Source organism: Chlamydotis macqueenii, chromosome 8 (assembly GCF_036417535.1).
Source record: "Chlamydotis macqueenii isolate bChlMac1 chromosome 8, bChlMac1.mat, whole genome shotgun sequence".
NCBI lineage: Eukaryota > Metazoa > Chordata > Aves > Otidiformes > Otididae > Chlamydotis > Chlamydotis macqueenii.
The window spans coordinates 6,837,620-7,399,677 of NC_141563.1; the positions used below are offsets into that span (position 1 = coordinate 6,837,620).

The 562,058-nt window shown below is 41.3% G+C and overlaps 10 protein-coding genes and 1 long non-coding RNA gene across 18 annotated transcripts; 8 read left to right on the top strand and 3 right to left on the bottom strand.

Moving 5' to 3' along the window:
- The first annotated feature begins 8,740 nt into the window (after positions 1–8,740).
- Positions 8,741–153,924, top strand: DENND1B (DENN domain containing 1B). Of its 3 annotated transcripts, XM_086753071.1 has the most exons (23): positions 8,741–8,897; positions 11,438–11,502; positions 43,907–43,950; positions 60,925–60,974; positions 69,009–69,128; positions 76,816–76,885; positions 78,185–78,265; positions 80,686–80,745; positions 82,586–82,639; positions 85,423–85,533; positions 98,451–98,551; positions 104,318–104,363; positions 105,855–105,956; positions 113,986–114,111; positions 122,273–122,374; positions 128,938–129,028; positions 132,672–132,712; positions 133,530–133,598; positions 136,058–136,114; positions 136,923–137,033; positions 149,672–149,751; positions 150,827–151,043; positions 152,118–153,924. In XM_086753071.1, the coding sequence occupies exons 1-23, from the start codon at positions 8,881–8,883 to the stop codon at positions 152,667–152,669; spliced, it is 2,367 nt and encodes a 788-aa protein (XP_086609197.1). In that variant the 5' UTR covers positions 8,741–8,880; the 3' UTR covers positions 152,670–153,924. The 3 variants fall into 3 exon arrangements, with proteins under 3 accessions (XP_086609197.1, XP_086609198.1, XP_086609199.1); XM_086753072.1 differs by lacking the exon at positions 80,686–80,745; XM_086753073.1 differs by lacking the exons at positions 80,686–80,745; positions 82,586–82,639; positions 85,423–85,533.
- Positions 153,925–171,967: 18,043 nt separating this feature from the next.
- Positions 171,968–265,307, bottom strand: CRB1 (crumbs cell polarity complex component 1). The gene is made up of 12 exons (XM_086753303.1): positions 265,232–265,307; positions 238,966–239,550; positions 232,651–232,846; positions 229,075–229,214; positions 227,691–227,873; positions 206,649–207,602; positions 202,608–203,158; positions 202,049–202,214; positions 199,165–200,071; positions 197,296–197,424; positions 194,363–194,489; positions 171,968–172,183 (listed from the first exon to the last, which is right to left on the bottom strand). The coding sequence occupies exons 1-12, from the start codon at positions 265,305–265,307 to the stop codon at positions 171,968–171,970; spliced, it is 4,230 nt and encodes a 1,409-aa protein (XP_086609429.1).
- On the top strand, positions 247,105–269,960 carry LOC147599911 (uncharacterized). Its single transcript, XR_015259189.1, has 6 exons — positions 247,105–247,199; positions 253,051–253,217; positions 263,330–263,640; positions 266,252–266,362; positions 268,831–268,871; positions 269,610–269,960. It is a non-coding gene; the product is annotated as an uncharacterized LOC147599911 (long non-coding RNA).
- Positions 269,961–277,269: 7,309 nt separating this feature from the next.
- Positions 277,270–295,044, top strand: ZBTB41 (zinc finger and BTB domain containing 41). The gene is made up of 11 exons (XM_086753405.1): positions 277,270–277,459; positions 277,933–279,168; positions 279,884–280,091; positions 280,823–280,892; positions 282,750–282,897; positions 283,543–283,672; positions 285,531–285,626; positions 286,154–286,260; positions 287,724–287,829; positions 288,845–288,933; positions 289,684–295,044. Exons 2-11 carry the CDS (start codon positions 278,046–278,048, stop codon positions 290,325–290,327), a joined length of 2,721 nt encoding a protein of 906 aa, XP_086609531.1. The 5' UTR covers positions 277,270–277,459; positions 277,933–278,045; the 3' UTR covers positions 290,328–295,044.
- Positions 295,045–295,418: 374 nt separating this feature from the next.
- ASPM (assembly factor for spindle microtubules) lies at positions 295,419–320,488 on the top strand. The gene is made up of 29 exons (XM_086753332.1): positions 295,419–295,727; positions 296,742–296,885; positions 297,264–298,623; positions 299,866–299,967; positions 300,680–300,826; positions 301,462–301,707; positions 301,865–301,932; positions 302,463–302,604; positions 302,684–302,814; positions 303,485–303,660; positions 303,762–303,907; positions 303,986–304,071; positions 305,426–305,638; positions 306,266–306,482; positions 306,569–306,714; positions 306,804–306,932; positions 307,868–308,062; positions 308,853–313,477; positions 313,690–313,840; positions 314,145–314,311; positions 315,247–315,406; positions 315,892–316,096; positions 316,539–316,690; positions 317,676–317,867; positions 318,170–318,362; positions 318,839–318,993; positions 319,435–319,611; positions 320,131–320,303; positions 320,383–320,488. The coding sequence occupies exons 1-29, from the start codon at positions 295,419–295,421 to the stop codon at positions 320,486–320,488; spliced, it is 10,413 nt and encodes a 3,470-aa protein (XP_086609458.1).
- Positions 320,489–321,931: 1,443 nt separating this feature from the next.
- F13B (coagulation factor XIII B chain) lies at positions 321,932–331,983 on the top strand. Of its 2 annotated transcripts, none has more exons than XM_086753470.1 (12): positions 321,932–321,995; positions 323,694–323,894; positions 324,403–324,588; positions 325,013–325,189; positions 325,339–325,515; positions 327,969–328,148; positions 328,490–328,582; positions 329,261–329,443; positions 330,213–330,416; positions 330,697–330,879; positions 331,149–331,390; positions 331,894–331,983. In XM_086753470.1, the coding sequence occupies exons 1-11, from the start codon at positions 321,932–321,934 to the stop codon at positions 331,358–331,360; spliced, it is 1,860 nt and encodes a 619-aa protein (XP_086609596.1). In that variant the 3' UTR covers positions 331,361–331,390; positions 331,894–331,983. The 2 variants fall into 2 exon arrangements, with proteins under 2 accessions (XP_086609596.1, XP_086609597.1); XM_086753471.1 differs by having other exon boundaries at positions 321,951–321,995; positions 328,026–328,148.
- Positions 331,984–337,762: 5,779 nt separating this feature from the next.
- EXTL2 (exostosin like glycosyltransferase 2) lies at positions 337,763–344,931 on the bottom strand. 2 transcript variants are annotated; one of them, XM_086753083.1, is made up of 5 exons: positions 344,828–344,931; positions 342,541–342,610; positions 340,949–341,376; positions 339,578–339,648; positions 337,763–338,976 (listed from the first exon to the last, which is right to left on the bottom strand). In XM_086753083.1, the coding sequence occupies exons 2-5, from the start codon at positions 342,543–342,545 to the stop codon at positions 338,485–338,487; spliced, it is 996 nt and encodes a 331-aa protein (XP_086609209.1). In that variant the 5' UTR covers positions 342,546–342,610; positions 344,828–344,931; the 3' UTR covers positions 337,763–338,484. The 2 variants fall into 2 exon arrangements, with proteins under 2 accessions (XP_086609209.1, XP_086609208.1); XM_086753082.1 differs by lacking the exon at positions 344,828–344,931 and adding an exon at positions 344,135–344,537.
- Positions 344,737–369,752, top strand: SLC30A7 (solute carrier family 30 member 7). 3 transcript variants are annotated; one of them, XM_086753080.1, is made up of 11 exons: positions 344,737–344,856; positions 344,995–345,096; positions 349,516–349,629; positions 351,111–351,198; positions 351,665–351,791; positions 352,691–352,834; positions 354,385–354,435; positions 356,461–356,596; positions 365,314–365,404; positions 366,400–366,549; positions 368,712–369,752. In XM_086753080.1, exons 1-11 carry the CDS (start codon positions 344,777–344,779, stop codon positions 368,757–368,759), a joined length of 1,131 nt encoding a protein of 376 aa, XP_086609206.1. In that variant the 5' UTR covers positions 344,737–344,776; the 3' UTR covers positions 368,760–369,752. The 3 variants fall into 3 exon arrangements, with proteins under 3 accessions (XP_086609206.1, XP_086609207.1, XP_086609205.1); XM_086753081.1 differs by having other exon boundaries at positions 349,521–349,629; XM_086753079.1 differs by having other exon boundaries at positions 344,737–345,096; positions 349,521–349,629.
- A 4,328-nt stretch (positions 369,753–374,080) lies between these two features.
- On the bottom strand, positions 374,081–393,605 carry DPH5 (diphthamide biosynthesis 5). The gene is made up of 8 exons (XM_086753086.1): positions 393,454–393,605; positions 392,816–392,951; positions 389,868–389,992; positions 386,926–387,034; positions 378,046–378,166; positions 375,768–375,807; positions 374,669–374,772; positions 374,081–374,328 (listed from the first exon to the last, which is right to left on the bottom strand). The coding sequence occupies exons 2-8, from the start codon at positions 392,948–392,950 to the stop codon at positions 374,105–374,107; spliced, it is 858 nt and encodes a 285-aa protein (XP_086609212.1). The 5' UTR covers position 392,951; positions 393,454–393,605; the 3' UTR covers positions 374,081–374,104.
- On the top strand, positions 393,472–440,247 carry LOC104479318 (putative oxidoreductase ZK1290.5). 2 transcript variants are annotated; one of them, XM_086753084.1, is made up of 8 exons: positions 393,472–393,657; positions 406,937–407,185; positions 414,680–414,781; positions 427,936–428,027; positions 431,582–431,764; positions 432,327–432,386; positions 434,811–434,912; positions 439,952–440,247. In XM_086753084.1, exons 1-7 carry the CDS (start codon positions 393,573–393,575, stop codon positions 434,904–434,906), a joined length of 867 nt encoding a protein of 288 aa, XP_086609210.1. In that variant the 5' UTR covers positions 393,472–393,572; the 3' UTR covers positions 434,907–434,912; positions 439,952–440,247. The 2 variants fall into 2 exon arrangements, with proteins under 2 accessions (XP_086609210.1, XP_086609211.1); XM_086753085.1 differs by lacking the exon at positions 439,952–440,247 and adding an exon at positions 437,439–438,308.
- A 2,811-nt stretch (positions 440,248–443,058) lies between these two features.
- On the top strand, positions 443,059–447,648 carry S1PR1 (sphingosine-1-phosphate receptor 1). The gene is made up of 2 exons (XM_086753887.1): positions 443,059–443,161; positions 444,853–447,648. Exon 2 carries the CDS (start codon positions 444,959–444,961, stop codon positions 446,096–446,098), a length of 1,140 nt encoding a protein of 379 aa, XP_086610013.1. The 5' UTR covers positions 443,059–443,161; positions 444,853–444,958; the 3' UTR covers positions 446,099–447,648.
- Positions 447,649–562,058: the final 114,410 nt, after the last annotated feature.

Below are 562,058 nucleotides of genomic sequence, written 5' to 3' on the forward strand. Positions count from 1 at the left end.
CAGTTGTACCACAGCTCTAGCTGTGTTTCCTGCTCGTGCTATAGTGTGCGTGATGAGGTTTTTCTTTGGTATCACACAATGTGTTTGCAGGGAATTGAAGACATTTTCTTGAAGCAGGTGAACAATGCACTGATGAGAGGAGATGCTCTGCTGGACCTGTTACAAACAAGGAGGAACTGGTTGAAAAGGTGAAGGTCAAGGGCAGCCTTGGCTGCAATGACTGTGAGTCTTGGCAAGTTCCCATGGAAAACAGACCGGGAGGGAAAAGGGGCCCAGGAGAGCAGGTCAGTCTTCAAGGACAACCTCCTCAGAGCATAGGCGTAGTCTATTGCAATCTGCAGGAAGTAAAGCAAGCGTAGCAGAATATCAGCATGGGCGAAGAGGGCGCTCCTGCCCGAGCTCAGACGCAGAAAGGAAGCACATCGCAGGAGGAAGCGGTGACAGCCGCCCAGGAGGAATACAGACACTGCTGGAGCATGCAGAGATGGAATTGCAAAATCCAAAGCTCTGCTGAGTTGAAATTAGCAAAGGATGCGAAGGGCAACAAGAAGGGCTTACAGAAACACAGAATGGTTTGGGTGGGAAGCGACCTTTCAAAGCCATCCCCTCCAACCCCCCTGCCAGGAGCAGGGACATCTCCAACCAGATCAGGTTGCTCACAGCCCCGGCCAATCTGGCCTGGAATGTTTCCAGGGATGGGGCATCCACTGCCTCTCCGGGCAACCTGGGACACTGCTCCACCACCCTCAGCATAAAAAATTGTAAAGACTTTTTCCTTATGTGCTTATGTGCTTCTTGTGCATATGCCTGGAAACAGTGACCAGTGTCAGCCTCGGTCCAGTGGCCACCCAGCAAGTCTGTTGTGATGAGGCAGGTTCAAGGTCAAGCCAGGAAATCAAGCCAGCAGGTCAGGATCAGGGAGGTACGGGACTGGGCACTGACACAGCTGCAGCACAGCTGCCGTGCGGCTCAGGCAGAAGCCAAGAGCAAGAGCCTCTGCTTGAAAGCGGCTCCCGAGGGACGGAGAGGCAGGCAGGCCTTTGCTGAGGCTGCCTCTAGCCTTCTCCCCAACAAACAGCTCAGATCAGCTAAAAGGCTGACCTTGAACTCGGTCAGCTAAACTCCTGAACCAACTCAAATCCTGGAAGGGGGAGTTCGCTCAAGGCCCCAACGCAATACGGGCTGGGGATTCGCCGCCCGGAACGCAGCATTGCAGAACAAAGCCTGGGGGACCTGGTGGGCAACGAGCTGAAGGTGAATCAGCAATACACTCTTGCAGCCAAAAAAAAAAAAAGGCTGATGGCGCTCCATGCTCTATTAGCAAATGGACAGCCAGCTGCTGAAGGGAAGCCGTTAGTCCCCTCTGTTTCTTTGCTCTGTCCCGTTTTGGGCTCCCCATCACAGGAAAGACACTGACATAGGGAAGCGAGTCCAGCGGAGGGCTGCCAAGGTGCTGGAGCTCGTGATGACGGAGGAGAGACTGCACTTGTTCAGCCTGAAGGAGAGGCGGCCTTAGGGGGAATCCCCCTGTTGTAGCAGCTACTGAGGGGAGGGTGCAGAGAAGATGGAGCCTGACTCTTCTCAGAGGTGCACAGTGGAAGGACAAGAGGCAGTAAAGATGAGTTGGAACATGAGAAATTCTAATTCAATACAGTAATTTATTTTTTGCTGTGAGGGTCGCCAAACACTGGAGCGAGTGGGTTGCCCAGGGAGGCTGCAGTATCCTCCACCCCTGGAGACACTTGGAACCAACCTGGATGAGGCCCCGAGCAAGTCCTAGGACAGCACGCAGAGGCTTATGCTTAGCACTTCCAATTCTCAGGAACACGTATGCATTATTCTGCTCCAACATCTGTTAATAATATATAATAACAGAGCACAAAGCAAAACGACTTTCTAATGGAACTATTGAGAAAAGCAACAGATGGAGAATTTTGTGCAAAATAAGGAATATCAGCACGATTTAATTTTTTGTGTTTGCCTGAGACTCTGAGAACAAAATGGCCTGGTCCTGTGGCAGACTTACAGTCACATTTGGGAACGGCTGAGTACCCCATGTTCCTTTTCACACCAGTGAGGAGCGAAGCCCTGAAATACAGCAGTGAGGTGGCTGCACAGGGTAGCTGTCGCCATCTTTCTGAACATCCTCTCAAATGCCAAAGACTAGAGCATCCTACCATTCTTCTGCTCCTAAAGTGGATCCACAGCTCCAGCAGTTAGGGTAGGCAGCTGTATGCGCGTCAGTAATTAAAGTTGTTAGCTGTACATTGCATGGCTGTGGTAGGGCTGGGCTGTCCCAAGGATGGGCCACTGGCCTTGCTTTTCTAGAGCTGTCACTTCCTTCTTGCAATCTCGTTCTCGCTAGATATTAAACTCAACAATTTCCTCAGCAAGCATACCGATAAATATGGCAGTTGACTCTATTAGTTGATTACTGGAGATTACGGTCGCATCTGTTGATCTTCCAGTCAGTTGAGTGCCTTCAGTATCTGACCCAGCAGTGAGTCAATGATGGCAAAGACATACAGGAATCTAAAACCGTCTGTCTGAACTGCTTGTAGTCATGCAGCACAAAGATCATGGGGTCAATTGTCCTCATGAAGGAACCTACAGAAGAGGTGTGTGTTATTTCGGCGAGTTACCTGTGATCCGATGGCATGACAAAGCCTTAGAGCAACACAAGTGTACGAAGTCTTCCTCCAAAAGCCTGCTATATGCCTACATTAGGATTCACACATTGCACAGGGATGTAATTTTTCTTTTTTTAGGAAAAAAAAAAATTATTAGTTTTACATTTGAGGAAATTCGCCTTTTCCTAAGAAGAAAGGTTGGCATGACTGAATTATCTGATATGATCATGAGCAAACATCCACAACAAAACATGAAGACAAATCGCTGGCCAGAGGCTGGCTCTGTGGGCTCCCCGTTATGTCAGCCGCAATATTGGAATGTCGGCTAGGGAAATTCTGCAGGATATTCTGACGGGGAAATTGTACGGCGTTTAAAAATCTTTTTTATGCAAGTAATATAAAAATGCACCATCTCTATTGGCTATCTATAAATTAAATACTGTTTGTGGAGCTGAGGAGCTGGCTTTTTCAATAACTAATTTCCATACAAAACATCTGCCAGTATATACTCTTGCGTAATGACGCAGTGCATACAGAGGGCCTTAATCCGTCGCAAATAAACAGCTGGAAACTGTTCTTTTAATATTTCGTATTGCTTGATTTACTGTTTGGAATTTTTTTTTTGGTAGACACAGCAGAGAGTTTCCAAAACAGCTTATAGACTTTAAACACATCCTCATTTTAATAAAGTTCAGTTCCTATTTTTTATGTATGTTGGGCCTCACCGCAAGAAGTCCACATTCCAAAGATTGCAGCAGGATGAAATTTTTATGGCTGATAACAAAAATCAGTTTCTTACTGCTTTGAATAGAACTTTTTAAAAAATAACTTTCAAATATGGCAAAAAAATTCTTGCCCCACAATAGTTTTAATGAGTACCAGATTCATCAGGTAGCCTACAACCTGCAGCATTTAAAATCTACATTTGAGAAGCGTGAGGAGTATATCCTTGCCTCAACAGAACTGAATTTATTCCGCAAGAAAGCATTCAATCTGGTAAGAAACTTTTACTTGCAAATGACTTGAATGAGTGATGTCCTTCTACTGACTGCGTGCATATTGAAAGATGCTGCCTGGCCCCGCTGCTTCACTAAAAAATTTATCCTTAAAAAAACTAGCGTCTAGGATGAAAAAATCTCCACAATAATCACTAACTGTGGGGAAAAAATTGGCTGTACTCCCTTAGTGTGGCCATCAATGTTTCCTGAACCTTTCTTGGGGGGATATTTTTTTACGCAAAGATGGGAACGATTTCTTTCTTCAGTCTTTAATTTCTTTGAAGTTCCTAAAATTAATTCACATCCAAAACACTGATAAGACATTAGAACTGCACAGGTAAAGCAAATGTCTGGTTAAACCTTATGAAGGCTTGTGAATACTTACTAGACACATACTTCACATCTTCTGTAGGTTATTAGTCTTGATGAAATCTAACTAACAAAAGGTTCTAGGGATCAGACTGAGGATTTGCAAACACTACCAGTAAACCACATTCTGAGCTAATACGGCCATTTCGCAAACATTGAAACTTTTGAGCGACTCAGCTCTTAGAACTCTCTAGTCTGAACTCATATTCATAAAAGGTCCCCCGGCTTCTTTGTTAAACTTAACTTACAATTAGAGCTGACCTAATTAAGAAGACCTGCTTTCTCCATCTCATTGGTAGGACACATTGATTGGAAAGCCTGGGAATCCTCATTCCCACCCAGGCAGTGCTCTCTCCCTGATTAATGAATGAGTGCGTTTACCTGTGCGCGCCCGCGTTCGGGCAGATCGGCCTTCGCACACGGCGTGGCTGCAGGGACAACCGCAGCGACGGGAATGCTGCATCCCTGAGCTTTAACACAGCGTAACCTCCATGCAAACGTCCTACCCAGCCACCTCTGTGCCTTTTCAAGGCGTCACCTTTGCTCATGTTTTCCTTAAATCATCACCTGTTCTTAAGCAGGAAAACTTCAGCTTTTCACCTTGGCTTTTTGAATGAATAACATTGAAAGATGAAAAAAACCCATGTTTGGATGGATCATGCAAAGAGCCAATAAATGCGCAGAATATTTGTAGAAGTGATTTTACTATACGTATTTAGTTAATAAACTTCACAGGCTTCCTGAAAGAGACCTATTTCAAATCAATGACTATCTTTAAAGAAGCTGAATTATGAAATGACCTAATATAGGTATCTGGTGTCTCAAAAAAGTAAAGTATTTTCTCTTTTAAATATTGTCTCATGACAGCGTTATGGCTAAGATATTTAATGGGGAAATTGATGTTTGTGAATTTGGGGATTTAGAGAACTTTGCATAGGGAGACTGCGTTGCCACTCATTTGCCAGTTGGGATGAGTATGTAAGAGTCAGTCAAGCTGATAAAAAAATAACCTCCAGTCCCCTTAAAATGAACAGCAAGCACTCACTGAGGTCAATATTTCATTCTAAGAGACGCTTTCCAAGTCTGTGAGGTCCGACAAGGTGATGATGTTGTTAGGAGATGGACCGATAGCTGCTGAGATGGCAAACCAACCGTGACTTATTTGAAGGAATGAGAACTAAAAGTATGTTTTACTAGTAAATGAAATGTACCTGGCCAAGGAGGACTTTGGTAATACTCATGGTCCCTTAATTCACAGTACGTGCGCTCCAGCTTACGGAGAAAGTGAGAGCTCTCTTCTACCTCAGAACCGGTAGCAAAGGAAAAAAAAAGCCTTGGTGGACTTAGTTGGGGTGAGAGATTTAGACCTGTACAGAGTCGGAGACAGTCAGTCCCGTTATTTCATAGGGTCACCTTTGTTTGTAAGGTAAATTTCGTTTCCTGCGCTCCCTGTGGATCTCCTCGCATGAAGCATGTGTGTTTGCAGTTTGCATTGGGAGGATCCAAATTCCCCCCACTAAATGCTTACCAACACTTTGTGTCTTCAGAGGCTTTGTGCTTTGCCCTCCTCTTGTCTCTTTTACCTTCTCCCTGCCAAAAGAAAATCGCTCAATGTGTGTACGTAACGGTTTCAACTTTAAAAAAGCCATTGGATTCTCACGGAACTTCTCTCCATGGCTTCCCCATTTCCAGGAGACGTGATGTGCGGCCATCTCCTGCCTGTTTCTCATATCCCTTTCTGAGATCCTAACCCTGCTCTGCATCGCCTTTATAGACCCAAACCCACATGGTTTAGATTTGGCAGAGAATGGCAGATTGCTCCATAGTAGAAAGGATGTGGATGCTTGGTTTTGGATTTTGCTTGGCGTGTTTCAACTACATCTCCTGATGTTTCCATATGGAATTTGGTTGTAAACTAAGAAGTGTGAGACGCGTTATCTTGATCCGTGAGATGGAGCTGCTCTGGGAGAAAACTGAGACTTGTAGGTCGAATCAAATTTACATTGAGACCTCTTTTACTGACAGCACATAAGAGCTGAATAGTGTCTGTAAGTAGCTATATCAGTTTGAAGGCTCCTTTATATTATTAGAGTGCTACAAAGATGACTAGTGAGTATTTGCAGTTGGCAAACTATAATTAAGATCGAGTAGGAATCTTTGTCTATAAATTACCTGTTTTTCAGTCGCTCATATCTATGAAATAAAGTCTCCTCCACCTCCTGCAAATCCGTTTCTGTCAGTTCCTATGCTAACCTTTTAGAGAGAATTTAGGCAGTGTTCTTTATGCAGAAGCATAAAGAAAAAGGCTTTGTGTCTTCTGGATTACCTGGTAGAACAGTTGACTCTGGAAAGCCCAAACATCCTTTGCCTCACGGTTCTAATTTGGAAAGGAAAAACAAAGAGTAAAGGAAAGCAAACCAGACTTCCTGGCTTCAGAATATACAAAAGTAATCCATTATCTCCAGATCTATTAAGTTTTTCTTTCAGTTTCTCCTTCTGCCTCAACCCTTTCCCAGGGAAGAGCTGAAAACAAGGCAGCAGCAAGAGGCGGCTCTGAACACCAGCCTCTTTCCTAAACCACCATCTCCCGCTAACAGCTGCTGTGGCTGCACACCAGTCTTGAAAACGTGAACTAAGCGTAACCTGGGCAGAGACGTCCGCTGACATTTTCACAGTCTGAAATAACAGATAATAGTTCTGGGAGATGTGAGCCCCATCTCAACAGGGTTTGCCCTCCTACACCTTCTATTCTCATTGTGAACTTTCTTTACTTTTCCTGCTCTTCCAGGCAGGCAAGGTTTAGTCCCCGTATCCAGCCAATTTACTCTAGTGACAAGGCATGTATTTACTTTGGGAAAGAAACCCTACCTATTTTTTCTCCAATTACGATAAAATAAATTCCGAGGGACCTCCTGGTTGTATCTGCCAAGCCAGACAGCAGTCCAAGAGGCTGCCTGGAATCGCACAGCAGATCAGCCTGCCGGGCCAGACTGCTCTTGTGTCTGTGAAAGTGGCAAGCGTCAGCAGCTTCAGAGACGAGAGAAACAAACTCACAGTAGGCTTATAAAATATTTAGTGTAATCCAACATACAGATTTACTGAATCCTGAAACACAGCTTTTTTTTTTTTTTTTTCACTTTCTAGTACACTTCAAATGGATTTTTCCCACGAATATTTGGATAAGCATCCAAGCCAAATTGAGCCTTGCTAAATCATTGGCCATTTTTTTGCAGCAGTGAGTTTCATATCCTGTGGGCTTTACAGTACGTGTGGGGGGAGAGATGGAGGGCAGAAGGGAGGCAGAGATTCCCTGCCTAGCTCATCCCGTCGCCGCGGCTGGAGCATGGACGGGCATCGCTCCCCCTGTCTCCCGGCCCTTCAGTCCAGACTGATCCGATCAGAAAAGTTAAATTTAACAGCGGGCGTTTTAAAGCTGCCTGCTTCAAGGGCCTCTCATGGCATACAAAAATACACATCTGCTGATTTTTTCCTAATAAAACCTCTGAACTATACGAAGTGCGTGGTTACGTGTTAAGGATACAGAGCCCCAAACAATTTCCCACTTCAGTGGGAGCTGCAAATACTGGCTGTTAAAACACAGCCAAGAATTATTGCAAAATGAAAGCTGGCAAGGTACGTACTTGAAAACCAAGAAAATCCCAAAGCTGAAGTTTCTGCCGCAACATTCAGTGGTTTTCCCTGCACATCTATACGTTTTATTATTATTTAATCTATATCCTGTGAGGTGTGTAGGATGTGTAATGAAGCCAAGACGATATTGCTTTGGAAAGTTAGTATCTGTAATTTCCTGACTTTTGAATATTTGATTGTTCAGCCTCTGTAATGCCCTAGCGCTGCTTTATGTGTTTAATATATATATATATTTAATTGGCTTGCATTTTTTTTCCTTCTTTTTAGCTGTTGATACGATGAGTAGTTTCTGGCGGAAGAGTGAAGAGAATGATGTTTCTTCTTTGGCCCAGTACCGCAGAGCCTATTTTAGGTGTTTTCTCATTGCAGCGATACTCTGCTGGTGAAGGAAACTTGGTGCAGGTGGGAGTTTGGCTGCTCAGATGAACGAGACCTGGAAGCCGCTCAAGGACGGCGATATTTTTATTTCCTTCCCCACCTCCCTGGGAACACTTGGGAGTAGAAAGCTCTTTACGCGCGCGTTTACGGGACGGTTGCGTTTGCTCCAGCGCCTTCCCTCGCTGCATCACCCCTTCAACGCTTTGGGTGAGCGCTTGTTTAGCGCGCCGTAGAAATAAAAGCGGAACAGGTTAAATTAACAGTTACGACCTTGGGTAGGAAAAGCTCCCCTTTTCCCGCTGTGCCTAAAGAAGGCAACAGGGATGTCACCAGCTGAAGACGGTGACCCGAGGACCGCGCTGGGGAGCGGGTGAATGGCTCCCCGCGGTCACACACACCCGTGGCCCGTGTCGCTGTGCCCACGCCCGGCCCTACCCCACCTGCGAGGGGCCCGCTCCCCGCCGAGGGGCCGCAGGGGCCCACTCGGGCCCGGCGCACCTGCGGCGTGGGGCAGGGGCAGGCTCCCCCCCGCCCCGCCGGGCTCAGGTGACACCGGCCCCGGCGGTTACCCGGGCCGCCGCCGAGCTTCCTGGTTCCCAGAAGGTGCCGGAGCGGCTGTAACAGGAACTGAGAGACGGGGGGGAGGGAGGCGGTGCCGCCGCTCCGCTGCAGTCGCGGCCCAGAGCCGGGGGAGCGGAGCAGCCATGGGCCGCCGCCCGCCGCCGCTGCAGCAGCGCTGAGCCGCCCCCGCCGCCGAAGGGAGAAGGGGCCGGCGCTGCCCCCTCGCCCCCGCCGGGCGGGGTGCTTCTCCCTGGGGGCCGCCGGAGCAGCCGCCGGGGGCCCGCGATGTGACCATGGACAGCAGGTTCAAGTGAGTTGAGGGTGAGGGTTGGGGGCGGGGGGGTGCTGCTGCCAGGAGCGGCGAGTAGGCCTCGCAGCCGCCCCGGCCTTGCCGGGCCCGCCGGGCGGGGAGGGAGGGAGGGGAGAGAGGGGAGGAGGGGGGAGCCCACCCGGCGGGAGCGCGCCGCGGCCGCTGAGTGACAGCGGGGCGGGCGGGAGGCAGCGGGGCCGGCAGCGGGGCGAGGCGGGACCCGCGGCGCCGGGGGGGAGCGGGGCCGCGTCCCCCGCCCCGGAGCAGGGCGAAGGGGAGGAGGAGGCGGCGGCGGCACCAGCCCTGACACTGTCCGGGGAAACGCGCTCCCCCTCGGGCGGCCTGGCCGGGCCGGAGCCGGCGGCGGGCGGAGCGGGGCCCGCTCTGGGGCGGGCGGGGGGGCGACGGTGAGATGGCGGCGGCTCCTGAAGCGCCCGCGGGCCCAGCCCCCCGCCTCAGGCCTGGGCCGGGCCGCTGGCCGCGGCCGCCGGTGGGCGAAGGTTTGTGGCCGTAACCTGTCCGGTAATGACAGACCTTCTTGCCATTAGCGTAGGGCAGGTGCAGAAGGGATTTTTTTTTTTTTTTCCCCCCAGGAACCTTGCTTATTAGGAGCCACCCCGGTCTCTCCGTCATTGCAAACCAACAAGATGTTAAACAGGGTTTTCAGGAATTGACAAAAACCTCGGTGTAAACACGCGCTGAATTAAGCAGGCTGCTACCGGGTGGCTGTAAAGGAAATGAGAGACAGTCTGACAATTCTCAGATTAGCTTGACACATTTTTGACACTTCTAAGCGTGGTGGGATGTGAAGAGTAAACTTAGAAGCACTTTTCTGCAAAAGCAGATTTAGAGTGGTGTAGTGAGAGACGGAAGGCAGTGTGACTTCAGAGAGCTTTCATGAGGGTAGTTCAGCTGGGGGTTGAGTCAGGAGCCCTCGCTCGGTGCCCGTAACGCTTTAACCCATCCACCTGGAAACCACCCAGCACTGTACGGTCTGGGTTTTTGGCAGGACTGTACGGGGAGAGCAGCCTGAGAGTATAACCCAAGGGCCTGAGCTTGGGTAACGTCATGGCGAGATGTTGCTGCTTTTACGGGGGGGATTTTTGTGGCTCGCTGTTCTGGGTGGTTCAAGGAAGCCAAGCCTTATCAGTTTCATTTTGAACCCGCTCGCCAGCCAGAGGAGCAACGGACAGACTTTAATACCAGAGTGAAGCTCCGATATCCTGGGTTTAGGCTGTTGTAGCTCAGAGCAGAATTTGATCTCCTGCACACAGGATCAGTAGATACGGGATTTTCCCAACTAAATGCTTTAAAATGTGATGCAAGGGAAGATTGTGATAGGGGCGGGCTGTGTCTCCGTAACCTGAATTAGGCTGTCGTTGCGTATCTCGGTTGATGATGGCGCTGAGGTCAGTGGAGGCACGTACTGAATCAATTAATTTGTGACAGCTGAAATTTTCCCCAGCTCGGCCTTTGGATTTCATTCAAAACTTTCTTTAAAGAAACAACAGTGTATTAATTTGCTGCCTGCTTTATTTGAAGCATTCTAGAAACCTGGAACCCTGTCTTGCAAATTTTTTTTTTATTTGCCTAAAATTCCAGCTGACTTCAGGGGGAGCCCAACCAAGAAGGGAGTTCAAGTGTGAGCCTTTTATGTGGTTAAATAGATAATTGATACGGGTGCGGTTATACCACTTGTTTTTAATATAAATAGCAGTGTGCTTGTGAGGCAGAGAGAGGTGGGTGGTGGAGTATTGGCATTTAGAGCTGTTTTAATAAATATTTAGTTTGGGATCAGGTTGAGTGTTAATCACTACTAGCATACGCAGTTCATTATTACCAGGAGTGTATTTGCTGGAACGAGGCGTTGGCCGTCGCATGGAGCTGACCACGCCGGCTGCTGCAGATAGAGAGGCTCCATCTTCCCGGCTAGCTAGGGGCTGCGTCCATCCCGTAGTTATTGCGTTAGTGTTTTCTCACTCACTGAATCATACCTGAGATTCAGCCTTTAAAGCCAAAGTCATCTGTCAATACCTTCGGAAAGAGCTAAGCGGTTCTCAGCCTTACGGTGGGAACCGTGTGCCTTTAAAGGGCAGTGGCTACGTTTGTGGGGTTAAAATGGAAGTCTAACGATGGGCCGTTCCTATGAAGTAAAAATAAAATATAGCTTTAGGAAAGGCTGCCTGTGACTCCTTTAATATGTTTCAGATTGAGTGATAAGGGTTTTAGTAGCATTTTTTTTTTCCGGCGGTTAGGTGTGCTATGATGGAGTGACTTAGAAGCTATTTGGTATATAAGGCAGTGACAGTATCACTTAAATAAATCACACAGTTTAGCTTGTTTATCTTCCTCATTCCTATTTTAAGGCTGTACAGGGAAATGTGACTTTTTAGTTCTTCCTTAGAACTAGACTGGTTTCTAATTTCATTTTAATGACATTTTAATTTTCTTCTGTACAAATAGAATGGAAAAGATCTAACACGGTAGAAACACTGTCAGAAACATATCTATGATTAATCAATTGTGCTTGCTTCTTCTAGGGAAAATCCAGAACGTACCTTTGATTTGGTACTGAAGGTAAAATGCCAAGCATCTGAAAATGAAGGTAATGTACCATGCCTGCTCATATGTCTTTATGGAACTGAGAGGTGGGGAAAAAGAAGTTTGCATCCTGATGTAGTGTCATCTTGTGTTTTGAACTGCTGTTGGGTTGGGATTGTATGAGCAAGTGACTATGGTTGTTTTATTGCCTTTTAGCAAAACTGTTAACATGTTAATTCATAGTAGGCGTGGTTTTTTATTGTTATATTTTCGTTTTGATTGCTGTAAGAATATTTTTGTTCTGAGTGAAATACTTGCAAAGCTTGGACTTGGAATGTGTCTTCTACAGTTCTTAACTCTTAAAATGTTGATTTTTTTTTTTTAATAAGATTTCATTCTAGCAGAACAATTGACTTCTGTCAGTCAGTGAAATATTAATTTTGATCGGTTTGACAGAGAGAAAGTGAGTTCTTTGAACAACAGAAGGAGACTTTCTTTCTAACTTGTGTTTGGCAGCTGCTTTGGTTTGATACAAAGAGCAATGAGCGCTGACTTGAGTTTCTATTAGCCATCAGTTTCACGTCTCTATAAACACGTGCTAAAAGAGACGTAGTAGTGCAAGAGTTATCTGAGAGGGTTTTTTTTCCTCTTGGGTAAACAGAAGATGAGATTTCCAGTGCTGAAATTGAAGTGACCTCTAGAAAGTCTGTTGTGGGAACTCGGTTCATGCTCTCATCCGAGGTTGCTGGCCTTATAAAAACACAGGGAGAGAAGTCGTCTTGTTGGGGTTGTGTTGCAGTCATGTTAGTCTGCAACAGCTGTGTCTTAATCGCAACTGTAAAACCAATAAACCAGATCTTAAAATGGAGTATGTTTCTTATCCTACTGCGCTAACGGATGCTGTTTCCAGAGTTTACTACTCTGCCAGGTTAGAAGCCTGTAGAAGTTTATAGCCCCAAACTATTCCCTTTTTTTAAATTTCAGCCAACGTTTCTGTTAGTGGTGTCATGGGTATGTGCCTAATATGCTTACAAAAAACATTTTTGTTGAATCTAAACAATTGTAGTTCTTTAGGTCTTTTGCTGACAATCCCGACAGGCTTTTCTGTACCTGTTATTATATATTAACTATTATTGAGATATCAAGTTCCTGTACTTTTTTTTTTCTCTTCTTTTTTTCTCCTCTTCGTAAGATTGTTCATTTAGTTGTGGAATGACATCTTGGGTCAGTCCTTGGGTATTTTCACTTTTTTTTGTGACTGGCCAGCATCCTTCGGTTTGTTGCCTGCTTTTTTGATTTGCTGTTGGTGCAGTCATGGTTTGGGGAGTCAGATGAGCTTTCCTAACTCTCTGGTTGTTGTGGTTTGTATCATGGTACATTTTACCTTCTGTTCACTCCTTTTTGCAGTTTTTACTTTAGTAATTTCATAGATGATGTCTGTGAGCCCTACTTGTCTGTGCCTGACATCCCTTCCTGTGGGCCCATTGGCATCTCGGCTTAGACCCAGCTTCAACTTGCTGATTTTCTTCGACTTCCCTTTCATCCTTTCCATCCTGAGACCTGGGCTGTTGATAATCCTTTCAGGTCTTCATCTTGAAATCTTGAAAAACGTGGGTTTTTTTTCTTCTGTGATCAAAACACGGATCTGTATCCTTTTAATTCCTTTTATCTCCCTTCTGATTTTTGTTTTGCATCTTTCTGCCTCTGCTGCTGTAAGAAACCACTCCTCGTTACCTGCAGCTCTGTGAATGTAAGAAGTCTACACACCTCCTTGAGCTGCGACCTGTGTGAATGCGGAGGCTGTATTTGTAACCATGTTGAAGGGTGCGCTCTCTTCTCTTCCATTTTTTGCTATCATCCCTTCTAATCTGCGTGGGCTCAGTCGCTGTTCGTTCATGGGGTGGCCAAAGGCAGAGAGGAGGTGTGATACCGGTAGCGCTGGAGTCTGCGGTGTGTGACCAACAATGGTTTTAGGGGTGTGTCAGCTGGCCTGGAGGTTGTGTTGATTCTTGCATGAGTCCACAGATCAGCACTGACCAAATTGTGCTGAGTGAATATTCCAGTTACCATCCTGCTGTACTTGGTGACCCAGCTGGGATTCATTTTAATTTCTCTCATATTCTATGTAATTCAGGTAACAAACTCATGCCACTGAGGGCTTGACATCATATTTACCTGTACTATTATGGGCACAGGGATGTATCATTTTAATATATCTGAATGTTAAAGTTATTTAAAGGAAATTCACGAGGGATGACTGTATTGTCTTCACCGCCACTTTAGAAACGGAGCCCAAGGCTTGTCTTGCTAAACAGGGAGCTTTCAAGGTTGGTTTATTGTAAGGCCTAACAAATTTGACAGCTACCCTGTATTGTAGGTCTTGCCTTTAAATAGATTTTCATGCTAGGATAATCTTTTGAATATATCATACTTGAAAACGTGATCCATTCACCTGTTTGCCCATGCCTCTTTCTTTCTTATGAAGGAGATTTGTGTTTAAATAGGGGCCTTCTCCCTCGCATCCCATCTGCTCCGTGTGCTTCATCCTGAAGCTATGTCAGGGCTGAATTTGCGACATCACTGTCACCGGTGTTGCCGTGGAAATATCACAGCCACAAAATTATGATCTCCCTGCATGAGTGAGCAGCAGGAGGAGCCGAGTTGGGAGAGAGGAAGACCTTAATGTGACCCACACGTACCTCTAAGCTTTTCCTTTCCGAGCTTTGCTGTAGCAAAGTGTGTTCTCCTGCACTTTGATTTCCCCGTGCCAGCGTGTAACTGTTCTACCAAATAAAAACTGAGGTAGCCCTACTGCACGTGTAGCTCTTAACAAGGTGATGTTTTTACCTGGTTGCTGTATGCCTGCAACAGTGTGACATGATGAAAAATTCTACTGTTAAAATACTTCTCCAAAAGTGTATTAATTTTTAGATAACTTACTAATTATAGCGTAGCCCTCATGGAATGTTAATTTTTCAGATCTGACAGCGTCCTAGGGCTCTTCCAGCTATAAAGGATAATACATACACAAAAGGCAGCAAGGTTTTATGTATTATGAAATTTGTTCTCATATAATTCCACTAATTTTCTGCAACATTATTTTCTACTCAGTGTAAACACCTTAGAGACTTCCTGTAGGTAAATAGAAATCTATCACTTCATATATGGGAGGTAGCTCCTGAATTCTTTACAGACTTGGTTGTGCTAGCCTGTCTTGAGTTGTAGTTGGATCTGAATTTTGTTTTTTTTTTTCCATTGAATATCTGGGGTGTTTTGTTTTTTTTTTCGGTCATTTAAGAGTAGCTTGCCTACTTGAACATATATTTCTTAATACTTCTACCCCTTTCCTCATTTTGGGAGGAAGAGAGAAAAGGGTACTCTTTAAGTAAATAATCTTAAAATTGAGTGCTCCATTGGACTAGTAGCATTAATTTTAACTTTTTTTTTCGTTGTTGCTGACAAGCTTTGTTTATTCTTCACTTGGGTTTTGTTAAAGAAAAATCTGTTTATTAGAGGAACTTAATGCCTACTATGAGTGCAAAACAGGATATGATTCCCTCAACAGTTTAGAATATGTTGGTTACTGTCTTTTCAGAGTAAAGAGTGCTTTTGATATTATGCCACACTGAAGATGTCGCCTTGCACGTTGCATTGCAGCTGTATTTATTTAGTCAAGGTATACGTTCCAAAGAGGGGAAAAATCCCCTTTAGTACCAAAATCAAACTTCCTGTCCTTTGCAGCATGGTAAGCATCAGTTAACGTGATAGGTTGAAACACAGGCACTGGTTAGTGTGACAGCTTTTCTTGGGTAAATTGGTAACCTGATTCTTGCCGAAGTTTGGGATGGATTCACTTCTGTTCACCAGAGTTTGCTAAGTGGCAGGGAGATGAGTTCTCAGCTATTCTGACAGCCCTCTATTTGTTCATTGAGAATTTGGTTTGCAGTGCCAGTAGCACCTGGAAAAGTGTGTCTGCTTATCTACATATCTATACGTACACAATCGTATACGGTATGTGCATGCACACGTGTATGTCTGCACTTTAGCTTTTGGTTAAATGTGCAAAGATAAAGTTGGTACTTAACTCGCTCTGTAAGCTGTACTCCCTGTATTGATTTTTATTACAACTGGGTTGCAGAGGTCAAGCACGAAAGGCGGTGCAGATACAGCAGCTAGCAGTAGCAAGGCAACATGCAACAACTTCTGTGAGCATAAGGTCTTCGTCATTTCTGTCCACGGTTTCCCAAGAAGACGGTGACTCAAATTGGTTTCAGTTTGTGTGGTTAACAGAGTGCTGTTTGCTACACCTTCGTCTTCTTTGATGATAGCACATATGAAAAGCAGCGAAAAGGCTCCACGGAGCGTGCAGGTCCATCCAGGAAATTAAATCACCGAGTGTCTTGGTTTGGGTCTAGGACTGCTTTACTCTGCACTGAAGTTGTTCAAGTTTTACTTGAAAACCCCTTTGAAATGGCAGTTTATTTTCTGTTCAGGGAAAGAACAACTGTTTGAGCAAGGCTTGAAATTTGATTGCTTTGCCCTTGTTTCCCCTTTAAATCCTAGGAAGCCTTCCGTACCTCTAGGGCCGGATATGTGATTTTCAGAGAAGGTGTCTTAATAGTTTGTGTTGATTTGCATGAGTACCTCCTGTAGCTGATGTGGCCTGTGCCAGAATGATGATGATAACTGTTAGTGATGCATGATCTCTAGATTATTTTCTTTAAAGGGTTTTCTTTTCATTAATTTTTCAAGGAAAAGCCGTGAGAATTGATTTAATTGCCTGAGGTTTCATTGTGTCCCTGCTCCTTGCAGGGGGGTTGGACTAGATGACCTTTGAAGGTCCTTTCCAACCCTAACCATTCTATGATTTTATGATTCTATGATCTGTAAGGTACTAATAAGATATGTAGTTCCAGGAAGGTCCCAATTCCGAGAAAAAAAAAAAAAAAGAAAAAAGTTTAATGCAGTTGGTGGTTCTGCCCATGGGTAACCTGTCTAGCTTTGGTTAGATTTTGATTCTGAGTCTTCCAAAGCTGCTTTCAGGATTATGGTCAGAGCAAGCACTATTTTTTCTTCTTCTTCTTCTTTTTTCTTTTTTTATTTTCTTCACTACAGAGAGTTGTTTATTAACCACAAACTCTGAGCTTGTGGGTGTAACGTGCTGATCAGATAACTCTTTTCCTCTGCTGTACTTTTTTTTTTTTTGCAGAGCATCACTTGAATGTGATTAAAAGATAATTCTATCAGCGTAATACATGAAGTCTGCAGTATTTTTAAAAGAGCAATTAAAACTTTTGCTGTACTCTTTATATACTGCCAGCCTTTTCCACTGTTGGTTTTAACAGGATACTAATTGAGTACCTGCCTACAGAAAGTTTGGTTTCTCTAACTTTTTAAAGCACACTAAGTTCTTCAGGTGACTATGAAGAGCAGCTATGTATTGCTATGAACTAGATAAGCTTTCTTACGAGTCTCGTATTATTTTAGGTTTGTAGTCTGAAGTATAATGTTATCGTATTAGAACTTATTTTACACCCATAAAAAGTTCAAGATGCTTTTTCAGTTTGTACGATGCCATTTCCGAACATGGGCTACCTGATTGTAGTGCGAGATGCAGTTTTTGTACATAAAAAGTAAAGATTTTCTTTCCGTACTCCTCTGAAGTTTCATGCAGCTTAACACCACCCTGCCCCAACTCACTTACATGTTGTTATTTAGGTTAGTGCTATGTCCTTTTCTTGTTTTTCCTGTTGAAATTTTCAAATGGTGGTACCTAAAAAGCTTGTAGAGGACATTTGATCTAGCCTGGTTTCTCTACAGGATTATTAATTGATGAGGAGCAGAGCGTTTCACAGCCCTTTGTTGAGGATTATGTAAATGTTTTGAGGGCAAAAGCAAGCAGTGCCTGAGATCGCGCATCGTTTTTGTCTTTTTTTGACAAAACCAAGGAATGTAAGCCAGAGTTTGGCTGAAGCTCTCTCATGTAGAAGCAGCAAGCATACCTGCAAGTCCTTCAGAAGTGATAATCTTTAAACCCTCCAGTTGTATCGAAATGAATACTTTCATTATATTCACATTTCTTCCATTTAATTGGAAAGCTCCTCAGGGTATGAACAGTGTCTTCTGTCTGTTTGGACTGTCACTGGCAAAGAGTGGGTGTTGGAGAACTATGAACAACAAAACCAATTAAGGCAGTTATGATTTTGCATCTAAGATAAAGTTTGGCATTTTGATGCTTTTTACCTTTTCCTTTCATTCTCCAGAGCCTGAGAAACAGAGCATTAGTCACTCCAGCTTTCAGCTTCTCTTCGCAGATGCAAAAGCGTGGAGGAAAATGTTGCCGCTTTTCAGTGCCTCATTTCCTACAGAATTTTATTTTTTTGCCAACCTACAGAAATTCTTGGATGTATGTGTAATTTGGAGGTGGGTGCAGATATGTGCGTGTAGGAGGGGGAAGGCTGCGAGCTGCTGGAGAAAGAGGTCAAGGAAGCCCTTTCTCCTATCTCCCCTGCATTCTTCACAGGGGAGAAGAGACCTCGGTGCAAAGGGACGACCCCACTCCCCAGCAGCCGGCGGTCGGTCTCGGGAGGAGCAGCGGGCTCTGCTCTGCTCCAGAGATCCCAGCTGTAGCAACGTGGGGGCAGGCGCCGTGGTATCAGTGCTGGGAGAGATGAATTATTCCCCTGCGGGCGTTTGCCTGACCGTTTCATTTTTCCACGTAATGCCATGTGCCACTTTCGGCAGTGTGATCAGGTTTTGGGCAGTGAAATTAGAAGGGAAACACTTGATGAGTTAACAAGTTAATATTTGTATTAGCTATAAAAAGAATTTTGTGTACACTTCAGTAGAATGAACATACTGGTATTAATGTAACTAAGTACCAGCTGGAAACAGCAACCTTGTCATGTAATGTAGTCAATCAGTATGAAAGCTGACGTTTCTGTGCTTTTTCAAATTTAATTTTGGTTTTGTTTTAGTACCTAGCTACTTGAGATGGCTGCCTGGGGGATAGTTTGTGGGCTTTTAATTGGCTTGTGTTCGGAAGTGTTAAGAGTTTGCATATTTTTTGGAGTTGATGCCTGCATGCTTCTGCCCTCCCACACGCTGAGCAGTCCATCTTGCACAGAGGTTCATCCGTTAAGGAGGTTATGCTGCTAGCTCCCTTTATATATAGTTTAATGACTGGTCTTTTGTGTTCGGCGTATTTAAAATGTGCTTAAAAAGCTTTGAAAACTGGTTAAACTTTCAAGGTTTAAAATACTTTTTGCAAAGCCACAAGGCACTTGTCTCTCTGGCAGCGACCCGAGGAGGCTGAAGTGGAGGGTTTCCTGCCTGGTGCACAGCAATAGTCTTTTCATTCTGCTTCCTTTGCCGCTGGTGATACGATCTGGGGATGCAGATACATGTAGGTGTACGTGCTCATCGTATAACTGCTGGGATAGATATTGTAAATAAAATAAAACATGATCAGAGCTACAAAGGGAAGAGCTATATAACTGTTCACAAAGGGCTTAAAACCTCTTGAAGTCAAAATAATTTTTCCTAGTCACTTTTCCTAAGTGCTACTGTTATTCCTTAAAAAGATTTTGTGTGGTAAGAGCAATTTGAGCATAGCAGCACTTTGCAACTGACTTGTTAAGAGTCTGTATTTTCTGTGGTGGGCTTACATGTGTTAACTCCAAGATCCAGGTAGGAACGTGATAGTTACAGGCACATGCTAGGGTGGAAGATTCTACGTGACTGACAGATAAAATACTAAAATGCTGAAAACATTAATGTCTTAGATTTGCCTTTGATGTTTTTCCCTGTATCTTGGAACTGTAGCTCTGCATTTAGAATGGGATAATTTGGGTGGACAAAGACTTCTTACATTTTGTGATTCTGGTTTAGGAAGAAAGATTAAAACTTAATAGTGAACTTTATATGGAAAAGAGAAGAGAAAAAGCAGAAGTGGTGAGAGAAAAAAGGCCTGAACAAGATTTTGGGTGTGGTATCTGCGCTTCCTGAGCTGGGAAAGCCAAGGCAGCAGTTTACAGTCATGCTGTCTTCCTTTGCAAAATTCTTAATCCTCGTTTGGAAGGTACTGTCCAAGTATTAAAGCTTTAATTAGGAATAAGGCTTGAACAACGCCCTTAGATTACGTTTCCTAAGTTTGAATCTGGATCTGGTTTATTTACACATTGGAGTGGGTATTCAGATGTAGATCAAAACCTAGCTAAAACTACAAACTTGTGTCTGAAAATAAGTTAGGGTTTCTGTGTTTGCTTTAGAACATATTTACAAACTTTAATACAAAGTTTTAGTCATCACAGAGGCATAATCGTCACAACCAAGGTATTTTGCCATAGCTGGTTTGCCATTGCAGTTTTCCTTAAACTCAGAATAGGAAAGAGTGACACAAAGAATGATTAATGCTTCTGCTTACCTTCTAGTAGAGAACAAGAAATTCCTATTCGTCTGACTTCAGATGCTGTTCACATCAAGGGTTTTATTTGTTCTACCATTTGAACCTGTTTTAGAACACATCTCAATATCGTAAAGTTACAGTGTTGTAGACGGAGTCGCCTTTGGGAGGAGGCGGTTCTTTTGCTCTCTAACAGGACGAGCTAAATGAAAAAATGTCCTGTCTTTGTATTTAAATACAGGATGCTAAATGTTCGATTTAACGTAACTGCATTGTGAGAATGCACTTGACACAGAGAAGCCGTGCTAATTACTGTTATAAGACACAGCATCATCTCCCTCAGAAGCTGCAAAGGAAAAGGCAGCGGTTTCCAGAAGTTGAGTTGCGGTATTGAAGAACGATGATAACTTTTATATCCTTGGGTTAAGATGCAATATAAAAAAGCAAATGTGAAAGAGTGTTTTGTTACAGTGAATGTGTTTATGTTCTGTTTAAATGCAAGCTAAGAAAAACCAGCAGCGTAGAGGTAGAAGACGGGGATTCTGTGACAGTTGTGAAGTTAGCTGGAGGTCCGCAGTGAGTCTGAAATGATGGAGTGAAACCACTGCGCCTTTAGAGTGACAAGAGGGAAGCAGTTAGTGTAACTTAGCCTTGCTAGCGGGAGCTGATCATTTGTGCATCCTCTTCCTAACCTTTGGAGGTCATTTGGCTCCTAAAATGCGCGTGGTTGCAGTTTGTTTGTGTTTTACTTAAAATAGCCAGCATGGCTAAAAGCAGCCGGTGAGGCAAGCATCCTTCCTGCTGCGGGTGGCACCTGGCTGCTTGCTCTGTGGGTACGCTCGCTCTTCAGCCGGCGGGGCTGCTTCTGGAGCTGACAGGAAATGTTTCTCCTGCAGGTCAGGTCGGGAGGGACTGGTGGCATTTTCATGCCGTGCAATGTAGCGTGGGTTGTTGTTTCATCTCTGAGCGTTAATTTCAAGTTTCTGGGTTTGTTAAAAGAAATGACTTGCCATTTCAGGAAACTTTGAAAAAAAAACTAGGGATGCCCTTACTCTGCCCTGCTGTCTTTTGGGGCCTCTAGGGTACCCTGAGTGTTGGAATTGTGTTAGGGTTGTGTTAAACTCCTTGTCCTTTTTTTGAGGGAATGACTTCGACAACTTCACTGATGCCTTCCAGTGGAAGTGAAGTAGGGTGAAGGCTGGAAATAGAAAGATTAGTGAATGGATGTTGGCTGTGGATGGCAGAGCTCCTGAAGCCAGTAAATCCACGGTGGGCAAAGCTCTTGGATGATCTGCTTCATGTATCTTAAATAGATGAGGAAGACCTGAAACTGCAGCATGCTTTGAAGCTCCAGAAAGAGAAAAAATACTTTGCTTTGGGCCCTAAATTACTTCAGTTCAATCTGTAGGCTTGCCTGGCTCTCTTGACATGGGACTGAAGGTGTCTCAGCTCTGAAACACCGCTTTTCCCCACATTTCCCAGAAAACTTCTTGGTTACAGCATCTGCCGTCTGTATGGCTTCTCCTGTGTGGGTGTTTTGGTTGGCGGTACTTTCTATGATTGCTTGACTCCTGTAAACTGGAAAATACTCTGGTAATCTGTGTGAAAATGAAGATACCTTGTTTTAAGTCGTTCTCTGCAAAAGGAGTACCTGGTAGAAATTTTGACTTTCTAGTGAACAGTGGCTGTACTTCATACGCTGTCCAGATTTTAAAATGCTCAGTAGTCTGACTAAAGGGAGGCAGAAGTAGTCAGGATAAAAATTTGTCTGTGCGTGCAGTCACTTCAGTAAGCTGTGGCCTAGGATTGCAGAACGATCTGTGCCTTCACCAGTTAACATCACCATTAATGACTGGAGTAGAAGAGGCTCTGAAATGAATCCAACTTAGTTGTTTTCCCACAGCCACGTTGTGCCTTAAAAATGTGATGGGATTTTATAAACTGGTAAAAGTGAATTTTCTGCTTCCTGTCCCATCGTGTACACTCCTCCTTGTATCTGAATAGGAACAGGGAAACTTGATGCTGATACGTGCTGCTAGGGTACTTCTGCTACTGGAGTTCTGCTCCTTTGGCTTTTAACGCTAGAAATTATTTGACGGAGCGTGACCGGTATGTTTTAAGTGTCAGCATGTCTTGAAATCTTCATTTTTCAGTGAGCAAGACAAAAAGTCTTGCTGGGGCAAAAATTGCCCAAACAGCCTAAACAATAGTTGCAAACAAAGTGATGTTTCGAAGTGCTCTGTATGCCATGAGGCCAAAGGGATTTGGGTATTTTCTTTTGGTTTTTTGGACATGTGTTTAATGTTGCTTTGGATATGTAGAACAGTATGTATTACTTAGCATGGCGGTTAATATAGCAGCTGTGTGCTTGTGGGTCAGAACACAATGCAAACCATGGAATAAATACGAAGTGCCTAATCTGGGATAAATATTGAAACAGTTGAGTGTTACAGAAAGTGAGAAGTTTCTATCGATTCATGTTCCAGAACCTCATTTTTTTCTTTTTAGGACCGAGGAGTATATATTTAGTTAATTTGTTTCATGGGAACATTAAAAGTCATGTCGTATATGTAAAGCAAAAAGTAATGATAGTGTACGCTGCGTGTTATCCTAAATTAATATTCCTGTAACAGAGCAATACTGATCTGTTACAAGAAAATAATACATCCTAGAAACCAAAGAAACCACCCTTGAAATAAAAATGGGTAGTTCTAAGGTTTAATTACCCCATCGTATTCATACTTTGTTCACCAACATTTCTTGAGGATTTTGTGTATCAACTGGACATACTGGAATGATGTGAGTATTGCAAAGTGTGAGATTTTTATTCCCAGATCTACTTTGAACACCGATGGCTGGGAAAGATGAATTTGAAATCAATATTTTCAGCTTCATTAGGTGGTTCTTAAGAGAATGTTTGCTGTGTAGCAGCGGTGGAAAATGGTGGCTAACTGACTAACTAACTAACCCTGACTCCTCAAATCTGAAATTCTAAGACATTATAATAAAACTTTTAAATTATCTTCAAATAAAATATATGAGCAGCAAAACAAGAATGCTCTTTCATATGTATTTGTGTTAGAAGTTATGGGCATTGATAGAATGCGCAGGTGTGTGGATAAAATCTGCTTTATGTATGATGAACTGCAGTCCTCCCCTTTAGAAATTCCTGTGCACAGAAAACTGGTCACATACCTGGAAGATGTGGTGGTACGGAGTGCCAACCAAGTCTGGTTGTGAATGGTAGCGTGTCAATAAAGCAAAGCATTTTATAAACAATAGATGAAATAGCTTCCGAACTTGTGGCTAGATGGCTCAGTAGTTATTAATAGGATACAAAATCTTTAATCTCTGGAATATGTTTACAGAGCTAGCTCTCGGGTTTTTTTTGTCTTGCCTTTTTTTTTTTTTTTTTCCTTTGAGTGTCCTGTTTTTGTCCATGCTTCCTCCTTTGCACGTGCAAGGTTTATGTTTTCATTTGACTTAGCAGCTCTGAAGGAAAAGGATGAAAAAAAACCCCCACGCTGGAAGGGCCGGACATAATTCTGGATCCATTTTGGACTTCGCTGATGTTGAGCTTCAGCCGAACTGGGGGAAAAAATGGTTGCACAAAGGTAAAACACATATGATACGTTAGCTGGATGTGCAAGCACCAGTTGCTCCCAAAGGGGGATGAAGAAAGGCAGGATCACGTTGCCGAAAGCCCGAGTGATGCGTTACTGTGGGCCACATCAATGAGCTTTACTGCTCATAAGCATCCATTAGGCAAGTTCTGCAAAAAAAAAAGCCAAGTCTTTGAATAGCATTTTCCAGGAAATAGGCGCTTCAGGTCTGAAATGAGTGACTAATACTGAGCGCGGTGCATTTCTTGGTAGTGGTTTTCTGGTGCTAGTAATAATCATTACTGGCTTCTGTTCCGTAGCCCGACTTTCCATGGGTGGCTAGGAGAAAGGAAAAGCTCTGTTAGTTACTGCATGGCTGCACAGGAATTGTGTAGGTGTAACTGAAGTAATAGCGAGGGGATGAGTGCTCCTGCAACTGCCACGGAGAAAATGGCGTGTATATGCTGGTTCTTATTGCCGGAAATCAAGATTTAAGTGCCTTTGTAGAGAAGAATTCTCCTAAGTTAGCTTTTTCTGTCCCTAAAGTAAATATTTTTTTAAAAATTTTTAAATAATATCAGAAAATCACCTAAGTTTGTTTGGCTTTGTTCATGAGTGACTAAAACCTTAATTAGCACTGTATTTGGCTGTAGTTACAGCACCTCTTAGGAGCTCCTTTCAAGCAGGAGCCAGTGAGGGTGAAATCTATGGTTAAGCAACACTTCACCTCAAATAATCTTAGGTTTGGTGGGCTGTGACTGCGACCGCCTTGAAGTGCTGTAATATCCACTACTGAAAAAGTTAAACAAGGCTGTATATTGTTACTAACTGCACCACAGCAGCACTTCAGCTGCACATCTGTGTGGAGGTTGTAACTTCTGCTGACCTGTAACTTCAAAAAGAAAACTGTTCCAGCCTTTATTCTAGTAGAAGGTTTACCGAATGTTAATGTTGCCTGGTGCAACAACGCGTTTACAAGGTGCTGTTTCAAGATACTCGTAGTCCAGGCAGGGAGATGAGTAACTGAACAGATAAAAACTCCATGCCAATTCACCCATCGCTCACCAGACACATCCTCAGTTCCTTACTGCCTTGTCACTCTGTAAGGAATAGCAGTTGTGAGGATGGTACCTGCTCCGCTTGCTAGTTTTCCCATTAGGGGCTTGGCTGCCTTGCCAATTTCTTCTGATCCCCTCTGCGGCAGGGGAAGCTGAAAGGACTCCCGGCGCCTCATGCTACTGTCCCAATGTGGCTTTGCTTCTCTAAACTTGTCCTGTGGGGAAAAAAAAAGCTGGCTAAGGAAAACTAGTGGGTTTCTGTGACTGTTAACAGGTGAACGGTTCCCCGCGGCATACGGGGAGAAAATCCAGTGAGCAGTGACTGACTGGAGAGAGGGAGCGGACTGGGATTGCGCTGGTGTGTAGCGTCACTCTTCGTGTCCTAGAGAGGAGAAGGTTGTTGAACTCCGTGCTCTCAAAGAATTCAAGGTACCACGCAGATGCGTTAATGTTGAAGATAACAGAGAGAGTTTACTTGATTCTTTCTTTTTATTCAGTACAAGCTAGGTTGATGTGGAGGAGCAGTGAAGTAGACTATGAGGTTCTGTTAGTTGAGGGTGAAACTTGTACCCCACTCGTGTTTGTTGCGTTTCAGAGCATCTGATAATTGCTTCTGTCAGTACCAGGCCAGTATTGCTTTCTATGTAAAACACGGGATTTAAAAACAGATCAATGTTTTCTATAAAAACGGAGAAATCTGCTGCGCTTTTTGTTATCCAAGCCTTCCTGTAGATTTAGCAAAGAAACAGTAAAGTGCAGGTTTTTTTAAAAAAATGTTGTAGAGTTTCATTCCAAAGACAAAACAAGTGATGTATTCACTTACTGTTTATTGGAACCTTTTTTGGGGGGAAAAAATGGACAGTTTGTAGTCAGAATTTTCTCAGGTACTTTTCAGATATTACTGGAGGATTATATTCAGTAACATTTGTCTTTTTTCCTTTTAAATTTAGCTGCAGGGCTTTGTCGTACTTGAAATGGCTCATGCTTTGTACCACAGGGTGAAAACTTACCCCTTGCTACCTGTAGAACTATAACTCCCATGTTTGGGAGCAGTTTTAGTAGCTGGCTAATTGTGATGAAAATTATTAAAGAGCCCAAAAGCGATGGCAGATGAGTAATTCTCTGTGTATCCGTCGGTGTGAAGAAGGGGTTGAGATGTACATTTGTGTGTAGTTTTACTTTCTAATGTCTGGTGCTTCTAGGATGGTGCAAGTTGCAAAATTGTTTAGATGTTAATTTGATTATATGCTTGTAGGTCAGGAATGCAAACCAATTTAAGTAATTTTCTCTCTAAATTTTAAGAAAGAGCAAGATGGTAAAGAACAGCATGTAGATGAAGAAGAGGACAAAGCAGGTCAAGGAAGTCATCTGTGTAGGGAGATTCTTAAATAAGTCTTTTGTGTGTTTGGTTTATAACAGTCTATAAAATAGATTTTTCTTAGCACATCAGAAGTGAGAGTTCAGTATCTTTCTGAGTAGCTTAATGAAATACCCCTGTACAGTGCAGTTGGTTCCTTGTTTGCTATCTTCTCATTTTTGGTTTTAATTTTGGGTGTAAGTGTGTGTGGGAGGAAGTTGTGACTGAGCCTTTTCGTTAGGGCTCTGTAATTTGAAGAACAGAAATGTGTTCTTAAATTGCACTTCTGCGTTTGAAAATTTATCTTTCAGATAAAGATGTTACTTCTCATCGTCAGGACAAGCAAATATTCTGGTGGGTTTTTTTGTTTTTTTTTTTTTTTTTCATTGCAGGTGAGTTATCTGTGCATTCCTTGTTGTTTCATGCCTACACGACCTCTGTGTGAAGGCATGTGGCCCCTTCCGTGAAGCTGTTAAAGCACCGGCTAGTAAAATCAGCTGAAGTTAGCCACAGCAGGTGTTGCAACTTGGTGTTTTGGTGGTACTGGCCAGCATGATCTGAATCTGCCTGAATTATCCGGATCTCAGAAGCAAATTTCTTCTGAGATGAGCTAAACTCTGCTTTCCAGATCTGGCAGCTTAAAATCGGTTTGATGTGGCTGCAAGGAGCTCAGCGTTTAGTTGTTGGGAACAAGGCTGCTTGGAACAAAACGCCTGAACCCCCAGTCTAGAATGTGAATCCCTTCCCACACAGGATGCGACTTCTGTCCTGCATGGATCCAAAGCTAAACCTTCACCAGTTTCTAGTGGTCTCCAAAAGCGTCAGGCCCCTTTATACCCCTGGCCTGGGGCAGTCCTGCGGTGCGGAGTCTGCGAGCTGAGTTTCCTTCTGTTTGTTTTAAATCCCCTACTGTTGATTCACTTGGATTATAAGTTTTGTATTAGAAGACGTAGGGAGTAATAATTTCTTTTTCACCCTCGCTTGCGCTGTGGGTGATCTTTTATCCTCCCGCAGCTGCCTCTCTAATATGAGAGTGTAACTTGTTGAGCCTGACCATCGCTAGGTGCTTTTCCACACCTGTGAGACGTCCTTTTGTAGTCTTCTCTCAGTTATTTTTGGTTTTTGAGAAGAGGATGGTCAGAACTGTGTGAAATGAGAAACGTGTTGTCGTGTTAGGAATTTCTATAGCAGCAGAGTGGTGATTCACAATTTTTTTTTTTTTTTTTTTTTTACCCTCCAAGTGTTTCCTCACTTTTACCCATGGTGGAGAATCTGCTGTTTATTGTCACCGCTCTTTCTCATAACGAGATTTTAGATACACAGAGTTGTTTGTAGCTAAAGATATTAACACTAGCAGTCACTAGGTATGACAGCAGCTATCCTATGTGGGACTTCTTTTTTTTTTTTTTTTTTTTTTTTTTTTTTTTTTTTTTTTTTTAAGGGCATTACGAGGAACATTAAAATACTGGGACCTGTGTGGCAGAGGGAGATGATGGCATGTGCCTGATGTCTGATATTCCATGAAGACAGATAAATTTATTTCCTGTTTTCTACCTCCTTTGCCAGTCCAGCCTTTTCTGCCTCTTGAGAGAGCTGAGGTTACTGTTATTCCCACCCTGGGGTGTTGCAGTTACATTTGTTTTCAGGCTCTGGAGTCCTGTTGCCTTCTGCATTCGGCTGCCGTGACCGGGTCCTGTGGCATAGCTGGTAAGGGATAAATGTAGTTGATTTTTTTTTTATTTTTTTCCTGTTATGGCAAGGATGCTTTCACACATTCTTGTTTCATCACAAAACACACTTTAAAAAAACAAGCAAAAAAACCCCAAATCAGCAAACACCCTCAGGTTCCCCCAGTCAAGCAACCTATGCCAAACAACAATCCATTTACCTCTTGTTTTGAGACGCTCCTGCTCTCTTTTCAAAGCAGATTGGTGAAGTTGGTGAGAGATGCATTTCCTCAACTGAGGCTAGCAAAGCCTCAGGAACTCCTTCCAAAATACCCACTCAAGAGAGGCCGTAAGAACTCTGCAAAGATGCAAACATCTATTTGTCTGCAATAAATTCTTTTCTGTGATTCACAATATATCATATGCTTATTCAAACATTAAAATATTGCTCAGATCTAGGTGTCTTTTTTTTTTTTCCTGGCCTGCCTGTGTTTTTTTTTTTTTTTTCTCAAGATGAAAAAAAAATATTTTTAATGCTGTTCCACTTCAGTAAACTTTCTTGCCACTGTGTATTATTTATGCTACAGAAATGCAAGTGGTATGAAGAAACAAAGTAAGTCATCGCAGTGTGTTTTGTTCCCCGCCCCCTCTGCAAACCGCATGGTTTATTTGCACTCTAACTTTATACATGTCCTTTATGGCCCAGAGTTCTCCTTTTTTGACGGCAAGTGGTGCTGGGATAACTGGGACAGTGGGCAATACTGATGCAATGCTTTCCCTTAAGTCTGGAAGACAGATTTCTTTTCCTGTGTCTCAAGTGTTGCCTCAGTGTATCCTTACTCAGTACAAAATTAGGCTCTGTAGACATCCAGAATGCAAGGCGCTTGCGTATAATTTAATAATCTGTGTATTATTTTAAAGACGCACACATGCAATAGCCGCTTGCTAATAAAATGCATTTACTGACCCATGAGTGAATTGATCCCTATGGCTGTTTAAAGCTTAGGGCTCTAAAAGTTTTTCTCTTATCTTTATGTTAAACAATGGAAAGTTTTACCGTATGTTCAAATAACGTCTTCATCAGGTTCACAACAGGATACCATAGTGAATTTTCAGTTGAGTGCTTTACAGGATTTTCTTCTTGCTGGCTGGTTGGGTGAAAGTCTAGACACTGAGAGACGAGGCGTTAGAGGGGCCTCACAATATAGTTATTGTGAATGGTAAGTAGGAGCAGCTTCCTCTGATGTACGGACCCCATGCCCAAACCAGTCGTACAAAGGCTTAGCTTTTGTTCGAGGGGATAGGGGCTAATCCGAATGCTGCACACTGTGAAAAACCTTTTATGGAAGGGGGGAAAAACTTGCCTGGAAGGTGAGAGGTCAGCAGTTTAACCTCTGACCATAAAATAAGAGACTAGCGAAGAATGGGATGAACAAGGGGGAAAAATACTTGAAGTACTCCATTCTTTGTTTATCAAAAATGGGTCAAGCAAATGAGTGTCAGGAATGGTTACACGAGCTCTGATGGGATGCAAGTGAGTCTGAAGATGTGCACTGCTTTAGCTGCCCATTGCCACCGAGTTTGGAGCTCGATTAAGAGATCCCCAGATGAAAATCTAATCTTTCAGCAACCCTTAAAAGCACAGCTGCGCTGCTCTTCTCCTCCCCAGACCAGCCCAGGTCCTTTTTTAATTGAAATTTTTAATTCTAATCTTCCTTTGCATAGATTAACAACATTTAGCGTTTGGCCTTTTAACAGTTTCCACTGCTTCTGGGCCGTTTTTTGAAGCTCGTAAAGAGGCATCACCATAATAACCTCCTCACGCGTGTCGAACAGGCGGTGAGATGGGTCTCCCCAGCTAATGCCGTGGAGCTTTGGGTGGTCAGTGCTATTGTACAACAGCAGGGGAGAGCTGTTTCCAGTCTTTGCGCAGAGGGAATATGGAGGCTTTCCCCTCTGATCTCATTTTGGTATTATCGGTGCTGGGAATTTAGTCACAATCCAATTAGAAATGATGGAAGTTGTGGTAACTAATAGTTAAGCCTGCCATGTTCTCAGGTCCGCTCGTTTGGAGTAATTGGTTGCGCTACTCTTGACTCAGGCTGGCAGAAGATACCAGCAGTGATTAATATACTGGGGTGTTAAAGCTCAGCTCCCTGCCGGGCACACAACCCTTCCTTGTGCTTTGCTACATCCAGCCCCTGAGAAGCACTGCTCTCCTCCCTCCTGGTCTTGCCCAGCACGCAAAAAAAAGTGAAGAAGCCGTAACGCCTTGCTCCTGCACCTCTGGAAGTTTTGTACTTCACTGGACGTAGAAGTGGTTTATATGCGAGGTAAATTCCCCTTCCTGCTTCACACAAAGGGATTAAAGCTGGGCTTTGTTGCTGACCCTCTCCACATGTCACATTTTCAAACATTTGCTTCTGACCTGGACAGCTTTAGGCCCCTGACATGAAGAGAAGTGATCAGTAGCCACCGGCATTCCTCAGCCAGCCAGCGGCAGGGCTTCAGCACTTAGGGAAATACAGTTTGGTAGGCATTTCATTTTATTTGGGCTTGGAAATAGCGCGGCCTCAGACTTCATGCTTTGTCTGACCCTTGGCTGAGCTTAACCCTTCATTTCTCAATTTCGTATAGACATCCATCTTTCTTTTTTTTTGATTGTATAGGGGAAAACTCCTCAGAAAAGTATTACTGAGTGTGCGTCAGTGATCCAACACATCTTCAAGTGGGCGAGAAGACTCTTCATTCTCTTTACATCCTTAGAAACCCTTTCGGGTTTCCTGATTTCAAAACATAGTGTTTTAGTGGATGGCTTGTCAAATCCGCAGAGCTGTTTAATAAATCCGTTTTAAATGAAAGGCTTAGGGTTGTGGCTGTTGCTGGACATACCTGTGCAGGTGATTCCTGTTGCTGTTGAGTGAACATAAATTGAATAACCCGTTATACTCTATTTCCCTTGCTGTGAATGGCTTAATTTTGTAACTTTTTCAGAGGGTAGCGTTCTGTATGAATTGTGACCTTTGAGACTTTTCAAACGTGACGGGATAAAATGGTGTTCTCAGCCAAAACGGCTGGCATTTTTGCCTTTGGGGAAGCATCAGAAGTTAAAAGGTTGATGCATTTTAGAGTAGATGACTTTTCAGTGTTTTGTATTTGAATTTGGAAAACAAGAGATCTGATTTTTCCCTCTAATTATTTCTTCTGGAATCTGAGCCTCTTCTATACCCTTTGAAAGGTGACTGATGATGCCGTTGTGTTCTAGAATAGCATCTCATTGCAACATGTCTGTATTTCAGGCCAAAATGGGTTAAAACTGCTCCTGTGTGCAGTTCATATCTCATTGCTAGGTTCTTTTTTTCCTGACTGATTACTACAGTGGTAGAAAATGTGATAAAAATTACTATATGTGTAAAAAAAATAATATTTCTAAGGTGGTATTACTGGTCGTGGGAAAGCAAATGGCAAAGGAGCGTTGGACTTGAGCTAGAGCGGGAGTTTATTTGTGGAATCTTAACTGTCTCTTTTTCCTGAAGAAAGGACGTATGCTAGACAGGTGTAAGCAGAATGTTGTTCTGTGGAATTTACCCACCCTGAAAATAAATGATATGCGGGTGGATGGGGCTGTAGGCTCCAGTTCTGTCCTGAACGTGCTTTTCAACATAGGTGGACAAGACACCCAGCTTACAGGCCTCTTGTTTTGTCTACAGCAGGTTAGTCTCCTTGATGGGAATGAAGAATTTTAGCAATAACGAGTCATCTGAGATAGCTTGTTAAAGTTAGGATGTGATACTTGCACATCCATGATTCTTCAAATCTGTTTTCAGTCTTTTCAGAGATGAGTGGGTTGTCCCTGCTCTGGCTTATTTTGTTTATCGGAGCGACGGAAGGCTCAGGATAAGAGAGTAGTTACGAGATTTCTTGAGAGAGAATGTGTCTTTCCACTTGAAAGGTGCAGCAGTGTTTTCGTACCCTGTATATTTTCGTACTAATTATCAAAACAATTAATTAAAAAGGTGCTACAAAGAGATACCTTGCTTTGTATAGACATAATTTACAGATACAGTGTGTCCCATTGATTATGAAATTGTCGCTACGGGTGATTACGGTTAGACTTCATTAATAAAAAAGGAATGAGTTATCTTGAAGCAAAGCAAGGTCTCTTTTATCTCACTGCGTGTTGAGCTGTTCCTCATGAGAAGTGCGTGTGCATGGTTAATGATTCGTTTCTTCTGCGGTGTAGTGTATCTCAGCGCAAGAATTTGCCTGTCTGAAAGCATTTTAATACTTCCTCTGAAAATATACTTTTATGCCTTATGAAGACTAGTTGGCACCTGTGATTAATTATTAGTGTTTGTAGCTTTTTTTGTTTGGCTGATAAATGACCAGTGAGACAAGGGTATTTTCTTGGGGCCCATCTGGTCATGACTTAAATCTGTGTTTACAACAGGAATTATTGGCTTTCAGCATTGGTTTCAACTGTTGGTCTAGGTTTCACATACAAAAGAGAGATCAACTATTTCTCCTAAAGGTGAATTTCATTTTTCAGAAACAAAAGGAAAAATAAAGATGAAAGCTCCAGACAGTTACCAAATTGTTACCAAACCATACTGATGATTCAGATCTTTAAAGCCTTCCTGTGGTGGACATGCAGCCGTGGCAGCAGTACTGCCTTACTGGTGGAGATGGCGGACGTATGGGAGAACAGAGCACGGGTGTGAAATGACTGGAAGCGGTTGGTGATGTTGGGCTTGTAGGTAACCTGAGGTTTGTCCAATGGTCTGCGTCAGGGAAGGCGTTGGAGAAATAAACACAAAATGGGTGCCAGGATCATACAGCCCATCCAACATGCGGAAGACGTAGTAGCATCTGATCGTTTCGTGCAACTGCTGAACGCAGAGAAATTGTGCAATGAGAAGGGCAGTGGTTGAGAGGAGACCTTTGTATGAAAAATTTATTACAGGTTAATGTCGTAAGTAATATTATGTGCAGCGTCATATATTTCAGCTTGTGGTGCATTCTGTGTGTTGATGGCTGTTAGTGTTGTGCAGGTTTATCAGTGCATTCTGAAATGTTAGCATCAGATTTATTAGGTAAGCCGATGTTTTTAGATGAGACATAACCTTAATTTATGCTGTTGTTGATTTATTAGTAAGTCATTCCTTGTTCTTTGACATCAATAATAATAATACCACTTTTTCCCTTACTAATGTTTTTGACTGCTGGGTATCTGGTGCATACACATGCATTACTCATGGTTTCCCTGTTCTCATCTCACTTCTTTCTGCTGTAATGCTCTTCGGAAAGTAAAATTAAGACTTTCATTACTTCAAAGGCAGAAATATTCAGTTCAAACATATGGATAGCCCATCTTTCTGTCATACTGTTTTCCTTCCTGTGTTCCTTATCTGCCTGTCCCCAAAACCCATTGCTCTTCCGAGTGCACACAGGTCTGGTTCCTCTCTTTTTTTCTACCCTGGGTGGCCGTAACCACTCTCCGGGCCATTTCTTTGCCTCTGTGACCAGACAACCGCCCAGCCGGAGCCCTCAGCCTGGCTGGTGTACCCTGGCTTTCTGGTCAGCGAGGCTGCCGGCCCTGGGTCGGGCTCCCAGCAGCGTAGCTGTGTCCCTTCCAGGGTGCCTTCACTGATGTCACTGCTTCTGGCGTACGTTCTTGTACTCCAGGACAGCTAGTCAGAATGCAGACTGCTGGAATGGGAGAAGAGGGCTTCTGACCTTGCCTTCTAGAAGGGCTTAATTTACAAAGGATGTGTTGAGTTTTCACCCCATGTGGGACAGGCGAATGCAGCGTGTTGTTTTGAACTTTAGCTTTTTCTATTAGGGTTAAATATAGAATCATAGAATGGTTTGGGTTGGAAGGGACCTTCAAAGCCCACCCAGTCCAACCCCCCTGCCAGGAGCAGGGACATCTCCAACCAGATCAGGTTGCTCAGAGCCCCGGCCAACCTGGCCTGGAATGTTTCCAGGGATGGGGCATCCACCACCTTTCTGGGCAACCTGAACTTCAAATATATTGTCTGCTCTTATCACATTGTTAAATTAATTTTCAGTATGTTGTGCACAATTTGTTTGAGATTCCACTGGGTGAAGCAGGCTTCAGGCATTGAGGTTTCATGAGATAAAATAGAAATAGTTTTGCCCTCTAACCACATCACAGTTACCTTGTGATGGGTTGTAAGTTGAAATCAGGCATCTGCATCACCCTCCTCCTTTGCTGTTCTGAATACATAGCACTTTGAAATCAGCAGAGAAAACCGCTTCTGTTTTACCCCTGAAGTGTGTGATATCAAGAAATGTCTTGGAGAGTTTTCTGGCTTTGGGCTTAGTAACCTGCGCAGCTTGCAGCCCAGATCTGTCTCCAGGGCGGCAAGACACAATGCTGATCTGGTTGTAGCCCCTTTGCATCTACTGGGATGCTGTTTGTGTCCTGTGTGTTACTGACCCCACTCTGGCAAATAATTGGGAATTTTGACCCGCGTAACTCTAAGTACCTCTGGGAAAACCCTTTGACTTGCTTTTACTTGTCCTGTGTGTATGTGTGGCCTGAGCTTGATGGAAATGTCCTTTTTTAAATGCATGTAAATGTTCTTCTGAATCAAAAAGAATTAATTTTTCCGAGATCAGCTGATATTTGTGAACCTGGCATGACTTGCTGAAGGCCATGCAGCAGGTAACTGGCAGGACTGAAGTTCAGAGCGTGCGTTTTCTAATTCCCGGCGTGTTGTGCTGCTGGTTGGGCCCGCGTTCTCTGAAGCAAAGCGGGACAAATACTGTTAATGAAGCTGAACAAAAAAGAATATAGTTTGTTGTTTTTTTTTTCTTGCTGCCCTTTATAACTACTTTGTGACTCTTCAGAGCTTTGAAGCAGTTGCAGAGAAAGGTGCAGGGGGTGCAGTTACGCCAGAGTTTGTTTTAGTAAAAGATCGATGCATTTTCCAGTAGGAAAACACCAAAGAAATAAATTGGATTAACCTTCTGCTGTGCATGTTGTTCCCCTCCGAAAGGCCTGGCCGGGGAAAAGCGCCTGCTTTGGGAGCATCCTCGGGAGGGATGCGACGTGGAGCCAGCACTCCTGTCCCGGGAGGTCCTCGGTGGGGATCAAAGGGGTCTCTGATCCCTGGGCCGTCAGGTGCCGAAGCCACGGTGCCGCTGCCGGGTCAGCCCGTGCCCCTCGCTCTCAGCGCGCATTGTGCGCGGGCACTGGCTCGGAAACTTCTGGGAGACCGGTTCTTAATGTTTTCTTTGTTTTCTGTGGAAAAACCCCAAGGTTTGGGGACTCTGTGTAAGTGCTTTGGTGAATGACCAGAATATCTTCAGTAGCTGTGCAGAGGGGACCCGTGACATCAATGCTAATGGAAAGGTTGTTTTATGAACTTTTTTGTCCTGAACAGGGCTATGGGATTCTGGAACACGAGTGCTTCATGATAGAGTGAGAACCCCTCTGGTCAGGGGCTTATTAGCTGTTGGGGTAACACTAATCTTTCTGTAAGCAACCTCTTAACCTACTCGTGCGTTTTGTTCTTATCAAAAGTTTAGCGTTGACTTTTAAGGATTGGTATGTGAAAAACGTCAAAACATTGTTTTTTTTCAACTGCACGCTGCCCCTCGTAGACAAATCGGGGCTGGACGCCTGCGGGCTGGCCTCTAAAATTTTTTGCTGTTGATTCTTGCTGGCACGGAGGGCCCTGGGGACAGACGGCCCCTCGCTGTTGATGGTTCGATTACTGTGGTCACCCACAGCTTCCGAGGAGTGCGAAGAAAAGAAATTGCTTTCTTTGTCAAGGTGTTTTCAATTCAATTCTCACCCATTAGCCCTGTTTGGTTAAGTTTTGAATGACTCCATCAGGTGACTGATGAGTTTATTTTCCCCCCCAAAGGTATTAAAATGCATTTGGTAGAAGATGGAAAGAGAGGGGAAAAAAAAAAGATTTGTACTTATTGATCAGTGCTCCTTCATCTTTATTCTGGTTTAATGTGTCATGAACAACCAAGGTGAAAATGAACGCTGAATCAGAATAGGCTAGAAAATGCATATTTTTAAAAGACATTTTAGTTAATTTAAATCTGTGAACTGTTTACAAATACAGCAAACTATTTACGTGGTTGCTTTAGAGCTTTGTGTAACAGAGGATGTTTGTGATTGTTCTAATTTAATTTGTAGCAGGTTGGTATGTATATAAAAGTATGAAACGTTGTCTGAGACAGTTAAAGGACTCACGGTCAGAAGTGTTTCAGTTGTGGTGCCGGAGATGTTCTGAGAAGTGGAAACCGCCAGGCCAGGCCCCGCTTGTTGGTGCTGCTCTGCCCCCATCCCTTCCTACCACGGCCAGTAAGCGAGACGTGAAAGGTTGGAATTTCTTATAGACAGCATTAATTGTAACAGGAGAATGAAAGCAAGATAAAGATGGAGAAGTTGAAACGATGTTTTTCTAATGTACAATTCTCTTTCACGCGTTATTGTTCGTTTAATTAGATCCCCGCACAGCCTGTCTCACGGAAACCTCTTTCGACAAGAGACCCAGCGGCAGCAGAACAGAAGTGTTTTGTCTTGTAAACCTTCCCCAAACGTCAGCAGTGACTTAAGGCATATGTGGTGCTTGCTTGTTTGTTCTTTCCCTCCCTGAGTTCTCGGGTATCCTCATTTTCATGAGCTGTAATTCACTCTCAGTTACAAGTTAAAAATAGGAAAATTAAAAACAGCGCAGCGGCTCCAAAAAGCGTACAATTGTTGCCACACTTCACAAGCTCATTCTGAAGGCTTAGCAGGTAAAAGAAGCCCCTGCTTATCTTGCAAAGAGACCAAATAAAGGCTGAACATATTCCTGTTATCTGTGCGCTATCTGTGCGATGAACTCTCACCCTGATTAGGGTTTTATCCTGCAGCACGGCTAATGGCACTGCAGCCGCAGGGACCCTTCCTGCCCCTCGTTAGCCAAAGCGGCTTACCGCTCTGTCCTCCGCTGGTAACAAATTCTGGGGCAAAAAGGGGTTGACCTGCAGCTCTGAAGGAGATGGCGAGAAGTTTTAACCGTCTGCTTGCTCTTAAAAGGGAAAAAAAAGTACTTATTGCCTAGTTGGAGTGCCTCACAGACGGGGAAGGTGGAAAAATCAGAGGAGCTGTCAGGTGCCAACCCTGCAGTGCTGCCAGACAAAGCCCCGCGTCTCTCCAGTGTGGTTGGCTGAGCCTTGCTCGTGATCAGCTGGAGGTCAATATTTACGCCCCGTTTTCCCCACCTTGGTTTTCTGGGCGGTTCGAGGACCCATTATCCCTTAAGCTCAAAGCAGAAGTAGTAGAAAACAACTCTAGGGTGAACTTTGCATCAGGAAATCTGCTGTGTGGCTTTACGGCATGACGTACGCGCGTCCGATTCACACACTTCGGTGCAGGTTGGGAGCTGTTAATACTGCGATGGGGTGGTGCTGGCCTGCGTGTAGGAGCTGCGGAGTTGCCGTGACGTCGTCGTGCCGCAGGTCGCGGCTGAGTTGGACCCACTGACTTCAAACGCGAGGCAGGTGTGTGTGGAGTAGAGAAGAATGTGGTGCATGTGTTTTTTGCTTAAAGACCGAATGGCTCTTACAGTTGTGAATTGTTTTTTTGTTTTCCTGTGTATTAGAAACAAAATTCTGAGTTTCCACAAGTGTGGTGTGAGCACTGGTGCTCTGAAACCATTCAGGAAGTTACATGTCTGTGAAAAGGGTCAATATTGCTGGTCTTTGGCTGGAAGTAGTCACCTTTCCAGGGGAATGTACCTGTTTGAGTGCTGTGGGTTTTTTTCATAGAATCGTAGAATGGTTTGGGACCTTCAAAGCCCCTCCAGTCCAGCCCCCCTGCCAGGAGCAGGGACATCTCCAACCACATCAGGTTGCTCGGAGCCTCATCCAACCTGGCCTGGAATGTTTCCAGGAATGGGGCATCCACCACCTTGCTGGGCAACCTGGGACACTGCTCCACCACCCTCAGTGTAAAAAATTTCTTCCTAATATCTGATCTGAATCTCCCTCCCTCTATTTTAAAACCATGACCCCTCATCCCATCACACCAGGCCCTGCTGAAGAGTCTCTCCCCATCTTTCCTGCAGCCCCCTTTAGGCACTGGGAGGCCGCTCTCAGGACTCCCTGGAGCCTCCTCTTCTCCAGGCTGAACAGCCCCAGCTCTCTCAGCCTGGCCTCACAGCAGAGCTGCTCCAGCCCTCTCATCATCTTCGTGACCTCCTCCGGACCCTCTTCACCAGCTCCACGTCCTTCTGATGTTGGGGGCTCCAGGGCTGGACACAGTGCTGCAGGTGGGGTCTCACCAGAGGGGTGAGGGGCAGACTCCCCTCCCTCGACCTGCTGGCCACGCTGCTGGGGATGCAGCCCAGGATGCGGTTGGCCTTCTGGGCCGCAAGCGCCCATTGCCGGCTCATGTTGAGCTTCTCGTCCACCAGCACTCCCAAGTCCTTCTCCTCAGGGCGGCTCTCCATCCATTCTCTGCCCAGCCTGGATTTGTGCCTGGGATTGCCACGACCCAGGTGCAGGACATTGCACTTGGCCTGGTTGAACTTCATGAGACTCTCACAGGCCCACCTCTCCAGCCTGTCCAGGTCCCTCTGGATGGCATCCCTCCCTTCCAACGTGTCGACCGCACCACACAGCTCAGTGTCGTCAGCGAACCTGCTGAGGCAAAAATACATTTTGCCTTGTGCTTGTTTGCTGTTTGCTGAAGCTGTTTGAAACTGCAGTGGCCATTTAGGAAGGCACGCTGGTGGGTGAGGTGTAAATAAAGCAGTTGAAGGTGCTGGATTGTTAAGATTTGATATAATTTTGCAAATACATTTTCTTTTGCTGTTATGAAAGGACTAAGAGTGTGGGTGCGTTCTGCAGTAAGCTTTCTGTGGAGTAGTTAGAGTAAGTGCAAACTTAAGGGTCCTGTAGAAGTTTCTTTCAGTACTCCTTTGAGCAAAAAAGTACGTGGCGTACGTGGTTTGCATTCAAGTGTACTTTCACATATTTTCTGCAGTGGCACCCTTGTTTGCATGCTGCCTTTAATCTGCCAGGTTTTAAGTGCCAGAGAAGTTAGCGAGCGTTTCTTAGTTTCACTTTTTTTTTTTTTTTAATGAAGTTGCTTCACTGTATTTTGTCCTTGTTCTTTCTTTTGATTACTGATGCTTGGAAAATACTGTAACTCCCTTCTTCTCCCGGTTTTCCGTGGCATCTTGCTCTTCCTCCAGCTGCTGGCGGGTGCTCCGCTTTGATCCCCCCCAAACCTGGGAGCTGAAGACCACCGTCGCACTCAGATCTTCCTGACAGCGCCGCCTCCCCTTCCCCCTGCACCGCTGGCGCTCCACGTCCGGGACTGTTAACGAGCGGGTTTTAATGTGATCTACAGAATCTTTTTTTTTTTTTTTTCTCTCTCTTTTGGGAGAAGTAATCTTTTTATGTGCATGCTGGTTTTTGCATCAGATGATTTCATCTGCGAAAGCGCTTGGGTTGCACGTTACGGTTCATCTCTTATTTTGTTTCTGGATCTCTGTTGTAGTGATAGAATACTGTGTTGATATAAAAGCATCCTTATAATCACGATTGTGGCTTTCTCTCAGATTATTTTAAGATTTTTTCCTTTTTAACGAATGCAGTGTTATAAACTTGGATTAGAGGGCTAATTTTTTATTGCTGAAAACTACTTACTCTAACAAAATCAGTTCTGCTTATTGCTTGAATGTGTGCTTATAAAGCTGTTCCCTGAGATAACGATATATCATTTCAGCTTTATTAATTGCATTCTTGTGTTCATGTAAGAAAAACAGCCTGGAACTTCTTTTTTTTTCCCAGAGAACAAGAAAGAACTGTCTGCAGTAAGCTTTGCTTTGCTGCCTGCCTTTTCGTCACTGCATTTCTTCCCCACCCTTATAACTCCTGGCCCCAGTCTTTTCTTTCCCCTCCGCACTGACAGCTTTTTTCCAATGAATATCTTCACAGCATCAGAGCAAATACAGCTGGAGGGACACTGAGCAGTCATCTAGTCCATTCCTCTGTCCCAAGACATGACCAACTCTGCTTGGCAGTCTTTTTGTCTGTCCTGCTCCATAAAACCCACGGGGATGAAGATTCCTCCTCTCCAGGCAGAATAGTGGACTCCTTAATTAATCCGTTTCATTTTATCCTAGCTGTGTTTTTCTGTCTGAAATTATTCTCTGTTGCCATCCGGAGAATTACCTGAGATGGTGTTTCTCAGCATGTGTTTGGAGTTTCTGTTCCGTTACCAAATTGAATGTGTTCTAATTAGCTTCCCCGGTTGTATTTTGGGGTGATGGTTATAATCTGCAAGCTTAAGGATTGTGAGGAGTATTTTTAGAGTATATTTAACCACTGAATTTTTGGGAAAGTTACCACTCAGAGAGTTTTCTCTTTATTTTTTTCATTGTTCCAAAGGTACTACTTCTCTAATCTACTCTGTCATGAGAAACAGTACTTTTACATTTTCTTAGATTTGTTGCAGAAGTTAAAATGTGTTGGAACTGGTTTTCCTAAAAATATGGATGGCGTATAATACAGATGCAAAGTTTCCTCTGTGGGAATAGATTTTTGGAGAGGAATTACCTTGAGAACATGCATATGTTTTCCTCTGAGTAGGTATCTTACCTACCTGCATTTTTCCTGTGGAGCAGTTCTAGATTGGGGCATTTCGAATACTTTTGTTTTTAGGCATTGCATGTGGCTCGCTTTTCTCTTTGTATCCAGTATACTGTACACTAAGTTTTGGTCCCCCAGCAAACCTTTCTGTGCTTCTCTCTCTTCTGACTTGTACCAAGAGTTGCATCCGCCTCTTACTGCGGTTCTCGGGGGCTTAACTGGTTCTTTCTGAGTCGTCTTATAAAAAGCTTGCTTCTACAATGTGTGATCTCACATGATGCAAAAGTAGTCAAGTAAGTCAAATGTCGTGAGTTACGTCTAGCAATGTGTGTGTGAACCGCAGCCTCGCAGCGGTGTGACGTTCGCACTTTGAAGCCATGCTTTCCAGTGCCGTGGGATGTTTAGCAAAGGGATTTTTGAGCGTTACTGTCGCGTGCTGAGATGTATTTTTGTGAGAAACATCTGTCCTGGATGCAGTGGCATAGGAAGGAGAGGTGCTTGTATATTCATATATCTCTGTACTCTGTTGGAAAAAGGAAAAGATCAGGTGGGATATCTGGAAAGTAATCCTCAGGGAGAGGAAAAGTCAGTCTCTGTAAATCTGAAGATAAAGCGCATCAAGTTGCAGAATTAGATTATGCTTTCTCTTTTTATTTCTAAATCGGTACCCTTTCGTTTCTTCTCTCGCAGCACTTGTGAAAAGTTGCCACAAAGACGCGTCAGATGCTGCCTGAGCCTAGCTCCAAAAGCAGAAACAAACATCGTCTTTTGAAAAAAGCCCAGTCTCTGACTCGGATAATTATCGTAAAATCCATCCCAAAGGTTTTTACAAGCGTTAGGGTTTGGTTTCAGAGAGTGAAGGCGTAGAAGGAGTACGGTAACCTTTCTTTCCAAAGCAGAAGTCACATCAGATTTTCTTACTTAATAAATGTGTGGCAAGTACCTACTAAAATAACCGGTTAAAAGCCAGTAATAACAACTGCAAAACCCAGCTCAAAGCAGTTGGACACGTCTTGCAGGCGTATAATTTTTGCTGAATGTAGCACTGAATGTTTTTCTTGAATTGAGTTAGGAATATTATTTTTAAATGCTCGCTCTTTTTTGTTTTCATGAGGGAGATTATATATATGTCTCTATATAGAGAGATACCCTATTTTTTAATATATATATGTATTATTCTACCTGTTTAGATCACATGAATTTAATTATCCCCTCATGATATAAATATCCTTTCATGATATGAAAATAAATGTTGTTATACCTGTAGTTGAGTGAACTGAAGTATCAAAAAACCTTGTGATTTCGTTACTGGGTTGTTAAAACATTCAATACAGTAAATGTTTCTCATGTAACTGTACTTCACATCTGCCAAAGTAATCTGCCCGGTTCCATTGCTACGACGAGGTGAGCTTGCCAAGTCAGCTCCTCCCTGGCGATGCTCCGTCAGCCTGCCTTGCCGCCGAAGGGTCCGCACGCGCATTTGTGGCCGGTGACTCTCGAGTTCTGCAAACAGAAGCCACTGTAAATGGTGCAACTTGGGAAGTTCTGCACAAGAAATAGGTGATAAGAAACAGAACTGGCCACAGTGAGTAACCAGCTTGCGTTTCATGAGGTCTAGCAAATGCTGCCAGGTGAAGCGGTCCCACTTTTTTCTCACCGCAACTCCTCATTCCCTGATTTTTCTTCCTTTTTTTTTTTTTTTTTTTTTTTTTCTTTTTAATTCTGGCACGAACCCAAGAGTTTTGGGGGAACTGATCTGACCTGAAAAAGTCCAGGTAGTCGGTTTGATCTTTGTCTGTTCCCTCACCTCACAGCATGCAGCCGCAGAAGAGCCTGCACCAGCGCGAGAGGTGGTGGTACAGGATCTCCAGCAAGTGACTTGTGCTGGGAGTGCAGTGGGATTGTTTGTTTGCAGAGATATTTATACTTGAAATGTTTGTGGCCTTAGATTTGCAAGCTCTTTTAGAATTTTGGATTCTGCACAATTTCCAGTGGTTTTTATCAAGTAATTTAGGGATTACTTAACACTGAGTATTTGGTCTCTGGTACCATGCTTGCTGCTCCTCAAATTTATCAGAGATCACTCTTGATATATAATTGCTTTCTTTTTCATGATACTAAAAAGGAATAAAAGTAAGAGATCCCTTACGGTATAGGCACTGAGATGTTAAAACTCCTCTTGTATCTGGTCATGACACAGATGTGTTTGTGACTTAATAGACGGGGGGAAAAAGGATCTCCATTTTAAGTGACTGCATTTATTGACTTTTTATAGAAAAAGCATCTTATCTCTTGTTTCGTGTCTGCCTCCGAACGTTCTTGCTCCTCATAGTAGATGGAAGAAGATTGCTTCTGCAAAGTACATGCATTGTCATCAATAATATCTGCAGAACCCTCTCCAGATGTTCTTAGGAGCAAGGGTGTGCTTGTCCAGTAGGAGTCAAATGGCCACGTTTTTATCTAAAATCCCAGTTAGGTTTGAATTAGATGAAAATTAGGTCTAAAGTAGGTTGAGCTGACTGATGAGTTGGATTTTGCAAGATGTTTGAGGTGTGTGTTCCGCTGTTGGTTTAACGTTGGGCCCGGGGTGAAGGAGGAGTACTGGCTTCAGTCTCCTTGGGAGCGGGCTGGTGGCAAACGCAGGTGCAGCAGCTGGGTGTTGAGTAGTAGGATTTGAAATGAGCATCATCAATGAATGAAATATCTTCAATGGCGTTTCCCTTCCCTTATAGCTTCAATGTGCAGCAGCAGGCGTACGTGGGAGGATGAAGCAGAGTAGAAACCTCCGTACTTGGCCAAAAGTGGAGAACCCTCTGGTTCTGATGTAAACCGTAGCAATAAGAAGGAAGTTTGTGATTTATCAGCATTAGGGACTGAAGTGGAAATCCAGGTGTTTCCCAGATCTGGACTTCTCAGGAGACAGGAATCCCAGCAGCTCCTGAGGTAGCAAAGAGGTTGCGATTCTCATCAGGCGCTGTCCCCTGGTGCTTACTGGGGGGTTCGTTTTCCTGCCCTCTGGCTCCCAGAGCTGTCGTTGGCTTGAGGATCTGCCCAACGTTGGGTAGGACGTGAGCAGAAACTGGAGAGCTCTCCTCTAGCCCAGACTTTGGCACCGGCCTGGCTCTCCCTCGCAGGAGGATGGGTGGTTTCGCCTTTGGCACGCGGAGAAACGCTGCTGCTCATCTGGGGTACAGAAGTGCGATGAAGCTCTGTGGGCGTTTGCGATACGGTTGAGCAGTAGCACCTCGGGGGGGTTTTAGGTCACAGGAGATTAAAAGCTTTGGGGGGATGAAGAGCGTAATTTGGTTTTTGTTGAAGGGTTATGGTTCAGGTCGTTGTCTTAGATGCCTTCAAAATAGTATTGTGGACTGTATAGCCAAGAGGATTTATATCACTTTATTTCACTTTATCACTTTATATCACTTTATTTCTTAATTAAATTAAAATGTGAAAGTTGAACACATGCTTAAGAAATGAAGTACTCAAAGGTGAAAAAGAAAGAGCTGAATATGAAACTAGTTCAGTACATTATAACCTGCTGCTGTGTGTAAACCAATAAACATGTAGTTTCATAAATATGAAATAAGTCTTTTTAATAATCCAGTATCTGCCTTGGTTTTCAGACAGGTTTTTGCACTTGCCTCAAAGCTTGACGCTGAGCTGACCCTCTCTTTAATATTAATGCGCTCTGACTGTAATACTCTGTTCCTTTGCCTCTGATTAATGCTGTCTGTCAATTATTTACAGATCCAGTGGTGCTGTGGAAGTTCCCGGAGGACTTTGGAGACCAGGTTGGAAACATGAGCTTGAACTTTTTTTTTTTTTTTTTTTTTTTTTTTATGTTAGAATAATAATAAAAAAGCTCTCCTATTCAGCTGGGGAGAGGCAGATGCTAATGATAGCGGGAGGAAGCCTTCACCCAACTGATGGCTTGGTGATTAGAGTGCCTCTGTGACTGGAATAGGCAATCGCGGTCGCAGAGCACTGAATGCCACTCCAGTTCTCTGCATCACCTTATTTTTGATGGGGAGCCTTTTATAAGCTGTTTCGGTTGGAAGTGTTGCATCTTTATCTGCTGTAGGGTTGCAAATGTGGAAAATTTATCAACAAAACTTTGCCAAGCATCAGTGTTTTAAATTAAAACAAAAACAACCGGAACAAAAAAGGTGAAGAGCTGCACATGTGTGTCCTTTTAACATCAGAACCCCTGCGTCCTGTTCCTTTAATCCTTTGCAATGCAAAATTTGATAAATTTACTTAATAATATTTTAGAGCTACCCCAGTCACTTGCTAGGGAAAAAAAAAAAAAAAAAATCCTCAGACCCTTGTAAGAGACAATGATCTAAACTTCCTGATTTCAAAAGCATAAAAATCCTGGTTTCTATCTATAATTTATGCTCAAAGGAAAGTTTATATGTGCAGGACTGATGGATTGTTTCACTGTTTGTATTGATAGCAAAGCTATTAATTAGTGTATTGTGGGGTTTTTTTCGGTATTAAAGTTAAACCCTCATTGAATTCAATGAAACTATTAAATTTTATTATTTCAGCAACTTTAAGATGAGTTTCTTCCTTGGGAATATTTTTATTTTCCTAAACAAAAATACATAAAACCACTAAATAGAATAAATATCTCTGATACTGAGTCAAACATATTCTTCATTGCTAATATCACCACAATGGATGATCTGGAAATATTTTTGTACAGTAGATCTTGATAAATTGCTGGGTTTTTTTTTTTTTTTTTTTTAAATCAATAATACAAGATTCTATAAAGGCAGCTATAAAGTGCTTCATGATGAAAGGAATAAATATACAAGCGTAGCAGGTAGGATGTCTGCTTAGGGAATAGCATCAGTCAGAAACACGTGCAGCTTGTGAGGCGGTGATAAATGGTACATGAGCAAAGCGTGCTGTTACATGTTCTTAGCTAGGCGTCCAGCAAGTTGTGATAATTTTCCTGGCTGCAGAATGATCATCTTCATTGTCATTTAAATTCTTTTTTTCCAGTTTCTTTTGTTCTTTTTCCTAAGAAAGACTTGTTCTTAAAAAAGAAGAAAAAAAAAAAAAAAGAGAAATTATGTATGAGGAAAAATGGGAGCTTATGCAGTAAGTCGAAGGTTATTGAGAGAACAGCTGGTGTAGAAGAATGATTAGAAGCTGAAGCCCACTGAAGACTGGAGGGGAATTGTGCAAAGATGCCACAGACGTCCCTCATCTATAAACACCAGAGTCCTCCGGCGGCGCCCTGCCTTGGGGGCCCTGCACAACCCAGGCGTGCGCATCGGGGCTCAGCCGTGTTTCGGGGAAATTGCCTGTGTTCCTTCTCGCAAGGGAGATTTTCCTACTGGAACCATTGGGTTTGATCAGAACACTCAGCAGCTTCTCTAGCAGCCCCTGAGCCGAGCAGCCAAGTGAAATCAGCAGAAGCCTTCTGTGCGCATGTGTGCGCGCGTGCTGAGCTCTGTAGGTTTGGATGGGAGACCTCAATATCGACCAGATTTAATTTTTTGAAAAAAATGAGATCTCACTAAAACTATCAAGGCTGATTTCAATGGAAATTTGTGGGGAGAAATTTAAAATTAAAAAAAAAAAAAAAAAAAAAAAAGAAAAGAAAAAAAGAACAGGAGTATTCTCCTCCTATTTCCCAGTCATTTCTATTTTAAATGTAAAATGTGTGAGTTAGTTTTTGGATGTATCCCAAGGAATCATCTTTCCTAAAATCGAAGGGCTGTCTGTTTGCACAGTGATGTGATAACAGTGGGCAAAATATTTTTGTCTCTCCCTGGATTTTTCTACAGTTTATCATGTCACCTTTTTGTTGCTTTCGTAAGGCAAGGAAAACTTGTCTAAGCCATTTTGATATATTCCTCCTCTTTTTCACGTTCCTCCTCTCCGTATGCCTGAACTTCCCAGTGCATTCCCATCCCTAATCCTCTCGTTTTCCTGTGGCCTGCCATTTTCCTTTATGCTGGGCAGTATTCTTCTTCTGGTCTCTTTTTTTTTTTTTTTCCTTAAATGTCAACTCTCCCAAATCTTGTTTTGCAAAACAGCCCATCTGTTTTGGATGGGACATGGAAATTAGAGATGATCAGGAAAAAGAAAAGACGAGTGATTTCTCATAATCACTTATTCACGTGCAGTCCACTAAGTAAAGGAAATACTAAGGCACAGTTCTGGTAGCACACAAGAATTTGCAAGATTCATTGCTGATTTCCTTATCTGCCAAGACTGCAGGGAAACCATTTATTTTCTATCTGGTAATTCTTCAGATGCCAGAATAAGAGGGGAAAAAAAATGTAGTGGTTCAAGGCAGGAAAGCTGGGAGTATTTCAGAAAGTTGTTTTTAGGGATTTTTATTTTTTTTCTATGATGGCAGTAATTGACTTTTTAGTGACTCTCAAAGCTATCAATTGAACGATGAACCCATGCCAAGTAGAATTCTAAGTAGAAAGAACCACACTACGATATTAAAGAAAATCTTGATTGAAAAGTACCCCCAAAGCCAAAAGAGCTAATCCTTTTGAGACATCGTAGAGTTACCGTGTACCGTTGTGTTGGCATTAATGCTGGGAGCGCGAGTTTGACCATGTTGAAAAAGTTCTGAACAACCTCAGCACTGTAGAAAGCATGTGAAGGTTCCTGATTTGAGCATATAGAGCTCTTCTGTGGGTGTCCTCACAAGCTCACATGGGGATGAGGAATGGGTTGTAGCCATTAAATGGAATTTTTTTTTTTAATTAAAAATATATTTTGAGTGTATATGCGTACAGGCTCTGCCTTGTAGTATGTTCAAAACTCCCCTTGTGCTCAATTAATTTTTTATGATAAAAGATACGTATGTTTTTAGTCCTGAAATTCATATTTTGTTTGTTCAGACTGGTTAGACTAGAGTTTAATTTCAGCCTTGCAAGCTCATTCTCAAACAGAAGTCTATACAGAGAAGATGATAATGTTGCGATACCTGGGAAAAAAATCCAGTAGTTTTAAAAAATAAAGTATTATTTAAAATGCTTTAGAGAAGCAACCCCAATAAAGACAGCATCTTGGCTTCCAAGAGGCAATGCTTCATAACTGTTGAAGAAGAAAATGTGTATTTCTGCGGAAACGACTGTCACCCAGCGGAACGGAGATCTGCTGGCACTGGCCCTGCAGTCGGTGGCAAAGCCCTGCTCGTGTCAGATGTGTCCAGGTGCCTCCAGTATGCCCCTGTTCGTAGCTGTTCTGGAATGAAAACCACTCAGGCTCCCAGTACCTTCACTGGGTTGAGCGTTCCTGAGGAGTGGTGTTGGAAGGAGGAGAGCGCTGTGCCGGTAGCAGTGGCAGGCATTAGTGGCTCTACCAGAGGTAACGCTGCTTCCTGTGGTGTCTTAACCTTTGAAGCACATGAAGTCTAAAATTTCTTACAAAGTCAGTAATTCCAGCTATTTTGGATATTATTTTTAGCTGGGTAAGAATTCAGTTGCTTTTCTGTCTGACTGCTCGTTGGCCCCAAGTGATTTCCATCCGCAGTAGGTCCCAGAGTACACGGCATATCGAAAAACTGACCCATCGAATCGTTCTTACTCTTCTCCCTTCTGATCATGGGATAATTGTTTCCTGTAGTCTGCCACTCCGCTGCTGGTGAAAAATATCCCACCAGAAAGACGGTACAAAATGCTAACGTGGCAGGAGACCGTCTTTAGTAACATGAAAAACGTCAAGGGGTTTTGTTGATGAAGATGTAGGTTGAGGGAGCACTGAGACTCTGCGTTAGGCTGTTGGTTGTGTTGCAGATTTTTATCCCGTTGTCCCGTTATCTCTCCCTCTCTGCTTTCGAAGGCAAGCAGACGGAATCTGCGTTTCCATGTCAGGCTTTTCCCGGGCCCTGCAGATGGGTAACCAGTCAGGGTGATGGCATCCCATGTGAGGAACCTCTACTGGTTTCTGTGACGTCACTGTTACACCCTTTGTGTTATTGTCTCATGTTTTATATGGTAACATCTGAGTTTTGATTTTTATGTATGACATTGTCCTAAACTCAGTGCTGAATTGTGATCAATAAGCCTTACTCTTTATCCTGCGGTGACCCAACTGCTAAAGCCTGATATTGCATGTGTAAATCTAGCAGATTTGTGTGAAAATATGTGCTTATATAAAAATATACAGATGCACATGCATGTGTGTGAACACCAGTTGTTTATGACGTACTAGTATGTTAACCTTCCCTCAGCAAAGCACTAATTGCACGCTTTACTTTGAGTGTGTGTAAAAACTATTGAAAGTTAAGCCTGGCTTAAATGAATGATTGGAGTCTAAGTGCTGAGTTTCTTGCAGGATGGAATATTTAATTGCATGAATTGTGGCAGCAATTATATAAACGAGGTCGATGTGGAGGAGATGATATTCTTTTTTTTTAGAAGTTTAAATAATAGCACAAGTTTTATTTAAAAGAAAAATGCGCTCAAGAAGCAGGCTGGATCTGCTGCCTGGGTCAAAATGATGTGGGGAAGCCAGCTGCGGCGATTCTGCGTGTCTCCGTACTCTCCTAAGAGAGCAGCAGGAGCCCGCGCGGTACGAGAGTGTTTTCACTCGGTTCAGGGCTGCAGGCGTGCTGTTAGGGGACACATCTCACCGCCTTCCTGCATCCAGCGGCGTTGTGCTTTTGTTCTGATGAGTCATTAAATACACATTTCTAAATGGTTCTGCTAACCAGATAGGTTCTTGCTTTGGTGCTTTTGTTTTTATCAGTAAGTCCTAAAAAGGATTTGGGGATTTTGCCGCTTGTGTATTGATGAGTTTGATGAGTATTTGGGTACGTTGGTATGAGAAAGAAGACATCAATCTAATGACATTACTAATTTTCAAAAGTATTTTGGTCTGAATGTTAGTTTGAGGATATTTGGGAACTCAAATCCCTGTGTAACTTTGAGGGAAACAGTTAACCCAGCTGAGATGATGGCGACTTTGTGCACGGCAGGTAAGCTTTGTCAGGTTGGGAGAGTTTCCTGTGAGTTCCCGAGGCTTTGCGTTTGACATGCGCATTGTTTTATTGGAGAATACTGTGCGTGTAAGGCAGCAATGCTTTCTGTCTGTGCAAGTCGCAGCCGATAGACCATCGGCAGAAAACCACTCAGATGTATTTACAGTTGCTGTGTGAACAGAAAAGATCCGTCTGGTCCTGGTAAATATTCTGTGAAATAACTGCCCACCTCGACATGCTGGGAACAGCCAGGGTCACCGAGACCCTTACGTCACTCAAGACGTAAATATTCCTTCTTCTTTTTTTTTTTTTTTTAAATTCATCCCAACAGAGACAGAATAAATCTTTATTTTGAGACTTTTGGTTTTTTTTTTTTAAATTATCAAAGCCTGAGACTGAAAACTTGGAACTGCCTTGAACTGTTGAGGACAGGTGGCAACATCAAGTGGGCTTGTTTTTGAGGTCGTGGCCGTTTTTGTTTTACAGGGCTTTTACGTGAAAAATGTTGAACTTGATCAGCATATGGCCCTGGCTAGCCTCATCTCTCCCAGCTCTTTTGTTATCTCGTTATTGTTACAGGTCTTAATGACAGTTGTAAAGCCGTAGTGCTGGATGCAGGGGTTAGTCCACCCCGGGGAGGAGAGGGAGAAACAGCAGTGTGGATTATGGAAATATGAATTGATCTAAAAAGCAGCTCTCTTGTAACAGAATGGGGCTCAAAGAAAGACCGGGGAGAAGCTGCTGAAAAGGCGATGGAATATGATGTGAAAATGATCATTTGAATGCTTTCCTTTTCATTCCCAGCTGCTGTGTTCTGGTGAAAAGGCACGCATTTGTATATCTTAAGGCTGGGTGAAAAAGGGCCAGATGAATGGAATTACTTGTTAGATATGTTTTCATTTTGAGTCAAATAAATTATGTGCATTTTAATAGACTGTATGCATATGTTAGCTGTTTTTTTTTTATCATACAGCTGTGATATTGGGGGACTGCATTTTGTAGAAATGTTCTTTTCTCTGTTTGCTCAAATAAGTGCAGTATTAATATTTGAGTGTCCTTCGGATATTCTCCATCAGCCTCTTGAAAATAACTGCTAGTGATTTGGCTCGTTCCGACAGCCTTCAGCGATGTGCCAAAGCGAAGGAGAAAAAATTAACTGGTGGCTGAAGCGGTGTTGACAATCGTTTGGAACGTCTTCCAGAAAGACTGCCAAATTGTCATGTGTGGTGTTGTTGTTGATTGACCTCAGCTGCCCTCAGAATATGCCAATATAACGACACCTAATTCCTTATTCCGTGCTACCTTATACTTTCTCATCTCCTTGCTTAGTACCCTCCATCCACGTCAGTCTGCAATATGTTGCCTCTGTTTTACTTTCAGCGTTGCTCTCGTGTTTCAGGCTTACTGCTGCTCTTGGAGGAGTGTCCTGACTAGCTCAGCCTCTCTCTTCATGTTTGGTACTGGATGTGATATTCCTGAACCCTGCATTTGGTTCTTGGCTCTTGCTCTGCCTTTCTTGATGATAGTTGTCTGTGGAACTGGGAGAGCGTTTGAGGAGCACTGGTTCACGGTTACTGCTATAGACAGTTGAATCATAAAATCACAGAACAGTTTGGGTGGGAAGGGCCCTTTCAAGGCCACCCAGTCCAACCCCCCTGCCAGGAGCAGGGACATCTCCAACCACATCAGGTTGCTCACAGCCCCGTCCAACCTGGCCTGGAATGTTTCCAGGGATGGGGCATCCACCGCCTCTCTGGGCAACCTGGGACAGTGCTCCACCACCCTCAGCGTAAAAATTTTTTTCCTGATGTCCAATCTGAATCTACCTCCCTCTATTTTAAAACCATTACCGTTCATCCTGTCACGCCAGGCCCTGCTGAAGAGCCTCTCCCCATCTTTTCTGCACTGGGAAAGCCGCTCTAAGGTCTCCGCAGAGCCTCCTCTTCTCCAGGCTGAACAGCCCCAGCTCTCTCAGCCTGTCCTCACAGCAGAGCTGCTCCAGCCCTCTCATAATCTTTGTGGCCTCCTCTGGACCCTCTCCAACAGGTCCATGTCCTTCTGATGTTGGGGGCTCCAGAACTGGGTGCAATATTCCAGATGGGGTCTCATGAAGTGTCATTTCAAATAACTTGTTTATATTTATATTTTGTTAAATAAAATAAATTTCTTTACATATTACTTATGTTAGGAAGTGGTCTGGGATTAAATGCCATAATCCAAGTATGAAATCGAGGAACCAGGGCACTCTGGTGCCAAAGAGCAAGACTGATCTCAGGAACTGGAGCAGCAGAGGACTTTGCCAGAAGCAAGAGCAAGGCAAGGGTGGGTAGTGGGGTCCAGCCTACGTGGTTTGGGATCTTGGACGGGGAATAAGTGAAGGTGAAGCAGCTCCAGGCTGTGTACGTACATTGCATATCTCCCAGGGAAAAAAAAATACATCTAATTATATGTCCGTTGCGTTTTATTTTTGTCTGCATCTGGTAACACAGGGGATACATTAGTGCTTTAAAATTATGCTTGTTTGCTTCTTCCCTGTCCATCTTTGGTCTTGGAGTTGTTTCATCTCTCTTCCATTTTTTTAGCACTGTTAAAATATCTGAATTTAGTATGAAAAAAGTAATTCTTGTTGAGCTGTGCTATGGTAAGGCTTAGCATTTGACTCATGCTGCCTGTAAAAAGAGAAGAAACTGTTTCCTTGATAAAAATATCACAAATAATTGTAATTATGAAACAATAATCCTAACAGGTTCCTTAGAAGCTGATTTCCTTTCTCAGTTCCCTTTCTTTTGGCTATAGATTCTTCCAGCTCACGAAACTCAGCTCACGCATGTAGTTGGTTTCACTACCATTTACAACCAAGCGTGGGTCCCCAGCTTCTGCTCCGCCTGTGCGAGCCGGCACGCTCCCCCATGGGACTGCACGTTTAGAGGTGGAGGAGCCCAGTCAAGGGTTCCGCTTTTGGACTGTCTCTCCTTGTCGATCTGCGTAAGTCGCTCTACTGCAGGTATTTTCTCTTGGCATGGCACTGAAGTTGTTCATTAACTTCTGTGGTACTTGCTCGGAACGCTTAAAGACCAAGCCTTTTAGAAGACTTGCTCTCTAACAAGTGCCATGTTTTCCCTTTCTAAAGCTTATTCAGATAAGTATTTCTTGTCTAAAGTGAATGAGGAGCTGAATACCTGCAAATGAGGAGGAGGTGGCTTACAGAATCCCATGCACAGCTCACTTCTCTTGTTCCTGCTCCCTGTCTCTTCACTTGGCCACCTCTCAGTTACGTGCCCCAGGGGAGGAAGGGAGAAAGAAGAGGTTGGTTCACCCACCTCCTCTTCACCTACTTAGTAAATGAAGTACTTTGAGTTGCCAGCAAAATCAGGATTTTATCATGGCATATGCTGTACGGTCATTTTTTTAAAAAATCAGTGGAAAGTTCAGATTCTGGAAGAGCATCACCTGGTGTTGTAAGACCCAGTTTCACTGCCCAGCCTGAGTGGGACAATTCTTGCATATAAGCAATCTGCAGATCTGTTGCTGACCTTCCTGTGTACGTGGATACTGGCTGATGATAACTGGGCAGACCAGTTCTTCCGTAGAAGCTTTCTAGGCAAGGCATGACATCCGACTATTTACAGACACTCTCTCTTTCAGAACTTGTCTGTTTGGTAGCTGATGCTGGACTTCTTGCTTATACTTAGGATTTAGCTCAGAAAAAGGAGCAATTCTGGATGTCATGCTCAGGCTGCTGTTCCCAGTTTGAGTGTTGTAGTCAAACATTTGCTTGCTTGCTTCTGCTTTTGAAATATTCCCCACAATGGCAAGAAAACTGAGGGCGTCACACAGTGTACAGTGGTATTTCAGACAAGGTGGAGGTTTTCTGCTTGTTTGTTTTTACCTGTCCGCCTGCAAAACCATGGTTTTTTTTTTTTTGCAAAAATCCAGACTTTTTACTGATGATGTTAAGAGGAGACCTGAAAGAACTTCAGTAGCTGTCAAAAACGTTTGCTTGTTGTGCATCCAAAAGTCCGATATCTTCTGATCACCTGGACTGAAGAGGCGACGTGGTGACGTGTGTGGATGCAAACCATCATCTGATTCATGAAGTGAACCTATTTGGCTGGTTTCGCCCTTCTGCCTCAGAAGTTATCTTCTCCTTTTCTGGCCTCTGACCTTTTGTTCTGGTTTCCTGCCTGCTGCGTGTTGTGGGTCTTCTGCCTTGGCTACTTCCGTCAAAAAGGCAGTTGCTTTTTTTTTTGTTTCTTTTGTAATTAGTACTCTGCCTAGTTTGAAGTCTCCGGTGAAATGCTAGAATTTATGCGGGGGAAAAAAAAAAAGGAATATATTTGGAACAAAATATGCTTAGAGTTGAAATGAAGTAGGGTTTATGATGCCAGAAATGTTATTATTTTTTCAGTATATTTTATTTTTATGGAAATGCAGCTATGTATTATTTGTAGTATACTTTTATAGTTAGTTTTCCTTTTAAAAAATTCTTTCCTTGATGATTGAGAAGAAAAATCTTGCAAATAGGAGCCTTTTGACCCGTATGTGATATTCCTTGATAACTGTTTTGTGGACATTACAGTGAAGTCTGCCGTCTCAGAAATGCCCTATATTGAAAGGGTGGAGTTGAGTATCTTGCAAGTAATAGGCTCGTGTCTGTCCTGAGCTGTCAGAGTATGCCAAGGTGGAATGAAAAAAACCCCAACAGGTAAAACAGATAAATAAGAACCAATTTTAATATGTGCGTTATTTTATGGTGGTTATTTTTTCGTTCATTCTATGATGATAGAAAATTGTGGTCATACTCTGGAGTCCTTTTTTTTTTTTTTTTTTTGTATAAAATGTAATTAATTTTCTTAAAGGTAATAAATACTCTACTACCCGAAAAGTTAAATATTGCCCATGTAGCAATCTCAGGAGTGGAGATGGAGGAGCGTATTTCCTGTTTTTCCCAGCTCTCTGATATGGCAAAGTATTCTTTCCCTTGGGTTTGTTTGCCTTGCCAGCAATGGAGGTAGATGGTAACATTTCGGCACTTATTCTAACTCTCTTCTTTGAGAAGAAGAGCATTGTTGTTTTTTATGTTTTTATTATGAGTTCCAGGAAAGTTCAGGGTTTTTTTTTTAAGCAGGTAAATTAAACTGTGCTGCACCTCATATTAACTGTTCTGCTATTTGTAGCTGAGCTTGATACTTGAAAGTGGACTTTGGGTCCCTGGATGCTACGCTGGACATAACTGTGGCTGAAATATGCTTGGTTTTTAAATGGTTGCGTGATGAGATTCGGGAGCAGTTAGACAAACAGCGACTCCGACATTTTATAACTTACTAAAAATCATGGCCATGGCCATGTCACTGTTCTGGTCATTAATTTTCTTTCATTTATTTTTGTCTGTATTTAACATACTGTTGGTTCTAAGTGATGTTGCAATGACCATCTCTAAGTTCAGCGGCGGATACAGCTGACCTTCAGGTCTCCACTGCCACTCTTACCATAGATACTTATGTACATGATTTTGCTTCTATAACATCTCAAGATCTTCTGGTTATCTTGTTGTCTAGTGTCTTTCTGTCCTGCTACGTTGTCTTCAGTTGTGAACCAACCTTTTCTTCCTCCCTTCCTCCCCTGGGGCACGTAACTGAGAGGTGGCCAAGTGAAGAGACAGGGAGCAGGAACAAGAGAAGTGAGCTGTGCGTGGGATTCTGTAAGCCACCTCCTCCTCATTTGCAGGTGTTCAGCTCCTCATTCATTTTAGACAAGAAATATTTATCTGAATAAGCTTTAGAAAGGTGAAAACATGGCACTTGTTAGAGAGCAAGTCTTCTTCTAAAAGGCTTGGTCTTTATGAGCAGCCTGATTCTTCTGAACCTTGGTCGTGGGCTGTAGGGTCTCTCCAGCTCTAGTTTACGTGTGAGCCATAAATGAGGATCAAAGATGGTTCTTAACAGTGGAGCAGAGTTTGTGTTCCGTGAGTCAAAGCAATCTACAATTGTAGGAATGTACACAGAGCTCAGCTTAGTGGAGTTTTCATCTTTCTTGAATCCATTGGGGACAGCTTCTGCTGCATGGCCCAGACTCACCTTCCCCTCTATATGTTTGTCAGGGATACGTGAACCTTCATGTGTCAGCTGTGTCGGTACAGAATTAGGAGTGGGGAAACACAGCGCTATCCCCAGCTTACTCTGAAAATTATGAGATGAAAAGAGCAGCAGGTCTATTTTGAGAGAGCTGTGATTGCACAATTTTTTTTTTTTTATCTTCTGGAAATAGAAATATTGTAACAGGCAGAGCTCAGAGGAAGGATCTGGGGGTCAGTGTTTTGGCACCCGCGCAGCACTGAAACTCCTGTGTCACGCAGTTGGGTTACCCCCGCCGTGTGACGTCGTGGCTGCGTCCGTCCTGTGGCGTTACGCTGCGGATGAAACGGTGCTGTGTGCGCGTGACTTCCGTGGGACTACCCCATAAATATTACTAGCAAGCCAGTTAGTAGTTGCTATTAAATATCGCTGTTTCTCTGAAACAATTTCAGAGAATTCTTCGTAATTTGCCTTTAGACCTAGAGGAAAATTTGAATTATCTGAATGCCAAAATGCAGCACGTTAGCTACTGGTTGTGTTCCTTTCCAGCGTACAAGGTGAGACTCATTGCTAAGTCTGGAAAACTTTCTTGTTTCAAGTGGTTTAGACAGGTTGGAGAAAGGTGTTGCTTGTGTTGCGGAGAGCTTGTTAGAGTCACCTAGTTGTGTACTTCTGCTTTGCAGTCTCTTCTTCACAGGTAGCCTGGAGCTCCTGAAAATTCTGAATTACATGTACACTTTGTTTATACGGAAATGGTAGCTAAAATATTTTAAACTGGAGATTTCTGACTTAAAAAAAAAATTGGAAAAAAAAAGTTTTAAAAGGCCACGTAATTTAGTGGTTCATTCTTTCAACAATGAATTTCTTTAACCTTAAGGTACATACTTATTTATTTATTTGTTTAAGGGCCTTGCATCTCCACCCTGAACCATCTCCATTTAATTTCTGTTTTCTTTGCTTTAGGTGTTCAGAAAGCAGCTGATATTTTTTTCTTTACCCTACAGAACTACTAGATACTCACTGAATCATGTACTTAGGGTAAAAATAGTTATGGAGGCCTGATAGCGGCTTCCACGCTTTAGACCTTTGGATTTCCATGAATGTAATCTAAGATTCAAATTTTTTTTATTATTCAAACCATTTGGGCCTTTCTTTGTTGTGGCTACAACTTTCTGATGAGATTTTTAGCAGAGGTAAGAGCTAAGTCTTTGAAGTAGAAGTACTGCTGCTGTCTTTGCGTGGGTCACTGCTGTGGGTGTGCGTGCCTTCAGAGGAAGGAGAAGGAAGAATCGGTGTCGGGGACAGAGCTTGCCTTTTCATCGCCTGTTTTATGTGGCAGCATTAGAATTTCACGTTCGTTGAGCCGTGATGATGAAGGGCTCAACACCGCAAGATGCTAAGCAGCCTGGCTTTGATTTAAGAAAGAACCTAAATCTGTGCTTAACTGGAAGCATTTAAATATTCCCACTGAAGTCGCTGGTTTGAGTCAGAAGCACCTGTTGTGACAGTCGTGAATGTCAAGGAGATCTCTTGTTTGTGTGTTTGGACCGGCATGTGCCTCTGCCATAGGTAGAGTGGACCTCTGTGGGAGAACCCACCTGCTTGCTTCAGCCACAGCCCTATGCTGCAGAAAAAACACAGGTAGTTGGAAGGTAACAGGACTATCTTTTAAAAAAGAGTGTCTAAACTGCTTTTAGTTGAAGTGGTTCCATGTTCTGGATACCTCAAAATACTCCAGGAAGATTTTCAATCGTTTCACGGGGCTGCCCCTGGAAAAAATCAGGTTCTTTTCCCTCCCCACTTAAATACAAACCGCAGAATATGTTGCAGTAAGAAAAAAAAAATGCTGGGGGGAATAGTTCCCACATTGTTCTAACTTCAGAAATTAATCAGATTAAGTGTAAGCTTCAATACTTAATTATTTCAGTAGCATAATATTAAGCAATGAACTTAATTTCTGTCAGTTCATCAAGTCATCAGGCCTCATCTACATAGAAAAAGGTAACCGGTTGAAATGCGTAAGTTAAAGTGAGAAAACCCACTTATACCTGTGTAGAGAAATATTAATAAGCTGATTGTTTAATATGTATCGAATCTGGTGCAGTTTTCCTGTAAGAAGCCGCTCCTGTACCTTCTTCCATCTGTAGTGGGATCCCATATGTCTTGTTCAAGTGGGAAAGAAACGAGTATCCTCCCAAATCGCTGTGCTTTATAATGAACAGCCATCAAGGTTTTGTACGCTTGTATCCGTTGATTGTGATATTATTAAAAAAAAATCCTGTATTTTCTAGTTAGTAAGGAACATAGTGTGTATCTTGAGTCTAACCAATGACTAAGCAGTCGTGTCTCTGGTGTGTATGAGTGCAGGAGCGTCTTCTGTCAGCTTTTACACTGCTTTATAAAATGATGATACACAGAATTAGTAGTATCAGTATCAAAATAAGCAAGGAACGCTAAATAATTCTGACTTCTTAGGCTTCTGTAATATCATCTCAGTGTAGACCCTGTGGGCACGACCATGAGTTGCGTAGTGCGACTGATGAAAGTGAATGAATAAAGCCAGTGGACCGTGAGTGAGCCTCTGAGAGTGGGACTTTCTGCTGCTGTGCCATAGGCAGAAAGGAAATATTTTCTTAAATACTATTTCCCTTTCTGTTTAAGCTTTTTGTGAGGGAAGCAGCGTGCTGTAGTTCACGTGTTCTTAATTTTACGATTCTCTTCTTGGAGCTTGTGTAGGGCGTGAGGTATGTTATCCTTTAACCAAGCAATTGAACTCAGTTGTGTGTGCAACTCTAGATGTTTATTCAGTGTTTGAAAGCAAATAGATAATCTTTTACTTGTTTGTTTTACAACATCATTATCCTTTTCCCCCTGTATACAATTTCTTTCCTTTGTGACACAGTGACCATTTCTGAAAGCATGAATACTGCCAGAACCAGAGGAGAAATAATCACGGGCCAGGTGAATCCAGGATATGTGGCTTTCTGAAGACTTGTACAACCTCTTGTCTTCAGAAATAAACACGTACTTTTATGAAGCTGTGAAAACAAAAGACAATACGTGTGTTATAATTTTTCTGAGGGTGTGTGTGTTGACTCAAGAGAAAGTCCTGGCTGAGGTAGGAATCCTTGAACACGATGGTCCATTTGGAGACGGAGCTCAGATTTTATTCACAGAGAGGTTACGGAAAGTATCGACTGCGATTGTGCACGAGTGGTGGCTGTGTATGTGAATGTGTGTGTAATGCCATTTGCATTTTAAATTTGCCTAGAAGCACCTCGGGGGCATCTTGTTTTCTTCCATTTAAAAAAAAAATCTGAATAGCACCTGTAATGAAGGGAGAAAACGGAGCCCTGGAAGCCAGGTAGGACTTCCATCTATTGATCTGTGTAAACCTGGCGTTCGCTGTCAGGGGAGCAGCAGTCAACTGCTGAGCTGCTTTGTCACTGACAGAAGCTGAGAGAGGATTTTTTTTTTTTTTTTTGTCTATACTGTTTATACACCAGTCTATAGACCTGCTGGCTGGTTGAATTTTAAAGAGCGCGGAGGTTTAAAGACTTGTCCCCTGAGGGATGCTCCTGCCAGTTGGGAAGCGGGCGGCGGCGGCTCCGCAGAAGTTGCTGGGGAAGGGACGGGGCAGAGCCGGGGGAACCGCTGTCCTGCAGCCCAGCCTGGGAAACTCTGCAGAACATACCCATCATTTCCAGGTTGTTCAGTCAAAATATTGAGCTGATACCTTTTGGGGTTGTTTTTGTTTTTGTTTTCTTTTTCTGGTGTGATAATTTATTCGGAGGGAATACAGCGGGGAACATAAATGAATACATTTCCATACCCAATTCCACGTTGGTGCTAAGCTCACTCGGCAGCAATTAGAACCCTCGCGAGTAAGGAGAAAATCACTTCCTATAGTGTGAGAATAGGTGCGGGTTTGGACAGAGAATTTAAATAGAATGTAACGTACCGTTTCTTCAGAACGGGAAAAACAAGCTTTATGAGCCTGAAGTGAGAGACTCGTTGGAAATGCTTAGGAAATTTCAGAGTGAAAAGTTTTAATTAGCCTGTTCTGCTTGCTTCCTTTTGTTAGTTGATTATTCCCTCTACCAGCTTGTTTCCTGCCCACAGAAATCCGTATGCTTACCTGCCCTGTTGGTGTTTTGCCCCTCGCCCTTCTGCAGTGGCCGCTCACAGCGGTCAGGACGGTGCTTGCGCAGTTTCTTGTGGAGAATATTCTGTGTACTGCTGTTGTCCGGAATTAAATTAATAACCTTTCCCCAAACACACCCTGTGGCTTTCGTACCCTTTATCTGTGCTGACGAAGTAAAAGCTCCGAAGATTTCTTAAACTGTCTTGTGTCACTTAGAAATCACAGAAAAGTTGATTTTCCTGTTTTCTGCTTTATGATGATTGACTGGAGCTCATCGTTCAGCTTTAAAATATGGCATGTTGAACTCAGAGGCATCTTTTTTCCCTGACCTTTTTGTCCCTTGCTGATTAACTTGCATGGGTTCTTCATGTTCTACACTATCCACGGAGCCAGGCAAGGGTTTGAAGCAAATAGTTGTTGTGGTGTGCAGGAATTTAAATAGATAATTGCCCCTGACGGGAGCTGGCTGTTCGACTTGCAATAAACACAGAGTTCAGGCTGGAGAGAGCTAACATCTTAGGCCATTTTTTTAAACCTCCATTTGCAGCTCTGGAGATGTGCGATCGATAGGCGTTTTTTGGAAAGCACACCTCGTGGGATAGCTCCAGCGTAGAGCAGTGTGTGTCTGTTGGTCTGCTCCAAAAAGGGAATTCTGTGGCTTTGACCCAACTGTGCTGATGCCGACTGTCTCATCTTAGCTGAAGCCTTTCACAGAGGGTTTATTTTCCCAGTTGAGTGCAAGGAAATAAAACCTGTTTTTCTGGGATCTGGTAAAGTCATTGTTTAATATTTGCTGCTAACTGATCTATTGGCTAGTTTGAGAGCATTTTTATATTTTAATTAACACATTTTATTTGCCACTAAACAGCTTCTTAAATAAAAATCTGCAAGAAAGAGTGACGTTATCCTTTCATATCGTGGTACGAATGTGGATCTGGCGGGTTCGCCCCGCTTCCCTTTATTAGTAGAGAGGCTTGCTCGTGAAACCCAAAGGGTTAACGGGATAAACATCTCCTTTGGCCCAGCAGACGATGGCCATCGTTCTCAGCGTTTGACTACGGAACATGTATAGAGTTGTTATACCTCTCCGTAATTCATTCCGCTGCCAACTTCGTTCCCTTTTCTCCGCCTGCATTTTAATTGAAACAACATTTGTATTTTGGAGCCGGGAGCTGTCAGAAGTCCCTGTGGCTAGTCTGCGGTACAAGTAGCAGCAGACGTGCCTTACCCATATGGTGCGGTGCTTCTTGTAAAATCCATATGGCCTTGTTGAAGGGAATCCCAGCGGGGATGTGAAGGGTGTTAATACCCTTCAGGCCAGGCCTTTCCCTCCTGGGGCTTCTAGGGCATTGTCTTTGCAATCTGCCGAAGCACAAACTTAATTCCTTTTTAATAATCAATTATTTCAGTCCAGGAACGTGTGCTGTATTTTTTTTCTTGCCATCGTATACTCCTTGAACTTACTATTTGCTGTGAGTATTTTGGGCTGTTTTTAAAAAGCAAGCTGTTGCTAGCAACTGCCCTGAAAGACTTTCAAAAGCCTTTTCAAAAATCCTGACTTGATTTCTTTTACTTGTATTTACAGGAAGTGCTGAGCAGCGTTCCAAAGTTCTGCTTCCCTTTTGACATTGAAAGGTATGTGCTGCAGTTATCCCTTATTTAAAAATATTTCATTTAGCGTAATTGCAAGGAAAGAATTAAAGAAAAGGAAAACATTGTACTCCCTAAGCGTGCACCTGCAGATGAGCAGAAGACGTCCTTTGTTGTTCAAGTAAGTACGAAATCACTAGTAGGAAATCGTCACGGCAAAATGCAGCCTTCACAGAATTTTGGGAATACCTCTTTCAAGGCAGAGCTACGTTCCGGCGCCCGGTTTTGTCCCTTGCAGTTGTAAGCACCATCTGTGTTAGTGTAAGGATAGAACATAGTTCCCTTCAAACAGCAAGCATCATAAAAAAATGTTATGGTGCACCAGGATATAAAAACTCGCCGAGCAGTACTGAAAACATGTTGTTTGAGTTCAAAGAAATTAAGGCTTTAATAGCGTGGAAGTAACTGAATATGCAATTGATTTTTCTTGGAGAAGAATCAAGACCGTTATTTATAATTAATTAGCCCTTACCTTTCTGGGATCAGTTCTAGTGTGGCTTCCGCATACTGCTGCCAGTCATTTAAATTGTTCATATAAAACATTTTTATTAATAAAAATATCCATTTAAGCTTGTCAGAATGATTAATGGTAATTTATTCAATAAATTGTACTCACTCCGTTTGGAAAACTCACGTTGTCTCGGTCGGCAAAGATTGAATGAGAAGCTTGATTTGCATAACTGATGAGAGATAGACCCAAGCGGTGTGCAGGCTGAGCTGGTTTCGGGGCAACATTGGTGTCCGTAGATGGAGACTCAAAGAGGAGAAGCATCTGTCGGACGCGAGATGTCAGTGGAGTGAAAGGTGGTGTGTGTGCAGAGGGAAGAGAGGCTTTGCAGAAAAACACACTGGCAAAATAAAGATCTTCAGAAACACAACTTCTCTGAAGTAAACTAGGTTCGTTTTGTGTTTTATAGTTGAATTTAATTAAGTTGTTTGGGTTTTGAATGGGTTAAGCTCACTGTCCTTTAAGCTGTTTTAATGGCTTAAGTAATATGGTTGTCAGTGCTGGCTTTAAAGCATTAAAGTCTTTAATGTGCTTGAGATACGTACAGAATTCTATTTAAAATCGGAAATGAAGATGAATAATGGAAATAAAATTTGAGGATAACAGAAAAAGGTGAGGTTCTGCTGCTGCCATCCAGTGGCAAGAAGATAATCGGTAGCAGCAACAAATTATTTGCAAATAACTCATCCTCCGTTAACTGTTTCTGGTGAACCGTTCAGGAGACACTTAGCTGCTGGCATGAGATGGATAAATTTGGATTTCATAAAAGTGGGCAGTGGGACAGAAGGAGGAGAGGTTTGTGGGAGCCGAGGTACATGGACGAGGGGAAGAAAACCACCGCGCTCCGTCTGGCCCGCTGACCGCCCAGGCCGTACCGTGGCGTCTTGAGTCGGGCACCGTGCTCGCAGCCTCGTGCAGAGCTGGGAGCTGGGTTTTGGGGGGATTGCGGGAGAACCAGAGGCGACGGGGGATTGTGAGAGTGTAAAAGAGCACGGAGAAGGAGGAGGGGCAGAGCCTGATGTGGGGAAAAGGACAGAAATACTGGAAGCTCATTCAGGAAAGCAGGTGACTTAACTGGCGAGCTGTTTCTGTGAACAACTTCATGGCTGTGGGGCGTGTTTACCGTTTACTGCTCGGTTCAAGCATTTTCTATAGCGTAGACAGACATTACCACTCTTTTTTTAAGAAAATCAGTTGCCTACTGCTTTCTCAGCTTTATTTTTTGTTCTGAAATTTGGACTGATAATGAAAAGGACTGCGAAAAGCACTGCTGGAGCTGCTGTTTATGTGGCTTTTTTCCAGTGGGCATATAAGATGTGACAAGCGTTTTAGGTTTTGTCTAACCGTAACTGTACTTTTCACTTGTCCGGTGACTATATATATAGAAATATATATATAAAACTTTTTTTTTCTTGTCTAGAGGATCAAGATAGGCCATACACCCAATACCCACAAGTATTTTACAGGTAGTTCCAATGACAATTTCTGCACAGAAAGCTTTGATTGAAGTGAAACGCAAACTGTCTGTTTCATTGATTGAGCATATTGTACTTCAGATAGCATAGTTTCTCAACTGGTATTACGTGTTTGATACGTGTATAAACCACTCCAAGCAATATCTGAGCCCAGAAAGAGCTAGAAATTACCAGTGCAGAAGGGAATCGAACAAAAAATGTGACCCTGCTCTGTAGATTGCTTCTGAGTTCCTACTGTGCAGCAGTACAGAAGGGAGTGTCTTTTCTGTTAACTACCTAAATAAAACTCATTAAAGCAGGAAATCTATGTTCTTCAAATTATGGAAATAGGAAAGTTAAAGCACAGTGGTAAAATCATCGTCACCTGTTTCCTTCCAATTCACCTGTATTAATTAGTGAATGAATTGAAAAGTGAATGAAGTGAGAACATTTATTTGATTTTTTTTCTTTTTTTTTTTTTTTAATTGACAGTGATCGTAGACAGAGATCCAGCTTTAGTCCTCACTATTTGGTGCTGCTTACCTCATCTCACCAGGCGTGCTTACTTTATCTTTCATGCAGGTGTTATAAATAACTGTGCGCTACTCGTCGTAATTATCGAAAGTACGTTCTGTGAAATGTGATTAAAAATCTAGAGGTAACTCCCATTAAATTTAAACTGAAAGGCAAACCAAAAAAGGCACAATGGTGTAATGTTTTGACCATGACTTAAACCTTCTGTTTTATATATAATTTTTTATTGAAAGCAAGCACATAATTTCATCACTGCCGGTTATGGCTTACACTTTATTTTGAAGAGATTAAGAAATGAATTATGTCGTAGAAGTTCATGAGTATTTGCTCCAGGAGCTTATGTCTTTTTGTGGATAAATTATTTTAGGCTTAATAAATGACACAATTGTAATACATTCGAACAGTTTGCTTGTAGATATTTACGAATAAGTTCCCTTTTCTCTGCTACACAAATCCTTTCTACGTTTCTTTTCATACAGAATAGGAGGATCTAATGTTTGAGAACGTAGAGATTTTAACTTCCTTTTAATATTTGCTAAGCTAATATTAGTACATCAGAAAACACTTCATCCCCTCTCTTCTTCCTTGAATCCTTATGCCAATTCTGCATGGTTTTCTTTCTGCAATGGTCTTCTGTATGTTCACTCTCAAGGCAAAACTCGGGTGTAACTTTGCAGAGAGCCCACACCTCAGTCTCCACATCCATCGGTTCCTTAACTGGATGGTGACTCGTGAGCACACAGCCTCTCCTCTTGTCACTTTTGGACCCTTTTCAAATTCAGTCCCCAGGTGTGGTATGTCGCTGCTTGACCCCTCGATTTTATCTGTGCTTTGAATCTCTCTTGTTTGAGTCTCCTCCCTAAACACTTCCCTTCTCTCCTTCCGTTCTTCCGTCTTTTTCCTTTCAGGATGCATTTGTCCCACTGCATGTGTAGCACGCCTGCCTTTTTGGCTCTGACGCGTTGGATGCTGCCTGTGGGATCAGCATGGAGACGCTAATACGTACTGCAGTAATTTCCCCTGTTACACTCCCCCAGTTGCAAGGAAGTGTTATATTTTGGAGTGTAAGCAGTGGCTCTGATGCTGCTGCTACAGAAGGTTTCTTATTAGCAGTGAAATACTGCTCAAGTGTGGGAATTACCATGCAATACAGGAAATACTGTGTATTATTATTTAACTCGTTATCTGTTAGGGTCAATGAGTAATAAGGGCAGGAGTGATATCGCTTTCACTCTCCTGTTCCTGGCTTGTGCTCTTTCTGTTGGTATTTCTGGTAAAAGTCTGTGTGCAGAAACACAGCTGTGATCAAGACAATGCTGTAGAGATCATTGGATTTGCAGATGTTGTGAAAAGCAATTATAAGATATCTTACACAAAAATTGTTGCCTTTCAAGTAAATGTTTGAGAATGTATTTCAGGCTGTACAGATGAGGATAAATAAACTATAGCATTTCCTATGCATTCCAGTCATTCCAGGTTGCAAGATGAGTTGTGAATTCAAAAATGAAGGAGTTTTATACGACTGCGTTGTTTCCATCCCCTAGCTTGTAGTACGATGATAAGTGTGTACGTAATACACAGTGGCTGTGAAGAGAGAAGTCTTTGTGAGGACAGGCTGCTGCGTGCTGTGTTGTGACTTAAATCCTGAAAATGAGACTCTTTACTACCTAGCTGTGGTTTCTTCAAATGCTTTTTGTTTGTGGGACTTCCCTTATTTGCTGGTAGCTTCGAGGAGCCTGAGCTGTGGAGTCATGGCTCGTGGAGTGGCCTTGGAAATGGAGAAAAGCTTGGATTTGGGGACTGCAATTAGCTGAAGGAGACAACCCAACCTAGGGTCACGTCTCCCCAGTCTCTCCATCAGCTTGTACCACTACCTTAGCATCTGGTTTTCAAATTCCTGCTTGAAATGATTTCTAATCTTTTTTCTGATCTGAGGAGAATTAGGGTGAATGATGGGTGGGGTTTACTTTTCAGCATCAGATTTGGAGATGAAATACATTTGAAATTTTCAGGTTTGGGTAGCAGCCGCCAAAGCTTTGATCAGAACTGTATGGTCAAGTACGTGTACTTGACACTGTGTAATTAGTGATACCAGTAACTTTGTTTTCTTTTAAAAATGAGTCCTCAAAATCTGTATTCCAGTGCATAAGATCTTTCATTTTTTTGAAACTCACTGAAAAAATGAACTCTGAAAAGTCTCCCTGAAATTCAGAACCCTTTAAAGATTCCTAAAATTTGAAGAAAAAATTATTTTGAATATCTTCTGTGTTCTAAACATTTATTTGGAAGAAGAGCAATTCTTATTGAGAACAAGGGATAAATTTAATGATTAGACATGCTGTCTTTTGTTTGAAGAGGAGATTTAATTTCTGCCTTAATCAGCTCTCTCGAGGCAGCCTTAAAATGAGACCTCAATAATGGCTATAGTGTAAACAAAAATCTTAAAAATACCTCTTTACCTACTCCGTGGGTTCCAAAGAGGCTTTTCTGCATTGTGTAGGTAGGTGCTTAAAAATTTTAAAACCGACTTTTATTCCTAGGGCGAACTGTAATAACCTTGAAAGAGCCCATTGTGGTCTGCAGGGTTAATACGTGTTTACGCAAATTCTTTGCTATTAGTGATTTATTCTTGTTAAACTCAGATTAAATGTAAGCACGCAGGGCAGGAGTGGGGAGTCAGTCAAAAGCAAGGCAGAGGAAGGAGCGAGGAGGTCGGCGATGGCTGGGAACGGTTTGTGCCTGCTCTCCCTCTGCAAGTGAGTAGATAGCACTCTCTTCCACTACCCAAATGCAAACTTTTGCTTTCTTTGTGGAGGTTCATTTTTAGCCTTGGAGTTTTTCTCAGTTTGGAAATCTGGAGCATGCTGCTTAGATCTCCTCCTAAACTCTGTGGGAAGCAGTTTTCACGCTGGGCCGCTTTTACACTGACTGTCGAAAGATGGGAGTTGTGTCTCCTAAAGAAGCAAAGGGAAGGTGGTGAGATGGTGTTGGAATTGCCTCCCACTGAGCTGCCGTAACTCAGCTGGGCTATTTTTAATAGAGAATATCAGAATTTAAATCTTGTTTTTGAAGTGGTCTTATGTAGTGACATTTTTACGTATGCTTTAATTGCAATACTGGTTGTTTTCCATGTCATCTTCGGGTTTTGAGAGGGAAGGAGGCAAATAACCGAAAGCAAGAGATCCGTACTGATGTGAGTTTTTTGGGCTAAGGAATTGTTTTCAAGCAGTAATGGAGTAGTCATTTGCCTGACCTACATGTACGCAGTGCAATAAAAGCAACGCCCCCATCGACGGGCATCTTCTAACAGTTGTTTTTTTGTGAATGATGTTCTCTTTGGGTTAAGATAGCGCATAGAGACCTCGGCCTGGCCACTCCAGGCGTTTTGTGGTGTAAGAAATATGTTTGTGCTCGGCACAGGGTTTTGTTTCAGCCTACGCATGGTTAAGTAGGCATGGTGGTGTTGGGTTGACAGTTGAACTTGGTGATCTTGGAGGTCTCTTGCAGCCTTAAGATTGTGTGATTCTGGTCAGTGGATGTTCACGAGGGACTAGACCCAACTGAAATTAATAAAAAGTATTTTGTACTCTTAGATTGTAAGACTGAGAGATCTCTGATGGTTCTCAGCTTCTGTGGGAATTCATTTTCAGCTTGGCATCTAAGGTTGCACCACGGATGACACATTAATCATAGCAGGTGCTTAGGTATCCTGCTGTAGAAGATCATGTAAGAATGGGAAAGGAACAGAGGACAGTAGAATTAGAGACAGAAATGCTGCATTTTACATTTTCAAATCTCCATGCACTCTCCATCATAACAGTGTTTTCATTTGTTTTTTAATGAAACCTTTAAAGGTCCCTTCCAACCTAAACCGTTCTGTGATTCATTCTGTGCCACACATTATCTCTTCTGGCTGGAAGTGCTAAGTCTGCGTAAAGCTGATTCGCTTTGAGAGATTGTTGAAAATTGCAAGATGTGTTTCTGCGAGTAAACGTCTGATACAGTTTATTGGGGTTCTGAAATGCTTATATTGAATATATTTTCATCTTCTCTGAAGTTTGGCCACATCGAGAAGGGGGTCTGTCCCGTGCTCTCAGGGATCCTCTGTATGAAGCTGAGAAATTGCACAAGGGAGAAAGGTGCTTGGCTTGAGAGCGTAAAGGAGATAAGAGATGTCATGGCAGTGAAGATGGGCCGTTGAGAGAGCTGGGGCTGTTCAGCCTGGAGAAGAGGAGGCTCCAGGGAAACCTTAGAGCAGCCTTCCAGTACCTAAAGAGGGTTGCAGGAAAGGTGGGGAGAGACTCTTCAGCAGGGCCTGGTGTGACAGGATGAGGGTTAACGGTTTTAAACTAAAAGATGGGAGATTCAGACTGGATATAATGAAAATTTTTTTTATGCTGAGGGTGGTGGAGCAGTGTCCCAGGTTGCCCAGAGAGGCGGTGGATGCCCCATCCCTGGAAACATTCCAGGCCAGGTTGGATGGGGCTGTGAGCAACCTGATCTGGTTGGAGATGTCCCTGCTTCTAGCAGGGGGTTGGACTGGGTGGGCTTTGAAGGTCCCTTCCCACCCAAACTGTTCTGTGATTCCATGATTCTTCTTTATAAAAAAAAAAAAAAAAAAGAGGAGAAGGTTCATAGTGTCAAGCAGAAAGTAGGGGGTCGGGACTGGAGGTTGGGCCTGGGACCTGGAGGTGAGAACGAGGAGTCAGTGTGATACTGGAGGGAAACTGGGAACGGGAGAAAAGGGATTCGCTTGCCCTGCAGAGGGAACGCTGGCTGAGCAGAGCTTGGGGATGAGAGGAGTTGGAACATCGAGCCGTCGAGCAGGGAGATTTTGTGTAAGCACATTCTGTCTTGAATGGGTGCATGTTTTGATACGGTCCTGAAGATATTATCACTTACGATTTTAGCTCTCATGCTGTTTGTTCTTGATTATTTTGTGACTTTTGCATTTCGAGGACTGAACAAATTTGCATTGGAAAATGAACTTAGCACAACATTGTTTGTTGGGAAACGTTCAAAAAAAGGAGGAAGATGTGTGTGGGTGCCTGAAGAGGCTACAGGTTTAAACAATTCTGAAGGCTGGGAGAAAAAAAAACAAACTAGTTTTCTAATGATTGTCTTAAGATAGGCCTGTATTATGACATTTAATCAGTTATTTGTAGAATTTTATTTTTCCATTTTCCACTGTTAAGATGTGCTCAGAGCCGACAAGCTGTGGTAGGCGTGCACTGACTCTGCTTCGGCCTCCCTGAGGAAATATTCATGAATTGCCCCGTCCGGTCAGGCCAGGGGTCTGATCCTGTGGAGCGAGGCAGCCGGAGCGTGGGGCTGGGGTGGCAGCCGGAGGGCACGGCTGAAGGAAGGAACCGGGCTCTTCTCCGCCATGGGGAGGGTGCGGGTGCAGGAGCCCGGCTGGAAGGGAGAGGAGCACAGTGAGCATGAAAATCCTTGAGTCCAATGACTTAAATGCTTGTGTTTGATGTGATTTAGTATTCTTACGCTCTGCATTTAATTTTTCAGGGTATCCCAAAACCAAGTAGGACAGCATTTTACGTTCGTGCTCACCGACATTGAAAGTAAGCAAAGGTTTGGATTTTGCCGCTTGACGTCAGGAGGCAAGGTCTGTCTCTGTATCCTAAGGTAAGTCACTATAAAAAAAAATTGGATCAAGGAATGAATATAAGAAAAATACAAGAAAAAAAAATCTTTTGCAAATCCTCTGCTTCTCTGTCAGGGTATCACTTCTCTAGAACAGTGTTAGCAGTGATTTCACATGAAGAGTGGTCCCAAGCCCCATGTGATGGTATTGTTGTGTGAGGCTAAGTAGTTCTATTTAAATTATCCAGTCAGTTGAATTATCCAGTTCACTGTTCTGTATTCCTCTCCTTGGAAATGTGATTCTTGGGTCTCTCTTCCATGCTCTTTGCCTATATCTAATACAAGAAGTGCCAGAGCAGATGATTCTCAATAAAGAGCATCCTGCTTTGTTGTAGGAGAGATACTGATGATGGAGAAATTGACCCTAGTGAAATACTTTTTCTGCCTCTGTTTTTCCTTTCTTCTCCCTTAAGATAATTGTTTTGGTAATTAAAAAAACCACATTTGCTTAGCTGTCCTAAAACCCTTTAAATTAAATTAATTAAAAGGCAGAGTGCTCTAATTAAAAGGCAAATTTGCCACTTCAGTGGCCTAGCAGCCTGTGATGTCCGTAGAGGAAATGGGAACGTCCAGTTCAGCAGCACGTGTGAAGAACACGATTGAAGTGCAGTTGCCTTCAAAGTGAGAATCCCCAAAAACGAGGTGCAAGAGGAGCCCCGTGCTGCCAAGGAGCCAAACCCGTTGGCAGCAGAGGGGCAAGTTGGAGAATTTTGGAGAGCGAGCTTATGGCGAAAAGCAGAATATTGGGTATTTGGACAACGTGGAACTCAGGCAGTCACGGCAGGTGTCTGTAGGACAGACCACGTGAGCTAGGAAGACAAACCCAACATCGACTTGTAGAAGAGTGTCGGTAAAAGAAGGTGCGGAGGGGAAAAAAAAGACCAGACAATGTAGAAACTTGTAGAGCAGTGCTTAAAATTATTGAAAATATCACATTGAGACTTTTGTGAGCTTTTAAGCAGATTCCAAACTGATGCTGAGAGCCAGTACACTGGGTGTTTTGGGGCAAGTAATTGAAAAATAAGTATTTGCTATAAATATTGCAAAAAAAAATACTACCATATAATGGAAATAGCAAAAGAAAAAGATTTTATTCTGGAAATAGACTTTCTCTGATCCTGACAATGTTTGTTTAATAATACTTTAGAAAGATTTAATTCTCAGGTTTTTGGAGTGTATGATACTTAAGGCTTTTCTCTGTGGCACCTTTTGTTGTTCTGTCTTGTTAAGGCCCAGAGGGGGAATGTTTGTGTATGCTTTTAGCTCTTTTCCTCTGAGTTCACCTTTTCTTCCCTCATCAAGCTAGAAGCAACATTTTTTACTTTTACTTCTAACATTATCTGGCTTCAAATGCTCTAACAACAAATGATTAATCAGTTACACACACCCAATATACACATTTAAATACTGTTTGTAGTGCTGCAAAGGATGCAAGTTCTCAGCTGATGTAAACTTGGATATTTCTTTTAACATTTCCCCACAGACGTACATCAGCTAAAGATCAGGCAGCGGTCTGTTACTTGGTAGAAATAACTAGGAAAATGAAAAGTGGCAAGCTATAATTTTTCACCAAACCATAATCAAAGCATTGCTTTTATTGCTTTTATTGCAACAATTTCAGATTTACAATGCATAGCTAAATGCATAACAGCACTAGCTCCGTAGCGTTGTAGTTCTAGACTCGTAGTCCGTTTCTCTCCGGTTTATGTGTGTGTTGTGTTTAGTGCGGACAGAAAGAACGCATCCGTATCTCCAACCAAGGGCTTGAGTGTTCAGTCTGGTTCTGCTCTGAATCCAAGATTCATTAGAGTGGCCAAGTTGAAAGAAGACTCACTGGGAGATTTCTCTTGACACTTTCATCTGGCTCTCCATTTTACATGCTTATTGATATTAAATTAACCAAAATCAAAGAAATCTTAACAAATGAATGCTGCTTTTCTGTATAGAGAGTGTGCATGAATGCTCATACTCGCTCTTTTCCATATATCAAAAGTAAATACTTATATGTGTATACACATAATTACTCTGATGTGTGAGCAATTCAAACTACTTGTCTGTCACAGATGTGTACACAATATTTATATAAACACGCAATCACAGGCGGATGTAAATACTGTGTCTGGCTGCACACCTGCATACGCACGTTAAGTGTATGCCCTCAAACGGGAGCAATGCATGGAGGTTGCTAGCTGGGGCTTTAACGAAGACAAGTAGAGGGAGTCAAGCACAGAAAAATTAACCATAAGAAACGGTCATAAATAACTAAAATCTAAGTACGAATCTCTGAAAAGAAGAGCAGGAGCAAGCCAGTCCAGGTGATGAGGAGGAGATACTCTAGAAATTTGGGCAGGCTGCCGAGCGGGGAGCCGGACACGGCTTTTCTCTTGTGGAAACTGGATTCTGAGCGGGAAACTGAAGAAAAGGCTGCTTGTCCTCAGGTTTTACACCAATAACCCAAAGCGACTTGTAAGAGTAAACTCGTGTGGTTTATGGCACTTCTGTCTATGATTCCGTCTTCATCTGAAACATTAATTGAAGGAAATCATCTCTGAATTTGCAGCCACATGGTCTTGCTCTAAACTGAATAGTTTGAAGCAGGAAAATATACTGGTAGATACGAAGTTATTCTGTAAGCTTTACGTGTTTTTTTGTTTGTTTTTTTTTTTTTTTTTTAAGTTTTACATACACATGTATGTGAATTGTGTAAACAGAATTTTCTCCCAAATCAGAATGTTTTGTTCAAGTTCTCTATATATTTATACGGTGAAATAAAAATCCCCCGAGGTAGCGATCTCAGGCATTTCTGTTTGAAGAACTTAATTGTGACACAGTATTGTGTAAAATGATCACACCAAGCTTGACTGCGGTTGCCAAATTCAAAGCACAAGTAAGCGCAAAACCGTAGTAAGATGAGAAAATACATTGTGGATTACTCTCCAGACGCTTTGTGTGACTCCTTTGCAAGTTGTGTTTTGTTTTGTTTTGTTTTGTTTTTTCCTGTAAGCTGCACGGCTGCTTTGTGAAGCTCTCGGTGTGAATCCTGCTGTGTTACCTCCTCCCTCTCCACAAACTGTTGAGCTAATGCAGCCCTGTGGGAACAAGGGACGCCGTAGTGGGAATACTGTAATATACTTTGTTCTGCTCCTCGTTTATGATACTGGATCATTTCTTCTAGTTTTAATTTTTATATTTGAATTTAAATAATAATTTCGCCAGTTGAGATTTGAAGTAGCGTGGTAGAAGCATCGATGTTCAGGTTTGTCTGAGGAGACTTATTCTTCTGGATATTGTTTCCAAAAATCACTGCCCTTTGCAGTAGGAAGAATACTTTCTGCGTTTACATGAAATTGTTTTTGAATTACCGGAACAGTTTTAGTACAAAGTGCAAATAACTTGACTGAAGGTTATTTTGTTAAAAATCTTGAAACTGTTGACGGACTCTGAGGCTGACCTTATGTGTCCAGAGGAACGCAAAATGCGTCATTAAAATGCTCAGTCTTAGATTTCATTAATTATATGACTGTAAAATTGTCACCTACGTTTCCAAATGAAATGCTCTAATCAGGAAGACAGGTTTATGTGGTAAGCCTTTGTAGTTCTTCAGTTCAGACCATGCTTGAAGCCTTCTCGTTCTTCCTTTAGGCAAATCCTTTAGAAGCAGAATGTTTCAATTTTACACATTTTGTGTCAATTTTCCAGACAGAAAAGTAGCCCCTAGACATTAGACATTTAGCTATGGAAAGGCAGTTTCCTCAGTTTTATTTGATTACTAGAAGTTAGATCCCTGCTGATAGTTCAGGACTGTTAGTGGTTACCTGCCTGTTTGACAGAAAACATTTCCTCTCCTTTGTTTAACCTTTGACTCGGGAATGTAAAAGTTTTATCAGAGCTGTGGTAGAAGCACCGGTGAGGTGGAAGTCTACTTACGGCAACGAGGGGTACGCCTGACTTTGGATGAAAGTCTGAGCTCCTGCTTTGTGGCTCGTTTGGATTAAAAGAAAACGCTGAGGACGTTTTTAATTAACTGTGAAATATCTCGGGCTCTTGCTCTTGTGACGGGCAGTGGCTACGCTTTTAAATAAAGAGTTTTTCTTTAGTATGGGAAGACGTTTTGTGGCAACTTTAGAGAAATTGTTGTTGGAGGTTGGTGTATGTTCATCTCGTGTGTTTGTTTCTCAAACAGTTACTGATTGTAACATAAGGAATGCAAAGGCAATAGGTACAATTAAAGAAAAATAAACTATGACACCGATAATAGTTTCATAGTGTAAGACCCTAAATTATTTTTATCTGAAGTTTAGGCTTCTAAATACATGAAAATTGAAAGTTAAAGCCCTGTTTTTCCTCTGTTTTATCTGCTGTGAAGGGGCTTCGTTGATAACCTTTTGACGTTTTTGTGAGACAGCTAATTAATTATGAAATGCACTGCTCATAAGTAATTTTATGAATACAAATATGATGGTAAGGTCTTTCTAGTAACGTATTTTAATTATGATTCTATCCATTGTTAAGGTACATATTAGTGTGACAGTTTTGAGTTAGGAGTAATGTTACAGGTCTCCTTTTTTAAATTCAGCCGTTTCAAAAGTATTTTTTGCATTTCTGTTCTGAGTTGAAAAAAACGGATGCCCGGCTTAACAGATGTCGATGGACATCTGTGTTTTATGACTTTCTGTACATAGACTAGTTCTTCTCTCGTGAATAAAGGTGAAATAATTTTGCAAGGTTTGCTAACAGGACAAGCTAAGAAGATTCTTACCTGTCATACTTCTGGCTTTACCTGTCACATACACAAACGTGTCATAAAAAAAATCTATTTATTAGAGTGGTCCAGATAAATTAATGGTATTATTAACAGATGTGCTTGCAAAACCAGCCTTTGATACAAGGGGACAAAAATGTTGCTTGACAGCCTTGAGGATGTGACAAAATAAAAAGCGCTTGTTCTTGCTGTTTGAATTGAGAATCTGAAATACCACCTGATAGCTTGTGAACAAACACAGCCTGTTTTTGTGTTTAATTTTGAATGCAGAGACGCATTGTGTATGCACACACACAAACACTCTCTTTATTGTTTATGAAAACAACAAATGTAATGATTTTTCTTTAACAGCAATTAGCAAATAGGTAAAGGAAAAGTGTAAAGGGAACTTTTTTGCTTTCCAGTAGGTATTTGTAATATTTTGTTGCAGTAAGAACAGTATAATTAAAAATATTCACAAAAGCTTTTGCGTTTAAACTGTGCTTTTCAAGAACTGAAGATTATGTGGAAAAGCAACAGAGGACAGGTCCTGGTGGCCTTTGGTTTCATGCCATATCATGTAGCAGAACACTTGGTTTGATTTCATTAGGTTTTTTTTTTTTATTTCAGAGGCATGTTGAGATCATATTCACCTCATGTCTATGGTTATAAGACTTAAAGAAATTCTTTTTCCGGTCTTTCAGCTCGGAAAGGAATCTGGCATTTTTAAACGGTATTAAAATAATCTGCTTTTACAGTGATTTTCTTTGCGGTTTTGTTACATGAAGACGCAGAAGTGTATCATCAACCTGATTTTGCTAAGGGAAGAAATTCTTGTGTGAGGTCTCTGGTCAGCATGCCTTGCCATATGAAAGAAAAATCTCCCTTGGCCTTCTGCTAGTGTTCATTACTTTCAAATAATGAATTTGACCTTTTTATGGATAGACTTAAAAATCACATTTAATTTTTCTTTTTGCAGTAAGAGGGGAGTTGAGATCATGCAAGTAAGAAAAAAATGTGGTTAATATTTCATTAAAGTAGGAGCATTTATTTTTATAGCATGATGTTTGTAAATGTTCATTATGAAAAATGAATTATCAGATTTTAGAGTATTCTACGGCAAAATCTGCTGGGGTCGTGCACGCTGCTGCTGCAGAGGTGATAGCAAGAGGCTGGAAAGCTTTTAGATAATCAAACACCTTCCCGTGTCCAGTGTTATAAAAATATTTTGTAAATTTTACCTACGTTCTACCTCGACTTGGACAAAACCCCAGAAGAGTGTTCCAGTCCAGGCTGGTAGAACTGTTCAGTAGCTCTGACGTTCACAGGTACTTCAACGCTGTGTGAACAATTTTGTTTGCCTGTCCATGCTGCGTTTCAGCGGCATGTAAAAGCAAGTTAACAGGGTTTCAGAAGGTAACAGAACGGAAGTTCTAGGTGGAAGAAAACTCAAAGGTCAGATGGTTCAGGTGGCATTATGATGAGCATTTTACAAGGGCCTTACGCAGGTGCAGTGAAGTAAATTTTATGGTTCTGTAAGAATATATTGAAAAGCAAATGCAATAATGTCACACCTGAACTGCTGTCAACAGTACCAAGCATTAAAAATGTCTGTGAGCATTAAGCAGCTGATTTAGTTCTGATTAATAGCCAGTACAGATAAAGCCATTAATACAGTGGCTCTAAAAGAAATTGTTGCCTCTGTGCCTCTTTGGCTTGGCAAGAGTAAACTGATGATGGTTTTTTGTGGTTTTTTTGTTTTTTTTTTTTTTTTAAGAACCAGCAGTTAAGCATTGATAAGGATAGCAAAATAAGATCGCTAGAAAATGCACAACTGTAACTGTGTTGAGATTTCTGCTGTTCTCTTTCTTTGCCCCAAGAATTGAGGTCTGTTTCTCTAGATCAGCTTGCCAACTGTGTGCTGAGAACAGAGGTGTTGGAAAGAGAAAATAACCCTTTGCTGGGCTCGCTGGACAAAAGTAGGCTTGGCTTCTCTGCCAGCCAGGGTTTCCCCTAACAGGTTTCCTTTTCCTGTCAGGGAGAACATTCAGGTTCTGCATACAGGGCTTTTCCAGTTGCAGTTAGCATGTTTCCTAAAATAGAGAAATTTGAAATGTTAAGGTCTATCCACAGCACACACCGAAGCTTTTCAGAAGTGCGTTGCAAGTATGGCCATGGATTTACATGGCACTTTTCTCATGCTCCAACTTATCTTGGATTCTGTTTCTCTGAGAATATTCATGCAGTACTGAGAGTATTGTATGAATATGGGCTGCAGACTTCTGTTAAAAGTCTGTTAAGTATTTGCGTATTCGTTTACTGTGTATGTACAGTATTGGTGAATGCTCTCTTATTTCTAGAATTTAATTCTATCTATAGAAATCACTTTTTAGGGAAATCTTATTCTTAAACAGAATGTGACATCTATACTATTGCATAGCATTGCGCCACTTGTCAAGTACGGGTTCCTGCTCTGCCCAGGTTAAAATGTTTTGGTTTGTTTTTTTTTTTATTCTTCAGTGAAGCCGCAGTTCTGGCAGTCCGCGAGGTGCAACAGGGCATAGAATTTCAAAACGGCAAATAACAGAACTACTGAAAGCTGTAACAATTAAAGATAATGGGAATGTGATTTGGCAACATTTGAAAATATTTTTTGATGACTTTAAAATAATGAGAAGTGGAAGTATTATGAGCTAATTTATGCTTAATGGAACTTCAAACAGGTGTTCAGCATAAAGAAACATAGCTTTGCTACTATCCATCAGTGATGTGCCATTACATTTGTGGGGAAAAGTGTCATATGATATTGATCTGTGGAAATATTATAAAAATATGCAGGTCAGATTAGTTGTAGAGTATTTTGTAAGCACTGGAAAAAATACGTTGTGTTGATAACTTATTAAAATGCTTTTTCTCCTCCTGTTTTAGTTACCTGCCATGGTTTGAGGTGTACTACAAGCTCCTAAATACCCTGGCAGATTATTTGGCTAAAGAACAGGTAATTTTACATGTTCTATTTCTGTGTTTAAAATCTTTTCCTTGAAAAAGATTTCCTTCACCATTCGAAGCGCTGTGAAGTGATTCTATACTGTTAAAAAGTTTGAAATTTTAGTAGAATTTAGAGGCAAGTTTTTACACTCACACTGGAATTCAAGAAATCTGAACATACAGCTGCCACTGTCACTTGAATCCTGCATTAATCTTAAAAACCGGCTGAGGAGATACCTTTATAAAGTGTCAGTCTTAGCGTAAACAAGTCCTGGGCTAAGTGTGAGCAAAGTGCCACATCACTAGAGATCTCTGTGACGTATTGATGGTAAACTGTAGATCTCTGCAACTATCTGATTATCAGTTGCAAACACTTTTTTTTTCTGAACTCCGTAAAATATGATGTACCGTTTCACCCTTCATATTAACTAAGAACTACCTCTCGTAATTCTGTCATCTCAACTAGCAAGGCAAAATTACTGGCAGCATTTGGTGAAGAATCTTGATAGTTTAGTTTGCATATTCATGAGCAATTAGACATTTTCCAGGATTACGGAGGAAAGGAAATACTGGCGTCTGTCTTTACTGAGAACATTAAAGCTATACCTTTCTGCTTTAACTATATTCGTGTACTAGATTGTAATTAAAAAAAAAAAAAACACATCAATAGTCAGCCATATGCTATAGACTGGAAAAGCTGACATTTCAAGAATATATGAAATTTAGAATCAGCAATTATTGTGCATTTTAGTAGATGGACTATAGAGAATGATGATATTTTATGTAAAAAGATAACGCAGTAGGAAAGTTTGGTGTTAGCTGTGTTTAAATAAGGTGTGGGATACTTTTAAGTCTTACAAATGGTATAATGAGGCTTTGGTTCTGGCCTTGATTTCCCTGTAATAGTAAAAATTCCCGTTTTAAAAGGGTATGGTAAAGCTGCATATTTTGTAAAACCTGGAATAGACAAATGTCACGGCTAACAGTTTTAGGAAGATGGTGTCCGAGATGCGCAGAGCAGCTAGACGTGTTAACACTCTTTTCAGTTGCAAGTAGTGCGATTCATTTAAGGAGTGTATAGGGAACTATGTAAGAGATCGACCTAACTTACAGATCACAATTGTTTTCTGAGATACAAAGTTGGCCTGAATTTTATACTTAATGCTTAGTTACCTAACTGTGAATTGCAATATGTCTTTCTCATTAAATATATATATGTATCTCCTTGTCAATATATAGTTTGATGTGTAGTAAATGTTAATTAGTTTTTATACAATAATTAACTGCCTTTTAAAAATATTCCTTGTAGGAAAATGACTCAAATGATTTGTTAAAATCATTGTATAGCCATCCTGTGCCAAAGGCGAATGCTTTTGTCAGTTTAAGTGTGGTAAGTATTCTCTGCTTAACTCCTACTCCTATTACTGACTATAAAATAGTAAGTGAGGTTGAAACAAACAAAAAAAAATCCTTTTTTAAGAGTAAACTTAAGTTGCTTCCCATTATTAACTGGCTTGGGCAACTTTTTTTTTTCTTTTTTCTTTTTTTCCCTCTGTGCAGAGTAGAGTTTGTCTCTGTCCTGTTGTTCTCTTAAAGTCACAGTCATAAAGAAGCAGAAATTTGAAATTTGCTGTATGGATGAGAAAGTAAACTGCCGTGGGATGTGGCAGTGCTAGAACTACTTTTTTGCGCTTCCAGCTGTTTCATGTAGATAATTTTGGTTTCTCCTGCTGTGAATCGGGAGACACTAACTGTGTTTTATTGCCTGTTATGTCTGAGTGGGTAAACTTGCAGGACAAAAATCTGTGTAAGCTGGCTTCTTGCCCATCTTGCTTCCCCTCCTTCCCAGTTTTGCTTGATGGTGCAGAAATGCTGTAGAAAAGAAGGTAGTTGACGTGTGCTGTGTTACACGAAACTTTCAGCACATCTCGGAAAAGGCGTGTGAGCGTGCCTGCCTTGCTTCTGTGCACTGACTCTGTGGTGTGGGACTGGACAGGGGCAGTACGACAGAAATGTCAAAAAGGGAGCCCGCTGCTGTTACCATTCCAGAAGTTTTTAACAGAAATAGCGTACGGAAGTATGTGTAAATAGATTTGTAGGGCCTGTATGAAATGTAAAGACAATACAGAGCCTCTGCTGTCTCTGAGACATTGGTGGTGCTCACAGCATCTGCACAGTTAGCGCACACGTAAGTCACTGCGTGCAGATAACTGTTCTTGAACTGTCACGGTTCTCAGAGCACGGAAAGAAGTGTAAAGGCTTCCCTTATGCACATGCTGAAAGATCATTAGGTTGTTTGTCTTGACCTTATCTGTGTCATTTCCTGTTCCTTTAAACCCATTTATTTTAGAATTGAGTCCAATACTTTGAGTAAAGTAAGCACAGACTTTAGAAAAGCATCTGGCCCTGTTAGGAAGGCAAACAGAAATGGAGAGTCTACCACTTCTGTTCCCGTAGGCGCTCACCCTTGCTGCCTAACATAATGCTACCTTTGTTTAATTTTAATTTGTCATATTTCGGATTCCTTGTTATGCTTTTTTCACTAGGCTATAGAGGCCTCATATTTTTCCCTCTTGAACCGTGCTAATCCCACTGTATTTGGAAGCCCTTCCACTCTTGTGTATTGTTTTTCACCAGAACAACGCACTAAGCTTTGAGGCTGAAGTTGGAGTTATTTCTGTTGTGAAGTTTTTTTCTTTCTGTTCCCAGTGTAATATTTTCAAGTTATTTTTCAGTTCATAGTGCCTTTGCCAATAATACTTCTGTATATCAAATAGTATTTCACTAATTGCAGTATTATAACCAATTCTAATTCAGTAATCCTAAAATGCTTTATAAAGTTATTTAAAAATCCTACTGTGTTTCGGAGGGACACAGAGAAGTTTTAAAGATATTTTTCCTGACATTTCTTGCAAGGTGTTACTGCCTGTTGCTGTCAGTGTTGGAGTTCACCTTGCACAGGACTTGCCTACCTCGAAATGAATGTTGTGATGAACCTGGAAATGTTGTGGTGAATACAGCTGGCAGCACTGGGGTGGCATGACTTGCAGTCAAGTTGATGCTTGCTGGTTTTATTTCAATATTATCTGACTTTCGAATTTTTTTTTTCCTCACTTGTCTCTTGTTCCCAGTAGCTTGTTACCTCAAAGTGTTCTGTAATCTTTTTAGCTTGATCAGTGATTATCCAAATGCAGGCCTCTTGCCAAATGCTTGGCTGCAGTTAGAGTCCAGCAAATATTGCGGGTTCAGGCCGGGCAGCACAGGGAGGAAAAGCTTAGCCTGAACCAGAATGCTGCTGGGATCTACTGGCCTCTCCGTTATTGTAATGCAGGAAGCAGGGAAATGTTTATGGCCACTTTCAGCTCTAACTCTGTGCACCTCATCTTTCATCTTGATCTTCCTTTCTTGCTCCTTGAATGCTGTAACTAAGCTAGGCTGGAACCATCAGTAGTAACAGACTTAAAAAGAAGTTACAGTCTGAAAAATAATTGTAGAAATGTCATTGTGAGGTGGCTTTTCATTGTGCCGGGATGAGTCTAGTTCACGTTTCATGACGGGGAATTAAAAAGATGGCTCCCCTCATTTGCTCAGGTGTGCTGCAGGGTGAGGCCTGCAGGCGTTGAAGCGGGGTTTAAATGGCGGACCACAGTGGTGCTGAGGTCCGAAATCAAATGGGGGAGGAATACAAAGAATAAAACTCTTTCAGCCAATATTTTAAACATGGATGTTACAAGCATTAGGGTCAGCTTTGACCTTTTTGTTGGAAAACTAAAAAATCAACTGTTCAATCTTTCTCTCATCTTGCATAAGAACCAAGAGATGATTTTTGCAAGTGAGCAAGTTTTGAAAAAACAGCCTTATCTTGTATCGGTGAGTTTAAAAGGCGCTGACTCTCTAAAGCCTATTGTAATTAAAGAAATAATTACTTGCTATAGGATATCTCTTTTGATTTCAGGCTTATTTATACCTGTCCTTTGGGAAATTCTGCTGTTGTCTTTAGCCTAAAAGAGCGGTCTAATATTAATTTGCCTGTTCTGTTTAAATTAATCTAACTTCAGAGCTATGTGTGTGCACATCATAATCCTTCCGTATAAACTCTAGCCAAAATCAGACTCTTAAATTGATGAAGAAAACTTGCATTTTCTAGTGTCCTTTTTAGAGAAAACTTATACAGGACAGCAGCCACGAATTCAGTATCTCTTCCAAGGTCGTACATCTTCCTGAGGGCCTTCACAAAGATGTGCAAGGACTCCATGCCAGATTATTTTTGCTGCTTTATGACTCTTAATGACTGCAGTAATGGGTCTTTGCTGCTCCTAGTTCTAACTTCCTTTTCTGTTTAATGAGTGAAATATTATTACTTTGTTAATTATAAATAATTACTTCTCGAAGTTATTAACTTCATTACTCAGAAATCTTTTGATAAATATTCTGTGACGTTATTACATATAGGAAATAATTTTCTGTTCTCACTGCACTTCTGAAGAATGTAGGCATTCCATTAATCTGAATATTTTCCTGTTCTTCACTAGAGAGGAAAAAATCTTAGCTTTTTTTTTTGTATGTTGATGCAAAACAATAACCTGGGATATTTATTGTGCAAGTGCTATGATGTTTATGGGATGCCTTCTTTAAGCCAGGTTTTTTTTCTTAAATTTTTAACTATTGCCAAATGACCTAATTTGTGAGGAAAATTTTCAATTAAGTGTATCAAGCTGGTTTAATAAGTCTCCTACACAGAGTTAATAGTATTAATAAATTTTTTTTTTTTGCTTGAACACAAAACACTTAATGTCGTATAGACTTCCTTTATGTTTTGGTATGTCTTTTTCAAATTTGACTTGAAAACAAACTGTGTCTTTGTGGTGTTAATTATAATTTTAAAATACACTATAAAAAGAAAAGAAAACGTATGAAAAATGTAAAAATTCTGTTAAAAACAAATAAAAGCTAAAAAGTCAATAAGTACCACGTTTACTTATGCACTTCAGGGTTTTGTCCTTCAAGATTTAGACTAATGTGCAAAAATGCCTTAAAATGACTGAGCTAAATCCATGTCTGATAACTACTAAAAGCACTGCATTAATGAGAATAATTTAAATTGCATCTGGTTTTAGTTTAATCCAGTTTATATTTACATCCTGAATGACCTCAAACTAAGATGCATAAAATTGCTCATGTATTTCATAAATGATTGCAGAATCTCAAGCTGTCAGACCTTGCGTTTCTGTTAGCACATTGTTGATTCAAAGATGTTTGGGAAGAGAAGAGAATGTATATAAAGTAATAATATTTCTATTCTAATTAATTTTCTCATGTGCATAGTTTTTTCCTTTTCCATTCTAAATTTACACTTTGTCCTTTAGTTTTTTTTTCTGGTTGCAACTTTTAAATCAGTGCTTAAGTTAATCAGTGCTCCTCTCAGGCTCGTGACAACCTTTAGAACTGGCTTAATTTCAGTGTTATTTCAAAACTGCAGGCCAGTGTTTGGTTCCCTTGATTTGTGTGCTGTGCTGAACCAGAGCTTGTCATTTTGTGTTGTGATCTGCATAAGTCTTTGTCTAGTAGCGCTAAGAATGCTGTTGGAAAAATCGTTATTTGCTTCAACAAAGCTGGGGTTGGAAATCCTAAATGCTGGGTTTTTTTAAAAAAAAAAAAATTTTTTGTTTCTGTGTGCATAAATTATTAATTATTTTTCCCCATTGATTAGCACTCGTATTTCATTACTCCTGATATAACTGGATTGCCAACAATCCCTGAAAGCGTAAGTATGCAGTTTCTTTTTTAAATATTTAGAAGTATCAACCTCATTCTGTGGGTAGGGCTGAACTCTGCTTTTATCACTAGGAGATTTTTTTTTTTTTTTTTCTCCCAAGACTGTTTTTAGAAAATGATTGATGTCTGTTATTACAACCTTTAGCTGGTAGTTACTGTTGCATTCATCCTTAACACATTTTAAAGCCTTAATAGGGCCTTTTTGACCACTGCTATATCCCCCCTTTGTTCATAATTACTTGGCTTGTTTGCATTTGTTGGAATTATATATGCAAAATATATTCTACTTCTGCACCTCCTGTTAGTGGAATAGCTGCCCTTTAAACACTTGCCTTGCTAAGCTGCAAATCCAGCTCTCAAGATACGCAGTTATTTTTTGTGTAAGAAGGCATTGTTTCAGGCTTTCAAAAAATGTACCATAACTGCTAACTTTTGGATGGTAACCGTGCACCAGGATTGCTAGTTGTTATTATTGTTTTTAATTTTAGATACTAAATCCTTGATGGTGCTGTGGGTAGATTGCAAATACGAAATCTCAGATCACGTTTTCAATGATGTCTTTAGCTGGATAACATCTAATAAAAGATCTTCAAAATTTTCTGCTTTCCAATCTTGCATTTAAATCTGCAGTTGAGTGTAGATGTGCATTTTTGCACTTTCAAATAATCATGCCCTCTGCAAGTTAAGCAGTTCGGTGGGTTTGCCACAGTGCAAAAACATGCGGTGCCACAGAACTCGTTCTTGGCAGATGCAGCGAGGTTTGCACGCAGAGCGTGACAGAAGCGTGCGCGAGGCGCGGCGGGGAAGGAGAGGAGGCCCGCGTGATGCGTGTGTGGTGGTGGAAGGGAGTCTGTGCCAGCGACTTGGAGGAGGTGGTATGACCCTCCTGGCAACCCAGGAAGCTGCGGCAAGTCGCTGGGTAGAGGAGTGAAAGAGGAGACCGGTGTTGCAAGGACTCTTTGGGCAGGCCAGGGCTTAGTTTTTAAATGTTTCTTTTCATCTGTTTCACCCTGTGAGTTGAATTCCTCTAAAATTATAAAGAATTCTCTTGTTCTAACTTACTATTTGGAGGTTAGAAAGTGCATTATGTGGTCAACTTGAAGAAAACGCGGGGAGGCTTCACTCTGGGCCTCTGGCTGATGGAGGGTCTTGCTGTGGTGCTGCTGTGGGTTTATTTTGCTGATTCTATGGCAGAAAGGAAAAATAATTTATTTTTTAACTCCGTTTATAGAAGTCTCATCCTTCCAGTGTGACTCAAAATAGTATGGTACTAGTGGAGGGTTAGAACGAGTAGGGAGAGAAGAGATGAGGTAATAACAGTAAATTAGCCGTAAAATGAAATTTCTTAATTATTGTTGTAAGATTCATATATTTAAGGGGCAGTAACTTTTCAGATGTAACGCAGAAATTAACTGCGACCATCTCCAAAAGATACATTGGTCTGTACAAGACTGCAAACTCTTTTTACCACAGCTTTGGTAACTCAGAATCAGCGTACCACCATCAACTGCAGTGTTAGAGGGTGTCCTAGATAAATTGGATTCAAATTATTATGGTGCGTCAGCCTCTGACAACCGCACCTGAAAGAGCAATTTCTGTCTAAATGGAGTATTTGTAGCCTTAAAGCTCTCGTTTTTCTCTCTTTCAAAATTTTATGCGACATGAACCAAGAATAACTCTCTACTCCATGTCTTCGAATTAATAATGCATTTCTGAATTGACATGAAACTAGATAGTCCATATCCAAAAAGAAGGTAAACGTTCTGGTCGTCATCTGGCCTTCAAGGAAAGTTAGCTTTTTGCATAGCAAAGTCTGTAAGGGGATAAACCAGCGGCTGGCGAAGAGCAGCTCTGCCCCGCGCTGCACTCTCTGACCGCGGATGGCCCTGGGGACGCAGAGGCCGCAAACAGCTGCTGTGTCCGGGGGGCCGGCAGTCGGGGGGCTCGCCCCGCTTTGGAGCCCTTAGTGCTTGTCTTGACCTCCCTGCTTTTTCTGGGGTGCTTTACCACGTGTTGGCCACATCCAGTGTAGGCTGTTCGGGCTTCTGCCCTTGGGTTGGGGTGCATTCTTGGCAGACCTCCTATGCAAACATTCAGTAGTTCAGCTGGAACACAGAGATTCCCCTCCTCTCCCCATTTTATCTTTTCCCCCCACTTCTGTATTGTCTGAACTGTAAATAAGAGTTGCCGGTGACTTTTGCTTTTTCTGTGGGTCCATATCAGGGGTGAGGAGCAGGAAGGACCCAGTGCCTTCTGCCGCTGCTGGACCTTTGATGTCCTGGCGCATACGGCCGAAGCAAAAGCTCGGTGTTTTTCAACAAGCTGTTTTGCTGTACTGGAAGTAGAATAAAATGTCTTGGCTTTGGGAGAGCCTGGCAAAACAGCCCGGTTCTGTTATTGTAGCTGTGACAGAACAGTTACTGCAGTGGTGGAAGATCTGTGTCTGTGTTGGAAGGAATGGTGCTATTCATATAATACCAAATTTCCCATTTTTTCAAATTTGAAAAATGTAAAAGAGGGCAAATCTGAATTCAGAAGCGTAATCAAATAAGCAAAATATTAATAACTTACACCAAAGTTAATTTTTCATTGGCTTTAAATCCCAATCAATAATTCCTAAAGTATACAAATTTTAATGCAGAGGGCTTTCTTTCATAGTTCTGCTTTTCTCCCCAGCTGCTAATTGCACCCAAATTTTTGTAAGTAATATGTAAAATGTTCCACTTAGCTACTGCTGTTGCTATATTGTTAACATCTTATTTATTTAAACAGAGGAACCTCACTGAATATTTTGTTGCTGTGGATGTGAACAACATGCTGCAACTTTATGCCAGTATGTTGCACGAGAGACGAATCATTATTACCTCTAGCAAACTAAGCACTGTAAGTACTTCACACTTCTCCTTTTACGTCGAATATATTGAACATTTCACAAAATGACCTGCAGACCTTTGTCGTTTTAGATATGTTCCATGTGTACTTATAAGACAATATCTACATACTTTTCTGATACGTGGTTTTAGTCTGGCTCTTGAAGTACAAAAGTCTGATTTATATAAGACCTACTCAGATACATTAAGTCAGGTTAATTATTTTTCTTATCAGGAGATGAGAGTTCTTTAACTCCCCTGAGTTCATTTCTGTGCCTTCTAACCTAAAAAGAAGTCTTAAGGGCTATTATAAGATCTTTATTATTCACTTGTGGCTTATTCCATTGGAGCTACTTGAAAGAAATCAAGGGTCTGCAATAATAGCTGCTATCCTAACCTGGTAATAGGCAGATTCATCTTTGTTAGAGTGGTCTGGGAGTGCATACTGTAATAGCTCGGATTTGGAGTAGCTCTTCAGACTGGTAATAGCTTTTTTTTATTATTATTAAAGGTTTTAGGCTACTGCCCACGTTAATTTTTTTTTTCCTTATGCCTGCTTAGACTGCTTAATAAAATAATGTTGTGTTTCATTTTGAAAGGATACCTAAATGCTCAGATGTTATTTTGTTTTACTCCTTGCAGAATCTTACAAGTTTTAAAAATATCCTATATTTCCCAAGATTAATTTTGTATTAGTACAAGACTATTGCTTTATAACCAGCTTAACAGAGTATAGAGTATATCTGTTATGCAGAATCTTTAGCCTGTTAAGCACGGTCATTGAAAATACCTTTGTTGTTTTTTTTTTTCAACAGTACTGCGTAAAACATTTTGTTTAATAAGCTGTCTATGGTGGAAAAATCAACTTTACGTTCCTGAACGCTGTTAATTGTACTACCAAATAAATTAACAGTTATTTTCAACACATAGATACAAGGTTGTGTATAATACTAAAATTGAATATTTTCGAAGACTTACATATGCCAGTTTCCAAGATGCGTGTGTATGTTAGGAGTGAGAATTTTTAGGTTATAAATAAATTCTTTTGAGTCAAAAGTAAATTTGAGATAGAGAAGATTCAGGATTGCCATAAGACTGATAGGTTTTAGAGTTCTAGGTGGTAGTAGCAATTATATAACTGGATTTTTCTTGTTGTTGGCTTTTTTTTTAATTTAAACCACCACAGTGTTGGGTCCCTGCATCTGCAATCACTGGTGTAGTTGGGGGAATGCACACAGACAGCCCTTCACCAGTGGTTTGCAGAACTTGGGGCTAAGTAAGTCCGTGGTGATTAGAGTAAACGAAACATGGGGTCATCTAAGCAGAGGCCACATGAACAACTGAAAACCAGAAAACTAAACAGTGGATGAATATAGGCAATGTTGAAATTACTGGTCTATGATGCATTTTTTAACCACCAAAGATTTTACTTTATCTTAGGAAATTTCCATATTCTATCACACTTTTTCCCCCTGAAATGGCTAGGGGAAGAATTGGGTGTTACAACACAGTGGTAAGACCACTCAGGTGGTCATTATGATGTGACAAGAGGGGTTATCGGAATCGCGCGGCGCAGGTTTAGACCATCTGTTGTATGTTCAGGTTCCCGAGGTCCTTGGAAGTCGTTGTAGAACAACAGATATAATATACTGGTCATGAGAAGCTTTAAACTTTATTCAAAATTCAGCTGTTTATTCCAAACCATTTCATGAAGTAAGAGTCGTCTTGACGGTGTCCTCGCTTGAAAATAATTTCTATTACTCTCCTGGACAAGGGTAGGTAGCAATAGCAGATTTTTGTGGTGGCCTTCGGATGTCCTGAAGAATGTCCTCAAGCTGTGAATATAAATAGTAGATTGTAGGTCAAGTCCAAAAAGAGTTAGCCCATCAATTTTACCACCTTCTGGTCGTTTTGTCAGTCTACTGGCATTACCCTAAGTCATAGCTAAATGAAATTACTGCCACGTCCTGTCAGATCCACTTTGGATGTAGGACTGAGTTAATTTTCACTTGCACTAGCGAGTCCTGATAAAACAGAAAAAGAGCTGGCTTATCAGGAACTTCAGTGTGAGCTGCTGCCTGCTGAACTCTTTCATAAACGGAGCGGGACTGGCGCAAGGCTCGCTTCTCCACAGAGCAGTGCCATTTAAAAGGCAATGAAACACTTCTCAGTATCTCCTGGAAGCGTTTAACTGAATTGCCAAGAATGTTTAAATGTGGTTTTGGCATAAGGTATTTCTTTAAAATGTTGGATTGCTTAGTAGAACGCCGGTACGCGAACGGAGGGTGTTTGAACGTTAGCATGTGTTAGCTTTGTGCAAACCCAGCAGTCTGGTACTTTGTGATACAACGGTCGTGTTCTGATTTTCCTAAATTACGACTTGATACTTGAAAAGGTGATTTGTTCAAAACCACTGCTCTCAAGTACAACTTTCTGTTGGGGGAGTTGTGCCTTATCTTTGGGGTTAACTGAATATCAAGTATTTATGTAAGTTCGTGAGGACCAGCTTGTGATGTCACCTTCGTGTTATCGGCTCCGTTTCGGTTCGCTATCTCGGGGCAGTGACTGATAACAAAAGGCATAATTCAAGGCCTTGCTCACTTTCTCCTCGCCCTTCTTGTGGGGGGCCGGGCACGGAAAACTGCACTTAGAAAAGTAGAGGAATTCTTTGTCTAGCATTTCTGTCCTGTAGATATCATGCTTTCATTATACTCAAGTGAAGGATCAGTCCTGTTTTGCAAAAAGCGGGAAAAATGATGCTATGTTTAAAAAGGTTTATTTTGGAGGGAAGAAGAGATTTTCTTTTTTAAACAAAAAAACTCCACTCACCAGCTTAAAATAGGCAAAGATACATACCATTTTACCCTGAAGGTGTGTTTCAGTTGTCAACTTGTATTTTATTTCAACCAAGCAGACTTCGTTTTACCTGCATCTTCTGATTTTTGCAATTGTTCTGTATTCTTTGCATCTTTCTTGAAATTTATTTTCTAAGGGTTTGCCCCCTTTAGAAACATCCTTTGGTGGAGATCTTTGTCTACGTGCCCTACCCATTACTCCCAAGATATAAGTGAAAACTTCCCACCATCCTTTCTGTCGTTGTGTGTCATAACCGCGGACTCTTCTCTTAGCTTGGCTTTCCAGCCGCCTCGATAATGTCATTGTCGCCAAACTCACAGCTTGCTCCAGGCTTAGTGTTAGTTGGATTCAGCTAGCCTGAGCATTACGCTCTCCGAGAGCAAAAATTACCATTTCTGGCTTTTGAACAGTAAACTGTGAAAGTGAAACAAATTATATAGCTTGGGCTTAAATGAAAGGATGAATGAAACAAAGGAATTGATCTGTTCAGAGGCGGCTGTTAGTTGTTTCACTTTGGCTGTAAAAGGAAGACCTTTCCGAAATGTCACGCTGTATGTTCTTGCATGGCGCTCTTCCCTCACACGTCCCTGCATCTGCATGTTGTCTTATTAGTTGTGTGCAGCCGTACGGGTTTCAGTGCGAATAATTTTTTAATTCCGTCTTTCTATAAATTATTAAAGGGCTGGGGCTGGCTTTTCCAGGAAGGCTGAACTCCGGCATTGATTTTATGCATGCTGGAGGCAGGCCCTAGATGTTTCGGCCCCAAGTGCACCCACTGTGGTAGTCTACCAGAACATCGTACCGCGCTCTCATGTATTCAAAGCAAAGGAATAAATCATGATTTTACAACGGTGCATCAGTTGACTTATTGCTGTTTTGTGACCGGAGGTAGGAAGGATCGCTGTTTAAAGCCGTGTCATCGGTTCTCAAGTCACTCAAGCATGAAAGCTTGTCATATGCCTCTGTAATTGTACCTCACCAGTCTCTCCCTAACTAGTCAGCTGGGGCCGCGCGGTTTGTCTCAAACACCCGGCTGGCCGGTGTCTGACAGGAGCTTTCTCATCATCCTGTCAGTAATATGTTAACTAGAGTGTGTCTTCCGCGGCCCACGCTGGCAGGTGGAAAGGATGCTACACTTTAAAGCAAATGTCTAAACGTTAACTCCATTTTGACCAGTATTTGTTTCGGCTAGTACAGGTCTGGTGTGTCTGAGAGCGTGGTGGTTACAAAGTTCTGCTTTGGGGAGGCTCTTTGGTGATCCCTATAACAAAAAAGATAGTTGGCAGTAAAAGATACAGATTTTTTTAATTTTTTTTTTTTTTTTTTTTTTTTTTTTTTTTTTGTGGTGAAGGAGCACTGAAGATAAATTTACACACAAACATACATTTGTGGAATCACTTTTACTGTTGCTTACATGCAAGGAGATCTTTCTGCACTTACTCTCAGCTGCCGTAGCAGGTTGGACCGAGCAGTGGCTTCATGTTCTTGCCTTGTTAGCCGTATTCAGGTACGGTCATGCTATCCATGGTCACTCAGGCACTGGGAAGATGCGGAGGCTCCATGGAGAATGTGATACCAGCCACTGGAGAAAGCGAAGCACACAACGCTTAGCGATGTTGGTCTCTTCTCCCGAGTAACTTGTGATAGGACGAGACAGAATGGCCTCAAGTTGTGTCAGGGGAGGTTTAGGTTGGATATTAGGAAACACTTCTTTACTGAGAAGAGTGGTCAGGCGCTGGAACAGGCTGCCCAGGAACGTGGTGGGGTCACCATCTCTGGAGGTGTTCAAAGAACGTGTAGACGTGGCACCGCAGGACATGGTTCAGTGGCCATGGTGGTCTTGCTTTGATGGTTGGACTTGATGATCTTGGAGGCCTTTTCCAACCTTAAAGATTCTGTGATTCTATGATTCTATGATTCCTGCATCTGACCCTAAATCTGAGATTCTTGCATTTATTCCAAAATCCCTGTGTCCCAGGGCAGTCGTATTGTCAGCTGAGTCAGAAAACAACGGTGGTGGTTGTCTGTTTCTCACACTTAGCTTAAATCTCTTCGTGGTGTACATGTTGGAGATTCACAGTTAAAAAAAAAAATCCAGGTTAAAAACCCATGTCAAGCAGTGCTTGGTGACTAGGCTGGGTCACTAGGATGTGGTTTTGGAGCACAGCACGCGTTGGGGTGGAGCCTGGAAAGACAGAAGGCTCCTCCTCGGTATTTTTATGTATCGCACTTCCAAGCTGGCTCTTGATGGAGGAACTTCTCTGGTGCAAATGAAGGATCTGACACAGCGGAGCAGTTGGCTCCATACAGACCTTACATGCTGGAGAAAATAGTGGCTCTGGGAGCACTCGGACAGCTTCGTGACATCCTCGCCCTGCTTTATGCTGGGGCGATGCTCCCAGTTCTGATTAAACCAACTGCAGCATCTAATTTATTTTAATTGTGTACCGTAGTGCAGTCACAATTTTATTTAAAAATATATTCATGAAGTTTATGGCAGATCCATTGTAAATGATACTGTTCCAATAATTAAAAAAATTACAGATTTAAAATTTAATTTGTATCTCAGATTCGTGTGACGAAATATAGAGTGGGCAGCAATGTGCAAGGGCTAAATTTACGTCTTGGAAAACAAGAAATGTTTGGGAATTTATCATTAACTTGCAAGGCAGAACAGATATTCCTCTGGTACTGACTGAGCTTCCAGAAGCGTAATTAGAATTCATTTTGGAATATTAGGTCAATTAGACCATTTGGTCTGGGAGTAGATGGGGAGCGGTGTTTAGTAATTTAATTATTTACAGTTCAGGTGTAAGCGGTCGAACATCAGCTGGGCAGAGGCGCGTGTTGTGGGCGCAGCTGAGGCTCGCGTGGACACGCGCAAGGGAGCGTACGTCTGGGAACGGAGCTGCAGGATGTCCGTGTGGAATACACATGTGGTTAGGATGTACGGCCGGACCGGGAGAGCTCTCCCAGTCTTGAGGTTTAGAATAGTTTTCCCATTGCCACAGCATAATATTAGGAGAAAGAATTGTGGAAAAAAAAAAAATTGAAATACGTGGTCAGCGAATGATTTAAATTATTTTACTTTTAATGAGAGAGGGAGGAAAAAGAAGTTGCAGATTGCTGTTACCTGCCATCTGTGTAAAACATGAAGCACTGTATCACTGGATTTTATTAAAGAAAATAGTACTTCCCAACTCTGCACAAAAAAAACCCACTGTAAAATAAAAGCATGTAGACAGAAAGACAGATCTACAACTTCATTTGAAAATTAAGGTTTTTACTTCTTAGCACTCTCAGGAAAAAAAAGAACAAATTCAAGATTAAGATAATCTGGGGCAAAAGTTGTTTCGTCATCTGATTTATATAATCTTTTGCAATTCAGTAAAAACTGCCGGAACGAAAGGCTGTGCAGAGCCAGCACAGGCGCTGCTGTGGGCTTCTGCGCCCTGAGGGAAGCCCTGATGGACGGAGCCTGTTGCGGTTGGGCTGTATGGGAACCGAAAGCGAGAGAGTCCCTATTCTGTTGCCCAAAACTGTCTCACCCCCTAAACAATGTCCCACCAAAGTAACTGGTGGTTGTGATGAGTTACTGGTGTGTGACTGCAGTACCAGCTCTGTGTTCTGGTGTGCCGTTGTGGCGAGATGTCTCCTTTTTCGTGGTCACTGCTGCTTTGTCACGCTATTTTTCCCAAATTCGCTGGTGACGAGGTGAATTGTAACGTAGTCGGCGGTTATCTCTACTCTTGCTCGCGGAAAATAAGTTGTCTGTCAGCTATTCGTGAGGAAGCTGTTCCCTGCTGCTTCTTAATTAGTGTATGGCAGAAGAACGTACCGTGGAGGTACTCTGGGGGAGGAAACACTCATGAAAATGATTTTCCTGGAAACTCTCCTTTTAGAAGCATGGAGCGTTTGCAGAACTCCGGTGTTTTATCGGAGGGTAGCTCTTCCTCTGTGGAGGCAGGTCATAAAATAAAGGAGGGAGGAAAGGGAGAGTCAGGAGATGGTCAGAAAAAGGGACAAGATGATGTGTTCTCCTGTGGTTTTGTCAGAGAAGAAGAAATAAAGAATTTAGGAAGCACATGTCACTCCTGGAGCCATAGGCAAGGAACAAACTGCGTCTGCGGCCTTGTCTTTTCCCTTCCAAACTCCTGCGCAAGAATGACGCCGTAATGCTGCTTGGTGAATCAGGAAGTGCAAGGAAAGAATTAAATTAATTGTATATGAAGTGCTGTCAAGTTCATGAATAACACTCTTCCCTTTCCTTCCCCCAGAAATAAGGATAAGAGGAAGTCAATAATACTAAAAAAGGGGAAAAAAACCCCAACAACCAAACCCAGGAGACAAGAAGTTTTTTATATTAGTATTTTTTTTTCCACATTTAATTTTCACAATGGAAAAAGTTACAGTTTTCACCTGTGGACTGGAAATACATTTCCCTTCCCCTCTCTCCCTTCTGTGAGAGAGGAGAGCTGGGGGTCTCATCTTGCCAACAGGAGGAAAATGCATTATGGCTCATTCAAGGTCCTCCCTCTTTTTCTTCTTAAAGATTATGGGAGTGGCAGATGGGAAACGATTAGCCAGGAGCTAAATTAAAGAAATGCATAAGAACCGGCTTTGGATAGCATGGGTTGGACAGCATATTCTGTTCTGCTTCGTTGCTAATTTTTCTTTATCAGTGACTTCTGCCTTCTCACCAATGCCAGCAGAATGGACTAAGTTTATGATTTAGCCTGACTGTTTGTTCTTTAGAGCTGGGAAGGGATTTATGTTCTGTGGTAAACTGGCAAAAGGAAGGCTTCCATCTCACCTCCACTCCCCGCAAGTCTTCCCCCACCCATTCAAGAATGGATGGCGGTAGGTCTTAGGAACTTTCTGTTGGGGTTTGGGGCCTGATCTCATTCCTGATCAAGCAAGATTTAGTTATGGGTGCCCCTCTGTGCTGGTTTTGACCGGGGTAAAGTTAATTTTCTTCCTAGTAGCTAGTACGGGGCTGTGTTTTGGATTTGTGCTGGAACGGTGTTGATAACGCAGGGATGTTTTGGCTATTGCCGAGCAGTGCCTGCACAGAGTCAAGGCCTTTCCTGCTCCTCACCCCAGCGAGTGGCTGGGGGTGCAGAAGAAGCCAGGAGGGGACACAGCCAGGACAGCTGACCCCGACTGCCCAAAGGGATATCTCACACCATGTGGCGTCACGCTCAGCATGTAAAGTGGGGGAAGAAGAAGGAAGAGGGGACATTTGGAGTGATGGCGTTTGTCTTCCCAAGTTACTGTTGCACATGATGGAGCCCGGCTTTCCTGGAGATGGCTGAACACCTGCCTGCTGATGGGAAATGGTGAATTAATTCCTTGTTTTGCTTTGCTTGCGTGCATGGCTTTTGCTTTACCTGTTAAAATGTCTTTATCTCAACCCATGATTTTTCTCATTTTTACTCTTCCAGTTCTCTCCCCCATCCCACCAGAGGGGAGTAAGCGAGCGGCTGTGTGGTGCTTAGTTGCCAACTGGGGTTAAACCATGACGCCCTCTAACAAAGCTGGTGGTCTTGGGAGTTGCAGTAATGTAGAGGAGAGGCTTCCTTCCACCTGTACCATTGTTCCTCTTTCAGGAAACAGAGAGTGGTTTCTCAGTAATTCCCGTGAGCTGGGACTACTGGGGTAACAGCAGTGAGAGTTGGTCCAGGCTGATGGTAGCTGCTGGAATCGTGGTAAAATGGTGACCCATCCCCTACAGTTTCTTGCTATAGGTATTAATAAGTAGAGGAGATAACGAAACAGAATCTTTGGCATCTCTCAACATATGTGTGGTCAAGGCAGTGGGAGGGAAGCGGTTCTTTGGCCCAGTGGGCCTGTGAGGGAGGAGGGAGAGAGCACACCAGTCCCCATTTCAGGACATGGTGTTGACAGAGATTGACAGCGTTTGAAGGTTTTTCAGGAAATAGTTTTATCACGGTAGTCCTTTAGTTGCTTGCAGTAGCTTTTGAAAGGTCGCGCAGTATCGCAGGTCCGTTTTACTTTAGCGTTCCGTCTAACTTCTGTTGCCGGTTTTGGCTTTCTGACAAGATTCTGCTAATCAGTTTCTGCCTTTGTAGTTTGTGCGTTGCGGTGTTTGCAAATCTTGGCACCTATGCTCTGCCCCTCTTTTTACCTTTGGTTGTAGAAAAGGCTTTGAAGAAAATAATTTATATAAATAGAAAGTAACAGCCAGATAAGTTTTGTGCAGGATACAGAATAATTGTTTTCATGTTACTCATTGAAATTTTGTGAATATTAGGTATCAAAAAAGCATAATGTGTGAGTGCAGAAACTCTTTCAGCTCTAGACATGACAGGGTGTTTGAGCAAAAATTAAAATTTGGAGGGGGTGGAAAAAAAGGAGGTGGGGGGAGAGTCCCTTTGAAATCCAGAGTAGAAAGGTTTGTGGTAGAAGAGAACACCGGGGTGGCAGATACCCACATCGGAATCAGCACGTCCACGCAAGGGACAGGGAGGAGCGACGCTCTGCGTGGTCCCAGGAGCAGGTAAAGCTGCTTTGATCAAGTCTTGAACTAAAACTTGTCCTGACTGTTCCTGTTCAGCAGCGCACAGACTTTGAACAACAGCCTTCCCAGGTGGCTGCTGCTTGCAATAAGGTGGAAAGTAAGTCGTCATTCTCTAGAATTTGTGCGTTACTTCAGGCTTGCAGGGATTTCGTAGTAGTCAATTTGCTGTCACCCAGTAAGGAATTTTGCTAACAAACTTTGTCATGTGCTCTCCCACTATCTGGGGAGACTGTATTATCACCAGGCACATAGTTCCAGGGTTTTTGAATTTTTTTTCCAGGAGACAAAGATAAAACTATTTGACCAGAGTCACTACAAAACTGAGGAGAAAACACCACATACTTTTCTTGCCGGGTGATGAAAGCTTACGTGGTGATGCTGGCTGCGGTGTCTTACCAGAAGAGATCAGAACCAGACTGAAACCTCCCGTTGTACTCAGTAACATTAGTGAAGTTGTTACTGGTAGAAAGGGGCAGGAAACTTCTTTTCACGTCCAGGGCAAACGCTAGGGATTTCTGCCTGGCTCTGCTCCCAAGGGCAAATGCGGCCACCCCTCCAAATCCGCTGTCGCCTTTAGAGACCTCGGAGTTGTGATGCGAGCAGTTGAGCTCTACCTGGTCCCTGAATGCTTACCAGATCTCTTGACCTCTCTGGTTATTTAAGACGTGCAGCATTGTTCCAAGATTTATAGCTGTCCCCATTCTAGTTAGACAAGTGTATCAGTTAAAGAGGTAAGTTATTTAAGTAGCAAATGCATCTGAGAGATGAAGTCACTGTTGAAACGGTAAAAATGGCAAAAAGAATTTACCACCAAGTGTGCATTTTTTTTTTTAATATGAAATCCATAATTATCTTATCAGTGTTTGCTTAAAGGCAGAGTTGGCACAGGATTAAAATGTCACACAGTTTGAAGAGCAGCAGAATCCCATAGCTGCTTGTGGTACAGGCTGTATACAACTACAAAACATATTCATGCCGTACCAACGTGTTTGGAAACCTACTGCAGCAGCATAGATGGAAATGTTTAAATAAGATGTCACGTTAAGATGTTATTAAATAGAAAAGCAAGGAACAACACAGCAAAACTTTCATGTGTAAGTAATCAGATCTTTACATTTCCTGCTAGAAATGCTAAAATTCAGTTGATTTTTTTAAACTACGAATGTTAAATAGATGCCAGTCTGGGTGCCACGCCAAAATCTAGATTGTAAAACAAGAGAGTTAATAAAACTTCAAATGTCCTTAAGGAATTATCCACTTCCTCTGTTAAAGTGAGAACTAAAATATAACACAGACATATGCGTAAGATAGGAAAATATTTCTTCATGCAAATAGTATAGTCATCTTAATTCATAATTGAAGAGTGCCTATTACGAGGAGGAGGAGGCGGTGGCGGTATATGTTGGGGGATATCCTGTATAGCTGTGTGCTCAGCTTTATTTCAGCCTGGGACTGAAATATACGGAATGCTAGGTTTTATATAGGTAGTTGCGGTCTCAAATTTATGCGCTATGTATGTGAACGTATTAATTAGTGATTCCATATCCATTTTGAGTAGAAGAGGGAAAACCACGATACGTGACTGCACGATCAGTCGTGTTAGTTAAACTAGGGAGAGAGATAATATGGAGGTAAAACTCTTAAATCCCACGGGGTAGAAGAGGGATAAGATGCTCATTTATTTCTTCCCCCAAATCAATTAATTCTTCATAACCACGCAGTGATTACTAAAGTCACCATTATTATAAGCCTAAAATGAGAGTAATTGCGAAGGTTTGATGTGAAGCGAAGAAACGAGATGATCACCTCCAAACAGAGAGCTGAAACACAGAATGATGATCGGCGTGGCTTTCTGCGGCGCAGCTGCCGGGCTCGGGCGGTTCGCCGGTCAATAGTGCCATTCCGCGTGTCAGCGAACAGAGTCTCCCGGTACCCTAACCCGCCGTTCGCACGTCGCCGAAGCTCCAACTGTCGAACGCGCGGGTCCCCTGGTACCGCTGCAGCTTCCAGACTCTCCTGGCTGGCTCATGTTTCATTCTTTGGCAATTTGCCCTAATGATATCCCCCAGGAGCTTTCAGGCCCTCTTCTTTTCCATATTTAATCGTGTTAGATTAATCTGAGGGCTATGCTGCACAAATTGTAATTGTCCGTGATTTGTGCTGCACTGGCCTTATAATTCCTTTTTTTTTTTTTTTTTTTTTTTCATTTTTAGTGTAAGAATAAATGTACAAAATTGCAGCATAATTTTTATTTACAAGTCTAAATGTCCAAGGCAGCCAGGATGTGAAAGCTTTAGCTGCTGATCTGTTCCACAAAGAGGTGTTTGGTTTTTTTCCCCCTGTAAAATGTGTAATGCTTTAGCACTTGCTGTATGGACAGGATTTACATTTTATTTTTAGCTCTTTGTTCTGTTACTGTAAAAGTACATGTCTAATAAAGAGTGCTATTATCAAGTTAACCTCAGATAGTAATTTTGTTGTGATATAAACCATTAGGACAGTCTTGTATTTTTCCATAAACTTGGTGTCTTCTAGGGCATTTCCCTTTTTAAAAAGTCTTTTTTTTTTTCCTTTTTTAATGAGGCTTGTCGTGTTTTATGTGCTGGATATAGGCTACTTGTTTTGAACACAGTCTTGATGTTTTCTCATTCTCTGGTAACTCTGTGGCTGCGTAATAAAATAAATAAATTTGAATGAGTGCCTGATAGCAAAGTGGTATTTGATAGCTCAGATTGGAATTCTCTAGGTATTGCGCTTTACTTTCTTCACTCGAGGAATGAACTCGACCACGTTTTTAATCAATTCCATAGATTTTTGGGGTGGGGGGGGGGGGTTTGTGGTAGGTTTTTTGTTTGCTGGTTAGTTTTAGAAAGCCAAGGATGTCTGTTTTGAATGGTAAGCAGGTTGTAACACCTCCTTTCCTGGTCAAGGAACCCTTCATTTTCTGGTAACGCCAGTGCCAGACCTGCCGCTCTCTCCGTTGGGAAGGGAGTTTTGGGAAATGGTCATGAAGTTGCTGTCACAGGGAGTATTCACTTCAGAGTTTTTTTTTTTTAAGATAGTTTGAAAACCAAGATAGTGAGACAAACAGAAGTTAATCCTCCTCCTGAGTTTACTGCTCTTCTTTGGGTTCAGATCAATTCCAGTTGTTTCAAATAGCGGAGATGTGGACCAAAAACCTCCCGGAGCCCATCCTGCTCGGCGGAGCTGAGTGCACTGGGGTGTGCCCGAGCTCTTCGTCTTCCTGCCAGTACCCACCTTTGAGAAACACCTAGTAGCCCGTGTTTATTTTCTTTTTTTTTCAAGGAAATAGCTGAGCAGGGCTGACTGTTAATTGGCTTGTTAGTCTGACTTCTTGCAAGTGTTGTATATGTATATCAGAGTTTTTCATAGATGCATTTAAGCAATTAAAAGTAATTAAAAATGCTATAACAGGTGGTTTGGGGATGCTAAAAGTCTTAAAAGTGAATTTAAGATTTTGTATTTTCTTTTTATTCCTATTGCCAATTCTGTGTGTGTATCTTTATTTTTAGTTAACGGCTTGTGTTCACGCGTCAGCTGCATTGTTATATCCAATGTATTGGCAACACATTTACATCCCGGTGCTTCCTCCACACCTTCTGGACTACTGCTGGTAAGATAACCTCTTATCCCCACTACTGAGATTCTTACCTCTCTTGTAACTCTAAACACTAACTGCTTATGTGACTAAATATACAGGATCCAGTTTATGAAAGCACGTAAGCTGAAGTGGTTACCTCAGTAGAGGTATTTCAGCACGTCTTCACACGGCGTTTGAATTGGTACCTTGGATTACTATCAAAGCAGCATTTAGAATCATCTTTGTAAGAAAATGTCATGGTTTTGTTAGTGAGGGGGGGCCTAAGGTGGTAGAGATTTATTGTTAGAGAATGCATTCGGCAATTAAATGTGGCTGTGTTACGGTTTTCTTTTACTTGGGATTTATTTTAATAAATGATACTGATAAAAGCATTCAGACAAAAACTGCTCAGTGTTTCGGGAATCAAATGTTAATAGGCATCAGTGTTTCCCTTAGGGGTCTGTACAGTGATTTAATATTTGCATTTTAGACTCAGCCATGTTCAGGATCCTATGCAACACCTTCCCCAAAGAGCTTAAAATCTCCTTTTGGGACTTCCAAAATTTTCGTTTTAAGACTTCTGCTTCTCCTGATGTGTTTCTGTTCACGTGACAGACTTCATGGCTTTGTCAGATTTTTAAGTTGAACCAGAAAGAATCACTTTTTGAGTCACTTCTCGTCCTTCAAGGGGTGACGTTTCCCCATGCCTGGGTTTTAAGATTCCAGGCTAAGAAAAGATCTGCTTTCTTTTGTTCGTCGTAGTGCCAGAGACACCAGATGAGTTTCCCTTAGAGCACCTAACCCAGGAGTGTCTGTCCCTGGAGAGTTTCCCTTTAACTAGAAACTGTGGGTCTGTGGTGGAACAATGAACCACCTGAAACCAGCTGAGAGACCAGGAATTGTTATTATATATAAAATTTAGTCCAAGTCAGATGCCTAGCAAGTCTATGTTTCTGTTACTAATCTTTTTCTTCACAGAAATAAGAGATGCTTGCATGTTTGCTGGACTTTGTTGTTTGTTTTTTTTTCTGGAATTATAAATACTGTTGTTCCATTGAGCTCTACCCAGTCTGTTGAACTTTGTATTTTCAAAGAAATTCTCATTATGTTTCTTTAAGTCTCTTTGATAGTTTTTCCTCAAGTTTACAATACTTGCCCATAATATATCCTTTTGTCTGGTAGTTCCTATACTTCATATCTGTATTATTTATTGTTTTTAAAAAGAAATCAGATTTTCTTCTCCCACTCCTCCCTTTTCTTTCAATTATAGCTAAGCCTTTCATCTTTAATGATAGTTTTCTTTTGAAGAAACTCTCTCCTAATTGTTTTTCCACCTAGCTTTGATAAAATGCACCAAGATGAGGGTAGAGCTTGGACATATTTGTTTAGGTTTTGTATTTCTTCATCTTAGGGCCAGAAGCTTTGTAATTTCTCCAGTATCATCCGTAACCGCTGTTCTCAGAAGGTGGATCAACACCTTTATTCCAGCTGTACCCTGCAGAGTGCATCCTGAATACGAGATTTTTTTCTTTTTTTATTTCCCCTCCTAAGCACAGATAATGTTTCCAGAAATAATAATGTTAGATGCTGTACACAGCTTCTTGTGATGATGATAATGGTTGAGATTCTAGGTCGTTATGGTTTGACCTGAGAATTTTTTTTACTCATTAAAAAGAAGCATGGAGTTTCTTAAACTTGTAAAACTCATTTATATCCTTTTTTTCTTTTCCCCCCACTCTATTGTACTACTCTGAAAAAGAGTTTCGCTTTTTTAGAGGTGTTCAAATGAAAAAATAAAGTTCATGAAAGGAAATGCACAACTGATGAATTTACCACAGTAACTATAATTCAGAGCTTTTGGCTCGGATTTTCTTCGATTTACATTTCTCTGTCTGATCATGTTTGGTTTGAATGGTTCTTTTGTGAGACAGACTGGGATACTGAAATAAAAACATATGAAATGCTTGGCTTTCCTCATGTTTTGATGTATTAACAGTGAATAAATGTTTTCCTCTTAGATGTGTATGTGTATATATATATATATATATGTAAAGTTAGAAAACCTTGATGAATTCCTGAGGTCAAAGTTTATGCTAGGCCAGACCTAGTATGCAGTCCAAGAAGGCCATGTCAATTGAAAATTAATGAAATAATTTTCAATTTTTTTTTACTATTTTCATTTTTATGTCATTTTGCTAGGGCACAGTTCTCTTTATAAAAAGTGCCCCTTTTTCTTTTAGCTTAACGTGCATTTTCACACCTAACTACGTTGTCATTGCTCCACCTCGACTTTGTCGGGCTGTCTCCCATGAATTCTCATTTTCTTAGTGTTGTTCTGAAATTGTACTCAAAGAAATGAACTAGAGGATTGTCTTTTTGATAATTTTGTTCATTCCAAGGGAGAAAGCCGTTTTTACACAAAGCTACAAGTTTAAGTATAGGCCCCGATCCTGCAGCTTTTTTTGCGTGTTAATCATCTGACGTATTCTGAGAGAAATCCACAATTTAAAAAAAAAATGAATTAGACTATATATCTTAAATATTTCCTGAAGGTAAGTGATATAATTCTGTGAGGGTTAGAATTTGATAAATTGCATAAACTGTTCGGCTGAAATACTGTGTGGGCATGAAAAAAGAAAAATGTATCTTTGAGTAAAACAGATCTATATTAAAAAATATTTAAATTCTTCCACTTGCCTTCTTAATCAAAAAGCCTCTTAGGTTCTATCAGGCAACCTGGTACACAGACTGGTTTTAGACAAATGTAACAGATGTTCCTAAAGTAGTCCAAACTCACCGGTACTGAGCATCAGTGTGGACTGTGATGCCGTCAGGACTGGCCAAATGCATTTTTTGAACATTTTTTGAGAATTGGTTTCTTTCTCCACATTTAAATAAGGAAAAAGATACGCTTGCACGCAGCCCAGTACGTGGCTGGCTTTCAAGAAAGCTTTTACAAAAATGAAGTTTGAGCATTGATATAATAATTATATTTGAATAAAATTAATTTTTGTAAAGGAGAAAGCTAATTTCATCAAATTTCTCTGTAATTTCTTGGCAAACTGAGTCACTGAAATAAGAACGTATGACAGTTTTGTCTGTGGATGATAAAGCATCTGTTCTACTGATGCTCTGTTAAGAATATAATGCAATTAGAAAAGTCAAGTTACAAGTGCAACATGTCCTTTTATGAGATTTGATCTCTTCTGAGTTGGGATATATGCACGCCTGTTTTCGTGAGAATGGGACAATTATTTTCCAATTAACTTGCATGTTTTGCATAACATAGTAATTATTTTAGGCAATGATGCTGCAGATTAATAATGTTTTCAGTTATAACATGGATAAACAAGAGAAAAACCATATAGCAGCTCCCAGTAGTGTCATAGTAAGCAATTTCATGTACACGTTACGAACCTCTGCTGTGAAGGCTTCAGAATCCAGCAGGAATAAAATTCAGTCTTTGCTGAAAATGATCAAATTGACTTTCCATACCTACAATTTTATTTCATGCTTTTTTGAGATGCGTTTATCTAATTAGCTTTGTACCTTTATTCCGTTAACTTCTCCAAATGGAAATGATGTCGCTGTGGCTTTGTTCTCTAACAAAGAGCTGCACGCTGCCCTTTGTAATGACAGGTTTATTAACGGAGCAAATCATCAGCTATTTTAAGTCAATACAGCCCTGGTGAAGCTGCTAGAACGGTGTCGGTGTGCAAGAAAACAAGCGTGTGTAAAATGTGTAGGTGGTACAGCGCTTGTTTTCACTCCAGTTTCACCAGTTCCCATTATTGGTAATGCTGAGATACTCTGACGCCATGAACCTGAGGATCTGTTCTGCTGCATATTCAGCAGAAGAATCCTCAGTTACACGTCAGCCGTAGTCATTCTCATTGGCTTGGTTGAATATGTTACATAGTGTAAAGCACTCTTGAAATTACGGAGTTTCTTAAAGCTCTCTGATTCCTCGCGGAATGTGAATGTGTGCCTGCTCTGGAGGGACACCCAGTTACAGTTCTAGGTAATTTGTGTTTAGTCCGCAAAGGCATAAAGCCCTAGCCTGGATAAATCATCAGGAGGTACTAAAATTTTTCAGTATTGGGCTAAGAAAAAGATGTGTGAGGACACGGAGGTCTCCGTTTCCCTTTCTGGAAGCCCCATTGCCTGGAAACCTTACGCCGTGAGAGCTTGCGATCTCAGCAAACCTTTATTTTGATCATGATTAGAGGGTAGGGTTAGAGCGGACATAAGGAAGAAACTCTTTGCTGCGAGGGTGGTGGAGCAGTGTCCCAGGTTGCCCAGAGAGGCGGTGGATGCCCCATCCCTGGAAACATTCCAGGCCAGGTTGGCCGGGGCTCTGAGCAACCTGATCTGGTTGGAGATGTCCCTGCTCCCGGCAGGGGGGTTGGGCTGGGTGGGCTTTGAAGGTCCCTTCCCACCCAAACTGGTCTGTGATTCTGTCATGAAAGCGTGTCTTGGCCTCAGTCTGGGTTTCAGGTTTACTGTTTTGTTTGGGATTTGATTTTGTTTGAGAGGGGTTTTATTTTTTTTTTTTGTGATTTTTTTGTTTGCTTTGTGGTGGGTTTTAGTCTTTTTGCGTGTTTTTTTAATATTGATCCTCTCCTGTGGGACATTGTTAATGAGAGCAATTGGCTAATCCGTAGCGTGTACAGATTTTTCTAAAACGGGCTGCAGTCGCAGGCAGGTGAGAATTGCTTCCTTTGGCTCCCAGAGTTGGGACCAAATTGGTGAGGCCTCGGGCGCTGATGCGGTGGAGCCTCTCCCCAGGCCTCAGGAAGTCAATTGCCAGTCAGTCGGTGCCGGTGGCTCAGATCCACGATTGAATTAATACAATGGGAGAAATTATTGGATGTCAGACGTCTTTGTAACTTTCTCTAAGTCATCCTACTGTCCATTTATTTTTAGAGATTATTTTTATTTAGTTTTTTTCTCTCCACTTGCTTAGTAATTAGTTTCCCGCTGAGTCACTTAAGCCAGCCTGGAGTGAGTATTTTTAGTAACCTCACGGCACCCAGAAGTGTGATGTTTTCTCCCTTCAGTGCTGCTTACGGAGAATATTCTGTGTCAGGTGTTGCCAGAACACGTTCACTAGAGGAAGAAACAGGAGATTATAGAAACCATGATAAATTAGCCCGACTAATTCAGATCCTTGCTTGTGTGTAGCAGGAGGTTTCACTCCAGAGGCTTTGTGAGGATGCTTGTTTTGTTTTGAGAATACAGTCCCTATCTTATTCAACTTGGAAATGAGAAGTTTACTATCTTGAGTTAAATACGATATTATACAGCTTCTAAATGCCCACCACAGAAGGGTTTTGGGAGCACGTTCAGAACCAAAACTGGCATTAGTGATGTCGTGTTGCAATGTGGTGAAGTTAACGCATACCATGTTCTCCAGAATGATCTTCTGAAACCGTTATAGTTCTAGAGCCAGACCATTTTTGGAAAACCTGCTAGGTTAGCTGTGCCGTACGGTGTGGTTGCTTATTGAAACTAGGTATGGCGAGCTGGTTAGCAAGCCTTACACATCTTCTCACTCATACTTCCACAGCTAGGAACAGCGTCATCTTTACTGCAGAGAAAAAAATAAAAAGTAAAATAAAATTTCCCTTGCCTAGTAAAAATTTCATTAGTAACTGTGTACATTTAATATAGGCTTAAACAGTGAATGTTAATTAGGGACATTATGTACCAAGATTTTAAATATTTTTTGCTCCACAAGTGTTGTTGTAGTTGGTACTTAAGACAATAATTTGATCTTTTTTGCTTTTTTTTCTTCAGTGCACCGATGCCTTATCTAATTGGCGTCCACTTAAGCTTAATAGAGGTGAGTTTGTTGTACACTTCTACCTACATCATGAGATGTGAATGCCATAAATGATAATTTTAATGGAAATGGTTCAGAAAGAATCCTTGCTTTTTAGCATACAGAATTACAAAATATAGGCTTTACAGAATTAAAAAATGTCCCTCTTACTTCTGAAGTGTTTTGTGGAGACATGTAAGCTCTACAGCATGATTTGTTCCCGTGTCTGTTTAATAGCTCAATGATAGCTTTTTTCCTGCCCTTTTTAGTGGTTCAGCCACAGAATTTTCACAGTAAGAACAGTTAAAACTTTATTTTGGAGTCGCCATCAATCAGAATTCGGCACCGTTCTGATTTCCTGCATGATTTACGTTTCTGTCCCTCTGAAAATTGGAGTCTAACATTCATCTCATAACATTCATTACTATTAATTTAGAAATGAGTATTTTTTTGCCAAAAACCAGGAGGTAGCCTTTTTAGATTTAAACATACCACAAAACAATAGAACTCAGCAAAGTGGTCAGTAATAGCTGGTTATAAATGGCTTCGCCCCTTTCCGTAGCCGTTTGATGACACCGCCAAGCCTACGCCTGTAGTCTGATGATCATGCAGAGCAGGTAATTGATTTGGGAACTTTATTTGATTTACACTTCCGGCTAAAGCCGCTTCTAAGGATCGATTCATATTTGCTAAGCTGATGAGGTGGGTTCTCCCCCAGCCTGAACCCGTAGCACTTTGTGTTTCCTGAAAAGAACCCTCTATCATGTGCACTTCTTAACTCTGTTCTCCCAGCTCAGGTTCTTATGATCTGCGTACGTTGATCATAATGTCTTGACTAGGATCTTTTTCCTTATTCCGTCAGAAAATAATGGAACAGAAAGGCTTGATCTGAAAAAGAACTCACTCAGTTCTTTCTGGAATTATTTCCTAGACCGCACTATTATGTATTATTGTAGGACCATACAAAAAAGAGTTCTATCATTTTTTCCTGAAAGGAACAAATTATTTAATTCTTAGCTGCTAGTCAAGTCCATTGATGAAAGCTTGTTTCGTCCATTCTTCTGTAATACTAGTAGACATCACATGCCTGGGACTTACATAAATCTGCAAATAATTACTTCGTTTTCTCTGGTTTTCATCTGATTATATGATTAACATCCTATCTTTCACAGATATGAGAGAATTAAACGTGATAAGACATGTATAATTCCAATATATTTAAGAGTGTTTTGTGTAAATCTCGATTTTCAGTAATTTATTTCTTGAATACGTTTGTATTTCAGAGATTATTCATATAACTACTGTTTGATGAAGAGGAAGTGTTTTTAAAAGCTACTGTGAATCCTGCATCTAATTCGCAAATCCTACATCTAAAGCTCAAAATGTTGCCTTTGCCATGATTGTCTTTTCTAAAATCATTGTTTCTAATCTAGCACAGTATAGGAAAAATGTACTTCAGGAGGATGCCATAGTAAAATGCTTTTCAGCTATTTTTTTTTTTCCTCTTAACAGAGAGTGAAAAATAGATCACTGGAGGATGTGGTTTTGCTAAATGTTGACACAAACACTCTAGAAACCCCTTTTAATGACCTGAACAACCTACCTGGTGAAGTGGTGAGTCTTACACAGATTTCATTCTTTCTTTCTTATGTAGATGCTTGAATTACTGGTAGTTATTTTGGCCTGGTTTTGCTAACTGCTGTAAAAGGAGCAAGGGAGTGAAAAGCACCAAGTGTAGACTCCTATATTTGAGATTTTTCCCTTTTTGACAGTTGAGGAGATTTTGAATGGAACATCATATTCCTTATTGTACAAGTAGGATCATAATTATAAAGCTAGCTGCCTTCATTAGGCAGAGCTGCTTTAAACGCAAGAGTCTCTTCATCTCATCTTAATCATTATATTACAAAGTAGGCATTTCTGTCTGCCTAGTGGCATGTCTTGCAAAAGAACGAGAGAGTTTTTGAAGGCAAAAAGAAGAAGGGGGCCAATTATCGGCTTCTGCTTCCCTGCCACCTGCCAGCGCTTTCCTTTTAATTAATGATCTGATGGCACTGGTCAATATAATAAGAAATGCTTGTACAGTTGGGGTCAGAAAATTCAGGCTTTGATCTTTTTCAACTTTCTGAAACATTTATTTGTTTTCTCTAAATTATTTCAGTTTTATTTTAATCTCTCCTATCCTGCTGAGGGCTGCGTGAATGAAAACCTATACTGTTTGTCATTTGCTTTGGCAGAGCAAAGACTGCTTACTTAGAATTCTATTTGTAAATTAAACTGCAAACCCAGTTTGTCATAAAAGACATCTGATCCTTTTGAAATGACGAAAACTGTCTTTTGTCTGTAAAGGATGATAAATTAAGTGCCAGTTCTTTCTGGACTTTGATCTTGCAGAGGCTGTGTCCCCCCCTCCTTTTTTTTTTCTTATTGCCTATAGGGGAACCTATTCAGTATATCATTTTAAATAGTCACAAAATTCCCTTCCCTTGTTTATCCCAGTGAAGCTCTACAAGAGTATCATTGTGAAACCGCGGGTTTGATTATTTACTTATAGATGCTCGAGCTATCACAAATGCTTGTCAGCACAAAGAATTTTATATCAAAGTGTGAAATCACAGAGTTAGATTTTCTGAAATTGTAAATCATAAAACCAGGCTTAATCAAAGTAAGGCACTGCAGTGACATGCTCTGTCTTTTGTTTTTGTTGGTAATTTGTATATATTTGGTACAATAGAAATCAAACACTTGATTATATTAATCCCTTTGATTTTAATGATGTTAAAATCTAGACTTTTTATAGATCGTCTGATCAGTCTTTCTTTTGCCTCAGTGTCAACGATAGTTCAGAAATGTAAAAGACTATATAAAAATTATTCTGATGTTTTGTGATTTTATGTTAGTGTATGAAAGAGTATAAAGACACACACACACATGTATATACAATAATTTTGACTGTAGTCTGTATTGTTCAAGAGTAGAGCAAGTTAAGTAAAAAATGAGTCATTTTCTGGTGTGTCAGTAATTTTAACTGACCTTGCGTTCAGTGCCTAAGGTTGAGGTTAAAGTGTCACAGAGGTACACACTTCTGGTCAAATAATAGCTAGGTGTAGGGAATTAGGCATCGTCTTCCATAAGATACTGGAGTTGTAGCTGGAGGTCCTTCGAACAATAAAAATGGATATTTGTGCAGTGCGAGGGACTTCTCGTGTGTTTTACAGATGCATATCAAAATGATCTCTAAACGAGTAGAAGAAGCATGAAGAAAACAGGGATGCAGATCTCCTTACTGTTAGAAGTACGTTCTCCCCCAGGATATATGCATGTTACTGTTATTAATGTAAATGAAGGTTATCCAAGTGTACAGACTATACAGTGACTGAAAATATTTCATTCCATATCTAATACAGAACAAACCAGAACAACTCTCTTCTATGCAAAATGCTGGCGGAATTTGAGGGTTTTATAATGGAGCTTTTAATTTAGATATTCCCATCTCTTCCTCTACTTCCATCTGTAAAGCACTTTAATTAGAACAATTTAGTGGAAAGCATATGCAATTAAAGTTGGAAAACCTGGAAACAAAAGGCACGGACGACCTCTGCGTTTGTCTCGGGAAATGACAAAATGCTTGTCCTCCTTTTGCATTTGTGAGGGGCAGCGCGACTGCTGACATCTCCCTTAAAAAGTGTAAGACATAGGAGCATAGAGTCAAAATGGTAAGTTAAAGTTAAACTTAAAACATTAAAGCAAATGTCAAAGATGCTTATATATGTGAAGCATTTTAACCTCTGTAATTAAACCTCTTAAGCATACACACAAAAATAGTAAAACTTCTGATGAAAAAATGTAATGAGTACCTCTGAAGGGTGTTCACATAGAGTGAAGAACTGAAATTATAAAATAACCTCTAGTCTTACTGTCCCTTCCAAAAATTAATTCCAGGTTGATTAACAGCCTAACAAAAGAAATGCAATATTTTCAGAGAGTTTTCTAAGACTGTTTCTTTGTCCGAAGGAAATGGAATAATTATTTTCTTGATCAGTAAGCCGATGATGTTCTCGCAGCATAAGTATTTAATAGTTTGCCCATGTATAAGTAATGTGTCTTTTAAAGTGCCCGACGGTGCATTTTTTCATGATAAATTTCAGATCGAAAAACATTATTATATGGCATTGTCTAATAAACTGTATAATAAATAAACTGAGATTTAAAGGCATTTTTAAATCATTCACTTAAGCAGTTAAATTATAGTTACAGGCTAGATGACTTTGGATGCATGTGAACTCCATTATTCTGTCAGAGTGACCAGTGGTCTTGACTGTGCGGAGGTCAGTGGTCACAGTTGTCCTGAATTACCAGTCCTTTTTTCATGCGGACCCTCTGCTGCGTTGCATGCTGTAATCTTCTTAATGGCTTCATTCCAATATTCACACATAATATTTTAGATTTATTGACTGTTAGAAATACTACCATGCCAGTAGCAGTTCCGCTACTCCTAAGGTATTTAAAATTGGAAAAATAAATCAGAGCAAGACTTTCAGGAATCCTTTGTTTTCTCAGAGGGGGGAAAAAACCTCTCTTTTTCCTCTCTTCTGACAAGAACACTTGTTTTTAAATTTTGTCATTTCACTGTGAATTTGTCTATTATTTTTTAATTAAAAAAAGTGAAAATAAGTTGCTGCTTCTGTGGGAGTAAATATCCTAATGCAATAATACTTAGATCACCGCTTCAATAATGTAAAGCATGAGAAAAAGAACATTTGTGAGGTACATAAGTTAGTGGGGACCATGGACACAAATTTATAAACTTTAGGCCTGATCCTGCAATACGTGTTTGCAGTTAACGCTGACAAAAAGCTGACTCCTTTGTGCAAATTTGAGCATTTTCCAAAAAAAAAAAAAAACTTGGAGAACTGAGGGCCTCATGTTCAACAACCAAGCCATACGACTTCTCTGTAGACTAAGCAGAATTTTTACAAACATGATCTTCAGAAAACAATAGGCTTTGTAGGTTTTTAGCATCTTCCGTGCTTGTTCAGTATTGTTAACGGTAAAATCTCCGGAGCTGTTGAAAGGTGCGTAGCCTTTGTAGCCTGTGGCGCCAACGCACTGTGATGCAACGCAGAATCTGAACAGGTTTATGGAACTGTAGTTTTGAGACTCCTAGAGTCGCAGGATTTTAACACTGTAAATTTGGCGTATGAGCATTACTGTTGTAAAAGTAGGCTGTAATTCATGTAGAAAATTAAACAGGTGATTTATAAAACAATTACTGAGAGTGCAAATTATTTCTGAAAATACAATGATTAGTAGTATTACAAAGAAGTTATGGTCAAAGTGTAGCAGTTCAGCTAAAAAGATTTTTTGTGAAATTGAAGTATTGTAATTTATTATGTTTTCTCATCAGAAAATAGCCAAAAATATTAGTAATATATCTTAAACTCAGAGCAGTCAGCAGTGTTTGCAATGTTATGGGGCAACTGTTTACTTTGAATAAATTCTTAGAGTAGAGAATACTCAATACAGTTTTAGAAGCTAGAACGTGAGATTGAGAAGTACAACTGGTTTTGAGAACATTTGCATTCAAGTAGTTGTTTTCATCTAAATTATCATTTGTGATTAAATGCTCGGGGGCTGAGATGCCCAAATCCTGTGTGTGGGGGTAACATCAAATATGTGGAAGCCCTTTCATTAACAATATTGATTTAAATCAGATTAGATTCCATTTTGTTAGAAGGTTTTTGTTTTATTTCTCTTTTCTGCCATCTTCTCTCACTTTCTCGCTGTTGAGAGTGTTATATGCGTTTAAGTTCTTGCATGAGCAAAGGCTTTGATTAATAGTTATGTCATTTTATTAATTTATTTTTTAACTTTATGTACAGTTCCTTCTGCTCACATGGATATTGAAGAGATACGAGTCATGCTTTATTTTTGATCAGGTAGTTATATTTTAGGAACTTTAGAAAGGGCATAGGGTGACTATTTTAAAAAACAATGCTTTTTTTTTCTTAATGACCAGCACAATATGTTTCTACATTTCTGATGTACTTATATGTGAAAGAAAAATCCCATATCAATCTCATGACTTTCTGAGTCTCTGAAAAACTGTTCTGTTGATTTCAACCTTTCTGAAGCTCTTGTTGTTCTCCATTGGTGGTGTCTAGTGGTCCAGTGAAGTCACCTTCCTAGGAGAAGCCATTGCTAAGGGGAAGATGAAACCAGTTTGCTTCTACTGTAAATTATTAGTAAAGTTTCTGAAACGCATCACTTTCTGGTGTCCTCCAGAAATACGTTTTAACAGCATTCCTACCCCTGTGGTTTTTGTGTTTGCAGTTCTATGTTTTTAAACTCTGTAAAATGCTACTTCTACTTAAGACGTGCAAAGAAGGGGGAAAAATTTGCATTCTTAATCATAGATAGATAGGTGGATTGAAGCATATATGAGTGAAAGATTTTGATAAAGGTGCTGCAGGGTATATATATAAATTTTTTTTTTTTGGCTTGGTTCCAGAACTGTAAATTTTCTTTGAAATTTTAAGAGCCATTAATGATGTAACCCAAAGGGGGTCTCACACTTGCTTGGTTTTAGGTTCCTGGATCTAAGTAATCTCCATCCTGCTGTGCACCAAGTCCTTCTAGGCAGTTCAAAGCACAGAATCATACAATCACAGAATAGTTTAGGGTCGAAGGGACCTTCAAAGCCCACCCAGTCCAACCCCCTGCCAGGAGCAGGGACATCTCCAACCAGATCAGGTTGCTCAGAGCCCCGGCCAACCTGGCCTGGAATGTTTCCAGGGATGGGGCCTCCACCGCCTCTCTGGGCAACCTGGGACACTGCTCCACCACCCTCACAGCAAAGAGTTTCTTCCTTATGCCCACTGTAAACCTACCCTCTAATCATGATCAAAATAAAGGTTTGCTGAGATCGCAAGCTCTCACGGTGTAAGGTTTCCAGGCAATGGGGCTCCCAAAAAGGGAAATGGAGACCTCTATTTATTGACTGTAACAACTGCTTTTTCACTCCATCTTTGATGACACTGTGGAATGGGGAGAACTTCCCAGCAACCGACCCAAAATGCAACACTGGGGTTTGCTGTCGCTGGGTGGTGGGCTAAGCCCCAAGAAGGGCCTGTCAAACCGCCTGCGTGTTTGCTGCGCTCAGCTGGATGGAAAGCTTGGCAGGTCTCATGGGTGCCCCAGGAGTGCTCCCGCCAGCACCCCAGTTGTGACAATGTGAGAAGTCAGGGTTGTGCCCCACGTTGTCTCACCGGGCTTTTTGCGGTACTTCTGCAGAATACTCTGAAGAGATCTTCCTGCCTGTTAGCGTAGCCTCCTGAGAGAAGCAGCAGTGTGAGGAACTTTCTTTGAACGCCAGCGTAGCCTTTTAGAGGCCTGAACTCCATCCAGGATGGCAGCCCAAAGCGTCCCTCTGACTTAGGCGTTTTCGTGCTAGAGAACCCGCCCTCAAACTGCCAGCCCGCTGGGATCTTCTTAATATTGCTGATCTAATAACGTACCGATACCGCAGTGAAGCAGATTTGTTGCTTTCTGTTGTTCTTTTAAACATGGTTTTGCCTAAAGCATCCGGTTTATCGATTTCTGTTGGGGTACGTAGGGCCTGCCCGCACTGAGAAAATCAGAAAATAGCATTTCCTTCACATCCCCCACTTGCTCCTCTAATTCCTCTGCTCTACATCATCTTTATCTTCTGCCAGAAAAAGGAAGATTTAAAAGAATGTAGAGAATTTTTACCTTTTGCCACCCTTATATTTAGAAGATGCTTTGACCATCATGACAGAGATAACATTTTAATGTTCGCAGTTGTTTGGTTGACCTCATGTTACTGCTTTTTTTTTTTTTTTTTTTGACTGAAACTGAGCTAACCTTGATGGGCAGATTTCCCTTATACAAAGCATATATGCATTTATTTTCCCCTGAATTAAATCGTTTTTCGTAATGAATAAATCCTATTTTTAATGACTTTAAAATAATTGTACAGAACAGAAAAAAACCCACCCAAAAACTAAGACATGCATTTATTTTTTTTCAACCTTGAACTGCTTAACTGTTTTCTGTACTCAGACTTGTACTTTTTTTTTTTTTTTCTTTTAAAGTATAAGGAAAAAACATAAATGAGCCTCGGTGTATGCTTTCCATGGGCTAAACGAATCAGGCTCTAAACTTTTATCTAGATCTATGGAGCCTGGATATAAATTGAAAAGATCACAGCTATGGGGAAAAGACCTATACTGTAAAGGCCTTTCTGCATAGATTATGAACATCATAACTCAGTAATTTTTTTTTCAAAACTATAGTTATAATTGGACCCAATGGGGGTCTCTCTCTTTGATCAGATCACAGTAACTGTGACTTTACACTGGAAAATGTCACTCCTGCGAAGGTTTATCACCTGTAGAGCCGGTCTTTCCTCTGATGCCGTGTTCAGTTCTCATTAGCATTATTCAAAGTTTAGTTGTTAATTAGGTTGACACTTCAATTACAATCATCGTCTGCAAGAGCACTCAGGACTGCTTGCATAGAGAAACAAAAAGATACTCGATCTTAAATGTATTTCTGAAAGAATGGAAGCTGTTTTGGTGTTTGGTGTGTTTCTAACATTCTGCTTAAAGAGTAACTCTAAATGTGTCTTTGTGTAGTATTTAGTGATTTAAATATTGCTTTATTGGGTGTATTGCAATACAAAGGGATGTAGAATCATGTACTCGACATAACTGGAGTGGACTGACTTCTCCAGATACCCTCATGCTGAAAATCAGGCGACTGTAGACTGTAACAGGGTGTAATTCTACATATCTTTAGAGAATATTGTATTAATTCCAGAATTATATGATTTTTCTCCAAAGTATTTCCGATTAAGAGTCGTCTAAATTAGTATTTCCCATTTTTTTTTTGCAATTCTAGATAATCAGTGATTGCTGTTTGCCAAGTAAAAAAAGACATACTTCAAACAAAAAAAAAGGAAAAAGTTAAGCACTAAAATAAGAATGGGTTTTTTAATTTGATGTTTTTTTAAAGTGTTATTCTTATTTTTTTTTCCCTTTCACGTGTTTTATCTTCCAGAACAATTCTAAAGACAACGTAGCATTGAATTTACACAAACTTTCCTCAACTGTTTGACAGTAGGTAGCAACTACTCCCATGGTGCATGAGAAATGATGTAAGACAGTAATTTGACTTAAAAAAAAAAAAAAATCTTCCCTAAAATGGAATTGTAAGTTACCATTAAGAGTCCTTAAAAATAAGCTTTCCTAGCACAAATAAAAAATGTCCAACTGTCTTCATTCAAAACGAGTAGGTACGTGTTATGATTGAAAAAAAAAATTGCAGAAAAGTGGCTCACATGCAGTTTACTGTAAAATAATTAAAGTTATTTATGTCAAGAGGCCTTGGGAAAAAAAAGAGAGCATAAACCAATTTGCATTAGCACTCTACCATCATCCCCTGCTTTCATTTCAATTAACAGACCAGCAGGTGCTCTTTGCAGTTAGAGAGATAAGCTATCAAGGAGGAGGATGAATTTTTGGCTGACCTGTAGACACCACGGTTTGCCTGCTGATTGGGTTCGTACCTCGCTGTACCAATTTCTGAGGTGTTAATTTAACTGTTCCACTCTGTCGTGCAGGTCTCGGCCTTGAAAAATAAACTGAAAAAGCAGTCTACCGCCACGGGGGATGGAGTAGCCAAGGCCTTTCTTCGGGCACAGGCAGCACTGTTCGGATCCTACAGAGATGCACTAAGATACAAACCAGTAAGGCTTCTTCTTTACATCTTTTTTTTTCCCTTAATTTGTAAGAGCACGGTATTATCCTTCGCAAGGAAAATATGAAATGTTTTACCCCACTCTGAAACATTTCAAAGAAAATGTTTTAAATCTTACTCTGTGCTAAGGATGCATTGGCCATTTAGGAGACACTACCACCTCCTGACAGTGGGTTGTACTGAAAAATAAATACGCATCCAAAGCCAGCTGTTTTCTTACTTGTATGACTTCTCTAATTTATTTAGTATAAAATCAGATTGTGTTAATGAAACTACTTACACACAGCTCACATGGTTTAATGTGGTGAAGAATTGAAGAGGCTGTGCCTTTCACTCTGCTGGTCCAGAGACTTTGCTGTCTTTGAGGCCAGAAGCTTTTTATTTCCTAACAGAAGCCAGATAGGAGTCAAACATGCAGCTCTTCTGTTGTACGCTTATCTGGATTCCACTGAGAAGTTAGGAGAAAGGAAAACCCGTTTCCTCCGTCAGAACTTTGGAATTTGTATTTCTGACATTTTGCTGGTACTCAGTAGATGGAGGTGTTATGGGCTTTCATCCTGTCTGGTTTATGAGGGCGGCACATATTGAGCCTGTTAGAGAGAAAATAATTTATCAGAAACAGCTCAGAGACTCATTTAATCTCTTAGTCCAGATTCTTCTTCTATGATATTTGCAAACTGATGAGAGCAGTTCTATTTGATAAAATGTACTGAGGTGACATTGGCTGAATCGGATTGGAGGATGTGGTGTTTGGTGGTCTGATGGATTCAGATAAATACTGAGATTTGATAGGAGAAAATCATCCTTGCTTGAGGCATCAAGTGTATAAAACCGGTGGGTGTGTGGGTGCATGGGTGGATGTTGGTTTGGGCATGAGGAGAGTCACGTATTTTGTTGTCTTAATCTAAAGGTGACGACACTGGTGCGTGCCAACTCATGGCAGCTTGCAGGAAGAGCCGTTAAGTTAAAAAGTGTCTTTAAGTGTCACTGCCCAGGGCAGTGGTGGAGTCACCATCCCTGGAGGTGTTCAAAGAACGTGCAGACGTGGCACTCCAGGACATGGGTTTAGTGGGCATGGTGGTGTTAGGTTGATGGTTGGACTTGATGATCTTGGAGGCCTTTTCCAACCTTAAGATTCTATGATTCTGTGATTAATCTGCATTCGATATATGCAAGCGGAATGATGTCGGCCTGGTTGATGTCCCTACCTCTCTTCTGAGCAGAAATAGGCTCCAGTCAGTCCGTTTTGTTAAGCTTGTTGAACTGAATGTGCAACTTCTTTAGCATTCTGGTTGGCATCTCTGTTGAAATGAGCTCTCCTTTTAACTGATTTGTATTTTATTTCATTTTCTCTGTTGGCATATCTGCGATATCTACATTTGCACTGTATTGGATGTAGCACACCATGCATCATTTAGATTGGCAAACATTTGTTTAAGTGACCTTTGCAGTCTTTCTTTCTGCATTTTATTCTTTTGCAGGGTTTTTTTTTGTTTTTTTTTGGCTCCACTGATTACATATAAGAGATGTTTTATGAAACCATCGTGGCCTGATGGTTTTTTTTTTTTTAAAGATATGCTATTTCAGAATATTTTAACAGGCAGAAGTCTGCTGGCAAATACCAGTATGTCTTGGATTGGCATCAACTTGTCCAAAGACAAAGCGTATTTAAAAAAAAAAAAAGTGTAACAGTTATTTTAAGCTGTGTTCACATAGTTTTAACTGATTTAGTATTTTAAAGAATTTTTATTGTGATAGAAAAAAATATTAGAAGCTGAATTTGCACTAGATCAGTAGAAACTGAGAGGAGTTGTCCCATGATTGCTTAGCTCATTTTACGTGTGCCTTTTGAACTCGGTTTGAAGCGTTGTGAATTGGAAAGTTGAAAAAAATCAAATCATATTTGAGTGTATTGGGACCTTTTGTCAGGAGTCTCAAAACTTGTGAGTTGTTATTGCAAAGCAAATACTGCCCTTTGTTTTGAAGTCTGTGGTGCTGTGGCAAATAAGGAAATCTAAACCACAGCTATGAGCTTCAGTTATGTTCTTTCAGAAGCTCAGGTAGTGTTTGTGTAGGAAATTTGTAGGCGGTATGCTTAAATGAGAATATTTTCTATATAGATTTGAAATACTTTTAGCTATAAATCAGCTTATCGTATTTTCAGAATCAAGAACTGAGAGGTTTTGGGGTACCGTGTTTAGGATTGCAAGCATCCTGATGAAACGCAGGATAATGTGTTTGGATAGTAATCGATTGCTTGTAAGTTGAAAAATATGTTTAACTGAACTATTTTCCTTGCAACAGTGTGTTCTGTATGATTTTAACTCGAAACATGAAACAACTGTCATTAATATTCACTTGGAGTAAAGAACAGCTTTGATAGTGTCTGTACTCATCCAACACTTCTCCTCGCTCCAAACGCTGTTCATCACACCGAACACTCGTTCTGTGCAACTGTTTGTTTTCAGCGTAGCACAGATTCTCCTCGGTGGAGCAATATGTCTTCAACAAACGTCTAGCAATTATTGAAAAAAAATGATTGGCGAAAGGGAAAATGGGAAGCTTCAGGGGTCTGGAAAGGAGTTCACGGGACTCCGAAAGACCATATGGAAAATTTGACTACTCTAGTAGAGACAGGAAAGATGACATATAAGAGATAAAGATGATTGGATTTTTTTGTGTGATAAATTGTAATAAAAAAAACCTTACAATCCAGTCAAAGTTTCTAGGAAAAGTGGAAATAGTTTTTTTTTTCTGATTTAATCATGATCTTGAATTAGAAATTCAATCAAATTGATATAACTGCCAAAAGTATTTTTGTAATACGCTACACTTCACATGAGCAAATATTGCATAATAGGAGTGGATCCGTATTGCAAAGCGGTACAGTTGGAGCTAAGGACCTGGCATCTGCATGGCGTGCGTTTCCAGCTTTATTGTAGCTCTTCTTTCAGTCTGGTGTTGAATACTGAACCCCTACGACGAGTTGGAGCTCATGTCCTGCTTGAGTTTAATCCAGAAGGAATCCAGTTCATCGCAGGGTAGGTGGGGCTGATTGAAAAAATTGCTTCACTCTCATTTGATACATGACCGAAAAATAATCCAGAGCAAAATTTAATCAGTGGAAAGGTTCAGCTTCACCTGGAACCTCTCAGTGCTCCTATTTTCTTTAGGTAATCCATCATTTGGGAATTTATCAAGTAATATTGCATATCTCGTGTTTCAGAGCTGCGTGCGTAGGTGGGAATTAGGTGCAAAGGTGACAGTTGTGCAATTTGTGTCATTTTGTCCATCGGTGTATGTGCAAGGTTGTGTTTTTTCTAGCTGTTTTACTTTATACATTCTTCACGGGTAATTTTTGGGCGTCCTTGCTTACATCAGACATCAGCTCTGTGGTGGCTGGGGAAAATGGGCCTTACACATGTAGTTCTGCAAACCTTGCAGGTGAAAGCCAAGACTAGTAGATTTTTTCATCGATCATATACAGTATGGTCAGTTAATAAAACACTATATGATGTCAAGAATTCTTAAACAGGCGATATTCCCATTCTGTGTCTGAAGAGGGAGAGGTAGATAGGAGAATGAGGAAGGAGCCGAAAAATAATGAGTATAAAAGCATTCATCACGATAGAGATTAATTTTAGCATCAGGAAAATAAGCAAAGCGGAAAAGTTGTTTGCTCCGGTGCAGCAAACATCAGCAGGAAATACAGGTGGGATATTTTTGGTTTTTTTCTTCTAAAAAGAAAGGTAATTCATCATGACAAGGCAAATACATTTCAAATGTATTTGAAATAAATTCTGAAGACAGGTATCGCTTGAAATGGGCTTTGGCTTGTTCACCTCTCCCCCAAGAGTTAGGTGTAAAGAGAACATAAACAGAGAAAGAGCAGTGAAATGGCAGAACATCGTTTGTGTTTAGATCCAGACCCACCCTGTGTAATGCCTGTTATGGCCATTTATTGTGACTTCCATAAAATTTTATTTTACATGTTGAAAACCATATTGTTTAATTTGTCTTAAGGCCCCTAGTAGTCCTTTATTGAATATCGATACTGTAGGGTTTAATTGTGACTATAAGAAATAGCAGCACATTTGAATCTTTTTTTGGGTAGATTGCAAGAAATTTGCAAATTTTCACAGAAATTTGTGTGTAATTTTAAATGGCAGTAGAATCGTAGGTCATACTCAGTTATCCCCTGGGATTGATCCTTGAATGTCACGACAGCAGATGAAATTTCAGCTTTGTCCTTCCTTGATTTTACACAGAGGAATTGTAACAGCAAAACCAAAGTGGTGTTTAAATGTTTGGGTTTTTTAAAAAATAAATTATACAAAACCAAAGAAGTTATGCCTAGATCTACTTACTTTATACTCTTACCAGTGCGAGCTCCCACGTGAAACAGTTTTAATTTATAGCAACAGTGCAAATAGTTGGTAGGAGTCATCTCGTGCTAGAGCAGTGTGAGTGTTTTCTGAAATAAAGAAATTTCTTGTTCAAGTTAAATATCACTAGATCTAGAAAGCACAGACATACCTTCTAATTGAGATTATTTGTCCTTTTAAAATAATCACGCTGGTTTAGCTCGCCGTTTCCCCCTTCTGCTGAGGTCTGTATAAATAGCTTGCGTAAAACATGAATCTGGCTTCGAGTACGAAATTCCTGCTGTGTGTGGCGAGCTATGAAAGAGGAAGAAAATTCTGTAGCAACTGTTGTTAAAAGGAGAGATAGCTTGTTTGGGCATAGATTCTTTGGTCTGAGTATTAGTTGGCTACTTTTCAGTGTAGGGTCCCCGCTGGGTTTTGATCGAACTTGTTTTGAAAGTACGCTGTGGATCAATACGACGGGGGCCGTTTGATGCTCTGGCACTTAAATACCAGCGGAGCATTCCTCCAGAACTCGGCTTCTAATGGTACCTGGTTGGGTTTGCAGAAACGGGAATGTTAGAAGCTTTCTGTGAGAAAACTTCTAGAGCTGGTTCTGTTGATATTGATTCAGTAATTTGTTTTTTAAATAGCGCTTCAAAAGGCTTCGTGTTTATGGTAGTAATCTTGAAGATTGGTAAAAGTTTTGTCTGGAAAACAATTTTCTTGTTCAGAGCCTGGAACAATTGAAAGAGCTAGGAGTTAATTGTCGTATTTAATGCAATTTCAGTAAAGTTACAGCAGAAACCCTGAGAACACTTCAGTGTGGAATTTCTGTAGGTTTCAGCGGATTTTCCATTTTCACGTCCTGAACAGGTAGGAGCTTTAAACCTACTCACATTTTTAAAGCGACCTTGCTATCAGTGGGTTGAAATAACAGATGACTTCTGGGTGTGAACTCTTTCTAGATCTAAATAAATTTTCAGCTACGGAGTAGCTGTAGTTACTCTGTCTCTGAACTGTGGTGATAAGGGAACCGGTGCACCCATGCGTGAGTGCTTACGAATTATCTGAAGCATTCGGTGATTAAAAGAAAGCATTTGGGGAAAATATTACAGCCATGCACTAAAAATGTGTGTGAACTACCATTTCCTGGCGTTCCGGTACGTGGCTTGGGCGGGAGAAGTGCCGTCCAGTCAAACCCACCGCTCTCTGCTTTTCCCTTCTGCTGGGAGATAGCCTCTCCTTTTTCTCTTTCATCTTTCCTGAGGCAGTTGAGAAAATGGCAGTGGAGGCATAGCTTAGTTTTTATTTTTCTAAGTAGTTTATTTTGAAAATTTTCTCTCTTTGGTCCTAAATTTAGTGTTTCCTAGTATGTCATTAGCCATCCTCCAGTCAGTTCTGCATTCCCACAAAGCCTCTCTATTTCCAGAAACCCTTTCTTTTGTGTAGCAACAACCAAAAAAAAAAAGAAAATAAAAAAAGGAAGTTATAATTTGCTGCCTTGAAATTTTTTGGAAGAATGGCGGAGCTGAGAAGAGAGTCTGCCCTGAGGACTTGTGTCTTGTGCCACTGCATCTCACTGCAGAGGGTTTCATTTGTTTTAACGCGCTTTGAATTTGCTAAGTAGCTTGGGGTCATCTTCTCAAGACACGAGTCTTTAGGAGCTCAAGAACAGCTCATGCAAAGTGGGTCGGGAAGGCAGCGCTATTTAAAGCACCACAGCCATTTGAAGCTCTTTGGTGGATCCAGCATGTCCTGCACTCGTACGGCGTTCAGCGGTTATCTCGGGATAAGCGGTAGGTGGAGAAACCGGGGTGCTTCTCCTGGAGACTTGCTCAACACAGTGCTGCCCGTTGTACGGGGAAAGGTGTGCGTATCGCAGCATTCCAGCTGCCCCGTGAAAGGGGGAGGACAACATTAGGTAAATGTAGAGCTCCCAGCTCTTCCAGTGAGATTTCTTTGCTGAAATCAGAGGTTCCATAAAGAAATACAGATGTACAACTTAAAACCAAGTTAAGCATGAACTTAAGTGCTTTGCTGAGTAGGCTTGGACCTCTTAAAAGAGGAACTTGAAAAGAGGGAACCTTTTGATAGTACGAGAATAGAGTTTTAGAATGACATCACAGTGTTTTTACTGCAACGTTTCCTTGGATCATACTTGAACCGTTTAAAAACAAAGTGCAAGGTGTGAAGTTGAAAATTACGTAGATGTTCTGGAAGCACGTACCTGCACAGTCAGCTGGAATGATAGGAAAACGTGCGGTTAAAGTTAAGCAGGGTTAGGAGCAGAAAGCTGCGGTGATTGTGGGCATAAATAAATTTGTCTTTAAAGTGGCTAGCAGTTGGAGCTGTTGTGAAGATCAATAGAGCAGCTATCTTTGATCTGTTTGTCTTTCGAATGGCTGAGGTGTGTTTTGTTCTCTTGTGGGACTGCGTGGTATATGTAGCTTTTGGGGAGGAAAATGTTCTGTGGTAGATTTTGGTCTGGCATTTTATCGGATTCCAAATTTTCTACCTTTGGTCATTGTTTCTAACCTGGCAATTATTTTGGTTTTGTAAACTCGAGAGAGAGGCCTTTAGCTGTATGAGGACACCAGTTCATGTACCTTGATCATTACACAAACTTTGTAACATACCTGTTATTTATCCAGCTACGTCAAACCGCTTGTGAATATTTCTCACGAAGTATTCACAAGTATGACAGGATTGGAGAGAACGCTCATCAGTAACGTCCAGCAGTCTGTGCGCACTGAAGAAAGCAAATTTTAAATGAAATCAGGGAATAACAGGAGTCCATTTCCCTGTTTATAGATAATCTTATTAGCATCTTTTATTTTTAAATGAGTGCTCTTTTCAGTAATGATTTTGTCAACAAACTCTTTCTTTTCAATGAATACTAGTTCATCTTTTTTCATCACCGAAGTGTTTTGGTTCGGGGTTTTTGGTAACTCTGGGCTATGCTTTGCCCATGTTCATAGAATCACAGAAGGGTTTGGGTTGGAAGGGACCTTTGAAAGCCCACCCAGTCCAACCCTCCTGCCAGGAGCAGGGACATCTCCAACCAGATCAGGTTGCTCAGAGCCATGGCCAACCTGGCCTTGAAGGAAAAATGTTGAGGAAATAGATTTTATCGTATTAAATGTTAATACATCTGTTCAGACTTGATCCATAACAACATTCCAAAAAGTTTGTAGCTTTTGTTTTGTGTATTTGAATAATTTCCTGTTAAATCAGCAGTATATTTATCAATCTGCTCATATTTGGGTAGAACAAATATAAAAATAATGTGGTGCAGATACGTGGGTTTGGACTGAATTCGAGTTTTGGTTTACTGCTATTGCTGGTTTAGCATGCTGGGGAATCAGAGTAATCCTGAATAATAATGCAAGTTCAATTATTTGAAGCAGTGGACCTGCTCTTCCTCAAAATTTGAACCGCTTCCTTGGTATTTTCAATGAAGAGTGCTATAAAGGCAACAGGAACCAACTGCAAGCCTCTTCCTTTTCCCTTGCGATGCAGATTTTGTAGACTGACTTAATAAACCAGAGATTCAATTGGAACATCTGTTTTGAGAACTATTTCAATATTGTATGAAGATTGGGGTTTTTTTTGTTGTTGTTTTCTGCATCTGTTTAATTGCATGCATGTTTATCAGGGTTGCTTGAGAGGGAATATTTGTATATATTGACTATTGAGAAATAAATTTCTAATACGGAATTTTAAATAAATCAACGTGTTTGTATACTCTAGTTACCATCTAACTTTTTCTGTTTAATTTTTTAGGGAGAGCCTATAACTTTCTGTGAGGATAGTTTTGTGAAGCATCGTTCCAGTACTACTAAGCAGTTCCTGGAAACTGCTGTTAATCTTCAACTGTTCAAACAGGTATGAGAGAGTAAATGACCCATGTTTCATGTTTTTCTTTTAGAACATATCCGTTTTGAAAGACATTTTCCTTTCTGTCAGCTTACGAAACTCTGGGATAACATATAAGTACAAATACTTTGTATATAGACAGTCATTCCAGTTTAGTTTTATTTTAAAATCTTCAGTTATAGTTAAAAAGAGTGTTGATGGGGAAACTCAACAAAAAAAATAACCCCAGGGTGCGGAGCCAGTGCAGCATGTCTTCAGCTCATCTAAACAAGAAAAATCACGGATCTCCCAGCTTGATGGTTGAACTTCATTTTCAGCTCTCTTGGCTCACGACCAAAGAACCGAAACAACCCAGTGCTTACTTAAATTGGGCTTCAATGGCTTTTTATTTAAAAACTGGACTTATTCTGTCATTGGTTTTCATTGCTAGGCTTTTTAAAGTAGGCACACAGAGAAGGTTCCAAATCTGAGCCATAGGGGTGGCCTGGAGAATATTCGAGCTGATCTCTTAATGCAGATTTGGAACGAATAGAGAACAAATTGGTGAATGTCTGACAGCTCTGCAATAGCTTTATTACAGTCTTGGAAATGATTTTTTTTCTTTTATTTTATTCTGTAGCTCTTTTTTCTCCCGTTTCATCACATGGAATCGTAGAATCACAGAACAGTTTGGGTTGGAAGGGCCATTTCAAGGCCCTGCCAGGAGCAGGGACATCTCCAACCAGATCAAGTTGCTCAGAGCCGCGGCCAACCTGGGCCACTGCTCCACCACCCTCAGCGTAAAAACATTTTTCCTGGTGTCTAATCTGAATCTACCTCCCTCTATTTTGAAACCACTACCCCTTGTCCTGTCACACCAGGCCCTGCTGAAGAGTCTCTCCCCATCTTTCCTGCAGCCCCTTTTAGGCACTGGGAGCCGCTCTCAGGTCTCCCCGGAGCCTCCTCTTCTCCAGGCTGAACAGCCCCAGCTCTCTCAGCCTGTCATGACTCTATTTGCATCAAAAGGGTGTTAAGAAACTTATTACTAGATTTTTAGGAAAATCAGGGAAAATCTGAATTAAATCAGAAGACTCATAAAAGTATATATTTGCCTGCAAATATGTGGAATGACTGAGGAATGTGAGTTCATATTCAAATAATCTAGTGGACTTCTTTGAAGATATACTGCCATGGCAGATAAGGGAAATCCATTATATGTAGAATCTTCTAATTTTCAACAAACATTTGGTGTTAATCAGAGCCTGGTGTCTAAAGTAAAGATTTATGCATGGATGAGAGTTTGTAGAAGTCTTGTGAAGATATGTTTCTCCTAATTGTATAGAAGCTAAGGAAATACTCGTCATAGAATTGGATCCCTTTAATTTTACTATGTTTTATTCGATACAATAATGAAATGTAAAGAAAAATATAAAATAATAAAGAAGAAATCTGAAACTTTTTGAAGTATCCACAGGTGATTGAAATGGGAAGAAGTAACAGAGTGAACAGAGTTGTCCGTATTTTGTATATCTCAGTGCGATAAGCTAGCACGAAACTTTCTTACTAGAAAGCTGCCTACAAGCAAGGTTTCTAAGTTGTTGTCACACCACGACTACTGAAGCAAGATCTTCAGCTGTAAGAAAAAGGTTTCGCTCCGCTGAAATGAATGGGTTTGTCGGTGTGGCTCTGTACTTACCTGTTACATTTTAATATGCGCTCAATTAAACAGAATCTGTTTACAGTTTGTTTATAGCTTGTTTTAATTTTATTTCAACTAAAGGAAATAATATATTTTAGAGGATTAGGAAATAATAACAGTTTTGATGATGTGTGTGGTTTAATAGTAGTACTAGGAGGAGGTTTTTTTTTCATTCCTCTAGTTTCTGTTGCAAAGGTTACTCCTACTTTTTCAGCTAATCCTCCGCCCAGCTGCATCTTCTCCAGTTTTTCCCACTGGCAAATGAGCTGTTTTCAAAGTTGTTTGTGTTCAAAAAGACTAAGCCGTATTTTATTCTGTCCTGGAAGAATCTTTAAAGCAGAAAACAGTTCTCAGAAGCAGACTTCAACATAGACCAAGCAGAAAATAGGTACTTTAAACGCACCCTTTTTGGCATAACTGACAAGTAAGCTTTATTTGTGCCGTTTTATAAAATCCGTCACTGTCCTTTTTTCTTTGTCGGTTTTTAATCCTTCTGCCCTTTCTCCCACATGCTAACTCATCTAATTTAACCACTCTCTTAATTCTGGAAGTTGTAGCATCTTTTCATTAAAGTGCCAGGAAATCACTGTCGGAATAAATTGTGGAATTAATTCTTTATGTTATTCACGTTCAGATTATTTTAATCTTCAACATCATCTGTTTTTACTCTGTATTGAGTTTTAATGTGCTTTCTGTTAATGATATCCCAAATGTATTGGCACATGCCAGTCTTTTGTAGCAAAATCATGAACTAACCTGTAAATAGAATATTCCCAACGCTTACCCTTAAATACCACGACCAGTGACGCTTCCAGCCTGACACTTTTCATTACAAGCTGTTATCTCCTTTTTGGGCCAGTCTTTGTCCCACCTAAATTTCAGGTGTACTGTTCAGGTACTCTGCTTTCATTTCATCTAGACTAGAACTTTGAGGCACATGCAAGAGGCTTTTCTCTGGCGTAGATAAATTGCATTTCCTTTTTCTAGAAAATCAAATGTCACAGAATCTGTGAGAACCAGCGTTTTGGTGACTCATGTCTTTTCATTTACTCGTTTACCATTTTTTTCCCCCAAAAATCTATTTGTAAGCCTCATCAAATTGGGCAAACTGACAGACCAGCACTTATCACAGCCTTTGTTTTTTAAGTAATAGTGCTTTTATTCTGTGTCTCCTTTACCCTGATAGACTAATAAAATTTCTCTTACTTACAGGTATACGTACTGATTTCCTTAGAAGTATGTAACAGAGGTGAATCTAGGGGTTTTTGGACTCAAGTTTTATTCCTCAGATAGTATAATGTCCATTTCCATATCCCATTTTCATTAACACTTGCATTTTTATTCCCTTATCCAGCATCATAGCCTTTACTGAAAATTGAGACAGGACATTTTTGGTGGGGACCATGCCTAAATTATCTTTTAACCTCAAACCATTCTCTTGGACTTAAAAATTATGGAGATGTCTTTTGCATCAGGTTGATGACTTCACATTTTTGGAAGTTGAAAGAACTGTTTATATTGCTCTGAAACAGAGTACACCAAACTGTTTCTGCAGAACATACATTTCCCAGGAATTCGTAGAAGTAATTTATGATAAATACCCTGATGTGGTTCACAACTATAGGGATGTGTGAAGTTCAATTTGCTGCAATTTGCTGGCTTTAGTTTTCTAAAGCTGTCTTCTGCCCTGAATAGATTTAATTGTGAAAACCGTATTTATCTTTATTCTCGAACTGTTAGGACATTTAATCATATAAAAATATTTCTCTTAAAAAGAAAATAACTTATTTATGTATTAAATATTCTTACTTCCTGATTAAACAGTCTGTACATGAAAATTTTTCTTCAGATTAAATGTTTGTTCTCTTGGACTGTATACTTACATTATTTATTTTCTCACTTTTTTCCCACTACATCTTTGATATTTGTGCTGTTACGTATACTGTCTATTTGTTAGCTTTTTCTGAGCCTTAGAAAGGCTCCCCTTCAATTAGGGTGCCATGGAAGGTAGCTAATCTTTATTTCAGCATAAGCAATTAATAGTTGCATCTTACATGTCAAATAGTTCTGATGAGTGTCCAGGGAAAATATTAACTCATTCTTACAACTAGCATGAAGCCTAATGCTAGACTATCTCGTTAAAGAATGTAATTGTACAAGTAACGGAATCTGCAACATTTACCGGGATTTGTTCCTAAAATGGTGGAAGGTGCTAACTAGAAAAATAAATAACTGAATGCAGGATTAGGAATTGAAGAATCATAGATCTTTGAAAATTATAATTTTAAATTTCATTTACAAGCTTTGTGAGTTGAGCTCTCTTCTTGCAAGATGTTGAGCTGTTATTGTGTGGAAAGCACATTTATGAGGTTTTCTTTGCTTCTGCCGACTTCTTGTTTTTAATAATGAGTGAATTGACTTGGAATTTTTATTCCTGCCTATTTAAATGATTGGGTTCAGCTCACAAACATTATCTCTCCACCCCCACTCCCACCCTTTATCACCTGTGCAACAAAATCTTCTGAAGTGGATATGGTCTGTATTTTGTCTTTAGAATTCAAAATTATTTAAGGATTATGGTCTTAGCTTAAAATCCAAGAGTAGCACTGGAATTGCTAGTTTTTCATTGAACGTGGTAGTCAGCCAAGGGCTCTCTGGATCTCAAAGTGAATGCAGGCCCAGATTTTTCTAGAGGTTTGAAAAACGAGAGCAAACCATAGAGTGTGTGTGTAGTTTCCCGTGCTGTTCTTTCCATGTAGGCGTTTAAGCGCAACCATTAACAGTAAATTACTCAGAAGCAACTGGTACTGCCACTACTAACACTTATAATCTCCTTTAAATAATGTCTCCAGTATCTTTTTTGCTAACGGTTCTGTTGGTCAGTGTTTACGTTAAATACTCAGTTGGAGTGATCCTCCGAGAACAAAAATTCAGTCAAGTGTCTCAGCCTTCTGTTGATAGAATTTTACCAAATGATGAGTATGTCCATAAATCTTCTGTTAGTTTATGGTATGGAATGAATTCATAACTTTCCCAGAAGAGATAATGTCTTACAGTTCAAAGGCTGGGGATGGGAGGGGAGTTGGTGTGGGGTTTTTTTTTTTTTCTTTTTTTTTTTTCTTCAGCAGTAGCTAAAGATGCTCTTATCTCTTTTTCTTACTGTGAAATAATCCAGTGATCCCATAGTGGTCTGACCATGAACCAACCTATTTGGAAAAAAGCCAACTTGGAGTAAAATGAAAAAATAAGAAGGAATTTGGACGCAAAAGGGAAAGAAATGGTTATCTTCGTGCTTGTCTTCTTCTTGCTGCTGGAATTTTTGTACTTTGAGAAAGTAATTTGTTTTGTGTCACTAGTCTGTTCATTGACAAGCGTCGGATTGTCACTGACACTGTTTGGGTAATCTGTGGTAAAATAATTCATTTGGGTTAGCTGGTACGTACTGTTTGGTACTAGTGAATAACCCATAATTCTTGCTGGAAGGTGAACCGTGTATAGTTGGAAAAACACTTTCTCGCTTTATCTCTCAGACTTGAGTTAGCCTTTTCAGAACGAAAACGGAGGGGTTGCTTCTTGAAAGAATTTTAAACCTTGAAGAATGTGGCGCTCGTCGTACTTTGAAGCCCAGTAATTCTTGAAAAGAATGTATTCATTCCTTCTGAGAGGTTTAATAATTAATGATCTTTTTTTTACTTTTTCTGACATATTTGGATCATTTCAGTCTTTGTATATACACTTATATGTAGATACAAACGCAGGTTTAACTTCTGCCTAAGGACAACTCTGGCAATATGGATTGCAGCTGCGCTTGAGTAAGTGTTAGTGGTTAAAAAAAAAAAACAGAAAGGGCAAATGGATGTGTTAGAACTTAAAAATACAGTGGTGTCAGTCCTGAATGATGCTCAGTCAGGTGGAGAGGGTTCTAGGGATTAGCCTTGGCTTTATGGAATGATAGAATCATGGAATGGTTTGGGTGGGAAGGGCCCTGTAAAGCCCACCCAGTCCAACCCCCCTGCCAGGAGCAGGGACATCTCCAACCAGATCGGGTTGCTCAGAGCCCCGGCCAACCTGGCCTTGAACGTTTCCAGGGATGGGCATCCACCGCCTCTCTGGGCAACCTCGGACAGTGCTCCACCACCCTCAGCGTAAAAAATTTCTTCCTGATGTCCAGTCTGAATCTGCCTCCCTCTCTTTTGAAACCGTTACCCTTCATCCTGTCACACCAGGCCCTGCTGAAGAGTCTCTCCCCACCTTTCCTGCAGCCCCCTTTAGGCACTGGGAGCTGCTCTCAGGTCTCCCCAGAGCCTCCTCTTCTCCAGGCTGAACAGCCCCAGCTCTCTCAGCCTGGCCTCACAGGAGAGGTGCCTCACAAAGTTTTGGCACTTTGTGTCACATTCCCATAGAGTTAAACAAAACGTTCTTTGAGCTTGCCAGAGTCAGATCCAACCTGCACTAACTCAGTTTGTGAAGCCGAGCCCCAGCCTTCCTCTGCTGCTTCACTGGATGGTTCTGCGACAATTTCCCCCACATACTGTCCTTATGGGGTCGGTTTTTGTGTTTAGCACACACACTTTTAATGGAGTAGACATCATAGCCTATTATTTCTTTGAACAGGGTGTGGTGAAATATTTCCAGTTGTTCTAAAGGTACTTTTTGGGTACAGCAGGTTCTACTTTGGACCCGTTGATGCATACCCAGAAGGGGATACCATAGGGAGATTTGTTTCTGTTGTTTTGGTGATGATACATAGTAAAATTACGATTTCACAACAGAACACCAGGGAACATCTTAGTGACCTCTGTGATGACCAATCCAAAGTTGCTGCTGTAAAGTTAATGCTGTAAAGCAATAGAAGGGCTGACAAAAGTGTGACTTTTTTTTTTCCCCCTTCCAGTTTATTGATGGTCGACTATCAAAATTAAATGCAGGAAGAGGATTCTCTGATGTATTTGAAGAGGAGATCACGGCAGGAGGCTTTTGGGGAGGTACAGAATTCATTTGAGTGTACTCATTGCCACTGTTTCTTTGGGAGCTGTTCAACGTGGTGATGTCCTCATGATGTCCTGTAAATTTTAGAAGTCATTAATCTTGCTACTGCTTCATTGTTTCCGTTCATTCTTGGAGAGGTTTTAGCCTTTAACAAATCACTACTGGGACAGAGGCTATTCCATATCTAGTTATATCACTATATGCAATGAAGATATGTTGTTTAATCCAGTAAAATAATACTTATATTTCAGTATATGATGAAATATGACTGTTGTTTACATTTTTAACTGCATGTTTATATAATGATACATTCTATTTAAACTCTATCTTAAAAATAATTTTAAAATTTGTACTTCTGAACTTTTTCTCGATAGTTATGTTTTCCATAAAGACTTCTAACTTTTTTTTCACATCTAATTGATTTCCTGAATTTTTGGAGAAATTTGCTTCCCCCAGCTAATGTGTTACTCTAGAAAGAAAAAAATTCAACATATATATATCGGATGAGAAGGGACAATGGGAGTTTACCTTCTTCATAAACAAAAATATTACTTCTTGTGTTGTTACCCTCAGTTACGTACACGGACAATTGTTAGAATGCTTTTCACATTAGCTGGCTTACAGAGTTAACCCCTATGGAAGAGCGCGTGCTGAATCCATTCCTCGTTGTTATGGGATTATTGAATGGTTTCCTGGTGAAGATGTCCCTGCTCCGTGCAGGGGGGTTGGACTAGATGACCTTTAAAGGTTCCTTCCAACCCAAGCCATTCCATGATTCTATGATTTAGTACAGTGACATTGTTATTTGAGGTATCATAGGTGCTATCAAAATATTGGATCAAACTATGCATGACACAGCACAAATACTATTTTATGGTCAATCTTGGAAGGTATGTGGAAGCTTCCTCCGTAAATGGAGGTTATGTGGTTTGAACAAATCCACTGTGTTGCCTCTGGCAGCTTTTGATGGTCTTGCTTTGCGAGACTCCCCTTAAATGGGTTTACGTAGAGGAAAAGATTTGGCCCCCACGGAGAAATCATCAAGTGGTGCAGGACCGTCTTCACCTTCCACAAAATACCTTTTTTAATACTCAGAGCATTGCACCACGTGCGTACTTTTCAAGTCAGACAAGCTGTGTATTGCCAGGCTGTGGACAAATTGCTTGGGGCACATCCTCAGTATTTACATAACTGCTGTCTCATTATCGTTATGAAGTGCAGGGCTAACGATATGTGTGCAATTGAAGGTGACACTTTGTGACGCTAATGGGGTAGAAGTATGATCTCTTTGCAGAGTGAACTCCCAGCAACTTTATCAGGAGCTGCAAGGTTTTTAAAAACAGGTGAAACCCAGCCTTCAGAAAAGTCGCAGAAAGTTAGTGTAAGGTATAAGCTGTAAAAAAGACGGGTGAAGATATTTTCAGCTATAGGGAGTATAATTTTAAAATTACTGAATCAAATGGCTAGCGGTTTTTTAAATAACCTCTTTTCCAACTTACATTTTTCCACATAAGTGAGGATAACTAAAACAGCACAGAAAATTAAAGTGGAAGTTAGAGAGTAAAACTTAGAGCTTATTATTTTTATGATTTTTTTTTTCAAGTGGTCAAAACTCATTTCCCTATGACTATATGTGAAAAGAAATTTGTCAACCATCTTCATTAGTTTGTACTTTATACTTAAAAAATTTACTTTCTGTTACATGTATTATTTTGTGGAAGTATTAGTTCTCAGGAATATAGTGATGGTTGATTGGCTTAGCGCTTGGATTTCTTGTCAAATAGATCCATTAAGGTAATTTGTAATCACATGAATTTTACTGCAGCAGGGTTTTGGGTTTTTTGGTTGTTTTTTTTTTTGAGTTGGTCTAATATCCATGGTGGTAGTATAAGGAAAACTGAAAAGTGAAAATCTTTGAACCTCTCTTCTAATAATAATTTATTTGAAGGAGTCAGCATTTTTCTTGCTAGAGTTTCAGGAGGCTCAGCTGTAGCTGAGAGTGTGCGGGGTTAACGTGGCCTTTTCTGTAGATGAGTGTTTATCTGTTTCTTTATTCCTTTCCCTGAAGTTTCTGTGCACAAGTAGAAGACAGTTAAACTTCGTGGTGTGATCTGTGATCTCATTTACTGAGTCGTAGGCTGTGACAGAGAAAGCCCAGATGTGGGAAGAGTCCCTGTTGAGGACACCACAAGCCAGAGGATACATGAATATTGCTGATAAGAATTTGAAGTTGTGAAACGTCACGTTAGAGAAGCTACTTATGGTTCACTGAAATTTCACTTACACAGTAGCAATGGTTAAATCTCACCTTATTACGTGTAATTTGCACGCTGCCTTCTCTGGTAGTTCCAGGGAGGCAGATAGAAGAAGTAGAAAATGCGCCAGTTCGGCTGTAGATTGCTCTTTGACGTTCCTACTGCAGATGGGACCATAATGACCATCAGATGCTCTCCTTTCTAAGCGAGCATTGCTTTCACTTGTGCCATCATTCCTGAGAGTGTGGCTGTCTCAAAATTGCTTAGAAAGGATTTAGTGGAACTGGTGAAAGTGCCTGGTATGAGTATAAACAGCTCGATTTTTTTTCACCTCACTGAGAAGCTTGGGAACACCTTTTACAATGATCCAGTTAGTTCTCAGCCATGTTCTAGCAGAACGTTTTGGCTTTCTGCTAGCCAATGCAATAATTCCACCCAGCTCTTTGTTAATTGATTATTGCAAAGCTTAGGAAGTTTTGAGAACTCCTGTTGCAAGTCTGTAACGCCAAGGATGTATCAGTATGGACCTTTGAAAATGGATAAACTCTCTGAAACTCGGGCAGTCTTGTCAACGTGGATGTCTTCTCTGGGGTTAATAACAGCTCACAGTACCAGATCCGAGTGACTGGTGTACTCTAAAACTTTCTCAGGGGTGCGGGATCCAATCTTTGGCATTCAGCTGAAGCACCTTTGGGAAATAATATTCATTTTTCCTTCAAATGCTTGACCCCGGCCTTCATGGCCAGCTTAGTAGCACAGTAGCCCTCAGTAGTCCTGCAGAAGCCAGTAGCTCTCACTAGCCTTTTCGAGGTTTTCCTTTGCAAAAGAAAGTAGATAGAGTTAATAATTTTAAAGGGTTTTTCCTGTGTAGGAGTATATAGTTGTGCCATAATCCTTAGACTTGTCTCTCGTTGTTTTTCCTTGGCATGGTACCATCTGCAGGCCATGTCATTTTTTGTTTCTTAAAGCTTGCCCAGTGGGACCTTTATACTTGAATGCATCTCATGATATGTTATTCTTTCCTTTGAGTTGGTGTTTCTCTTTTTAGGCTTTTTACCAGTATGTTACCTTATCATACTTTAAATTTCTCTTTCTACCTTAACTGGAAGTAAAAACTGTGTGATGAAAAGATATACTTTTACAAAAAAAAAAAAAAAATAGAAAACATGAAATAAGAGAGACCTTTTTTTTTTTTTTCCTTTTTTTTTTTTTTTCCTCTTGGTGTGCAGATATTCTTATCTTTTCATTCCGTGTCTGTCTGGGAAGAATTAAATTAATGAATAATCCTCTAAGGGAATTTTTTATGCAGAGTGCGGGGAAGGTTGAAACATTTAAAATGCTGAATGCGTGGTTGATTGCGTTATGTTTTACGTTTCTGTTTCAGGAAATTCAAGATCTTATCAGCAGTGGATGCATACAGTGAAGGTATAAACTTGGTTGAGTAATTATACTGGCTGTCGTGGTTTTTATGTCTTTGTCCTTTTCCTATATGTAGTGGTAAAAGTTTGTTCATACGCAAGGAAAATGTAAGTACTTTTTGTAATAAATAACATGTCTGTGGTATATGCAATAATTTGGAGGGTTTTTTCATGAAGATTTAAAAAGAAAAAAGTCCCGTACACAAACCAAATGCCAAAACGCAGAAGGTTTTGCTGTCTGTATAGTGAGGGATTTCGCTGCTCTCTGTATCGTGTTACATTCCGTAACTGAATGAGGTGTGATGGTACAATTTGGTATGAAGTTTATCACTTCTAGTAAATAGCAATTCTCTCAGTATGGATTTGTGCAGTTTGGCTAGCAGAAGACCCTTGCTGTAACCTTGTTATTCTGCAGGATTAGTAAAATATATGATTTTAGATTAAGAGAATTCTTGTGTGATTAAATGAGATAATTCTTTCTGTCAGGTCAAGGTATTTTTCAGTCGCGTAATAAATATGATAGGAACAGATGAAAAATAGCCGTAACTTCTGAGTTGATAGTGAAACGGTGACAATGAATGAAGAATGGACGTACATCATTCTGTTAGAATGCTTTGATAAATGTGTCAGCTGCGATAACGACGGACTGCAACCCTTGTGTAGCTGCGGACGGCAGGTTGGGGAGGAAACACAGCTGTGGTGCTTCTTACCGGTTCAGAAGGAAGATTGCTGTTTCTTCACAGCGCGCTTTGTTTTTCCCTGCTGTTCCTTAAGGTTTGACTTGTGTTAAAATCTTACTAAAATGCACTTCTTGTATCTTTCAGAAAGGTGGTGCGCTGATCAACACAGCGATGACCAAAGCCACTCCGGCTGTGAAAACAGCATATAAATTTGTAAGATCTTCTATTTCAAATACATACTGTGTAAAAATACCACAACTTCCTACAACCTCTCATTCTTCCCGAATGCTTTAAAACCAAAGCATTTTATAAGCATATTGCAGAAAAACACTTCAGCCTGTATAAAGTTTTTAGCATTGTTTGTTTTTTCCTCTAGCGCTAGGGTTTAGAGTTGATTCAGAGTCTTCCAGATAGCTTGGACATAACCGCAGATATTTTCAAAGCATCAGTGTGCTGGTTTTGTTTCCATCATAATACATACTAGAAGTTTATTTGAATATCAGTTAGATATTGGATACACAGCTGCAAACTCTTCCTAACCTGGTGCCAACACGATTGAAATATGGACTCTGAAAACAGACATTCTCATTTACGCTAAGGTCCCATAACACAACCCAAGTATTGCGAAGTTAACGTGAGTGTAAAGCGTTTTGTAAATGTTACGTTTGTATGTAATATAAATGTAGTCTCACAGTAGATAGTTACCTAGTACGTAGTGTTGACATGATGTAGAGATCTCTCTTTGGAAGAGACACAGTTCATGCTGGACAATCCCGTCCTGGCGTTCACAGATGCAATTTCACTTTGGCATGAAGCCCTGCACTATTGAAAAGATGTGGTAAAGCATGGGTGCAGCAAGTCTTTTCTGTCATCTGCTCTTTTAAAGGCGATACCAGAATACTCACATTTAACTGGACTTAATGCTTATTCTCTTGAGCTTAAAAGATCATGTTTTCAAAGACTGCCTAACCCATAAAGCATGTGAAATTATACGGTTTTATGCAATATGGAAAAACAGTAATGGTGCAAAATGAAGTGGGAAGTATTTTAAGGTTGCGTTTTTAATACATGGGAAAAGGCTTTTCACTTCCTTTTTGCTTTTCCAAATGTTTCACTACTTGGGTGCATAATAAGTAGTCCTGAATAAATCAGTACATCAGTCTAAGCGAGTGCATTTTAAGTAAAGTTTTCAAACAGAATTTTTAATTTTACATCAGTTGGAAAACAGCAGTTGTGGAGAGAAACAGGTAAATAAATTAAATATACTTCATATTCATGCACTCATTTATAATTTAAAAATGGGTTTATTAATAGGTTATCTGCAAATTATTCTTCTTTGGTTTGCACTAGCTTAGACTGGTTACATGATCTTCTCGCAGCCTTCCATTTTGATAATAATGTCCTGGATAATAAAGGTTCTTCAAAGTGAACTTCTGTGTGTGCCAGGAAACGCTGGTACATTTTGTGAGGAACTGTGTGCATGAGGTACTCATATTTGTACCCCATTTAATTTCTTCTGCTGTTGCCCTTTATGGAGCCTACTGCTACAGAAATGAAGTACGCATTTCTAAATGGCTAGAGAACTGATTGGTAGCCTTCAGTAACGTGGTACTATCCCTCAGAGGTAAAACACAGCACGCCCAAATTCATCCGAATGCTGTGAGCATCATCTGGAAAGTTTCAAGTGGCTCTCAGGTTAGCATCCGCTCCATGGCACCCCGTTGTGCTGTTATCGAGCTGATGGGTGTGTGACTTCAGGATCAAAAAGACTCCTGACCTCCCGAATGATTTTCTTTTTCTGAATTTCCATGTATAGAAAACCATAGAAAAATAGGTGATTTCCACACATTTATCCCCTTAAATACATTTTAAGTCTTATTTTCAAGACAACCTTGAAAACTTTTGTAATTTTTTCCTATATTCATATAAGAAAGACATCTTTTCTTTTATTAAGGTTAGGGATTTTGGTGTCGTCCCCATATCTTTTCTTCTTTTCCTACTCCCCCTCTTCTCTCTCTCTCTTTTTTTTTTTTTAAAGTGTTTTTTAACACAAGTACATGATATTCTGTGTTGATGATTAATTTCTCTATTGAAGAGCATCCTTGGCTGTTTTCTGTGCAGCAGTGATCCTTGGCTGCCTGTTTTAGTCCGTACAGAATTCTCCCCTAAATAGCAGCACTATCCTGCTCAGCAACACTGGGCAAAAATCTGCATCTGCGTATGAAATCAATTCATTTCTCTTAAGATTGATGTTGCCCTGCAAGTTGCCAGACTGGAACACTGTAGCAGTCATCTTGAAAATCTTAACATTTTTGCAGCGTGCCTCACTGCTAACGTACCCTTGCAAATCTAAAGGACCGTTTCAAATAAAGGAGTGATGTGTACGACCGTTTTTAGCCTGTCCTTAGTGATATTGCAGAGTTTTTGAGTATGTGTGTTTTCACAGCGTTGGCATGCATGTACTGAAAAAAAATCCTTAAATATAGGGACAAAGCATGAATATATAAAATGTACTGACAATGCATGTATGAAATTTGTGAGAAAGGTTATTGCCCTTCTTTATATTGCCAGGTGTTTAATAAAAAGGTAGAATAAGTACGACATCATAAGGCATGTTCCGTGACTAGAGCCCGTGTCTGGCAGAGCTCCTTAAAGTCTTTTTATTTTTCTAGGCAAAAAATCAGGCAAGGCAAGGAATAAAAGAAGTGAAGAGTAAGTTAAAACACAAGGTACGTAGTGGACTTTTTACTTGCTTCCATTGCCTCCTGTATCGGTTTGAAGCTCATACTTTACAAATCACATGAGATTTGTGTTTTTAATGACTTTTGAAATATGCTTAGCCCTTTGTTCAACAATACATTTTTCATAACGAGCCCTCTGGCAACTATCTGTCATTCTGTGCATCCACTGAATAATCTCTTTATTGTTTGCATATTTTATTGTGGAACAACAGAGGTCTTCAAAGATAGATTAAGAGGATGTATGTTTTCATAAAGTTGATTGCTTTGATATCGCAATCGAAGCCTTTGCTTCAAGCTGAGAATTTGAGACGGGAGAGTCGTGCAGTACGGCGTATTTCAGAAGGTGTAGTTGTCCGGTTTGGTTTCATAGGATTTGTGAACGATGGGAACGTTTGAAAACGAAGGAATAGTTTCTTTTTGCAAAAGCAACGTTGCAGAAATATCAGCAAAGATGTTTTGCACATTTTGCAGCTGCTTTTCCCATTGAAAATTTTGTTTCCACATTAGATTTTTCTGTAGGGAGAAGGAACCAGTTTTTAGATCTATTGTAGCCTATTTTAGGAAAACTTCCAAAAATATTTCCTAGACGTTTGAACAATTCATCTTTTAAATGATAATGTTGCTAATTCAGCTTCTTGAAAAGCTAGGTTTGATTTTCTTACTACAGATGGTATTTTCATGACAGTAATAGATTGTGGCAAGATAATTTTGAATGCATTCTGCATGCATAATATGGAGGGTACGTTTGCAGATAATGATGATAAATAAAGGAATTTAAATCTGGTTTGCTGCGTAGGAGAGCGAGGAAGTGTACGGAACTTGCAGTGCTGGCATAGTGCAGACCGCTCCCGTCTACACATTGCATTATGAGAAAAGAACCAACTCGGAAAAACGCAGGCTGGCACAGGTAAGGCACCTGCAACTTCTGGTCTTACTCACATACGCAAGAGGAAATTTTTTTGCCACTTATAGTAATGCACTGGTGAGTCTGTTTAAGGTTACTTTACTGTCTCTGTGTGCACAGTGTGATTAAAAGGCTGTGTTTATAGAATTCCTGCTGTACTGCTTGAACGGAGGGACAGTGCTATTTGTATTTCATCCCTGTTCAGAGGGGAAAAACCAGGAGATTTCTAAGTGTGGATCTGAGATTTAATTCTTAAATACTGTCTTTGATAAAGGCTTCTCACAGCAAATACGTTCCGGTCTGTTCACAGACCTGTGTTAAGCTGTCTTTTTTCTTTTCTTATAGTGGGCACATTAATTTTCTATTTCTGAAAAGTTGATTTGGCAGTCATACGGCCTTTAACCTTGCTCAGATAGTTATGATTTATTATTTTATTAATAAGTCAGCTAGCTAATACGGTGCCAATCTCTTGTTCTTTTGTTCTCTAATCCTTTCTCGTCTTGATTTGAAGTAACAGGTGTAGTGTCTCAACTTTGGCAAGTGTTTTAATGTCTTTGGATTTGTTTTGACAGTTTTATTTCAAAGATATCAAGAAAATAGTTTTTGTAACACACTTTTTTTTTTTTCCTGGGAATAAATACCCGCACATTTTAATGTGTCGCTATATGTTTTTACATTACATTGCTATTGCATGTATTTAATACATGTACTGAATGTTTATATATGGATTTTTAATGCTTATATCTTCCTCATATGAGAATTAAGTGTAGAAATTCAGTTGAGCTGATCTAACAACATTTGAGTTTTTACTTTAGATATTTCAATGATAAAAATCTGAATTGTCTATTTAATCTGTTTTATTTTCAATTAGTTTTTATCTGAAATAAATAGAGATTTGGTGAAATTTAACATCGAACTCGTGCAGATTATTGCTAAATCGTGTTGAAATTGTACATTAGTATTAAATAATCATTTTTAGCAAGGTTATAAATAATACAAAGATTTTTTGCTTTAATTATTTAGGCAGGTTTTACTTTGTACATGTTTTCGTGATCTCTTAAAGCCAATGATAGTGTTAAACTATGTGCCCTCAGTATATTTTTATATACAGGCAGCTGGGGTGCCTGTACTCTTTCAGGAACTTGTGCGCAGTAGATTTTCTTCACTGAGTATCAGAAGAGAAGAAATACAATTCCAAATGTATGAATATAGAGCTATAATGTTAATAACGTGAATGGGTCTTAAAATATTTGTTTCTAATAGGTAATATATAGCATTTTAATATATAGCAACTTCCCCCCCCCCCCAAGATAATTTTACACATACGTGTGTACATAGATAGGGTTCGTTTACTAGCCAAGCTTGTATTTAATAGCCCCTGCTATTAGTAACTAATTATAGCTGTAACTAATTGTCCTGCTGCAAAGCGAAGGTCCAGTGTCCTCTCCTCACCTCTTGTCCCAAAAGTCACGTGGGCCCGGTGGGCAGGAAGGAGCAATGGTGGGCCCTCTCCAAGGACTCCACCCTGGTGCGGTTTCCTTCATCTCACTCACGTTAGTCCCACTTTTTCCTCCTTCCCAAAAGCAAACAAACCAAAATATTTATAAAAAATAATAGTTTACTGTTGCTACTCTTGTTTTTGTTTTTGTTCTTGGTAAGTGTTTGAATAAGATAATGTAAATGCAAGTTCTTTGTGAGTAAATAGTGATTTTAAACTTTACCTCCAAATAAAAATGTGTATTTGTATTCACAAGTGCATGTGTATTGAGAGAGACTGTGTTTGATCTAGTACTGAATCGACTGAATTTCTGATTGCTATTCTTGTTAGGTTTAATCCCTTTTTCTGTAACTCTTTATCCTGCAAATGAAGCTCTCCACCCAGGTTTCTAAAATGGCGCCCACGAGCGTCTCTGGCAGCATAAGGATAGTGCTAACGTGCAGTTCATGCTGTCTGATGTGTAATTAAAGTAAGGACCAGATATTGATTAAGTTGCGATGTCTGTGCGCGTGAATATCCCCCACAAAACCTAAACAAACAACAAACGAAAGAGAGAGATTGCTTTTAATGGTCATCTTGTTTCCAAACGAGGTATTGCTTCGTTACTATCATTCCATACTGAAACACTGAGAAACGTGTACATGTAAAGACTCTGGTGTTATATTTTATGTCATGTTAGATGCATGCATTGAGCTTTTCATTCTCCATTTCTCGGAGACCACTAAACGATCTAAAAGATCATTTTAATAATTGGCTTGTAAATGGATTTTGGGGTCTGGGAGGACGTTTCCTTTACCGTAGGAAGTGAATCTGCCTTTACCCCAACAAATATACGTTTTTTGCGTGGGTCTGCTAATTAGTACGGTTATTTCCTGTTTTGTTGATGAGGCTTTAATAAATGTCAAGGGTACAGCCATGAAGATCTCCCAATTAGGCTTTGCGTTTGTAAAACCCAACCCCTTTGCTTTTGTGTGAAGATGACAGTTCCAACTGCAGCTTCAGCCTAACAGGGCTCAAGGGAAAGGAGACTTCTCTGGTTTTACTGAAAACAAGGCCAGTTTGGCCCAGGGAGAATACCAGCGCTGGTCACAGCGCAGAGCCATTTTAACAATGAATATTTACTAAGCTTTATCACTACTGTCATAGTGGTTTTATTGTTTTTTTTTTCTTTTTTTTTTTTTTTTTCTTTCTGGCCAGATCGGCAATAGACTTGGAAAAAATTAACAGTAAATCAAAACAAATTATAGCATGTAAAATAGCTGTCAAAACCTAATCAGAGAATAAATAATTAAATGTGTTATTGCAAACTGTAGCTATCAGCTTGCCCTCCTATCATTTGCATTTTGAAAGTCTTTCCTAAAAAAAAGAAAGAAGGGGAGCGCGCTCATACGTGCCTGTGTGCACGCGCGTGCGCACACGCAATTAATCTTTGCCGAAGATGAATTGTTCCATCTCCGTGATATTAATTTGGGCTTGCTCTTGCTTAGGTTAGCTGTTCTAGGCTTTTTATACGTGTGCGAGCTTAGCTGTACTGCAAGTCAACGTTAACAGATGGATTGCCCTAAGCAAGGGAAAACCACAACAACAAAATGTAGTGAAAGTGGAGGGTTGAAGCTTTTTATTGTCAAGCCTTATTAAAACCTTGGCATGTGCGCGGCTGTTAACCGTTTCATGCCTAGATCTAATAATATGTCTCTCGTGTGTTTTATCTCCTGCCTTAATTAGGTATGTAGACGGTAGAAGAAATTACCAGCTAAAAATTGTGGAAAAAACATTAATGCGAGCATGAGATTGCTTCAACTCTGCGATATCTCGCCAGCGATATTGCTGAGTTCCTTTAACTATTGATGAGGAGGGTACCACGATGCAGTCCATTTTCACGTAATCTATTTTAATTCTGTTTCATTATATGCTCCCAGGTAATGCAGATTTCTGGGTAGATGGGCCTAAATGCAGTGAGAGCTCTAGAAAATGGTTCCAAATTTATATATAGTGAAAAAGAGAGCATGTTTATTATGAACCCGGATAGAGCACCAGGAAGCTCTGTTTGATTTCATTAATATGATATTTGTAATTTTACCTTTATCTCAGCTGATAGGGTAGCTTATTCGGAAGGGAGCACTTCAGGATGTCAATAGTCCTGATGTCTTTAGTGGGTAATAAAACATTCTTGAAGATTTGCGGAATACCAAGCAAGAACTACCAGTTGGCTTTATAATTGGGAAGCAATGCCTCTTGTCTCCAAGGAACTGTATGTAACTCCGGTACGTTTAGCTACCCGCTGCCTTGCAGCCGTAATGGAAACGGGCATTTGGATTCCAAGTGTGGATTTACCAGGAATCCCTGTGTGTCAGCACCACTTTAAATGTTCCTCTATCGAAGAAACCAAGTGAACTGCTTCCCGTGACTCTGCAGGATGTAAATGCAGTGCCTAAGGAGGTTTTAAAAACACTTGTGCAGCAGGTAGTCAAAGCCAAGTTAGGCGAAACTTTTTTTCTTTATATTCTTGAATGGAAGAGAATTGCCATTTTTTATTCATTTTAAAAAGCTTATCGCAAATGTAGCTTTTACACTTAGATTGAAGCGTATCCTGGTAACTAGGCAATACGTAATGCAGCCTGCAGCAGGTGTGCTTGGCTGGTGCTCAGCAAAGCCAGCAAGTGTCGGGCAGGAGGATGCGTTCAGGGTAACCTCACCCTCAGGAGCGCCCCATTTATCAGCACCCCTGCAAATAAATGACAGAATCATTAGCTGCCAAGCACTCCCAGTAACTGGTTACCCTCCTAACCTGGAAAAGGTGGTAAGGATGGGCTATTCTGAAGACTTTTTTTCCCCTAAAAAATATAAAAGAGAAGAAGAAACGCGTGTGATAATGCAGTGCTAAATAAATGTATTCTGTATAAAGTGACTGAACCCCTTTAAGAAAAAAAAGCCAAAAAAAAAAATATCCTACAACTCCACAATAATTTCAGAAACATAAAAGCTCTGATTAAGGGCATTTACCTGTATTTAGATTGAAATAATGTGCTTGAGATCCTATCTGTGCCTAGCATCCACAGGTGATAGTGGTTATATAGCCAGAGGTATCTCCTGCGCTCATTGACAAAAATACTGCAAATGGACAGATGTCATAAACAGCAAGAGCTAGTTTTTAGTGTAAATTACGTTTTGTTTCTGTAAAACACAGTTTTGAAGTAAGCTTTGATTGATTAATAAATTCTGTATTTTTAGCTAATGCGGTGTAATTTGAAAATATTGTAGCTATCGTTAGCTTCCTTTAATTTAGAGAAAAACCCTTTGTCTTGGTGTGTCAAGTAAGATCTCTTCATTCTGCAAAGCAGTCCGATTTCCTTTTAATTAAAAATGAAAAAGCAAGGAGCAGAAACTCCACTTGCAGATTACGAGAGTGCCCTCTCGTGGCTCTGGGACCTTGCCGAAGCGGAAGAGGCACACGTCTGTAAACCTCGCTTTTTCCAACAGAAATCAAGCGATAGTTCCTTTTGTGCAACTTAAACATGTAGGTGCTTTCATGTGTCACGCGTAATTTTATTTTCAGAATATACGGTACCAGGTAGAGGTGTAAGTACAAGATTGCTCAAACCTCCCCCAACGAGAAGATGGTAGGTACTGCCTCTAAACAGTGACAGTCACTGATTTTAATTTAGTCAGTGAACACATTTACAGGAAAAAGAAGCAGTATAAGTTTGTACAGCTTTAAAAAATGTCAATATTTTTATTACTGTGAGCTCTTTCCTCTTCTCTGCCTCGATCTCTTCTCACCATAGTTTTAAGTGAAGGACTGCTGCAAGTCCCGTGGCAGAGTTCTGACGTTTGTTCTGCACCCATTGTGGCTGCCTGTCCTTCTTTGAATTTTGCAGTAAACATCACTTGAGAAATCTCTCCAGTATTTACCATGATTCCATTTTTTTTTTTTTTTTAAAGAAAAGAAAAAGTGGAAAGATAAGAGTAACGGTCAGGAAATAGCTCTGGAATTTTTTGTTACCCTGCGGGCACTTAGTGGAGCACTTGGTTTTTTCAGGGCAACGTCATCAGCACTTCTGCCTCCAATTGATGCTACAGAGAGCGACATCTAAACAAGCAAAAAGTTTGCAGATGCTTTTTCCAGCTATTATTGTCACCTATTTTAGTTTTTTAACAAAAAAGTCCAGCCTGAGGCTGGAATGAACCATACTGATATGTCTGTCAAGGTTTCTTTTTTTTCTGGAGGATCTGAAAGCAAAATGCGATTTCACAAAGTACCTTCAAAACTGGGTTAACCTTTCTGTCCTTAATAGTTAATTGAAATAACTGCATTAATTTTTTGATCAGGGGAATTCGATATCTTAATGTAACAGTGATATCTTTTGATTGCTGTGGATCTTCCGTCTTCCACGGGTCGCGTTTTGGCCCTGCCTAGCCAAGCAGGGAGCCAGAAGAACTGTCAGCACACGGTTGGGACCTGTGCCCCAACTTCCATTTTGCTTTTGCCTTCTGGCCTGAAAGTTTGGAGAGCACAACCTTACATCTGAAACTGAAGCTCTAGTACTGTATGTCCCCTGGCCTTTTCTTTCTTTCTCTAATCCTGTACACGAATGAGAAAAAAAAATGAAGAAGTTCAATTAAAGAATAAAGTTTGGCTGGAGGCAGAAGGAAGAAGTAGAAGAAACAGGAAAAGCCTTTTCTGCAGGGATCCCTGCATCTCGGAGTGTGAAAGCCCAGATTCCACCCGTCTAATCTTAGCTGCTGCTGAGATGCTGAAGTTAGCAGCAGTGCTACCCTGCGCGCTTGCCGCACAAAATGGAGAGAGAGAGAGAGGCATGCCAAAGGGCAATTCAGCCTTCCTAGACTTCAGAGTACATCCTGGTGGTGCCCCTCTCCTGCTGTTTATTTTCTAATTTACGCCCTAAAGTGTCGGAAATTAGTGAAGGGAATCCAAACCTATGTTTCCCAGCACCTTGTAGAGAAAGACCTTCTTTATTGAGTGGAAGACTCCTACTGGCATCAGACGAGGAGGGATGGCTCCTTACTGACCAGTTCTGCTGTCTGGGAGCCTTAGACAGAAATGTGGCTGGAGTCCATATTTCTGTGTCTGAGGCACAATCTCTTTTTCTCGCAAATGCGATTCATTTCTCTGTTTTTGTCCTTCGTACGGAGCTTCCCTCAAAGAGGCTTTTCCATTCACGTGCCTTTGTGTATATGAACACCGATTAGTTTTTCTCTCCTAAAACCCATTCCCCCTTATCTTCTTGCTCCTCTTTCCACCGTGACCCCCTTAACCCTCCATTCTGTCATTTCCCTTCCCTCTAATCATGGACTAAACCTAGAGCATTAATAACCATCAAAAAGGGAAAATAAGTTATATTTTTCTTTGTTCTTTTTTGTAACTGGAAATTCTGCCTTATGAATCTGATTCTTAAAATCATCCGCAAAAAAAAAAAAAAAATTAGCCCATAAAGACGACTTCTTTATAAAAAAGGTGCTTGCTTCACTTGTTGCCGATAACATCGAGGAGCTCTGTGTCTTCTTTTCAGAGATTAATGCTTCTGCTTCTTGCCAGTTAGAGTGAAGCCAGGCTGCCTTCAGGTGCTGCCCTCTGCACTAGGATGGTGCGTGGCACGGTGCTACAGCGCATCGGCTGAAAATGGCCCCGTTTTGCAAAAAGTTGCCTCTGGGCTGCCGAGAAGAGTGAAGGAGATCAGGCTTGGTCGTGGTGACTGTGGGCAGCGGCGGTGTCTTGGTCTGATTTGGAGGGACGGGAGGTGGTGCAGGCATCCAGAGGGAAAAGAAGTCTGTGATTCCTCAGAGAAAATCATAGAATAGAATCACAGAAGGGTTTGGGTGGGAAGGGCCCTTTCAAGCCCACCCAGCCCAACCCCCTGCCAGGAGCAGGGACATCTCCAACCACATCAGGTTGCTCAGAGCCCCGGCCAACCTGGCCTGGAATGTTTCCAGGGATGGGGCATCCACCGCCTCTCTGGGCAACCTGGAACACTGCTCCACCACCCTCAGTGTAAAAAATTTCTTCCTGATGTCTAAAATGGAAGCTTATTTGCTGTTTTGGAGAAATATATAACTATTTCTGAAAAATACTTGCAGAAGCATGATTAACCCTCAAAAATCCAAGGCAGTGTTACAAAGTTCTCAATTATTGTCTCTGTTGAGGAGTATAGCGTATATAAAAGGTAGGCAGGTTAGAGTTTGTAATTCCTCACCACAGTAATTCAGAGCATAAATAATTATATTGTGCTGTCCATGGCTAAGTATCTTGACAAATGCATCATCCTTGCTTACAATAACTCCTACCTCAGCATGGACATGAATGTCTCCTTTAGCTTTACAGAAGTCAGTGGAGATCTCCGTTGCGTTACAGCTTACTTGTAACGTCAGATTACTGTGCCTGCTCTCTTAGCTACGCATTTCTGGTTGGCTCAGTCTCGAAACAGATTTTGGGGGATTTCCTGCTCTTACAGCTTCTTTATTGACACAGGAAAAGACTGCTTTCTGTCACTGGGAACCTGGGGTTTTTTTGTGGATCTCTGTTTCCCTATCGTTTTAATGAACAAGATCTCAGAACTGATGACACCCCTGGCTCATGGCGTACAGCTGTGGATGTTTCCAGCCACCTCGTGTTCTTTCAAATGTGTCATCTGTGTGGCTGGGTCTGTTAAAGCTGAGAAGGTTTCTATCCAAGGAAGGATGAAGGGGTTTTTAAATTAGCATTAACAGCTTTTAAATTATCTGTAAGTCTTGAGTTATTATAATAATTTTTTAAAAATTAAAAAGCAAATATGGCAGCTTAGATAATACCTATTCAATTTATACCCAGGACAACTTTTCTGATATCAGAGCATTATTTCTTTGAGGCATCGCTACTTTCTATGAGTAAAAGCACACAAGTAATTTTTTGAAGGGATGTTTTCTGGGAATTAATCTAGAATTATTGCTTGCATCTCTCCTGGTCTCGTGTCCATGTAGCTAACTGGTGTCTCTAGCACTTTAAGCTGTGCTTGTTTTTACCATGTCCCAGGGAAAAAACCGGTGTTGAAGAAGAGAAAGTTTAGAAACTGTACTTCTTTTTTATCTCTATTCTTTCCCTCTTCCTCCATCAGTCTCGGCTCTCGTGGAGTGTAAGGTGAAGTACTTTTCCTGTGATTTCATTTTCCATTGCTTTAGGTCGCACTCTCACACCGGAAGGGAAGGCAATGGATTGTGCTTAGCTGGAAAGTTTGATTAAGAGATCTTTTGCTCTCCCCGCTGGAGGTGAAGCCATAATTACGTCTGCGATTGGGTTGTAGAGGAGGATAGGTAACATAAAATACTGCCTCTTAAATAATAGTGGACTTCTATTTATTTTACTTTCTGGTACTGAATGAATAATTGTTAAATTTTTAAGAAAGAGGAAACAGTCCTTCATAGATTTAAACCATGGTAGGTATTTTTCTTTTCTTGAAACTTTATACGTGTTGATGTATTGAGTAGCCGGTAAATGTGAAATTATATATGTGCTGCCATTTATCAAAGGATTATTTGTTTCTCACTTTGAGGACAATTAATAGCAGCAGCCTTGTTAAACTTCCTGCCTCAGTATCGATCCATGAGCACTCCTTCCAGAAAGCTGTGCTTCTGAAAGGTCTAGCATTACATAAAAAGCTGACATTTCCAAGATTGACTTTCATGCCCAATCAAAAATGTAACCATTTAAATTCTTGAATATTCATCTATTTTGTCCACGTTTTTATGCCAAGTAGCACATTTTGTGAGGCTCCCAGCAAGCAGAAGAGGACAGTTGAAGGACCTGTTCTTACTTTGGCTCTACCTGTATTTATACAGTTAGCACCTTATTTTTTTGGTTTTGGTGATCAGCATTTGCCCCGACTGTACAGGTAGCAGACCACTTGGCAGAATGAGGTCTTGAAGCGGAGCAGAAACCAAAGAGGACGCAGACAATGTGTATGAGAAGGATATGTATCCTCACGCCGGCTGCAGTCGTTCTTTCGCCGTACTTTACGCGCATTAAATAATAGATTTATTACATAAGCAGAACTAGTTGGAAGAAGCAAAACAATCGAGTACTTTAAAGAAATTTGTTGCTTTATTTTATAGAAAAAAACCCATGACAACAGTCTATTAAGACTTTATAAAGTTCTGGTGCTGCAAGAAAGGAGTGTTACCGTATCATTTCTTGGGGCAGTAAATTTAAGTGGTCTGGTTGTTATTAGAATGCTGATCAGGAAGGAAACAGAAGTCTGTCCTTTTTTCATAAAAAGGTATAAAAAAAGGTTACACTCTTCAAACTGCAGAAAAGACAGAAATTAAAAGCTTAAATAACTGCAAACAGCGGGGTACGTCAGTAATGGAAGGGCTTCTTAAATGACTTTGACAGCTTTTGCAGGTGCACGTACTACGTCGCTTTGCCTAGCGGAGCACTGAAAAAGATTTATGGCTCTCCTTTTGGAATTTATTAAGAGTTTCTTTCTTCCTTTTTCTTTCTTTGCAAAGTAGTCTGGACATACCTCTCCCTTGCAGTCGGTTTTATTGCAGCTCCTAGAGGAAACTCACCTATTCCAAAACATGTGTTGCTTGTTGTCTCTCTGGCTGGCTCACAGAGCTGTAAACTCTGGAGAATGTTGTTATTTACAGCCAAATGTTTTTCTTTCCTTCCCCTTTTGCTTTTTTTTTTCCTTTGTATGTAAATCCCATTTTATTTGGTTTAGTTCTTGAAAGTCTTCCTGTATAATTTTGTACCTCTAATTATTTAAATTGGTAACAAAATTAGTTATTTTTCAAAGAGAGATTCTGATCATCAAGAACTAGAAGGTTTTGGGGGTTTTGGGTGGGTTTTTTTTTTTATATTTATCAACATATGCTGTGTTATATCCCGTTATATGATGTTATTCTTGCTTTCACAAAACATTTGCATAATACTGTTTGTAGATGCTCCAAGGGGCCACTGCTATGCCTGTGGTGTTTGCTGATTCTAATTAATTTTATTCAGTTGCTGTTTCTCAGGGACTCAACCTTTCTTTTCTTTTCGTCGTCTTCTTTTTCTCTTTTTTTTTTTCCTTTTTAAATTTTTTGAAACTTGCCATCTATACTCTTTTCAACATAATTTATTATTTTGACAAACCAAGGAGTGTTACCTTATGGTATTTTATTCCATTGTCAGAGTCAATCCGTCTACAGACAGGGAAGTGCTGGGTTTGGTTTTGTTTTCTGAAATTTCTCAAGATTTTTGAAGAACTTTCTTTCCTGCAAAAACTTGTCTTTACATTAGTAGAAGTAAATGCGACTGCACCATCTAGTTATGATGCAGATTCCAAGAAAGTGAGACGCAGACAGGATTTTGCCCTCCAAGAGTCAGTTCCAGGATTAGAGCTTTAGTTACAGTGAATATAATGTTGGAATTTTCTTGGTGAAGTACTGAATTACCAGCGTTATAGAAACAAAGTATTAGTGAAGATAAAAACTGAAAGCAGCAAGTTTTAAACAGAAAACAGTGACTGCAGTTGTGGCAGTAATCTGTAAGATGACCAATTAACAATATCAGTTAAGACTCCTTTTAGTTGTAAGCAGAGATACGACTAATTACAACCCTGATGGGAATGAGACAAATAACTCACGAAACTGGGAAAGAGTTAGAAATACCAATAGTTTGTTTCTCTGTGTTCCACCCTATGACTTGTGCTCGGTATGTAGCTTCGATTGGGTTCTTTCATCGTTTTTAATACTCTAATAATTCTCTCACTTTCTATCAACTGCTGCTTGGTTTAACACATTAAGAACCACGCTTCCTCTTTGTGGATGAAGAACTGTGGAAAGTGTTATCAAAACGTGCCGCTTTAAGTAAATCCTCTCTTGTTGAACAAGAACAAACGTGTCAGTCTATAAAGAGTTAACATTGAGACGTTCCTAACAATAATGGAGGAAAAAAAGTCACAGAGAGTGTCCTGGTGCATGTAGAACTCTGACAACGTCTGTAATGGGTGACACACTGAAATCCTCGCAGTACAAGGCTTCCAAGCCTTGTAGTCTGAAATTCAGGTGGTAGTTCCTCCCCATCAGGGGCTTGTTGCAGGTTCAGGCATTTGGTGAACTGCACGATGAGATGTGGGCAGTAGCACTTCTTGTTACTTGCATATTATTTTCTTTCAAGTTAGCTAATGTTGTTTTTCCCTTTGCACAAATTCTATTCATATGTCTTTAAATGATGGCCAGTTTTCCAAGGTTCAGAATCTCTTCGGTGGATTGATTGCCTGCAGAGTTAATCTTGGCAGATTTTTTTATACTAAACAGGTCTAAGAGATGCAGAGACCTTAAGACAGTCTTTTGTGAAGCACAAGTGGCTAAAATTCCCGACTTAAATGTTCTAGTCAAGCTAGAGACTTCTTTTCAAGTACTGTAGAAATCTTTAGCCTGGTTCTGTTTGCTAAATAATCATGTGATATAACAGGTTAGTGAGTACGCACTACGGTAGCGTGTGAATTTACAGCACACCAGCTGCTCTGCGCAAGCTCCCCGTGGGATGCTCCGAGTGTACGTTCACTTTGAGTTAACTGTAATTTACGGTAAATCATCCTGCACAAAGGCGTTCTTAGTGCACAGTTTTTGAGCTGGGGTACTACTTACTCTGCCATTCTCTTTAACACCCTAACATAAATATAGCTGCGTAAAGAGACTTAGCTCAGAATTTGCTACTTCAAAAATCCATTTTTCTTCATGCTCAGTAGACCACATCAACCAAAACTTGGCAAATATCTCTGTCTGAAAGTGGTAAACCACAGTGCTTGTTGTGATATACTTGCAAGAAAGGGTAGGTAGTAGACCTGAGCGATGCTTTTCCTCCAGTAGACACTCTTCTGCTAATCAAGGTTTTGCATAAATAATAAGGCACTCCAGGCTTTGCATAAATAATAAGGCCCTCTGTAGACCATGAAGAATAATTGTTCTCTTGCTCTTTAATTGGTGACGCTTGAGGACTTCACATCCTCTTATAATGACCTTTAGAAGACTTGATCGATACGTGGTTTTCTTCATCAAGTGCTCGGGAAGCCTTAATGAGTAAAGTGGCAACTAGTCTCCAAATAAGAAATGCTGAAATAGAAAAATGAAACAAAAATTATGATGCTTATTTTCTATCCTCCAGACTCGTTTCAACCGGCATCTCAGTAACCAGGATTTTGCCTTGAATGAGGATGATGATGATGAAATTGAGAGAACAAGCAAGTAAGAAACCTGTTTGGATGTGTGTGTATGTGCAGGAGAAAGGGTAACTAGTGTTATTCAGCAAAGTTGAGTTTAAATTGTGCATTTTTCTCCTGTCCAGGCTGCCAGCTTGATTCTTTATCTAGATGACGTCAAGTAGTTTAGAATTAAATCTGCTCTTAAAAAGAGGGCCAGACTGTTACAGCTTTTCATTATTTATAGCGCCTAGAAGAGCTTGAGATAATCCTCAGTCTTCACAGTCTCATGATAAAAATACAGACTATGTACACAAAGAATCAGGGAAATAATGTTTGTCAACATAGCGGGCAGTGCCCTCAGCTAATCTATTCTTTAAGTCCTGTGTTGTGGTGACGACAATGGAAAGTTTTCGAAGGGGTCTGAAAGAGAAATATTGCCTTGTGAAATGTGTATATCAGGGTCTTCCTACGTGTGAATTAAAGGCAAATCCTAAATTGAGGCTTAAGCTGCATTGAGGCATTCTCTGATTGAATTCAGGAGACGATTTTTGGTAATGAACATACGGATATAAACCATGAAGGACGCAGAAAGCCAAGTCAAGCAGCTTAAGCCATGATGCAGTAGGGAAGAGGGAGCTACTGAGGTCTTCAAAGGATATCATCAAAACAGTGAGCCGTGGAAATACCCTTTGTAGTCGTATTCTGGATAGGTGGAGATAGGGAAAGGCTGCAGTAGTATGGGGGTCAGGGGTAAGGATATTGCAATGCATGAAAGAGAAAATAAGAGACAAAAGTACCAGTCCTCCTTGCAGACAGGCAGTACTCCGGTAAACCTGGGCATATGACAGAAGCAGAGTTGCGGTATGAGAGTTTTGCCACTGGAACAAAGTATGTGGCTAGGTCAGCTGGAGATGTGTAGCAACACTGACCTAAATATAAGGTGCAGACAAGGGAAAAGAGGAACCAATTTTGGAATTACTGTAAAATCTCGAGGGAAGATTTGGGAAGTCATATTAAGGGTGACTTGAAAAAAAACAGTTATAGTGGTTGGGGAAGAGCCAGGAGACAGGAGAACCAACTTTTATGTTCCTAGCTGATGGAAGAGTTTTTGTTTTCAGGTTATCATCAGAAGACAGTGAAGAAGCTTCTGCTTACTTTTATGATAGTGATGATTCTGGTGAAACTGGAATAATTCCTCAGCAACAAGGAGAAATGGACTTGCTTGGAGAGATTCTGGATACGCTAAGCACGCACAGTTCGGATCAAGGAAAGCTCTCGGGAGCAAAGAGCCTGGATTTCTTTAGGTCGATGGATGACATCGATTACACGTCTGCGGTTAGTCGTCTGCTTTCATTTGAAAAACAACTCTGGTCCCTTTATAGTGCAATCCTGCGCTTGTGGAATGAACAACATGCAGCTCGGGCGCTGCGGCATAGTCCTTATAAGAGTACACCCATGCTGGCCCACGTAATAATTTACTTAATCAAATAGTTTAATATTATATTATAACTGTTCAATCTGGCATTCCCGGAGCTGATTTTAGTCTTTCTAAATGTAGCTTAGAAGGAATTTATTTCCGGTTCACCCTTGCGTCCCTAAACTAGTCATAGTGATATGGTGATGTTTCCATCGTGATTTAAGTCCGTGTGGTAATTGCACCTGGAACACTGCTGGAATAATACTCTAGACCTTTCTAAGAGGCCTCCTTGATCCTTTTTTTTAGGTAAGAGTTGCACAGGACCTGCGGTGTAAACAAATCGCTTGCCTAAAACTTTAAAACCCTCGCCAAGCCACTGCTGTGATGTTAGACAAAAAAAAATGTTAGTAGTATTTTTTAATTCCAGCTCATATTAGCTGTGCGACATTTACTTTTGTTGAAGGGAATCCTGTAGTAGGAGATTTGTTACTGGAGCAGCGAATTGTTATGCAAATGTTTAAAAAGCTTGTAAAATGTTTTATTACGAGTATCACATAGGGGTCACATGCATAAAATGCCTGGTTTTGTTTGTTTGGCCAAAAAAATTTAATATTGAAAGCTGATATACTTAATTACTGAAGGAAAGAGGAAATGCCATCTGGTTTTATTTTCAGTCCAGCTCCTTCTCATTTATGGGTACAAACCAGCAACGTGTGTCTTTGTTCACTGTCAAAACTGCCTGCGCAAAGACGGGACAGGGGAGACAGAAATCCTTCCTCTGTACGAGGGGCGATCCTTAGGATAAGAGACAGTGTTCCGGCGAGGAAGTGTAAGAACACTTCATCTTACGTTGTTTCTGGGATTGTTGTTTTGTACCATTGAACCCCAAATTTAGGAACACACAAGATCCATTACGGTATTTTTGTTTCAAAAGTGCCAGTGTAGAGCAATTTCTTGTGACGTTGGCTATAAATGCGTGTTCTTTCTTTCAGAACAAGTCGAATGCACCTAGTGAGAGCAACCTTAGCCTGCTCTGCAGCAGTGCTAACGATCAAACGGAGTGGAACCTCGGTCAGGATGACAGCATCCTGCATGGGAAACAACTCCCCCCGTCGCCAAGGAAGGAAGCTTCTTCTGGTGGCCATAGAGAATCTCTCTCAAGGCTGGAAGAAGAAAGGAGTGACAAAACCTTTATGACTGGCAAGATGGACACCACTGGTATGACATCCCCATCTCCAGTACCATCAAGTGCCCGGTTTGCTTCTCTAGATAGTTTCAAAGCAGGCTATTCTTCCTATGAGTATGCAAAGCAGAGTGAAACACTAAGCAATACCTCAGAAGATCAGCTCCCAGCAAGTCTTGCTCAACATCCATCCATTCTGGTCCCTTGGGAGAAAGATGGGAAGGAAGGAAATGAAACTTCGGAAGAGGGTGGGCTTCTTCAAGAAGTGGTATCGTTATGTAAACTGAGTTCTGCTTTTCACTGTGGTTTAAATATTTCAAAGGATAGCTTATCCAGCAGTAGCAGTGGAAAGAAAACGTAAGAAAAAAATGAGAAGAGAAACTTGACTCCCATCAGAAGTTAAAGGGAGGCTACTCAGGACTCCATATGACTCCATATAACGTGATAACCAAAAGATGAAAAAGGAATGAGATCTTGATTATAAAAACAATTCTCTTTGGTCAAGTATGCATTTTCTGCCATTGGGACATCCGCTTCTATGTTTACCCAGTTCGTTTGTTGGCTGTAGTTAGGTCCACAAAATGGAACTAAGTATATGAATGCACTCTTAATTCAGGTACTAGCTAGTCTCTGTGTTAAAAATACAGCAGGTGTATGGTGCTTCCTAGCATTTGCTTCCTCTAAGCAGCAGGAAAGGTGTCGCCTAACAGGTAACCAGGTTTTGAGGTACTTTATTAATCCCGTTAAGCAGGAAAGGAAGGGAGCTATCTGATTTGTCTGAAATGTACAAATGTTAATATTTGTAATGAATAATAATTGCCTTAATCTTTTGAGAAGAGGTTCAACTATCTTGGAAGATGAATGCAAATCTACAAAGCAGCAATAATGATTTTCCGTGGCAAGAATTTGCTTCAGCAAAGCTGGGGGGGGAAGGAAACTTTTTTTAGATTAAGGAATTTCTTGTGACTATAACTTGGAACTTACTCCAAATTAAAGCTGTGGCCCTGTCTTCCAGGCTTCGAAAAGGTAGCACGTGCTTTTCTCTCTTCTGTAAAGTACATGAAGTGCTGAATTATAATGTGACGTTTATTATCTTCTGTTTACAACTAAGACACTTTAAAGATATATTATCCGGTTTCCCTAGGTAGACTGTCTCATCTAAAAATTTTCAGAAAGGAAAGTGTAAGTGGAGTTGATAGATTTCTATTAAGTTTTATTTTCTACAGTTTAGAAGTGTTTGAAAATTAATTTGTACCTCTTCTGAGCTATTTCCTCTCCATTTTTAGTAGCTGCCTTTGTGAAGGTAGACTGAATTGCTGTTACACAGAAGTCATATTTAGTTAAATTATTAAAGAGTCATGGCTGAAAATTACTTGTAACACTAGAAAACTAAAATTCCAGATTCAGCTTGAAAGCACAGATATCTAACTCTCATTTTAGCCAAGTTGAGCAGCTAAAAATCTTTTAAATTCAGTGAAGGAGAATAAATTGACTTGATGTATATTGTATTTAGAACAAGCATTTGTCCTTCTGGCAGCGTTCCTGAGGAATATTTGGATATTTAAAGTCTGAAAATTCTTGCTGCTATATGGAGCAGCTTTTTTTTTTTTTTTTTTTTTTTTTTTTTAATTTCACTCCCCTTGTCTTTTTCTACCTCTCCAGTTTACCACGCATGCATTGTCCTCCACAATGGCTCAAGACAAGAAAGGTGTGAAGTATGTTTCAGCAGATTGGAATTGTCACCTTTGAAGGACATTGGTGATGCAGGTGGCAGAAGTAGCACATGGGTACGCAATGAACTGTGCCTGAGAGGAACGCTCTCCTGCTCTTCTAAACTCATGTCAGAAAGCTTTTTTGTTTCTTTCCCTCTTTGGCGTGGATGGTTAGTCTTAATCTCAGTGTAGGCCTGAGTGAGCACCTTCTCGAGGTCGGTATTGGATCAGATTGCGCTTTAATACCTTAATAGTAGTTTGTAGCAAAGTTTGGTATCAGTTGCCGCGTTGAGATTTATGAATTAATTTTCCTTCTAGTAACGCAATGGAAAGAGGTGCAGTAGAGTGAGACCTTGGCTTTGTCAATGCAGAAGTTTCAGCTTGTTCTGGAATAAAGGCCAGGCCAGTACTTGAGGATGAGTCTCCAGAATTATTTTTTTTTTAAATCCGTGCAATGAAGGTAAAAGACTGCTAAAGATCAAATGTTATGGAAATATCTGTATCTGATTAGAGCATGAACATTCCTGAGGGTATCTGCAATCTGCATCGCTGGAGAACCTCAACATGGTTATGTTGTGGATTTTTTTTAATGATGTAAAAATGTTATTTGGCGAAATATTTTGCACGATGAAAAATGAAAAATGTCATAAAAATTATTTAAAATCCTCGCTCTAAACTTTCCGCGTGGGTCAGACCAGGTGGCTCTGGTGCTGTTCAGATGAGAGGGCTGCAGAGCAGAGCAAGCTCATGGACACCTGTTCAGAGGTGGAATTAATGACTTCGTAGAGGGCATTCTTCTTTGTGGTCCTCAACATTACTCAGTGTTGCTAAGCGTGAGTAAGAGAAGACAGGCAACACAAAGGTTTTTGTTCTTGTGGCGCTTCTCTCATTCTCGTTCATGTCCTTGCCTTTTGTTGACGAGAATTTCAAGATTCACCTTTTCTTTTCCTCTGCATTTGACATGGTGTTTCTGTCCACGGTTCCATCTAAAGTGATGTTTTGTTTTCTTCATTTATTGAAGATAATAAACAGTATTAATGTCTTAATGAGAAAAATAGAGAAAAATTTGGAAATTATGGCCATCATTATGTTCAAAACCATCAAATGCATGAGCCCAGGAATGCTGCCAGAAAATCGTTTTCAAAAATGCCTCTGTGATAGAATAAGTCTTACTGGCTTTACATGAGAGTTAGGCACTGAACTCCTATTATCACATCGGTTGTCCCATTCTCACCTTGGTGGGAAGAATATGGAAGCCATGTGAGGCTGGTGATATTCTTATGGCTGTTATAAGGATGATAAAACTGGAAGTTTGATAGTGGAATCTTTCAAAATCGAGGCATTGGAGTAATAATTCCCTGTTTCACTGAGTGAAAATGCAGGCTGAAAAGAAGTAAACAGATGAACTAAAAGATGGAAGATAAAATTGAAATTAGAATTGGTTTTATTTCAGTCAAATGTTAGTTACTGCGCTTATGCCACATTGTTTCCTTACTATTTATAAAGCACAGAGTGTTTACAGTCATTCAACAGTATGTCTTTTTTGGTTTTGAATCTTGTGTGGGTTCAGAAAGAACTCAGTCTGATGTCTGTGTTGAATTTACCTGTAGGTACATTTTTAACTCTGTAATATTACAGAATCTGTTCCACTTACCATCAGTGATCTTTTAAAAAGGCTAGTGTTTGTGCCTTATTTAAACAGAATTACCAGTTACCAAATAGAGAAGAGTCCAAACGGATATTTCCGGTTCAACACTGTTGTTCTCTGTCCTTGCAATGATATAAAACTGTTCATTGGCCCCATAGACAGTATTTTTATTGCCACATTGGGTTCTATATTGAGATAAATTGTCTGGGTCCAGTGCTTTTTCCAGGTTTTATACTCCTGTGACTTTTATTTGTGGAAGTCCTTCTAATGTCTTTAAAAATAATCCGCATTCATCACCAGCTACTGGTGAGAACTGAATTCTGCTCAGTCAGAGCTCCCATGGTCGTCTTCAGAGGCATCTCTTTTCTTCAGGATCTCCAAAATCTTCCCATTTCTCCTGTTTAAGGGAGGTATCAGGTTATTTGATTAAGCTTTGTAATTTCTTACTTACACATAGGAACAAATTTTATTTTGTGAAAGTCAAACCAGGACTTGAATTTGATATCTTTGAGTTTGTTCTGCATAGATGTCTGCCTGAAATTAGCCCTACCACTCATCTGGTTTGGGAGGAAAAAAGTAAGGGCAGTAGAAACAGAAAGGGATTCCTGGGTCGTTCCAGTGGGATGTGGTGAGGCGGAGGCTGGGAGTCCTCCAGAGGGATCGTAACTTTGAGGAAATCCAGATTTCAGGATACAGTTTAATGTTGGAGCTCAGTTGTAGTGATTCCAACCCAGCCATGTAGGCAAAAGTAATATTGCCTATGGAATCAATCCCTTCTGGCATTTGCAGAAAGGATAATACTTTGTCCCAGTCAGAGCCTTCTCATCCACGTGTGTAGAGATGCAGCGTGTGGAAACCAGTGCGGATATCCAGGGAAGGACCGAACGGCAGGTGCAGAGGTGATCCCCACCCACCCTCTATGCATGCAGAGGGCAGTCTGTGTAGAGTAGGCAGTGGTTTGCTCTTCCGTCCCATGTATTGGGGTGTCATGTAGCTCTGAAAATAGACTTGTTCTGAAGGAAAAACGTAGTTGTAGAAGTTGTCGTAGAACCTGTTGACTGAACCCTTAATTGTCATTTAGCATTTCAGTGGTAGCTGCTGCTGCGTGGGGTCGTCAGAAACCCAGCGCTGGCTGAAGTCCCCTCTCAGGCATTGTAACATAGCCTTCAGCTGGCGTTTTAGGCGCACGCTGGGTGCTTTTGAAAACCCCACCCAATCTATTAGAGGAGTGGTTTAGATCTAAAAAATCTGTTTTAGATGTCTTTTGAGGTTTTAGAATGAGCTAGTTTACCACCTTGTGTTCTTGTAAATGGTGTAAAGTCTAGGCAGAAGAACAGTTAAGCCAGGTTTTTTAAACAGCTTCTATTTTTCCACCTACAAGCGATCATACTCAGCCGTATGGAACAATATTTCATTGGTGCAGCTGTCTGGTGGAATTGTTAGGAGCATCTAAAGTATTTTCTCTATGCATGTAATTAATTGAAGAAACATTTCATGCAATAATCGAAGTGCCAGCATGAGGCCCTTTTGCAAATTCGCCCCGACTGTAGTACCCTGTCCAAAACCGCTGACCACCCTGATTCTGCAGGGAGAGGTCAAGGGTGGCCTTTATCTCCAAGGAGTTAGCATCTTCTCTCTAGTCCCAGGTGCTGTGAGACTCCAGCCAGCATGTTCCCAACAGCCTGCAGTGTCAGGCTAAACAAACGTGGCTAATAAAATTACGCCTGAGGCAAGCAGCTTCTGTATTCCAAAGCTCAGGATGGTGAAGGCTGCTTGTTCCCGTGGTATCGCGGTAAATCTTCAGAGAATGAATGTAGAAATATATGCACCAGCAAACCCCGTGTGAATGGTGATGTGACTTGTCTTCAGTAACTTCTTCGCTGCTATTAGATGTGTACGTCTTGCCAAGTGTTGTTTACCTGTTAACAGAATCTGGGCTGAACGGAGCGTGTCCTCAACTTCACCCTAAGGGCATGGACCACAGCTGGTCTAGAATTCATGATCTTCAGGGTGGTTGGAAATAAAAGGAATGGAAAAGGGATGGTATGGTGGTTTTTTGTGCAAAACCTTTCTTAATTTGCTTTGTAATGTCTGTTTTACAGTTTTAGTCGGTGGCCAGTTGAAAGTACTTGATAGGTCCTTCCTGGAAGCTGCTAAACTTCTTCTGAATAGAGTTGCCTGATGAGTCTGCAGGCACTTTAGCCTAGAGAGCCATCCACCGTCCGTGTAGTTGGCAGGGCCGTTGTCATCTTCTGCTGGATTGGAGTGTGAGGCAGGTAACACAGTTGGAAATTACTCCAAGGTTTACTGTAGTAAAGGGTACTCAAATTAACTCGTACTATGACCTAGGTCAATACTAACAACAGAGGTATTTAGAGTCCAGTAACAGTATTAGCATTTGAAAAATCAGTTGAGTTCAAGTACGTTGACGTTTGTTAGGATTCTGTGTGAATTGACATTCTCTTTCTGTTAAAAATAAGGGAGCTTCTTGGTTTGGGTGGGAGCGGGGAATGTGTTGACTTTCAAATCTTCAGTGAATTTTGTGCAATATTTCTCCTTATTTCCAAGTAGTTTAGTAGTGCACGTCTGCTTTTCAAGCAGATCCTTGAAATGGTATTTTTCAAAAAATGTGTAAAATTACGTATAGCTTTGAAATACAGTTGTATGATAAAAACATGAAGAATATATTCTAATGAGGCAGATGTATATTTGCGATGACTGGGGATTATTATGGGTGTCACATCCTATGGAAATAATAGGGCCTAAGCCAATGTTTGCATACCGGTAGCTCTAGATAATTCATAAAACTATTACCTGGTTAAATTGAAGTGAGGTTAAATATCAGAATTTATGGTGTGTAGTTTATAATTTGTTTATTTGTTTATCGTTGATAAGATGAGGCGTTACGCATTGCTTTTCAGTACCACCAATGAGGTGAGGGTTCACGGTGATGGCCATACATATTAAGAATATAGTTTGTGACATCCCTAATTATCGTAAGTCATTACTTAAAATATCTACTAATGTTGCCAGTATCCTCTTAATTTTTTGTAAATTAATTTCTTTGTATATTGATGTACATTTTGTTTTAACCCTTGGTTTTCCCTTGAGAGCATCTTTAAATTAATATACTTGAACGAGGCAATAAAGCACTGTGGAACAGCTAGTCTTGATGCGGGTTACGCGCAAGCACATCACATCTGTTACTTCGTGATTTTTGAGGAGAAAGAGAATTTGTTGTTTTTAGATCTGTCTCAGATAACGACGAGAAACGCCTCAACACGGAACAACGCAATGTTATGTATCCCAATGCTTCTGATTTTTTATTTTCAGAACATTTTTCTAGTGACCTTTGAAAATTGTTCCTAATAATGTCCTTGTTGTGAACCTTTTATACTTATAGGAAAGGCATGAAGTACAGGTCGTTTTGAGGTCTTATTAATAATTTTGATAATTTTGGAGATTTTAACCAACCAGATGGTCCTGACAGTTTTAAAAATTTAGTTAGTCGCTGACCTTTAGTAAAACTAGAACCAAATCTATGAATTTACTCCATGCTTTTGCACCTTCTGGACTACTGTTCGAAGTCATCTCAAGAACTGTAACGCAGACCTTAGACTACTGTGGGTAGCGCACTGTGTAGATGTAGTAAATGAGCTGTGTTGTGCGATGTGTTCTTTGGGTTTTTTTCTTCCAAGTTTGTGGCGTCAGTAGAAGTTTTTGGTGAACTCCACATGACCATAAAGTGCCCAACACTGTATTATAAAATAAAACTTAATGATATCAAAATGCCTTGGGTGGTGCAGGTTCTTGTTTGGTGGGCTGATCTGAACAGCATTTTCATGGCATAAACATTAAAATAATACAATGACACTGTATTATATTCGAAGTTCTTCTCCATTGAACAATCATTTCAGAGAAAGCTGAATGTGTTTCTTTATTAATTACTGTTTATACAGTACAGAAGTTAAATGCTGATGTTCTTTGTAATTCCGGTGGTATTTTGCTTCTTTTAAAAATCTGAGCTGATCATGCCTATTTGTTAAACAGCTGTTTTTTGGTCTGTAGGTCTTCAAGTTCTTACCAAAAATGGAGGCATATTATCTCATTTTATAGAGTAAGAAACTGAGATATTAAGGAGACACTGCATGCAGAAGGTACAGTAGTAATGATGGATGGGTGTTACGGTTTGAACCTTTAACACTGGATATTAAAAAAAAATAGTAATTATGAGATGACCAAGTATTTTTGTACTCTTAAGCCATGTATAACAAGTGTCTGAGAGATCTTGAGGGTACGGCTAGCGAGGGAAGAGGGATGCCTGACCTCTTGTAATACCTGTGATCAGTTCTGACTGAAAGGTCAGACGGGACCTCAGCTTTTCAACCCCTTGCGTGGAAGCCTGGTCTTGGTACCACCCAACCTTTCTTCCAGGCAGCCCTCGCACCCTGACTCCAGCCCGTCCTGTGGCCAGTGGCACTGTTGGACTGCATCTCTGTCGGTTGCTGGCACGTCTGGTGACCTGCTTTCATCCCCCCACTTCTTGCTGCCAGTGGGGAGAGGCTGACGTAGAAATCGCCTCTTAGCTTTGATGGTGGTCAGGAATGAAGATGAAGATACAGTTTATTTATGATTTTAACACTTGCTCCTAGACTTGTGCTAGCTTTGTGTACCCAGCAGTGATCCAAGTTGTGTGCCTCTCAGTACAAGAAGGACGTCAAGTTGCTGGAGTGCGTCCAGAGAAGGGCACAAAATCTGGTGAGTGGTCTGGAGCACAAGTCTGATGAGGAGTGGCTGAGGGAGCTGGGGTTGTTTAGTCTGGAGAAGAGGAGGCTGAAGGGAGACCTCATTGCTCTCTACAACTACCTGAAAAGAGGGTGTAGGGAGGTGGGTGTTGGTCTCTTCTTCCAAGTAACAAGTGATAGGATGAAAGGAAGTGGCCTTAAGTTGCAGCAGGGGAGGTTTAGGTTGGATATCAGGAAACACTTGAGTGTTTCAGAGTGGTCAGGCGCTGGAAGAGGCTGCCCAGGGCAGTGGTGGACTCACCATCCCTGAAGGTGTTCAAAGAATATGTAGACGTGGCACTTTGGGACATGGTTTAGTGGCCATGGTGGTGTTGGGTTGATGGTTGGACTTGATGATCTTGGAGGTCTCTTCCAACCTTAAAGATTCTGTGAAGACTGATAGCACAGGGATCTTCAGTGCTAGAGTAAGCACAGCACATCTTGCAGTCATTTCTTCATTTTCCCAGTAGACGTGCCCACATTTATTCAGCTATTAAAAAGATAGCTGGGACAGCAAACTTCTTGTCACAGGTCCAGATTATGAGACAATGGGGGACACTATAAAAATGCAGAAGCCTTTAATTTTGGCAGAAGGAGTGAGAAAATATGAAGATCAAGTCTTTCAGGGTAAGTTTGCCTGCTTTCCGTAGTTTATCTCTGGGCACAGAGTGCAGTTGCAGCTTCTGTCAATACAAGGGTACCAAGTGTCTGCAAAAGATTGTTTGGGAGGAGTTTGGTGGACCACTCACGTGGTAGTACCCTCAGTATGAAAGCTGGCACGTTTATTAAGAGTTGTGGCATGTGATGGAAAAATGCAACTCAAAGCAGTGTCTTGTTAGGAACTCGTTTAGGAGGAGAAATCATAAAAACTCCTAGTCATTAGTAGCTTCTTGGTTGTTTGTGCTTCAAAACTACGCGAGATGCTCTTGCAGTGCAGCTGCAGCCGTACCTGAATGATGGACAACGCGTTTTCATTTTATTTCCAGAACCTCATGTTCACAAAAGGAAAAGTAACTTTTATCAAATTCATGGATTTAGATTTTTATTTGGTGTGACAAGCGATAAAAACAACAATAACAAAAAAACCGAAGCAATGCCTGAAGTGATGTTGTGGGTTTGCTGGTATTCGGATAAAGCAAAGCAGAGTCAGTCTGTACATTTTCATCAATCAGAAAAAAAAAAATGCTAGCAGCTTCTTAAACTACAAAACCCCAGTGGCTGTCAATCCTGCTACAAATTCTGTGTGAGACATAAACAAGCGCTAGTTCTGAAAGCAAAGTTTGGGGAGCACACTTGGAATAATATGCTATGGGCCATATACAATTTCCTGTCTGTGGCTGCCTATTGCATGTTCCTCCTGAAAGCTGGAGGGCCGGGTTCCCAGCGGTGCACTGCTCCACTGATTTTATTTTTTCAGGTCTAATTCTTCCCTCAACTAATTGTCGCTGAAACATGGGGAGCAAAACAGCAACGAAACTCAGCACAGAACAACACTGAAAAAGAAAGGTACAACGTGGGCTACAAAAAAAAAAATAATCTATCAAACTTGATTGCAAACCGTTTCCTTTTAGATCTGTTACCTGTTTTTATGTCTTCAGTCCTGTAAAACACTCAATATCATGGATGGGACACAGTGAAGATCTACTCTGCCATGCAGGGCTTACACAAGACTCATTTGCCTACAGAAGTTTGTTTTTCAGGTATGTATAGTTCTACGAATAGCTCAACCAATATACTCTCCCAGGTGAGTATTTTTATCCTGGTATAAAATGACTTTAATGGTTTTAAAATAGAGGGAGGTAGATTTAGATTAGATATTAGGAAAACATTTTTTACACTGAGGGTGGTGGAGCAGTGGCCCAGGTTGCCCAGAGAGGCAGTGGATGCCCCATCCCTGGAAACATTCCAGGCCAGGTTGGCCGGGGCTCTGAGCAACCTGATCTGGTTGGAGATGTCCCTGCTCCTGGCAGGGGGGTTGGACTGGACGGCCTTGAAAGGGCCCTTCCCACCCAAACCATTCCATAATTCTTTGACTTTGTTTGATTTCTCTTCAGATGCTTTCTAAATGGTGAAGTGGAACATTTCTGTGTGTTCAGGATGGGCAGAGGGTGCTTTTCTCAGTATAAACTGTTCAAAGGCCAAATACTAAAAAACATGTTTGGCTTTCTGGTTTTGGCCTGGATGCACTCATCTTAAAGCTTCTAGAGCCCAGCTTTTTTAGAGAGTGGTTCAGTATTGGTGACTTCCTATAAATTGTGGTCGATGACTTCTGAGACCCTGGGTCCCAGTGCCTTGACACATGCTTTAGAAGTCATAGAGCAGAAAATGGTGGCTGCCTGCTCTCCCCGTCCTCCCTGGAGACCTCTGTTCAGTTCTGTGCTAGCGCTGGCTCTACGTTAGGTAACACTCCATTTTATAGCAGTTTTCTATTCGCTGCGCTTTTTCAGAAAATAACCTGTTAATATCATACCACCTGTTTAGCAATGAGAGGGATTATGTACTTAAAATGTTCAGCTGAATAATACATACAAACACCTGACATTTGGCCTGCTCTGAGAGTAGGCGACATGCTTATTTAACGATTTTGAAAATGTTAAAATGGCGAGGTAGAAATTAAAATGTCACTTTAAAATATTTGTATTTCACTTATCTGATTCGGTCCTTTTCTACATTTCCCCTTGGCGTATTTGAACTGGGGGTCACGGCAGCAGTCTGACACCGCGGATACTTTGAACGATATACTGAACATCGTTGGCATTTCAGCCTAATTAGTTGCATCCTATTTTGTGATTTGTCTTTGGTCCTTTGGGTCGCTGGCCTAGCATTTTTTTTAACCTTTTTTTTTTTTTTTTTTTTTTTTTAATGCTCATCATTGTCTCATTTTAAATGTCAGCAGACCAGTACTTGTGTAATTGGGTTTTTTTTTTCCCCTTACTTCTTTTCTCCCCAACGTCAGAAAATTTGACAAACAGGACTGAGTGACAAAAGCAGGCTAATCGTGCCCATGCAGGCCTTGAGCACAGCCGTGTATTGTTCTGCCCGGTGGTCACCGTTACCCACACTTTTGCACCGGAATGATTTTTTTTCTTGGGCTGGTTAAATCACTTGTGGCCAGCGCTGGGCCACTCCTAAAGGGCAAATCTGCATCGGGCTCGTTTCTCATGCAAAAACCTGCCCCGGCCTCCCTCTCCCTGGGTTAGCAGGGTTGTGTACGATCCCACGACAGTTTCCTCCAAAAGAAATCGCTTAGGCACAACTGTAGTTCAACTGGACATTGAAGCAGTGTTTGAAGAGTAGTGCTGTAGGCAGCTGAGAGGAGAGCCTTGTGCTTTTTACTCCAAAAAAACACATCTGGGCTCCTGGCTGGTCTCAAAATGGCGGCGCAGGCCGGGAGCCCTGTCACCGATGGATGCACACAGCTTGTCATGTGGGTGTCCTTTCTCTGCTTGCTAAGGAGATGATCAGAGCTAAAGCTACATTTAATTGTTTAAGCTGTTTTATAATTGGAGAAAAAAATATGTGGAAACCCCCCACACATCATCTCTGCAGGCTTACGCTGTTCTAACCTGCCTGAAGACTGGGAAATGACTGGGGACAACACCTGAAATTCTGTAATACCTCCTCCTCGCTGCATGGAAGACATGAAGTTATCTATTTTGTGGGACAGAAAGCTGCTCTTGAACCCAGGCCACCCTACACTGCGGCTGCTTGTGCACTGCAGACGTGCGGGTGCAAAAGGCTCACGGCCCCAACGCTCCCGTACAATTAAGATGGCCGTGCAGAGCCTGCCCGTTCAGTTCCCTGTCGCTCCTCCGGTGCCGGGGGTGCCGGCGCTGTTTCGGAATCTCTGCTGCCAAGTAAAAGCGTAGCGCAAGTGCCAAATGAAACTTGAGCGGGTTTAAATTGGAAACATACATTTTAGTCGTCACTAGTTATTACAATGCATGCCAAGGAAAATTGCGCTTTTGCTGCGACTACAGGTGAAATCTGAAAGGTCAGACACAATATTGAGCTAAGAAAAATGTCGTGCTTCAAACAGCGCCACAAAGAGCGTAAAACCAGATGAAGGGCTGTGTAGTTTTTCTCTGATCCAAAAAGATGATTTGAAGTCATGATTTGGACGTGTCGGTCTTGCTGGTGTTTGACAACGTCAGACGAATTGCTGGTAAATGTAATTGCTTTGCCAAATGGTTTTGGGGAAGGAAAAATTGCAGCCTGATAAAAGCAGAAATGAAAAGCAACTTTTGTGAAACCAAATCAAAATAAAACAAAGTTGCTCAAATTTCTTACAATATAAAATCTCCAAAATATTTTTATCCCATAAATACCGTTTGAAGGAACCCAAGCCTAGAAGAATCACCACTGAATTGACAACATTGTTTGGCCTTCAGGACTCCACCTGTGCCTTGATGCGTCATTTATACTCTGGTTTTTCCATGTGCAGGAGGTCTTCACGCCTCATGGCACTCACTAGAGATAGAGGAGTTCAGGTTCAAACACGCTTTTACTGTGAGGCAATGGGTATGGCCCGCTGTCTGTATCAAATTCATGTCTGCCGTCTAAACAAGACTTACTCTGCTCCCAGTAAACACACACCAGATGTATCTTCTATAAATGTTGGGTTTTGCAGCATCTTGACACATGCCGGTAGTTTGAAGCCTGTGCATGCTTCAGTGGGGCATGAAAGCCCCATCCACCCATCCAACTGTGACGCTGTGCAATAGGCAAAATTTTAGTGTTGTCCGCTACTCACTGTTCAACTTTATGGACTTACAACGTCTGATCTCATGCTCTTTTCCTGAATTGTTTTCAGAGGTGTTGGTTTTCTTTAGCTGAGAGGCGTTTGAGTAGCCCAGGAGAAGGAACTTGGCCGAAACCCTCTGATCCGTGATTCCTGACACTGTGTGACGTTACACCCATAAGGTTTGTCCTGCAGTGAGACTTGCGAGAGACTCGGGGCTTACATGAAATAAAACATAGTTTGGAAATTTTGGGCTGGGAAAAAGACTTAGCGGTCTCTCATCTGGAGACAAGCTTTCTGCTGTGGGACTTTATTGTGGCCATTTTAAAAAGTGTATTTTTAAAAGTGTTCTTTCTTTAAATACCGTAATTTAGATTATGTTTATTATCGTTTAGCATCTGTTTGAACAATAGTCCCTAGCCAGACTTCAGACACAGACAATGACAATAAATTTGAGTTTAGCTCCTCATTGACCAGAAAGCTGGATGAACCAGATGCTTTCTGGCTTCCTCAAGGGCCAGGAGGCACAAGTTCTGGAGACCTCAGAAGTAAGAGGATTCCCCAACGGAGAGCCCTGTGCTGAGAACAGCCTGTCGTGGCTGGAAAACCAGCATGCCATGATAGCTGTGAGTCATATACTATCAAAATTTCAAATCACTCAGTTGTACTGAACAGGAAAGATAATATTTTGTTGAAAAAAAGTAATAATTCTTGTTTCCTTGTAGCATTGGTGAAACAAACCCTTAGTGGTGGTGTTCATCATCTAGAGAACACAGAAAAGCAGTGTTTGCTATTTAAAACCCAAGGGATCAGATTTTGAACAGCATTCAGTTACTAAAATAACAGCAAAGCATGGGTTTCCTGGCTTTTGAGATGATCCTCACGTTCAGGCTTAAGAGGCGCTACTGATTTAAGCAGTGAAATAGACTTCCCCAGAGGTCCCCTTGACACATGTGAGTCCTCCTGCATTGCCGTGTGCTTTTGAAGAATAAATACATTTTATTTAAACTTCTGAGAAACAAAAAATTAGACCATTATTTGTGAACAACTAATGAGGGTTAACATAGCTCCTGGAAGAGAGTTCCTCACTGGGGGTATGTGATGGGCAATCGTGGCTGATGCATGCTTATCAAAGGAGGGGATGAAGTAATTCCTCCACGTGGTGTATCTGGATTCACCAAATTGCACTTTGTTGTATTTTGGGAGGTGCTCCGGATGCAAACCAGCTGGCTGAGTTGGGCCAGTTGCATTTCAACAGGCAGGGAACTTTGTTTCTCCCCTAGAAACTTCTCCTCGCCTACTGTCCTAGTTGTGTCGTTTCTACAAAACGAGCTGGTCTTGCTGAGAGAATTGGTAGCAACCCACTTACCTTGGCGACGGTCCTGTGCAGGGCTGGGGTTGATCGCAGGCGCCCCTTCCGCGAGGGTCGGAGGACAGAGGGTCAGGAATGGCAAATCTCAGCTGGGAAAGGTTTGGCTGTAGAGCGGAGGTGGGGCAGAACTGGCTGGTGTCCATCGCCTCAAAGCATCTTCTTCCCGTTGTTAGTAGCTTCTTTTAAGTGTGTCATAGTTTAACTAGGTGCATTTGTCTTAAATCTGTCTTCCCTGGAGGTGTCCTGGGAAAGCAGCCAGGGCAAGCTGGGCTGGAGGGGAGCCTGTGGGGGAACTGCGAGCATCGGTACGGCTAAACTCCAAGGTTCAGCTGCAACGAGCCAATGCCTTTGGAATAATGGGGCTCTTGGATTCTGAGGTTATTGATCTTTATTGAAAAGTAACGGAGAAACTGTGGAATGGAGCAGAAAGCCCCTTGTCAAAATGGGACTTGCATTAAGTGAAGAAAATTCATACTGCTCTGCCATTTTTTCTGCCTGCACTCATCCACAGTGCTGGAAAGACAGCAGTAATTTAAAAAAAAACAGAGCACGAGCTTCTCATGCCACCTCGGGACCTGGCACAAAGCACCTCCCTTTGGTGGCCACAGCGCATGGATGTGGTCAGAGGACGGTGCAGATCGCGGTGCTGAGGCTGGCAGCCCGGACTGTGGCACAAAGCACGTTCGTCTTCCTTCCAAGGATGGAAAATGTTTCTTGATCACTTGATTCCAAATGGCAAATCTGACTTTTCAAACTGCAAATGTAGTTCTGGGGTGGGGAAGTATTTCCTTTGTAAATGTGCGATGGAATAATCCCGTGAAGCACAAAAATACAGATTGCACGTGGCTGGATAGAATCCTTATTTATTGGTCATTTTGATCCTGTAGACAGTAAAATAGTAACACAAATACACCATCTGAGCTATAAATATACACACAGGGAAGGAACAGTGAATTTTACATAAGATGACGAAGGCACATGATGCTGCAGTGGTACCCTGTCATCATTCTGAGCTGGCCGAATTCCAGCTGTAATATTTGTATTCTGCCCAGCGTCCGTTCCTTGGGCGCTGCAGGTACTCCGCGCTGTTTCACAGGCTGGGTGTCACCTGTTTCCAAGGGAAGAGGGAATGGGCTGTGAGAGGGGAGTGAGTTCCTTTGTCCTTCCTCTGCTTCTGAGTGTCTTCGGGGGGACTGGCGCAGAGCAGGTCATCGAACTTAGCCCCTTCTCCTCCTTTGCAGAAGGCTGTTAGCCACGCAGAGAAAGTTTTAATGTGTAAGGTAGGTTGCACGTGATCATGAAACAATTATTTTACTTCCCGCTTTTGAGTCAAAATAGTGAGACAGATTAAACAAATGTAAATTTGAAATATTTTACATCTTCTGCATGGAGATACCTCTATATTAATGGAGTTTATCAGTGCTTTTTGGGAAACCAGAAGCCATTTTTTTCCATATAGCAGCACAAATGCTCTCTGCAGCCCTTTGATATTACTGCTCCTCCCTGAATGTCTGTGCTTCTGTACACATTTTATTATACCCCTGGGCTGCGAAGCAGTAAATGGCTTGACAGCTGCTATATCAGTCTTCATCCACGGTTTAAATTTCAGCAAAGATGGTATTGGACATTCTTTCTAATGTATTCTCTTTTGTTTTAGCGGTTGTTCCCTGGCTGAGATATGGCCTGGAAGGGTCAGTCCTCCTAACTGTGTGTTTCATGATCACTATAGCATGTTAACATCGTGACGGCTTTGGGACTTTTTGTGTTTCCACTGAGCTTTGCCAGCTGCAACACCTGCCTCCCTCCCTTCTTTGGATGTTGCTTTGCTAATTCAGCTTTTCAGGAAGTGTATTTAGAGCTGACATTGGGGCCTTTTGGGCCTTTTCTTGCTCTTTTCTTATAAGATCATAAGTAGAGCTTTGTATATTTCACATTTTAGTCCCTAACTGCAATAAAACGTTTCTAAGTTATCTTACACAGCTCTGCTTTCACAGGTAATTCTCATTCCTGACTCACCTCCCTTCCCTACGGCCTCGGAGCTGTGAAAGCCCAGCTTCATCCTTGCTGCGATCCAGCTTTTGCCTCCCACTTCCGCAAGTGCCATCCATTTATATTTCCTTTGCTTCTCCCACTTTTGCGTTTTCACCACTCTTATTTTTATCCTTTCCTCTCCACTGAGACTGACAGAAATCACTTACGACTTCCTCTAATCTTCGTTTAAAGGTTTTTTTCCCCTGCCTTCTGTCTTGACTTGTCTTCTACAAGCTACAGTCATATTTCACTCTGAGATTTTCCCTTTGTTGTGCTTTTATGGGTGTCTTTTTAATTCTTCAGGAGCATATTCCTCCAGAGCTCTCTTTGGTCTGTATGAAAACTCTTCAGGCTTTCATCTCCTCCGCTTGTTCTTCCTCTGTGCGGGTTCCTGGGTATCTTGCTCAGCCCTGTAGATCCTCTGCCTGGCAACACTTCCTCAAATATTTCATTACCTCTATACAGATTGGTTTTTTGCTGTCTCCAAAATTTCATCCAGTAAGTCAAACCACCAAGAAGAGCAGAATTACTTTCCAGCCACTTCCTTATTCTTACTTTGTCATTCACCGTGAGCAGTAATGCTTTCCTTCGAGTTAGTTCCCCATGTAAACTGCCTCAGTCTTCAGCTGCTTTCTCTCTTTTGTCCTTTCTCTTTGAATCACATAATAATTTAGTCTGGAAGGGACCTGCTGAGGTCATCTAGTCCAACCTCCTGCTCGAAGAAGGGTGAATTTCCAAGTTAGATCTTTATTATAACCATTCTACTGAGTCTTCCGAGATCACTTAATTTCGGTCTTTCTTTCGCCATCTCTGCTATTCGCTGAGACCTCTGTCAATCAGTTTTATTTCTCCCTTCAGCTCATTGACCAGAAATCCAAGAACATAAAGCAGACGTGGGGAAGCATCTTCGTTGCGTTGGCTTTACTAGTTCAATGCTGGTTCTGCTATTCCTGCCTGTTCGGTGTTTCTAGATTCTCCCTGGTTTTGAGAGCTCTCTGCCCCCAGGCCCGTCTTAACCTGTAGCTTTGCAGCTCTGTTTGTCCGCTTACTGCTTGCCGCCTTCTTCCTCGCACAGGTTCCTCTGTCTTTGCCCACTTCGCTATCTCTACCGAGAAAGTGACCTTGTCTTTGGGTTTCGTGAGGCTCTTTCAGGTAAGGCTGGAGCAATGTCTGTAAGAATCTGCACAAATCACTCCAGCTTCACTTGTGGTCTCTCATCTGAGCAGTACCTACCTCAAACTGTAGGCTCTTTGAGTCAATTCCTTCTTTTTTTCAAATATTTACTTATCTTTCTAAAAATGATGCCTAACAAACTTTATTGTATTTTTTTTCTTTAAATGCCTTAGCAGTGTTTCATAGGGCAATGCTGGGCTAAACCAAGAATTTCACTTAAAAGCTATTACATCTGTTATTACATAATGCCGTGATTCGCAAAGATCTTCCCTGAAGCTCTGCTATCTCTTAGCTACCATCGTATTTTTGGTAACGTTCTTCTGTTCTTTCCCTGGTTGCCATTCAAACTCTCTGGATTTAGGCTGCATTCAGAATAATAAGCTTCAGTAGTAAAGCTGTAAATTGGGCTAGAAGAAAATCTGTTGTGCGATTTTGCTGTGACTATATTCTGCTTGTTTAACTCCGCTTGAGTCCTACCATCAGCTCACATTTTTGGTAGTGCCTTGTTTTGAAAGATATCCGTGAGGACCGCAAAAAATACAGAATGCGCTTACTATCATAGTTACTGCTAATCATCCAATACAAAAATAAATGTCAGCGGCATTGATATTTAGTAATCCCTGAAGGGGTTCATTCAAAATGAATTGATCATTAATTAAAAAGATGAGTTAAACTCTTGGATGCTGAGCGTGCGTGCTCTATTATGCAACTCCTAGACCAACCATCTGGGGTTTGATGATGTGCTTATCTGGGACATTTCACGATTATGGGAATGTTTAAGCTGAACTGCATGAAGAAAGAAATGCCGTCATGGAATTTCCACTCCGTTGCCTCTTTATTGTGGGTTCAGTTTATGCAGGAGCAATACGTATGCCTTAGTTTCTTGACTACGTGTGAAAATTAACTGGATGAGTTACTGCTAAAATTTGCCCCTGCAGTTCAAAACTCCCCTTGACCTGGGTGCGGGTTTGGCACATCCTTTCCTACTATAAGAATGATCATTAAATCTCTTGAGGATTTTCAAATGTCTATTTCATTAGGAGATTTCTTCCAAACTTCTCCTGTTATTTCATTATATTTTATCTGCTTGTTTCTTTTTCAGCAAACGGTTGCAATCCTTTTGCTGCTGAGGATTATGAGGTAGTTAAATGGGATTATCTCTCTTTTAAAAGAGGAAAGTTGAGGCACAAAAACTTATTTGCCCATGACCATGAGAAGTCTGATCTCTAGGAGAAGCACCAACTCTGTCATCATCGTTTCCAAGCCGGTGCTTTACCTGGAGGCCACTCCTGCCTCTTTCCTGGTATTTTCCATTATCTTTGGGAATTGTTTTTGAGAAAGCTTGCCTGTTTGGCAGCCAATGTATGTTTGAAATGTGAGAAGCAATAGTTTTCTAAAACGGGCCATCAGGTAATATTGTAATGAGAAAATGGGAGTAATGTGGACGTGCAGAATTTGCTTAGGATGTTTAGATTTTGTGTCTTCTAAGAGGTCAGACTGTGCCCACTGGATATTTTAGGACACAGACTTTTATACTTGGAGAAATATGTGTGTTTGTGGAAACTGAAATTCTTAGCAGTAGAAGGTGGAGGGGCAGCAGGTAAAATGAGAGAACTGGAGGGAAGAAAACCAATTAAATTTGAAGCGTTTATTTTGCAGAGTTTTCACACAGCTTCCTTTTAATCCCTGATTAGCAGATGAAAGCAGAAATGCTGAGACACAGCTCTAGCACTAAACCCTTTGATAACAGAATTATAATGTCTTTATTGTGCAGGCTTATTTGATTTGTCTGCGTCGTCTTGTCTGCAGCAGTGATTGCTAGGCAGTCAAAGGAAAACACAAACGAGATGTTACTGGTGTAGCATCCGAGGCAGGCACTTAGGCGTATCCCAGGAGCCATTACTGTCTGTAATGCCTACTGCTGAGTACCAAGGCTGGGGTTTCCAGTGCAAATAAAAGTCGTCCTTGGACAGGTTGGTCCAAAACAATGATAAATGGCATTGGTTCACTTAAAAATGCGAAGAGAATTTTAATGCTATTGATCATAAAAGAAAAAAAAAATACTGAAAATATTGAAAGCCCAAAGTCATTGTAATCTTTACAGTGCGTATTGCTGGTATCAGAATGAAAATGAACATATCTAACATATGTACACTGTCCCCTTCCAGCCGTCTTCGAGGGTGGAGGAGCACTTTCTTCTAAATCAGTCTTTCCATCGGCGGTGGCTGCACCATGTTCCACATCTCTACCCGGGATCCTTCCTTCTCCTGCCGGCTGGGGCTGTAGGTCCCTTGAGTCGCCCGTTTATTGGCAGCGACGACTGAAACCACAACTGCCAAGGAGAGGATCAATAACAAGGCCAGCGTTACTGAGCCAATGGAGGCGAATACGTTCGAGATCAAGTCAGTTGCCAACTGGAAGGATTGAAATAATCGCAATATAAGTTATGTCAAGAGAAGACTGAGACACACTTGAGCTACCGTGGAAGGAAAACAAGAAGCATTCTATCAGTAGTTCTTTGCTACTGCTGAAGCACCGTTTATTGGTAGAGAAGGATGTTAGGCCCTCCAGATTTTGGTTTTTTCCAACTCTTGAGGAAATTACATGCACGGTGCTGAATATTTAATACACAAGGCAGAGCTGGATGAGTTTCATGCAATGACCCATTTCATCTGACAGCTTCCTTTGTGCTTGAAAACAACCCGTGAGTTAATATGTCTGTGGACTGCAGTAATAATTCCACAATTATTTGTTAATTGCTTTAATAAGAATTCATCATCCTTAGTTTGATTTGAACACGTTATTGCTAGTCTTCGCTACTGCAAGTTAAACACTGAGCTATTTTGTCTGGATATATACTCAGTCACATTTCTGTTTCTCTTGCTGGAAGAGTCAAGTTTATGTGAATACTTGCTCTTAGGTATAAAAAACTTGCTTACTGTAAGTATTTCTATAGATACTCCTGCCAGTAAACTTTTCTGCCGTCATGTTTGCAGGAAATAAGTGGATAGAGGCTGCACGTGAGTGCAATCAAAATCTATTCGGTGAGAAACTAATCAGTATATTTTCACAAATATGTTTTAAAATATTCATCAAGCTCTTCTTCTACATATAGGCTATATAGCTTCATTTACAGAAACATAAGTGGTGCAGTAGAGGAGGAATGTAAGGATGCTCTGATTTTTTTTTTTTTTTTTTTCTGTTTTCATGTGGCAGTGGGAAATGTGATAATGTCAGAAGGCACAGTGCACATAAACAAATCTGGCAGTTGAAAAGCTTTAGACCAGAGAAATGTTGTAGTTGGTTGTTGAGTGTTTTATGCACATCTATATGTGCATAAAAAAAAAGCATATGTGCTTTTCTGTGTAAAAAAGGGTTATGGTGAGGTAAGCCAGTGAAGTGGTGTGGTCAGTGTGGAGCAGTGGTCGCTGCGGACAGAATGACCCCGGCAGGAACTGAACTGCTGGGCAGAGTCTGCCGTCCGTCATCTTTTGATGTGTATTACGAGCGACAGCTGAACTGCCAGAGATGTATGAGTGCTTGAGGCTGAACTTTCCAATCCCCAAATCTTTAGAAACGGAAACCAGCAGGTCAGAGCCCATTTCCCAGTTAGCTACTGCATGTTACGGGATATGTTAGTGAGCTGCGTACCCATCGTTTCTAAGGAAGCACAATTACAGTCCTGGGAATGACAGTGATTTTACGTTCAGCGGTGGATGTGCTGCAAGCAGATGTTATCGCTGTGGCAGTGCCCTGTGTACATTGCTTGGACCTGGGCTGCTCAGATGCCTTTGCAGAATGATGATGCCAGAGGAAAAACATGGAAACAATCCTCCCTCTCTTTTCTCTCCACCTCCACTCTGATGTAAAAGGTCCTTCTATAATAATAAAAGCGAGTTTGGCTCAGGGATCCTCTCTAGGGGATGCATGACCAGCTAGGATATTCTTTTCCTCTGTCCTTGATGGCTAAATATATGGTTCCTGTGATTTTTAAAACATTTTTCCCAATAGAAAGAATCTAGTGCAGGCGACAGACCATATGCCTCCAAGCCTAAAACAAGGTGGCATGAAATGTGTTGGTCTGTTAAATTGTATTGGATTGGGAAGGTCATTTCATCCTGAGATGAAATTTCCAGAGAGACTGCAAATTTTTAATGGAATTTGGATTCTCAGAAGCTGTCTCTTGTTTTCATTGTCTGCTGTGGGAAACTGAGGACCAAGATCATCTGAGTTAAATCTGATCTTGGGTTTGAACAGGATGTTTGTGAAAGAAACTGTCTACTGTAGGCAAATGGATGGCATTGCCTGGTCTCTGGCATGTGAAATTTCTGAACTTATTCTTCTACTTTCCAGTCCATGTTCTTTCAATTCCTGGGGTAAGTATGTCTGTATCTACGGAGGCATTTTAATTTGTGATAGCCTTCAAATCCATTTTATTTCTTAAATATAAGTTTTATGCAAAGGAGTTGGGGAGAAAAAAAACCCTGTAAATTGTTAAAATGCAGTCACATATTTAAACCTCACTCTCAAGTGAAAATCGTCGTAACAGGACGTTTTTTCATTCTGCAATAGCTACTTATTACAGAAATATTACCCATAACACATCATAGCAATCCACTACACAATTTGTTGCTGTTTCTTGTTTGTGTTTAATAACTATTATTCATTCTTTGGATTTGGTTTGCCCAACCAGTGACTTGAATTTGAAAAAAACTACTGAAAATTGCCCAGATTGCTTGTATTGGTGTTGGACAACATATTTCCTTTTAAGCCTATGTGTTAAAAAAGTTAGCCCACTGATTAAAATCCAGAGAGATGGGATTTTTACCATGATCAGATACATAAGCTAACTTTTTTTCTGTGCTTATGCTACTTCTGATTTCTAAGTAAGAAAAAAAAATGGCCTTTATGCCATCTTTTGGGGTGAGTTCTATTGATCAGAAAAAGCCTACCATTCAAGTGCTGTCCCCTGGTTTACCAGCCCACAGATCACTGCCCCAGTTTACAGTAGGCTGGCCCCCTTAGCAAGAGCACTGAACTGATCACAAGAGCTGCCAGAAGGCTCTGCAGTCTAGTCCCATCAAAATCAACTGCTGCTTTAGTAATTAATGGCTGAACAGTTAAATTAAGTTGGAAAATCAACTGTCTGATCTGGCGGGGAAAAAAAAAAAAGTCTGGAAAATTCTGTTCATCACGGTATTGATGATAGACTGAAATAATTGTAACTGGTTATCCCGAAAAGAAAAAGGACTGGGCAGCATTTTTAGAAACATTATGCTGCTGAAACAGCAGAAAAAGAGATTTTCTGTTACTGACCCTACTGTGTATTTTGCAGAATGGTAGGGAGGGGACTCTGAAAAAGCAGTTTGAATGTAAAGGTCTCATATCACGGCTTCGGGCTCTTCTGGAAGCCCTTGCCTGTTGCTTCCACCGTAGAAGGATCTAGGCTATGAATCTCGGCGATGTTCCAAAGAGCAGAGCCCTGACCGCCGTGGGACTGCTCAGGCGTGTAGCTGCTCATCTCGGCGTTCACAGCCACGCAGCCGATCACCCGTGGCTGCGGGCATCCTAAGGCGCTGGCTTCAGCTTCATTAAGATCTGGTTATTGAATTGAGCACTTGGGAGATGGCCACTTGCTGTGGACAGACAGTTTTTTGGTGTTTTTATCACAAAGCTGTGGCAGAGGCCCTCGCACGAGGTGTTCTGTGGCCTAGAGCTTCAAAAGCACAAGGGGAAAGCTCTGGAAGGGGAAGGAAGAAGCAAGGCAAACTTCATTTTGTCTCAGCACAAAGAGAAGAAGCCACTGGACAGCTGGAAATTTGTGAAGAGAAACAAGTGACTGAAATTTTTTGCTGAAGACCTTTGCTGTCAGGGAAGCCTATGAGACCCTCATACACTGTGATAGCCTTTCAGGAATAATCCTTCCTAATAAATATCTGATCACAGATATTTCTGAATGTAACTTCAGCGCCATTTATGGATAACTAAATATATGTTGGGTAACTGGAGGAGGGTTAATTTACTGACCGGGCGATACCTGAGGGATTCTCGTTACATTTTGAACAAAAAAAAATAGGACTGGGAGACCTCCCAAGGGCTCTTCTAACCTGAATTATCTTATGATAGCCAGTGACAGAGCAGTTGTGAGAGTTCCTCTGCCCCTGTTGTGCAGGAGCTGTCAGTAGAAGCTGCATCCTCAGTGGTAACGGATGCTGATGGCAAGATGATGGCATGCGCCACAGTAGCACCAACACAATGAAGTCTGCTCATGGTAAAAGGCCAATCTGCTTCTCGCTGAGGTATTTTATGCAGGACGTTCTGTTTGGATGTCAGCTGGTTTTTGCTTTTCATTTGGTTATTGAAATTGATTGATTGTTCCGCCCTGGTTCCGTGGTTTGCTTTGTAGATGAACAGTTTGGGTAAGGAGAGCCCTGTTCCCAAGTCAAAGCTCGGTAGCATTTATTAATCCAGCACATGAATGCTTATCTTTAAACAAGCCATCTTCCAAACAGTTATTTTATAAGAGGGGAACATTAGGGACTTGCTGGATATGAACGGTTCCGTGTGTGCCGAATCTCAAATAGAGATTCCGCAAGTGGAATAGCGCAAGGCAGCCGGCAAAATACACAGGGCCTCTTCCTCTTGTGTGAGGAAGAGCACTCGCATAGAAACGTGCCTGACTCTGGATGCTTCGCAAGACAGAGACATCAACACAAGGAAACCCTGGAGAAATCCCGTCTCTGCCACGTGCGGGGCTTTCTGGGAATTCTGCAGCTGCTGGTGTGCACTGGAGCTTTCCCTGGCAAAGTATCGGCTCCTGAGTCCTGACACAGCTCGCAAGGTTATCACTTCATTCACAGTAAGAACATCTGATCCACGCCATCCAGATTTACTGCCCTCAAATCAAAACCATTTGCTATAGTAATGAGGAACGATTGGCTTGAGTGGTCTTAATCCATGTCAGAATTACGTTGAAGGGTTTGGGGACATATAGGGATAATACTGAGCAGCGGAAGAAAAGCCATTAACTTGATTAAAAAGCCCATAGATGTTTCATTGAGGATTTACAACCATCTTATCGGCATTTTTTTCTGTTAAAGGCTGAATTCAAGTAAGAATCCCACTAGTTCAAAAAGAAATCCAGGCAGTATACACAAATCTGCTCAAATGAGATGCACTGATAATCGTAGCTTGTGGGACTACAGTTTATTTTCAACCGCAGCAAAGTGGACGTAAATCTTTAGATTGACTTTGTACCTTAAATGAGCGACACATGAAGTCTCTTTTTCTGTGATTCTTCTTTTTTTCACCTTCAAAAGCAAGCACCTATTGCTCTCCCTCGCATCATCTGTAAAAAGTAGCTGCTCTGCTTGTGCTAAACACCAGCCCCCAGGTCCCAAGAGCTGTGTTGACCTAGATGTTGGGCTGCTGAGTTGAACAAATAATCCATTTTGGACTCATTTAAAGAGAGCGGATTCTTGTCCAGCTGAGCCAAACACTGCACAGGCCACTGGAAACGGCAAAAAATTTTAAGATTCTATGTGCATCACCTATTTCCTTCATCTGCTTTATTCTCTTTATGCTTTATCCTGGTTTCCTGCTTGATGCTGTTGTCCGTGTGAGTGCTCATCTATGTTGAGGGTGCCTACACACAGTTATCATTCAGGTACTTGTTTAATTTATTCCTTTAGAAAGGAATGCCTGAGGCAGCACTTCGTGTCTGCGGTGCACCCTAGCTGATTTTCCACCAGTGAGGCCACCAACTCCTTTTCCTTTTGCGTACCTTACAACTCTTCCGTTGGGGGCTTTTTCCATGGCAGTCACATTGCATGGCCTGTGTCTTGTCTCCGTGTGTGAGGGAAGTCATTCCTGAAAGGCGCAGTATTTGCTGAACGTTAAATCTGGTGCCTAAGAAGCATCACGATTATCTCATAAGAGAAGTGTTTGAATTCTCTGAAACTGAGAAGCAGAAAGCAAGAGAAAAAAAAAAAAAGGACCTGGAAAGACTGCTGCAGGGTTTCTCTCTAGTTTTGCTTCCGTAATGAATAAGAACAAGACAGGTTTGTAGGAAGGCAAGATTCAGAGCCTTGAATAGTTGACGAAGATCTCCATGGCCTAAAGATATGACCGCTTCCCACTGCAGCCGGCCAGCCCGTAGCTCCAGTTGGTTGCCGCACATTGGCTCTGGTGCAGGTCATGGGTGGCTTTGCCTTCTGTCTGCTGGCTAACACCCCAAGGTAAGCATGACTACTTTGTTTTCTTCACATCTTAGGAACCTCTTCCTCTGACACCAGGTCCACTGGGAGGATGCTCTCCTGTCATCCCTCACCTATCTCTGTAGTCCTCTAAAAATCTATCTGTACTACATATAGAGTTGTAGAGAATCTTGAATTTTCATCATTGCCGTTGCTGTTCCTGCCCTCAGCCTCCGAGCTTTTTCCCTGATATCTGCAGGAGACGACAATCCCATTGCTGGAGGGCCTGAACGAGAGATGCTGAGTCCTGTACATACCTCTGTGGACACTGCTGAAGACAAAACTTAGGTGACTACTTGTGCTGTGTGCGGAAGAGCCACAGTATAATACAGATCCAGGCAGCTCACCTTGAAGAATGGTTGTAAGTAAGCTTTTATTTTTTTTTAATTTTTTTTTTATTTCTCTATTTTCTGGTGGATATTATTATCTGAATATTTTCTTCACATGTGTCTGAAGAAATAGAAATAGCATTTACTACCACCTCCATCTAGTATATGGTTATTTTATAAAATGTAGTTTGAATAGTTTGTCTTAGTTGAAATGTGAATGAATTCATTCTTGGAAAATATCTCTTGAAATCAAAGCACAAATGTAGAGACAATTAATATTAGCAGCTATAATGATAAATTGATCATCTGACTTGATCAGTTACAGACCAGAAAAATGCAATCTTTACTCTCAAGGAAGAATTAAATCTCTGGTGCCCTGTGAGAAAATGAAGAAGACAGAGATGATTGAAATCTAGGATTTAGCTGGGCTTGCAAGGGAAGTTCCTCATTAAGAACTTCTGAAGGCCTTGCTCCTGACAGGTGAAGTCGCTCTGTTGTGACACCACAGAAGTTAACGAGGAAGTTTGTTCTAATTACAGTGGAGCAGGAAATTGGAGGTTGGAGATGGAGCTCTCTAAACTGTTGCAGCTAAATTGTAAAGCAGACTTTGGTTAAACAAGAGTATTATTCACATTAATCTTGATCTGCCAGACCTCCTCCTCCTCCCCGCACACTGTTAAATGGAAGTGGTCCAGCCATGAAAATAATGGTATTTTCATGGCTGGACTGCAATGGTCTATCTTAGGCAGAAGAAATAATATTTCTGGTTTTGGCCATGGTACTTTACGTGACCTCAAACAAAGCCAGAAGTACATAAGTATCTCCTTAAAATCGCCAGCAGATATTTCCCTGGATCTCACAGGATGGAGTATCAAATGCCTTTCCTCTTAGACGGCAGAGTGTTGGTTACACACAGAGAAGTGATTTGGCTGGCAGTTTGGGAGGTAAGCTCTCATTAAGCTGCGGGCTTTGAGAAGCCTTCTTGATAGCATTTCTGCGGCAACTGCCAGTGCTAATTTTGCAAGCGCGCTCCAGCTCTTTTTAAGATCATCTTGGTTGGTGCAGCACAGATTAAATGTGCAGCTCCAATGTGTTGTTATGAGATGCCTTTTAAAATTCTATCGACAGCCTCTGGTGTAGGAACTTCACCATCTGCTGCAATCTGAAAGGATAAGAGGGAAAATCTATAGCTGGTGCAAATCCAGGCAAGCCGTGCTGAGGAGGAGTTTGTCCCGTAGCTGCTAAATCGCAGACTAGACAAATGTTTTAGTAAGGGTGTCAGTCTCTGGAGTGTGTCATGCCTTTCCAGTTTGGGAAATTCTTTGGGGTATCATCCAGAATTATTTTTGTACATGGATAACAGCGCAGTGCATCAGGTGGTGTTTCTCCGCCGGGGATAACTGCATCCGAGCTTTGAGACAGCAGATTCTATACGAATAAATCGTGGTGGTGGATAAAAGCCTTATCAGGCAAGCATCTTGCAGGAAGAAATGGATATTTAAAATCACAAGATTATCACTGAAAACGGGAACTTTCTGTCATTGCCCTGCATATAGCCGGGTTGAGTTTATTGCATCCCTGTAGCTGCAACAGAAGAAATGACTCCTGAACAGGAAAAGGTGCTACAGCACTGAAGATAAGGGCAAGGACGAATCCCGAGGAAAAGAGGTAAAGGGAGGTTCAGTAGACAGAGTGAAATAGTTAAAATGAGGAGAAAGAAGAATGCATTTCAAAACTACTTTCTTCATTGATTGCATAGGAGTTGAGCAGACCAGCATGTGAAGGATGATGCTATAACATTCAAGACAGGTAAGAATGGGGGGTATGGGTAAGAAAATGGGGCATGAAATGATAATGTAGAGTATCAACAGCTACATCAAGGGTGAAACTAAACCATTTCTAATGCAAACTTCCGATTTTTCTGCATTTTGACTTTTTTTTTTTTTCCTCTCTCTCTCCCACTCTCATTGTAGATTCTGGTTTTTTCTATCTTAGGGGAAAAAAAAGAGAAATTGTGCTGAGAGAGATGTAATCTGGAAGCACAAAGCCCGTCTAAGTTAATATGTGCACGTTGTTTCTCCTCACTAATATGTTTCCATGCACACTGTTTTCGCCAGGCACGATGCACCTGCGTTCTGCGTTACCAATTTTGCTTAACTTGAACGGAGTCACACAATCTGAATTGTGAGCATAGAACTGGTTGCTCAAAACTCCACATCCCAGCACACAACAGCTGAGGTTGAAGATCTCTTCCTTCGTTAGTGATGCTAGGGGTAGGTGTTCTTTTATTTCTGTAACCAGATCTTTGAGACCAGAGTTAAGATTCCTGTTTTATTTCATAATTGCCAGGCCCTTCCCATCCCTACTTCTCTGCTAATCAGCTAAGCCTACAATCTCAAAACTGTTCCGTGAGATTCTTCTCCCTGTTTGGTGCTAAGCTCCTGCAAAACAGCCATGTGTTGCTACCTAGCATTAATATTGCGCTGTCAAGTGGCGATGAAGTAAGTAGCGATTTGACTGCTTCACACTGTCAGACAGCAAGGTATCAAGTCAACAGCTAGCCTTTGTTGGGTGCAGCACTTCGATTGCAGCCATCTCCTGCTTCCAACTGTAAATATCAGTGCTGTAGGGTAGACCTTTATTGGCTGCATCGTACTTGCCTTAGCACGCTACATGACACTGTCGCGTTACTCAGCTAATTATATTCCTTGACAAAAATTTTGAGTATATTTTTATCCTGGCTTTTTTTTCTAGTAGAAAGTTGATTAGAGACAACAAACATCATTACATTTTAGCTTCAGGAAAGACTTTGGAAGAGTCGCATACATGAAAAGTGTAAACGGAAAACCTTAAAACCCTGTTTTAATCTTGGTTTAGATCTTTGATTCGTGCATCGAGTTATTTTTTCTTGTGGGTTTTTTTTTACTTCCATCTCATTGATAGGAGCGTATGAGTGTGTGTCTACCTGTGAACCTTACCTCTGTCCTCAGGGATTCTTGGATCAAGTACTGCATACCTAATACACTATCTAGTCATTGCATTAATGTTGCTTCCATTCAAAAGGTTTGCATCTCAATGTGATCTGGATGAAGCCAACTCTAATCGTTGCTTTTTGCATCTCTGTTGAATATGCAAACAGTTAATGAAGTCTCTTTCTATGTTATACCGGCATAGTACCTGAGAAAAAGGTCTCCAAAAAGGCGTTAGAGATTTCTCCTAACTTTCTACTCCACGCTTTTACCTTACTGCCACCTAAAGATAACTAACAGAAAATACATTGTACTTCAGATTAGGGAGATTTACTCTAACATGCTAGGAGGCAGTGGCAGCCTTGTCAATGTCTTTTTTTTAAAGAAGATTTCCTACACTTTCCAAAGCTTCTCTTGAAGATCATACTTCTTAGAGATAGGAAAAAAATCTGCTAGCTCAGGTCTCTGAATTCATCTCTGGTTCTCCAAGGCAAGACGTATTGACTATGAGGGCAACTCAACCCTGTTTCTAGCTGGATGATTAATGTAGATCTGGGCGCTCCTCAATACAGGCTGAAAGTAGCATTTTCTGCAGTGCGCGGAGTCAAGTCAAAATCTGCCTTTATCTGCAGGTGTAGGCTGTTTCTGATATGACCCCGCTGTTGATTCCGCCTTTCTCAGGTACCAGAGTTGTCCCCTGTTGAACATGCAGGTCTGAAGTCCCACAGACCTGAAGCTTTGCTTGTTGGCTATCTTTACTTTAAATAACACAAATAAGATACTTAATTCAACTAATAAGTTAATCAGTGATTTGCAATATGCTTATTTATGGCTCCCAATAACTCTTCTAATTGATACTTGCGTGCTTCCTTAAAATACTCCCCATCTTATACTTATTTCAAGATCGGTAAGGTAACCAAGAAATCAAGCAAGTTCTATATAATTTTGGCAGAAGTGTCGTACATTAGCGTCTTCTTCTGGAAGAATACTTCCACTTCCTCTCTCGTCAGTGATTTTGGGAGAGGCTTAAAAAAGTGATTACAAGCTAGGAATTGTCGACTCAAAGCTTTCTCAAGGTGAAATATGTTGTTTTGGAGTTCTGGGTCCAGGCCAGTTATGCTCCTACGGGTCTGTGCATGAGGCCTGAGTGCTTCTCCAGGGGAGAAAGGAGAGCTGAGCACCGAAGGGAAATATCGCTTCCATGCAAACTCCAGCTAGAGAACTTCACTGTTTCGGAGACTATTGGTTAGCAGCAGGTTGTACCAAGAATGCTTTATTTTTTTAAGTGTTGTGGTTAAAATATCCTGGGGTAGATTGTGCTCTGTCTCTCTTTTCAGTAGTAAAGTACAAGGTAATGAAACTTCGGTACCTTACAGATGTGCCACAAGCATGAATAACGAAGTCATTCGTACAGAGCTACAGCCCAGTTGTTTGGTACTGTCCCCATCTGTACGATTTTTACAAAACCGTTTTACTCACAGCTTTCCTACTTAAGTCATTTCATTTCCTTCAGTATCACTTCATGCCTCCAGGATCTCTTCCAAAACCACTTTTTTTTTTTTTTGTGGCTTCCAGGAATGATAGGCAACACAGACAGCACTGAGGTTTCCTTTGAGACACATCTCTCCTCTGGCTTCTCCAGAGAGAGCCTCAGCAACCACTGAGGTTCAATCTCACATACTGAAGGATGGGGAAAAGTTTGTATGGGGATAATAACTTCTAAACCTGTAGAAAGTGACAGAAGACACTGTGGGTTTAGTTCTGCCATGAAGGATGTGTCACATTTTCCTATGTATAGAAACCAAGTAGTTTCTTTTGGCCTGACTGAGTTTTGTGTTGGATTAAAGGAAACAATAAAATAGGGAAGGTTTGTGAATACAAACCGAAATTAGCGGTACAGAAAATGTGATGTTGCCAGACCCTTTAAATTCCTACTCTCTGTTTCCTCATTAATCTTAATTGTGAGCAGATTTGTGTTTTGTTTTTCTTTTTTTGTGTGTGTGTTTCAGGATTAGCAGCTCCCAGGTGTCAGCCTGGCTTACTGTGTTCAGATCATGCATCCTTTTCCCGGATAACTGGCAAAAAAAGTCAGTGGAGGAGGGAAAAGTCTTGTCACAGGATGATCAGGAAAGCAACTGCACCTTGAATTTCACCCACAAACAATTCCTGCTTGGAGAAGAGGGAACAGGGGGTCCTGTTCTTTGGGGGATAAGAAGAATGCAGCATGTGGGTGTTACCGCTGCACAGTTTGGTATAAAGCTCAGATATTTGTGTAACAAGCTCTGCCTCTCATTGAAGTGGCTCTCTGTATCAAAGCAGATAAGTGCTCCTGGTCTTTTGAAACCAAAATATTTTTCAGATCCTTGGGAACATGAATTTTTTATTGCTTTTCAGTGAAAAGGTATTCTGTAAGCCTAGTAAAGCGTGCAATTTTTTTTTTCAGACTTTATTAGGAATGGAATTACATAACAATAACTGAAAAACACTCTGCACAAGAACGTACTTTACAAGCAGAGTTCATCAAGAGATACGTAGGCAGATTAACCTGCCAGCCTCATTTTATCTGGAAACTTCATAATTGCATGGACCTTTGATAGTAATCTTAAGCATATGATTAGTTTCCAAGGCATTAACACTAGCCTCCGTATTTACTCTTCACCTGGCATCTTTTATATATATATTTATATATAAAAATGAAAATAAGGTGTGGGTAACTTTTGGTCTTTCTAATTGTAATGGTGGTGAAGGAGCTTCCTTCGAAGCCACTTTGGTCCTAATCTGGCAATAAATTCCATATGAAGCCTCACACCCGTGCCTCAGTTCTGTCAATTTGAGTGAAGAGGACATGGAATCCCAAGAGACTGCTGCCACCACACACTCAGTAGGAGTAAGTTATCTTTTCCATCATAAACTCCTTAATTTCTGTCCAGTTTCTTTTTCTTTTCATAAGTAATCAAGTGAAAGCCAAAACTATATTATTCAGTTAGAAAGTGAGTTTGGAATTTTCTTTTCTTTCAAAACTATCACTCAATTAAGCTATTTGGGATTTATGGAATTAAAACAGATTTATGTTCTCATTTCTGTCAGTGTTCGGCCAAGTTGTCCCGTAAATAAAAAGCCTCTTACTGTGTCAAAGTGGAAGCCCATAGGTGACTAATGCCTGCTGTGGGGATATCACTGCTGTTTTGCTATTGTCTAGATAAATATCCATGTTTTTTTTTTAAAAACAAAGTTTAAAAAATTTACCACTGAACGTAGCTTCACTTCCATTTTCAGTGGAAAACAGATAAATAAAAAAAACAAAAATACAAAACAAAAGACTTTTCAATACTCACAGCAAAATAATTTTCTCATCAATTGTATTTTAAGAAGCAAAGTAAATTGAAACATGCAAAATTTTGGCATTAGATCATAGCAATAGCCAGAAATCCCAGAATTACCAAAATGTTAATTCGTGTTTGGATAGTCCTTAGGAGGAGGTCAGAGTTACACTTTCTATCTACAGAAATAACTGGAAGACAGAAGTAATGATAAGAATGCTCCTGCTCTTCCAAAAAAAAAAAAAAGAAGAAGAAAAGTAAAAGTAGGGTATTATTTTTATATTTATGAGTTAATTGTTTTAAAGCAGCTTTCAGAACAGCCTCACTCAGTGCTAAGCCTGCTGTATAATTTGAAGACAGAAAAAAAAAAACAGATAAAAGAGAAAAGAACATTACGTCTCATGAACCATATGAGAAAAGAAGATGTAAAATTTAGTATCGGAACAATGCAGGCATGGAGTGCAGGAATGTGTTATAAAGCGAGCAATGCCTGAAATGCCCATGCGATGTGAATGAGTCTGCAGGGAGAACATCAGAGGGTGAGAAAAAGGAAAACAATGCCATTGCAACATAAAGGTTGGTGTAAGACAAAATCTGTTAGTCTGAATGCTAAATGTCTTATGTGAATGCCGTACTTGAGCTGATTCCTATACTGCAGAGTGTTATGCTGTCGTATGTCATCTGGGCTCCCTTTGCCGCTTATATTTACCACGCACATTAAATATTCAACTGCTTTTCGCTGATGCGTGCGGTAATGCTGGTCTTGTGAGGAGCTTTCTTGTCTTTCCCAGCAAAGACACATCAGATAACCTCATTGTCTTTGCAGCCTAATGTTTTTGTACCTTATGTTATGCCACGCATTAAATGTGTTTCTTGCAATATCCTTTTAGAAGTTTTAGTTAAATCCTGTGTTTTGAATACAGACTAATAGAAAATAGCAAAGGATATTAAGGGGCTGTTCTGCTCTGAAAAAAAACAACTGTAAAAATGGCATTGTGACATTTCCAATGACTTCCAGAGCAGAGCTGCTCATTTTACAAATCTAAAGATGTTTCTTTTTACTCCACATTTGACCTGGCACAGGAATAAAGCTGGGCTCTCTCTGGCTCCAACCATCAACGGTAACGATTCTGCCGTGATGGGTGATCTACAACCATGCGAATGATGTGAAAGCAAATAAATTCCAGCTTTTTTTCCTGCTCTGTTAGGCTGACTCTGCTAGGCTAATAAAATAGTAAAAACTTACTTCAGTCAATGAAATAATATTATTTCAATAGCCTATCATCAGACTGTAATAAGTTTACCTGCGCTTTACAGTCCTTTTTTCCAAATAGTTGACGTGATGAGGATTTTCTCAAGGTAAGGTACTGCAGATAATATATCAGAAGTACCAGGGAATATCCTTTATGCTTCCAGCAGCAGCCTTACCGAACGTAGGTTGTATAGACCAACCTGCTTATTTCCTTCCCGGAGTCTGCTTCTTCTCTAGATCTTGGGAGCATCAAGAAAGCTGATCAGTGACAGTCGGTTTCTGCTCGTCGATCACTCTCCTGACCCACAGCTTGCTCCCCGCTTGGGAAGGAAAGCCAGCAGGAACGTGTCACGGGCTGGCTAGGCTGGCCGTGGCTGCTGAGGGTTCTGAGCAGGGGTTCAGTCCTCAACTACGGCTGGCTTCAGTATGATTTTAGAGCAATGAGTAGTTTTAAATATCTCTGATTTAATGAGGTTACATTATTGTGAGGCAAGGACTTCAAATGCAGTGGAGTTAAATACTTGGGGGGGGGGAGGGGGCCTACAGTGGCAGTTTCTGTAAGAAGCTTCTAGAAGTTTCCCCTTTGTCCAGGGGACTCAGCCGGGCCTAGGGTGGACCTGCTGCTGGCCAGAGCCGAGCCAGTTGGTGATGATGATAACGCCTCTGCAATAACATATTTAAGAAGGGGAAAAATAAAAAAAAAATTAAAATAATAAAAAAAAGTGAAGCAGCAGCAGCATGGGCAGAAAGGGGCAGGCACAGAGCCTTGTGCGCCTTGCAGGCCTCACCCTCTGGCCTCCCGCCGGGCGGCGACTGGGCCCGACTCAGCCCGGCCCGGCTGAGAGAAGTGGAGAGGAGATGAGATGTGAAGAGACCCTGAGAGGCGTCTGCCTGAGCTGATTGTGAAGGATTTCTGGTGAGAGGAACGGCTGCAGACACCAAGGGCAGTGCAGAAGGAGGGGGAGCAGTAACGCAGCTCCCAGCAGAGATTCCCCTGCAGCCCGTGGTGCAGCCCACGGTGAGGCCGGCTGTGCCCCTGCAGCCCGGGGAGGACCCCACACCAGGGCAGGCGGGTGCCTGAAGGTGGCTGTGGCCCATGGAGGCCCCGCTGCGGCAGCCGTTCTGGAGGGACTGCACCCCATGGAAGAGAATGACCCACGCCGGAGCAGTTTCACGAAGGACTGTGGCCCCTGGGAGGGACCCCACAACGGAGCAGGGGGGGAATGTGAGGAGTTCTTCCTCCGACGACGAAGGAGTGACGTAAAGCAACATGTGATGGACTGACCACAACCCCCATTCTCTGCCTGTGCCGCTCGGGGGGATAAAGAGGTAGAGAGAATTTGAAATGAAGTTAAGCCTGGGAAGAGGGGAGGGGTGGGAGAACTTGTTTTTGTTCTCTCTTATTGTCCTACTTTGGTTTTATTAATAATAAATTGAAATAGTTTTCCCCAAGTTGAGTCTGTTTTGCCTGTAACGGTAACCTTAAGGATCTCTCGCTGTCCTTATCTCAAATCTGGAGCTTTTTCTTATGTTATCGCTCCCTATTCCCTCAGAGGGTGGAGAGAGTGAGCGAGGGGCTGCATAGCTTGGTCCCGAGTGGGGCTAAACTACGACAGCTATGGAGGACAGGGAATTCCAGAAAAATGGTTTAATTTTGAAAATGTTTTACTCTACGTGTTAGTCTTTCTCAACAGGCTGCAAGAGCACTGAAGATGAAAGTCACAGTAGATACAAATGTGCTCGCTTCTTAAGCCATCAGTCTGATGCTCCCCAATGTCGGGACGCAGTCTTGCTGGCTGGAGTCACAGGTTGTTCAGCCACGCCGTACAAGGAGAACCAGAGCTGACCTCTGTGTATGGGAGACCCTCCATTCCATCTCTGCTGGTTACGACAGCTGGGATAAGCTTGTCAGTGACCCGGGGCACCCGCTGCTCCTCAGCTGGTGCTGTGGAGGAGCAGTAGGTGAGTGGCTTGTCGGGGTGGTAGCGCTTCTCAGTTTTGGTTGACTTAGCTTTACTTCTTTATTTTACCACACTCCTGAGGCTGGTGGCTGAATATTATTGTCTTAGTGTTGTTAACATTGAATGTTCAAGCTTAGGCTAAGAATAAAAAATATTATATAGCCTTAAAATAGTTATATTTGAATATGAAAAACATTTTTTAAAAAAAATTCTGTGTTGTATTTTTGCCCTTCTGTGGGTCTCAAAGTCTTCTCCAAGCTTGGGAAGGCTAGCAACTTATCTGCTCTCACAGAGGCCAAAATCTGTGTGTGGGAGCATAGATAGCAGCTGTCTAGGGCAGAATTGTTGTTCAGATTGAAGGTCTTGACAATATTGTTACCCTAGTTTCACAGATGAATAAACTCTGAAGTATGGAAGTGTCCTAATAATCTGCAGTTGAAAGAGCGTAAATTCAGGACAAGAACAAATCTGTACTCATGACAAAGGTAACAGAGTTCTTTCACCAAATACTTTTCCTTGCAAGTGTGTAAATTTCTTCTTTGGGATTTTTGTTTCTGGGGGTTTTTTTTGCATTAGAAGCAGCAGAATGCTACTGCTGCTCTTGCACTCCATCTCCTACTGCTTGAGAAGTTTTCTGCTGGAAACAGGAGGTGAAACATTTTTTTTTTCTTTCCAAATAATATCCTAAAACTCTTCTAAATTGTTTTGCAACCTCAAGACACAAACTGATGAGAGTACTGGCCCAGAACTCATGCAGTGCAAAAACTATCGTGCATGGCTGTATTTGCCATTATATTGCTCTACAGGTCTTGAAAATAAAAATGTTTATATTTCTGTGTGTAATGGCAAGACAGAGGTATACAAGAGAGAGACAAACAGGTAAAGCCACAGTGAGACTGGGGGGGAAATGGTGTAGTTGTTGCATTCCTGATGTCCACATGCTTTAGTGAAATGCTAATTACCCATTAATAGCCTCATAAGTATGAATATGTAAATAGCCATGGAATGCATTATTCATGAATCACCAGGCATTAATTATTGTAATTAAGTATCATTTGCTACGTTCATATTACTAACCCTTGCAGTTAATGAATACATTAGCTAATTGCTGTAGAGCAGACTCAATCAAAATTCTATGTGTCTGTGCTATGGAAGCCTGAGAGAGTTTTATTGAATTGAGATTCAATATTGAACGTCTCTTACACGCTGATCAGTGTATTTTTAATGACATTAAATGTGAATCGTAACCTCCAGTGCACAGTGCTTGTCCTTGCACCCAGGAGAATGGAGAGGTACCAGCTGGAAGAGGATATGAAAGCAACAATGGTGCACATCAGAGCACGTAGCAGTAGCTGCCCTCAGCAGAACTGTACTTCTGGGACGTGAAATCCACTGCCACTTCCAAGCTTCGTGTATGTTCAGGCGCACAAGAGGAGAAGGTGTGCTTTGCAAGGAAGTGCTGTCCCAAAGCTGCGACTGATGGTAATGTTCGAGAAACAATTTCAAAGTACGGCCTGAGCTGGTCGCCTGTCGGTGCCGGGACACGTATACCTTGCACTAGCGCAGGCAGAACACAGCGCTAGCAGGATGTGCTCCGGAGTCTAATGGGGCCTCAGGGCACTCTTGAAACACAAAGTAAAATGAACAACCAAACTCTGCTTTTTGTTCACCCGCTGGAGAGCTGTTTCAGGTAGTAGTAATCTAAGTAACACAGAAAGAAGACTTGCTGGAGATTTCTTGTTGCTTTCGTAGGCTATAGTTCTTAGAACCAGGCTTTGTAGATCTTGAAGTAGAAATTTTGAAGATTTTTTTAATTGCAAACAAAAGTTTCCTTATTTTTAGGGAGAATCACTAACTCAAGATATAAAAATGCAAGCAGAGTGCCCACTTGGCTGAAAGTTTTGCTGTCAGGCCAGGAAAAATATTTGCAATGAAAGAATGAAACTGGATTTCATCATTGCCAGTTTGAAGCCGATTTTTCTTCCTATTTTTAGTTTCACCAACGCACTGTAGTCACATGCACTGAACAAACTGAGTATTGGATCTAGTTTCTTAAAAATAAAATGTTCTGGGAGCAAGAGAATCCAAATAAGCGTACAACATCAAGGATATTTTCAAATTCACAAACACATGGGCTCTTTGTAATTAAAATTGTGATAGGATGCTGCTGGCAGAGTCGGAATTGTATTAGAGCACCTGCAGAGGAGGGTCAGTCAGAGCCTGTTTTTTTTAAGGGTCAGAAGTAGGAACTATGGTCCATAAAGCAAATCTGTCATTCCCTGTGTGTGCTTCCTTGGTGAAATACCTCTCGTGTATTCGCCAAACACATTAAAGAGTACACTTTCATTCATCCCTCAGCTGACGCAAATCCCTTTGCTCCCCCTTCCCCTCCTCTCCTTTGCTGTCTTTCCCCTCTTTTCAGAAATCTTAATTCTGCCTCAAGCCCTAACACTGCTACTTCTCATTACCCGTGTTTCTGAATGACAGTCACTGGCATCTGAAAAAGAATTTGAATCTTAGGATGAAAATATAGAGGCACCCATCACAGAAAATATCAGTATTCAGTATCACAAGCCAGACCTCCAAAAATCATGACCTTGCTTGTTTGCTTTCTTTCATTTGCACGTCTGATATCCCTCCTCTCATTCTGAGCGTGTTGAGATGATAGTTTCCCAAGCTCTTCTCAACACCCAAAGCTGTATGATCCTTTGGGGTTTTTTATTTTTTTTTTTTTAATGAATACTGAGATTTTCACAAAAGCATGAACTTCTTTGGGATTTTGTGTTCTAAATAAAATTCAAATATTGAAAGATTTGCAGTAAAACAGCAACCCCGGAGATGTAAGAGGATCTTGCTGTTATACCTTAATCTTGAACATGAATAATGGCCTTTTCAACCCCTCAAGTTCTAAAAAATCTTAGCAATTTGATGTATTTATTAAAAAAATTAATGTCATTAAAAAATTAATTAGTGTCATTATTAGTTCAGCTGTTTTTTCATGTTTGCTTCTATAGCTGTTTACCTCTAAATGTTCTACACCTGCATTTCTTTAAAAATATGTGTATATTCAAGAAAGTTATTTGAATTAATCTGGCATTTCTTTTATTCTTTAACCTTTTAAACTAGAAATATCAAGTCTGTTCTCCACTGAACGTGTCCGAAGACCTGTGTGTGGGAGAGGTCCGGCCTGTGGGCTATGATACCTCGATGGCAAGGGATGACCCACCAAAATGCCAAGAGAGACCTCGTAACATTGAGCCGTTACCGATGGGTAACACAGTACGGCAGCTGAACTGGTTGGAGCGGCTGAACCGCTGCACTGGGAAAGACCTGCCTGCCTCTGCGCTGAGAATACGCGGGGAAGACCCAACCTTAGTGTTGGTGTAGTGGACTTGTAAAGCGCAAATGTTCAGAAAACATGGCACACAAAGCAAATGAGGAGAGTCGTTAGCAGAAAATGAGGAGCAGACATAAAGAGACAAAGGCAGAAGGTTTATTTTGTGAATAAAGGTAGGAAAGTTATGTACACGTGCACAACGTAGTTGAGACTACAGAAGTACAAAGAGGGAAGGAGCAGCGTTTCTGAAGTCAGGGGATGTTTCGTGATGACAAGGCGTTGGAGGAAGGAAAGAATTCAATTACAGGTATGTATTCAGTAAAAGAAAGGGAACCGATGCTCTGCTAATGTATTCTAGATTAATAACTTGCATATTGCTGGAAATCCATATAAAACCTGAATTCAGTATTTTATGTGCACTCATATCAAGTTTCTAGTACTGAAGAGAAAGAGTTTTGGAATCTCTATCCAGATTTATCCTTTGCTTTTCATATTATACGTATCGCTACAGCATGGCAGATATACTGTTATTACATGTATTGCTGGCTAGCTTTCTTCAGGATTCACACCAGGATGAAATTTTTGCTTATTGTAGTGTATCCTGTAGTGTATATTCTGTAAAGTACGTAACAGTTCAATTTACTTATGTGGGGGATGAACTAAACCTAATGAAAAAAAAAAAAAAACCAACAACCCCAAACTTTATTGCAATTTTCTTAATTCTAATTTTTGGAAAAAAAAAAAAAAAGTTTATTTGAACAGCTTTGGTTAGTAGCATCAGTTTTTTTGGATTTGGATTTTCAAAGTATCTTATTTCTTTGCTTATAGTGAGCATTGTGATATGGTATGATAGTTTTAATTTCAAGATATTTGCATTCAAATTTTTCACTTTTCATTTCAACAATACCGAACCAAGTAGCATTTTAAGTTGTCATTAAATGAAAGCTAAAATTTGGAACAAAATTTCCAACATAATTTGTTGTATGTTTTAAAAAATTTTTCTGTATGAAAGAAAATTGACATTTTAATGCAAAACAAGGTGAATGTTTTCATTTTGTTTTGTCTTACTTTGATATTTTAGACCAAAATGCAAACATTTCACGCAGAAATATTGCTTTCATTAAAAAAAATACAGTTTTGTTTCTGAAACTGCTACATTAATGTAATCTCCCGAGCTGGAACGTGCATTTGCATCTTGTGTTTATTGATTGCTTACAAAGAGGAAATGATCTTTCAGCGGAATGATTTTTGGTTTTTTTTGTTTGTTTGTTTGGTTTTTTTTTAAATAAGAGATTAACAAGAAAATTACCTCAGTGACTTTTCTGGTATGATAAAGACAGCAAAAAAAAAATTATCCTTGTTTAATACAATTAAATATACAAGTAAATATATTGTGTTTAAGTTTTCATACTAAGGCAGGTGCTTGAGACAGGAACATGTGACATGAAGCATTTTCCACAAATGTGAAAAAAATGGGTGTGTTTGGGTTTGTTTTGTTGGTTTTTTTTCCCCCTGAAACTAGGAATAGACTTTTTAATAACATGAGTGTTGCTGCAATTATGTGCTGAGTGGTATTCAGAAGAATAACAGGCTTTGGGACGTTTCTGAAAGGTGGGAAAGAAAAAATAGAGGCTTGATTCTCAGGCAGTGACTTCTGCTGTGTCCTGCCATGGCAAAACCTTACCATCTCACTTGTACACATTTTAAGGTGTCTTAATGCGACCGTAGAATTACCGGTGGGATTTGCTCTTTGTGATCACTCCGAGTCCAATCCACAGCAGGTTGGGCAGGACTGAGGGACCAGGGTCAGGTTTGAAGTGGGGGAAATGGATATCGGTGGGCTCAAGGACTTCTGCAAAAGATCAGCTGTTCTCTCTGGAGTCGTAAAAACCTCATTGTATGGTGTTAGTCGTTCCTATAACTCTGTTACATGCCATATCGCTTAATAATAAAACAACACCCTACACAGGCTTGTTCTTTTGAATCATCCCTCAAGGACACTAAATGACTAAAAGGAGTACAGAAACTATACAAATATCATCATGAATGCCCAAATAAATGGTTGCGCCATTCATAAATGGCTTTTGCCTTTAAGAATTCTTCAGAAAAACAAAACCTCACTTTTCACTGCTGTTTTGTATTTAACAATGTACGGCAGTTGTCTCTACACTCTCAAGGGCAACTACACAGATATTTTGCTATAATATTTTTTCCTAATCCTCCTGGTACTCATAATTTTCAGACCCCTTATTTTCATTCTTTAAAGAATCCATGGACAACCAATTAACTGAATTACCTTGATTGCTTCCTAAGAAGGAAAAATCACATATTTTTGTCTGATGGCACTCATATCTGTTGATGGATAACGTAGCTTTACTTAAAGTTGTAGAAATCTATGATTTTAAAGTCTGATGTACTTACTGAGCCTTCCTTGAAAGAGGAATCATGATGAAGATTTTATCTCAGTATTTTATTTTACTTTAGGCTGTATTTTATCTTAGTATAGTATACTGAAGGGGTACAGGCTACAGGAGCAGAGGTTCAGGATCAGCGATATCAGTGCAGGATTGCCACTAATGCAAATGGATGTGAGAGTGTTCTGAGCATTATCCAAAAATATCCTGCATGATTTTACAGATGTGAGACCTAACAGGAAACAGCAATGATCATAGCATGTGATGCAAAGATAGTGACCATCTGTGAGATTTAATGGTAAAATTAGCCTTATTGAAGGCAGGGGGCCTTTACCACTGATTGCAGTAGGGTTTGAATGCTGCCATCGGTAAATCTTACAGTTGTCGTTAGTATGGCAGTTTGTACGTGGTGAAACGCTCCGGTGAAGGTGGGATGAAACGCTTTTTAAGATCTGCTAGCATTTGTTCTAAAATTAAATGAAATAATGAAACCAGATCCAAAGCAATTAATAGAAAATCATTCAAAGAAATAGAAAACAAGTTTTAAAACTCTGATGTGTGTGTTGCTTTTCTAAGCTGTTTGGTCAAGGCATCTTCTGCTGCATTAAAATACAAAAGTTTAAAGACTGCTTAATAGTCTTCCTGTTCACCCCACTCAACTGCTGGGTCATCATCCATTCGTAGAATAAGATAGGAGAGAAGCTGAAAGAGATTCTGCCACAACAGTAAAGAGACAAAAAAGGAGAGGTCGCTTACATCAATCTCACAGCGGTCTCCAGCATAGTTCACGTCGCAGAGGCAGTGGAACTTGTTGAGTAGGTTCTGGCAGAGGCCCCCGTTCAGGCACGGGTCGGAGCTGCACTCATCGATGTCCTTTTCGCACCTAGGGGAAAGAGTGCCAATAGTCAGTACCCGAAATCACAAATCAAACGCATCCACCAGGCGCGTTTTTAATTCAGAGCTTTTGAGGGAAGGGAGAGGAGGATGCTGTAATTAAAACCTGTGGTCTATTTCCAGCCGTGTTCATGATTTTATTAACTACCCCATCAGCCACACTCAAATATTGAACCTTCCTGTATTATTTTCAAACACAGACAGTTAAGCTGGAAATTTCACCTCTGTAAAGCCTTTCGTGGTTAATGGTGCTTGATTTGAAATGTCAGTAGAACCCAGCAGAACGTCCCATCCACCCTCTCCGAGATGGGCCCCAAGAATGGTAAGAATGGTGCAGAACAGGGCTTTACAGGCTTAAATATTTATCGTTAAATGTTTTTGAGTTAATTCTGATGATAAAGGAAATCTGAGTCCTCATAATTTCTCAGGGGAACGAGCTGAACATTAATGAAGAATGTGTGAGATTGTCTGAAAAGTAGTAGTGATTTGGTGATTTTCTGCTCTAAGAATATTCTCTTTTAATTCCCTGCGCCTGTTTTTCAAATAACGCTGATGGTTAATCCTAATTTTTCCAGATTAAAAAAAAAAATGTGGGTTTATTCTTGAAGAAGACTGTGAGGGACTCCCTCTAATTTATAAGGAATTGCTTTGTTCAATCATATTCATAATATGATGTGCAATAAATTTTTTGTGTTACACTAAAGAGCAGTTCTTTATATCAAACACTTTTATATGCTTTTCTTTATTCATCTCTAACAATGTTTCAGCAATTTCCTTCAATGGTAAGTTATATTCATATACTTCAAAAAGCTAGATTAAAGTATTTATCCAATGTATAAAAATTGTATAGCTATGAACTTACCTATGAAAATTTTTTTTTAAAAAAAAACCCAACCAAACCCTAAATCTTCCAGGGAATTAGGCACCTGAATCCAACTGAGTCTCAGGAACACTTAAAAGAAAAAACTCCCTTAGGTAATTTTGAAAATCCCAGCTTGAATGGAATAAAAAATTTGTTTTCAAGAGATAGCTACATCCTGTTTTGTGAAGAGTAATCTTTTCACATTTCCCTTTCTAGCTATTATCAATTTCATTGGGCTTTTTTTGTGCCCCCAAGTCAATTGATTGACACAGAAAGATACTATTTTCTCTATACTGTGCGTCAGTGGCTTTCTGAGGAATGAAATATTGTCTTAAAGGAAAATGCCTGCTTTATCAATCTAATACATACATATACATAGGGGTTTGGTTTTAATTTTCTTATTAATGGATATATTTGAATTTGTTCTGAAAAAAAAAATAAAGAGTGAAATGTTCTCATTTGCTATACTGAGATCTGCAAGCACGGAAGCACTACTGGTTTATGGCTTGGCAGCCTGGAGGAAAAGAGGACAAATAGTCCATTTTAGACACTGGAGAAGAATGCCTTGCTGTGATAGTCGGTTAAAGCGCAGCATGCTTGGTACAAGGCTGCCGTTCAATACGAGAACCGTGGGAACCATAGAATAGAGGTTATTGCCAGCCAGCGGGAGGGATGGAAGGAAGGCTTGTTCCCAAAGCTGTAGTTAGCAAGTTGCCTGGTGGGGGAAGGAAGAAGGAAAAAGCACTTTCCTTCTACCTTGAAGTCCCAAGAAATAAACACACCAAAGATGTGTCAAAGAATATGCTTTTACTTTTTTATATTTTAGTTTATTTTTTCACCTTTTTTTTTTAATATTGTGAGGTGAGACACCAGCCTTCTGCCTGAGTTAAACAGTACAATGCAGATGTCCCTGCCAACTGCACTGTGCACTGAGTGGGTGGAAAATTTCATTTCATCTATCATTTATAGCTTACTGTACTGTTTCCACAAAATCCGTGGGTTTGTAAGTTTTTGAGCACATTAAAACCTTTCGTTGAAAACTTCTTTGTGTTTGCAGAGCCACCATAGCTTGGTGCTGTTGAACTTTTGAATATTATACTCTGATGTAATGCTAATTTGACTAAGAGTACGTACGGTATTTCCTTTCTTGCTATCCAAAAAATGACTGGGACAATGTCTTCCTAGGTTTCCGCAGCACCTAAAGCCCTGTGGCTGTCAGGCCTCCCTGCTCCGGAGCTGTTTGTAGAACATTATCAAATGGTAAGTGGGGATTGCGACAATATGCTACAAGAGACAAATTTCACTGTGAGGAAGGCCCCTCTGTTTCAAACCAAACTGTAACATGTAAAAAGCATTTCTTAACTTCTTTTAAAAAGAATAATTCTGTTTTCATACTTCAGCATTCAGTAAGAAGGTTACAAGCTGCAATACCGCCAGGTATTTAATTTCATACCATCCCTGTGAAAGAATAGATTGTGTATTCACAACGCATACATGTGAAACTGAAACAGCTTTGCATATGCATGCGTCAGTGTAGTGTAGCTAATTTTTAAGTATGAGCAGAATATGAGTGCTTATGTATCCCCCCCACCTATGGAAAGGTAACTTTCTAGCTTGTCATATACTAAATCAGCACGGAAACCGAAAAACAGGCACGTAGAAGCAAGCATACAATGCTCAGAAATAACATCTTGTACCGGGGTTAATGGTGCTATATTGGATTGAATCCTGCTGCGTTAATTTGTGATTTTTGTCTAACTGCTGTAGTTTTAGACTCTGAAATTCACTGAAGCAAGGAACTGCTGAACTTAAACCTGCTTTGTCTGTATTTCTGCAGGAGGGCAGAACCCCTGTGGCCGTTACCCTCTGGGCTCTCCTGGGACAGCTTGTGGAAGAATTGCTCCACAAAGATCTGTTGGGTGAAGCGTCTCACCGTTCTCCAGCAAATCCCGGCAGGCACACGCATGTCAGCTCGCCGCTGAGATCAGTGCAGTTGCCATAGTTGAAACATGTGAGGTTTCTCTCTTCGTTCCCACAAACTGTATACGGTAATCTTCTGTATCTAGGTAAATAAGAAGGAAATTGTGATTATTTGCACTTTCCTTCTGGATGTTTCATGCTCTCTCAGCTTTTCATTTGACTCTAGTCTGCTGCTTTAGTGGCAAATATTTAGATCTAACTTGCAAATTTGCTATTTGAATGCAGAATCTAGTACTATTAGTCTCCAAATAGAGGGAGCAGCACTCCTGTTGGCAAACACTGTTCCATACTGATGGGAAAAGCGTTACATTTTACCTGTAAAGGAACGCACAGTTGCAGGAGCTGCACATACTTAGTACCTCCTTGGTTTCCTCTTTGGGAAAGGAAACCCCACATCCATGTGCACTGATGCGCCGGGTGCACTCAGGGTGCTCACGGTTAGTAGCGGGGAGCAACACTGTACTGGCTGGGGTAGAATCCAAAGGGAAGACAGCAGGAACCGGGGTTTAAGATTCACAAAACATATTTTGCTTAACTTTTTTAATTTGCTGAGTTTGGTTTTCCTTTTCCAAGCATATACTGGCAAGGTAATGATTCATTTCTTAGTGAAAAAAAAAAAAACACAAAAACTAGACAACTCTCTACCTACATTACTGATGTGGCTCTATGTGATACCTGGACAGCTTAGTAGAAGAGTTCAAAAGAGACGTAGCATACAAGATAGACCCTATTGGGCCAATATAAAGCATCTTCAAAGTCAGGAAGTCCTTACTACTCAAAAAAAAAAAAATTGACAGTTATGTAATTATAGCCTAAAAGACTGTGGTTGGGCAGCATGAAGACGATTGTCTGTTTGCATCCTTTGGGCTGCAGCAGACTGGATTTGTGGGAGTCCTCTGGAGGGAGAAGAATGATTTTGCCTTCTCTGAGAGTAATGGGACGTGCTCAGCCCTTCTGAAGTTTATGGTGTGCAGAGAAGGGCAATTAAAGGAGAGGGCAGGGAAGAGCCTGCAGCCTTTACAGAGGAGTGAGAAGAACAGGAAAAGGGCATGTGAGGAGCCTCAGAAGTGATGGAAAGCATGGGCTGTGTGGTGTCTGCAGCCACCAGCACTGCCGGGCTGAGAGAGCAGGCTTGGAGGAAAAGACCCACCTAGTAAAGATGCTGTGAGTGGGGAGAAAAACATCTTTACAAGCCCTTTTATTGTTATTTTCTCTTACCACCAACTCTGAATTTCCCTACTTGTAGTTCTAACGCTCTATTACTCTAATAAAGTATAGTTTTAGAGATTCAAAACCCTTAAAATCTTTTGTTTTTCTCTAAAGATGCAACACCTCTATCTCCAAGCTCTGTCGGACTTGTAACCCTGTCATCAGAGAGCTCATAGGACCCAGACTGGCAGCAGAGCTGGGCAACAGAGCTGAGCCTTTTCTCTGACTCCTTGTCTCATCAGTCTCTGCCTGAGCTGCCAGCTCCTCACTGCCTCAGTCCACATCTAATTGATCTGAACAGCTTTTTGAACTGGAGACTCTTTAGACATTAATGCTGCAGCCATGATTAATACATAGAGAGATGCTTAACATCTGGATGCCCCATCCCTGGAAACATTTCAGGCCAGGTTGGCCGGAGCTCTGAGCAACCTGATCTGGTTGGAGATGTCCCTGCTCCTGGCAGGGGGGTTGGACTGGATGGGCTTTGAAGGTCCCTTCCCACCCAAACCATTCTATGATTCTGTAACATCTGTGTTTAAAATGGAGACAGCAGTAATAACCCTTCAGAAGAGACCTGACAAAATCATACAGATCTACCTTGTTTTTATAGTACCTGCAAAATTTTCCAGTGAAGTTACCAGCACATAGGCAAGAATATCCATTAATCCCATCAATGCAAGTGGCCCCATTTGCGCACTGGTGGCCACGGCAGTTGTCTATGTCCTCTTCACAATTTACACCTCTGTAACCAGGTTCACAACTGCACTCATAAGAGTTGATGCCATCAGTGCAGTTTCCATGAATGCAGGGGTTTGAAGAGCATTCATCGATGTTGACTTCGCAATGGGTGCCAGTCCATCCTTTGGGACAAATGCAACGGTAGGATGTATAGGAGTCTTCACATATGCCCTCGTGCATACAGGGATCTGAGCTGCAGACATCTACCTGCAAACAGCCCGTAAGAGCAGGGTTTGCGGATATTTTGAGAAATTGCTCCTCTTGAGGTTTTTTAGTAGGGATGTCAGCGTTTTCGAAGTATGAGAGATAAATGCCACTGATTTCTATGGTGCTCATACATCCTCGCAGTCCATCCAGGTTGTCAAAAGCCTTGTCAGCCACGTAGATGTCTGTCTCTTCTCTTAAAAAGTTGAGGCTTCCTGCAGCAGTTGTGCTAGTTGCAGTGTCTTTCTCGTGATCTATATCCATGTGCCATCGAGAGAACTGGGACAGGGGCTCCACCATAGAGACCATCACTTGGTGCCATTTCCCATCACTCACAGGCAGTGAGCTAGCAAGGGTCAGCTTATAAAAGCTGTTGCCGCTTTGCAGTTGAAAGAGTAATTTGGAGTTGCGGATGCTGACAGTGACGAACTCCGGCTCCTTCTCCGCGTACAGCAGGATCACGTCAGTGTCCCTAGTTCGAAAGCCAAATACGATATTGGTGAGGTCTCGGCTGATTTTTCCGTTGCTTCGGTAAAATATCGCACTGCTTCGGCCGCTAAACACTGCGTTAGCAAGACCTGTGCAAAGATAACAATTGAGAAACCAGGCCAACTTTAAACCAATACATGTGGAACGACATCTCTTCCGTGCCCCATGCTCCCTGTCATGTAAGTCCTTTTGGGTTTGCTGAAAAACAATCGAGTTCCGCCGCTGTTTCAGTTATCCTTGCCTGCCCCTTATGGCTATAGAAATTACATTCATATTTGTTCCCTGAGTAGGGGCAGCTAGTTATTCCTCCTGACAGATCTGGGTGGGGTGAACCTTCTCTCTCAATTCCTGTTTTCTAGGTAAAGCACTAAAGAGGTTTTAGAAAGTATTTGATTGGATCCCAATTTACTCTCACTGATGCCAAAAAAAAAAAAAAAGATGAATTTAGCTGAAGTGAGCTGGCGAAAAGCCCCTTCAAAATGAATGTAAGAGGAGTCGTGCCTGTCACATTTAAAGCCAGCTTCTGCTGCGTATGCACTGCCACAGCCCTACTGATGGCACTGAGCCCGTGCTGGTGGGACTGGGAGCGCAGCGGAGCACTCAGATCACACTGCTGTGAGTGAAAATTGATGGGCAGCATTGTGGCAGGTTTATGGACGTCTTCACAAAGGTATTTGACATCTTTCATTAGTGGGGTTTCTGCTAAAATGCACTAACTTGCTGGGCTGTAAATGTGCACGTTCTGAGATTGATGAAGATTATAGACAGGGAGGAGAGACAGCAAGGGATGTCTTCTGTCTGTGCTTCAGGCAAATTTAGCTGTGCAAGATCCTAGCACTGAGATAAGGTGGGGTTTTGAACTATCTCTGGGCTCAGTAAATCTAGATGAAGGTAACCCCTGGGAGTCCCAGTACGAAATTATTGATTGTATATCCTGATAGTAAGGCAACAGAGGTGTACCTACATTGCCTAACGCATCAAATGTGGTGTCTGTCCCACTAAAAATGTTTCCTCAGAGAAAATCATACTAAAAATGAAAGTTAGAGCTTTTCAAAATTATTTCTTATTTTTTAAATGTCTCACAAAGCTCACTTCTATGGCTGTGTGTGTTTATATTCTACTGTAACATGCAATAGCCAGAAAAGATTTTGATGTTATCATTAGATGTATCTTAGAGAAGGTTCAATTATTTTAATTTCAGTTCTAAATTTTAACAAGTGCTGCAATGCTGATTCTAACAATCTCAACGAAAATAGCTTCATATTGGTCTGTCAGCAGATTGTCTATTTTAGAAATCTTTCACTGACCAACCTTCTCATTTGTAAGAGTCAGCCCTTCTAACAGCTTCAGTCAGACTTTATGCATATTTATCTTAGGGCTTTCTTTGATAGCAAAAAGAAAAAAAAAATATTGCTTCAAAATCCTTATTTTCTTTTTAAATTCCACTCCAGGGTGGGAAGGAGAAGGAAAGTGGAGTAGGAAAGAGATACGCAGGGTGGCTAATGTTCTTAAGACAGCTAATAGTCATCGGTTTTCAAATAGACTGCCTGGCATGCGAGTGCTTCTTATGAAGATACTAGTTGAATAACTGTACTGCTGGGATTAAGGTGACTTTCTTCAAAGATATTTAACATTTAAGAAAATCAAATGATGCAATGTATGTCATGTAGCTTGTCTTTTCAGGAGGATAGAGAACATCCTAAGGTTAATCCAGCACTGGATATCCTCTTATCTCTTTGCAGTGGAAGTATGAGGGGTACACCCATACTCTGGCAATGTACTGATCTGTTGTACAACCTTGACAAGTTGTGTAGAATAAGTCAGCAGCAAAGGTCCTGTAAGCGTCGGTGTCTGTGTCAGGGACTCTGGTTGGAAATATCTGGGTTTGGTAGGGCAGACTCTTCCTGTTAATGTGACTTACAATTGACGTAATTATTATTTTAATACAGAAATAACATTTGAATGAATTTTAAAGGCAGTGAATATTGAGTTTTAAGGAAATGCTGGTGAAAATTTCTAACGTTTCTAATCTCCAAAGATGACAGGAATAACTGAAATGTACTTACATTCAAATCCCTGGCGCACCAGCTGGCATTGTGCTTCGTGAGGACAGGGCCCAAGCTCACACCACTTCACTTCCTCGCATGCCTTCCCCGCTGTGTTAGGGGGGCACGTGCAAGTGAAGTCATCCCAGATTGAATAGCACGCGCCGCCGTTGTGGCAAGGGTTGGACTATGGGGAAAAAGAAGAGACAACCCAAGTATGAATAAAAGCTGGTGGACTCTCAACTCTAAAGATGGGGGACTGTTTGGCAAAAAGGAGAATTCTGTTTATTTCAGATGGAAAGTGATGAAGACCAGTATTATGACAGCACAGCATGTTCAATAATTGGTGAAAAACAGTATTTCAACCTTAAAATACTTTACTTCTCCTCTATGCAAATACGCTTTGCTGCTGATAGTCATCATATGTAGCATAACTCAACAAAATCTACTCTTTCTAGCATTTTTACATATTTTCCTTAAGATGTCATTACCATCAAATAATATATGGGAATGTATTAAAAATTAAAAGAAATTCCCCGTTATAAACATGGGAAAATGTTCTGAAAAATGTCATTCTTACCTTGCAGAGGTTGTCACCAGTGCAGCCTTGGGTGACATTGATCAGGGTTCGGTTGATAAGAGAATTCAGCGGATTGGTGATGGGGAAGAATTCCAGCGGCTGGTTATTCACTCTTACATCTTGGATGCAGCCTTTGAAATACCTACCATTTCTCTCACTTTCTTTGCTATCAGGTAGGCCTCCAAGGTAAAGAATATCCTTACTTTGGGTGGTTAGTACTGGAGTAGAAATAAAGCCTAGGTATTGAGAAGACTGGAACAATTCCACCTTATTTGGTTCTATTTTTAATGTTATTAAATAAAAGTTTCCATCGTTCATGGAATGTTTCCCTAATAACTTCACGGAATTTAGAGCTAACATTGTGAGTTTCCCACCTTCCAAGTAGACTCTGACGTAGAGGTGAGTACTGTTTCTCAAAGCCAGTAACAAGCCAGAAGATTTGCGTGTTCGCACAAACATTGATATGTTCAAATTTTCATTCTGAGCGGCACCAACAGAAAAAGCAGCATAGCCTGAGGAGTCCTCAGAGCCAAACCGGCCCGGAACGTACTCTTGAGGTGAGAGATATGGGCAAAGATTTAAAAAAAAAAAAAAAAAAAGACAGAGAAAAAGAGAGAAAAATAAAATAGTTAGGGCTAAACAACAAGGGAGCCAATGCAATGATCAAATAGCTACTTCTGGTAATATTTATGTATGGTCAGAAGATGTCCTAATATTCGTGAATGAATACAGACTTGATCTAGCTGTAGATAGCTTCTGTTTCAAAGTTCCTGTTGGCTTCCATGACTGTAGCATTAAGCCCCAGTATAGGACCAGATGTTACGTTATGGGGCACATTTTTCCCCTTTATTGAGCTCTGTGTAATGCTGTGTTTTCAAATGGTTAAACAAGGACAGATTTCTACAATTTCCTGGATTGGTCCTCAGAAAGATAATTTTGAAAACAACCTAACTGCTTTGATCCACTGATGTCCATGGAAGTTAATGTAATTCTGGAACTTTGTGATAGTTTTTGCACGGATTCCAATCGTAGAAATAGCCGAAAGCTGCTCAGCAAACCCCTCTTGTGTAAAGCCTCCAAATAGGGCGCCTCTTTGGTGCTGCATGGGCTCCCCAGTTCTCTGACAGACTTTCTGTTGCTGGAGCTCAATACATGCTCGTATACATCAACTTGTATCCTGCCCAGTCCTGTGAGTGCCCGTAATGCTGTGGTGGTGTGGGGGAAAAACAATCCAAGACTGAGAAAATATTTTTCTTTTTTTTTTTTTGTGCTTATCAATTAAAACGATTAAACCAAAACCATCTGTCTTTCTCCCTTACTCTTTATTTTCAGTAATGATTTTCAGACTTGTAAGGATCCAAAATATGTAGCCCAAACCGTATTTTATTCTGATGAATCATCTCGTTAAAGCACAACAAAGTGTTCCTATTTTTAGACTTTAAGTTTCGTGATCTTGTCCTCAATATTATAGACTTCCTGCCTAGATACTTTTGAGAGCTATTTTTAATATACCAAATTCATAGAAAGAATAAACCAAGCTTTTTAAAAATGCTCACGTAGCTCAAGAGTCAGTCCTCTTTTGTGCAGTAAAACTCCTAGAGCGAGACCTCATAGGCCAAGTTGCTGCCTGCAGCGCTAGGTTTTTTTATGACTACATTAAAAAAAAACCCATGAAAATAGGGGACTGACTGCGAAGCCCCAGCAGACTCTTAATAACCACACTGCACTACTACGTGACACCGGAATATTATTTAGCAACAGGAATAAATCCCTTACTTCTTCCTAAACAGACAATTTCATAAATAAATGAAATTTCAAATATTTTAATTCTGTGAATAAGATTACCTATCCAGCTACATCTCCTTGTTAAAACTCTGGTATGTAGACATACGTATTTGTTGAAATGGGTGTTTTGAGGCATTAAATCCCTTTAAGTTTATCTTCTCTGTAAGCTGCTACAAGAGACTGAGACATTTTTTTTCTTGAAGGTAAAAAGAAAATTTCTGCTGGAATGAGGATTGCACATTTGCAGTATTCCAAGGAAGCGTTAATCTTCAAAAAGGTATTTTGTGTTTACAATTACTTTGTTACGTTTCTATTTATAAATATATATCTCACCAATCTGATCTTCTGTTTGATGAGATGGATAGCATCACCTTGGTCAATATTAACCTCTTGGGTCACAACATCTGGATGTTGATCAAAATGAGTCAACATCTGTTTGTTATTTTGTGTATGTAGAGAAAATATTGCCTCTTGTCAATTAAATACTTGGCAGCAACTTTTCTTCAAAAAGACACTCGCGTTTCTTAGGTTGTCCTTTACCACAAGTCTCCCCCACTCTGCCTTTTAAGAAACCTGCCACAGTCCTTTAAATGTGGCACATATATCTAGAACCTATGTATCAAAATGGCACGGTGCCACGATTCGCAAGGAATATTGTGGTCAGCAGGGGGGGGAAAAAAAAAACAAAACATACTTTCTAATCATTCTCAACAGTTCTAATGCCAGTATGAGCCTCTCCTGGCCCTGACTGGTTTTAATTTTGCTTCATATAAGGAGGCAAACATATTTACCAGATGTTGTCCTATAGTCCAAAGTTGCTTTCCAAATCTTTGGATAAATTACAGCTAGACTTCAAAGAAGTCTGTTACAATTACCTCTCAGACTTTGTCATTTTGTAATAAAAGCAAAAAGAAACTCTATTGAAAAGTATTGATAACTATTAAGTATAGCATACAAAACGAAACTGTATTTAAACATTTTGAAATGTATTTCAAGCTGCAGCTTTCTGCAGCAATGCGTTCAATAAACCCCTGGGGCCGCTCGCTCAGCTGATGCGAGCCAATGTAGCTTCACTGGCGGCAGCGCAGCCACGCCAGTTTACCCCAGTTTAGGATCTGTCCACTCCAATCTGACCATTTTTTTTCCAATCCACTTGGCAAATATATATACATTAATACATGTACGTGTGTATATGTGTGTATGTATGTACTTCCTCCTCCCGAAGCGTTGCTATGATTGACCACGTGCGGATGGTTAGAGCGCAAAGCAGGGGCAAGGGCGCTGCGTGGAAGACTCAGTCTTGTACAATTTTCTTAAACAAAACTGCTTGTTTGAAAACCCTAAAGCTTTTGCTGAGGAAGGATTGCAGAGCCCACCCCAAAACGTTCCTGAGGGGTGCCGTATCGACAGCTCCAGAGGGTTTCTCACGCCAGATGTGGTACAGCAGGGAGCTGGGCAGGGACCTCCTGTTGTCCTTCCACTGGGCCTCTGCCCGCCCCAGGAAAGCGCTACGGGCATCTGCCACTTTTCTATTCCTGCTCGTCACAGGCTGTTTGCCGAGATGTGCGCTTTTGTTCTCCCAGACATCCACGCATTTGCCCCCCCGGTCACCGAGAAGCTCTGTTAGTGGCTGCCTGCCTTAGTGATTGTCCAGAGCTGCCCTGGGACCAGCTGAGAGATCAATGGGCCCTGTTTCCAGCAGCCCTGCCTTCTCCTTGGGCTAATCAGATTAAGCTAATAGTATAATCTCGTTCATTTTTAAAAATTGGAATCTGTCTTTTTTTTTAACTTGCCTTTCATTGCCTTAAATGAGTTTCTTCATAAAAGCCTAGAGAGCTTGAGGATAAAATTTTCAGAGTGCTTTGAAAGTCAGACTTAAACTCCAAGTGACTTGGTTGCTCTCTGAATTTTACTTGGGGTGCATAACCTCCAGTGAACTACAGTTTTCCAGAGTTTACGGCGTGCTAAGAGCACTAAGAAGATTGTACAACTGGATGAGTGGAATCCACCAGTTTAGCCTGACTTTTTTTTTTTTTTTCCTTTCTTTTTTGTCAGACTGAAAAGCAGCCTTTCTGGGAAAGTAACTAGAAAATAATGGAGGCGTGCTACTACTAACCTCTTGCACTTTCTTACCAGTTGGCACTAAGCTCCGGAGATCCTAAGGGTCATGCCGTTTCGTCACCAGGTAAAGAGGATTGTTTATGATCACGTTCTCAGCAACCCCTTACACCGCGATCGCTAGCAACGTTCCCTTACCTGTTGCGCAGCTTGGCCCTGTGTACGGCCGGTAGCAATCGCAGTGGTAGCCCAGCCACAGGTTGGTGCAGCGTCCCCTGTTCTGGCACGGGTGGGTTTCACACCAGTCCTTTTTAGTGCATCCTGTCCTGACATTTAAAGATGATTCAGATGATACATTCTCTGGGGTAATAACATTTGAATCTATTTCAATGTCCTGCAGACAGCCTACAAATGAAGGTGCAGAATGCATATTATAGATGTTAAATAGAGAGCTGCCGCTAACGTTCCCCATAGGTAAGCCGCCCAAAAACGTCCTCTGAAATGCAAGCATCACGTGATCGTTATCTATCACAGCAGACGTTTTATCGAGACACAATTCTGCGCAAGAGCTGTCAAGCAAATGAAGAGTAACAGCTCTTGCCAAGGTTACCTCCACTGAATGCCATTCTCCATCACTGACATTACGTGAAATATGCAAAAGAGCCTGTGGCTGCTTATCGACTTGCACGGATAAGTGTAAGTAGCCATTCAGTAACTCCAGCTTCGCAAATGTGTTTTCCTCCCCTCGGTAAAACAGAAAAGCTGTAGGTTGCACAGTTTGAAACCTCAGGTTTATATTATAGAAAAATTCCTTTTTAGGGGGCAGGGGATTTTTCAGCAGAAGGAAACTGTTTCCTTGAAAAGAAAAGGTGGTTACGGTTTCGCAGTGTATTCCAGTGTAGCCAGGTGAACATAGGCAGCTGAATCCGTGTTGGCCATTTTTTAAATGTGGGATACATATTCCATCGTTTTGGCATTGCTCGTCGGTACAGCCATGGAGAACTTCTGTACAGTTCCAGCCACCGTAATAAATCCCTTCTTCGTCCGCAGGTGGGCAATGGCAAGTGTAATTCCCAGGAAAATTTTCACAGGTTCCACCGTTTTGGCAAGGGTTTGTGTAACATTCGTTGATGTCTTCATCACAGTGAGTACCTGAGAAATAAACAAAGAATTAGACATTCTGGATTGGATAACTGGAGCCCCAAATGACATATTTAATAACATGTGTTTTATTAAATTACCTTACATTAGAGGGGAATATCTTGATAAATAGATGATTGACTCACAAGTCTAAAATATGTTAAATATAAAAATACCATTCACATGCCATGGTTTTCTTGTGCAAAGTATTACATGAACACCTTAGTGATAATCACATTTTGGAGAAAAGAGCCAAACAAATCGACTGTTTTGATATGGATAATGTGATGAAATTGAGATAAAGAGCACCTCCAAAAGATGTGATCAAGTAATTGTTTCCCACCTGTTCTCTGGTAGAAATCTAGAATGCTTTGAGAGGAACGGAATTATTTATCATATATAAAAAGCCAAAAATTGTTGCTTAATTCATTTTCACAATACAGTATGTTCATGAGCTGGAGTATAGTTTGCTGGTCTGTCCTTCTTTTTCACGTTCATTCAAACATATGAAATGTTTGGTTCCATGTGAAACATCTTGGAGCAACAATCTTCAAGTGAGAGCCACAGGACATGTAAGTACTGTATGATACAGCGGGACAGATGGATAAAGAGGTGAACATCCCTGCAAAATATACGTACAGTGAGCGGGCTAGCTGAAGAATTAGATTCATGGAGCAAGCAGGGAGTTGCAAAGTGTGACAATCAGAAATCCAAAGTAGAGCTTAAACCTACATCCCATCGGCAGTCTGGGCAAGACGCAGTAAGATGCACCCCCTCAATGAGCGGGCAATTGCCACGTTTCAGGGTTAGGTGTGCACTGTAGTTATTCACAAGTGAACAATGGGTCTCAATTCTTTCCAAAAACAAGGCAGCGGTGACTTCTAGTCCATCAGCCATGGTCTTATACTGTCAGGAGAGCTCACTTGGGATTTGGGGATCTGAGCGAAGCTGTTGGAGGGGTTTGGACCTGGGTGGCCCAGCAGAATATTCCCGGTACTGTGTATCTACAGTGGAATTTTTATCTCTCCCTATACAAAATATAAAGCATAAAAAGATGAAAGGAATATTTTCTCAAAAGTCTCAGAGCTTAGCGACGGGATAACCTCAGTAGAAGATGGACAATACACACTCATATTTCCTCTTCTTCCATATAAAGCTTGGTTTCTGGTATATTGGTTAAAACAAGAGCTCCTCATCTCCGCTTCGCTGTAGTTTGATAGATGTGGCCTAAGTATGTCTTATGGCTCAGACTTCACAAAGAAATACAAATCTATTCCTCTTGTAAAACTGATCTGTTTATCCCTCTGCACTGTTGTTCATCTATAAACTGCTAATTATAGTAACTTCTCCCTAGAGCAATCAAGTGACTGATATGTACGCAATAGATCCAGGGAAGATCTAGTTTCTTATCTCCCTTGGAGGCAGTCAAAATATCCAAATACTTTTTTTTTTTTTAAATTTACTATAAGTGACTATAATATTTCCCCTTCCCTTCACAGTTATTCTAGAGAAAAATAAGAAATAACTTTGCAGTTAGTTTTCAAACGGGTATCATCAGCACAAAGTAGTTAATACACCTAATTGTGCCTGTCCCCACAGCAAAACTGGTGCCTGTAAATTAGACAATGAGGTACGCCGAGGCTCACAGAGTTGCAGCTAGGTACCAGGCGCTTCACATACAAATTCACATCCAGCTTTACTTTTACAGCCAAATGCAGCCATTTTTCCTGGAAAATTACAGAGCAGCACTCAGCCCCAGTGAATTGCTTCAAAGAGCAGTAGATAAATGTAGTTACTCAGGCTAATTCCTCGCCTGTCCGCTCTGTTCAATCACGGTCGTAACTACACCCGTCTCGGCGAGCGGTGTGTTACGGAAGAGCCAGACGGGAACCGACAATTGGTGGAGATTTGTTGGAAAGGTGAGCCAGAGTGCAGCAGTCATAGCACGATTATAAAAGGCTCTCTCTGCAGTGATCCTCCTCACTCCTCAGTCTTCAGTCACAGCATACGGTTTCCACTGGAAGCCCCAGATTTTCAAACCCAGCTAGCGCTATCTCCCTGTTCCGGCAGCGGGGATTTGCAGCAGTGGTCTCGCTGCTTCCCGGCCAGGCTCACATTTATTCTAACGCGGGATGTCTGTGTATACCTTAACGTGCAGTGGCATCTGGCAGGAATATGACTCACTGAGACTGACTTTCTCAAGGCGAAGTGCACGTCCCAAACCGTTACTGACTGGGGACCAGAATGATGTCTGCTTTGCCCAGTTTGTGGCAATTTCTGTGTTAACGACTTGTCCTGCTTTTGCTGTTCTGGTATATGAAAAGTGAAGTTCCCGCGAGCTGTTTCCTGTTTTGGTCAGGCTTTTAGTACATCTCCTGCCTGGTGTTGCTCCCTTCCCTGCTTTGACATCAAGAACAATGTGTCCATAGGTCTTGCGCACAGCTCAGTCTTACTGTGATGACTGTAGAAATGCAGGTCCCTTTGGGGTTTTGTGTCAGAGATAAAAATGAGTGCATCCTGGAAGCAGTAGGATGAGGGATGTACTTGTAGGGCTGCAGATCATGCTTAATTTCTAGACTGGGAGCCCCTGTAAAACCCTTTCTATTAAAAATCAGCGTAGCGAATGGCTAGATATGCAATTGCTGCATTTTCAGTAAAGCGTGCTGACTCTGTGTATTACCCCACGACACCTGCCAGGCATCACCTTTGCCTCATAGCTTGCGGCCGGAGTCCCACCTGGCAAGAGTGACTTGTCTCTGGAAAGGATGAGAGAGATGCATAAACTGAACCCAACTTTACGGTAACGTCCAGCCTCTGTGTTCTCTGCTTCATCAAATTTGGTGTAAAATTAATGAAATTATTTCAGGAGAATGCTGAACTGCTTTGGAAGTCATGTATGTTTCTACCTTTACATTTAGGTAACACATTTGATAACAGAAGCATCGATGCCTAACAAAGAAATAAAAAGAGTTTTAGGAGGAGATACATGTATTATTGTTAGTTTATTCCTTGCCTACAGAAAATGAGTAACACCAGTTACTCAGTGCAAAGTGCCGACCAAAGAGCCACTTAAATACATGTCATTTCAGTGTCTGAACACAATGCTTATTTTTTAAGTAACGATGTTAAATAATAATTTGCAAAATAATTATTTTGCAGGGTTCTGTGTGTATATGTACACACACATGTATACACTTCCATCTGTATGCCTACTATTTCATAATAAGATTAGCACAAACATAAATATAGGCCACACCAAAAGACAAACAATAAGCCATTTTTTTCATCCGAAGAATAAAGAAGTAAATCAGCTGTTCTTCCAAGCTGTGTTGCTCTTGCTTGTTACCTGCCAATTGCTACACGAGCAAAGACCGCTGTCACTGCAGATAAAAGCACTCTAGATGAAAGGATTAGTCAATATTTATAGAACTGTCTAAGCAGTTCAGATCGCTCAGGTTGGAGGAGAAGTTTAGCATGTAAAAAAAAATATTCTCAAAAGATGTAAGACATACCAAAAGCAAGTGCAAGGGGAACTATTCTTTTCTTTCCAGTGGTTACGTGCGTTAGCTCAGCTAAACACGTTTGTAATTTTTAAAGTAAGAAGTAGAGTAAAATCATTCAGCTTTTTCTCTTCTAAATGTATAACACACCTACATAAAACTTCAGATGTGAATATTTTTATCGTATTTTTATAAAAATTACTTCTTCCTCCTGTGAAGTTTTATTCAAAACAGAGGCGAAACAGCTCCTTTGACTCAGTTTGATCACACCACTCGTATCTGTCTCCTTTTTTCACTTGCACATTATTATTATAGGGTAGCTATTTTTTAACTGTTAACCTCTTAATTAAACTATCTGTTTCAAATTTAGCAGCAAAGGTTTCCTGCAGAAGCAGGATGACAAAGGCAATTATTCAAACATAATTCTGCTAAATACCACTAATTCTCATTTTTATTAAACAATTATAAAATTATTATCCAAGTTACACTTTCAATACACACGTTTGGTTAGAAATCTGTTTACAGCCTTCTGCCTTGCCAGTTCCCTGACACTGTATAAATACCAAGCAAGTAGAAGCGAGCAGTCTGGATAGATACCACATGTTCAATACAGTCTAAGTGCAGATAAAATTTCACAAAAAGGAGATATTTACCTGTAAACATTGTCATTAAAATGATGTAAACCTGTATCCTAGTTGCAAGCATCTTTTTCCGAGGGAAGGAAAAAGATAGTTTAGCGCTTAAGCAGTCCAGAAAGTAAATTTATGTAAAATTCAAAGCAGTTCTTAGTATAAAGGCTTCCGTTCCAGGATTAGCTTGCTCCACTTCTGTACCTGCTGATGTAGTCTGATGGTGTATTTTGCCCAAGCCAGATCAACAGGGCTTAAAGTAAGACTCAGTAAACTGCTTACACAATAGATATGTATTCCACTTTGATTCTTTTTCAGCATATTCCCTCAAAGTGCGCTCACACAAACCTTCGATTATGTTTCACAGAAAGGCATATTTTTAGGATCTGTTCAAAACTTATTTGTTTTTGTTGTTTTACAATTTTTTTTTCATTTTTCTTTCCTTTTCGAGAGGTCTGTTAACCTAGATCATCTCTTTCATGGTCATTCTCATTCAGAGAAGCTGTACGTCTCCATCAGCAGATTGAAAAGACATAAAATTGTCTCTCCTTTTTTAATTTTATAAAGTATTTTTGTTCCATTTGCTCTCATAGCACTCCTTACTGGATATTTATGTCTGTAGATTTCTGAGTGTGCTAAAGACAGGGGAAAAAAATACTAAAACATTTTCTTCAGCTCTTGAACAAGACATTTTGGTTTGGACCTAATTTAAAGGGAGGAAAATAGAGTCCAGGAGATTGAACTACTGTGATAATTTAAGCAGCAGACATTTTTTTCCCTTTCTATATTGATCATGTAGTATCATGCTACAGCTAGAAGTTTAACATGCATTTTTATTTTGAAAATAACAAGAAAAAGTTGGAGGTTCTCGGTAATCGTCAGTCATCTTGCAATAGGACTCTGATAAATGTTCTGAGGTGAGATTATGAACATGCGCGCTCTCAACAAGGGGGTAGGCATACACTATTACGGCTTGGCGAGAACATGGAGCTGATGACACTCCGAGACAGAGGAACTTCATACCAGGATATTTAGCAAACCGCCTGAAGCCATGTTGGAACTGCTAGTGGTGTTTCGAACAAACCTGTCAAGAGCAAGTGGGTTAGAGAAGGTGGTAGTTACTCTAATTACAGTAAGGGTTTGATATTGTCTTTAATTACATTTTCATGTGCAAATCAAGAAGAAAAATCTATATGAAACACCATGAAGTGGGTATGACACTTGTGTAACCCTGCGTAGAAAGTAATTGTCAGAGGTTCCCTGTCAAACTGGGACACTCTACAGGGTATGGTTTGGGATTGTCCTGAGTTTGCTCTGGTCAATGTCTTCATAAAAGATCTGGGTGATGGTATAGAAATTTTACTTATTAAATTTTCTGATAAAGCAGGCTTAAGTGAAACTTTTCAGTGTGTTACAGGCAAAATTACCTTCAAGGGTGAACACAAGAAGCTGGAGAAATGGTCTGAAAAATATCAGATTCCATTCTGGAAGAACTCATTCAGTTTCTATAGTCTTGGGTCAGAATAACCAGCAATCAGGTGGAACAATGATTCCAGTTTACAAAGCGTTGGTCACACCTTAGTGGGAACACTGGATCCTTTTTTAGTTCTGCACTACAAGGATGATTTGGATCTACTGGGAATAAATCAGGAGTCCAATGAGAACAACCACAGATCTAGAAAATACGGTTTGTGCGGAGGGACTAAAAAAGTAGGGCTGTTCAGTCGAAAGTCAAGCAGAGGAAATGGGACACAGCAACAGCCTTTCAGTACAAAAAAGAGAAACTATACATGCACATCTCTGTATTTCTACACATGTAGGTGTAAAATGCAAGTAGGAGTAAACCTTGGGGAAACTCAAATTGTAGCATAGCCTTTGGAATATGCTTTGTGGAAGATGAAGACAAAGGATTTGCAATAAGGCTTCCCCCACCGATATTTTACAGTTTTGGAAATGTCTGTTACAAAATCAAGGCAGAAGAAACTTTTTTTCAAGGGACACATTAATCCCAAGGCCAGTGGAAAGATGTGGCAGAGCGTATGTTCTTCAGGACTCCAGGTCTTAGCAGACAATCATGAAAATTCTAACTTTGTCACATCTGTGCTGATAATTGCAAAGCGATAATTACTCTTGGCTGGAAGGAGGAAATGCACGTTCGTGAGTGAGTAAGCACAAGGAAATAAATTGACCATCTCTTATGTCATTGTAATTAAAACTCATGCTTCTGGGCATAAATCAGTTGTCATGGAAGCCAGGAAGGAGGTTTTACTCTTGTGTACATCAGTCTAGAGAAGTGAGGGGTATTTAAATGGGTTTTTTCCCTCTTATTTTTCTTCAGTAAAGAACTGGCTTATATTGGATATTGAACTTAATGTGACCAATGATCTGATCTAGTATGGCAATTTTTGGTTCTCTCTTAGCAGGAGAAGCTCATGCAAAATGAAGGAGAGAATGCAGAGCAGAGCTGGAGCCCATGGAAAACTGAATACTTTAAAATAGTAGGATAACAAGCATTTGCGAACATTGGGCTAATTTGCACATGATACCTTCCACACAGAGGTCTGATTTTGTAAAGTCAGACACCTTGCTAGTTATTCCTTTATTGCAGGCAAATTCACTGTTCTGCTATTTTTCCTCTTGCTGTTAGAAATGGACATATAAAGTTAATACTGGCTAGGAAAAAAAAAATTAACCTAGAAATAGAATTAAATGACTTGGCTTAATCATTAAATATGTCACTCTAGCTGAGGGGTATGGAATTCATAAAGTGCTACATTCAGAATGGCATGCTGTAACTCAATCTTTTTAAATGTTACTGGCCTGAAGCTTCACAGACTAGTTTGAATTTTCAGTAAAAATGGATTTTTAAAAAGTAGTAAAACCCCCCAATCCCTTAATCTTTTCAATCATTAAAAGTTTTCTGAGAGCAAAAGTACTTGGAAGTGTTTTTCCACTTGTTTCACGTGTTTTTGTCACACCTAAAATCGTTTTCATTTGAAAAAAAAAAAAACAAAAACCATCATGTACATGCTGTAGGTGATTAGTTGTTTAGTGAGATCTGGTGTGTTTATTTTATTTTAGAAATATTGGAAACAGCCGACTGAGCTAAGCATTGGCTTCAGCTTCCGGGTAGATCAGCCAGCCTATTTCACCAGCCCGCTCTGCGGATGGCAAGCGCTCCTTGGGCAAAGCGGGATCAGACACGTATCGCCTCCGAATGGCAAGGGGCCACGTCCTAGAAGGGCAGCGTGGCAAAACTGTGGCTTGTAGCCTACACCCTCGTCCCATATTTCGATTAACACAGCCGGCCATGTGGATCCAATTGCAGGATTAGGGTCTGAATCTGGAGTAAAGAAAAGCTTGGTGAAGAAATATGTCCCTGCACGGCACTCATTTTCCTTTCATTTCCCTACTTCTAGAGTCGGCTTTGTGTATCGGTACAAGAGGCAGCTGCTGTTGCATTTGACTGATGGAGGTAAGAAAGAAAATGAAATGATGGCAGCCCAGTTTTCCCAGGCAGCATCCTTCTCCGGTGGGTTTTCCGTCTGCACGAACGTGCCTGTAGCTGTGGCTGTGTCATTGATACGAGCTGGGAAGGGTCGGTGAGAGGAGGGAGAGCACAATTAGAGGGCATAACAGGTTAAAGTGGAGAAGGGGGATTTATGAATGATACCATTAAGAAAGAAGAGAAAATAGCAGGTAAGGTTTTGGAGATTAAGCAGATGAAAAAGTAGAGAAAAATATGAAAGGGAAAAAGTAAACGGAAATACAGGCATCAACAGTACCTCCAAAGATGCTTGTGTTGGCAGTTGAGACAGCGCTCTTGGTGGACACACGGGCATTTATTGGTAGGAAGAGGAGCGAGTGTGGATGTGTATGACCGTTAATCTATACAGGAAATGTGAGGGGTGCTTAGAAAGACTGCAGATCAGAGATAAGGTCTTACAGGGAGGTCTGAGCTAAAATAGAGTGCAGAGAAAGGAGACCACAGGAACAATGCCAAAGACAAAAGACTGAAAAAAAAAATTAGGAGTAAACAGTTGTAGATTTTTTTTGTAATTAAATATAGTCATGTGCGCTGGAGCAGAGAAGTCAGCTCACAAGATGTAAAGACTTAAGGTAGAATCGTAGAAAAAATTAAATTGAAAGGGACCTTTGAAGGTTATCATCTGGTCCAATGCTTCCCTCAAAGGGTCAGGACATCATCCAGAGCAGAAATTGGAGTAGTGGGTTTCAGAGAATTTGCTTAGTTTATACCTGGTTATGGACCAGATATTTGGAAGCCAAAGAAAGATATTTGGTGTTCTGCTTCCCGTATGTGTTTTAGGTGTTCTTTACATTGCAAAAAGAGTATATATAATACAGGAATTTTTCATGTTTTACCTTTTAGAAAACCATGGTAAGACTGTCAAATTCAAAGCATTAATGATCTGATTTGCATTTTTTGTAGATTTATGAGCTTGTACATAGAGATGATGTGTGCGCGTTTGAACTGAAGTATATCCAGAGGGATCTTAAAACAACCAATACCTTTGAGTTGTTTAATTAGCTCGTACAAGGTCATGTTTCATTGACTTGAAAATCTGTTTGGAGCACATGATTCACTTTGGAATTGGAAAACAAATTAATTTTTAGTCCTACAAACACTTAAGGGCTCTAAAGGAGCGCTTGCTGTTGACGAACACATCCATTGAGAAATGGATGCTGTGTCTAGTCTCCCCGAAAAGGGATTTTCTACCTTGTCTCTTGTTGGCGGCTTCCGTTTGTTTTAACGGAGGCAGGCAAGCACAGCCACTGTGCTGTCTAGTGTGAAACGGCTCCTGCCCTGGAAACGGCGCCTTGAAAATATTCACTCATTTGCAAGATTTCCTCATTTTGTTAAAACCGACGTGCGTCTCTGCAACATGCAAAAGTGACTGTATTTGCATAACTCCGTTGTCAGTCCATATTGAAAGAAACTGAAAAAGGCAGTAGGCTAGAAAATCATAGTTTTAATAGGGCCTGTGGAGCTTAACTGAGAATAGGAGACCTGAGAATAGAAAAGTAGGAACTCCGAATGTGTGAACAAACATAACCCTTCTGTGCTGTGTGTATTTTGAGCTCTGTATAGCATGGCTTTATAAATAGCACAAATGTGATCCGTATTTATGCTGTGTATAATTACACTTCTCTATTCCTACTTATTTGTACGTAATTTATTATCGCTTTACATACAGAAAACCAAGTCTTTTACCCTGAACTATCCACTTCTACAAGTTTTTTTTTTTTAAGGCAATTACTCCACCTGATATATATTTTCTTTCCCGTGTAAATAGCTATGACTTACTATAGGGCAGATTTAGATGCAGAAGACCTTAGGCTTTGGACTTTCGATCAAAATCCATATCAATGGGAACGGCAGAAGATTTGACTTCAGCAGCTGTGTTCATTTCTTTTGTTCCCTCCAATCTTAATTCTTCTGCAATGTGAAAATTCACCTAAAGGATGGCTCTGTTTATTCGAGGTTTCATACGCTTAACGGATCTTGAAGCTGGGCAGCGTGAGACCAAAACTAGCTTCACTTCCACTAGGTCACGTAACAATCCCAACGGCAAGGTGATAGCACTGACTTCAACCGGGGTTGTACGTGCTTGCCGTGGACTTCTGGCTGTCTTACTGGGGGATTTCCTGGGTCATAGTATGGGTATGTGAATTTAGCTACACTAAATCTAGAGGTTTTTATGTCTTTGTATGCTACAGTTAACCTCTGTAGCTGTGCAGACATATTCACAGTGCAGCAATTAAATAGTCTTCTTTATTTGTTACTAGAGAACGTGATGTTCTGGCCTCACAAACTGGCTCAATAACAGACTCTGAACCCTCTTTGTTAAGAAAAAATAGTGCCCACAGGACAGGGGCTACAGCCATAACTGCAAGGATCATTATGATTCTCTCTAATAGTGTCATGTTGTTAACACAGCCAGACTCGAAGAATTACAGCGGCGGGAGAGCAATCTGAATCAGGTCCACCAAATCCATTTCTAGCAGTTAATTATCAGTACAAATTAGCTGTCTATACCAGGCTTTTTTTCTTCTGTCTGAGACTGTGTATTGAAAGTGTAAAATTCACTGTCAGCCAGGGAAGGGGTGTGCTATCCTTCATGCCTTTCTCCCTACACAATCACCAGAAGTCCTTTTCTAAGTTAATTCAAATATTTTTTTTTTTTTTAGAAGGGATCAGTACCCAGGTGATCAGTAAAAGGCTAGCTTAATTTCTTTGAAATTCTCCTTATACCTGAAAAAAAATCAGTCGAGGTACAGAAACAAAAGCAGGTTGTGCCTTACTATAGGCACCTCAGAGTTTATTTCAAACACTGCAAATGAGCAGGCATAAAAATACTAGGCTTTATCACTTGTTCCTCCTATTAGCAAACACTGAATAATTAAGAGCTAGATGCTACAGGGAACAATTCGTGTAAGAGCTTTTATGTAGTATGTCACATAAAATTAACTTTGGTGCTCACTTTGCCAGCTTATTTTTATTACTCAGTGTCCAAACAGACTTTTTATGACCTGGAGAAGACCTTAGACCTGGGACTCATCAGTGATAATTGATTGACAGCAATATATAAAACTCCTGAGTCCAATTCAACAAAAGCATGAAAGTTGTGGGGGGGTGAGGGGGGCTGATTGTGGGTTAGCGTTGGAATTTTGTATATGCATATGTACGTGTACACAAATTTGGGAAGAGCTGTTTACACACCAGAGCATTGTGCTGCCCTTCAGAGGGACCTCAACAGGCTGGAGAAATGGGCAATCTTCAGGAACTTCACAAAGTTCTGCAAAGGGATTGGCAAAGCCCTGCACCTGGAGACAAATAACCCCATCCACACTGGCCCACGTTGCCCAGAGAGGCGGTGGATGCCCCATCCCTGGAAACATTCCAGGCCAGGTTGGCCGGGGCTGTGAGCAACCTGATCTGGCTGGAGATGTCCCTGCTCCTGGCAGGGGGGTTGGGCTGGGTGGGTTGAAAGGGCCCTTCCCACCCAAACCGTTCCGTGATTCTGTTGCCTGATCTTGGGAACGTGATTGTTCTTATGCATGCAACTGGTAAAACCTGATCACGTCAGTGTGAGGCTCAGCTGTACAGATATCCTGCTTTTAAATTTTAAATGCTGTATGTTGTTAAATAATCCTTTACAACAGGTACAGGTGGGAAATCTCTGTCATTCTTGTACTGTGAAACTTTAGAAGATTTGGTTTCTTTACTCCACCCCCCTGTACATAGGTCTGGTAGCGTCACCTCAGGAAGGTGTAGAAGATTATGTGTACATGACAGCCCTGAGGATTTCCATCATTGTGATTTTCCTTCCAATTCTTTTTTTTTTTGAAGAGCATAATGACCTATAACAACTAAGCTTTATTCTCTGTGGAGTTCAACATTGCTTCTGTTTAATGGATCAGACCGTTTGGGATACATCAGTACAAGAGGCTTTCTTCCTCACATCAACCCAGGGCACCTCTTCAATATTTCCCATCTGTGCTGACCTGTGTGATCAAGAGGTCATGTCCTGAAGTCAAACCCAGAATCGAAACACTCACTTCTACCACAGGCCAGACTATTAATGTAACCCCTTTAATTTACATCGAGTTGGAACTTGACATTCAATTTCTCCGTCCAGAAGCAATTACTTTTAAAGGAACACGCCAACAATATTGCTTGGCTTAGAATGGTGAAAGTTCAAAAGGGTAAAAAACGTTTCACACCATAAATAAAGAATTGATTATACTTGAAAACAAAGTTTGTAATTACTACTGACATTTCTGGGCATAGATGAGGTGCCTTTTATGCTTTAAAAAACTGGTGTCATTTATGCCACTGGCATTATGGGAACCTTATGTAAGGGTCTAAAATAGTCCTTTGCTGGTATTTTAAGGATCTAGAGGAAAACATGAATATTTTCACAACACCGGGATCAAACACGTATTTTTTGTCAAGCAAGGGTGCAGAATTCATTGTGGGTGCTTAGCCTTTAGCAGGACAGGAATTCCTCTGCCTCCTTTCACCCCGGTAGCTCCATCACCAGGACCACTGACAGAATCAGCAAAGCCCAACACCTTGGGTTGGAAAACTATGTCATTCTTCTTGTGTGAAAGCAAAGCCTCCAAGGTGCTGACAGATTTTAACTAGGAATAGCCCCGATCTAAGTCATCGTATTACTCTTCCGTACTTAAAACCATAGTGCTTGTTTCTTCCATTGCTTTTACAGCCCTGAGTGGACTTTGCGTGACTTTCTGAAGACCAATATCCCTGAACACCACGTGGAAGATTCTGCTAATCAAACTGTGCGGTGCAAAAGCTAAAAATTGATGTTAAGAAGCTGGACTAGCAAACAGCGTCCATCACAAAGTCTTTGAGAAATAGCATCTTCCAGGCCAGACTCAAACGGCTGTGTTGAAATAGCAGCTAAAGGTAGATTTTTGCTCCACATACATAGACAGTATTCCATGCTCCCTCTACTGTTAATAGGTACAGAAGGGAGTACAGAGAATTTCTCAAAGAGCTCTTCTGGTACCAAAATGCTGATGCTCGTTCAAACAACTTGCCTAGTTTCTCATATTAGTGCAGCTTATACTTCTGGGGGGAGTGGGTAATACAAATAGCAGTTTGCAAAGCAAAACTCTTTCTTTACCAAGGCTGAATGAGAATGCCATCCCACTGCTGTGGGTTATTTGGGGATGTTTATATGTGAGAAATGGTGTTCCGAAGGCGTGTGAAAAGCTACAAGCGTGAAAACAGAGTAGCTAAGCTACATGAAAAGTATAATCTCTACAAGAACGAAGTAATGAATGACATTATACCATTTATAGTTGATGCCATAGCAAGATAACAGCAGCCTGCGTACTTTAATCTTCAATAAGTTTACTCATACATCTTGACTTTTTATCTGAATATAGGCCAGTATTGCTTTCATAACAAATATACCCGTTTGGCATGCAAACATCACACATTTCCCACTGTCAGAAGCCGTGCAATTAAAATAATTAGTTAGTAATGAAGACCAACATAAACTCTGCTTATTAATGAGCATAGGCATGGCATGCTGCAGATCTTGCAGAAAGGAGCGAAGACAAATCTTTCATTCTTACCACAAAACAATCCAGAAAGAAAAACGGTGCACTTCAAAATAGAAAAGATGAAAGTTGTGGACCTTTTTAATTAGTGATGAAAGAAAGGCTTTCTATAAGCAGAGCAATGAAGTAGTCTGAAGCAGCTGTTATGTACATTTTTACATATATACGTGTATTACCGCATAGGTGCGCGTGTACAGACATCTATACACACATACATACTGCTCAGGACTACTTGCCCATGTACTATTTCTGACTGAACTCCTCCAGCTTCTCCAGTGTCACTCCTGAGTTCCTCTGCGACGGGAGGAAAAGAGAGGCAATGCCTCGTAAATGCTTGGCTGTATAATTTACTGTTTTTCCAATAAACTGGATTTTAATGGGGTTCACAATGGTGAGATTATTAAGGCTGTTTTTTAAAATCATCTGTTGAGTAAAAGATTAAACTATTAAATTGGGTCATTTTGTTTATCGCTTGACATTTGACCTTAGATATTCCATAAATTAGAATGTATTAAGGAAGTAAAATATATTAGTCCCGTCTCTTTATTGTCTACTCGTTAAGCACTTTCTCCAGATTAGTGAGAACTCTACAATGTGCAGATTTAAAGAAAGTTCATTTCTGTTTGGGGAAACATTGTGAATCTCCTTGACTTTGCAATTTAACTGCAATTCGACCAGAATGATGTAGGCTTATACAATAGGATGCTTAAAAGTAGCTGCTGGGATGGACAATAGGGAAAGATGGGACTGAGTGTGTTCAATAAGCTCTGCCAAGAGGTGGCAAAACTGGATCGTAGGAGACTATAAATATCTCAGGTGTGCCAATTAAAAAGGCTAGGAAAGGTTTATTCACAGTATTAAGAAAGAAATCAAAAAGGGAAGTAGGCAGAGCCTGAAGAAGGCCCCAGAAGGAAAATTCTTGCTGGATATTTAGAGTAGTTTTAACAAGTAGTCAATCATATGATGGAATGACCCACCAGTAATGAGCGTCAGGAAAATAACAGGTGCTTGAAAAGCATTATTTCTGCTGCCAAATAATATAAAACTGCCTTTTTTTTTTTTTCAAAGCACTTTCTGCCAGGTACTGGACTTAGAGGTTCCTTAAATCTAAGGGAGTTATCTGTCTGCGTGTTGCAAAAGCTGGTAGCTTATGGATGGAAAGCCATTCATCCCCTCCTCCTTCCCTTCAAGGAAAAAAAAAGCTTTTCATGCTGAAAAGTGTTTATGTGCCACACTGTTTAACACAGAGAGATGTGCCAGATTCAAAATACCCACTGCTTGCAGGCCCTGTCAATCACGTCAGACTGCATCATACAGCTAGAGAAAATAGCTCGTCCTAACGATGGGTCAGCTGAGAAATTTTAAACCATAAAAATCTAGACATGTTCTGAAAATAATATTGGTAGGTGCTTCAAAGTGTTTTCATTTCATATATTAATTTCTAATTTAAAAAAGCCTCCAAAACATCTTGACTTCTGTGCATTCTTTTGGTACTGACTAATGCAGAAATGATGGCTGCGATCTCTTTGCATTTCCAGTGCAACTTGCAACAAGAAGAGGCCAGATATTTCTCATGGAATATACGTTTCTCTTTTAAAAATATATATAGGTATTTCAGGGCCCTAAATATAATTCTCAGAGTTGCAAACAAATTGTCAGATCTGGGAGCTAATTCCTTAAAGCATTGTCATGAAAGGTTCAACGGCTCCGTTCTCATTGATCGTGGTTCGGCCTTTACAAAATTTTAACATAGCTCGTCGTTGCCAGTAAAAACACTCCTCTGTCAAAAGGTTCTCTTCTACAATAGGAATAATAGGGACAAGCTGAAGTTTTCACTAAAGCTGAACTTTATTTCATTAAAAGGGTTCCTCTGTATAGTTAGCACCCATGCTAGGTTCGTATTTCGTACCTAGGATCTGAAACTATTTCGATCTCTGCCTGGAGCACGTTAAATATGGTAACTGCATCTGCTAATGATTTTTTGGTGTGGGACTCCACTGTTCATAAGGTAACGTCATACCCGATGGTTATATTGGACCTTGGTCTTTTTTTTCTGTTTTGTGGGGGTAATACCTCCGTACTTCACAGTAACGATACAGGACAGAATTTGCTTGTATTCATGAAACATTCAGATTTCAGTGAGGCAAAACCCAAGCTGCAGAATATTGTGGTAAATACAGAAAGATTACCAGGTGGTATCCATCTCACTTAGAGGTACAGGCTGCTGTTTTCTGAAGTGTCTCCCACTAAATCAGAATTCTCTAACCAGTGATAAGCACTAGGCATCCATTACAACGAGAGTCGGTGCATTTAAATAATCGCTCTCGCAGTTCGTTGCCATGCTGGGAGGCAAGTTAAGTCATAAGAAGGTTATTTTTTGCAAGAAAATGATATTAGGCTTTCACAAAGAATCTCAAAATAAAGCCTGTTAAGGAGAGAGCTGTCACAACACAAGTCAGTCTCAGCGGCTGTGGTGATTTATACGGCTGAAGAATGTAAAAATGACACTGTCTTGCACTAAATGGTATTTCTAACAATTGCTGAAGAGGAGCACTGCCTGCAGTAGGAATGAAACAGAAATGTCCCATGAGTTCTGAAATGGAAACTGATATGGGAATGGCGAGTTCATAAATTCCTCCAGATACAGCCGGATTTCAGTGCTGCCGTCAATGTTTTGAGGTACGCTGCCCAGCACCATGAAGTCAATTTCGTAAGGGAACCTTCCACAGCAGCCTAACAGTGTAAAAAGGATCCTGTACTGATTGTGAATTGAATTTAGGTGGAAAAAAAATGTATGTATGTTTGCAGTCCCCTTAGAGCCTCTCTGCAGTTCCAGAGTGGTAAGAAGCCTGTGAATACATCCAGCCCTGATTCTGTTTTTCAGCATTTCACACACGTAGCGCTTGTACTTGGAATTTCTCCTTAAACCAGCTAACCTTGAACGGGTGCTTGATAGTAGCAGCATTTTCCTTTTTGAACCTTTGCTTGCACAGGAATAATAATTAGCTAACAGTACCTCCAGACCTGTTGATTTTGAACTCGAGTCCTCGCCTTGCCTGTGGGAGAAGCCTGAGTCCCACTGAAAAGATGAGAGGTGCCCTTGACACCTTCTTAATTTAAAAATTGTCTTTTCTCTCTGTAGCTCTTCCTTTTTCATCCTTATTCTTTCCTTGAACAGTCTTCTTCTGAGGTCTCAGAATCAAGAGAAAATAACCTTCTAAACTGTTATGACAGGCCATCCAAAATAAATCCGAAATATTTAATTTTATTTTATCCAAAATAAAATCCAGAGTTTGAGGACAAGATGAGAACTCTGCTATTCACCTACTTGATTTCATTTCTATGACTCACATTGCTTTTATATCTAAGGATGGTGGCAGCTCTGTGATGTTCACACTTCAGTATCTGGGCTGAGGTTTTCTTCAGGTAGTTGTGTCCTCAGTACTCTCCCGTACTGGCCATAGTGGCCATTTATCTGCCTCATCTTCTGGCTCCGGGAGACAGTTCCTTTCCCCCATGCACGTGCCAGGAATTCAATACACATATGACACCAGTCGGATAGTATTATTTTCCTCTTGCAGCGGTCCAACAGACTGGGAAAAGGGCCAAGGAGATTTAAAAGGGAAAAAGAGAAAACAAGACAAGCAAACGAAAAGGCCAGAAACCACGCAGGAATTCATGATGGCAAGGCAGGCAGCAGTGCTGGTGGCACAACTGGCACACAGTGGATAACAAGACACCAGGAGTGGCAAGGTCTTCAGCAGCCAGCGCTCGTCTGCATGTTGGCAGGCACCCTGCCTACAAATGGGTGAGCGGGCTCTGCTCCTCTTACACAGAACGCAAAATGGGTGGCGTTCTTCCCTGCTAGCAGCCCTGTCCCACTCACTGAGGACCATGGGCAGCCTCGGACCCTCACCCCTCCTTGGGCTCGGCTCAATGCTGGAATGTGTCACTTGACGGACCTCGCAAGTCCAGAGGCCCTTTAGCTTTGACATAGGGTTAAGTCCGTTACAACCTGGTGAAACGAGTCATTGCCAAATCTGTAGCTCTGCCCTCCTCCTTCCCCATGTTTTCATGAGGACAGCGAAAAGTTTAACCTCTCAAATAACAGCTTTTTTACAAAATGTGCTGCGCTAAAGCAAGACAAAATATCCGCGATATGAAAGGACGCGGTTCTGGGGTTACTGTTGCCTGCAGCTAGCAGTAACAAATCACAAGCCCTCTAAAAAATAAAAAAAAACCCCGTGAACTATTAAAAGTAATGTTGTGCTGGGGGGGGGGGGGGCAGAGACCACGGTGATAGAAAAAAATCCAGGGCTTGCTACTGCAGAAACAGTGAGACCTCTTGAAATCTGAGTAACCCCAACCCTGTCATTTAAAAGGCAGGCGGAGAAGTTTAACCCTTCGTAGAACCTGCACGGGAGTTTTCTATCTCAGATCCACGATAAGGCATATATGCAATGACCTCAAAGGGTTCCTCGCTGGGTTAAAGTCTCCAGACTGGGATTTTTATTTTTTATTTTTCATGTAAATAATTTTGGTTGCAGATTTGTTTCTTCCAAGACTTCTAGTAGGACTGCTGACTCTTTTTCAAGTCTCTCGAACCATTACTGTCTACAGCAATGTCAGATAATATTTTTTCCTTTCTCCCAGGCGAGTGGGGAAATATTTTATCCTGACATCCGCACGTGTTTAGGCTCCATTATCTCCTGCCCTTGGAGACAAATTCTGTAGTCCAAAAGGTAGATACTCTCAGTTTTTCAGCTGAATCGCAATAATTCTTTTGCAATCTTACCCAGTGAGTTCAAAGATGTCATTTTATGGCCGTTACAAAATTGGCAACTGTCCTCAATTCAATGACAACTTTCTATCGACTTCAACGGCTTTTGGATCAGGCCCTCACAATGCAGGGTGTGTGAATTATTATTTCTTTGTATTACCCTAAACAGTGAAGTATCATTATAATGTCCTGCAAGTGCTTCACTGAGGAGAGAGGCATAATAAAACACTGCATGTGATTAATTAAAGAAAATATTTGTCCTGCTTCAAGAGGAATCTGAGATTTTATATCGCAAGCATGTACAACTATTCAGATGTTGAAGCTGGAAGAACTCCTGGCCTACAGCTGCAGAAATGTAGGACTTGGGCTGTCAAGGAGATGTGCTGATACTCAGATGGCATGCTGTTTGGTAACATTAATTGTCTGTTTTGTTTTGTTTTTTTTTTTTCCAATGACAGTCATATATAGCATCCAACAGGTATGTGGATAACCAAACTTACATAAGGTTTTAAAAAAATGTCATGTTGTTTACATATAAAGTCAGCAGAAGTTTCAGGGTCTCCAATACGTCTCTCAGTCATGCTTTGGAGAGGCCTACATTGTGATTTAGGAGCTTACCCATTGAAAAAAAAATATATTTTAGATAAATATATTTAAATAGATTCTGACACACTTTTTTTCAGACCAGTTAGAGTCTGAAATGGGTCCATTGACTCCCTGGGGAGTAGAAGGGCCCTCCACGTGAATGAAACCAGCAGAATCCCCACCCAAATCAGGCAAACAAGCCAGCTGAAGGCAGTCGATAAGGAAGAGGAAGGATAAAAGGTGATGATTAATCAAGGAAACACCTTTTGGGCTGTCTGACAGAGCATGGGAGCTTTTAAATCAGGGCCGAGAGAGGAGGAAAAGCAACTTGAGAGCTGCATATCATCGGAAGGGAGTGTAGAAAAAGAAGGAAGTGGCCGGCGAGGAGGTAAGGGCCTTGTAGGCCTCAGTAAAAGCCTCATATTAAATTCTTAGGCAGAACAAAAGTACAACAGCAACACTTAGTGACAGGATAGGGAAGGACAGTGAAGGGGAAGGCATGGAATAAAAGCAAGCAAGTCTTAATATCAACTTAAATAAAAATTAAAAGGGAATTCAGAGTGAAAGCTGTGCTCTCCTGTAGTTCTATATCTGTTGTGTTGGAGACAGCAGTCATTCAATGTGCTGAGAGACGCAGGAAAGTTTGTAAGCTGCTCAGGAGATGGATGGAATGAGAGATTGAAGGCTGGTTAAATTAATCTAGCTATTTAGTATTTTTTCCTTAGGAAAGAAAAGGGGAATGGAGTTGACAGAAAAACACTGTAAACCCAGAGGTGTACAATCCAAACCCAATTTGTTTGGGCTGTGCTAAACAGCATAGGCTGTGTTAAATGCAAATCTCAACACATCTTCTTTCTTAGGATTATGGGTATCTGTAATTTCAATAGGTTTTTTTCCCCTTAAGGACACAACTACACGCACAACTTGAAATTATTTTTCATTTAAGCTGTGGAATATCACCAACACACTACGCTGCTGAGTTTATACAAAATGCTGCCTTGTGCTCAGGTGAAGCAGCGTCCCTGCCAGTCCCCAGTGCTGCTAGATAGAAGAATTACCTGGGGACAGAAACACCAGAAGCTTGGGAGTTTTGTTTCATGGCTGTTTTAGGAAAATACTATTTTCTCTCTTGTTTATTATTGATTGTTTTCATTTATGTAACGTGATAGCTGTGCACAGTGAATTTCAAACTCACGATAAAAGACCCGCTAACAGAAGTTTATGGCATAATTTGAGCCCACTGCCCGGGCTGCCGCAGGGACCGTACTGGTGACCGTAGCAAGAGAGCAACAGGCTCCAGCTTGGGCCGCCAACTCCCTTTCCTCCATACCACTCGCTACTGAGACGTGTGGATGGTGACCACCAGAGGGACCCTTTGCACTACAGCACCCGAAAACACTGAATATTTAGAAATATTTATTTACACTCAGGCCTAAACAACAGTAGGTACTGTAGTGCATCGTTTCCCAAGCTTTCACGGAAGGGACCTTACCGGTAAAGCCTGGCCGACAGCTGCAGATGTAGCCCTCGGCCTTGTCGTAGCTGAAGGCGGGCGGCAGGCCTGGGACGCTGCCGTAGCGGCCGGCCCAGGAGCGTTCCACGCAGTCGCCCCCGGAGAGGCAGGGGCTGCTGCTGCACTCTCCGATGTCCTCCTCGCAGCGGGAACCCGTGTAGCCTGCCGAGGAGAACGCCTTTAGTTGACGTGCTCGTCATTCATTCCAGACCCGAAAATACAATTGTGAACAGTAGACGGACTTGGTTTCATGCTCCATCACGTGCTAAAACATTTCCTCTGCTTCTCGAAGGTGTGACGGTTTCCCTGCAGGCCTCTGTCAGGGCTCAGCAGCAGGATATTACTGCAGCTATTCTGTGTTATCCTGCGCTCCTCAGATTTTGGGGAGGTTTTTTTTTAGGAACTAATGTGGACACCTGTATGGATAACAGGGCACTACATTGTGATGTAGATAATGCTCTAGGTTGTGTGAAGTTTTCCTTGTCTTTGGCACCACCTCCCTAAGACAGAGGAGGGCAGGGGGTATAAATCATCTGGTGGTTGTAAAGTGCTTTATCTGGAGTCTGAAGTGCCACAAAACTCCCCAATTTCTGGAAAATGCTAAGGGCTCTGCCTAACTTTTTCATTTCTAATGTGCCAAGAACTGTCTAGCCCAGCAGCGCTGTGGTGTTTACTCCTCGTGGCGTGCTGTGCTCCCACATCCTCGGTAAGGACACGGACGTTAAACCTTCTAGAGAGACTTCTTATAATTAGTCCACATGCTGAAAGATTCACAAAGTCTCTCAAGAGCATGGGGTCTGTGTCTCCGCTGGGAGTGTGGGAATCTTTTTGCAAAAATGCTGGATTTTCAAGCATTGACCAGCATTTTTCACCATACACTCATAGGCAGAACCTGCACCGGTGACACAACTGGTTTCCCAATGTAATACCTGGTTTAATTTTTATTCATAAACAGAAGACATTTTGCATTGAGAAGTAAGTTTCTAGACTGGTTTAAAGGCCGTGTTAATGAAGACTGAAAAGGGGTCAGCTGCAGCAGTGCTTGATGTATCACACGAGTTGAAGGATTAAGCAACAGGAAGATGGATCCCAGCTTTGACTTATCTCCTATCTTGACTCCATAATGCTGGCACTTTTGGTTTTGCTGTGCAGGGAAATCAATCCTTAGCTGGAAAAGAGAGCGGCTTACCTATAGGGTTCTGACTCATGATGAGTGAAGCCCATCTAAACACAAGCCCATTGAGTATTTTTAATATTTTTAAGATTATGTAGCTTCAACCTTTTACCGTATCATCAGCCAAAAAATGAGGACGTATCTACTGCACAAGGAAAGAGAGTGTTTATAGGAGAACTTGGAGCTTACCTGGCCAACAGTGGCACGTGTAACTGTCTGCGTTGTCCTCGCAAGTGCCGTTGTTGTAGCATGGTTGCGACCAACATAAGGGAATTGGGGTCTCACAGTGTAGGCCCATAAATCCAGCGCCGGTACAGTTGCAGCTGTACCTGCAATACAGAATGCAATGTTCACTCTAGCTGGAAATCAGGAGATCTGGGCTTTGTTCCCAAACCCGCACAGGCTTCTTGTGTAGCCTTGGCTAGCAGCTTGCACAGTTGAGTCCAGGCTCAAGACCACTATCTGGTGCTCTAGGAGAAACCACAGAGACTGCGAACCAACAATGAGCTTGTTCCTGAAATATGTGGTTTTGTCTGGGGGGAAAAAAAACCAACTGCTTGTGAATTCAAATTGGTTTTGACAGATCATTTCTTCTAAGAATTATTGATCTTTTTAGTTTCTTCTCTTTTTTTTTTATTTGGAGGGAAAAGAGTTTCTGTCATTTCCAATGCAACTTTTGTAGGCTTAACATTACTGACAAAATGAAAAGGGGAGAGGCAGCAAGTTCTCTTGGACTGGTAGAAATTGAATTGGCAAAAAAGGCAAGTTCTGTTCCTCAACTAAGTGATATTTTATCTTTGACGAAAAAAAAATATTTTATTGTTAGGTTAGAACAAAAATGTCAACAGTAGTACGAGCTTCCTTTTGATAGCCATGTTACTATTATGGGTTTACAAGTAAACAAACCAGTGTATATCAATGAACAATGTGTAGGTAATCGGTAACATCTGGGGTTTTGCTTGTGGATTTTTCCGGTTTTTTAGGTATCGTAAAATACCTAACTCCTATGCTTAGGTCATACGGTATAAGGTCAACTCGCACGTGGCATAAGAAAAGACAGGCTAAATGGGCATGCTTGGATTATCTTTGTCTAATAACAATTATCAGAAACAAACAAAAAAAGTTTCTTATAATGTTTCACATTAAAATGATACACTGGTTATTGTACTATTGAAACCACGAGGAATCCTGCTGAACAAGAAACAAGTATAGTTATTTGACAATTTCTTTGTTTAATATCTAAGTCTTAGAGTAAATATACGGAGAGACAGCAAAATTGTTGAACATGAGGGAACATCAGTGAACAACTGGCTCCTGCAGTCCAACAGACCAAAAAGCGTAAACCTTTTACTACACTATTTAAATGTACATAACCAGAAACTTTTGGCAAGCCAGTTTATTACTAGTGTATGAATGATTCTTAAATCAAAATCAGAGATGACTTAGACCAGGTGGCACTGGAATTTAGGACATAAAAAGTAATGAGGAAGATGTGAATCAGAAAAATAATTTTCATTCCAAGGTATGTTCTCAAAACAGAAGTCTCTTTCTTCTGCTGTATTTTTCACATGTTTCCTCCATGTGCCTTCAGTTTGGTGCTTCGTGGTGAAAGTTGGTGGGCTTGCTTTGGTTTTTTTTGTTTGTTTGTTGTTCCCCCCCCCCCCCCCCCGCATTAGTCCATGCTTCCTTTTCCCTTCGGTCCAGAATCATGGAGCGGTGAGGAATATTCACAACTTGCTGCTCAATGCGAAGACCCACCTGTGTGCCTCTTTTTCTCGGATATCTTTAAGGGTTTGGCATTGCTGTTGACCTTTAGGGACCTTGGAGGGTGCCCTGTTTGTGGGCAGGCTATGCCTGAGCAGGCAGATGGCTTTTTGTCTTAAGAGTGATACTCTTGGATGCTCTACCTAACATATTTTTGGGGCTTTCGGTTTGATGTACTCGCAATATGCAGAAAGCAATACATGCAGACGTTTTTTCCGATGCCATCAAAAGAGCGCTGAAGGTGCTGGGAATATTTCCTATGGAAAAAAGGCTTGGAACACGCACAGGTATCCTCTGTGCCTGCGCACACCATGTTTCGTAGGTCCAACTAAGGCCCCTCTGTAAATTGTTGAGTTTAAATAAGAAATGTTCAATAATAGGAAACCGGTTTTGTTCTTTTTTTGTTGTGGGTTTGGTTTTTTTCAGTATATCAAGTTCTACTTTGTTGCATTCATGAAACATCACTGGAAGATCAGTCTGAAATTTGGGAGAGAATTTGGTTCGGTGTTTGTATTTATGGCTTTTCATGCTAAATCTTTTGTGTCGCACATTTCTGTGAGAGCTGGTGGCACGCACAAAAGCCTCAGCGGTACTGTAGCACTAGTCAGAAGAGGAAAAGTACTGTTTAAAGGCTACAATTCTTCATTTAACCCCCAAAATACACAAAGGAAATGACTAGACACCCTTCTGTTTGGAATTGCTTTGTTGTCCAACCCGTTTCATCACGTAACGAATGTGGTAAGAGCTCCGATTGTTCCCCAGATATCCTGCAGTATTACAAGCCAATTAAAATTGTTCTTACACTTACCTCAGGTTTAAAAGCTAGGAGAAAAATGAGTCGGATTAAGCCTGGCCTGACCGAGCGTCCCAGTTGCTCGCCTCACGCATGCATCCTCAAAAGCCTTGCAGGTTAATAAGCGGGTCTGCAGTGAACGAGTCAGGCGCACGGTGACCTCCCACTCCCCGGTGTCGTGTTTTAGCGACATGGGAAAACAGTAAAATGCTTTGTCCTGTTCCGCACCATCCGGCCCTGCTGAGGAGGAGCTCACAAGGTTGGTGCCATGTCACCAAGCTCATTCCCAGAACGCGATCTCTTCCTTCTCTCATTCAAGGCAAGCAGCGTGCTTTTTGCAGGCATGAATTTTGGACTGGTTTTTGAGGGCACTAAAATCTTTAAAACCGCTTTATCGAAATGAAAATACACAATAGAGGACAAATCTTATACCGGTAAGAGGAGCGCCTGGATGAATAAGCTTACAAACTTTCAGACCAAGCTTATACGTATGAATTTTTGGTTTGAGAACCTCATGCTGAGCATGCAAAAGCCGGTATCGGTGAATGAACACCAGAGCTCTGACCGTCCGGGCTGCACTTGGACCTCTGTGTAGGGCTATTAACAGTCGGCAAAGCCGACTTTTCTGTTGCCTTGTATTCTCTTTATTTGTTTTTTTTTTTTTTTTTTTTCTTTGCCCAGGGACTGCAGGTGGTTTGGAGTAAGGAGCTATTGTCCTATATGCCCGAAAGCTCCTGACAAGTTTTCTAATGATATCTATTACTATGGTTACTATTATTCCGGCTCTCCTCTCTTTTTGAATGCTTCTGTCTGTCGGTGCGGGCAGCTGCCGTCAGCAAATTCAATTTTACACACTCTTGCATCACTCTCGGAAACTGAAGTTTGATGAGCGTTAGAAAGAGACTTCATCTCTAAATGACAGTCCTCATGGCCAGGCAAACAACATGTCATAAATATTTAAAGTACAAACGGGGAAAAATGTACTTCTCGGTCAGTCTTTGCCAAAAATATTTTGCTGTCCTAATGGCTCTGACACCCGCTTGCCATTCTTTCATCCTTTTCAAATTTAAACTGAAATCAGTGCAGGATCAAGGAACGAAATCCACAATTTGAAACAAAATCAGCTCATTGAGCGTGCAGGCTCTGGTAGCATTGCTGTCTGCAGACAGAGCAGCTAAGAGTGCATTACCCAGCCGTAGAAGACGTACCCGTTGGCATCGTCCAGGCATCGTCCCCCGTTGAGGCACGGCTGGCTGGCGCACTCGTCGACATTGGTTTCGCAGAGGTCGCCGAGGAAGCCCGGCGCGCAGGAGCAGGCAAAGCTCCCCAGGGAATCGCGGCAGGTCGCACCATGCAGGCACGGCTGCGACGAGCACTCATCTATTTCCAGCTCGCAGTTTGTGCCTTCAACAGCAAAGCAGAGAAGAAAACCTCAGACTTAGGAGACAGTTCTGGAGATCTCAGCAACAAGGACTGTTTTAAGTATAATATTCACATTTTTTTTTTCTTTAGCAATTGCCTATTCTAAAAGGTGGGGGTTTTTTGTTTTGTCTTGTTTTTTTTTTTTTTTTTTTTTCCCAAGGCTTGGGAGAATTTACAGAAGAACAAACCAGCTGTTATTCACACGAATAGGCAGAATAACAACTTCTTATGTTAGCTTGAACACAAAACCAGAACAAACTAAGTTTTAGACTATTCAAACCACACTGCTACCCTATTTATATAATACTGAAGTGATCAGTAATTTAAGGACCTCAGAAGAGTCCATTTAAAGCAGCACAGTTAATTGAATTATTGGGAAGCTGTCTGTTTAGCTGTGGTTTATTGCTTCTTTTTTCTTTTAAGATTCAGCAATGTGTAAATAAATCGGTCTATGATGCCATATTTGCAACAGGTCAGAATCTCGGAGCTGCTCTTCAGAGATAACTCGTGGGACTAAATCAGTTCCAATATTAGTTTACAGCTATTTATGATAGCTGGCAGGTTAAATATACACTCCTTATTTCTAGCACAGTCCAGGTGGCACTAAGAAAATTCCATAATTAATGCCTTGCACCTCCTGCTTTGATTATTTCAGGCTTTTGTATGCGTATATACTTATTTAGTATTTTGAGTAGCATAGCAATATTTTTTAAAAATAATTTTCACCTGCCGAGTCAATTTGTTTTAACAGCTAGAGTATCGGTCACAAACAGATGCAAACTGGCAAATTATAATGGAGAAGCTGCTTTTAAGTGGAATTCCCTGTCTTTTATTTGGCTTGCCACATGGCTTTCAGGGGAATTTCCTACTTGAAAGAGAATCTGCAGCCCTGAGAGTGGGTCCCTTTTTTTTTTTTTTTTTTTTTTTTTTTTTTTTGGAGAGGTGAAGTTTTCAGTGCAAGACAATGGGGCAGGCTTTCAAGAGATGGGAACAGACGTGTTTTGGTGATGGATATTATCTTAGCACTTCACTTGGGAGTTCACCTCTAATTCTTTCTTTGTGCTGTTTTCGCCAGCTCTGTTCTGTAAAATTTGTACTTTCTAACTCAGAACGTCTTTCTCAAACCGCTGAGGTTGCTAATATTTAGCACCATTACTTGATTACTAATTTATTTTGACCCTTTTGAATGTAGCATCTTTCTTTAAAAAAAATAAAATAAAATCCCAGCATACTATGGAAATACCTGGAAATATCTTAAAATGCCAAAACAAAATTTGAAGATGTTAGCTCAGAACTATTTTTCATTGTATTTTAATATTAAAGTGCAAGTTTGTCTTCCCGGTAGGTAAGAAATAGCACTGCTGCAATTTTAGAGAATATATTTTTATAGTTCCTTGAGCCTGTGGAACACGGGATGGGTGAAGTCACTGGTCCCGCGCCTCCGGTTTGAGGTTCATGGATCAGCCCGCCGCCACGTTCGGCGGGAGCCTGCCGCGAGACCCTGGCGGAGGAAGGCTCTCTGAGGGCTTTATGGTAATGTACATCACATCCAGACGCAGCCAGCAATCCCTCGGTGGCCATCGCCCTGCGAATTCACTGTAATGGTAAACAATGCGTTTGCAGAAGTATGTCTAGTGACCGTAAATCTGCCAGAGCTTGTTAACAGCTTACTGCGAGCGCTAAAAATCATGTGACAAAACAACTGATCCGCAGTTCAGCCCAATTTAAACCTACGGGCCTGAGAACAGCCTGACGATTAACATGAGAACGTAGCATCGTTGTTTTGGTTCATGTCTTTAATCTATCAAGCCCAGTAGCCTGCCTTCGGCAATGTTGCCTCGGAAGAAAACTTCTCTCTGTATAATGCATCCCGCCGACGCGATACGCCGTGCGAACGGGGGGAATTCCCTCCTAGCCAATCTGCTGTCAGGCTTTCTCGTATGTGAAGGGGAGAGATGAAAAGATTAGATCTGCACTTGCACCTCAGTCTAATGTTCTGTCATAAATATGCTGGATGCCAAATATCATATGCCAGAAAGGAGGAGGGAAAAATAAAAAAGCACCAACAAGCCCTGCCGCGGTTATTGCATGGGGCTACAGCATGAAGAGCAAAGGCATTCTGTCCAGGCAGTTCAGTGGATACCGAACCACACGAGTGCTCTGAATTGAAAGACTGAGAAGGTGCATATAAGTGATATTTATAACTTTTGTGGTTCCTTTGAAGAACTAGAATTATTGCTTATCCTGCTTGCTTTTCAAATGAGTCCCACTGTGCACTTCTTTGTACAGCCTCAGTCAATAAAAAGTAAATGGAGGCGAGGACGAAAGAGATGCAGCCAGCATTTTCAGACTTGCCAGCCTACAGATACATCGTGAAGTCACCTTCTGGTCAAAGGTGCTAGAGGTTTGCAGGTTCAATGTAGTTCCAGGTGGACCTGGATGTTCTTAGTATGGCTGGAAATGGGTATCTGGGTCACCCCTTCCACTTTCCTGCCCTGTAGTGCTGTGCTCAGGCATGGCAGGCGCAGAAGACTGTCCCAAAATTCCTCAATCTGCATATAGTCATCGTAGGTGCCCTCATCTGGAGGGAGAGTGTCAGATAGCTATTTCTGAGGCACCAGCTTAGGAAGGGCAGGAAAAGAGTTCATTAAAAAACTAGATAGAGGGAAGAGTTCTGTTCATTCCAGCTAGGTTTGTTCTTTTTGCACCCAGGTCTACGCAAACCACTGCATGCGTGCACAGATGTCGTGGGTCTTGCAATGCCGCGCTAACCAGGTGCAACTGGAGGAGAACAGTGGGGTTAAATCCAGTCAAGGGTTTCAGCACTGGTAAGTTATGAACTGCGACAAGCATTCTTTGGATGTACGTACCCTCTGCTAATCTTTACCTTGAAAACCCTTTCAAATGTGGCCGGTACTGCCGGGATCCTCTCATGTCGCAGCCTTGCGGTTAGGAGTCTCAGCAGCGAGGTGATAATCCAGACCGAATCCTCTGCTCAGGCTGGCCAGGGCATAAGGCTAGGAGCGCTGGTTTGAAACTTGAAAACTGGGGAAGGAAACAGACCTTCCACTTTGGCAGTTGCTGTTGGATGGGCAATGCCATTTGCGATCAATATCCACAAGGAATGCTACCATGAGCTTGTTGGGAAGTTGTACAGATGTGGCACTTCAGGACATGGTTTAGTGGACATGGTGGTGTTGGGTTGATGGTTGGACTTGATGATCTTGGAGGTCTTTTCCAAACTTAGACTCTATGATTCTATAAGTGAGATCTGTACTTCATCCCATGGTAGAGGCAGCCGTGCCTCTGCTCGCCTTTAAGCACCTAAGACTTACGACGCATCTACTCTAAATATTTGCACGGCATACATATTATTAAGAATATTGCATGAGAACTGAAAGATCCATCAGGAATAACTTCTTTCTGTTGTACAGAGTTCATCCCAGCTCTGGTTACATCATAGTAAAAAGTATTGCACCCAAAATGAATCTAGCCCATCGTACCTCTTGCGTCTCTCAACAAAACGCTTTCTCCTGCTCTAGTCTTGGGCTAAAACTGGTTTTTGGAACTGCCATGCACCTCTGCTAGCTCACACTCAAATGTTCACTGGCAATGGAGGACTGGATTCAGCTGTCTACAGCAAGGTAATTAACGTGGGTAGTAATAGGCTCTTAGCCCATGCTCCGTTGGGGTGAATTAAAAGCAAGTGCAATTAGTGCAATGGAGGAAAAAAACGCATTTGATTAAGGTAGCCAGCAAAACTTCAACAAACCAATTGAGCTTCATTATTTAGCAGCTGCATGACACATGTCTTGTAAATAATTTCACACATGCAGAGCATTATCATAGAAACTGGATTTCATGCTAAATTTTCCACTCTTTGGCTCTTGGTGTGCTCTAACCTCTTCCATTTGTGTAAGAATTACGTGTGACATTTCTCAGCTATTTTAAGAAGTGCTGCGGCATACCAATCACACAAAATAGCAGTCATGGTCCAGGAAACAAGTAGCAACCGCGCCAGTGACTCGAGCATTTGGTTAACGTTACGGCCGTAGATTTACCGTACGTTCTCTACCTGCATATCAAGAGGTAACATCTTAGGGAAATGAGATGAGGCTGGATGGCTTCCCACAGTAACTCATGGTGTCAGGCCAGGATAATAACGGTTGGCAAGATCCCCTGAGGGAGTAAACGAGGGGTTTTATTACCAGGCAGGGACACCTCGGGGCTTTCATCCAGCAATCCCTCTGGCTTGCACGTTTAGCTCAGCTTGCAGCAAGGTGCAGAAAACAACAGAAAAAGAATGCTTCTGATAAATCACTGTGTTAAGTAGTCTTTAAAAGCTGGTGGTTTACTGCTGGAGAAGCAGCCGGCTCCTCCTTTACAGAATTACGATGATTAGTCTTTTTGCCACTGGAAGCGGCATCGGCGCTGCGTGTCAAAACACCGCAGCCTCTTCCGCTCTGTGTTTTAGCCCTCTTCTCCTTCCTTGGCTCTCTCCTCGTTTCTTAACTCTGCTTGCATGCAGCACTCAGTGAGATGGGTCCATTTTTGGTGGGAGCAGAGAGCATCAGCCTGGGAAACAGCAGAATTTGGTGATCGAAGTGGAGTGACCCCGGCAGAGTGAGTTTCCTCCAGCAGCTTGTGTTGATCTAATTTTTTTTTTTTTTTTAATTTTGGTTTGGGCTTTACTATTTCATTTTTTTTTCTCTCTCTTTGTCTCCAAGAGGTATATTCTGCCTCTTTCAAGCTGGGCTATAGATCCAGGCCTGGACCCCACTAACAGAGCCAGTTAAGCAAATACAGTTTCCTGAATCCAACAGGAGGTCTGGGCTGAGGCTGATCATTGCGGAGCAACCACGCTGGCTGTTAATAGGCTTTTCCTTCCTTCTGCTCTTCGGCTTTCCCCCCGGTTGTGTAGCTTTCTCCTCGGCTGGCCCGGGCTCAGGCACCCGCTGGCAGCAGCAGGGTGGCAGGTAGGTAACGAGCTTCCTTCAAATAACATTCCCCGTGCTCGTGAGGGATATTAACCGAGGGCTGGCTTCCAAGGAGGGCTGCGTCAGACACAGGAAAGCTGCTTTTTACCTCTGACTTCCCCTCCTGCGTGGGGATTTGGGGATGGAGCTGTAAACCACATCTCTTATTTCTTATTCATTTCAATCACTTGAAGCAATAGCAGGGGTTTTTTCCACCCCCTTTCACTGTATGACTTTTTTTTTATTATTATTTTTTTTTTCCCCCCTTCTTCTTTGCTTACCTGACCGGCAGTCTAACACTAAAATGCCTCCCCTTTTCTCCTTTTAATGATTCAGCGTGCTGCCTCTTGCAGTCCTACCCCTGAATGCGGCTTTGGAATTTGAAGGGAGCTGCCTCCCACAAGGATTATATGCTCTCCAGTAGAGGAAGTAGGCAAGAAAAATCACACCTTAAAAATGGAGCCACGTAAAATGGGATTATCAAAAAATGGGAAGTTTGGGAACCTGATAATAATTTTCTTTAACTTACATAATGTTTTAGCTGCAAATGAGTCTTCTGTTTCTGGGAAGGGCAGAGGAGAGGAAGTTAATGTGAAATGTCTAGGTTTGAGTACACTTTGTCATAATTAGCAAATCAAGCAAGCCTAATTAGATCTATTTTTTAACCCTGTCAAACACAGGTTTTGTCTGAGGAGAAGCATTTGCCCTCAGAGTGCTATGCATACACAACACAAGCATTTTGAGTTCGAAAAACATGTAGACGTGGTTTAGTGGCCATGGTGGTGTTGGGTTCATGGCTGGATCTGATGATCTTGGAGGCCTTTTCCAACCTTAAAGTTTCTATGATTCTATGATTTTGAGACTGTTTCTTTTAAAAGGAAAGTTAACCTAGCCCTGTTGCATAGCTTGATGTTCACGAAACTCCTTTGTAAACTTTGGTAAATGTGAGATTTCTTTAATCCTTCTCTATCTGATGTGAGTAGTTCAGAGTGACAAAGCTGGTGCCAAAGCTGAAGGCAAGGTGGTAATGACTAAATAATTGTACGAGTGGGGAGCTGAACTTGGAACGTGAATTATGACAGTTCTCCATGACGCAAATAAAAAGTTTTTTTTAATAGTGCTTACCTGTGTACCCAAGCGGACAGACGCAGTCATACTGTCCTACCTGGTTGAGACACGTTGCCCCATTCAGGCAGGGCTCTGACGCACATTCGTTCACCTCCAGGTCACAGTGCTTGCCTTGGTAGCCTGGAACGCAGTAGCAGGAGTATTCATCAACCCCATCCCTGCACACCGCTCCGTTGTGGCACGGTTCGGAAACGCATTCATCAAAATCCATTTCACAGAGTGTACCTGTGTATCCTGCACTACACAGGCAGGTGGGCCCAGCCAGGCCGTTTTGGCAGGTGCCACCATGCTCGCAAGGGTTTGTGTCGCACACGCTGACGGCTGTTTCACAGGTAGGTCCGTTATACCCAGCAGGGCACTCGCAAGTAAAGCTGAGGTTGCCAGCAGAGCTTAAACAGGTAGCGTTTTGAAGACAAGGGTTTGAGGAGCAAGGATCAGAGGTTTTATTGCAGAGTTCCTCCACGCTGTCCATAGATGCATCTGCACAACGGCAAGTATCGTCTTTACGCCCAGCAACGCATGTAGAGTTCTTTTGGCAAGAGTTTGACAGGCACCTGGAATCGTTCCTCAGGCAAAGTGACCCTGGAAAGGAAACACAAGAAATCCTGAGGACTTCCACAGCACTGGGAGGAACCGAGAGTGAAAGAAGTGCAGCTCTTAACACAATTATGCTTCAAAGCCAACGGCTCCAATTGTTGGCTGTTGAGAAGAAAACAGAGCTGGTAACTATGTGATGCATCGTAGTAGACTAGTAAATGTAAAATGAAAACAATTATGAAAATACGAGTAGGTTGTAATTTCCTGTTCTCGCCTCTTCAACAACCACGGCTTGGAGTGTCAGGATCGCTTAACGCTATATTAAGAGTACAATTGCAACAATATTGGTGGCTGTCAACAAATATTCAACAATATGGAATATATTTAGGTATATTTAAGACAATTTTTTTTTTTTTTTTACTAGGCAAAGGAGTTGAATCACATTTTTTCAGTTCAATGCCATTTTGTATTATTCTGTGGTGGAGGTTTTTTTTGTATTAGAGTTCCACAAAGATAAATGATACGGTTGCAGTTACAGCTCAAGTGGGTCAAACCATCATGCACTGTGATTTGTTTTTTTACTTCCTGATTATAAATAGTAATCTGACAGCTGTATGGCATTTCCACCACAAAGAATCTCCCAAACACCTGAGATTCAAAATAGCCCTCTGAGAGCTGCCAGCTTCTGAGGCTGGATGGACGTGATGAACACGGTGTAAACATCTTCCTTACCCCTAGGAACTGAGCTCCTGGCAGTAATTAAAGGCCACTTGGTGTTGCCTTGCCATGAAACTGTGTAATTTTTGAAACCATTATTAATTGTTTCCATAACAAAATAGATTATTATAATCAGATAAGCATAGCATACATACGTAGGTATGTATGTAAGGCAGCAGGAACCTGCTGCCTTAAAGGTTCTCCTGATCGCTAAATTCATCTCCTAATATCATGCTGCTTCTGTCACGGCTTGCCATTGTTTTGTTACGGGTCAGTGGAAACCATGTTAGTCATCACGGATCCTGCAGCGTTTGGGAATTTTGTTGCTCGCATTTATATATACTCACAGAAACTGACTCAAGGCTGTGGAGATAGTAAGACCCAAAGGGATGATTGCATATGGAGTGTTTGCTCTAGACCTCTGTTTTGGTCTGAAGGTCAAGCTTTTCAATGCTGAGGAGGGGCTAGTGGAAGAAATCACGGAGTTGCCTCCAAATACTGTGCTAGGAAAAAGAAACAATGGCAGAACAAACCTCATCGGCAGTGATTGATGGAGAGATCTGACATAAAACCACCCAGAAGACAGGGACCATATAAATACTGACCTAAAAAGCTTTTGTAACTGATTTTCACCATGTTATAAGAAATCCTTTACTGTATAGTGAACGTCTGAACACCATCAGACTTCTAATGTGATTACGATGTCACATTCCCCAAAATATGAGGGTAAAACTATAAACAAATATTGTGCATATTGCTAGAGAAAAAAAAATATTTGTATCACAGGAGGGAAAAGAGCAGTCATCTTGGCCAAGAATCTATGAAATAAAGCTGAATGCTCCTTTTGGAGGAAAGTAGTGATCCAGAAAGGAAAGACTAGTGGGCTGGAGAATGAAAGTTGCATTAAATGATCTATAGGAGAGTCCTGTAAAGGCTCTATTGTTGTCTTTCAGTTTATGCTTTTATTCTGGAGTCTTGCTTGGAAATATGAAGGATTCAAGGAAGAAATATTTACGCTGAGGGTGGTGGAGCACTGTCCCAGGTTGCCCAGAGAGGCGGTGGATGCCCCATCCCTGGAAACATCCCAGGCCAGGTTGGCCGGGGCTCTGGGCAACCTGATCTGGTTGGAGATGTCCCTGCTCCTGGCAGGGGGTTGGACTGGGTGGCCTTGAAAGGGCCCTTCCCACCCAAACCATTCCGTGATTCTGTGTGTGTCTTCTACAGCAGTTACTTGAAAATGAATGGCAGAACAGTATGTGTTTGTGCAAACAAGGTGTTGTGGATGAGCTGAACTTCTCAGAGACATCCAGAACCATCTATCACCAGTCTCTAATTTCTTCCGAGATTCAGGAGGGTGGAGTTAAATACCTAATTAATACTTATTTGAACAAGTGGAATAGAGATTTATGTAGTAACACCAATAGTGACATCATGATTTAAAACAAGCTAACAGTGGTTTTAAGGATTAGATAGAAATAGTTTCTTGATTGTTTCTTTTGAGGGGTTGCAAGTATAGGTAAAATCTGATAAATGTTTTTGTTTGAACTACTTTTAGCTGTTGTCATGCTCATATATACCTGAGATGCAGAGGAGAAATACCTAGAAAAAGTATGGTCTTTTCTGGGTGAAGATCATCTTCATTTAATGCAGGCTAAGATAGACCTGATTGAGAAAGCAAGCTAAATGTTGATTAGCAGGAGGAGAACTGGAGCTTTACTTCCTGTTCTCTAAAGGAAAACAGGACAAAACCAGTACTTCTGATTTAGCTTGCTATTAAAATGGCCATTCCTAAACTTGTTAACATCCAGTTTTGCACTGGGAGCCAATGTTTCATCCTAATCCGGTGTCAGTTGTACTTCCAGCTCACAGCTCTTGCTGAACGCAAAATCCAAGACGTTGGCCACAGTGTGCTGATGTGCTTCACAGTCAGCGGTGCCATGGACCTTTCTCCTCGTCACACGCCCTCGTGTATTTTCTGATGTCCCAGTTCACAAAATTATGTGATTACCCATATATTTATTTATTTTCTTTAGCCTGGATCATAAAGAGCTTGCTGCAATCTATTAATTGCAGTTCAAATGAGCAATACTGCCACCTTAGGAACTTCTGCATCCCACATTTTTCTTGGGAGTGCAGAACTTTAAAGAGCTTTCCTTTCTGTCTGTCTACCTACTTAAAACTCATTAAAAGTGCATGGTTGAAGAAAACATGGCAAATCTGAAGAAATTAACTATCATTAATTATAGCGTTATCCAACTATTGTACCGTGTGAACTACAAGAGGTGAGGTCAATCGCACAAGTGCTTCTTAAGTAGGACTACTGCCACACGAGAAGCAATTTGGTTAATTATCACTGCTTTCCCAGATATAATTTGCATGCAACAACTCAATTTGTTGTAACGACTGTGTGCGAGAGGAACTGAAGCATTTGCCGGTCTGCAGGTTTGGTAGCAGCACACCAGCTCCGAGCACCGGTTAAAAAGCTCCGTAGCTCCTCCGAGGTGGTAACAGCGGATGGAAAATGAGAGGAGAGGAAAGCAAGCCCCAAAAACAGAGCCTGTAGTGAAGGCAACCAATTTGTCTCCAAGGTGACATCACAGGGGGAAAAACATGAAACAGAAAACCTTTCTTGGATTATTCTTTTTTTTTAACTAGTATCTTAATTGCAACTCCCCTGGCTTTTATAAAACAAATTTCTTATGCAGAAATTCCACAAATCCAGTACTCCCTAGGGGATGCTTTTGTCTGATTTGTACTACAAGTTTACAGCAAAGCAATAAAGTTTTAGGATTTTTATCTCCATTCTAATGTGCCGTGCCATCCTTTTTTATTATTTGTACAGTTCTTGAGGAACGCAACGGTTCTGAAGGCCTTAGCAGAGGTGCAATCGCTGCTGAGTTTTAGCTTGCTTGTGGTTTAAAGGCTGGGACTAAGAGTTTTTGTTAGGGGTGCTACACAGAAGTTCTGCCCCAGCAGCAAAACTGCGTCTCAAAAAGATGATCATCCAAGGGTATGCAATTATTGTACTGGGGTTATCGAATGGCATGTGGGTCACTTGGACATTCCCGTGATTTTTTTTTTTTTTTTTTGAGAAAAGTCATGTTCCTAAACGACATGAGTGCTTCAGAAAATCCTTGGATGCTGAACTGCTAGTTACAGCATCACTCTCCACCTGTTTGAGACAAGGTATTTACACTACCGCCCTTCCTGCCCCACGGCATCTCAGCTCCCCACTGCTCTGGAGGGATGCGGAAGGATGGATTTGGGAGCCTGTTGAGAGCTATGTGGAAATGGGAGAGGAAAAAGATGACAGCAGGTGGGAACTCCTGGGGTGTGCTCTGGGATGTGATGTGGCAGAGTACGGCGGTGTCTGATGCAAAGGCCAGCTCGGTTTGAGCTCATGGCTGAAGAACATTCTCTATTACATTTGCAGAAAGACGGTGGAAAGGTTTCAGTGTTTTGGGGGGCTTGATTTTTGCAGAGAGGGGCAACCTGAGAAGGCCTCGTGTTCTAGCTCAGGTATGCAGAGGCGTCGTCTTCCTTCTTAAGCAATTTAAGTCCCTTCAGCAGCAACTTGTTCTGACAGCCTTCAAACTCGTACATAACATTAAGAAAAACGAAAACAAAACGCTTATCACTTTGGATTTACGCTGCCTGACGCTTGAGATCATTCTCAGGCTCTTTATAAGCACTGGTACATTAATTACGAGATGAATCGGTGCCAAGAGCCTTACCCCATGGTTAAATCCCTTTGCTGATGAGGTGCTTGGCAGGAAAATTCTTTGCAGTCAAGCTTGCCATCTGCTGGCAAATGGGCAGCACTACCAGAAACATAGAATGGAATCACAGAATGGTTTGGGTGGGAAGGGCCCTTTCCAGGCCACGCGGTCCAACCCCCCTGCCAGGAGCAGGGACATCTCCAACCAGATCAGGTTGCTCACAGCCCCGGCCAGCCTGGCCTGGAATGTTTCCAGGGATGGGGCATCCAAACACGGGGCATCAAACATGTCTATCTGCATCTTTTTACAACAGCTGGCACAAACTATTAAATATAAAAAATGCTGAGGAAAATATGGTAACTTTTTTCACGTTAGATAAGCTTACTTAAATTCATTACAGTGATTTTTATAGTATATGGATGACTGAGTTTATACAGCTAATCAGCACCAAAAATGCATGGTCTAATAGTGATTGGAAACTACTGTAGTGATGAAAAACATCTTTGTTTAGGACGTTGGAAGTGATGACAATGACCACCGGAGGGCAAAATTAAATTAGTGGGAAAGTTAACATGAAGAGGGAAGGAGTTTGGAAAGGACCAAAGCAATTTGGCGCAGATCTGGTTTCTAAAAAGGAAACTTCAGTGTTCCTCAGTGAGGCAGGCAGTTTAGAAGAGCTCATCCATGTATCTTTCCTGACAACTAGGTTTTTTTTCCTAGACCCTGTTTGATACAGAGACCTTGAAAGTTCATGTGTGCTTTTCAAAATATTCTCTATCTTAAGTTGACAAAATCAAAAGTAAAGTGAATTGATGAACCCCAGTTCGGAGAACCTGGTGAGCAACCTCAGCCGTTCAAAGCCCACAGCCAAAACCTAGCAACACGCGTTGGGCTGTTTGTGTGAGAAATGTCTTTCAGCAAACACTTGTTCTTTCAAGACACAACTCTTCTTACATGTTGGTGAATTATCACAATCAGCAGCAGAATTTAAAATAAAATTCCAACCACTGCTCATCGCATCGTTATGAACTGGAGTTCACTTGACCGCAGTCGCGCCTGCACTTTGCTAATCATCTCATCGTGCCTGGAGGCTGCTTGTGATTTGCAAAGCTGTTCCTCAAACCTACCTTCTTCCCCTGAAGGAGGACTCTACGCTTCACAGAAGCTCTCAATGCTAACTGCTTCAGCGTCTTTGAAATACATTGCAGAGATTTTTCTGGCCGCCTTAACAGTCAGTCTAGCTCTGTTAAGCCAATTTTTCTAGAAGAAATTAACTATGAGAAGACAGAACTTCTTGATACCCATATAGTCATCAACATTGATGAATTTACTGTGTCTTGAGGAGGACTTCTCTCCTTTTATTTTTTAAGAAAGAGGAAGCTACACCAGCTAATGCAGATAAAGCAGCTCATAGCAGAATCTGACTTTGTATTAACTCATGCATTTTGGAAAGAAATGGATAGCAAAACCCCAATATGCTGGTCTATGAGTTGAGAAATGAAACTTTAAAAATACTCCTAAGGAAAAAAATTATAATAGCAACAAAGTTGTTTGTTTGTTTGTTTGTTTAAAAAAAGACCAGAAAATGGATGTTGTGTTGTTGGGTGAGGACTTTGTTTTAAATTTGCCAAAATATCTTATAACTGACATCTTGGTTGTGGTCAGTCACTAGAAAGACAAAATTTCATTGGGATAAATGAAGGAACCGTTGCTTCTCTTAGTGCTATTACTTCAGTCTGTGATCTGCTGCCTCAGCAACAGCATACAGCGTTTGTTCACAACCGAAGGCTTACCTCACGATCAAACAAGCTCCCTAAAGAAATTATGGGATAACATGCCAGTAGCAAGGGTTTAGGTAGCCCAGCGTCTGGAGTTAGAAAGGAGAACCTTCAATGCTTGTGTTCATTTCTTTAAAACTCGCCCCTGGGATTTTACAACGAGCGTGCGACTCTGTGTCAGTAAAATATCAAGCTCTGTGACTTTAGTCAGATCTTGCAATAATTAGCATTTAACTTGAAATATTAAAATATTGCCCAAGGCGTTTAGTGCTGCATTGAAGAGCGCGTGGCTTTGGTATAACCAGGCGTATCTCGGTGAATCTGCAGCGCTCCGTGACAGAAAAAATACAGTCCGTCACTATGACAATAGCTGCCCTGCGAAGACAGCCGTAGAAAGTTGTGGGTGTGCATATATATTCGATCATGGTGTGTCTCGAAGAACCAGGGAAGAGACGAGCACGGCCGCATAATCGGCAGCGACAGAGGTTGGGGTCGGATACCCTCAGCGTGAATGGAAGGCAGAGATCGTGGATGAGCATTTGGCAGATGGGGAAGAAAAGGACATGAAACCGTGCCACTCTGGATAACGCGGCGCCAGGTAAGGGGCTGTCTTAGCCCTCAGAATAGTTTTTCCACCGAGATTCTCTGTGAATAGACCAGTTCAATTTTTCCAGACGTTGCACTAAGGCTATTTTACCCCATCTCCCAATACATTTCCCTACTGTCTTAATTATTTAACGTAACGAGCAGCTTACAGGTACTGTGGTGCCATTTCTCCTCTGCAAACTTCACCCGGGAGGAAAGCATGAGTCCCAGGGCCTGACCTGCTCTATCCACAGCTGGAATTACTACTCAATCTGGTCAATGAAAAAGCACACCGTGAGAACGTATGAACAAACTTCTGCCAAACGAGCAAGCGTTCATCCTTGTGTCTACAAATTTTTCTGGTCGTAAAGGGTTAATCCTGCATCTTTAACTTCAGTTGTGTGTCCAAAACATCCTAGCGTGTTGTTATAGAAACCACTTTCAGGCTTTAAATCTTGAATCACTGTTATTACCATAGTAACCACCACCGCACACAGGCAGAAAAGAAAAAAGGCGGTTGCACAAGATATTCCATTTCTATAAAAAAGCCAATTTTGTTTTCAAGTGCATTTGTATCAGCAAAAAAGAAGTAAAGTAAACTAACAACATATTTTCTGAAGCAGGAGTACTATATATTAACATCAGAGGAACAACTGAATAGCATTACAGTTTTGACACATTGATCAGGAAACACTTTAAGATTAAAACTACTTGTGATTCAAATTACAGAACTGGTTATTACATCAGTGTGTCCATCACACAGATGATCAGAGGGCTGGAGCACCTCTGCTGTGAGGCCAGGCTGAGAGAGCTGGGGCTGTTCAGCCTGGAGAAGAGAAGGCTCCAGGGAGACCTGAGAGTGGTCTTCCAGTGCCTAAAGGGGGCTGCAGGAAAGGTGGGGAGAGACTCTTCAGCAGGGCCTGGTGTGACAGGACAAGGGGTGATGGTTTCAAAATAGAGGGAGATAGATTCAGACTGGACATAAGGAAGAAATGTTTTACACTGAGGGTGGTGGAGCAGTGTCCCAGGTTGCCCAGAGAGGTGGTGGATGCCCCATCCCTGGAAACATTCCAGGCCAGGTTGGCCGGGGCTCTGAGCAACCTGATCCGGTTGGAGATGTCCCTGCTCCTTGCAGGGGGTTGGACTGGGTGGGCTTTGAAGGTCCCTTCTCACCCAAACCGTTCCATAATTCTGTCACTCTTCTCCAAACACTTCTGCAAGCTCATGCTCATTTGCCACTGCTCCCCAGGAACGGAGGCCGTTCCTGTTTGCTGTCATTTTCCTCCGCTGTCTTTTCCCGTTTGTGCCATCCCAGAGTTCCTTACCCTACAAGCCCTTCAGCAGCAGCAGGAGTCCTTACAGCAGCACAGAGCAATTATACCCAACACAGCAACAATTTGTCGGCCTTTCCTACAAAGCAGCCACGCCGTGACAGTTTCATCGCACCGCGGTGAGGTGTGCTGTGCTGGGAACAGGAGAACCAGGCCCAGGAGCTCAACAGGGCTCCTACAGATTGAATTTGGAGGATTTCTGGTTCAACTGGACATGAAGGCATGGTGCTATCAGCAGTGCACACAGACTGGTTTCTAATGTGAACACAAGAGTTTCTAAGCCTGCAGAAGAGTAAAGACATGAGCATAATGAGGTGTTTCTTCTCCCTTTAGAAGTGATCAGGTTTCTTTTCAGTTGAATTCACACAGCAGAATTTATTCTCGATCCTACAGAAGAGGATTCCTACACGCACGGACACAGGAGACAAACAGGCTGGTGAGCAACAACTGCGAGCCATGGTGGTGGGAACCTGGGAGCCAGCTTCGAGTTTGCCTTTTTGTCAGCTCTTCCAAGGTGAAGAACGTGGAAAATTCATTGTGCTCAAAAATCTGAAGCAATTCTATTTAGGTAATAAACTTGATGGCTCATAGAAAAGATTTGGTGATTCTGCAGGTTAGATGTCCTTGTCCCAAGGATTCGATCAATACCTTTCCTGCCTGCGCTGCTCTTAGGGCTTCATTAACGCTGGGAATGTCCTCAGCACGTAATTCAGGCTAGAGAGGCATGTGTGTAAGGATCTCTCTCAAGTTTTGCAGAAATAAAAAGAGAGAACCTAGTTGGTTTATTTAGCGGTGTGAATTGTCTTATACTTCAAAATGTTATCCCGTATTGCTCGCCGCAGCTACACTAAAGAAGGCTAAAACACGCAAGGTGGAAGCAAAATAATGAGGGAAATGGTGCCAGAGCCGAAAAGGGTTGCAGAAAGACCAAAGCATGGTCTCCCTTCTTCTCCGCATCAATGGAGGGATTTTCAGGAGCACAGAGGGAGTAACACAGCATAAAGCTGTGCGTTTGGGTGAAATCCAGTTGCTCCTGGTTCTGTTAGAATTCCAAAGAGTGGAAAACAGGGAGCAAAGGAGCTGTTGCCTATCCCAGAGGCGAAATCTCACCTCAGGAGACACGAGGTCTCACAGCTTCTCTGGAGTCTGGACTGTGTAACACTGACCCAAATGCGATTGCTTTCTGTGAGTGAAAATTGGACAGGCTTAAAGCCCCACTTGTCAGAAACGCATCGTACCAACCTGTAACATGGGGTGCAAAGCTGCATCCTGATGCGTGCAGATGTGGAGATGGCCTCCAGTAGGTTCTCAGCAACGCAGCTGAGAGCTAAATGTTGCTGAAGCCAACAAAATGCAGCAGAAGAGCACAATCAGCCCCAGCTTTAGACTGGCATCGCGCCAATACCCACAGCCATCCCTGGAGCGCACGCTGGCCCTCCAGGCCTGAGGAAGGCTCAGTCCTTCTCTCACACGGTTTCAGTTTCATGCTACGTGACGGTACTCTCTTATCAACATCACGATGCTGCTGCTTCTGTCTCCCCAGACTTTAAAAAAGTAACCAACCCTGTGGCAGATCAGCATCACGTTGCTGGAAGTACAGTGCACTGTGGTTTAAATGCCACAGCAATCATAAAAAAGCCTCAGCGTGGCTACGATGTGTGGTGAGTGTGGAGAAAGCAAGGTCATTCTTTTCCAGCGTGAACTTTGTAGAGGAGCTCACCTTCCAGCCCTTTCTGTTATTTAAGGAATTCTTTTCAATAGAAATCACCCACAGTCAGCTCCATGTGAGCTAATTACCAACAAGGATTTAGAGACGCAGCTCTTGTATTTCGGTACAGGCTGGTCTAACGGGGGGAACTGGCACAACCAAATTTTGTTTGGTCCCCTGCTGAGCTCCTGCGCTGCGAGCAGCTGCCAACAGGGCCAAGGCCATCACACGGAGATTGGTGACCGTGACGTGATCACGACCTGCACAAGCTGCCCTCACTGACCTCATGGAGATAAAAATTGGTCACAGGCCCAGTAGAAGGATGCTGTACTGTGAATAGAATCATAGAATCATGGAATGGTTTGGGTTGGAAGGGATGTTTAAAGGCCATCCAGTCCAACCCACATGCCAGAACTCCACTGCACCTGACAGCCACACGGCATAATCAAATGAAAGAACGACAAAAGCCAAGAGAAAGAGCAGCTGCAGGTCATGTTGTATTCTCTGTCGTATGAGAACTTGGACTGAACTGAGCTTGTGGGACAACAGAAACTATTTCTATGAGATATTAATGAATTTTTGGAGATTGCTAGGAAAATCAGAATTCTTACTCTACGGGTATCTACAGAGCAAGTCCTTGGTTTGACATTCACCATTCAGTTCAGACAAGGAGCTGGCTCTGTCGCCTGGTTATCTGTGCAGCTCGTCTGGCTGCCTTTCAGGGTGCGGCAGAACACGGTGACCAGCCTGCGTAGAGGCGATGACAGCAAAGCGCGCTGAGCTGGCGACACTGCCCAGCCAGACGGGGCTCGGAGACCTCCTGCTCGCATCAGCCCTGGCACATTTTTATGTCACGGCACTTGTCTGGCTGAGTCACTCGGTTTTCTCAGAGGGTTCAAGGCTGTATGTGTCACACCAGTCCATTCTACTGAGGTGACAATTTTCCTTCCTTGTCTCTTACATAACAATAGCAGGGGGGAAAAAAAAGCTTTTGAGCTATAATTTGTTCACAAACCCATTTTGACGCCGGATTTTGGGGACCTTTAGCAAATGCTCAGTTCAGTAACGTGATAACGCATCCCTAATAGCCAAAGTTGTCTCTAAGGCAACTTACGTCCCTGCGACACTGAAGTCTCTGTTCGAACTCAACGTGTCGGGAGCCTTTCCTCCCAGAAAAGCAGGATGCCATACTGGTCTTTTATCCCGAATCAGAGCTGCTCCTGTCCTGCAGCATCGCTGCAGACTGGCCGGGCAATCGCTGGGCTGCGGGTAAACCCCAGCCGCCCGCCCCGCTCAGCTCTCTCTGAGGTACGGCCGCTGCCCCGCTGTCACCCTCAGCTCCCAGCTTCCCTTCCCTTGCTGAGGGATTAATTGTAGGAGTAAAGCAAAACCAGAATATTCACCAGGGTACGCCCAGGGGCCTTCCCTAGGCAACAGCCTACGTAATCAGCCTCTCTGATTAGAGGAACACCGCTAAAAGGCAAATTGTTTGTCGAAGCCTAACGGGGTGGTGTGTTTTATAATAAACACACCTGCAACCAGAGCATTCAATATTTGCTATAAATGATGAGGTATCCAGCAAGCCTTCATCAAAATTAGAGCAGTAAGACTTTTGTCAGTAAAATGATACAGAATTTAAAGCTGTGGATAAATAAACACCAGCCAGAAGCAATCAGTACAGTCGTGTCAGTTCTTGGAGGGTTTTTTTAATTCTTTCCCTGTTAACACTCTTTATTTCCTCCTTTTATGTAAGAGGCAGATCCAAATCCCTGACCCTCCTTATTTTCCTAGTTCCCTGCCTTAGATTTTTTTTTTTCTGTGCACTCTTCTTCTCCTCCTCTGACGCCTGATCCAAAGCAAGCTTGGATTTACAGGGCAGCAATGGGAAGCTGCAGTGACTTTGTGTGGCCGGGAAGCGAGCCTGCGGGAATTGTAGCCCCAGGACACGCGGTCACTTGCGGCACCAGCTCCACGGGGTACCACGGATGCTCCGGAGTCATGCCAAAATGACCCAGGGGACAATAAATCTTCTCCTGAGTGGATCTCGGGATCCACTTCCCTAATGGCTGGGGGACTGGGAGGTAAGATGAGCAAGCAAGAGGAGAAAACTAAAGCTTCCACAGCTTGACATCGAGAAGCTTTTGAGAAACTTCAGTGCCATACCATGACGAAAAACCAGAAAGAATACCCTATTTTGGGGGAAGGGATCTTTCTCACAGTGATACCAGTCCAGATGTACCAGTACAGAGCACATTACAGGGCAGCACCCTGACCCTGCTCTGCGTAAAAATCTGTTACATAAATAAATGGCATCTGTGTAATAACAAAGGTCTAGAGAGGGAAAAATTAAGGAAGCTTTGATGACAATAATAAATACGTGATAAATACCTAGCAAGTATCTTGCTGGGAGCATTTTTTTCCAGATGGGCTTGTTTTGTGATCCCAAAGGGATCTGTGCCAAGAGACTGGAGAGCAGATTGGGAAGTAATTCTCAGTACTTAATACCTGGGGATTCTCACAAGCAATCTTCTCTTAGGATCACGTTTCCTTTGATCGTTGGGGTTATTAATTATAGATGGCCTTGAACAGAACAAGGCACTGTTACTGTACTCCTCAAAGAGTGCCTCATTTAAAAGGAACAAAATATCTTATTTAATTAGAGGTTCGGCTGTGGTGCCTTTTCAAGACACTTTGGTAGTGACTTGACCATGGTAGCCTACCGTAGCAAATATTATTCCATTTATAACCACGGGAGCTTGTAGGGATAACAGCATAGGAAGGAATTGCCAAAATGTTTGTCATTCCGCTTGCCAGGGCAGGCGGAGGACCACCATCCAGTACAGCATTTAGACATGGATTATAGTCTGTGGTTCTAAAGTGGCTGCACTTGCGTGAAGCCCTCTCCCTTGTGCCATTTTCCTTAACTGCATCCAGCCAATGCTCGTCAAGTGATGCCAGGCAGATGAATTGAAAGCTGAATTTTCTCTCTGGATAAATGGAAGCATATTTTTCTGCTGATAGTTCTTTAGGCTAATTTTGCCTCTGTTCTGTTTTTGTCTTACCTGTGCTTCAGTCATCACAATTTAACATAAGAAATGAGCCACAAAATTAACCTGATGAGCACCAGTTAGTATACGTGCGTGCTCCGTTTACTCTTAGCATCCTGTGCTCATTATTAAATGTGTTGACTCATTCTTGTCATCAACAAATTGCATTCATCAACGGAGAGAGCTTTCTTTCTGAGAGTTCTGAAGCTTTTGCTAACATTTTCATCACTCTGCAATCTTAAATATACATGTTAGAGAGACATGCAGGAACTGCTGTCTTTTCCATGATTGCATTCATGGATTACACCTGGGAAAGCAGGATGTTTAGTCCCCCAGCAAGGTGGGTCGAGTTCCTGATGGGGTGGATATGCAGGGCCAGGTGGAGGGTATATCAGCAAATTACAAATTAGCACCTCCAGCCGCTCCGGGAGCTGATGGGGTAGGGGAGGGGACATGACTGCTGTTATCTTCTAGCTCTGGGTGCCTGCTGCCAGGCTTATCCCACAGTTTGGACCATACTGGTGAAGTGCCTATGGTCCATGGGGACAGGTTTGATGCCTGGCCACCCGCCCTGCTGTGCCCAGGGTTTCTGAGAAAAGCCTGGGGCTCTGTTGCAAAGGGAACAAGCTTCAGACTCTCCTCCCCCCTTAATTAACTCAGGGAGAAGAAAGCAAGCTGCAGTAATGGACCAGAGAAGGACATGCTCCTCCTGGAGAGCTACAGCTCGGCTGGTCTGCAGGGAATGCTGTATGTCGCGTGCAGAGTGATGGAGCCTGCCCTGCTGATGAGCTCCCTTCTGCTTTGTAACAGATGTGCTTACGATTCAGGTAAGATGTGGATGCATGCAAGTGTAACATAAGGTAGTTTTTTAGAGGAATTTCTGTATTACCTAGGTTTTTCTTGTAAGGACTGAGAACTTGGATTAGTATCAAAATTATACGTATGCCAGGGTTTCTTTTCTGGGGGGAAAAAAGCCCAAACAAACAAACATAAAATACCCAAACCTCCCACATGCTTCCTAATGATCAGAATTCCTACTCAAACCAGTACTAATTTTGACAAATTGTTGAATCACAAAGCTTAACTTGTCAAGTACGTGCATGGTCTTTAAGTGCTTCAGAGTATCCCTACTATCCCAAACAGTTAGGAAGTTGCTCGAAAGTTTAATTCAACCAAAGGAACACTTAACAGTGACTAAACTTACCCAACTCATGCTGGGTTTTTTGCCCGCTACTGTGATACTTGGCATTTGTTGGATTGTGTGCTCAGGGGTGATGCTCTCTTTCTAGGCTATTCTCTTCTAAGTTATGCCCCAACAAAATGAAATTCTACTTTATTATCAGCGAAGAGACGTAACGTGCCAGCTAACCTGCTGCGCTATTCTTCCCCCTCTGCCACCTTTCTCTCCTGGCTGCCTCCGAAAGGGATCTCGGTTTGAACAGTGTGCTTAGGAGAAAGCGTAGCTGGAGAGTTCTCGGAGACTGCGTTTCACAGTAATCCTGCATGCCCTGCTCCCCAGGAGGTGAGCTGAAGCAGCTCTTGTAAAGGACCCAAACTCGCAGCAGTAAGAGGGGTTGCCACTTAGGAACACTGAACTTCAGGTACAGAATCCATAACTACCAACTGACTTCTTTGAGACGGCTTTTGCCAGCCTTGGCTGAAGTTTTTATAAAGCACTTCTTAAAAACTCACTAGGAATATAGTTTTGAAAAAGCAAGATCTTGTTTTCACTGGTCTGTAATCTTTCACAGCTCCTTAACAATTTCCGTAACGCTTTTCCTTTTTCTCCTCTGCATTGTCACGGCTGTTTGGTGCAGTGATTGAGTGTTCATAACTGTCAGAACAATGCTAAGGCAACGTGAAGACTGCGTCAAGGCAAATAGAGAAGGGTGGCAGTGTGAAGGAGGGAAAGAGAAAAGAGCTGTCAGTACTTGGAGTGCTCCGTAGAGAAAATATTTCAGTGATAAAACCATTGTCACCATGAGCTGAGCAAGAGAGAGGAAATAAAGTGGAGATATTCAAGTTACTGCACTATGAACATGTCAGGGTGACAACTTGGACTTAGAGATGGAATTGAAGAAGCAATTTGCGAAGATGCCTTTCCTTCCGGACTCTTGTCCCATATTATCTTCTAGACTAGTCCCTAATACCCTATCCATAGGGCACCATTCTGATTTAAGCTTCTGCCATATTAATTTGTAGCAAGCACGCTTTTGAGAAAGTCAAAGAAATGGATTAAAAAATACTGGGTTTTTTCCTCTTTCTAAATAGTATAGGTTGCTATAGAAAGATATGCCAGCCATCTGCAGGGAAGTGGAGTGTTTGTAATTCCAAGATATTTTCTTGGGTGCCACAACCTCTTCTTGCAGCACACCGTGATGGTGGCAGCAGTCTGGAGCGTCACCTAATTGCATCCATCCTGCTCCCACCTCAGTACAGAACTCCAGCGCGTATTTAATTCAGCCCTGCAGTGTATATTTTCTGGATCCTCTGCAAAGAGGAGACACCTGCTCAGAAGGATGAACAAGGGACCCACGTACAGTTCATATGGGGCTATATTTATATTGACACTTCCCAGAACTTTCCATAATGGTTTCATAAAAACCCCTTCTTTCCGGGAAGCCGGGTTTACTGTAAGCATGCATAACCACATGCGGTCATGCTTCTGCAGAAAAGAAGCAGTCACCCATGAAGACCTGGAATTCTTCAGTCTGATTCAGAGCTACAGCTTAAAAGATGTGCAGGGTTAAAAGAGGACAGGAAAATCGGTCTCTCAGCTGTCTGAATGTTTACAATTATATTAATAAAAGTAAGGAGAGGGTTCCCCTGTCTGTAGAAAAGTTGACGCAGCATGTCTGAAACTGAAAAACAACTAAATAGCGTTGGCAAGTCATTGTATGGGTTTCCTCTAGAACAACGTATTTCTACGCTAGCCCAAAGAAGAAATGAAGCAGTTCAGGATGCAAATGCATTTCTGATTGCTGTTTATCTGTTACACAAAAAAAAAAATCCCTGTAAAGTGTAATAACAGTCTCCATTTGCTCTTAGTAGCAATGAAGAATGCAGTTCTCTCAAAGTTTAACTTGAGAGCTAGGATATACTGAGCAGAGGTCACTGTTGCCAGCAATTAAATTATCTAATTAAGATTAAAGAATGTAGTCCTACTTCTGATACACCTCAAGTATCTCAAAAAGGCATTGTTCTCTACCTGCTTGAAAAGAAACCGCTCTTTATCACAACCACAAATTTCCTGACTGGACACAGCACAGGAACATCTTCTCTGAAAGCAGGGGATTCACAAAGTTAAACCAGAGTAAATAAACCTGAGATGAACTCTGCTGAATGCTACTAGTGGGATGTCGGAAGTACCTACAACTTAAGTACCCCTTAACTCAGCAGAACCATTGTCAGCTTGGGGATGAAGGTTGGGTGGGGACACAGCAGATCCAGCGTAAGGTATTTTCCTCAGTCACTGGGCAGTGAGAACTTACAGCTTACGGAGACCTGCGGGAGCAGAAAGTGCCCATATGAGTCTATGAACTGGCAGGTGCTTACCCAAAGCACAGCATCTGAAGGAGTATTTATGGCTTTTAGGCTGTAGTAGAAGGGCTATGTAGAAGCAGAAGTGCTTTTGTTCTATTACGTGCACAGAACTGTATCTTCTTCCTTCCCTACTTCTTTCCATCGCTTGTCAGATTATTATGTCGGTCTGTTTGCTGGAAAGACTTCTATCCAGATTCTTTAGAGGTGTTTGGTGCCAATTCTTCCTCCTCCTGTTTAATCCCATGAAAGTTTTGCCCCTAAACGCCTCTCAGTCTTGTCACTTCTCTACCACGGACAGCAGTGGAAGTTCTGGCTCATCTACTTGTTCCTCAGGAAATCCAGCGTTCTTCGGAAGCAGCCTTTCAAATGTGAAAACAGCAATTGATTTTAGTCACCTTACTCTTCTTGCGCTTTTGCGTGAGCTCCCAAATGGGGAGATGTTAGACTAAATTGAATTAGACATGTAAGATGTACTCGAGAGAGAACAGAACAGATCGTTCCTCTTATATCAAGCAGAGGGTGTTTTTACATGGACTGAGGCTTGCAAAATGTTCAGTACCATTAGTAGCGAATGAAGAATTATGCATGTCGACTGTGTTTAATGTGAGAGAAGAGATGGGTTTAGCTAGAAAGACTGAACTGGTCCTACAAAGTGTTGGCCAGATATTTCCTTTTTTGCAGTTGCCTTGTAGAGGCACCTCTTTGTGTTCTGCTGTCATGATATATACCGCTCCAAATGTGCATGCGGACAGTGATCAAAGAGGCTTGGGTTATCATTCCCACAAAGACTTCTCTTCATATGTTCCTGCATTTTAAGGTAGGCATCAAAGTGAATCTTTCAACATTTTTAACTTGTACTTTCTAGATTGAACAGGGACAGAAAGAGCTCTAAACATCTTCCTCCCAATCAATAGCTCTGATATAATCTCTGATATATTGGTGTCATTCTCTGGCTGCTCTTGCTACCATTGCTTATTTCTTTTGTTACACAGCCTCTGCTTATCTTATAAGACCAGTACCTTCTCTCTCTGTACCTCATCCATGAGGCTATCAAAGGAAGTTAAGGGACAGCTGGAGAAGACCAAAGGCAGTTAGGACTCCTTTACATTTTATCAGACCTCAGCAGTGGTTTTTTGCCCTTCTTGAAGCCTTTGGAGTCAGCAGACTCAAAGATGAACTGCACACCACGTGGCCTGTAGACTTGGCATCTCAGCCATCGCAATTGCATTGCATCTCATGTGGCCCATCATCAACGCTTCCAGAACCGTCTATGTAACTGTCAGCTCCGGTTTACTCTTCCACCCCACCAAAATGGGATCACCAGCAGATTTGAGCTTGCATTCGAGAGAGAGAGAGAACCTGGAAAGATGCCTGTGGAAATAGGTGGGTGCAGGCAGAAGTCCTTTGTGTGTGCTTTGAGCCAGCTCTGATCCAGGTGCCATTCAGCTGGTGAGCGACACTGCAGGCTTTTTGCTAATAACAGGGCCTGATCTCTTCTTCCAGCTGCGCGGATGCTTGACTATGTTCAAATTCACGGACAGTTAGCCGTAGTGGGAGCAGTACCGCAGCTTAAGTACCTACAAATTGCCACAAAGCTTAGCAAAACACTTCTGAAGGCACTGCCATACACAGATGCCTTTTCAAGGACAGATTATTGCAGCGAGAGTTTTGGATTCCCTGTCGCGAGCAATTCATCAGTGCAGGTTACTTAAATTGCAGCTGCTTGGATCCCTGCAGACTGATGACTGCCTGTCTCAAAAAGTCCTTTCTTCGGCATCTTGTCAAATTATGTTGCTTTCAAAGTCCTCCAGGTCGCGTTCAAAGAAAGGAAGAAATGTCTTGTAGTCAAACTGAGAGCTGGGGCCCCCCTCCTGGAGCAAAGAGCTAATCAACTGCTCAGTACCATCCCCGTTAGAAACCCCGACGAGGGAGAAGGGGAACTGTCAAGGCAAGAGTGTGACCAACGCACGTGGCCGTTCATCTGCTCCTACAGCTCCACTGGCACTCGGAACGCAAATTAGAGCAGCCTTGGGCCTAACTGCTTCAGGGGGCAGCCAGCCTTCGGTAGTCCCGCAATACCGGAACGTAGCGATACCTCTCCGAAACTGTCAGCAAAGGAAATGTCAGGCCATGGTGTCCACGGGTACGCAGGTCAGGGGATGCAGGTTGGTTGGTTTGCCCACAGCTGTGAGCAAAGGCACTTTGAAGGAAGGCATCCTGCCTGCAGATTCCCTGACTAATGCCATTAAAGATGCCTTGTCTGTCCCACTATTCGAGGAAAGGGTAAGGGAGCAGGATTCCAGTCTGCTCAGCCTTGGCCAGGCAAACATGAGCAGTAAAAAGATGCAAGGAGTTTGTCTCCCCCTGAGCATCCACCCAGGCCACAATTACTTGAGCACAGAACTTCCCAGCACAGAAGGATGCACCAGGCAAGCGCCCTGATCCTCAGGAGCAGGGACGCCGTACGCAACGGGTTAGCAGCCCGTGTCCTTTTTCTACCCACAGAAATATTTAGCCCTAGCAATATTTTGATCTCTGTCCCCGCCGAGAAGATTGCAGGCAGGCAGAAGCTGCCCTAAACCCTGAAGTTGCGGCGGCGACGGCAGCCTTGCTTTGTTGACGCCCGGAGAAGGGGACGCGTTTTGCGCGGCCCGGAGGAGTCCTTCAGAGCTTGGGCGGCAGCTGCGCGGGGTTGCCTGTGTGTCACCACGTGTCAGGGTTGCCTGTGTGTCACCGCGTGTCGGGCTGCCCGCGGAGACGCGTTGTCAATGGGCGTACTTGTCAAAAGACGGAAGCAATTTTCCGTTGACCCATTTCATGGGTGAATAAGATATAATCAATACAAAGCAAACATAAGAATCTCATCGCAAAAAGGTTTATCTGGGTTGGATTTCTTTATTTATTTTTGCTATTTGCTGGTGTGAGAGGGGTTTCATACGTTACGGCACTGTGAAAGGCTGAGGAAACAAAGTGCAGTGGGAACTGATGGAACATGTCAATCTCTAAAACCAACCAATTAATCTGTAATATCAATCTAGAAAATAATATGCATCATTTATCTACTTGCAGCCTACTCTCTGACTCCTGATGAGTCAATTAGGCTTAGAAAATGTAAAGATCAGGACCCTTTTTTCCTTTCTGGGTTGCCACAAAGAGCAAAGGGAATACTCAAGGTTGCCTAGAGATCGAGGCATTGTCTAAATTATTTTCTTAATGCTGAGATCTGAATTATTAAAAAAACCCCAAAAGTAGAAGTATCCTTGAGAGGTCTTTGGCTACAAAGCCCTTTAGGCAGGATCAAAGGCACTCAGACTGATATTTCTCTAGCTTCTTTATCAGAGAATAATTTCTATGCGCTGCGTGTCAGAAGCTGAGGAAAACGGACTAATGCCTATGTTTTTATTGCCTGGTAGTTGGCAGGATATATAGGGTTTTTTTTGTTGTTGTTGTTTGGGTTTGTTTGGTTTTTTTTAAATCTTAGTGGTTTAGAAATAAGTTCTTAGCATAAAACCAAAATGTTAAACTTCCCTTAAATGAAGACTCCTAGAACACCATTAATAATGAATTGTCACAGCATGCCCAGAAAGGCCACTTAAGACCTTCGTAGAATTTCCTGATATTTGTTCTGGGGCAGTAGGTTCCAGTGTTGCATCACTTGTTACTATCAGGCCGTTATTAGGCCATCGCTTGCCTGGCCCCAGAGCCTCAGTGCCACCACAGTCCTTGGGGCAGGTAGTGCTTCTCTGAGGCTCCATCACCCAAAATCTTCACAGATCACCCCAAGGCGGTGCTGACCGCCCCTCACCTGTGTAACACCAGCTGTGAAATGGCAGTCTAGACATCCTCTGGCGGATATTTATCGAACCTGTTTGTTAAAAAGCTTTGATATAGAGGTTTAATCATCCTTTGATTGGGAAAGTTCACTTCAATCTTCCCCGCCACATGTGGAATCTATTATTTTGGAGAACCTGCCCTTTCAAAGATCACAGGGAGCAACCGATCTCATCATCTTCCTTGATTGCCGTTCTCTTTTCATGTAGATAAGACTGTAATCATGTCCCTCCTCAGGCTCCTCTTCCCATGACCCTTTCTCATAGGTCACATTTTTCTAAATGCCTTCCTATTTTTGCTGTCCCTTTTCAGCATTTTCCTAACTGCCTGCCTCTCTCACGGCAGCACGCAAAAGTGGATATCGCCAGTACTGAACAATGGATTGATCGCTCTCCCGTGCCTTACATGTCAAATTCCTGTCAACACGTAACAGCAAAATACTTGCCTTTCCATACAGCTTTTCAACAGGGAAGTCCTTAATTTGGCCACCAAGATTTGAGCATTCTAAAAACAGTGCTATTTTTCCCCAACTTTCCTCCTGCAGACAGGAAAGGGTGTAGGGAGTTGCTCTGGGAGAGGACTCCCTAGCTGTCCAGTTCATCAAAAGTAACCCAAGGCGGGGAAGAAAAACCCACTGTGGATACTAGATATAATTGTAAACTTTGGATGGAGGTACCTTTGAAAGGTTTGTGTATATATGAAAACATGAGGTTTATGTCCTCTGCTTGTGCAACGCGCTACAACGTTCCAGCATTGGCTTCTCCAGTACATCGTCCCTGATGCCCCACAATATATCAGCGTTTCAAGATCCGTGCGAGCTTTGCGCAGCTAGTCAGGCGTGAGGGATAAACACCCATTTGCCCAACCTCCTTCCTTTCCCATCAGACTCTTTCCTAATAGATCACTAGCCACCAACACCACCGGCTTATAGAGACGGATCAGTGCTTCTGCTACGCAATTCCCTTTCTATTCCTTGACTGTCAATGCATCATCCAGTGGTTTATCCTGGATTGCCAAAAACAATGCCATTCAAGGGCTAAATTTTCAAGGATGCTGATTTCTTGCATTGTAATTTCTGGATGACTCATACAGGACGTGGGGAAATATTTAACAGTCAACAGTTCCCATTTTACAAAGCAGAGTTGTCTGTAACCTGGTAGAATTGCTCAGGTACTGGAATGGTAGGTGTAGCACCTTAAGGATGCCTTGTAAGAATTCTAATAGAAAGGCTTAAATACAGGTGTGGTTGGGAAGCTTTTAATGCAAATGGATCCATCTTGCAGAAGTTATTGCCTTGTTTAAAAAATTATAGGGTTAGTACTTTACTTTCTTAGGATTTTTTTCTGATTCCAGAGATGGAGAAGTTATCCATAATAAAATACATAAATGAAAAGGGAAGGAAAAAAAAAAACAAAAAGAAAAAAAAAAAACAAAACAACCCCTGCAAACCCAAACCACGCCCCAACACCCTTACAACTGGGTCAACATGATGTTGCTTAAAACTCACTTAAGATGATGGCAAACATAGAATCACAGAACTGTTTGGGTTGGAAGGGCCCGTTAAAGCCCACCCAGTCCAACCCCCCTGCCAGGAGCAGGGACATCTCCAACCAGATCAGGTTGCTCACAGCCCCGGCCAACCTGGCCTGGAACGTTTCCAGGGATGGGACATCCACTGCCTCTCTGGGCAACTTGTTCCAGTGCTCCACCACCCTCAGTGTAAAAAATTTTTCCTAATATCCGATCTAAATCTACCTCCCTCTATTTTGAAACCATTACCCCTTGTCCTGTCACAACAGGCCCTGCTGAAGTCTCTCCCCATCTTCCCTGTAGCCCCCCGAGGTACTGGAAGACCACTCTAAGGTCTCCCAGGAGCTGCCTCTTCTCCAGGCTGAAAGACATTTCATTTTTTTATTATACAGATGCAAAGTATGACAGCTAGAACAGAGGGAAAGCTCAGGGCTCCTGATGCTTGTGCTCAGACGTTGCTGATTGCAGCTCTGACAGGCGCCGCACTCCACGACGGGCTAATGAGGGTCTGCTGAAGAAGACTCATCTGCTAGGAACTCATCAAACGCGCATCGTAACAATGCTTTGCTGGAAAGCCACTTGCATCATCTGAGTGTGCGTGAGGAATGAGCAGCCTGAGCAAAACCACAAATCTCTTTTATAAGTAGAGCTTTATTACTAACACAGTAATTAAGCAGTAATTAGAAGTTCCGTAAGTAATAGGAATAGTTGCAGGGAATTAAAGCATCTTGTCCATGGGGAAGAATTGCACAGTGCCAATATCTCAGAGGAGCAGAAAAGGGGTTCAAGTAAAGCTCTGATATTTTTCTCACATTAACAGCAATCCCCATTTAAGTTCCATTCTTAATTTATGAGCATTTAGGGGCACTATTATGAAGTAAATAGTAATTTATGAGCATTTAGGGGCACTATTATGAAGTAAATAGTAATTTTTTTTTTCAGCTCTGCTGCAAGGTCGCGGAGTCATTAAACATAACTTTGCAGGGATGGAACTACACTTGCTCTTTTTTTTTTTTTTTTTTTTTTCACCCGAGCACCTGTATTTCTGAGCACCCGTATTGGTGTAGGTGTTGGACCTGACAGCCTCGTGCATCAGTTGGGGCTCCAGTAAACTACATGAATTACAATGGATCTTTCCCAAAGCACTTTGTACGATTGGAATAATAATTTAAAACGTTGTTATGGTTTTAGGAAGGCTGTGATTTGCAGTTTGAAATCCCTGCTGCTGTACAGTTTGATATTAAGTATTGTTACGAGTGATAACAAATATAAAATACCATTTTCACTTATCCTGAGGGTTAAAAAGGAAGCACAAGTGACAGGACTACATTCTTTAATGCTTTAGTCTTCAACTTTACAGAAGCTTTATGTGCAGACAGAAGACTTTTGTTAAACTTTACCGCCTATTCAACACTTGGTGTTGTACAGGAATTAGAGAATAGTATCTCATGATAATAAATATCTCATTCCACAGAACACACGAGCTATTTTGCAAATTAGAGGGCACGCAATTATTTCAATAAGGTTGAACAACTCTGTTTATATTTCTTTCTAGTCCAACATATTAATTTTATGCTACATTAGACTATTTTGTTTTCATGTAACAACATTGCTGGAAAATGCTGTAATTTCCCTGCCACTCTTACTAAAACACCGACTATCTGAGCGGGACAGCTCTCAATCTATGCGTATCACTGTTCACCTCAGAAAAATGGATGAGCTGAAAGTTACGTTTTTAGGAAGACTTGGCTTCTAATTATGATGTATTCCCCAATTTGCTTTGACTGAATAATTAGAAGGAAGATGTTAAGCAGGACATAAGACTAGATCCCTTCAGAGGAAGACAAGCCCAGTAAATTGCTTTTTAAAATATAATGGCTGATATTTTATAAATATCAGAAATCATCTCTGTTCTGGTTTATCCTCAGCTTTTCTATCCTGGTCTTTCTGAGCTTTAATTTTTAAGTGGGGAAGTACTTGCAGTCAATTCTTCTGCTTCTGTTTTATCTGTTCACGGTTGTGTGTTTATTAACAGGACTTGTCAGCAGTTTCAAACGGTGTAAGAACTTTCTTGAGAGAAAATAACGATAAGGACCATTAAACACACTGCGTCGATAGATAAAGATACGTCCCTACAGCCTGGCTCCCACTGTAGCTGCTCCATCCTGGGTGCCACTTTGGATCCCATCGGTTTATAAGAGCCACAAACCTACCTGAGGAGGAGACCCCTCCGCGACGGAAAAGCCTCTTGCTTGAGACCGGCCAGACGGCCCCAGCCTGTATGAGAGAGCTCGTGCCACATCTGAAACGTCATCCTAGCCAGCTGTGCTGTGGAAAAGCCACAAGGTGACACATAACTGCTTGTCTCTCCTTTAGCATCCTGCGTTAAGCAGGGATCACTCAAGGTCAAAGCCAAAACTTGTGTTTATCTTTTTTTTCTAACTGATTCTTGTGGGGGCTTTTTTCTTCTTTACAGGCTAGCAATGTTTTCTTTATGCATGGTGTTTTTAATGGGACCTTTTTAATTTTATAAGCACTTAACTTTTTATTCCCCTTCCCAAAGCTTTTATCTTTTCTTCTAATTTGCCCGCCTCACGTATAAATGAAGTTTTCTTAACTAACACCATTCCTGTTACTTTCTTTTAATGAGATAACAGCCTCTGTCTCGGAGACTTTCTGATTGTTCATCTTACTGGATACAGAACTTAAAAACTGTTTTTTGAAAGTGGAAGATCCATTCTTTTTTAAATTTTTTTTTTCAGGATATGTCCTGTTGAGAGTTAATTGAGAGAGAATATTCTGGCTTCCCTGATTCACACCAGTACGTCCCTAGGGAAGAAAAATACTAGGATAAAACACTGTTTCTGTGACTTTCTGTAGTTTTTTCTATATCTTAAAAGTGGCTGGGGTTTTGGTTGGTGGTGGTTTTTTTTTTTTGGTTGGTTGGTTGGGTTTTTTTAGGGGTTTTTTTTTTTTTTTTTTTTAGAGCTGGTTGATCCAACTACATCTGTTTGCTTTTCGGTATTTAATTCATGCTGGGCTGTCCAAGTAACAATTTGAGTGATGCAGCAACAGAAGGTGACCCAGATTACACAACACCGGACGCTAATGCCAAGTCTTCTTGTTTCATGGCAGCTGCTCCAAGCTTTGTCTTATTGTGATGCACATTCACCAGACACAAATCAGGCAGACACACACCCTGCCTGTCTTCATTTTAAACATGTTCAAGAGCTACTGCTCTTCAAATGCATTTATCAGCCTCACCAGCTGAGGCCATTTAGCCTCCTCGGCTTGTATTTACCCACAACCATCTGACAAAATTACCGAGGAAACCCACTGTGACTTCCAGTATTTTGCACGCTTCTGTTTCTGTGGAAGTTTGCCAAGAATATTTTTCTCTACAAAAATAGTTGGACTTTAATACTCGCTCATAATGGAGATATTTAGAACACCAAAAACATCACAGTTTCTTAATAACTGATTTCTCTAGAGGTTGTAATTAAAAATGCTTATTAAAATAAAGCAATGGGTGCTACTAAAATACATGACGTGAACAGCATTAGCAAAGGATAAATCAGTCTAGATTTTAATCAGATCGGTTTAAATTTACTGGATGAATGATATCAAAATGCCGGCTTTAAAGTATAGGCACAGTTGTAATGGAACATTTTATTGCTGTAATTCCAGTATGTGAAGTAAGGTATTAAAAATGCTTTCACTCTTCGCTTAAAAAAAAAAATAAAATAAAAAAGGTAGTTTAAGCATGAAAGCTCTCTTGCAACGAGTTCATACAACTTATTTTCATGGACCAAATCTTTTTGGCATCTCCATCAAATTTTTAAAGCCTTCTGACAACACAAGCTTCCTGCTAGAAGCGCACGTCTAGCTGTCTACCCAGAGGACACGTCAGAACAATAAAAAAAAGCGCAAATCTTACTTTTTAAATGGACGAGCAGCAAAAAACTGAGGTAGAAGATGAGCAGGGAGTTAATTCGGGAATGAGCCATATTCATCTTGATAGGACCCCCTTCGCTGAGCTGTCACTTGTCCAAGGGGCTGGTGCTGATCCTCACGGATTTCTCCTCCTCGCTGAAAGTAAAGAAAGACCCAAGGCACCCAAGCCCCTACAAGCCATCGCTGCCCGTGCCCCTCATCGCGAACCCGCAGCCGTTGACTTGCGCTGGTGAGGATTCCACTTTGGCGGGTCCGAGTGATTTTTCAAACCCGGCGCAGATTTGGCTGCCAGCTGGACTGGAGTCTTTTCCCGGCTTTCCGAAGTGTGCGGTGAACGCTCTGTCTGGCTGCCACCGCACAGCGCATACGGCTCAGCGCTCGTTTAACCTTCTGAAGTACACCGCATGCTATCTTCTACTCAGCATCCACTACGTCACGCTCCTCCTGATGTATAAACACTTCATGCTTTTTTTGCATAAAATCAGCTACCAGGCACTTACCGCTCACTGCATTCTTTCTGTGCTTTACCTCGTTAGCACATGAAGTGAAAAGATGAAACACCCCCTCCTCTCAATCTTTTTTGTGGTTAGGTATTAGTCTGTTCTCTTCCACAGTCTTTTTGTTTGTTTTGGTTCTGTTGTTATTGTTCACATTGGATTTAAGTGCTTTTGCCACCGCTAAAAAGCATGAACCACTGGGAGCTGGCACAGGTCCTCTGGGCTTTGTCGAGTTGCGTTGTAACTTTGACCGGCTCGTAGAGGAACCTGTCACTTACAGATTCAGGAGATGACTCAGTAAGATCGACCAGAGAAGGGGAGGGGGACAGAGGACGGACTCTCTTTCTAGCCAGAGCCCCCATTAGACAGCTGTGGCTGATACAAGTGCAATGAGTCTGCCCGTGCTCAGAGGAGCCTTTCCCCAGCTGCCAGTGAAGCGCTGAGGCTCTGCCTAAAGGCGTCTTGGTGTCCAGTTCCTCATCTGTTGATTAGAACTTTCTTCGCAGATATTCCAGCCTTGGCCTGGGCTGGCAGAAAGCAAAAGTTATGTTCAGATCCCACCGTCCCAGTACAAACTCCAGCCTTCTGGCGCCTTATAAACCCAGGCACTGTTATGGGTAAGCTATAATAAACTTTATTTTGTTGCTTGATATAATCACGATTTTCAACTTTCAGATGACAGCATTACTAATTAATTCTGTGTTTCCGCCTCTTGTTGCTAGGCAGGTTGCTTTGATTGTTCGACATTGCTCCAATGTAAAGTGCAATTTTTTTTATGCCATCCTCTGCCTTCTAGGTCAACTACAATTACAGGTGATTTTCTTAAGTAATTGGTATTTCTTTTCCAGTCTGTCAAATGTTACGGTAGTTTTAATCTAATCTATAAAATGAACAGAAAATAGGACAGTTAAAGAAGTCATATAAAGTGCAAAATTCCCTTGGGAGTGGAAGATGTGAGTTTTCGTAGTGCTTGTTGCTGACTAACCTGAAGCTTAATTAAATCGGTTTTGTTCACTGGCAAATAAACCACTCATAATTAGTCAGGAGCAGGTGGATGATTTCATGGAAGAGTGGAAGAGTGTCTGAACTAAAGACGCTATTGCCTGGAGAGGTTTTGGATAGGCAACATTCAGCCCAACGAGGTCCTGGGCAACCTGCTTGAACTGGACCAGGTCTGAGCAGGTGGTTGGACTAGAGACCTCTGAGGGTCCCTTCCCACTCACTGCATTCAGCAGTGCTCCTTGTTTGTATCTTCTGTTAAGTTCTTGCCAAATTTCATCATAGGTATCACGGAATCACAAAATGGTTTGGGTGGGAAGGGACCTTCAAAGCCCACCCAGTCCAACCCCCTGCCAGGAGCAGGGACATCTCCAACCAGATCAGGTTGCTCAGAGCCCCGGCCAACCTGGCCTGGAATGTTTCCAGGGATGGGGCATCCACCGCCTCTCTGGGCAGCCTGGGACACTGCTCCACCACCCTCAGCATAATTTTTTTTTTCCTTGTATCAAGTCTAAATCTACCATCTTCCAGTTTAAAACCATTACCCCTTGTCCTGTCACACCAGGCCCTGCTGAAGAGCCTCTCCCCACCTTTCCTGCAGCCCCCTTTAGGCACTGGGAGGCCACTCTCAGGTCTCCCTGGAGCCTCCTCTTCTTCAGGCTGAACAGCCCCAGCTCTCTCAGCCTGTCCTCACCCTCACAGCAGAGCTGCTCCAGCCCTCTCATCATCTTCATGGCCTCCTCTGCACCCTCTTCAACAGCTCCACGTCCTTCTGATGTTGGGGGCTCCAGAGCTGGACACAGTATGTGACATTGTTCACCATTGGGAAAATTTAATTCTGTGAAAACCTACGGAGCACGAGACCATGAAGTCATTCAGATATGACATCATGTTTTGGATGTTAAAATACATTGTTAAGTATTTACAGAAAACTCAGGATGATGGAGTTTGCTAGAACAATGGACCTGATGAGGTCATATTCCTGTGTATGGTATTTTGTACCCTCTTTATGAAACAGCTCATAGATTGCTTTTTTTTTTTTTTTTTTAGTTTTTTTTTTTTTTTTTAGTTTGAGGCTCTTTGGGTAATTATGAATGGACAAACCAATGTGAATGAGGGCTGGTGGAACAGTCCTCTGGATGGACAGGACTTAAAAGCAGAATGTTTTCTTCCAGAAGCTCAGCAGAGCTTCCAGTTCTGCCAGATTATAAATGGTTTTACAAAGGGCTATATTTGGAAATGTAAAATTATTTTGCAAGATCTGCCAAGCCTATTGCTTCCTTAAATGTAATACGTTTCTTGAAATTATGGCTACATTTACTTCTCCATGTAGCTATTTTCCTGCTAAGGAATGAGGGTTTTCCACCTGCTGACCTCAAGTATAAATTTAACCAGAGATTACAGAAGTGCCAAGTTGACTCGCATATTTAATTCTGGACATGATAGAAACGGTGGGAGCGATAACTGGGCCTCTGCTTCCAACTTGTACTTGCTCGTGGTCAGGTGCTAGTGAAGGTGCATGATGTTCAAATTATTGCATTTCTGGCAAGGAATTTAAGCTGTTTGGTTTCCCACGTGAAGTCTCTCCTGAGTATTTTACACTTGGGTAGGCAAAACAAAGTGACTTCGTAAGGTACGGCAGGATTCCCCCGGGACCTTCGGAACTCAACAGCATATGATTCACTTTTCCTCATCTTTGATGAATTTCTGCGAAATAACGTGGCTTTTTTTTTCCGTATTGTGTGTGGCTGATATCACCAGGGAAGCAATTCCACTGACAGACGAATGCTAGGTCAGGCCTTGTCAATGCAGATGAAAATTTGCAATTAGTATTCTGTACCTTGCTGCTAATGAACCGTCTAATCAGGAAGTTTCTGTCTATACTAATGATCGTCCTGTGGGTGCCAAGGTTACAGGAGTGCTTGACAAAATGAGGCGAATATTGTTTTTACAAAAGCACTGATATATTAAGTGCTAAACGGGTTGTAGATTTATTTTTTACGTCTATGCTTTTCACTTCAGCAGAACAGAGAAGTCAACAGACTTAAAGATCCTCTTCTAATTCTCTTTTTTTTCTTGCCTTCAGAGTGAGATAATTCATACAACAAACCAGAAAGTCCTAAAACTGTGAATATTTGAACTAAATTTCAAATCCCATCTGTTTCAGAGGAGATAATTGTATAGGCAAGCCACAGATTCAAAGGTATTTGGAAGAGATCTCGGTAGTGTGTTCCATCATTTCACCTGATCAACACTAAGTGGTTTCAGAAGGAATGCAGACCCAACAACCCCAGCAGGCAACGGCGTAGAGGAGAAAGAGCAAGAGTCAGGAAGGCAGGATTAGTAACCAAGGTTCCTTGAGTTTAACACATGCTGTGTAAATAAACATTGGGCATCCGGGAGATGCTGTGACTGTCCCAGGGACAGGGCAGGATGATAATTACAGTCGTATGGAGCGGCTGGGAAGGAGGAGTAGGTCTGAAAACTGTTATTTGGATTTTGGTCTTCGGAAACACCCTGTGTTGAAAAAGCTGGCAACTTGGTTTCACAGGCTGAGCAGTGAGGTAGGGGCCAGGAAACCAATTCTTTCCCCAGTTCTGCCTTGCTGTGCTCCCAGGTGAGGCCAAGCAACATTTGTTTTCAATGATAAATCAATCTGAGGTACTGCAATTTGCAACGGAAATGGAAAACACCGTGCTCATCAACGAGTAATATTTGTAATGGGCAAATATAGAAGTGTCTTAATTTTTCCTGATCTCTAATATATCTTATAATTATTTTTTTTCCTTTATTCAGTCATTGTCTTGACTGTTTGTGACAAGGTTTTGAAAAGCATCTCATGATTTGGAGCTCTTTGATTTGCAGATTTCCAGTCGAAGGAAGCTGACTTCCAGAAAGTGCAAAGCAAGAATTCCCTGCAGGCATCTCTGAAGTGTCCCAGTGTGAGTCCTGGCAAGTACTAAATTCCTCTTGGAAATCTTGGCCTCTGTGCTAAAGTATTAGACAACAGTTCAAGGGAACAATAGGTAACAGCAAGTGCCCCAGAGGGATATCAAGTTCCTGCTAAGGATTGGTTAAGACAGCGTTCATCTTAATGCCAATGCATTTCCTAAAGGCCACAGTTTTGTACCAAACTCAGTCCTGAAAGATTGTCATTTTGAATTATATTCTTCACAAGGTAAAAGGAAATATTCTGGCTTCAAAACTTGTGTCGATTCAGAATATGTCACACCTTTTTTAATCACGAGCAGTGATACTGACCTCAGTGAAGATGAGATACAGGTTGACATGATGTCACCATATTCCCATGCTCGTGAAAAGAAAACGTCTCCTGGATGGAGATGGCACAGCTTGATCTCTAAGCATCGTGTTGGATGTGAGAGGGGAAAAGAGTGGACACTGCTACTGTAATGGCTTTACATTCTGTCAGTGTCCAGAGGACCCCTTAAATCACCAGGTAGTTTGTTGCTGAATTCACTTGCTGAACTGCATCTTAAATTTTGCATAGGATGAATTTCATACAGCACTGTCTATTTTTATCAAGACTTTTAAACTTTTTTTTTTTAAGTAAAATAAGACATTTTTATAGTAACTTCCTGCAATACATTGAAAGCCCAGGTGAACATGGTGCATGGGCAGCTGCTGAGAGGTCTTGTCTTAGCACCCAGATTTGAACTTCAGCACCGCCACTCACCAAACACGGTTTTCTGGGACTCGGGCTTCTAAATCCGAGCCCCTGAGTTTCTGGAGTAAGCCACCATTTCTAAGGTAGTTACCACTACCAGAGAAATACCATTTTGCTGTCAGAAACTGCATCTTCAGTACCTTGACTATAAGCAAGCTGGTTTGTCCCATACAGAAGGACCTATGGGAGAAGATGGGTTTGCAGTAGCCAACAAGAAGTCCTCACAGCAGCCACCACCTGAAAGCCTGTACGTGTTGCAGGAGCTCCTGGTGCAGGGTTAGATTTCCTCTTAGCTTTCCGTTGCACTTAGCATCGAGGACATTACCCACTGGTGTGGCCAAGCAAGGAGAAACTCAGTATCTCCACGGGACTTTTGAAGGACTTCTGCTTCAGGTCCTCAGCTAACCTACAGGAACAACTCACATGCCTGAAGAACAGCAAACACTGAGCTCTTTCAAAAATGAAGCCCATGATGTTGCCAAATCGTAGAAATGAACTGTAGTCTAAAGACACAGCTCCTACAGTTCACTCTTTTCTTAAATAAAATTGGAGTGAATTAAATGGACTCTGGCAGCATCTTTCTACTGAAGAATGGATAAAATGTTCTCCATCCAAAATGTGAGAACTGTTTTCCAAAAACTGAACAGGAATACGAAGTCAGATGGGGGTCTCTCTTAACCATCCAGTCTTTTAAGTGGAGCAGGCCAGGAATTTTTGGAGCCTTTTAGAAGGAAGAGAGTAGGGCTTTGTGTTTGGTTTTTTTTGTTGTTGTTTTTTTTTTTTTTTTTTTAAACCCTCTTTTATTTGAAAGTTAATGGAAAAAATACTTTGACAATTCTAAAAGGTCTAACCTTCTTGCTATATTTTTTCCCTTTGGATAAGTAAAATAATTTTAATGTGTTTTCAAAAGTTTGAAACCTAAATTACGCTTCCTCCAAACAAACCTTTCAACTAATCCAAGCCACTTCTTGTATCAAATATTTTCAAGGCAATAAACAAATATTAAAGATTTCAATCTGCGGTTTGGTTTGACAAAAGGAAAATATTCTCAGAGGAGCTGAAACCATTCTAATTCCCAGATTTACTTTGAAGTCTCTTTTCCCTATCTTGGTTCAAATAAAACGCACTAGTGTAAGCGGAATTTTTTTTATTCTAAAAGCATGGATCTTTCTAAAATGAAATAACGTTAATTTTGGGATGATAACTAGCCGTGCCAAGAGAGCTATGTACAACTGGTCATAACGTTGCACTGAAAATCACCGAAATGGGTTTAGATCCAGTGACACCCCAGGCAGCAAGTTGGCTTTGTCTGTTATTTTTTTTTAATTTGACAAAGACATTGCTACAAGGTGATTGCGACAGGATTATTTCGTAGTGTTACACGTTGGAATGACTACAAGAAGATATTATCCTGCTGTTGTATTTATATTGACATTTTACTAATTCAGTTGTCATTTAATTGTTATGTTTTTTTTATTTTGGTTAGTGTTATTTTTTTTAAATAACTTTCCTGTAGAGACTTCTTGTACAAAGTTTCTTTACTGCCTGTTTATGTGTATTGCATCACTAGCAAAGCAGAATTAAGTTTGGGTTTCCTTTTTTTTTTTTTTTTTAAATTTTGGTTAAACATTTTTCTTCTGTGTTGTGTGCTTGCACAGTGCACACATTAACTACTGCTTTTTTGACTGGAAGCAAGTTTGTCTTGCTCCAGGTTTTTAACAGTGGCCTCAAAGCATAATTAATTTACTTGTCATCTGGTTCTTGATATCAGAATCCAATTTTATTTTCTTGGGAAAATGCTGTAATTACTGTTTAAATATAATTAAGAAATCAGATAGTGTGTCATCTAAAATAAAAGATTAAAAAAATGTATTGTAGATTATACATAACTTTATAATTCAAAATTATACGGCTAGTGATTAAGGAAAGTAGGGAATAGCATTCTAATCTCCTACATCTTGACGTACCCCGCCTCTCTAGCAGAGATGGATTTTGATTGCCTGACAACTGTAACCACAGGAAGGCTCATCACGAAAGGAAGGAGAAGAGCTCTGCAAAGCCTTGATCAACACTGAGCTGGGAGGCCTATCTGCTGCATTTTACTTCTAGCTGCCCTTAGAATTACACAGCGGACATTATCCCAGGACACAAAGGCTTAAAAGCTGCTAGTAATTTGTCAGCATCATGCACTAACTCTCTAACAAAACATCATTGTCAGCCTTCCAATTTTTTACCCCATTCAGAAACTTCTATGTATGATACTTTAGTTTTGAAAATGCACTCAATAGTGATTTTTTTTTTTCCTCTTACCTAACAATTACTGAGCCTAAGTTGGCTCTGATAGCGTGACGAGAGATGCTGTAAGTATAGCAAAGGTCTTTCCTGACTTGGCAAAGGAATTGTGGTTCGACGGGATGGAGTGGCGTGCGACAGAGCTGCATTGTGGAAGCAGGCAGGAGATGGCTCTCTCCAGCAACACGCTTCTGTTTCATACGTAATCCAACAAGGCATTTGTGTCCAGGCATAAATAATCGGGTTGCATTACATCATAGCCTAAAGGAGCTATGCTGGACAACATAGCTCACATGGAACTTCATGTTGACATAGTTGGCTTTAAACTTGGTAATTAGAAATGAGCTAGCTCGTTCAGTACCTCCTCCTGGCATCACAAGCAGTGCGTTCCTCAAGACCTTTGAGGGCCACAACTAAGACCTAACCTGAAGAGGAATGGACCTTGGCACGCTCAGTGCCTTGTTTCCTCAGCTCCAAGCAATCCATACAGCAAACCAGTCAACCCCTCAGTACATCAGTCTAATACTACGTCAAACACGCTCTCAAGTTTCCAGGTGGTATGAGTTGAAAACTCTGTATATCCTCAGAAGTGCACCAGATAGAAGACCTGGGATTTTAAGGATAAATCAGTACAAAGCCTTCACCCATGGCAGAAGTCCTAACTTTATGTTCTCTCTAAACCTGGAGAGCTAGAATGACCTTCAGATTCCTACTACAACAGAATATATGTATTAAAAGATTAGCATTTTTTATTTAAAATGCAACTACTTTTCTTAGGGGTAAAAAGCCATGAATGCCTATGGAAAAGAGAGAGAAGGAGACCAGAACAGCCCTTACTTGTATCCTGTGGCCCCACAAACAGCACCAGGTCTGACCATAACAAAGCCCCAATTACCGAAATCTAGGGGAGGATAGCTGGCATGTCCCTCTACCCGATGATTTAATTGGGCCTGTCAACCAGGGATAATTGGTTTCCGGTTGACTGAAAAAAGCGACAGCGACATCAGCTCTCTGCTACCCTTCATTATTGAAATTCTTGTTGTCTCGTAATAGGGCCCCAGCACACAGCGCGCTCCGGCAGCGTTTACAGGTCTCCCGTCACGCGGCGCAATGGAAATGCGGCAACGTAAGATGTAGAGAAACCTTTTCAAGCTATTCAAAACCCTATCAGTTTTCATAATAGGTTTTTGAGAGCCAAGATTATTTCTGTACGGGAAAGTCTGGTTTTGCTTGTTTTACTGGGAATTCGATAATATTGTTGCAGTCGTGATGGTCTAAGGCTATAAACAAGGCAAAGTTAACTGGGAGAGTCAATAAGTTGTATCAATAAAGCTGATATGACTGGAAAAATAAAGATGATTTCGGGCATGTGAAGCCTTCTTGAGGTCACATACTCAAAGCCGGTCTGGTTTTAGTTCAGATAGTCACATACGCCATCTGAACTAATAAAAGAGATTACATTTCTCCCCAATTCTTGCCTTGCTTATAGGAAATTACTCTTTGATGCTAGTGGTGTATTACTGCAAAAGGTTTAATTTGTTCTGTTGAAAGCATGGACTAAAATAACAGAAAAAAAATATGCAAGTCCTTGTTTCTTCTTTGCACATCTTCAGGCAGGGGGCACGGCTTTAATTTACAGTGATTTTTCTAACACTGCTCGAGACATATCAGCAGAGGGGCAGAGCAGGTATTTCCCCTAGTGTTTGGTTTGTTTTTTTTTTTTTAATTTCGGCTTTCTTCCCACTGTGCCTCCTTTCCCCCGGGCTTCTGAGCACTAGCAGGTCAGACGGAGCAGGCACGGGTGATAGTGCCGTAAGTGCTGGCAGGAAGGTACACGGGCAACTTCTCTCTACCCAAAGACTTCTCCAGCTGGTACATTTTTTCAAAGCGCAAAGCCAACACAGCACATCTATGAATCTACCTGTAGAACAAGTGAGTTTCTTGTTGCTGGCCCCTGCTGATTTCACCTCGGGTCTGCACCGGAATAGCCTGCCGGGAGGAAATCTGCTCCGTGGGGTCTGTAGCCACACAGCTTTCTGCAACTTCTCTACACATTTCACTTGCTGCACTTTTAGAGAGGGGACAAGAGGAGAAGCCTGATCAACAGGACTCACACGCCAAACATCCATAATAGCACGACAACCCTCCAGTTGATTAGTGTCCCAGAGAGACCCGAATGGAGAGATCGGGGTGGTCTTTTCATGGCCTGTTTGAAAGAATTTCTTGGCAATGGTTCCAGCAATGGGCTTTCTTCAGCACTGTTGGCTAGAAAACTTGCTGGAGTCTCTAGACAATCTTATAACCCTTTCACTTCACAGCCTAATTGAAAACATTTGTGTGTATGCGGTGACTGGCAATAAAATGCAGAAAAGTCTCAGACTAGAGGAAGTATAGGCTTTGTGGGTTCTTTCCTAGGTCCACTGACACATCTGGGATACAAAAAGGATGAATTGACAGCATCGGTCACAGTTCAGCAGTGTCATACACCACAAACCCATCGCAAATGAGCTCTAAAATTCCTAGAGAAATAGACGTTTACCTTAGCTAAACGTCGTGGCCAAAGTAAAGGCGGGCGTTTAGAAGGCGATGTGAACGTTTATGCTCCTAGATTTATAACTGGGTACTTACAGTGCACAGCTGTTGAAGAATATATTGGGAATCAATTGAAATTACTCAGCCAGGTCTTAAAACTTGCATGCTATTTTTATGTAATCTTATTTTTGTTTAGTTGGCAGCTAAGTGCTTAACATCAGAGTTGTTTCCTTATCTGATTATTGTTTAAATTGCATTTGATTCAAATATCTGTACCTCAGAAGTTAAGATTTTGAGCTGGAAAACAAGTATTTCAAGATGAAACTGCCTCCTCCAACAGCAAGCCCTCTTGCACAAAGCTACTTCTTAATTTCCAACATTTCAAGAATATTTATTTGATAAATACATTTTTTTTTTCCTTGGACAAATCTAAACAGCTGCATTTGCAAATTACGTACAGTCTCACACAGGTGAGCAAGTACTTATTCTTCAGTTGATGCTGTCTCTAATTAATATATGTCAGCCTTTTTATGTATGTCTATTAGCTGCCAAGAAAATTTAGTGTGAATAACCACTGAAATAAAAAGGATTAACATATTTAAATTTTGCCTGTACCACTTCAACTATAAATGAATTAATGCTGAAAAAAAACCCATAATGACCTGAGAGTTCAAGGACATTTTGTTTCCAGAGTGTAATTACTGTAGCGATGCCGGCCATGGTAATGGATCCCTTAGCATTGTATGATTTTTCGGAACTGTTTCTGATCTTGGTTATGCTTGTTGGCAAAATGGTTCTCATCAAGGACACGTTTTCCTCACATATTTTATTCATTAAAACCCATAAAGCATTATACTTCCAACCTGAAGATATTTGCTATGGAAACAGTGTTGCTCTCAAAACTTCCCTTTCCCATGCAAAATGAAAATAGAGAAACTTATTTTCACAGTTTACGTACAGTTTAACTATGACTCTATAGAAATTAAAGTCGGGCAAGCACAAGCAACACCCTAAAAGGGCAGATACCCCAGAGATAAGTAGATTTTTGACATCAGTGCAAGAAAAGCATAGTAATATTGATTGCTCTGTTATCACTTATTGATGCCATCGGTTCACCTCAGAATAACTGGATGAAAGAATTTATACTATTTAAAATATTATTTGAAGTAATTGAATATTAAAATATAATTTGATTTTGATGTACTATTACAGTGAAAAAAAATCTAAATTATTATATATGTCACTTAAAATACATGAGGCCTGAGTGCATAGCAACAATCAGAGGTAACAAACACTGAGAATTTTCAGTATTTTTATTGAAAAAATGCAACACCTGAAAGTCACGTAGTGTTTATTACGCTAATGCTACCAGTTTACAAACCACGAACACAGAACACGTGCCGTGAAATAGAGTTGAATCCTGCGTTTCATCCTTACATTTTCAGTGTCACATTGTCACTAGCAGTCGGTTAACTTCAGAATGCTAAAAATATAATGAACCGACAGAAGAATGTCTTCTGATTGCGGACGAACTGTATCCCCACATGAGTGTTCACCCGAGCTGTGGGGCACGCATGGGGCCTGCTCTTTTTGCCACCCGGGAAGCCCAAAACCGGGAAATTTCACAATTTCACATATGTGAGGTCCTTCAAAACACACAAGACCAAGGCGAAACAAGATTTTTGAGGAGAACTACTGGCAGCTTGGAGGTTCTGAATTATCTGCGAGGGACTGCTGTTTAAGCACAATATTCCTTGGTTTTGCACAGATTTTTTTTAAATGCTGAGGCGAACCCAGGCGCGCGCCCTTCCCGCCCATTTTTTTTCCTGGCGGGCGGGACCGCTCGCCGTCCCCGCGCACGCTCAGAAGCGACCGCCGTCCGCTCCCCCCACCGGCGGTGGCGGCGGCGGCGGCGGTGGCGGCGGCGGCGGCGGCGGCGGCGACGGCTGCGCAGCGAGGCTGCGCGCGGCGCCGGGACCCGGAAGCGGCGGAAGCGGTTGCGGCGGCCGCGGGGTGCAGCGGCGTTTAGCGGCCGAGCGGGCCCCGCCGAGCGCCCGGCGCCGCGCAGGTGCGGGAGGCTGGGGGTGGTGGAGGGGCGCGGCCATTTTACGCCCCACTCGGAAGGGGCGCCCTCTTTGCCCTCCCCCCCCCCCGCCATTCCCTCTCCAGCTCGATGTCGCAGGGCCCCGGGCTCCGCAGCGGACAGGTTGGCCCAGGGACAAAGGCAGCGGCCGCGGCCCAGGCCGAGGGAGGCGGGAGCCCGGCCGCGGGGTTGACGCTTGGCGGTGACGGGCCACGGGGAGAGGGCCGTGGGTCTGGCGGCGGGGGACGCGCGCCCGGCGGGAAAAGGAGAAGGGTTGGCTCGGTTCCTCGGGGTTAAACGGGAAGCGAACGCGCTTCGGTGTGGCAATAATAGCAGCGACGGCGTGCGCCCATCCCGCAGCGTTTCCCAGGCTGTATCCGTCTGGGAGAGGAGCAAAACCAGCCGCGGCTGTCACTTCAGGTCTAATCATAGGGAGTGTCGGTGCACTCGCTCCGAGTAGCCTTATGCCACGGTCTGGAACGGGAAGTGATGAGAGTTCAGTGGTTTAATAAAAGCTTAAAGTGTGCAGGGTGGATAAAACTAAGAGTGAAATGCAGACACAGCTAAGAGTAATTTTTCTCATAATTCTTTTGCAGATTATGAAATTCCTGTTACGTGCTTTCTCAAGGTCTGCAGCAGAACCGAGTCTTCACTGGATTTTTTTCCCCGTCATCAATGAAGCTCCTGATCTTGAAGTTGCCATTCTGCAATGAAGAAAAGGAGACGGCTCGCTGCAAATCTAAACGAAAAGGTTCGTCTTGGCCAAGAGAAAGATACTTCAAAACAGAGTTCTGTAGCCGACTCTGCACAAGAAGTTGTCTCAAAGTCTGCAGGGATAACTCCTGCGCATCAGCTTGAATCTTCCCAAGAACTTTCACCGTCATCAGAACAAAGAAAGCTCCTAAGCTCATTGCAGTATAACAAAAATCTACTTAAATACTTAAATGACGATAGACAGAAACATCCATCGTTTTGTGATTTACTCATAATTGTAGAGGGAAAAGAATTTAGTGCTCACAAGGTTGTGGTGGCTGTTGGAAGTAGTTATTTCCATGCCTGCTTGAGCAAAAACCCAAGCACCGATGTCGTCACGTTAGATCATGTAACTCATTCTGTCTTTCAGCATTTGCTTGAGTTTCTCTACACCTCTGAGTTTTTTGTGTATAAAAACGAAATTCCGTTAGTGCTGGAAGCAGCAAAATTTTTAGATATCATAGATGCAGTGAAGTTACTAAATAACGAAAGTGTTTCTAGCATACAGACTGATGTGGTAACTGATGCACCTACACCAGCAGAAACACTCAGTGAACTGACGGGTAAACTGTTAAATAGTCATCAGTGCGCTTTCTGTGGTCGAAGCTTCTGTTACAAGAAGTCCTTAGAAAATCATTTGGCCAAAGCCCACAGATCGGTTTCAGTGGAAAGAAAACATGGGTTAAAAATGGTTGAGAAGGCCGACTTTTCCACTAGACGGTCTATGAGAAATCGTAAGTGTCCAGCTAAATTTGATAATAGTGACAATGAAAGTGGTGATGCCTCTGACAGTAATTTGGAAAAAGTCGGTTCTGACAAGGAAACATCTGATAGAAGCGAATTTGAAGACAGTGGAAGTGAATCCAATGCTGATGAAGAAGGACAGGAAGAAGAAATGTCAGGGGATGATTCGGAGTCTGAAGAACAAAGTGAAAAAGAACAGAATGATACCGAAGAGGGTTCTGAGGCAGTTGATTCGGTGGGAAATATTCCTGAAGGCTTGACTCCAGTCATCATTCAAAGCAGTAGCAAAAAGCTACTGCAGTGTCCCAAGTGTGACAAAAAATTTGATCGAATAGGTAAGAACAAGTTAGCTTGATCTCTTTCCTTTTTTACCATACGGTGGTGCTATTTGTATGGGAGATAAACTGAGCTTTTTCTTTGGCCTAGACAGTGAAGATCAGAATTTCTGGATTGTCTCACTGGTATGCTGTTAAGTATTCTAAGTGTATTACATGTTGCTATGTATTACATGTTGCTAAACAAGTTCCAACATATCAGAAATAGCGTTCAAACAAGTGATACATAAAGTATTTCTTTATACGCTTGTGTTACGGTAGACAATTGACTTGTATTTTAAATTTGTGAGCTATAGTACTTTTTGTTTTATTATTTAAATGACTCCTAGAAGTATGATGCATATTCTACAGAGAAAAATAAAAATCTGGTACAAAGAGCCTGTTATTGACTTGAGGTAGGTAGGTCCTCGGTGTAGGATGGAATTCTACCCTCAGAAAAATAAAACTGGTAAACAGAAGAGGGAATACAAACTGTGTGAAAGAAATGGGAGAGTAGTAGCTTTGCTTATGGTAGTATCTTGGGTCCCAAATATAGATGGCTTACGAGGGTCTGTATTATTCATGCAGTGTTTCCTTATTTGAAAGTACCTTAAAAACACCAGTTTGCTGCAAGGCCGTCCTCTGTTCTGAAAAGATACTTCACAACTGGTGAAACAGATGTGTTTGTTGTGGGTGATACCTGTCATGTTTATGCTGATGGATTTTTGTTGTACAGGCAAATATGAGAGCCATACACGTGTACACACGGGTGAGAAGCCTTTTGAGTGTGATATCTGTCATCAGCGCTATTCAACGAAGTCCAACCTGACAGTACACAGAAAGAAACACTCTAGCGATACCGACTTTCATAAAAAGGAACACAAATGTCCCTACTGCAATAAGCTACATGCAAGCAAAAAGACTTTAGCGAAGCACGTGAGGAGGCAAGTATAAGCAAATTTATCTTGCATTTCTGATGAACTGGGGGTTTTTCAGTTCAAAAAGTATGCACACAGCATATTCTGCATGATTTCTAAAACTTATTTCAAATAAGCGTCTTTTCAACGGACACGGGAATTGGCAGTATGGGTGGATATAACCTGCCGTAAGGAGTCTGTGGGGACTGATTACAGAGCAATAGCGACTCTGTGGGAGTTCTGTGGTAGGTTTTTGCTGTCAGCTTTAGCATGCTCAGGTTAACTAGCACAGACAGTCACAACACAGCAGTCTTAATAATTACCTGTGTTCCTTTTACCTTAAAGGAAGAGTAAAATACCTTCTTTGGTTTTAGATGCTGATGCTGTACTGTTAATGATAGTAAGTGGATAAACCATTTCCATGCAGAATCTTTTAGGTGAATAACTTGTTTATGACAGGTCTGATTATGACATATCATCATTTACACACTGCTTTTTTTTTTCTCTTTCTTTTTAAATATCCATAAAGCATTACAGTTGAAACTGTCCTCTGTCTTACCGATTGTCATATGAGATTCTACATGAGCCTATAGTCAACACTACTTCCCAGTTACTTGTGCCTTTAGACTTGTTTAATTATCAGTATTCTGTTGTGCTGGTTTGGTCATCAACTTTCAGTTTAGAAATGGATATTTAGTGTTTGGGTGATCTTCGTCTTAGGAAGGTATAACCACTTTCAGCTTCTGTCTTTCTCCTAGGTTTCATCCAGAGAATCTACAAGAATTTCTTTCTATCAAGAAGACAAAGAGTGAAGGTTGGAAATGTGATGTAAGTAATACTTTTGGGTTTTTTTGTATAGATACTATGTTTTGTGACTTGAATACTTAAGTGAAAGTAGGATAGGTGACATCTCAGTAAGCTTTGTAAGTGATGGTATAAATTTCCTCTTTCTGTGCTGATTTAACTCTACAGCTTGTGACCGGGTACCTAATACCAAATAGAATTCTGAAATAGTTGAAGGCACTGTTTTTTAATGTGATCAGTTATTACGATTGTTAAAATACATCAATTTGCAGATGATTAGACTTGAGTGTTATGAACACTTTAAAAACGGAGTGTTTCCTCTCCCATTAGTTATGCACATCAAACACTGATCATATGGCATACTTTTTTGGAAGGCTCTCTCAACAGTGAGGAAGATGTATGTTAAATATGCAATACTTTCTCATGTAGTTGTATATGCATATCGACAGAGCTGTAAATTTGTACTAAATTTATCTCTAGTTCTAAAATCAGAGAATCATTTCCTTGATTTTCCCCAGGAGAGTTATATGTGTGAAACTACATCTAGTGTAAAAAGGGGTTTATAGAACTTCCATTCTCTCTCTGTCTGCTGCCAAATGTTTTAAGGTTTCAAATATGGAGTTTTGTTGTTTATCAGTTTACTTTTCTTTTTTAATTTCCAGGGCAGCTGTTTTGTTTATGCAAACAGCTATGTGCCCCTGTATGTCCGTAACATAATTACTAATCTTGCTTTGTTTGTGAACTCTCACTTACAAACATAGAGTAGGCGATGGGGAAAGATCAGCTATAGGAGTCTGTAGCGTTCGCTCTGTTTGTGATGGTGCCGTGGTTGGAGGTATTACCTGGTGAACCAAAGGGTGTTTTCTTCTAGATGAGAAGTTATGTTGTCTGAACATATTACAGATTCTGTTTGTTACTAGATAAGAAAAATTGTAATAGTGGGAATCAATTGTGCAACATTGTTGATGTTCATTTCTCAGAAAGTACTCTTACCAGATGAATGATTTGGTAAACACTTCTTTGTGGTTTGGGTTTATTATTTTTTTTGTTTTGCTTGAAAATCTTAACTTTGTGTTAAGTAGGAATTTTTAAAAAGTAAGCTGCTTCTCTTGTACTGCTTGTGTGCATTGAAAATGGACTTGAATTGAAAGCAAGGGTAGAATTTTAACTTTTATAGCAGTTGAAGGAAGAGCAGAACTCTTCTGAGCTGTGACTCTGTTTTCAGGTTGTTTAGTATGTTCTAAGGGCTGAGGAGCCACAGTTGTAAGCTGCAGGATTTCTTCAAGTTGTTGATTTATGCTGTAATCCATGAGTGAACACCAGAGCTATATTTATTTGTTGGTCTTGGCATTTTCTCTTTAATATATGCTGTCAGAGAATTTCCCAGAGGAAATAAAGGAACAGGTATTACTCTCGTTCTGCAGTAGCTTATACTGCAACAGCTTTTACCACAGTCTAACTGAGCTGTTACAGCATCCAAAACCAAGCCAAAGCTGTTTGCTTTTTTTTGCTTGGGTTAGTTTCTGCTGAGTTCCTGGGTTGAAACAGCCTAGGAAAAGAGTCTGGTAAGTGCTGGAGTCGGTCGGAAGAAGCAGGGTGGAACATGTAATTCTACGCAGGAGTTGCCAGTAATTTAATGTAGGCTGCTATAGGCCAGCATCCTAATTTATATAGTGCAATCCACGAGGGTTTACATAGAACAGATTTTCTTTATGTTGACTGCAAGGCTTTACAAGTTGGGATATAGTACGCTTTTGAAGAATACGTGTTTAATCTTACATTCCTGCAGAGAGCAGATGAACTGAACTGATAGAGTTTATGAGTAGGAAAAAAATCTTGTTACAACTGATGTGTCGTTGACAAAGTGTATTATCATTTTAGATTTGTAAAAAGTCTTTCACACGAAGACCTCATTTGGAAGAGCATATGATCCTTCACACTCAGGATAAACCCTTTAAGTGTACCTACTGCGAAGAGCACTTTAAATCCCGATTTGCAAGGCTGAAACATCAAGAAAAATTCCATCTCGGTATAGAAACCTCCTTCTGACATGTAAACAATAGATTTAAAGTAAAACCTTCCTCACCACTCTACGTATGTCCCGATCAGTCTGGTTTCCACCCCACCTCCTTTTCCAGTTCTTTCTTTTCCAGTTTTGCGGGAAGCTTGGTTTGGTTTGGGTTTTTTTTGCGGTTGGTTTTTTACTTTTCTATTCAGCTGTCTTTTTGATGCATTGTATTGTACCTAAATAAATGCAAAATCTTGGTTGGGAAGAAGAATTGAGGTTAGTTTTGTTTTAGAAATTTTTTGCATGAAATTGGTTCTCAGCTATGGAGCCACATTCTTCCTGAGGTTTTCCAAAGACCAAGTTCCAAAGTAGGAATTAGATTGGTGATCGTAATGAATATTTTTCAGTTAAGTGGGCTTAATTACTTTTAACTATTAGTTCTAAATTTTTGCTTTACAATCATGAAACTTGCCAAAATACCAGATGTTACAAATAACTTAGTTGAGCAGAAAGTGCACAAAGTCTAATTAAAGTATGATGACTGTACATTAATTGTTTATTAGACAAAACTTTTGCCTTTTACATTGATCAGAGTTTTCACAAGTAACCAGTCTTGTTTGATTTCCCTGACAGTTCATAATACTCTGTGTGTCTGTCTCCTTGTAGGGCCTTTTCCTTGTGATATCTGTGGCCGCCAGTTCAATGACACAGGAAATCTGAAACGCCATATAGAATGTACTCATGGAGGAAAGAGAAAGTGGACATGTTTCATCTGTGGAAAATCCGTTAGGGAACGGTAAGGAGTTGCTTGACTACCTGAACTTCAGCGAATATTTAGGAATATTTAGCGTGATTTGATTCTGAATATATTTTGGCTTTGAGGTTTTAATATAAACTAGACCATTTCAGAAGGCTAGTCTGTTAAAAGTAGTGTCGGAGCCATGGGTAGCATGTAATTTTCTGATGACCTCTAAAATTAAGGATGACAACTACAGGTTATGAGGCAGAACTATATTAAGAAAGTCGTACCTCTAATTCACTCCACTTAGGGTTCCTGTGTTGTACAGGAACATCTTGCATTTGTCTGGGAAAGAGTTTTCTGACAAGGATATTTTGGTAAATACACTGATGAGGACAGGAAGATGAGGAACACTGGTGAGAATGACTAAGAAGAAATTGGACTTCTATGAACAGGGTTTCATGGAAGACGGAATAAAACTGTTGTAGCGGTTACTACTGCTACTACTACAGCAGTAGCAAAAGTCAGTTTTGCTACTGTTTCTCTAAATGGAGGAAAAAAAGTTAATTTAGCGCTTTGAAAAGTGGAAGCTCTGAAAGTTGGCTCATAAATTCTAGTATGTAGGAAAAGAGCATAGAAAAGCTGAAGAAGTAAGACTTCCCTCCCATCTCGTTTCTATTCTACACATATGAGAGAAAAATGTGAATTTTTAACAGTTGTTAACATGGCTTCAGTCCAGGTGTCTTGCACTGCTCTATAAAAGAGATCTTGAAAGTTTCTTGAAAGTTTTCCAAATGGTGATTTATGTTTAGGTTAGGAAACAATAAGCCTTTTTTTTTTTTTTTTTTCTTCTTTTTTTGACAGAATACAGCTTCATCTCAGTAACTGTGACTAAGATTCCAGTCCCCCCTATCTGGGGGAATATGAAACCATGTACTGTAGTATGTTGTCTCGATTTTTAAATTTTTTCCAATGACTGGTAAAGACCCCTGGAAGTATTGTAAGAGAAAGATTTATCCTTACTGGGGGTTATTGGTGGTGTGTGTTTTCTAGTAGTTTGGTCAATACAGTATGTATTTGTTAAAAGAAAAAAACAAGCTATAAGGCACAGATAGTATTTCAGTTCTATAAAGCTCACTTTGAACTACAGAATTTATCTTCAGAAAATGTCTATGTTTACACACTTCAAGCTTCATTTACGTTATGTAAGGCAGTTAAACATTTAAATCTTGTTGCTTTCATTAGAAAAGATAAAGTTTTGTGTAAAGCTTAAAAAATATTTGAACAGTAATATTTATAAGTAGTACTGGAAGGAGATCAAAGAATTCTCTTTTGTTTAATTCACACACTTAGCAGCTGTGTATACAGTAAATTGTATTGTCCAATTCCTTTGCTCGAGAGGAATTTTCACCTGCATGCACTTTTTTTTTTAACATTGGAAAGGTGATAGTAGAAGTGGACTTGCATGTGTATACGTATGTATGTGTGTATAAATATATATGTATTTAAACAAGCCTTGTGCTGAGTTAAGTGAAATTAACATCTATAATCTAGACTTCCTTCAAGTCAGACTTTAAAGCTCTGGCTTTATACATGTAGTAACAAGAAAATTACTAGGTAGGGAATAGTGTTGAAATTGATGTTTTCTTTAATGTACGTTGTCCACATGTATGTTGGGATGATGTTTTGTTTCTTTGCTTACCTTGTTTCTAGACACAGTTGGTTCAGTAAATACTAGATAGGTTGCCATACTGCCTTTGAATATGTGTGTGTGTGTGTACCTGAATAAATTGATGCAGTTATTTGGATATATTGTGATCCATCAGTTAAAGAAGTTGAGGAAATGATAGTCTGTTTCAATTTGAAGTGGTAGTCCTATTGCTTAAAATTAAATTTTGCTGCCTTTGTTAAACAGAACAACTTTGAAAGAACATCTGAGAATTCACAGTGGAGAGAAGCCTCATCTTTGCAGTATTTGTGGGCAGAGTTTTCGTCATGGAAGCTCTTACAGGTACAGATTTTTATTAAATTAGCTGCTAAACGGTCTCACTTATTTGAACATATATATGCACTCACGTTGTCAACATAATTCTTCATAATGTATGTATTTTGATTTATTCCAACTCTCAGAGCATTAGTAAATGCTTTAAACATGCTTAAATATGGAAAATATATTAATAATCTGCGAGAAGTAATTTAATTTTTAATACAAGATGTTAGTGGTTTAAACACAGGATCCCATACAAATCTTGTATCAAAGTTGACTTTCTTGCATATCTGAGACTTCTGCATCTTTGTTATTCAAAGAGTAGGTAAGCAGAGGACTAAAATGTCCTGCTAAATTAACATCAGATAGGAGAGTTTAGCTCTCTTCTCTCTTGCTTTCTAAGAGCAGTTTAAGCGTACCTCAACTGAGAGTTATTTCCTGATATTTCTGTGAAGCATTAAAGACTCTGTTTTCTGGTGTTTTGCATGGAATTAGCAGTACAGATTATGTTAACAAAATTGCATTTTATGGTTATGACTATAAATATGCAGACTTCATCTAAGAGTCCACCATGATGACAAGAGATACGAATGTGAAGAATGTGGGAAAACATTTATTCGGCACGACCATCTGACAAAACACAAAAAAATACACTCAGGTAGGCATTTTCTTTGAAAATCGGCTTTGAAATTACTGTTTTGAAATAAGATCAAATAAATTAATTATGGATTTTTTTTTTCAGTACATACAATGTTTTAGGTCCAGTAAAAGTTCCTCTCACTGTTTTTAAGGTCTACAAAAGTAGGATTAATCTTAAATGTTTTCAGGGTTTAGAAGCCAAGTGTTTCCTCCATGTTAACATAGAAAGCTGAGGGACAGTCAAAAACATGTAACAGTGAATTGCTTTAAAAATAGTAATAATAAAAAGCAAAAGTGAAAAAGGAGGATTTTTTAATGAGTTGGGATTTCTTTTTTTTAATAGCAACGTGTGAAACTTTATTACCACAACACAGAAGAAGCTGTCACAGTCTCTGTCAAAGTTTGTACACTGATCACTTTAATGTAAGAACATCAAAGAGGTGTTTCTGAAGTCTTTGTGATGGGGAAAAGGGAAGAAAGGAGGACTGTGGGAGTCAACCCTAAGAACAGCCAGATGGGGATGATGAGGAGGAAGAAAAAAAAAACTCTTTCTGTTGTGCTGAGAGCAGAAAGGCCATCAAATGGATAGGAAGAGCAAAGATTCACTAGGGACGTTTCCTTTTTTGGGACAGGATCCAAAGGGAATGTGGCCTTCTAGGAGGCAAAATACTTTCTAGGCAGCATGAAAATATGAAAGTGATCAGAGTCTAAACTTCCTGAGCCTTTGTTTTGAAGGACAGCTTCTTTTTTGGTGTTTGAAATCATAATGTCTGCTATAAAATAAAGAAATCTTTGAAAACTCAAGTACAAAAAAAAAAAAAAAAATCCTCTTTTCTACTCTATTTGCTTTTCCCCTCTCTAGAAAGTTACATTCTTTGACTGTCCACACTCCTCCTACTTACATGAGAAGAAATACTCTGCCACTTTGTGGAAGATCTCAAGATGACTAAAAAGAATCAAGATACTTTTAAACAGCAGCATAAAAGAAAAAGGTAACTATGTAAACCAGGATAATTAAACAGATAAATACTGTGATGTCATTTTAAGTTCTAAAAATTAGTAGCTGAAGATAACTGGTATGTTTAAAAAAGCTTCTCTTTTAAAGCCCCTGAATTATTGAAGATACCTCATTTCAGGTCATAATGAAGAGAGTAGATTGCTAGTCATTCACTTGTACTTAGGCAGTGAGTGTTTGTAGAAGTGTCTCTTAACTCAAGAACATGAATTTCTTAGTAGAAATGACAAACAGTCAGTAACGGTCATATGTGAGAAGTGGTAAAAATCCTTACTTTGATAGAACCAACCTAGTTCCTGAATTTTGTTCTTTGATAACAGAGAATCCTTCTCTGAGTAAGGTATGGAAGAGCGGGATTGTCTGGACTTTGTGAACATGGATCTACTATATGTCTTACAATTACAGCTCTTAGACATTGAGTGAGTTTCAGAAGATTTAACCAAAATTTATTGTATTTTGCCCTATAGGTGAAAAAGCACATCAGTGTGAGGAATGTGGAAAATGTTTTGGCCGTAGAGATCACCTTACTGTTCATTATAAAAGTGTTCATCTAGGAGAAAAAGTTTGGCAGAAGTAAGTGTGGGGTTTTTATAGCTGCATAAATACTTCTGTACTGTAGCTGATCTTGTTGGGATTTGCATGTTCTTGCGGAATTCTTGTTGTCTGTGTGTTTGTCATGCCCATTAACTTAGTCTTGATAGAGATATTATTATGGTTTGAAGTGGGTGTCAGAAAATTGTCTTCACAATTTAAGGAAGATGTTTCCTTTGTAGCGTAATTAAGTAAATAAAACCATAAAAAGGATAAAATTTTCATCTGTTAATTAGCTGTGTCAATGTTGTTTTGAATTGATGGTTTGCTGTAATATTGTCATTGCAGACTACTTAAGACCGAGTTATTAGACATCACTTAAACACTGTGAGAACTATCCCACACTTAGGTATTTTAGAAGCTGGTAGCAGATAAGTGGCTCGAAAGTACATTAAAACTTTGAAAGCCGAGTTATGTTTGTACATTTGAAAATGCAAGGGGGTCCTTAACTTCTTGAGCTCCAAAAATAAGCGTTTCAGAGATTTTCAAATAAACGGAGACCTAGTTGTTTTTCAAATGATGTTGTAACTGCTTGTATTTATTAGCATTGTGTAGAAGCCATTATAGATGTGTCTATGCTGAAAGTATAGTACATTGTGTGTTTATTCTCTTCTTTTTTTTTCTCAGTACTCTAAAACATTCCTGGTACTTTAATGATAGCCAAATTCTGCCAAAGTGAAAGCCTCTTGTGGATGTTGGGCAAAAAGTGTTACTTAGGATATTTTGGGGGTCAGAAAATAAGTTTTAGTACCTTTTGCTCTTCGATTACTAAGCGCCAATCCTAGCAGAGGATAAGATGGAATTTCAGAAAGAATCTAATTGACCTTACTGGTGTGCAGATGCCAGGAAATAGGAACGTAAGTGAGGAAATTTGGAAACTTGGATATTCAGCTATTTTGCAGTTAAAGATTTCAGAAAGGACTGTGCACATAACATCATTATTAGTTGGTTTGGAAAAAAAAAGAATCTAACATGAGATGTCTTCTCTTCTTTAAAGATATAAAGCAACGTTTCACCAGTGTGAAGTCTGTAAGAAAGTTTTTAAAGGGAAATCAAGTTTGGAAATGCATTTTAGGACACATTCAGGTAACAATAAGATACATTTTTATGCATCAACATTGATGGAATTATTTAATTCATTATGGTGGTTGAGCATTCTGGGCAAGAGTAGCAGGAAGCTGCGAGACTTCTTACTCTTTCTCATACGTTGGTCGTTCCTGAGTACTACCTCCTGAATGTATCAGTTGAAATATTGATATTATTCGTCACAGATTTGTGGTACGCTCTCTACACCTCTTCCTTTAGTTTACCAGTGTATGTTCTTGCCAAATTTATCCAGACTTTCTAATCATTTCTGTGGTCCAGAGAATACTACGTTTCGAGTGGTAATCTAAACAAGGATTTGAAATCTCTTTGGAAAAGCTTATGTCTTCATATGTTTGAATTTGTTTTTCCTGCCTTATGTTTAAGGAAAACACTGTCCTTTCAAAACACAGAGAAGTACAAATTGAGCTCATTTAATACCATTATCATAACAGTTTAAAGTCTGTTCTTTTTTTTATTTGGTTTATATCCTGATTCTCTTTGTGTGTACCTGACAGAAGTCGCGAGTCTTGAGAGAGTTGTACGTAAGGAGAAGGGTATGCTAGTATAACTGCTAAACAATCTTCTAATGGATCCTGTGATTCAAAAAATTATGCTAAACGTATGCTGGGTTTTTTACATAAAACTGTTCTATATTAGCTCTCTGTGCCATAGTCCATGTATGTATTTGCATATTTATGTACGACATGGTGTTACTCAGAATAACTAATTCTTACTTCTCTGTCTTCACAGGCGAGAAACCCTACAAATGTCAAATCTGTAATCAGTCTTTTAGAATTAAGAAGACATTAACAAAACACATGGTTATTCATTCAGATGCTCGACCTTTTAATTGCCAACACTGTAATGCAACATTTAAACGAAAAGACAAGCTGAAATACCATATCGATCATGTTCATGGATCAAAGGCTGCAGAAGAAGCATTGACATCTTCTTCGGAGGAAAAGCTGGTCTCCTTACCAGTGCAGTACACCTCTGATGACAAAGTTTACCAAACTGAGCCTAAAGAGTATGTGGAACAGTCCAAAGCGTATCAATCAGAAGCCAAAACTTTGCTACAGGATGTATCTTCAGAAGTATGTGTGCCTGTGACTCTGGTACCAGTTCAGATGCCTGATCCGCAAGCCGATCTCGTACAGCACACTGCTCAGTCACATGGCATCCTTCCTCCGCCGCCCGAGCAGACGGATTATCAACGAGCAACAGATCTGTCGTTTCTAGAGAAATACACTCTCACTCCTCAACCTGCGAATATTGTTCATCCTGTGAGGCCTGAGCAAATGTTGGATCCTAGAGACCAGTCGTATCTTGGAACTTTACTGGGGCTAGATACAGCTCCTACTGTACAGAATATTTCAAACAATGAACACTCGTGATCAGACCGTAACATTCCACCTAATTTACTAAGCCATTAGCCATCAGAAGGCTGATATGGCAATTAAGAGTTATATTTTATATTTTATTTGGACTCATGCGTCTTCTGCATAGTTTTGGAAAATCAGGTTTGTTTACGTAATATTTGAACATTTAGGCACATTTTGATGCATACTGAAAGAGTGTTTCTTGTGATTTTAAGAGTTTTTAAAAATCTTATAGATGGTCTTTTAAAAATTATGCTCTGAAATATCTTTTAAGGATAGTGACTGAAAAATGTAATTACATATCCGGCTATTAATTTTTTAAAAATTGCCTTTCTGCATCTCGCCTTGAGTTAATGTTTTAAGTGTAATGGAAAGCATTCTGGAAGAATAAGGACTATACCCAATTCATTAAAAGTTATAAGGGCAGGCAGGGATATAAAACACAAATTTTGAATTATGTTTCACATAAAAATTAAAATATAATTTTACTTGAACCCTCAGGCACTTTGGGGGGTTTTAAAGTCTGCCAGACTCTGGAGCTTAGCCAGCTGACACAGGAACTAGATTCTTCTGAAAAGTGATTCAGATGTTTTATGAAGACACTAAACAGGGTGTTTGGTAATCACCCCGAGTATAATTAGGCTGCCTGAACTTGGCCTCGTAATTCTTCCTTGATCTCTAATACTGAATTATGTGGGAAGAGCTAGACAATGGTGTTGTCTCATTTTCTGCAGTGAGTACTATATCATTTTAATATGCATTTTTTCCTTGCTTCTTCAGTCTTGTTTATCCTCTAAAGTGTGCCCCATACTCTGACTTTGAAAGAAATGGGAGTACTTGCAAGGTGATTTTAATCTGCGAACAGTCATAAAGGATTGGCATGGTTTGTCCTTGTTAGACCATGAGTTATAACAGGGGCCCATATTAGCGTGCCCGTTTTCAGGTTATCTGTGATAGAGAAGAAATTTAAAGGCTATTATTTCCAGAGCAGTACTCAACTTCTATTTAAAAAAAAAAAATCCAGTAATTATAAATCTCTTGTGAGTTGCTAAAGAAATTGTTTTGTTTCTCACTTTCTTGTACTATGTTTATAAAACAAAGTCAAACTCTTGAGAGTATTTTATGTCTTTAATTATTTTTAGCTTTTTCTTTACTAGACGTAAGAATTTTTTTTTCCAAAAGAACCATTTTGATCTGTAAGTCTAGTGTAATCACTATGAAATCAAGTATAATTTAACCTCATCAAGCTTTCTATTTTAAGCCTGCTTTAAAAATGATTATTCTGTCCTTTTTTGGTGAATATTATGCCAAAGAAAGTATCTGAAGTGATTTTATCATCTTTATTACTCCTCACAAGAATTATATATTAAGGCAAATTTTTCCCCAGATTTCCCTATTCTTAAATTATTATCTTAAAGAAACTTTAAAATGGGAAACTTGACATAGTTATGTCATTGTAACTGTTAAATTTATCCAGTGACCTGAGCACAAGTGATCTGTGGTGAAGAGTTTGTTTATCATCCCAGTTCTACAAACTCTGAACGGCACAGGTGACTTTAAATCCTATTGAAGTACTTCGGTGTTAGGTTCTTTTAATTCCCGCCTGCTTCAGTGTTGAGCAGTTTGCAGGAGAGGGGCCGGAGCTGCCTGAATGTTCATGTTTTGAAGCTTGTACCCTAATGGATTCTTAACCTAAACGCACCAAAGATTTCTGTTAGCTGTTAAATAGTGGCAGAGTTACAGAATTTTAAGTGTGATCGATATTTAAATAGGACTTAGCCAAAGAAGCACAATAGAAGTCCTAAACTTTAAAAGTTCAGTTTCTGAAACAGGACTACATATGTTTAACTGTTCTATGTTTGTATCTCTAAAGTAAAATTTAGAGCTGTGCTCTGGGAATGTTCGGACTGACTGCTGTAAATATATCCGGTAAGGAGCTAAATGCTAGCAAATACACAGCAATAACGAGGCCGTTGAATGCCACCTTCTGAAAGGACACTATCAAGTACTACTCTTCCTGCTTTCTAACTCTCCCTTCATCTCCTTTCACAATAAAACTGTTTCTGTCATCCTTACACTCCATGGCTTGAAAACTGCTGCTTTAGGTGTAGTTTTCGAGACGGTACGTGTGTATCGTATTCGTATTGCCACACGTGGACGTGAAACGTGATTTCCAGCTTTTGTAATTGTACCGTTAAAAATAACCCGACATCAGTGGTGTCAGTGCAGTTCTCACACTAAAAAACCTAACTCGTCGTTATTTCTTGACTTTTCTGTCCTATGCTAGAGAAAAGTATTGTAGGATTTTGTGACAAAACAGTGGCTGAAAAATAGTTGGCAACTAATTTTTTCTTTTAAAATCCAGTCTGTTTGGAAGGCACTCTAGGAAAATACTAAGGTGGAATTTGGAGCATATTTACTTGATAATGTCCTTTTAAAAATTCTTTCATTATTGTGCCTTTTATATATATTCTGAATAATGCTGGTTTGTTGTTTTTTTTTTTCCTCTGGTTCATTTGATTATTCAGAAAACATTAAAGTCAATATCTTTCCAAAGGGCTTCATGTTTTTGGGCACCCAACAAGAAACAGATTATAAAAGGACTCATTATTCAGAAAAACAAGCACTGTATTTGCTGAGTGGGTGACCAGAATTACTAGTCATTCCTGGAAAAAAAATGACCTACTAGTTCTTTGGCGTTCTTTTATTTGCAGATAACCCTACTAGTTAGTGTTTTTACCTGCTGGTCAGGCTGGATCATTGCCAGTTGACAGTGAAAGAAAATAGGAAAGCTTATGTGCTAGATACATAGTTTTTATTTTTTTAATATCACGAGGTATGATTCTTATGGCTTTACATCTATTTAAAATTCATATATAAGCAAAGTAAACTTTCATGGGCTGGTACTTCATTTGGTAGGTGGAAGTAGCAGATCGTGGCTGGGTGGAGGACAGTTCGGAGGAGGAGGAGTGGAGTTGAAGAGCAGATACCTGCACCTCACAGCTGCTGGATGTCTGGTACCGCCATTTTCGTATGTTGATCTGCAGGGCGCTTTTACGTTAAAGGCTACGTTTTATCTGGCAGTCGTCGACTCAGTTGACCGTTTGTTGCCAAAGAAGGAAGAAGCAGGTCTCTTAGAAATATCTCTAGAGAACGGCACGTTGCAAAACGTTGGTCTCTTCCACATGCTGGCCTTTGGGGAGAAGAGTGGAGTCCGTGTTGGTACTCCAAACTGCTAACGTGGCTCTGAGAACTTACTGCGCTCATTCTGTTTAAACATTGAATTCTATTTTTTTTGCTGAACAAATCTCTGGTTGTTGACTGGATTACTGCCTTTAGTTCTTTGAGTGGATTTTATGTTCAGTTTATTTATTTATATTGGAATTTCCTCTTTGAGCACTGACACTTTTCCTGCAGAGGTATGGCTCTCATGGGTTCTTTTTGTAGTGAACATCAGTAATTGTAGTGGTGATGATATATCTTCTGTAAGGCTGTGGCTTCCGTAAAAATATAGTGCTATTTTAGTCTGGATTATAATTCAGGTAGTTATTTTTAAAGATGGGTAGTGCCAGAGCACAATGCCAAGAGATTTATTCGGTGTCATCAAAGAGCTGAGTTTATTTCCCTAGTAAGAGATGTGGAAGAGCATCCAGAACTCTGAGGAGTGCTTCAAAGGAATCGCCTCATGTAATGTGCTTCATCGAATGTGAAACGCGTTACGGAGTGCTAAGGAATAACTGACCCTCAAGGTTTTAAATTTTAAATAATTGCTATGTAAAAGTACATGAATGTAGAATTATGAATGAATTCTGGGAAGGGTGTTGTAGATTAATAGGGGTTTTTTTTCCCTGTAATCAATAAAAAAGGTGAAATTTTTCTATATTGAGCGTACATGCGTATCTGATCCAGATTGCACGTTCTCCGTATGGCAGGAGTTTAAGGGAAACAGTGCATTTATCTGTAGGTCCTTGCACCTCCTGTCACATGTGATGTTTTCTACAACATCACCTCACGGTGATTTGGTTGTTTCATGGTGTGCGCTGAAGAAGGGAACTGCCAGAATATAACGCAGGGCAGTGACTTTGCCCAAGCCCGTAGGGATGTTTTTCATCATTCAGAAGAAACATTTCGATTTAAAAGGATTTCATCAATTACAGGTAACAATGGCAAAAAGTTGGGCTTTTTTTTTTGGTTTGGTTTTTTTTTTTTAATCCCTCTTAACCGTTTTGATCGTGTTTAAATGTTGATCCTTTTATATGAAAGAATAATGTGAAATAATATTTTGTCACTGGTATGTGAGATAATGTGTTTTAAGAGTGATCTGTATAGGTTGATATTTTAGATGGAAGTCTTTAAAGTTGTCTTTTTAAGGGAAATCCTGTAAGGAATTTTGCTGTAAGGAAAAGCTAGGAGGTGTACTGTAAATGTAGACGTACTCAGTCCTGTGTGTGACTTTGTTTGTTCTGGAGAAGTAAAGTTCTTTTGTCATAACATTGCTTGCTTCACAGGGTTTCTTGCAGGGCTGCTTGCGCCGAATTTTGATTTCTGCCCCTTTTTTTTTTTTTTTTTTTTTTCTAAAACAGCATAGGAGCACCGTATTCTACTTGTCCTTCAGTTTTGAAGCTCATGAAATATAAACAGATGAGGCAATTTTTTTTCCTCACCTTTGTGTGTGTCTCATGCTACTTTTTATTTTAAAATATTTTGTAAATTAAATTTATTTAGAAAAATACGTGGCTGTGCTTGGTTTTTGTGGTTTTTAAAAAAAAAATACGGGAAGATCTTTTTAGGGTGGAAGCCTGCTAAATTAACTTTTTCGTTTTTTTTTTTTCATTTTGAAATGAAGGCAAAGCCCCAGGCCCTGTCCCGTTACCCGCTCCGGGCCGGGCTTACCTCCCGCCACCGCGCGGCGGCGCCTCTCCCCTAGCCCGGGCCGTTTAAATAAAACGCCCGGCTCTCATTGGCGGAGAGGCGATGGGGCGGGACGAGGCGGGACCGAGCCGGGCGGGGATTGGCCGAGGCGCCGGGTTTGAACGGGCGGGCGGAGGTGGAGGAGCAGGCGCGGCGGTTGGTGCGGTGGCGCAGCGGGGAGAGCCGCAGCCGGGCATGGCCGCGGGTTTCGTCCCCGGAGCGGCGGTGTGGGAGCTCAGCGCTGCCGCCAGCCCAAGGCGCCGGCGCTGGGCCGCGCGGGGGAGGGAGGAGGAGGAGGAGGAGGAGGAAGGCCCCGCCGTGCTGGTTCTGAGCCACTTCTCTCGGCCGCCCTTCCTCAGCTTCGGCAGCCTGCGCCTGGGCGCCTCCCGCACCCGGCTCCTGGGCATCGACAACCCCAACGCGGAGGACGCCGAGGTGGTGGTCGATCGCTTCCCGGCTTCTGACAGGGGCTTCAGCCTCGAGCGGCGCCGCTTTTCGGTGCAGGTACCGGAGGGGCGGGGTGGGGAGGGGGGGACGGTACCGCTTTGCTGTATCAACACAGACTGAATTAGTTTGTGTGTTTGCATTAAATGCATCTGCCCGAGGAGGCAGAACGTGGTGGAGCAGTGTCCCAGGTTGCCCGGAGAGGCGGTGGATGCCCCATCCCTGGAAACATTCCAGGCCAGGTTGGCCGGGGCTCTGAGCAACCTGATCCGGTTGGAGATGTCCCTGCTCCTGGCAGGGGGGTTGGGCTGGGTGGCCTTTAACGGGCCCTTCCCACCCAAACCGTTCCGTGGTTCAGATGCTCAAGAGATCGGTCATTTTCACCCTCTCTTTTTGTTTTTGTCTGAGGTGAAACCCTTGTTTGGTCTGTTAGTATGGATATCCCCAGAGCACTGAAAGAATTCTGTAGAGATGCATTCTGTAGAGGTGCATGCGTAATTCGGTGCACAAAAAATCTTTTCATAGGCCATACATAGCTCCACGACTTCCCTGTTTGTTTGCAGTGTCTTCAATTTTATTAAATAAACTTGTCAAATCTCATCTTTGCAGGTCATTTGACTAAAAAAAAAAAAAAAAAAAAAAAAGACGACATTTGTATTTAGATTCATATATTAACCTCTGATTATTAGTCTAACTATAGTCCTCTCAAAATTACTTTAGAGGACTTATTTGGCTAATATGTGCAAACAGTGATGTAATTTCTTCTACTTACCTTTACGCAACTCTTGTCCTTTTTACTATGTCTTCTACGTGTTCTTGCTTGCTTTCCATTATAGTTTCATTAAGAGGTATATACTCTTTTAGGAAGACACCACTTTTGTTAGAGGTTGCTTAAATTTACATGTCGGAGGGGAAAAACTGACATTTAAACACTTAACAATTCTTATTATTTCATGTTGTCAGAATATATGTTACTTCTGTATACTGCTTTTCATTTGGTTTGATTACTTTATCTTTGATGTTACGTAAAGGTACCTAAGTGCTACATATTAAACATATCTTTTTCTCCAACAGTCAGGACAAAGAATCTTTGTTTCTGTAACATGGACACCATTAGAAGAAGGAAAAGTCAGAGAACTGGTAACTTTTGTTATTAATGGCATTGTAAAGCATCAAGCTGTGCTCCTGGGTGTTGCCGAGCAGCCTCTGAAGAAAAAGGTGAGTGTGCGTTTATTATGTGTCTCAGTTCTATTACGTTGGCATAGCTGACAGAGATATTGTTTTATTGGTAGAAAATTCAGTGAAGGAGTATTAAACATTGATAAATTATACTGTTTGTGGAGTGCCCATTGTGTTCAATTTTTTTTCAGCTGGGTTGGAAAGTAGATATTGGTGCATAACAGCTTAGAGAATAAAACTAAAAACAACCAAAAAGGCTGTTTTCGAGCCTGGAAATAACTGATGGTGAATTTTGGGCTAGACGTTCTCTTCGTAGTATTTTTAGACTTTGAATGAATACACTAGTAATGTTCACTTTTGCACATAAAAGTATTTAGAAAGTCAGCACATTAACTTTTATTTGTGGTTCTTTTTCAGAAGAGTCTTTGGGATACTATAAAAAAGAAACACTCTTCGGAAACATCTGCTTCAATAAAAGCTAAAAAAAGTGCTTCAAAACTTAAAAATGGTAATAAAACCTTTCAAGTTTCCCAGAAGGTGGATAGGCTTAGAAGCCCACTTCAGCCATGTGAAAATCAGAACACGGTGCAAAATAGTATATCCCCGGGAAATGACGCTTTTGGTGGCTCAGAAAATAAACTGCCTGTATCTCCTATTACACCAGTGCTAGAGGAACATCATAGTACTGCTTGCACACCCCTCGCGATGAGAAGATCTACTACCTTCGCGGATATTGCTGCCGCAGGAAATGAGGCGTTACTGCCTGAGATAGACAGCTGTGATGTCAAGAAATTTGTTAGTGAGCACAGTGAATTAAAATCTGAAAGCACGTACAGTTCTACTGGATTAGCACAACTGCTGGTTTCAAACAGTGAAGTGATTCTTAATTGTACGCTCTCGCCAGTGTGCACTCCGGAACACTCAGCATCTGTGCCTGTTTTAACTACGAGGAGAATTTTAAGTCCAGATTCGTTTGTAAATGACAATTATCAAGTGGATATAGATATAACAGAGCAATCTGTTCCAATTCTGTCACCTGATCAATTTGTGAAAGACAACTTGTCAGATAAGCAAGCAAGGACTCCTAAACTTGAGGCAGCTTTAGTATCGTCTGCTACAGAGACTTACGTTGTAAAGAAATTCCCACCCTCAAAATGGAATAAAAAAGGAGATGTAGAGATAAAAACTCATGTTCATATAGAGCACAGCTTAAATGAAGTCTTTGAGGTGCGTAATGTAAAATCACAAGCATTTCATTATGACAAACCCAAAGAAAATCACTTCAGTTTTCCTTCTACAGAGGAAATTCAGACTCACAATTCTTCTCAGAGAGAGCAACCAAAAAAGCGTCCGGTTCTTTCTACCACTGTCATAAAAAATAAGCCTAATGCTGCTGAAGAAAAAAGAATGGAAACCCTCCAGCCAAAATCTAAAAAATGCCTTAGTAAAGCAATAATGGAATGTGCTGATGCAGTACCTGTGCGTACAAAAGCAGAAATAACTAAACACCTTCCAGTTATAGGTCCCATTTCAGCTGAAAGTAAGTGTCACAATGGCAACGTAAATTCATCTCCTACTGGGTCATCTTCTTCGTGTCGTAAGAGGAAAAGTGAAATACACGTAGAAAATAGCAGAGTTACAGCTCCAGTGTTCGTGGAAGAGGTGGAAAGAAAAAGAGCTCTTACATCTAGCATGGACAGTAAAACGAATGCTACTCTGAGACCGTCAGCCTTCAAACTCGCCCACCGAGAGAGGGTAGGGCAGAGGAAGAAAGCTGGTGAGCAGTATTTCCTTCATTTACTGCTTTCTGAAAGATGCCTTTGATTATGAAATTTGTATAGCCAACCGAACTGTCTGGCAACAGTCAGGAACATTTCCTACCTCTGAAACGTGGGCCTTTGCAATTTGTCAGATATCTGCGTTTTTAAAAATTTGAAAACTGAGTCAGAGTTTTGGTTATGGAATTGGCTTCAAATCTACTTTATTCTTTTGTAAACCTTGTTAATGACAGTAACAGGAAAAATATCTGGCAGTTCTCGAGCGGAGCTCTTGTTATGCAATTCAAATTTACTAGAAACTCACTGCGTGAGGCTTCTGTCATATGTACACTTACCATGGTGAACATTTGACTCCATTGTGTGGTTACATGTTTTCAAATATCTAGTTCCCAAGTCTCATTCCTGCTTTCTGCTGTTTACTGTCTGTAATTAGCTTGTCAGCCTTGTGTAGATCATTTTGCCTCTATAGTTTGCCAATACTTAGTTGCTTGAAGATCAGAAGAAGCTGACTACTTATATTTCAATGTATTTATATTAAATGTTCCGTTCCCAAGTATGCTCTGGAATAGAAAAAGAATGAGAGTTTGTAACTGGAAGAAGCATTTAATTTGCACAATCTCCATGCAATCCTTGCAATATCACTAAGAGGAAAAATTAATCATGGCTTTCAGATCAAAATAACACGCTGCTTTCTTCAGTTTGAGTGTTCCGTGATCTGGATTTGCTTTGGGGCACTTTGATTTCAGGTTTTTAAGATAGTTTACGTAGAAACATAACGCGCTAACAGTGTCAATGTGAAGCATTGATGCCTAAACTGACAGAAGTCAGGCTGCTCTGAAATGAGTAACAACGTAGTATGCCATCTAAATGTGGGAAGAGGCGAATCAAGCCCCAGAAAGTCATAGCTCTTACCCCAGAGGCTTATAGAATACACACTTTCACGTGTTCTAATGAATATTTTTACCAAGTAGTGTTCCTAGCCATATGATAATGATTTACAAACAATTAATTTCCTTACTGTATGAAAGAACTGTGAAATACAATGGCTCTGATTTGCTCTTAAGTATTTTTCCCTTTTGATCGTAGTTGCTTAACTTTTTCCATTAACAGGAGATTACTCGTGTTTTTTATGGGTTCATGGGGAATTATTCCAGTTTCATGCTTTATAAGTGATAGGAACCTTTATACATGAACTTTCACTGAGACATTTGTTGTTGATACTTTTGTGTTGATGCTTGTAGGTTCTTCACTTCAGAAAACATGTAAAACTACCAACAGAATTAGTAAACCCGTCCCAGGATTGGCTCAATCTCACCTGACGTTTGTGAAACCGCTGAAAACAGGTAGGCAGAGTCCTGGTATTGTCATTGGTAAGACCCAGCTGGTTAGAGTTGAGATGAAATAGAAGATTGTACCTACGGTGAATGAATACCTAGTAGAAAAACATATGTAACCTTCCATGTTCCATTTGGATGACTCATAAGAAAATCGGGTGCAACGCATCCCCAGCTGAAGGTAAATGTTATTTTCCTCCAATTTTAGCTGTAAGTGTAAAAGCTACGTTACAGATATGTTCCCAGCTGACTGATGATTATCAGTGAAATGCCTCTTCCATATCTGATGACATTTTAATACAACAACAGAATATCGAAGAAGAGAAAACTTCTTACCAAAAAGAGACTGATTTTGCGTAGCTAATAATACTAAGTTGACCCGATCAGGAAAACGCATCTACAAAATTGTTCTTTTTGGACGTAATCCAACTCAGCCTGGATTTGCCCCAAGATGTGTATTGCAAATGGCCTGGGTTCTAGAAATCTTGTCTTTATTCTAGTGCTTTAACAACTCAATCCATGTTTTGTGGCTGATCTGCAGCTAACTGAAGGTTCTAGCCGCAGCTAACTGAAGGTTCTAGCCATCTGCTTTTTTTTTCTGCTCTAGTGCTAAATGAAGTGTCAAAAGTTAGTCCTTTCCACAATTAAATGCTTATTGGTTATCAAACATTTCAAAAGCTGATTGACTGACTTCTTTTCTTAATTTTTTTTTTTAATTAAGTCATCCCTAGGCACCCAATGCCTTTTGCTGCTAAAAACATGTTTTATGATGAACGTTGGAAGGAGAAGCAGCAACGAGGTTTCACCTGGTGGTTAAATTTCGTACTTACCCCTGATGACTTCAGCGTAAAAACAAACACCTCGCAAGGTAAGAGTACACGAGTTTTCACTTTAATGTTCTTAAACATTATATGATGTGCTTTATTAATATTAATGAATAGTAGTACTAGCTTAACACTAGTCCTAACTTGTCACTTCAGTTTGTGTAACATTAAGCTCTTAGGTAGATTTTTGGCTTTTAATTTTTACGTATAATCTGTGTTTCCCTTTTCAGCTTTTGACTTAATACCACGATAATCATAAGCCAAATATTTGGTAATGTGTTTCAGTGGCAGTTATGCCTGAAAATACGGAATATGCTGAACCAAAAGCAGTTCTCACATTGGAGACAGTGCTGTCCATCCCAGCAGAATTTTATGACTGTCTAACCCTTTCCAGGGTCCTGTTTTCCCCTTGTGATAAGTATGGATGGCACCCTTGCTGATGCCAAGCACAGCACAGCACACACTGAGCTGGGAGTGCGCTCTGCAGCCAGAAGCACACACTGGAACGTGTGGGTGTTGAGTAGGGAAAGCAGGACCGCTGAGAAGCATTACAGCGGTCACTTTACTAAAACAGGGAAAATAACAATATGTGAACTTACAGAGGAAAGAAAGAAATGAGGTGGGCAAAGCTACCTTTCTTTGAGGTGTAAATGTATACTTTTTGTGTGCGTTTAAACAGTAAATGCAGCTGCTCTTATCCTGGGAGAAGAGAACCATCATAAAACCAGTGTTCCTAAAGCACCGACGAAAGATGAAGCGTCTCTAAAAGCTTATACGGCTCATCGTAAGCTGAATAAGTTACGGCGGGATGCTTGCCGTTTGTTTACGTCTGAAAAAATGGTTAAAGCTATTAAGAAGCTGGAAGTTGAGATTGAAACGAGACGTTTGCTGGTCCGTAGAGACAGACACCTCTGGAAAGATGTAGGTAAGAATACTGAAACTTTGCATCCTCTTTTTTTCTTGTAAGTAGAAAAAGCATTAATCACACGCTAAGTTGATTTAATCTAAAAGCTGTTGATAGAAATTTTTGCTATCATATGAAGTGTTTGCTGGATATAATATTACAAGATGCTCTCTTGCAGGGGAGAGGCAGAAAGTCCTTAACTGGCTTTTATCTTACAACCCGTTGTGGCTGCGTATAGGTCTGGAGGTAAGTGCAGAATTTATGGTCTAAAATAAAAGTTTAAAGGACATATAGCAATTTTTTTCAGTAGGCGATGTTTCAGGTTTCTTTGTACTTTCTGTTTTAATAATTCAGATAGCATGTTTACATCTCTTTCAAATTATTACAACAGACTTGCTTTAAAAACGTGCTTACCTTATTGAAAAGGAAAATATTTAATCAAGGAAAGTGGAAGTTAACTCCCCGACCAATAACACAAAGCATTTTCCTATCAGTTTCCCTCTTCACTAAACTGGAGAAAAAGTGTTTGTCTTAAGGAAGTTCCCGATTGATTCCTCAGATGCAGATGATCATACGTGTTTTGAAATGGGACTGGATATTCTGCAATTCTCTTTAGTTTTATCCTTCAGTGACTGATTTGAAAAATTGATTGATTTTTAGAGACTAATTACTGAAATTCTGAAGTAGTAAATGGTAATGTATGTTATTAAAAAAATCCTCATAGTATTTGAGTTAAATTTTAACGGTTCTGCATTTTCCCCCTCCTTTCATATTAGACTGTTTATGGAGAACTGATAGCTTTGGAGAGTAATAGTGATGTTATGGGTTTAGCAATATTTATCCTGAATCGTTTGCTGTGGAACCCTGACATTGCAGCTGAATACAGACATCCCACTGTGCCTCACCTTTACCGAGAAGGTAACTACTACTTTCAAAAATAGGTTACTTCTAGCACTTAAACTTTTGAACTAGCACTTAACGGGTTCTATCTTTTTAGGTCATGAAGAAGCTTTGTCAAAGTTCACACTGAAAAAATTGCTGTTGTTAGTTTGCTTTCTGGATTGTGCCAAACGGTCCAGAATGATTGATCATGACCCTTGCCTCTTCTGTAAGGATGCAGAGTTCAAGGTAAGAGAGCTCTGATTTGATGTCTCCCTCCAATATTGCCCTAAGACACAATGTAGAATATAGTTTTTAAAATTATTATTATTTTTTCTGACTATGTGCTTTTCTATAACAAGTCTTGGCTGATCAGCCTTTTGCATGGACATTCTCAACACATCATCTCAGTCATGTAAAATTTTCCCAAGAAAACTTTGAACTGTTGTAGGAAGTCCCTCATCTTGTGTTATCTGCTAAGCTTCTGCGCTATTTTTAAATAATGTACTACAGCTGATCTTAAACTGCAGCTCAGTTTGGGTCTTTCTGTTTACTTCTTCTGTTATTTTGCTGTGGTAAGAAGGAGTATGCAACACCTGTCGTACAAAGACTTTGATTAACAAATATGTTTGTGTTCAAATAAAATCACCTTTGCTTGGGTTTGTACTATGTAGGCAGACAGACTGAGGAAAAAAGTATTGCTGAATTTCGTGGTACTTTCAGTGACATTGTAGCCAGGTATGATGAAAATCAAAGCTATGTGAACTGGCTAAAAATAAATTAAAAAAAAAAATTAAATTATCATTTTAAGCATAAGGGTAAGGAAATATGGAATGCAATTTGGGAGACAAGGGAGGAAAATTGCATTCTGCTTGACAAATATTGGAGTGTTAAGATTATTTTTTTGTTTTTCTTTTAGGCTAGCAAAGACCTTCTGCTTGCGTTTTCTCGGGACTTCCTGAGTGGTGAAGGTGACCTTTCACGCCATCTCGCTTTCTTAGGACTGCCTGTCAGTCATATTCAAACTCCGCTCGATGAATTTGATTTTGCTGTCACCAACCTGGCTGTGGACTTACAATGTGGCATTCGTCTTGTGTGCGTTGATACGGAATTACTTTGAACTATTTATTTTCTTTTGTATAATACCTAATAGGAGCTTAGCTAAGGCCGTTAAACTGTGAAATTCCTTTTGTTAGGAGAACGATGGAACTTCTCACCAAAAACTGGAATCTTTCAAAACAGCTGAGAGTTCCTGCAATAAGTCGTCTACAGAAGATGCATAATGTTGACATTGTTCTTAATGTCCTTAAAGAAAGAGGAATTCACTTGAAAGATGAAAGTGGTAAGGCCTAGAAATCAGGATTATTTTAAGTGACTCAGAGGACTAGTGCACACTTTAATTCCTTGTTTTATTTGATAGGTGCTTTAATTGACTCCAGGGATATTGTGGATAGGCACAGAGAACGAACCTTAGCGCTCCTGTGGAAAATTGTCTTTGCCTTCCAGGTATTGTTCAATTACTTATTTTGTTTGTTTATTACTAATTACAAATGACAGGTAATGAAAACACCAGTCTTTCAGGAATATTTGTTGTCTATGAAAGCCTCTACTAATTAAATTTTACACTATGAAATAATCCATTTTGTATGTTCAAAGTGCCATGCAAACTTTACGTAAATCTGCTAACTGTGCCCTAAGTTTAGATAACTTTTTATCCATGTTTTTTCTTCTATACATTCATAAAAGTTTTTGGAAAAAACTTAACTTGATTTTATGCTGTAATGCCAACATAATTGATAATTAAGAGTAAAATAATGTTGGTCTCAAGATGCTGATAAGCTCTTCCTAACTGAAAAGGACATTTTGAGGTTACATTGATAGACAGTTACAGAGTAAAGTCTGAAGCTATAGCTCTTCTACTTTTTTCTATTTGTCTGAAACAGTCAATTTGAAGAAACATTTTTGAAACAAGGATGAAGATTTTGTAGGTGTTATTGCAATGGCATTTCAAAGCCACTGGAGAAAATGGGTAGAGGAAGCAAAACCAGTTTTCTTAAGACTGTTTTAACTGTTAACGAGTCAGGTAGTCTTTGGAAAATAAGTATCCAGCTGACAAATCCAGTTGGAAGGAACGTAAAGTATGAAAGGTAAAATAAGATACGAGTTGAGGTGGAATTTCACCAGTAAGTAATTAGGTATATAAGTACAATTAACTGTATCTAAAGGAAGAATTTCAAAGACTGTAGCCACTGAACTGTCAGAGAGCCAGAAGAACACCATAAAAATCAAATGTAACTATTGTCTTACTTAACTGCTTTTACAGCATTGAGTAGCTGCCTTCCTCCAGTTCTTCTTCCTGTTACACATGTGTAACAGTTGCATTACCTGTGATTAAAGAAACCATTCCAATGATGAGTGGCTTTATCTGAGCCATATGGACGTGCTACTTGTATTCCAAGCCTTCTCACACCAGCTCAGGTCCTCTCCGAATCCCTTAAATGAGGAAGAGTGGTACATGGACTCAGCAGAAATGCAGGCGAGGCTCTGGAATTGTTGTTTCTTCTGAAAGTATGGTGAAATGACACAGGCTGTTTCAGGGAATTTCCCCGTTTCCCCCAACTGTTAACTAATGAAGTAACCATTGTACACAGAACAGTGAGAGTGTGGGTTTAGGTTGGTTCCGGACTGGCATCTCCGATTATCCACTACTGATTCAGCGCGGCAGGTACTGCTAAGTAGTGAGAGTTGTTTCTCTGTAAAATGCCAGACCTAAATCCTCTGTGTCCAGCTGCTGTAACACGTGACATGTCAGACTGTTGGTGACATAAATAAAATCTTTTATTTTTTTCTTCCTAAATAGGTGGATGTTTTTCTTAGTGTGGAACAGTTAAAAGAAGAAATAGAGTTTTTAAGGAACGCACACAAGAGAAAAACAAAATTGAGTGCTCTAAAGACCTCTCCGAATTGTTGTAGAGTGCAAGAAGATAACAGTAGTAACTCCTCACCTTACAGTGAAAATGTGAAGCTGCTAATGGCATGGGTTAATGCTGTTTGTGGATTTTACAATATCCAGGTAAACAGTTTTGTGTACGTTTTGGCAAATACATCTTTGCTGTCATAAGAACGCTTATTCTTTACAGAGCAGAATTCTTCAAACTATCAAATATGTAGTAGCAGCCAATGGTAATTAGTTTTAAATATCCTTCTGGACTTTGTTCAGTCTGATTTGAAATAACCGTCTTTCTTTGGGTTTAGCTGCAGCTAAACCCATTTAAACAAATTTGAGCAAAAGGATTTCCCCTTACTGTTAGTCCTATGCATAAAAATGTCTTTAAAAAACAAAACATTTTTGCTGACTATGTGTGGTTTTTTGTTTGGTTGTTTTTGTTTTTTTTTTTTTAATGAGCATTCATCCTAAAATATTTGTGCATAAAACTTTCACCATTGATAGGAACTGTGAGAATTAAACTACGATGTTTGGGGTAAGGAGGAATTCCTCTCTTCCAGGAGATGTTTGACACAGCTGGGTGTCGCTGTACAGTGAATGTTCCAAGGGAGCACTGGTTTCATAATTAAATTTTTTGCTAAAAAATTGCACTTAGTCATTTTCAGAGGTACAAGGTAACAAATTCTATAGCCGATTTATCCCAGTTAACTGGTAACAAAAATTCAAGGACTCTTACTGTATTTTATTTAACAGGTGGAAAATTTCACAGTGTGTTTCTCGGATGGTAGAGTGTTATGTCATTTGATTCACCATTACCATCCATGTTACGTGCCTTTCGATGCTGTGTGCCAGCGTACAACTCAAACAGTGGAATGCTCAAGGACTCATACAGTGGGGCTAAACTCTTCCTCCTCATCCTCTTCAGAGTCTGATACTTCTCTACATGTTATGGAAGGGATGTTTGACCACAGTGAGTTATCTGATGCAGAGCAGTTCACGTTAAATCTATTTATTTTATGTACAATTTGATTTGACAAACATTTTCTCTTTGCAAAGCTGTAACTGACTCAGTCCTATACAAAGAACTCTTGGACAACGAAAGGAAAAACTTTCAGCTGATCAATGCTGCAGTTTCTGACCTCGGTGGAATACCAGCAATGATTCATCACTCGGACATGTCCAATACAATTCCTGATGAGAAGGTCAGCTGCCTTTAGAGTTGATGTAAAAAGGTGAACAAGTCGTGCTCTTCTATTTAGCCCCTAACTTGCTGTGTTCTGTGTTCATACAGGTTGTTATCACCTACCTGTCGTTTCTGTGCTCGCGGCTTCTAGATCTTCGGCAAGAAACTCGAGCTGCTCGATTAATTCAGGCTGCTTGGAGGAAGTACAGGCTCAAAAGGGAACTGAAACTTTCTCAGGTGCTCTTTGCCTTGCAATATTTATCATTTCTACTTTGGGAAGTACTAAATAAAGACTATAAATTCACTGTTTGGAATATACAAGTTTATTAGAATACTGACATTATAAAAATAGATGGCCTTCTTGGTAGTGTAATCTACTAAAACCCGCTTCTGTTTAAGACCATGCAGAAGTAATTACATTTGTTTAAAGGCTGCTGTTCTTTCTTCTGTCTTCTAATTAAAGCATGTCACCCCTTAAGCCCTTTTTCCCAATATTTCAAATATAAAATAGTTGCACTGATTCCTTAAAACAAAAAGGAAGTAGTTAACTTTTAATTCTATTAATGTCTACAAGATGAAAAGAGTAATTAAACATCTGCATGGATTTACTATTTTTGTTCAGGAGCTAAACTTCACCAGTGATTTGAGTCGAGTTGCATGAGTTCTGGCAGTTTCTTTCTTGCTTTTCTGGTAGTTAAACCAGATCTTGTGATGATTTTAAAACTATAACACCATTAATGTTGATAAACGCCACCACTGTGTCTAACTGAGATATGTATTATTCGATGTTGGAACAGCGTTCAAGTGAATTATTGTAAGAATCTGTGGTGTAGAAGGGGGCAGAGACTATATTTATGTAGGCTTTTTCATCTCCAGTTTCTTTACTTTATAAAAATTACACAATACTAATGATGATGACAAAAAATTCCTTTATAACTGGTTTTAAATAACTGATAGTAAAGATGCTGGTAGGGAGGATGGGGAATTAAAAACAAAACTCGTAAGCATTGCAGGCATTACTGTTATTTAATCTTACGATGGGCACATACGTACTATGCCCTATGGTCAGATAAGCTAATTTTTATGAGATTGGCTTAGATAGTTATTTTAATTAATCAGAAACTTGAGTGAAAATTCCAATCCTAACTGTTCAGTGGAAATTCTTTCTGTAGGAAAGAGACAGAGCTGCGCAGATAATTCAAAAATCTGCCATAAACTTCTTGTCTCGTCGACGTATACTGAAGAAAGTCAATGCAGCGGTTTTCATCCAGAAGCACTGGAGAAGATACTTAGCCAGGATGACTTTTTTAAATCTGAAAAAGACAAAACTGGAGGAAGTCAGAAATAAATCTGCCACAGTCATTCAGGTAATACAATCTAAACTGAGATTGCACAGCAAGGAAACCCTCTGAAACCTGTAAGAAAAAGGCTTGTTCTGCTTGCAGTACCTGATGTCTTCATGAAAATATAATATTACTTTTTCCCCTCCGACTTTTGAGGTGTTTAGGTAACTTTTGCTCTTCAGAGAGAAATTATAATGTGCTATTGAATTGACAATTAGTGAATATTTTGCTATACCATAATCAATAAAACACTGGGCCTTAAACCAGTCAATTTAAGGACTGATCAGATTGTGTTGGCTTGCCTCTTTGCAGCTGCTGAAGATTATAGAAGAAGCTTTAAAAAAAATAATAAAAATCACTCTCCTACTGTTATAACACCTGTGGTGGCCACATTCAGAATGGCAGACATTAATTACAAATTGGTAGTTGGGCAGTTAATTCAGTTTCTCAAGATACTTTCCTCATTATTACCTAAAGCTAAATATTACATTCTTTTTTTTTTTAATGGAGATGATGGAGATTAAAGAATCACTGATTTATCAAAGAGTTTAAAAGGGAATCATTGGTTGCCAGGGCAAATATATCTTTTTCCCAGAATTGGAAATGCTTAAAAAAGCAATGATTCAAGCATTTGGCTTTTGCTTTTTTTTTTGTATGTAGATACCTGACCTTATCTTGCTCAGGAATAAAGAAGGAATAAAGAAATAAAGAAGGAATAAAGAAATCTTTAAAAGTCTGGGGTTGGTAGTTCTCAAATTTAGGCTTAACTTGAGATACCATGAAGAAAATGCTTTTGTTTTGTTTTCTCCTGCAGGCTTGTTGGAGGAGATACTCGGCTAGGAAAAGATATTTACAGCTGAGATACTACGTTATCCTTGTACAAGCAAGGATAAGGATGGTGAAGTGTGTTGCTGCATATAAACGAATTCTTTGGGCTACTGTTACTATTCAGAATCATCTGCGTGCATCTAAGCTGGCAAAAAAAGATCGGCAAAGATATGAAATCTTAAAGTCTTCAGCGCTTACTATTCAGGCTGCATTCAGAAGATGGAGAAAATACAAAATTCAGCAGAAAATTAAAGCAACTATAGTGCTTCAGACTTATTTCCGAAAATGGCAAGCTTCAAAACTGGCTAAAAGAGAGCGAGCTGCCCTTGTCATACAGTCTTGGTACAGGATGCACAGAGATCTGAAGCAGTATCTACGTATCAAACGGAGTGTTATCAAGATTCAGGCTTGGTACAGGTGTCAGCTGGCTAGAGGTATTTACCGGGAACGGAGGGCAAAAATAGTGGCCATTCAGCAGTTTTACAGAGCTTATAAACTAGGAAAAATTGAGAGAGAGCGCTATTTGCAAAAGCGTGCGGCAGTGATAGTTCTTCAGGCTGCTTTTAGAGGCATGAGAGCGCGTAAACTAAACAGGCAAACGAGAGCAGTTTGTGTTGCTCAGTCACTGGAGAGAATGAAAAATGAAAAACTAGGATTTCTACAGTTGGAAGAATCTGTTACTACATTGCAGTCACATGTGAGAAAATACCAACAAGTAAAAAGATACCAAGAGATGAAAAATGCTGCTTCTGTAATTCAAACTTGGTATAGGGCACGTGCCGCTTCTAAAAAAGCTGCTGCCACTTTCCAGAGGACGCGTCTGGCTGCTATCGTCCTACAATCTGCCTACAGAGGAATGGAAGCTAGGAAAAAGGCTCGCATTTTGAGATCTGTGATAAAAATTCAGGCAAGCTACCGTGCTTATGTCGTCCGAAAGAGGTTTAAAAACTTGAAAGACGCAACAGTGAAGATTCAAGCTTTTGTCAAGATGAAGCAAGCACGTAAGCATTATTGTGCATTAAGGGAGGCGACGCTTTATGTCCAGCGAAGGTATCGGTCTCACAGGTACGGTCTTCAACTTAAAGAAGATTATAGGAGGTTGAAAGGAGCTTGCATAAGAATTCAAGCTGTAGTTCGAGGCTATCTTGTCAGGAAACAGGTACGAAGGTGGAGGGTGACTGCAGTATTTCTCCAGGCACGCTACAGAATGAGAAGGGACAGGCGACGTTATTTAAGCATCTATAGTGCTGCCGTTGTCATTCAAAAACATTATCGTGCGTACAAAAAGCAACTGTGTCAGAGGCAAAGGTTCTTGCAAATTAAAAAAGCAGCTGTGTGCTTACAGGCAGCCTACAGGGGATATAGAGCACGCAAAAAGCTTAAGCTTGAACATAGAGCTGCTGTTAAAATTCAGACTGCTTTTAGAGTTCATGCTGCAAGAATGAAATACAGGGCAATGGTTGAGGCCTCTGTCGTGATTCAGAGGTGGTACAGAGCTTACAAGACCGGTAACAGGCAAAGACTGAACTTCTTGATGACAAGAGCGGCAGTGCTGTCTTTACAAGCAGCTTTTCATGGCTGGAAGGTACGAAAGCAGATTCGAATACAATGCGTTGCTGCTACTAAGATCCAGTCTGCCTTCAGAAGATTCCTGGCTCTGAAAAAATTCAGACTTATGAACCGTGCTGTGCTCACTATCCAAAAGCATTACAGAGCCAGTGTTCTAGGCCGGAAGCAACGGCAAGAATACGTCCAGCTGCGAAACTCTGTAGTGCATCTTCAGGCTATGTGGAGGGGGAAAACCGTGAGAAAAACAATTAAAAAGAAACATAACCTTGCAACAGTTATTCAGTCCTATTACAGAATGCATGTAAATCAACTAAAATATAAGAAACTAAGACAAGCCACTCTAGTGATTCAGAAATACTTCAGAGCTTACTGTATGAAAAAAACCCAACGTGCGGTTTATCTAAAGACGAAGGCAGCTGTGTTAGTGTTGCAGTCTGCTTACCGTGGGATGGTTGTGAGGAAACGCCTGAACAACCTCAACAAAGCTGCTACAACTATCCAAGCTGCATTCAGATCTTACCTGGTCAAAAGGGACTACGAAAGACTTAAATCTGCAGCTGTCGTAGTTCAAAGGCGTTATCGTGCAGTTATTCACGCTAAATGTCAAAAGCAGAAATATTTGTCTTTAAAGAAAGCCACAGTCAAAATGCAGGCGATTTACAGAGGTGTAAGAGTTAGGCGACAGGTTCACCGTATGCATCAAGCAGCTGTTTGTATCCAAGCCGCCTTTAAGATGCATTGCATGAACATCAAATACCGGGCAATGAGACTGGCAGCAATTATAATTCAAAGACAATATAGAGCGTTTTGTTTAGGCAAAGCGCAGCGTAAAAAGTACCTGGAGCTAAGGAAGTCTGTCATCATCCTTCAGGCTGCCTGCAGAGGCATGAAGGTCCGACAAAACTTAAAAACTCTCCATCAGTCAGCAGCAATAATCCAGGCTTACTGTCGAATGCACAAAGAACAGAGGGATTTCAGGAAATTGTTGGTGGCAACTAGGCGGATTCAGCAGTGGTTCCGTGCTTGTAAGGAGCGAGATGCTCAAGTTCACAACTACATGGTTATGAAAAGTGCTGCGCTCCGTATCCAGGCTGCGTTCCGTGGAATGAGAACAAGAAGACTTGTAAGAACTATGAGTGAATCGGCTGTGCTTATTCAAAGAAGATTTAGAACTTTTCTCGAAAGAAAACGTTTTCTTTCCATTAGGACAGCTGCTGTTGTGATTCAGAGAAAATACAGAGCGACAAAACTAGCCAAAATTCAACGTCAAAAATACCTCTCCTTCCTTAATGCTGCTGTTGTCATACAGTCTGCTTATAGAGGCTTTGTGGTAAGAAAAAAAATGCAGCAGATGCATGGAGCTGCCACAGTTATTCAAGCAGCGTTCAGAATGCATAAAATTTACATTTCTTATCAAGCTGTCAGGCTTGCTTCAGTAATCATACAGCAACGTTATCGTGCTTACAGGGAAGGGAAACGTGCGAGACAAATGTACTTGAAACGGTACAATTCTGTTTTAGTTCTTCAGGCTGCCTATAGAGGAATGAAAACAAGATCCTTCTTGAAGAGAAGACATGAGGCGGCACTTATAATACAGAGAAACTACCGAATGTGCAGGGAGTACCGCCGGTACAGAAAAATTCAGTGGGCAACCCAGCTCATACAGAGGAGATACAGAGCCAGTAACCTAAGGAAAGTTGCAATGCAGCGTTATTCTTCATTAAAGAAAGCAGCAGCTTGTATTCAGAAGGCTTTTCGAGGCATGCGGGCCAAAAAACAACGTCAAAAAATGCATTGCGCTGCTGTTGTCATCCAGAAAAACTTTAAAGCTTCTCGAGAACGTCAACGATATCTCTCTCTCAAAGCAGCTGCTCTTGTCTTTCAGAGACAATACAGAGCTTTGGTTCTGTCAAGACAGCATACTTTGGAGTATCTTTCTCTTCGCAGAGCCACTGTTCAAATACAGGCTGCGTACAGAGGTTTCAGAGTGCGGAGGAGCATCAAGCACATGCACGTAGCTGCTCGTACAATCCAGTCAGCCTACAGGATGCACAGGAATAGAAGGTCCTATCAAAACATGAGAGTTGCAGCTATCATTATACAGAACTACTATCGCTCCTACGTTAAAGGAAAGAGTCAACGAAAGAAATATCTGACAATGAGGAATTCTGCTCTTGCTATTCAGGCATCGTATAGAGGCATGAAGGAGCGACAGAAACTGAAAAGGATGCGTGTGTCAGCCATTGTAATACAATCTAGTTATCGCACGTACGTACAGCGTCGATACTACAAACAGTTGTGCTGGGCTGTCAGAGTTACACAGCAAAGGTTCAGAGCCAAAAGGGCTAAAGAAGCTGACATGGAAAACTATGCAAAAATCAAAAAGGCTGTCGTTTGCCTTCAGTCCTGTTTTCGTGCTAAAAAAGCTAGGCAGTTGTATGAAACCAACGTCGCTGCACGGCGCATACAATCGTTCTTACGGATGCGCGTGGAGAGGAGGCGTTTTCTTGCAAAGAAAGCAGCGGCGATAACGATCCAGTCTATGTTCCGATGCCAGACAGCAAGGACTCGCTACAAATTGATTCGGAGTTCAGTAGTTGCTCTTCAGAGGTGGTACAGAGCATGTCACCGGGCTCGCTTACAGAGAGCGGAGTATTCTGCTCAAAGACAAGCGATCGTAATTATTCAGTCTGCCTTCCGTGGTATGAAAGCAAGAAAAGTAGCAAGACAAATACGAGCTGCAAGAAAGATCCAGTCTTTTCTTCAGATGGCTGTGCAGCGTAGAAAATTTATTCAACTCAGAAGAGCAGCTATTACGTTACAAGCTTATTACTTAATGCATAAAACTAAATCACAGTATACGAGCTGTAAAAAAGCCGCGGTTGTCTTACAACGATGGTACCGATCCCGCTTGGCTGTGCAATACCAAAGAGCAGCTTACTTACAAACCCGGAGGAACATCATCACTGTGCAAGCTAGAGTCAGAGGATTCATTGAAAAGAAGCGGTTCCGCAAAATTAAAGAAAGCACCATAAAAATTCAGGTACTCCTAAATGTGTTATAGTAGTTTTGGGGTTTGGTTTTTTGTTTTTTTGGTTTTTTTTCTTTTCTGGGTTTTTTAAGATTACTGCTCTTGCAAACAACAGTTTAAAGCTATATGTTAGAGCAGAATCAATTTCTGAGGTATACTACCTGGCAGGCAATACCATGCAAGTGGTGGAATATTTCAGGATGATATCTGTTTCTTTGATATCGGCGTTTTTCCGTGGGTTTATTCAGAGACAGAAATACCTTCGGTGCAGGTTTTCTGCTGTATTAATACAGCAGCACTACAGGGCCCATCAGATGCCAAATACTGAACAACAAAGATACCACCAAATGAAAAGAGTGGCTATTAGAATTCAGGTAATGCCAGGAGGTGGTGTTTGTTGGGGTTTTTTTTGTTTGTTTAATCCCTCTTGTATTTGTTTCTTCATGACATAAATATTTTTACAGACATTAAAGAGAGTGGCATTTGTGGTATTTCCCTGAATGCATTTCACTTGCTTTAGAAAAAGTATTTTAGATGCGTGAAGTTAAATATTTGTAATACTCTAGAGACAGGAATTCTAAAAGCATTGCATGCTAACATGACGTTTTTTTTCTTTTAATTTTGTTTGCTCCATTAAACAAAAAAAACTTTTTTTTTTTCTTTTTATATATTGAATAGGCATCATATAGAGGATATAAAGCCAGGCAGTGGGTTAACAAAATGAGAGCAGCACGAGTAATTCAAGCCTGGTTTCGAGGCTGCAGAGCACGAAAGGAATATGCATCTGTGCTGAAAGCTGTAAGTGTTATTCAGAGTCACTTCAGAACAAAACAGCAGCGGACCAGGTAATACTGAATTTAATATCAATTTCTGTACTTTTCACAGCTTTTCTTACATAATTATTGAGTACTGCTTTGTGCTCCAGCAGATGCCTGTATCTTCTCAGGCTCTGATCTTGCAGCGTGTATGTAACATGCATGAACATAATCCTGCTGATGCAGGTGGGATTATTCTTTTGCACAAGATTTTTCTTATGTTTAAATATTTTTCTGAGCTCAAGCTACCTCAAAAACTTAGATTTTGCATATTGGGGATCTAGAAAGAGTACACCTTGATTTTTATTTCCCCCTCTCCACCCCCCGCTTATCTTTTTTTACAGGAAGGATGTTCTGGATATTGTTAAAATTCCAGCATAAAACTAATAGGATAAAAAGCTATTTCATTATAATGCATAATAGGATAGTTAAACTAGTTTGTGCTTATTTTACTGTGGGATGATTTTACAATAAATGCTCTACTAGGTCAGCCTGATGGCTCATCTCATTCAGAACTGTGTCCTCTGCCAGCAGCAGCAGAAGGTGCTGTTTAGGGAGAGTACGTTGACCTGACCGCTCTCTAAGGTTCTCCCTCAGCATCCATCCTTCTTGGATTATGGACGCTAGAACCTAAATCCTTGCCTATTCCCTTTATTAGCCTTTTATGGACCTGTTGCATGTCAGCCTATCTAATGCCTTTTAAACTGCTGGCTCCTTCCCCAGACTCCTTTGGCAGCAAGTTCTGGAAGCACCTACTGTGGAGAAAGAGAAAGTATCTTCTTTTTTAAATCAGTCTTTCTGCCAACGTTGCTGGCTTGTTCTAGCGTTGCAAGATTTTGTTGATAAAAGCTCGGCTTTCACAACATCTATCTTAATAATGTTCTAAACCTTCACTGTGTTCCTTCTTGAAAAATGCAAATGATCTCAACTTTTGGAAATAAAACTAAAATGCATTTCCATGTTAGGTTTTTGAAAATGAAGTTCTGTGCACTTACCATTCAAAGAAGATGGAGAGCAACCCTTACTGCACGAAGGAGTCGAGGTCGCTTTCTGGCAACTAGGAATGCTGCAGTTAAGATTCAGTTGGCGTACAGGCAGTACAGGGCTAGAAGACTTTTAAGAATGGTATGTTTTCACTTGCACTCTGCTATGTCATGGTTGCTTTAAAAGTTTTTAATGTATTTGAGTGATTTTTGTCATTAATATGCGGAAGTATGGAAAAGAAAAATTATGGGGCCAAAACAAAGATTGTTCAAATGAAAACTGTTCGATCCTCAAAATACTAAATTTCCTTTTTGCTCTGAGCAATAAGATTGGTTCTTGCTTTTGAACCATTCCATTTATTGAATTACCACTCTCTATACTGATAAGAAGATAAAATGTAAAATTTTCTGCTGGCTTTATTGCTTACGAAGGATTAAGTTAAATTGCCCACATTTTGACCCCGTTTAGGTAAGGGGACCTTCCAAATTGTGAAAGTGCATTTTTTATGAACTAGTTCTGCATGAGTTTGCTTATCTTTCCTACTTTTGTTCTTTTTCTTATGATGGAAAAAAAAAAATTGGAACTAAAATTATCAGTGCATTCTTTAAACATCTTTTTTTCGGAAGCTTCAAGCTATATGTTTGATCCAAAAGGCATATAGGGGTTTCAAGGCAAGAAGGAAACTTATTGAACAGAAAGCTGCCACTGCAATTATCCAAAAATATCTGAGGGCTTGGCAGGAAGGCAGGCTTCAGTTTATGAAATACAACCAAACTAGAAGAGCTGTCATTAAACTGCAAGCATTTATACGGGGTTGTCTAGTCAGAAAAAAAAAGTGTATATACTTCAAATTAAAGCTATACTTTTGAGGGAAATTATCTCTAGAGCTGTTTTAGCTTTAATTCTGGCTGACAAGAAGAGGAAAACCTGATCACTTGTTGAGCTCAAATTCTCGTTGACTGCTTTGAGAATTGAGTGGTTCAGAATAGGTCAAAATATAGTCTGACCCTTTTCTCCCAATCCTTTAGTACTAAAAGAGGCAAGATCTTCTTCTGAGATCTTTGTGGCTTACCTATAGCTGATACTTAGAATCATTTCTCTGTGTTTTTGTTTAGATTAGAGTCCTAGTGCTGAAGAAAGGTACTTTACTTAGCTCCGAGGCAATTCTTCAGCAACTAGAAGTATATTGCTGCCTACTGTGGTCTTTGCATAGACAATCAGCTACCTCTGAGTATGAAAATTATTAATCTTCCTTGTTTTGTTTTCCTTCTACAGATTTCAGAACAGAAACAAAAGAAGAGGCTACTTTATTTTACAGCAGCTGCATATCATCATATCTCTGCAATTAAAATTCAAAGGGCATATAGGATTCACCTCATCTTAAAACTTGCAGAAAAACAGATCTCCTCTGTTCTTGTAATACAGGTTAGTCTAATTAAGGACAAATGATTTTGTCTAACTTCTTTTCTGTCAGCTAAGACGCTATAGTTCCTTCATATGTGAAAATAAAGCTCAATTATGAAGACTGTGATTTATTAAATAATGCTGCTTGTACCCAGCTAAACGTAATAAGGTGAATCTCAGCAGGCTGTGGAGGCTTAAGGACTTTAAAGCTGGGGATGAATGGGAAAGTGTATGTTTCCTTCAGACCTCTAAGCTTGCTAAAGGAATTTGAGTGCTGTCTATTTCTTTACATCCTACTGGAAGTAGGAAAGATCAGACAGGACAACCTGTAAGGATTGTGAAATGAAGAGCATCTCCTTACATGCGCATTCCCCCGGGATACAGTCATTTATTTGGCTGGATGTTTCTAACCTGCCAGTGGTACCAGAACCTGTCAAAGCTGCAGAATTTTTAATATAACTATGTCTTACTTCTCTAAAAGCTGGAATTATCTTCATGGCATGAAGTCGTGCCGGCGGTTATCTTCATATCATGAAGATAATTGCAGTGCTGCAATTCAGACCTGATTTTTGACCTTGCTTTTAGAGAAGTGAAAAATTATCTTCAGGTCCCAAACTGACCATCAGCTTAGTCCCAATAATGGAAGGTCAGCATCAGATAGACGGAGGGATTGAAACCAGAAGTGCCCTTAAGAACACGCTTTAACTTCTGGTCAGCCCTGAACTGGACTAGGTGATTGTTGTAGGCTGGTTCTAACTGAAAGTATTCCATGCTATGCTGTTCTACATGGAATGCTTCTTGAACTGCTCCTAGTTAAGATATCATTTTGCATTTTCATTCTTGCATTTTAGCCACCCCCAGGCCAATGTTTATAGTAGTGCCTGTATCTGTCAAAGCTCACGTTAAGAGTTCTTCAGTTTTTATCAATGCTTGCTTAGGATGGGAAAAGGGAATTTAGGGAAAAGTCTGAAATAAATAAATAGAAAAGTACTTTAATTTTAAACAGAGATGGTTCCGAGCAAAAATGCAACAAAAGAGATTTCTAAGAGATTATCAAAGAATCATTCAGTTACAACGTGTGATCCGAGGCTGGCTAACTCACAGAAATGATGCAGCAACCGTAATCCAGCGACATGTACGGAGATTCATTGCCTGCAGGCGTAGGAGAAAATTTGCAGCTGGAATAATTAAATTTCAGGTAAATACCTCTTGTAAGAAAATGTCAATATTTTTAAATCATGAAGTAATATTAAGCATGAAGTAATATTAAGCAGATACTGATTGAGGTGACTGATGTGGGAGCGTGTGTGCAGTGTATTAGTCTTTCATCTTGAAAATCCAGTATTTGGAAGATTAAACACTGAGTGGTAGTTACTTAAAAATTAGTAACCCAGGTAATTAAATACTTTGTCAGATTTGTGTAAAATTGATTTGGAATGACAATGGAAGTTCTATTGTATTTTGTCGCGTTCACAACTTTTTTTTCCTCTTTTTCTGTAGGCATTGTGGAGAGGATATTCTTGGAGAAAGAGTAATGACACAGCAAAAATGAAAGCTTTAAGGCGCAGTTTAGAAAAAGCTAATGAAAAGAGCAGAGAAGAAAACAAATTGTGCAACAGAACTGCGATTGCCATTGAATACCTTCTAAAATACAAACATCTCTCTTATATTCTTGCAGCATTAAAGCATCTTGGTCAGTATTTCATTTTATTAAAAGTGATCGATGTCCAGGATGATAGAAACTGGAATTTTTCAGCTGAGAAGAGTTCATAGTGATATTTAGGCTTTCTTTATGATTATGTTAGAGAGTATAATGGTATTCCCAGACTAAAATTAGATTATTGATTTAAGAACAATATTAAAATGATTATCTAGAGAAAAGAAATCCTATAAGATTGCTCTGATTTCCTGGCAGTCCTAGTAATACTATGCCTTACATAAGTCAATTAAATTTACTATCAGCATATGTTCTCCATGGATTATTTTGTGTGCTTAATTTTTAGGCTGGAATATTAAACCTATTTGTTTAGAAATACTTGTTTAAGTCAATAATTACAGTTTTTACTTCTTTGCACTTCTCCTTTGAAATAAGAGAAAACCCTGGTTTGCAATTAAATTTCTTGAGCTTCAGCATTTTCTTTTTTTTTTTTTTGTCTTTAATTATCATAGAGGTGGCTACCAGGCTGTCCTCGCTCTGTTGTGAAAATATGGCCCAGAGCAGAGCAATCTTCACTATTTTTGTTCTGATCCGAAGTTGCAACCGGAGTGTGCCATGCATGGATGTGATCAGATATTCGGTTCAGGTTCTACTTAATGTTTCAAAGGTAACTTTACTATTTTCTTTTGCAGGTTTATAAGCTGTAGAGTACTTTATTGTAGTTTTTATTTATCCACAAAATTTCTGAATAAATTTGAAATAAGAAATTTAATAGTTTTGAATTTTTAAAAAAGTTACTTTTAACTTTGTTATTTTAAAATTATCTATTTATTTTTAAATTTCTCTAAACTTATTTTAATTTAGTTGTCTATTTTAAATATAAAACCAGATTCTATGGATCCCTAAACAAGGGGGGAAGCACAAAGGCTAGCTTTTTGTAACCTGTTATGATGATGTAACATATAGGAGTGATTTTTATCACTTGGATGCTAGATCAGCTACAAATTTAATCTAGAGGACTATATGGATTTCATTTTTTAACTCTAACCTGGAAGGTATTTTAAAGATTTGTCTATATAAACTCTCTCGTCTCTTTCTTGTATAACAGTATGAAAGAACTACTCAAGCAGTTTATGAAGTAGAAAATTCTATAGATACATTACTGGACCTACTACAAATGTACAGAGGGAAAGCTGGGGACAAAATTTCAGAGAAAGGAGGAAGCATTTTCACAAAGACCTGTTGTTTGTTGGCCATCCTTTCAAAGGACTCGAAAAGAGCTTTGGTAAGACTTCAATGTTTTGGGTTTAATAATTTGATTTAATGTTCTTTGCATGTTTTTTTAGTGTTTGTAATTTTTTTTTCTCTCCCTCTCTGCCATACTTATGCCTGCAATATTAATCATGACTAAACTCTGGTTTAAAAAAATGCATTTCCAAGATGGGGAACACACTCATCACTTTGTGCTTTGTATGCCCTGGTCACCCAGAGCTGTTCAGTAAGACATCGAGGTTGTGACCTTACAAGATGATGATATTGCAATCCCTACTTTCCACAGGGGTTTGATGACTTCCTATCGATCGCTTAGATTAGATATAGTTTACTTGCCACTTTTCTGAGATCTCAAATCGTATACCAGTTGTTAAGTATTTTGAAAGCATTACGGGTTTCACTGTACTTGTGGGTAAAAGTTCACCGTAGATTATAAACATTTTGTTTTCATGGGATAAAACAGGTTTCTTGATTTGTAAAATTGTTTTTGAACTTGCAGTATTAACCGCGTGCTATTTTCACCTTTTCTCAGGAAATCCGAAGCATGCCAAGAGCTGTTACTTGCATTCAAAGCCTGTATAAACTTACAGCTCGTAAACACAAAATGGATGCGGAGAGAACGCTTGTGAAGCAGAAAACAAACACTTTCTTAAGTGGAACTTCCTTTGTTCCAGTAACTCCTCTAAGAATAAAAACAGTTTCGAGGTAAGAGCTTAAAAATTACTCTCCAGTTTTTGCTGTGGCAATATACTACTTTAATGACAAGCGACTGATATTTTCACAGAATTAAACCAGACTGGGTTTTGAGGAAAGACAACATGCAAGAAATTGTGGATCCTCTGCAAGCAATTCTCATGGTGATGGATACGCTTGGTATTACCTGCTACTGACATGTAAATAATGTATAGGAAAACGTATTTGTATAGCGTGTATGTAGTAGACAGCTGAATGACTTGGAAAGAAAGCAAGTCTCAAGCTACTCTTGAAAATGTTTTTTCAAATTGCAGTTAAAATTTCTGCAACTTTTTTGTGTTGTATACAGCTTTTGCAATCCTCTTTTGTATTACTGCCAAAAGCAATTGTACAATAAAATCATAAGCCTTGGAAGTTTCACTAGTGCAGTAACGTTATTACACATGGTATTCCTCATTCGATTAAATATTGCAAAATTCTTTTAAAACCAGTTGTGTGGGACAGTTATATTGGCATGTCTGATCTGGAAAAGTACAGGTAGAGAGGGAGGCATAGTCTATGGATTTCAAAACTGGCTACTGGTTTTGGGGAGCTTGAGGTTACTTTCTCATAAGGTTTTGAGAGATGATGTGTGACTGTAGGAATTTTTTTTTTCTTTTTTTTTTTTTTTTAAAATAATTTCCTCCTTTGTTGGCTTTTTCTAATTTTTTCAACACTACAAGATTATGATGGAACACTGGGCTGTTGTAAGGGTGAATTTAGAAATTCTAACCACATATTTTAAGGGAGGTGATTTGTGAGTGCTTTCTTCTTATCATGTGAGCTGTACATACAAGCATGCATCTCATCCAGGTGAATAGATGGTGCTCATCACAGCAGCTCCCTTAAATTCTGTTCTTGTGTCCTTAGGTCAAGGCCAAAAAAATGAAAACTGTAAAAATACACCCTCCTAGCCCCAAATTTAAAGATTATGCCTCCCAAGGATTGAATGTGGTGCTAAATCAACTGGTAGCCATTAGTCAGTTAAGTGATAATGATTATTAAGTGATAATGCATTGCAAATTATCTTCTAATTTGTTTTTTTTTAAAAAAAAAAAAAAAGACTCAAAAGGGGCTAGCTGTCTAGAGTAAAACCCGACAGACAGGTAATAATAGTCACTATGTCCTTAATATAAGAGCCTCCAGAAGCAATAATATATATAGAACGCAACCGACTGGTTAAATGGGGGTAGGCTGGAGGAGGGGGGAACTTTCTATTTCCTCTTATTTCAGCCAAGGTAAATAATCTGGTAACAGAATGCCCTTTAAACTTGGAACTTTAGGAGGTTCTGAGGGGGACAGTGTTCAATCAGCTTAAATTGTTTCATAAGCTTGCTGCCTGGTTTCACTGTAAAATGATAAATTCTGTCGTCTTTACTGATATAAAGTGTGCCAAATGGAAGTAGAATTCTGCAAGTCTGGTGTTCAGGGTATTTGGAGACCTAAAATAAATGAAAATAGTGTTTTCAGTGAAATAACTTGTTACAGAATACCGTGGACATTAAGGTCTTGGTGAATACCTTTGAAAATCCAGTTAATTATTTACAGAAGTAGAGAGTTTTCACTGGGGCTGGAAACTGTTGATGGAGACAGCAATCAAGATGAGATTTACACGCTGTTTTTTCTTCCTAGTTATGCTGTATTCAGGCAAACTCTTTGCAGAAGGTAACTACACTGAATTCTATTGTTAATAAATGTACATTGAATCTAGAACATGCGATCTAGGTAACTGAAGTGCAATGTCTTTCGTATCTTTACTGAGAGTAAATACTGCTTTTTAAGTAGAATTTTGTTGTGAGATGGCTGATGATCATGATTCGATTGTCGTTGTAGCTACAGATTCATATCAAAGCTGTAATACTGAAAGGTTCAGACTTTTATTCAGAATAAGTTTTTTTTTTTAATGTATTTGAGCTGTCTTGAGACATTTAAATAGAATTTTATTTTTACTATTAAAACATTTTTATATATTGAAGTGTCTTGGTGATTGAAGTGTTTTGGCTTACCACAAAGCAAAAGTGGAAGTTAAATGGAACCTGCAGAAGGTTCTGGGATGGTTCCGTATTTCCTACCCCTATTTTCGGTATTGCTTCAAATTCCCGGGTTTTTGTAGTTTACATCCCACTTGAACTGCAAGTTCACAAAGCTGTGGGCTGTATCTGAAGGTACAATCTCAATTAATTGAAAAGGTGTCCCTTTTTCGCATTTCTTTTTGTATCTGCTAATGTATGTTGAACTTCAATGTATTTGTGGCGACTACCTCTGTCTTCGCTAGGGTTTTGTCCTGATGCAAAGCAGTTGCAATTACACTGATACCCTTTGGAAAGTCAGGCAAAAGGTATGGAGGTAGCAACCATTTTTGCCTTTTAATTACTTAAAAATCTTAATTACTCTCAAGTTTGGGTTAGCTTTTTTAATATTTAGATGGGATACGGTGGCTGCGTGAGGAAGGGAATTTTAAAAAAAAAAAGAAAAATCTTGGCACACAGTAAATTCTAGTGATGTTACTGAGTAAAGGAGCAATGGTTTGTTATTTTGGTTTTAGTATGTGTAGGGTGAATGCAGCCGTGCCAACTTGTGGGAAAATTCTGCCAAATTATGATGGGATTCATAGGTGGTGATTCAGTTTTTATAACTTGGTACTTCAAGTTAAATTGCCTTGTAACGCCGTGAGAATTTTTGAGACTCAAAGGATAATTTTTTAAGAAAGCCAAACATAAGTATTGCTTTTTGGTTGGTTTTTTTTTAATAACATAATGTCATATTCAGCACAACTTTTAAAAGAAGTTTTCTCCTATTACTGTTTGGGTTTTTTAATTGCAGTTCTGCTTGTTCTTTCCTTAACCTTTATTTCCTCTGTCTTTTCCATTGCTTGTTCTTAAATTCCCTTTCTTGAGGAAGTTTGACTCCTATATTGCCTCCTGACAGTCTGTCATACTGTTCTGATAAGGTTTGCTGAATGAGGAGCTGTGGCATAGCTGATCTTGACACTGTTGCCACTGGATTCTGGATTTTAGAGCAGGCATCACTACGTTTATGCAACAAAGAGAGCTCATGCTTACATATTCTGGGCTAAATAGAGTCATATAAATGTGTCTTGCATCACTTTTGCCTAATTCACGTTAAGAAGTTTTATTCTACAGCTGATACTCCTGTGAATCTAAAGAACAAATGCTGATATAATTGTCATACATCTTAATTTCAGTGAGTCTTACAAGACCCTTCATGCCTGTAAGTATTGAGAATTTCCTTCACCTTGTTTGAAAGCCTGAATCAATCCAACTGACAGTAAATAAATTAGTGCAGAAAAACTTCATCTCTGGGCTGAGATTTTTAGTGAGAAAGATATTTATCTTTTTGCAGGTAAACCTTGTGATTTGCCGCACATAGAAAATGGGAAGATTGCCCAGTACTATTATAATTTCAAAAATCACTACTTCCCTATGCGTAAGGAAAAAAAACTTTCCTATTCTTGTATGATTGGTTACACAACTGAAACTGGGACTCAGGATGGAAGAATAACTTGTACAGCAAAAGGATGGTCTCCAGTGCCACGCTGCTACAGTGAGTTAGCTTTATTCACCTCATCATTGCTTCTAGCAGCAAACTCTTCTGGCTGGATTTCCTTTGATGCACAAGAACAGAAACGGCATAGCAGGAGGGATAAAATGTGTGAGTTAGGACACCAGGGTGAAATCAATCTTTTATGTATACAAGCTACAAATGTTTACGTATGGAATATTTTTACAATAATACATATTTTAAGGGCTTTTACCATGCATGTTTTTATAAGAAATCTAAGAAAGTTGGCCGGTTTCCTTATTTTGGGAAAACTAATAGACAGTTTCCTCTCAGGTGTGTATCTGCTAGAGCCTCCCTAGCTCTAGATTCCTTGGTTGTTGTTATTACCATCAATTTGATGTATTTGATGATTGTGGTAGAGTTTCTTCAGTAGGCCAAGAAAACAAGATTAGACCAGGATAGCTAAAAGCTCCCTTCTCTTGCTTATCACAGAACAAAAATATTCCATTAATTCTTTTTTTTTCTAACCAAGCTGTCTCCTTCCTTTTAGAAAACTGTAACAAGCCTCTTTTGGAAAATGGTGCTTTTTATGGTACAGAAACGTACTTCAAAATACAGGAGAAACTGCAGTACAAATGTCATGCAGGCTACCACACTCCAAGCGGCGGCACTGAAGATACAGTACAATGTGGGCCAGAAGGATGGTCCTCTCAGCCAAGCTGCATGAAAAAAGTTGGTAGGATTCTGCATTTCTCTCCTTTATAATCTGTCTTGTATACGTGTAATTCTGCTGTTCCCGTAAGGCCAAACTGTGTTATCATTTAAATTCTTCTAAAGAAGGTTGTCACCCTTACTTCTTGCAATTAAGTTGTCAGATTTCACATGCTGCTTGGTTTGTGGATCACTATAGATAAAATTATATGTAGAAGGAATCGGTATAAATGAAATCACATTATTTCAAATAAATCTATCACCATCCAAACTTTCTTCTCAAGAGAAGACTGGAATACCTGTGTAAACTATTGCATTTTTAATTACTCATTGCAAATATTTTTGCTAAAGGTAGGACCACTTTTAAGGTGTATCTAAAGAAAATTTTAGCTGAATAACTTGAAAAGAAAAGAGCAGTTAATATTGTGCATGTGCTTTATTTATTTAAGAGTCGTGTCAAGTACCCGATTTACCTCACGGCAGCTACTTCACAGCCCAACAAGAGCTTCGATTAAATGAAACACTGCTATACAAATGTGATGAGGGATATCTTACTGCGGGAGGAAACGCTACCGAAGAAGCAGTGTGTCTAACACATGGGTGGTCCCTTACTCCAAACTGCACTAGTACGTAGTGGGCTGGAAAAGAATTCTCTTTGAAATGTGATTTATTCTACAAATGAACAAAAATTTACAAAAAGGCTGGTTTTATAAGGTGTTGGGGGTGAGGGAAGCCTTCCTCAACTGGTATTCACTGCTGGGTGTTTTCTTCCTAGAAATAAGTTGCTCCACGTTGAGTGCAATGGCACACGGAGGTTTCTATCCTGTGAAGAAAATCTACGAAGAGGGAGATGTAGTTCACTTTTTCTGCGAGGAAAATTATTCAGTCAGTGAATTTGACTTAATTCAATGTTATTACTTTGGATGGCATCCAGACCCTCCATTGTGCGAAGGTACCTTTTTTTTTTTTTAATAGTTTTACTATATCAATTTCCTAGTGAAATACTAGCACCTGCTTTCACAAAATGCTTTATGAATACAAAATAAAAATATTTTGTATTCAATTATATTCAAAAATTTTGTATTCAATTTCTTTGTACCTGTTCACAGTCTAAATAGAAATCCAGTGGTAGCTGAAGGACATGGAGCCAAGGTAGCAGGGAGGGAGACAATGATAATAGGAAATAGTTTTTGTGAACTCTAACAATACAGCAGATATTGCCTCTTCTTCTTTTTTTTCTGTACATTATATCCTGGAGAAGCAGGAATCAACAATTCCAGGGAAGTTGTTCAGCCCAAGTGAAGCTCAAGTTCAACCATGTTCAGATTCCATGAAGATTTAATCCAGCATGTTTAATCCCACCTTAGGACAGGGAGCCTGAGAGGAATACAGAGCGGTTGTCCGATCAGCCAGGGATGAGGTTAGGAAAGCTAAGGCCCTGTCAGAATTAAATCTGGACAGGGACATCAAGGGCAACATGAAAAGCTTCTATAGGTATGATAAAAGGAAGACCAGGGAAAATGTGGGTCTTCTCTCAAAGGAAATGGGTGACCTGGAAAGCTGGGGAGGGACTTTTAACAAGGGCAGGTAGTGCTAGGACAAATGGTAATGGCTTTAAACTGAAAGAGGGTAGGTTTATATTAGACATAAGGAAGATATTCTTTACTGTGAGGGTGGTGGGGCACTGGAACAGGTTGCCCAGAGAAGCTGTGGATGCCCCATCCCTGGAAACATTCAAGACCAGGTCAGATGGGGCTCTGAGTAACATGATCTACTGGAAGGTGTCCCTGCACATGGCAGGAGAGTTGGAGCTACATGGCAATCCCAGGCACAAATCCAGGCTGGGTGGAGAATGGATCGAGAGCAGCCCTGAGGAGAAGGACTTGGGTGTGCTGGTGGACAAGAAGCTCAACATGAGCTGGCAATGCGCACTTGTGGCCCAGAAAGCCAACCGCATCCTGGGCTGCATCAAGAGGAGCGTGGCCAGCAGGTCGAGGGAGGGGATTCTGCCCCTCTGCTCTGCTCTGGTGAGACCCAACCTGCAGCACTGGGTCCAGTTCTGGAGCCCCCAGCATAAGAAGGACATGGACCAGTTGGAGAGGGTCCAGAGGAGGGCCACAAAGATGATAAAAGGGCTGGAGCACCTTTCCTGTGAGGCCAGGCTGAGAGAGCTGGGGCTGTTCAGCCTGGAGAAGAGAAGGCTCCGGGGAGACCTTAGAGCAGTCTTCCAGTGCCTAAAGGGGGCCTACAAGAAATATGGGGAGAGACTCTTCAGCAGGGCCTGTTGTGATAGGACAAGGGGTAATGGTTTTAAAATAGAGGGAGGTAGATTTAGATTGGATATTGTCGTAGTTCAGCCCTGATCAGGACCATGACAGATATTAAGAAAAAATGTTTTACACTGAGCATGGTAGAACATTGGCCCAGGTTGCCCAGAGAGGCGGTGGATGCCCCATCCCTGGAAACATTCCAGGCCAGGCTGGATGGGGCTCTGAGCAACCTGATCCGGTTGGAGATGTCCCTGCTTCTGGCAAGGGGGTTGGACTAGATGACCTTTGAAGGTCCCTTCCAATCCTAACCATCCTATGATTCTATGATCTTTAAGGTCCCTTCCAACCCAAACCATCCTCTGATTCTGTTACTTTTCAGAGTTTTATAGCCTCACCAAACTGTAGGTGTTTTCAGGAGAATGAACTAGAAGGGTTATCCTGAGGACAAGAACCACACCTTGAGCAATCGCTATCACTCACCCAATCACTGGGGGAGAACGGAGATTCTCAGAAAAGAAACTGAAAAGAATGAAAGGTCCGGTGAACCACATGAGATATATTATACAGCAGAAAACAGTGCAAATCAACATCTAGACTAGCTGAGAATTTACAATATTGTTCAACATACCTCGATAGTTGTGGGTCATTGTCTTATCTGGATATTATCCCCTTTATGAGGAGCTTCTGAGCTTTAGGAGATCTCACTGCCTGACGGTAACAGACTCTCTGCTTTATGTATGAGGGATGCCAAGTGTTGATGACAGAGTATGGGACGATCAATCATTTTTATTGATTAGATTTAATACATAAGCTGCTTTAAATATTGTATCCATGGAGGGTATGGGAAATCTCTGTTTCCTGAAGTCCTTTAAAGAACATTTTATTGACTTTTTGTGGTGAAATTATAAATTTGTTTATGGCAGTTCAATAGCATAATACCTCTATTTTATATTTGCTGAATGTAAAATCACTTTTTTGTTCAGGTCTCCCACTTTGTTAAGAAAATGGGAGTAAGCAATTACTCCGGATCGACCAAAAATGTCTTTTGAGTGACAGACTTGCGTGCTGTACAGTAGAATTAATTGTGTACATGGCTTTGATTAGTGAGAAAACAGTATGCATTTTTTATTTTCAGATGTAAAAGATAAATGTCCTCCACCACCGCTTCCTCCTCATGCCCATATCATCACAGCTAGAAGAACGCATCATAACGGAGACAAAGTTTGTATACAGTGTCAAAGAGGCTTTGAAATGAGAGGATCTGAGGAAATCCAGTGTGTAAAAGGAAAGTGGACGTCACCTCCTCTTTGTGTTGGTTAGTACTTTTGTGAAGACTGACAACTGAACAGAAATGATTCTTTGAGCAATGCCTTCATTTTCTGGAGAAGCCTCAGCTTCCACATCTGCGAAACTGTTTGTACTCTCCTCTGTAGAAATGCTGGAGAGGTAAAGTGCAGCATCGTTTGCAGGCAGTCCGCTGTTCACAGATGAAAAAGAAAGAACGAGCTAGATGAATTCACCTGACATCCTTGTGTAGTTCTTCTCCGGAATATTGATGTTATTACATCTTCCAACGCATCAGTGCCTGTCTGGTTTGGTATTTGAAACTGAGTTATTGCTGAGAAAACTGGTTCTATGTTTCTGCTGTGGTTGTAGGAACTACAGATACATGGGAATCTGAAGCACCGCCGTCACTGGAGGCAGATGCAGCAATAAGCACAAGCAGACCGTATCGCAATGAAGTTACGAGTAGGTGAACATTCCTTTTCTATTTAAAAGGGGCTTCAACACTCTCTAGTGCTATTATAGGCATTTTATGACTACTCTTTCTACTCGTTTGCTAGAGTACTGTTCCTGAGTCTTGAAAACGTTTGCATGTGCTGCAGATGTCAGCGTAGCAGTCTGACAGGCCATCGTTGCTCATCTCTAGCGATTATAAACGACACCGATAAGCCTGTGCTGTAGCTGTAATTTTATTTCATACATTAGCTCGTACCTTCAGTCATTCTGTTCCACTACTGCTAATGTCATCTGAACATGGAAATCCAGGAGTATTTTGCTGATCCTTTGATTAATAGGTCAATAGTGAGGTTTCTTTTGTTTATTTCGAACCACACATGGGCTAAATATTTTGAGAAACAAGTAAAGGCGATCTCCTCACAGATGAAGAACTGAGCTATATTGAGTGTAAACCAGTAAGAGTCAAGAGTGGACATAAATCAGGAGTGTAGAGGGAAATAAAATGCCTGTCTGCAATTCAATAAGGCAACTGTAGAGTTTCTGAAAACGAAATTTGGAAAACAAATTGTATTGGTTTATATTTTAATTGTATGTAAATTTTTGCTCGGTCTATTGCTAGTCTGATATTTTTGCCAGCGTTAACGTTGTTTTAAAGATCTAATTACCTGTCTCCCTACCTCGTATCAGAAATGCAGAAAAACTGTACCTCTCCACCTGTGATTAAAAATGGTGTTCTTCTTGGTCCGTTACTGACAAGTTACAAAAATGGTTCCTCAGTGGAATACGGTTGTCAGCGTTATCATTTTTTGGAAGGACCAAGCACTGTCTACTGTGAACAAGGAAACTGGACAGAACAACCCACTTGCTTAAGTAAGTCTTGGAATGAAAAGTACGTTTTGCCATACATAATGTAGAAAGGTAAAACTGGAAATAAATTCTAGATAATCCTTTCATGACCACCTTTTCTCTTTCGTTTGAGTTAATAAACATTCCAGAAACGTGAGGACGAACCAATCCTGCTAGGTGTCCTCTGGCCTGTTCTATCAAACACCCAATGAAATAGAGAAAGCAACCAACGTAATATTGACCTTGAATAACCTGAAAAAGCCCAGAGAAGAACACATAGCTTCAAAAGGCTTTTGGAATATCTCTACATTCTTTCACCAGTGACAAAACAAAGAAAAAAGCAAAGAAAGGGAATTGTCAAAACGCGCTTACAGTTCAAATTTACTCAGTATTAACTACTACTGTCCTCCAAGGGCTTATGAAACCCATCAGACAAATGTGACAGGTTAATTTTGATGGATGATAGTTTCAATTATTAAAAAGTTCTTCTTCAATGGTAAACCCAGGCTGCTGTATGTTTACAAACATTTGTAGAAGCCAGATTTTGTCAGAAGTGTATGTTTTTTGTCATTTACTGTTCCCAGTTTAGGCTTTTTTCACATATTATTTCTGTTACTTCAGCCCATTTCTTTCTATCTGCATTCTTTTTTAAATGCATACATAGTTCTTTTTCTTGCAAGACTCTAAACATTGTAGAACTATTGACTTAGATTTCTCTTTCTTGGTTCCTACAAAAGGGAGCTAAGAAATCACTTAAGATTGCTTTTTATTGAAGTACGCTTTTATTTCCTAGAACCATGCGCTCTCAATGTGACTGATATGAACAGCAACAACATCGAGTTGAAATGGAGACAGGCAGAATTAATTTTCCTACATGGTGATCTCGTGGAGTTTGAATGCAAACAGGGATACAATTTTCTCCAGACGACCATTCCGTCTCCTGGGAGGACACAGTGTAACCACGGCAGGCTGAAATATCCAAAATGCGTTATACAAGGTAAAACAATTTTTTTTTTTTTTTAATTGCCTGTTTAATTACTCCATCTCAGACCTATTTACAAACAATTTGCTTTGGCAGGGCAGGCCTAGAATCTGTTGTAAACAATAAGGGATTTCATATGGATAGAATCAAGCAGGAGATAGCGTTCCGATCCAAGACATAAAGAAATAGTAAGAAAATACACCGAGAGTTGACAGGCATCTAGTGCTGACAGGCATTTAAAGATTTGTTAGCTGCTTAAGAGGAAAGTTTCTCAAATGTTTTAACGTTATTCCAGCTCCTACAGAAAAATGCGGCGCTCCACCTTCTGTTGCGAATGGAGCTCCTACTCTCCCACCCCTCACCCAGTACGAGAGTGGGTCTTCCGTTCAGTACAGTTGCTCTGACTATCATTTTTTGCAAGGATCTGAGAGAATCTACTGTTCTGAAGGGCACTGGACTTCACCACCAGTTTGTATAGGTAAGTGTAATAAGATTAAGAAGCACTTGCTTCTCAGCTGCAGTTTTTTCCATTAGAGAGGAAAGTTTTAACAGAAGCAAACGTAAGCTTGTCTGGCTTTTTTTTTTTTCTTAAATAAGACATGCTTGCAGTATCCCAAAATACAGCGATTTCATGTTTATATATTGAGAAAAGGGGAAATAATCTACAGTTTTAGTGTAGACTAGTCAAAATGATGCGATTTCAAAAATAACTGATTTATTAAGACTGATTATTTTTCTCTCCTTTAGAGCCGTGTACTTTGTCAAAAAACGAAATGGAGAAAAGTAACGTGCTGCTGCAAGGGTACTATGAGAATCAAGTTTACTTTTACCATGGGGATTATGTTGGATTTTACTGTAAACCGAACCATTTTGGAGCAGAATCTGGTACAACTTTATTTCAAGTGCAGTGTAAGAGAGGGCAGCTGACGTATCCTAGATGTGTTGAAAGAGGAAAATAAGTGCGGGCTTCAGGAAAGCCTATAGGAAAGGTATGTACGGGTTCTTTATCCGGTGTTAACAGCTGAATTAAGATGGCCTCGTATTTTCAAGATCGCTACAGTTGACTTCAAGACATGGGTGTTCAGTGGCATTGTTGGGTCTGAGCTGAAGGAGGAGGGAAGTGAAAGTGCCTTGTGCGGTGTGTGGACTGGGAACGTAGCAGAAGAATGCAATAGTGGCATACGTGTGGAAAATGTAAGATGAAGGAGTTTTATAAGGCTTAAGTGATAAACTTGAGGATGCCTCACAATCTGGAGGACTTAAGCAAAGTGCCACGGCGAGAAGACGCTGAGCAAGTAGTGCCTTTTGTGAGGATGTTGGTGGTTTCGATAGCATGAGTGCTTTTGTGACTACAGAGTATAGCTAAACAGAGATCGAATTTTCATGCCCTTCAGTGTTGTGATGTTAAATGATATTAAACTCTAATGCTACAGAGAGAAAGGAGAGGTCTAATTTCTGTATGTCTTAACAGCACCCATGTCTCCTTTCACAGGTAAGAAGCCTCTAAAGGACAAGGCTTGAGGGAGACAAGAAAAGAAAGCAAGTATTAAAAAAAGAAAAATAAAATATTGTATTTAATGGACCTATGAAACCACTTACAACCTAAAAATATGAGAATTCTACTCGGTTGGCCCTGGGGGAGTGCGGGGGCTGCCCCAGAGCACTTGGGTCCCACCAGCCCCCGAGCCCCACAGCGCAGGAGGCGGCAGAGAAGCGGCACTGTGGGTGAGCATGGAGGTGGCTGGAGGAGGCAGGTGGTCCCCTGGATGTGGAAGCCCAGGGGCTGGAAGCAGCACGTGGATGGAGCCCAGTGCAGTCCTGTGTGGGTGAGAGGGAGCCGTGCTGGGCTGAGAGGACCCTCGGGGCACCCGCCGAGCTGGCCCCCATCCCCAGTGTCCCCCGGCTCTGCGCCAGGCACGTAGGGAGCATGAGGTCGGCTGGGCTTGCTGAGCCCGCTGTACCACACCTGCTGTGGGGAGAGGGGCGGTGGGTATGCTGAAGGTGCCCAAGGGTGCGGAAGCTGGTGGGGTGCCAGCACAGCCAGGGGTGCTGTACCTGCCAGTGGGGCCTGGGGTGCCACACCCAGTGTGGGTGCCCCCCCCCCAGTGTGGTGCCCCCCCCCCCCCCAGTGTGGGTGCCCAGGCTGCAGGGAAGGGCTGCTCCTGCCCCGGCAGTCGGCACAGGTTGGCTGAGCCTGGAAGAGAGAGAGGAGCCATGGCCGTGGCTCAGCTCTGCTCTTGTCCCCAGGAGTGTTCACGGGCCGCAGGGGTCAGGGTCGGTCCCTACCTTGGGGGTAGAAGGTTTCGGGGAGCACAAATGGCTGAGGCATCCAGGGTGCTGGGAGGGCCCAGGGGCGTCGTGGTGGGCACTACCGGGGTGGCTGCGCCATGGTCCCTTCTGTCTGTGGGTCGTTAAGGACTCTGGGGTCTCCAGGAGAGAATGCTGGGGCTCCCCGTGTTCCTCCCCACCCCACACAGCTGCAGATGGAAAACAGAGCAGGTGTCTTAAAAGGTGTCTACTGCCCATCGCCCAGCCAGGACGGCAACGTGGACAAGTTATCCTGTGAGCAATTAGCAGAAATCTCTGGATTGGTTGCCCTGGTCCTTGTGGCAGTGTTCCCCTTCCAGTCTCCAGCTGGGAATACCACACTGGGAAATTGCTGGCTGTGGATGGAGAGGGGCTTGTGGGAGATGGAGTCTCTTGGCCACAATGCTCCTGAAATCACAGAATCATCGAATCATCGAATCTTTAAGGTTGGAAAAGGCCTCCAAGATCATCAAGTCCAACCATCAACCCAACATGACCATGGCCACTAAACCATGTCCCAAAGTGCCACGTCTACACGTTCTTTGAACACCTCCAGGGACGGTGACTCCACCACTGCCCTGGGCAGCCTGTTCCAGCGCCTGACCACTCTGCCAGTAAAGAAGTGTTTCCTGATATCCACCCTAAACCTCCCCTGCTGTGACTTGGGGCCATTTCCTCTCGTCCTGTTGCTTGCTACTTGGGAGAAGAGATCTTGGCCGCAAAGCTCCTAAAATGGCTGAGTTGTTAAAAATTGTCAGCGTGAGGAGGAACAGGGCCAGCAGAGTTGCCAGCCTGGATTTTGAGTGAGCAAACATTTCGCTGTGTCATACCTGTGTCGTACCCATGGTTGGCTGCATCAGCCTAGAGTTTTGGAGCTCGGAGGGGAAATGGGCAGATGAAGTTTCCAAGCACTTTCTGGCCTGTGCTGTCGTTTGTTGAATATTTTCTATTCCCCCTTTTTGTGTTCTTGTCTCCGCCCAGGTTGCAGCGGGAGAAGGAGAGCAGGGTCCTGGCCTGGCCTGCAGCTCCCTCCCCGGCCGAAACGGCTTTTAGTGGAAAAAATGAACAGACAAGGACTCATTCCACAAACAAGAACAACCTCTCTGCCCCCGTCCCCCCAAAACACACCACTTTTCTTCCCCCATCCCACACCCACATCCCCGTTTCCCATCGCTCAGTGCTGACGTGTCTGTAAGTGCAGAGGTGGAAGGTAAATTCCCTTTGCATTCTGGTGGCTGTGACCAGTTTCTGTGCCTACAAATTATTCTCAGTGACCATGTTTCCTGGTTTTGTTTAGTGAAGGGGGGGGGCTACGGTGGCAGCTTTTGTAAGAAGCTGCTGGAAGTTTCCCCTTTGTTCAGTGGGCTCGGCCAGGCCTAGGGCGGACCCACTGCTGGCCAGGGCCGAGCCAGTTGGTAGCAGAATGTTCCTTGATAACGCCTCTGCGACAACGTATTTAAGAAGGAGGAAAAAAAAAAAAAAATTAAAAAGTGAAGAAGCAGCAGCATGGGCAGAGAGGGGGAGGCGCAAGCCTTGCAGGCCTCACCCTCTGGCCTCCCGCCGGGCAGCCAACTGGGCCTGACTCAGCCTGGCCCGGCTGAGGGAAGTGGAGAGGAGAGGAGATGTGAATGAGATGCTGAGAGGCGTCTGTCTGAGCCGATTGTGAAGGATTTCTTGTGAAAGGAACAGCTGCAGATGCCAGGGTCAGTGCAGAAGGAGGGGGAGTGGTGATGCTGCTCCTGACAAGAATTCCCCTGCAGCCCTGAGGTCCATATTATTATGACCATGTTTTTCTAACACTATAAATAACCTACTGTACTACCAGTTCATATAATTAATTCTATTGTGTCTGCAGATGAGGGTAAACAGGAGTATGAAACACACTTGACTATTCAGTTTTCAATCTAGTGTCTGTCCTGGTTCTGCCTAGGACAGAGTTAATTTTCACCTGAGCTGGGGGGAGAACCGGGGCTGGTGGCACCTGTGGCTGGGGACACAGCTGGGATAGGTCACTCATTAGCCAGCAGCTGGGGTCAGTTTGCCCAAATTAGCCCAAGGGTTGGTCCATCCCATGGGCCACCATGCTCCGTGTATAAGTGAGGAGGGTGCTGAGAGGAGCCTCCTGCCACGTGGGAAGAAACTGGGTGTGGAGATGTATCGTAAGTTATGGTACTGTATTTGTTTTCCATCACTGTTTTGTTTTCTTCAGTTATCTCTCTTAAATTTATTTTGTGTTTCATCTCAACCCACCTGTTTTTACTGCCTTTTGTTTGCTAATTCTTCCTTCTGTCCCACTGGAGGGTGGGGGAGTGAGACAGAGAGAGACCGTGTAGTCTGGTCTAATCTACAACGGTGTCGTAAGCACTGGATAAGCTTTAAAGCTTACAAATACGCTCAAGTACTACAGAAAATACTTCTCTTGTGCAATTGTTTTGTAGTTGCTTATTTACATTTGGTATTGGTTTTAATAATTTGTACCTGTGTTCTTACATTCCTATTTTTTTTCTTTTTTTTTCATAGCTCCAGAACTAATATTCCTAAATATTACTCTCTTCGGGCCTGATCCTGTGAACTCAGGTAAGAAACCTAATTCTCAGTAGTAAGTACTATGCTGTACAATGTGCTTCCAAGACTGAGACTGTAGTCTTCTGCACCAGCAAATTAAATAAAGGTTGTTGGAAGGTACCTAGTTTTCATGGAAATCAACGTGTTTATCTTTTCCTGTATTGTTCTATATGACTTTCACTTGTATTTAACCCTCAATGAAGTATTTCTATTTTTATTTACAAGCAATTTTCTAAGGGGTATTCCGCATAAGAAAAGAGGTATGATTTTAGTATGGTTACCTAATGCATTTCACCTTGTAAAATGCTAGCTTTAAGAATATTTTCACCTCATATAATTTTATTATAATAAATCGCAATTATTATGTTTAACATTTGATGATGTCAACTATCAAAGCTACAGTGACATCTTGTGGCATTTTTTTAAACTGTAGGTAAAGAAGCAGTTTTCTTGTAGTCCTGGTGCATCATTTTAAGACTATATCCTGATTTTTTAGGTATATCTTTTAGATACCATTTTTAAAATAGCATAAACATTAATTTCTACAGAACATTCAGAGGTGGTGATTAATCTGTTTAGACTCCAAAATACTTCCAAGTGACATCTTGATAATATCTTAGAAGAAATAACCACAGGCATATTATTTTGTAAAAATAGAAATTCTCAGTAATATACTTCATTTAAGAATCTTAGGGCACTTTTATAACCGTCAAGGTGTAAAAAGTTACCAGCCTTTAAAAATAAACAAAACCTTTTGGTTCCTAGGAACAATGAATTATGGCTGGAGCTGAGGTCTTGCCTTTCTTTGCTATCTAAGCCTAACTGCTTAAAGCCATGTTTTTTGATAGCTTTTTTTCCCCCTTATGAGTGGGCCTTAGCTAAGTTAAGTGAATGTATGTGCCAACAAGTACACATTTAAAAAAACAAACAAACAAACAAAAAAAACCAAAACCAAAAAAAACAACAAAAAACCTTGGTGCTGCTCATCTGTGTGCAGACTGTGAACTTATTTTAGATATCTAACACTGAAAAACTTGGTCAATAATCTGAAAATAAATACACGCAAATCTGTTTTATGTATTTTATTTGACAATGGTACAAATTAAATTTATCAGTATAATAAAATCTTGTTCTAGTAATTCTTTCACTGATACAGAAGGAAAAAAAAAAAAACAAACCAACCCAAACCAACTCCTTCCCCCTAACAAAGAAGCCAGTATTATGATGTGGATGAGTTGGCAGTTCAGTTCACATTTTAAAATTAAGGTAAACAACATCTGTGAGTGTTCACAATTCTAGTTGGTAACTGCACAGAACAGAAATTACAGACGACCAGTAAGTAAATGAAATGCAGTAAACTGCCACTGGGAAAGCTGCGTTTCTGGAAAGATCGTAGACCTGTTTGTTGTATAATACTTATCACTACAGCACAATAATTTAAAGCTACTTTTAACAATTGCAACAAAATTAAGCAGACTTTACATTGCCATTTTAAGATTTTGCCCTTTAAATCTTGCAAAGTACTAGGAAGACTTCACTGAACAGAAGCTAAATCCTTTAACACTGATAGAACAAGGCAAAACAATCCTCCGTTCCCCCAAAGACTCACACCCAGAATTAGCCCTGCTGTAAAGAACTCATCACGTTTTTCAACCACCTCTTGCTCAGCTAACTTATTACAAAAAATGATGAAATTAAACACGATTGGTGCAGATGCTATTTGTGTACTAGGCATTAGCTGTTATTCATTACCCAGAGATAACTTTGAACTAACAATCAATTAAAAGCTGATGCAGATGAAACTAAATCTACTTTGGATGCCAGATTTGATTCCTCTCTGTGATCAGGAAAATCAGTCTTTTGTTCTTTCCTCTGTACAACAAAAAAATTCTTTCACTCCAATGGGAAAGGTTTGTCCTGTCTATGTTAACACAATGATTCCAGAACTACACAGTCCCAGTCTAACAAAAGCCATTAATAGTAGCTCTGTTTCTTGCTATAGCTGAAGCCAGGGAATTCAGGGACTGAGAACAGTCCAGCCCTGCGAAATATTACCACCTTCAAATACTTTTTTTTTTTTTAATAATACTTTACCCATTCATTGCACACTTGAATTCTGTTGTCATAGCCACCAAAAACAGAGATAAAAGGAACCAACAAGTAAAGTAAGCATTCATTTGGAAGAGTAGTTAAAAAAAAAACCAGTAGACCTGTAATATTACAAAATGTACATTCTGTAACAAATGTAGAGCAGCTCGCTTTTACCAGGAATTGTAAATAAGACATTTTTAAGAAATGAGGGTTTTCTTGGGCACATTTTGGTAACACTGTACATGCAAAATACGAAAATAAAACTAAGTACTAAAGAGAGTATTAACGAGTAATATCCCATCCATTTCTTCTGGCTGCTTATATGAGTTTCCTATGTCATGTATTCATGTTTCTTACATTTCCAGCTACTCCGTTGTACCCGTCAGCTGCTTGCAGTGTTTCAGCAACTCTAGGCAAATTAATAATAGGACATAAAGCCACATCAGAGATAATTTTCCACTATCTCAGCCACAGGAGATATTGTAGGCAATGGTTTTAGGACTATTAGGATTAAGGTGAGGTTCTCTTTTCTGCGTTGCTTTCACAGCAGCTTCAGGAACATCTCAGAATACAGAAGAGCTTATATACAAACTTCAGAGGGGTTTTGTACAGGAGTCTAGAAGCCTGGCCAACAGTTTACTGCAGCCCTTCTGTAGTTTCACTGGGAACTGGGTAGGAGGAAGTGAGGAAAGGACAGGGAAGGCAAGGAAGCATCTCAACATATAACTATCAAAAATAGGCCGAGACCTCATTTGACGAGATACATATATTTGGGGAAAAAAAAACCAAAACAACAACATAAGCGCTGAAGGTTAGGAGTGTATTTTGTCTGCATGTTTCTGGAGAACTGGCCTAATTAATTGTACAAGCTTTTCCGGTTTTAAGGAAAGAGGATGACTTCATCACAGCTAAACATTAGTACATATTCTTTATGTTTTCTCAAAACTTACCTTGGAGAATTAGTAAGAAAGGAAAAAACATACCTAAAAAGCCAAATGGAAAAAATTCGGAGGCTACAAATAAACATGGCCAAGATATAGTAATTACACCTTCTTCTGTCCTTGAACTCGGTACAATTCACTGAGTATTGTTCAACATCTAACCCCTTAAATTCATTGGCTTACATTTTATTTTTGTGATTGGCATAATTAGGAAAACCAAACTGAGAAATCATGATATTAGAATATTTTAGAGGCATGCCATCATAAATATTCACCAGTTTATTGACACAGTAAGATCTCTGTAACAAATGCTCTGCTCGGTGCCACATTCCGGAATAGCCGCTGTTAGTGTCTTTTTCTAAATTTCTTATATCAACAGGCTTCACAAACACTCCCGAAGGCTTGCCCGTATGCTTGGCTACCAGGAAATTCATGGCGATATCATCACAATTTTGAGTTTCATCTATTAAGGCGTAAACAGCTTCTGGCTGTCTTTGAAAGTCTTCTAAATACCCGCTATGAAAAAACGCTGCACCAATAAGAACCATAGAATACTGATCTCCGTTTCCAAATCCGGGGTTCTGCAATTCGAAGCTGCCATAACTGTATACGCCTGAAGGAGTAGAAATGTGCTTTCTAGGAATAAATCCCACTATATGCTCTGGAAATTGCTGAAAGAAAAAAAAGAAATTTAAAAAATCAAAATGAAGGCCACGCTGTGAAATGTGTGTTAAATATTTCAATAAGAAATTTATGCTTTTTTTTAATATATATATGGGAGGAGCACAAGATTATTGCCATGAAAGAATTAAATTGTTGCCATATGGTCCTTTGATCTCCATAAACGTTGCAATTAAATGCAGTTTTGTAAAACTGACACAGTATCTCTCATTCCATATCATGTACTGCCAAGAAACATCTATCCACAATTTGCAGCTGTGTATTTGTCACGCAAAATAAGTTTACAGGCAATTTCTCTTAGAGGGAAAAAACCCACACACTTTTGTTTTGCAGCCTACTATCAATTTAAATAATTCAGCAGTCAGCGACTTCAGTGTTCATGTACAAGAAGAGTTAAAAATTTGAATGTTACAGATTACAGGTACAGAATATTTCTGCAATTTCAACTACTCAAAGCTTCAATCCCTCTAAAAATTAACTTTATAGATAGAGAATCAATGGTAAAACATTATGATACAGCATTACTCTAATTAAAACCACTCATCTCAATTTTAACTCCCACATACTGCCTGCCAAGGTGCAAAACATTACCTGCCAAACAGAAAAGGCAAAAGCAAGGTCATGAGCACTGACTAGTGTGTCATCATCCATCATTAACACAGCTGGAGGGAGGGAAAACAAAAGAGAAACTTTTAACTTTTCAAAAGATTAAATACATGAGCACAGTATGCAGCATAGTTAGCTGTGAGACTTGTATAACCATTAAGCTGAACTGCAGAACTGAATTGTAACTTTTTTAAAGTAGATTTGAGATTTCAAAGCGAAAGCAAGGTTGCAGCTTTATGGTAACTGGAAGCAAACCTCAGTTTTAGATTATTTGCCATCCCATAACAAAACTCAGCAACCTTTGATCACCTGTAGTACAGCTGGACAGGTATGTGTTGGAAAACCTGGAGTCTTTGGCAAAGCAATTTAAAATTCCACTAATCATGTGTAAAAAGACAACAAAAATAGTTAGATACGATTCTTTTGCATTTGAGATTTATCGGGAATTCTTAGTATAAAATTTTACCTGTCTCCCCATTACTTGCAAGTTCTAAATAAGTAAGCTTAATAAATTGCACAGGCAACATTCAGTATGGTTAACTACAGAAGGAAGAATCTTTGCCTTAAATTTTAGGCAAAAGACTATCAGGAAGTGGAAAAGGAAAGACATTATTAGGTCAGAACTCTAGATGCATTAAAGCTTTTTAAGTTTATTATCAGAATAAATCCCATAACAGTAAATAAAACACTTGGGAAGTTGAAGTTTCTAGTGTCTTCCTAGAAGTCATGGGTTTTAAGTAGCAAGGCATGGTAGGAAGGGGGCAGTAAATAGAATTACCTTTACTAATAATGAGTAAGGTCAGGTCTGTAATGCAACATATGGGGTTTTTTCCACTTGAAACAAACAGGGCTTATTGTTGTGCTTCTCCTGGAAAGAGCTTAGGAAGAATATTTAGAAGAATAGCCAAAAGACTGGGGAAAATACTCATGTGCTTGAGAACTTAGTCTTAAAATGAATGGATTAAATCAAGTCTTTACCAGATGACTTAAGTCCAAATTAATGCAGAGACTCAACAAAAACATGCACCGTAAATTTCAGTTTACGCTATAAAAGGAAGAGAGGCTGAACTGCCTACGTTTGCTTGCCAAAGGAAATGGAGAAGTTGCAAAAGCCCATGAAATGTATTTGACATCCCTCTTTTTTTCCTTACTCTTCACTGAGCGCCTCTAGCCCGTTGGTGCTGGTGTGCATCTGATCTTGTAACATCGGTTTCTTCTACATTACCCACATTCTATTACGTGGCCCAACAGATCCATGGATTTATTACACAGTATAATTCAAACCATCTCTCTTCTAGCATTCAGATTTTAAATGTGAAAATAATACTGGTAGTAGCGATATGAACTGCTGGTTACCTTTTGTTTCCAGCTCAGGGAAATTCTGGAGTCTGTTCCTCATGCGATTTACAGTTTGAACTTTAAAGACAACAGGGACGGGATGAGGCCCCAGGGAATTCCACATTTCCTCTGGTATCTTCTCACCAATGTTGTTCCACACAACAATTACTTTATGGAGGCGGGGGATGGCTTGATAATGATTTAAAAGCTTTAGCAGTAAGTCAGTTCTATTATACGTCTGCATAATAAGAGTAAACGAATCTGAGGCAGACTGACTCTGGGTTTTTGGTTCCCTTCTCAAATTGGGCATTTTGTCATCTTTGACACTGGGAAGCAAAGCTGTTAAAGCACCTGCCACAAGAAGTAAGACAATGATCACCACAGAAGTGAAGCGTAGTAGGCGGATTCCCATAACTCTTCCTGGAAGCTTACAGAAGTGAAAATACCTTTAAAACAAATAACAGGAAAGGAAAAGTCATTAATCCCATGTATAGCTAGTCATCTCCCTTACTTGAGCAAAACTCACACAGTATTAAGTAGACTATTGTTTCAGTAAATAAATAAGGAGGATTTTAGGACTTGGGCCAATGACTTTCAGCTGTCAAGACACACTTGTCGTACTTTTTTTGTTAACTTTGAATTTCATTGTTCTGTGAAAATAAATCTAGAGTCATTCTTTACCTCTAGATTGTTCATAATCTCTTATTTTCTCATTTTTGGTTGAACGTTTACATACCTCATGCATCCAGCTGAAATTAGAAAGCAAATTTGTACAAATATTCAGTATTTTCAGCATTGCAGGAGCTCTGCCTTAGCAGGGAAACAAAAGGGAGAGAAGATGCCCTTTCAAGAGCTCCATCAGAAAGGAGGAAGTTAAATGCTTTTTCTTTTTCCGTTGCTCAGGCACCATACACAGAAGGAACAATCTTTATCACTGATTTGTTTAACATTTTGTCAATAGTTTGTGTATCTGCTTGATAACGTTTATTAATGTGGAAAATATTATTCTGATTATACTGAGGCTATTAACACAGGTGGAGCACAAGAAACATGCAACAATATCAGCAACAGCTGGCCTGCTAAATCTAGAGCTCGGCAGAAACTGGAAACGTCAGATGCGAGGTGCTATGGATCAGCTAACTAGGGGAGCAGCCTTAGTATAAGGCAGGGGTTTCTGGATCCTCCTGATTTTGGAACTAAACAGGTGCCCTCAAAAAACAGTTCCTACAAAGGTAGCCCTGACATTCATGCCTCTTAGGTAACATTCCCAATTCTCCAGACATTTATAAATTGTAATGTCAGTAGGATCCAGCAGCCACCACGTTCCACAGTTTACACTCCAGTGTGTCATCAGCATCTGTTCTTCCTTCTTTACTCACAAGATCAGTATGAACTGAATACAAGATGGATATTCTAAGCTTACTACTGATGTTACTCCATTGGTGATTTCTAGGCTTTCAGCGGGGAATTCTGATCAAATTAAGTGATTCGGGACAGCCCCATCAATTCCAGTTTTTGAGAGATTATCTATGTGTTTTTTTCACTGTGCGTATAACATCCTAGAAAACATGAATGTAAATTATTTTTGTCTAAAAAACCTCTCAACTTACCTCATTGTTGCCAAGTAGGATTGTTTTTACCCCCTTGTTTTTACAGGACAGTCGTTTGTGATCTTTGAATCTGTTGGAAATTAAAGGGACTTTATAACCGAAGACCAACAGTTATCCCACATGCTACCCAGCATTCTTTTACAAGTAAACGTTCCTCTCAGTTAGGGATTGATGAACACATTCTTGGCAATTACACAACCCCTTTTCCTACTGCTCAGTTAAATAACTGTCTCTGCCTTTCAATCAATGCTCCAGGAAGAAGTTAGTAGACCAGCTGGTTAGAAAGAAAAGCACAGCATATGCCTCTGCTTGTAAAATCGTTGTTCTGTACCAATGCAGTGTCTGCGTGTTTCCTCCTTAGGGCCAGCTACAGGGACACAAGCAGGTCTCCAGCACCTCACAATCTGTTGCTTTGTTCACCAGGCACCACTAAAATATATACTTGGCTACCGCAGTCAGGCAAGTAGTCCCAATAAAACTATTTTATTTTTTGGCTCATCCCCTTCACACTCTCCTTCCAGTTATGTTAGAGGTTTAAGATGCAGCATTTTTGTCTTCCCGTCTGGTTTGGCAGCTTGGCAGAAGGGAAAGCTCCCAGGTTTTCGGAGGGATTTTTGTTCTTTTAAGACTAGTTGAACAAGGAAAGGGAGTTTTTATTTTTGTGTTAGGAATGGTACTATATAAGTTTTGAAAGCAAGAATGTGTTTTTAATAATTGAACCTATGTGGCAGTTTGCAGGAGTAATTTGTTTAGGTTAATCTAAACTTACTTTTTAAAATTACGGAGTTTCCAGTTTGTGTGGATACCAATCTGAATACATCCACACATACAGGTCTTCCGAGATATGATTTCTAATTTTACTATTGATTTATTTTGTGAGGCTGGAGAGGTCACTGAAACTATTCCCAGAAGCTAATAACCTGGGTTGGTTGCTTCATTTTAGAGGCGTAAACAATTGTGCCTGACTTTCTGAAACTGACTGGCAGCCCTGGCTACTCAGCATTTCTTAGGTCCACCACATCTTGGTCATATGTGCTTTTAAAAAGGTGAACCTTTGATTCTCTTTTCCCAGTTGCAACCTAGACACAACGATACTTACCAATACTACCGTAACGATTAATTAGTTAAAATGTAATCGCATACTTAAGAAGAAAATATAAGTGTTGTTCACTGTGGTAATGAGAGTTCCTGGCTTGCCACACATTCTTGTGTTTACTAAATGGTGTACTGTAATGATAAGTAAGGACAGTATTATACTCTTTATTTAAAATAAATAAATGTCTACACAGAATCTTTACGATCAGCACCATGACACTTTCCAGCAAGAAAGTACCGATCAGTTTTGCCAATTAAGTTATGAAATTGCAATTCAAGACTAACCTCTTAAAACTCTTACAGTACCCCCCGCAGAGAACGCTCATTCCAAACAAAATAAGGACCCTCTGTCAAAATACAGCGTTGAAACCCCTCGTCCCAAGAAGACGACTTCTGCCAGGGGTTCCCCTCCTGGAGGGCAGCACCTCCAGGTAAGCACCCGCGCAGGAGAGCCGCGCAGCCCCCGCCCCGCCCCGCGCCCCGCCCGCCCCTCGCTCACGTTCAGGAGGGCGCCGCTGCCCCGCCGCTCGCTTCCCGCCAGCGGCCAGGCTGTGCTTCCCAGGCCGCACCAGCGGCAGCGAGCGCGGCACGGCCCGGCAGGCCGCTCCGGTGACTCAGGGCCGGCCCCCGGCCGCCGCACACCGCTTCCTGTGGGGCGTCCCCTCCGCTTCCTCCCGGCAGGCTGCGGTTTGTAGTCCGGAGTCCCGCCGCGGGCAGGGAGGTCCCGTTCCCGACCCGCCCGGCTTTACCGGTCACGCAGCTTCACCCAAAGCGCGGCGTTACGCCGCAGCCCGGGTCCGGCCGCGCGGTTGCCGGGCCGCCGTGCCCGTGCCGAGGGGCAGCTGCTGCTGCAGGAGCACCGGGCATGGCGAGCGGCACGCGGCGGAGGGGAAACCGCGGCAACCGGGCGGCAACCGGGGCCCCGCAGCACGCCAACGTCCCACGGCGACACGCCCCCTCGCAGCCCCCTCCTTCCCGCCGCGCAGGCGCGCAGTGGTAGGCCGGAAGCGTGACGGGCGTGTGGGCCGGCCGCGGGGGGAGCGGTCTGGCCTCGCTCGCCCACCCACCCACCCGCCTGCCCTGCCGGCCGGGCACGCCGTGCCCCCCCGCCCCCCCCCCCCCAACTCCCGGCACCGGGAAGATGTTGCCCCTCTCCATCAAGGACGATGAGTACAAGCCGCCCAAGTTCAACCTGCTCAGGAAGGTGTCGGGCTGGTTCAGGTGAGCGGCCCGCGGCGGGACGGGCCCCCGCGGAGGGGCTGGGGAAGGCTGATGCCCGGCAAGCGGGTCCGGCCTTCCGCCGCTGCCTCCCTCCTGTCGTGCCAGCGGCGGCTGACCCGCGGTGTGCTCCCTGCGCAGGTCCATCCTGGCCGACAAGACCTCCCGCAACCTCTTCTTTTTCCTCTGCCTCAATCTCTCCTTCGCCTTCGTGGAGCTGCTCTACGGCATCTGGAGTAACAGGTACCGGGCCCGGTGCGGGGCGGCCGGCGGGGCGGGAGCGGCTTCCAGCGCGCAGGAAGCGGCGCCTCCCGCCGCGGCCAGTGCCACGTCTGCCTCTCGGCGGGGCCGTGCGGCCGGGCCTCGCCTCCTGGCCCGCTGTCGGGAGGGGCCGGTCGGCTGGGGGCTGCTGGAGAGCTTCTCCTGAGTACCGACCGGTTCCGCCATCCCCCCTTCCCCAGCCGGTCCCCGACGGCTGGGGCCGCGGGCGCTCCTGCGTGGAGGCGCGACGGAGGAATGCTTGTTGAAGCTGGTGTCTTGCCGGCCGTGCTGAGGAGGAGGAGGCCTGGCCTTGGCGTGAACTAACAGGACGCAGGGGTCGTACCCGTTTCCTGCCTGCCGCTTGCCACAGAGATCCTTTCCCTGGGAACGTGGCTTTGTGAGTTGATAGCTGAGTGGCAAAACCCAGCGCTGCGCCAAGCATCCGTGTCTCTGAGTGAGAAAGAGGAATTAACATACGCTGGTATGGCTAAGTGGTGCATAATAGCACACAAAAAACAGGAGGGACCTGACTAAATTGCTACTGAGGAGTAATAGTAAAATGTAAGTAGAAATGCTTACTTAACTTCAGTGTTGATGTACGGTGTACAGGCAGAGAACAGACGATGGTGGTAGTATCTCCATCATGCTTCATTCTTACTAGAGAAGTTGTTTTATGGTGGTGTTTCAGTCTCTGTGTTACTATTTCAGTTCAAAGTGGACTGGCATGGAAATGTCACTTAAGCCCAACAGGGTGTCTTTCTACATGGAGCTTGAAGCAGTCTTTATCAAAAGACACAGATTACTGGGACTCTTAATCAAGAGCCTTGAGTGAACACAGCAGCGTGGGTTTGGAAACAGTTACATCCTACTGTTTATTATGTCTCTCTGAATCTCTCCAACTGTCCTCTAAAATCCTTCACCCTGGTTACAGCAGTTCCCGCTGTCGCACTAGGGAGAACGCAGTCCTGTCTTGGGCACGGACTGTCTTGGCAGCGTGCAGCCCATCTTGGACGTGCTTGGTTTTCACTTTGACGTTGACTCACTTTGCAATTGTGTGAGGGTTATTGTATGCGTAGTCTGTCTATTCAAGTATGGATATTTTTTTTAATAGCTCAGAAGATGCAAATATTTTTCTCAAAGGTTCCGTTATAAAGAGCTTTATGTTCATATGGGTTTGTTTTGATGTCTTTCTTTTAAGCGTAATATTTTTTCTGGTAGCGTGTCTAGAAATAAAATCTATACTAGAAAAAGTCCTGTATATGAGGTAACTAAACTGAGAAACTGAAGTGCCCCTTGCCAGAAATCTGTCACTCAAGTATTGGACTTACTGGAATTGAGAAGAGTCTTATTTATTTTGTTCATTATAGAGATGAAGAATTGGGATTTGCTGCATAGTCATTAGTTGGACGTCTTGTGTGTATTTCAAGTCACTAATTTCAGGTATCTTTACACTAAGCCTAGATTTTGAGCTAGAACAGAAGAATATCTTAGGGAGTATCTCTTTAGTAGCACCTCTTTATTCCGATGTGGCCTGTCTTGGGTATGGCCAGTGCCTGATGCTGCAAGTGTTAGAAGCATGATCTTGAATTCTCTTGTCTCTTGTGTCCTTGATTATGTCAGTGAGGGTAAGATAGCACGGCTAACAGGCTGCCGTGGTTATTCAGGTGATTCTTCCCTTGGCTTCCAGAGACTAAGGAATTTATTTTTAATTGTGATTCCGAAAAGTACACTTTCATCCATTTAAATTTAAGCAGATTGCTGTGAGTTCTTTGACTAGGATATTCTTATTTTAAAAATCAAATCTGTGATTTCAGCCCCCAAAATTTTTGTCAGCAAGTTCTAATAGTCTTCAATTTTATTTATTTTTTTTTTATTCTTACTTCTTACATTCTCCTTAGCTTTTGTTTGCCAAATAGATTGTTTCCTCACCTCGCATAAGTATTTTGTCATTTTTATGATCCTCTTAGAAATACTCTGGTATGTTGATGAAATGAGATTGGCCTCTTACTAGGATTCCTGTCGTTTGTGCAGCTGAATCACTTGTAGCTCTACCTATAGTAGAGCCCGTTTATGCCATGTGGTGAATTGCATGGCAGACACAGTCTGTACTGACCCCTGTTGATAAATCCGTGTGCCGCTGGCTACTTGGGAGATGTCAGCTTAGGTCTTGGAAACCACTAGCAATCTCTGTTTAGTTGTGCTTATTCCATTTCGTAATAATTGCAAACTTACAGTTACTGTCACCCTAATTACTTTCCACCTGAATGTTTGGTGTGTTTTGTGGGTTTTTTTCCCCCACTGGATCTTCTTTACTGTTCAGAACCAAACCCAAAATTAGCTTTTTCCCTAGGGATGTTAACTGGTTTTGGGTAGGGGGAAGCTGTCACCTACACCCTTCAAGAACTTGACAGGCAATTCCATTCTGCTGCTTCATAGGCTCCCAGCTAAAACCTTTGATCCTCCTTTAAAGTTTGTTCAAAACAACTTAATCTGTTTCCTGCTTCGGTGGCTAAAACCCCTAAGGACAATTTATCATGCCATCATCCTCTGCCTTAAATGTCGTATAGTTGTATGTACATATACCTCTGTATGTGTCCACAAAATAGAACTGTAGAGAGAGCAGGACTTTTGTTCTCTCTCCTCTCCTCCAAACCCACTTCTTCCGCAGTTGAGAGACTTCCACGTCTGAAACACTTGAGATTAATCTTGAAATTTCTTTCAGTCAGGCTGAATTGGTTTGGTGTTTGGTAATGTGAACTAGTTCAAACTTTGGCTAATGAAACTTTGTATTTGACTTCTGTGTGAAAATGTGGTTGTCCTCTAGAGCTTGTTACTGCTGGTAATTCAAGAAGCAAGTTGTGTATATAATTGTTCTGAGATAACCAAAGGATTGGGAAAATTGAACTTTTGGAACAATTGTAATAACAAATGCTCATCAGTACTTCTCTATCAAATGTCTTTTCAAATATGAAACAATTTTTGTGTTTCAATGCACATACAGCCTACAGACTGATACAAGTTCTACTGACCGGGTAACTTGTGAACTGAGTTAAGTTGCTTTGAACTTTGTAGGGTAACACAGAATGCTGATCTTTTCCTGTGTTTGTCAGTCAAGACTGTAGGTTGTCTGTTGGTCGTTGAAATAAACCATTTTAGAAGTGGTCTTTCAGCCTCTGCTTCCTTTGGCAACTAGATAAAAGGGGAGTATGTGTCTTCTAGTCAATAAATAGAAAAGAACATAGGTCTGATGCTTTGGCAATGGCATCAGGGACTGGCTTCTCTGCTCAGGTAAAGTGTGAAAACAGTTGTAAACATAAAAGATGGCTATTTAGGAAAGGTATGGAGCAGTCAAAAGTACTTAACAAGTATATAACTTGCTGTCCTGCAGGCAAAAGAATATGATCTTGGAATTTCCAGTGTACTGAACCTTCATTTTTTCAGCCTGCCCTACTCATAGAAAGTGTCGAGTTGCTGCAGTGTGAATGAACATCAAAGACAAATTCTCACCTGATGATGCATTAGTTCTGAAATAAGATGCTTGAGAGGAAAACTGCTATGCTGAAGTAGACTGTAAAGTCTTGGAATGTTTGATGTAGCGAACTAAAATTATCAGTGGAGGACTTCAGACTTTGCAAGCTTAAAATATTTTGTCACAGGCATATGTTTGTCAAAATTTTGTGAAACTGTTTTGATTGATTCAATAGGGGTTTTTACTGCAGACATCAAAAAATTTTTCATCGGTTTTCCCTGTATATGAGAACTCTTCCAAAGTATTGAGTTTGAAAATTGATTTGAGAATATTGTTTTTGTAAATGCTTAGTATCATCACTATGGTGGTATTGGTAGTCTTCCGCAGAACAGTTTGAGTGTCACTGTACTAGTTAACCCATATACACACTGCATAGAATAGATACTCAAAAGCAATTACCTTTAAACCCAATTTTCCTTTTTAACTAGATGTGAAATAGTACTTACGTTGGGTCAGTATTTAAATGCAACTTGTGTTTATACTCTTTTCTAGCCAAATTTGCTCATATGGTCAAACTGTAAGTTGAAGTATAAGAACAAATACCTACCGCTAGAATTACGTTGGTGAGAGGTGCGCCTGTGGGTATATCTACTCCAGGGGCTTCTCTTTGTGTCAGTGGAAACCACCCCCACTACCACCAAAATCGTATGCTAGGAGGACTTTTTGCTCTGCCCTCTTCCAAAGTGCCTTCCCTAAGCTGACAAAACCAGTTTTGTCATCCTGTTTGTACTGGTGATCTAGTGTGGATTTCTCCCCTTAGACACACAGTGCATTCTCCTAGTGTTTAAAAGATTAAATGCTGTTTTTTTCGTACTTGACATATAGCCTATGGAACATAACTTTTTTTTTTTTTTTCCTCTGTTCTTTTCCAGTTTAGGTCTAATATCAGATTCTTTTCACATGTTTTTTGACTGTACTGCTCTATTGGCTGGATTAGCAGCTTCAGTTATTTCGAAATGGAGGTCAAATGATGCTTTCTCATATGGGTAAGAAACTTCAGGCTGTGCCTTAATGTATTTTAGTAAATGTCTAGGTGGTAATTTTTCACTGGATGAATAAAACCTCTTTTTGAAGAACATAGAAAAGCTATATTGCAAGTGTAGGTTTTTTTTAAGGTGAGTCATTTAAACCTTATAAGTTAATATCCCCCTAGAAGTAGTGAAAACGTAAGGGCATTGCTTTTGTGGAGCAGGTTTATTACTGCTAAGATCTCTGTGATCATACTGGAAAAAGCAAGTTACGCAGCAGAAAATTGCCCTGCATTATCATGTGTTGATGGCACCGGTGTGAGTAAGAGCAGCCGCATCATGGGTTGGTCCTCACGGCACAGGGAGGTGCATTGCACAGAATCTCAGACTGCTCGTGCGCCGTGCCTTCTTTGGAACAGGTTACAGCTGAAAAGAGCTGAGTCCCAGCGATGCTGCCCCTGAGACGATAAGCCATGCTTCTCTGAACCAGCAGGTTCCAACGGTTGTGGCCACGGTTAACGCAGATCCTCAGGGCTGAGGAATGTCATCCATACTGCCCTTCGTGGATATATCTGCTGCAGCTGGTTCTGTTGCAAGGGCGCTTGGTTCCACTGCACACTGCAGTTGGGACCTATAAAACAGTACTGCGATACAATATGATTAATTGGTGATACTGAGTAATTAACACCAAATGAACTGTAGCATGGGTTACTGCATTTCCCATAGCGTTACTGACCTGAATGTCAGCATTTAGCTTCCACTGTCTTGCCTAAGCATGAATCATGTAGTTTGAAACTTAAAGCACTGTTTAATTAAGGCAGAAACTCCAGTGTTCCTAGAAGAATTGATTATAGTATGAACTAATTGCAATGAAAGCAGGTTCTGTATTAATTACTGTTGTGCATTTAAACAACTGGTGTTCTGTTTATTAGAGAACAGCCACAATTTATTAATTCTGATGTTTGTTACATTGGAATTACATGTTATTCTGATGGGGGTTTTTTTTGGGTTTGTTTTTTTTTTTTTTTTTAAATTAGTAGCTGAAGTAATTGATTTCTACTTTTTTTTTGCCAAAAGTCCCCCTGCTAGAGGGGGCACAAATTAATGTGTAGCTGATATTAAGCAGAACTTTACATCCACAAACTTCAGTTACATCTCACATGCTTATCTTACTTTGTGGCTTCTAAATACGTGTTTATACCATAACTTCCAGTAGAGATGATCTTAAATGGGAAGACTTTGATGTATTTGAAGTTTTCTTTCATCTAGATCAGGCAATGGCTGATACAGATTGGGTAAGTTCGGTCAAAATACATAATGAATTTCATATGCTTACTTATCTGCAGGTTATATACTGTATCTTCCATTTAGCCAGTTCCCTGCGTAATACAACTGTTTGAGAATTAGAGGATTGTACTTCAGTCTCTAAGTTCTACTTTTAATTTTCAGGATTTAAATGAAGGTGATAATATCTGCTATTGCTTTTTTGTTTCTTGCAGGTATGTTCGAGCAGAAGTACTTGCTGGGTTTGTAAACGGTTTATTCCTCATCTTTACAGCGTTCTTCATTTTTTCTGAAGGTGTTGAGGTATGTCATGAGGTCAATTGCACTGTCAGTTGTCACATTTCTATTTGTAGAGCATACTTAATGGCGATAAATTCTTGAAATGGATTGTTTCTGTTCCTTGTCTTGCTGTTGCCTGTACCTTTCCTCCCTGTGGACAGGTGGTGAATGTTTCTCTCCCCTGTCAATAGTAACTTACACCCTTCAACACTTAGCTTCAGATGCAAATTGTGTTAAGCCTGCAATGTCTCATGGAAAAAAACTTCCAAAGAAAGTAGGGTAAAAAAGAATTTTAAAACTATCAATCTAGATTTTAGAAGTTTAAAAGAAATGCCAAAATTTATTCTCAGTCTTCATTTAATTCATTCATTTGTATGAGAATGCTCCTGTCTCTAAGCAGTTTTTTCAGCGCCTTTTAATAATGTAAGGAGATTGTAAAACTCTACCTTTGCTTCTTGGTTTCTTTTGGTTTTCTGTTTTTCTTTTTTAGAGAGCACTTGAGCCTCCTGACGTGCATCACGAGAGACTTCTTCCTGTTTCTATACTAGGATTCATTGTAAATCTTATAGGAATATTTGTTTTTCAGCATGGAGGTCACGGGCATTCACATGGCTCTGGTAGGATGTCTGTAATTTTCAGTACTGTTTCCTTTCTTGGCTCCCTGTGTTCCAGGACCTTATAATCCTCCAACGAGAACCCCAGTATTAAATTTTAATATCTTTTTAGTGGCAATCCTAGCCAAATGTATACATGACTTGTTGCAAGAATGACTTCTGTGTTTTATTGCCAGCCCTAGTGTATCACTACTGTACTTCTCATGTTAGTATGGAAGACCTGCAACTCCAGAATCTGCTTTCTGGAATGTGCACTCTTCCGCACCTTATTAGAAGAGATTTGCAGAGTGTATGAAACTGGAGTTAAACAAAGCCTTGGCTTGAAAATGCACTAAACTGTGTCTAAACTAAATTTTAAGTATGGGATAATTCAGCTTCAGGTGGTTCTCAACTTAATGTCTTTGGAATTTAAATGTAGAGTTTATTTGCCTAGATGCATGTGGTAAACATTTCAGGTTTTTTTTTTTGCCAAGGTAATTAGTATCTCTTTCAGTTTAACATGTAAACTGATATAGACTGGTGGAAGAAAATAGTCTTTGGTCTTTAAGCAGCAATTTAAGCTTGAATTTTTAATGTGTGAACAATAGGCCATTTCTGGTTTCTTAAAAAAGCTAGTTTTAATGTGCTGGTATCTAATTATGTGTACATTTTTTAAATTGTACTGAAAGTGTAGCACAACTTGTCTCGGGAGTGGGAACGTATAAAAGCGCTTGACTTCTCAAATCAGCTGCACAGTGTAGGTTTAGAGGACAAACAGCTTGTGTTAATTTCCTTAACTTACTCAAAACCACACATCAAGATGACCTAAAAGATGAATAGGTTTTGAGCAGCTTAGAAACAAATGTAAGCATACTTTTATTCAACCCTTAAATTTATACTCTGACAGTGACATTTGTTTATAGGGCATGAACACAGCCATTCTTTATTTAATGGTGGTCTCCGCCACGGAGGTCATGGTCACAGTCATGAACATAAACATGGCCATGGACATGCTCACGGTCACGGCCATAGCCACGGACACTCTCACGGTCAGGATTATTGTCATGGTAAGTACTTAGTTAATATCATAGACCATCTTAATTTAAATTTGCTATTAATGATTTACTGAAAAAAGAGAGGTTTCTGGCAGCTTGGAAGTAATTTCACTGAACGTGTGGTATGCTATGGCACTGCATGTTTTGTGGCTGATTTTGGTAAGTGCTCTTTCACTTGCGGTAACTTCAGTGGTAGTTTTTAGAGGCTTTGCTTTACCTCCATTTTTTCAATGTTCACTTTAACGTTATGTGTTAGCAAAAGATAAAACAAATGTATGCTATAGCAATATAATAAAATTAGTTATCAAGTGCTCTGGTTCAATTTTTTGTTTAAAGCAATAGGCCAAGTTAAGCTGGTCTGCTAGACTTGTCCACTTGAATAATTTTGCAGATCAAGACATTAGGAAAGATAACCAAGCAATTTTACTTTGGGTACTTAGGGACTGATAGGTCACACTTGCTTTGTAATCTCAAAGACAAGATTTTCCCCATCCTGTGTAGTCCTGTAAACTGTTTCAGAGCTGACTATGAAAAAGGTACTTGATGTCTTAGCTATGCTTAAATCTTTTCTATGAAGGCAGACAATCTGTGATGCAAAATGCGATCAGTAGCCTTCACTGTGGGAGAAGAGACAGCGTGGTTACTGCCTGTTTGAACCAATCCAAGCGGAACCCTTACTGTAATGCAGGGTCGTCAGTCCTTCCTGCCTGAGCCGTAAACTAGAATCTGATGTGACTGAAAATGTGCACATTCAGAGCGAGGAATAATGTGGTAACTTGCAGATAGGAGGTGACGAGTGTAAAAATATTTACTTGTCCCTTCCTTGCTGTTTTTAGTAGCAAACTGGTGCTTGTTTTCCAAGTGTTCTCCTGGAGTTTGGTTGGAAAGCAGGAGCTCCCCGCTCCTGCCTCTTCCTTGCTCTCCCCATGCTCCCCACCCCAGTGGAACAGCCAATATAGCTATCTGTTTTGTCCAATTTGGTATTCAAATTAACTTTGGCATAAATTATTATATATCTTCAGCAGAAGTCATTTGCTCTCCTTTAACATGTTTTTCTTAAAATACCTTTCTGATGTGTTCCACAGAAGCATTAATCTGTTTGGATTAGAGGTTTTTTTACTTAGGTGTAGCTTCTGCAACTCCTATCCTTGTTGTTTTACATTAGGTATAAATGCTTGCTTAAGTGAAATATTTCTGGTTAGCAAATTTATTTGACCTTACTCTGCTTGTTTGTGTGTATGGCTTGTATTCTTGAGAGGGCCTTATTTTGCTAAATACTAGAAAGGTCTTATTTCTCAGTTTGTTTCCATTAAAAACCAACGTTGATCTCTGTATTTTTATATATACATGTGTAAAATCTGTTGTCTAAACTGGTGTTTTCTTTTTTTAAAATGTATTTTAAGATTTTTAACTTAATTGCTGTGTTAAAAAGCAATAGGTAGAGTAAAAGCTAGTCATTGTGAGCAGATTGCTCAAGAAATTTCGGAAAGGACGACTATAAGAGAATATACCACTAGAGAGAGCCATTGTGTATTTTAATGTGCCGGTAATTGTCTTCACAGATGACCATTCTCTCGAAGGGATGACTGGATCCAGCAAACAGATTTTACAAGGTATGATGAGAATAATTGTACTGGTTTATTAGTTCTATCATGGGATGTCTGCCTGTGACTGTTTGTCACACATCTCTGAGCGGGTCCCTCTGGAGAAATGCTACATTTTTCTTAGAGGAGCTATTTGAAGTCCCTTTCCACCTGTACACAGAGCAGTGCCATACCCTGCGCATGGCTAGGCGTTGAGACATGCGCTGGAGTCTGGATGTAATGCAGTGTCAATGCAATTTAAAAGGGAGACCCTAAAAGCTGGGATTCGGCTTCTGTCAGTGATGCTGAGAACTCAAGTAATAAAAATCTAGGAAAGGGTGGTACCTGAGCTTACATTTCATCAAGCTATTACAGCTGGCTTAGACAAGATAGTAATTTACTCTAAATTGCTTGAAAGGAGTATTGGAGTCCATGATCTCCTGAGCATTAGTGTAAATAAATTACTGATAATTTAGATGTCAGGTTTGAGCTTTGATTTTTTTTTTTTTTTTTTTTTAAGTGTTCAAAAGTTAGAGGGAGAAAAGTATATCATGTAAGAGGTAGTAATTATTTGGCATAGCCAAATGTGCATACTGTTTTCTTTTCTTGGATGATTTTCTGACTTGTTTGTAGTCCTTGAAAAGGACCGTTTTCAACCTCTTCGAGAATTTCTAGTATAAGGTGTTAAGTATATGTATACTCAGTACTTCAGTAGAAGATATTTGAAAGTCAATCTTTTAATTAAAGGTACATTTTAATTGAAGCATATTAAAAAGACTGAAATTTTATTTTATTTTTTCAATACTGTGGTGGATTGGCTCTGGCCAGCAACTAAGCACCCAGCAGCTGCTCGCTCACTCCTGCAGTGGGACAGGGAAGAAAACTAGAAAAGTAAAACCGAGAACTACTCTTAGATTCAGGTAAAGACAGTTTAGACAGTGAAAGGGGGAAAAAAAAAAAGAAAACCAAACCCAAGTGATGCAAAGACAATTGCTCACCATCTCCCTCCAGCAGAGCAAATGCCGAGGAAGTCTCTGAGGAACAGCTGTTTTGGAAAGACACCAGTTCTGTTCCTGAGCATGATGTATGGAATATCCCTCCGGTCAGTTGGGGTCAGCTGCCCTCCCACCCCAGCCTACCTGCTGAGGGGGCAGAGTGAGAAACAGAAGGCCCTGATGCTGTGCAGGCACTGTTTGGCAGTAGCTAAAACATTGATGTATTATCAACACAATTTTAGTCACAAATCTGAAACGCAGCACCGTGCAGACTGGTTGTGTAGGAAATGAAACCCGTCCCAGCCCGACTCAGTACGAATGTAGACTTGGGTAAATAACTAAAGACCTGATTTGTAGTTATGCATTGTTTTTTGTGAGAAGGGATTATGTGAGTCTGGAGAATTGTATTAAAGAAGCTATTTCTGAATGAATGACTGTTCCTGTCCTTGCCAGCAGAGAGCTCCAAAGGCTAAATTTTAGCTAGCTGCAAAATGCTAGTTTCTTTGTCTTTTCAGGCAGTGTGTTATTCTTCAAAATAAGAGTGAAGTTGCTCATGTCTGCAGTATTTTTTAATTCTCAAAATCATTTCTCTTGGATTTCTTTGCTAAATAATTTCTACAAGATATCATCAATGAAACATTAGCGTCTTTCAAAGCTTTACAGAGCTGTTTCTGTTAACAGTCTCCATCTTATGCAGTACTTACCGCTGTCTGTAGGCATCAGGGAACGAGAGTTTCTTTATTGTGATATGGTTGTGTATTGAATGAAAATAAATTAGCTACATCTGTTAATCACTGCGTAAGTCGATAGCCACACCACGAAGTACCCCTTAGTGCTAAGTGCAGAAAATAACGTAAATTCTTCAGATGCTTTATATTCTACAAATACGCTGAAATCCCGTGGTAATTTGCTATGTGTTTGACTAAAAAATCGACCCCAAATTTAACAAGTATAAATCACGTTACCTAGTTCTTACAACTCTCTTCCATAAACTCTCTTTGCAATAGTCCATTACCTTTAAGAATACCAGGTTGTAAAGATATCAATTAATCTCTTACAGGTGTATTTCTACACATTGTGGCAGACACGCTCGGAAGCATTGGTGTGATCATATCTGCTATATTGATGCAGAACTATGGTCTGATGATAGCAGATCCTATTTGTTCCATGCTGATAGCACTACTTATAGGTGTAAGGTAAGCATTGCTATCGCTGGTATTTGGTAGTATTTTTGATGCTGGTTACAGCACAAGTTACAGCTCGGAAGAAAAGATTTGTCTGTTATACTAATGGCTTTTCTTCCAGGAGTGATATGTTACCTCTGTTCTGTACAGCTGTTCTGGTGTGCCCTTAGATGAGCTATCTTTCTTTTCCTTTTCTACAGCTACAGCTTTTGCTCTTAAATCTGCATAGTTTGCCCCTGTTTGCATAATATGACAAAACTGTTTTTCAGGTTCAAACTGTAGAAAGCTTTCTCTCTGTATTTAGTACGTGCTTATGTAAACCAATGTACTCCAGTAACTGGAGCAGAATGGCTTCAGGGCAGCAGAGTTAAGCCTGCTGGCACAGGATGTGCCCTTGTCCTTGACAAATCAAGGCTGGTAACTTCCCCCCCCCCAGCTAGAACTGTCTTTTCCTTTATATTTGTATTAGTATTCCTTTGAAGATCTGATGGAAATGCTTCAAGTAGTTCTGGACTTTCCTAGTTGTTGCTTACCGAGGTCACTGTAAGCGTGCGGCAATTTGGATTAGATGGGACAAGCAAACATTTCATTCAGCAAGGCTTTTCTGGCAGCAGTTTCCATGGTGGCACAGGGCAGAGTGCCACAGCTGCTTTTATAACCTAATAACCGAACACCTACGTCTCTTCAGCAGCGGTGGATGTCATCTGATGAACTGCAGCTATTTATGCTTGTCCCATGTATGGCGTGTTTATACCATATGCATGGCAGCGTTCTCAGAATTATTGATGTGAATCTCCCTGTTTATCAGAGTAGGGCAATATGCTTCAGACACTAAATGCCCACTGAAATCTCTGCGCTAGAGATCACTGTTAAATTACCACTTTAATAGAAAGTTAATATTTGGATTTAAACCTCCTGTAATTTCATAAAGGGGAAATTATGCTGTAATTTCATAAAGAGCAAACTAATTCTATTACTGAAATCTCAAAAAATGGAAAAGAACATATGCAGGTTACCAAGGGGAAGAAACTATTGTAGTATCAGGTAACAGCTGAGTAAAACACAGGTTTCCAAAGACTTTGTATTTTAAGGGTCTAGCTTTCTGTACAGCAAAGCACGTGTAGAGTGCTGATCAGAAAATACCACGTGAGTGACATTTTTATTTTTATTTTTTTCTTCCATTTGTAGAGGTTGGCAGAAGACTACCTTCCAAAAATAGAAGTTTCGTAGTAAAGTTGTTCATGGGTCTTCTAGCACAGTTAGGAGGAACGTCTGAGGTCCATGTTCTGTGCTGAAAATGCTGGAGAAGTTCACCGTTTGCTCTGTCTTTTGACCTGATACCAGACCTCGGCCCGTAACGTTTTGTTGCTCCATAACACTATAAATGATCTCTAGAATCATTATGCTGACTGCATGCAGTCAGCCGCATCGTAGGCAGTAGGAGCAAGCCTGCATTTCTTGCAGATGGACACATCTTGGCACAGCAGTGGAGCAAACACTAATTGGCAAGGTTTGGGGTTTTTTATTTATTTTTTTTTTTAAGCAGTCCAACAGACTTAACTACTGATGACTTCACTTGAAATGCACTTAAACGAGACCATAAATAAGCTGACTGGCGGTTTTAGATTGATCTTCTTTGAGAGCTCAATTCCCCTGTTGTGTCGTGTGACTTTAGTGATCTGCATTTACACTTCTGCACATAAAACTGTTGTTTATTCTGCCTTATCCTTCACTCTGCTGTGTGTGTCAAGTGCTCTTCTAGAATTAATAGAGAAGGTTTTTCAGATTTTCCCTTAAGGTGATCTTTTGTAAGAGTAATATGGACCCCAACTGATGATTATTAGGATATATAATAGTTTTGTCCTTCATCTGTACAAGTCACCTAAATCTCTAGGAGAGAAAAGGTTTTACTGAAATTCTGTGAAATGTAAAATTTGAGGGGAAAAACATTGTTTGCAAAAAGACTTTAAACTGATAGTGGCAAGAGCTGTGTCCAGTTGTTTTAAATTTTCTTTTTGCTCATGGGGTGTGTGTGGGTCTGAGGTGAGGAGGAGAGGGGTGGATTCCTGGCCACTCCTGTGGGCCTATTTACAACTCGGATAAATAACTTAGCTTTAGATTAAATAATTGTCTGTTGTTTCAGAGGAATATTTGTTAGTTTTATGTGTGTGGAGTAGCCCACTCCTGGCCGTTTGACTGGTTAAACCAATTTTGATGAGGTGGAGTGGGATAAGAGTGTGTGCCCCACCAAGTGGGCACAAATAGCATAAAAAGCCCCAAGGTGCTCTCCCTTCTTAAAAGAGTACTTTAGCCAATTGGTTTAAATCTAAATAGTAGTGTATTTTACTGCTGATCTTGTTTTCTGTCATCAGGAAGATGTCTTAGGAAACAGTTGTGAATATTGCGGATGGCTACGTGAGTGTAAATCTGAAGTCATGGCGGGAGAGTGCTCCAGAGCTGAATCTTTTCTGTTAATTTTTACGTAACGAGGATACACAATTCTGAATGTTGCAGCCTAGAAAGCCCTCTGGTTTTATATGAAAACAAAGTATACATTGAACAAATTATTTTCATGAAGTTGGAAACTCCCAATAAAATACAAGCTGGTAAATGAATTTTTACGCATGTTGGTTGGTGGCTTTCTCCTCTAAGGGAAGGATTCTCAGAGCAGCCTAGATTACAGTATCACTTAGGATGTTTGTGTAGTCTAAGTAGTTAGTAGGCTTCCCAGCTGGAATGAGCTTGCGTAGAGATGAATTAGGATGGAATTGTACATGAAAATTCAAGGCAGGAGTCTTCTATGGGATAAACAGCATTCTTGTAAGCAGTTTAATAAGGTACTTGGGAAGAAATCTTTGGATTTCTAACTTTTAAAAGTAATTTTCTTAATCAATCTGAGACACTATCCCTGTTGGGACTTGGGAAAGATTATATTCTTGCAGTAGTATGGCTGTTACTGGAACTATGTATTCAGAAACACATTTGAATTATTTGCAACAAAACCAGGTTTACTTTCTGTTGCTGGGCTTTAACTATATGTATGCATCACAGTGCACTTACATTTTCAGTGTACTTTCAGGTCATTAAGTAACTATTTCAATTTGTTTGTGCCATTGCAGTAAACTGTGTTTTTGCTGAAAGTCTGATGGTACTGGATTCATACGGATAATTCGATTTCAAATACAAAATGAATACATTTTAGGAACGTGTATAGAACATTTTGTGTAGTCCAAATGTAGCCGGTGAAGGCATAAGCTGTATAGAGTTTGTTTTAATTTACTTAAAATGTAAAAGTAGTGGTTTTGATTCTTCCTGTACAGCTAATGTTTGAGATAAAAAGCTGAAGAGGCAGTGGTGATAAGATGCCTTTAGAGGTTCATGAGGCTCTTTGAGGAGCATTTTAATAGCTTGCCTTTTAGCAAGGAAATTTTCAAGAAAATGTTACATGAGAAAAGAAAGACAAACTGAAATTTAAAAGCCACTGTGTAATAGGTGAGTTTTCTGTTTGATACTTGCTACAGTTTTAATTGTTTGAAAGTTTAATGACATTTATTTTTTGCTTTTTTTTTTACCCTGAAGCAAATGTGCGTATACCACTTAACTTGGTAGTGGTTTGGCTTCAATCGTGTCTCCTCCCACTTATTGCTTAGTGGTCTGAGATTGACTTACAGAGTGTGCAGGGCATGGGTAGGGGGTAGGTTTGATCCAGGACTTTAAAAAAAAAAATTAAAACCAACCGAACAAAAAAAAACCCAAAAAAACCCCAAAACAACAAAAAAAACCCAACTGTATTCTTTCTGGGAAACTTACATATCCAAAGGAGGAATAAAGGCAGAACACAAATTCGTATTCCCTTCTGTGGAACTATGTCTAATAAGCCAGTAGAGTACCAAAGCAGTTGCATGTGAATGCAGAGGGGAATTGTTGCTTTTAATCCAAGATTGCTTGTGTCTAGATGAAGTAACTATTTGTTCATTTTATGTTGAGTGCTTGCTGCAGTGTTGGGCAGCTCTCCGATTTACTCAAGTCTTGCCTGCTCTTATTAGTGGGGCTTCTCTGTTCAATTTTCTGAAATGATAGCACAGAACATTCTGGCTGCACAGTGAAAATCCAGGGTGGGATTCTGCTGAGGTTGTTTTCATTGACAAATAAATACACTTCTAAACTTAGTGGAAGCAGAATCGGGTAGCTCTTACTAAAGAGGTAAGACCAGTCGCTTCTCTCGAGTAGACTATGGCTGTGTGTATTTACCTGTTGAGTCTTGATGAGCAGAGGGCTCGGTAGTTTGTGGTTTCTCAGTCAGAGGGCTATATCCTGCAATCTTTTAAAATCTCTGCATCATAAATCTATGGCCAGTTCTGAAGGGTGAAGCTGCTGTGGATGGGAGGTGTTTCTTGAGTGTTCCTGGATGCTACTGCTAATATCTGATGAATCTTTCTTTGGTTAATTTCTGTATATCTCTTGCAAGTGTCCATTTAGTTATAAAGCATAAATAGGACATGCTTAAAATAGACAAGTCTGTTTTACTAGGATTTTCTTTGAAGTCTTTTTTTTTTTTTTTTTTTTTTTTTTCCTCAAAAAAAAGCTTGGCTATTTCCTAGTGGTTCAGGTTTTTTCCAAGGTGTTTTCCTCATAATTTAATGTGCCTGAATCAATAAAAAATTTCTCAAGTCTCTCAATGCTTTTAATATTCAAAACTAAATGTTCATTTATTTTTTTAACCTTAGGATTCTAAGCCTTACTCTGAAACGTTGAAGCAATTTTAATATTTCGATCAGCTATGTGAAGTTAGTCATCAAGCCAAAGCCACAACTCGAGCGTAGAGCAAGAAGTTTGTCTGAAACCACTATTGGAGCCACATGTTTCTAGAAAGGCACCGTAGGCTAAATGTGATACTAGATTGGGTAGAGCACACAGACTGCTGCTTGTTGGGGTTGTTTTGAGCCATCACTGCTAAATGGCATCCACTTTCTTTATTTACAGGGCAGTGGTGCCTGCCAGCCTTACTTGAGAACCAAAGTACTACATAATTATGAGAACAGACAATTTAAAATCAGAGAAGTGAACGTTAAGCCTATTATCCTTGTCTTGAGCAAAGCCTGCAGTCTGATTAAAATTACCATACCCTAATAGAAAAATTTTGTTGAAGTTCTGACATAGGCTGACAGTGTTTCCACTGCAAATGTGGATGGTGCCTGGGGAAAAAAAAAAACAAAACAAGACAACTCTGAAATCTAGCTGTAGATTTTTCAGCTATGGTATTTGAAGAACCATAACTGGTCTTGAGTCTTAGCAGTGTTTGTTTACTTTCCACAGGTAAACAAAAGGGGCGTGGGAGTACCAGTGGAGTAGCTGCTGCAGACACACCCGTGTGTATTTTGCACTAATGACTAATCCAAAAAAAAGAAAGCTTGGTCAAATTCTCTAATCACATTTTCCGCCTGCGTGATATCGTCATCTCTTTTTAGTGTTTTTTTCAGGCACGTGAGATGGAACTAATATTTCTAGGGCCTCCCGGTGATTAAGTAATACTATTTTTTAGTCAGTATTTGAGGAAAGAGTATGCTGTGTGCAGTTTTGGCTTTTAATTAAGGATTTTGTACTTCAGTAGTATGCATGAAACAATGGAGAATCTGAGCCATCAGAAAACTGGATTGTATAGTTTGGCGTGTTAGTTTGGCTTACAGTAAAAGACTGCCTTGTAAGATGGTGTCCCCGTGGATGCAGAGTTGCTCCAAGAGCATTTGTGAAGGCATAGAATAGAATCACAGAATCTTTAAGGTTGGAAAAGGCCTCCAAGATCATGAAGACCAACCGTCAACCCAACACCACCATGCCCACTGAACCATGTCCTGCGGTGCCATGTCTACACGTTCTTTGAACACCTCCAGGGATGGTGACTCCACCACTGCCCTAGGCAGCCTGTTCCAGCGCCTGACCACTCTGTCAGTAAAGAATCACATCACTGCAGCCGTCTTCTGGCCTTTGTCGCTGAACACCGTTGTCTAAGTTAGAGGAGGGAGGGGTGAACTTTCAGCTACAGTATCAAGCCACATCCTGATTTACCTCTGTTCTTTGAACTTCCGAGATGTCGCTGTTTCAGTTCAACACTATGGCTTTAGCTTTTTTTGTGAAGTCTGGATAAAAGTGTAAGTTGTGCAGCATTATTGCTGAAAACTTGCACAGGAGCTTCCTCTCTTAAAGCTTTAGCGTGGAGCCATTACAAAAACATGAACAGGTGAAATCTTGCCAGCAAGGAAACTATCTTTGAAGCTGTACCACCTATACTAGTAGCGGAGTGTTTTTTCCCATTCACCTTTTTGTATGTTAGTTGATTTTTGAGCTAATGGTTCCAATATGTGCCGCTTAAAACTGCACCCCATGGCCTGGAAAAGAGAGAGTCTTTGGTGCTTGTACCTGCCCTGCTGATTGCATCACCTTCACCTTGGAAGATCAGTTTTCTTAGGCAGTAAGATTTTCAGAATGAAGCAGATCTTAATTTTAAATGCATCTTCAACTGCAGAGCTCTCTAACAGGGCTTTAACTTCCTCTTTCCAATGTGCAATGCTGTTCCAGAACGAACCAACCAGTTTCACTGACCAAATCCTTTTTTTTGGAATGGGTTAACATACCCGACCTGCTGGTCTTAAATTTCCGTAGGGTGTCTCTCCAGATCTCCTGCTTGCCAATTCATTTCCATTCCTTCAGATAGTGTACATCAGTTTTATCAAATAATGTAAATAAGTTGTGCAAATCAGACTTTTTTTTTTAGATTTCTTTCATTGATTTTTTTTTTTTTTTCACTCTTAGTGGTATGTTCCAATAAAAAGGCAAGATCCTACATTCTTCATTCCTTTAGTCCTTTCCATGGGAAAAAACGTCCAGCCTGTATGTGTGTGGTTTTGAAGCATTTGGATGCATATGTTAGCAGGGCCTTGTTAAACTTAGGGGGATGGAGTGTTTAAAAAAAATCTTATATTCAGTTTGCACCCTGAACTTGTGCGTCAGTCTTTCAAGGTTTTTATTAAGAGGCAAACCTGCATTTAAAATAGTGAGTTAAACTGAAATCAGTTCAGCAACGGAGTATTGTGGCAGCTCCAGCTCCCTTTGATATAATGCCTGTGACATGGACGTTATTTAGTAGCATGGGTCCATTGAGAAGAGAACCTTTTCCCCTAAGCATCCGTAATCCACTGTCTGCAGTGACACTCCAATGAAGCTTCCTTTAGACAGAGTGACAGTTATTGCATTGCTGAATGTTTAATTGTCTTGGTGACAGGTCCAGTTTAGGCAACTCCTGCTTGCCCCTGATTGTGTCTTCCTGTTTCTGAACTGATACCTTGATAGCAGTGCAACTACGTGAGGCCGCGTGATGGAGTGCATTAGCTTGGCTGGAATAACCAGCGTGCCTGCAAGGAGACTTAATTTTAGGGTGGCTGTTTTTCCAGGGGTTCACTAGAGAAGAGTCATGCACCCTCTAACTCTCTCCCACCTTTGACTAAGGATTGGCCAAGGAGTGAGCTGAGTGGTCAGTCAGCCAGACTGCTTCCACGTCCAAATGGAACCATCTCCTTAAAAACGGAAAGGAACGGTTAGGTTGTGCTGGTGACCATCTCCAAATATACGCCTGGTCTACGCAATGTGTTCTACATCGCTTCATGAGATTTTTAACAAAGCTTCTGCAATCTCCTTTAACCGACAGCCCAATTATTCTCCTACAAATGTTTTCTGGTGGCTTTTTATCCCATTGCTCTCCATCCTCCAGCTGTGACGTATGTGCTGAACACTGAAATTCAGCTTACAGTTTCTGGAATATATCATCGCTTTTGGCCTAGAGTGTTATGTGACTTACATGCTTCTGAAATGAGATTGCTAGTTAAGTTTCAGTACTGGGCTGTGGATATTTACCATCCTGTTGAAAATTTTAGGATGCTCTGCTGAGCCAGCCATGATGCGCTCCTCCTAAGCAAAAAATCACCATACTGAATACTTAATATAAATTTTGAGTGGTACCTTCAGGATACAGACTTACTGTTCTCCTGGTTTTATTTAAAAAAAAAAAAGTAATAATAATAAAAAAGGGTATTAAGTGTCATCTTAGTTTGCTGATTAAACAAGACCCTTTGGCCAGGAGGGAACCTCTGATTGCTTCCAAATGTTTAATCCTTGACCTTGGATGAGACCCTGCACTTAGTTCACTTCAAGAATATGCTAAGTTGTCTGTTTTTGACAAAATAATTTTGTTATAGCTGGACTGGTCCATACTAATTTTATTTTATGATCCCCCCGTTATTATCTTAGTTCATAAGAAAAATATGCCTTAAACCAAACACAAAAGCAGAAACCATTTCAGTTGCGTATTTTTGTGGCTGGTTGCGAGTGATTGCCATGGAAGTAGGTTTTGGTTTGGAGCTATACTTACCAGCTGCTTTGCCTTAGAACTTTTAAGACACTAAGAGATTTCATTTCAAAATCCTGTGATTAAGCTATCAATCTTTTCTTCTTGTCCACCAGTTGTCTCTATGGAGAAGTAATCTTGCCTTTAGTAAGACACCGTAGCAATTTGTAAATCCTTTTATTTTCTGTACCAGGTTTTAGTGGCAACTTTCTTGGCTTCTGGTGAAACAACCAAAGAAAAATTATTCAAGAGCATTAAGGAATGTTATGTTGCTCTTTGTTCTACATCTTTTCAAAACATAATAGTAGCTAATTTCCTTTTCTTTTTCCAGTATTGTTCCACTTTTAAAAGAATCCATTGGAATTTTGATGCAGCGAACTCCTCCTTCCCTGGAAAATACCTTGCCTCAGTGCTACCAGCGGGTGAGCTCTTAAACCATTTTTGCTTTCGATCAAGCTGCAGACTGAATGAACCTCAGCTGTGTGTATGAGGATATTTTGTAATGTTTTTCCAGGAATGCCTGTGAAAGGTTCCTTAGATTGTACAAATGGAGGTACTGGTTTGCTTCAAGTCCTAAATTGTACGTAGCTTCAACTGAGTTTGTGTTTTAAAACAAGCTATGTTGGTTTAGAGAAATAGATCCTGAAGCTTTTTTCCTTTTGAAGTACTTTGTGCTGCCACAAAGTGCGTAATATTTTTGTTTGGTTCAGTTTTTGTTTTCCTCAAAATCTAGTTCTGTCTCTAGAAAAGTGAGATGGATACACACTGGAAGTGTGTTTATAAGAGTACATAGATTACTCTGGATTTAATCTTTGGATTTAACTTGCCTATTGCTGTGTCATCACCTGAACATTCGAAGTGCCTTGGCAAAGTTAATACAAAGCCTTTGTAGAAGTGCCGTCTTTTCTCATAAAGTTACGGGACTGTAACCATCACGTGGGCACTTTGCTAAAATCGGACGAAGAAGGGCTTTGATAGGACAAACCTAAGTCCTCACAAAATATTTACAGAAATATTAATATATTTTTGTTACTAGTTGGAATCTCTCACAAATATTTTAATGGGAAAATTCCTGCATTTGCAAAAATTACTGTTTTCATTGAATGCCCTCTCAAATTTAATAACTGACTTTTCTTTATTGCACACTGCTGTTTTCAGAAGTGGTTTCAGTGAAATAGACTTAGAAATACATGGAAGTGCAGTCAGACAGAAAATCGTGACACATACCATCTGTATGTTTTTACATTCTTTACAGTTACAGAGGAATTTAATAAGGAATTTAAGGGAAGTATCGCAAATTGTACGGTGAACTAGGAGTAAAAGAATACATCGGCTGTTATAGTATTTTCTGTAAAAAAACTTAGTACAGATAAACATTTTCTGAAATCTGTGGTTTTGAATTTGCTTGTATTTTTAGGTGCAGCAGTTGCAAGGAGTTTACAGTTTACATGATCCACACTTCTGGACCCTCTGTACTGATGTTTACATAGGGACTTTGAAATTATTAGTCGCTCCTGATGCTGATGGAAGGTGGATTCTAAGTCAGACTCACAATATTTTTACTCAGGTAAGTCTCGTCAGTGGACATCACATCTCAAAGTGCAAACTGCCTGTCACGTGATGTGACATTGTAATTCTTATCAAGAAAAATCAAATGTTTCTGGTTTTGGTACCAGTGTGTTTTGAAAAGCTGCTCTGCTCCAGCAGTCTCAAAATACTCAGTAGTGTAGACGGAATTGCTGTGCCTCTCTGCATTAGTTTTTGAAGCCACTTTAATGGAAATAACAGCTGTATTTGTCTGAGATGTATGAAATTAAGTTGAAACCCTATATTGACCTATAAGGAACCAAGAAAATAGATGCGGCTTCCATCAGGATAGGGCTTCCAACCACAGACTGAACCTACTTAAGTTTTTCCCTGTGCTGAGGCTGTATTAGTCCTTCATTTCTGGACCTCTAAGAATCCATGGTCTCTGCGTATTTTGGTGTCTTGTAGTAACGTCCACGCTGTGGTGGTCACTATCAGTTGCCATGTTGTATACAAGTGGTGCGTTCCCATTTATTTCCCTACAGGGTATATTTTTTGTATAGATAGCGATGTATTTGATAGCACTTGTAGCTAATACGAAATGCTGGGATTCTTGTGAACAGCAGAAACTTTAAGTTGATGGTTTTTGCCTTAAGATTAAAATCTGAAAAATTTCAGAGAGATTTTTCTATTGCTTCCTTATACTTTCAACCATTAAACATGAAGTTCAGTCTGACTGCGTATTCTGGTGTAGCTACTGGATATGAATAGTTTACAAATAAGATCTGTTAAGATAAAACAGAAAATTCTTGTCCAGCAGGAGAACTTGGTGAAGAATAAAGCTGGAAACTTCCTCTCGTAGATCATCCAGAGCCAAATATCCTGGTTTTATTACCATTATGTTCTTTCTCTGCTTTTGAGTGACAGGGTTCTGTGGCTGAAAAGGAGACAAATATTGCTGTTTATAATCAGTGGTTTAGGTAAGAAAGTATTGTCAGCTAAAGGGTGATACTTTGGAGATATGTAAGTTATTTCTCTAGGTCAGTTGACAGTGAGGAAAGGAGGCTTTGGATTAGGGATATTTGATACTGTAAATAAAAACCACCTCTGTCAACAGTTTAATTAGTGCTTGCATAGATGTTCTTTTCAAAGCTTTCTGCTGTGGGGAAAGCCCTTACGTGCTCACATGGACGTTCTTTCCTAAATGTTCTCTTGGTCTGCTAGCCACTTGTGTCTGTGACAGCTGAGTGAATCATGTATGCATCTGAAAAGCACCCCTTTTATTAACTGTTTTATAACATTTATTAAAAATTCCAGACTGGATTTTTCTGTTTGTTTTTTTTTTTTAGTGTGTCTTGCATATACTCAGTTTCTGAACTCCAAGGAGAAGCACCGCTGAAGCCAGCCCTACAACGTGCTGCCCGAGTGCATGAATTCTTTTGAACTCCTTGAAGTTTAAGGAATTTTAAAGTAGTCAGTCACGGAGAACACAATAAAAATAAACACACGTACTTGCTTTTATGTTAGCGACTTAGGGAGGGGAGGATTTGTTGTTACAAATACTCTAAAATCAAACTTTATTCATAAAGTTTGGTCCTCTTTGAGATGTTCCACACATACAGCTCTAGATTATTGAGTAGGTAGAAATGAGTCTGCATGGCTTATTCTGCAGATCGTGTAGTTTGACACTAAGGGATGTTTTTAGGAAAGGACTACGCAGAATGTTCTCTTAGATTAAAACTAATTTTACATCTCAGGTCTCCAAAGGATTGCATTTTCCAAGTAAGTCATTAGCTCCTCAGCTGTTTTGTGGCTGTACCGGTATCAAGAGCCATGTGTCTAGGAAGGGACCTAGACTTAGGATGAATCAGAAAAGGTAGCGTAGCAAAGCTAATGTTAGGCTATAACTACCTGTGCGTACTTGAGTGGATGAAGCACTGTGTGTTCATACAACGCTCTCAGAGTTTGGAGGTTTCCAGATTGCCAGTATCTCAGTGAAAGATGTTCTAAATGCGGAAGGTGAATTACAGAAAAACAAGATACAGAGGTTTTTTGCAAGGTAACTTACTGACAGTTAAATTGCTTTGGCTTTACCGGTTTATTTTTACTTTTTTTTTAACTCTCCTTCAGGACAGTTAAATTGCTTTGGCTTTACCGGTTTATTTTTACTTTTTTTTTTAACTCTCCTTCTCTTCTCCACAGGCAGGAGTAAGACAGCTTTACATACAGATTGATGTCGCAGCCATGTAGTGAATTTCTGAAATCGTGCTGTTGGACCAAAGTTTTCTGTACTGTAATGGTATAACAACGTACTTGTAAGGACAGAGCCTGCCTCCACCACTGGTCTGGAATTGACTGAATAGATTTCTGCCCTTGGGCTACGGATAGAGTTCACTTCTAAGGAGCAAATATGGAATGAATGTTATGGACTCTGGGTCTTGTCTTTCTGTGGCCCCTAAACTTGTTAGTCGTTGAGGGTTTTTTTACTTACTAAGGTTGTGGTACTGGAAACCCTGTCGTGTCTTCAGTAAAGCTGCTGAAACCACTGCTCATTCCCATAAAACCAGTGTTATCAACAATTGGAAACTTGTTTTGTAGATGATGTCACAATGGCTGACATGCTTCAATAGAATTGTATGTTTGTACAATTGTTTGTACTTGGCAAACTTAATGAAACAAACCATATTGGGTTTTCAAAGTGCCTTTTATATCAGGGGGAGGTATTCGCCAGCATAAATACGGAGCATCAAAGGGTTTTATTACTTTTACGAATATCTTGTATGCAGTCTGCTCATTTCCTAGTGATGTACGCGGGGTTTGTGTACTTGCATAACTGTAGATGTTAGACTTCCCTTGTATTTGCATCCTACCAAACAGACAGAAAAATTCTACGTGGAAAAGGCAAAGCTGTTGTGAAGGGACTTGCTTCCAAAACAAGCTGGATATTTTGTGGCACGCGTCTTGTGGAAATTATTTTAGTCAAAATAATAGATTTACGTCCAGTTCTTAGTCTCTTCATACGGTTGAGAGTCATGAGACATTACGTGATGCCTCTCATGTTCACAGTCACTGAAATAACAGGCAGCTGAGAGAAGATGCTGGTGATGGAAGCAATGCTTGAAGTGTTTTATCTTCCAATTTACGTGGTGGGAAAAACAAAATCCTTAAATTGTTTGTGAAAGTTTAAATCTCCTTGATTGGAATCGGGTGTAGTAATTTTTATTAAAGTGATTGGTGAGAGAACTTTTGCTTTTCCAAATACTGAAAACAGTTATTCCTGGTGGTTATACCCAAAACGGAAATGAGGACCATGGTTTGTGCTCTTCAACGTCATGCTTTTTCCAGATGGACAAGTCTGATCTTTTTTACTGTCTTACTGGAGCCTTGTGTGTTTTCATGGAAAAAAAACAACTGTCAGTGCAGTAAGTTTCTTTTTCCAGAAACATTAGTCTGTCACATTTTTATAGCATTTATAATCATTTTACACTTTCAGATCTGAGCGTTGTTTTCAAAGACCATCTGCTATACTTGGTATTACAGGTTATAATTCCACTATGCTGTGTGAGCTAATTTAGTAATGAAAGATTTTATAAGAGGACATTTTACAAGCAGAACACTGCGAAGTAAAATCAAGACAGGCGTTTTTCTGATAAATCGGAGCCGCTGCTGATGAGGATGGATTTTAAGTATTCTTCAGGTACCCGATACGTGGTAATTCTGAAACCGAGGCCCTCGGAAGCTGACGCCGTCTGTGTAGTAAGTACCAGGCACTACGAGAGTACCGAAGATTCCTTAGAAGGGGTTTGTTTCCCACTGATGTTGCTGAATACGTGATAGAGATTAAGAGTTTATTGCATTAATTCTGTTGTTCCTATATAGCACCTAAATTTTGATCTCTTTTTCCTGTGAAAACACAGTGGTTGCCAAATTGAGAAGTGATTCCTGAATTTTCCAGATGAGAGATGGAAACACGAATGTTGATTTTGTACAAAGCTTAGGAGCGTACTCTTGTGTTTGGAACAGAAAACTGGATGTAAAGAAAAACAGGAGGAAAAGCCACATGCGTATTGCTTTAACATTTGACAGTCTCTTCCAGTCTTCAGATCCTTCTTTATCCCCGTTGCTGGTTCCTAATCCTGGGGATGCCGGCACAGAGTGCCCTTCCAGCCGGCTGCGCTGTTCCACATCCCTCTCTCCTGGCCTCCTGCCTGGCACCCGGTCATGCTCCCTCCTCGTCTCACCTTGCGGATGCTCTGCCAGGCCTGGAGTTCCTGACTGGAGGATGGGATCTGAAAAACACGTGGAGCAGGGTAGGGTGCAAAGAATCTGTTGAGCAGATTGCAATATTGCAGTTTAAGATACTATTTGCATGTATGTTCACCAAAAAGGTAATTAAAATGTGGTTGTGATTATAGCGCGGAGATCCCTCGGACTCAGTTGTAGCGTGCTGCGTGTAGACTGCTTCTTGTTGGCTGACAGCGCGATTTCTTCATTTTATTTTTTTTCTGATAGTTAGTATTACTACTGTGTGAGGCTAAAGATCAACTGCTACCACTTTAAAAGCAAGCACCAGCTAACTCCATTGCATTTGTGTCATGATCCAAGAGCAGGCTTGGGTTTATACCATTTTTATACCAGCGTGTTTTGGGACTGAGCGTTCCTGGACTTGCTGAAGTACTTCAGTGCTAAGACACTGGGCTTGGCCGCTATTTCAGTTTCCTTGAAGAAAAGACAACTGCTACAGTTTGTTTCCAAGTGAGAATCTGCCTGCGTGGCAGTTGGGTTGGTTTGTTGTGGGGTTTTGTTTGGTTTTTTAAGGTGTACATCTACAAACTTTTAAAATATGGGAAATTGAGTGACAAAGCCTGTAAGCTGGTTGCAATTACACAATATTGATTTCAGTAATCATTTGACATCTTTTTGTTGCTTACGAGGACTTACCTGACTGTTGGAAGCCTACGTACAAGTCTGAGTTTTCTGTCCAAGAGAGCACTTTCTTGGTTATTTCTAAGGACAACTTGATGTTTTTACAGTAAGAAATGTATCGTTTGTTAAATATAATTGAGGATAGCGTAGGGGAAGTCAGATTCAAAGTAGAGTTTAAGCCTTTTTAGGCTCTCTGAGAAAGGGTAAGCATCACAAAATTCTGCAGAAGACAGCAGATGACATATCCAGCAGGTAACTGCACTCACACGTAGTATGTTAGTACACAGAGCGGCACCTGATTTATTTTTTTCACTTAATGAGGGATACTTGCTCAGGTTTTAGTAGAGTATAAATCATGCAATGGGAAGTGCAGCTTTTGTCCTGAGCTAAAGCTCCATTATTTGTGTTTTGCTGATTTCCTAACACTTAGCTTGTTATAGAACACTTTGCTTTTACCACTTTGTGTGAACGGCTGACATCCGGAGATGATGAAATAAATGACTCTGCTCTTTATGTAGTACCGCTAACCAAATGAAAGTTTAATTGCATCACTGGTAGGAGCTGCTGACACTATTTGTACATAAAAATTGAAACTGCTGCTACTAATAAAATGGACCTTAGCGGCTCTTAACATTCTTATTTTTTTTTCTGAAGAAGAAAAGCTAGGTTTAAAGGTGAAGTAAAGCAAGGGTATCTTTTTTTAATTGTTGTAAGTTAACCTGTTTGGGAATGTAAATGACACAAGAAGGGAGAGGAGCTGCTGTGGAACGGCGGTGTTCCACCCTTTGCACTCAGTGTGCAATCAGATTGTGAAGTTCGTGGCTTTTCTCTCACAGTCCAGATTTCAGCTGTAGAAACCTTCATGCTTCTCTAAAATGTGAATCCTGATCAATACTCATGTAACAGGATCTTTAAATAACCAATTGAGACTAACAGCTCTAGTTACTAATTAAGCCCTGTCCTGTTTTCCCCAGCAGCCATCAGACTGGGGGGATCGCTACGATTCGTGATTATCCCACCCCTTGTCAGCACGTTTGGGAACAAGTAGAGAGGGATTTTCTTTTTTAGTAATCCAGTTGTCTGCTCCCTCGTACCAGGTCAGTGGTTAATTCCTCCTTTACACTTCTGTGACAATCCCTTTTGTATTTCTCCTCCGTTCGGGCTGTGTTGCAGTGACCATCCCTGGTGGGACTTCCTTGGCCAGAGACTCTATAATGTGAAAGGATGCCAGTTGCGCCGCCGCTGTGCCTGGCGTGCAAAGACTGCCAGTCTCACCGCGTGTTAATCGACGCGTCTGTGTCTGTGAGCCACAAAAGGTGGCTGCCTGTGTGGTAATTCGGCAGAAATAATGTGTAAAAGGAGTTGTGCATTTCACTTCCCACATGCGTTGAAGTCTTTCATGTGTGTGCTGGGCTCTTGTACAAGAGTTAAATGAATCGCTACGGTGTTTTGGCTGAAGTGTGAAATGCTGTGAATGAAGAAATTGCCAAAACCATTCCTGGTAGCGTACAGCATCTTGCTTGCATTCAGCATCTCACTTGCCTTTACCTTTGACTTACAGGAATTACTCTCAGCAGTGAGCTTCAGTTGAATAGGAAAGTATATCAAAATACCTGTAAAAAAAAAAACCTTAATGACGACACAAGGCAGCTCGCTAAAATTCTGAAGACTGTGTATGATTTTGTTCTGGAATGCTAATGTTAGTAGCTTAGCCATGACTTGTCCCAAGTGCAATATTAGAAATTTTTAATGTATTCTTTTCTACTTGAATACAGTCTATATAAAATGTTAAATGTCCTATATTGCTGAAAAGATATGGGATCAAATTTCTTTCCAATAAATCTTCAGTTTAAAAAAAATAAGCATACAGGTCTGCTTTGTTGTCATACATACTGTGAAGAGTCGTTGAAAGAGCGACCACCATCATCCATTAGCTGATTTTAACGAGAATTCTTGCAGTCTGTTTTCTGAGAATTGACTTGAGGTTAATTGTGGTTGCTGCAGTTTGAGTACAGCCCTTCAAAAATGCGAGCAATAACATATGAAGAAATCCCATTCTATTTTAAGTTGCAATTGTCTGAAATAAGAAATTCTGCGCAGCTTCTCCCTCTGTTTCACCAGCTGGCCAAAGGGTGAGTTCTTGTTTTTCTTGGTTTAGACATAAAGAACATTCTCACCTATCTGTATTCACTCTCTGAAGTGTAAAGATGGGTGCAGACCTAACACGTTTTCCACACTAATGGTTTCTGTTGGTGGAGAACTACTGAGTTTGAGTTGAAAAGCAAAATGTAACATGTAAAATGCTCTCACAGCAAAGTATGCAGGGGGCTTTGTTCATGTACTACAGTAAAAGTGATGCCAGACAGACACCTGGCACGCTTCCTCAGTTCTCTACTTGCACCTCTCATCCTGGTCGTCAACCTGCGGCTCGTGTAGATGTCAACAAACTGAATCAGACTAAGGGTTTTTCTGTGTTAGAAGCTGACACCATCAGATGCTGCTTGCAGTTCGCAGCCTCAGGTAAAAGCAGGTTTGTGTTCCTACAGTGCTGTCTTTTGAAGCAGTATACAATATAACTGCACTTAAGCAAGCTCTGAATATTCACAGGAATAACTTCGAGCTGTTGTTAAATTAAAGACGGAGGAAAAATTTAAATGGCCCATTTTTATTTAAGTGGTCCTTGGAAATGCATAATTTTCAAAACTGGAACTATCTACAGAAAAAAGCTTAAGCATTTCTAATTCCAGAGGATGCATGGTGCCCGTGACAATCAAGGAATGTAGAGGACCGCCTAATTCCACCGTAGACATCTGAAGCAGCGTGCCTGAAGCGATCTTCTGATCTGGAGCACCCACACGTGCGAGGCCAACACAAATTGTGTCTTCAGTTATTTCTGTAAGAAAGAAAATTAAATGCTTAATTGATTAACTAATAGTCTTATAATGAAAGAAAAAGCACTCAAAGTGCTTAAACCTGATTTCTTAATAAATCATTGGAGTGGCCTAAAAGAAGGTTGTTTTTCAAAGAAAATAAAGCTGTAGCTTAGGGATGCTTATAAGCAAAAAGGAGAAGACAGCAGAAGTAGAATACAAAATTCAGTCAGGAATTGTGTTTGCTTTGAGGGAACTGCAGATCAAGAGAACGCTAAGATGAAGGCAGTGGTGTTCAGAGTCGCATCAGTAAGCGTGATGTGAGAGGGGCAGCTGCAGACAGAACCACTGCAGCAATCATACCTGGTTCTTCTCCTTGGAGCCTCCTGTTCTGAACGATGGCAAGAAGCTGTTCTGCAGCTTGATTCACACTCATGTAGCGTGGTGGCTCATAAATCTTTCTTCCTCTGCAGGGAAGGAAAAGGAGCGAAATTTCACATCTAACCCATTTCATTATCCCCAGCATTCTTCCAGTTCATTTCAAGAAACCTCTAGACCAGCAAATTGAACTTAAACAGGCCGGGGCTCTCAGGCTGAGCCTTTAGACAAAAGTAGAGTTTTTAAGGAAGACAGAAGTCTCTTGTGCTCTCCCCACACCTGTGAAGCAGCAGGGCCTCCAGCTGGCAGATCACAGGAGTCCTAAAAGCAAATTCAGCTGCTGGAAGCACTATGCAGGTTTTGCAGCTACTCCTGAAAGATGCATTAGACTGAAATTCAAGGGCAAACTACTGGTTTTCCGTCAAATGCCCTGCAGACAGATGATTACAGACTAGAAATACGTTATTAAATGAAATGCCGCTTTCTTTGCCAACTTGTGGATTCAGTCAAACTGATTTATTTTGAAACTCCAGAATAAACAAACCTCAATGACACTGTGAGACTTCACAAATGCTCCTTTGGACCAGAGTTCCAGCACGCATATAAAGTAACCATTTCTCTCCACCACTGTCAAAACATCCAGACTGCAGAGGGGTGAGTAAGACGTGGCAAGAGTTTTGAATACAGTTAAATGAACTTAAGAGCACTTTCTAGATATTGCTTATGTAGCTGTTTAAAAAGGGTGGTACACGTTCAGTACTTCACGCTGTTCCTAGCCAGCGCAAGGAAGAATGAATTCAGAACTCTTTCAGGATGGGACAGAACAGTCGTAAAGTAACGCTTCATTTGCCAGGTGGAAAGCTGCTCACAGAAATAGTTAAAAGAAAGATTATATCTACTGCAGCTTCATTCAATCCCGGTAAATAAAGCCAAGTCCTGTTGTAATGAACCAACAAGTTCCACTCCGTGTAAGAAACAAAAAACCGTGGCCACTGAGAAGTACAAGAGGAGGATGCAGGTAAGTTCAGTATTTGACCATGGGCAAAAACTGTGTGTTTCTACAGATTTTCAGAACAGTACTCACTTCATTAGATTCTCCAGAGACTGCTCCTTCACTTTAATATCTGCAGAACAAAACAGACGAGAATACAAGTTACCTACAAACTTCCCACTTAGTTTTCTACGTCGGTAAAGCTTTATTTAATTGGCAGATTGTACAAACTTCCTAACAACATTTTAGCTATTTCAGGAAAAAGGAGTTTGGATTACATCCTACTGTTTCGTGTGAATTAATCACAAAATATTGTGATTTTATGCATGTGATTTTATCCCAAGATAGGCCAAGTTTCACAGATTTCAGAGCAGCATAGACAAATAAAAATCCTGCGAAGTATACAAACAGCAGGCATATTTACCATGGGACAGCTAAATGCCAACGTGTTTAACACACCAGAGGATTAGAACTACAAATTATGAGTACGTTGTGGTCACAAAAGGTAAACCAGCATGACCGATCAACAATGATTACATCACTGCCACGCAGGAACCTGACTTTCGTTAGCACTTCCTTCCTGTCCCCACCAAGATTTAGAGCAATCTTCTGTTATGGGAAAAAAAAAGGATTTGGGCAAAAAAAAAAAAATAGAGAAGGGGGGGTCAGGTAAGACTCTGCACATCGGCAATTCTATGGAACTCTAATTGACCAGTCTCTCCCAGAGGGAATCGAACGCTGTCTCTATGGAAATGCCCCCAAAATATTATCATCGTGAAAGATTGATCCATTTTTAATCTTGATTTTTTAAAAAACTATCACTTAAGTTATACGATCAGCTCCTAAATCAAAGTGACTGTGATGAAAGGAGTTTAAAATGCAAAGCTGCAAGAAGATCAGTGCACAGTTTAACAAATTGCTTATATGTCTATGAATTCCGAAGGTCATCAGCCCTAACCTTTTTGTGTCCCATTTCTTATCTGGTAATGCAGTCTAGCTGGATAACCAACCCATACATAGACCAGAGTGACCAGGTAGTAGTAAGGGAACAAGTAATTTCGTGATTGGTAGTTTTCAGCTGGGAGCTACAATTAGATGCAGGTACCGCAGCTGTCCCTGAAACACGAGATTTATCGTTACATTTTATGGGTTCAAGATTTCTACTCTCTTCCTACTCTATTTAAAAACTTCAAAAGGGAGATCGTAGAAATGATTATGCAAAATGTCAAAAAAAATACTTTGTTTTAATGTATTATAGTTGTAATAATCCTTTTTCAAAACGCTTGTGTAGTCACCCTTCTTTAAAACAAATCACCAGAATTCTGACTTTTAGACAATTTTGAACACAAACAGCTTTCAAGGCATTGGCAAGTCTGATGTGCAGTGATGCTTATACATTTAAATTGTTTCCTGCTTAGAATCCTCCAGTTACCGCAGACTTTGTTTTTACTTAAAACATTAATTTATTTAGCACTGGGAGATGAGTATTCTCTTAGATCCCAGCTGTGTCTAAAAGATAACACAGAAAGGTGTGTAACTATATCTACAAATATGCAAGTGCCTTATGGTTTATAAGCAGGCAGTTCCATAATCTTCAAGGAGTTGTGTAGACGAGCAGAGTTACTCAGCCAGTGGCCTTCAGCGGAGGGTTGTTGGGTAGGATGAAGATCAGACAGCACCACGGGGTCAGCCTGGGGACACCGCTCAGCTAGGAGCTGTGTTCTGTTTCAGCTCCACCATCAGCAAGCATTTTTTTGCAGCACTGAATCTTCTCAGACGGCAGTCGCCTTTTGGCAAAACATCTTTAGAGAAGATAATTTAGGGAACAGACTCTCACCTTACAAAGTAGAAATGTGGTTAAATGTCCGATTTAGCACCCCAGAAAGTCAAATGTCTTGAGTTCTAACCTAACTGAGTCAATAAAGGATAGCTGCTGGTGGCTGCAATCTGATTTGGATCCTGAGCTAGATCCAGCTTAAAATCACAGTGATCTTTAGAGCAAACAGGGGCCTCCTGTTCCTACTTGACTTCTACAAAGGCTCTGAGCAATCTGTTCTGGCTGGAGATGTCCCTGCTCCTGGCAGGGGACTTGGACTGGATGGGCTTTAATGGTCCCTTCCAACCCAAACCATTCTGTGATTCTATAATTTCTTCCAGATTTTCTGAACAGGAATTGAGAAATTCCTGGCCACTGTAGCATGAGCAATGACTAAGTACACATACACTAATGTTTCAAATTTGAGTATGTTTTCAAAGATACGTGTTCGCTAAGAACATTTCTTTAATCACAGCCTTCATCCCATGCCTATCGCTATTGTTTCTGGACGATGCGTAAGATGGTAGCTAAGGAACCGGGGTAGCTGCTGCTTACCAAGTAAGCACAGTGTGTGCATTCCGTTCTGCCTGTTCTTCTCGATCTTGTCGAAAAAGCTCTCTGGCTTCCATGTGTCTGTCCAGAAAACGATAGAAACCGTCTCTCCAAAATGGTACAACTGTAAAACAAAACAAATGCAGTAACAATGAGAAAAAATAGAGGATGCAATAAAAATGCTATGAAAACTGCGAACAATTGGCAGGACTGCGAAGTCCTGAGCCAAGTTAAGAAAGAAGTTTCGTGCCACAGGGAGAGTACTTTCCTGTAAGATCCTTAAATTTGCTCTTTCATAGATACCTAATGAAACATTTCATCAAAAAGAATGCTTCCTTTTAGAAAAACTGCCCGGTACACACACAGGGTAGAGAAGTCTACCTCTTGACTAGTTTTAGTGCATGCCTTTGCATTTCCTCCTTTCTTTTTAACAAAATGTGTAGTTAGTGAACTGGGTTTTGTTCTTCAGAATATAGACTGTTGTTCTTTTACTCTCCAAGGAGTAAAGCACGTTAAAGGACAACTAATGAACTACCTGTAAAGTTTTTACCTATGCCTGAATGCAGTTTTTCAATCCACCTTCTATTCTTTGTTACTTAATTCTGGAGTCCTTCTAAAGGCAAAAACTTTGTAAGATTAGGACCCAGATTATTACTTCTTATTTTGTTTAAGGCTAGGCAACCCCTAATAATCTCACAATACTTACAGTGTTTTGACTCTGCTGATACAGCAGTATTTGTATTACAGCAGCCCTTTCCTGCAGATGAAAGCTGCTCCATGGAAAAGAAGTTACGGTCTGAAGAGCCGGTGGCTGTGACGATCAGAAGACAGGGGGGCAGATTGTGCACGAAGCAGAGATGTGCAACATTTTTAATGCGTGTACGGTAAGAAAAGTGTTGCTAGTAGATCCTATGTCAAACATACTCGCTGATTTTATTCTCAGCCTTAACACGATTTATTACTGTAAGTCCCAAATCTCCGTGAGGACATCTGAAGCGATAGTCTTGCCAATAATTTTCAGTGATGCAAAAGCCAAAGCCATATGTAAGCTAAGGCAGCATCTGGCTTGGAAGTTTTTGAAAAAGGGCAAAACCAGGCATCAATTTTGGTCAGCTGAGCTCTGGAATGTGGCCATCCCAGATGGATTTTTCCATCTTGCCAATATTCTGTCTACTCAAGCCCACCAGAGAAACAATGGCCGTGCAGATGAACCTCCCCACTTTCTCTGCAAACCTGGAAGGAAAAAGGGCTTTTCCAAGGAGGGGTCTGTGCTGTTAGCAGAGAAAAGGACGCTATGCAGAAGCAGCTCTGGCAGCTCGGTGCCAGCTGGGGCTTCCCTTACACATACTGACTTTACTGTGGCATTAGGTTGCGGTTTTAACTCCTTTATGCTGGCAGAGCAGAATTTGAGTCAAATCAGAAACACGTTTGTTTCAAGGGAGCAAAAGCTCAACTTTTAACCATTTATGCTTATAGGAACAGTGTTTATTGAAAGATTCCTGGAATATTACTGAAAACATTTCCTCTTTTAAATATTTCATTCTAGCACAAGGACAAGAACACCCAGCGTACATTTCACAACCTGAAGGTTCTTCCAGTAAACTAAATACACGTTGAACCAAATGAATTGCTCCTGATGTACCTTGTTAACTATTTCAAGGCTGTGTTCTAGAAAAAGAAGAGAGATGTGGCTAGCTAGAACTGTTTCCATTTTGTACCAACTCTGAAGGAAAACTATTGGAACAATGAGTTTCTCTTTCTTTTTTCTTAGAGCACCTGAGGGCGTATACCTTGTCATCAACAACTGCTGAAATGTCCTGCAGCAACCTACCCAACTAGCTTACCGTCTGTCACCCGAAAGCCACCGCAGCCACTTCCCAAAGAGCAGCAGCCCTCCTTCAGCACAGCAAGTGGCCTCCATTAACTTCAAATCTTGTCCCAGTCCCTCTGGGGTTTTAATAACCCGAAGGAGAGAAACTTCCACCTCTGCATTTTAGCCAAGAAAAGGATGTGCAAAAATGGGCAAAACGTTACTATCTGGGAAGTGTTTTGTTGGGAACCAGATCTTTTAAACCACTCATCCACATGTTAAAAACAAGTCGGGCATTCAACTTTATCCCCTACAGCACTTGTTCTGATTGCGATTTTTCTCTTTTCCATTGATGATTACAAAGATTCTCCATCGTCTTTGCCAAAAAGATGTTAAGCAAGTTATCCTTCTTGTGCAAGCACTGCCAGGCAGATCCCCTGAATCCATCCTTTGTTTGCCAGGTTTTGCATTAATATCAAATAAGAATAAAACATTTTTGTCAGAAGTGGCCTGTCTGTTCAGTAGAAATAACTTCAGAATATCTTCACAAAGTATTGATGTCAAAGAAAACTGTACTTCTAACCTCAAAAAATTCACTTGTTTTCTCAGCACCTGGACAGCACGGAAGTAGCTTCTACACCAACAAGATGAAACAGGCCAGAGCCAGAGTCTAATGAAATTAATAAATATTCCTTCCACCAACCATAAAAGACTAAGTAAGCTCCAAAATTCCAGAAATCCTGCTTGTGGTTGGAATAAGATGGTCACACGTTTGTTAACCAAGGTGTATTACAACACAACTAAAAATCAATGTCACGCTTTGAGATTGTCAAGAAGAAATTCAATAAGACAACGAAGAGCTCTGTATACTGTCAGTGAAACGATCATGCTGTTGCTGGCACAGCTCTACAGAGAGGCAAGAGCAAATGAAGTTTCACAGCGGTCTTCTGTGCCTAAATTTCAAAGGGTCGCAGCGAAATGGCTGGGCCAACGTTTCGGGTTCTCAGCTCAGAAACTAACCTTCTTACCTTCTCCCTACTGCTCAAGAACTTCACAGAAAAATTTCAAAAGGACATTTTGAAAGACCTCAGTCTTTGGAAATACCGCCCCCCCCCCCTCCCCCCCCCCGCCCAAGTAGTAATTAGCTTAAGCAAAGCTTTGTGCACTTAAATTTTGCAACAGCTGAAGGCAGGAAAGGAAGCCAGAACTCTCTACCGCGAGGCAATGCTCTGTGTGCTCGACTTCTCTGCCTCTCACAAAATACTGCGGAAAGCTGTTCTTCAACTCACACCTTCGTCACCTCCGAATACGCTATAAATTCCTATTTTATTGACACACATCGCATGAAAGAATGTCTGACAGCTTTTGGTACCAGGCTGCCTGTTTTCAGTCAGTATTTTTAACCCTTCCATGAATGACATTTCTTATTTTACTCGTTGTTTATACAAGCAGAATTGATTGCTGATTGAGAGACTGGAATAAACTAGGAGAGAAAAAGCGCTGCACCGTGATCTCAGCTTGGAAAGCCTGCATGCAAGTGGTATCTCAAGGAAACTACTGAGCAACTTTGTTAGTGGCCAGTTGGAATGACATTAGACACCTGAAGCTGTCCAGATCAACGGTCCTCACTTAAAATACTGGTGTGGCTGATCACCACAAATATATAGGGCATAAAAAGAAGGAACAAGATGAGACTAAATAGGGAAATTAAAAAAGGAAGATTCCCCCATCCCCTCTCAAAAGTACTAAAGCAAGCAGGAGAGAAGAGGCGAGATAATATTAAAGGTCAGTAGAGCAACAGCTGCACAGAAACCACGAAGTAAACATTTCAAAATGCAGACATTTATTTTTACAGCATCTTTCCCAGAATTACTGCTGTCTCAGCTGCAATGGTGACAAAGCAATTCTTCACTTACAAGCCTACCTCCTCTCCTAAAATTTCAGACAGCTTCAGAACTGGATACATGTCAGGGGAAGAAGGTTAAAAGGAATCTTATCGTTACGTGCCAGTGCCTGCAAACCACTCCTCAGCTGCGTTCCGTGTTGAGGTGGTCACAGGTTATAGTGCTGATTGTTCTCACAGGACAAGTGCGTTCTGCAAATGAAGATACTGCACGGCCTGCTCACATCCCACTGGCAGACACCAAGAGGCTTTTTCTCCTAAAGCTTAGGAAGTAGGACAATCATCAACAAAGAAGTAGCAAGAACCAGTCGAGCTTCATTTTTGCTTGTAATTGGTCGTATGAAACAACCACAAGCCTAGCTCTAGCCCTTGACGCTATCTTATTTAGCACCACAGAGCTTTAGCAGCTTTGAACAGCCCTCATGAGTACCTTCACATGAAACTGAAAGTTTTTACCACTCACACACATGGGGCTACAACTCCTTTTTGTACTGCAAGCCAACAGATTGGCTCAGTTGTCCCCAAAATCTCCTGTTTCCTTAGTACATGCCAAAGAGAAAGGAACTGTGAGGAAAAGGATGTTTGGCTGAGGGAAGCCCACTCTACATGATTGCAGTCTTCAGGAGACAGCTGAGACAAATCACATAAAAGCAGCTGGGGGGAAGAACACATTTTTATCTTGGCCGCCTCCTGTATCAGCACTTAGGAAATAGCTGCTCCACAGCAGAACAAAATTCAGCTATCAAAAGACTTAGAAACTGCAAGCAAACTTGAATGGGACAGGCTTTTCCCTCCAAGGTAATGTCACCTTACCTTTAATGCTCTCCTAAGACTCTTCCCAGGAATCTCAAACAATGATTCCTTGGGTTACTAATCTGAAACAAAGATCTCTAAAAGAGAGGAAAAAAAAGATCTGCTCTGATTAAATGGATGTTTCTGGGTTGTGTTTGCTGGTGACAAATGGCACTAAGTTGAACAGCAATTGGGAGTAATAAAGTAGTGTGCCTAGAACTGATTTAACCTTTAATTGGTCTGAGAAACAAATGCCAGCTTCTAAAAGGCTCAGAAGCTTTGAGAAAACCAACCAGTGGTGGAAAACAGTTTGCTGTAACTTTCAGTGAACAGAAAACATTTTGCATAGAGCCACTCCTGTTAGAGCAAAGACTATTCTTTAAGATTAGGGCACTAGGAAAGGGTGTAACCCTCAGGTTCCGCTCCTGCAGCTACAACAGCTTTTCTATTTCATTATGAGCACAGCGAGTAATGACAGCATCCTTCAGCTTCCTTATCTAGAAGTAATATTTTTCTGCTTGACACTGGAAATGTACTCACTTGTTCAGTAAAGACTCAAAAATAAGAGTAAGCACTGCTTTTGCATTTAAGTGATCAGCTAAAAGACAAAATTATTTTATAACCGTAATTATCTTACAAAAATTAACTGGACTGCAAACAAGAAAAAAAAATCAGTATGAGTCACTGAAAGAAACAAGGGGGCATGCAGCTGTTTGTTCTGAAGCTATTCAGGTGGAAAGTGGGCATGTCTCAAAAGAAAGGCAGGTCTTTGCCAGGACATGTTTTTTTCCTAGCTACTCTATCAAAATATAAAGCTAATGCTTTCAAAACTAGCAAAATCACTCTCCCAGAAAGGAGTGTCTCATTTTAGTCTTTTGTCTCATCCCACGGCTTGCCTCCACCTTTGCACTTTAGTTCTCAGGTCTCTTTTTTCACAGCAATGCCATTCTCTAAAGCCATTTCAAGTTGCATCATTCCTTTACGTGAGTAACGATCAGTACGATGCAGAGTGTTCCTCACGTGTTTGACCACCCCTACTGCTGCCTCCAAGGTACGTTACTGGACCTGGGGCGGAGAGAACTCTGTCCTGAGAGCATCATTGTGGCCAGTGACCTTCCCAAACTAACCCGGATGTCACGCAGATTAGGAAGGAAGCAAAAAGATGTAAATGAGATATCCTGAGTTTTCTGCCTTGTTATTCTGGGGCTAAAAGCCATGGCAGTCTCTCAGTCCTGTTCTGAAAATCTGAGTGTGGGTACAGATTGAACCCGCTGGAGCCAGGCGAAGCTCTCCCCTTGCTCTCCGCTTGCAATGCTGAATCCCAGTCAGATAAAGCCGAGGCAACAGCTTGCTCACAGGGTAGCTGAGCAGTGGTAGAACAGAGGTAAGCCTGTTAACCCAAAATACTATGCTTTCCGGAGCTACGGAACTACCGCGCAGCTGCTGCCGAGGAAAGCTGAACTGCCTCACTAGTTACTACCTGCTAGAAGTGCTCTCTGAGGATTTCGGCCTTCCCGTGGGGACTTCTGTCCCCTCTCCCTGTCTTCCCTGGCTGTGTGCGTAGATACTGAGCTGCCTGACTTTCTTCACCAGTGGTTGTTTTTGAGGGGGAAAAAGATGTTCTTCAGCCTTGGGGAAAAAAACCAAAAAATCTGACGCAGTGAGGCACAGCAAGAACAGTGTAGAAGAGGGAGCCACAGCAGGTAATAGTAACTCATCCTCAGTCAGACTAATACTTTGCTGAGTTATACCATCCCCTGCTTTCCATAGCTGTAGCTCATTGGATCAATCTGTGAGAGCTTCCTAGAAGTTCAAAAAGTTAAATTTTCAACTGAAGAAGCCCTGTTCTTTGAATTTGCACAATCTCCACCTGTGCAGCCTTCAGAACAGCTGCACTAATTCTGTTAAATGGGCAAGGCAGTAGGAAAAGAAAAAGGTGTTCTTTACGATTGGCGATGTTCTTCACAATTTGGCAAGAAACGTGTCTATGAGTTGAAGGTGACAAACAATCACTAATGCTCTGCTGCCTTCAGTAACTCACTGCTATACAGGAAAACTGCGCAGCTACCAGAATGCTGTTGGCTGCACAGCGACATTGCTCTGATGACAAGAAATGTGTTCTTTTGTGACCAGACGAGGCTGTAGCTGCGTTTTACTAAGGGCCTAATCAGCAGTTACAGCTCACTACGCACATGAACAGCCTATAAAGGTGTTTCCTGTTTTTCTCTAGTAAGAAAGAAAGAGAGAGGGGTTTTTTTTATCACAATCAGATTAAAACAAGAAAAAAAAGCCAAGCCTTTTCTGTGGTGAAGCAAAAGAGGAATCCCTGCTATACTTGACAGCAGCTTCGCGATTTGAAACACAGTAACTCCAAAACTAAATTGATGGCAGGAGACAGCCATGAAAGTAAAGAAATCATAAACCTCCACCACAACTCTAATTAAATCATAGGCTGCTTTCTTGTAAGATACCCCTCGCTTGCGGTTCATGCCTGTAAGGTGAAATGAAGAGTTAAACATACAGCTGCTTATAATCCATCCAGTAATACAATATGATCACTATTTCCTAAAATGGTTTATACACCACCAGGAATGTTGACTTATGAGAAGGCAGCCCCTCCCAAGCCAGAATGGAAAAGGGGACTAATGCCAGAGTGAATAACATCACATTTCCTTCAGAGCCTGTTCCCTTCACCGTGGGCTAAGGAAGTAGAAACTCATCTCCAAAACTCTGCGTATGTGAAAAGACCATACGAAGGTTTGCAATGTATTCCCAGTTCGTTTTCCGCTCTTTTTTTCAATTAACCTAGAAGCTCTGTGCTCCTCCTCCCTATGCCTAGCTGCAGTCGTGAGGGGAAGCAAACTTTCAGAAAACTTAGTCACCTGCTCTCTTTGGGAATATGAGACTTGCATCTTCCTTCCCGACGAACGTAAAAAGACGGCGGGTAGTACAAACTACTTGTCAACAGCCCGCCAGCAGAAGCAAAATTTGCACCACCATGGAGCCAAAAGGGGAAAGGGTGAGCCCCAGCCTCATCTCTTGTGGTACCCGCCCCAGTCAGTGCAGTCATGCGACAGCTGCAATCTGTCTGCTGAACATGTAGATTTAAGACACCAAGGAGCCTATTTCCTTCCTAAAATACAATTTTGCCTTACAGCAATAGGCAAGTATCACTAAGAAAGCGCTCACGGGAAGAATTATAAAGAATGTGAATCTTATGCTGCATTGCCTTTAGCATTAGTGTTCGCGTCTCAGAACAGGTGTCAATGCAGGGCTGCTGAACTGCTAGCTCAGAGCAGGCTCTCGCATTTCTAAACCATTCAGACGTCATCAGAGCCAGAGATAGTGCGCAGCTTATTGCAACAGATTTTCTGCTGCTGGACAGCACTGAAATAAGGCTATTGCAGTTTGTCAGCGTAAATTTGAAGGAGTAACTTGAATAACGGTGTTCTTTTATGTTAAGCTAGCAAGGAACGCTTCCTCCTTCAGTGACAATACCTTATTGTTCAAACTCTCAGCTCCCGTCTGCAGCACATTCCTGTGCTTGTTTTCAGTTCTGGTAAAATGGTTGAGGGGTTCCCATACACAGGGAGCCACTCTGAACTTTGAGAGGGCAAGTTCTATGTTAAAGTAATGAATGAAAACAAGACGGGGAAGCTTTAACAAAGCTTTTTGTATGTGATTAGTTACAATCCGTATACTGCTCTAACCTTTTTCATGCAGGAAAGATAATAATGGACCTATATGTTTGCAAAAGGAAGTAGTAGAGTATTTTCTTGGAGGACACTAGGCCTTTCTACCTCAGCCATTCAAGAAGCACAAAACCTGTCACTTGTTCTTCTAGTCCCTGGCTAAGCAAACCCCTCCTCTCTGGGCAGAAAGTGAAAACAGGCCAACCCTGGAGAGAAAGAATGCATCCTAGAGGAGATTTTGGAATTAGTTATGATCCGAGCTGAGCATACAGACAGGCTTCTGCATGTGTTCCTTTTATGATAAGACCAGCGTATTTCCCAACAGAGTAACAACCCAGTTAATTCTTAAACTTATCAGGTGACCATCAGTAGTCAAAAGAAGCCAACACGAGCAAAGCTTTATCTGTAAAATAACTTCAATATCCAAGTCTCCCGGGGCAGAGGGAAGTTAGAGAGCAGAGAAGAATGGAAGTGTTACTATTCACACACACATGCGCTCGTCAAAAGGGACTTTTGCTGACACGCAGCACGCTGAAAAGGAAGTGTTAACAGCTTCTGCCAGCAGAAGTGTACAGTTGCTACAGATCTTCAGACTTCAGATTGCAACACTCACTGCTACAGCAGCAGAAGAGCTCACCAATGCTAAGTTTAGCAGTTGTGGAACAGCATATACACAAAAACGTTACCTGTAAACCGCAGCAGCCCACTGCGTTCATTATTGACGCGTTGTGGATTACTTGATATGGAATCCCCAGTTTTACTGCACGCAGGATCAAATCACTGTGTGTCGTGGCCCTGTGGTAAGAAGAGAAAGGAATTAAAGATGGAAAAGTGACCGAATGTTACTAGCACTACAGTTTGTTTTGAAAGTAAAATTCAAGTCGCTTTAAATTTAAAGTAGCTTTGGCAAGTACTTGAAAAGGAAAGTTCTATTTATCCTTTGTCTTCTGCAGGTGTCTGTTGGACATCTGCTGAACTGTAAACGTCAGCTCTCTTTGGCATAGGCTTCAACAAAACTCCAGTATTTCCTTGCTCGCTGCACAGCCAGGCCTTCTCCCGTCCGCACCAGCGCGTGCTAGGAAAGCCACACGCTCAGACGAGAACTTTAAACAGACTGAGGTAAACTGCATGCAGTACCTAGAAAAAACATTCTTAGAGTATATCAACTGTTATAATATTTAAGACACATTACTGAAATTAACAGTGCCTAAGTTTGAGGCTAGACACATGCTAGAGGCTCCATTTTCCATGTGAAATATGGATATGCCCCTACCCCTTGCCTAAATTTACCAAACCTGAACGATGGCCTTAGTCATCTCCTTCCCAAGATGTGCCACACATTTCTGTGTGGCCATTCCAAAGAAAGAAATAGCATATGCTGAGCAGAATAACTAAATAGGAAGACTGCTTTCACACTGGCCTGGTTCAGTTACCTTAACAGAATTCCCCCGATTTTTAGTCTCATAATTTGACATTGCATGTCTGACTAGCACCAATGGGCAGATCAGGTCCTTCAGAGTGGAACACAAATGTGGCAGTGGCTTGCAAGGCTCTAAGCATCGATCATTTTAAAAAAGAAATCAATTTCATTGGAGGAGGAAAAAAAAAATAAAATCTGATTTTGGGAAATCAGAGGCCCCGATATAAACAAGCTCTCCCAGATCTAAGAGAATGCCGTGAAGTGATCTAAACCAACACTTTCAGTAAACCAACTATGCTCCTGACTCCCATAAGCAAAGGTGGTTTAGGAACGCCTGCTCTAAGAGAAGGGTGGACTAGTTTTACGGCCTTGTACTATTCCCTTCGCATACGTAGGCCAAGGAGCACTGGAGGATTTTGGGGTTATGCTAATATTGACCAAGGGATCAGCTGCCTTTATTCACTGAAATTTGCTCCAACCAGTATTTTCTCCCAGCAGATCCATCCGTAATGACTGCAGCTAGGAGCAGAAGTGCCCTCAGGAGCACTCGGCTAATGCCAGCAAAGGCTGCGTGGAGTCAGCCCTCTGCGCACAGAGGCGTACTGGTATTTCTGTCACTGATATTGATTTTAAGTTTTATGGGTAGAATAACACCAATGTTAGCAGCAGCCTAGATGAAGGTGGGCTTTCCACTGAACTACTAAAACTGTCAGGTTTCTGCTAGCACATCCATAGCTGTTACCATGTACGCAGATAAAAACTCGCAGTGAACAACGGTGAGGAGAATGGCACGGGCACGGCTTGTGTTATCACTTTAACTGTTAACCACCAACACCCGAGATGTCCTAAGGCTGCCAAGGACTCTTCCTACCAGCAAATATACTTGAAACTCTACCAGCAGCTGCAGTCACGTGGCTTCTACACGCCTTCTGTATGGCTCCTCTTAGGACAGAAACATCCACTACTCTTTCCTAGTAACCTCAGGAACCTCTAAATCCTTAGGGTTCTGTGTGCTGCGATATTAAGAGCTGAGAAGACAAATATTTTGAGAGCAGGAATTCATTCAAAAAAAGGGGAGGTTTCTATAATGCTATAGTATGGTAATCAGAACTGAGGTATTTTGACACCGCAACTAATGATAACTGAGGCACATGAAGATACTGCTTACAAGGAGCCATGACATTTCAACACAAGTAGGTTTTTTTTTTTTTCTTATCCAGTCACTGGATGGGAGCACAAAGGTACAGGTAACATGGCTCTACAATCTCAATGAATCCTAATTTTAATGCTTTAACGTTAACATGCACTGAAAGTACAATTAATATTTCTGAAATACAACATTGTCTGCCCGTAAGTACTACTTTAAGATAATATTCTCCTGCCAGTTCCCTTCAACCTGTATCTACACAAATTACCCGCTTTTGACAGATGTGCAAGCTGCTCCTCTTTTTCATAAACTCTCTCTATTTTTTCACTCACAAATAGGATGCTCAGTAATTTGGTTTTTCTTCTGCCCCTTAACACTATGGTATAAATCTTGAATCACCAGCTGGAGACTAAAAGCTCTTCTGTACGGCTTGACGTTACAGATTGATGATGCCTGACTGGAAAGACAGAAGGAGATCCTTCTGGTGACTGAAAAAGACTATACTTTTCAGCAGAAACAGAAAGTGGAAACAAAAGGCTTAATAAACCAAAATGAGAAGACATTTATGACGACCTAAGTGATTTTAAAAACTAGTGTATGTCAAAGCAGAAGCACTTTACAACCAACAATCAGTATTCATTCTAAAACAACTGAGCATAAAAGCTGCAGCTTGTAAGTACAAATAGCAACTAGAGGAATACTCTCATTAAAAAAAAAAACATAGCACACGTCTTAATTATGTGATATCCTAGAATTTCTTCTGTTAGCAGATAAAACCTGGAGCAAAGTATTCTCTATAAATGTTAGCATGGAGAATGAAATAAGTGAGTGCTGAAGGGAAAACTGATGCATCCTGAAACGTCCACATTCCTATCTGTAAGGGATATCTGGGCAAGGAAACTCCAAAGCAGGATAAAGTGTAGGCAGTTGCATTAAAAAGTGCTTCTGGTCTGAAAATCAGCTTCTTCATAAAGAATTACCGTTATGGAGTATGGCTCCTTCCTATTTAAAAAAGACAGTAATCAAGCTAGAGCAATAATTAAAACGTTGCTTTGTCTTACCCAAAGGGATCACCAACTACAAGAAACGCGACATCACAAACATCAGCTTCTTTTAAAATGCTATCTGCTTCTTGTTCCACTGTTTCTCGGTCAGCCAAAATCAATTCCTTTCCATAAAACTCTTCCTACAAATCGAAATGAATAAGAAACACCGAAGTAAGACACTTGGGAGCGTTTTCTTATCTCTCAGGAAGACAGACAATAGACACTGGAACACCTAAGCTTCCCACACAGCAGCTCCTGAATTCACAAAAATTGGTCAAGCACATTATTCTTGACTTGGTTTTTTTATGCCTTCTGTGTCAGTGGAGGAGCTGCTCAATCACACCTGCATAGAGAAGGTACCTGGGTGGACTCTAGGTATAGTTCATTTAACCGGTCGTCGTACTGTAAGGCGTCCCCTCCTCCAAGTCTGAGCCTAACTGCGTAGGTTAGTTACAATACTGACATCAAACGAGACGCAAATACAACACTAGCTGTACCACAACCTCGTTTGTTAGATTTTTTCTTAGTACATTGTAACTAACCACATCTAAGAAACGATTTCATATTAATCCTGCGTCTTCAGTTCTCTGTAAGAAATATTTTACCAGGTATGTAAGTAAAAGTGTATTTGATTGTGTCCTTGGCTTCTCTTCAGCAGCTCAGTAATCGTTGTGTCTCTTTGCAGGTTTTGAAAGCCTTTCTTTCCAGAATCAACCTCACGTGTAATCAAACTTCAGTTAGCTCTACAAATGTGTTATCTGCCCATCCTGAACTTATCTGTCTCTGTAAGTCATGTTTCACCATACATTTCACATCTCAGGTTTTTGTCCAGGGCATAGACCAAGAAAAGGTGGTTTTGTTTTAAATAGTATTCAGAAAATTTGGGTGGTATTACAAATATTAACAGATTTATAAAAATATTAAGTCAGTTATGGTCCAGAAACATTTATCTCTGACTTCTCCTGTGACTTCAGTGATAGCTTCATCTTTGTCTGCAAAGATTAGTGGATTGACGAGAGAACCATGATACTTGTTAGGGAAGCAGAGCAGTGCTTCCATTAAAAAAATCCATCCAATAGTTAGAGTACCAGGTATCGGACCTCGGTTACGCAGTTTGGTTCCCTTTTCGAAAGATGACTTCCTCACCATTTTGGGATAAGTTTCTCTACCTCTGTGAAATGAGGATATTACTTTCCTTGTGAAACAGACCGCAACCCGTACAGATTCCTTAGAAAGGAGATAAAATAAATGTATAAGCAAATCTTGTATCGGTGATTCAGAACGGCTGATGGCCACCCCAGAGTACTGACGGGGTCTAAATTAACTACAACAAGGTTTGACACTCCTCTTGTTTTTGTTGTGTATCTTACACTAGATGAACGCTAGCAAGCAGCACAGCAGCAACAGGAGCGGATCGGTAAAGCAAAGCAGCTGGGTGCCAAGATCTCTGTAACAATGCTCCGTCATTTTGGTGGGTGTACCATCGGACCAGACTAACTGTCCTCCAGTACCGTAAGCGAACGCACGCTGCAGAACACTTCAGGTGCATTCCCAGAAGCACACCTTTCAGTTTGTTTCCGTCTAACGGAATCCATTTGCATGCTTTGAGACTGCTCCACAACGCAAATCAAAGCACATTCGTTAGAGAATATATAAAAAGCACGCTCCTGACAAAAACTAAAATGTAGACTCGCTGGGAGGTCACTGGGTCCAGTTCTTTCACCAAATTGGGGGCTGATGGCTGATACTCTGTGTTTACTGATAACTTTTCCCAATTACCCCATCTTTGGGACTTCAGGGTTTCCAAAAGGCTTAAAAACAATAAAGGACAAAAATCCCCAAATAACCACACAAAAAATATTTAGTGTTTTTCTATTATTCAATGTTTTATTTTCAGCTGGCTAGGAATCCATCTTTTTATAGCAAATGCAGATTTTGCAAAGTAAACATATTCAAGTAATCATTTCTATCTTGCAATTTTCCAATTATCCAGCAAGAACAACAACAACAAAAAAAATTTTGTTTTGAATGGATTAATTTCAACTCTGATTGCCTTGGTGCATTGAAAAAAAAAACAGAAAATCATGGAGTGTATCTCCGTTTCAAAATACAGCAGATATATACTAGAGATGGTCCCGAATACTCTAGCCTACCTCGTATCTGGAAACCTCCTAATGCTGCACACAAGCTACAAGTCTCATGTGCTGTGTGTACGTACAGATACGCACACATCACAGCCCTACAGCATCCAAGACTCAGATACCATCTCTGTACAGTACTACACAGGTTCTTTGGAGGCAAGATCCTTGTTCTTTGGGTAGGTAAGCCCCTTTTTTTTTTTGGTATTAGTTCAAGACTAAACTTTCTATGGCCAGTGAACTCACCAGAGTTATAATTTGTACATTTTTATTACTGTCTTCTTCCAAGAAGGTGTGTTTACTAACAAAAAGCTAATCTCCACGTTGTTCAACAGCCCACCTCTGACTGAACTGTGTATGTTCTGGAAGCCTCAAGGTGGTGAGACAGCCTGGCCCACAAGGAAACGTGGAAATCTGAGACGCTTGAATTATTATTCCTAGCAGGTACCAGAACAGCTTAGGCTGACACAGAGGTTCAAGGCTTCAAAACATCTTTTTTTTGTTGTATGTCTTTTTTTTTTTTTTTTTTTTAAATCAGATCAGACATTATTCTGACCAAGTTCTCCAGCATTTCAGGATTAGCATGTTGTTAAGAGCTTGAGATGAAGACTAGTGTCAAAATACAAGCATTACTTGTAGGAAGGGAAATTAGTTTTCGTTCCAGTCTTCTCACAAGGTAGCAAAATGATTTCTCCTACAAAATATAGGACGTGAAGGTCACGTACATACTTTTTCCGAGAACAGACACTGCCAGTTTCTCCCGCTGACGTTACCGGCCTAGCAGGCCCAGCACCGGCCCTGTGGCACAGCAGCGGCCAGACCTACCAGCGCTTCCTTGCCCACCGTGAGGACGGACGTGTAGGCCTCCAGGTACACCCTGCGGCACCGCCTCACCGCCTCCAGCCCCTTCACTGTGATGTCCTTGGCATCTCCCAAGCCCAGCCCCACCAGGTACAGCATGCTACAAGAAAGATGGGGAAAGGCGGGTTAGTAGGGCCTGTTGCAATAGGACGAGGGATAATGGTTTTAAAATAGAGGGGGGTAGATTTAGATTGGAAATTAGGAAAAAAACTTTTCTATAGAACACTGGCCCAGGTTGCCCAGAGAGGCAGTGGATGCCCCATCCCTGGAAACGTTCCAGGCCAGGTTGGCCGGGGCTCTGAGCAACCTGATCTGGTTGGAGATGTCCCTGCTCCTGGCAGGGGGACTGGGCTGGGTGGGCTTTGAAGGTCCCTTCCCACCCAAACCCTTCTGTGATTCTATGCTGGGGGAGGGCTGCTACAGCCACCAGGCCCAGCGCCGCCGCCGCCACCTATCACGGGAGGGAAACGGGGATCAGCCGGGGCGCCTCACGCCCCACCGAGACGTCGCCCCTCGCCCCACATCTCCGCGCTCCCGTCAGCCGCCTCTTCCCCCACCGCCCCCGGCCCGCCCGCCGCCGCCGCCAACGGCCCCTCTCCCACCTGCCTCCCGCCGCCCGCGCCGCCGCCAGCGGCCACGCCCCCGCCGCGCTTTGCGGCGCTCTGCGGCCGCAGGGGATGCTGGGAGTTGTAGTGCTCCCCCCCCCCGCCCCCCGCTAAGCATGGCCGCGGCGGAGCGGGGCGGGGAGGGCGGCTTCCCCGCGGTGCCGCTCGCCAACGGCCGGAGCATCCCGGTGCTGGGGCTCGGTAAGTGCCGCGCCTTGGCGGCGGAGCTGGCGGCGGGCCCGGCCGGAAGCCGCGCCGGGAGACGCCTCCCTCTGAGCAGACGCCGTCAGGTGGCGGGGGCTGACCGCAAGGTTGGGCCGGCCCGCCGCAGCTTGGCTCCGCCGTTGGCCCACGCCCGGGCTCGCCTCGGGGGGAGGCTGGGCTTGGGCCTTCTGCTGAGGCCGCCTGGCTTCTCCGGAGGCTTGTTTATGGCCGGGGGAAGCTTCGCGGCCCTGCTCGGTGGGCCCTGCAGCAGGGTGGGCTGGGAAACAGCTCCTGTGCCGCTCGGGAGTGCGCATCTCCCGCTTCCCACAAGGGATTATTCCGTGTCTTGGGGTTGTTTTTTATTTTTTTTTTAAGGAGACTCGGCAGCAGACTCTTCTTGAGAGCAGACTGTCAAGCCTGAATTAATCTTGCTGGAAGGTTTTGGTTTGTTTTTTTTTGGCAGCTGCACCTGTTGCAGTCGAAGGCCTGCGTAGGGACCTCGGCCCGGTGTTGGAGGCAGCAGGCCCCTGTGAACTTCGCGCCTTGTGGTTGCGTGAGCGCAGGGCCTGCGTGTGTTCAAAGAACCGAAATGCTCTTAAACCCTGGCACTGCATCAGAATCTGCTGTGGGGTTTTCTTTTTTTAGACTTTTTCTTTTTGAAAACCAAGATCTGATGGCATTATATTGAAGTTTAACAAATGCATGTTTTTGGTTGTTGCTCATACTAACGTGTATGACGTTTATTATGATTTTAGGAGAAAAAAAATCTACCTGAAGATATGAAGATGCAAAAGGAAATTAACTTTTTTATAGTTTACATTTAATAAATTTGATTATCAATTGTGGAGTGAGAAGTTCCGCAGTAGAATCAGTTAAACTCTTAAAGAATTTGTTTTCTAAAATGTGAACATGGGGAAAAAATTACAAGTCCTTATAAGACCATGTTAGTTTTTTGAGTTAATGCTAGCGATAGTTCAGGAAAGCTATTGCATGCAGTCCTAGCAAAATAACAATACAGGCTAACCAAAATACACTCCTGCAGTGAGAACTCGGCCATGAAAGTGTCCATGAAGTTTGAAAAAAGGATTTATTTTTTTTTCTCCTCTTTTTTTTTTTCCACAAGGCAAGCAAAGAACTAATTTTCCCTCAGGTGTTTGAGAAAAGGGGAAAAGGATTTTCTTTTTTACTGAACTGTAGATGATATAAGCCCAAGCTTGGCTTGCAGCAGAATATTCCTTTTAGTTGTACGTAATACATTGGGTTTACGCTATTCTGAATTCCAAATCCATCTACTTGGTGAATTTGGTAATCGTTCAAAAGAGCCAAACTATTACATGATTAAAGGCCATTCTTCCAAGTCAGCATAGGACCGTGTGAGCAGCGGAGGGTTAAGGACGGTAATTCTGTGGTGTCAGAGCACTGTCCATGCTGTATGCGTAACAGAATCAGCCTTTCATGATGCAATTTTGTCGTGGGTGGGTCAATTTGATATCCCAGATTTTCCATTATTTTACATAAACATACAAATCAAAGGCACATACGGTCTTTGTCTGTGACACTGGAGTTAATCAGTCATGAAAGTATCAAGCTAAGCCATAAAATCAAATGACCCTCGTGCTCTTTTCTTCTTTATCCTATGAGTGTGTACTGACTTCAGAGCAATTATTTAGGATTTTCGTTCATATAAAGGAGGGCAAAACTGGAGCTGGGGATTTTAGAGCCTGTTAAGCCACTTAAGTCAATAGGAGCTGGCCTTTGATTTTAATAAGGCTATTTTTTTCATCCAGAAACACTAAGTGGATAGAGCTTGTAATGCTTGTTTTGGAGTACCTAAAGTCAGTTGAGCTGCAAATACTCATTAAAACGTCTTAGCAACTCAGCACCATCAGCCAAAAGGTTTTAAAAAATGTAATGTAAATGTCTACAAAATGTTGATAACTGTTTTTACCATGTATTTATGTGCGTACACCTCTTCATAAACGTATGGTGTGTGTATGCCCAGTGTATGAATTTGTTATTTTAGTAGCTATTAACCTGAGGAAGGCTTGATGCATTTGTCCCGTACGCAGTCTCTATAGAATGAGCAAAAGGGCCTATGTTGTTCAAAATTGCTGGTTTTTTTCCTTTCACTGTTTTTCTTTGGGAGGGCGGCAGTTTGTTTTTTTTCAACCTGTAACACTCTTGCCAATTTAATTTGCATTTAATTTGAATTTATCTTGTAATAGATAGAACAGTCAGATAATTTTAAGAAATCCATGACGTATGCCAGAAAACATTGTGGATTTGAGAAAAGAAGGAGGAGCAAGGGGGAGATAAGACTTGCCACACTTGCATTTGTAGTCAAGCTATAAATACCACGATACGCAGCCTGACACAATGGGATCTTTATCCAACTTGACTGCTTAACTACTCTTTTACAAATTAACGGCTTATTTTCGTTACAGCCTTACTGCATTAACTAATGTTCGCTGCGCGAAAAATTTACTTGGCTCTAAAAAGCAGTACAGAACTTTCTCCAATGAGGACACATTTTCTGCAAGGTCATTTTCTACAGGATTTGAGATTTGGTTGTTTCTCTCTCGCTTCTTATCCTCTAAACATTACAACAGATGTAACTGTTATCTATGAAGAATTGTCTTTGAGAGGACAGATACGTATGTTGCCTCTGTTGCTAGATAATCTTTCTAAAACCGTCAGAGAGAGATAAATATTCTGTGTTAAGAGGCAGCTATCCAGTCATGTCAACTGGAAGGCAGCTCAGGCAGATAGGCAAGTTATTTCCAAGTGATGAAACCCCTTTCGTAGCAGCTGAGAGGTGGAGTAGGAGACAGGTAACATGTTTTTCGTAAAGAACGTGTTATATGGTTATAAAAACCGTTGATAACTCTTTTTTTTTTTTTTTATTATTTGATTCTAGCAATTGTGTTAGGCAATATTATTCATATGCAGAGTCAGGCGTGTTTACGGATAAATTTCATTACAAAGGCTGCTTTCAACTAGCCTAGGCTTAGGTCAAAAATGAATTGGCATTTTGGCCCTGATGCTTGATACAAACGTAAAGCTATGCTCAAGACAGTAGGCTACCTCCTAATGGCTCAAAACCGGATCACTGATCACAGTGGTACACACAACTTTTTTTAAGTTTGAGGGGTTACAATGCTACTCTCTAAAGCATTTGGGTATAATGGATGTAATTAAGTAGCACAAGGGCTTTTTTTATTTCCCTGTCACTGAAATATTAGGGAGCTTTTTCAAGGTCATGTACTGGATGGTTAAATTCAGCACGGCATCACTCTCTGTTGGAAGGCTTTGTGATAGAAGGCAAACTTGATAAAGTCTCTTAGTGGTAAAAAGTATTTGATTTGTTCATGAACTTTACCAATACACTTCTCTGAATGCTTTATTGTATTTCTTAAAAAAAAAACCCCTTATTACTAAAGTGCCTTATTACTAAATGTTTCCAAAAAACCGAGTATAGACATCTCTTCAGGCTTGTTCTGGCGTTCTCTAGTGAGACTGTTTTCATTGATTTCATACAATAGTTATATTCCCATTAGGAACTAGAGAGGTTTTTGTGCTTGCGGGTTTTTTTTTGTTTTGTTTTGCTATTTTTTTTAGGGGGGATTGGTTAAATAGCATGGGATTTCCTGATAAGATGTGCTGGTGACACCAAAAATTCATAGAATGTTCTCTTGTAAAATTGCTCACTATGTAATCCTTAGGGCAGCTAGAATTAATAACAACTTGATGAGATAAAAAGTTCTCTAATGATCCCCTCCTATGAAAGTATAAAATTAATTGCATGCTTGTTTGAGAAGGGGCTTCAGGACAGGCAATTACTAAACAAAATAATCAAGTCTTTATACTCATTGTGCCTTACACATGTCACACACAGTGAGTATTTTATTAGTAGTAATTATGTTCTTTACAGAACGTTATTCAAGAACGGATGGTGCTGTTACGCTGGGCACTGTGGCAGGGAAAGCAGACAGGTACTGCTCTGAGCAGCTTCTAGTCAAACAGAAGAAGCCTGGGAGGAATAAAATCAGTCCCAATAGATAACAGGATGTTGGTTAACGTACAGCACTACTAACTTGCTTAAATTGCGTTTTTACTGCGTTTGTCAGTGTGTTGCACTACTAACGTGGTAAAATAAGACACACAAACACACTCATATAATCCCTCCGTGCTCAAGGGAAACAATTAAAATCTCTCCTGTCTTTGCTCCAGGGTATTCCGTAGATAAGATTCCTGATATTCAGCTGTAGCTTTATCTAAACAAGTAAGTTGTAAAAGTAAGTTTTTACTGGTTTCGCTGATTGCATTGTTTAAGGCATTGCATCACTTGCATTGCAACTGTACAAGTCGTCTTGTGTTGTTCTCAGTTCTTTTCACAACAAGTGGGATTTTTCTGGAGAATACAAACACAGAGTCAGGTTACTCCACTTTCCTTGCATCAGGTTGTGGGTTTTTTATCAGAATGCTACATATAACTTGAATCTTAATACCAAGTGGAAGTATTTTAACATCTCCTTCCATTGTGTATTACTAATCCAGTTACCTACTTCTTAATTAATAATCCTAGAGGTGCTCATGTTCTTAAAATTAGCTGTGGTCAAAAAAGACCCAGTCCTGTTGGGACAGGATTGAAATGAGATTTTGCTTTTCAATTCAATGGCAGCAGAATCAAGTTTTCAGTTCTTGTCGTTCTCTGCTGGTTTTTGGTTTTTTTTTTTTTTTTTTTTTTTTTTATTCATGGCTCTTGTTTCTTCCTGGCTCAGTTCTGAAGGGAATTTGTGGAACAGCAGTCCTGATAGCAAGACCTATGGCACTCCCCCTATTAATCTTATCCTGTAATAAGAATCGGCTGTTTATTTCTTCCCTTTGTTTTATGGCTCAACCATTCTTTTTCCTCTGTCGGGACTTCGCTTCTCACCCATGGTTACCAAGTTTCCTTAATAGCCTCTTGTGATGAACAAAATGCCACATCTATAAATCTTTCTGTCTCAATTCATCCACCGTTTCAGCAGATCTGACCTTGAGAAGTTGTACTTGAGCTTTGAGGGCCTCCAGATATTTAACTTCTCTCATGTACCAAATGTGGCTCTATCCCAGGCAGCTGTGTATTTGTGATAGCGGAACAAAGCAGTATCTCCTCTGAACCTGACTAAACCTGCTGAGCTCCTGCCTTCCTTGCTTTCTTCTAACGTCACCTGCTTCTAGTCCGGTCATGTTTCAGTCTTTGAAAAAGACTGAATGCTGTACAAATGTTGTTTTGAAGGGTACTGGTAAACGTATCTGGGGCGAAGTGCTGGGCCAGTTTTTGCTTGTATCTGAGCGTACACAGTGCAGAAATGCTTTTTCTGGGGGAAATTGCTGCTTTATTTCTGCTCTCTTTATACACCTACAAACCTATGAGGTCATCTTTTTATATTTTTGCTGGAGATTTCACCTTTTTTATATTTTGACATACGAACTGTGTTTTAATAGCGGAAAGATTGCTTCCTTTCTCATGCTGGATTCTTTTTGGTAGTCACACTGTTGCTGTTATGTGATATGGTTGAATTTTAAATGTCCCTCCCTAAGAGCGCACTAGATGAACAAATTATTTGTAACCAGTTTGAAATGAACAGAGAAGCAAGCTCCAGAGTATTTAACTTCTGTCTTTCACCGTGTTTCTGTAACGTAGAAAAATGATACCAAACTTTGGGGGATGTGGGGGAAAGAAAACTGACTTTTATCTTTCAACCTTAACCTTGCAGATTTTAGTCATCATACCTTTTTTTTTCCTGTGCCAGAGCTCCTTAGCATAGTTTTGGCAGCACTGAACGGTGATGCTGTAACCAAAACTGCAGTAGTTCCTCATGCCTCCAAATGGGGAAGAGAGAGATACCGATTCCTAAACTTTCTTCATTTCGTCCAGTGTTTGCGCCGAGTACCTCCAGCACGGAGTGTGATACAAAATCCTCCTTACGAGGGGAGAGAGGAGAGAAAGGGGAAAGCCATCTTTGTGGCTTTACATCAGTTTCATAACTGTAAGCTCTGTTCCCCAGGCTTAACGCCTGAATGGAAGTGCTTTGCATTCTAATACATACTGTCCTGAGGGTGAACGTGCAACGGGAGAGGAGGGGCCACAAGAAACTTGGAAACTTTGAGAAAATACCTTTTAAATTCTTAAATGACGTCGGGGGAAAAAAAGAAGGCCTTTGATGGGAAACATTCTTTATTGTTCAGTTTTAGTTTGCGCTACAGATAGCTGGGTTGGTGCTGTCCCTCAGACTCATTAACGCAATTAGTTAGCAGCAGGGCACTGCAAGCCTGAGACCTCGCGGGGTCACGTGGTATTGCAGGAGTAGGATCTTGTCGTGATTCACAATTGCACTTATTCTGCAAGTAGTCTGGTGAGTATAAAGGCCACCGCTGTGATGTCAGAAATTAGCCATCAGCTGGAACATCATCTTGAATTAGGATCTCACAGTGATGAGCTATCATACATAGATTTCCATCTTGTAAGCTACAAGTCACTATAAAGTGCAGTTCTCTTAAAGTTTGTTTTTTTTTTTTTTCTGTAATATAATCTTCACAATATTTTAAGTGGTTTGGAATTATTGGTCTCATGGTCAACTACATTTTTAAAAATTGCTGTCCCTGTACTTAATTGTGTGTTGATTGTGCTTAATTGTAAATTATTTACATAACTGATTTTTAAGTCAGACTTTCACAGCAGGAATGATTATGATAATTTCTACTTAAGCAAGGAATATGGGCTTAATATTTTTTTTTTCTTTTGATCATTCTTTTTTTGTGGTAGTTCTTCGGAGGAGGAAAAAATTGTCACAGGTCTGTCTCATTTATTGTGAGCTATTTCCAAATGTCTAACGTTGTTAACTAATTAATGTTATCTTTATCAGATAGAGTAGTTTAAGGAGATGTATTAAAGGGGAGGAAAAAAATTAGTATTTTTATTCAATCTATTTATTTGCTGTACGTATCCCTATTACTTATGAAGTTAAAAGTTCTACCAAGATATGATAAGTACTGGAAGTAATTTCAATTGAGCTGGCAAAGGGAACAGAATGAAAATCATTTAAAGCTGGTTCACACCAGCAATTCTTCGTGCACTATTAACTGCTAAGATCTAGTCACAAAACATTATTCTGAGGAGAAAAGGTTTAGTGAACCCTAGAAATTGGATTTGATTTATGCCAGAAAATCTGCCTTTTCACTGCTTGAGATTTCTATGGAAGGAAGCCACAGTCTTTTACCAAATGGTTTCTAAGGTAACATCTTATAGCAGAGCATCTGAAACCAATTTGGTTGTTAATGAGAAATAGTTCTCTCAGTGGTGGGAAAGTGTGGAGTGAAAGAAAAGGCTTCAAGATTTGGCAGTCTGTCTGTAAAGGCATTTAAATAAATGTGTGCTGCTGCTCCGCTCGTGAAATTTCTACGTGGATTGCACATTCCTAATTGCCTTTTAAATGTGTAGGTCACTTTCCAGAGTTGTTCTTCCCGATAAATTTGAGAAGTTCTGCATGATAAAAATATTTGTATACAAGAGCTGAATAATTTAAGTAGCTGGCACTTTCAAGTGGAAGGCTCTTTACTCCTAAGGAAAAAAATGTTTGTATTTTGGGGGCAATAGTGTATTTTTGCTGCTAGAAATGCATCAGTGAATTGGTCCTGTATCAGAGCCATAACATCCCACCGATGATGGATGCTACTTGCAGACTTTTTGGACTTGTTGAGAGACACATTCTGAGAAGTTGCTTTGATACTTCCTTTTCTGAAGTTCTGACTAGATAAATGGTAGGTCAGCGATCAGAGATGTACAGTCTTTTTTACAGTCGATGATCTGACTATCCTTTATAGTCAGAGCCCCTTTCAGATGGAGGGGATAGAGTGCTTCTGTCAACAATGGCTCGTTGCCATTTCTTCCTTCCTCTCAGGAAGAGAGAAAACTAGCAATTCTGGCTTCCCTTTCCCTGGATACATAATAAACATGTAGTGGCTCTCTCCTAGCCGTTTGCTTTGCGGCAAGGCTGTATTCCTGCATTCTGTTCCTTGGTGCCTGGGCAGAGTTGCCAGAGTGGAACTGCACAGTTTAAAATCACCCTTGCCTACTCTTCCTCCTTATGTTATTGAATTGTATGAGCTTATTCTAACTGAATCACACAGGAAAAAAAAACTTTGCACTAATCCATGGGTCATATTTAGCAACAAAAAAAAAGAGAGAAACATTACCAAAGTAAAACTTATATGTGTATTAAAAAAAAAAGTAGTATCCCCAATCCAGATGGTTTTTACAGAGGCAAGAGGAACTTCATGGTGTAATCTCTAGACTTGACATAGGCCAGGTCTGTTAACGGTGTTTCATTAGCATAGTGACATTGTTTAGGAACATGAAAATACCACAGCCAGACAGTTACAGCTGTAATGCCATAAAATGTGTGTAAATGCAATGAAGACACCGATCAGGAATTCTCTGGAGAATCTTCTTACACCAGTGCGTTGTTACAGTGTGGAAGTACCTGCCTTACTGCGGTGCTGGCAGGGTGGTCCTTGCCGTCCTTTGAGGTTTGCAGAAGCAAATCTGTGCCCATACTTCAACTACTGTAGCTCCTGTTGCGCCATGCTGGGACACAACCTCTATCAGCACCTGCTTATTGACATTTTTGTGTTGTAGCTTCACAAGATGCAATTATTCCTGCAGCTTTTATACAGCTTTGATAGCTTTAAATGACTGACTTTGAGACAAACCTGTGTGCTGCTTTAGTTCTGACCAAAGCGTTGGTTATGTGATGCAAGTCTGCTGAGTGCCGTTCATTTATCGTTGACGTGGTCCTACAAGTTCTTCTAGAAGCTCATCATGTCTATAGGTTCCATTCCTGCAAGGACAGCTGCTCCATTATATGTACAGTAGATGCCACTCTTGGACTCGGAGTAAAATGTGAAAGTTACTTTGTAAAAGTGATTGTGATTAAATGTGGATCCCATAACTGGAAGTACTCTGTAGTCACCTTATGAAAATTGTAGAGTATAATAGCTTCAGAAGGAGCCTGACTTTGATTCCACCTGCTGCAGAGGAAAGCCCTACACTCTACAAAAGAAGAGAGGATGCTATGAATGCTTTGTCATGGGATGCTAAACATGATTTTCAGAGTAACTGACCCTGTGAAATAAAACCTAAGCCAAAATATAGCGGTGAGAACACTTGGGTTGTAGTACTGTGGTTATGGAAAGTTAACGTGATATTGTCTGAGAGCAGCTCTAGGGATGGTTTTGGGGACTGTAATGGAAAGAAAGGCTCCAGGAGACAAGTTTGCGGAGAAAGTCTTTCTGATCATTTGGTGGTTGGCTTGAGCACAGCTGTGATTTTTTTAAAATTTTTTTTTAAATTTTAATAAAAACAGTCAATATATCAAATTATTTAACTGCTGCTGCTAAAGGGGGAGCTTTTCTTGCCCTATCCCTTGACTGAAATTTAGTGTTTTTTCCTCCTCCGGGGAATTATTCACGTTCATGAATAACTCTAAAACTGTACACTTTTTTTTTGGCCATTTAACAGTCTGAGTCAGCTTGTCGGAGGTGCAGAAGTATGTGGAGGAGGAGGAGGAAAGACAGTAAGCAAGGACAACAAGTAGAGACTGTCTGTCCTTGAGCCATTCTGTAGAAAAGGCAATAAGCTGTTATTATTCCTAAGCAGCAATATTTGGCCCTAATGTTGAAATAAGAGAAATAGAAGTAATAGAACAATGTATTTCAAGCCTGTTATGATATACAATAACATATATAAACAATGAGCATGTAAACATTGATAAAAGGATGTTTGAGCTTTGGGCTTTGAGGTTTTTTTTCTCGAGTGATTACTTGGAGATAAAAACATCGGCAAAGGAATGGGCGTTTTTGTAGGTGTTTGATTTGTCAGCTGTTTTAATTTAGTACTGAGCACTGATGTCAGAAGATCATTAATCTCTGAGATGATCTCTAAATATCCTGGCTGCAGTTTTCACTAACAGCAACTCTTCTAATGTGATTTCATTGCTGAAAAGTAGCCAAAGTTATACGTATCGCAAAACATTTTTCTATATTCCGACAAAGAATACTTTCACATTTCATAAAGAATGTGAAAAGACGCTCCTCCACAAAGGGAAGGAGAAAGTAGGTCCTGATTCTCTTTTGAAAAGCTGTTGGTGCTTTGGAGCTCTCGCTCTAGTTCTACAGCTTCCGTGAAGGAGAACAGAAAGCTTAATGAGGCTGAGAGTCAGCTGAGACGGTGCACAAAACTGGGGGATGGGGGTGGGGGTAGCGTTTTGGTTGGCTAGTTGTTTCACTTTCTGGTACTTTGGGGCGAGGGGATGTTGTTAATTTTGTCGTTGGGGGTGGTTGCTGGTTTGTTTGTGGGTGGGTTTTTATTCTTCCCTGTAGCGACTGCATTGGGAAAACGGGATTCTGCCTTCCTAATCATTTTTGGCACTTTTTATGGATTGTCAGAGCATGTTTCTCATCCCAGTTCTGATAGTAGCGTTCTTCGGGATATCAAGAAAGTAATGAGTAATCATGACAAAAAGAACAACATGACCAATTAAGCCTCGTTTTCAATGGATTTGTATGCTTTGACCTAGCCGTGTTTCCACGGCAATATTCTTGTGCCGCCCAACCACTGATTTTCACAAAATCTGTCGGAATGTAATAATCTTAGACATCTTCAGATCTGTCAAATTTGGGTTACTTTAGTCAGTGAGAGAACAGGGCTGTTCCCGTAGAAAAACAAGTTAAAATACTACCTATAAAATGGGGAGCTTTTCCAGACTTAGTTGTATTTGACCTCCTTTATTAAAAGGAATTCCTATTTTTTTAGCGGAGAATTCTAGAATAAAAACATGTTAATTCAATATTTTTAGAAACAGTAAAGGGATGGAATGCATGCTAGTTCATACTGGTTTTAAATGAGAGACTGGATTTTGCTTTTAAATATTCATGCACATGATGAATTACACCTCTGTGAACAAAGGGTAATCACAAACGTGTAAGATTGTTCATGTTCAAATAATGTTAAGTCTGGATTTAAAATGTAAAATAAATAGAAATTTAAGTCACTGCACGTTCTTGTGTCATCCTTCTGCATCTATGAAGTGTGACATGTTTAATCACAAGAAAACTATTATTTCTAAAGTCTGTTATGTTAAGTAGCATAATTAACTTAGAAACCTGTTGTTCATTATTAAGTTGGCTTGCGAAGTGATAATATTAAATAATTGGTAAGCTTTCTTTTTAATTATTATTCACTGCATCAGGACTGTGGTAGTTCATTTTTAGGCATAGAAACTGAGATAATTCCCTCCAGACTGATCTTGGTCTCTTTATTTCCTGTGAAACAAGTATGCATGCCATCACTGAATGGGGAACAATAACAAAATTATTCTGAATTTTCCTTCTTTCCCACTCTCTCCCTTTACCTTAAAAGGGTTAAATTTAAAAAAAAAAAAGTTGTTTGTCCTGAATGTTCTTACTGAAATCCATTATGCATGAAAAGAGTCTGAGTCCATTTGCAAGACCTCTAAATGAACTCCATTCATTCTGTGCTTAGAAATGTCCATTCAGCCAGAAACAGACACAATAGTTACAACCTCATTTATTTGGCACCAAAGCTAGCTTATTAAAAGTGAAGGGATTGTTATGAAAAGTATAGTAATTTTTCGATGCTAGTTATATAATTCTTTAATAGAATTCCTTTAGAATCTGAATAATGTAATAACTGCATAGACAGCATTTGCTCGTGGTAGCGTTCATCTAGAATTCCTAAACAATCATGGAGATTTTGAGAATGTCACTTGATCTAGCTTGACTTATTTTGATGTAAAACAAGTTCTAGGGACATGTATTTCTAGACGACTCAGAAATTAAGCCAGTTATTAATCACGATTAGCGGCTATGAAGAGAAAAGAAGTTTTAAAGCTTTGCCTTGTAAGTTGTAAGTTCTCCTCCTTCTTGCATGCATTGTTACAGTGGTGTGTACAAGAAAGTGTGCCCTCTTCTAAGGATGAGTCTGAGGTAACTGTGCGTGTTTGCATTTGTTTCCTTTTCCTGACAGCCTGGGCGGCTGTATAGACGTGTTCATTTCATAACATGCAGATAGTGTTTGAGGTAGAAAGAACTATTAAGTTTGGAGGGAAAGAGAAAGTTAACAGCAGATACAAATTTCACTTTATATTATTCTTCTTTGACTTGGAGTCCTTTGTTTAGACTCAGGGGTGGCTGGAGACCCTGTTGCTGTCAACTGCCACAAGTGCACAGGGCCCTTGTGACATCAGTGATGTAGCCATTTGCATGCCAACTATTGTTCGTAGCACTAGGGCCTTGCAGTTGTAATCATCGTCTTAGAAGGTGGCTTTGGTAGCTGACTGGAACTGACTGAGCGTTTCCTCCACCAAACTGTAGAAAATACTCTTTGTGGGAAGCGTGTGAGTGAGGGTGAGTGGGTGAGGGGTTCACGGCAGGAAAAACAACTCACAGGAAAGAGTAAGTAGAAACATCATCCTCCTCGCTCTCAACCAGTTCTTTATCTGACAGTCCTCCTGGTTGCCTTTCCTGCTGAGTCTCCTCCTCCTTCCGTCCCCTTGACATGCAAAATCCACATCCAGTGAATACCTACACTAAGAGAGTTACAGTACTTTGTTACTGAAACTCCCCGTATGCCCATTCTGTAACCCTTACGTAGGATGCCATTGTTTTGGTTACTGCTCAGCTTGACATTATGTGAATTATCCGTGGTGTGGCCTGGTCTGGGGTTGTACAGTGCCATAATACCTTGAAGCTAGAAGGAGTTCAACAGAGGAAAGGTTTCAGGATATGCTTTCTGCAAAGTAAACTGGTTTTTAGATTATGGTTTTTTTTTTTTCTTATTGTTAATATTTTCACCTGTAAATGTTGTGCTCCTGTATCAAAATTAAGTGCCATATAGTAATTTTCCACAAAGTATCTGTTTTCTCTTTGATGGTCTTCAACCTGACTTGTGGAACCAGTTATTTGCAGTTAAATGCTGTTGATAATTTATTTCAATGGAGCTATTTCTGATCAGCATCAATGTTCTAGCACTTATGTATTTTCCCAGCCTAGAGATCTGTCAGTTCCCTTTTCTTTACTGTTAGGAAATCAAAATTGAATGGGAAGATTCTGTCACAATATACAAAAAAAAAAGGAAAACAAAAATGAAAAAGAATGATAAAACATGTCCCTCATAATTCACTGCTGACAATTCACTTCTGATTTTGTTTAGGTACGTCCCATCAAGGTGGCTATTCCCATGACGCTGTGGTCCATGCATTACGAAAATGTGGGATTCGTCATATTGACACAGCAAAAAGATACGGCTGTGAAGCTCTCCTCCAAAAAGCCATCAAAGAGAGTGGGGTGAAGCGAGAGGACCTCTGGATAACTACCAAACTGTGGCATAGTGATTATGGCTATGAAAACACAAAAAAAGCCTGCTTGGAGTCATGTGAAAGACTTGGTGTTGAATATCTTGGTACGAATCTTTCCATATAGCTCATTTCTTGTGCCTTCCACGTGAGTATTTGCATATTAATCAATTCCTGACAAAAACAGTGCGGTACAGATAGATCACAGAAATAAAGTTCTGCCTTTATTTACACATTCGTAGATTTTTTTTTTTTTTTTTTCTGTGTTCTCTAGGAAGTTCACAAGCATATAATTGTGAGTACAGACTTTTTCCTTGTTGCAAATGTTATAAAACAACAGATCAAGGTATGTTTTGTAAAGGCACATTTCACTGTTACATTGATTTGAGGAACCACTACATGAGTTTTGTATAACACCCGAAACCTATTAAGCGAAGATTCATGAACTTTATGAATTCATAAACTGAATTTATTGGTAACAGGGCAACAGAAATGACTAATTTCTCCTGCGGTCTATTAAATCTCAAGGAATGGGAGTCCTTTCTAAAACTTATTTTCTAGGTCTGTTAAAAAATTCTGAATAACTGACTTTGATATGGTTTGTCTGATGCAATATACTTTGGGGAAAACATTAGGAGTATCTGCAAGACTTCAGCAGGCTAAATCTCACTAACACTGAATTAGACTTACGCACTTTTAAACTTAGCCTGATCATAAACTTCTCATAGTCAAAGATGTGTTACCCCCTTGTTAGACAGACGAGGAGCTGTGATAATCATGCCAATTAATTCTTTGCAACAGGTCATAGGAGAGGAGCTACCTGATAAAAATAAACATGATATTTTTAAAAATGCTTTTTTTGCTTCTTCTTCCCTAGCTGGAGCAATTAAAGAAAGTGGAGGCAGAGGAAGGTGAATTTAGGGTAATAATCTATACATAATGACACTAGTGCAGAAAGTGTTTATGCTGATAATCAAGGAATAATTGACCTAGCCATCAGACAGTGTCCCAAAAACCCTTATTTTGCTTCTGTCCTCACTCTGTCCCCCTGTTACCAATAAAGAAACTTTAGTGAGGAAGTGAACAGCTTCTGTGAAGTACAGATTTCACAGAATTAGTGGTATATAACATTATTGGCAGCTGTGTGCTGTATATACTGGGTTGTTTTTGCTTGGGTTCTTTGCAAGATGAAGGGGAAAAAAAAACCTGTATCTGTTAAAGCCCGAGATATTTGTATGCACGTCTTTGGCTCCATTCTTTCTGGAAATGTATCCCTTAACTTCCTGCACAGGTACCGAGTAATGCAAAATGAATCTCCTTTGGTTTGTCCCATGCAAATGCAGGTCACTGCAAGGAGACACTCATAAACAATGTTTCAAGCCCTGACTTTCTCCTCTAAATTAAGAAATAACATGTTTCTTCCTCTCTGCTTTTTGCTTGTTGTGTTTGCTGACTTTCTTTTCTTTTGCTTGCTGTGGCACTGGCACTGAATGTCAATGAGAGGAAAACTTGACTCACTTCCAGGAAATAATTTTCAGTGGTTCCTTTTAGTACTGTAATTTGCTTTTATTTTCTCAGGTCGTACACTGATTCAAGTAGGTGCTTACATAAATACTTTGTTTATATATTGCTGCTAAGCAGAGATATGTGAAACAAGGAAAAAATATATGAGAGCAAGAAATGCACAAATACCATCACCATGTGAGTGAATTCTTGGACCGGCATAAGCAGAACTTCAGTTTGTCAGATATGTTCAGCTCTGAGATGTCTCTTGCTGATATTACTAAGACAAATCAAGGAGCATTACAACTGCCTGTGCAATTTGCCTCCAGACTAGATATTTTTTCCTTAATACCCTCACCAGTCTTCCCTTGTTCCTTACCTTTCCTCCACTGATGTGGAAGTGTCTGAAAAATGTATAAAGCTCTTCCTGAACCGTGACTTAGTCTGGCGTAGTGACCTAAATCAATGCTGGCTTCAGCTTGCTTTAACTTGACGACTTGTAAGCTGTGATGGCTTAGGAAATACTTCACATGCAGCTCACTGATCTGTCAGTGAGGGTGGTGACCTCTGCAAGAAGGATGGGGTGGCAAATGAAGTCATGGTTATGGCTGCTTGAGTTTAATCTCTGACAGATCAATTCCACAGACCGTTTTTGTTAAACGCAGTGTGATCTGCGCTCAGGTGAAAGAGAGAAGGTTGAGTTCTATGTTTAGTCCTGGTGAAGCGGCCCCTTCAAGGAGGTACAATACATGGTGTGTTCCATGGGGTTCCTAGAAAGCTTTAGGGAGTGCTGTACCTCCTGTCTGAAAGCACCCAGCTGCAAGTTGCCATTGGAAGGATTTTTAAGCGGAAAGTGGCAATATCTTGCAACGTGAACTTTTCAAGTATTTCAGGAATGCTTAGAGTAAGAGCTTTTTGTTGGAAATGGAGGGTTATCACGGGTCTTACCAAAGGAACTGGAATGATTGGAAGGTTGGTTTGAAAATACGGCTATAAGCTTGTAGAACTGAGCTTAGATATCCTAGTTCTATTTTCATTCATACCTGCATTTTAAGTCCCTTTTCTACTGGCTGGACTATACCACAGAGAGGACATGAGATCCATGACAACAAAAGATTTGGTAATAATGGGGCAACTTGTGTCCAAGCTTATTTAGGAAAGTAAATTCTGTAGTTAGAAGCATGTGTTAAAGCTGGCAGTTTCCCTGTGAACTAAAGATGCATGAAATGTACCTAAATCACATTTCCTGATTTCGTTATATGATTTTAACCAAATATGAGGTGGTTCACAGCATTTCTGTGAAGATACATGGTTCATACAGAAAACTGAAAGATTCCAGTTAATATGTCTGTGATGTTAGACCTTTATGTTGGAGAAGAAAGTTAGTCGTTCTGCGAAAAGAAAAAGCTGTAGGGGCCCTGGCAGCTAGATGTGCAGCTAAGCTCTTTGTTCTAAGGAGGGTCGTGTTAATTTTCGCAAGGATCCTTATGGGCTACACGCTTCATCGATGGAGACTGAATTAGAGACTTGGGAAATAATCTCACATGAATTGATAAATCTGTGGATTAGCAGTATCTAGAATGCCAGCTGTTGGAACAGATGAAGTGCTGAAAGCAGTCACAGCTTTTCAAGAGAAAGCGTTCCATGTAAAATACTGTTATGAAACCTTTTAGAGAAATAATTTTTGGGCAAATGGTATTAAGAGAGCAGTGTTCCAGGATTTTTATTTGAATCAGTAGATTATGTATCCATGAGAAGCTGGAAATTTGTGTTATTTGTGGGCAGTGGTTGTAACAGATACTCTGCTCCTTGTATTTTCCAAATGTGGTCCTCAACTAGCAGTCACAGGAAACCAATATGAAATGGCAGCAAATCTTGCAGGTTTGGCAGTAGCAGAATACATTTCTTGGGATTTGGATCAAACCTTCAAAGTAACTTCTTGAATATGATTTGTGGATTACAGAGTTCATAAACAATTTTATTTTCCTTTTGACTATTCCGGTGGGTCACGTTCAGGCAAATTGAACCTATCACAAATCCCCAGCTGGAGCTGGGCAGATGTTCCATCAGCATATTCAGTCTCCTAGGTGAAGCCCATGAATGCTAATGACACATCCAGTTCAGAACGTGTATGAATTGAGAACGCTTTGGAGGTTACTTCACGTTGATCCTTCTTCCAATGGAATAAAAAATAAGAATAACAACAAAATGCTGGGCAGGAGAGAAAAATACATCAGGTGCATACTAAATGCTGGGACAATTGAGAAAAGCAGTGAAAACACAATCATTGCGTTAAGAGAACTGTGCTGACCATTGAAAAAAATATACTCATACTTTTAGGTTTGATATGAGCCAGGGCTTGTTCTTCAAAACCAGGCTTGTTATAGCCAGTTTTGTCTTTTTTTTTTTAATTATTTTAATATTGTATTAGGAATTTGAATAGAATTGCAAACTTTTATTTGCGTGACAACATGCTGTTGGGTTTTAAATGTGTAAAATGTCCCTCTGCTTTTGAGTTAAGAGGAACTGTGTTGATCGTAGGTGCTGTGGCTGCTAAGAAGTAATAAGCCGCTGTTTTAAATGTCTGTGTGAAAGCAGTTCACATGTTAATTTTAGTTTTCCTGCAGCACTGTGTTTTGACATTTGAATGAACTTCAGGCCCTCAATTACCACTACAGTGTGATTGTCTGTAAAGGATGCTATTAAAACCTGGTAAATGCAAAATTTGATTGTGAATGGGATTATTTTTTCTTCTTCTTGAAGTATGTCTTGATCTTGTAAAACACTGTTTTTTGTTTTGAGTTAAGATTCTTTTTTTTTAAAAAAAAAAAATGTTGGAAGACATCTCAAAGTGTTGATTAATCCGTCCCACACTACAAGGCACAACAGCATTGTTCTTAACAAACAAAAACATAGTCTGTCCTTAAAAACCTCCAGTGATCAGGTTATGCATTTCTTGGTTAATGGAACCCTAAGCTATTTTGATAAATTATTTACAACTAAATGAATATAAGGGTGTTTGTGTTCGTGTAATACCACAGGAGGGGAAATAGTTTAAGCGTGGGTGGAGGTGTGAATGTGTGTACAAACAAAGACCTTGGTTTGTGAGGTGCTGGCTGTTTTTATTGGCCTAAAGGTATTACAGAAAGTTTTCTAACAGATGCAGTAGAAGTAAGCAGATCCTGACTTAAAATGAACTACGCTTAATTTATTTAAATAGAGTGGCAGCTCCACTGCTTATGGCAAGGTTCATGGTATTCTGCTTCTGGCTGTGCTGGGGCGGTTTGTGCATCACTGGCAGGAAGACTATTCTGCTCTTTATCTCTGAGATAAGGTACCTTTGCCCCACATCTCTTGGGAACACTTCTTGCAGTCAGGAGGACTGCACGTTGTGATCCAATCATCTGTTGGATGATTGGCTCCTTTTTTAGGGCCCATTTCTATCCCTAAATGTGTTTGTTCATAACTGCGAAGTAATTTTTACTTCAACAAAAAGCCTAAATGAAAATGAACATAATAATATGATATGGACATCACATATCTGATAGCATCACCTTTCCAAAATAAAGGACAACAGCTGATCAGGTTTGCATTGAAGGGATCTCAGACACTAATGCAGGGAAGGGTGATGCGCTGCATTTCCAAGGCCAGCCATCTTTCAGTCACCAAATCTGTTAAAAGTCAGAGCACTTGAATTTCTTGGGCTGAGTACAAAGCGTCTTTGTATGTGGAAATCCACGGTGTAGCTATTTCTGTGAACATTTGCAAACTGTGATGTCTAACTGAATATTCAGGCTTCTGGTGAACTTCTCCTGAAGGTAATGATTATTTTTTATTGATGCTATACGACATGTTTCTGCATACTTAAGCAGTTCTTATTAGTCTGATTTGGAGAATTAGTAATTAAAGATATGTAATTCTTCCATTTTTACGTGAGGTAAACTTACACCTACTTATATATGACATTTGGTTTAGCCAGGCCAAAAAAAGTTTACGTTAAAACACGGCAGTCTCTATGTAGAAGGTACGGCCAGTGGCACGTATAATTTTGGATCAAAATGAACACTTGATATTAGCAATTCATAATGCTAATCCTTGGGATTGCATCTAACATAAGTCAGTGGAAATGTTAAAAGAGACTTAATTGGCAACAGAATTAGAGGAGTCCTGAGTTTTGAACATAACCTTACCAAATGCTTTAATCAATATCCCAATATTAGTTTTCACTTAAATGTCACAAAAATTGGTATTTATTGCAATACCATATATTGGTATTTATTTTTAATAAATACAACCTCTTTCTTCAGAGGAATTAGAGAAGAAGTAATTATTCACAGAGCAGCGACGAACAAGACTGCATGTGATTTTTTTTTTTTTTTTTTTACTCTTTTCTAAATTGGGAGTGGATTTTATGTATGTAAGGGCAGAGATCAGCAACTTTCTCTTTAAACGTGACATAAATCCAGATGCTGCAAATCATTATATATAACTGATATTTGCTTGTCTGAGCAATTGTGTTTAAAAGTCTAATGGGTTGTTGATATCAGAAAGTGCAAACTTGGCTCATGATTTGTGTGATAACACCCAAAATTATTTTTTCCTCAATACATCTGTAATGTATCTTTCCATACAAAATTTTGTACAGTTCTAATTAGATTCTTCATGTAAGCAATATATTCTCTTCAAGTGTTGGAATGATGAACCCAAATGGGAACCAATGTCTTGTGCTGAATTTCATGTTACCTTGTCCTCTTAAATCAAGGTTGAATTTGTATTTATGGAGCTGGAAAGTTAATATACCAGCCCAGCGGTACAGCAATCACTAGTGCAATCCTTAAAAGTGAATACCAAAATTATGGCAGAGGATCGGTGTTTTCAGAACGAAGTGCTGTAAATGAATGCTGTGATGCATTCAAAAAACAAAACAAAAAAACCTCACTCGTTGCAAATAAGTCTGTCTTTTAATTTCTTAACTCTGTGTTTGAACTGCTAAAAACGGAATATTATCAAGCACAAAGACAATGATGCACATCTCAGTCATGCATTTATTTGCTTTTCCTGTTTTGTGTCAGACTAATGTATGCGGCAAGGACCAACACCTCTTTCACTGGGATGCCTGCAGTTACCTGTTTAATCTACTGCTAGAATTTAAATAGAAATGGAATTGTTTTCGAAGTATTTCCTAAGTTTCTCACTCAGAATGTCTAGCAGTGCCTACAAACTTATAAAGGAGTTAGATCTTACAGTTTTTGAAGTTTAGGTAATCTGATTTGGAACTCTGAGTCTACTACACGTTAATTTCTTATTTTTAATTTATGTTGGAAATGCTTCCTTTTTCAGTAGAAGGATAGTCTTTTCTTGCACGGAGTCAACACAAAAAAGAAAATGCTTTCCCGAGACAGCCAGTTTCAGTAGTTGCTTTGGTAATTCCTCAGCAGTAAATCTTAGTTGTGTTTGAAGTGGTGCTAACATCTCATGCAATGTAGTAAAGCATAATCTTGATCCCTTAAAAGAATATTTTTAAAATGCTTTAAAAATGGCAAACGCTGCAACAAAATTGTAGCAAAAAAAAAAAACCAAAACCTTCATGAAAGAATGTGCTGTGATTTTCAACAGAAATTCATAAATGGAAGTATTCTTTAGAAAGGAAAAACCCAGCCCCGCTGCTGAGGTGGTATGAAATATTTAAAGAACTGCCGAACGTGTTTGTCTTCCATAAACTTGAAGACTTGCAGCACTTCAGCAGTAGTGCAGCCTCAATTCCCGTGACCAAAATCCCTTTGATTTCAATGGAGCTGTTTAAGTGTTGAAAGTTTATTAAGTGCATATATGACCATGAAATTCTGATGACAGTGACCTAAACCTGTGGTACCTGCAACTTCTGCTACCTGTAGTTGTTAAAGAAATGTTGTAGATTTTGTTTATTAAAACTAAATGGGTGCACACAGTAATGATCATGGAGTAGCGATTGTGAGTATTTTGATGATAATATGTTAGAGGCCATCGTGGAGGGGAAATGCTGTTTCACATCGTTTGATGTGTGTACATGTATATATTTGGACGCTTCAATGAGTAATCCGATTCTGTTTCTTTTTTAGATCTTTATTTAATACACTGGCCTGATGCACACATTCTGGGGAAAAGCAATCGAGAGGTCCGAGCTGAAACCTGGAGAGCGATGGAGGATCTGTATGAGAAAGGTGATATAATGAAAACCTATCGTGGTAGAACAAATTATAGTGCATTTGGGGATCTGGGGGATTCCTAGTGAGAGAGATTAAAAAACTTCATTTGAACTGGATGCTGGTATTTCAGTGGTATTTGTGTGTGAGTTACATGAATCTCTTTGGAAATTGCAGCATTAGCATTTCAGTAAGGTAGGTAAGAGAGCTTTGTGTTGCTTTTAAATACAACATTGCCAAATTCTACCTGTGAGATTAATGATGGCGTGTGTACTTTCTTGAGGAAATCTACAGATTACCTTGAAATATATGTGCCACTACAGGACATGTTTGCAGTACCCTCCTCTGTTTTAAGTATAAATGATGCTAAGTTTTACTTCCTTTACATTTTTTTTTAATTGCATGATGCCATTTTCCAATTTATCGTATCCTATGGTACTTTACGGATCCATTTGTGTTTTAGAAAAGGTCAACAAAACAAAATGGCTAGATCAGGAACAAATACTCAACTGCAGATTCTCTGGTACTAACTTTTGGAAGAAAAAAAAATTCAAAAAAGGGAGCTATTGTCTCAAGTTCTGATAACTATCAATTTAATTTTTGGTTACTTCAGTTTACATTCATAGCCATGGGAAGAGTAGACTGCCCAAATCAAAAAGTATCATGTAGATTGAAGAGGAGGATTTTCTGCCTGAATTATACAGTAGTATTAGAAATAATGTGGCAAGAGAAGATCCTGTCATGTGGTTCTTGGGCAACGTGGACCACCCTGTTCATAGCTTCAGAGAAGTTCCCCGGACAGGGGGAAGATGACTTGGATTAAGTAGTCTATCCTATTAACCCTATTAACACAGGGTTAATGCCGTAGCGATTGGAGCAGGAGAGTGGTACAAAGGCAGTTACAGGCTGTGTGCCACTACCAGTTTTATCAGAGCAGTAAATCAACCTGTTCTCCTACGCTTCAGCCCTGCAGTTACTTTTGGTCGGCCTTTAGAAACACAGAAGCAAATTCTCTTTGAAACGTCTTTTGTCCTTGGTTTTTTTTATTAACCATAAGGGAAGTTGCAAAAAGTGTTTTCTGCCATGTAAGGGATTACAACATTCAATTTTTAAAGAAATAGTATGCCAACCTAATATTTCAAAGCATCAGTGGCTTTTAAGTCCAAAGATGGATTATTCAAGAAGGTACTTCATCCTTCCATTGAGAAGTTTCTTTCTGGTGAGTATTTAAGTTAGCGCATGTCATTTGTCCCTAGTTATGTCATCCTAATTTGCTGCAAACAAGTTGTATTTTCACCTTCTGTTATTATTCCTATCCTATTAACTTTATTCTGCTTTTGCACGTGTGTTTGTGATCTTTCCTGTCTTACACAACTCTTTTCCTTTCTGTATCTTCCACATGGGAAAGACTGTGACCTGATATTCACTGGTCTACCAGGAAAACACTAGAAATACCATTGCTGGCCTCATAAGGAGAGCAAAAATACTTTTATTTTTTGTTCCTGTGCGTGATACCTCTTTACAGACATCACATGTTCTATTTATTTTTCTTGCAATTGCATTTCTTTAACAGTTCTGTCAATTTGCCTGTTGCTACCCTCGGTCGTCTTCTGAATTTAAGCAATCTGTAGACTCATGATTCATTTAGTTTGAGCGTAAGTTTTCCAGCTCTGGTTATCTAAATTACCTCAGTTAGATCATCTACAGAGGAAGGAAAATTCATTAGTCTGGTTGAATCAAGTGCCTTAGAACATTAGCCTACACATTTTTGCTGTAAGGGATTCATACTTTGGATCTCCTGACCATAACCATGTGTTACTGAAATCATACGCAGATCTTAACCACTCTGGAGATGGAAATGCAATGATTTCCGAGGAAAACATTAAATAATTTTTTTGCATGGTTAACCACTAGACTTTCCACTGAAGATTAAACACTTGCTGCCTATCTTTGTGTCTTACTCTGTGTTATGTGAGCAACATGTTAGCCTTGGTATGAATTGAATATAGGGTTTGGTCAAAGTCCTTCACTTGAGGAAAAAAAAATCCCATTTATTAGAAGAAAAAATTGTAAATTCTATACTAAACAGCTGAGTTCTCAGTCTTTTCTGAACTTGACATTTCTTCAGGTGATCATTGGTTCCTGTTTGCAATCTCGTTACTCTTTTTTTTTTTTTTTTTCCAGAAAAAAAATTGTAGAAACTAAAAGTTTCACGTTGAAGGACTGACCATTTCAATTAATAATATGCTTCTGTGGCCAATTCATGAAGGAAATACTGAAATTATTCAACTTGCTAGTGGGTTTAGCAACTAACTGTGTCCACACTGAAGAGTTTCTGAAAGTGCAGTGACAAGAAACACTGTTCTCCATTCAGAAAAAATGATTTATGTTATGGGACAGATGACGCATCTCTATCTGCAAAAGACTTAGGAGACATCTCAGTATTGACCTAAATCTTTGATCTAGCTGAAGTTATTAAGATTTTCTTTAATCACTTCTCTGTGGTCACAGATCATTTGAGTGCAGATATTTGAAAATCTCATTCTTTCAACTTCAATTTAAATCCAGGTTAATATTTATTTTGCAAAATTCCACTTACCTGGGGCAAGCAACATTTTAAAATAATGTAAATTATTAATAGTCTTTTTTATTGTTATTACTGATTGCCATAGGAGAAGGGTAAATAAACATAGTACCTACGACTGTAAAAGTCTTTAATGCAGATTTTTTTTTTTTTAAAGATTGTGTTAAATTTTAGGTTGATCCCAATGGTCATAAGTTGACACAAGACAGATCCTGACTGCATCTACATCCATAGCTTTGAGAGAGGTTTTTCTTTGCGTTTTTCTTTAGGTCATGCCTACAAAGACAGATTCAACCAGGTTCATCTGAGAGCTAGTACATAGCAGCAGAAATTGGTGTGTAAACTGTGCATTCACTGAGATGTGTGCGCGTCCTTGAATTTACTGTTTCTTAGTCCTCGACTACTTAGTAGTGCTTCCTATACATACTCTTCATGAAGGTTTGGACTTGAGCTGTAACAACAGAATGTTCTCATAAAGAGAAAATAATAGAGTCAGGTGATGAAAGAAATGCTTTGCTGTCACTGAAAAATCCCCACTGTGGCTTACCACGATACTGTTTTTGTATTTCATCAAAAGGAATTTGAGGTTAACATTTTTCAGAAGAATCTCTTGTCCTGATACGATTGAATTGGAAAGACGAAAAATGTATTTGCTGGAGATCTGGTTACCCTCTCCAGTTGATTCCTTACCATCCTGAAGTTGTGGGCTGCACTGCTTGGATCCAGTGTGCGTTATGTCTTTGGAAACTAAACAGAAATTGGTTACTGCCCCAAGGCTGGAGTCTCAGGAACACACTTGAAAGAATGTTTTGTATTTTAGCATTCTCACCTTGTGCTTGAACCCACTGCTCAACTGCCTAATGCAACTGAGCAGCTATCTCTCAAGATCTCACTTCAGGTTAAAAAGAATTTCCCAGAACCCTGGCCATTCTTCCTGAGATTTTTTTCACGAGGGAGAACAAGACAGACATGAGAGCATACCCCAAAACACTCAGAGGGATTCTGAAGTCACTGTTGTCCTTTACTGTAACAGTATGACAGAATACATTTATTATCTATGTTAAAATCACACACTCTGAAAGTTTTATCCACTTCAGGTGTTTTAATTCCTCTGGGTTGTGTCTGGAACGCAATCCTATGTCTTTCTGGTTTGCCTTTCACCTACAGAGTCTTCAGCTAAAGATGTTCATCTTCTATTTTCTCCTGGCTAGGTCCGTGTGTTCCTTAGAGTCTATTAAAAGTCCTACCAGCATCTTCCCCTCTTTAACTTGAAATGTGTGTATTTTCACTCTCTATCCTATCTTCGCTACAAACAAGGCAAGGTTATACTTTTAATTTGCTGTATTAGTATTCCTGTTGCATAGCCAGAGCCCAGTCATCAAATTTGTTGGTTTCCCTTAATATCTTTCCAGGGAAAAATGTCATAGAATTCTGGTCAGCAAAGGCAGATACGTATTTACAGCGGTATACAAACCTGTAGCTATTGTATGATTCCATAACGTGAACCAAAACTTATAAATTATGTGTACATTTCCCCAAATCATACAGAAGGTATGTTAGAACACTTGTTCCTCATATTAATGATTTCTAATCCTGCTTGATTCACGAGACGTTCTCGTGCTGGTTAAGAAAGGATTCAGTGCAGAGGTTTCTGTTTTGTCTTACAATCTGTTGTCTTCCATAAGGCTTCAGACCCTGGGATTTGCATGCCTTTAAGCCTGGCCTTGCTTCCAGAGGGAATTGTGCCATCTCTTCTGGTATCTCGGGGATCAGAATTCCATACCTGATCTTGGTAGTCAGCCCAAGGTTTTCTCATGGAAAAGCTCCTGAGGAACTGCAGTAGCTTCCGCTGATGAGTCATTGCGGCTTCTTTATGTTGGGAATTGGGAAGAAATGAATGGGGGAGGGTAGTTGTTTTTTGGTTTTTTTTACTGTTTTTAGAATTGTAGTGTGTACGGACAGTATAGGGTAAAGGCACTACCTGCACTCAAAACTCTCATTTAAAAATGCTGGGTGACTTCTGATAGACCAAGCTGATAGCTCTTTACCTACAGCAGGAAAGATCTTACTGTTAAACTGATTTCTACTAGCTGAGCACAACCTTGCAGTTTCAATAATTAGTTTCTTTAAATGCTGTTATGCCTGAAAATGTAGCATTTCTTATTTTTTTTTTAATTTTTGTTGTTGTTGTTATCTTCTGTGACTTGTTAGTCTGCTGTAGTTTGGTTGGAGCTGTTTCACAAGAGCCTGGTGACTCCATTGCTGTATGTGCATCTATCTTAAGGTCACAGATTAAAGAAGTCCATCTGTACTGCAGTGCTGGGAGGCAGAGAATTCTAGACATGTGTCTTTGTTCAACAGTCTGAGTACATGTTTTCCTTTAAGAGTTATGGGGGGAGAAAAAAATTCTTCATTTTGGTCAGAGAGACATTTGTGTATAATAACTGCTTCGTTCTGTGGTAACAGCTGAACTCAGCTAGGATTCTTGTAATATCAGGGCTATGGTTTGAATTTCTGTGGTCTCGTACATTGTCATTTTGTGGAATTATCCTCTCCAGTACCTCAGGACAGAGGCCAGTCCGCCTACAGAACCCATTCCAAGATACATACATTGAGTCAAATATTCCCTTGACAGCTGCAACATTCCTGTGTAGGCATTTGTCTGCTGGCAGATGAAAGCAGTGCAGCAAGCTGCTTAGACATCATGAATAGTCATTATATATGCTCACTGGTAATTGGTCTGTTCCTAGGAAAATGCCCCTTTCCGTACACAGTGTCTTGAATGACCTCGATTTTGGCATTGTGGCTAGCCCATCATCTCGGCAGGCTTGTCATACGCACATGCGCATGATTACTTTTCCCTTCATCTAAAAATGCTGGGAAGAACGAGGGCCTCCAGCCAGCTTTTGCCTGAAGCTGGCAAGAGTAGTAACGTGGTGGTCGTTCTGGGTTCAGCTCCCACTGGGACTCAGTGCCATTTTTACAAAGAGTGAAATTTATTTTCTTATCTTTTTAGTGTGAGCAGGGCAGTTATGCTTACATGAAATACTCATACTCACATGAGAAATTCTTTAATGTGTTAACATATCACTTTGTTAAACATAGAAAAATGCTTTTCAAAATAAATACAATTACAGGCTCATAAAATAGTCCGGGTTGGAAGGGACCTTTCAAGCCCACCCAGTCCAACCCCCCTGCCAGGAGCAGGGACATCTCCAACCAGATCAGGTTGCTCACAGCCCCGGCCAACCTGGCCTGGAATGTTTCCAGGGATGGGGCATCCACCGCCTCTCTGGGCAACCTGAGACACTGCTCCACCACCCTCAGTGTAAAAATTTTTTCCTTATGTCCAATCTAAATCTCCCCTCTTTTAGCTTAAAACCATTACCCCTTGTCCTATCACACCAGGCCCTGCTGAAGAGTCTCTCCCCATCTTTCCTGCAGCCCCCTTTAGGCACTGGGAGCCGCTCTAAGGTCTCCCTGGAGCCTCCTCTTCTCCAGGCTGAGCAGCCCCAGCTCTCTCAGCCTGGCCTCACAGGAGAGCTGCTCCAGCCCTCTCAGCATCTTTGTGGCCTCCTCTGGACCTTCTCCAACTGGTCCACGTCCTTCTTGTGTTGGGGGCTCCAGAACTGGACACAGTACTGCAGGTGGGGTCTCACCAGAGCAGAGCAGAGGGGCAGAATCCCCTCCCTCAACCTGCTGGCCACCTTTCTTTTGATGCAGCCCAGAATGCGGTTGGCTTTCTGGTCTGCAAGGGTGCATTGCCAGCTCATGTTGAGCTTCTTGTCCACCAGCACTCCCAAGTCCTTCTCCTCAGGGCTGCTCTCCATCCATTCTCCGCCCAGCCTGTGTTCGTGCCTGAGATTGCCACGACCCAGGTGCAGGACCTTGCATTTGGCCTGGTTGAACTTCATGAGGTTGGCACGGGCCCACCTCTCCAGCCTGTCAAGGTCCCTCTGGATGGCATCCCTCCCCTCCATCATTTATTATAGCATTAATATGTTAGTTTCATAGTCTTCATGTATGATTCGGAGAGAGTGCTGTAAATTGACAGAAATTGTTTAGCCCAGTAATTGAACCTATGTCACTGTGTTCTTGGGAAAAAAGTTATGTTTTACCTAATTCGAAGTGAGAGAAGAAATCTAATCAACCTTAACAATATTCTGTCTTTTTCATCTTTGAGCATAGACCAGTTCAAGCATCACCTTTTCTTCCTCCTTTTTCAATCCAGTCTTAAAAGTATGAGTGAGAGTTCAGTAACCCTGAATCTGTAATCAAATACAGATTTTGTGTAGGTGGCACAAATTTCTAGTACATCCTTTCCTAGATGACACAGTCTGGTTCTATTCTACTGAAAAAAAATTACTTTAAATCTGCGTTTGTATTGCCAAATGATGAACAACTGACAATTCGCAAATGTTTGTGTTGCAGCTCCAGAAAATGTTTGTTTCAAGAGCGTTTATGTTGGTAGAAGTAATATGTGAATATGTGTACGCAAGTTTTAATAAATAAAGCAAGTAACTAATTTTCCTAGCAGCACATCTTCTTCACATTTTCTGTACAGACGAAGATGTCTCATGGGCTTGTTGTGATCAGAAACACAGTGCAGAGACGTGTTTTTAATTGGTTAAAGGGCTTGCAGTTGGTGAGGATGTTCGTTGCACCACACCCTGTTGATCAGATAAGACGGCAATTAGGTGTGTGGAAAAAAAAAATACACATATTTATGCTGAAGATCATTAAAGTCTTCGTAATGTGCAGTATCTTATTTAAGAATAAGAACTTGCCATAGAAAAGTCATTTTGGTGCATATGTAAAAGTGGGAGCAAACCTAAACTTGCATGAATGTCTATCCTAATTTGTTATGTTTTGCTCTTTTTTCCTTTTTTTTTTTTTTAATTTTAAGGACTTTGTGGGTAATTCCAAATGTAAAAATAAGCCCTCAGACTTCTTTGTTTCATGGCTTATTGCCTTACTGCAGTGTATGGCTTGTGCTTTTTCTACTACCAAGTGAATCCTTTTTGCCGAAAACATAGATAAATCTTTTTGCTTAGCTTGCCTAAAGCACGTGTACACGTGTGGACCACACAGGCGTGCCGAGAAGTCCCAGTGTGAAGACAAGAACTCTTGGGAAGAAGGCAGTGCTGAAATGCACTTCAAAGGAAAGTCCTTGTCCGAAACAACTTTTTGTCTTAATAAATAGTGTACATGATTTGGGGAGAAGGCATTATTCATCTCTTTTGTATAAGTTGAATTTAAGCCCTTGGTTCTTAGCCATTTAAAATCAGTATTGCATTTTTGATGTCAGGTTACTTTTGTTCTGTCACTTGGGAATCATTATCCCTTCTGATAGGAACCCCAAAAAGCATCCCAGTTCAGGAAACTGTGCCATCGTAGTTACAGAGGGAACAAACTATTTAGAATCTATGCATGCTCTCTGTAATATTTTCAAAGTGCTGGTTTTAAGGTACGTACTCTAATAGCATTCAAGCACTTAGCTGCGTTGATGATAATTGTGATTGCATTTTCACAACACAGAGTGTGGTGGCAATATTGACTTGAAGTGTAATGGGATTGATTGTTGCTTTTGTGGTTTTGGTTGCCCAACTGTTTGTGAGCAGCTGCAGAATGTTCTAGATACAAAAATGTATTTTTAGCCTTTTTTTTTTTTTTTAAACCCGTGTCTGTTCACGGTATGGTTCTACATGCTTAAAACTGGCATCAGAGAAGGGAAATATCTGTAAGAGTACAAGGGAATGGATTTGGTTTTGAAAACGATGAGACAAACAGCCTCTTACGGGGATTTTTTTTTAAATCTGATCTGGTTTGTAATGTCAACTGGAGAGAAAAATGTCAACATAATTAAGAGTGTTGCATTGAAGTAGTGAGCGTGAGCAGCCAGGGTCAAAGAGACAGAAGATGTTAAAGCTGTTAACGGTATTGCTGCAGGATGGTATTTAGTTAGCCGTGCAGCAGTTGTGTAAACTGAATGTTTGTAACGAGCTTTTCAGTCACAGAAGCTGACAATTTGACTTCTACTCATGCTTCCTCTCCTGCTGTCCTCACAGTTTATCACGGTTCACAGGTGATCTGTAGCAGGAGTAACCATCACGGAATTGTAGTAGCAGGAGAGTCATTTTAAGGCAGATAAGCACCTGTATGTGGTAATGAATAGGATAAAAACAAGTTCTTTAGGAGAGGAAGCGTGGTTTTTCAATTTTGCCACAGTTGTCTTGTGTATTTTTGACAGGACATTTAGCCTTTTGGTGTCCATGTTTCTTAGCCTGTGAAATTAGAACAAGTGTTAGTTCATAGATTTAGAGCTTAACTTAGAACCAACAAGGAATTATCTGCTTTATTTATCAGGGCTTCGACTTGCCATCTGCATGTGGGGCACGCTCAGCCTGCAGCTTTCATTTAGAAAGCTGTTCTGCAGTCAAACCTTTTGTGGTTTCTATGTGTAATACCGTTTCCCTACAGAGTTAGTGTGTGTATCAGAGAGAAGGTGGACCTTTCCAACCCGCGGAACCTCCTTTAGTAAAGGGACAGTTACTGCAGTTGACCTCTTGTGAGCGGTGGGTCCGTTTGTGTTTTTATCCCGTGGCCTCAGCAGAAGATCTAACAGAACAGGCACTGTTCGCTGGACGTGGGAATTCTGCCTTGCTCTGACTCGCGTAGAGCAGCAGGGAGGGGGAGGAAAATGAGCTCCACAAACCCAGTATCCAGTTTTGTCATTTAAAAAAAAACCTTTTTGATCTGAACTTTGTACATTTAATATTCCAGACGTTAGATAAAAGTCCATAGTAGTGCTAGAGAAAGATAAGGCTCACTATTGTACTAAAACAATGCTGTGGTGCCAAGACAGTGTTTTTATGCTTTTTAGTTGCAAGGCTAACAGTGCCCATCAGATTTTGTATAATTTGGTATTATACCGATTAAAGGAAAAATACCCAGTCGTTCTTTAGGTTACATCTTAATATGTAACTCCATTGCAAACCAGTCCATTGATGATGGTTCAGTCATCAACCAGTCCATCGTGTATTGCGTCACAGCAGCTGGGACTAGTATGGTGCGGTGAAATTATCGCTGTGCTGGATGCAGAGATATTTTTGTGTAGAATAGAAAAGATATTATTCTTTTTTTCCCCACTAGAATCAACCATTATTTTGCCAGTATGTTTTCCAATGTGTCTTTCAGAGTTTTGTGATGGTTTTTCAAAGCTGGATGAAAATTTCTGTTCCACCATCGTGGTCAGGCAGTTTTTAACATGCGTAAAAGCAGCATCGTTGCCAAGTTTTCCTTCAAGCCTGCGAAGTCAGAGTTGCAGTGAGTAGGACAGAGCCTCAACAAGCTTTGGGAGCTGATGGGGAATTGCAAACTTTTTGTTTGTAACACCTGGCACTTTCTCAAAATCTGCTTCGTAGGGGCCAAAACCCCTCATTTCCTCAAGCAGATACGGAGGATGCTTTTCTTCCCGAGTCAAAGCTTTGTGACTTTGTAAAGAAAGCAGTATAAATGTACGTTTTAAAAGTTTACTTTGTAGAGGAATTGCAGCTAGCTCATTGCAGACTTTTATCTCAGAGGAGACGAACTTCAGGACTAGTTAAACTGGTTAAGTTAAAAAGAAGTATAGACTTGAAAATCACCTGCTGTCACAACAGCTAAGACATGAATTGTGCCTGAATTCTCTGAAATGGGATTTTTAAGCACACTGAATAGGTATGACTTGGAAAATAAATACTTCTTTTCCCCTGTTGGATGAGGCCCAGGAGCTAACCAGACCTTTATGTTCTTCTCCATCATTTTCTAATTCTTCATTTTTAAGGAAACAAGCCAGCAGATGTAAATGTGGAAATAATTCTGTGTAATCTCCTGCTTTAAGGCAGTCTTTCCCAGACTGGGACAATGCAGAGCAGCTGTTAATCTTCCATCAAGCAGATGGAAGCGGTGCTCTAGAGCAGAATCCATTGATTGTTTGTTGAAATTTAGACTCTATTTTTCAGGAAATCCCAGTGTTTTGAATTCGTGTTTCCACCATGCATTGAAATAAGATTTTTAATAGGGTCAGGCTGTGCAATTGCTTTCGTATTTATTATATTTTATATTGTAATTTAATATAAAAGTCAAAACACAAAGCTATGAAGTTGAAACAAAGGGTTCTAACTTTACCACAGCGAAATATGTGGATTTAATGAAAATGAAATGTTTTACTTGTATTCCCTTAAAAAAAAAAAAAGTTAAGAAAATGCTGGTTCCACATAACCATTGAAATTCTAATTATTGTTTCTCTGTTGTCTACGTAAATGTTTACTTTCTTGGCAATCTGGAATTTAGCTTTCTCTGTATGACATCACTCTATATTTTAGTAGGAGCGACTGAGATTACTTTTATGACAAAACATAACTGACCTGAAATTTCTTGATGGGAAATCTAACAAAAAACTTACCAGTGGATGCAGTGGGACTACGGAACAGACTTCCAGGTCTCCTATGAGAAGTATGCTAGGAGCAAAACATTTTTTAAAAGTGTACTGTAGGGGAAAAAAAAATGGAAGCTTTCTGTGGAAGTGGACAAGTTTAATAAGCTTTTTGGTCTTTAATGTCTGTGGTTTTTGTTTCGTTTCAGCCTGAAATAAGAGCTTTATTTTTCAAGGGCAATAACTGCATGTTTTTGTAACTCCACAGCTTTCAACAATAGAGTATAATATTTTGGTTCCCCATTGTGTTAAAACTGCAAGTGTTTTTCTGACTTCTTTGGCATAATGATTTATTAGTGTCGACACTCCAGGTTGTTTGTGAGTAGAAGTCAAAAGCTCAGGTTTTGCTCCTTCTGGCAGATTACACACAAATTATGCAAATGGCTCTAGTGCAAGTTATAACCTAATTATGTCGTACATCTTGAACAATGATAATTTCTGTAAGGGAAAGCTGTCTAGCGTTTTAGTTGCTAATGTATTTTTTCTTCTTTTTGTATCCTAAAAAAGAAACCACATGAAAAAGTGATAGTGGTGTGCAGGTTTTGCTGCTGTGCATCTTTATCTGCTTGTGCTGATAAAATACATGAAAGCAACACAGCAGTCAAATTGCCTCTATTTATATGGTTACTGGTTTTTCTAATGCAGAACTGATTTTTAAAGGGCTTTAATAATCTGCTTATATTAGCAATAAACTATAACTTCACTTGCAGAATTTCATAGAAGACTAGAAAAAATCATGTCTTTGTTTCGTCCAGGTAAATCTAACCCGTAAATTCAAGATACTTTGTGATCTTATAGCTCATATTTTTATATGCCAATGTATAGTCTACTTGCAAGTTATTTTTTAATACACAAAACATATGCATTTTAGGAATTAGTACTTGGTTAGTACATTTTTCTCCAACATTTTCATTTAGCTTTCACTTCAAGCGAAATTCTTCTTTTTAATATATTCACATATCTGGGTTGCATTACTAAGTGCTTTTTGTGTCTGTATTCTAGATTCAAATCAAGGCAGCTCCACGTAGTTCCCCGCTGACCCCAGGAAAGTGGCAATTCGAACCGTAGAATGAGGGCAATTTCAGCGCAGAAATGATTCTTTTGACATCAAGCGGCTGAAATTGCCCAATGACGACTTTTTTTTTTTTTCTGAATAAATACACACCTTGAGACAAACTGTCCACCTGCAGTTACAGATTGAAAAGCAGATGAAGTCAATCAAGACCGAGTTCATATACTGACGAAATGAGGCTGATTCATAGTCCGCAGAATCCACAGCCCCAGGAGACCGCTGCTAGCCTGACCGCAGTCGGTTTCCCTGTTAACTGCGTTTTGCGCAGAGTAAGGACCAAACTGTCCAAGATGAGTCAGGGTTGAGGTGTGGTGGCAGGCCAGTGTTGAGAGCTGAGCTTTTCGAAGGATGACACCTGATTTCAGGACTATCAGCACTTCATTTACACATGTGCATGCATACTTAAGGCTTATTTTAAAAAATAACCTTCGTATCACCTATGTGCCATTTAACTTTGTTTGCGTGTCAACAGGAGCTGAGAAATCTCGGTATATTTTCAAGTTTCTTGGTTCTTGTTAGATACTGCTTGCTCTATTGGAGTTTTTGTACGGAGTCTTACATAACGTCTTGTAATGATCTCATAGAAATATAAGCAGTGCTGCAGAGTTCATTTGGGCTGCACGTCCTTGTGTTGTGCTGCTCGCACCTTATTAGTCTTCTGCAAATGTTCCACTTTCCTTTAGTTTTGGCAAGCTGCTCAGAACACCATTTCCTTCTTTTCATTCTGGTGGAGCCCAATTGTTCTTTGCTTATACTACGTTAGCCTTTCCCAGAATTTAGCCTGGAGTTTTTATACACTGGGGAGTTTCCAGTGTGTTTAGATTATAAAATGATTTCCTAGTGTGACTGCGACGGAACCGCGCTTTCAGATAATACTGTCAAACTAGATTTCAGTGCTGGTTTTGTGGGTTTTTCTGCAGTATTTTGCTCTACAGAAATGATGTGTAAAATCATTGTGTCTTGAAAGTGGTATTTTTCAAGTCATCCTCCCAAATAGTTAGGATTGTCCCAAAACTTTTTCTTGTTCTCTTTCTCATTAGGTATGTGTAGATCGATTGGTGTAAGCAACTTTCTTATCAGTCATCTTGAGCAACTAAAGGAAGACTGTGTGATTACACCCCATGTTAATCAGGTGAGTGGATAAATATATTTCAAGTGTCTGGGTTTGGGGTTTTGCTTTGGTTTTTTTTCGTTAATGATCTTCTCCCCACCCCTGTGCCTGAAAGACTACCCCCAAACTAGCCTTAGTCATACAGTTTCTTCTCTTTCATTTCTATATAGATATTAAAAACCGTTCAGGAAGGTGACCTGAGAGGGGTGGGGAGGAGGTGGAAGTCCTTCCTCCTTTCTTTTTCCCCAGTTTCTCCCAGGCTATTGGTTTTAACACAAACAAAAGGTCCGTGTGCCAGTTTTTGATGATAAAGCAGTTTAGAAATAAAATTCAAGGAGCACTGAACATTTAGCAGCTCCAGAGTGAAGAAGGCTTTGGAGAGGAGCCTGTGTGGAAATACAATCTATAATTCCTCTAAGCAACACTGAAAGCCTCAGGTGATTACATATCCATGCAAGGGTGCTGTTTCCCTTGCTCCCCCCTTATCGCAGATTCATATTTCAAGATCACCGTAAATTCAGTGAACTTCTCATTTAGGAAGGTGCTGTGATAAATTTTTTTTTGCTGCCCTAGGCAGATAGAAAATGGCCACCTACATTACCAGCATGTGACTGTCAGAACCTAACATCTCTATTTCTGTGGCTGAAAAAGAGGAGATGGAAAGTTGAGATGGTAGCGATACTGGGGGGTGAGATTTATTAATTTGTTCCAAATTAATAACAAAAAAAAGCAACAATGAAATATCCATGCCACTACAAATTGCTCCCCTTGGAACAATTTTGTTACAGCATGAATTTACAGTTTTTAGAGTTACAGGAATCTTGTAAACCAAGTGCAAGTTATCCTCAAAAGAGTATTTATTCTGTTTCTTGCTTAGTGTTGGAGAGTTGCTGACTCCGATGGTGATATTCCTTAAGCAGTATCAAATAACTAAGGAATTATTAAATTCAAATTAGGAATGGAGGTGCTATACTGAATTCTTATTTGACAAAGGAGGTTCTTTATTAGACTTCTACAGTCTTTGCAAACCAAGTAGTAAGCACTGCTTCTATTTTACAAGCCAAGGTGTAAGTACTAGCTCTGTTCTTGGTTCCTGGAAATTAAAAAGAAAAAAAGTATGATCATGGCTTTTAAAGAAGTAGGAAAGGCCTGTCTTTTCAAGAATACAGTATTGTTAAGGTATTTAGTAGTAAGGAAGCACCTTTTAAAATTACAATCTTATTAAAAATACTGTCAAACACTGCATAAAATGATGATAAATGTTTTATTCTAGCATCATGAAGAAGTTACAGGTTTGTACTCCAGAGTTTGCAATTGACTTGGCAGCAGCAAGTTTGGATTTATGCTCAAGGAAGTCTTTGAAGTCTCTTTGAAGGCTCTTATGCCTGTCATCCATTAAGGGGAAAAAAAAATCACATTTTACAAGAACTTAATTAATATATATGTTTAATTTAATTAAGTGATACACCGAAACCAAATATAAACTCTTCCTCTCCGAATTCCATTTGGGAATGCTCATCAATATTTTTTTCTGCTTTTGTAGAAGTGCAAGTTATTGTGTAATGACCTCAGAGACATATTAATGGCAATATTAAAAACATTACTACATCTCTCTGGGGTCGTTACACAGTGCTTACTTAGAGTTCCCCCGTGGCTGACCAGCTAGCTGCCGTGAAGAGTTCTGTAATGTGAACTGCAAACTGTTTTATTAAACAAATGCCAATTTTTACACACAAATCACTCGGGGTGGAGTGCCAGAAGAGATCAAGATCTTCCTCTACCACCATATGACGGGCAGCCCTCGCCTGAGAAAAGTTCGACGACTAAAATAGCAAGGGTGGGACAAGTCAGGAAGTAGGAATTATTATTTTGAGGGGAAGCACATGCTGGCTACTTACCCTATGCCTCTTGTAGCTCAGGCTGCTACTCCCTTGCATTCAGATGCCGATAGAACCTTCCTGAAATTTTCACCAGAAAAATACATTTGAAAGTGCTTATTTTATTTTATGCACTTGATTTTTCAGCATTTGAGCCTAAATACATCATTATTTATTTCGTATTTTCCAGGCTACGTTACACATAGAGTAAGGAACATCTACTAAAATTGCTTATTACTACTGTAATAATTGAGCAATACGCCCTGCCTGTACTTTTCTTTTTTTGCCCTCAGAGTTTTGCGTAAAACCAATGAGAATATTTTCTAGTCAGCTCAGGTGCAAACAAGTGAGTAACTCTATGACCTAAACCCTGGTGTTACACATATAAACACAAACGACAAAGGCTACTCAAAGGTCAAGAAACATCAAAGGTTGAAGACATGGATGTGTCTGCCGCTTGAACCTTCTTCCCGAGTCCACGTAGTAATTTAGATCATAGCAGCTTTAGGCTGACTCAGCCCAGCCTTCGAGGGGCACGGTTTTTTTTCTTAGCGCGTATTGAACGGCTGCCAGCCTATTGTTCCTGACTATTGTTGTCTGCAAAGACAACATGTACTAAAGATGAGAAACAGGAAATGGTCATTTGTCCTTTCTGTGGCAGAAGAAATGTTCCAGATTCCATGTGTTGAGGTAATTGTTCAGAAGAGTATTTTTCTTCAAAATGCGCAAGAGTCGCATCAGTGGAACAATGGTGACGGCCAGTCACAAAAATACATCACACGGTTATGTGTTTTGTAAAAGAGAGCTCTGCCCATTTCCATCGGAATGCAGAGGAAGGCATGCTTCTTACAGTGTACCGACTGTGAAATATTTATTTCAGTAACACAGTAAGGTATGTTATAGACGTTCTCTTCTGGCTATTGCTACATGCCAGAATACATGGCTCTTCTGAGATCCTTACTTTCCAATAACTTCTGTTTCCTTTTGCTTCCAGCAACTCTTTGTAGCTTGTTGCTTTTCCTCTTTTAACTGATTCTTGCCAATTTGTGATCTTCCTTCCCACAAAGGGTCTCCTTCACACTTCATTCCACAGCATGATTGCCTAACCCAGCAGAAGCTGTTGATGACACCGCGTACAGAATACAGGATTTTCCACGTACGATCGGTGCCAACAGGCTTTGCTTCTGATGTCAGGCTCTCCTCCAAAGCAAATTTGGTTGGTCTTTTGCAAAGCCGGTCCCTGCCCAGCCCCCTTCCCACATCTGTGCGACTCAAAGATCATTAGTGAAGAAACAGGAAAGGAAGCAGATCTGGGGAAGAGAACGTAGTCTCAAATCACCAATAAATGACCTGGTGCTGACTTCCACGTGCATTTGTATGTATTTCCCTGAGAAAGAGCAGAACAAGAGTCCAAGTCCAACTGCAGGCAGGGCAGAGAGCTGCTCCATGCATGTTTCTTCTGGGGGAAGCAGAAAATACATAGTAAACTATTGTGACAATTAATGGCAAAATGCTTGCGAATTAATATCCTTCACACGTCTTCTAAAACTGATGACTTACATCTGTCTTCCAGAAGGAGTGATTTCACTCATGTTGTATTTTTAAAATGAGAGAGAAAATATTTTAATTCCTCAATGATGTTTTCTACTAAACGTCCTCTCAAGGTTTTTACTAAAAGTTCATTTCTGTTTATCTAAGGTTGAATACCACCCTTTCCAGAGACCTCAGGAGCTGGTGGATTATTGTAGGAGCAGAAATATTGTTTTTGAAGGCTACTGTCCGTTGGCCAAAGGTGAAGCCCTCGCTCATCCTAGTGTCTTTCAGCTGGCAAAGAAATATGGCAGAACTCCAGCGCAGATTTGCATACGCTGGAGTATACAGGTAATGGAGGGTAGGAATAAAAATGTGTCTCCTCTCTCATGAAAAAAAAAAGCGCAAATAGTTCAGATTTTGTGCATGGAACCAGAATTTATACAGAAACCATTTTTTGCCTTCAGTATGTTGATACCGCCTGGACTAACTGAGCTGTACTGGAAATTTGGAATGTAGTGCAGAAGGCATGGCAGTATTTAAAATACGCAAATAATCTGATTGTAAAGAATAAAACGATTAATAATCTGGTCGTAGAGAATAAATCTCAATAAAAGAGATGTTTTGAAACTAAATGTTAAAAGCAGTATGGAGTGTCGTTCCATTTCTATCACAACAGAAAGTACTAAGCAGTAAGATAGTGTGTTAGGTTGACGTAAACGACAATCTGTGATGGAATTGAATGCAGTGCATATAAGGGCAATTAAAAATAGCATATAGAAATGTCAGCATCCTCTGAAAAATTAAATTAAAACCTCAGAAAACATGAGGAGTATCTTGAAATGTTTTGAAGAGAGATTATTTTCTCTGAAACTCTGTAAATTTTAATCACGAGAAGCATTGTGCTTTTCAGAATGGGATTGTCACTATTCCAAAGTCCACAAAAGCAGAAAGGATACAGGAAAACTGCAAGGTAAGATTTGGTCGTGCACTGAGCTCTGACTAACATCCGATTTACTGTCGGTAATACTTTGGTTTGCCTGCCCGTTTTCCGTTTTATATTCCGGCAGCTCAGTTAAAACTGACAAATTATAGTGCCATAAAATTACTACAGTGTAATAGAAAACAATAATTCACAAATGTCAGAAATAATCACTGTCAGAGTTAATCACTGTGTGGAAGGAGTCTGCATGCTGCGCATAACACTGTGTGAAAGCTGTGAAACTCTTGGGGATATCCCAGCTAGAGACCTTCTAAGGAAGTCACGGTCCTGCCAGAGCTGACTCTTCCCCTGCCTTCTTCCCTTTCCTCGACTTGCAGAGAAGGTCCCAACATGAAGGGGACGGACAAAGAAAAGTGGAGAACAAATGAGGATTGGCAGCATGACTCTTCCCACCCTTTTAAAAATTTTTTTTCCCTTTTCTGGAGGTTTTAAATTCATTACTTCGTTTTTCTCTCCATTTCTTTAATCTGAAAGGGTGCTTTCTTTGGGGAAGAGGAGGGGAAACCACAACAACCTTATTGTTACTTCCAGAAATATCATTGGGGTGTGAACTGTTTGGCAAATCAGGAAGAAACTTTGCAAGAAGATAGGAAACTTCTGTCTGCTAGTTAAATCACTGTGTGTGCGTAGAGGTGTAAATCGACGCAGGTGTGACGAGGTTTTCTCCTGGTGGCTATGCGCGGTTGTGTAGCTCCTGCCTTGACTATTTACTGACGTGCACACTGCCTTCTGTGGGACAAGCGCAGCTGTTTGTGGTACTGTACTGTGCACTAGCTCAGAGAACAAAATCAGGTTAAAAATCCTGCCTTATTTTATTTTTCCCCATTATATTTTAAATCCAGATTAATTCAGTTTCTTGCAGAGTTTACTCTATGGCCCCAGCAATCCATTTTGCACAACTGAGGGAATGCATTGCAGCAACACTTAAAACACTCAGGATGGAGAGGAGGAGGAGAGAATTGGCACGGTTATCAGATGTTGTTTATCACATCTCCCCCTTTTTTTTTTTTTTCTTTTCCTTCATTCTCCCACACCTGTATGTTGGCCTGAGTCTCTACCGCCTCTAGTCAAGTTGGTAAAAGCATGGACCTCATTAGGCCCTTCGTATATAATATATAGTATTTCTAGTTCTGGGACTGCTCCCTGGTTTAGGTTTAAAAAGCTTGAGCTCAGAAATTTGACTACTTCTCATCTCCTTTTCACTTCTTGCAGCCGGGCCGGGCCGAGTCGGGCCCAGTCGGCTGCCCGGCAGGAGGCCAGAGGGTGAGGCCTGCAAGGCCCATGAGGCTCGCGCCTCCCCCTCTCTGCCCCCCGCTCAGCTGCTTCACATCTTCTCTCCTCTCTCTTTTTTTTCTGTTTTCCCCTTCTTAAATATGTTATTGCAGAGGCGTTATCACGGGACATTCTGCTACCAATCGGCTCGGCCTTGGCCAGCAGCAGGTCTGCCCTAGGCCCGGCCGAGTCCACTGAAGAAAGGGGAGCGACTTCTAGCAGTTTCCTACAGAAGCTACCACCTTAGGCCCCCCCTTACTAACAAAACCACGACAATGGGTCATTGCGGCAGACAATGATTGCTGGCTAATGCAGGATGGGAAGAGCTTATTTGGCAGCAGCTCAGGCTCCGCAGGATCTTTTTATTGAGTATGGAGGAGCTCTGACAAAGACAACAGACCACCTTAAAGCAACTTTAGGGCTGAAGTGGTGATGTCTGAATAAAACACTTGCTGAGAACACACTGACGTCGGCATTCGTGTTGCAGGTCTCGCCGCAGGAGACGTCGGTGGCTGTAAGAACCTATGCCTACAGACAGGTGGCTGCTTTTGAGTTCGAGTTAGCACTGAGGCACTAGAGCACTGCACGAGTTCTGTATTAGCTGATGTGTGAGTGCTTTGTCAAGTAGGTGTAGAAAAGATAGATTATAGCCTTTGGTTTCCTAGCTTTGTGAATGTCCTGACACCTTCTAATAATTCTCTTTGGCTGAAGTGCTGAGGGAAAGAGCTGTAATGCTCTGAACTGAACACTGGGATAGAAGTAAAATACAGCTTTCCAGAGGGATTGGAGTCAGGGCATTCATATTCCTCTGGCAGTGACCATACAGACTGCTGTCAAAACCAACTTTGCTGTTATCCCTTTGATATTAACCATTATCCTGGACCCCTGCCTTAGGCCGGAGTGCTACAAAACCATCTTAAGAGTCTACAGATAAAAATGAGTCACAAAAGGAGCAAAGGACCCAGTGAATCCTGTCAGCTTAATTAAATATTTATCTAGGACAAAATATAAGAAGAATTTCCAGAAGGAAAAATACAGATAAATTCAGCCTCCCATTTAAATGAATCTTGATCAGTTGAAATAGCTGTGTTCACAATGTTACCTCTGTGTGCATTCCCACAGGTGTTTGATTTTACCATGGCAGAAGAGGACGTTGAAATTCTGAATGGAATGCATGACGGCAGGCACGTTTCCTGGGACCCAAGCCTTATTGAGTGAATGAAGGTTTGAGCTTTTTCCTTTGTCAGTGACCAGTGAGTTACACCATGTAATTTAAATTCAGGGAAGGTTACAATAAGAATATAATCTCTTTTGTACAGAGATCTGACGTTTCTGTCTCAAATCCTCATCTGTAGTTCATTGAAGCCCGTGGCAAGCCTCTTATTTGCCATTGACCCTGCATCAGGCCATTTAATCAAAGAGCACGAGGAGACATCTATTCTTTAAAAACGTAAAGAAAAAATGCTACATACTAGTGTACAACACAGGTGTTGTTAAGTACAAAATAGTTTTTCAAATACTTTGTTAGAGGCATAAAATGTATGAAGAAGCAGCTGAGTGAAAAAAAAAGTTAATACCATTATCATTACAGTACTTGTACTATACAATATACTGCAAATCTCCGTCAAAAATATAATCTCACTGTAATAAGCAATATCTCAGCATCATAAAAAAATGTTTTAGGCATATTATTGCATAATAATGCCATTGACATAGTCTTCTATGCATATTATTTATTAGCCTGTAGGTGTAACGAAGTAGAAATCTTTCCAGAGAAGTCCATGTACAAATAAACTATCTGCACGCTAAAAATTGAGCGGCAAGATGTAAGAGCCAAAGAGGCATTTTTGTAACTGCTGGAAATTCTGGGGAGTTTTGTGTAGCTTTTAGTGGGAATTAGTTTAGCTTTCATTTTGGATTTGTCCTGGAAATCTCATTAAGGTACTACTACACTGTTCCTCAGATTTTCTTATAAAATACGTATGTATATATAGAGAGAGATGTAGGTGTAGCTCTTTGTAGTTTACAGATTTGTTTAGAGAAATATGTCTGCAGAGCTTTTTATCAACTTAGTATTCAACTCCTAGTCACGTTGGTTTGGTATTTTAGGAGTTCCTGTGTCTAGAAAGGTATGGAAAATCTAGCTGTGATTTATATTGTGTGTGGACTTCCTGAGGCAGTTTTCCCAGTGCTGTTCTGTTTCAGTCGTGTCGTGAAACAAAGCTCCTTAGTTTTTTATCAAGAAGTGGCTTACAGTAATCACATATTCCAGCCTGCATTGTTTGTCCTCAAAGCAGAGCTTCTGTACAGCTTGGCTAAAATACAGACAGACTTACCTTTTCTATAACAGCTCCTCGGAATAACTGGCTGGCTTTTCCTGGTAAACGTTGCCATGACAATTTGTCTAGATGTGCCTCTGGAATCGCTAATGCGAGATAACGGATGGAACGCTATGCTCACTGATGATGTACTGTTCCAAGACACACACAAGCTCCACAGTAAGGTTATTTTCTAGAGTTTGAGGTGTGGCCTGCAGTTTGGGGTGCTGCAGTATCTGGGAATGCCACGTGAAGTATCTGAGAACAGTTATGTGCTTGCCTGAACTGTTGTGATGAGGGGTGCAGTAGTTCCAAAAAGTAAGGCTTACTTATAAAACTAAGGAAATTTTTAGGCTGCTTTTAGCTTTTACAGAAAATAATGGCAATGTCCAAGTAAAAATTAGAAGAATTGCCCAGAAATAAACCTTTCTTCCAGTGGTCATCAGCTAATCCTGTTTTGGAAAAGTCACTTTGTAGAACAAAACCTTAGTGATATGAAAAAAAAAACAAACACAAAACACAACCAAAAACCATCCAAACCAACCGTTACTGTGCTGTTGAGGGACTCCAGTGTACCTGAATTCATAAAACGAGGACTGGAAGTGAATCGTGTGCCTAGCGTTCACTCAGTGCGGCTTTTTGGCAGTGAAGGCTTTCTCAGAAACTACAAAAGAGAAGCTGGAGGTTTACCTCTAGTTCTCTCTCAAGAAACAGACATCACATCAGCATGCTATTTCCAAGACAAATGATGCCTACAAAGTGAACGTGATTTTCACGTATGCTACCAAATCCTAGCTTCGCTATTACCAGAACGATATCCGTTGGGGCTAGCTGTGTGGCTAGAAGTCCCACGTTGGCCAGAACAGCTCTGTTTTTTGGTTTGTTTTCTTTTTTTTTAATGCGTTTATTTGTGACTGACTACCTTAGATTACTTGAGGCTCCAGTGAGAACGGCTTCCTAATTCGTTGATACCTTGCACTGTTCCCTCTGTCAAAGAGGTTTGGCAATGGGTTTTGTATCTGCGTCTGCTTTTGCTAGGACCGTTTCCTCTGATGTAGATCATGGTACCTCAGCAGGACAGTGAGTAATGAAAAGAATAATCAGATAGAAATAGTAGTACTAAAAAAGCCTTCTTAAGGAGCAGCTGTGGCAAGTTACAGTTTTAATCTGATACTTACTTTCCAAGCTTGATTAGTGTTGGTTCAGGACATTTTTTCTGTTGGTTGTTGGGTTTTTTTTTTTTTTTTTTTTTCTTCATTTTTTTATTTTTGGGATTTTTTGGTAATCTTTCCTAGCAATTCTTTTGCTACCACGTAGTGGCTTTAGGACTACGGAAGAGTTTCATTTTAACTGCGTACAGAGTCGAGTGTAATTTGAGGCAATAGAAAGCTTTTTAAATGGCAGGACTCAGCTGACCCACGCTTTCTCGCAGGTGTGGGGTGCGGTTTTGCGCGCTGTGCCGTCACTCACAGCCATTACTTTGTGCCAGAAGCTGTAACTGCCCCAAGAGACTGGAACCCCGTTATCTCCTGCGTGCTTGGGATGTATCACTGGAGCCTCTTCCTTTGAACACGGCATTCGCAAGTTTTATACCACCTTAGCTCATTCAGAATCATTCAGCGAATCCTCTTTTACTTTTGATCAGGTTGCAGAGGGAAAGACTCCGTGGATTCATATTTTATGCTCCTCTCAACCACTAAATGGATGTTACAAAAGCGGTAGATTTGTTTTTAAGCAAAGGCTGTTGAAGAATAAGTCCACATCACCTTATCCGAATGAACATTTCTAAAGTACTGACAACTTTGATCATGGTATGAAGAAAAAGGGTAACTAATAAGAAATTGGAAAGTCTACAGCAGTGAGATTTAGGGGTAGCAGTGAGGACTGATGTTCTGCAATAAAAGCAGAACCTAGAAGACCAAAAGGATATAAAAGTGCTGAACACACAAAATCAGGAAGCTTAGCTCCACTTTTTTCTTTTTTCTTTTTTTTTTTTTTTTTTTAATGTCTTCTTTGGTCAGTTAGCCTGGAGGTGCTCGTTTTTCAAGGTGGTGTTTTTTTTTTTAAACTCAGAACTAATTCCTCAAGTGAACTCTTGGAATTATATGCATATTCTTCCCCAGGGCTGAAATTCCTCCTCTTCTCCATATTTCTATAAGAGAAGATTTCTCTAGAGAAAAAGCTTTCACCTTTCTGTAATGACCATTTTTAAGATACGGCAGTGCGTCCATTTTATCAGTGTAACCCATCACGTTCCCAATAGGAATAGGGAATACACTTGAAAACTGAAGGCACTTTTTCTTCCATATTTTGTATGTCATTTATTGTAGTGGCTGACTGAGGCACTCCTTTCCAGATGAGATAAACCTTTTTTTTTTTTTTTTTTAAATAAGGGTAAAAATAACAGATAAGCCAACCTTCTGGCAATTTTTCATGTTGCTGTGCTGGGACTCTTTTTCTGTATTTCATCTTTTGGTGCTTTTTTGCAGCCTCCGTTAAGATTTTTTTTTTTTTCCCACTTTTGAAAGAAAATGTCGAGTATTTGCACTGCCTTGTAGTGATGCTATGTTGTATTTATTGTATAAGCGATGCAGCCTTACTATTTGTCTTTACCAACGGGTGCTTATCCGTCTGCAGCATCAGACCAGGACTAATCACAACTGCCAGGTCGTGATAGGATAGTAGTGACTTTCAAGGGACCAGAGCATGGGAACTATCTCCAAAACTTGCCACTACCCGTTGGGAAAATATAAAAAAAGAAGAGCGCAAAGCTTGAAATTAATTTAAATTGATGATGCTGATACTGCTCCCCAGTGATGGAGCACGTATCGCTCTGTAAACCACAGTAGGCATGGCCAGCATTAGGGGACATGCTTCTCCAAGCAACTTTGCAGGGATCCGTTGTACCAGCCCCAGTCACAGCACCCAAGAGAAATATTTAATAGTGGCTTTGAGAGCCACATGGTAGCTGAACTGCTGACAGGAAATTCAGGAGTGTGTTAGCAGCATTATCATCACTGTTTGTTTTTTTTTTTCTCCAGCAAAATAGATGTCTAGGGCTTGGTTTTATTTTTTTTTTCCTATTAATTCCTTTTTTCCTAATGGCTTTCCATGACCTGGATTCATCCTGTTGAATATCTGTAGGTACGACGTTGCCAAGGTGAATTTACAGTAATTGTAAAGTGAATTTACTTTGGGTGCAGTGTAAAGATGGTGGGAGATTAATCCAAAGCAGAGCTGTCAAGGTCGTACATATACTCTGGTATAAATTCACTTGTCTGATTTTGAAAAATATCTATTTAATGAATTTTTTATGTTAATGAAACAGCAACCAGCTATTTTATGTCTCACGATGTGTGAGATTTTTGCATGGTTATCACGAATTCCTTACAAATGAGATAAAAATACCTTAATCTGAAAAATATCACAGGTGGTTTGGTTCCATTTTGGTTTTTTTTCAGAAAATGGTTATTTTACTGCTTCCCTCCCCAGTATTACAGATAAGCAGTATCTATAATCTGCCAAATAATTGCAGGTTTTATGTCTAAGACTGTTAAGTTTGCTGATCACATTCATTAATGTCTTTTAACCCAAAGTGTATTTTAGTTTTGAGTGTGATGATATCCAGTAAAACCACTGCACATCACTTTCTCAACCACTTCAGCTCTTTCCACTTGGACTTCAGCTTTTCCTAATGTTCCGTTGAGCTTAGCGATCTAAAAATAAAGTACAAATCCTCACAAAAATGAATACAGCAAACTTTTTACAATAGCCTTTTAAAAGAAAAAAAAAAGGCCGGCCGTGTAATTAATATTCATTAATTATCAGTATTGAGAACTTAAAATAAAACCCGACCACCTAAATGACAGAAAGCTAATACTAAACAAATACGTGCGCTTTAGTCTTTGCCATGGTCTCATCACTTCTTTTTTTTCTCCAAACCAGGTTTTTGATTTTAGCCTGGGGGAAGAAGACATGGAATTTTTGAACTCTATGAATATCAACAGAAAATGAATTCATCTAACCTGTCCCCTGTGGAGAGGATAATTTAATCCCAGGTTGTTCTATACCGCAGAAGTGATGCAACGGAAACATTAATTCATTTTAAACTGAACAATGGATCTAAATCGTTCTCTTCGGTACTCAGAGAGTACCTAGTAAATATCAATCAATAATCAAAAATGAGTATCAGTGGCTTGTATTTACTGTTATGTTAAAAAATAATAAAATCCTATCGTTTAGTCTTGTCTTTTTGCTTTCTTACAGACACAGAAATGCTTACTTTCAGCATTTGCTCTGCTTTCTCGGAACTTTCTGGCCTGTTCTCCCAGTACGGGTTGGGCTCCCTCCCAGTATTTATCACCAAGGTTTATCACCCTTACATATTTTGAAAAGTATTAGTTACTTAGAGGCACAGATAAGAGCATGTAAACCTCGAAACGTTTTTCAAAATCCGGAATATTTGCTCCGGGATTGCAGCAGAAATCTGAATCTGACTTTTTACAGTGTTTTTTACATTTCTTCTTGTCATGAGAATTGTGGGGGATTCCGCAGGCACTCTTGGTGCTTTCTTGGTGAGCAAACCTGTTCTGTTGGTACTGTTTCAGGGATCTCCTGTCTTCACCTGGCCCATCAAGGAGGAACGGCTCCGGTTTGTGGCCCAAGTTGCATCAGAATGCATAAAAGTACTTTTTCTTTATATAGGTAAAGATTTTTAAACGTGCTGAAGAGTAAGGTGTTGGAGAAAAATCCTTGGCTAATCTGTTTTGCAGGAATTTTCTGTATCTCTTAAAGATGGAGAATGTTCAGACGCTCCTCTGACGCAACTGTGAGTTGTCCAGCAGCGCCAGCACTAAGACGGTACGATCTGTCGGAGGCCAGCAATCTGGGCTTGGGGAGAACCCCAGCTTGCAACTTCTTTTCCGACAGGATCAAAGCATTTTCCTCCAAGGAAACTGCCCTGTGACTAGCCAGGTTTCTGAAATCCCCACCACAAGATGTTCTTCTGAGAAGTTCCACAAGAACTTTGGCTGTGACAGGCAGTCAGGTTTGTTGTTGTTGCTGCCATGCCCTAAACCGTGAGTTTCTCCTCATCTGAAAAACTCGAGTATCTAAGAGCAGGTACGTATTCAGGATCCCTGTGAACAGAAGCGTCTGCCTCTTCATACTTGTGGACGTGTTGCAGAAACATTTTCTTAACCAGTGTACCCAGGTCAAGCGGCTGTTACGTATCAGTCTGGTGTGGTGATCTGGGCAGCTGAAACCTGTGCTCTGGTTATTTCTGAAATGGCGCGTGGATCACTTTGTGTTCTCCTTTCTCCTTATTCTCACCGTAGGCAGTTCCAGAGTGGAGTTCTCCGAGGAGCTACGGACGGCCCGCGGTTCTGCAGCGTATTTCCTAGCAGTGTAGGCTTCCGGAACGCTGGACCTGGCAGGTGGGGAGGTACCGAGCAAAGTTTTTGTTCTGTTGGTGGGGATGGAGTGTAACCCTGGCGTAAATCACCTCACTAACCAGCGTATTTTTGGTAGGGTGGGCCGGACCAACCTGAATTCACCCCTGTTTGTACTGCAGCCCTGGTAAGCAGGCTACAACCTGTGCAGCTGACCCACGTTAACCTATCACCTCTGAGGTTTCAGGCAGCCTTCAGCGCAAATCCAGCTGATCTGGTTTCATTTGCCTGAGAAGAATGAAGCTGTATTTCAGTTTCCTCCCTGCTGAGACGTCAAGAGGGCTCCGAATGTGTGCGGTCGCCCAATTTTAATGATGCTTTTTGTGATACAAATAGCCAGGTGTTTGGAGTGGAACTGAAATTGCCCAGGTATCTTACACAGCCTCTGACAAATGATTTGGTGGATGTCACATCTCCGGGTTGGAGCCGTCTCAGTTGGCTAACCAATAACTCAAACATGAAAGCCTGCACCTCGGACTGCTGAAACCCTGAGTCACTCGATCGTTTTTAATTAAAGCGTGTTCCTTTCATATGTTCCTCTTGCTTAAAATTATGCAAGAATTACTTCCTAGAGGAAAATGCCTAATGAATGCACCTTTATTTAGTATTTTTCTATAAATTAGCTGAATAAGGGGGAAAGCTTGAAATATCCGGGGTACGTCAGGCAGTTGCAGGGGCTGCATATGTCAACCTCAAGCGTGATTTATCTGACGTGCCTTTCTGACAGTTGTAATTTAACGGCTGTATTTTCCTCCGGGCTCTCAGGAGGCTAAACATCTTTTCAAGTTTCTGGCTTTGTAGTGGCAGAGTAAATGTCTGTTTGCCCGTGTAATTTATCTGAGTCATTCTGGGAGAGGCGTGGAGCAATTAAAGCATGACTATTAGCATAAATGAGAGGGCCTCCCTTCCTCGGGGTAGAGTTACTCTTGGTGTCTTTCAGAGGAAGGCTGCTTCCCCGTAACGACCGCTGCTGCGAACTGAGCGGTGCGATGCTGTGAACTGGAAGACCCGATCTGCTGAGCTCTGGTCCATGGGGATATTGTTTTGCGTTTCAGTTTGGAGTGGAGTTAAAGAGAACAGAGCAAGGGAGGAAGGGGAACATTGCCGCAGTAAGCGCAGCAGCTGAGTCAGCATTTCACATACACTCAGGTGTATTTTCTTTTAAAAGTTTGAAGCGAGAAGGAATTGTAAAACCTAAACTCGCTGCTTCTTTCTCAGCACTGTTACCTCCGTAAGTAGCTGCCCTTGCCAATTTTGTTTTAAAAACCAAATTGAAAACTTTTCTTCGTCTTTTCAAACGCGTAGGCACCTTCCAGCATCCCCTGCACGTTCAAAGCCCTTCTCTGCAGGTGGAAACGCCAACACACGCTGCTGTTGGACGGCGGCACGGAGCGAGTCCCCCCCGGGCGCCAGTGCTGAGTGCGGCGCTCCCGTCTGTTGGCTGGCCCCCGTCCTTGGCCCTGCGCCGGGGCAGCCAAAAAAAAAAACCAACCCCCCTGCGGCAGTGCCCGGGGGCGGGGCGGGGCGGGGCGGGCGTGCGGGATCCTGCAGGGAGGAGTTAGAAGGGAAGGATCGCAAACGGGGGGGAGAGCAGCAGCTCCAGAAACATTAAAACCACCCGGCCGCCGGCTCGCCCGCCGGAGTTGCTCCGCGGGCACGCAAGATGCGCAGGGCCGGCGGGGGCTGCGCGCCGCGACTGAGCGAGGTAAGCCCCCGCACCGCCCTCCCCCCCCCCCCCATCCCCAACGCGGGTCTGGGGCCGCCGCGAAGCACCGGCGGCGCGGCTCCCGAACGCAAAGCGGCGAGGGGGCTCTCCGGGACCCCCCGTGCCCGGCTCGGGGCAGCCTCCGGCGGAGGCGCTGCGGGATGGAGCCGGGGGGCGGTGCGGGGCAGGACCGGTGGGAGTTTGAGCACGGGAGCGGTGCCGGACAGGAGCCGTGCGCGCTGGAGACCGAAGCCGAGCTGGAGTTTAAGCCTGGGAGCGGTGCGGGATGGGGTGCAGGAGCGGGGTGAGGTGCGGGACAGGAGCGGTGGGGGTTTGAGCCTGAGAGCGGTGTGAGGTGCGGTGCAGGATGGGGTGCAGGAGCAGGAGGAGGTGCGGGACAGGAGCAGTGCAGGATGAGGTGCGGGAGCAGGAGGAGGTGCGGGACAGGAGCAGTGCAGGATGAGGTGCGGGAGCAGGAGGAGGTGCGGGACAGGAGCAGTGCAGGATGGGGTGTGGGAGCAGTGGGAGGTGCGGGACATAAGCGGTGCGGGATGGGGTGCGAGAGCAGGAGGAGGTGCGAGACAGGAGTGGTGCGGGATGGGGTGCGGGAGCAGGAGGAGGTGCGAGACAGGAGCGGTGCAGGATGGGGTGCGGGACAGGAGTGATGTGGGATGGGGTGCGGGAGCAGGAGGTGCAAGACAGGAGCGGTGTGGGATGGGGTGCAGGAGCAGGAGGAGCTGCGAGACAGGAGCGGTGCGGGATGGGGTGCAGGAGCAGGAGGAGGTGCGGGACAGGAGTGGTCCGGGATGCGGTGCAGGAGCAGGAGGAGGTGCGGGACAGGAGTGGTCCGGGATGCGGTGCAGGAGCAGGAGGAGGTGCGGGACAGGAGTGGTCCGGGATGCGGTGCAGGAGCAGGAGGAGGTGCGGGACAGGAGTGATGCGGGGCCGTGCCCGGTGGCCTCGCACCTTCTGCTTTGCCCACTGAAGCTGTGGTTTAACAACTCCGCTGTTCTCCCCTCGCGTTATTTCACGTCTGCGATTCTCTTTCACTGCCCCCCAGAAAACGTTTCTACGTGCGGGGAGTTTCCTCTGGGTCTGCGTTCCTTAACCATGCCCGCTTCCAAAGCTTGCAGTGCTAATTATTCAAACGCAAGGCTTTTTTTCCCTCTTGTTTCAGACCCAGGGAATGGGCTTGCTATCTAGCTTATTTACATATCTCTCTTGATTTTCTAAACTTTTTACTGCTCTGGGTTTTGTAAACTGTGTTCTTACTTTTATTTAGCAAGGGCACCCCTTTCCCGTTTACAGCTCTGAGACAATCTCTTGCTTATAGATATTCCTGCGGGAATTCACCCTGGTCGAGATGGCATCAGAAAATTGCGTAACTGCCCCCTTCCAAAACACATCGGGCTTGGTTCGCGCCGGAGAACGCAGGGCTCCTCTCCAGTCATCCCTGGGCAGGCTTGCATGCGCGTGCAGTTAATCAAATGAAGCCCGAGTTGCCCCGTTACTGAATACACCTAACCATCTTTTAAATATATTTTAATCGCTGAATTAACCCGATTCCTCTGTGACGGCTCTCGTGACTCTGATGTCCAACGAAACTAGCGGGTTATTTGAAACCGTTTATCATTTGTTACACTGTTTGCCTGCCGCCTTTTAACTCTGGGCTTTGTGCCTCTTGTTCTCAGGGCTGCGGTTTCTGAGGCCGCGCAGCGGTGCCGGGCGGGCCGCGGGGCCGAGGAGCTGCCACCGGCTTTGCGCTCGGCGTCACCGTCCGGTGGCCGCGGGGGAACCATGAGCGCCGGCACCACCGCCCCGCTGAAGGTCCTCAGCAACCTCGCCAGCACTGATGTCAACTATATCATCAAAGAGCATTATAATTACACGGGAAAGCTAAATGAGAATGCGGACAGTGGAATAAAAGTGACGTCGGTGGTTTTTATCATCATTTGTTGCTTTATAATCTTAGAGAACATTTTTGTCTTGCTTACCATCTGGAAAACCAAGAAGTTTCACAGACCCATGTACTATTTCATTGGGAACTTGGCTCTTTCAGACTTGCTGGCTGGTGTGGCTTACACTGCCAACCTCCTGCTCTCTGGGCACAAAACCTACAGCCTCACCCCCTCCCAGTGGTTTGTAAGGGAAGGCAGCATGTTTGTTGCCTTGTCAGCTTCTGTCTTCAGCTTGTTGGCCATTGCCATCGAGAGATACATCACCATGCTGAAGATGAAACTCCACAATGGCAGCAACAGCTTCCGCTCCTTCTTGCTGATCAGCGCTTGCTGGGTGATCTCCGTGATACTCGGGGGACTCCCCATCATGGGCTGGAACTGCATCAGCCTCTTGTCCAACTGCTCCACCGTGCTGCCCCTCTACCACAAGCACTATATTCTCTTTTGCACCACCGTTTTCACTGGCCTTTTGCTATCTATCGTCGTCCTCTATTGCAGGATCTACTCCATGGTGAGGACTAGGAGCCGCAGGCTGACATTTCGGAAAAACATTACCAAAGCTACGAGGAGCTCGGAAAAGTCGCTAGCCTTGCTCAAGACAGTGATCATAGTCCTGAGTGCCTTCATCGCCTGCTGGGCTCCCTTGTTCATCCTGCTTTTACTGGATGTGGGGTGTAAAGTGAAGACCTGCGCCATCCTCTATAAAGCAGAGTATTTCTTAGTACTGGCCGTGCTCAATTCAGCCACGAACCCTATCATCTACACCTTGACAAACAAAGAGATGCGGAGGGCTTTCATCAAGATTCTGTGCTGCTGCAAATGTCCCCCGGCGGATTCGGGGACCAAATTCAAGAGGCCGATCATCGGAGGGATGGAGTTCAGCCGGAGTAAATCTGACAACTCCTCCCACCCGCAGAAGGAAGAAGGCGACCATCCTGAAACCATCATGTCTTCGGGCAATGTTACCTCATCCTCTTAGGAGTAAAGGGGGGGATATTTCAGAGCCTTCTTCTGAAATCGGGGAGCTGAGCCGCCTGCTGCGCAGGGCGGCAGCGCGGGGCTAAGTGAGCAAGTAGCATTAGTTCTAACGAGGCAAACGGTGCACTTGCGAGGCTGGAGTTCAAGAAATGGGACAGACTGTTCTGGCTTGAAACTCGTTTTCCCTGGAGCATGTTTTGTCTTTGCACTGAGGCAGCTCAGGGTTGTCAGGCGCATTCATATCCTGAAATCTCCTTAGTAACTCTGAAAGACTGATGCCTTGGTGAAATGATGCCTGGTGTGTGTGAGAGAAAGAGAGAGGGGGAGGAGGGAGAGGGAGAATGAATCTTTTTTTTTTTCTTTTTTTCTTTTTTTTTTTTTCCCTGTGAGAAGAATGTGAAGTTATTTCTCCTTTACTTGCAGCAAACCGCTGACACAAAGATCTTTCTGTACCAAGTTCAGTGGTGGCTCTGGTGCAGTTGATCAGAAGTGTTTGTTTAGCGCAGAACACAGATGTAACTTCGACCACGTACATGCATAACTTGGCGTAACTTTCCAGAGTTTTTAGTTAAATCACAAGGTTTTATTTGCAGAGTCCAAAGCCGCTGGGGTTTTACAGAGCAAATCATAGCTGTGAATTTTTGCTGCCGGTCCGTATTACATTTAACGACTGCGAGCCAGGCTCTGCGGTTACTTTCACCTGTACAATTCCATTGACTGCGTCGGATTTCACGGCGCAGCTCAGAGCAGCGTTGGGCCCCATACGTTGATTGCCTTGTTATTCTGTAGCATTAAATACACCGCATTATCATGACAAACGCAAGGTAGAACTAAAGGTCATTTCTCTTGAGGATGACTGAGGGTAAATGTAATAGTGTGAGATGCCATTGACAACAGCAGGATTTGTGCCCAAGTCTGAAGAGTAAAAAAACGAAGGGGCATTGCCATGTCAGGTTCGTAGTCTTTGCAAAGGTCAAGATCAGTTGGGAAACCTGAAAATAATATCATTTCAGAAAAATGAAAGGAAAGCTGAAGTGAAATGACTATAGATAAATGTACTTAAGTAACAAAATGCAATACATTTTGGCACATTTTATTAATGTCTATAATTTCAGCGAAGATGTCTACATTGTATCCGTTCATGGAAGAAGTACCTGTCGTTAAATTGAATGTATTTCTTTTCCAGCATCGTTTTTACTCCTCTGTTTTTCTAACCTGTGCTAATGGGGTTGAATGTGTACAATGTAAATAAGTTAATGAGGTGCGGGAGTCTTCCAGCACCTGGAGTATTACCATAACAGAAGCGGCGTATCTGGGATAGCTGAGAGCAGCTGACTGATTTACAGGTATTGGCAATTCCTAGAAGTGACATTTTGTACAGAAAATGTATTGCCTTTGTAGTCAAATTTCCAGTGCAATTAAACTGATGGTTTGTTTTTTTTTTTCCTGGTTTAAAAAATAGTATTTAAAATGTTTCTGACTTCTGTTGTTCAATTTGCACATAGCTTTATTGACTTCTAAACATTAATAAACTGATTTTTTTAAAGATTCTGTTACTAGTACTTTTGTGCTATTGTGGGGCTTTCATGTCAGGTGTGGTTTCTTGTTGACAGAATTCGGTGAAAGAATTCCTTGATTTCGGTACCTGCTGGGATTAAGCCAGTTCTGCGGGGACGTAAGATGCTTAATGCCACTTACAGGATCGCGTAAAATACAAAACGAATGCTAGAATATCATTTCTCACCCGTGCGTGCTGTACGGATGAGAGGCCATTAAAAGAATCTCTGCAGTAGCCATTTTTCTCCAGCAGCTAAGGAAGTACAAACAGAAGAAAAAACAGATGCCTGCCGGTTTTGCCATGAGTGCTTTGAGCAGATTAAGGGAAAATTCACTTGTATCACTAACATAATTTGTAAGTTTAATTCTTAGCTTGCTGCAAACATCAAGGAAGTTTATGAAATGTGGAATGGTGGCCTCAGCTACATAACCTCTGCCGCTCTGTTGGGTCCCCGGCAACGACCGTGGCAGCGCAGCTGAATAGGTACTGCCTTTCTTCCTCCAAAGGCTTGACTTCCATTTCCTCTCTTGCTGCCGTTCCCTCTCGGTATGACTTTTAAGTTCCACGGAGCTCGTACAGGATGCAGTTGGAGTGTGAAGATAAACCTCACCTTCTCGTACTGTATGTCATCGCCGTGCGAGGTTTACTGTGGGAAACGAGAGCCTACTCACCGAGGAAGGCTCTGGGTCATAACCTTGCTTCCTGAAGGAAATTCCAAAAATGCCCCAAAGACAAAAGAGTGGAAACAGGCTGGAATTTCTCTCCATCTGTCTGCCTGTACGGAAGGAATGATTTCATGTGTGCTCACTTCCTAGGCTTTTAATTGGTGACCTGAGCAGGGCTGGAAAAAATGTCAAATCTGTATTTGCGCACAAGTCTCTCCTGGCTCAGGCCCGGTTTAGGCAGGGGTGGTTTACGCTGTGTGCTGACAGTCAGGAGGGACAGCACGGCTTTGTCCCAGGGATAAAGTATCTTCTGTGCAGAGCACCCGTGAAAGTCCAAGTTAAGCCCCCAACGTGCTGCCAGTGAGTAAATCCAGGCCGTGTACGGGGACGAGGCGTTGTGCAGGGCCGTTTGAATTTGTAGGGGTGTCTTTGTCCAAAGGACGAGGGCCCTTTTGCTCTCGAAGCCTTACGGGCGGTAAGACTGTTTGTCCTGCGTGACAAGGGACGAGCTATGTCACAGCGCGGCTGTGTCACTGGCCCCTGGTGACTACCGCCGGCCTTTCCGTATGGGTAGCCGATAGCCCACAGGTGAGTCACTTCCCTTCGCCTCTGTATCCCTCGCTTATCGATCTCATCGAATCGCACTGCGGGCCTTGGCGGAAAACGACTCTTTCCCCTGTGGAGGCGACTGTGTGGTGGGAGCCCAGGTTTGGTAGGGAACTCGAAGCCCTACGTAATTCATGCAATAAAAGAAATGCAAACATCAGTGTGGCAGCGGGCCATGGGAAGCATTTCCTGTGCTCTTGATCACGATGACTGAAATCTGTTTCCTCCATAGACAGGCCACATCTACGCATGCAGACAAGAGTCAGACACGGAACAATAACTGCAATAAAATAACAACAGTAACAAAAGTAAGGGTTCCTGCTGGGGAAAAAAATAAAGGATGCGCCATTGGTACTGCTCTTCACTTCCCATGGGGGACCTCTCCAGCTCCTTGGCCACGGACACACAGCAGCAGGCTGGGCCAGATGCGCAGAGCAGAGTTCTGGAGCGTGCAATGTAGGCAGCAGCCTTCCCGCGCCCCGCACTGCCTTCCGTGCGCACCGAAAGGGCGCGCGGCTTTGTCCTGTTGTGGGCCGTGTGAGCAATGGGCAGAGAAAATGAACTGAGAACCGAAAAGGTGCGTTATACCAAACGTCTTCATGAAATAAAATAGCCTGAGTTGTCCCGAGTTGCTCCCCTGGCAGCTCCACGGCGAGGCGTGCCTGCGTGAGACCGTATAGCACAGCGTATACTGGGCAACAGAGGGGCCGCAGCCAGGCAGAACGCCCTGCAGACAGCTCAGCGGGAACAAACCGCGCACTTGCCGTGCAAGGCTGGCAGCCAGGACCAGAACTAGGGGATATAAACGTGTAAAAATAGTTATACGTCCTTTTCTTACTCTGTCAATTAAGAAATACAGGGATTGCCCAACGGCAACGTTTCCTAATTCCTAATTTGGCCTGGAAGATCTCAACAGTGATTGCATTTTCTATGGGCCGAGGCGTTATCAGATGTTGTAAAAAGGGTCAGATTGACAAAGCGTCCAAAAATGTGGATATGGACCAGAGCTATGTAACCCACTCAGCTCTGAAATGCTGGAAATTCCCAAGGACAGGCCTTGTCATTTACGGGGTTCTAAAATTCCCCAGGAGAACATCTATTTTATTTCAAGAATTCCCCATACTGGTCTTCTTGGAAAACGAAATGAATCCAACTACAACAGAACCTTTAAGGATTTAAGAAACAGAGGAAACAAACAAACAAACTCCATCTAAATTCAGTTCCTATAATCATCTTTCGCAAACTTTCCTAACCCCATCTTTGCATTTACAAATGGAAAGAGTTTGCTCATTCTCTCTAGTCTAATTTATTCAGCTAGAAACTTACTTCTTTTTACACACTCTGGAAGAATGGCATGGGGTCAAGAAATCTCTCTTCAATTATTACACCATGCACAGGATTTTCTCTGATAATTGCCAGTAGTCAAACTCGCTCTGCACACAGGAGCTGGATATACAAATATGTGATACAGCTAACTTGTTCCAGTACAAGTTTTCTGATGAAATAAGAAGTGTTTAGGGATATCTGAAACTCAAGCAATAGCATAAATGCAGATATTTTAAAAATTATTGGTTTTTTGGGGGGAAGCTGGGAACATAATTATAGACTTTGGGATCTACAAACCCCCCCAAGCAAAGCTCTGCACAGCCAGATCTCTTACCCGACCGAAAAAATACTACACGGGAGTGAAGCGGGAACCATTTCCTTGCACTCCAACCCTCCGTGCTACCTTCACAGGACAAAAAGGCAGGAAATCCCATCAGCCACACCCAGGAACGCTCCGGCATGGAAAAAAAAAAAAAAAAAAAAGTAAAAAAAAAAAAAATAAAGCAGAGCTGACAAAAAAATAAAGCAGAGCTGACAAAGCTCCGTCAACCCTCTGCGAGCCTTCCACCCAGCCTGGTTTCATAGTCACAGAATGGAAACCTGACACAAAGGCCAGTATTTATTTTGAGCTTATGTGAATGCTTGGAAAAGATCCATGTTAAAATACATGGTAGAGTAACTATACATCCAAACGGCTCATGGGAAACACATGTGACCAAAGCCACACTAAATATTAACATGTGTGTGTAGCACTTGCAGCGTTTGTTCAGAATCGCTCTTCTCAGCTAAAAGCAGGCTCAAAATACAGACCGCATAATTTCTGATAACTCATGAACGTTTGGAAAAGACAGGCTAGAGGGAAATCACAGGATAAATGCTGGGTTAAAATTATCTGCTAGGCTGCATGAAATCATCAATGAAAAACCATCACCTGGGAAAAATCTGTGGTTTGAATCATAGCTGGCAGCTGATGCTTTCTGGTGCTGACCTGAGCTGTCTGCTAAGGGTAGTTTTGCTCTCTTAAGCAGAGATATGTGTGGCATAAGTCAAGACTTCATAACTTAGCAGGACGCCGGTATCAATTACAGCAGTGGAACACCATCTCAGCCCTATTCTTGCCCGTAGCAAGCACCTACAGCCATATAATGGGGACATGAATTGCCGTAAGTAATAGAAACAGAATTTCTACAGTTACAGAGAAAGTGCAGTAACTATTTTCATTACGTGAAAAATGGATTTGGGACAAGAGTGTACAGGAAAACAAGTTTCAGGGACGATTTGGGGAGGGGGTGGACAACAGTCTGATATTTTCCACTTGAAGTGAAGGGAAGGAATCCTCTCTGGTAATTCAGACACAGCTGAGGATTTTCACTTGTGAACTTTATCCTTAGATCCGCAATTCTTTCCTGAGCAACTCTGGCCAAGGTCTCACCTTCTCACAAAAAAAAAAAACCCTATGTATAATATATACACAAGGATGTTTGTAAGTGAACGATTTTGAATTTTGTGGTACTATTCAAAGAGCTGGTACCTGTGGCATTTTGAATATGGGGGATGGTCGGTCAGGTCATTTACTCCCCAGCTACTTGCAATATTTTCTTGCGCTCTGATGAGCTGAATGCTGCTGTATCACAGTTACTGTAAGGTGGGAGAAAAAAAGTATTCTAGTAGTAAGTGCAACTTTATCCTCCTGGTTGGAAGAAGGATTGAGATCTTGACTGAAAAACACATTCTGAAGAGGTGCTATTACTGAAAAACAACTCACCAAAGTCTGCATTATTATCTTTCTTGCTTCCAGGGAAGACACAACTATGGTCTAACGATTTCTTCTAATCTGGGGACCACTCAGATGCCTGTTACACAAGGAATACATGTGAGCCGTTTCCCAAACACCAGGCACTTGGAAATGTTTTTTATTTTCATTGCAACTCCCACTTCTACTGCTGGTTTAGGCACGAGATAAGAAATTGCTGGTAGCTGGTGTGTAGTTTCTCCCTCTGATCAGGGTTATTTGATCAACGCACCTTTTGAACAAATCCTTTATGTTGGCACTGAGATGTTACTTCAAAGCAGCCTACAAGCGTTGACAACTCTTTTCTTTTTTTCTCCTGGTCTTAGAAATTAAAAACATTTTGCATTTTGTCAGCATCCGTGACTGTTCTTATATGTCCTATTGCAAATGTTACTTTAGGAAATGTTTAAGATTAACTTTCATCTCAAAGGCTGTCCATTTCCCATGCAAAAGTGGTTGTATTTTATTTTTCTCATGAATAACGTAGGTGTGAGGGAAAGGAACTTGTCTGAGGGGATTGTGAAGGAACACCGAATCTTTTAACTTGAAATGGTTTGTCAGTGGAAGCAGCTCTAGTCCGGCCTCTTTAATGACACAGGGTGAAGTTTTGCTTTTCACTAAAACTTGCTGAAAAACGCAGAGGCATGAAAGAGGGTTCAGAGGACAACAAAGCAAGGCGCTTTAATGGGATGAACGGACATAAAAGGCTCAGCGAGCAAAGCCTTTTCCCACCAGGGAGAGGAGAATGGGGAAACACAATGCTCAGCCTGGCAGCCGGGCTGTGGAAGTGTGCTGGCAGCTACAGAAAGGGAACTTTTTAAAAAACTCCAGGCAAAAAGCAGACTCCGCCTATAGAAACCTGAACCAGTTAAAACCTGTGAGGTCCTTCAGATTAGGAGTCACCTGAATTTTGATGTTTGAAGACTCAGAGTGCCTTAGTATTTTAGAACATGATTAAGGGGCTTCCCCCCCCCCCCCCCCTTTCTTTTACGAAGCAGGACTGGAACACGAGACCCTGCCGCCCACGGCGGGGGGCGCTGGGGAGAGCGGGCGGCCGCCGCCCCTCGCCCCCAGCGCCAAGATGGCGACCGGCTGTGCGTTGCTTGTTCTGAGGCGAAACCCACCCTTTCTTCCTTCTCAGCCCTTCTCGAGGCCACCGGCACCGTCCCCACGGCCCTGGCCCCTTTCCTGTGTGCTGGCCCTGCCCTCCCCTCGGTTTTCCTGCCGGCCCGGCCCGGCTCTTCCTGCGCTGCCTTTGCCTTTCCCGCCTCTTCCCGCCCCGCCGGCTGCTGCCTAGGTTCGGCTTTGCTGCCGGGGCCCAGCCGGCCGGGCGGCGAGCGACAAAACCCCCAAACCACCACCACAAAAAAAAAAAAAACAAACAAAACACAAAACAACCCTGAAAAGTACTTTAAAAAGAAAAAAAAAAAGGCGTAAAAAGCGTTCCCCATAACGGAAAGCTCACAGCTCCGCAGGCTGAAGCGGCTGCCGCCGCCGCGGCCCACACCCCCGCCCTTCGCCGCACAGCCCACCCCCGCCGGCGCTGGAGGCTCTGGAAGGGTTCAAGCGGCCTCGGAAAGTGCGAAATGCCGCTCAGTCTCTGCGCAGAGCTGGCTTAACGGGTGTTAATTCTGAACCTTAGAGGTGAGAATTTAAGCGCAGCAACTGTAAAGCAGGCCAGGCTTTCACAGAGTCGGTATTTTTTGTTGTTAAGTGCTGGAAACAGGTCTATTTACCGGTGATAAGAGCGTCAACTCTCCCACCTCCAAGCAGACACAGCCTTCAAAGCGCAGTGAGGAAACCGGTGGCCATGAGGGGACGAGCGTGGCCTCAAGGGCAGCTCCCTGTAGGCCCACCAGCCCCTTGCTCCGAAGGTCTTGAGTTGTTTATCAAAGGAGGTTGGTTTTTTTTTTTTTTTTTTTTTTTTGTTGAAATGTCGTTATTTTGTTACTGTTTTCACTTAGCTGAAGAAGTGCTGACTCATATGGCCAAGGGCCTGCCAGAGGACCCCTCCACCTGCCAGGCTCTGGCTGCAGCGGTGAGGAGGGAGAGCCGGGAGGGCTGAGGCCCAGCCCGGGGGAGCTGGGTGAGGGCAGCGTCCCTTGGGTGTTGTGTCCAAGAGAAAGGAGGACCTTGGGTCTAGCTGGACTTCTGTCCCCGCGGGGGACAGTGGGGACACGGGGGACCCACGGGGGGCTGTGGCGTTTGGGAACGGTGCGGACCTGCCGTAGTTGTGGTGTGTGGCTGCGAAATGCCTCCCCTGCTGAAGTGTGGGTGTGAGTATAAGGTGCTATGCCACATTAAAGCCCAAACTAGCGAAGTCTTGGTAGCTGGAGTTTAATTACAAAATCCACAGAGCTCAAGTGCAAAAGCTCTGGCACAGGTCGTAGACAAAGGGCTTATTTCAGTCTTGCCTTTAGTGTAGTCCTCCAGACTTTACTTGAGTATTGTCTGTGATCCACCTGTGGGTAGCCTTTTGGGAACAGGTTAGTAGAGACACAAGGCACAGAACAGGTTGGTACCAGCCCTGCTTGACACCTTGGGCATTATGATGCAAATTAATGCTGCTTCTGCAGAGGACTCAGCTTTCTCATGCAGGTTATCAAGCAGCCTTCACACTGAGCTCTGTTGATCTTGTGTGCATTTGTGCAGACACTTTGTTGATGAAATAACCACAGCTTTGATTTTTCTGGATGAAGAAGATTTCTTGGGACTTGTTCATTTAATCAAAGTGTTTATTTGCAGGGATAGAAGGGACTGCAGACAAACAAATCCACTTGGGTACACTGGAGAAAGTGTAAATATTCCTAGAGATCATGGTTTTTGTCCCCTTTGGCTGTGTTCCTGCGCGGAATGAGGTTAGTACCGCTCTGAACCACACTTTAGAGCAAAGTGGAACAAATAGCAAAGCATTTTTATCTGTGTTTAAAGGCAGCTTTTGCCTTGTGTGTGGCCTCTACTCTCTTTCTTTTATGGGAAATCAACCTAATGGAATTTCTCCTTCCCTTCTAAATGAACGTCATTGTCATAATATAATGAGTCAGAAAAGAAAGTATTAACCACAAAATAATGGCAGTCTAATCGCTAGCATGAGTTCTTCCTCGATCCATCAATCAACTGCTGTCCCTTAACTGTGTTTCCTCATTGTGATCATGATCTGGCAATAGTTTAATGAAACTGAAAGTGGAGGAGGTCCCACAAACCAGAAGTAGGATTTTCACTGATAACAATTGCATGCGTGAGACCTCCTGTTCAGAGCCAAGGAACTGAAAAAAAGCTCGTCACCTATGAGCGTTGCCTGGATACATCAAGCAGGTCCGTGTCTGCCTGGGCTTTGGAGGTAGGACAGTGATGGCTTTAACACGTTCAGGGTTTTGATGACATAATGAATGAAGCCTGTGGCATTTTATGTCGGATGCGTACTTTGCATTGAAATTCTAAAGCCTACAAAACCTGCAGATTCAGGTAATGCTGTAATCCCTACAATTTTTTTGTGCCGTAGGAGTGGAAATGATGTCAAAATATGAAGTCCTTACATGAAGGCATGTCCTAGGTTTCTTCTTGGCTCTATCGCAGAGCAGCTGGCTGCTGAGCTGGTTTTGGTCTGTGACTGTGACCCTCTTCAGCACATGGCATGCCGGCCTCAAAATACTTTATTTAAAGGTTGGTAATTCTCTGCTGTTGGCCCTGCTGTTTGACTTGGAATTTGAAATGAAGGTGGAGGTGCTGGAGGACTCAGACAAGCCCTGCAAGTTAAGGAAAGTTTTGGTGTGACAGAGGTGGGCACGAACATAATTCATAAGGGGTTCGTGAGCAGATTTCCCATGTTGTCAGAATGATCCTCAGGTGCTCGGGCACACTCATGCAGGTTCTGTGTTACCGCTGTGGCCATTACAAATAAATGTCAGGCCTGTTTGACTAGTTGTGGTTGAGGTACAGCAGTTTCTGTCCCTGATGATACATGAGAGGAGAATGTAAACACTGTCAGTCATTTGCCTTTGACTCCTTGTGCTGAACGGCTGTGTTTTCTTTTGCTTTTGAGTTAAATGAGTGTGACCTGAAGAGTGATTTAGGAAAAAGGCTTGGACATGTGTCTGCCTTGATCCTAGGGATCTTTAAAACGCTGCCACAGTACCCTGTGAATTTCTTAAAGTTTGCAAAGGTGAAGTTTCTAAGAATAAATGAGATCAAAAGCAAAAGGAGACCAGAAGAACAGGCTGCCCTTCTTGTTTCCCTTTGTTTCTACACGTTTCTGGAGGTTTGTGTTTGACTTCAATTTACCTTTCACATGGAAGGTATGTCAAGTGCAGACACATCTCCTCTGTGCTTTGACCTGGTCATCTAAGCCTGAGAGCTGGATAGCTGGGTAACCGCAAGGCAGCCTGAGCTAATGCACTGCATTTTGTGTTTCAGCAGCGCTAACACGGCTAGCTGCTGTCTGGACTTGATCTTTCTTGCATCCTGACAGCCTCAGATACTCTCATTTATCTGCCCCCAGGCGTGCAGAAATGGTTTGATTGCAGAGGATTACTACAGTTCCGTTTGTGGTTGCTGCCTGTATTTCAAAAGAGAGCTTTTACATGTAAAGTGCTGGGGAAAATACACTGTTTTCTTGTCCTCTCTGGAGAAGGATGAAAATTCATGCTTTTAGTCTTGCCTAAGTGTTTTGTTTTGTTGGTTTGGCTTTTTTAAGCAGGTCAGGCATCATTCTCCATTACTCCTCGTTCAGTGGTCTGTCACAGGATCCTGCTGGTTGGTCTCTAAAAGGCACGTTTGCTTAGTCTTTGTTGTTATTATACAACAGTTAATTAGCAATGGGGCTATGAATGGAAAGCATTGTGAAGCAGAAAGGAATCTGCAGGAGCTGTACAGGGACGATACTCATTTAATGCAGATCCTATGCTTAGATCAAACTTGTTCCTGGCAAAAGGTGGTGGAAATTCTATCAAATTTGTTAAAAGTTCAGCCCGCTTACACCAGACCTGCATCTGACCCTCTCAGTGGTCACAGTCGAATAGATTGAGGCTGGTTCTGGGTCAGACCTTGAACTCTTGCTGTCAATGAAAGATTTACCATCGCTTTGCGTGGGAGTGATGTTGGAACTGTGGTGAAAAAGGAGTGATTGTTGCACTTCTTAATTTTTCCTGTGCTGCTTCTTGCATGCTGGCTCAGTCGTTGCTCCCAGCGTGAAAGGGAAATCCTGCAAAGTTGATCACGCCGGTTTCAGAATGACAGTACGAGATGTTGAGAAAAACCAATTTTCAGCCCCACCCTGCCAGGTACGGTTGAATGTTTATTTGTGCAAACCCAGAAAGTCTGCAGCAGCAGAAAATAAACTGTTACGTTCACTCATTCTTGAGAATCTAGAATAGTGCAAAATGAGTGAATGATGGCTGTCCGAGTGTTTATTTCTCTTAATGAAACGGAATTCATGTAATAGTCATAGAGGCGTTTTGTGAAATAACATTTACCCCCATTTACGGTACAGAACATGCGCTGCAAATGGTGTGCTTCTTTCTCTGAAAGTACTGGGAGTTAACAATTAAGTCCTGAGCTCACCCAGTCTCTGCTAACTCAGTTAACGTGCACAGAATCGTAGCCAGAAGAATGGAGCGGGGGAGGAGGCTGCTGGGGAGCTGAAAGTTAGAGGAGATGAGGAGAGAGAGCTGCTTGGTCAGAACAGGCTCTGAGGTGAACTTCCCATGTTATCCCCACAACTAGAGCACACTTCTCTGCAGAATGACAGGCTTTTTAAAAATAGACAAATTATTGTCTTTTCATATCTGAAACCATGGTTTCTAATAAGGTCTGGGTGATCAGTCCCATGATGTGCTGTTCCTTCCATGTACCTTAAAAAAAAAAACCCAAAAAGAATCCAGGGTGCTCACAACAGGCTAGCCTGCCTTGATTCTGCCAGGTGTGGAAGGAGAAATGGTAAAAGTCCACGAGAAATGAGCGTTCCCATGGGGCTACAGCATGGCTGGACATAGGGGAAATGCTGCTCTGTGTTCCACCAGGGATCAGTCAACACGATCTACAAACTTGTATTTTACGAAACTTGCAAAATCACAAAAAATTTAGTGTGGCATAAAATCATGTAGCAGAAAAGTCATCTGATATATTTTTGTACCTTCAATCATAATGAGTATTTAAGGTCATCCTAGAAACATTTTTAAATGGTTTGTAAAGATCTCTGTGGGTGAAGACTTGCAAGTTCTTCAGGCCATCCATCCTAGCGCTTTGCTGACCTTACCACTAAAATCCCTGAAATAATCTTTTTGCAGTTTAAGTCCATCACTTCTTACTCCATCTACTTTGCCTACAGCGGTTAGTCTTCCATTTGCGCTTCTGGAAAATTTGCATGTATTTAAAAGCCGGTAGGCTGACACATCATGCTCTTAGTCTTTAGACTAACTGATCCCGATTAAGGTAATCATTCCTCAAAATTATTTTTTTTTTTCTAGATTTCCAGTGATTTTTTCTCTCCCTCTGGATTCTGTTTAATTGGATAATATTTGTATGTGAGCATGCATAGAAACGTTTTAAGAATAAACTAAAAGGTCTTACAGCTTTGAACAAATAGCATCTTGCACACCAAATAACAATGTCTACGTGAAGGCAGTACGTTACTAGTTTTAGAGCTGTCTTTAAAACTTAGTGAGTGTGACCCCTTTCGACAAGCCGTAGCGATGAGAGTGTACAGGGTTGTTCCAAATGTTGCAGACTTTTCCATCAGCTTTTCAGAAGCTGTTGTAAGTGTCAGCCCAGGTGAGCGAGAAATACTGGTTACTTAACGGGGACAGTTTTCTAATAAAAGCAGAATAAATGTTTCTGCATTTGAATTTGTGTACAGATGCTCTCTTAAAGGGCTGTCTGGTCCTTTTTGGTACTTGCTAGTGAAAACTTAGGAAATTCTGTGCTAGTGTATGTGAATCGTCGGTCTTGCTTGGTTCTTTGCTTGCAGCCTGTCACCTCTAAAGATTTCAGAGAATTTGTTCCATCAGCTCAGCTTATGGCATCTTAGCAAACAGGAACTTTTCCCGTCTCTGTTGTCATGGTTTAACCCCAGCCAGCAACTAAGTGCTGCGCAGCTGCTCACTCACTCCCCCTCATGGGATGGGGATGCGAATCGAAGAGTAAAAGTGAGAAAACAACTCATGGCTTGAGATAAAGGCAGTTTAATAGGTAAAGCAAAGGCTGTGCATGCAAGCAAAGCAAAGCAAGGAATTCTTTCACTCCTTCCCAGAGGCAGACAGGTGTTCAGCCATCTCCAGGGAAGCGGGGCTCTGTCATCTGTAACGGTTACTTGGGAAAACAAAACGCCGTAACTCCAAATGTTCCTCCCTTCCCTCTTCTTGCCCCAGCTTTCGATGCTGAACATGACGTCACACGGTACGGAATATCCCTTCGGTAAGCTGGGGCCAGCTGTCCCAGCTGTGTCCCCTCCCAGTTTCTTGAGCACCCCCAGCCACTCGCTGGAAGGGTGATGTGAGAGGCAGGAAAGGCCTTGACTCTGTGTAAGCGCTGCTCAGCGGTAACAAAAACATCCCTGTAGTATCAACACTGTTTGCAGCACAAACCCAAAACAGAGCCCCCTGCTAGCCACTGTGAAGAAAATTAACTCTATCCCAGCCAAAGCCAGCACAACCCAAACCTAATTTAAAACCACATTCCTTTGTGACTGCTGAGGGCAGTGGAATGTGTTTTCCTACGGATGTGGATGTGCGCTGTGTGCCTGCCCATTGCAATCATTTCAGCCTCCCTCATGTTTTTCCAGCCTCCCCGCCATCTCAGCATCCCCGTGGCACCCGTGGGTGTTAGGCAGAGGGCTCCTCCAGGGTTCAGCAACGGCGGCGACCCTGGGGACCCCACCTGCCTGCGCTCAGCCCTCGCCGCCTTCTACTCTGTTCTGCTTCCCGTTTTCCATTAGGAAGTGCCTGCGTTGTGTGGCAGAAGAGAGCTGCCAGGAAGGGGATGCTCGCAGCGTTGATTTGGGGGGAAACAGAAGGGAAGCGCATTGCCATCCTGGGCAGGCAAAGTTAATTTTCCTGTGAGCCTGAAACAGCTGTCGGCGGTCCCTGTCTCATTTCTGTTCTGTCCCAGGTTTATCCTCCCACACCTCCCGAGTTCCGCCTCGATGCGGTGCTTCAGTTTGACCTTACTGAGATACCAGCTGGCCAATTTATACACCCAGACGAAAGGAAGAGTTAATTAGTGAGCTGTGGTTAGGTAGCGTCGAACCAGGTAACAAGCGACCACCGGGCTGTATCCGTTCACTTCCCAGTTAGCACCACTCCCAGGTCGTAGCTGCTTCGGTCCCAGTGACTCGAACGCAGGAAGCTCCTCTTCCCGCCGCGCCTCCCAGCGACCCCGCAGAGCCGGGGGGCTGCCGGGGAATGGCACGGGATGGGCGCCTTTCGGGAGAGACCCCCGCGCTGTGCGGGGAGGGCCGGCGGGCGGGCCGGCGGCGGGGGGAGCGCGGGCTGGGCCCGAGGCCGCGCGGCGCGGCGCGGCGCTACCGCCCCCTGGCGGCTGCCGGCGGAGCGCTGGGTACGGCGGGCGCTGCCGCTGCCAGCGGCGGGGGGACACCGGGCCCGGGTGGTGTTTTGGTAAAGCAACGGGACACAAGATCGAATGTATACAGCGGCAGGGTTTAAAATAGTTGACAGGTCACAAAACGCCGTCGTTCGTCGGGGAAACTGTCGGTGTTTAACGTTTTATTCTGAACTAGCTGGGAAAAGAGGGAGATGTGAAGGGAAGAGAGGATGCTGCTGCTAGATTTTTGTTTGTAAAGACAAGAGAAAAATTGAGGCAACAGTTTTTTTTTTAATAAATGAACTTTATTCTTTTTTTTTTTTTATAAATGAACATAACTGCAAATTTATTTCTAGATTAGCCAGCATGTGCCAATGAATCTTCTGGAATCTCATCGGAGACAATTGTCCCACATTCCTAGGATTTTGATGTATGTGGTACCTAGATGCAGGTACCATAACAGCAGTAAACTGATAAAAATATATCTATATATAGATATCTATATCTATATTCACATCTCAACTTTATTCCTCTGCTAATGATATTTCTCAGTATTGCCATGGGCCTCTGTCTTCCTTGAGAACAAGTAGTGCTCCCATTGGAAACAGCGAGAAATAGTGAAAGGGGCAATTTGTAGTGAAATTGTCTGAAATGAGATTTGTCAGCTTAATCTGTTGGGAAAGAAAAAAAAAAAAACCACAACACAAAAACCCCAGCCTTAAGCTATGTAGAAAAGTGATCAATTATGAACAAGTTGCTTTTAAATATACAAGTTCAATGAGATTTAACTACATATAAGGGTTCTTCTACTCTTAATAAAATCGGAGCAAAAATAGACACTGAATTCTGTAATGGATTAACTTTGATTAACTTTAGTTAACCTAAATTCCAAATTAGTAAGGGTGCAGGAGGCTGATTAAGTGGAAAACCCCTTGTTGTTAACCTAATTACAGAACAAATGGTCTTTTACATTGGAGAACAACATATGAGTAGAGAAAGATGCTAAAGGCAAACAATGAAGGAAGACGTTAAAGATGTCAGATTTTAATTGGTTTTGAGGAGAGTAAAACGTAGGCAGTGCAGATATACAGCAGTACAACATCCTATACACAGTATTCTTCTACCAACACTCCAAATTCAAGGAATATTGACATGTAACAATGTCGTAGTTCAGCCCCGATCAGGACCAGACTACACAGTCTCTCTCTCACTCCCCCCACCCTCCGAGAGAACTGGGAGAGAAAATATAAGGAAAAACGGCTGGAGGTTTGAGATAAGGACAGGGAGAGATCCTTAAAGTTACCGTTACGGGCAAAACAGACTCGACTTGGGGAAAACTATTTATTACTAAAACTATTTATTACTAAAAACAGCAGGATAATGAGACAGAGGACAAGATAAACCTCCTCCCCACCCCTCCCTCTTCCCAAGCATTCTCTCAACCACCTTCCCCTCTGAGCGGCACAGGGGGGAAGAGGGAATGGGGGTTGCGGTCAGTCCATCACGCGTTGTTTCACGCTGCTGCTTCATGGTCGGGGGAAGAACTCCTCACATTCCTCCCCTGCCTCAGCATGGGGTCCCTCCCACGGGCCACAGTCCTTCGTGAAACTGCTCCGGCGTGGGTCATCTCTTCTACGGGGTGCAGTCCCTCCAGAACGGCTGCCCCAGCGGGGCCTCCACGGGCCACAGCCTCCTTCAGGCACCCGCCTGCTCCGGCGTGGGGTCCTCCCCAGGCTGCAGGGGGATCTCTGCTCCTCCGTGGGCCTCCATGGGCTGCAGGGGGACAACCTGCTCCACCATGGTCATCACCACGGGCTGCAGGGGAATCTTGGCCAGGAGCCGCATTACTCTTCCCCCTCCTTCTTCACTGACTGTGGCATCTGCAGCCATTCCTCTCACATGAAAAGTTCTTCAAAACAGGCTGGCAGACGCCTCTCACAATCTCTTCACATCATCCATCTCCTCTCCACTTCTTGCAGCCAGGCTGAGCTGAGTTGGGCCCAGTCGGCTGCCTGGCGGGAGGCCAGAGGGTGAGGCTTGCAAGGCCCACGAGGCTCGCGCCTCCCCCTCTGTGCTTCTGCCCCTGCTCAGCTGCTTCACATCTTTTCTTCTTCTTTTTTTTTGTCTGTTTTCCCCTTCTTAAATACGTTATCGCAGAGGCATTATCAAGGAACATTCTGCTAGCAATTGGCTCGGCCTTGGCCAGCAGCGAGTCTGCCCTAGGCCCAGCTGAGTCCACTGAAGAAAGGGGAGCGACTTCTAGCAGTTTCCTACAGAAGCTGCCACCTTAGGCCCCCCCTCACTAAACAAAACCACAACAAAAACAAAAATGATACACTGGCCTGAGAGTGTGACACTGCCTGAGAGTGTCACACTGCGACAGTGTTAGTCTGTGCTCAGCCAAGCTTGGCTGATGACAGGGGAGACTGCGTCCAGCTCTCCTCTGTCTCTGCAGCTTCTCCAGCTCCATCCTTCACAAACAGAGAAGAACTGGAGGTACATTGCCCACGGTGCTGCTGCAGAGCTTCTGGCCTAGAAACGAGTTGCTACGGCTTTTTTCATATGGACGAAAGAAACAGTTGGTGTCTTGAAACTGTTGTCTGCCCCCTCCTACTAGCAATTTTGGATAACACTGCAATAATTATAGGTTGTACCTAAGAATCATAAGACTTCATTGTCCTGATATTCTCTAGGAGGAGACTAGATGCTGTTTTCTCTGAGACTCTCTGGGTACGTGCTCCTTACTCTTTTAAAACTTGTTTATGGAACAGTCCTTGTTGTGCCCAGCTTATCTTCCCTTTGTGCTGAAACATAGAAACTTGCACATGCACAAATAGAGGATGATAAAGGTCAAGGGATGAAATTAAAAAGGGGAAGTTTAAGATGAACACCAGGAAAAATATCTTGCCGGTGAAAAGTATTCTGTAGTAAGTAGAACCTCCTCAGGGGAATAGTGGAAGCTCCATCCACCGGAGTATTTAAAACTAATGTAAAAGTCAAATAAATATGCAGTAGGAACACATTTTGCCTTGGCAATGAAATAGAACAGATGGCTTAGCAGATATCATCCATCCCTAATATCTATGGTTTTGTCTGTAAGTTGTTAAATGTCTAAAATATCCTGCACAGGGCTTGTGTCAACTGAAGCTATCTAAGCCATTACAAAAATCCATATCCCTCTGGGTTTTATTTAATTTTCCTTTTAGAACAGCAATAATGGTTAACGTGCAGGACATACACTGGAGGTAAGTAACTGACTGGTATTAATGATGCTTGGTTGTATGCTGTGCCATCGGTTTTTGTCAGCCGATCAGGAATTGAAAGGGTATGACTTCTGCCTCAGTCACTGTTACTTAAAAGAAAATTTTCCTTCCTTAGACTCCTGGACACAATCAGTCTGTAAACCTCATATGCTCCAGGTGTCGCAGCCTTGTCTGTAGGCTGGTGTGTTTATAGCTTCATTTCCTGACACGAAGTGCTGGAACGTGCTCAGTGGGAGAGACTCCTCAGGTAATTCAGCTCCCAAAGTCCATTAATTTTTTTACTGAACTAGCATGGATTAAGATTTTCAGAGGATTTAGTAAGATTTTGGTGGTGACAAAGCGTAACAAAAGTATACTTCTCAGCTGGACCCACTTCAAAGGTAGACATATCAGAACTTCCCAGTGAAAGTGATAAATTTGCAATGATGAGAAACAGGTGGTTTTGAGTTTGTTTGTTTAGGTTGTGGTTTTTTTCTCCCCCCAAAGAAAAAAAACAAACCAAAACCAGAAAACCCGTAGTCTGATGCAGACAGCCCTGTGGTAAATGAAGGCAGAATGCTTAAAGTTTGGCAAATGAGAAGCAACAGGAGAGTTTACAATGAAAAGACAATTGCTGAGCAGCGTTGGCTGTGTATTTTGTAATTTTTCATTTACTTATTATGAGTCACGGACCTCATCTTCTCCTTTTTTTTTTTTGTAACAGAAAGCTTCAGTCATACAGAACAGGACCAAACTTCACAGTAGCATAGATAGCTGTTTGTTTGGTTTTTTCTTTTTTTTAATACTTGTATGTTTTAAAACAAATAAAACGTTAGGAGGAACTTTCTAAAATATGCGTGGTAGATGGATTCCTAACTGCTCTTTGTAGCTTAGAAAGCCTCCTGTTTAATACAGAATCCCTTTCAGTAAGCCTAGGGGGCAGAAACAGATTGTAATCCAAAGCAGAGCTTAAATGCACATCTAGAAGCTTGTAAAAAGGAAGAGCATCGTGGCTCAAGCTGATACCAGAGATAAATGTGAACTGGAGGGCTGCTAAGGATCAGCTTTGGTACTGTGTTTAAACTGCCCTTTTAGAAACGCTTTTAGCAGTACGTGGTAAGTGTGTGTTTAAAGGAAGAATGTATCTGGGGTAGGAACTGATTAAAAATTAATTTACAATAGCAACATGAAAGGTAGAAGAGGACAGGCTGATGTTTTATTGAAATGGCTTTACCATCCTGTGTTTCTCTAGTGTAAGTTTTGGTATGAAAGTGAAGCCTGTAGGATGCAATTCAGTCAGAGCCTCCACGGGGGGTGAAATGTTTGTTTGAGAAAAGCAATTTGAAGAAGAATTACTTTATAGATATAAGACTAGCAGGATCAAAGTATCGTGTAAAGCAATAGAATTAGGAGACAGTTGTGTTAGTTTGGAATATGATGTCATTTTCCATCAGTAAGGAAAAACCAGAAAGAGGGAAGCCCTTCACTAGGTGAAATCTAGCCAAGCCTAGAAGTGATGGCCAGTGCAGTATTTTTGCATTTTTCGTTATGATAATAGACACCCTCTGAATATCTGCTACCACATACGGACTAAGCAAATTAATGTAAAATGCACATATAGTGAAGCACAAAGAGTAATGCTGCATGTGTGCCTTCAGGTTGTCTTTGGAAAAATATCTGGGCTCTTTGGGGTTTGGTAGGTCTGAATCACCTTACAGGAGGAGACGAACTCATGCAGAGCAGGGAGAAGCAGCAGTGTGATTTTTCAGGTACAATCTGCAGGCTAATTAGTGGGTTGTTTCTGTCAGTTTTAGCTAACTATGCTTTTTTTTCCAAATGTTGGCTAGAATTCTGGGTTAGGATGATAGTCTAACAGATATCACAGCTGAACCAGGGTTAAAAAAAAAGAAGTAATACTGCAAGAAAATCTTCTGTTTTGTGACTGCCATCACGAATAAGTTATTGCAGAACTGCTGGAAAAATGCATGTTTCACTCAGGTGCTTGAATTCCTGTATGAGTCTTCCATAAAAAAAAAGAAAGGCAAAAAAAAAAAAGGCAAGCTAAAGCAACTAATGGAAGTCAAGAAAATAGAAGCAGATGCTTAAGGAAAAATAGCATTTTCTGATAATGTTGATTATGAGGAGGAATGACTTCAGAAGAATGGTAAATATGATAATGGGGCTGGAGGTGTTTAGTGTTTTGGCAGGTCTTTTGCTTCCTCCCTGGCCCAGGGTAGCTGATACAGCATAGGCCAGTCTACCCCTGGTTTTGCTAAGCAGCGTCGGTTCCTTTCTGAATGTCATTTTGTTGAGCCCTCTCTCTTCTTGTGATCTTCATCTTTAAATCAGTCAGTCCTTCCTAATGATCCTGTAATGTGTATGAGGCAAGCTCTCACGAAAAAGCTGGTTGGGCTCGGACACACGTAGTGTCTGCAGAAAGTTTAAAAATATATCTGATGAATAATAATCAGATTTCTGGCAACATTTTTTCTTTTTCTTTTTTTTTTTTAATTTCTGGTGACTTAGGATTTCATCCACTTGGATCAGTAGTGTATTTCCACCGACATGGACATCATGAAGCTGGTCTTCTGTATGAGGAGGGGGCACCGTTTTGGCACTGTGCAGGTAGGACAGTACTGACAGTGCTGTGTTTTTGCTGTGTGTTTCCAGGAGAGGGCAGAGAAATACACCTTTTTCAACTTCTGTAATGTTTGCAAAGGAAAGTTCCTCATGTTAAAACATGAGCAACAAGTTTTATCTATTGCAGCAATAAATTATGAATCTGTAAAAAGAACGAAAAATAGAATCAAAACAAGTTTTTCATATGAAAGCGAAGTCAAACAAGAGCCAGAATTTGCAACATCAGCTTTTCAGTTGATGCTTTAGCGTCATCCTTTTTTAACCTTACTCTCTTGATATATCAAGCCATGACATCAGCTGTTTTCTTTCCAGTTTTTCCCTCTTCGGTTAGTACTGTAATTTTCTAGCATTATATAAATGATACAAAAGTTGGGGGAGGGGGGAATTATACCTACTGTCAGTGTTCTCTGTTGTGCAAGATCTGCTCTTTATTTTTCCTTGCTGCAGATTCTGATTATCTGCAGGTTTCTTGCCAGATTTCTTCCAGCTGGTGCTGCAGCACTCATCGCGTGACCCAGGCACAGCATATGCTTCTCCCTTGGACACCCGTTACTTCTTTCCTGAAGCAAAATCTGAGCAATCTCAGGATCTGAGAATTTCAGTTTGTTTACTTATAAGCAATTTATCTGACCTGCCTTTTTATTATCTCACCAGACTGACCACATAACTGGCCCTGGTGTCTTCCAACATAGAATCTAGGGCTTCTGGGAGAGTGGGAGGATGTCACTCTTGCAATGAAATTCATCTACTTCCTGTGGAAAACTGATTCCCCAGCCAGGGAAAGCCCCTCTTCAGGACATGACAGAAGAAAAAATAGGGTACAGGAATTTCACAGGCCTGCAGTTGTCATGGAGAGAAATATCAGATGATGCCTGCTCAGTGATACCTGCTGCTTGTGTCTCAGTCTGACTCCTTGTCTTTTGTATACAGACCACCCTCATTTTCCTGTCACCTAATCAGAAGACCATGCAACCTTCAAGGATTTGCTTTTAGCTTTGCAAACCTATTCTGAAGAAGTGTTCACCTGAACAAATTTGCTGTTTTCTCAGATTCAGGTGTGGCACAAATGCATACGATGTGAGCACTATGATTTTTACTGTGTCATTTTGCCATGTTTGTCTGCGTGATGACTCACAATTTATTTATATCATCATAATATCTGCAAATTCCAGTGACAGACATCTCTGTCTAGGTGCAGTCCAGTGAAGAACTGCAGTCTAACTCAGGGAATAGCTACATATGCAGCAGAGCATCCATGCTACTCGGATAATCAGTGGCTTTGACAGGTGGATTATTTTGCTGATCAAGTATATGGCCCAAATTCATGGGCTTTGAAAGTCACAGCTTCTCCTCTCTTGGAAAAAAAAGTGGCATATCTCATCAAACTCCCTTTGTCTTTGTCTTTTAAAAAGACTTATTCAGCATATGGAGGGAAAGGAAAAGGGCTTGGGCTGGATTTTCCACAGCCGGTGGTCACACAGGATTGCTGATGAAGGGGAGAGCAGGCGAACAGTCGCTGTGTGATGAAAAAGTATCACCGTGGGCTTCTCGGTTCCCCCCTTGTGTTGAGCTCTGACAAGTGCCTCAGTCTGAATCGTCAGTGAAGTAAAGAAAATCTAGAAAATGGCGCCTTTTTTTTTTAAATTCACCCTGCTGTTCTGTTTCATGTCATTATCCACATAATACAAAAACAATTACAGTGTAAATTACTAGCCCTTCATTGAAAATTTTGTCTGTCACATGGTATTCTTTTCCCAACAGCTTATGCCCTCCGGCATGCCATTAGATTGCTCCTGGAGCTGGCAGTTAAGTTGAATATGAAGGGCCTAAACCCACAGAAGGAAGCTGGAATAGAGGATGGATGCTTGAGCTGGTGCAGGAGGAGGCCATTTGGCTGGCTGCAGCCCGAGGCTGCTGTCCAAGGAGAAATTAGACGTTAAACGTAAGAAAAGCACTCCCACCCGAACCACTCCTCCAGCAGTTTTGCTTTGCTTTCCTCGGGGCTCAGTTTAGTGTCACGTCCGTCCAGTTTCGTGGCCTGAGAGAGCTGAAAGTTAATAATTGCATGTTTACAATTCCTAAGGCATTCTGACCGTTTCTGTGGAGACGGGAAAAGAGCAAGATGTATTCTGTAACAGAAGCAGATTTCTTCAGTAAGAAAACGACGATTTTTATGGGGCAATAGAACAGTTGGACATGAACTCATAGATACCAGATGATGTCATGCCTGCCTGACAGAGACAGGCTGTTTGCAAGCCGCGGCGCTATTGTTTTTTTTCTTCACACAGGACATATAAGGCCGTTTGGATCATTTTGTCTGGCTTCCAGCTTGGGAGCAGTGATTTCTGTGCTAAATAGGACAGGGTTTTGAACTATTTGGAACAGATGGAGAGACAGTTGTACTATTGTGGTAATAACGGGAAGTTTCAATGCAGATGGATTAAGAGGTCACCTCTGTACTCTAAACTGCCTTTTTTTTCCCCCCACCTGTGCCCAGCATACAGCTAAACTTTGGCATAATCTAGCCTAGTCACGCTCATTCTTTTGCCAAATCAAATAGTTAAAAAATCCATCTTTTCTATGAACTAATAACACCTGCAGAATTATCTTTCCACTCTGTCATAACCAAAAAATACTGCTCTGCAAGTGGAAGATGAAGGTATTTTAGGAAAAATTACAAGAAAAGAAAAAGATGTTCCGGTAAAAGAAAAGTAAATGAGACAATCTAAAACGCTTCCAACGGCCCTGTATTTCTGTGGCCTGTGAATTGTAACTTCGGTGTAAACCTGTTTTCCTCTGGAGTTGTTAGGGGAACACAGCTGTTTACCTGGAGCGTCAGGAGGTTTGGTCACTCTACTACGCATTTTATTTAATAATTTACTGGATTTACTGATACTGTTATTCTCCAGTTACAAAGAACATAAAGTAAAGAACAAAAAATCATAAACACCTTACCTTCCTCTCAGTTAGGGGTGCTCTTTGGCAGCTGTTAAGCCCTTGGGATATCCGCTTTTGCGTTATTAACATTAATTACCATGCTAACTGTAGGCTTTTAAAATATTAGCCTCGGCTAAGTGGTGGGAACTGAAGACAACAGTTTGTTGTTTTAATTGCCTCTTCGTAACTGATTACAGACTTTTGGACATTTCCTGTAGCCTTACAAGATGCCCATTGCTTGTTTGATTTTTGGGATCAAGAATATATTTTTTTTTTTCAGCACTGTTTTCCATACTCAAAGCTTTTCAAATTTATCCACATCAGCTGGTAAATATTTGAATGTGTTTGTGGAAATTGTAGATCTGATTGGCAAAATTTCTGGGGCTTTTTTTTAACGCTTTTCACTGTTTCTCAATCTGGATGTTTGGAAAAAGGCCAAACAATAATATCCTCACTTATAAGCCTGCACAGTAGCATGAAGTCCTGCTGTTTCTATGACAACAAATAGCTTTTTCATCTCTCCCGAATCAGTTGTATGAAGTACAGTAGCCTGTGCAACGGATCAGTGGAAGGTGGCAAGCCTTCTGGATTTGAAGGTGCACAGGTACCGGGAAAGGCTCACATTTCTCAGACTTTGGTTATGCTAATGCTATAGGAGCAAACTGACTGCAGAGCAACCTGGAGATGCCTGGACGAGCTTCAGGATAGGTAGCTCAGGTACCAATCTGCCCAGTGCTTGGGGAACTGTGAGTTCATTTGACCTATGTGTGTTGGTTTGTCTTGTTCCAGTGCTTCCCACTGAGTTGCACGGAAGCTGTAGTACAGAAGGGATTTTTTCTTAAAGAAAAAAAAACCTGTTTGATTATCTCCTTCCCATCAGCATTCAACAGGCTCACATATCACACCAAAAGAAATTACTTCAGACTAGGAACAAATTTTCACTTTTTTTTTTGTGTCTTTCCACGCTTTTGCTCACACGTTTATGAGAGTGCTTTATGCAGCCCATTCCTCTGTTCTTCCTGAATCTCCACTGGACATATCTTTTGCAGTCTCACTTTGCCAAATTTGCACTTCATTGCTTTTCACAATTATTTTTTTAATGGTCAAGTTCCAGGTTGTCTTATCCTTCTAATACCTTCTCTGCTACCCTTGATCCTCTCTATTTCTTTGCCCCTCATCTTTCAAAACTCAGCATTTTTGGTTATCCCTCCAGCTTGTTTCTAAACATCTTTTCTGGCTGTGTCTGCTCTGAATACCAAAGCAACTTGTGGGGAGTTCCTGGCTGTCCTTTGCCGTGGCTGGCACGGGGACAGGCGGCATTGCTGCTGGGTGCTGATAGGTGGGCTTGCTTCAGGCGCCTCTTCAGAATCTACTACGTGGAGCTGCCAAAGCGGTAGCCCGTTGTGGACTCTTTCTAGATGCCAGGCTCCTTGTAACTGTTTAGAGGAGGAAAGGCAGGCAGCTTCCAGCTTGCCTCCTCTGGTGGCGACGGCAGCAGTCAGTGAAATGGCTATGGTTACCTGTGGACATACACCTGTAAATGTCATTCTGTGTTTTATTTGTTGTCTGTTATGTTGTCTGTGTTGTTTATTATGTTGTCTATTTCGTTTCAGCACTTGGTGTACTGTATTTACTGAAGGCCTTTCAAATTGTAAACTAAATTAAGAAAACAGCTTTACTGTCTTTTAAACAAGCACTCTCTTTTATTAAAACATGGTTACTGACATAAGTCACGGAGGGACAAAATGAAGCAATAGCATAATGCTGCTGAAGTCTCTGCATGGAGGAAAAGCTGTTAAAATTTCAGCAGGATGCGAGTCTGACTCTAGTATGCATGATATTTTCTTCAGTGCAAATTTTCCAGCTCTACTCTCCATTATGTCCTGGATTTTGCAGCTCATAATGGTGGATATAATTATCAATTGGACTGAATACACGTAGCAAAAAATATTAGTATTCCAGAAGTAGTGATGGGCTGGGGTTGAAATACCCCCTTGTTCCTCAGGGAGCCCCGTAGTTGTGCTAGCATCCTACTGAAATCCAGGTCAGGTAGTTAGAGCTAGAATAAGAAATGAAGACAGAAAATAAAGGAGAGGGATGGGGATTTCAGTATTCATAATCAAAGTAGATTAATCTTCTCCTAGATGAAACTAGCTATGTGGATTTTTAGGAAGAAAAATAGTGTTACAGGCTCCTGTGGCAGACTTTATGTTTGAAAAACCTTTGCCCAGGGAAAATGGAACTACCTGGAAATGAGAGGAGAGAAACTGAATCATAGCATAAGGAGGAAAACTTTCAAAACTTTCTAATGCCATTTTTCTTTTTTTTCCTGCTGAAAGGCCTGGAGAGGAGTGTGCGATCATAGCCTGGGGATGTGGAGGGCAGGGGAGGCGGAGGTGTGACGCAGACGTAAGGCGCAGTGAGTAAAGCACCAGCCAGTGAGACTGGAGGTTGTTTTTTTATCTCTGCCTCTCAGCTCATTTTTAGAGGAGGGGACGAACATCATTTGTGCATGCTGGGGGGGATGCTAGTGGTTGGTTGCACTCTTGAAGACTGGTCCAGATCCATTGGTAGGACTGGAAGTTTTCCCACAGACTTCAGTCGTGCTCAAACTTCAGGAGCAAACCAGCAGTGTTTCAGACCTTACGTATACTGTCTGATTGCTCCAGAATGAGATGGACATTTATTCATGTTGTTTCTTTCTCTCTGACCCAGGAATGCAGTTCAGTTGCTTTTAGGTACAGGACAAAAACTAAATGTTCTTTAGTAGAATTAATTTTAAAAGATGTTAACTAGAAGATGTCCTTCGCTGCCATGTCAGCAAATTTCAGGGAGATATTCCAGCACAGGAGGATTGACGGAAAAACAGTTGTCAGGGGAAATGTAGCAGGAGTTTAAAGAACTCTGTGTGATAGTAAGCATATTATATTTTTTATTTGCCTTCTGCTCAGAGACTTACAAAAAATCAAAGCAATTTTCCTGGCTGCAAGGTAGAACTGTAAACCTCATGAATACAAAATAGGTAGATAATCTGAACATATTTGCAGTCATGGTTTGTAGAATCAGATAGGCCATTTCTGTGAGCCTCTTGAGGACATTTGCAAGTGCTGAGGCAGGGTTTGACCTTGCCAATATTTTATACCAAAACAAGGAAAGTTGTAATTAGGAGGTGCAGACTTGAGAGGGAAAGGTCAGATAATTTACTGAAACCACTATTCAATGTACAGTTCTCTGAGCACAAATGCTGATGTACGAGAAGTACTGTTCATTAAATCTGGTGTATTAAATCCCTGCTAATACTGTAACGCTTAATGGGTTACAATGGAAAATCATAAGCAAGAAAAACCACAGGAAGAACAGTGTGATTCTTTAATTATGCAAGCAGTAAAAATGTCGGCTGTTTTTTTCCTAATCAAAATTACTAGCAGCTAGAGGAATTGTGAGTTATTGTTGTTTTATATGAAAGTAATTCAGCTTTCTTTTAAAAAATATTTCCAGCTAGTGACCAGTCCATGACACTTAAATATCCAGCAAGGCAGTGTCTGTGGGGATAGGGCAGACACTGCTACCCGGCAGCGCCTGCCCGAGCCTTGGCTGGTGGATGTTGTTGCGGTTTCTCCGCCACAGATAGCGTTATGGAGAGTCACTGAGCTGTACATCCTCGGTGTATGCCCTGTGGCATATTTAGCCCTGTGCTCATAACTAAATTTGAGTAAGGCTGCCCCTCAGGGGCCTTTACTGAATCCTCAGTGCTGCAAGAGGTCGTGTGGCTTTCCTCATTGTGGAGTTTGTGGCATTTGGCTAAACATGACCAAGACCAAAAGTATATTTTTTTTAAAGAGAAGCAGCGATTACCTCCTCTGTGTTAGCCCTGCATGGAGGTCAGCCATCCGTCTGCAGGCAGGTTAGAAACACTACAAGTATCTGTTCTCCAAAGCACTCATCCAGGAAAAAAACCTGTGATTTCATTATGACAAGGGTCTCAGTTAGTCCCTCTCTCATGTCGCATTCCTGTCTCCAGGAATTTTACTCTTAGAATACTACTCCTCAGCTCTGCAACAAAATTATTGGATGAATTCTGAAGCTTCTTCCATCTTGCCTTACTATTGCATGAGTGTTATTTTGCAAGCGAAACACATCAACTTCCCCTCATTCTTTTGCAGTGTGTGGCAAGTGGGTTTTGCAACCCGAGGACTTCCTGTACTCAGAGCTCATCATGGCTTAGCGGACCCTGTCGTTAGGTATGAAGCTCTTCAGCTGCATCGTAGAGAACAAAAGGTCTTCATAACAAAGCCCTCGTTCTCCTGTTTGCGTGAGTTTTTGGAGCTAGAACTGCATCAACAGCAAGAATAGGTGATGGGGGCCTTGTGTCCAATGGTGACACCTATGAAGTGTGCAGTGATCAAACAGAGCACTGATTCTTTAGAAGTATGGATGAAGAATACTCAACAAAGTGAAAATTTCAGTGGCTGTGTAAACCACCGCTTTCTCTTTTGGTTGATGAGTTGGTCTCTTTTTGACCACATCACAGGGTCAGTCTGGGTTATTCTTAGGAAACAGAATCGTTTTGGATTTGCACTGGCTACATAAAGAACAAAAGACTTGTATGGAGTTTTAGGTGCTCTTTTACTGCGTGGAGCTTTGGAGCAAAGTCTTCTTTTGTCTTGCTTTGACTTTAAGTTTAGATGAGAATAGACAGATAGATGGCACAGTTTCTCCATCGGCTGCTTTTAGTGTTATTGTTTAGGACTGATGTAAACTTCAGGGGTTCTGAAAGCAAACTAAACTTTAACTGTAATTGAATTTTAAGCTTCTCTTTCCATGAGATTGAGTCTTGTCAAAAATCTAATCTGTTATGCTTACACACTGGCATAGCAACCCTTTCTACAAACAGGAAAAAGCGACGAAGACAAGTGAATCAAAGCTGCTGTTCTCCTTCATGTTTCCAACCCTCACTTTTTATGACATAGGCAGAAGCAACGAGGCAAATAGCAGAAGGAATTCCCAGTTTGTACGGGCATCTTTTCAAAGGGTAAAGAGGTACACATAGCTAGTTTGTTAAACAGGACTGAAGTAACAGTCCACTGCAATGGATCCTGCAGTCCCTTGAAAAGTTAGTGAACCCCAGATAATATCCTAGGGAAATCCTCCACACTTGGCATTCGTAGGGAAACTTGAAACCAGGTAATTTACAGGTGGGATTTCATTGTTCATAATTCTTGTAGGGCTATGCCTATTAGCACATCTTTTCCCTATAACTTTTCTTCACTAACTCTGTTGTGATAGTCTGGAGACACAAGCCTAAGGGGCAAAGGCTGCCATTTTTATCCGTGGCCCCACTGTGTCATTTAACAGTTGATTTTTAGGCTTTTCTTATTTTCTTTACACCTATTCTTTTCTTTCACTTGGCATGCTAGAAAGTCGCACGGAGAACTCTGACAGTCTTGGCTTGTCTACTCTAATGTGCGAGTTCAGTATTCCAATAGAACTTTCCTTAGGGAATGGAAAGGGGATATGGCCACAACTGCTTTCTGAAGCTTGTAGCAGCTAGTAATTTAAGACTGGGCAGCACGCACCAAGCATCTCAAACCCCGCTGCCTCCCAAGCACCGCCACTCCATTTTTCAACCTCTCAGAGGCTTTCTCTTGGTGTTACTCCGCATCTCACAGCCAAATGTTGTGTAACTGCTGCTGCAGGGTGATTTTAATCCCTGGGACAGATGTGGCTGTTAAAACCATATCGCTGGTCTGCATTGTTGAGGAACGCATTTATGGCAGAGGCTCGAGATCTCTTAATGTGTGGGTGTTAAACAGGATCACCACTTCGCAGGGGATGCTCTAAAAGATACAGACATAGTCTTTGTGGGCCCTTTGTCCATGTAAACAAGCACTGTTGACTGCCACTAGAAGATATTTGTAAAATTAAAAAAAAAAAATTGTTTAGAACATAAATGGATGAGAAAAAAAATAGACCTAGCATGGTTTTGGACAAATGGCAGTTCTTGTCTTAACACTTTTAATTCTGACATTGACAAAAGAGTCATATAGTAATTATCCAATTTTAATTTTTAAATTGAATCATAGGGGAACAGGGAAGCAATGGCTTTGTTCATGCACTAGCAGTTATCTTCTCTTTACCACTACTCAATATTCTTGAGTCATTTGTTACATCTGTCTTCCAACTGTGTTAAAACTGGGACAACATTTCACTGAATTTTGCATGCAGACAATTTGGTTGCTTTGTGCTAAGTCAAGATATGAGTATGGTCATGCTAAAATACAACTGGCCAATAATTAAAAAAGAAATAAATGCTGGTTTCAGTCAGAAGTGTGCTGATAATAAATACTGTCTATTAAAAAAGGCTATACAGAATTTAAAAATATGTTCACTAAATACTGTAATTTTTCAGATTTAAATTTCCAAACAAAATTCACTTTCTTTCATTTGTGACACATCACTTTCAGACACAGGAGTATTTTGCAGCTCAATAAAAGTCTGTCTTCAGTAATAAGCCAAAAGCACTAAATAAAGAAGAACTGTTGGAAACATGTTAGAGTTTTTAGAGTTACTACTGGTTTCCTATCTGGGAATTAAAAATATCTTTTAAATTATTATTTCATCGTTTGACTTCATTAGAAAATAACATATGAGTGAGGTCATAATTGATCTTAAATTACAAGTACTTGTTTATAAAATGTTCTAAAAGTCATGAGCTGTGAAGCTGCCTGTACGCTGTGTCATTTCCAAAATGCTGTTTAATGAACTGTTGCTCTGGGTTAATTGCTCCAGAATCCACAGATTTGAAATGCTGAGTGGTGCTAATGCTTGTACAGGTTAGACTGCTTCCTCCTAATGTTCAAACAGTTTGTCTGCTGTGGAGATGAAAATGTAGAAAATAGGAAGAAAATTAATTTGAAAAGGTATTTGAAAGGCCAGACTGTATTACGCTCGAACAGAATCAAATTATGGATCAGATTAAGGATAGGTTTTTTGTGATGTGAGTTTTGGACTGGGATTTGAAATTGTTCCGCCTTTCTTCTTCGCTGTGGCAGCTCAACGTTCGCAGTATTTCCAAATGGCTCCAGCAGCAGGGTTCAGAAAACACCCAGGACTCTTGGTAAGAAGGTGACCTTTATTCTCTGGCCCCAGTGAGACGGCTTGGGTCAGGGTTGCACACGTGTGCTTTGCTAGAAGCAGGGCAGGAATCGCTGTGTACTGAATAGCGGCCACCTTACATTTGTTTGTCTGTTGAATTATTTAAATTTAAACTGGTTGAAAATAAACTCTGCTGACAGTCAAGCCCAACAACTACAAGCAAAAACACCCTAATGGAGAAATTGCTCAGATGGAAGATAGTATAAACAGCCTGAGCCATCTGAACATACATGAGAGGCGTGTTTATTAGAGATATCTGCCAGTAGCAACTTTCTCTGAATTTTATTGGTTTTCTGGATGCTGTAAAGCAATTGCCTTTGCAGAGACCTAATTGAAAGATACTAGGGGGAAAAAAAATCCTAAATATTAACGGAACTACTAAATTGTTATGGAGAAAGAATTAAGGCAGACTGAGAAATACAAGCAACTTCATTTGCACTGAAGATTAATTTTATGATTTCCTTTAATGACACCATGACGAATGGGAGCACCGATAAGAGATTAAGATTTATTCCTCACTGGCTGTATTTCTTCAGGGTGTATGAGTGCTGCTTCAGACAGTGAACTTCAACAAGGCAGGCCCCCCCCTGCCCCTAATTTCAAGGGACCTCCTGTCAGGTGCCCTGAAGCACCCACCGATAGATGTTAATAGCCCTCATCAGCCTCACCTGGGGCCTTCCACCCTGCCCATGGGCCCAAGAGCACTATTTAAGCTCAGCCCTGGGCTACTAGTCTCTTCTTGAGCAATGCTGTAGGGGTACTGGTTTCCATAGCTCATGTATGAGCTTTCTGGCTTGGTAGCAGACCTGTCCTGTCACTACAAGTCTGCTTGGGAATCTCTAGACTGCCTGATCCTGACCTGTGGCTTGCTCACCAAGCTTGGCCTCAGACCTTCCTCATTGCTGTGAACGTCCCAGATGGATGGGGGTAATGGTTAAAGCTGGCTGCCGTCTCTGGAGCTGCCCTAATTTCGATGGTAGGTACTGTGGGACGGGCCCTGCTGTAATCCCCACCTTCCCTCTCCAGTTCATTTGGGCTTACGCCTTTCTGTTTGTAGACCTGGTATCTCCCGCTGCTTAGCTAGTTCATGTGCATACAAACCCGCATTTATCAGAAATCAAGATCTCCGAAAAACAGGGTCTTAATTTATTTTTAATTCAGGAGCACAAAGAAGCATTTAGCATGCGTTAATTGCAAAAGACAGCTGCAAGATAGCAATAAGAAAAAAAAAATTCTGCTATGTCTGTGTTTTAAAACTGTAAAATTTTTAGCAGTAAAAAAGTTCTACAAATCCAATTGTTTTAAAGCTTGTGCCAGTTTGGTAGCTGTGTTGGATTTAGGGTATTTTATTTCTCATATTGGAGCAAAAAGTTTCTTACAGTTTCTCATAAACCTAGTACCTGCTTCTGATGTGATTTTCAGAATATTTATAACTAGTGACTCTGTATAGCTAAAAATAGTAATGTATCCAAATATAAAATCGCTAGAGGCTGAAATATGCCTTTATCCATCTAGTGTCCTTGGTTTAATACCTAGAGAAGCATAAAAAAACCCCATAAACCACTGCATGACTTCATAACTGTAGCGGAAACTAAATTTAAGACAACTTTACCTAAGCAAAGCACCCGTATCAGAAATGTGATTTTGGCTATAAGATCAGAGGGTATTTGGGTGCAAGGCTTTAATTTGGTTGAAACGTGTCAATTTAATCAGGAAAGACATATTATTTGTGACTAAAGAATGAGAGTTGTGTGTGTAAATATGTACTTTTTTTTTTTTTTAAACAAGTGTACTTATATTTACCCGTGTGAATTCCTGCCAGGATTCGGGGTTATACTGAACTAAAAACTAACTAGAGCTGAAGGAGTGGTTATGAGAAGATAGACTCCAGAAAATGCCAAGGGTCCTTGAGGACAACGAAGCAATGAAAAATCTTGTGGTTTATTTTTGTAGCTTCTGCCTGGTGAGGTTTAGTAGTCCTACACTTGCAGCTGAGATCAAAGGGAACCTTTAAAATGGGAATAGGGAAGAGGAAAGATTGAACAATTTGCTGGAGGCTGCCCCACAAGCCAGTCTGAGGGCTGATGGGAATGCAAAGATAAGGAGGATGACATCAAGTGAAGCGAGCAAGCTGTCTTTGCCCACGGCTGAGGTGGAGATAACTGGGTTGAAAAAGACTTACTAGTACTTTCAAGGAAAGATTAAAGTGTAGGAAAGAGTCAGTGTGCGGAATATGAATAAATACCACAGGATCAAGTGCAAGTATAATCAGGGTTCAACTGGACCTGACTGGTAAAGCATCTTTGTGTCCGCATAATTCCCCCTGTGTGCGGGCTTTTCAGTGATCACTCTGTTATAATTGCCTTATTTGCACAATGAGTATTTACATGTGTTCACTGTCTATCTTATAATTTTTTTTAATTGGCTCTGACTTCTGTCCAGAGGACCATTTCTCTTGAAGCAGAGAGGAAACTTATCACCCATGAAAGCTTCTTTCCTGAAGGTTTTTTTAGACTGGATGAGACAGGTCTTTGTCAGGAATGATATATGTATAGTTGATTATTTCTTGAGGTCCACTTCAACACTGTGATTCTAGATACATTTTTTTTTTTTTGTAGGAATTCTTGGTTTTTTTTGGCTTAAATAATGTTCTAATTGGATAAGTTGTTTCAGCCAGAACTGCGCCCCTGACACACCGCATTTGGCTCGGCACCTGTATGCAGCTCTACCCGTTGTCAGTGCGTGAAGAAAGAGGAGCGTGGGCTACCAAAGCTGCTGGAACTTGGCAGCCTGTCTCACACTGAATTCTTGTGGCTGGTGCAGACAAATGAGAACACGTGTGACCAGAAACAACCAACCAAACCCTAGCCCTACTACTGCCAGTAGTTATTTTCTGATAGTAGGGCTTCCTGTATGAAGTGCTTGGTAGTCTTAGTTGGTATCCCATGCTGTCTTATCCTTTTAGTCTTTGTGGGTTATGCTATTCCCCCGTATCTAGTAGAAGCCACCTGCAAGATGTTGCATTTGCATATGTTGGAGTCTCATAAGTTCATCCGATTCCTCCTTTGTTATCCCTGAGCACTAGCTCTGTCTTTTTTGTTGATTCCCTGGTCTTGCCTTCAGCATGACTGGAACAGGGTGATGCAAGGCTGGCTGTGGCAAAATACAGGCAGATACAGAGGCTTGCAGATGTGAACCTGGAATTCCACTGAGAAGTGAATTCCACTCTTCCTGCTGCTCCTGCGTGGGCTCTCTGTGGGCTGCAGTTTCCTTCAGGGCATCTCCACCTGCCCTAGTGTGGGGTCCTCTGTGGCCTGCAGGGAATACCCGCTGCAGTGCCTGGAGCACCTTCTCCTTCCCTCCTTCTCTGGCCTTGGTGGTGGCAGGGCTTTGAATCATGCTTTTTGCCTCACTGCCAGGCAGCATTTTGCCCTTTCTTAGGTGTTTTTTGCAGAGGCACTACCACCAGCTTGGCTGAGGGGCTCGGCACGGCCCTGCTGTGGGGCTGGTGGAACCGGCTGTGCCCGGCTCGGAGCAGGCCCGCCCTCCCCGGGGAGACACTGGGGACAAGATGTCCGACGCCTCACCCCAGAGGTGTGTTGCCCTGAGGCTGCTCAGAGGTGTTGAGTCAGGGAATGACCTGCCTCAGCCCGTGGCTGCGGCGGCTGGCTGACGCCTGTGGTTAATGGCGTGTGGGAGCCCGCCATTCCTGCAGGTTGTTGGCTTGTCAATGGTGGGACCTCTTTGGGATTTAGCAAGCTAGACCCTGTTGCGTTGCAACAGTCATCGAAGCTCCAGCTTTTAAGGACTAAAAGGAAAGTCCTTCTTGATGAAAGGCCGATTTCTTTTTTAAGGAAAGCTCATGATGCTGGGGTGCAGCATCGTGAGTCTTGGTTACGGTCTTGTTATGAGTTTGTTGCCCTGGCCACCATGGCTATGGGTATTGGTTGTGGCCTCTGTTTTGGGAGACTCTGATCACTTAATCCATCACTAGACTTAATCATTTGTTGCTGATTTCAATCATAGAAAACGTGCAAGTATTTGAGCCACTGCAGAATATGGGACTTGGGGAAGGACGGTTTTGGCCTGTGACAGAATTAGGGGACCAAGGTCCGGAGAGGCTAAGAGGTCTGTAAGCAGATGCTGACACAGCCTTGTCAAAGTTGTGGTGACCGAGGACACGCACTGTAAGTGCAGGAGCTGATTTTAGCGACTTCTGGAGTTGTGGCTGAGGTATGTATTTTTTAATGCTTTATGAAGTTATTTAATGAAAACATCAGGAATGTTTCATGAAAGTATGAGGGAATAGTATTTCTTGAGTATTTTTATGAAACCATAGATGTTTTTGTTACATAGAAGAATTATATGTTCACATTTGGTACATGAGCTATTTTCTGCAACGTTTTCAGTGTGAAAAGCTTGTGTGTGAGTTTATTAGGCTTTTGACTTCAGTTTTTTAATACTACATTTATACTGTAATAAGATATTATTATAGTTGCTAAGATAAAGCGGAGGTAATCTGGTGGGTTCTTAATGGAAGTTTTAATGAACTTCATGAATTATTTCAGTAAAACCAACTTATTTGTTTAGTGTTTTCTTAAATAGAATTTTAATAAATATTACTTTTTTTTTTTCCTCTTTAACATTTCCATAGAATATCAAAATAGTTAATGAAATGTCAAGGATGATCATAGACTCATAGAACAGTTTGGGTGGGAAGGGCCCTTTCAAGGCCACCCAGCCCAACCCCCCTGCCGGGAGCAGGGACATCTCCAACCAGATCAGGTTGCTCAGAGCCCCGGCCAACCTGGCCTGGAATGTTTCCAGGGATGGGGCATCCACCGCCTCTCTGGGCAACCTGGGACACTGCTCCACCACCCTCAGCGTAAAAAATTTCTTCCTTATACCAAGTCTAAATCTACCTCTCTCTATTTTGAAACCATTACCCCTCGTCCTGTCACACCAGGCCCTGCTGAAGAGTCTCTCCCCACCTTTCCTGCAGCCCCCTTGAGGCACTGGGAGGCCGCTCTCAGGTCTCCCTGGAGCCTCCTCTTCTCCAGGCTGAACAGCCCCAGCTCTCCCAGCCTGGCCTCACAGCAGAGCTGCTCCAGCCCTCTCATCATCTTTGTGGCCTCCTCTGGACTCGCTCCAATGATGTTATGGAATGATCTGTAAATAGAATGTAATGAATTTCCGTGTTTTGTTGTGTGTTTGATAACTCCAGCCCTGTTTCGGGAAGTCTGATTCTTGTGGAACTTGAATTAAACATTTGCACCTTTTCACAAGTACAGATATGTATGTATGTGCCTCTGCACAAATACACTGAGGTTATTAGTATTTGTTCTTTGGTTTTATTGAATGGAATCGTTACAACTTTTGTGAAAGCTTTGGGATAGAAGTGGAAATGTTTGAGTCCAATCAACGGCTGTTGAAATGATGGAAGTTGGGAATAAATAGTACAGAGGTTCACATCTAATTACACAGTTCAGGAATATGCCTGTGCTTGGATAAAAACCGTGCATTTACGTTTGGTCTTGTAGTTGCCACTGTGTAACTGGCTTTCGGCTTGGCCTTCTGCAGAGGATCTAGGACAGCTGTGGCAGTAAGCACCAACGTGTGGCTGGAGGCACCACAGGCGCTTTGAGCGGTGCCAGGGGCTGAGGCTCGCGGGAGGCAGGATCTCCCTTGGGCCGGCTGCTTCCAGTGCTGGCGGGCTGCAGCATCCTGCTCATGGAGAAGCAGAGTCCTCCTGCCTGGAGCATGGTCTCAAGCCAAGTGGTCTTTTTGTTTGTGAGCTCCTTATTGCTGTCATTTTCCACAAAGTCCTGGCTTGCGGTAAGGCTCTCTGCAGTGAGCTGTTGAGCAGTCAGGCTGATTGCTGTGCTGCTGCGTGTCCTGCTGTGTCACTTCACTGCCTTCTTGGCAGGTCCAAGGACTCTCCCTTGCTGAGCTGCCTGGCCCTCAGACTTTGGTCTGATCTTCAGTCTCATTTCATCCCTCCCCCTCTCAGCTTCCCCTGCAGATCCCTGCACAGGTTTTGAAGCTCTGGAAGGCACTGCATCATTCAATACAGTGTTCACAAGAGAACTGAGAGTAGCAGATGGTTGTTATTCTTTCCAATTTTCATTACAGATTAGAAAAAAATTTTTGCACAGCCATCTTTATGGACTTTTTTTTCCAGTATTGAGACTGGAGATTTTGTTTTTTTAATACATCTTCTCTTGCAACTTGTATTTGAACTAAAATTCACCCCTTGTGTCTTCACATGGTGTGTATGCATATGCTTGCGTGCGGCAGGGCTGGAGGGGGCTTGTTAAGTGGGAGAGAAAGGCTGGAAAGGACTCGTTTGCATCAGCATGGTTGATAATAGTTTAGGTACTTATTTTGAAGGATTTATTACCTTTTTTTTTTTTTTTTTTTGTGCCCGGGAAGCTGGGAGAATATTTGTTTAGATGTCAAAAAAGAGCACAAAAAGATACAGAATGCAATAATTTGTCAGACTAGTTCCCCTGAGGTACAGACAAGTGTAGCCGTTTGGTCTACAGAGAATGGCAGGGCAGTTCTGCATTGCAGTGTTACTGCCGCTACAAAACACTGTTTCTTATAATTCCATTTTATGTCTTTGGCAAATATGGTAAAATACAGTTCTGCAAGAAATGTTTCCTCACGTTTAGACTGCCTCTGGCTCTCGTGTTGATTCCAGAACTGGAGTGGCAGTTGAGATCTTCCTCCCCACCAGTCTGGGAGCCTGTGTGTCCTTGGTGACCCATGCCTCTCAGCTGGGAGATCATTTTCTCCATGCCTCCTAATATTGACAAGGAGCTTCATTGCTGCCAGAAGTCTGTCTTGTTTTGATTAGTTCTTGGCTGTCCTTCAGTTCTTTGATCTGCAGGACCTCCTTTCTGTGACCTCTTTCAGCCACTCTGTTAGCAGTAGCTTGGTATGTGTCCTTGTGTTGATATTTTTTCTGAAAGGCTTCTCCTTTTAATCCCACAGAGCAAGGAAGGCCGTGTTTTGGCCTGACTCCGGTTGAACATGAGAGTGCTGCAGTGTTGTGATGATGGCTGTGGATGCGACCAGTTGCAAATGGATTTCTCCTGTCTGTCTCAACGTGACTATGGAGCGTAAGCCATTCTAGAGGTACGTACACACTGAAGTTAGTTGTAGTAGGATGTGGACTACTATGTGGTGGGTAGATATGGGGTCTAAACCATCATAGCTGATAGTCTGTAGTGATTTCATGAGCAGATAATTCAGTATACTGTGAGAGGAGTTTGAGAGACAATATTGTGGCAGATAATCTCCCTGAAGAATTGTGTTCACGCAGAATTCAGTGGAATTACATTGAGATTTATGCAAACTCTCTCCCCTTTGACCTCGGTAAGCTCTCTGAATCATAGCTAAGGCAGCTGTGATGTTAGAAGGTGACCCTTGTTTTTGTGTTTCTACAGTTGGGCGCAGCATGCAGAATGGGCACTACACAATTCGTAGAAGAGATGTATTTTTGTTTTTTTTTTGATGTGGCTTCAATATATGCTGTTGTCATTGAAGTAGTCTCAAGAGGGATTGTGTTGGTGCTTGCATATGTTGTAAAGGAGGAAGGGTGTGCAGGTTTCTCCTGGTTTTCTCAGAGAGGATGCTACGCTTTTTTAGATCATTCGCAAAAGGAGAAGGAAGCATTTTGTAGAGAGAAATTGCTTGTGAAATGTGGTTTTTTTTTTTTTTTTTTTTTTTTTTTTTTTTTATAATCTCTTCTATGGAACCTTCATGTAGGAGACTGATTTTCTCTGGAAAGTTGTGAAGAAACAAGTCCCTTGTATAGAGAGTTCTTGTTCTAAACTCAAAAGAAAATGAGCAGTGCCTCCAGTAAGTTCAGACAGGAACCAGTAACAATAGCTTATCCATTTGTTTATGGCAGTCAGTGGGTAGCTGCTCTCAGCTGTGGGTTGACTGTTTCCAAGGCCGTGGAAATAGCATAAGCCAGGGGATTTGTGCTGTTTTGATGGTGTGACTATTGACTTCTCAGCTGTTAATTTTCAACAACAGAAAATTTTTGTTACTAAAATAATTTTGGGAAACCCCTCCTTCCCCCTGTTTCTAGCACCTGTTACACGCTGTTCACAATGCTCATTCAGCGTTTTTTCTGACGTTTCCTATAATCTGCAAACGCGTTTTCTGGGTAGGTTGTTTCTGTGACCTCAAGGATAAGCTTTTCTTGCACTGCGAGGCACTGAGTGACTGACTCAGTTGGTTTTTCATTAAGTATGATTGGTCAGCTAAGTAGTATAGGACTGGACTTCTAAATGTGGTTACCAGTTTTCAGTGCCTCAGTATTTGAAACTTCTGCTTTTCAGTGGTGTGGTTATGTGATGTCCTGTCTTCCCCCACCCCAAAAACCCCCGTGGAGTAGTTTTGATGGGTGACTATCCACCATTTTGATGAAATGTGTTAAAGGTATGTTATTTGGCAACACCCCAGAAATTTATTTTGCAATGTCATCATTTGAAACTATGGCTGTGGCATCATTTCCTCTGAATTCATGGAATATGAGGAACAGAAATGGTATTCCTAAAAGTGTCTTTATTTTATCTCATATCTCAAACTTGGTTCACGTTGTGCTAGAAATACTCTTGCATTCTTGAAAGCTCTGTAAAATTCAGGGAGTGTTCCTGTTGCTGCAAGTGATGTGATCCAGCATCTGCCTGTCATGCTTTACCAAATGAAAACGAGCAATATACTAGTCTTTAAAAAGATCTTGATATTGCTTTTCTGCTGCATTTCATTGAAAGCTACACTATTACATGACTTCTGAGAAGGGCTGTTTTGGGGTTGGGGGTAAAAGGTGGTGTTTAGAGCTGGCTACTTCTGTGATAGTTTGGTAGCTTGATATGCTAGCAAGCTAAATTGCTTTACCGTTCACAGGCCTCACAGGACTTGCCAAATTAAGAAATCCTGGTTTGGACTCTCTCTGGTATTTGTTCATCTAAGATGCTCTTAGAATCCTTTTACATAGGAGATTCTATCACCTTTGTAAATCCAATTTTCCAGTGCTTCACTGTTCCTGCAAGGTGAAACTTTTTTTTTTTTTCTTAAAATGGAATTAATTTTTTTTTTTCTTCAGTAAATGAAATAACTTGTTACCTGTCTGGTGATAGCTAATTCCAAAACAGCTGTCACTAATCTGGTCACAGTTTCTTCCTTCAGCTGTGGGAGCGCGTGTGTATGTACACGTACAGCTGTTTCCAGCTGCCCTGCGGAAGGCTGCAAGGCCACTTGGCAGTGACGAGGTCCTCTGCTCGGGATGTATGCACTTGTGGGGAAGTTCTCAGTGCTGTAGAGTCATCTGATAAACCTGAACCCTGAGAGGTCTAACCCTGATGGTCTAAAGGTTTGAAGGTATAGATTTTTAAAAGGCTGAGATGGGATATCTGCAGAGGGATTGCTTGGCTTGCAGTTAAGGCAGCTGACTGGCTTAATGGCTTACTTCTTGCCCAAGGCTCTAGTGGGTAGCTGCTTTCTACAACAGCTGGATGTGTGAAGTAATTTGAGGGCAGCTGATACCTACAGCGTGTTGGCTTTTAAAAGTGAACAGTTGTGTGCTCTGGGTATCACGGGTGGGAACACCAGGAAAGAAATGCTCAGCTAGGGTTTAAACACAGCAATCGCTTATTCTAGTACTGTATATTTAAGTCTTAATGAGAAAATGACTGGATATTAAATCACATAAATCCAGTAAGTGAGAAAACTATAATTTGAGGATTATCTTTGAAGTGGATGCCTACTTTGTTAATTACAGAGATGCTACCTGAAGTTAAATATGTTTTAGCAGACAATCGTTCTTTCACTGTGGTATTTCAACTAGTTGAGTTATTGTTTCCTTGATTATGGCAGCTGGCAGATATTTAATCATCATTAACAGTTGCAGGCTATAGAGACCTATATATTTCTCACTCAATAAGAATTTCACCTATGGGATCCTTAGGTTTCCAGTTGGTTCAGGTTTCACCACTGCTTAGATCAAAGTCTTGAATAAGGCAGGTTAGACCTGACAATGGGGTGGATCTTTCCTGTGAAATCTGAAGTGGATTGTAGAAATGATTATTACACGTTTGGTAACAGCAACTTTCTGCATGGTTGAGTCCTTTCGTTTATTTGTAGCTTTGTACCAAAAAGCAGAAAAACGGTGATAAATTATATTTATCAGACTCTGACCCGAGTTCAGGTATGCTGCACTGAGTGGTTAGGATAACATACTATAAAAAAATAACTGTATGTGTCGGAGATGACTTTGGTTGTCCAAAATGATGCTACGTGCCTGTATTTAGACGACTGAATCCTGTTTTCAATGTCTGAAGTTCAGCGGGCTGGCAGGATTGCTAATTTGAATGTTGTAGAATGGGACCCTATAAATAATTAGGGAGCAGTAGCTGGTAGACACTAGGATGATAAGGGAGATAGGCTTAAATATATTTTCTGTGGTAATAGTCTTGAAATCTGTAACAAGTAGTGTTAGAAAGAGGTTTCCCCATTGCTTAACGAAAACTGTGATTTCTACATTGAGAAAATTTTTATTCTGTTTTCTTCTGCTTTCCTAAGACCACTTGAAAATGTTACTTGTTGTGAAGCATCCGTTAGTAACAGGTACTCAAATAAGTAGTAGACACAAGCTGTCCCTAAACTACAGTTACGCTGTCAGAAAGTTGTTCAGAAACAAAACCTGTTGATGCAGTCCGCAGTTCTGTGCGGGTAAAGTACGTGTTTCCATTACTTTACACTGGTGTGAACGGGAGCAGTTTAATGGAACTGTTAAGCCTTTCTGCATTGATAATGGCGATAACACAACAACTGAGTTGTACAATTGTTAGTAGTATGTTGCTGTAGCAGCTGACTAGCACTTTACTCAGCGTTTTGGATGTAGGAGGTGGATAGGATCCATCAACATAATAATTTTTCATTGTTTGCTGGGTTTGAAGGTGAGAATTTCTCTCAAAGTCTGTGTGCCTAATTCCTGTGACAGTTCACAGAACTTCCCTGCTTGTGTCCAAATGGCATTTAGATCTTCAGCCAGAGAAAAATCAGTGTACTTGTGTTGAGTTCAGTGATGATATATAGGTTTCTACCAAATAAGGATTAAATTTAGGCAGCCTAAGCTTTTTAATAGTTTTAATATCTTTTTTAAAAGTCCCTACAGGATATTAGTTCTTGTAATCACTCAGCTGTCTCAATGTTTTTCTTTCTCTGGAATTTGCTTTCTACATGCTTATCAGAGGCTTCAGAATTGTTCTCACTCAAGCTGCCACCTTTCTGGATTCGTGACAGATGCAATCCTTCCAAAAGGCAAAAAGGAGCAAGCTTCACTTCTGAGCCTTCTCTGCCGCACCTTGAGCGGCTTGCTGAGTTGGTGACACTGCTTTGTGAGCTCTTGGTCTGCCTAGCAGTGAAAATCAGAGTAGTGCCTGTGCTGAACGTTGTGTGCCTGAGGGTTATGTGCTCCCATATTGTTTTAATACTGAGATTTAATAATGAGATTTAAGCTTAACAGACCCCAGGAAACATCCCTTTGGCAACTAGTACATATATTTTCATTTAACTTAGGGCTGTTGTACACCTGAGTTTTCCTGGGTATGACTGTTTTTTCTACCTTGGTAGATTTTAAAGACGGCATAGCTTTGCTCAGAGTTTGTAGATGTCTGGGACCCTAACAGTTTGGATGCTTCCAGCGTATACAGAGTGGTGACACTGGGATTTTCAAACCAATAGCAGTCCTCAAGTGCTGCTGCATTTGATGTGCTGTGCTTTTGATGGCCATATGCAGGAGGCCAGATGCAAATCTCCTATAAATGCACCTGTCCAAGACAGAATGCCTGACAGATATGTGGGAGCAGGAATTTACTGCAGATAGCAAAAGCAGAGGAACTGACATGCAGAGTCTGAGCAGCTCTCCACAGACCGCTGCCAGTTTAGAAACCTCGGATGCATCCTTGCAGTTTCAGCTATGTGGTGAACTTGGACAGAGGATGTGCTTTGAGTGATCCCAGTATTATTGTGTGCCTGAGGCAGTACACGGGCACTGCACAAGCTGAACCAGGCAGCGATGACTATTTTCAGTTGCTTCTATTTGGATTTAGGGAGGTTCTTGGCATCAGCAGTAAGATCTGAATAGGAAGCGTAATGATATGTTACACCCCAAGCGTCCTGTCCTATCAACCCGAAACCTTCTGGTGTTACCCATACGCTTGGTTTCCAGCAGTGAAAGAGGAGATGTGGAAAGGACTTAAAGCTTTTTACCATATTGTGTGGAGGCTCTGTGTAGTGCTTGGCCTTTCCTGTAACTGCAGTCCTCACAATTGCATCAGGCTGGGTATTCCAGGGACAAAGTCCCCCTGGCATGAGTGTGGTACCTTGTTCGGTGTGGCTTGTCTTGTGGATGACCTCAGTCTGTTTTTTGCTTAGTGCTACTTTGGGAAAAGACTTTTTACATTTTATAGTTTGACAGAAGTTCCAAAACTAAGCAAACTAATAAATTGTTCCACTTTCACAGGGGATTCGCTTTTAAAACATCAAAATACAAGTTATTCCTCAGTCCGTAACGTGTATGGCTAGGACAGACCGAGGAGTTCTAGCAGACTGGTAGACTGCTCTTTGGAGGAATCTTACCCCTCGTTACCGCTTTAAAAATCCATCTTCTCTGTAAATTAAGCTTCCAAGTGTGTTTAAATTTCTCGTCTTGTATTTGCAAGCCGTGCTTTTTATGGTGTTTTTTTCCCTGTACATTTGGGATTAACGCTAACACACGTTTTCTTGTATGCGAACTAAGAATGCTGTGCTTCTGCGTTGCTGAGTATTTCCATTTCTGACATGAAACCAGGAGCTTTTAAATATTTAATATCTAGAAGGGATACTTACCTAAAGAGCAGGTCTGTTGTAAGAACTCTGGATATGGAAATGGGAAATCTAGATCCCGTTCTGAGCTCTGTTGCCTGCTTGAAGGTATCTAAAGGTAATAATGCATTATGCCTGTTTGAGAGTCAGTGCTCTCAAGTGTTAAAACAAACAATAATAATTTTCCTCTTATTAATCACATTGTAATCTACTGGTAAATAATGCTATTTAAAAGCTAGACATGACTCATTGCATTAAAAAATGATTCAAGCATAAAGCTATTTTGTTCTATAATATGCTTTCTTTCGAAAAACCCATGAGCGACTAAAGTTATTTTGGGTTAAAATGAATACCTATTGACATTATCAAAACTTATTTAAAATACTTAAAATAAAAAGGGCTTCATACGTTTAGCAAATAGAATTTAAAAGGTGCTGTATATAGCCAATAGTTCAGGCTCTGACCTTTTCAGAGAGCAGCTCCAGATCAGAGCTCAAGCTGCTTCAAAATTGTAGTAGCATTTAAAACAAACAAGAAATCCCCACCCTAAACCAAAAAAACCCGACGCTTTTTACCTGTGTATGGTTGTGTGTGCATAAACGTTATAGTACTACATGAAACAAAAGAGCAACACTTCACTATGTGTTTAAAACGGTTCTCTTTTCTAACATTTAAAGTTTAATTCTTATTTTACTAGGTTCTTTGCCAGTGGCCATTCCAGGATGAGATGGTACCAAAGCCAGTAAACCTGGATTGATGGCAGTGTTTAGCCTGGGTGCAGCAGAGTAGAATAAAGCTTTATAATGCCTCACTGCACAATATGTATGTCCCAAGTAGTGTTTCTGCTAGTTTGATACATCTGCATTGCCCTTCATTTTGAGATACAGACATGCCTGGCAAAACATGACGTTCTGAGGTGTTATTTTAGTTGCATATATTTTAGTCCACGATGCAGACAGTTCTAGCAAGGAGCACTGTAAAAACTCATATTTTGGTGCTGCTTCCTGTCTGGAGGAAAACATTTTTATTTGCCATTTTAACATATAAACTTTTGTTAATATTTTAGAATTAGAGGGAAAAAAATGAACAATTGAGATTTTATAGTTACTTCAGGGCTGAATGAAGGACATGGAGAAGGCCAAATGGTGGAAGCAATATTACCTTTAGATGAGATCATTCCACTCTAGAGTGTTGTTTTTTGGCTTTTTTTTTTTTTAAAAAGAAACTTCTAGTGTCAAAAGTTATTCCACTAGGTCCATGCCAAAGCATGTAATTAAATTTTTAAAAACTACGAAGGCCAATAAGAGTAGATGGTTCTCAGCACTTCAGGAATTTAGGCTTTTTATTTCAAGTCCTCAGTGCAAACGGAGATGCCTAGCTTTATAGTCTACATCTGAAAATATTGATCTTGCCCATTAAATATAAATACCTTTTTACTCTTCTACTGGATACTTATAGATAACACCGCAGGTTCGGAGTATGGCCTCCAAAACCATCTAATGCACCCTTCTGCATGAATAGACTCAGTGGCAGCGAAGAATCTTCGAAGCGCTCCGTGCTGTTTCTTTGTGGTGCTGGTTCCTGAGAAGATGGGTAGGTGGCTCAGACAGCACTTCATAATGACAGCCCTCGGCTTCTCTGACAGCACCGCGGAGCTGGTTTCCACAATTGCACACAGCAGTAGTGTGTTCTGAGCTGCTCTGCAGCCACTGGTAGGCCTGTGAACTGCAAAGGTGCTATAAAGACATGCAAGTCAAATGAAAGCAGCAGAAAGAAATCCGTAGCTCTAAGATCTGTGCTTATTTCCCCCTCCCCCATCAGTAAATTAATTTACTCTTTTTGACAGCACTACTGTTAGATCCAGCCTTCCTGGGCAAGCAGAACACCGAGCTGGAGTTATCGGAGTAAACGCTGCTGTAGCAGAATGAGTATAAAGTTTAACCCTAAGGCCAAGGATATGGTCATTTATTTCTAGCTTCGCATGTCTTGATTGTTGAGTGAGTACTCCCTTGAGTGCTCTGGTGGGGTCACTTGTATGACAAATCGTCTGTTAGTACAACTGAGTAAGAGCAGAGTTTTCAGTGAGGCTGTCTGAAGCTGACATCTCGGAGAGAAGAGCAAGAGGATGAGAAAAGAGTGGAGTGACACAGATTTCAGGGTGCTGGATGAACGGTGAGGGAAACGGAGTTGGGGTCTGCGAAGAGAAGGCTTATGAAACTGCCAACAGACAGAAAATGATTAAAATTTGAGGGCTGAGTGAGTGACGTGTTCACAAGAATATAAAAAGAAATAGTAATTGCAGTCAATTTCAAGGCGATGTGGAAAGAAACGAGGCTGGAAGTCGGCTGCTAACTTGGAGGCGTTGCTGTGTATAACCAGCTCCTGCTGTTGAATCCTCTTGAGTTTCCCATTTACAAATTGTGTTGATAGTGTTGTGTGCTACATGCACTCTGAGTGCGTGGGTGACAGGAAATCTGCGCACCATTAACATGTCACAAGAAATGCAGGTGTTGAAAGACCATCCTTAAGGTTGCACGGAAGTAATTATAGTGTGTTTGTAGATCTTTGTAGATGTAGATCTCTGTGTTACTATTGGTCTTTGCAGCTGTATTTTCAGATATGCAAGCACATTGCCACAAAATTGCCAAATTAAAAATGAAGTTGCCTGTATGAATTTGTTAGAAGACCTAGTGTGATAGTGAACATCTATGTTAACATGTTGACTCATCCTATAATACGCTTTTTACACGGAACGCTTTAAAGTGTCCCTCTAGTGAAGAAAATCTAACATAATTTTAGTTTAAAATACTAGTATTACTTGTCACCGCTATTCCTGTGTATAATTTCCGGCAATGATGTATTTGTTACTCAGAACTTTATTTTACTGCAGCTTCTAGAGATGCAGCTGGTGATTGCGAGTTGTAGTTACTTCACTCCGGTGCGTTCCTCAGTTATAAATGGTGTCTTTTCTCCAAATACACTGCTAAAGCATTGTATGTGTATCAGATCTGTTTTTTAAATAACTTTTGTCTGCCAGGGAAGAAGAAACTTCATCAGATGCTGAGGATAGTGTTCTGTGATTCTGCCCTTGCTGCTGATGCGTTTCCTGATTGCGGTTATCATCGCTTCTCCGATGACCCCAGCTTTGGCTCGGAAGATTGCTCCCTCTCTCTGTACCACCGCAGCCTTTTTATTTATACGTACACTGAGCCCAGGGATTTGGGTGTGCTGATTCCCAGCTGCTTGAGTCCTTTTCTTTGTTTCTTCTTGCAACAAACCAGAGAGAATTGTGGCAAAACCCCCCCAGCACCTCACATTTATAATCCTCTCTAGGGTTTTGATAACAGAATTAATAGAAATCTGTAGCAAAGTGCCAGGAAGACATGCTAAGTCCCAGGACTGTCTGCAAGAGGCAGATCACCTCATAAATGCTTATCACTGTATAGAATGCATTTGAATAAGCTGTCTGGTTTGCCCAGAGTAGCCTAACATCAGTGAAATTGCAGTTGTTCATTGCTTGTTAGCAAAGGAGGCCCCTTGCTTTTAGTCACTCTCTATTATATCCCTAAATAGGCTGCGTTCCTTTCCCTTTTCTAATAACTGTTTAGTGCCTGCTGAATAATAAAAGGACTGCGGTTTGGCTGCTGATGTCAGGAGAAGTACTTCAGTCTGTTTTGGAAAAGGACAAGGGAGCCGAGGGAGTGGAGTGGGGAGCAAATCACTAGTATGCCTACTAAATTAATGGGAAAAAGAGTCTGAGAATAAGTTCGTCTTTATTTGTATTATGTGTCTTTTGTGCTCTGCAGCTTGCAGGAAAATGGATTCATTTCCTCCTAGTTCCATTTCGTCTTTTCACCCCAAGAAAGAAGACAACATCAGGTTTTGAGCCTGGCTGACTCCCTAACTGTGATCTCTCAAGCATTTGCTGTTAACTAACATGCACTGGTCAGAGGGGCTGTCCAGTATTACTGTGAATGGCACACGTTGTCCGGACCACGATGGCGTATTTTGAAATCAGCTTTGGCTTTTACTCTGTAACTGCATTCTCTCACTTCATACAGGCTGTGTATGCCATCAGGCTAATAAAGCCATGCGTGACCTGCTCTGTAGCTGCAGCTTTTTAAATCTAGCATGATATTATTAGACCTGTTTCCAGGCCCTCGGTTATATGTCGGAAATATTTCCTGCTGCTGAAACTTCAGATGAAAGTAATTTTATAGGGTCATTGCAAACTTATATGATGTAAAGTGCTGAGATCCATCACAGCTAAGGCATTAACTATGAAAATCATGGGTGTGGAGATGTGTGTTGATACTAAAACACCAAAGAAAATGTATCCCCATAGTACAGCGTCATTCTGTCTATATTGGGTATGAAATAACTTCAGCTTTACTCTTTGCTATAAAGAAATGCATCTAGTGGCTTATTTTTATTTTTCTAAAATCTGGATCTACCTTAATGCAAGGCAGGTAAGATGCAATTTGGGGAATTTAGGATGGCTGTATTCCCAGTCTGTGATGAAAAAATACGATTGCTTAGGAACTTTCCATGGGAACTCAGTCCATTTGGTGTCCCCTGAAGAAATAAGCCTCTTCAAAGGCATCTTAGAATAGTTTGGGTCAGAAGGGATCTTTAAAAAGGTCACCTACTCCAGCCTCCCTGCAAGGAGCAGGGACATCTACAACCAGATCAGAACACCTTTTCTAGAAATAAAGTGGAGAAAGGAGCGTAATACAAAGGTATTACGACACCGAGACATCTGTGGGGAAAATCGGCAATATGCTGAAGCAGGAGCACAGAAGTGACTCACTTGATTTCTGTGTCGCAATCTTTTCTAGTCCTTCACTTGCTGTGTTCTAATGTAAAATAACAAGCTCTGAAAGGCAGACTTGAAAAATGGCACGTTGGTGCTGCATAGTCACTGCTAAAGGTGCCGGTAAGTAAATAGCAGAGTAAAAGATAACACAGAACTAGAAGCTGTATATACACATGAACAATCAACTTGCAGTAAACAGGGCATGCAGCCTAAACCTTGAGTTAATAGGATTAAATTATTTGACTTACATGTGCAGCTATCCTTCATTTGTTACCTTGGTACATAACTGTATCTTCACATCCTAAAGGCAAAGACCTGAAGGGTGTATGTAATGTAATACAAGTAATACTGCCATCATCCTGTTAGGGACTTCCTGGAAAATCTTCGGTACCAAAGTAAAAATACCAAGTGGGACAGCAGAAGAGGATCTACTGGAGACTGGTACAGAGGTAGGCATAATTTACCTTCAGTTACTATACCCAAATCTAAATATCAGATTCGACACACTGTGGATGGCATGTTCTTGAATAGGGTGGAGGACAATACGCTGACGGTAAAATAATTCAGTCTGATGTTCCCTGTAAATATAGGTAATTTTATAAGAAGTTAGTTTCAAATTCAGATTCAGAAACAGTTTGCTTTGATTTCTGAGCACCCAGTATCGCATACTTGAAGACTGTTTTATATTGAAGAGTGCCAAGTGCAGAGATATGATGTCTTTGTGGTTTTTTTTTTAATTTGTGATGCATGATGAATTTTGAAACTCCAGCCAATATTCATCTCGCTTTACTGCAAGAACCATTTTCATGTTCAAATGGTACTCCAGTTCATGCTGTTTTTCATTATGAGCTCTTTGAATTCTAAGAGTTGCAGTGCAAAATAATTATAGTAATTTGAGGAGTCTTATTTGTTAGCATGTGAAACAATGGCCTTCTCAGCTGCCTCGTGATGGCTGGGAGAACGAACTAATTAATGAATCTGCTTGAGAAATATTTTTATAGAATGTGTCTGACCATGAAAGAAAAGGTAGGAAACAAATCTCACTTCTCTTCAGACTTTAATGTCTGTGTGCATATTTTTTTTTCTTCAGTGAGAAGTAATTAAGTTTGTAGTCAGTAAATTGCAGATGTGTACAAATGTAGAACAAAGACGTGATCCCTGTCCCAAAGACTTGGTAATCTTTGTATAAACAGGCAGAAGGTGGGTACAGCAGGCATGGGAAAATGGAACGATGAGACGAGAGTGGTCAACATCAGGAGGATCAGAGCGTAACAGCTGCCTGCGTGTTGTTCAGGTTTTAGATGGTTATAATGGCGGATGGCTGCTTGGGGAGATTTGGAAGAGTTGTTCAGGAGCATCTTCGTTTCCTGTGTTACTTATGCTGCAAGAACATTCGTAACAATTCAAAGCAGAATTCAAATACAGGTTTAACATTCTGTTTTCTCAGAAAAAAATGTTTGTCTTGCTTATCTCTTTGGTTTGAGGTAGAGCTCTATGGAATGACCTACAGGATTAACCGTCAGTCTCTCAATTCTAGCAATTATTGAGATCGAATTGAAGTACGCTTCTAGTATAACAATGTAATTTGCAATTCTTACCTGCAGCTATTTGAAGTTTATCTTTCTGAACTGTGGAGTCTTATCTTTTTTATGATCTGTCATGCAAAGTTTGTGTTTCTGAATTACTATACAATACTCTAGTCAATATATAATGGGATTAAAGAATATCACATAATGTTTAGATGTTCTGTTATCATGACCAGAAGTTACACTTAACTACTTATTATTGGATGTTGGTTTTTTTATGCTGAAATTCCGTGAGTCATTCTTGGAGGTTTCATCCTCTGTCTATCTTGTCACACTTCATAAAATCACAGAATAGTTTAGGGTCGAAGGGACCTTCAAAGCCCACCCAGCCCAACCCCCCTGCCAGGAGCAGGGACATCTTCAACCAGATCAGGTTGCTCAGAGCCCCGGCCAACCTGGCCTGGAACGTTTCCAGGGATGGGGCATCCACTGCCTCTCTGGGCAACTGGGGCCAGTGTTCCACTGCCCTCCTTGTAAAAGAATTTTCCTGATGTCCAATCTGAATCTACCTCGCTCTATTTTAAAACCATCACCCCTCATCCTGTCACAACAAGCCCTCCTAAGAGTCTCTCCCCATCTTTCCTGCATCTTTTCCTGCCCTTTAGGCACTGGAAGGCCACTGTAACATCTCCCTGGAGCCTCTTCTCCAGGCTGAACAGCCCCAGCTCTCTCAGCCTGGCCTCACAGCACAGCTGCTCCAGTGCTCTGATCATCTTTGTGGCCCTCTCTGGACTCGCTCAAACTGGTCCATATCCTCCTCCTTCCTCCTTCTCTCCTGCCATTAGACCTCCTTTCCACTGCTCACCATCTTGAACTTCAGGTTCCCTGTAAATGCTAGCCACACCTTGTATTTCTGCTGAGCTAGAGAGTAGTCACAGCTTTTATTTTCATTTATATTTATAGCTAAAAAGTTGTCTATTCCCTATACTAAATATTTGTGTTGCAGGTTTAATAGTATATAAACATACACTTTACACTTTCCCAAACAGCTACACACATTAGTGGTAATGCATTTCAGTACTAATAGGACCTTTTAGCTTTGGATTTCCATGTTAATATATAAAATAAAATTTAAAAAGCAAGCTATGCAAGGCAAAAAAAGAAATATTCTGCTACTGCCTCAGAGTTGGATTGATGTCTTTTTAAAGTCGCAACGAGTTTACAGTCTCATTTTTCCTTGTCACATAATCTATGTCACCACTCAACACTGTTCAAGATACTTGGCATTCAAGTCCCAGAACTGTGGATTGCTGGAAGTTGGGAGAGTGTTCAGGGGAAGTATCACTGCACATCCCCTCCGTTTTTATGCTTTTTCTGGATGTCTGTTGCTGGCTACTATTGTAGAGGAGATAGGACTACATGAATTTCTATTCTGATCCACTGCTCTTAACCAGCGTAGACTGACAGGATCTGGAGTGAATTTTACAGCTCTGTGGGAATAGAGATGAAAACTTTCTGGCACTAATTTAAGTTGAGAGTATTAGGATCATCATCTGACTTTACTAAGCAGTAAATTTTTTGCTAGATGTAATTGCAAATGAATAAGCAAATTTATGACATGAGGAGGGCAAACGGGATGATTTCAACTGGAGTCTGGAAGCTCAGGTTGAATATAAACAGTTTTAATAAAAGCAAACTACTTGAGCTGTTGTTCGGGGCATACAGTACAGTCTGTGTAAAGCCAAGGAGTCAAAGTGCATGTTTTCAGTCCCATCCTTAATTTAAACTTCAGGTATTTTTACAGATATTGAACCATATGCTGTAATTCTAATGCTAAGGAATGCTCTTTTTCTATGAGGAGATCCAGATATTCAGGTCAACTCCATGGGAGTTTTATCTGAATAGAACTTCAACACTAAATCCAGGGGGACATTTATCAAGAAAAAGAATTCCTGGTGTAAACAAGTAATCCAGGTCTATTAAGTGTGACTTGCAGGTAAAGATCGTCAGACTTTGTAGCTGAAATGGAACAATAGCTTTAATTTTGTATTTCTGCACTTTTGCTACTGATTCTGAACTGTAATGTTTCCTCAAAGTAAGCTTTTGGAGATGTTTATTAAACATATGCTTGCAATCACTGCACAATCTATTCTCCTTGGCAGGACTGCAAATGCTTACAGACAACAAGCAGTGAGGAATGAGTGACAGCTTTTTAGGAGTCTAACAGCTGTAAGAAAGAAATAAAAGCTGGTAAGCCTCTTTAAGCACTCATTTAGATACACTTTTAGCCTGTGTGGGAGAGATTTTTGTATTGTCTCTTTTCTTTACATGTGTATGTTTATATTTGCACTTGGAAAAGTGAATTCCCACTGAACCCAGTGCCAGTATTTGCAGTTTTGCACACAATTGGATATATCAGTATCTGACAAGGCATTAAATTATTTTTAGTGAGAATAACAGCTGAAGCGGATTGCTACCGTGCTGTGATTATTGAGGGGTGTTTTGGTTTTGTTTTATAATAGTCAATACTTAAAGAGCGTGCCAAAGTCTGTACCAGCCCAATGACCATAAAATAAGATAGAAATCATCTAATACCTTATAGGATTTTTTTTTCAGGGCTTCATAAGTATTCTTGTCACCTTTATTCTGCGTGGGCACATCTTATAATGCATTTACAGTGCACATGATATTTGTATTCCAGTCAGTTGCTCTAGTGCAGCTGGGGATACTGCAGAGGAATTATCAGGGCAGCGGGCTGTCGGAAAACCTGGCTGGGAATGTGGCAGGAGAAGCTGCAGTCTACTAGGGATTTTTTGGTTCTGAGGTATTGCTGGGGAGAGCAGTGAACAGGGTCTCGAGAGCTGGGTTTCTGATGTGCAAAATAAATAAGGAAAACAACTGGGAGAGTGAAGGTGAGGATCTCAGCTGGGAGACATTTCTTCCTTCCATTTTCTGAGCTACCTCCACCAGCAGCAGTGCTACTTAAAGGGCGTGGGATGCTGTTCCAAGGGTGGGAGGAGAAGTGTATAATGTGAAGACACAGGCAGCTTACTAATGTGGAAGAAGCTGTCAAGCTTCATAGAATCTGCTCCCAGTTCTGGTTAACCTTCTACACACACACATTTGTAATAGTCACGCAGCATATGCCAGCAGTGGCTTTGTGAATCTCATGTTCTATTCATACACAAACACAGTATCTTCTAGAACAATTGCTTTCTCATGGAAAGCATCACTCGTTGAATCTTTATGCTTGATGTTACTCAAATTGACTGTAATGGTGCAGTTTCTTCACAGGGTGTACACCTCTAACCCTTAAAGAGTGAGGGGTGTGTTCTCTGCTTTAGACAGACGTATAACTGTCGTTGATAGCAGTACGCCCCTCCGTCAAGAGTGCAGAAGAATAGATTCTGGAAATGCTGGACTGTATTTGTGTGACCCACAGAATGCCTGATGTGTTTTTTCAAAAAGGAATAAGTTACAAGCTGTACTTATTTGGAGGGGAAAAAAAACCCCACACAAATCCTGTCCTGAAAACAATGCTATTAATTGAACAGGGTTACAAGTATCAGGGTTCAAAAAGAATTTTATTCAACAAAAATTGATTTAGCAACTTTGCCTTCTGTAGTTTGAAATCCCACCAGTGAAAGCCTTCAGTACTGTGTGTGTAGCCGTGGTTTATTAGGCCAGCAAGCATTCCTGCTTTCTCTGAAAATATGGAAGAGGGGAAAAAAAAAAGTAATGTTTTGTTTCTGCTTTTGAGACATTCACTGGGCTGAAAGTTAGACCTTTAACTGGGCTCCATGGTGTGGGAAAAACTTTCTAACCTTGGCATAGGTTCTGCATTTCAGTGGGAAGAGCTGTGGTGTGGTAATAGGTGATTGTTCTCAATATTTTCAAAAGAACATGAGTTATTGTGAGACCTATACCCCTTGCCATTCTTCAGCAGCTAAGGAAGAGCTGTTTATTTTGCGACGCTGACAGCTTCCTCGGCTACTCTGAGGGAAAGTTTTGGGTGGGTGTTTTTTAAAGGTATTGAAGCTTCTATGGGACTGGTTTATTTCTTTCAGTGGGACTTGTGCACTCAAGTTTTTACGTTTCTTACGTATTTCGTGAACTGTATTTGCAAAGGCATTCAGACACTTGAAAACGCCTAGTTAGCTCTGTTCTGTTCCCATCTTTAAGGGTGGAAGCACAGGAAGCTACTGGAGTGTGTGCTCAGGGAGACTGTTGTGGCTGTCTCATCACAGATGCCCTAGAGCCCAGCTGAAAGCTTACTGAAGTCGATGGAAAGAATCTCTTTAACCTTGTAAGCTTTTTATTTAGCCCATGAGCTCATCAGGCCTGTAGCTGTCACTTTATTTTATGTTTGTACAGTTCTGGGCACTGCAAGACTGTTCTCCATTGATCTCTGGCCACTGTCACAGCAACATGCAGTTAACTTAAAAATATATTTACTAACTCTTTTATTCATTATTTATCATCTCTCACTTCGGTTGTGTTGCTGTCACTGCGCTGTATTTGTCATGTGCTAACAATTTAGAGGGACAGGCAGCAGAGAGGTTCAGCTTTCCATTTCCACTGGTGGGGAAAAATGGTGATTTTTAGGTTCTTGAAAACATTTTTGAGGTCACAAGGTTGCAGTTTTGGAAATCCATGAAACAACAGTATCTCCTTTTACTAGATGCTGGAGTGAAACCAGACTTTGTAATGTGTCTGCTGCCTTGCAGTGGAATGGCAGTTAGCTCTAAGGAATAGAGAAATGTTGTGGGCCTCTCCTGGAAGCAGATGTAGGTCAGTCTCCTGGTCTGTGCAGGAGATCTAGAGCAATGAGTGGTTGGTCATGGCTCCTGGATGCTGCTATAAGATGTGTATTATTCTAAAGATGTGTTACTTGTTGTAAATAGTGTGCTGCAGTGGAAACGACTGGTATTTAGACAGCTGGAGCAACATACTTCACCTCATGGTACCTCAGTTTCTCTGTTCTAGTAAGGACAAATGCTGCTTTCCTCACAGTAGGAAAAGAGCACTAGAGCTGTTGAATAATTATTAGAAACTCCCTCATATTTCAGTGAATGCTCTGTAGTAGTGAGGGCTCGTCAGGGTATTCGAGGGAATGGAACAGAAGAGCTATGGAGGAAAGCCAAGTTTTTTACCGGTGCTGCTGTACGCTTTGGCAGCTTGCAGAGAAGATAGGTGTTTGTTATCCTGTGTGGTAAGGTAGGGAGTGAAGACTGAAAAGCTAAAAAGGGAAAAGTATAAGGCATGACCTCCAACAGTTTAACATGGATAAACTCACAGCTCTGGAAGCAAATGTTTTGGCTCAGAATGCTCAGTGCATTCCTGGGCTATTTGCTAAAATAGCTGTACATCAAGCTGCCAATCTGATTTGACATGCAAGACTGGGGATGAGATTTTGACATACTGCCAGACAATCGAGGCTCTTCCACTGGCTCAGCTGCATCCTGACAATGAGATAAGCTGTGAAGTCAATAAGCACACATGTGCACAATCCAAATCTCTTTAAAGTACTGAGGCCCACGCCTTCCACATAAGCTGGTAAGACTTTGTCTGGATGAATTTTTGGCTGTCAGATCTTATCCATCTCACTCAGTTTATTGTGAGCATCTGCAATGTTGTCAAAACATCCATGTGCTGAATCATACATGACAAGCAGATAGTGCAAAAGGCTCGCAATGCAGCGTGCAGTAACTTCACAGCGCTCGGCATCTATGCGTAACTTGATTCTGAAACCATCCCTTCTTATGCATAGTAAGAATGTTTCTCTAATACCTTTAAAAAAAAAATAAAAGCTCAAAGTACTGGAAAACCTTAACATGTGCCGCCAAATAACATTCTGTCAGCAAGGGAAAAGATGAGGAAGCTGAAACAGTTCCTCAAATTTCCCCAGTTTTAAGTACTTGGAATTTCATGACCCTTGGGGTCTATTAGCAGTGTTTTTTGGATGCCAGACTTGGCAGGAGGGTTAAACAGCCTAGACAGAGTGCTGCACTGAAGTACCTGTACTGCTTCTAATATGTAGACTGTGTTTTCTTGGTCTAATTTACTTTCCTACTTGTGGGAGTGGTTTGGTGATACCAGGCAAGAAATGTCCTGTTTCATGTCCTGTTTCCTGTTGATCACTACATTTCTAGGTATTTTTCTCTTGGCAGTTGCCACATTAATTAAATGTTTGACTTCTGTAAATCAGTTTAAGCTCAGGGACTGAGCTTATTACATACTGCACTCTCTAAACTGGACTTAAACAGACACAATAAAACACAACTGTCCTTAGCTTTCCTAAATATACAGCTACATTAAAAGTAGAGTTAGATTTTGCTGCTTATCTCAGAAAATGGAACTTATGTTAAATTATCTTTTGTTATTTTTGCCTATCCCTGAGTCACAACTGAAATATGGTTAGAACGACCACATTCTGCCTTCTATTCCCTCCATTCATCTTCTGCAGGCAATGATATTCTTGGGGAGGTCAAAGCTTTTATGTAAAAGTGAATGGTGAAACATGCGTGAAAATAGTTCTACTTTTGGAACAGTAGCAAGACATCATGTTGGTGGATCTAGTAAATAAAAGTATGCACAAAATCCCTCTGCAATGCCCACTCTTTTTTTTCCACTAGAAAATTCCCCAAACCCCAGCAGGTGGCAGTGAGCAACAGCCTGAAATTCGAACGCTGCTGGAGTGAAGAATGATTTCCATTGCTGAAACTAAAAGGACACTGGATTCGTTTAGGAATGAAATAACACAGATGTTGCAGGTACGTGAAGGCATCTAAACAAATGAAACGCGCTTCTCACAGACTGGTAGCTTCTAAGTCAGCCTTAGAAGGTGGCATCATCTTGAACCCCACGTTGCAGATGGCATGATCTCGATCCCTATGTTGCCTCTCTGTACCTTCTCACTGGGCAGGCACAGCTTTACGCTGTGATGCAGTGCTGTGCAGTGAAGGGTTGTTAGCGTTATGCTACAGAATCAATTCACTCCGTTAGATTAAAAGAAATGCAGAATGTGTTTTTGAATAGCTTGTTTTACATCTAAGTCTTTTTTTCACGGAAGGCATAATGAATTGAAGTGGGATAGGCGATTTAATTCATTACAGCTGTCAGCCGGTGAGCACTGCTGCACTTGATTTGTTCTGGTGCTGCTTGCAGGTTGCTGCCCAAGGGCTGGTCATTACACTTCATTTTGTGAACTGCTCAGGTGGTGAAAAGAAATAAGGGAAGAGGTTACTGGGCAGAATGGGAGCAGAGCTTTCTTTTCCAAAGATGTGAGGAAAGTGCTGGAAGAAAAAGCAAAGTTACATGCTGGTCAGGCCCTTGTGCACTGACATAAACGTTAAGGCTTTGTTTAGTTATATGACAGTGGGGGTTAAGTCAAGACCTAAATGCATCCTGTTGTCCCTGTTATAGTTTACCTTGCTCTGAAGGGAGGAAGTAAATATTTTCTGAAATAAGCAAAATAGAACCTGAAAACCCAGGTTTACTAACAGAGTTTTATTCATTCACCTACCAGCTCAAATATAAAAATCTCAATCTTGGGTGCTACTGACAAGAACTGACATCTGTGAGTGTAGGGGATCATTTTCTGCTTCTGCCTTTCTCCACCTAGGGCATCTGGTCTTCCACTGAAGTGAAGGGGACTCTTCTGCTTGAGGTGTCCTGCAGTGTCACTCATTTTTAAGTATCTGCACAAACTCCTTGTATCTTAAATTGAAAGAGACTGCGAGGTGAGACAAACACCTTTGCAGGTGCAGAGAGCTGGGAAGGTCCCTCTTGCCTAACTGCAGTTGGACTAATCTGTCCTTCAGAAAAAGGATGTGGGATTTATGTCACTTCGGTTTGGAAATTTCCTAAAAGTCTCATCAGTGTGTCTGTCAGTGTGAATGTGCTAGTTAGCGCATGCCATAAAATGGCCTGCACCTGTCCTTGGCTAGAGTTCAAGTGTATTTGAACCACACTTGTCCTGAAAGAAGCACAGGTAGCTTCAGGAGTTAAAGGTGAGGTCTAAGAGATCAAGGAACATGTGTCCTTTTATCCCATAAAAATTTAGGGGGGGAAATGGATAAGATGCGGATAAGACATGTTTGGTATCTGCTATGTATCACGTGGTGAAGGAAAGGAGTGGTTTTTGTGGGTTTTTTTTTATTTTTTTGAGGGGAGGGGTTGGGATGTTGAGCAAATAGATAACTTCAGGCAGTCTGGAAAATGTATTCTTGAAGTAATCTGTTTTAGCTTCTGGTCTTCTGTGCTTTGTGGAAAAGTTCTGTGTTCTATGATGAAAAGAAGAACCAAACATATTAGAAGAGAATTTTATAGTTAAAAGTGTAGTCCTTCACCTAGAGAAAGAAGATTTGACAGGTGATTTCAGGTGACTTTTGTGAATTAAATAGAAGTAAAGAATTCTTTAGGCTGGAAGAAAAGCGAGGGATTAAAGTAAGTGGTTTCACTTTGGCATGCTTGAAACGGTTCAGGTTTTACTAAGTTTTTTTTTAATTTATATATCCAACAATGACAGAAGGTGAAAAGGGGAAATCTCTTAAAATGAAACAAAAATTTTTGGCTTTATTTGAACAAAACCTTTCAGATTAAACTGGTTCTATTTTTTAAATACTTAAACAAAAAAGTGTTGAGAACTGTTATTACAGTTCAATTTAAGATAGCGTGCTTTGGGTCTGTTACTTAGCTATTATCAAGAAAGGGAATAAACATAAAAGAAATACCTAACCAAACACCCTAGATTACTACTATTTGTTTTAATCAGGTTACTGTAGAGAGTATTAAACATTATAGTTAGTGGATTTATTGACACCCTAAGGAGAAGGAGATGGGTAGGAATTCCTGCTAGAGAAGGGCAATCGTGCTGCTTCCAAACATAAATCAAGCAGTTGGTTTAAGAAGTTCTTACAGTCTTTCTGTAGATACACATACCTTTCCTGCCATGATTGATTGCCAGTATCTTGGAGAAAAAGAAAATCCTCCCTTTTCCCTCCTCTTAGAAGTCTAATTATACATTGGGAGCAGTGGGAACCCTTCCTTTTCTGCAGCTAACCAGCAGAATCCCTGCATTTGGAGTGGATTCAGTAGCAATAAAATGCAAGGAAAGGGTCACTTACTGTCTGTACAGTCTTCCTTCCCCAGTCCCTCCTGGATATCCTGACACTCTGGATATTCAAGGCAACATGTTGCAAATAAATCCTCAGTTAGCACTCAGGGAAGACTCTGTCTTGCAGTAGTTTTCAATAGTCACTGAAATGGGAGTTGAAATCCAGGTCACTTCCCCACTCCAGACTACTGTCTTAACAGGTAGATAATAAAATCCTTTATCTTACCTATGTTCCTCTCAATCTGCTCTCTAACCAAATAGTAAAAACTGTTGATACACGAATTGGAAGACATTCAAGATGAGAGAGTATGGCTGCTCTGAGTTGCTCAGACTGCTCTTGTGAGAGATAGAGAGTGGCTGTACTGAGTCAGACCAAGGTTTCCTCAAATTTGTTGTGTCCCTGAGAGTGGCCAAACCTGGTACCTGAGAAGGAGCATGAGAAGAGAGCAGACATGTATGGTGCCTCCTCAAGCGCTCTTCCAATTTTCAAGCATCTCCGTGATTTACATTCCCCTAGAAGGGAAGAGAAAGTTGGGTCTTCCTCAGCGCAAGCTTCTCTTCTTCTATGTGTGCTTGGTATTCACATATAGCTTGGCTCCAGCTGAGGATAATTGACAGAGATGGCAAATGGAGGGCAGCATTTGCATGCAGCTCACATGTTCTTTCCCTTCTTGTGGTCCAGCCCTTGTTTGGCTAGCAGGCTGAAATGCTAAGTGTCTAAGTTTTTTCAGATAGACCTACTGAGTTTTTCAGTTTTGAGGAATACATATTACTCTACAAATTACTCTGTAGAGTATTCAAAAGCACACAGAATGAGTTTGTTAGTACTGTGAGCTGATGCAGTCTGGTTTCATATTATGGGATTGAGAATATGACAGCACCTTAGCTCAGTTAACGCCACATGCTGCTGTTTCTGTTGCCAGAGAGGCAGCTGCCTCTACGACCTCTCCTGCTGTCAGTAGTGCATCCTCCTGAGTGATGGATCGAAAGGTGTGCTCTGCATCTTCACATGTCAAAACAAACGAATCCGTTTCAGTCTTTGAATGCAGCAGCCAATCTGAACGCAGAGAGCAGAACTGAATTATAAGAGATGATGTGTTCCACTAAGGTCATCATGGTGAAGCAGGACTGAATATTCTCTTGGTAAACTGGAGTACTGTAAGAAGGACGATGAAGAAACCTATTTAGATGCATGTGTTCCTATAATTAACGTTGCAGCGTGATGTGAAGAATTTAGTCAAGTGCAGCAGGATGGATGCCAGTCAGGCTTGGCTCTTTTGGCTTGCTGACATCTTGTGAGTGACACTTTGTGAGCTCATTTATTGCACCACTACTTCTGTAAGTGACTGTCAGCTAGGAGATTCTATCAGGGGTTTGCCTTCTCCCTTTTTTTTTTTTTTGGAATGGCTGACAATCAGTCCTTTCCAGTATCAGATTGATGGCTGCTCTGCAACCGTTGCCTGTCATTTTTGAACTGGTGTGACTTGAGTGGGCACAGTAATTCACAACACAAACTCCAATGGGGTTTGTGTATGTTTGCGGATAAACTGTATGCTGGCTGGTTTTAAGAATAATTTTGTATCTCATGTTTGAATTGCCCAGCTACTTTTTGCCAGAGGCTTTTTTTTCTGTAGTTAATTATAGGATTATAATTGCCAATTAAGTGATAAGCCACAAAAGAGCTTGCATTCCTGAACTACTGGTGCATACGTTCCATGTATTGTGCAGCACGAGTAGCATAGGAAGCGACACAGGATGCTTCTGGCTCTTTTTTTTATATGACCTATTTTTTCCATTATATATTGTGAATTTAAAGAAGACACAAGATGGAAGTGGGATTTCATTGTGGACAGTGCAATTAAAAATGGTAAGAGAAATAGGTTAGCATGTGGTGGTGAGAAGTGAAAATAGTTGAGGCATTGTTTTTAAATCATTCTTTGTGTTCTTTGAAGCTCTGTTGCAACAGCTCAGCCGAGGTTCTCCAGAAGAAATCAAAAGTGACAAAGCGTTGTCTAGCATCGCAAATAAAGTGGAACTTAGCTGAAATGTTAATTTGCTATTTGTTTCTTCTCAGAGGCAGCAGAGCAATTTAATTGGAGTACTACTTTGGAGAAACATGGCATTTCTTGATTATGTTTGTAGGATGAGGTGCAAAATAGCTTTCCTGTCCTTTAAACCTTTTAGACTTGAAAATGTCCGTTAATCTGCACGTTGATCATAAAGAGATGTTTCAGCTTGACAGAAAATGATCAGGGAAAGTTTAGCTGTGAGGAGGTTGACATAAAGGAGTTGCAATTTTTGTGTTGTGTGTGTATAAGAACGAAGGGTGGAGTAAGGAGAAGCTACTTTGTCGTCTGGAAAAGTAGAAATGATCTTGTCTGGAGGAAAGAAAAATAGGCATGCAGCTGATGCTGAGGTGGAACCCTTCAGTTGTTTGAACGTAATTACTGAGCAAAATCAATCCCAACAAAGTTAACTTCTAGCAAGGATATGACCATGGTGATGCGCTAATAAAGTCCCAACCTGATGTAACAGCTAGCCTTCAAAGGCAGGATGCCAGACTGAATAGTCTCTCCATTTTGTGTGGACTGAAGAAATGTACTCAAAGCCACAAATTTATTGTTAATCTAAGTACAGTGTTAATCTAATCAAAGCATTATTATTGGTCCAATCACAATATTAACACTTAATATCCAAATTACATAGTGAATACAGCTCACTTACTATGATAATATAAATAGATATGTGCAAACTTTGTTATCTCTCCCCATTTTTGACATGACCCTTTATTCTAATACTGCTCTGGCTCCTAGGTTTCGTCAGCTAATTTTCCTTGAAAGGAAGAAGAGGTGGTTTGACGATTAGTTGTTAGCATCCAGAGCCCTTTGCTGAATTAAATGTGGTGATGATTTCTTCCTCCATGGTTTTCATCTTCAAGTCTTTTTTTTTTTTTTTTTTTTTTTTTTTTTAATGATAGCTAAGACAGCAAGCTTTTCCTCCATTGATTCGTAATGTGACATATCCACGATCTTTTATTTATGATATGTTTTACATATGCTGGGTATTTGTTCTTTCTTACTCCTAAAACAGGCTTTACCTAGCTCCCAAACTTGCATGCGTATAGTGACTCTAAATCAATCTTTTGAGATTTGTTTTGGTCGTTCTGTGGTTACCATTATCATCCAATGCTTGCTATTTCTGTAATTTTCTGCCTGTTTTTTTTTTTTAGGGCCGCTGTTACATCTGTTTTTTCTTTGATGTCGCTCAGATTGTGGTTAACTGATGTTTTGTGAGCACCGGCTAGCCCTGCGTTTCAGTTCTCAGGTCGCTAAGAGGTCACTCTAAAAATAAGTGATCCTCTAGAAGAGGACACGCATACAGACAGAGAAGCACAGTGCTGTGGTAACTCCTTGCTACCAGTATCTTCCAGTTATGGTTAATATAACTGGTATGCCATAGAAACTACAACAATAAGTGATTATATAAATTCTATGATAGCGGCTAGGCAATAAAAATTATTATTTTAATATATTAGTATGATTGTATGCTTAGGAGGTAAGATAGAAAGAAAAGATGTGGATCTGTGGAGGAGTTTTGAAAATGATGTGGATGATTTTGCCATGTCAACCTTCTTTCTCTGCACTGCCTGAAGAAAAGTAAGAGAAACCAACCCGTTTCATTTTAGCAATAAATTTTAACTCTGCTTTCTGTCTTCATTTTCAATAAACTTGTGATTCTGTATCATTTTTATTGTGACTGGTCAGAAACAAGCTTTGTAGAAGTAACTAACATCAACATGATACCACCATGTTTCTGCATGAACCATGAATTTAAAGCTTTCACAGGACAAGAGTGCCCTGCAATAATGCCAGTCTATTGAAAAGAACTTTCGCTTGGGATCTGGGGGGAATGCCGGGTCAAGTCCAGTGTGATTCGGGCTGATCAGGGACTTTATTTCCTACGGCTCCTTGCAATGACAGAATGCATCTCTCTTGTCAAAGAGAATATTTTCCCTTGGAATTTTCACCAAAACTAATATGTTGTTACAAAAATATTCCTTCATTTCTCATTAAACAACACTTGCTAGACGGATGTTTTACCATGAGATTCCTGATCTTGTCTAGCTTTTTTATGCACCTAGACTCAAGTGAGTTCTTGTTAAAGGTGATGCTAAGACATCCACAAGCTTCAGAGAACAATTGAGCAAGCATTTTAATAAATCAGGAAGATGGATTTCAAAGGTCATAAACGTGGACCTTGAACTGGACCACAAAGCTTTATGGGCTCTTGGGTCTCTGCTAAACAATACTCTTTGACAGACAGGCAGATAAATACTTTAAAAAAAAAAAAAGAACCACCAAAAAACTTCCCCCTCGCCTTCTCTTCCCCGCACCCCTTTCCAAGCAGGTGTTGTGCAGTGTGGCCCTTAGATTGTAAGGACTTGTCTTCAGGACAAAAAATGGAGGACTGGGATCTTATCCCATGTCTTCGTCTATTTACAGGGATCCCAAGTGAATTTGAAAGAATGAAGAAACGTTATCCATCAGATCAGGATGTATTGTTCATCTGCTCACCCAGCTGGATGTTACTCCAAAAAGAGCCAGTTTCTGGAGAACCATATCTTTCTTGTAAGGGGTAATGTTGAAGCTGTGGCTTTGTCTACTAAATTGAAGACTATAGCCACTGTCCCAATCATGAGATGATAGGAAAATTACTTAAATTTCATTTAGAGCATGTCAATGACGGGAAAAAAAATACGTAAAAGTTACAGGCAACTGCAAGCTCTGTTCTATTGATTCCATCTTATTTCAGTTGCTTTTTATGGAACAAGTCTGTATGCCCAAAGACATATTTGGCACTGCAGTCAGTGTGAACTTCCAAATCCTTTTATTTGTGTTTTGATCAGAAGAGAACTTTAATTTTGCTATTGACTTTGGTTTACGTGTATATCGTCCACTTACGCGTAGTCCTTTTAATGTCTAAGACAACTTGAGCGAGAGCACTCATAGTAGTGTCAGATTAGCTGCTGCATCCTCGCGTGTTTCAGTTCTGCAAGGCGATGATTCCTGTTGCAACTTCGGCATGTGCCGTTAGTTTTTTGAGCAATAAGCGGTAGGAGCGTGTTGCGTTTGATTTCCTGCTGTAGGATACCAAACCGGTGTGGGAGTAAGAGGTTTCAGAGCCACCAGGAGATGCTGATATACTTCATCTTGCATGATGTAAGCCACAGTGTTTAAAAGCTAGTAAATCACATAGGCAGAAAAAAAACCCAAGGGCTGTCAGTCCTGGTGCTGGTCTTGCTCAGTTGATGCATGAGGTCACTTACAGTGAGGTCCTGTTCCGTAGTAAATTCCTGATGCTGCGTTGCGGCTTTCTTGAGCCAACGGCTCTGTGCCACCTTCAGGCGTGCGTACGATTTGATATTTTTAGTATCTGAAGAGATGTAATATATAGATGCTTGGTTGGTTTGTAATTTTCAAGTTTCTCGTTTCAAGTCTCATTTTGCCTCTGATTTGATTCTAGACTTTTTATTCTAGCAATAAAAAAAAATTAACATAAAATAATAGTGACATAAAATAATAGTGAGCTGACATCTGCTGTGGGAGGTCGTGCACATTGCCTTGGGAAAAGTAAAGGTTGATGGCAAAATCCTGATGATGATTTGTGGAAACACCCAAACCTTTGGTGACTAGTGCTAGGAAGAAATACTTTCTTAGGGATGTTATGGATAAGAAGTCAGATGCTTAATGCAAATGGGCTTAGCATCACTGACTTAAAAGAGAACATTTGCTGTACTCCCCGTTCGTGTGATATCCTAGGTACATGCTGCAGAGAGCAAGATGCCTACGTATGGGATTCAGCCTATATATTGATCCTGAGAAATTACTCACTCATGTCATTTTTTGGTGTAAGCATCAGTTACTCCAAAAACTTGCACAGAGCTACATTGACTGTAGCAGGGATCTGGCATGAGCAGAGAGAGGACCCCACTTGAGTGGAGCTTGCTGTAGGAGCTTGGTGCAATCTATCTCCACGAGAATTCTGCAGGCTTGAAATGAATCATGAGCATGTCTTGGAATCAGGGAGACGTGTGGTGATTAAAGGCAGCCACAGTTTGTAAATAGTGCTCAGTATTTTCAAGCAGGCAGCATTTGTCAGCCAGACGCTTTCTTTTCTGAGCAAACTGGAAAAGAAGTCTCCTGTGCTTTATAACACGTCTAAAAAGAATAGTGTCTCACTAGAATAGTGAGAATTTTTTGGCTGAAAATATTTACCCAAAACCAAAACTGCATGAAAAGGAGCTATTTTGGTGAGAATTATTTTTGTCAGTAACTTTATTTTTTTAATTTCTTAGTTAAGTTTTCAAATAAAATATTATTCTGTAACATAATGTAGTTTGATTTTTTTTTTTCCCACCTCAAGACTTCCAAGTTTTTGAAAAGACCAAGTTAAATATTTCAATTGATCCTTAGAACATGTGTTTTGCTTTGTTGGTATTATACAAAAAATAACATTTTGTTTCATCTTTGAATGAGAAATATTTTACATGTCAAATTCTTAGAAGAGTGGGAAAAAGTTTCCTGCTCATTCCTGTTGATTGAGTAAAGTCTGAAGACCAGAATAATGCAATTATTTGATAAATGTGTTAATTTAGCAATAAATAGTTACACAAAAAAATCGTGACCTACCCTGCTTAAAAAAAAAAAAAAAAATAGGCCTTGTGGCTGAATTACTCTAAAAATGTTTAAAATCTAATTTGGAGATGAGTAACTCTGAATGCTAAGTAGTGTGGCTTCAATGCAGCAGTTGCTTTGAGGCTCAAGAATAAACAGAAAAACGAGATGCTGGATGTTATGGATGAGGCTTGGATTAGCTTCCTGCTAAATTTGTTTTATTCAAGTTTTTTTGGTTGTTGTTAGTCCCGCTAAGCTTTTGGAGTCACTTTATTCTGAGTTGCAGAAGGTTGTAATTTATTTCCATTAACCAATGTTACACGTGTAGATGTGGGGTCTGAACAATACAAAGGGGTAATGAGGCATGATGTTTACTTTGCGTTTTGTAGAAAAACTCATCTCTGGAAGAAATGAACTGATTTTTTTTTTTTCTCACAGAGTATATTAATACATTTCACTGGATTTTTTTTTTTTTGTTTTTTACCTCCCTTAGGAGAAAGCTGCTTTTTTTTTTTTTATTTTTTTTTTCTCCTTTGGTCAATTGAGTATGGCACAAGGGTAATAACAAGTCTAATGGATGCAGTAAACCACCACTTTTTAATGCACAGCGTAATTGAATCCGAATATAGTGTCTATACTGATGGAGTCCCTGGTGCTTTAACAACCGAAATGATGATTAGAAATATCCAGATAGCACTGACTTCTCATACATTAAGCTGCTATTATGCAGTTTCCTTTCTACAGCACATTCACTTTTACTTTTGAATTATGCAGCGCCATCTTAAACAGTTTAATATTACACTGGAATCAAATTCAAAGCTTCAAGAGGACTTTATCATTTTTGTGGAAATACATGCAGAATAAATTTGTAGTGGTGCTGTACAACTAATATTTCCTCCAAACAGCTCTTGTATCAAATTCCCCATTTTAAATAGTATTCTTTGGCAGAAAGTTTATTGGAAAGGCCGTGCTCCTGTTAGCCGGCCGTTGCCGTACAGAACGTAGAACAGAAACCAGCTCGGTGTTTTGCGCCCACTGTGAGCGAGACGGGCTTCTGCAGACTTGGAGATAGCTGGACTTTTTTCCTTTTATCTAAAATACCAAATCTGAAATCTTTTTCTCAACAGAAGTGGATTAGAGAAGGTGCTTTCAAGGCTCCATAGCTGACCTAAGGATGCTGTGCTTTCACACTTTCAGAGAAAACTCCTGTATTACTATTAGCTGACAAGATACTTTATATAGATCCCCAGAACAGAAATTTCCAAGTTATGTTACTCAAAAGGCAGTAGCCAGAATAGCACAAACTGCGTGGATAAACTCGTCTTTGATTTGCATAGAGTTGAGACAAATGCGTGCTAAAGGACAGAATGTGATATCTGGGAAAAGCCTGGTGGAAACAGGCTGATCGTAATCTCTCTGTTCAAAGCCTTCAAAGAGCAATTAGGTAGTTAAAATTCTTTCTGTTCTCTTAGAATAGAAGAATATCTGTTCACTCTTGATCATAGAATCACAGAATGGGTTGGGTGGGAAGTGACTGTTAAAGCCCACCCAGTCCAACCCCCCTGCCAGGAGCAGGGACATCTCCAACCAGATCAGGTTGCTCAGAGCCCCGGCCAACCTGGCCTGGAATGTTTCCAGGGATGGGGCATCCACCGCCTCTCTGGGCAACCTGTGCCAGTGCCCCACCACCCTCACTGTAAAAAAAATTTTCTTAATATCCAATCTGACTCTACCTCCCTCTATTTTTAAAGCACTACCCCTAGTTGGACAATTTAACTCAAGAAGTTACTTTTATCATGTCAGTGGATAGAACCAAGCTTCAGTGAAGCAAGCATCTGTGGTCAAGTGAAAGCCACCAAAAATTGCATGAACATTTGGGATGGCTGAGAATACAAAGGAAAGTGGTAATAGAAAAATGCTATGAAGTGTAGCTGATGACGTAATAGTTCTTCATGTCCCACTCTATTTCTATCAATAGTTTAGCTGAGATTAGCAGGCAGCCCACAATTTTCAGAGTTAGGTGAAAAAAAGTAAGTATTGGTTTTTATTTCCTGCTCTGGAAATGTTTGTGCTTTGTCCACTGTATTCACAGAGATCCAGAAGTTTGTGATCTAACTCTATAATTCTAACTGTGCTAGATGCCACAGAAATGTATTATAACAAATAAGACAAAATACTCCTTTCCCTCAAAAGAGCAATGTTTTGTGAATGAGTCTCTTTTCATTTTAACTGTTCTGAATGGTGCAGGCTGCAGAAGATCCGGGCCAAAACCGATCAGCCAAATAGCCTGGCGAACGTTCTGATAAATTGCTCTTGCCCGCAGTAGTTTTGTAACTTTAAATGAGTACTAACTGAGTAACAGTCTTGATTCTTCAAGTACTAGCTGGGAAGAAAGGCTTTTAACTACATTGCATGTTCGGTAAACAAAAACCTAGGGCTTCAGTAATGATCCCTGTGTGTACAAATAGATTACGGTCACTGCTTGGTACGTTGGGACCGTAAATCCCTCTCCGTGGAGTCCAACACCAGCATCCCGTAGCACAGATGTTGCCATCTCTGACATATAGAATATCTTGGGAGTTTTTTTTACTGTATACAGTGTTTATTCCAAATGATTCATGTTGTAAGATCTTGTTCATTCTTGTTTCTCAGCAGCTTTTCTTCCCTTGTAATAATGAATTTCCTTGAAGTCAGCTGTCACAAATGTAAGTTTTATCTGCAAGGAAATGCATGTACCCTTGGTGAGATTGCTTGTGGCTTTCTAGGCCGCTCAGGTCTTAAATTGTTAAACACAGATGGAAAAAATAAGACAAATATCACTTCACATTCATGAAAGACAAGCAACTTCATGCTTGTTACGGTTCATGAGCAATCCTCATTAACCCAATTAGCACCCTACAGTCCAGCATGCTTTTTGCATACTGGTCTATTGGAAGCTTCTTTGTTTTTTTTGCAAACAGCTCTCACCTGAGATGTGGTGACGGGCCTGCAGTGTCTTGTGCTTTCAGTCATTTCTATTGACACTAGACTTCAATCAAGTGCATAAACCAGGTCACAGGATATTTGTAGAGATAGCAAAAGTGACTTGGAACAATGTGCTTACGTGCCAAATCTTGAATGAATGTGACAAAACAGGCAGACTTTAAATTTATTTGGGAAAGTTCACACCCTGCAAACACACTGGTGAAGCAGGAGAAGGTAAAAGTTGTTTAAATTAGCTTTTGGTTTCCTATGTGATTAATTTCTCTTTCTCTCTCGAGTAAAGTTAAATTTAAGGCATAATCCAGTTTCTATTAAAGCCAGCAAAAAGCTTCTGGTTGACATCAGGCTAAGGTTTAAAACAAGTTTTAAAAATACAACAGCCATACATGCAAAATGAAGGAGGTGGAGACAGAATTGAAGGGGGCGCAAAGAATGGTACTGAAGAGCGGTCTCCGAGGGCTGTGGGGTAGATCCTACTCCAGCTTGCAGTGCCGTGAAGATTTATTCTGGCAGCGGAACACGTTAGGCTTGGCTACGTGAGAATATCAAACCCGAGAGTTTGGCAAGTTCCTAACTTGAGTGCTGGGTGGGAGAAGATGGGGAACATCTGTAAAGCTCTACTAATTTTCTGAAGGCTCCTCGTTTTCTGAAAGAACAGGAGACTGGTGTGCAGAGAGCTAATCCATAACCTCTTTGCTGGTTGGATGGCACTTTTTTTTTTCCTGGCTTCTAGTAGAGATCCCCGAGTGCACGTCTTTCAAATGTTACTCCACAGAATGGGTTATCTGTATGTCTTCCTGTGGTATGAGTTAGAATAATGGAAGGACCAGAAATCGTAGTTAGAAATGTATACGCTAAATTGTACGGCATCATCATATTTCAGATCATGCCTATGCACACGGATACGCACGCTGCCTGCGTTGCTTATTTTTAACTATTTTCAGTAACTTTTAACTAACAGAAAATGGCTGAGGGGAGCGCAGCCAGGGTATTTGATTAGGTTCTGCAGTGTTCCCTGCCGCTTTGGTTTTTCTGGTCCCCAGAGACTGCACAGCCATCTCTGACTTCACTGACGCATTGTTGTATGTTCTTTCCTGACTGCGGTAACCCTGTGAAGTCTGTATATGCTCTCAGTCAAAAGGGGAAAACTAGGAAGAAAAGAGTGAGGAAAACCAGAACGCCAGTATGCATGATGCACGCTCTCTATTTGTCTCCGGTTCCTCAGGGCGCTTGTATGAACGCTGAGGTTATTTTGCTCTAAGACTTAATGAGCACAAGGTTATACTCTGCAGCGAGCTGAGGAGCTAAGATTCCTTAAAAGTTTTATTCAGCCACACTGGGGTTTCTTAAAGTCCACAGCAGTGCTCAGGCAGCAAACTGACTTTTGTAAGTTAACAAAAAGTGCAGAAAAAGTTTCTCTCTTTTGATGCTAGTCTTTAGAAGCTTAATTCTCAGGTTTCTAGCGTGTTGATTTTGAATAGTCACGTAGGTCTGTAACGTTCCTGTTAGCAGTGCTGAGATTTTTTTACTCATTAGTGGCGGGGTGTCTGACGATAGCATTGCTTAGCTGATATAGTAAAAATAATAAAGGAGAAAACCTGCACAGAGAAATGAAAAAAGAATGAACTCTGCCGATCGTGTCATATCATAAGCCGTCTCAGGAGACGGTAAGTAAGTAGGGTGAGTTAAATGCTGTGTGTGATTAAATTAATTAGGTGATCTTGAGCAGTTGGCCTATACTTGTCTCATTAGCTCTTAATTATAGTAATGGAGACATACCTAAAATGGTGTAAAACTATGTCCTTCCAGAGCTGCTTTGTAGTAAGCCTATGAATAGCACCTTTGAAGTTGGCAGGGTTACTCACATCCATAGCATTAAGCAACTGTTTAAATATTTTGATGGACTGTAGCTACAGATTTTAAATTCAAGCTCTAGAAAGGATTGTTCTGCATGCAGAAATACTAAATCATAGGTATGGCTGGTTACGTGAGTGTCTGCTCTCTTCTGTTCGGATAATGAAGTTTCTTATTTGTGACTCATCCTGTAAACTTGTAACAGCTGATGTTCCTAGGCATGACAAATGATAGGCATTCTTAATATTTTAGAGTCTTTCCAAATACAAAATTTTTCTCTGTGGATGTGTCCATGTATATATACACGTAGAAGTGTGTATTTTTCATCTGTGAAGAGAGTCAAGATCTCTATGCGTATGAACTAGTTGGGGTCATGGAAGTGAGCAGATATTTGCATTTGTGCCGAGCAGACGTAAGTCCGTGCACCTCCAATTATGGTTCTCGACTAATGGAGCCATGAGATTGTAAATCTGCTTTTCCATCTTGGATTTCTCTTGAATTGTCTTAATTACGTGATAGCATGGTGGTTAGCGATATCTCAAACATGGTAACAGTCAAGATGCGCCTGTAGCCCAGATTAATAGAGTTAGCTTCTAGATTAGGCAGCTCTTTTGGAAAATCTTGGATTAATGTTTTCAGCTGTACTGACCAACAGCTAGGTTGACACCAGTTCATCTTGTCTCCATTCTACCTGAGCTGCAGCCAGATTAATTGACGAGGACACCTCTGTTGCTTTGCCGTTTATTTTGTCTGTGGCTGGGGCCTGCGTACTGTTCAGTGTGATCTTTGGTTGTGAAATTCAATCCCTGTTTGTATGAGAACTGTAGAAAAACAGTGCATTTCTAACTAGCAAACAAAATTGTTTGGCTTGGCTTCTCAATATTCAGTTGCATTGATTTTTAAAGTGAGTTTGTTCAGTGCTCTAGAATGGCTGCTTTGGAATGTAAATTTAATTTGATGGAAAATTCAGTAGAAGCCAGCTGTATTTGGCAGTGATCTCGAAGTCAGGCATCCTGGAGTTAAACCGCAGATGACACAAAAGGGAAGCTGCTATGCTTGTCTGTGTAGATTGCTTGGAGAAATCTTCCATGGGTATGAAAACGGGAGGACACTGGTATACCAGTAAGGCACCACCATCCTGCCTGAAAAAGAGTGTTTGCAGTAGTGGTGGTGCTATTAGCAAACTGTTAGTTGTACAGATGTAATGCCTGCCATATTCAAACACTGTGGTGGTGTGGGAAGCATACAAGAGTAAGGTATTTTACTGTATGATGCAGGCCGTAATCTTTCGGTAAAAACTAAATCTTCTTTAGCTGATTCTCCTTTAACAGCACCAGGCTATAAATGTCCTCTTAGGGAATTATAGTTCTTCTGTCTCTCGTCAATAACGAGTTTAAGGGTGTGAAGGAAAAGGTTATCATTTTGTTCTACAGATAATTGAGACCGTGGCATAGAAGCGAGAAACTCTTAGTCTAAGTCTTAACTTCTCCAGAGCTTCAGGGTCCCGGAGTCCCAGGGGAGTCTGGATGAACAGTTGTCTGTTGGCTTGGCCAACGCAGAGCAGCAGCACGCAGTGTCCGTCTTCACTTCTTTTTGCTTTTAATGTCATCCAATCCATTGACTGAATCAGTAAGCAGGTTTTTTTTTTTTATTTATTTTATTCTTTCTCTCAAACAGTAAGGCCCAAAGCAAGGAATTAATAAGTTATGACACTTGGGCTGCATTATTTGGTCCCCAGAGGATTATTTGTCAAAAACTGTTGAGGATCTGAAAAGAAACCAGAGTTAAAGTGTTCTTTCTCCCTCTCCTGAGCCTTTTGCCTTCCCTTCTCAGCAAAGGAAAAGTTTTTCTTTTTTTTTTTTTTTCTAGAGCTTAATTTTTTTTTCCCCAAGCAGAGCTCTTTTGATTACTTCTGCTGTGTAACTATGTCCAGATGAAGTTCCTGAGCATTGTAACGTTTGTTTCTAGGAATAGTGATTTGAGTGTGGTTTTTGTGTGCTTGTACTGCAGTAGCTGCCTGCAAATACAGTGGAAGAAGATGCGATGTCAGGTTTTTTGGTAAGACCGTTTGTCAGATGGAGGACTCCTTTCTTGGAAAGATGGATAGCTGAATACACTCTTTAAAGTAAAACCGAATTCTTTGGGGGCAGTAAATGCTTTCTGTGGCATGCTGAAAGTGGATTTGGGAATAAAATTTTGTGAAGACCTATGCTTGTATTTTAGCTTCTACTGAAAACTACATGTGCTTGTGACATTTATAAAAATACATTTTTATGGAGCTGCTCAAGTGTCATACTCCCTTGGGACGAGGCAGAGGCCAGTCAAGGTTGTCTTCACTTTTTTTTTTTTCAGGAATGGACGAATTACTAAGATAATGGCTTGACAGAGATGAGGGGAAAAAATCTCATGTTCAGGAAGAAAGGCAAGGGAAATAACTTCTCAAATGTCTAAAAAAAAAAAAAAATCAGAGCAAAATACCTTCCCAGCTAGTTTCTTTAGGATGCATTTAAATAATTTATTGCACCTAAAGAAAAAGACTCTGAAACAAAGATACATGAGGAAAAGATGATGCTTGAAAGCAGCAATAAGAAATGTTACCTTCCAGCAGAATAGATGACATCAAAGGATGCAGTGCGTTTTTGGCATTAGAACCAAACTGAGTGTAAATAGTTCTTCTCGGTTTCATTATTTTTTACTGCACTGACAAAAAAGTGAAGATCTTTCCTAATGATAAAAGAACTGTGCACAGCCAGGAAGGGTAACTGTTCCTCTAACAAAGTCATACTTGCGACTTAGAGTAACACAGTTGTCATCGCCAAGAACAGCTGTGCCAAAATTCTAGACAAATGGGAGAATTGCATTCTGTGGCCATGGCTCTGTGGAATATTGGAATGGACCACGGGTGCGGTGCAACCGGGCTGTATCTAAAAAATCTACATCTTTAAAAGGGCTGATAAAAGGGCTGGAGCACCTCTCTTATGAGGCCAGGCTGAGAGAGCTGGGGCTGTTCAGCCTGGAGAAGAGGAGGCTCTGGGGAGACCTGAGAGCGGCTCCCAGTGCCTAAAGGGGGCTGCAGGAAAGGTGGGGAGAGGCTCTTTAGTAGGGCCTGTTGCAATAAGACAAGGAGTGATGGTTTTAAAATAGAGGGGGGTAGATTTAGATTGGAAATTAGGAAAAAATTTTTTACAATGCGAGTTATAGAACACTGTCCCGGGTTGCCCAGAAAGGTGGTGGAGGCCCCATCCCTGGAAATGTTCAAGGCCAGGCTGGATGAGGCTCTGAGCAACCTGATCTGGTTGGAGATGTCCCTGCTCCTTGCAGGGGGGTTGGACTAGATGACCGCTGAAGGTCCCTTCCAACCCTGACCATTCTATGATTCTATCTTTAAGGCTTTATTCTTGTAGCTTGTGAACTATGTACGTAGTGGCTAAAATAAACATTGAATGCATTGATTCTGTTTCTAAAGATATTAAGGTTACAAAGCAGAGATCATCAGCTCAAATTAAAAATGAAAGGTGTTGAGATAGTATTTTAAAAAGAAAGCCTTTTCTTCTGCGCAGTGCCACCCCCTACTCCCCACGTAGCTTCTCCATTGCAGAGGACCTCTCTTGGGAGAGCCAGAGTCACGGCTTTTCAGCACTTGTATCTGTTATTTTCCTATTCCTAATGAAGCCAGGAGTGTGCTTTGGCTGCTGCAGTAAACCTTCCATTGGACTGAGATGTGTGAGAGAGCGTAGTTCTGGATTCAGAAGCTGAGTGAGGTCAGATTTTTGTATAGAATTTGCATCTCTGGTTGATTTGTATTCCTACTGTTAGAAATAGTTATCTGCTCAGAATAGTTACATTATCCATTCAGTTTAAATATTTTTGTTTGTTGGAAAATGGCTATTGATTTCTAGGGATCTATTTGTAATTTACAGGCGGTTGCCAGACAGCTCAGCCCATACATTTCCATGATGAGGTTTTTTGGGAGCTGCTCATTTGGAATTTTCACTGTGCGTGACTAGTCACCTAACTCACACATTATTGCTTTTGTGTCATTTTTGAGCAGCAAGCTTTTAAAAAGCAGGTGAATAGATGGAGGGAGGTTTAGAACACGTTCACAGAACACGTTTTCTTGTGAGCCTCACATCTTTTCACATACCACCTATGAAAATTTTTAGGCTCAATATTTCTATGAATAAACCCAGGATCAGGAACAATGCATAACAGAGCAAAGGAACAAAGTTGCTTCTATTTAAAAAAGATCCATAACTCACCTGAGGAAGTGCTTTGCCCAGGTGAATAAAACGTATGAAATGGTTAGTGTATGTCTGTATTATTCTGTATTTCTATAGTCCCTATAAATTTGTTTATAGCAATTGCTGGGGCCTGTAGTGACCAGCACTACTGGACTGGCCTGGAGTCTTCCTGCGTGGATAGCGTGGGCTGACACAAAGCTCCTCGTCCTGGTCCCCAAGTATTTGGTGTTCACGTATTTCTTGCTAACTTAAGAAGCAGAAAAGAGCTTGTTTTTTTTTCAGGATTAGTCCAATTTGAGAGATGTCCTAATATTGCTGTGGTAAGAAACACGTGAAATAGGGTGTAACTTGCAGATTTGCCTTCTGACACTAGGAGTGTGGATTAATGGATGTTAGATTGTCTTTGTCTGATTCCCTCTAAAATGATAGCTTTGTAAAATGCCTGACAGAAATACAATAAAGGGATCTGTAAAATTGCACTTTTACCCCTTTTTATTTCCTACGTTCTTCCACTTTATAGTCTTCAATTCTTTATTGCCTCTGCGTGTCATATTTTTTCATACTTTTTCTTCTCACCTTTGTTGTCTTTTTCGCTTCGTCTTTTCTTCTCGTCTTGTTCCTTCCTTTTCTTTGAAGAAAAGCATCTCTCTTCCTCTCCGTCCTTCTCTTCCTGAACAGATGCCTTGCCCTTTTCTCCACTCTTCAGCTGTTTTGTTCTTTCTCCACTTAAAAACCTGAAAGCAGGGACCTGTTTTTTTTAATACCTACCAGCAGTGATCTGTTGAAATGATAATGAAAAGTCACCCTCAGATTTTAACATTCTGTGCTAGGAAATATCTCTGTTTCTCCTCTGTAGTCGTAGTCTGGTTTACACAAAATTGCATGATGATAAACTCAACCAATACAAACTTTCTCTGAATGTAAAAGAAGTAATTCCTGTCCTTTGCTAAAAGTAGTAGGAGTTTTTAGAACCGAAGGTGGTTCCTTTCTTTGTGGTGTTGCTGAGGCTCCACTTGCTTCAGGAACGGTGGTGAAAGGCTACCTTAGAAATCCTGCTGGCCGCAATAGCGTTGGACACCGCGATCGTGGTTGATTTTTACCCTGAGATACTGGCCATGTGTCTACCACATATTAGTGATTCAATTGTGTATTTAGGTAATTTCTTCAGGCTTAGCCTTCAGTGTGGAGCCATCAATTCAATTTTCAAGGTTTCCGTTCTGCTGCTTGAAAATGTAAAGATGTGCACGTGCTGTGCTCAGGAGTCTGGTGTTGATTTCGGTGAGAATTTTGCTCAGATCAATACTGCAGATGTAGCATGATGTTTGATGTTTGTCTCGAAGTTATCTTTTCCAATAGAAAGCAGGAAAGGATTATAATTATGGGGGGGGGGTTTCTGCCTTATTTGTCCTGATTCTTAATTGTTCCTGTTTTGTAAATGCTGTTATCTGCTGAAGATGCTCAGTGTGCTAAGAAAATGTAAGCTGTGATTTAATAAGGGAAAAAATTATTTCTGGATGTGAAAATTTTGTACTTACTGTATGTTAATGTGAAACATGACTTTAATGAACTGAGCTCTGTGTCAATGAAGTTGCCTAACAGTGCTCTGATGTAAAGTGCTGATACAGACAGTGCCCAAAATCACAGCAGAATTGCATTAACCCCAGTTAACTCAGTGCAGTTTGGTGATTCATGTGGCAGAAATTTCTTAGCTGCAGATAATAGTTGAGGAAAACATCTGAATTTTTTTTTTTTTTTGTGCTAAGTAGATGTCATGGAGAAAAACCTTAGGCTGGCTTAGAAACTGTAATTGCCATGTCATTCCCAGGGCTGGGACGGGCAGAGCATATGGCTTCATGCTGATGAAATCTGGACGTATCACAGAACTGCAGGCATGGTAAACAGTAAGCGTGGGAGTCTTACACAGATCTTCAGAGAATTCCCAGGATTTAACTGAAACCTGCTCAGCAAACAGGAAGCAAAATCCCATATCTGGCTAAATTATACTCTTGCAGCAGGGGGAATCATGGTCAAGCCAACATCAGGACTCTCTTGCAGAAGAACAAATGGGTGTAAATAAAGTATTCATTAATATGCTTATAGAAGCACAGAATGGTTAGGGTTGGAGGGGACCTTCAAAGCCCACCCAGTCCAACCCCCCTGCCAGGAGCAGGGACATCTCCAACCAGATCAGGTTGCTCAGAGCCCCGGCCAACCTGGCCTGGAATGTTTCCAGGGATGGGGCATCCACCACCTCTCTGGACAACCTGGGACATTGCTCCACCACCCTCAGCGTAAAAATTTTTTTTTCTTTTATCTAACCTAAATCTACCTCTCTCTATTTTGAAACTATTACCCTTTGTCCTGTCACACCAGGCCCTGCTGAAGAGTCTCTCCCCACCTTTCCTGCAGCCCCCTTTAGGCACTGGGAGGCCGCTCTCAGGTCTCCCTGGAGCCTCCTCTTCTCCAGGCTGAACAGCCCCAGCTCTCTCAGCCTGGCCTCACAGCAGAGCTGCCCCAGCCCTCTGATCATCTTTGTGGCCTCCTCTGGACTCTCTGCAATGGGTCCATGTCCTCCTTATGTTGGGGGCTCCAGAACTGGACAAAACTGGCTGAATATTTCTAACAATCACAGAAATTAGGTCCTGGAACAACCTTGTCGTTGGGGAACAACCCTCTGCTACGCTTGGGGCAGAATCCTACTTGGCTGCTAGAAAAAATTTCGGAAGGACCCAACAAAGTCTCCTCAGGGGCACTGAAACCAGTGCTGGGGAGTGCTCCCCGTGCGATGGCCCACTGAATGTACCTGAAACTTAGTAAACAGCTGTTGCTCATCTTACTGACATGTATATTTTTCTTTTTTTTTTTTTTTTTAGGGAGGCATGGAGGGGAGCAGATGAAAGCTTTTAGTGCAGATTAAACGAGTTTTGAAGGCTCAGTAGTTTTGCTCCAGGATAATATTCTCTTACGTTTTATTATATATTAGTTTACCCTCAAAAGGGGACTTCAAGGACCGTCGCAGGATAATAAGAAAGGCTCTTGAGCGTACATGAGTGGGTCAGTGCACGTTCCAGATGTTGGGTGTTATTCTTTTACTTGCATTAGCTTCAGATTAGTGGCTTTGTTGGCACTGCCCGTGATTTCCATCAGTGTGAGTATTATAGTTGGAGCAAATGATGCGCAGTTTCATGTGCAAAATCAAATGCTAATTATTCATCAAACTGCAGTACCTTTGCTTGTATTTTGGAGCAAGTTTTTTTTTTTTCCCCTCACAGCTACTGGAATAAGTCTGCAGTGCCATAGGTGGACTATTGTTTCTGTAGACTGTAAAAATAACTTGGTTCCAGATCACTGTTCACGAGTAGACAGTGTATTCTAGAATAAATTTCTGAAATGTAGATTTGTAGAATATAAAGCAAAAATCTTACTTGTTCAGACAATGTTTATATGCAGATAGATGCTCACTGGAGGCCACAATTTTATATATGAAAGAGACATGCCGGGAATAGTTAAGTGTCTCTCCGTTTGTAGGTTCCTTAATGAACTGACAAGACCGTAGTGACCAATTTATCACGCAGCGTCTTTCATACCGAAAGGTTACTCTCCACAAATGGCCTTAAAAAATTGTTTGGGGAGAAGGGGCAGAGAGCAGAGAGTGCCAGATAAAATAGCTTCTGTGGCCTTAGTGGATTTAAGGTGAGGGAGTTAACCGTGTGTGGAGGTCTGGTCCCTTGGTATCTGGGATAGAAGTGCAAGGAAACTACAGAGCAAGTTTAGCTGCCTCTGTGTGGGCGTAAAGCTGAGATTGCGTTCGATTGTTTGTCATCAGGTACGTGATTCCTTACATAGATTGCAAATGCAGGAATGGGATACCGGAAGAGTTGTAAATGCAAGGAATTAAGTTCGTAATGTTTCCTTTGGTTTGTCTTTCATTGAACTTCTGTGAGACAGAGCATGTATCTTCTGATTCAAGTTTAAAGTTCAATGGCAACTGTCTGGAGCGAATAAGAAACTGAAGTTGTAGAATAGCTATTGCATCGTTATTCTTTGGAATATTTTAAGTTCTTCTCTTCTTTTTTACTACAGTTCTGATAGTCATTGATGTCAGAAATAGGCTGGACCCCAATACTATTTGTATATCGTCAGGTATTTATCATCCTTGTAGACCTTTTTTTGAATGGAATTCTCTAGTTTCCTACCAAAAGAGAAGACTTAAAAAATTCTCAGACTATTTCTTTAAAGAGATTTTTGAAATGATGTGCTTATTTCCTTTTATTTTCCATGCGTGTTTTGATCTGTCTTAGGCCACACTGGCACCCAATTATTTTATCTCCATGTGCGTTACTCTGAGGAGGAAATATTAAATGGGAGCAGGATCTTTCCAGCTGGTTAGCGAGTGCCTGTTGTAGAGCCATCCCTGTACTTGCTTCTGGATACAGCCAGCGTGAAGTTGCAGCAGGAGTGGTGTTTATATGTTTGTATTAACTGTTAACTTCATTATATTTAATCCGTTGACTGAATTTGGTGGGGATAGTACTGGATATACTTCAGACAGGAATTAAAACCATGCATTTTCATTGTCTGAAAAGGAAGACTCCTTTTCTTTAGTGTACTTTGTAAAGTATTAGAGGAAGAAAATAATACCCATGCTGTAAAGGTCTGACTCTGCTCCCGTTTAAATCACTCGTAAATCTGTTACTGAATTTAATGAGGGTCACTTGGGACAAAACAGTGCCTGAAAAAATAATTATTTTAGGCAATTTAATAAGAAACTGTAATAACATATTGAAACCAAGCAATTATTTTTGTGACCGCAAGTGGAAGTTACTGCTTATACGTGCAGATTTTAGAATGGATTTACTCCAGTTAAGCCATGTATAATTAGACCTCTAATCAAGGGTAGTCATCTGGACCTTCCTTCTGACGCTAGAAGGAAGGTAAACACCCTGAGTGGGTCTAGGCTAATTCCCTTCTCTTCACCCCAGGAAAATTCCCTTGCCAAAGCGCTGACCCTTTTGTTGAGCTGCATTTCACTTTTTCTGACAAGTTAAGTCAGTTCGCTATGAATGCCCCAAGCAACGGCGATACGATCTGTCTAGTAGCCTGTAAGAAATAATTGTTAGGTGAGAATGGCGTCACACAACTTTGACAATATAACAATTAGGTACTGTCGTGCTCAGGATGAGGAGGAGCCCCATGATAAATGGCGATGAGGAAATAAAGAGGGACGTTACTAAAAACTCCACAATTATTTTTTCTTTAGATTTTTTTCTCCATATTTAAAAGATCCTGCGATTAAACTCTGTTCAGGGAAACAAGACAATGTTATGGATGCAGAATATGAGTCATGCTGTCAACTTTTATCAATCCGTATCCATCCATCCATCGTTCACGCTCGTGTGTGCTTTGCGTAACTCTGGGGACTGCAGGGGTAGTTGGTTATAAACAGCCTTTTCTTGAAATAGAAGAAATGTCTGATTCGTTACAATTTTGGTTTTACACGGATTACTTCAGTTAGCACTCTTGTCCCCAGACCAGGGATTCTTGTACCTGGTGTGCAAGAGCCAGTCAACACACCGAGCGGAGATGTTTGTCTCCAAGGATACCCGCCCTTTGTAATTGTTATATTGTTCCCACCTGCAACACTCTGTGCGTGGTCTGTGATTTTTTTTTTTTCTGGTGTAAAATTTGATTTTTTTGTTATGATTTTTTGTCTCACTGAAGAGCTTTCTCTTTTCTTCCCAGTGGCTGTTTTGGGGCTTTGTCATTCTCTGCAGCTTTCTCCGATGTTCACGTTTATTTTCTTCTGCATCCTTCTCCTACTTTCCTCACATTCTTAATTTCACTTGTTTGCCAGTTGTTTTAATTTCTATTCTTTGACTCACTTGTAGACAGATTTTTTCAATTATGTGGATATCTTACCTCAGCTTCAAAAGCTAGTAGAAAAAGTAGGATTTTCTTCTTTCTTGCTCTTAAATCCCACTGTTGTCTTTCACAACGCTGCCTCAGTTTCACAGACTGTCTCACATTGCCATAGCAGATCCTTTTTTTTTGTCTCTGTTACACAGGAATTATTTTAATGATCATAAGTGCCTCTGTGTTGATGTATGACTGGTTTCCAGTAAATACTCATTCCAGATGTCGTAGTTCAGCCCCGATCGGGACCAGACTATGCAGTCTCTCTCTCTCACTCCCCCCACCCTCCGAGAGAATAGGGGGAGATGATATAAGAAAAACGGCTCAAGGTTTGAGATAAGGACAAGGAGAAATCCTTAAAGTTACCGTCACGGGCAAAACAGACTCGACTTGGGGAAAACTATTCATTTATTTCTAAAATTAGCAGGAGAATGAGACAGGGAACAAGATAACCTCCCCCCCACCCCTCCCTCTTCCCGGGCTTAACATTATCTCTACTACCTTCCCCTCCCGAGCGGCACGGGGCGGGAAAAGGGATGGGGGTCGCGGTCAGTTCATCACGCGTTGTTTTACGCCGCTGTATCATCGTCGGGGGAAGAACTCCTCGCATTCCTCCTCTGCTCCAGCGTGGGGTCCCTCCCACGGGCCACAGTCCTTCGTGAAACTGCTCTGGCGTGGGTCATCTCTTCCACGGGTGCAGTCCCTCCAGAACGGCTGCCCCAGCGGGGCCTCCACGGGCCACAGCCTCCTTCAGGCCTCCACCTGCTCCGGCGTGGGGTCCTCCACGAGCTGCAGGTGGATCTCTGCCCCTCCGTGGGCCTCCATGGGCTGCAGGGGGACAACCCGCTCCACCATGGTCTTCACCACGAGTTGCAGGGGTATCTTGGCCAGAAGCCGTATTACTCCTCCCCCTCCTTCTTCACTGACCTTGGCGTCTGCAGCTGTTCCTCACAACAGGCTGGCAGACGCCTCTCAGGATCCTTTTTACATCTTATTCACTTCTCATCTCCTCTCCACTTCTTGCAGCCAGGCCAGGCCGAGTTGGGCCCAGTCGGCTGCCTGGCGGGAGGCCAGAGGGTGAGGCCTGCAAGGCCCATGAGGCTCGCGCCTCCCCCTCTCTGCCCCCCGCTCAGCTGCTTCACATCTTCTCCTCTCCTTTTTCCTGTTTTCCCCTACTTAAATACGTTATCGCAGAGGCGTTATCACGGGACATTCTGCTACCAATTGGCTCGGCCTTGGCCAGCAGCGGGTCCGCCCTAGGCCCGGCCGAGTCCACTGAACAAAGGGGAGCGACTTCCAGCAGTTTCCGACAGAAGCTGCCACCTTAGGCCCCCCCTCACTAACAAAACCAGAACACAGATTATTTGGATTCTCTGAATAGTGATTTAGTACGTGACACTGATTTAATTTGGAAAGTCGGTATCGAGAGAAGCACAATTAAACCAGTACTGGTGGTTGCTTTCAAGTAACAGTTTGATCACCTCTGTCCCTGCTCCTGGCAGGGGGGTTGGACTGGATGATGACCTTTGAAGGTCCCTTCCCACCCAAACCATTCCATGATTCTGTGACTTTCAGTATGTCTCTCATGTCCTGCTTCTCTCAACTATTTGCAGAGTGCTTCATCACTACGCTGTTTGAATGCAGCAATGCATTTAGATTGCAGATATTCCTGGAATTAATTTCTGGATGTTCATTTTCTATCCTTCTTATGAAACACTCATGTTCTCCGATCGCCGCTGTGGCCGCAGCACGGGTGTTGGGACCATGCTTCCTTGGACACAGCGTCTGACAGAAGGTAGCAGGGAATTTCAAAGATGTTTCATTCCAAAGCTTGCTTTCTGTGCTGGCTCAGCTTAAGCAGAATCTTCAGAAAACGCAGCTTTATTGAAATAAAACTGGTCACACTTTGCACGAAAAGTTGAAATAGGGGATACAAACTTTGATATTGTTGAAATACTTAAATATTTTTTCTGCTCTGACCTCTTTTGCTTAGGTTTTTATTCTCAAGTGTTTGTTATTAATATACTACTAATTTCCTCTTGTTACAGCCTATATGTGAAGCACAGCCATCTTTCAGTGTTGTTGAGGTATAATGCCCCAGCATTAGATAAAACTCATTTACATTAAAATGTGTGTTTTAAAAACTTTAATTCCAGTTCTAATTCAAAGCAAAATGAAGTTAAAGCCTGTTGATATTTTCCGGAAACTGTAAATATCTGCTTACAGCCTTTATTATTGAATGTTACGGTATAAAGCCAGGACTATTTTTGACTTGCATGTTTATTCTGCTAGTTTGACATTGTGCCTGGTTTTAGAGAGCTTGTGACCAAGGTTTTCAAATGGAGTTATATAATATTAGACAGGTGACCTATATTTAAGGAGATAAAGCAAAATATTGAGTGCATCCCCTTTCTCTCACTATTTTGTAGCCAATTGCTGCTTCTTAGAACTTCAGAGAAATGCAGAGATGTGTTAATGCAGGGCTTGCTGTCAGGGCTTGGGCAAATTTGAAGTGTTTGTGTTGAGTTCTACTTTAATTTTGCTTATATGCCTTGTTTGGTAAAGTATGCCTTTCAGTCCAGCTGTCATATAATTAGAGAAACAATCACCACAAATATTATTTCCATGTAGAATTAGTCTTACATTTAAGAATACCTTGTAAGGGAAACAAAGAGCATCATAATAATCTTTTCACCTGATGCCCACTGCAGTTCAGTTCAGTTTATTTTTATTGAGCAGATAAAGATATATATATTTTTTTTTTTTACCATCACAGGCATAGATTATTGCGTATCCAAAAGAAATCTTGTGTACTGAAATTCTTCTAGTTTATGCTTTCAACTTATTTTTAGCATTTTTTTACAGTGAGGGTGGTGGAGCAGTGTCCCAGGTTGCCCAGAGAGGCGGTGGATGCCCCATCCCTGGAAACATTCCAGGCCAGGTTGGCCGGGGCTGTGAGCAACCTGATCTGCTTGGAGATGTCCCTGCTCCTGGCAGGGGGGTTGGACTGGGTGGGCTTTGAAGGTCCCTTCCCACCCAAACCGTTCTGTGATTCTATGATTTCCATTTGCCATGTGTGTCTGACTCTAGTCAAATCCTGATTCGACCGAAGACAATGAACCGAGCTGCTCTATTCTACCCATAGCTTGGGCAGGATTTCATTCTCCTTTTTCAGTGCTGTGTCAGTCTATAGCAGATCAAGATCCAGTGTTTATCCTCTCTGTGCATAAGCTAACTAAATTCTCCAAATAAGCTCAATAGAGCTGTTATTAATCACCTGATATGAAGAATTAAGTCAATGAGACGTAGGACACACAGATCAGATCTTTTCAGAAACATCTTTAAATGAAGGGATTTATATGCGTGTGTAAATCCTTTCTTGACCTTGTTTTTATGTTTAGATATGGAAGCACCTTTGAAAATACAGCTTCAAGACCATTAACAAGTCAGAGGTAAAGAAGTGAAGAGACATAAAAATCCCAAATGACGCTCAAGTCAGTGATTAAACTGAGACATATCAGCGTTCCACTCTTCTACCTATGCCTTAACTGCTTGATTTTTTTTTTTTTTTGTCCAAAAAAACGTACTCTGGTTCTTCATTATTTGCTATTCAGTGTTCATTGTTTGTTATTCTTGTTTAAACAATTTTAATTATCCAATCAGAGCACTAGAAACATTGTTATGTAATTAAGTTGGCCAAATATTGCAGAAATAACAAAGTAGTATGGTCCTGAGGTGAAGATTTTCCCAGCATCCCAAGGCCTGGGATTTGTTGACATAAAATATTCAGCAAATACTTGCAGGTAATGAATGTTTGAATAAAATTATGGTCAAATCGGGGAGAAGTTGTGATAAGAGAGGGGACTAAATTTACAAGAATATGATTCACAAGGAATAATCCAGCTGGAGCAGAACTAACATTTGAAACTTGGTTTGCTTCATATTTCACAAATTTCACGTCCTACCGTTTGTTTACCAAGCGTTAATCTCTTTTAATTAGTTTTCTAGAAATCTGAGGACTTACATTACACAAACTTAAATGAAAAAGTTCCATTAGATGGCTGTTGTTTTTCTTTGAAGTTGGCTCTGTATTTTCATAAGTATGAAAACATGGTTTAATTGGTCCTAATGAGTTGGAAAATGATATTTACATATCTGCAAGATGAGTCTCTGGATATGGTAAATAGTAAATTCTCAAAATTCTGCAACCTAGGTGTGTTAAACCGAGTTTGTCTTTTGGTATTTTCTGTTTTGTTGAATAGAAACACTTTGTCTTAGTTTTTTTTACAAGAACAGGAGGTTACACTTGGGTTGATATTAATTTTTCTTTTTTTTGTGACCATGAATTTGATAACTAGAGACACTGGTGTTTTATGGTGAACAAAATGTATTTTGGGTACTGTTCCTGTTTTCAGCTTACAAATTACACATGAACAGGTTAGTTTATTTGTATTTTTCATTGTTTTCAAAATAGTTCTTGATCTGCTGAGAAATAAGAGTTCAGTGTTCTCTAATATATTTTATACCAGTGACATTTATGGAATGGGAGTTTGCTTCATGAAAGCAGAATCCTGGTACAAATTCTTTGAGAGCACATTGAAAATTAACTTTCAAAAATACGTTACATGAGTTTATTAACAATTCATTGTCAATGTTGCTCCTGCCACTTTTCCAATTTACTCACAGAAAACATTCACAGAGAGAACATGGACATAGTTGGTGAGAATTCCAGGTTGTGTGGGAAGTTGGTTGATGTAAACTTCAAGTTAAGCTGTTGACCTTTGGCTAAATTTAGATAGGAAGATGTGATTTTAAGTATGACACTGATTTATCAGCAGAAAAACATTGAGCTACTTTCTGTGAGACATATATAACAAGATTGCTAATGAAGAAAGGGAGAAAATGGTGAGATTATTGGATCATGAAGCATATAAGCCAGAGGCAACTTCAAAAATCTTTTCGCTGTAGTTAGTTTAACCGTAAATGTCATAAAGCCTAGTTGTCTATGTGCTGTATGACAATTTTTGCTGCTCTTTTCCCCCTCTCTGTGATTTTCAGCTGAATTTAGTGGCGTTCCTGGAAGAGGAGAACACTTGGCCTAATCGGAAGATGGAACAGTTGAGGAACACTGATGTAAGAAACACCCGAATTTTCATGGCAGTAACTTTGGCCAGATGCATTGCAGTGTATTATTAGGTCTGTTTCTCTTGTATAACCATGCAAAAATAGGAAACTGAACAGCAATTGAGCGGCCTTAAGTTTGAGGACTTCGTTCTCTAATTTGTCCAGTAATGATGAGTCACTGGTACTCAGATAAATCAATGCAAAGTGTATTGTTCTGTAGAGGTAAGGAGCAATTACTTTCCTTGAAACATTTATCATGTAGTAATTTCTACAACCTCCTCTGTATGCTTTTCAGATCTTTGTGACTCTAGTTCTGATTTTTTTTTTTCTAATTGTGCATCAAGAAAATTTGTCCCTTTACCCAAAGATCTAAAGTAACGCCTTGTAGAACCAATTTCCATTGACCTTGCTGAACATGAAAAATCTACTGAGCTATCCATAAGAGGAGTTCAAGTTGTTGTTCTAGCCATCTTCCAGTACCTCAAGGGGGCCTACAGGAAAGATGGGGAGAGACTCTTCAGCAGGGCCTGCTGTGACAGGACGAGGGGTAACGATTTCAAAATAGAGGGAGGTAGATTCAGATTGGATACTGGGAAAAAATGTTTTACGCTGAGGGTGGTGGAGCACTGGCCCAGGTTGCCCAGAGAGGTGGTGGATGCCCCATCCCTGGAAACATTCCAGGCCAGGTTGGCCGGGGCTCTGAGCAACCTGATCTGGTTGGAGATGTCCCTGCTCCTGGCAGGGGGGCTGGACTGGGTGGGCTTTAATGCTCCCTTACAACCCAAACCATTCTCTGATTCTGCAAGATAGTCTGATTTGAAATCCAGTGATGGCACCAGGAAGCTTTCTATTTGCTGCAGCAAGTTTTGGATTAAGCGTTTTGTATGCACACATTTTAATGAAGAAATATGTGGGTTTTTTTTCTGTACCTTATCTGCTGCCAGTGGGTAGTAGATAGCTGCACAACATATTAGAATTTCTTGCTACTTCTAATTGGGTAAATTACTTGTTATGTGTACTACTAACATTTTATTCCAACTTAAGAACTCCCAAGACATGATTCAGAAGAAGGTATCAAAGCAATACATGCTTGGTAACACAAATTTTAATTTTTCTGGGTACATAATGTCTAATTATTAAACAATTTCTAGTTGAAGAAGCTTTGCTGTTGGAGAAGATGGGGACTAGTGGATATTCCAGAATGGTTTGCGAACATTGAAGTAAAAAACAGTAAAGTGTATACTGCTTGAGGGTTTGGGGAAAAAAAAAAAAAAAGCAACAAAAAAACCAGACAGGGAGCGATATTTTTGACTATTCATAGTTTCCAGCATCCTCAGAGAAGGTGAAATAAATTCCTTGATCCTCAAGGAAGATAATTACTAATTCTCTATAATCCCCCAAAGGAAGTCTCCTAGATCGTATACCAGCTTGTCCCTTATCTAATGCGACTGGCTAATTATTAAAATACTCAATTTTTCTCCAGCTGTTGTCTTCCTGGGTAAACAAATTGCTGAGTTCAATTGGCTTCCATTTGCACTTCATTGCTTCTTGACAGCAAGCGCTCTGTGAAAACGAGCTGCCTCAGGGTGTTTCTGATCTCCAAGGGAAGCAGAAGTAAGTGTATGCATAATTCTCTGATTTTTTAATATTGGTTTCCAGAAAACGTAGCACTTCTGAGTGCAAAACTGTTTTTTTTTTAATAAGCTAATATCAAGGTTACAATATTACACTTCTTTTTTGTAGGCAGGAAGGCAGAAAGAGTTCTTCACCTGTGCTTCAAATCAGTTTCTGCTACAGTGAAAATTGTTTTCGGAGAGGTGCAAGGTAATTAAAAGGTCAAAACCAGGGCCAGAAGTACATGGCATTTACTTGCATGCAATATTTAATTTAGAAGTGGCTCACACCAAGGTTAAAAGTGAACAAACTCTGCTGAAACATGTACTAATTATTTGGTTTCTTCGTATTAGGGGGGCACAAGTCCATCAGCACATCTGTACCAATACCCTTCCTGCGGGGATCTGTGTTGTGGGCGTTCTCAGTCATATTTCTGCTACAAAACACTAACCTGTTACAGCTTTTCAGCTCATTTTCTTTACGTGTCAGGCTAGTTGTAGATTATTACGAAGTAATGGATGTCAAGGAATAAATTCTTTAAGAGGGTTCCAGAATCTCAGGCAGGAAATAGCTACAGGGTAATAGTTTGGAGCATGAATTTTATCTGCTTCCTTAAAAAAAAAAGCAAAAAAAAAAGCCTGAATAAGCTTAACTGTTGAATTATTACATGTTTTTGTGCTGTGTTCCATTTCCCTTTCATGTCATTTCACATGTGAAAGATTTTGCAAGGGAAAATAGCAGGAAGTAACTTAGGAAAACCCTGATGCTGGAATTGCACAGTTTCTGTATGTGCAGGCAGCATTAATGTGAGTGGCGATAAGAGAAGTAATTAATAGCCAGGGTGTGTAACATTTTGTGCCTTGGGAATCCACTGGAGTGAAAAGGGTCTCCATATGAATTTTGAGACTGTGTAGTGCCTGTGGGATTGAGGAGAGGAAGGCAGGTCATCCTCCGGTTTGGACACAGTAACTTCAGCCTGCAGGAAGATCACCATTGTGAAGATGTTCTGGTTCTTACATTCTGCTAGGTTCTGTAGCACAAAAATTCTGATAAAATAGAAAATTTTCTTGTTTCAGTAAAATACAGTGGCAAGAATACCTTAGAAGAAATTAGCTTGTTTAGTCAATATTCTTATCTTAATGAAATACTAATAAAAAACTCTAGAGAAGTGCATTTATCTGTATTAAAAAAAATGTGAATTAAAGAAAATTCATTTGCAAAATCTACCTTTCCTATTAATAATTTGAAGTTATGCTTGAAAGGATATGACATCTTACCCTCATACAACACTGACGCTAAAATTAGTATACCCAGAGCTGAAGACAAAACAAATGGCAATTTCCAGAAGCATAAAATAATGTTTGATCATACTGGCACTTGTCAGAAATTCAGACATGCGTTCTCTTTATCCCCTCTCTGTGTAGTGCCTTGGTCTCTCAGCCCCGCTTCTGATCGTGAGCCAAGACTTCCCCCTCACTGACCAGTGCGTTTTTATATACACAGGAGCTCATATGCATATATTAATATATATATTTAAACAGGTGTGCATGTGTAGTTCTTGATTCACATATGGGGAATACTTTTGCTGTCGATGAAGGCTGGAGGCAGTGGTTGTGAATTTAATTTCTGGTTGTAGGTGTTAGCAGCTGGTTTATGACAAGGATGGCACAGATGTAGCTCTGGATGAATCATTTAATTGCTTCATCTGGGTTGTCTGTGCAATCATATCACTTTTTTTTTGGAAGGAAAGAACTTAGTATTTCATGAAGATGTGCAAGCATATGTTAAAAAAACCTCTATTAGTAAGAATTGACTAATACCCTAAAAACAGCAGAATCTTCAGGGCTGGAGTAATGAGGAAGGAGAGAGTAGGAAAATGTCCTCAAACTTAACTTCTCAAAGTGGAAGATCTTTCAAAAACAAAAGACCTGAGAAAGCTGGTTACTTGCCTGCTACAAGTATAACCTGTGTCATTCAAGAAGAAAAAAGTATCCTTTATTGTGGAGCCAAATTGGCTGCAGTGGTACGTAAGCATCTGTGAGTATTTGGCTCAGCCTGTTCTTGTGATTCCTTCATCACACCATGCCCTCTTCCCAATTTCTTCAGGTTTTTTTTTTTTTTTTTTTTTCCTGTAGAACTTATGAATATTACAGTCTATTGGCAATCTAGAAGATAAAAATAAAAAAGGGAAAAATGAAGAGAGCACATCGTATTACCAGCTTGATGCATTCTTTTTGCAGAGATCCCTTTTGGCATCTGGCTGTTCTCTTTCTGCCATTGATCTATTACTACTAGACTAACAAACACAAAAAGCCAGTGATGTACTGCAATGTTTGAAACTCAACCTTTTTGCAGTGACTGAAATACCTTTTCTGGAACTGGTTAATTGATATGTGAGCTAACCGGAAGACTCTCATTAAGTAACATGTATTTGGATCTAGCTTGCATCCTTGCTTTTCTTTCTGAACAAAAGAAACCTTTGTGCCAAGGGCACAAAAGAGGGGAAGATGGTGATCACAAAATAAATGCTAGCATGAAGGGTAGGGACCTGCAACGGGACGAGCCATCTCCATGACCCCGCTGGATTCGTGTTAAGAAAGGACTGAATCTTCTCTCACACGTAAGCCAGGGGTTGTAATGAGAGCACAAGGGGCTTTCTGGCTGCCCTCTTTTTAACACTAGCTCTACTCTTCTGACCAGTTGCTCTGTCTCAAACCAGGGAAATCCTTGCATTGAAGTTATTTATAAAGGGTACAAACAATTGTTGTTTATTGGCAAACGGTAGAGAACTGGCAGATTGACCCAAATATGTCAAATGCATTTATCAACCCTGTTTTAAAAACACTATCAGTAACAGAAGGTAGAAGATAAACGTGAGTATTGATAGGAGAAAATCACTGTGCTTTTACCATTCTTGGTTTGATTGAATCACAGAATGCAAGACATGTGTTCTCCAGTTTAGTTATGCAAGAGGTAGAAAGGAAATTAAAAACTGATATCACTTTGGGCCCATTAAAAAAAGAAAGAGGGCAGGGAACACCGGAGACTGCTGTAGTATGGAGAAAAGAGCAGAGAATAGCTGTGGCAGGAGCTGGCACCATGGGAGCGGGCAGAGTTCTTGGGTATTTCAAGGCTGCCGTGGCCGCTCTGGGGAAAATACTCAAGAAGCTAATGGAAACAATTAACGAATATTTTGTTTAAAATATCGGTGAAAGTCATGTGTTTTCAATGCTTCCAAACTAATTCTATGAGGTGGGAATATAATGAATTAAGGAGAAATAACTAATGACATGGCAAAGTTTGCTTATTGTGTTTGATCCAGACTGGCCGGTTCAAGCAATATGAAGTGAGTGGATTCTTGCTGTAGCTTACTGTTTCTTGCCATACAGGAAATCTCTGCGGGTTGGATCCAAATGATCCCACAATTCAGAGGAGGAGGAGAGCTGGGAGGTCCTTGTGTCATGCAGGACATTTGTGACATGCATTTTGACTGCAATTAGACACTCAGAAGCCTGTGTAGAAGATTATTCTAATTGTCAGGGATAAAAATGGGCAAAACCAGTTACAGCAAACTGAATTGCTGGAGTGCTCTGTGCTTTGTCAGTTGTCTGCATTCTGGATCACAGTAAGCTTAATATTTAGGAGTGAACAGTAGACATATGTGGTAGAAACAAGAGCTGTACACATTTCCCTCCTTCTGCTTGTCTCTTCTGTTTTAGAGCAAACTGTCATAATAATGGCAGGGTACACGCTCAGCCTTATGTTAACAACTTTCTGGAGATGATATACTATTCCCTTCGGGCAGCCTGCATGCCAGCGTTTGGCATACGCACAAAGGGAGGAACTGAGAAAGGGAGAGTGAATATTTCTGTGTTCAGCACATATCTGTGAAAATACAAGACAGCAGACTTTCCCATGGCTTAGTGATAGCCTGATATTTTTTCACGCTTTTCCTTAAAAATAGAGAACTGGTTAGACCTCAAATACATTTTTCATACTGTTTAAGAACAAAAAAAAAAAACAACAAAACCCACAACTGAACAACCCACAAAAACCACCTGAAAGTGTATCCTACCTACTTTGTTTTGGGATTGTTTTGTCACAATGGGAGGTGATGTGGTTTAGCCTGAGTCGTCACACAGTTTCTCACTCACCCTCCCCCTCCCAAATGAGATGAGGGAGAGAATGGGGAAGAAAGGAAAACTCGTGGCTTGAGATGAAGACAGTTTACTAGAAAACAAAGGAAAACTACAGTAGTAAAAGAATATGAGGCTACAAAAATATACAAAATGAATAATGCACGGTGACTCACCACCCCATGTCCCAGTGACCAACACAGCCCGTCCCAAGCAGCGATCACGGAAATGACACTGAGCAGCACGTGGAGGAGTAAGAAGGAGAGAGCAAAGGATCAAGAGCAACGCCTCCTGCCTCAGGCAACCCCCTCTTATATACTGAGCATGACATTTATGGCATGGAATGCTATTTTTTAGCCAGTTTGTGTCGATTATGCTGTCTGTATCCTTCCCAGCTTCCTGCACATCAGCGAGACCTGGAAAGCCGGACAGTGTCCTTGGTCTCATTAGCAAAAACTCATAACATCAAGGTGTTTATTCTTCACATACAAAATCCAAAACACACTGGCTACTGAGAGGGAAATGAACTCCATCCCTGCCGAAACCAGGACAGGAGTTCAGCTGAAGTTTGGAGAAGACCTTTGTGGAGTAAAGACTGCTAGTCTGAGGATGTTATCGGAGTGCCTAAATACAGGAAGGCAAGGCTGATTAAACTGAATTGCGGTACGTGGGAGAGTCGTGCTGGTCCACAGAGCAGCCTGCGGAACTTTACCAACAGACATCTAGAAACAGAAATACACTTTTTTCCTTGTTTTGTTTGATTTTGAGTAATTTAACATTTCCAGAATAGCAACTCTTGAAGTAATAGTTTTGTTTTTTTTTTTTTAAATGTCCATCACCAGATAGCAACAGCTTATTCTCACAAAAGCTGTATGTAACAAGATCTGTGTGTACGTGTTTCAGTGAGATCTGAACTACTGTGGTTGCACTGTCTTAGTCTTGATTTATACTGGTATTAGGGAAGTCAGAATTGGGCTTACTGACTTCCAAGATAAGACATAACTCATTGCAGAGTACAAGAATAACTCTAAAGTTCAGCGTGTAGTGGCACGCTGTAGATCAGAGTTACAAATGGAGTAAAAGCAGCATCCCAGTAGAGTTTTAGGTTGCCAAACTGACTGTTCTGTTATCTTGTAAGAAAAGGCAATAATGCACGTGTGCAGGCAGTATGATTGCAGTTACTGTGGGAACCTACCTTGGCTTAGGAAGTTCCCTGAGTTGCGTGGATTAAAATTTCTGTCTCAGCAATGCATCAATATATTATTTTAAATAACATCTCTTTAAATTATCTTCCTGAAGATGATGTTAAGACTCCCATAGACAGAAAATCATCTTCTCTGATATAATTCTTATTAGCATGCAGTTTTATGCATTGGCAGTTGATCTACCTAAAAGCAAAAAAATCCACTGAGGCTTTTACATGAATGAACAATTCAGAGGAAGTTTTTCCAAGCGCTCCTTCCTGAAAGCAGTGATATGTTTTTAAAAGCTTTTGATTTCTGAGATTTTATTCATATATGAAGTTTGGATTCTTAAAGCAGCTCCCATTTTTAGGTTCTTCTTACCCACAACCTTTACAAAAGAGAGAAATAATGTAAATATAATCCATTAAAAGTAATTACGTGCATGCTTTCCCCATTACTTTGCATCATGGGAAGCTATATATAACACAAAGTAAAAGAATAATGCAGATGATAATTATTAGGGGTAACGGTTTCAAAATAGAGGGAGATTAGGTCAGAATAGATATTAGGAAATTTTTTTTTACACTGAGAGTTGTAGAACACTGTCCCAGGTTGCCCAGAGAGGCGGTGGATGCCCCATCCCTGGAAACGTTCCAGGCCAGGTTGGCCGGGGCTGTGAGCAACCTGATGTGGTTGGAGATGTCCCTGCTCCTGGCAGGGGGGTTGGACTGGGTGGGCTTTGAAGGGCCCTTCCCACCCAAACCATTCTGTGATTCTATTAAGTTATGTAGTGGTTAAGCATCTTCCTTCCTCTGATTGCGACTCCCTGAGGCTACTACATGATTTCTTCATGGCTATTGCAAAAGGAAGAGTTCTGGTTTTGTTTAGTGATGGGGGCCTAAGGTGGCAGCTTCTGTAGGAAACTGCTAGAAGCTGTTTCCCTTTGTTCAGTGGACTCGGCCGGGCCTAGGGCGGACCCGCTGCTGGCCAAGGCCGAGCCAATTGGTAGCAGAATGTTCCCTGATAACGCCTCTGCGATAACGTATTTAAGAAGAGGAAAACGGAGAAAAAAAAAAAAGACGAGAAGATGTGAAGAAGCTGAGCGGGGGCAGAGGCGCAGAGGGGGAGGCGCGAGCCTTGTGGGCCTTGCAGGCCTCACCCTCTGGCCTCCCGGTGGGCAGCTGACTGGGCCTGACTCGGCCTGGCCCGGTTGAGAGAAGTGGAGAGGAGATGAGATGTGAACGAGATGTAAAAAGATCCTGAGAGGCATCTGCCAGCCTGTTATGAAGAATTTTTCTTGTGAGAGGAACGGCTGCAGATGCCAAGGTCAGTGCAGAAGGAGGGGGAGCAGTAATGCGGCTCCTGGCCAAGATTCCCCTGCAGCCTGTGGTGACGACCATGGTGAACCAGGTTGTCCCCCTGCAGCCCAGGGAGGCCTACGGAGGAGCAGAGATCCCCCTGCAGCCCGGGGAGCCCACGGAGGGGCAGAGATCCTCCTGCAGCCCATGGAGGCCCACGGAGGAACAGAGATCCCCCTGCAGCCCGGGGAGGCCCATGGAGGGGCAGAGATCCCCCTGCAGCCCATGGAGGTCCACGGAGGAACAGAGATCCCCCTGCAGCCCATGGAGGCCCACGGAGGAGCAGAGATCCCCCTGCAGCCCGGGGAGGACCCCACACCAGGGCAGGCGGGTGCCTGAAGGCGCCTGTGGCCCGTGGAGGCCCCGCTGGGGCAGCCGTTCTGGGGAGACTGCACCCCGTGGAAGAGATGACCCACGCTGGAGCAGTTTCACGAAGGACTGTGGCCCGTGGGAGGGACCCCACGCTGGAGCAGGGGAGGAACATGAGGAGTTCTTCCCCCGACTATGAAGCAGTGGCGTAAAACAACATGTGACGAACTGACCACAACCCCCATTCCCTCTTCCCCCCTGTGCCGCTCAGGGGGGGAAGGGAGTAGAGATAGTCTTAAGCCTGGGAAGAGGGAGGGGTGGAGTGAGGTTATCTTGTTCCCTGTCTCATTCTCCTGCTAGTTTTAGAAATAAATGAATAGTTTTCCCAAAGTTGAGTCTGTTTTGCAAGTAATGGTAACTTTAAGGATTTCTCCCTGTCCTTATCTCAAACCCCAAACCATTTTTCTTATATCATCTCCCTCTGTTCTCTCAGAGGGTGGGTGGGGGGAGTGAGGGAGAGACTGCATAGTCTGGTCCCGATTGGGGCTGAACTATGACAGGAAGTTAAAAATATAAGGTGATCACCAGGGAAAAACATGGAGAAATAAAAGTCTGCTTGCTCTCATCATTCTTGGTGAAAAATCTGTGGTAAAGATGGACAGTAGTCTGTATTTTGCCACTGGGTGTAGTTTGAAAAGAAGCGTCAAGGGTTTTACAACATCTAATGCTTATAAATTCAGCACACTGCCAAAACAATGACAATAACTTTTGTCCTTTGATGACTTTGGAGGATTTATTTTGCAGCAAGAGGTACATTTAGACAGTCATAGCCAGTACCAGCAGCTGCAATGTAGCCTGTCCTCAACAGTATGACTTTGTGTCAAGATACGACGTCAATGCCTGATGATATCATAAATTCTATTTCTTTTAATGGCAGAAATGCTTCAAAGACTGCATCTTGAAAAGATCAACGTTGTTCTGTAGAAATAACCAAGCTTGGCACAGTTTTATGAACTCAAACTTTTTCCCCGTAGAGCGTGGTTTAAAAATGCTCCAATACTAACTTTTCTGGTAGAGGCGGTGAAGTTACGTGGACTGTTTGTGAAAAAGGATATTTCCTATGTGAACTAAGAACAGTCCTGAGCGACACATCTGATACTGCTCACAATTCATCTCTTTTTCAGGCTTGCCCAGCCAGCTTCCTTGGGGCTGTATTGGTTCCTATCAGAAACTGAGAAAGGTGAAGCTCCTAGGTCCTTCTTCATAATGCCGATAGGTAATCCCTACTGTGGGAGTTAGGATCCCCAAAAGCTGTACTCTATTCATTGCTCAGTCGCTACCTTTGTGTTTGTGGAGCTGTGATAACCTGGAAGCATAGACTGCGGTCTCTACGAAAGATTATGTGATCCTCTGCAAAGGATTATCGAGATAAATCTTCATTTCTGGTGCTGCTATGAGAAACAAGAGGCTAGCAGTCATTCTAACTGGGCAGGTTGCCTACCAGTAAGATAAATCCCTATGGAGAAAAAAAGGCAGCAGGTTAGCTGTCTGTTCTGTTCTTCATCCTCAGAGTATACTGTATCGCAGCGGCCTCTGGCAGGCATAATTTCCCTGGCTTTTGCAGACAAAGTGGAATTTAGAGTAGCTTTGAAGCTACTCTCATTTACATCAGAGAGTAAGGATGTTCAGTGTGTCCCTGAAAGGCTTTTTGTTAGTGGGTCAAAAGAATCCACTTTTCCTGACCTCTGGGCAAAACCTTTTTAAAAGTAGGATAGTTTGGGTCCTTTGGACTTGGGTGTAATGTATCTGTCTCAGAAGTGGTAAAATTCCCTATAAAAATAAAATAGGAAGTCGCTCTCAAACAGGATTCTTTCGCTTCTGGTTTTCAAAACAAAATACTGCAAGATCTCCACAGGAATGGTCTCTGTGGAAGAACTGGAAAAAGGATATATTACCGTGGGTATCCTTACTGTAAGATACAGCTGGGGCCAACCCAGTTTTCAGTTTGAAGTTTGGATTCTGCGCGTGTGCCTTTATAAGCATCAGAGTGGGAATTGAAACGCTGACCTGAATCGTTCAGCTTGTGCGTGCGCTTACAAGCATTGGAGAGGGGGTGAAGCTGTCCCAGGAATTGTTTTCCTTTGCTATGCAAATGACAATTCATTTACATTTTCTGGGTTTGTCTATATCCTCAAGTCAAGACTACTTTTGATTTTCAATACGCTGTGGATTTTGGAAAAGTCTTTGAATTAACTCTACCTTTTAGGATTTCTTTTAAGATCTCCCACTTCGGGCATCCACAGGTGGAGATGGATGAAGTCGCTCACCACTTTTGAACCTCATCATAGACTGGCATGTCTTATCCCTTAGATGTATTTTGTCCGTAGTAAAATACGACTTCAGCTGTGCCTGTGATTTCAGCAGGTGAGATGTCCAAATACACTCGACTAAGAGAAGATTAAATAACAGAGGAGATCTGGCTGAGTCATGATTGTAGTCCTGTTAATTTCGGATGGACTGTAGCATGTAGCAAGTGGATTGCTGGGTGATTCTGTGTTCCAGCAAGAGAACAGGTGAAAGGAGAAGGAGCCAACACACAGGGTATATTATCATATCTGCAATCTCTATTTTAATCTATTCTTAAAATATTGTAGCTAAAAACATCTTGCAGAGTTTTCATACCAAGTGGTTTCCGTTTCGGCCAGGACCACATTTCCTTTAGCAAGTTTTAATACTTTCACATCTCTGTTCTGAGTGATGAAGAGTGCTGAATGTCACAGTAGAAACCAGTTGTTGACATGTTTGTACTGACATTGTGTGCAAACATTTTGTAAACTTCTTAAATGGGCTTGTAAACAGTATTTAAATCAATAGTAGAGTCCTGTTATTCATGTCAAGTTGCACCAGCTTTTCCATCTATTTCCATGCCTGCGATATTCATGGCCAATTAACTGTTGAGCCGGCCAGCTCTGAAAGCTCTTGCTGCTCCTCACTGACCTTTGCCACCGCATCTACAGGCCCACAAACAATGGGCCTCCAGGCTTCCCTAGACGACCGGCGCTCCAATGGTTACCATCACCTCAACCTGGCTGCCCGTTGAGAAAAGATCTTAAAAATCATGAACATGGGAGGATTGCTTACACGCCAAAGGTGCCAGCACTGAAAGCTCTTGCTGCTTCTCACCGGCCCTTGCCAGTGTATCTACAGGCCCACAAACACTGGAGCTCCAGGCTTTCCTAGATGACCAGTGCTCTGATGTTAACCATCACCCTCTACCTGGCCCATCATTGAAAATAAATCTTAAAAATCAGGAGCGTTGCACAATTGCTCCCACACCAAAAGTGCAGCACTGAAAGATCGTGCTGCTCCTCACTAGCCCTTCCCAGTGTGTTTACAGGTCCACAAACACCATAGACCCTTTAGACCCACATGGGGATTCTGTATGCCCCCTAGGAGCCCCTACATCCCATTTAGGGACCTTATAGACCCCCTCTGGGACACTGCATATTGCCAAGAGGCCCTGGTACCCCCTTTAGGAATCTATATGCCCTCTTTGGGTCTAAAATACTTTCTGTGAGCCCTTATATCCTCTTTCAGGACACAATATACCCCTTATTACCCCTACCCATTGTGTGCCCATATATGCCCCTTTGAGAACCCCAAATACACCCTGTGAGCCCTTATATCCCTTATTAGGAACTCATATATGCACCATGAGCCCTAACATCCCTTTGATGCCCACATATACTCTGTTTGGGATCTAATATACCTCCTTAAGGATCCCAAAAAAGGCCTCTGATCCATTATATCCCTCTTTGGGACCCCCTTCTAGTCCCTCTGAGCCCATATGTCCCTCTTTGGGACCCCCTTCTAGCCCCTTTAAGCCTATATATTATTCCTCAGGACCCCTTCTAGCCCCTCTGAGCCCTTATATCCTGCTTTGAAACCTTTCTGTAGCCCTTCTGAGCACCTATATCCCTCTTTGAGACCCCATATAACCCCTCTGAGCCCTTCTATTGCTTTTTTTTGGGGCCCCTTTATATCCTCTCTGGACCCTTATATCCCTTTTAGGGACCCTATAGACCCTCTCTGGGACACCATATACCCCCTAGAAGCCCTTATGTCCCTTTTAGGGCCCTTACATACCCTCTTTCGGAGCCAAAATACCACCTGTGAGCCCTTATATCTGCTTTGGCGCCCTATATATCTGTTCTGGTTTTGTTCAGTGAAGGGGGGGGGGCTACGGTGGCAGCTCCTGTAAGAAGCTTCTAGTTGTTTCCCCTTTGTTCAGTGGACTCGGTCGGGCCTAGAGCGGACCCGCTGCTGGCCAGGGCCAAGCCAATTGGTAGCAGAATGTTCCCTGATAACGCCTCTGCGATAATGTATTTAAGAAAGGGAAAACAGAAAAAAAAAAAAAAAAGAGGGAAGATGTGAAGATGCTGAGCAGGGGCAGAGAGGGGAAGGCGCGAGCCTTGTGGGCCTTGCAGCCCTCACCCTCTGGCCTCCCGCCGGGCGGTGACTGGGCCCGGCCCAGCTGTGAGAAGTGGAGAGAAGATGAGATGTGAACGAGATGTAAAAAGATCCTGAGAGGCGTCTGCCAGCCTGCAGTGAAGAATTTATTGTGAGAGGAACGGCTGCAGATGCCAAGGTCAGTGCAGAAGGAGGGGGAGCAGTAATGCGGCTCCTGGCCAGAATTCCCCTGCAGCCCGTGGTGCAGCCCGTGGTGAGGCCGGCTGTGCCCCTGGAGCCCGGGGAGCCCACGGAGGAGCAGAGATCCCCCTGCAGCCTGGGGAGCCCACGGAGGAGCAGAGATCCCCCTGCAGCTCGTGGAGGACCCCACGCCGGGGCAGGCGGGTGCCTGAAGGCGGCTGTGGCCCGTGGAGGCCCCGCTGGGGCAGCCGTTCTGGAGGGACTGCACCCCGTGGAAGAGATGACCCACGCCGGAGCAGTTTCACGAAGGACTGCGGCCCCTGGGAGGGACCCCACAATGGAGCAGGGGAGGAATGTGAGGAGTTCTTCCCCCGACCATGAAGCAGGGGCGTAAAACAACATGTGATGGACTGACCGCAACCCCCATTCCCTCTTCCCCCCTGTGCCGCTGGTGGGGGAAGGTGGTAGAGATAATGTTGAGCCTGGGAAGAGGGAGGAGTGGGGGGAGGTTATCTTGTTCTCTGTCTCATTATCCGGCTTTGTTTTTACTAACATATGAACAGTTTTCCTGAAGTCAAGTCTGTTTTGCCCATAACGGTAACTTTAAGGATTTCTCCATGTCCTTATATCAAACCTTGAGCATTTTTTTTCTTATATTATCTCTCCCTGTTCCCTTGGAGGGGGGGGGGAGAGAGAGACAGACTGTGTGGCCTGCTCCTGATCAAGACTAAACTACGATAATGCTGTTTGGGAGCCGAAATACCATCTGTGAGCCCTTATATCCCCTTTCAGGACCCCATATACCCCCTATGGGTCCCTTATACCCCTGAGTGCCAATATTTGTGCCCCTTTGGAAATCACAAATACACCCTGTGAGCCATTATAGCCCCCATTAGGACCCCATATATGCCCCGTGAGCCCTAATACCCGCTTTGGGACACATATACTCTGTTTGGGATCTAATATACTTCCTTGAGGATCCTAAAAAAGGCCTCTGTTTACCACCTTTTGAAACCACAATACCGCCTATGAGCCCTTATACCCCCTTTGGGACCCTTTATACCCACCTTGAGTGCCAAAATACCACCTGTGAGCCCTTATATAGTCTTTCCATACCCCATATACCCACTACAAGTCCCCTTCTACCCCTTGTGTGCTCATATATGCCTATTTGAGACCCCCAAATACACCCTGTGAGCCCTTATAGCCCCTTTAGGACCCCATGTATGCCTTTCTGAGCCCTAATAACCTGTTTTGGGACCCACATATACTCCCTTTGGGATCCTATATACCCCCTTGGGGACCCTAAAAAAGGCCTCTGAGCCCTTATATCCCCCTTTGGGAACCCCCTCTAGCCCCTCTGAGCCCTTATATCCCTCTTTGAGACCCTATAGACTGCCTTTGAGACACCATAGGGCCTTGGAGACCTTATATTCCCTTTAGGGACCCGATAGACGCTCTTTTGGACATCATATACCCCCTTGGAGCATGTGTATAGGATCCCAAAGTGAGTATATGTTGGTCCCAAAGGGGATATTATGGTTCACAGGGTATAGATCTGGTCCTGAAGGGGGCTATAAAGGCTCACAGGGTGTATTTAGGGGTCCCAAAGAGAGATATAAGGGTTCAGAGGGGATATACAGGGTCTTAATGAGGGATATAAGGTCTCAGAGGCCTTTTTTAGGGTCCCCAAGGGGCTGTACATGATCCCAAAGGTCACCAAAGAGGTGATGATAAACGTCAGAGCGCTGGTTGTCTAGGAAAGCCCCGAGCCCCGATGTTTGTAGGCCTGTAGATTTGCTGGCAAGGGCCGTTGAGGAGCAGCAAGAGCTTTAGGAGCTGGCACTTCTGGTGTGGGAGCAATTGTGCCCCTTTCCAATGTGTATATGCATATGTTTATCAAAGACAGGAAAAAAAAATGGTGACCATGAATTGGAAGATGTAGGATCTGTTGGAAGGTTTGGCATAAGGCATGGAGATGGTCCTGGTCCTGGTTCTGGCTAGAGTTAATTTTCTCCTGAGCTGGGGGAGCCACCTGAGGTGCTGGCTGCTGGGGCTGGGGGTCACAACTGGGAGAGGTGACTAATTAGCCCTCAGGTGGGACGATTTAGTCAAATTAGCCCAGGGGCAGTTCCTTCCCAGGTGACATCCTGCTCAGTATTTAAAGGGAGGAGGGGGCTGAGGGCAGGTTCTTTTTACTCAGGAGGAAGCTGGGCACCAGGATTCACTCTGAAGTATTGTAAGGTAAGTAGCATGCTTAAAGCTTTTGTGTTTTTGGTTTTTTGTTTGTTTTCCGTGTCTATTTTCTTTCCTGCTGCTGCTCTCTTAAATGTTTTTGTTTTGGTTTTTTTTTGGTTTTTTTTTTTTTTTTTTTTTTTTTTTATCAGAAGCTATGAGTTTTGCCTTATTGTCTTTCCCTGTTGTCCTCCTTGCCCCACTGGAGTGTGGGGGCAGTGAGCCAGAGACTGTGTAGCTTGGTCCTGAGCGGGGCTGTGGGACACTGGGGCTGCTGCTCTCTGGGTGTGGAGTGCCAGGGAGGGCTTTTAAATGCAGCCTGGGGGAGACGGCAGGTGAGGGTAGGATGTGTTTGGGCGCAGAGAGGCTCTGAGGTCCTTGACGCAAACTGTAAGCGTGTGCTGGGCAGGGCAGTTCCAGCCCGGGATGTGTTAATGAGGTAGCCGGCGCAGTTTCCCTCTCTGTGTACTGTACAGATGTTACTGGAGTCTTGATGTTGGTCCTCATGTGGTGTCAGAGGGAGGTGGGGGTAGAAGGCTCATTGATGGTGTGAAGAGGAGAAGGAGAGGGAAATTTTTGGGCCTGGAGATGCCCTGGCAGTGGCAGATTAAGAGCACCAAGAGTTTTCAGTGTTGGCACTCTTGCCTTGGGAGCAATTGTCCGATGTTTGTGGTCAAAAGGCTTATTTTTTTTTTGTAGGAGGTTGAGAGGAGGTGGTAGTAAATGTCGGAGTGCTTCTTGTCCATGAAAGCCCTGAGCCGCAATGTTTGTGGGCCTGGAGATGCGCTGGCAAGGGCTGGTGAGGAGCAGCAGGAGCTTTCAGAGCTGGCACTTTCGCTGTGGGAGCAATGGTGCGACGTTCAATATTATATCCCTCTTTGGGACCCCCGTGTAGACCCTCTGAGCCGTTATATTCCCCTTTGGATACAGTATAATCCCTCTGAGCACTTGGATCCCCTTTAGGGACCCTATAGACCCCCTTCAGGACCCCATATATGGCCTGTGAGCCCTGATATCCCCTTTGGGACCCACATATACTCCCTTTGGCATTGTAAATACCCTTTTGGGACCCTAAAATAGGCTTCTGAGCCCTTATATTGCTCTTAGGGACCCCATATAGCCCCTCTGAGACTTTATATCTTACTTTGGGACCCTGTACAGTGCCTCTGAGTCATTATATCTCTCTTTGGGACACTTTCTAGCCACTTGGAGCCCTTATATCCCTCCTTTGGACCCCATATAGCATCTCTCTGCTTTTTTTATCTCTCTTCAGGGCCCCGTATAGCCCCATATAGCCCCTTGGAGCCCTTAGATCTCTCTTTTTTGTAAGCTGCTTCTAGCCCCTCTGAGGGGCTCACCATCAGCCTGTGATTTTTTTCCGGGTTCAGAAAAGGGAACGGAGTTGTAGAGAAGCGTGAAGGTTTGGAACAATTCTCGTTAGGCTGAGAACTAACAGTTCATTCAGCTATGCAAATGGAGGGGAAATGAATAAACATTGACGGAGGAGGAGATGCGTATTTTGTATTGTATCAGGCACACAGGAGACGCTCTATGTTGCTAAAATAATTACCGTTGGCATATATGCATATTTGAGGCACAGATGGGAAAAACGGACGAAGCCCTAACTAGAGGTTTCAGCTGTTTGCTGACAGCGTGGCTGCAGATGTCTCTCACCCTTTAACAATGTTCTTTACCTTCTTAATGCTAATGGATTATTTTTTTTTTCTTCTTCCTCCCTATGGAAAAGCTAATGAACTGCTTAAATTAACAAAACTAACAGGCTGTTTTATTTCTTCAAATAGCTGTGTTGTTCTTATAAAATACTGTAGCACTTGCCTTGGACCCTTGTATTCACTCTACTGAATTATTATTTCTTAAATATTCTTCAAGACTTGTTACTTTGGCATGGTTAAATGAAGAGAATTGGGATCCTTAATAGTTATTCTGTAAGACTGAACTGTTGTGTAATTGGTGAACCGGACAAATACTTGAACGTGGTCTTTTTGTTTACTGAGGGATGAAACTGAAAGGATTGCTATAGAAATGTGAGTATTTCTGTCTTAAGTTGAAAATATTCTAATGAAAAATGAATAGTAGGCCAATTTTTGCACTTAAATAAACTTCAGAAAGTCATAGTGCATTCAGAGGGGAGTTTGTTAATAGAATTTGCATTTTGGAAGCAGATATTTAGCACCTTTTTTTTTTTTGTTTGTTTGTTTTTTGCATTTGATTACATACTGTGAATTAAAGGAAGGCAGTCCGTACCTGCTAGGCAGGTGCTGGGGTAGATGCTAGATTCAGTAATTAAGTGAATAGTAAAATCCCAAATTTGTCATATCTCTGCTCCCACTCTTGTGTTCAGCCATTGGAGGATAGCAAGAGAACGTTCAAACTCATTCCAAAACTGTTGTAATGTTGCTTTTCAGCGTCACTCAAAAGCGAGTACTTCTACATGGTACTTTTCCTCTACTAACAGTCTTACAACTATTGTAAGAATACTAATTGTATTGCTTTGCATGCTCTTAGATGGGAACAAACAGAAAAATAGCGTGCGTGTGTGCGGAAATGTGACTTTTCTTCTTTGTGGGAACGAATTCCCAATAAACACTGTCTGAGTTCCAGAAATAAGATTTGCAGACTGAACTGCCCCCACTCTCTGATTCCGATGCAGCCAGAGTGAGGGATTTAAGAGACGACACAGGGAATACTTCTCTCCAAACATCTCTTCTCTTCTGTGCACTGTAGGTTTTGGCCAGTGTGTCCGTTAGCCGCTCTCATAAAGCTGTAGCCTGAGCGTACATCTGACCAGAAAGTTTGTGGTCTGGTAGGAAAAACCCATAATATCCTGTGGTTGCGTAACAAAATACACGCTTTTCTTGAAATGATGCTTTAACTAATATACAGATATTGCAACATATATGTGCAGTGCTGCCAGAAAGGAAAAAACCAGAAGTCCTCAAGGGTTTGCTGTGATGCAACCGTGTGCAGAAGGATCTCTTAGTAAATATCTGGCTTTTGGGTCTGCCAGCAGACTTTACGAGCATTATTCTTAATGGCTCAGAATTTTCAAAATATTTTCAAGTCAAGACTATCTATCCAAATAATATTTCAAATTGCCAGTAAGAATCAAGTCTGTCCTCCTTTCTCAATTAAGGAATAAGAACATCGGATGTTCAGTTATTTGTTTTATTAGAAATCTAACAGTAGAATGTTTTTCCCACAGGTCATTCAGGGGAAGCATTTTCATTGACTTATTATGGGATATAACTTTAATAATTCCCATCTGCTGCAAGAAAACTCGAGAGATCTATAATGACAATAAGCTGTATCTATTTCCACAGGTCTGCTTCTGCGGGTGAAAGATGGTCTGCGTAGTACATCCCAAAAGTTAGTACGTGCACACGGCTATCAAATGTAAAAAGAATTTAATTTCCCGGAAAACAGGTAGGCATTTGCCGCAAATTTATTCTTAATCAGTGTTTAACAACATGCTGGTTTTTTCAGAGACTTCCACAATCTTCACACCATTTGATGAGGCATAACGGAATCTTTCACCATCTACAAAAATAAATGTCTTTTATCATGCAGAACCACAGAGACTGACAGAGCCACTCTAGTGGCTGTAAATCTATGTTTAGCTGTAGGGAAGTAGGGAACAGAGTCTTTTAGAGTCTGTCTTGATCTACTGACATGTGAGTGAAGAGATCATGATACAAAGCTGGGTATTGTCCATTGTCTTCACAGGCCAGGACGAGCAACAGGCAGGGTCTCCAGGAGGAGGCCTAGCATGGCACGTGTATGTGGATGGCTGTTCTTCACCAATTTATGTGAGCAGTTTCGCCTCCTGTAGCCTTCAGGTTCTATGTATAAATGGGAATTAAAGTGAAGTGAAGGCAGCATTCATTTTAGCCTCTATCATCTGCTTATTTCGTTCTTCTCTACAATGACATGGGAATTCCAGGTTGTGATGTTTAGCATACGCGTAGGCAACAGGACTCCGAGCAGACTGGAGGTGGTGAAGGAAGAGAGAATAGAGGGTAACCTGCATGATGGCTGTGGTTCACAGTCAGTCTACAGTTTGCTGTATGAGGACATGATTACAAAGCGCTCCTTGTTCCGTAGCTAAGGCAGATACTCATCCTTCTCTTTGTTATTTTGCAAAGTGAATTTTAAACTGCTTATGTCTCTGTTGTGCACTGTACGTCAAATTGCAGAAAAGACGCTATGCAGTTGTAAAAAGAAAACGGAATAGTGCTGGCAATCTAGAGTGCAGGAAAAATCTGATTAATTAGAAATGGATTTTGTTAGAAAAAACATTGAGTTTGGATTTATTGAGTTTTTTTTTTGTTTGACACATAACACTAACGAGTAGCTAGATTAAAAGAAATGAAAATGAACACTGCTAAATATTCCTCCTTGCAATTCGATTGATAGTTTTATCTATCACTGGATCTTACATAGCTAAATAACACTTATTTTTTCAATCATATTTAGTATTTCTTGGAGGGAAAAGTAAAGAATACAACTTGTCTGTCTATCTGCTCCTATAGATATAGTAAATTCCCCTTTTGTTCTTCCGTAGACGAAAAATAATTGTGACACTTGGACTTTTCAAAATAATTTGCACGTAATCTTCTAAAGAAAGCCAGGTATTTAAAGCGCATACAGCTACTGTCTCTGCTAGTTCAAAGAAGGGAAAAAGAAAGCAAGAAGGGAAAATAATGGGTACAGTAGGTGGCAGGCTTTTTCTCACTACTCTGAACACAGTATTTTTTTTCTTCATGCTGTGACAGTTAAATTTATGTATGGTAGTACCATCCATGCAATGTCTATCCATCATAAAAGCTGTATAAAGGTCAGAATAGAAAAACGTCATCGCTTTAGGAGAGAAGGATTATAAACGCTTATCTGAGCCTAAGTACTGGAGGAAAAAAAAAGCTAGATTTACTGTAGTCACAATCAAAAATACTGTCAATTACAGTTGAATGACATATTTTGATGAAGTAATTTAATTTATCAAGGTACCTTGTACAGTAAGTTAGCTGTGTTAATGGAATCGTAGAATCACAGGATGGTTTGGGTTGGAAGGGCCCTGTAAAGCCCACCCAGGGCTGCAGGGACATCTCCAACCAGATCAGGTTGCTCAGAGCCCCGGCCAACCTGGCCTGGAATGTTTCCAGGGATGGGGCATCCACCGCCTCTCTGGGCAACCTGGGACACTGCTCCACCACCCTCAGCGTAAAATTTTTTTTTTTTTCCTTATATCAAGTCTGAATCTACCTCCATCTCTTTTAAAACCATGGAAGGGTTTGAAAGGTCTTGAAAGGGCCCTTCCAACCCTAATCATTCTAAGAATTCCTTTTCAACTGTAAGGGCAAAACAAATCTCTCACCCTTCCGTGAAGTGAAATACGTTAGCTTTGCACTAGTCATTCAGAAGGAACACATTACTCAGAAGTATCGTGTTGTTCCGCAAGTTATATCGTCTGTGTGCAAGAATTTTTGGGGTGAAAGTGTCTTTTCATTTTTGACCTGGATTTGTTTTAAAGCTTCTGAAATATTTTACACCTTATCTCTGCTTTCTTCTCCTTTCAGAAAAGTGTTTCAGAAGAAATTTCTCTGTTGGATAAGTTTATAAAATATAACAAAAAAAAACCCCAAGGTTTTTATCATATATTTTTCTACATCTTTATCACCATCTTTCATTTTCTACCAATGTTCTTAGTATTTTGGGGCAAATCTGATATAATTCCTCATTTTGTATTCCTGATCATTATGCTGCTAACATAGTAAGTTACAGTAAGAAAAATGCTCATCTTCAGGAGTTTTCTCATGGTTTGATCTCGCTAAAGTTCTTAAAGGTACTCATGCGATTTAAAATAGCATTGTTGGTATCCTCTTGATTTAGGGAGATTAAAACTAGTTTCTTAAGAATCATCTTTGTTTTGTTCCTAATGACTGAGCCAAGAATGATATCAGATAGTTCTTTCTCAAACATAATCCCTTATGGCATTCTTTCTGTCTGTTCATGCGCATTGCTGCTGATGACTGAATGGAAACAGGATTTAGTGGGATTTAATAATAATCTGTAGAAAGGCTTAACTTAATATGCAAGTTCTAGTGGGAGTTTTATTCCCCAAATATGTTTTTATTAGCATTTAGATACTTTAAAGTGTACAAAATAGAGATCCAGCTCTCAAGCAGAGAAAGCAAGTCACATCAAAGTATTATTGTATTCAAACTTAGACCTTTATAGAAGCTGCATACTAAAATCATGAAGATAAAAGGTAGGCTTTACTTCTTTTAAGGCTTTGAAGTGTCTACTCTCTCTCATTATTGACTGCATTTGACAGAGTTTTTGAATTTATGCTTGATATAGTCTCAGTAAAGAGATAAAAATTATCCACAACTGGTCAATGATAAAGAACGATGAAGTGACCATCAGCTACTGGGCACTCATCCTCATCCAAATCTGAGCCTTCTCCATAGACATAGGTTTCTACCACCACAAGGTAGGTGTGAAGCTGGTGCACCATCTTTTCCCCCAGAGAAGCCCCAGTGGTTGTGAACAACACAACTGGTATGGTCTAGCAACTTCAGCTTCTGTAATGAATTATTAGCCTGAGAAAACCTATTTAGTACCTCTGGAAATTATAGCGGAATGCTAGGATAGCATCTCAGACAGCATTGTTGGAAGTGACACTGATGGATGGGTTTGTAAAATTGAAAGAATGGAAGAATTTTTAGAATATTAATGCAGTAAAAGCTATCTCTGTCAGCTGAGTCAATGAAACAGTGACAATTGTTTAGTGCACGTTTGGGGATTCTGGAGGATGGTTTACTGAACCAGAAAATTGCCTAATAAAGTGACTTTTTGTGTAGATGTTTTGTGTAAATTCATGGTTATCTGCTAAATTACATTCCATGTAATTTTCTAAAAGAATTTGAAAGGTATTTAATTCGGCCTTTTCTGCTGAGGTTAGATGGATGGACCCAGATCAATTAACTGAGAAAATACTTCTTGAAGGAACGATAGCTATTTTAGAAAGAAGCTAACTTGGATATCTCAGAACTATTCAGAAAGGTGAGGCTGGTGTCTTTGTATATTCTCTTAGAAAATTTCTGTCTATGGCATTTTCATATACTGACTTGGAAGCTGAGTAGACAAAGGAAATATTCTCGTAGGACTGCTATTGCATCTTCAAGGATTAAAAGCAAAAAAGTACAATGGCAATCGTTGGTCTTGTCTCTCTGATAATAAAATTAAATGGAAATGTGGAGGCCTCTAGCTCACTCTCGTACACTATGAAACAGTGTAAAACTTGTGAAGAGGTGGCAGTTAGGAAAGATGGCTATTGTTTACAGGCATCACCTACACACACAGCACAGCGTTCACTGCAGTGAATGAAGAGCCAGTTTGTGGCTCTTCAGTACGTAGAAGTAAAGGTCAGGTTATCTGGTGGCTAATATCTGTCAGGATTATCTGGCTTGTATTTTTCCATACTGTTTGGGTTTCTTGAAGCCCTACTGAGACACACGGAATCCCCTCCGTATGCCTGAGGTTTGTATCTGCTGTCAGATAGGCATCTCAGCAGGGCAGAGCCAGCCAGGAGAATCACCAGGGTGGGGGACTGGTGGAGATCAGACAATTGCCTTAATGCTTCTCTCCTTTACTCAGCCGAATCCTTCAGTAGCTCGCCACGATCTGGTGGTTTTGTTTTAACCAAGGCAATTTTTAAACTTAGTCTTAACTTTCTCCAAAACCAAGACAGTCAGTTTGCTGTATCCTGCTGTTTGCAGTTGGTGCTCTTCTATTTCTTGCTTTAATATTTATAGTCCATGTGCAATGTTTTGACTTTGCTATAGTCAAGACAGAGGTCTGGAAGGGTCTGTATTTTATTACAATTTAATATACAATTTTGTAGTCATGTTCCAAAATTATAGTGGATACTAAATCTTTCTTTTCTATTTAACTTAATTTCTGATTCAAATCAATGAGTCTGCATTTTTTTTCTACCTCATGAGGCAGTTTTGGTTGTTTTTCCCAACCTATGTGACAATATCTATCTAGTTTTCTATCTCTTTTTTTTAATATATTTTTTTTATTTGGCTGCTTAACCCCAAATTTAACCTGTTTATCAGTTTTACAGCATACCCTACAAGAGCTGTATCAGCTCAAACAGACTGAGCTGCAGCAGAGAGGTGGAAACTGAGATGGAGGGAGAAACATGGGAAGCTCTCTAACTGGATTTACTACTACTGAAAATGAAATGTAAAATTATACTTCTTGCAGAAACTTGTGATTGCAATCTTCATTCATGCCAAGTCTGTAACAGTCATTGACAAACCAGCAATCACTCTACAGTTTTTCGAAGTAAATTACTTATCCAGTAAATCCCCAAAGCTAATGATTTTTGTGTTGTGTTGAGGACAAATTAAGAATTGATTAAATGCTAGTATCTTATATATATTACTGAAAGAGTGCCCAAAGTAACCGTTGTTTAATATTACCTGCTTTTGAAAAGCAAAAAGTCACGAAGGGTTATTTGTAACAGCTTTCATAAATACACAAGACTTTCTAGGTCAGTAATTCAGTAAGCACAGGAAAGTGTGAATCAACGGGACAGTGTTTTAATGTTGACCTCTTTATCTTTCTTGAAGCACTATGTGTTCATTCAGTCTTTATGAATCTGAATGGAAGAATGCACCCAAAAGAGCTGATAAATGCTTTAGATCTGAATACCTCAGATTCATGCGGTGAGAGTTTAAGGCTATGATGAATAATGCACCACCTAGTCTGACCTTTCCTATTTCACAGACCATTACGCTTCTCCCGAGTTGACTCTGGTGTGGGCTCTTTGATGGGTCTGACGGCTGGGGATTGACTGAAGCAAAACTGAGGTGTAAATTCTGACAGTTCACGCATAGCCGACAACGCTGGGTACAGAAATCTCATCCGTCAGTTCTTTCTCTTACTGATTTGAAAATTTTCTCTTTAGGAGTTGTTCCTTAATGCCCCTTTTGAAATGAATGGACAGTATTGCATATGTAAGAATGGAAATGGAAACCAGAGCATTTATTAAACTGATACCTAATTATGCCAAATGCTAAATGCCATTAGCAAAGCACTTTGTGAAAGGGCTCGGAAACTGCCCGAGGAGGCCCAGCAGTGTCGGTGAGCGGTAACTGTTTAAATATGGCAAATAAGCAGTGTTCCATGCTCATAACATAGGATTTTCTGGATTTTTTTTTTGTGAGCCAGTCTGGTGACATAAATAGCCCTTTTCATATGGTACATATCTATCCAATTCCATTATTGTCTAGGCATATGTTGTGCGTATGGACATTCAGTAAATACTTATAAAATCAACTGACTTGGTATTTATTTAGTATATTCTGTTGAATAACTGCAACTGAGTGCTATTAAGCTAGAGGATCTATTGTGAAACAGTCCATTGAGATAATTTTTATTTTAATATGTCAAATTTTACAGTGTTTATTGTCTTTCAGATTAGGGGCTCAGTTGTATACGGTGTCATTTATCACGATATTGCCATACTATTAGAATAACAGCGTATTACCATGTGCCATAAGAGTGCAGTTCAGTCTTAAAGAGAAATTCCTTCCTAGGCATAGGGCCAGGATGAGGCCTCTGAATCTCCCAAGTCCTACTTCAGCTCTCAAATCGGTGCAAAACCGTGTAAAAATTATGTTCTTATTCAGTGAGGTGAACAGAACTGCTTTTGTTTATATTTTGTTGAGGTTGGTGCTCTGAAGTGAGGAGAGCTAGTCCAGAGATGGAAGAGCCTAAATCTGTTCAGGTAGCCGCTGTTCTTCCTGAACGCGTACGTGCTGAGAGCTCTGCCAAGGGCTGTGCGCAAGGCTATGTCCCGTCCCTCATGCTGCCCTGCTGCGGGAGCGTCGTGGGTTGGAGAAAATGCTCTGCGCTCTGGCTTAGCCTTCTCGTGGCCAAGGGAAGCTGGCAAACTCCAGCAGTGTTGGAGTTACTGCCAGTCTGTAGGAAAGACGGAGGTAAGCAAAATATGGGCAGCACAAAAGTAGTCCTATACAGCATCCCCTAGATTCCTTCTCCGTGAAGAGAGACGAAGCAGCTCCTTGTAGAAGAGACTTTTTTTTTTTCCTCAGAAATCGTTGGAGGTGGTTATCCACGACAGGCATGCCATGATTATGAATTAACCAGCCACCTCTGCAATCCATGCCACTGAGGCTGAAACTCTGGAGTTCAAAAGAACACATTCCCGATGAGTAAAAGGCCTCCTTACTAGGCCGAAAAAAAAAAAGAAAATCCATTTAAAAAAAATCAGTGTAAGAGTGTGGGAACTGAACTTTTGGGCACAGATGTTTGCTTCTGCAGGAGAGCTAATGAATGATAGACTGACTTGAGCTCCTGGGAGTCTAACATCAGCTCCTGGTGAGCTGAAGAAACCCTGAGGCTTACTCTGAGCCGTTCCCTGTCCAAACTGCTCAGCCTGAAGAATAAGATTTGTAAAAATTTCCTTTTCTTCGGAGTGGGAAACTGTATTAATTAGCGTCTGCAAATTGCCTTGCAGTCAGAAGGAGGTGGCTGCTACAGAAATGTCAGATGGTGTGTGCCGTTTCGCCAGGAATGAGCTACGGTTAGAGCCGCAGGAATGAGTTAAAGCAGTTCTCCTGCGTACGTTGCTCCAAAAGGCACTTGTCTCTTGAAGTGCTACCCTGACAGTGATGGCCCTGAGTAACGATTCATCTGTAACGTCCTTCAAGGTGACAGTAAAACCCAGTTTACCCAGATGAGGGAAGCCTAAATAAATGGCCTGTCTGGATGGTGTGACACAGACTTGGAGCTGAACTCAAAAGGCGTGAGCACCTTTGACGGGAGGCACGCTCAATTACTGTGGTGCCTGGTTTCCTGCAGATGGAAGCGTTGCTGGACCACCTTGAGGGTGTGATCCAGAAGGGAGGAATGGATGCCTGAACCTGCTCTGGTGAAAGATGATGCTAATTTGATTTCACACCATTGCAGATAGGAAACAAAATGTTTCCTTAAAAATAAATAAATAAAGGGGAAGAAAGTTATCTTGAATCTCTTAAGTTATTTCTTTAGAGCAACCCATGATATACAATCAGTACTGCTTTAGGCAGCTTTAAGGGCGCGCTAGAGCTAAATTTTGCATAACCGGGGAAATAAATTTAGGCCTTCTCCAGATGAAGCTTGCTGTGCTGTAAATCTTCTGTGCAGTTTGAGTTTTGTCTAAACAGCCCTCCATTAAAATTCAGGCTGCAAGACGAGAGAGAGGGGTTGGGGCAGGTTTAGGTGAAGAGCAAGAAGATTAGAACAAACAAAAGAGGAGAAAATGCGAAGAAAAATAATCTGGAGTGGTTTATATATATATGTGTGTATGTATGTATACATTTAAGCAGCTCAGTTTGGACTCAGGCCTACGTGTCTGCAGCGTCTGCTGGTTACCAGCACGCAAGTACTCTGATCCTCCTGGCTGCAGACAGTCGCGTGCTACCCTGTTCTGGATCTTTGTCTCTCTCTCCTCCTCCTGGCTGGGGTAGCAGCACTCACTAGAAGCCTAAAATAAGCTGTTCTCTCCACAGGGACCAGACAGGAGTAGAGAACAGTGGGCAAGTACTCTCTGCAGGGGTCTGAAATGAGTGGTGACTTTGATGTTTCAGTGTCTCGTATTAACAGTACTTGTTTTCATTTTAAAGGGCTCCAAACCATTTATCTTTGACCAAAAAAAAGAAAAAGGCAAGAAAAGGAGATGGAATCAAACCTAGTATAGAGTAAATCATACAGCAATCACTTTAATCAATTTATCTTTTGAAGGAAGACAAAACCAATCCTAAATGCGAAGCATATAAAGCTACAGATAACTATACCTGTCAGTCAGACCTTGGAGCGTAACGATGCTTGAAGCTACTGGACCTGTCTATAAATCAGCAGTTGCAGCAGTGTGGAAGCCCTCGTGAGCTCCTTCGAACTCTTCCGAGGGAGAGCTGGAAGTGCGTGTGATTCCCAGAGCCAGAGGAGTCTTTGGTTTACCTTTAGGGGCACTGTTTTAGGAACAGGATTTCTGCCACGAGGTGGATAGAGCTCAAAATACTGAGCTGATGGAAAGCTCAAAAACTGGTGGTGAGAAGGATTTCATTAGCTTGAGAAATTGACTCAGAGCTGCTGCTGGCTCTGAGGTGGGTTGTCTGAGGAGGTATCGACTGTGTTTTCTGTCAGGAGCAAGTATTGGGAATATCTGCCTAGGGTGTGGAGCCCACAGCACTACGTCGCTGCAGGCTGAAGTAATGAAATGAGTGTTTCTGACCTGGTGGGTTCTTACTGCTCCTGTTTGCTGGAAGAATTGTGTAAATATGAACTCAAGCTTCTGTACAACAAGCACAGTAAAATGGATTGTGTTTCGAGATGCCACCTGATAGCTGTCATTCTCAGGTGTCTTTTTGTAGTTTTCTGTGTTGCTGTGGTCTACCAGTTACGCGCTTTTTGGGGAAAATGGGACTATGCAGTGGGCTCAAAGGTGGGAGGGGAATGCAGCTGACCTAAATATTATCTGCATTTAGAGTGGACTGTGTTTGAAACTCGGCAATTTAAAACAAAAAAATCCTGAGGAAGTTTTGTTTCACTTGGACTGCCGAAGTGTTTCTGCGATGTAATTGTTTTAATGGAGTGTTCTCAAGTGGCAGATACAGGCAGACTCCACGGGCTCTCCTGGCAAGCTGCGTATGAGTCCACTAGAAACTTCTGATTCTGAACAAAATGGGAATTTTCTTCCCTCCCTCCATTTCAGAGATAGACACAAATATCCTTAAAGAGGCTGAACAATGAGAAGCTTGCAGGACTCACGATGATATAAAATCAATAAACGTGATTTGTATTTTAAGCGTGAATGTAGAAACCCCAGTAATAAGGGTCTTTATATGACCCAAACGGTCTGTGTTCTGTAGGAGAAATAACTTTATTCTATAATTCTAGGATTAATTTATAGTTAATTTATTTGTTTGCCTATCGATGTGCATGTATATAGTCACGTGTGGGAGAATTACTGAGGAACGCTCAGCTTAGAAAATAAGCTTTGCTTTTTTGTTTTTGCAATAAGAGGGTCTGTGTTCTTGGTGGGGAAGTGAGTTTCAGGACTTGGCTCCGTGATCTGTGCAATTAATCTTTGCATGCTCGAGTCTTTCCGAGTGGGAGCTTCTGATGGGATGCGGTTGTTACGGGGTCGGTCTCCTCAGAACTGGTGCTGTGGGGAGCCCATCAGCACGATGGGCTGAGACGCAGCCCTGTTCCGAAGCTCCGCAGCTGCAGCTCTCATCAGCCTCTTGTGGAAAAGACGCACAGATGCCGAGCGTTGCTTCCCAAATGCTGGGGATATAGAGTAAGATTCACACCAGGGAAAGCTTGGATGATTTATAGGAAGATAGAGGCCCATCCAAATGATTTCCAAAAACTAGCACAAAAATAAGTACGAATCAAAACTCTTCCCTGGCAATTCTTTAACTGGAAAAGGATAAAATCTACCAGATGAATAATTTGCTGTGAATGGCTTGTTCATCTCTACTCTAGTGTTTTCTGAGCAACTGTTTATTTTGACAAATTACCAGGTGATGGGTGCATTCAGGCTGCGGTTTGAGACAAAGCTCCTGTCTGCCTTTGCTGTGGATGCAGCCTGCTGAGCTGAGGGACAGCTAGCGCCCCTGAGCCTGGAAATGACTATTCTTACCTATAAGCAATCCGGGATTCAAACATTGCATCACTCTGTCTCATTCAAATATTCCCTTCTGTTTTTTTTTTCAGACTGAACACCATCTTTTGCTAGCAGTGACTATGGTAGGTGCCACGGAGCGACTCTGCCAGTGGTCTGCTGTGACAGACACGGCGGGCGGAACAGCCTCTGTGCGTACCGATAGACTGGTAGTTACTCACTGGAAAAAATTGCCAGAAGAGACTATGAGAAGATGGTTACTGTTCAGGAAGCTTTCTCTGGGGAGGTTTGTTCTACCTGTTTTGTCGTGGGGCAGGGTTAGCCCGTTTTAGGGAGGAAGCTGCGGGCTGCGCAGTGCACGTCGTTCCCGTTCCTTAGGCTCCATCGGGAGAGGCGCACGTGCCGAACTGGCAGCCTCACGTTCCTATGCTGGATTTGTGGTTGTGTGCATCTCTCTCTGCCAGCAGCGTGGCTTTGTGAAATGTAAGAATTCTGTTTTGGGTGCAGGAATGATGTGGTCCTTTTACATGTTTATCCCTGAAGCAGAGGGTCACTAAGACATTAAATTAGGCTCTACAATTAATTTTCTCATGTTTAAGGAGAAAGTGTTTTTTTTTTTTGTTTTTTTTTTTCCCCCTATAGTATCAGTAACTCCTCATAACAAAGAGCCCTTGCTTTGACTAGAAGAATAAAACTTCCCTTGCTGATATGTAGGTTGCTGCTGTATGATTTTCTGCCTGCGCTGCTCAATTATGAAGGCAAAGCTCGTAACACAAATTTGCTTATGTTGAGGCATGGAGTTCCCAGCCTTTGAGGAACATGACTTTGGGATTTCCAATTTGGAAAAGACAGTAACCATTTTTTTTTTTTTTCAGACGAAGTGTTCTTCATGTCATGACTATTAGTCTAGTTTAGGATGACACAGTAGAAAAAAGTTTAATTCCTCAGTCTAACGACTAATGTTTTAAAGAATGCCGTTTTTGTGGAAAAGTTCCACTTTGTTGAAGACACTCTGTGTGTGTGGGAAAGGTCAGGGTTTCTTGTAGGGCTTTCGGTAAAAATCTGACCATACTTGATTTTCAAAAAACATTCCTATATGACATCAAGTAGCTTTTTGAGTCAATAGCCGTATACACTTCCACGTGTCAGAGGCCGCCGTTGTCGGTACA

Excerpts from the sequence above, each read along its gene's own strand:
- DENND1B (XM_086753071.1), top strand. Across the intron at positions 76,886-78,184 it reads ATTATTTGGCTAAAGAACAG|GAAAATGACTCAAATGATTT; the intron begins GTAATTTTACAT and ends TATTCCTTGTAG. Across the intron at positions 137,034-149,671 it reads AAAAACGCAGGCTGGCACAG|ACTCGTTTCAACCGGCATCT; the intron begins GTAAGGCACCTG and ends TCTATCCTCCAG.
- CRB1 (XM_086753303.1), bottom strand. The coding sequence starts at position 265,307 with ATGAATATGGCTCATTCCCGAATTAACTCCCTGCTCATCTTCTACCTC. Across the intron at positions 200,072-202,048 it reads GGTGCGCCAGGGATTTGAAT|GTCTTGCTAACGCAGTGTTT; the intron begins GTAAGTACATTT and ends ATCTTTGCACAG. Across the intron at positions 194,490-197,295 it reads CCGGGATTTGCTGGAGAACG|GTGCGAAAAGGACATCGATG; the intron begins GTGAGACGCTTC and ends TCTTTCCCCTAG.
- ZBTB41 (XM_086753405.1), top strand. The coding sequence starts at position 278,046 with ATGAAGAAAAGGAGACGGCTCGCTGCAAATCTAAACGAAAAGGTTCGT. Across the intron at positions 283,673-285,530 it reads GGAAAATCCGTTAGGGAACG|AACAACTTTGAAAGAACATC; the intron begins GTAAGGAGTTGC and ends TTTGTTAAACAG. Across the intron at positions 285,627-286,153 it reads CGTCATGGAAGCTCTTACAG|ACTTCATCTAAGAGTCCACC; the intron begins GTACAGATTTTT and ends ATAAATATGCAG.
- ASPM (XM_086753332.1), top strand. The coding sequence starts at position 295,419 with ATGGCCGCGGGTTTCGTCCCCGGAGCGGCGGTGTGGGAGCTCAGCGCT. Across the intron at positions 303,661-303,761 it reads CAATGTGGCATTCGTCTTGT|GAGAACGATGGAACTTCTCA; the intron begins GTGCGTTGATAC and ends TCCTTTTGTTAG. Across the intron at positions 317,868-318,169 it reads CTGGAATAATTAAATTTCAG|GCATTGTGGAGAGGATATTC; the intron begins GTAAATACCTCT and ends CTTTTTCTGTAG.
- F13B (XM_086753470.1), top strand. The coding sequence starts at position 321,932 with ATGAGATTTACACGCTGTTTTTTCTTCCTAGTTATGCTGTATTCAGGC. Across the intron at positions 325,190-325,338 it reads CCTTACTCCAAACTGCACTA|AAATAAGTTGCTCCACGTTG; the intron begins GTACGTAGTGGG and ends TTTTCTTCCTAG. Across the intron at positions 329,444-330,212 it reads AGAACAACCCACTTGCTTAA|AACCATGCGCTCTCAATGTG; the intron begins GTAAGTCTTGGA and ends TTTATTTCCTAG.
- EXTL2 (XM_086753083.1), bottom strand. Across the intron at positions 339,649-340,948 it reads CCCTGAGCTGGAAACAAAAG|CTGTGTTAATGATGGATGAT; the intron begins GTAACCAGCAGT and ends CCCTCCCTCCAG. Across the intron at positions 338,977-339,577 it reads TTGCCTTTTCTGTTTGGCAG|CAATTTCCAGAGCATATAGT; the intron begins GTAATGTTTTGC and ends TTTTTCTTTCAG.
- SLC30A7 (XM_086753079.1), top strand. The coding sequence starts at position 344,802 with ATGAGTACAAGCCGCCCAAGTTCAACCTGCTCAGGAAGGTGTCGGGCT. Across the intron at positions 351,199-351,664 it reads TTTTTTCTGAAGGTGTTGAG|AGAGCACTTGAGCCTCCTGA; the intron begins GTATGTCATGAG and ends TTTCTTTTTTAG. Across the intron at positions 356,597-365,313 it reads GCACTACTTATAGGTGTAAG|TATTGTTCCACTTTTAAAAG; the intron begins GTAAGCATTGCT and ends TTCTTTTTCCAG.
- DPH5 (XM_086753086.1), bottom strand. The coding sequence starts at position 392,950 with ATGCTGTACCTGGTGGGGCTGGGCTTGGGAGATGCCAAGGACATCACA. Across the intron at positions 389,993-392,815 it reads CGGTGGGCAAGGAAGCGCTG|GAAGAGTTTTATGGAAAGGA; the intron begins GTAGGTCTGGCC and ends TTCGATTTGTAG. Across the intron at positions 374,773-375,767 it reads TCTCTGGAGAATCTAATGAA|AGGAAGAAAGATTTATGAGC; the intron begins GTGAGTACTGTT and ends CCTTCCCTGCAG.
- LOC104479318 (XM_086753084.1), top strand. The coding sequence starts at position 393,573 with ATGGCCGCGGCGGAGCGGGGCGGGGAGGGCGGCTTCCCCGCGGTGCCG. Across the intron at positions 407,186-414,679 it reads ACTTGGTGTTGAATATCTTG|ATCTTTATTTAATACACTGG; the intron begins GTACGAATCTTT and ends TTTCTTTTTTAG. Across the intron at positions 428,028-431,581 it reads TTACACCCCATGTTAATCAG|GTTGAATACCACCCTTTCCA; the intron begins GTGAGTGGATAA and ends TGTTTATCTAAG.
- S1PR1 (XM_086753887.1), top strand. The coding sequence starts at position 444,959 with ATGAGCGCCGGCACCACCGCCCCGCTGAAGGTCCTCAGCAACCTCGCC.